This window comes from Gymnogyps californianus, chromosome 2 (assembly GCF_018139145.2).
Source record: "Gymnogyps californianus isolate 813 chromosome 2, ASM1813914v2, whole genome shotgun sequence".
Lineage (NCBI taxonomy): Eukaryota > Metazoa > Chordata > Aves > Accipitriformes > Cathartidae > Gymnogyps > Gymnogyps californianus.
This window is the reverse complement of record NC_059472.1, coordinates 81,044,002-81,617,182: the sequence shown is the minus strand read 5'-3', so window position 1 is coordinate 81,617,182 and position 573,181 is coordinate 81,044,002. Positions and strand designations below refer to the sequence as shown.

Sequence of the window (573,181 nt, the reverse complement as noted above, 5' to 3'; positions counted from 1 at the left end):
CTCTATTCATGTAGTTTTGGTTTCTCCAGTATGTTTGTATCCAAGTCCACAAGATGCAGTTTTTCAGGAACTGTAGAGATAAAGCAAGAAAATATTTTTGTGTAATATTTCTTTTGGTACGTGACTAAAATTCCAATGACAGTATTTTTGAAGAATTTTGAGCATTACCGATGTAGGTTTCAAGGTAATAATTGCACCAAAAAGTGAAAGTTTGAAAACAAATAAAACACTGAAACTTTTGCTTTAGATAGAAGATGAACGAATATAAAAAACTGAATTATTGGTCATACAGAGCTAAACTAATGGTATTGTAAAAGATAAATTTTCAGTTGTGTGGATAGTACTTCATAGTCCTTTACTTTGCAAGATACCGAATGACTGCAGGAGTGGTGGGATTTGGGCAAGAATTCAAGCAGTGACATAAGGACGCGTGCATCGCAGTTCTTTCTGCTTCCTGCGGGTCGTGTATTTCTTTACACTGCTCTACTGGACTGACAAAACACGCTGACGTTTCTGCAGTGAGCGAGTCCAAACCAGCCCCTCGTGCCGGCCCGGGTGCTCACTGCGTGGGCAGGCAGGGTGCTCGGCAGGAAGGCGCGTGTCCAAGGAGCACCCTGTCCCCCGCAGCCTCTGGTTCTGCTTCTGGGTGCTGTTGTCAGGAGCTTCGGCCACCACCTGAAACCTCGCTGCTCCAACTCCCAGTCGGTAGCAAATTCAGCTGGGCTGGTGAAGCAGCCAGTCTGATGGGTTACAGGATGGGAGCAGGCAGCCATCCTCCTCAGCTGAAGCCCCAGGCAGAGTGTTACTGGTTCCAGCGTCTCTGTCAGGCAGATGCTGGTGCACGCCCTGTCCTGCACCTCTTCCTTCCCAAAGAGACTTTCCTGAGTTCTAGTAAAATGGCTTAGCTGTCTCTCTTGTGTTATTGCTTATGAAATGGCTATCTATCTCTGTGATAAATACTTTACAATAGAAACCTGTTAAGTTTCTGTGTCAGAGAGCTGGAGTGCAGTCATCTCAATGAATTCACGTGGAGACTTGGCCTTTCCAGGCTTTCATGAGAATCACTGAATTATACAATCAAAGATACAATAAAAAGAGGAACAAAGTTGATCTGCATCCTACATCTTAAATATCAGAACAGCTCACACAGCAGGAAATAAGAGCAGAACACCGATAAACTGTGGATTAATGTTCCTCGGCTTTTAATATGTACGTAAAATTGCGTTAACTTGTCTTGAGTTTTCCTTTTGCAGAATTAACAGAAAACATTGGGTTTTTTTCCCCCTCACTGCCCTAAGCAGGCCTCTCACGCTTCCAAGCAGTGGACTTGATGGAAAGAGCTCTGCATTTCCCAGCCAGTGCTTGAGGCCACTTGGGCGCACCAGCGGGTTCCCAGGCGTGGGGCAGCCCCGCTCCCCGTCCCCCTGGCACAGCCGTTCCAGGCAGGAGCACTCAGTTGCCTGCTTGTTAGATAGAGCCACCCTGAGTGAGAGGATTGGGTGAGTAACAGAGAAGTCTTTTGTTTTCTACTCATTTTGCTGCTAAATATTTCCTTTGAGTGGGAGAGATTTATATCTGGCTCTTGCTCGGTGTTTTGCCGAATATGCAGCCAGAGAGGGAGCAGCCCAAGACGGAGGGCGAGCTGATGAATGCAGCCGATTCAGGGCAGGCCACAACGCACGAACAGAAACCTTTTGAAGGCGAGAGAGCCTTCTTTTGTGGGATGGCGCCTCGCACTTAAAAAGAAGGGAGAAAGGATGCTTTCAGGCCCAGGCGCCTGGAGTCGCCGGGCATAGTTTTGTGTTGGGCTGCAAGGTGGCAACAGGAACAGGGCGTCCTGCGGCTCCAGCATCCCGGCCCTGCCATCGGCATCCTTGGCGAAACGCAGGACAGTGCAGGGGATGGCGAGGCAGCAGTATCGGCTCTGTCTGTCACTGAGATTTTGTGGTTGTGGCATGATCAGCACGGATTTGAGTGCCGCTGGGTGTTACCTGAGCATAGTTGCAGTAGCCATTAGTGTATTGGAAAGCCATGCATATGTATACAGGTGTGTATATGAGAATGTTGCGCAGGCATTTTTATTATGGCCTTTATGTAGTTTATTGGAACAAGGATTCAAGCCTAAACATGATCTTAATGTGGGACTAATACTAAGCCGTTGAAAAAAAAATGCAATTTAAAGCTACATAAAAGAGTAAATAAAACACCCTTTCAGCAGACCTTATATCATTAAGCTAAAGCATGATTTAGATCAGTAGGCTGGAACGGAGAGAGAGAGGACATGTTGAAAAGCTTATGGGTATTGTATATCCATCCGAAAGATAACAGCATGGCGTGATGTGTGAATCAGAGGGCAGAAAGCACCAGAGCTGTGGCTGCTGCCATTTCCTTTTCAGCTGCCCTGGAGAGGGACTGAAGAGTGAGGAGCAATGCGTCCATAAGACACCACTTCTAAGTATTTTGGTTTCTCAGTGGAGGAGCCATCAGAGAGAGGAGTATGAAACGTCTTAGAAGATTATTCAGGCAGAAATAAACGGGCATGCAGGTTTTATAACATGCAGAGAGGAGGCACTACACAGCTTGCTGTTTCTGAGTAACTGGCAGGGCTGCATTGGGGAAATGTCACACAACCATTCCTTAAACATGAGACAAAATTACCACAATTTTGGTATCAAATTGGCATTTCCCAAATACCAACTTAACCATAAAATGTTAGGATTCCCTTCCTTTGTTCATGTTTGCTTTTTTACTAGAATTCAAGTGCAGAATACTGTATTTTTTGAAGGGAGCAAACTCCCACAGAGCAGGAGGTGCGGTGCAGAGCAGGCTGTGGGGGCTCATGGCAGAGCCCCGGCAGGAAGAGGAGCTCCAAATTTATTCTGTGCCCTGCAACACGCTGTGTTCAATTGCAGCCTGACAGCATCATGAAACGAGGCAGAATTGCCAGCTTAGCAGCAAACTCGGTCCAAGCGTGGTCCTGACCTGCAGCAGCACTGCAGAGCAGCGGGAGGGCGTGGGGTGCAGGGGGAGCCCTGGCTCTCCGCTCGGGTTTGGACAGCTTGTGTAGATTTGCTTTGGAGAGCCAAGTTCAATTGTCGGTGCGTAGATGCAATCCTCAGCAAAACCATTGCCAGACTTCTCAGTAATTGGCACCTTCTGAACAAAAAGGCCAAAGACAAAATACGGGGGCAGAGAAATCGAGCTTTAAGCTCGCCTTGGAGCGCGTACTCACACAGAAGGGCATTTTGGCTGCAGCTTGTGCAAGTTAATTGTACGGTTAGAGAGTGAGCTTCAGTCTCAGCATTTCATAATCAAGATGTCCACTCTATCTCAGTAAAACAGAAGAATTCTGATACATTTTTAGGTGCTCTTTTGTCTTTGTAACCCTGAGGGGAAAGTTTTCCTTGGTATTGCCAAGCCTTGTCACTGCTCAAATCAGTTTATTAGTTTTACCTCATCATTATTTTCTGTCATTCCTAGTTCAGTGTCTTCAGACATTTCCTTATTTTCTTCTGAAGGCTCCTGCTAGGCTTATTTTGTCTGTTGGCATTTTGAGAAGGAAAATGTAATCGTCATGCTGACTGAATGTCAAGTAATGCCGTGATTAAAAAGTAGCTTACAACAAAACTCTTCTTTGATGGACTGTTTTTTACTTTTCATTTACTAAGCTGAAAAGGAGAGTCAAGAAGTAGAAGGAATTGGGGGGTGTCTTTACTTAAAATCAATAATTAAAAGAATTAACAAGTTCATTACTTAACTCCAGCCACTTTGTGACTTTGTAATGATCCATAAGACCATGACCCAAACTTTTCCAGCAAAGTTAGCACTGCATCCCCAGAGCAGTGCAGAATAGTTTGAAGCGCTGGGAAAAACAAGACAATGTATTTCACAACTAATGTATAACTTAATGAGTTGGAGAGCCTGATTAACAGGGGCAATCCATTAAGTTTGAAATTCGGCTGGACATGAGCAGCCTGATCCAATGCCTAAGGTGGCCCTGCTTTGAGCGGGGTGGGGCTAGATGAGGTGACTGCCTGCAGTCCCCTTCTGACCTAAATTGTTCTCTGATTCAATCAGGAACCTAGAGAGGTCCCTTCATCTTAAGGGACTTAAGACTGCTTGCCTTTTTTAGGCTTTCAGTTCAGGGTTGAAAGACAGTGCCTACTAGGGCTCTACAGCGTAGATATCTGAGCAAAAATCTGAGCTGCACAGATTCTTTTGCTGATGACAAAACTTTCATATTGCAGAGCCAGCTGTAAAGTACCCTCCCACCCTCTGGGAGCCCACAAGGAGGGCAAAGCAAAAATAAGCTATTGTATCTGCAGATGAAATATTTGAGTACTGTACTGCACTTTTTCAATTAACTCTCTAAGCAAAAACGCCTGAAACCAGCAAGCAATTGCATCTATTACCTGCTTCCTCCCATCTCTCTTCATGTGCATCATTCAGCATTGAAAAAAAAAAGCGACCCTTTCCGATAACTCCCCTTGGTAATCAAGGTAATGCAAAGTAAATACTTACATTTATGTAATAAAACAGCTTGGCCTATCTACAAATGAGAGCATAAAAATCCCCTCTTAGGAAAGGATGTATTTTAAAATTGGAACAACAGCTTTATCCATAATTCAGCAAAAACACAACAGAAAAGGAAAGAAAAAATTGCAGAACTGAAAAAAAATAATTTTAATTGCATTAACTTTTAATGACAATACTGCCAGGGTGGAAAGTAAAGTGTACGTACACATGCAGAAAACAGCAGAGCCTGGAACTCACATGCATTGCTCAACTTTGTAGTTTGCTTTCCAAAGCAGCACTAATGTAACTCTGCTTTTGTGTTCTGTTATGATAAACAAAAAGTCCTTCCTAAGCTATAATGAAACAATTGGAAGGCTACAGGCAATAAGTTTACCGGTTACTTAGATCAACTGATTTTATCCACAGAGTTAGCAAGCACCACAAAACTGCAAAAGCAAAACCTCCAAAAAAGTTGAAGGTACATATGCATTTTTGTAGATGACATGCCCTTACTTATAACCATCAACAAGCTTTTTAAAATAAATCTAATCACTCTTTAAGTGCACTTCACTTACTTTAAGTTTAATAAAAATCTACCTGCAATATCTTGTATAGTTTTAAAAAGCAAACGCACAAGATGCGAAATTCAACCTGTGTTTTTAAACTGGGCAGAAACACCCACCACCGTCATAACGGCAATCAAGCTTAGATCATGTCAGGTTTTGATCTTTCAGAACATTGCTCTCACTGCTCCGTTATTTTAGATCAGCTTTTGGTGTTGCTGCCTCTGCCTTTGTTTCTTGAAGCCAGGAGCCTATGGAGGGTTTGTGGTAAGAGACACAGGCATGGCTGGAGGACCCCAGAGCTCATCTGCTGAGAGGGAGGATGGCTTGAGGCAGAAAGCACAGAGCTCCTTCAGAAAGATGCGGTTTGATGGCTTGTCACTCCACCGCCGGGCGTAAGCTGGCGGCAGTGATCCTCCCCAGAGCTGGCTGTTCAGAGGAGGAGAAAAAACCAGACATTGCCCCTTGCTGGTGGACTTGAAGTTGGGATTGCAGGCAGTGTTGGAGTCCCCTACGCTGCTTGTGTTATTTGTTCTGCAACACTGGCAGAGCATGTTACTACCACAGGCCGTGGAAATCCAAACTGGAGACCAAGGACTCGACTCTGCACGGTGGAATGGCTGAAATGTGTTTAATGGTGCTTGGGCAGCACAGCCTAGCAGCATTCCCAAGCTTTGAGAAAGCCTTGCTTCGTCTATATTGGACAGAAGACTTCTGGGAGTGCCCAAGGAGGAGCACATGAGAGCAAGCAAGTGTGGAGGAGTGTGTGTGTGTGTATGATGTGGGGAGAGAGAGAGAGATGGCTGCAACGGAATGAGTTCAAGTGTCTTTTGCAAGCACCCTGCACTGCATTACCCTGCAAGGACCATACTGGTGGGCAGAGAGAACTGTAACCCCTTCATTTATCATCTTTAGTGAAAGGTTCACTGGCCTTTGAAGGTTATCGGGCAGTGTTACTAGATACTACTTACTAGGTAAAGCCGAACTTTATAGTGCTAGGAGCACAGCAAACTTTGCCATGCCTTTTGCAATGGAGAAAGAAGCAAGCTTCACACATCCTGCTCTCTCCTTCTTTGCATACTTGAGCAGGGCCAGCCACAAGGTCACTCTAGAAAGAAGCTACAAAGCTTAAGCAAAACCTAAAGGGCAGAGCAGATGAGGACTATTTTGTCTTCACAGCAGGAAATCATCATGGAGGAGAACCAAATTGAGAGGTAACCCCCAGAAAGTCTCTCAAAGGAGATGCAGTTTCTGAACAGAGGTTCCAGATAGCTTTGACCGCATTGTGTGAGGTCAGACTGCACCATTTGTAGAGTAATACTACAAGGATAGCAGGTTCTCCAATCTCAGCGAGGTGCTATAAGCATAAAATTCACTAATGCTGGTGAAAGATGCTTGGATACTACAGGGAACAGCGCCACAGAAATGCCTAAGAATACTGAATTCATATTTGCATGTTCTAATTGTGCCTTTGGGTTCTCTAAAATTGACTTGTTTTTAGTTTCATGGAAATACTTTTAAAATTGGGAGCGGGGAGTAGTGTCTGGAAGCAGCATCCTAAAAAAGGGCAGCCCAAAGTCTGAAGACTCTTGCTCAGGAAAGAGGGGAAAGCATGTTTGGGGGCCTCCTCTTTTCCCAACCTGGCCCTCTGACCATGGAGTATTCTGCAGGACAACGTCTTGTTCTGTTCTCAGCAGGCTTGCAACACGGAAAGAGGCAAGAGCAGTAACTGGCCACGCTTCAGGGCATGCTGCAGTTGCATTGGGATTAAGGTCAATTCTCTAAACACCTTTCCATAGAGAAAAACTCGATTTTTTCAGTTAATTTCTGTAATTTGAAGGTAAATCTGAGAACTAGGCAAATGCATATTTTACCTGAGAGGTATCACTTGTTTCTCATTTCTTTCAGAATATCTTTCAGTGTCAGATTCAGATTCTTGCTTTCAGGATAAAGCTGTCTTTATGCAAAGCAGTGTGCCTAATAGCCATCCTCGACTACTTAAGTCAATTTTGCAAGGACTGTAGGTGTCAAGCCAGAGCACCATTTGGGACTACGGTACAGGGATCCTAGATTTTAAATGAAATATTACCTCATGCATCATTTTCTGTCATATTTGTAGAATTCCAGTTGATTTCTCTCAAAATAAATGTTGCTTTCTGTAATTCGTACACATGCTAAAGCTACTGGTTTGGGTTTTTTTAGTGACCATTTTGCTTTGCTTTAAACATGGGGGTTTTCTTTAAACTCTAAAGAAACCAATGAAGGTTAAAACTTTGTACATTTTTAAAATGACTGCTAAGGTCAAAAGTATAAAAGTATGTGTTGCATTAAAATTGAATGCTGTTTATGTATTTAACAGAGATGTATGTTTTTGCATTGTTAAAAAGAATGATCTATGCTTTCTTTGGGAGGGGATCTGTGCTCCAATATTGTCCAATAGCTTTCATATTCTAATTACTTTAAGTAAAGTTCTAACAGTTTGCATATGATTCATGATTCTGATTGCTTCTGTTTTATTAATTCCGATAATCTGACATGGTCTAAAGTGTTCTTCTCATTTGGAACAAGCGAAATATACCTCCTGGTGAGAAATTAATCCAACACGCAAATTGTTTTTGAATTATGAGCATGATGCTGCCAACTGCAAGGTCTTAACTTTCAGACAAGTTCTTTATTTCTACAAACCTCCAAGTGTTGTTGATATGGAAATACCATGGTCAGAATACTTTTTCCACACCAAATCTAAAACTTCTATCATTCCTGTTAAATAGACAGTACTTAAAAGGAGAGGTTTATTCTCATCAGGCCAGGGCAAACTCAAATGTCATGAGAAGATGCTTCATCCATCCATCTGGTAAGCCACCAAAGCTGTTCTTCCGAAGCTGTGAAAACATTCCTTAACCAAAAATGTTTAGTGTTTGATTTTGAACGTGTCCCTTGGGTACTCCTGAATGACCGAATCTGAGCCTCCCAGAGCCAGCGAGAAGGCTGACTGTGGGACCACAACCTTAAATGTCTCTCCTGATGTGACACTTGAGCAGCCACTGTTTTTAAAAAGGTCTTGGAGAGGTACGATGGTAGGGCTTTGCTCATACCTGTGACTGACCCCCCTGGGACTCTGCTGCCTCAGCTCTCCTCATGCTGGCCCACAGCAGAGATCCAGAAGATGCTCTCAGAGAGAAGTCCGGCTTCTCCAGCCCACAAAATAACTGCCTCACATACTGTCCTCCCTGTGACAGGGCTGGGAATGGCAGCTGTTTCTCCTGGCCCTTGGTGAGGGGCTGTCCAGGGGGCCTTTGGAGATCCCTGAACTGGCTGTGGCTCTTGCCATGTCCCCTTCCCGCTCTCCAGCCACGGCTAGAGAAAGGATCAGCTCATGTCTGGTCACGTTCCTGCCCAAGACCAGCAATGTTGAGTGGGGCCAAGAATATAATTAGGATGTCTACATCAGCAAACAGTAACTCCCTTAGCCACTCATCGGTGCACACTCATTAGCTGCTGGCACCCACTGCTGCCTTCCTACGGCTGCTTGCAAAGAGCGTGGCCTGACCTTGTCCAGCTCTCCCTGCTGAGAGCGCTGGCATAGCAGGGGGCCATGCTAAAAAAAAAAAAAAAAAAAGAAAAAAAGGTGGGGGGGGCGCCTCGGATAGGGCTCAGAAAAAGATACTGCCTTTGTGCCTGCTGGTCCTCCGCACCCACTCATGAAGGCAGGGGCAAGTGAGCCAACATCCCCACGGCTTGGAAGGCCAGAGCCTGTTTGAAAACAGATATGAGGATTACTGCCACACTGCTTCATTTTGAGCAGATTGAGCAAGGCCAAAAAGCGTAAACAGAGTCACATGCGGTGAGTTTGACTTTCTCAGGCTAAGCTTTGTCTTTCAGGGACCACATAGGCTTTATTTCTCTCTCCCAAAGCAAGAAAGGGCCACATTGCAAGCAGGTAAAAAGACAGACATGCAGTATGATGGCAAATAGCATTATTAATTCACCTTCTTTGCTTGTAGTCTTGAAAGTCTCCTCTCCCTCCCTCCCTCCCTCCCTCCCATCAGCAGACCCTCCTCTGACTCTTCCTCCATCAGTAATGGGGACAATTAGCTCTTCCCTCAATGAGATATACTGACATATAATCCAGTTTATTTCCCCAAAGAGCACACATAGACCTCGAACAAGAGAGTGCTCAACCACAGACAGAAACCCTCCTGCTTGCAGACAGTACTGCACACAGCATTTGCTGGTGTGTCTAATAATCAATGATAAAGAGGGGGAGGAAGGGGTGGGAGAACGCAACTCTGCTGGAGGTCTATAGCATGTGTCCTGCTGGGGGAAGATCTACTCTGCGCCAAGGAACAGAAAAGGGCTTGTTACCACAGACAGGCGAAAAAATCCTGAAACTAACAGAGGTACGGCACAAGTACCACCATCATCTTTTGGCTGGGCTTGTCTGTAACAGCACTTCTGAGCGAGGTGTCAGACGACTACAGCAAACACTCTCCCAGTCCCTGCGACACAGCAGAGACCCGCAGGGAGGAAAACCAAAGCCTAGGAGTGGCTGCTGAGGAAGATACTACCCAGAAGAAAGTCAAGCAGTAATTAACTCCCTACACAGGCTGTTCTGTAGCTGTGCAAAGCGAGCCTCCTTCCTCTAGGTGACTTGAAAGGTGCAACATCTTCCTGTGTCTCATGAGCAGAGGAGCATTTTCCCAGCAGCTGGAGCCAGTGCTCCCAAGCCTACAGCCAAAATGGATTGCTCCATGCCAAGCCCACCTACCACAAGCGGGTAGTTAATTCACACATCATTCAGTGCAGCATTTCTTTGAAGAACCAGGTGTTTCGGTGGCAAGCCCCACCGATGACAACGTAGCCCCCATGGTACAACAGGGATGTAGTAACACCTGGACCTTTCATCTGGGTGTCTTACAAACCAGGTGGTTGTGGAAGCCATCACAGATTTGCTTTAAACATCCCTAAGCATTGCTCCAACTTAACTTATTTTTTTTAAATAATGTTTCCAATCACCTACTACCTTTAAAAAGGCACTAATTTATTTTGTTTAATTAAAAGAGGTTTTTTGTTTGTAGCATGGTTTGATGAGGCAAAACCTAGCACATCTGAGTGAAGAGAGCTCTGCAGAGGGCTCATCAGTAAGCGAACACCATGGAACCACTTGATAGTCTAAAAGTAACATTAATATTAGATACTGAAATCTAGTACATAAGCACTGTGTGCCAGCCCCCTGTGGTAATACCTGCAGGAGGTGCAGGAGGCCAGTGATGCTCCAGCTGGGTGTTTTCTGGGGACAATCTTAGGGGGCCTGAATGGAAGATGAGAGTCTGAGGCACGCAGCAGGAGACAGCACGGCCTGCCACTGTGCAACTGCTATTTAATGCAAGGGAAATAAACAACTCCCTGAAGTTTGGTTTTTTTCTTGTTGTTTTTAGTTGTAAAAATCCCCTTCCCTCTTTCTTTTCAACTCTATTAGCCAAGCAGCTCAACGATAACCCCAGACAAGAAATTTTATTATTGATTCTTCTGCCTCCCTCAACAACATAAATTCAGAAGACACACTCAAGTGAGAGAACAGAAACTACTGCTAAAACTCCTGCTTGACGGCTTGCTGAAAGGAACACAATCCTCCAAAATGCAAGTGCACTCACGATGCAGTTCGTTACACCCTGGCACAGAAGCTGAACTTTGGCAGCAGGAGATGAACCTGCCTAGAAGCGGCAAGCAGCAGGCTCTCACCCAAGCTCTTACTTTCAGCTCTGCAGAACCACTCTTTAAGCAAAACACCCAGATCTTCTGCTGTAAAACAAAGGCCAAAATGTTACACAATACTTAAAAAAAAAAGAAAATCCACTCAAAGAAGCAAAGGGGGCTCTAGAAAGAGTTTGAGTGAAATGGCTGCACTTTGCAAGTTCATGGCCCATCCTGTACATCCTCCTTGCTGAATAGAATTTATTGTTTCTCTTAACCTTTCATGTAAAAAAGAAAAAAAAAAAATCAATCTTATGATGCAGAAAACATTCAGAAACATGAAGACTGTAGCAGTCCAGCAAGTGCTCCACCTCTAAAGATATAGCCTGTTACACTTACATCCATTAGTCTACGGATGCAGTGTTTTACACTGAATCTGTTTCTTTCAGCTAGAAATAATTTTTGTCATCTCAGCAATTCAGGAACAACAGTATAGGCAGTAATAGAAGATTATTATCATATTTATTCTGTTTTTCTAAGCACTTTAAATCTTTATAAAACATCTATGGCTAGAGCTGGTTTTTTGCCCTCTATAATAAGGACAGTAAAAATAGAATATGCTTTGTGCACCTGCAAATGTGGTTGGAAACTAACAAACAAACAGGTTTATACATTTTAAAAGTTATTTGATTTGCTTTTGGACAATCTGAGAATCCAACCTCACCATTTCTCAACATACATTATTCTTGACACTCTGTAGCCTCATGTGTGTGTAAAGAGAGTAAGCTACCCTAGAAACACTGCTCAGGATTCACACAGCATGTCTCAGCTAAGCTTCTAATTCTTACAGAAATTACTCTGGCTGTACATCACCTGAAGGTTTGGATGAATACATAAATAAAACCAGATACTTCAGAAACCAAAGAGAGGGCTTGCTACAAATTTCAACCTCTTGAGTCTTGTTCAAGATATAAACAGATTACTATTTGATATTCAAAAAGATAAAAAAATTAAAGAAATGAAAAATCTCAAGTCTCTTTTACCACTTCATTTCACAGCATTCCACACATCTTCAAAATGTCTTTCATCTACCTATGCACTATTACTTTTAACTAATATATCCCTTCACACGAGTCTATAAAAGGCAAGCTGATGCTGCTAAACCATGATCTTTTGAGATCGCTAGATCAGAAGGAAAAGCATTTTGGTCATACAATATTTCCCAAGTATGATTGGTATTTAAGTCTCGTAAAGGCGTGCTGCGTTTGCTGGAGTACCAAGGTGAAGTGACAAGGCAGCAGACACCCCCCCACCCCCCCCTCTCCCCGCGGTGACTTGGGAAGGAAGGTCCCCAAGTCAGTGCCACCAGCTGGGAAGTGGGTGAGCCCGGGTTGTCCCTCCGTGCTCTCCCCCGGCCTGCAGTGACACCTGCCGGCACACACCCGCCCCGGGGCCCGGGGCCGGGGCCCCGCTCCGGGCGAGGATGGGCTCCTGGGCTCCTCTGCAAAGCCACTTAAACGCCAAGAGTACGTACCGGGGGGTCAGCTGTAGGCTATAAAGTGAACATTTCCAGTGAATGTTCTGTGAAACACAACAAGACTGTTTGAGAAGGACGATACTAGTTTCATCATTGTTGTAGCAGCTTTTCTTTTCTTTTTTTTTTTTAATTAAAAGATGGGTGGGCGCACAAGAGATCTAACAAGGACAGTGTCTAAATTCTGTCCCATCCCAGCAAGCCACAAACACTTGCTTTGTAGAATCGGCTAATTCTGCAAGAGAGAGGAGAAAAAAAAAAAAAAAGTACCTACCACATTCAGCCTACATAACAACATAATTTCTATAAAATGAGGGGTTTGGGGTTTTTTCAATCAAAAAAAAAAAAAGTTTTTTCATCAGACTGAAAGCTTGACACTGAAGAGCATGTGCAGAGGCTACCCACTACAGTCCCTGCAGCAGCTGTCTGCTGCAATAGCCCAAAGGAACTATATCACATCAAAGGCTTGGTGGGCAGGTGTCTAAAAAAAACAACCCCAAATCCCACAATTCCAAAAAGGGGCAAATTGGGCAAACAATCCTCTGGAGGAGACAGCTGGCGATCACATTCAATGTGCCACTCCTTCCTCAGCATGCCACCGTATTCACCCGGCAGCCATGGTAAAACAATTTTTAGTCAGTACTGGCTAGTTCTTCAATGGCTCAGTACATCTCGGGGTGGTTTTTTGCCATCCCATTGACTTAAATAGAAGTCATGAATAGAAGTAAGGGCAACTCATCAGCACCCATGCAGAAATGAGTGCTCTGGGGAAAAGGGACTGGAGAGCTGCCTTCCTTCAGAGGCCTCTACCGTGCTAAACCTTCCCTACTTCACTTTCGGCTCTGTGGAATTAATAACATTTCTTAGAGGTTGAGGTTCGCCTCCTCAAGAAATTTATAAATGGAAATATTCTTTGAATCTGTCTGGCTTGAAGCACGTTAGTTGACGTCATAGCACAATTACTCATCCAGCAGCAAGCTTCCAGAACGTGCCGCCTGCCGTCTTGCACCGTTAGCAAAAAAGGGAGCATTCATAAAGTGCATTTGGCCATCTTCAAACACTCTTGGTCCTAGCCTGCCAGCTAGTGTACTGGGAGAACAAATGACAATTATGTCCAGAAGACAACAAGACGCAGGGGCTGCGCAACCGACACTATTAAATATTAGGGACATGAGATCACGAATCAAGCCCTGCACTCAATACACAATGCAAGAGCTGCCTCTCCCCACTGCCTTTAACACCTAAAATGGGATATATGACCATGTCCGCCATTCTGGTGAGATACAAGTTCCCACCTTGCTCTTCACCCTCCTTCACTAGTTTTTGATGACAGGGCTGTCGCTGTCACACAAAAATAAACTCGGCCAAGATTTGGTCAAGCTTTGACTCAATTATGTGAATAAAGTTACAGCCCTGAACGAAACACACCTGCATCTCCCCAGCCAGCCAGGTTCTGGGGTGAGCTGTCACCAGGACACCATCAGGCTGGTTCCAGCACAAGCTTCTCAGAGCCGTACCCTGCCTAAGCTTTGCTAGCTCGCCTGCTGCAGCTCCAGCTCAGCACACTTCTCTACCCACAGCCAACTACTCCCACATGGTACAATGCAATTTTGTTCCCCTCCTTCCAGCCCAGCAAGATCACCTGAACCTCTCTTTTCCTTCACACAAAGAACTTCTGCTGTATACTTCCACCAACAGAAAGGAAGCTGGAGGATAAGTATCCATTAACGTTGTAACATCCTTCTTACTAGGAGAGGGAAGAAAGGCAAAATAAAAGCTTTGTGTAGACCACAACTGTTTTTAGTGAAAAATGCATACTTAAATGCTTTTTAAAAAGCCATCAGCCCAAGTCAAAGCACTATGATAGAAAGCAGGATGTTTCTATTTAATACCTGAAAGTATGCTAAAATGGCTCTGGAGAACACAATGAACATGTGCCTCCTTCTCCAAAAAGCATACAGGGGGCAGAAGTTGGACGTAACAACGAAGTTAAAGTAGGGATTAAAAAAAGATGGGCCTAAAGTGGACACAGTATTTTTTGCACAAAAAGCACACTAACTACAACAGTCAGACTGAACTTTCTTCATCTCTACTAACTCCTAGAAGCTCACATATTACAGTATTAAAAATCTGGACTGTACCTAACAAAGTATGACGGGTGCCAAGTAAAGCACCTGCTCCCTTTAGTACACTGATCTTTAAGTACAGCAGCTATCATAAATTTATTCACATGTAAGACTCATGGACATAGGGGCGGGGGGCAGAATTGATTTGACCTCTACTCTTCCTCCTTTTCCATCCCTTGCTTCCACTTCATTTAATTTATTGACTCTTTCAGTTTATTCAGTGGAATATGGGGGAGTGGGGACCCAACAGAAAAGCAGTATTTATCCGTTGTGTAAGTCTAGATTAAAAACTGTCAGCTGTCAATTTTATATTTAAGTTAAACAAATATACTGCACACCACAGTACTGACTCATTGCTTATCTCCAAAATACGGACGGAAAACAAAGCGACATCAGTTTTTCTACTGTTTGTCACTCACCTTCTGCAGGAACAATACGTGACTTAAGGTGTACACATACCTTGCGCTCAGTCCTGCCCTTCTCAGTTCAACATAGAAGCCAATGACTTGAATTGTTTACATACCCAATGGCTGCAGACTCAGCCCCCCAAAAGCCTCCGCTTTAGAGGCTTTTGTCACGCATTCAGAGCCACTGCCCTACACCTATGACAGGCATGTCTTTTTCAAAGAGGTGTTAACATCTCAAAAGAGGTGTTAAGTTTTAATCTCAACAATATATCACAATTAGAAGACATCAGATTTAAATAATTTCAGCTATTTAAATCATAGTTCCGTGACTTGCAAAAGTTAATTTATTTTTCTTTCCCCTTCAGGATTACTTGGGTAACAGTAATTCAGGCAATTATTTTTTTTGCTGTCCATTTGCTTGCAAGCAGCAAGCCAATAATTACTTGTTTTACATAGGTTACTATGCTTTGCAGCTTTCAAGAAATAACTAACTTGAACAAGGACTTCAAAATTAAAAACTCAAAAATATAAAGCTAGAGAGAAAACAGGCCATAAAACAAGAAACAAGATACTGCCAGATAAATTGGTTTATTTTTATTCCCTTGTAGCTCCCAGAAATTTTCAGTAACAGATCAAACTAGTTGTTTCAAAAGGCAAAGACAACATGATAAATACAACACTTGAGTACGACAGACCTCATTAAGATGTGTGTAAAACACATTTTAGAACATAGTGAATACACATTCTCATTGTGTAATGACCTTTCACAGTAAAAGAAAAGTTAACAAATTAATTTTAAGTAGAACAAAACCGGAGAATTTGAAGTTTTGCATGTCATTTCCTCCAGAATCTTTGAATGAAAAGTAGTTTTTATAATCTTATCCCTTTTATACAAGAAGGCCTTCTAAGAGAAGCCAAGTGATCTGTGTATGACCAGCATTTCATTTAAATGAACTTTCACTCTCTTGTTCTGAGAATCATCTGTAGGGCATACTTCCACTTTAAGCTAAAAGGCAAAGGTTTTATTACTTAATTATTTTTTTAGGTATGTCAGCACTCCCAGCATCTGATATATTCTGTATTCCTTCAATTTAAAGCATAATTAATAATTCTAAGCAGAAACGGAACCTCCCGTGTACTCCTCCCAAGAGTGGAGAAGTTACACCAGAAGTTTACTTCCATCTACTGCACTCCCTAGACAAATTAAAATCCTGATGCTCTCCGCAGCAGCTGCCAGTGAGGACTAACATTACAGGAACAGTAATATGAACAGACACGGAAGTTAGTGGGCACGTGGTTATCTCACACCAGCTATCATAACTGAAGAGGGAATTCTGTGTAGCTGTTAAATTTGTGACCTACTAACAAACAACTTTTATACTCCCTTATTATCAAGTCTCTTTGCCATGATCTTCTCAAGGGGTTGAAAGGGAAAGAGCTCTTTATTTTCAGTGTAACAGACGACTGGCTTCTAAATAAGAGATATTCATGTCGGGGAAAAAACCCAAAGCATTAGAAAACTTTAAATAACATCTCTCTAGCATAAACCATGGCAGGCATTAAATTCCAACTGCAAAAGAATTATATTGCTTCCTGAGACCCAAGATTTTTACAAATTGCCTCTAAGCAGCACTACAAGTATCAGTCAGGACACTGCCAGCTTACTTTTGCAGAAATTTCAATTCATCATTATCTCATTGTTTCGGGGAGCGGAAGTTCAGCTCATGTCTTACCACAGAGCCTCACCTATCTTCTTAAAAGAAGTAAATCTATAGTTTTTGCATTCCTATTCAGAGCAAGCCCTTCAAAAAAAGACTTGCAGAAATTTGGGGTTTTTTTTATGAGCAACAAAAGCCATACTTGCAGAATTTTTACTCTTTAAGCTTGTACCTATTTGATATTTTAGTTCACATGTAAACTTCTAAAATATGGATTTCAAGTTGTTGTAGGTTTAATAATGCAGATTTCATCATCATCCTGTTTCAAAATAGCACTGGAAACCTCGCTAAGCAGCATAGGTTTGTCTGCCAAAAATCACTTGTTTACAGCACAGTCTCTTGGCACATTCTGACTGGAATATTATAATGTCTGTCATCTTCAGTTATGAGAGTCACCACAGGCCAGTCCTCCTCCGGGTCATTGGGATAAAGTGTGATGAATTCATCAGTACTATATTTATACAATCGATACACTTGGATGGTATACTGCAGAGCATAAGCAAGGAGAAACATTTCCACCTACATTGGAAAAAAGCAGAAATACGATGTGTAAAATTAAACATACTTTTACAAGATATTTCTCATAAAACTACTAAACTAATACCTATCAGATGTAATTTTTGAAAGAAAAAAATGTGAAGAAAAGTAAATGAGAATGCATATACATGAGCATCACTAGTTCAGCATCTCAATCATTCAAGCCATTCTTAACTTACTGCACAAATGCCTTTAAGATACCATGCCTTTAACATGGAGCTCTTCAGACCCAGTGGCATAGTAGGATATTAGTCCTAAAGAAAAGCTACTTTCTACAGAGAATCTCACTTCCCTACTGCCATGAACAGGTAGGAAAGACATTCTCTTGTATCAGTATTCATCCCATTAAGTCACTAAACCAGACAAGAATGGGTTTCAGACACCGATCCTTTCTCTCTTAGAGGGTACTCTGAACTCTCTAGCCAAATGAAAAGCAGATGGAAAGCCCTTACAAAGCCTGTTGATATCAGAAGGAATTCAGAGAAAGAAGCTGGAAAGTCTTCTATCTTGTCTACTACAGTGGCAAGTATATCCTGTTCTAAATAACAGTTTACAAAGAATATCGCCAAAATAAATAAATCTAGTCAGCACAAAAACATGCAACATTACTTATTGACTAAACTAGGCAGCAAAAAAGTCACCAAGTAATCAGCTAACTTAACAGTACCAGCAACCTGTCTCATCTGTACTAGAGTCAGATTTTTAAGCTAATAAACATAAACAAAACATAAATACTTCCATGTTTCTAGTGTCTATAATCAAGTAGTGAACTTAACGGCAGTACCATGCTTGTAACATATTAAATGGGATTTTTTAAATGGATGTTCTACAATCTTTCAGACTATTCAGCTCATTAACCACTACATTTTGTTTTGGGGCTTTTTTGTGATATGCATATCATTTCTGCAACATATAAGGCAGTAACTGTCATTAGTTTATCAGAACTCAACCAGTATATGTACTACATATGATCTTCTCTTCATAATTTGAGTATTAGCTTTTTTAAAAATATCATGATAAAAGCTAACAATTAAGAGACTAATACAAATGTTTCTATTAATACAATACCATACTTCCAAAGAATGATGCTGCCTAAGTGTCAGCTGCCACACAAAACTCCATGTTTAAAAGGAAGGCCTTTACAGACTCTTACTACAGGCATGCAGTCCTACTATATTTTTCCCAATGAAAGACCAGACAAAAGCTGGATGATTTCTTAAACCACCTGAAACAAAAACCTCCAAAACAGGAAAATAATACTGTAAAAACAATCTCTCCTTACTTGTTCAAGGCCTCCACTGTGACCAATATGATTCAAGTGATTATGCATTAACTGACAAGGGTTGCTAGATGTATCCCGTGCAAACAGTAACCATGAGAAGACAGGAACTCTCCTTCCATTTTTATCATCATTGTATAATTCAATGGCGGTGTTAAGCATCAAAAATTTCAGTGCTTCATAGAGGCTATACTCCTCCTCTTCATTTTTAAACAATTTATCACAAGCTTCTTGTTTCTCAGAAGGACCCTTAATTTCACTTATATTCTTCCACTATAAAAAAAAAAATAACACACACAACATGTATCAATAGCTATCACCGTGCAAGACCTGCAAAAAGCCACTTGTGAATTGCCAGATGCACAGCATAGACACTCAGAATTTAATTTATGAAGGGCTTTGTGCCCTTTTAAAAACACTCAAGAATATTTCCACAGCTGTAGTCCTATCAAGGTCAAGTTGAGTTAGTCTGATTTTGCTTAAATTAGTCCTTAAAGCAAAAGAAGGGGATGATGAAAATTGTTGCAAGGCAGCAAAACAAATATTGTCATGGGACAATAAGCAATAAGATAATAACCTGTTTGTTTTCTGTATCATAAATCCTACATCCTTCATATTCTTTACATTTCAGTTACTCAGAATGCATTTCATTCCTGCCCTCAGAAACTGCTTGAATGTGGCCTTTAGAATATTCTTAAAAGCCTTCAAAAAAAGAGAATATGCATACACAGTAAGACAGGAACAACTGAAGGGTTTTTAAATAGGCTCCAGAGTTTCAAGGGGATGAAAGATGGGGCTAGGTAATATACTATGAACACCGAAAGGGCACAACCATTTTCCTGTTACCTTAACCTAGAATAAAACATATAAACATGGAACAAAAACTACTCCTTTGAAATTACTTCAGCATTATTCTGTATTTTTTTTTTCTTTCCATGACCTGCTCAAGGTAGCAACAGCATTTATCCATAGTATACATCATTCCTTCAAACAAAAGCAGGAAATAACAGAGGCAAAATGTTACTCTTACATTAATTACTTCATTGAAACCTGTCTAACTAATAGTTTTCTGCAGAGCTTACAAATTAATTCCACCATCAAGCTAATGCAAGCAGTGGAAGACCAGAAAACTCCCACAGATCTGAACAGACATTCTTTTCTTGATTTTTTTTTTGCAGTATACATACAGAAAAGTGACTTTTTCCACTAGTGAAAGCATCCTTATGCTAAATTCACCACATCCAAAAATCTTTGCCATTTTTCTTATTTGCAAGTGACCAAGAATAAACAAATACTTTTCCAACCTTCTTCCTTAGAAGTATTAAATATTCTTTAATTTCATCACTTATTTCTCCCATCTTCCTGCCCAGTTTCTGTTTTAGCTGCCACTGCTTGATCCAGTCATATTTGCTCAGCAAGTTTTCAGGAAGCTGGAAGTTGAGAGAAGAGAAGGCAGCTTAAGTCAAAAATCTTGAAAGGAAAAGCCACCAACTTGCACATTATTATTTTACTGTATTTTTATTTTTATTTTTTTTTAAAGATTTTGCACCTTAAAACGATCCCTCGTATGCTCTAAACAGATGTTGTACTAAGATGACCATAACTGCACACAACTGGCTCTTTATAATACTTGCTGGATAAGTCAGAATATTGGTCTATCACTATTTCCAGATCTAAGCAATACATAAGCACTGGAAAAAATTAATCACTTTAAGTTACTCACGGCTTTTCTTTTTTTAAAATCAAAAAAACCCTCCAGCACCAGATGACAATGACTGTGTTTGAAAGTGTCCCTGAACCAACAGAAGAGAAGGTTAAAGATGTGATGACATCCACCAGATAATCCAGAAGTCTCCGTGGAGTGCAAACTACTTAGTCCACAACACACAAATTGTGTTTTCTAAAACACTATGGGACTCGTTTTCTGATAAAGAAGAAAACGACCCGGGGATTAGTTGATGCATCAGATCATACTTTAGCCTCAGAACTACCTCTTTTACTGCTCACATGCTACACCTGCTTAGTTAAGAGCTTTTATACTTCTCTTGAAGGACATCCTGGCAGTTGCAGGCCCAGTTTTTTACCCTCATTTATTAACCCATTTTACCGCTAGAACTGGAAGAGCAGCTTGTGTCTCACAATGAATTAACTCTTTGGCTAGAGCAGCACATATGCCATCAGCCATTACCAGTCAGTTTTCATTTTATCAGGACTCCAAACTAGTAACATGTTCTCTTTAATGGCAACCAAGTATTTGTCAGATATACACAGGCCTTCTCCCACCCCAGCCCGGCATCCTATGCTAATTGGACATATAGAATTAAATAATTAAAGATTATATGCCAGTAACTTCTACAACTAGAAATGTGCATATAAACACCATTTTAAATTTAAAAACAAAACAAAAAAAACCTTTGTTAAAGTTGTACTGCTAGCTGTCACCACACGCATTTCTCTTACATGCCCTCTGCTTTGATGCATTAACAGTTTATCATTTCAATCAGTTCGTTTTATAGTTGTGCACCTTTTTCAAAAAAATCTTAATTACCATATGACACATTTTCCTCTATAAATCAGTAGGAAAAAATAGATTAACATCATTAAAAACTGCAAAGTACACCATTTTAAAAAGTTTGTGCCTTCTTTAAAGGAGCACTGGGAAACTATCTTCTATAGTTTGATAATGTGGAGACAGTTGTCAGCTGGGAGAATTTTTTTTTTTATAAAAAGGAAATCTTTTTACAATGTACTACTCCAGTAAGAAACATTTCACGTACCATAGTAAAATCCTCACTCTGCAGCCAGCTTGGTAACTGGGTAGCTTGGCTTAGTGCCTGGAAAAGAGTTGCTCTGAGAGCACAATAGTTGTCACCTCGTACTCTCCTTATAGATGCAAACTTCTGAGCAACTGCTTCATATCCCTAGAAAAACACAAAATCCAAATAACATGAAAGCATTAATAAAACATTTTAAGGTCATGCACTGCTATCATAAAAGATGTTGGAATATTAGTATCCAAATGCTAATGCGATTTAAAAAAAAAAAGAGTTTGATCCACTACCCATTTTGGAAGTTCAAATGCTTTTGTCACAAATTATGCTTTGAAAAAAACTTCTTTAGTTCTGCTGAATAACAAACAAGAAACGAAAGAAATCTAAGTAGATAATTGGTTGTGGCATTTATTTGATGACAGTGCAGAAATATCATTGAAATGTGGGTAGCTAACCTACTTAAGCTTCAAAAAAAATCCAAACATACAAACATACACACACAAGACTAAATCTAAAAATGTGTCATGCTTACAAGAAGTTTCAGCAATAGTTTATTCCATTTACCCAATATGTGTCACATGTAGTTTGTTTTTGCCTCAGGGAAAATTTGTGTTTACATTGAAATATCTTGACACATGCCTCTGCACATTCATCCCCTCCCTGCTGTTCCCATACGTACACTTTTAGCAGAAGCAGCAACGTTGAAATGTAACTTCTGAAGCTCAGTATGTCTTTTCAGCTAACCTAGCAAGAGCCAATGCCCTGTGCATCTGTATTTCTCTTACTAATCTCTTGAAGGTCACACATGGATCTTTTGATTTATGGAAAGTATTTTTTAGATTTACTCATACATACCACTAAATTTTCAAATTGTGTTGAAAAACCAAAACAACAAAAAAAAAACCCCAACCAACCTTATGCTTTATTTTCTACCATTCTAGCTCAAGATTAATGTAAGAAAACTAGTCCAAAACCTACAAAAAATAAAAATTCAGGAAAATTTAAGAAAAACTGAGCCTATTCATTAAAGCTCCCCATCTTAAAAGTCATGCAATTCACCAACTTCAGTTATTTGCCTTCTGCCAAAAAGTTTGGTTATCTGCTCTGCCATTTCAACAGCCCATAAAATTACCATTTTATGGTAATAAACAAAATTTAAAACTTCAACTGAAAACAGTAATTAATACTGTTTTCAGTATATATATATAATAATAAATATATATAAAATAAATATATATAAATAATAATATATATAATAAATACTGAAGAACAGTATTAATCAAAACCCTACACTATCAACAAGTAGCCTTACTAAAAAACACATTTTGAACGAGTACGAACAAAACCATCTTCCAGTTGTCAGCCACTTCTAAGACCAGACACAGGAAAACATTGCTATTGCATTTCCTGTTTTAAAGATTGTTCCCATAGGAAATCACCTACTAAACATACAAATGAAAACAAAAAGCCCAACAAAATTCAACAAAAAGAGAACTGATACCTTTCTCATCCTTTTTGCAACTGGTGTATCTCCTCTCCATTCTTTTCTGCAATACTCCATGATGTCCATTTCAGGTGCAACACTTAGTTTATAATCTGTCAAAATAGAATATGTAACATTATACATAGTCTACATGTGAAACAGAACAACATAGAAAAAGCACTGAGTTTCTAAATACATTATCACTTTAAAATAACATTTGTGCCAAAGGAGACCGGCAGCACAACCTATAGCTACTAAGTAACTATTTGTATCGGAGGGGAAAAAAACCAGCTTGCCCTGAAAATGACAAGCGACCAAAAATAATGATGTAGTCCAACAAAATAGAGAACACTCTGCTCCTCTCTTCTGGAAAATATTAATTGGCAAAAGTAGAAATTAGTAAAGTACTTTTCATTTTCTTAGCAATCATAAAAATATTTGACACAAGTTTCTCTTCTTCGTTCAGCAGCCGGACTATAAGGGAGAAAGATAACAGATCTTTGTGACTAAGCCAGAAACAATGCTAGAAAGAAGAAATACAATCTTCTCTTGGAATCCCAACAGCCTTCATTCCAAAATAGATAGCACTAAGGTTATCAAGGTATCCCAGCAACAGACGCTGCTATAATGACGAAATCACTAATTTTTAAGCACACCACTCATAAGTCATATGACTGCTTTCCAAAGGATTCACATTCTCTTGTAAAGTAACTATAGAAACATGGGAGGAAAAAAATATACTAAGAGCAACTAGTTTTACATAAAATTGATCTTTTCATGAATTAAACTGTACAATGTACTCAGTCATAAGTAACTTCTATTGCACACAGAGACATCTGTGCACAAAAGTCCTTGGAAATGAGGGTATCAAATCATCACAAATTAAGTGCTACAATGAATTGTAATACTGTATTTAAAACACCAGAGTTCGAACGTACCTGAAGAGCTTGTCTCACAAAGTAATATTTTCTCTCTCTCTATTTCTTCTGCGTCACGATACATGTCCTCCTCACTGCAATAAAAATCAACACATGTTGATTCATGTAACAGCATGAATCTTATAGTCATTTACCCTTTCCCCTGTTTACAACTACAGGCAAGTAGTTAAGTCTTTCTCCAAGCATTTTTTCCACTCCATTTGCTTTCCATCTTACACATTTTCATAAAACCAACAGGAGTTCTCAAAACCAAAAAAGTTTAAAAAACCTCTCAGCTCTCCCCCTCTCTTATCTATGACACCTACATTGGTAACGAATCACCGCCTGAATTTCTCTTCTGCTGGTTGTATGGAGACTACAGACTACTAAAGTCCCTTTGTATTTGTAAATTTTACAGGATAAATTTGCAAAAGATACAAGCCAAAATGCCTTATTTGCTGAGTATATGAATACTGCAACCTAAGCATGCAACTAAGAACACATTACTCACCACAGCTTTGTATCTACACTCCACGGGGGCTGAGCAACCTGCCTAGTAACGAGCAGAATACGTGACAGAATATCATGAGGAAAAATAGCCAGCTATCTGCCGCTGGTTTGAATGTTACGAACTCAAGGAAAATAAAATTCTAAGCATGATCCAAACTGCAGCCTACAGGCTAACTGAAATCCAGACAAACATTTCTTCCTTGAATAATATGGGCTTTTTGGTCAAGGTACACAGACTTACGAGTCAAATGTCTCCATCTGAGCCTATATGCAGACATTCTGAACTCAAGTTATGACCATGAGGGAGGAAATGATGGCCTAAGAGGATATTGTTTCTATGCATAGCCTAGCATTATCAAGAACAGATCTCGAAGCAAGGGTGTGAACATTGCTGTTGAGAATGAAGGTCCATACAGCGTTCAAAAAACAGACAGTAAATTGCACATTCCTTTAAACGTGATCCTGAGTGGCATTTGTCATATAATTACATCTGGCAAATAAAATTTAAAATCACAGTTTCACAGCTAAAATACTTCAAAAAAAACCATACGCCACCAAACATATTAGTAAATCATTTAGGCTTACCACTAAAAGAAGGTTACATTGAAAGTTTGTATTTTGAAGAAAGTACATGTGCAGAAAAAGAAGTGCAAGGTTATTATTCATTGCCCACTACTATTAGTAGCTTCTAATCTACTACTCAAAAAAACCCAAACCACAGTGCGCTTGCAAAAGACCAGGAAGAAATTAAGGCAGTGACCCTGCCCCATCTTACACTACTAAGAGAGGACAAGCAATTAGGAAGACTGCAAGAAAGGGTTTAATGTAGCCAACCGGTAGTCAGATGACTCTTATTAAAGTTGAAAGAATACACTGGTAAATTATGGCTCTGTATTTTTTTATTTATATCCAAACCAGCCTACGTAAAAAAGGTAACATTTCTAATCCATCTGCATATATTTCCCTTGAGAACAAAAAAAATGTTTAGTATAAAGACAAATACAGGTTAATACCAGGAAACTGTAATCTACTCTGCGGTCGTATGAAATTACAGTTTAGTTTTTACTCAAGTTTCAAACCTTTAACTTTCAAACTGCGTTTCCTGGGTGCTCAAGTAGCTGCTTGAAATCTGATTCGTACTATACTAAATACTTATTAATTAAAAGAGAAACAATAGATGCAGTAGATATTAAACACAATACTCCATAAAAAAAGAGTACTACCTGCTCAGAAGAAAAATCACAGAAATACTTATCCCAAGTCCTTATCCTTGTTACAGCGTGGCACTGGACAAACCCTAATTTCCACACACCTTACTTCTCAGTAGAGATTAAGGTCCATTAAGGTTTGTGAAGAGTTTCAAGAATACTTAATAACCTTGAAAATACTATGAAAAAAAATAAACAACTCTGTATCTGACAGCAGTGATCTCCAGCCTAGCTTATCTATAAGCTAAGTATTTAAAATATAAAGCAACAGCCTCTCCCTCTGAGCATGAACAAACCTGCTTCTACAAGGGATCCCATGGGAGGTGGCGGGGCAGGGGGAAGCGTTACTTTGGGATACATCCTCAAATACATTTAGGTTATAATGCACAAAGAGAAAAAGTGCTCAACTTAGTAAACTAGTGAGGTTGCTCAAAAAAGAAGTTCCGTGTAGAGTATGCAGTGTCATGTTCCTTCTGCAGATACTACCCCATCTTCTTTCTGGGATTTGACAAAATAGAACCCATAGATTCAGAACCTGACAGATTAATGTCCAGCGTAAACAAAGTACTGCAATTTAATTGAGTTGTTTTGATATCAAGGTAGCTAAGAGGTGCAATCCATCTGCACAAGCACTCTCATTTCACAGCTGAGAGTGCATCTTAACATTGTTCTAGCATAGCAACTGTTAAGTAAATCTGTGGAAACAAGAATGTGGAAACTAAAGCCTCTCCCCATTAATCTTCACATTAATATTGACAATAGAGTGAATATAAAATAACAGATGGAAAAGAATAATTAAATGAAAACATGCGTGTACAGAAGAAAAAAAAACAGTGCATAGTGTTGTGTCTAAACACTTAAATTGTTGAACTAGTAAATCAGATTCTGCTGAACCAAAGATACTAAGCAAAAAAAGAGACCAAGATGTCAGATTTTACTTAGAGTATCCTGGGCTTAAAAACAAACAACAAAAAAACCCCAACCCACACCACCAAAAAAACCCCTAAACCTCAACAAATTAAGATGACAGCAAGCAAAACTGACCTGGAGAGAAGGGAAAGGACTATGGGCAAAAATATAAATAGTTTTATACTAATAGATTTGCAGGACTAGAACTCCCGGTATTGAAGATACCGTACGAAAGCAAAAACAATGCTTAAAGTCTTCTGTTTATTATCATGAAGTGATGAATATTTAATTTTTTTATGTCAGATTAAACTCATTGCTATTAATAGTTCATGTAAAGGCATATTAGATCAAATAGAATTAGTATGCCAAGTAGTAATTTAAAAAAATCAGAAGGATAGAAATCCTTATGTACCACACTTTTGCCAACATATGAAATACACATCATACGTATTTATATGAATCTGTGTAATAATGTTACATTTTAAATAATAATATTAAAAATTCATTAACATACTAGATCGTGTTAGCTTAAATTACTCTGTAATTTAAGCATGAAATAAAATTTTTAAAGCATTCTTGAAAACATGTACTTATTTCTAGTGACTTTTTCACTAAGTCAGCACTTATTGTAGATTTTGGATGTTGTCTAAAATTGTCCACTGGCTACCTATAGAAAGAGGATTAATTAGAAGTCACTTTCTTCTCTTACTTTATTAATGTATTCTTCAACAACATAAAGCCACTCTTAATGTGCATTAATTTTGTTTTCAGAAGTTTGCAATATCTTTTTTTAAAACCTTCATATTTATTTCTTCCTCCAGATACGAAATAGTCTTGTAAAGACTTCTACTGTCAAATCTGAATCACACAACTAAATTTTCACTTCAGCCTATAGCAAGAGGTTTACAAAAAACAAACAAAAAGCTCAGTGTTAGGATTAAAAAAAGCTTTCTGTGATTATCAGCACTGCGCTTAACAAAGTGTTCACAATGTTAAAAACAAGCTACCAGAGCATCTGCCTTCAATTCTTAGTTTCCCATGCTCTGCATCTTACCCTTAAGAGCTTAATGTCGCATCCGTTATTCCCTTAGGTGGAGAAAGAAGGCCACTAATAAACTATAAAAATAAGCAATTTATCTAAAGTGTGAAGGTGCCCTTCAAAGTTTAAAATTTGACATTTAGACCTATTTCACTGAGACGCTAACATATACGAAATTTTGCCAAGAAATTCACTTTCATGAACTGAAAGTATCCCTCCCTTTCTATAGAAAAGGTGTTAATATATATATAAAAAAAAAATCCTCACCTGTCCTCAGATGACTCAATTGCTGAACAATTACTAGACACAGGTAGATACAGTTCACAGTTTCTAGATGCATCCTGATCTGTCACAAGTGATTTAGTCATATCTGTCTTCTCAGGTATCCCAGTACTTCTGTATACATAGTCTTTTCTTATTTCTGATGTAGATTGCTCTTTCTGGTCAGTAGCTGCGTCTGCTGAACCAAGTTCATTAGAAGGAACACCAACTTCCTTTTCATGCTTCATCAACTGTGCGGCAACGCTCTCTTTTTTCTGTGTCTGTTCTGCACCCGCAGAAAGGCTGGTTGGTTCTGCCATCCACCCTTGAAAATTATCCTGGCTTTGAAGAATGGAGAAATACATGAAGAGTACCTCTCACGGAAGAACAAAAGCATATGTTTTAAGAAAATTACAATACTTCAATAGTTGTGTTGTATTCTGAGGATTCAGAGAGTACTTAAATTATTCAAAAGCAGGAACAAAATCCAGAAGAGTTTGGTAAGATAACACAGCACCCAAGCTATTTTCAAACTCATCTCCTTGGCAAGCCAATTTCATTTCTTACCGAGGCTAATCTGTGCCAGTTCCTCAAACACAACCCACACTTGAATTAGTGCCCTGACTGAACACTTGCTCTTCTCAAGGGGCGTTATCACCTAAAAACCTGTTAACAGAAATCCCAACGAAACAAGTTTCTGTCCTGCGAGAGAAGCATTTTTACAAAATCATCTGGTGCTGTGTGAAACTTTCCATTGCATGAGAACTACTGCTTAATGGAAAACCCACAATCTTTGTTTCTTCCAATATGATTTCTAAGTTACTATGAGACAAGACCTTCTACAATCCAGTCTAGTAAGTTGCCCAAAGGCTTAGGATGTGCTTCAGGGCTATTTATCTTACATTGATGCATAAGCCCACCCCCAAAATTACGGGCTGCTTTGCAGTTGCCGGATTCACGCTCCAGACAATTCTGATTTCTATCTTCGGGTTAAAGCCTCCCACCTGCCACCCACCTTTCTCTCCCAGATGCCACTGTCCTTTCGCACTCGAACCCTGCTGTGTACCAAGCCATCCGGTAGAACGGAGCTCAGGACGAGAGCTGCACGCCTCGTCCCGATTGCTCCCGGCCCCGCTCCCCAGGGAAGGACACGACCCTGGGGACCCAGGGAAGGACACGACCCACGCTCCGTGCAGCACACGATCAACCGTACCCACACTGCCACACCGCGCAGGGCAGCCGAGGCCTCACCTTTCCGGCATCCTCCGTCCTGCGGGACCACGGGCCCGACACCGCTCGGCGCCGCCCGCCGCAGCAGCCGCGCCCCGCCGAGCGCAGGAGGCCGCCCCCGCTCCGGCCGCCCGCTCGCCGGGGCCGTGGGGGGCACGCAGCGTGCCGCCTCCCGCCCGCCCCTCGCCGCTCATGCCGGCGGGGCCGGGAGGCTCCCTGCGGAAGAGGCCGCCGTCCACCGCGCGCGCGCGCCGCCAAGCGCCCGCCCACAGGCCCGCGCGGGGGCCGGCTACAACGGCTGCCGGCACGCGCCCGGCACGCCCATCGCCGCGGCAGCGGCCCCGGCCCCGGCCCCGGCCCCGGCCCCGGCCCCGCGCGAGCGAGCGCCCGCCCGGCCCTTACGCGGCTCCGCAAGCGCTTCCGCGTCGCCGGCCGCCGCGGCCGCCGGCATCCTCCGCCCCCGCGTCATCACGCCGGAAATAGCGTTTGTACGTGCCCGCGCTTGCTTCCTTCCTTCCTTCCTTCCGCGGAAGGAAGCACGGCGGGCGCTCGCCTCTAGCGCATGCGCCTTAGCGGCGGAGGGGAAAAAAAATATCGCTCCCGTACAGTGTGGGCCTGCTGGCGCGGCGGGGTGGGCGATACCAATGCCGGGGGGGGGGGGGAGAGGCACGTGACCTTGCCCCTGAGCCCGCAGTGGGTTCCCCCCGCGCCTGGGCCTGGCCACCCTCGCACGAGCGGTAACGGGTGCCCGCGAGCGCCGGCGGTTGGCCGGGCTTGGGGCTGCGGGTCCAGGGTCGCGCTTCGGACCGCCGGGCTGGCCCTGCTGCCAGCCGTTGGGGCGGGATCGTCCCCGCCACGGCTGAGGAAAGCGGCGCCAGGAGCGGGGAAAGCGGCGCCTGCAACACGGGAGCCGGTCCAGGCCCCTGCCCTGTGAGCGCCGCAGCCGTGGTGCGGCTTCGTGAGGGGGTACCCACAGTTAACGTCACCTGAGAAGGAGGGACCCTCCTCTGAAATCATCCTCCCCGGGCAGCGAAGGCTTTTGTTTGGTTTGTGTTTTGATTTTTGGGTTTGTGTTTTGGTTTTCTTTTTTGTTTGTTTGTTTGGTTTTTTGTTTGTAAACAGCGAGCTTCCAGTAAAGTGCAAAATCAGTACTTGAATTCACGTGAAATAAAAAGAGTTAAATGAAAATCCCCAAGCTCGGAGACAACAATAAGTTCTCTTAAATATAGGAGAGGCGGGGAGTTGCTTTTTAGTTGTCAGATGCTCCATATAAAAATACTTGTGAGGAAGCCCAGTGCTGTAGAGATGCATGTATATGTGACAACCATTGTATGGAGCTTGTCAGAGGCTGGAAGTCTCTCTTCCAGGAGCAAAATGTACATCACCAGATTCTGATGCACCTTTATTAAACTCCAGACAGGATAGAAACCTACATAGAGAGTAAATGATAAACCTTTCAAAATTACGTGCTACTCAAGCATACCCAAAACTATTAAAAATGGAATACTGAGAACAGTAAGAAGTAGGAAAGCTGTATTGTGGTAGAAAAAAGTCCACTGAAGTCTGAGTGTTTTGGAGGGTGTTCACCTTGAAATTGGGCCTGAAAATGGAAGAGGAAAGTATTTGTCGTCTCTCTGGAATTTTCCTCATAAGAATACACTTTCTTTGAGTAATACGAATGATGCTAGGACTGGGGGAAAATAACTACAAACATGCTGACAGTAAAGGAATTTGAATTAACATGATTTTTTTAAAAAATCCATGTATTTAGAGTAGCAAACAGTATAGGGAGAACATTTTAAAGGTGGAGGTTAGGTAGTAAAACCTATAAAAGATTAAAATGGCAATGATAAGTAATTTGCAACATCATGAAACAAGTCACATAAAACTGATGGACATATTTGTAAACAAGTTTTTGCTGTTTATTTATTCCTGAGACACAAGAAGTATCATCATGAATGTTTGAAAAAAAGAAAAAAAACATTACCTTAATTTTTTTTTAATCACTACTCTTCTTGTGGATTAGATCTGTGTTGGATTGCTCTTGACAATGACATCTCCTTTGAAAAATCTGTTTGAACAACTGTTTGACCGACACGTTTGTCTCAAAATGCATTCTTGTTTCACATTGGTCATTTCAGAATTACTCCTGTTCAAACAGCTAGTCCACTTGAAATATACCCAACTGTTTCCCATGTTCCTATAATTAAAATAATTTAGATTGAGTAGCATTTAAGAGTCATTAGAGGTGCCTGCTTTTTAAGATTAGGTTCTTTTTTGTTTGTTACTTACCCACATTTGCCATTCTCTCAGCAACTTTATGGGAGAGACATGTTGGCTGACCATTTCACAACCCTTCAGAGAACTACAGAGCAGAATAATTCCATAGAGCTTTAAACATAGGTGAAGATGCAACCTAGACCTAATTCTTCATGATGATGTTCATCATCTTGATGATGAACAAAATGACACTGCAAAATACATGACCTGTACCTGAGTTATGAAATGAAATTTGCAAATTCTATGCTTGCTCTATTTGGAACTGTTTCCTTGTAACAGAAAGTTCCTAAACGGCAAATTATATTTCATTTCTCAAGAATTATTAGATGAAAACCATGCTATGATGTCATATTTCATGCTGCATTACAGTAATGCTTGCCATGTGAACTTGGAAAAAATGGGTGCAACCTTTTTCATTTGGTATTTATCTGCTTACAGATGGGGCTTATGTCAATCACATGACAAATTTTTTTCTCTTCATCACAAAAAGACCAAAACTAAATACCCAAAGTAGTGATTTTCCTGATAAAACTTTGTGTTTGCATTAACTGAAAAAAAGTATTCCAAATGTCATCAGCTGATTAAATAAATTCAACAGAGAAGTCCACTCTCTCTGCCCAATGCTCCCCCCACAAGAACAACTGGAAAAAGTTCATAATATTCAAATTAGATATATTCCGTAGTTGAATTGATAAAGGTGATTCAAGGGAATATTCGTCAGTTCAGCCTTTATGTAAACTACTTCTAAAAATGAGGTTTCTCTCTGCCTCTTGTAAAGAATATATTGCAAGCATATGTGAAATTCATTTTCTTCGCAAGGAGTATTTTTGGGTTTAGTGTTGATATATAGTAGATATACCAGATATATAGTATCTGGAAATAATTGAAAGTTCCATGACACATTTCACAAGATCAAGTGTGGCAAAAGAGTTGTGTATTAGTCATTGCCTTCCAGATTGCTGAAATTCAAAGAATAGTTTTAGCTTGCAAATGAAAAACAGCGTCTTGGGGACTGAATGCAGTAGCTGTCAAACAGCACGCAACAACACTAAATAATTTAATGTTAAAGGAAAAAGAAACAGGTATCATGAAAGTGCAGTAAGAATTTATATGAATATTTCTAGAATACTATAGAGTAAACAAAGCAAAACACTTTTTTTTTTTTAACAAGTACTACCGAGTTCAAAAGACAAAAGGACTTGACCATAAAGTCCTGAAGTTTGCTTTCTAAAGACTGTGGAAGTGATGAACTGTTTTTTTCTGAGATGATCCATTTTTAAACAAAGGGATCGCACAAAACAAACAGAATCCTTGGTGATTTGTATATTCAGTTCCATATTCTAATAGGTATGTGTAATTAAAAAAATCAGTCTCATTTGCTCGAAGTATGTAACATTTCTGAGCAACAGATTTACATAAACTATTAAGTGCATTAGATTAAACAACAATGCAGTGTTTACTTTTTTTTTGCACACAGCTGCTTCCAGTATTTTGCATTGAAGTTTGAGAATGTTAGTCATAATTACTTCAATTTAGAGCTTGGGCCATACATGATCACTCATATCCATTGACAATGCTATATTTTCCAACAGAGGACAGTTGTCCTTTGCAAAGTCTTCAGGGCAGAGGTAGCGTCTTGCTTTTCAGTATTGGCAAATAATAAATATCTGTGCACAAATTACAAAAATACTGAAATTACAGATGCTAAGAAGAATGTCCACAGGATTCTGTTGAATTTCTGAAGTTAGTTTGAAAGAACAATGTTGACATATTTGAACAAAAGTCACTGTATATTAAGATCATGCAAGATAAACGTATCTATACAGAAAAAAATGGAGCAGCTGTTTACTTTTGTTGAAGATACCAAAATAGTCATGTTACTCTTTAAGATTTTGGGTTTTTTTGAGAATGGGGCTTAAGCAGAATTAGACATGTAAACCCAAGATCTTTCTATTACTTCCAAAACACCTAAGACTTGTATTTTCAAACTTCCATCTGCAAAGTAGGCAGACAACTAAGTATCACTAAAATCTACAGTAAAAACTCAAAGCCATGCCTGTTGTCCTGTATGTGATCTATAAATAGCTCAGACTATTTCACTAGGAAATGTAGTTCTCCATAATTTCCAATGAGAAGGCTGTATAGCTCCTATACCTATGGGAGAGGTGAGATTCGGCCTCCTAGCTGAAAACAAAATTGAGATTTCAATTCTCAACCCCAAGGTACCAAGGTCAACCCCAAAATCATGTAAATGTGAATGAAGAAGATCAGTGAGCACTACTTTCAGTGTAATACAATTCTGTGTTATAAGAATAACTGATAGTTTTGCAAGAATGTGTCTCTGGGATGCTGATTCAACCTGGAATGAGTTTAGCAGGGTTTACTTATTACTGTAAGCTCTCCATATCCTTTTCTAAGTGTGAGGTTCAACTATTCATCTTTGTCATTACAAATAAGAGCATATATTGCAATATAGATAAAAAAATCACACAACAGCAAAAAATGAATTAGTAGATACCAAAACTGAAGAAAATATTGCAGCTTAATATACTTTTGCCCAAAGTGCTTATAATTCTTTAACTATTTTTTCCCCAGGCTCAGACTGTGAAAGGATTACAAAGCACACAGCGAAGCAGCAGCAGCACATGGTATTTTGGGATTCTGACTTCCTCAACTCAGGAGAGTTAAGGATCTTTGCAAAGCAAAACCTTTCTACCTGGAAGACTCTGAAGGAGTTACGTGCATACAGAGTGATAAAATGCATCAGTGTTCGGAAACTGGACCGTGATTCCTGACTGACATACACATTATTCTCTTCTAAAAGACTTTGCTCTATTTTATTATTATTACTGTTTATGAGGAGGAGGGGGAGTGTTCAGGGTTGCTTGGACTGTTCAGTATTTTTTAATGTAAGTAAGTTTACAAGTAAGAACTTTTTCTTACGTACCGTTTCATTTGGATTAATTTTTCACTCATCTTTAGCTGAAGCAACTTTAGCATCCTTTAAAAAGTTCATGAAAATACACAACAAAGACATTCAGTGTAATACAAGAGATCATATTTTGTAGGTCTGAAATATGTCTGCACTTGGTACTTTCTGGTAAAGGATGCTAACAAAAGGATTTTGGTACAAAAAGAACCCATCGAACACCATGAAAAAAGATTGTTTTTACCTTATTTAATGCATCTTGGTGCTTGCCAGCAGTTGTTATCTTCTTTGCTAAACTAATTACAGTGCACTACTTGAAAATTGCTCCAAAATTTTCAAGAGTACGATTAGAAACCTTTGGGTGATCAGTTCTGCTTGTGACTATAGGGGAATACCATTCAGAAGAAAATAGATGGGGAAAACCCACCAGTAAAAGTCAAATGGGCAACACAATATCCGTTATATACTTCTGTAATTACGTATTACTTGTGTGGGTTTTTTTCCTCTAGCATCCCTGAATTTGTTAGAGTCTTTGGAGATGTATTCTTAGAAAGATATATATCCTACCTTGTATGTAAAGACAGGTATATATACATGCTGCTTTCCACTTTTATGGTTTTCAGTTTTATATTTTACTAAGTGAGCTCTGAATTGGCATGCTGCTGTCTGTCAAGCAAAAAGGCAGGTCCAGCATGCTATGTTCCTTTTTTAAATGACTGAGAAAAATATTGTAGGTTGTGGCTTTGGTGCAGTGGGTGGTTTTTTTCAGTCCTCTGAACAGAAAATGGAGCATGTGTGAATCCTATCAATATAACCTATACATCATTGATAAAAATTATGGCTGTTTGCAAATTAAAAAACTGTTGCTATTTTTCATGGTGCACCAGTCTAAACAATTAAAATAACAAGTCTTCACAAAAAGAAAAAACAAAGGCACCTTTAAAAACCTGCTTCATGGCTTTTCCTGAACAAGCTTAGTTTGCACATTTGAAAATGCATGAAGATTAAAATGAATATATTGTCTATGCATTTGATAAAAATATTTATTAAAAGAAGTTACAGTATGATGTAGCTAATTTTTTTCATTATTCAACAAAGAGCAGCTCATGTCCTCTAATTGGAAAATATATATAGAAATTTTTTTTTTAGAGTGCTTTCAGTAAATCAACATTCTCATCAATTAGTATGTCAGAGTAAGCCAGGAATACTTCCTACTGACTGTTGCCCAGACCAAGAACACTCTTAGTGGCTCAATTAATTAACTAAACCTCCCCGAACAATTTGTATGTTCCATGCCTTTTTTCCTTTTCAGTTTCCACATTTTAAAAAAAGGAGAGGAAATAGAGGTCTGCAGAAACCAAATAATGATACTAAATGCAAAACTCCAGCAGTTTTATGAGACAGAAATTTCAGAAACATACACATGCGGGTTGCCCCATCTTCTCCACCTGTAGTATCAAATATGTATTTCCTTTATTGATTGCTTGAATATTCAGCTTTCTTTCGGCTTACAGAGCAAGATTAGAATTAGAGTTACTGCTCCAGGTCTTACATTAAATCTGCAAAAGATGTATGCATTTTTATTGTACTGTAAAGAAGAAAAGAGCTGGGTCTTGTTTTCATAAGATAGCAGGAAAAAAAGTAGCATTTTGCTTGTGTAAAACAGCATGGTCGCTGCTGCTGCTGCGAAAACTGACTCTCTGTTAGTGTGAATGAATTCATTGCTATCAGTAGACTTCTGAAGTTACCTGAACCCAGTTGTGAAACAGCCCATGAGCTGGATTACATGATGAAGGGAAGTACCTGGCCTGTGAGCTAGACAACAACTTCTGGCCTGCAACATCAGGCTGTTTTTTTCAGGGAAAAATTTCTACTAGTAGGGTTTGTTGACAGAGGTCTCAGTTGAGAAGCATGCAGTTGGTGGCAGGGCCACCAGCTTCTCCTTGGAAATGCTGTGACCTCCTCTTTAGTGAGGAAGATCATGAATCTGCCTGACCACCTGAGAGTAATGAGGTAGATGAAAGACCAACAGTGAGAAGCAAAACCACCATATGGAGTTGCCAGGAGAAGTGACCAAGATGAAGTCAAGTGAGGAGTTGTAACGTTCTGCCTAGGGAGTCTGACATGTCTGTATCTGCCACATTTGCTAGGTTGCGTGATAAAAGCTCATCTGCGAACCCACCAAGGAGCATGGAAAGACCACCCTCATCAGCTGTACAGATGGCAAGCCTGCAAGCCTGGCTTCAAATCTAATGAGAAGTGTCTTTTGTAGTCAGATGTACTTTGTGATGTAGTGTACCATTAAGGTTAAGACATCAAGAGAAGCCTTCAGTTGGGTTACTGAAATAACAAAACATCCCAAAGAACTCTCAGAGTATGCAAGCTCCACCATAAAATTTGTATTTTAGTATCAAAAATCAAGAATCTAAGTGGCTTTTATTACAGCAGTCAAATTCATGAGTCCTCTTTACTGTTTTCTAGGAGAAAAAAAAAGTGGCATTTTACTCAAATGAGTCAACAGATCAGCCCCAAGATCTTTTTCAGTTCATTAATCAAATGAACTGGATCCATTCATTTGGAACAAATCCCTCTCAGCTGACATTCCTAAGCCTACCTAATGAACAAGCCTTTGGAGTTGCTTAGATGTGGCTGCCCTTGCAAATACCTGCTTGAAACAAGGAATATATTTATGCCTGCTCTGCAACTACTCTCCAGCTGACCAGCTCCTCAGAGTCCCACTTGTTGATGCTAGCTCCTGTCTTCTGCGTTTGGTTCTTGTTCCCTGACAAGACGCAGCTCTCCATTTCTGGCTTGACCTTGCATCGGCCTTCATCAACGAGGTAGACCAGGGCTACTGAAGCCCTTGTCCATTACCCCTCTGCCAGCTGTGGTACTAGAATTGGCTTCGTGGATGGTATAAGCCTATTTCTTCTCAGAGTGCAGCTGGCAACATACACTGGTTTCCACTGAGAAGTAGACTGTAAATCTCAGCCATGGCATAAACTCTTTATTGTGGTACTGTTCTTAGACCTTCTCAATACATAGAGAAGATTTTCAGTTAAAAAAATAATCTCTCTATAGGAGGGCTGAACTGATCCATAAGATATGGAGAACTAAAGTAGAGATCCCTAAAACAGAGATCCTTTGGGGGTTTGTAACAGTAGGATTAAGTCTCTGGGCAGCAGCTCACTTCCTTACCAAAAAAAAAAAAAAAAAAAAAAAAAAAAGATGTGAGGAATAGCAAAGAAAGAGGTATACCAGAAACACGAAAAAGCCCATTTTACAGTAAGCAGTAACGACATCCACAGCCAAATTAAACAAACAAAACAGAACAACCTCTGTGACAGCAGCAGGAAAAAAAACCCCTAACCAGTCAGAACAGGAACCTCTTATTGCTGGATTCGTTCCAAACCGTCTCCACAAGCAGTGTAGCAAAGAGAAAGAAAGTGAAATAAGACCAGTTTAATGTTTGGCATTACTGAAAGAGACAAGAGACCTAGCAAGAATATTCTTAAAGAAAAGTGGTTGCATATTTTACCTCACATGCATTTCATATATCTCTTTATAGCTAATAGTTCCTCCAAAATTCTGACAGATGAAATTTGTTTACTCTTTATTTAATTATTTTTTGAGGTTATGGATTTCTTCACTGGAGATCTCATATGGAAAGCTATATGCATTTAGATTATAAATTACTTGCCACCATTGTACAGTAGTGTTTACCTATATTTAATGTTTCCCAAAAACCTTCCTTCATTAGGACACGTAACTAGCTGCTGTTTCAAATACAAGAAAACTCAAAAATATCTCCAGTTAATTTCTTACTGGATGCTAGAATAGTTTGCTTTAAAAAAACTGTTTAACGAACCTTAATGCTACAGCCAAACTGTAGCAAACAAACAGCTAGCTGATGACTTTGGTTTATTTGTGTCTGTCTCCCACCTGGACTAATACCATCTACTTTTGCATTTCCTAGTCAAGTCAGCTGAACACAATTTGGCATCCCATTCAAACAAACAAAAAATTTTACATATTTCTCACATTACTGAGTATAAAAAAGAGGCATTTTTTACCTTGTTTCTTCTATGCTTTTGCTTCTGCGTAGGCTTTCAGCTGCTTCCATTGTTTTGACCCAGAGTCAATCTAATACAAAACTGAGTGGCGTATATTGTTCACTCACTGCTTTGCCTTGCTGGTAAATCCTAAGTCTTGTCTAACATCTTCCCTGTCTTCACTTTCCTCTCCCTGTCATATTTTGCTATCGCACTTCTCTTGGGAAGTGTTGGGCTAACTCCCTCTGGCAGGATGGTTTACTCCACTATTGCTGAGAATTCTTGAGAGTAAAATAAACAGGGAAGACAGTGAAGTCAGCTTATTACAGCCACCCAAAGCAAATGTCAGACAGACGCATTCGAATGAGAAGGAGTAAGCAGAGCAAAGCTGTTGCTGAATAATGTGGCTTTGGCAAGGGTCCCTGCAGCATAAGACCCTGCTAAAAGGTAAACTTTCTGACAGCAGCTCAATGCCACTTAGTTTTCCGCGTTTCAAAGAGCTTACAGAGGACCAACATGCTATTTTAAAGCTCTGGAGCTCTGAACATTTCAAGTCCCATAAAGAAAGCAGGGAGGACTACCTTTGGGGAGACTTGAGATAATTTGGAAATGAGTTGCCCTGGATTAAATTCATACGTGTGAATTCACCTGGCAGGAGTTATGTCTCAGTCTCAATCCAGCAGAAATCAACAGCAAAGTTACGAGTAATTTTAACAATACCAGGCTACTACCAAGGAGCACAGGCAAGGACCACAATCTACATTTCAATGATTTAGGGAGTGTTTGCAGGGCTAATGCTGAATGAAATTCTAAAGTACCATTGTTATCACCTTCTGTCATTGGTCATCTCCTCCTGCATTATTTTTGTGATTTAGTGGATAAACTGTTCTTTGATGTGGCAATCTGATAATATCAGGATATGCAGGTGTCTCTGCCCTTATTTTAAAAAGACATGGCCATTGTCTGAATTTACTTTTGACCTTCAGTCTCTTGTTCATGATCCCTCTCACTGGGGCTAGAAGACTAAGGCCTGCTGTTCTTCAGTGACTGACTAAAAATAGTTTGACAGTTGAGGAAAAAGCTATTCTGATTCAAAACGATCTTTGACATATGAACTGAGAAGATTGTCATCTTGGAACATAGGTTTGGGCAGGATCTGCACACTAGCTTACGTATAGGCACAACAGTAACGTGATCTAAGCACCAAATAACATACTGGTTTTTATTAGATAACACACTAATTAGTATGGAGTAATATTAGCAAATTGCATTATAAATGGATTTTGGAGGCAATATGGTAGAATCCAAATATATTAAGAAATTGAGCTGCTCTTTTAGAAGACAGTTTTCTTTTGGGTGTTTAAAATTCATCTATGGTGATTATCTTATAGTCAGAAAAACTGAACAAAGAGTCTGTAATTTCAAAAGTTCAAGTCACGCTCTTTATTTTTAGAAGTGCTTTTCCTCACCCTTCTCATTGCATGCATGGACCTGAATGAGCACAGTGCCTTAGTCCATCCATTCCTGAGAGTCTCATGGTGTCCTGGCAGGCCCTGAAGTAAAGGGGAAGACGGTCTGGTGGTGAAGAGCACAGAGACGTCATCTCGGAGAACTTCTGGTTACTGATAAATACTACTTCTTCAAAAGATCATTTACATTCACAGAGGTGGGTGGTTCCCAGCCATACATTAGGCTTCCCGCCCTACAGGAGTATACCAGCATCGAAGGAGAATGCTGCTGGGAGGATGACTCGCCCGACAGCAATGGCAGAGAGTTTTGCAAAGGGGCAGCAGTGCTCCAGGTGGCTGCTTGGCTTTAGATTGAGCCATTAAGCCCTTTTGAAACACATGTTTAAAAGAGCTGGTGAGTATCTGTTGTGATACTCAAATCGGGTTTGAATGCCATGTGCCATCCAACCTTTGGTTAATATAGTAGAGAGGACACAAGCACAAAAAATTCAGGACATCACTAAAGCCATGAAACTGAACAAAATGCAAATTAATGGACTCTTACTGACTGAAAAAAAAGGGAAATCACTGACACACAATTTTTAAGCATTTCTTTACCTGCTTTCTGTATTTTTGTGTGTTGTATGAATTTAAATTGCATGTCTGTTTCACTTATTTTTTCACAGAGGAACTGCATTCCTTCCTACCACAACTAAACTTTCATAAAGTGCAAAGGGAAGAAGAAACTAAGCTAAGGGCTCACCAGTGTTTTCTGTTTGAGAGAGAATGAATATACCTCCTGCAATGTGACCAGCGAGTCAGGTGATACACATCTGTCTAAGGAGAAAATAGACTAATGCTCATGGTATTCTGCTTCTTTTGTACAGGGATGTGGTGAAGTTGTTCAAGTGGATTTCTACTGTCCACTCCCATCAGTATAATGATATTTCAGCTAGCTCCATGTTGAAAAATCAAGCCTATGGAAGGGGTATATTAAATCTGAGAAATTTCAGTAAAGTTGGCAACAAAAGAAAAATAAAAAGAGGCAAGGGTGGAAGATGACTTCTAAACAGACTAGATGTTGTGATAAAAATTTGCTCAGGACCAATACAGGAAGAAAGGAAGAGGTAGCCCCGTTTCTAGGTGCTTGAGAATTTTATAATATACTGAGATTTTCCTTCTATAGTTTTACCTTAAAATAAATGATTCAGAAGACTAGAAATAAAATTTTGAACCTACATATAGGTAGACAAAGTGTGAATGTTACCAGCATAAACAAGGAGTAATAAAATGCAATGGTGCTCTAAAATGCAACCTGACATTGTGAAAAACAGCTTTCTGCTACTACATTTATACAACTAGGTACTAATATGAATATTCAGGAAATAACTGGTATATATGGAAACATAGAAAATAACAGATAAAACAGGAATAAGAAATTTAAGCTGTTAGGTGAAATTCCTCAATACTGTTTTATCTATTGATTTTCATATAGTTTACTATGGCAGTGAATATCAGTGTTTAAATTCATGTCAAGTTTTGTCTCCATCCCCTGCATTCTTTCATGAAGGAGCTGCATGCTTTAAAGGCTGTTATGAAATTATTTCTACTCTCTAGATATGATCAAAAATTCTCTTTTATGTATCTCCTAATGCTAACCCTTTCCTTGCAAAGAAAGACTAGTATCTGATTTGAAACCTATAATGTGGAACAAGTTTACAGAAAGTCTTCATTTTAATGTTTCTGTGATGATTACACAGAAAATAGTAGGGAAAAAAATAAACTAGGCATGTGGTGATTGCTGTATGTTGTATGGGTTTCTTGATCAGCTTTTTGCAGAAAGTTATCACTGTCCTGGGAAACACTTTCTCTCTATTAATTTTTAATGTCTTTGGAAGTCGGCGTAACCAGCTTTTCTTATATCTTGTGCCTCACATCGTATCTGCTTGGAAGGCATTAGCAGACAAGTCATCCATGGAAAAGGATATGTCTTAGAGAGCTTCCAGCAGAGAAAACCTGTGTAAGCACCCCCTCGCAGATATTTATCTCACATTGTTCCTACGTTATTGGTGCAGAACATTAATCCTTGTAGCTGATCTCCCCTTCAGAATCCTCCAGGACTTCCAGACAGGTTTTTAGCTTGAATTTCTCTGTATTTTCTCCAGGAGGCAGTCTGGCCGTTCCAAATTGAAATAAAGATTATCTCCCTTTTCTTTTAATGTAAGTATCTTTTTTTCCAACTAAGAGTCATTTCTTGCACTTAACTGGCAAGTACACAACTCCCTGCCTCTGCTCAGGGTAAACCTCTTCCTTTTCCTTTTTTTATGGTTTCTTTCTATTTTTGCAGAGGAAAAGTCAGAGGAATCTTCAGATAAGCAAAATTAAAGCCCTTTGAGCCCTTGGTGTCTGAATTGCCACAGGGCAGAAGAAAATGGGGGGTGTATTCCAAGTGAGTATAAAATTGCTCTGTAATCCTTTGCTCAACACAAGAATTCTGCTGTAAACATAAGCATGTCCTTCCACTAGAGGCCAAACTGGTCCTGTAACTGAAATGCAGTGTACTACATAAATAGAAAGAAGTTCTCAAAGTGGTATTAAAAGCTAAGAATTCTCACATACTATTCAGTTAGCATTGAGGGGAAAAAAATGAAAAAAACACTAATAGAAGACAAAAGTCTTAAGATTTTCCAAATTTATTGTGTAATTTGAACCAGACAGTTCAAGAATTTGAACTGCACCGTGACCAGTTAATATGCATTCATCATAATCTTTAAAAAACTGACTGTAATTTTATCTACTCCTCTCATTACCAACAACTACCTCTGAAGAGAACAGAAGTGGATGGAAAAAAACCCCCACAAGTGGTACAAATTCCCATCACATCTACTGTTTCTTGTCTACATGTTTGTCTGCATGTTTGGAGCTGGTACCACTAAAATTGAAGTTTGCCTTACCACTCCAGCTAGGTTCACAGCATTTTCACTGACAGGCTGAGAAGCTCTAGAAGTGAAGGATTCATGTTGTACACTCTCCTGGAAAGGAAAATGGAGTGTTCTTGCCTTTGCGTATGTAATGTAGAGCGAACACAGAAAATTGGTGGCCTCAAACAATATCGGGGAAGCTGCTTGCGTTATACTGTTTGTGGGGATGGACTTAGCCCGTTAGAATCTTCTGCAGTGAGGGCTGATCTGACATTTCTGGGTCAGAAGAGGGTGACTGAGATATCCCTCATTCAGGTTTCCGTTGAAGCCTGTTGTCAGGGCAGAGCTAGTGGCAGTGACCATGACAGTACTGAAAACACTATGCCCTTACCCAATGTTGATCCACTTGGTGGCTGGATCTGAGGCTTGGTGGCCTGCTTGAATTTGGAGCTTTTATGATGGAAAAAGTCCTTAAGCCTTCTCTCTCTGTGGAGGGGGAGTCTATCTAAGAAGTGAGTCTTCCAGAAACTCAGCACAATAGAAGACAAGGCATATGATTTATGTTTTCCTTTTCTGCAGCTGAACTTCCTATTCTGAGGAAGGTGGTAAATTAATCTGAGCGTTGTCTTTAAAGGGGGAATTTTCCTCCAATTCTGTCATCAAAATGTCAAGTGAGCAGAAATGATCAAGAGTAAAGGAGATGATATGCTGAGAAATACCTTCAGGTCCTTTACATGAAGTATATTGCGGTTTCTGCATCCTGTTCTGCTCCAGTGGATATGTGGAGTATGTGAACAAAGATTGTATTTGCAGTCACAATTCACAGTGAGCAATGGAACTCACTTGTTCCTAATTTGACATTTTCTGCAGGCCTTATTATTCTCCACATAAAACCAAAACCTTCCATACTTCTATCTCAAACATTAGTGCTTTTTGTGGATTTTTGCAATGACAGGATTCTGGGCTCATCATTCTCACATAGAAGATAATGAATGTTTGAGCATATATATCTACCTAGCAAATAGCTGCTGTGCCCTCTCCCATCTCTCGCTTCAGGTTTGGATGTTGCTATGAGTTGAACATTTTATGGGGAGAAGAGATGCACCTACCACGCACAACTAATAAGGAAACATTCCCTACAAGACAGGTTTAATTTCAAAGCTGTTGGGTTGTTGGGAAAAGCTACATCAAACGAAAGAAATTAAACAGAAGGAAAAGATTTCACACAAGCAGAGGACAAGCCTCAAAGCAGCTGTGAGTCATTGCTTACAGAAGGTGTAAAGGAAAGTCCACTCCAGTCCAGCCGGCTGGCTGAGAGGAACCAAAGGCAGGACAGGCACACTGCGCGCCTGCATTACTGTTCCACAGGTACTCCTCCATGAGGTCTTCACTTCGGGTGTATGTACATCAACATGTGAATATATGTGTGGACAATCTCCAAAGGCAAAATACTCATTATTACATGCAACCTATATTCATAGTACATTCTGAAACAAATGTCCAAAGCCTGTACATGTAGAATAACTTTATGTTAACTCATGAAAGGAAGAAGTTTCAGGATGTTTCTGCCATTTGTTTTCTGATATCATCTGCAAATATTTGGAGCTGCCAGACTTGGATGCTCTTATCATCTGGTCATCCATTCTTAAGTCTTAACAACCTGCCTCTTGGTGAACACCAGCTCACAACAAGGAGTTCAGTCTGGTCGCACAGATATCCTCACCTCTTGTCTACAGTTTTCATTACTGACAAATTGCTCTGGAGCAAGACTTGCAAGGTCCTGTAGAAAGACTTGGAAAACTTTCTTATCTGTACACTTGTTGAGAAGCTTTTCCAATTAAAAGATTTTTAGTCCTTCCTTAAATCTCACGGGTCAATGTAAGGACTCTGCTTGTAATTTGCGATTGATTCACCAGACTGAGCCTGAACAGTGTAGCGGTCCAGTAGCCTGTCAATATTCAAAATGGAGGGAGTGCAAAGACATAAAAGATGCTGGTAGTTCTGTAGCATTGGAGCAAATCCCTTCCATCCCTCTTCAGGGCACAACATATATACCTAGGATGAGTAGTACAGTAACAGTGGGCTTCTGTTTCTCTTTGCCTTTCAGAAAACTAGTCATCTGTGGTGATACTCCGTTCTGGCAATAGATAACTAATCTTTTGTTGGTGGTGGTTTTACATCCTTCTTCTGTTTCTTTCCCTGTGTTCTTCATTTGTCTCTCTGACTTCTAGGGTATTTGTTTTTTGACCACCAGTGCCAGATCATTTTTCTGTCTTAGGCATATTTGTATCTTTATTGGAATCAGCCAATCATAAAACCCCAAACACAAGCCTACAGTGTGATTCCCTTGCTCAGATCATAGCTAAACAACATTTATGGTCCTGATTTGCCCCGTCACACCAAGGACATGCAAATCCTGCTTCTGTGTAGCTGACCTTAATTGTACCGGGTCCAAAGTTCTGCAGTTATTTATATGAAATGTCCTATGGTAACACACATCATCTGGAGACATAAAACATACAAGCACATAAGCTAGCTGTGTAGGTACTGCTGCCATGCTTAAAACCAGCCATACTCCCAGCCCTAGGACACAGTAAATTCCCTCAATTCCCAATGATTTGCAACTGAACATGTGCAGAGGGAAGTGGCCATAGGCTTTGGGGCGGTCCCAGACCTAAAATACTGTCACTGTTCGGTGCTCCCCTACCCATCTTACCAGCCTGTCTGACAACACTGGCTGGCTGGCAAGTCTGTCTTCTGCATCTCAGACCAACTTTGCAGTTAGGGATAGGTTCTGCCTTGGAGTGTGGAAGATGCTCATTTAAATTTCAGCTCAAAACCCAGGACTCTGGGGAATAAACAAGTAGATCTTGTTACTGGTGTTGGACATAGAAACAGAGGAATCCCACACAGAAATGGAGTTTTTCTACTATTTTCTCTTTATACAGTGCTCACGCAAGACTGATTCAAATGCTAAGCCCTATGCTAGTATTTGGAATACAAGGAGGAGTTCATAATCACATCACAGAAGAGATTAAAAGATTGAAGATGAACCTTAAAATGAGTGGTATCTGTTCAGTTTAACCAGGAAAAAGTTAAGGGTGATTTGATCACATTCGGTTAGGAAAATCAATACTTGCTATTTGGCCTTTCAGTCTAACAGAAAAAGGTGTATCAGAATTCAATGACTGGTAGATGTAGTCAGACAGCTGAAAAAAGGCATATGCTTTTAAAACTAAAGGTAATTCAGCAGTGGATTAGCTCACTGAATGATTTTAAGATTAAATGTAATACTTTTCCTGAAAGACCTGCTCTCCTTTGAACTAGAATGAAATTATGCAAGTCCTAATAGCGCCAGCCCAATGTCCATACTTAATCTTTAAACCTCATGACTCAAAGGCCAGTGAATTTAAACACAGTAAGAATGAAATGCCAGGAGAAGAACAGGTTGAACAGCTGGTAAACTCTGAGCTAGGTGCTTGTCTAGCAAAAGAGGCATTTCCAGACAGAAACGTCATTTTTCACTTGCATTGTATAATACTGACATAATCCTGTAGCATCCTACCTTTTCTTAGCTCAGGTCTGTAGGAGGAGCTTGAGCAGCTTTGTCTGTCTTTATGCATGCTTTCCTCAGGCAACAGGCCTGAAATGAATGTCACAGATTCCCATCTGGTCCCAGGTTCTGGGATTGCCGTTCCCATTCGATCCCAGCCAGAAGAGCTCACCCAGGCAAGCCAGGTGGTGTGTTCACCAGGGGTATGTCAAGAGACTAGGCACTGCTAAATCTGGACTTGTACCACCTAGGAGATGATGGCATATATATGGAATGTGTGCTGTAACTGAGATATGGGACCAAACTCTTTTTCTCCTTCCCCATTCAAGAACTCCGGTTTTCTAATAAAAAGTCTCCGAATTACTTTGCATCAATGTTCTAAACTGTGAAAAAATGGTGAAATATTAATCTACTAGTTTAACCCCCTAATCTAAACAATCTTACTGCTATGAAAGCATCAGTTGCTTAGTTTTGTCTGAGTATCAAGCAAGTTGGATAGCTGAGATCCCAATGTCCAGCAAATAACTCACCTTCTGTTCAGACCCAGTACAACTTCCGTGCATGAAGAGAGACTGGATGCCAGTTAAACTGTGTTTTACACCGTAGGTTTAAATCCAAAATATCTATGATGACCTGATGTACATTAAGCAGCCCAGGATGAGAGATGAGACAGTGTTGAGTCCTAGCTCTATATAGCTTGTGTTAGTAAAAAAAAAAAAGAAATATACAAAAATAGGACTCCCAGGTCATATGCCAAGATTGAAATGCAGCATCAGGAATTTTCTGTCTCATAGACAGAGATTAAAGAAATACTTAGGATTCTTCCTCCTTCTGTTCATGCTCTTGGTATAAGTTGAGCCCAGAGGGTAGTCACTGTACTCCCCTTTCCACTCAGCCTCCCCAAAACTGAAAATAAAAGAGGTCAACTCTACAGCCTTAACTGAATTTAGAAAAACAGGAGGAGAAGTAGCTTCACTTGAAGGCTGCAGATTCTAATGCTTGGCAAGAAACTGGGAATTTCTAATTGCTGGCAGCATCTCAGAGGAATCATTTGCTTTGTTACTACATTACATGCATTTGGGGCACTAAAATTATCTACAACTATCATTCTTTTTTTCAACAGCTTCAAAAATATAGTTGTCATGAACTTCTCTGTTAACATCCATGTATTTTTCTATGAATATTTCACATTTGGGGGTCATAAAGGTACAGTTAGCATACTAATACTCATTTATGTAATCAAGCCACAGTATTCCTACCTAGCTCTGATGGCAGCAGCTCAGTTTCTCAAAGGAGGGAAGAGTGAAAGCGAATTAGACATACAGTCCAGGTTGACAAATTATTCATTATGTTTAAGAGCATTCCACAGACCAAGCTGCTGCACTGCCTTATTTAGGCAGAAATATAGAGATGGGATAACCTGAACTGAGACATTCAAATGTGTCTGAACATGAATTTAAGTCAGTAACTAAGCACAGAGAGGAAGAGCAACAGACACTTCCAGCCAAACAGAAATGATTAGAACAGAACTCACCAGCTACATTTTCATAGCTCAGATTGCTTCTTCCCTTTTCCCACTGCAGACATCAGGTGTTGCAGAGTGAGGCTCTGCAACATGAGTACGTATGGATTACCACTGAGTTTTGACGAAGTTGACCAGAATAATCTTCAGTTTATGAAGACAGATACTAGCCTGGCAGCTAGTTGGACTTTCCAGCACACCAAAGTGCTCGTCACCTGTTGGAAAAGGTGCCGCTCAGAACACAGCCTTGCAGCTGCCAAATGGAGCCAGCCCCTACATGCTGACGTTTTGGAAGGGACCTGGGAGGTGACAATGAAGGTAGAGGGTAAAGAACCTAGGGAGTGATTTTAAAGACATCAGGATGCCAATAAATAGCCTGTAAATTTGTATAAGTGCTTTTGTACAAGGAATTTGATCACACTGTTTCCTGAGCTTATAGCTCACTATGAGAAATGATGTCAGGCAGCAGAGGGCATTGGGACTACAAGTTAAGAGGACAGAAAAGGATGATCATCGGTCAGGTGAGAAAAAAGTAGTGATCTTTCATCCCCTAGCACTCCTCAGTGAAGAAAGCCATACAGAAGGCTGGGCATGCAGGGTCAAATGTCAAGTATTTTCATATTTACTGAACAATATTAGGCAGCCACATTACCACTATATGATGGTATTTGTGCTGCTTACCTTATGCCTTGCTTTGCATGACCCAAGCCTAGTTCCACCCTATACTCCCCAGCCTTGCTGTGCATCTTTATTCTCCTAGGCACTGTGTTTCCAAAGAGAGATGAAAAAGAAGAGACTTTGTTTTTCCTTTGCATCCCCTCACAGCCAGTAGCATCCCTCCCTCTTCCCAGCAAATTTCCAGAGCAGAGCTGCTACATGTATGGAGCTAGTAGAAATTTCAGGATTATGATATGAAGAGATTTTAGTGATAACTTCTCCCACAGAATTTCAGCTATCCTCCTTTAAGCAAAGGAAAAAAAACAAATTTTGTCTACTATGTGAGGTCTCTTGATCTACTTGATATTACATAGGTGGGAGAGAAAGGAACTGAGAATACTCTTCATCAAAACCAGTATTTTATGCACTTAATTGTACTAGAATTTTATTCGTGTTTATGTCTTTTTTTGAAAAGGGCAATAAAATATCCACCAATAAATAGGCTGGTGGCTTTCCACACAGGTTGTGTTCTCTTCTCTATTTATTAAAATCATGTTCCTTACTTTCTTCACCTCTCCTTCCTGCATTTCCAAAGTACTAGGCTACCAGCAGCTGTAACTCAAACAGCTCTAGTTTGATTCCCGAATGTATCATATTTATTCTGTGCAGTATTCTGTATCCCTAGATGAATTACACTTGGTGGAGCAAACATTACAACCAGCTTTCCTGACTAATGCTGCTGTGAAGTCCTTTAATTAAGCCATTCTTACAGTCTGAAAAAATCTCTTTGATCCCTTTTTCAAATACCTCTGTAATAAAATTTCTACAGTTTGAAATGTAACACCTTTTTTTTTCCTGCCTTTGAGTAACTCAAAGAGCACTTCTATGTAGAATCACTTCTGGAGCTGCCCAGAACAGACCCAAAACCTTGTTCAGTTTGCATGGGTTCTTTTAAAAAAAACAGCCAGCATGAACTGCTCACATGTTTTGTCCAACACCCATGGATGCCTCGTGCTACTAAACCAGGTAGAGCATCCCATAGCGGTCACTGCACAGTTTTGCTTGTGTCCAGGTGACTTTGGTGCAAGCTCTATGTCTCAATTCCACATATCTGTATCTGCAGCTTTTCGGAGTCATGCTCACACAAAGTGCAATGGCACCTCTAAGATGTGAAGAAATTCACCTTGTTGGGTATGCTCAGGGTCTAAAGTTTGACTCCCACTTTTCTCCTTACTTAGACAATATATTGTGGTCTAGTTGTCCATCACTGAGGACTCATAAGGTCCCATGCTCAAAGCTAACCTGAGAAGGCTAATGAGGGCGTTCAGCAACATTTCCCTGAATATACCTTTGGTGACCCTGAAGACAGATATGTGGTCCAATTTGATCAGCCATACTCCCTGATTAGATGGCCTTTTCACAGCCTGTTAAACAAGAGCATGTGGTTTCACTCATGTCTCATTCAAAACTTTAACAGAAGGTGGCTGACGTGTTTCTTGGCTGTATCATCCCTGCTGCTGCAGCAACAAAAGCACTGTAAATGCCAGCCAAATGTGGGGACACAACCCCCAAACAAGAGGAAGCCTTAAGTGAAGTCATCAATACAGGAAAGGCAAGAAACACCTCTACACTTCTGGAGAACACTCACAGCAGTGAAGTCCTCTACTTCAAAAGGGTGGCTGAGAGAAGCTTAAATTACAGTAGGCATGATCTATTCATGTGTCATGTTTTAGGCAGCTGGACAAGAAGAGATGCAAGTACACCTTCCGTGGATATTACACTGGAAAATTTTCCCATCTCCAGTCATAGACTAGCAGTTCACACACAGTTAGAAAGTACCCATGGACTTGCTAAGTTTTCTTCCATGAACTTCCTCACTTCTCCTAGCCATGTCTCTTCTATACCTTCTTCCTCACACTGCTACCAACCTGGCTTTTCTTCACCATTAGGTCATCACTTGAGGTCCCATGTATCTCCTGTGTTAGGCAGAGAATCACTCCATCTCTTTTCTAACGCTCATTATCTCCTGTTAGAGTCTGCAAGAACTCAAGAAATCACTATTCCTCTGTGCTACCATAGTCCTAAAGATGTTATTAAGGAAAGCAAGACAAACCTCGCTAATACCATTTTTCACATGCAGGATTGATTTTAAACCCTTACCTTCTGAGCCCCTTGCTCCAGACCCTTTTGCTCTATTCTAATTCATGTCCTACAGAAATATAGGTGCATGTGATAGGACGTTAAAGAAGCAAAGAAGGAAGACAACAAAAACATAGACTTACTTTTTCCTTTTTTTTTCCTTCCAGTAGCATGGATAGAAGCTATATTAAGCTGAATAGACTTTTATAAAATTGGTAATTAACACGTAACTTACCAAGAGTTTTAGAACTTACTTATCCCAAGCCACATTGGAGCAGGAACACCCTTGAAGGGGGAGACTGCAGCCTGTTAAGGACTCACACTGAAGCACAGGAAAGGAGTGAGAAACAAGGAGGGGCAGAGAGAAATCACTACATCATGACGGCAACCCCCCTGTGCTGCTTGTTGCCTCACTGAAGGGAGTGAGTGTGACCTGTGGTGATAAGGGCAAGGAGAGGAGTCTGGAGTGAAGCTGAGCCTGGGAAAGGAGAAGGGGTGTTTTTTCCCTACGTGTTTTAACATTTGTCTTTTTTTGTTTCCCAATACCCAAATCAGTAATTAAATATTTATGCTAATTGTCAACAAACTAAGTTAAATTCCCCAAGTTGAGGCTGTTTTGCCCATGACAGTGCGTGGTAAGTGATTTCCCTGTTTTTATCTTGGCCTAAAAGCTTTCTTGCTCCTGTTCTTCCTGTTTTCTCCTCCATCCCGCTGGAGTGGGGGGGAGTGAGCGAGCAGCTGTGTGGGTGCTTGGCTGTTGGCCAGGGCCAACCCACCACTATCATCTGGGCAAGTATGACAATCAAAGAATTGCCAGAACGGAGCTTATTGAACTACATTTTCTGATGCTTGGAAGCCATCTACTGGATAGGTAAAAAGAACACAAAATCCTTCATAGCTAAACGCTGAATTTGTCATCTGAAACTCAAAGGCTGATCATTTTCAACATTTGTAAGATGCTGTGTATCACAATCCTGAAAATTACGACCATGGGGAAGACATTCAGCTGAACGTGAGAACTTGGCTTAAAGGACACAGGGAGTTATTAGCTGCTATATGTGCTATAGACTCAGCAGTTGCTGCACACAAACTTGCACAAGTGCATTCAAATTAGTTGCCTCCACATTTCAATAAAGAGTTGATCTATTGCCAAATGCTTCACTAAAGAGGAAGATGTTTTGGTTAAATGCCCTCCCAAGGCATTAACCTTTGAATTATGCAAAACTGGGATATGCTGGAAGATTAAAGCATCCAGGACCCATCCTACCTCTTCCATGTTTTCCATTTTTCCCTCCCACCAGCATTGACCAGCATGCACAACTCCGTGCCACAGGTCCCAGCCATCCTCCTCACCCACTAGCCCTGGCTGACACAAAGCTGACACAAAGCTCTGTGGTTCATGAAGAGAGACACAAATCAGCCAAGCCCCAGGGAGGTAAGTTTTCTGCATTTATCTCCTGTCCCCACTGGGTGCATCACCTCCTGTCTCTGGGGTGTGTGGGTTTCCTTGGAAATTTTCTGACAAATCTCTAAAAAAGCCTCTACAAGGCTGCCTGCTCCATCCCTGGCCAAGATCAGGGTTGGACTAATGCTGTGAACGGGAACAAATGCCACTTAGTGAGGCAGCAGCACCCCTCCAGCCCAGCTGCCATGCCAGGCTCCTCTCCCAAATAATTTCAAGGGATCCTCAAAGACCCGAATCCTGCCCTCCCGCAAAACCAGGCCCAAAATGAAAGTCTCTCTCCTGCCAGGGAGGCCTTCAAGCACCCCGAAACCCTCACAAGCCAAGAAGGAAGGACAAGGGCTTCTGTGGCACCAAAATCCCAACTTTACCTTTTCTTCAGAATCAGAAGCTTTTCAGAAAAATGAAGACTCCAAAAAACATTAGTGCTGGCACTAACATAACAGGGTCATGGGTGGGACTGCTGTAATATTGCTGAAGTACAGAGGGACAGGGAAATCCAACTACTGGCAAAAAACCCTGTGTAGATCTTTACTGTGCTTTGAAGAGAATGGACATATCTTTGTTTTTCTGGACAACTGAACTAATTTGAAATCATACATATTCCTTAAATCTGTACTTTAGGCAAATTATAAGCTGCATTTGGAAACTATTTCCTAGACATTAAACTCAATACCCTGAGACTAAGCAGGTAGACTTACCGGCAACAAACAACGACACTGCGCAATTTTTATTTGTTTCCACTTAGTAGCCACAATCTAGACAAGAAGCAATTTCAGTATTAGAGCTGAAGAACTGAGATATTGGCAATATTTTTCTTTGGAGTTAAAATGAAATATGGATCATGGTTCATACATCTTTTGAGATGCAATTTTTAAAAAAGATGACATTCAAAAACAACATATTTTTTCTCCATTATAATAAAAGATATAAATTTCTTCAGCTGCTTTGTTACGTTCTTAACACACATTTTCAAGTTTGGGGAAAAAGCCAAACCCACTGCTGAGGTTTCAGTATGTTCTCTTGTTCTTGCTAAACTAGCAGGAATAAACACATCCTGACTTGAAACTTTAGCTGCCTACACCACCACATGTAAAAAAAAAATTGGTAATGACTGTGTGCTTCTGAATTTGTACAGCAAGCTTGTCTGTGCTACTGACTGGAAAAGATGCTGCAGCACCAGTCACTTCCATAGTACCAGTTAGTTCCAGATGCACTTTGTTCAGGATGATTTTCTTTTTTATGTATTTTTCTTTATATATACACATATATATGTATATATATGTATTTCTTTATATGTAAAAAATATTTTTTTGCTTTATACATATGTAAAATATATTATCAAAGAACCTGATTAAAACTCAGTGCAGCCCCAAACCTGTCTCAGTGTTTCTTAAGTTCCTGCATAGAGCGCTCTCTGCATTTATCTCTAAGACTTGGCGATTATCCTCACCTGAAGTTCCTCTTCACATCCCATTTCTGTTCCTGTTGTGATTCGGCTAGCACCTCTGACATCTGATAAGCCAGCAGATCTGTTTCAACATGTCCCTTCTGGATTCTTGGGGCAAAATGAATCTCACCTAACTTCAAACATCTAGAGCAGAGAGATTTATGCTGATCACTGCCAACTCCCACTACAGTCAGTGAGGGGAACCAGACCCTTGCAGAGACCCACTCCTCTAACTGCATGCCATTGCCTTCCACGACAAGGCAGAGAGTCCAAGGTGACCTAGTTCAGATGCAAACATCCAAATTTGCAAGATAAAGGTCTAGCACAGACAGTGGAATTTATTAACCCCCTGCTATTAATATGCTCAAGATTACAAAAATGTACATTTTGACAATTTAACACTTTCAGCTGTAATGCTTTTGTATTCCTATTCATAAATAATATACAAACCATTAAAAAGCCCACTATAAAAATACACCCTTTTTTTGGAATGTCTGCTTGTACCAAAACAAGAATAAAATATAGACAAGTTTATTGATAGCTGTAAATGTTACTGTGGATGCAAAATAGATAGCAATACGCTGCTCTCAGGCATTATAACATTTCCCCATGCAGAGCAGAACCAGATCTAAAGTAGGCAAATTATTTCATTCAGTGAAAAGAAGTTTCTTTTAATAAATAAAGTATTTGATATGCAGGTTTTGATGAGATGAAATTATTACAGGTATCAAGCCTTCTTAATTAAAAGCTACAAATTATTGAACAAAACTGAACTCAAAAAACTTTCAGGAAACAAAACTGCTACAATACAGAACTCGGGTGTTTGTGTTTATAAATATATATACATATACATACAAATAAAAAGACTGTAAGGGATACAATTGCTTTCCTTTACACAAAGGAACCGAGCGCTCTCCGTGCACTCCAAGAGTTACCATTTAGCTACCTCATGCAACTGCTTTAGCTCCTGCAGGCCCTGGACACATTTTTGGTAGTGGCTTGTATTTTCTCCTGCAGGAATTAAAAAACCAAACCTGCCTGTCCCCATATCTGTAGGATAAGGAAAGGAGAGGCTTTGTTTCTTAATAAATCCCACTTTCTTCAATACAACCGTATGCCTATGGGATTGTAAGCTTTTCACAAATATTTTGCTAGATCTGCTATATCATTTTAATATTTCTTCAAATTAAGGTCCCTTATTTTTGAAATAATCAAAACACAATCGATTCTTTTAGAAAATAGAGCTGGGCAAAATGTTCCACGTAATAAGGTAAATCTCATTTAGTTGTCCCGGACAGACTTCTTCAAACATTGAGGTCTAAACAAAAGATAGCAATCTTATGCAAGGAGATTAATATATACTCAGAGGATAAAACACGTATACGCACTGCTGAATTCACATAATGCATAGAAAATTAATATTTTCTGAAAATGCAGTGTTTGTGAATGTGTTCTGTGCACAGCTTTCTCAGATGAATTGCAAAGGAAATCTTGGCAGGTAATGTTGAAATCAGCCCTTAAAGGATTTACAAGTTGACAAAAACCATAGGCAGCTACCAGGTCTAACTCTATTGCATGTTACTTATTAATTAATACTGCCCTTTTTAGCTTTGAGAAAGCTTAGGTACTTTCCTTAGTTATAAAGTAGATCTTCCGTTCATCTGGCACAGTATTCTTGTGTGCATTGGGTTTTTTTCCCCGTGTAACACTTCTTCACCTTCAGATACCAGCGCTGAGTGCAGACAGCTTAATTTCACGTGGCTGAAGCAAGTACAGCCTGCAGCTGCTTGCTCTGCCCATCGCTGGAGGGAGGCGTTCCAGCAACAGCGGAAGCCAAATGGGATTTCCAGCAGCTACGCGGAGGCCCCAGTTTACATCCTCCCATCCTAGGTAGCCCCACGTCAATGCAAGTTAAATAGCCTGGAGCATAAAGTGCGGGACCCTGGGAGTTGCTTCCTCTGTGATTCATCCTCCCTAGCTAGAGACAGACAAGGGAAAGGCAGAAATTGCTGTAGGAACTTGAGTTTAACCCATCCAGAGATGTCAGAGTAAACCCTTAGGCTAGCAATGGAAAACCCAGCCTTTTTTGTCATGCAGTCCAATCTTTTTTGTCTGACAACCCTCAAATATGACATTTTTTCCCCCAGACAGTATAGCAATACATTTTATGGTTTTTATGGCTGACTGATGGTGAATTGAGCTGCAATGGGAAAGCAAAATGTTTACACAATAAACCCATAAATCATTTTGTAATCATTAACGAGCATTCTCAAAATCTTACTGCTGCAGATTAGAAACCTAATTCACTGGAACTGGTCACTCACTATATTATACAAAGGAAAAAAAAGTCACTGGTCCTTCATGTTCTGAAAAGGGGGATGTGGTAGTAGCGGTCATCCTCGGTCAGGAGAGAAATCTCATTCCATTCCCTTCGGTATTCATCTGGATAGTTTACTTGAAATTCCTCAGTATTAAACCTATGCAGTCTGTAAACTCTTATCTTTACTTCAAGCAAGTATCCAAGAAGAAACAGTTCAACCTAAAGATGAAAGAAGTCTGTAAGACATTTATTTCTAGACTTAGAAAACTAAACCGAAGATAATCAGAGTTAAGGCAAGTCATCTAGTTCAAAACACTAGACAATGAATAAAAGGGGCCCTTTTGTAAGTGGAGTAAGAAAATTAAAAGTTTGAGAGTATTCTCAATGTTCCAACAGTCCTTCCACTGCTCTTTTGCATGTAGAGGATATTCTGGTTAATGCCTGACACTTTGGAAACATTCCACTTCCACCTGACACAATACATAACCTGCTCCCAAAACCAGCTCACACAGCTTAGTGGGGAGAAAGAAGGGACTAGCTATTATTAAAAGACTGATACACCTTGAAAAATGGGAAGCCTGCCACCTTGTGATCACTTGCTACATGAGGGAAATATAATAGTATAAGGAAAAAATTTCCTTGTATTTCATGTATATGAAACTTGAGAACCAGCATCTTCACTGACACTTCTTGCAAAAGATTGCTTAATCTGGAAAAATGCTTTGAAAAAAGCTCGCATCCTTGGGCTTAGCCAGACAGAGCAGAACTTGCCCAGTTATAATGAAACTGCTCCTGAAGGTGACTGCAACATGTAACAGTTGACTTGATAACTGCAATTGATCATAAAAAGTAATCTCACCCATTGGAAAGTGAAACTATTTGCAGAGTGGCAGTGTGGAGCTTAGATGTCAGTACTTAACTCCTCACTAAATATAAAATTGAAAAAAAAATCTTAACATATAAAGGTGAACAGCTAATAGAGTTCTCTACCTACTCTTAACACACATTAGATCTAATGGGAACCAAACAGAGGGGAAAAAATAGAGTGATGACAGAGGGTTTGGCATGGTGGAACAGATAGGAAAAGCAAAAAACCAGGTCAAATCTGCATAATCTAAAATTATTTTACGTATCAAAGGTATCATTGTTCTAAACTATGTCTCATTGATAGCTTGCAGCATTTCTTTCTGGCCCAGCAAGAAAACTGTCCACCCCATTTTACTCTACTAGTTTTTTTCCTGGAAGATAAATGACTATCCTCAGTCCACTTCCCCACATCCCAAAGAAAAAACATGGGCCAGCTATCACAGATAATGTATGATATATTCACCTAATCATGTCAGAGATGGAATAAGTTTTGTGATTTATTTTTCATTTATATCATTACCTGGTCTAGGCAAATAGAGTCACCTATGGAGTTCAGATGATTCATCATGAAACTCAAAGGGTCAGACGAAGAATCACGAGCAAGGAGAAGGCTAAAAAGGTTGTGTATGGGTTCTTCCCCGTTCTTTATGTGCTCATAGGCTTCAACAACTTCATAGAGCATGATGAATTTTATGGCCTCATATAGTTTGTGCTCCTTGCTCTCATCAGAAAAAAGTGTATTACACATGTTTCCTCTTTCTTCGTGATCTTTAGTAGCACTTATTTCAGTCCACTGGAAAGCACACAGAAGAATATTAACCAAATTATTAATTCTATTTAATACAAAAGATTCCAAAACAGGAACAATTGCCAGTCTGTACTATACCATTATTGTGGCCAAATGGTGGTGCAAATAAGCAGGTGGCTCTTTCGGATCTGCAGTGAAATTTGAAGCCTGACACATTTCCGTTTCCATTTATCCACCTGAACCTATTTACTACAGACAGCTCCAAGCATCTGGATGCTAATTATAGTCTATGAGAAAGCAAATGTAATTCCCCTATACAGAAGCCACCCACCACCACTGTAGAAAATCCAGGTATCGCTGTCAGTAAAGAGTCTGAAAGGAGTGTAACCACCAAAAGGACCTCAGAAAGTTACAGCAAATCTGTGTGGGTGCATCAGACATACACACTAAGCCATAAGCAAAGGTTAGACTAAGTGATGATTCCTGACTTGTTTTTAACTTACAGCTTCCAAAATTCAGTGATCTTCCTCTATGGTACCCTTTACATTAAAGTTGTGCTAGCTTGAATTCTTTAGATGCTGAGCCCAATTCAGAAGCAGGCCAATTAAAAGGAACCTATACAAACTGGACAAGCCAGAATGGTATTATGAACTGTACACATTTGTATGTCTTTAGTGTGTTCTGCTTCATGAGGTCAAGGTAAGTTGGCTGCACAAGAATGGACAAGACAAACACATGCATGGCACATGGACGGGGTAGGAATTTGTCATTCTGCTCATGTTTGATAACGAGAGCTCCTGAGCTCTCTGTTGCTCTAGAGGGGTCAAAAGCCAGTGCTCACACCCAGAAAATGGGCCATCCAGGAGACAATGTTGGACGGGGTACCAAATCAGAAAGCTTAAAGCATCCAGTCCTCAATATAGTGGCTAAAAAGAGTCATCTGGAACTGAGAGGTTTTTTGGGACCACAATAAGACATGATGCTCAATGACTGGGATTCAAATGAATTTCAGTTAATTCTGTGCTTGTATAATTTATATGTTGAAGTGGCCATAAACTGTGAATTGCAACTAAAAAAAAAAATGAATCTAACTTACCCACGAATACTAAATCGAGAAACACATCCCCCCATCTCCTCATGCATTCCTGAAGACTTTCCTAACAGGTTAAAAATGAGACCAAGTGGGTGAACCACTAATGTCTCTTTGCTAGAGGACCTCTACTACCTAAGTGAAAAGCCTGTCCTAAGCGTAAAGCACCTATTAACCAACACGGCCCAGGCACAACAGCATCTGCAGGCAGCAGCTCACAAGATGATGATGGAGCTGGGAAAGGCAGCAGAGAACCCTGTTAGTGAAAATAGGCAAATATCCATCTCACTGCCCAAACAGCATCTTTATAAAAATAAAATGAAGTTGGGAGCTAGACCTCATGCCCAATAACAGCATAATGTATCATACAGCTGCTCTGCAACAATTTGTTAATTGTATGGATTTGTTCGCCATGCTGACTTGAAATTTTTTTCTATACAAACATCCAGTTTAAATGCTTCATGCTAAGGGACTAACATCAACTTAAAAGAACTACAAGTTAAAAATAAAAGCCGAACAACCAAACACTGGCAAATGCAAAGAGCGACCAGAACAAAATGATAACTGCACACAAGAATCACTAGGCATGTCTTAGGAAGACAGGCAGTTGTCACCGTGGCACAGCAAGGGTGCAGGTAAGGGACAAGGACCATATCTCTACTTTAATTCCCTCTTATTACTAATGCTTTGTTTCTAGAGCTAAATAAGTCTATTTGTGGTTTGTTGTTTTTCTTTAAGTAACAATTACTGTCACTGATAGTAGCATTTAAAACTACAGAGTTGTGGCTCATATACACAGGGCCACATAAAAGGAACTAGCTGAAATGTGTACCAGTAAAATACACTGTTGTGGCTGTGGTAAGACAATCCAGAACCATGGTGTATTGTAGAATTAAAAATTACAGTTTAAGGTCTGATATACTGGATAATGGATGCCTTCAGAGAAGCGTTTCAACCTAACTGGCCAAAATCCTGGAGTCCAGCAAATATCAGTATCCACTTGATGGCTGTGACCCAGGAGAGCGTACAAAGCAACTGCCCGGCAGGAGGAATATGGGAAGGAGAGGGTGGTGGTGTGCTAGGGACAGCTTGTGGCAAAGCAAATAGGAACAGTCCAGAGCTCACGCAACTGCAGACATGCATAAACCGCAGAGGGGCTCAAGGAATGTGCAAGGTCTTGTCAGGCCAATATTTTATCTCTGTTTCAGAAGTCTTTGGGGCTACTAAAACTCCCCAAGTTTTAAATATGTAAATAAGAGTTATACTCCCGGTTGGGAATGCAGGCAATCTGGCTATGCTGAGCAGAGGGGGCAGTGAGCCTGACAGGTCTTTGTAATCAAGTGCTTCAGCTTACAGAGAGAAATTATAGTAAAACTGGATAAATAAAAACATTTCATGGAGACGGGAGCAAAGGAAAGACAGTAGTTTGAGAAGAAAATGCACTGTTTGTTTGTTCCCACCCATTTGGGGAGGGAATCCAGGAGGATCTCATACAACATGTTGTTATTTTTAGTCGAAATGATGAGATACTGCAGGAGCCACTTGATGGCAAGGGCAACTAGCCACACAGTAACAGCTGTGGGGACGACGGCCTCCCTAACTTGCAGGGGGACCCCGAGTACTGAGCCTAGTGGATCCTTGAAAGCTGGATTCCCCTGCAGGAGAGGTGATGGCCTTCCCAGCAGCTCAGCTCTCTGAACCTGGGAGGGAGGCTGACTGCCACAGAAATATGTAACCAGGAGCAGTTCCCTAACTCTGTCTCAACCCATTTCTCTGTGCTTTTATTCCTCCCAACCATTTCCTAAATACTCACATTTGTCTTTAATGTCTCCATACATTTGCGCAATTTACCAAAGGCATTGGGACCTGTGTATCTTTCTGGCCCAAAACTGTATTGCTGAATCCAGTTGCAACCTTGAGAATATAAAAGCTTTTCAGGGAGCTGGGGGAGGGAAAAAAAAAAAAAGCTAATCATAACCATAACAAGAAGTAGAATATAAAGTTATATAAACTTGTCTACACACATTTTAATTTATGATATGGTTCTATCCTGTGCTGGTTTTGGCTGGGATAGAGTTAATTTTCTTCATGGTAGCTAGCATGGGGCTATGCTTTGGATTTGGGCTGAAAACAGTGTTGATAACACAGGGATGTTTTAGTTACTGCTGAGCAGTGCTTACACAGAGTCAAGGCCTCTTCTGCTTCTCACACCACCCCACCATCGAGGAGGCTGGGGGTGCACAAGAAGTTGGGAGGGGACACAGCTGGGACAGCTGACCCCAACTGACCAAAGGGATATTCCATACTATATGACATCATGCTCAGCCTATAAAGCTGGGGGAAGAAGAAGAAGGAGGGGGGGACGTTCGGAGTGATGGCATTTGTCTTCCCAAGTAACTGCTATGCGTGATGGAGCCCTGCTTTCCTGGAGATGGCTGAACACCTGCCTGCCGATGGGAAGCAGTGAATGAATTCCTTGTTTGGCTTTGCTTGCATGCGCAGCTTTTGCTTTCCGTATTAAACTGTCTTTATCTCAACCCACGAGTTTTCTCACTTTTACTCTTCTGATTCTCTCCCCCATCCCAGCGGGGGGGGAGTGAGTGAGCGGCTGTGTGGTGCTTAGTTGCCGGTTGGGGTTAAACCATGACATATTCTCTGGTTGTACAGTTCAAACAACAAAAAAAATGGGCCTCAGAACAACTCAAATGTTAAGAAGGAGGCTCCATTTGACTGCCAAGTCCTTAAGAAACTTTTAAAACAGGGCCAGCCAAAAAAGAAGAAAATATGCTCTCACCAAAATATATAACCCACACTTTGGAAAAGCTGGATACCTCTGAATTCAGTGAGGTATTTAGGATTACAGACACCTTCCAGTTTGCACATGCATCCCCACAGGCAACAGCGATAGCTCCCCTCCTCCTTGCCGCTGTCTCCTGCCGGAGCTCCTGGAGCCCAGGGCAGGATTCCTGCTGCTCCAGCAACACGCTCAGCAGCTCCCAAGTGAGGAGGATTCAAATATCCTTTTGTGTTAAGGGAGTGGCATCTAGCAGGGTGGCAGTAACATTTATCCATCCACTTTTTTTTTTTTTTTTTTTTTTTAACATTTAGACTCATGTTCACATTGGTAAGTTTATATCAGGGACACTTTTTCAATTAAGTGTAATTCAAAGAGTTTGAAGAACTTCTCTTCAAATTCTGATAATGATTCTCCTCTACTTTCATAGCAGACACGTCAGCTTTCACACTGAGCAAAGCTTCCTTCTGCAGTGCAATGTTACCTGAATCATGTTCATTTGGGAAATTAATTTTACCTTCAATATATCTCTCTCCTTCATCCATGACGGAAAAGGAATGCCTTGGCTGAATATCTGAAAAAGTACTGCTCTTAGTACACAATAGTTGTCCCTCCTGACTTGTCGCAGGTATTTGATACGACAGCTCCAAAACAATTCTTCATATGCCTAGAAAAAGACCAAAAAATAATTTAGCAATAAAAATTTTATATCTTGGACAAAACCCATGTTGATTGGAGTCCAATTCCAAACTACTTGTAAGAGGGAGCTAGGGGCACGAGAGAGTGTATTTTTAAGTTTTATATAAACAAAAATGTTCCAACACCATGATTTTTGTAAACACCTTAAGCTGGCACTGCCCCTTAAGAGTGATTCTGCACTCTCTAAACCCAGTGACTTGCTCCAGTCTCTGCCCTGTTGCTAGCATAAACATTCACATGGTGAACCAAATCAGAGCAGGTCAGCGAAGACTTCTTTGCTGTAATAGCTTTAACCTCGACCACTTCACAGCTTGTGCTGACACATGGGATGGAGCAGCAAAAGGGCAGGAACAGGCGCCAGGAGAAAACTCCTTTTGGCAAAAATATCTCCTTACACTGACCTGAATCCATCGTGCAACGGTGACCTGAGGCTGAGCAGATCTGGCAGCTCTGTGCTGAAGCGGATGGCCCTTCTTCCAGCTACACACTCCCTGTATTTCTTCTGCATTACCTCTGGCTCTCATCTGAGCCCTTGTTGAGACAATTCAGAGCAACAAACTTGCAGAGAATTAGAAAGAGGACTCTGCAGTTCCACAGGCTGCTGCATCACTCTTACCGTTTGCTTCCTGAAGGGGGCAGGAAGATGGTCTCAATTCCTGGTCCTCTTTCATCTTGGTTGCTTCCTCACCCCATCCCAACACCACTTCTCAGCTGCACAGTCTCCCCTACTCTTACTTTGCCTTGGCTGTGATAGTAAGCCTCCTGAATTCATCCTGCTGGGGGAGCTCCCTGCTGCTTCAGCAAGCTCAGGTGGCTCAGAGAAGGCTCCTTCGGGATGACCTGCTCTAGCAGATCACCATCTTGGTGAACCACATCCAACAAAAGACGTAAAAGCCAGCACAGAAGAGGGAGAGGGACTGCTCAGCTAGAATGAGGTGAGAAAAAGGGAGAGACAAGACAAGCAAGGGACTGCCCCTTTTGGGGACAGCAAGAAGGTTAGGCTGGTTCAGGATCTCATGAGATGTTATCCTAAAATGTGCTCCTTACTGTGGTAACTTCTACCCGATATAACCAGCCTCCCACTGGCTGCTCTACATAAAGGAGTCTCCTTTTCAGCTCTGATCACCTAGAAGGCTCACAGATTTTCTTAAAGGCTTGTTGCCCAGTATGTGTTTGCAAATTTATTAAAAGTTTTGCTATCTTTTGTTACTTGTTCCTCCAAATTACTTTGGCCTTGTTGTGTGTTGTTCTGGGCACTTTTGGCATTGCTGTGTTCCTGCATTTAACGTGGCAAAGTTGGATCCTTTCTCTGTTCATCATTTGGACACAACTCCAACTTTTTGAAAAATATCTTCTTTTTTCTCTTAACTCCCTTATGCTGCTGTTTAGCCTTACCAGCTTCCTTTTACCCTTTCTTAAGTCTTTCTTGGTATGCATTTGCTCTGTGATTCCAATACCATGACCTAAAGCTATATATATGTCAAATACACTGACTGTAAATATTCAAGTCTCTTAGCTGTCTTTTAGCTTCTTTTTAACATACTTCCTTGTTTTTATGTAGTTTCCCTTTCTGAAGGTGGATGCAATTGTAATAATTTTTTTTGCTTTGTTGTTCTTGCAAGGATGTTGAATACAAGTACATGCCGTCTCCTGTTCCAGAGAACGACAACAGAAATTAGAAAGCAACATTTTGAGGTAGATCCTGTGCACTACTCAGGACCAAGGCAAGGGTTGCTTCCTTTCCTAAAGGCTCCCTGAAAAGCTGATCCATGAAACAGTCATTGGCACCACCTTGAAGTTCAACCCCACAGCTGTTGCCAGTGCAGATGGCTAGTTGGTGTCTCTCATGACTACTGCATCTCCTGCCCCTTCTGCCTTTTCGATCTCTCTCAGCATATCATGGACAGTGTTCCCACCATCATCAGATAATCAGAAATATGGACCTGGTGCTACATTTGTCCTGTGCTGGTCTGAAATACCACACCATGAGGACGCTAGGATATAAAGTCACAGTCAGTTAGCCAATTGACTGGATTTGAGTCTAAGCTTGCTTTAACAGATGCTACTACTCTACCATTGGTATAGCTACTTTAGCTAGAAGTTTTATGGGAAAAGTAAAGATCCAGCCCATGGTCTTTGAGCCTACCTTGGTGACTAAGGCTTAACACAGTTGAAAGAGAGAGCCATAAAACACATGTTGCTCCTGGAGGCCCGTCCCCATCACAAGTTAGGATACCGTAGTGCTGCTCCAACTTCAAGCACTGGTCAGGGCCCTTTGGAGGGCACTGCCGCTCCCACCATGCCCCCTGCCACGCTGCCTCCATTGATGGCCACCAAGACATAGCTGCCAACAGCCCATTCATGTGCAATAACATACGTCTTTTGTGGGAAGTGCAGCTGCCGTTTCTGCCTATGAGGTGTAAGCACGTACACACAACGTACACAACTGAAAAACATGTCGGTGAGCTGACAGAAAACAGTGTATCTAGCAGTAGCGAACTATGAATTTAGGAGGTCTTTGGCTCAGGAGTTCAGCTATCCATGACCCAAAGCCCAGTTTGGTGCAGCACAACTCTGTCACCTTGACTTACAGTTATGAAGAAAACTTACTAAGGTGCGAGAAACTATTTCAGGTAAAATGATGTAAGGTAAGAGAAATAAAAATCCAGGGAGAAGTATAGTTATTAAGATGGTCACAGCTAGCATCTCTAAGATACAAGAGGGAAAAAAAGAAAAGCAAAAAACCCCAAACCCACAAAAAAACCTTACATGGGAAGGAATAAAAACCACAGAAGAAAAACAAAAAAAGAAGAGAATTGGAAAAGAGCAGCACTGAGGATTAGTTGATGGCCACAATCAGCAGAGGCTGCCACCTCCAGACGCAGCCCAGGGCTGTCTCCAGCTACCCCTCAGCAGCTGACTGGGGCGCTGAGGACGACGAGGACATTAACTGTGAGATTAGCAGCTTCTTAGTCCTAGCTACCTGTGGTATGAGGCAGCAGGAATTGCCGGGTGTAGTTAACCGGCGTGAGTCCTGCTTCCAGCGCCTCGCGCCGGGGAAGATGCCGGCGCAGAAGTGCCTCGGCCGGGGAGCGCCGCGGCAGCGCCGGGCGGCCGGGGGCACAGCGCCGGAGCAGGCGGACGCTGCGCGACGGCAGGGGCTGGCCACCATCCAGCACGCCGGCTCCTCGCCCGCTGAGCACCACCTCACCCCGCACAGGTCAGGTGTGAGCTCCTGCCCCCAGCGGCAGCTGATGCAGCCGGACAGGGGACCTCGGCGGCTGCTGGGGAGGCTGCCAAGCACTGGCTGCTCTCACGTGGACCTTCAGAGCTTGGAAGAGAAATGGGTGTGGTGTTTCATTCCTCCCTGGAATGAGAGTTTTTAACCTTAAATCAAAGGCCGGCCAAGAGACAGCACCTGAGACCAAGTTATTTGGGCTGTAGCACTGCGGATGATTTTTCCTGTTAAAGCCGCTGCGTGGATCGCTGGTGCTACGGGGGGGGAATTCAGAGAAGATGCAAGACTAAAACCTGATCTACATTTTGACCTGCTCTACTCTAGTCTTTATTTAGACCCATGTTCATGCTGTCCCTTTTGTTTTCCATTTACCCAGCCAGTGTAGCAGGCTCTGGTAGCTGCAGCAGCTGCTTGTACTGGGAGTGCTATTCCTTTCCCAGGTACTTCTTCTCCCCAGTCCTCATGCAGAGATTAAAATTTAACTCTTACCTCCCTCATGTGTTTGGCCTGCTTTGTTTCTCCTTTCCATTCTCTCACGCTGTAACCAAGTAGATCAACTTCTGTCAGCACACTGAGATTCCCTAAATCGAGATTAATTCACAGATTAGTTACCTTCTGCTGTTCTGCACCTAAAGGGTAGCGGTGGTGGTGGGGATTAAGAATACAGAATGACAACAAAAAGATTACTTATGAGTTTTCTTTGAAGGTAGTTGCTCCACCTGAAATCCAAATGATAAAACAGGTGTCAAAGAGGAGTTGTCAAAGGTCAATATTTACTGAAATAAGCAACAGTGTGGAAGATTAAAGTCTGCATAATAAAGACCTACCGTTTCAGTAGCTGTGCTAAAAAGCGGTATAGCCTTCTGCAATAGCAAAAAACAGCAACGAGGAAAGACATGCTTAGCATTAGCTGCACTTTCACTTTTTGCCACTTGAGACACAAGGATTGCTTGGTGGCTGTTGTCCAGGACCGTACCTCATGCCTTCCTAAAACAGGGATAAAAAGAGAGAGAAAAAAATCTTGTCACTGTTTTGCAATACTTGTTTCTATTTGTTTTCTTACAAAAAGAAAAATGATCAAAGTATGATACGACTCCAAATGAAACACAAAAAATGAAATGTGAAAGGCGAATATATTTTTATATACTTAATATATATACTTTATATACTTAGTTTTTCAAGTTTCTAGGGTTTTGGGTGCATGTGGTTTACATTTCCAAGCTTTCCCACACACAGTGAACGCTAGATATATAGTTACAATGGAGTCACAGGAAGACTGATATCAAAGCAACTGTTCAGTAACAAAAGAAAATTTTTTTTTTTGCTTCAGGATGTGCTGATCCAGAGACGTGTACCGTCATTACTTTGTCACTAAGTCAAGGTTTCAAAGACCACAGGTTACTGGGAGTTGTAGTCTACAAACGGGCCATATAAGGCAATATTAGCTGACTAAGCATCATACGACTGCCCGGGGAATTAAAGGAATGCTCCTGCCTCAATTTGGGTAAGTTTACAGTCAATTTAAAACTTTGGAGAAGGCTCCTCCCCGGGGATTTGGTAGAAAGCTCAGGAGATCATCACAAAGGGGGTGCGCTCTCACTGTTCTTCACAGACATAAACCAGGACACGTTTCTGCCGCTCTCTTGGCATTACAGGCAGGGTTAGGGGAAGTTTTGGTTGTCTTTTGTTGATAAGAAAACCTAGAATTGAGAGAGGGCCTGGAGACTGAATAGTTGACAAAGGCAGTATATCTGCTCCCTAAGTGAGAAATTTATCCTCTGGCCGAAATGCAAGTATAGGAAATTCCCAGAGTTTATGATCAACAGCTGCTCTATTATTAACTTATTTATTGATTTAGTACAAAACTTTAAGAGAACTCAACTTTTTATACAGGCATCCCCAGAGAAGGCTGAAAAGATCCTTCTCCAGAGAGTCCACAAAGGGAATTACTCAGTCAGCATAGTTCTATGTCAGTTGAACTTCTGCCCCTCCTGGCTTTAACAGGAAATTTAAGAGGGGCTTAAGTTTTCCAAGGAAGTTAAGCCCATGCACTGTGGACAACTATCCAGCCGAAGTTACATATGAATCCCAACCTTGGCAACGAGATAAACAGCTACGCATACATATTTACAAGCACTGTTGCATATATACAGAGCACTGCTGATATTTGGCCTTTTCCAATATTCTGTTGTTTGAAGAAGTTTTATTACAGGATGTCACATGCAAGTTGTCCGGAGGCAAGACCCAGACCTCGTCTCTCCCATGAACAAAAGGCAGGTTAAGAGCTGTAAATGAAAAGGTGTTAATAAACTTTAAAGAGGTAATCGGAGAAGCTTTTGGGGTGCTAGTTCCCATTTACGCAAAACCCGTATGCTGTGAACATACAAGACAACAGACAGGTCTTCTGTCAGCTTCCACTCGTAGGCTGCCCTAACGTGTGCGTACCCGGCACGACCAGGGGTTACGCCGGCACATGCTGAGTAGGAAAAAGCAAGACACACATTCACACACAACCAAAAAGACCAAAAACCTGAAGCTGCAGGAAACGTTTATTACTGATCCCAAGTAACAGACAGCAAAACATCAGCTGTAAGGTTTGAAAATGGCATGGCTCATGGAAACACTGGGACGCTCCCACTTACAGCACACGAACACACTTACTGCTGATGGACACCAACAGGCACATTCTCAATAAGCACCCAAATTGCTACCTAGAGAACAACTACGGAGAATTAGTAACAGACGACAGTCCTGGCAGAATCAAGCCACCACAATTTCTTCTCTCTACCCTTTAGGATAAAGGCATCAGCATTGAAAAAAACTCAGTAGACTGTAAATAACTGAACCTTCTGCTAACTAGAATGGAACCTGAAGGCTTACAAATGTTGTTCAGCCCATGGATCAGTGGGTGTTTTGGATTTACATTGTCACGCTGTTGTACGAAAACCATGATTCAAATGAAATGCGTTAACAGCAATTTAAACATACAGTATCAAAAGGAAGATGCAGCAGACTTTTATTTCATTACTTAAAATGACTGTATGGTCCCTCTTTTGATTTTGAACAAATTGGGACTATAAAAAGTGAGAGCTGGTCCATCTGCTAAAATGACATACTTTGCTTTATGGAGTATCAGAAATACACGTGAATACAAAATTTCTTCCTTTACCTCTTTTACAGGCAAAAAGATGAGAGGTCTGCATCAGCTTTTAAGCTGAATCAAGCAATCTTTTGAAGAAGCTTTTGATGGTATTAATCCTGAAAAAAACCTACTGGAGTCCAACAAACCCCCTTTCAAGGCCTATGGTTAACAGGTGCATGAGCAGCTGTTCTTCAAGGAGTGCTAGGAAGCACTGGCTTACTGATTTCAATCAAAAACACAAATTGATGTCAGAGAACATGAGCCAACCAAATATTGTTCATCCATTTCTATTTAATATGGGGGATTTATAAGTAGGTATTTCCCTAATAAAAAGCCTAATGGGACAGGGGAAAACCTGCAAATAAGTGATTTTAGGTATTTTTGCTACACTTGTATTACAGCATACCCTGTACTTCATAAACTTTTCCTCCTGTCATGGGAAAGCTGCTGTTCAAACAGCATTTTGATTCAGTTACTACTTTCAGTGCTTATGTCACACTTAGAAATGTAATTACATTTTTTTATTCAAGTAAATGACATTTAGAAGTGGCAGTTGGATCGCAAAGTGCTGCTGGTAAAAATACATCACGAACAAGATGAATTGAAGAAGAGGGCAGTTTAAAATAGATCTTTCCACCCCCTCCCTGCCCCCTCCAAAGTTCTTCAGAAACCGAAGAGCAATCAAATTAATAACACAGTGGTGGGGGGAGTAAAATAAACCCACAGATTTTTAAACCCAATCCATTCCCTGGGATATGGACACAATTCACCCCGCTCCTCAGGAGCCAGTGACAACCTGTCAGTGCTGCGACCAGCTGCTGGGCTCACATCTTTTTGAAGACTGACCGCGAGCATCACCACGAGGACGGGGAGGCCTGACTTCTCCCACGCAGGGGAACAGAGCCCTGGGACTTCTAACATAGCTCCTAGCAGAAATCTGGATGAACAGAGGTTGAACAGCGCTGAAGTAGGAGCTGATAGCAGTGTTTATCTTACAATGCAAGTAGTACACCGTGTTTTCTTTTCATGCCACATCAACTTCCTGCTAGCGCCAAACCTTAAGCTTTTACCCCCTCACAAAGTCAGCAGGAGAGACACGCAGAAGAAAAAAAAAAAACAAACCAAAACAACAAAAAAAGGCCAGAAAAAAGATGAATAAGAGACATCTGCAACATCTGCTGCTTTCACAAGTAACTCAAGAAGAGTCTCTAAAGGATTAGCTCCACATTTGACTCCCTCACAACTTTTTTGGAGGCTGCCACCTTAAAAATGCACAACTGATGAAATGCAAAATGTACGAGATCAGCTTGGGAACTAGCAGGCAGCACTGTATGCAATGCTGAAGCACAATCCAATGTTCCAGTGTGTCTGATGGCACATTCACCCTTTTACCTTCTTCCTCCCACCCTGTAACAAGGCCATCAGGAACGTAACAGAGCGTCTTCCAAAATTAAAAGCTGATTGTGTGACTTCTTTTCAGGACATTCTTCTTCACCATCTTTTTGGTACTGAAAGCAGGACATAGTATTTGTTACCATAAAGTGGCCAAGTTTCATACTCCCATCACACAACACTATGCTCCTACTTCCTGAAAAGCAGGTATCTGGTCCCTCAAAGAGAGAGACAGAATTTGGGAACCCTCTGTTCCAGCCCTTCTGCTGCCCACCCGTACCCCTCCTTCTCCCTCGTCTCTTGGATCCAGAGCTAGGAAGAGAGACCCCTCAACCGAGAGATGCAAGGCTTGGGCATGGAGGTCCAAGTGCGCCTGCATTCAGTGTGTGCCTGCAGAGCTCTCTTCACAGTTGCATGTCGCTTTTTTCCAGACTATGTAGTATCAGTACCGAGATATGTTATAAAATAAGCTAAGTCCCTCTTTTAAGGGAAAGCAAGCAAACTTACTTTTGTAGAGCAGGCATCAGCGTGATGCACAGATGCACACATGTGCACGTACACTTCAACTGACTGAACCAAGAGGGAGACACAGACAAAAAGCTGTTAGTTATACAAATTCAATACCTACAATAGATTACACTCCGTAACAGCTTAGAAGAGAGAAACGCGCCTTTTTAAGTAGTGCCAAGTGATTACAAAGTCTTTGATTTCCCAGTTTATTATCAGCGCCACACCAAAAAAAATGAAAAACTACTGAAACCAGAACAGATCAAACACATACCAAGGTATGTGGGAAGCACTGCTTAATTCAGTAACTATTTCATTACGAAACGTTTCCTTTACAGAGCAAAGCAATGTCAACTTGTTAAGCAAACTTTCTTCACCTGTTCTAACATAACAACTAGAAATGAAGATCTCTACTTGGTATAAGAAGAAAAAGAGAATCATTTACAGGCAAAGATGGTAATCATCAGTGACTTACCAAAAGTTCAACCATGCCTGCTGATCAGATCTCAACTTCTACTCCAAAAAATAACAAAACAAAGTCCCAGCCCCAAACAGTAACTAGAATCACGCAATTACCTAGAAAATTGAATAGTTTCGGTAGCACTGAGGCTCATCACTTGCAAAAAGGCTTTATTTACACAGCTGTCCTGCGTAGGAGTCCCAAGTGCGCTCTCAGCCCTTGTTCTCTTGCTGCAAAGATCTTTCAGGAAAAATAGAGCAGAAAGGCTGGCAGCCTTCTTTGGACTCCCTGATCATCAACAGGACCCGAATGGCTGCTGCTAGCATATCCATCCAGTTGTGGCACTTACTTATTCCTACTCTGTAGCAATAAGCATAATGCATACTCACCTACTGTGTGATTATCTAAAATATACCCTATTAGAGTTACCTTTACAAACCCAGTTTCATCTATATAATCAAGATATTAACGCATGCCCTAGCCTGCACATACCATTTCCCTCTCTCCAAATGTCTACAAGAACAAAAGGAAAGTTCAGCTCTTGATCTCCTGTATAATTCACCTTCCTTTTTAAGGCACAGGGTGCTTCATCCAGGACCTTCAGATGAATAAAGCTCAGCTACACTTCCATTTATGTAAGAAAAAAATGAGAGAAGCCTTCAGAGAATTTACAGTCCAGAGCAATACGTGAAAAGCATTTCATGCCATAAAAACCAAGTATCTCTTTAAAGCTCTTATTCCTAAGTATGAGTAAAAAATAATGAAAAAATATTTGAATTGCTATTTAATGCCTGTACACTTCAAACAGAACTTACATAAATGCACTAAATCTATTATTTGAAAGAAGCCCACTCTAAGGATTCTTACTACGCCTGCTGCTGAGTTGCATGTTGAGTCATCCCTAATGCCACACATGTTTATTTCTGGTTTATCTATTTGCAAACACAACTCTTAAAATGCCTTTTATAATTTTTTTTTTTTGGTGTGCTGAATCCAGACTGACAGCAAATATTTTCCTCCTGAACATCTTCTTACACTTAAGTTTAGCTGATAGGCTAAGTGGTATAAATACCTTGGGTTTTTCTGTTGATTTGTCTAGATAACTGAAGCTCTGGTTATGGGGAAAAAAGTTGAAGTCTTACTTAGCAATAAGAATTATTTTCTGCCTCCTTTTTTTAAATGTTGTTTGCTAGACAGCACAAGACTTGTACCTACAGCCCAACCCTCCAAGGATGCGCAGTCATTAGGCACTAACGAGGCTGGGTGGTACCACAGGCAGCATCCCTCCAGGTCTCTCCAGGCAGAGGTCCAGCAGGCTGCTGCGGCGGCTGCCCGCTCCCCGGCCCTGCCTGGATGCACGCCTGACCCCCCCAAGAGCGCAGGCACCAGGGTCACTGCCACCCCAGAAGAGCAGGACCTTCTCAACCGTGCCGCCCGTCGCCCCAAAGGAAGGGGCTGGTGGGCTCTGCGACTCCAGCACGACCCGCAGCAGTGGCCACCACGTCGGCACCGGAGGAGGGATGCAAGTGGCAAAGCAGAGGAGCCCCGCAACTGCGCTCGAGGAGGGGTGAAAGACACCTGGATCGAGGAAGAGGGAATGTCAACAGAAACCCGCACGGGAAACACCTCAATGCAAACAGCATAGAGGAAAACAAGCTGCTTAGCGGACTCCACCGGCAGTGCTCCTGGGACAAAACACCCCTTGGATGGCCCCGGGTGACTCCCCAGCCCCTCGGTGGTCACCAGCTGGCTCATTCCTAAACAGCAGTTTGACACCTTGAGGCGTCGTCTGCTGAAGTGCTGTAGCCCAGAGGAGACAGCAGCAAGAAATGCCAGTCAACTTGGTAGGCAGGCAGTGCAGGACAGTCCAAGGAATGTTAAGTTTCTCCCTGTCGATAAACAGTAATCCCAAGTGACAGCTGGAAAACAGCAGCATCAAGTAACCCATGACAAACAAAAAATCAATTCATCTGAGCTTGTTTACTGTCTAAGCTGTAGCAGTCACAGCTGTTAATTCTTACGGGTGGTGAGTACATCTGCCGTCAGGTAAAGACCCTGCTCTGAAAGCCAGCCCCCTTTGACCAGGTTGCATCCATGTAGCTCATCATTCTCATCTCCGTACAGGGTCTGACTGCTGTACCTCACAACTCAGATTTTATGTCTGTCTTCAGAGCACAGCCCTCTCCAAAAGTGTACCAGACTCTGCGTGCAGGCCATGCAGAGTTGTGTATTTTTCATACAGATTAATAATCACATATAATTTGTAATTAATAATCACAAATAATTCACATCTCCTGGTGGTGCGTCAGATCACAAAGCCTGTGCTTTCCCACTAGGTATGTGCAGAGGTTATTCCAGCTGTGTTATTTGTTTGCTTGGGAGTTTTACTCGTCTCTCTCCCTCTTTCCAAGACAGATTAGAAGCAGAAGGGAAAGGCAACAGAAAGCAAAATATCAAAGCCATCACTCTGAATGCAAATGACAGAAATTGGTCCTGCATCTCCTTCCCCCTGCCTCTCAACATCCAGCCTGATGAAAGTCAAAACTTCAGCTTTATTCCGCAGAGCTAGTGCTATTAGTATGTCAGCAGCTGGGGTGTTTAAACCTCTTCATCTTTTAAAGGGCAACAGTTTCAAACTGGCATTTTTTAATTAGCTCCTCACATAGGAATCCTCTGCCTTTTTTTGAGAGTGCATTACCAGGCACTTCTTGCCTAAAATCTCAAGCAAAAAAGGCATCTTGAAAGGTAAAACTGACTGCATCAAGATAACTTAAATTTCAGTTACTATCTCTCTGTAATACCAAAGTCATAGCTAGTACAAACATTTCACAAAAATGTGATTCAAGAACCCAGAATATTCTGTGTGGAAGCTCTCTGCTTGTAAAAACACATTACTATTATTGCTAATGCACGTCTGGTATGGTTACAGACATTTGGATGCCAAGAGAAGCTTCAAGCGAAGCGCTCCAGACATCGGTCACAGGGACCAAGAGACCATGGTTCCCTGAAACCTCTGCATTTGCACAAACCGCCTAAAACCGGGCCAGTTACGTGGCAAGATCTACATAAAATACAAATTATGCAGCCCTGTAAAATATGGTGAAGTGTGACTCTGCATATCAAGCTCTTCTTCAGGGGCTGGCACTTGGCAGAGGCACGACTTCCTTTCACTTGTAAACTAAGAAAATGAAATACAGAGTACTGGACAGTTTCTAACCTTGGAACCTATCTACATATCTACAATGATATGAAATCCCCTATTCTTAAGACCTCAGCCTTTGGCAAGCATGTCACAGCTGAAATTCGTGCGCAGGAAGTGACACGAAATGAAACCAGAACTGAAGGACAGCGAACACGTCCGCAGGTCGCTCCCGGACAAACGCGGCAGGCACACGCACGGCGCCGAGCTGTGCTCAGAGCAAAACCAGGGGACACTGGTAGGACGTCTCTTTGTCACACAGACAGACCTGAAACAAGTATTTAAGTTTGCAGAAAGGCTGATTTTGCACAAACTCGGCAATTAAAAACTTGCCAGCATTTCCCAGGTGGCAGCTGACCTGCGGGCAGTGCCAAGCACCTTGCCATGATGCTTGTTCGCTGCACAGATGCTAGGGCAGAGTTGATGACAGTCAAAGCCCCACGCACACCGCATCATATCAAGCCACTAGTTTGATGCTAAGGTACACACTTCCCACTTTCATAGCACCATTCACCCAACATGACCACCCCGCCCTGGAAACATAAATGCTAAACCCTCAAAAAATCTGGAAAATGTCGGCAACATGTTATAGACAAGGAATCTGAGACAGGGTCTTGCCAAGACCACATGCAGAGCTAGCGACAGGACTAGAGACTGAGCATATACAGCCACATCACCCCGTACTTTTAGCCCTCCACCTTAACGCGACGTGGCTCAAATAAGTCAACACAACTCTTCTGCTCAGTCCACAGCCTTCTCCTCAGAGAAATGTTTGTTGAAAGAAATGTCTGGGCAGCAGAAGTTGCCTTGCTAGCCACATCCCTCTGCATGGGTAAGTGGCATCTGTCCCTGCTGGTGACATGGGGCCAGGAGCTAGAGACACACCTCCTCTCTCTGTCAGGAGCTTCCAGCACCTCCATACAGGCTACAGAGAAATCCCAGGCACTGGGGTCTGGATCCTGAGGATGACAAAAGTGTACAGGATCACTCCTCAGCAGTGGAAAAATGGGAAGAAGCTACAAAGACAGGATAAGGCTGGAAAGAAACTAAAAGCTGCTGACTTAAAAACTTCTCAGAAAATTCATGAAGTAACCTGCAGCAGTTTTGGAGTATTTTACAACATGTTTGCCTTCACTGGAGCCTTCTCAAGAAGTGGAGAGTAACACCCTTATCTCCTTTTTTTCCTCACTTATGCTAGGGCAAAACTTTGACATGATTTTGTATGATCAGGCAACAGACAGCCCAACCATGAGTTACACTGTTCACGGGAAAAAAAACAAACTTTCCATTAAAGCAGACTTTGTAATATACAAACTAAACTCTCTCTAGCACCTCAGAACTGGTACAAGATCCCTAGCTACAAACTCCATTCTTAAAACTGTCATTGACCACTTCTTCATTGCTGTGGCTGAAGTACAAGAGTCCTGACAGTTTTCCATCGTGAAACACTGGCATTTTAGTTAATAAATAGCTATTTCTCTGTCTTTCTGGAAGGCATGACATTGTCATGTCTGATCCCCGGCGCTGCAACTGTCCACAGAGGAACCGGCGTTTGCCACGCCAGGAATCGCAGCAACAGAGCACATGGGCAAAGTTCCCCGTTACTGCTGCGTGCCGGCGCCACGCCAGCCGTATCAACCCAGGAGTGCAGAAAGGATGCCGCGTCTCCACCGTGCTTTCCCAAATTCCCTCAAAGCAGAAAACAGATCCTGAAGCAATTCAGGGTCCGATGTCAGACAGCAACGCATATTAGCATTTGACTTTAAAGAGAACTGTAACTCCTTTAGAAGTCAGAATGCCTGAATAATAACTTCATTAGAATAAGACTAATGTGGCCCAATGGTAATTTTTAAAAAAATAATTTCACAGCCTAAAACAAGAGAAAATGAAGAAGCTCCTTAAGGTAAACTTTATGCAATTCTAATCACACCCACAAATGCAGTTATGCAAGTGTAATGAAAGCAGCATAATTACACAACCTTTTGACTCCTGAGCACTGGTTATTCCCTTGTGTTTTCAAAACAACTAAATTACAGCCATACTCATCTCCCCTAGTATAGTTTGGCACCGTGACTCCCACGGTTCAGCTGCGCGGGGTCAGGAGGTACAGCACACAGGTATTTCTGAAATCTCAAACTCATTTGCCCGGGTAATCATGCAAGGTCAATCATTTTCAGACACTAAGCTCAAGCAAAACTGCAGACATTACTGAAAAACCCTTTAATGTTTGTTATATACTTGGTAGATAGCATGTGAGGATTTAACCTGGAAGCTGTATGTAAGAAACTAGGTGGACAGAAAGTCCTGATGCTGAATGGGAAATCCACACCATCTAGTCAGGCAACCTGGTCCAAGAAGTTAAACAAAATGAAAAAACTTATATCCCAATGGCAAATAAACCTCAGAACTACAAAAATTAAATAATTTTTTCAGAATTCCAAATCCAAATGCAGATACCTGTCCATAAAAGCACTTACATTTAATATGCTGACCAGCATTTTAATGCTGCTTTTGTGCTTGAAAATCAATTCTAACACCCTTCACCTGGTAGTGTTTTGTATAGATACGCAAAACTCCAGTTTTTCCTCTTATTGTATGGTGTCCCCTTCAATTTCTAATCAAACTATTTGTCTAGCAGCAAAGAAATAAAATTCTTAAAGGCGCAAACTTCAGTGACTACAAAGAAGTTTTCTGAGCCTTAAAGCCAAAATGGGTCATTTCTTCCTGTTTCACATACTTTACCTCTTTGTTTCATCACTTGCAGAAACTGGAGTGGGCCAAAGGACGGAAGTGGGAATAACTGTACTTGCACACATTAGCAATAGAGCAGTTAGCACCACGCTAGCTTAAAACTCACTCACTAAATACCACAGAAATCTGGTTCTTTCTCCACTGCAGAAAATGAAAGTACAAGCTGAATACAATTTGTACAGCTCCTCCAAAAAGCAAACCAGCTGGCTAGTACGAAAGGCAGTGCAAAATGAGAGCTGGACCAGTAACCATCAAAGCAGAAACGTATCCTAAAATCTACAGCAGAAAAGCAAACTGGTAGGGCATGGGATCTTCAATCTAAAAGACCACTTGACAGTAGCTTAAGAGATGCATAATACTGAAAGCTACGAGCAACTGGCAAGCAGATCAGAATGGGTGCATGTTCATCTTCCCAAGTCTTCCCGAATCATGTCCTCATTTCTGATCCCCTTATCCCCTTTTTCCTAAACCTTCACCTTTCTGATGGGAATAGAAGCCAGTCTGCAACACTTAATTTCAGATTCCACACAGTAAAAAAAAAAAACAAACCAAACCAAAACAAAAAAACCCCAACCAAACCAAAAATCAAACGACAACAACAAACCCAAATAGCAAACCCCCAAATGCACACCTGTTGTGAAAACGGCACGGGTTGCTGGTATAAAACCACGACGATCTCCACGTACGTTAGAGCTAACAGCGCAGAGCGCTCAGAACACACCAGCTCCCAAAGGAAACCCAAACCCCCCTCCAACACACAGAACTCCCCCCAAAAGACCTGTCAGCCACCCTCTCCCCCCCCCCCCCCCCCGAGTCGCCCCGGTGCTGCCCAGCCCCGCGGCCCCACCGCGGCAGCTACGCTCCCGCCGGAGCCGCGCCAGCGCCGCGCTTTGCATCGCAAGGCGGAGGGGGGGGGGGGGGGCTGTCACACCCGAGGCGGTCCCGCCGCAGAAACCTTTAGGGGCAGCTTTCCGGGTATTGCCGCTTCGGGAAAACGGCCCCAAAAGAGTCAAGTGGAAAATAAAGTTAAAAAATAAAGAAGCAACACATAAACCCAAACCCTCGCCGCGAGCCACCCTACCAGCCCTCCGCAGCTCCCGCCGCGCCTCACCCGCTCCGCCCCGCCGCTCTCCGCCTGCACCTCCCCGGGGATCAAAGCCCGGCTACACACGCAACGTCGACACCGCCCGGGGCGGCCCCCGGGGCGGGGATCCCGCGGGGCCGCACCGCCGGCCCGGCCCGGGGCCCCGCGGCGCTGGTGCCGCCGGCGGCCCCCAGCGGTGATCGGCGCCGCTCCGCTCCGCTCTCGGCCCCGGCACCGGGGGTGGGGGCGTTGCTTTCGTTTTGCTGGGTGGTGAGAAGGCCTGAGGCTTCCTAGCCGCCTCCAGAAACCGGGGGGTAACGCAGGCAGCGTGGTGGTCGCGGACCCCGTTTCGGGGAGGAAGGCAGGCCCTTGTCACCCATCTCTCGGCCTGTCTTCAGCTTAAGAAACGAGCGGAGTTCTCTGTTTCCCCGGCAGCTCCTCCATCAGTTAGATACAACTTGTGCTTTGGTTATTTTACATTTTATAGCAGCAGTTCCCTCAATGGAGACCAACGTCATCAGCATCTGTTTGAAATCTAGCCATGAAATGTAAACACAACGTAGTGACTGCAAAGTTGTTGGGGTTTTTTTTTCCTATCATTGAATGTTGATTTCCTCCCTAATTCACTCATTAACAAGATGAAGTGCATTTATCCAGAAAGAAATTCACCCTTGCCAGGTACCTTCCCTTATAGCAGTCTTAGGTGTAATTTGTCCCAGCTGTATGTAGAGAATTTGCATAGACCGGTGTAATTTCTTTTCTGGTTACACATTAAAGAACAATTTTCTTCCATCTCCCTAGGGACTTTGCAGGAAAAACAGAAGGGAATTGTAATGGTCTGAACAAGTGACGCAGACTTAAATCTTTTACAGAGTTACAAGCAGTTTGCTCCAGTACACAGCTAGGACAAACTTACAGCGTTGGGGTTTTTTTACCCCCCTAAAATATCAGAAGATATTAAAATGGTTGGAGATAGAAAATCAACACTTTTCATGAAACAGTGAAGAGATTTGTACTGTCTGGCATGAATATCAGATTGTTTCTCCATCCATCTAAGTTAATCTGGGCAAGGAACAAAACAGACAGAACCTGTTAAATATCAGTGTGCCAAGCGCTCACTTATGTGCACTCACAGAAAGCCACGAACACACTTATCCAAGTAAAAGAAAATCTAGGCTTAAAACCCAGCTAAAAATAGCAAAAGTAAATAGTTGACTTAAGGGGCCTAAGCTGTGAGTTGTGTAGCACTGTGTGCTGCTCCATCGAAAAATCCATTTTGGAAAAAAAAAATTTTCTAAGTGCCATCTCTATGCCTCTGCAGCATCAGCTAGCTGGTGCTTTGCGTTTGGACATGCAGTTTGTGGTTTAACGTAGCTGTGTCTCAGGAGGCGCAGCTGAGAGATGCTGTTAGGATGGCTCACACGGCATCCACCTGCGAAGGCTCCAAGGTACCTGGGGTTTGTTTCTGAGCCACGTCTTGCCTGCAGCTATCACATGCTTCAGCTTCCCTCTCGCCTTGGCCAGGCCAGTGTCGGTGCCGCTTGATGGTTTAGCATTCCAGCCAAATCCAAATTTGCCTCTTTCTGCCCTCTCTAACCTGTGTTAAGATCTTAGGATTTAATAAGTGATTTCTTTGTGCAGACAGGCCTGAAAGTTAATGTTTATCTCGTTGCTGACTCATTAGAGAAGAGAGATGAAACATGCATATCAACCCCCGTATCAGTGAGTCCTTCCCACTTCCCGGCTCTCTGCTCTCTTCTCGTGGCATTTATTCAGCACTTCAGTGCAATCTAGAGAATAGCCTATGCCCCTCTACGCGTGCTCTGGCTGGGAATAAGCCCTGGGGCAATCAATCAAACAGAGATCACTTACTTGAAACCTCTTGAGGTATTTTTTTAACTAACACTGTCCATATGCCTTTTCTTCCTCCTTAAGCTCTTTCTGGACCTCTTCCCCGAGCCATTTACGGCGAGCTCTCTCCTACCTTTTCCCATTTGTGGGCTTTGGCAGGAGAATGTTGTCTCTCCTCCTCGCAAGTCACTGAGACGGGACAGCCTCTACCCGCCTCCCTCCTCTGCAAGCCCCTCCTCGACCTGGGATGCAGACAGCTCTGGTGAGACGGAGCCAGGTAACACCCAGGCCTCCTGCACTCTGTGCTGGACTGGTCTGGGTATGCTGTTCCTGTTAGCTGAATATGAGTTAGGATAATCCTAAGGAGAGCCAACAAGGTCTAGGTCTGAGCCGGGATCAGCTGCAAAAAGGGGAATAGCAGCTAACTGGAAGGCAGTTTCTGTTACGGACTCTGCAGAAGAGGAAACATGCTGCTACAAGGGTTCAGAAACCTTCAGAAAGTGTGAACTTCCCCAAAATATCTTGGAAAACGATGTAGGGAGCTAGAGAAGGCCTTACTTAGAGCATGCATTCAACATGTTTCTGCAGAAGTAACGCCTCCCGGCTTCGCCTCCGAGTAGGCAGCAGCTCCATGGGGACAAGGGGAGAGCTCCAGGGAGCTCAGACTGGAAGCAGCCTAAGTTTGATTCTCTTCCTCCAGACTTTCTGGTCATGGCATTTTGCATATGTTTGTGATGCTCAGACAAGGCTATGTGCTGATGGCAAACTTCTACTGCTTAGGGATATTTATGGTATTTCCTTCCTTTAGGGGAGCATTATGAACTTGCCCATAACATGAACCTCCAGGCTTTTCTGCAGGTCATGGCATCTCCAGTCTGCAGGAGTGACTGTGACTACCTCCTTCCGCTTGTACCCACACGAGACTACATAGCAATTACAGCAAAAGCTTATACTGAAAGCCGTGCTAAGCAAGTGTGAAGATATTTTAACCATCTCTGTTTAAACCCACAAATCAGCATCAGAAGCAACTGCCGTGTTCTTGCTCCCATCTGCAGGTGAGCAGCAGGATTATAACCACAGCCCAAAGAACGTAAACAATTCAAAAGGAGTGCGAAAAGGGTCTGCTGAGACAAAGACAACAGCATCCAACCCAGTAAAAGTAGGAAACCTAGGTGCAGAACTGGTGAGAGCTTCACCCTTCAGTTTTTCAAGTCCACTATTAACAGTCAAGAACCATTTCCCTGTTTATCATCATTTATTACTACTACCAAGGTCAGGTATAGTCCAGCGCACAGGTGATGTAGTGCCCATGCAGCTGTGATCTGCAGCACAGGAGCTTTCTATCGCTGATCACCAGCTTGGTGAAATGCCAAAATTTAGAGCACGGCTCTACGAACTTACCAGCACTCCTCTTTGAGTGGTTAATTGTGCTTCGTTTTTCTTGCCCAGTGAACTGGTCTCTCTTCTTACTTGCCTTTCTGTCATGTCGCCTCTGCATCTCCTCTCCAGAGTATCCCCCCAGCTGGATTTCTCTCCCCTGACTTCTTTTGCTGGGGGTAGAAGATGAGTCTCTACAGACTCAGCTCGTCTTCACAGATCAACAAGCTGTGAAAGGATCTGGCTTCCTGTTTCATTTCCGTTGAAGTTTTCAAAGTCACACAGGCTGTGTATGCTTCTCCATATCCAAGCCACAAGAAAAAAAAAAATTGAGCATAACTCAGCTATTTATAAAGGTCACATTGCTACCTCCCTCCGCATCTTCCAAGTTGTTTGAGGGCTGGAGATTGCAGTGTGATTTTCAAACTGTGATGTACCACCCATACGTGGTCTCTATCTTAATGGTAGTCCTCAGAGAGTCACAGCCTCTTCTTTTCAACTCCAATGTCATGTTTGATTGCTAAGCATTTAACATTACTTATCATGCAATCAGTGTGCTTTCTGTAGAAACACTCTGACCATGAAGAGGAAACAGGTGGTCCACACAAGCATCCCTTCTCATTAAGATACGAACCATGCTATGTAAAAGTGAAGTTTACACACATATGATTAAATCACTTCATAGATACAGGATATTTAATAAGAGTAAGCAAAGGGTCCTTCGAGAGATTCTTTCCTTTCCCCTCCTCACTCATCATTTTAAGGTAAATGAGACCAGTGGTTGCTCTACAGTCTAAGGCTACTAACTGCTTCTTAATTACACTGTCAGAAGATACATCCCAATACCATAGCTTACAAGTTCACTAAATCGAGTCTCCCGCTCTGAAAATACCCAAAGTTCTTGTTTCAGAGGCGGAAGCAACCATTTGCCCTGCCAGATTCCTCTTCTGTTGACTGTTGCTCCACGTTACACATGGATTTAAAAAAAAATTGCTGGAACTCATACGGTTACTGACTCACATTTTCCCTTTCACTGGAATGTCGATTTTCCTTTCTACGTCTTTTATTACAGTATTTTTGTTAAATTAGTTTTAAAATGCTATTTCTCCATTATCACCCTTGGATAGGAGCATTTGCTAAAAAAAATAAAGGAAATTTGGAAAGGTGGGGTTGGGGGGATAACCGTTACTTATATTACATTATTCTTTCTGTTTGTTGGCACCTCAGGAGCTGAAGGTGAAATCTGCTCCAGTCCAAGCCTTGGGCCCCATGACTGCAAGCCTGCAAACACTTATTTCACCATTTACTGTGGAGGAAGGAGGAGAGGAACAATAGAGCATTTTCTGTCTTTAAGTGTTCACTTGCTGTCTTTGAAACATAGTTCTCATGCTATTCATGCTCCATGCCAGTGAGCATCCAAAGGCAGCAAGTGAACACTTAAAGATGGTATATGTATATATACACATGCATACATTTGTATGTATATATGCATGTATTTTTTTTGTCTGTGTTCAGTTTCCATTAGCAGAACAAGATGGTTCTGAGAGGGGAAAAACTGTGGGCTGGCTACAAGTCCAGTGCATCTCCAAGGGGAGATTTGGAAAGAAAATTAGTAGGAGAGAAGAAAGAAACACTGCACCTGCCCTCTCTTGCTTTACTTGCTCAGCACTGTTTTTCTTTTTTAATAAAGAAAAAAAGCAAGCTGTGTAGTTTAAATTATACAGTGAAAATTAACTGTCTTCACTGCATTGAATTCCCTTTCATCATCTTAAATTCCTCTATCGTACTTCTTAATCCATTTTTGTCTGGTAGGTTGGTTTGCTCTGGCCAGAAACAGTTCTGGCTGTTTAGCACTGCCTACTCATCCTCTTTTCTTGCAGTTTCCACATTCTTTAACCCATATACCATATTTCCCAACCATGCATAGCTGGTTCACCTGGATAACTCTTTAATAACTCTTTAGGTTTTATCCAAGCAGGAAAAGCATGGACTACCTCACTTTCCTGCTGTGCTGGGGCATGAATATTTGCCTGAGCTCTGCATTTCTTCCATAGGCCTGTGAGCATCTTTAGGGCATGGCGAAAATGCTGGGACACCTGAACACTCTGCGTGGCAGGGATCTAGGAACTTGGAGGAGTTTTGGAAAGTGATGTCATCTTTGCTCCAACAGGATCAGGCGACAGGCAAAAAAGGGCTCCAAAAGGGACAAGAGAACAGACAAGGACCTTCTGCACCCCTTCCTTGCAGGAAAGCCTCAGCTGAGCTTCGGAACTGCACTAAGTTACCAAAAATACAGGATAAATTCCCCCCCACACACACCCCATGCCTTTTTTTTATTAGAAACAACTAAGAGGTTTATGCAAGGTCATGGGCAGAAGAGAAAGACAAACCTAAAATGGAAGATGACGAGTCTGGTGTGCTATAGGCAGTGACCACCTGGGCTGATACAGTCCACAAACTAAGAATAGCTGTGTTTTACTAAGTAGCTAGTGTTTGCGTGCCAGCCTATTTGCACTCTTTATCACATTCACAAGCTGACGAGGAAATTTCCTTTGTCCACCCCCATGCTTCTGTGGTGGGTGTTATCAGACGGCCTCTCCTACCCGTGACATTCCCTTGTGGTTCTGTGAGATGTAGAAAATGAGGTCTGCATTTGACTTCACCACGGCTCAACACGCTTGTTTCCCTGCTCACCAATGATAGGAGAGCTCTTGGTCTCTAACGGCAGTTGGGAAACCCAAACGTGACGTGGCACAACATCATCCAGCTATCTGAAAGCTTTAGGCACAAACGCTTTAGAGATGCAATGACCGCCTGAGTTGGTCCCAGAGTTGCAGGCAGTTTCATCACTATTACTGAGCTCTAGAGCCAACTTCTCCCTTTCTTTCTGCTTTCTCCCTTTCTACTGGAAGTAGACTAAGGTTACAGAAACAAATATCCCCAACCTCCGATTGCATGTAGTCACTTTTGTTCTGCTGTAACAAGTTGTCCTACCCTCTCGTCGTCTACCTGGAAGAAAAATCACCCTTTTAGGAACAATTATCCTTATCATTGGCAAATTTCTGCTGTAGCTGGATAGTTTGGGGGCAGGAGAGGTGCTGTCCTATGCAGGTGTACAACGGGTTACTTAGTGGGTCAACAGGTGATCCTTTTTCTTCTGAAAACTAGTAAGGGGACTAGCATCAATATAATATACTTTCTGGACAGATTAGGATTTTGGAAGCATCATGCAAGTTGTTCGTGCAGAGTTGCCTCCTAGTGCCTGGGCTTGGGCGCAGGAGATCAACACCTTTGGGAAAAGAAATCCCTGTTACAAAATCTGTGACAGGCCTTGCTCTTGGACAATTCTTTGTAAATCAGAGACTTCATACTTGGAATAAGAGCTCATATTACGACTTCTTTTTCTTTAGAAATCAACATGCCAAGGCTCAGAATTCAGCTGTTTCTCCTTCAGGCTGTAAGACATTACTGCCAGAAGAAACAAGACAGCCTATTTGTAGGCACTTGCCTGGTTTTTGTCTAGTGTCAGTGCCTGGCTTTGCAACAGTGACTAAATATTTATGTTTTGCTGTCAAAAGTGCGTAGCAGCAAATCAAAGTAAGCATTTTAAGACCTGGGTGCTGTGAGCGACTCACTGAGACTACAGATCTGAAGATCAGAGCACCCCCTTCCCTGGGCTTCTCTTCTGAAGTAGGAGGAGCGAGCCACTTTCTGCCACCTCCGCTGAGAACCGCAGCAGTCATCAGTGATGGCTTGTTTTGTACTGAAACAGCAAAACAGGATCACTAAGGGGAAGAAAGGAGCTCATTCTTTTCGGAGGAAGGAGTCACCCCAACCCAAAACATCAAATGCCATCAGTGAAAAGAACAAACTTTCTTCAGAGGGAGACTTAGCAAAAAGCAGGAAAATGAAACAGATGTAAAAACCAGGGCTACTAAGGGAAAGCAGTAGCCTGTACACAGAGGAGCAACAGTGCTGATGGAAAAGTCACGGAGGGACAAGCGCTTGAGCATGTACATGCCCCCTTTCATAATGCAGCTTATTGATCTAAATGACTTTTAGATTAATAGAAACAGTAGCAGAAGACGTTCCTTTCTGAAAGACGCTTTGTGCAGCTGATAGTTTGCTTATTCTGAATTGCAAAGATAAACATCCTGGTTCTATTTGCCATTTTCTTCCCCCCTTCTCCTAACACAATCACCATCCATGCTGACAGCTAAAATTAATATATGTGCTTCTTCATTTAGCAGGTGAAAACAACCTACTGCGAAGCTAATATACACTATACTTGTCTATATATTTCACAACACAGAAGGAAGGATGACATTAATTTCTTTTAATTAGGATATGGCACAGGAATTCAGAGGATGAAAGTCTATTTTTGCAGTTGCCAAACTCTTACGCATCTTCAGCAAATCCTTTTACCACCTGTTAAAAAAGGGGAAAGGAAATAAGAAGCTTTCTCCATCTGTAAAGTGAAGCTTGATGATTAAAATTGAGAGATGCTGAAAATACCATGGTGATGGAGACTCTTCAGCTGAACATACAGCCCCCGCTGTGACGACAAGCAGCACTCTCATCTCCCTTTGCAGTCAGTGACAATAAAGACAGAATTCTTCTACTTGCAAGGGATGTCAGCACCTTCCTCACAAAGGATTCAATTATTTCTTTTTCTGTAATTTTCTTATGGATCTTACCCCTTTCAACATTCTACTATTTAGACTGCAAGTATTAGGATTTCTACTTTTCTGGCAAGTAAATTACATACACTTTCTTTAAAAAATAGCCTGTGTTGAGAATGTAAAAATGAAATTTCCTGGCTGTTCCCATATGGCTTCTTCTCAAATATATACATACACACACATTTCCCTGGACCCACCTTCCACCACAGAAATTTTGTCTCAGTGAAATTTGGCTTTGGATGTCTATAGGATTTCCGGAGACCCCACGGCCCTGCAAGAATTGTTGTTCCCTCAGCGTGTCAGGCATGCAGAGATCCCAGATGGCACCCGTGGGAATGCACAAAGCAGCCTGTGCAGCATAGCTCAGAAGGTCTGATCCATCCCTGGCAGGTTGGACTCCAAGCACGCTCGCTACCAGTTACATGAGTCAGGAGCTGGTGCTTCATTTCAGCTTCTTGCATCCATTTTACACAAGGAAGGTGTGGATTTTGAGTGGCACTAGAAGAACAAAGCAGAAGTCTTCCTCCTAAGTTCGGGAGAAGGAGGACTGTGTCTTGGATTCTGCGTTTATTTCCTCAAAATTACTTCTAGATTTAATCATATCCTCTGAACAATCTTCATTTACATTACATCAGAATAATGCTACTTTCTGTGGCACTTTGGGATGACAGTTTGAAGATACTCGAAGCTGCCACCAAATTTTTATGGGGAGTTTTACATTTAAAAGGATCATTAACTATACAATCACATAATTGGATCCTTATGTCACAGGTTTCGTCTGAAAAGCTCAAATGGCTTCAACATATGTTAATAAACTTGTTTTAGCACTGAGAGCATAAATGCATGACAAATTGGGAGGAGAAATGAAAGGGAGACCATCTAAACTTCCATTTTTGTGAGGGAAGGAATCTGACATGCTAGAGGCACAGCAGGAAACCAATGAGGAACAGAATGTACAACCATTGCTGCTGTTAAATATAGATCCTCAGCTCTGAGGCATTGAAGAGCCTTGCTCTTGGGGTCTCTTCTGCTAACAAGTGTATAATGTCCCAAAACCACCTCACCTTCAGGACATTTCAAAAAGTTGAGTCAGATGAGGGTATTCTGCCTCTTTCTCCATCTACTGTAAGTTATTCCAGAGGTGCTGGAGCACTTTTCTACAGGTCGTACAAGCATGATGTTGCTGGATTTTCTTTTTTTTAAGTTTTTTATTAGGTCTAACATAACTGTCAAATGCACAACTCTATTCTGCCATCAGTTGTATATTACAAGGGGAAAAACCCAAGCAGATGATTCTTTATGCTTTGCTACATTTGTGTTTTTCCAAGTGAACATAGGAAGAGTCCTTCCTCCAATGACCTTCAAGTATTATTCTAACACAAAATGTACTAGTATGAGTCAAACAGTATGACTATAACAGCATCATGGTAAGGTAAATATCATATAGTTCTACTTCCTTCCACTGGCAATATTTCCAGGAGACAGACTTCATAAAGAGCTACACCCAATAGTAAAATAATTTGTGCTCAATAAACAAATACAGGGAGCTGTTATAAAGTCCAACATGGAGCTCAGCCAGAAACAAGCCACTACTTTTAAGTGGCAATATGTCAGCTGCAAATAAGCAACTCAACAGAAGCTAAGACATTTGTATAGTCAAACTAGTAGGAGGCCTAAAATGCCAAAGTTAAGGCTGCAGATGGTAGTAGGTTTTGCAAACTGAACACCCTGGGTCTCCATACATGGACCTATAGTTTTTGAAAGCTCCCCCTCCCCCCAAATGTAACGTTAGATTTGTCTTGTTTATGGAATTAATGGAAACATTTAAAAAAAGCAGCCTAACTGTGGCTGAGGGAATGGCAAATACATGCTAGCCTGCTGCCATACCTCGTATTTTCCCCATCAGAACCAAGGACAGGATTTCACAGTGCAACCTAAGCAGAGACCTCTGCTACCGTCCTCCCTCCATCGCCTAACTGCTGTGATAGACTTGCTGAGCCAAACACCACTGTCATGAACAGCTCAAGCAGTTTTGGCTTTTTATATAGGAGCTCCACGGTTTGGAGTCCGCCATCTTGCTAGAAACAGGAAGCTGAGATATGCCCATCGCAATGACAGATTTAGGATGTAACGCTCGCTCGGTCGCCTCAAAAGGAGGCCAGGACGTGCAGTGTGCTTTAGAACACTGTAAGCCGACAACATTAGTACATAGAAATTTTTATACATAACTCGTTTAAGTGCTGGATCTCCATGTGTGTAGAGTCTTCCCAACAAGACTGCTCTCAACACCTGAGCACTTCGTTCCTAGGACAGGGTACTTCGGACACGAAGCTGTGTCCTTGTGGCGAGTACATCCCTGCGTCCTTGTGGTCCGTACATCCCTCCTGGCCGTCTAATGTCCATCACCATAACTGAGGATAGGCAGTCAGCAGAAGAGCACGAATTCCCACAAAGCTCTCATGATTTGCTGTTTGTGCCTCTTCTTTTTTCCCCGCCACAAGCGTTTCTACACCCGCCTCTGCCAAGAGCAGCTAGGAAAGACCTTTTTGACTGTTCCATAATTAGCAAAGAGCCCTTTTGCCTTCCCTTTCACAGAGTGGTGTAGGAAAGCCGTAAGTATGCACAGAAGGGAAGAACCTGGAGAAATACGAGTAGACATCTTGGGACACCAGCTCCAGCACAGCTCCCAGAGTGGTACAAAAAGAGCTCTGGGGATTGTGTCCTCCAGCAGAAAGATTAGAACAGTGATCCCTGCTAAAGGTAACGCCTTTCAGTGTAACACTTCTCTACAACGAAATAACATCATTTTCACTTCCAGTGGCTGGAGAAACTCCAAAATGTTAAAAAAAAAAAAAAAAAAAGGCCTTCATGACAAGAAATATCTGCAATAAGGCAGGGTGGCAGATGCCCCATGACAGCACCACAGCATAAAGAGAAATACAACAGCTGTTGATACTTAAGACAACCCACTCTTATACTGCTTTGTTATAGACCACCTCCAACATTTACACAGAGGTGTATTCTTCATCTAATACCCCTTTATCCAATTGGAAAGCTTTTCCCTTGCACCTCTAAAATACAAGAGGGGGAAGCTCAAGTAACATGGTAGAAGTTGATACTTCTCTGCCTGACTTGGGCAAAAAGTCAATGCTTGACATCAAGCAAACTTAACCATGGAAAATAAAACCCTGCATTACAGAGGACAGTAATACCAAGGCTCTGAAAAAAAAAAACCTTTACAACTTCGGCTGCAGCTTTCACGCTATTAGATTCCACAGCATGCACATGTAGTTTCAATACTTCTTTTTAAAAAAAAAAAAGCCACTTCAAATATAAATGGATTATCACAGTGGTTGCTTGCTAATACAGGGTCTGATGTGTGATGGAAATTATAAAGTAGAAAAGCAAGATTGCTAGAAAAAATACTCAGGTTATCTGGGAATAGATTTGTAAAGCAGATAAAGAGTTTCTATGGAGCACTTAAGTACAGAAACAGTTCACATCTGAACTAATGGAAAAGAGCATTACCATTTCCTCCTTATTTTTTAAAAACCAACAGATGGTGTTTAGTCCTTGTAAAATGTTACCCCTCTCAACTCTTGCAGTTGACTAACAGAGAAAAATACGTTTCTTGGTTATTTGTCAAACCAAACATTACTGACTCAAGAGGAAGATTCAACTTTAATCAAATACTTGCACTACTTACCTAACCACGCACAACTGGAAAAGTCACAGCATGCAAACAGAAACAGATGTTCGCTTTCACAAACAAATGCCATCTCTACCCATCCATAAATCCTTCGGAGGATGAAAAGGAATCATAGTCCTATCGGCCATGTACTGACTATCCCAGAACATTCTTACTCAAAGATACTTATAATATCTTTATTAAATACCAAATAAAGATATTTTCCTCCCTCTGAACTTTATCTCTGCAGTTTCTTCAGGATATTAGCTTCCAAGACAAGCGGCAGATACTTCTAGGGGAATGCTTTTAACTTGTTCAGTGAATTATTTTGAAGGGATGCCATCTATTCTCAGTATACTCTTATCTTGCCTCCACTAGACCCATTAGCTTATCAGAAATTACTGGAAATACTTTTTAGAGTAAAAATCTTGATTACTATTTTGCATATTTGAACATGTTTCCAAGCCAATCCTCCTCTTTCCTATCTCCAGGGGTTACCATCCTCTTCAGCATTTCTCCCATCCTGCTCCAAAGATGTTGAAAGTTGGCTGCAATGTACTTCTCATGGCTGAACTGCTGGATGGCAGTGCACTTTCTAAAGCCAGTCATGACCTAGTAACAGACTACTTACAGCCAGTACAAAGAGGTAGTAAATAGCATTGTATCAGTGTGGAGGAAAAAAGACATTAAGTAAATTGGATATCTGTTGTAAAGTTCCATACCAAAAAGCAGAACATGCACAGGCAGCCATGCCATGGTTTCTGTAGGTGCACCATTCTTCCCTTGGTCTGACTCTGAGGCGGTGGCAGGGATCAGATGCACAGTTAAAGTCCAGTGTTGTCCATGCCTACTCCTAAGGAGGCTAACTTATCATTGGCATCCTAGTAAGACATGTGCAGTCACCTCCTTTCTGTGTTTGCCTGCTGTCTTTCACTTGTTTCTCTCTGTAGTCTTATTTCTCCCCAATCTGCATGTGTCTTGGCCTCCCTGAGTACTTTTTGAATTGCTGACTGTCTTGATTGGACGTAGCACCCTTGGCTTCTCTGAGACATTAGACAGAACAAGCTCGTGCTGTTATCTTGTCATGCTGTTATCACGTCATGAGTAGCATGAGTAACTCAGATTTGGGAAAAGCTTTAATTTCTTTCCCATGAACTACCACATAATTCAACTCTGAGGCAAAGCCCTAGGAAACCAGGCTTCCTTTCTTTGTGCATATGATCACCTATGTCTCTCTTCATCACTGCTATATTTCTACTTACAGAGAAAGCAAAGGAATAGCAAATATCATTTTATGCATGACATTAATTTGCAACTCCTGAATTCAGAAAAAAGAACCACCAAGAATTGTATGTGCAGTCAACATACCTTGAAGAAATCTATACACTTTTCCACATATATACATCTTTTTGCAGTGTTTGCAGCATGCATGCACTCCACTGCAGCTGCCACCCTTTCTTAGAGCACAATGTTATCCACGTGTGCGAATGTAATTTAGCAGTACAGACATTATATCCTTCATTTCCTCACATCTGATGATCCGTCACAATTAAGGTAGTTGGAGAAAGAGCAACATATGGAGAACATGTTTTAAAGCGTGCAAGTGAATGACCAGTTTTCTTTTCTCCTGTGAGTGCTTGCATACATGCCCCACACTGTGTGATAAATTCAGGCAACTCCATACACATTCACAGAGTAACTGAATGTGTATCTCAGACTTTTACTGAGCAGCAACAGAAGCATCATACATCGAAACTGAGGAATGGCGTAGTGCCTTTGTGCAAATGCAACTCCCCAACAATGACTTTGCAAATTAAAAGGACAAGGACATTCTTCACTGCTATTGCCTGAGTTGCAGTGAAGAATGCTCTCAGCAAAGGTAGTAGATCTACCTTGACAGTCTTGCTGCATGTCATGAAACTGCCAGCTAACCAGTGAGACTACTTCCCCAGGGTCACACCATTAGATCATTTAGTTTTGGCAACAACCATGTATGAAGATTGCCCTGAAAGGTTTGATTTTCTGCAGAACAAAGGACACAGCTGAAATTTTGTGTGAGTTATGAAGAAACCCCTTGACCACAGAAATGTGCTAGATGGAAAAGAAAACAATTACATTAATTTCTTGACTCCTGGCAGAAACAATACACAGCTACTGGCTCAGCATAAACCAGTGCTTAAAACCCCCCCGATAAATTACCTGGAAGAAAACAACATTAGAAGGAACAGTTATTAGACCTGAATCTCTCTCATGCTCCTGGAAGAAAAAAAGTTTGTCAAAAGGTGAAGCTGTTACAAGCTCAGATGATTGCCTCATCCACATCATGACCACCAGTGTAATAGGAATTCAGCTAGGATTTTCATACCTAAACATTCCCTAGAGAGTGGGATGAAAGAAAACAGAGAGCCTCTTACAGCAAGCAGATGACTTCCCCAGTAGAGATGCTGACCCCTATTGCAACCTTATACTTTATCATGTATCAAATATTTATACTATATCCATACTTCATCAAATAGAGAATATCATATTTCCATTTTAAAAAGTAAAAGATTATTAAGCAGGTGGAAGTCTTGAAAAGGAAATGGATAGCTAAACATTTAGTGAAAAATCAGGTCCACTTAGAAAAACTAGTACTTAATCCAAAAAGACAAATAAAGACAAATAAAGACTAGACTCGCTCTAGACTTGAGAACCGTTCAACACCCAAGCTGTGGGATGGAGTACAACAGCATACTTTACGTTCTTTGCAAGCAAATCTGAAAAGCAAGGTAAGATCCCCAGTTACCATGCACAACCAGTAACCAGGGTAAAAGCAGCAATCATCACCAGATTTACACCCTGCCTTACTTTGTGAAAGATCGTTGGAAGAAACAAGTTTAGGCCTCCATCAAACTCCAAGAGCAGTGAGTAATTTTGACGCTCAGGCACTTTTTGGTGGTGATCAAGTTCCCCTCAGGACACCCCATCCTACAAGCCTCCCCTTAATACTTCATGATATATCATGACATTCTTTTTCCATCAGTGTGAACCAGCCAGGACTGTGCACTAGCATCTAAAGCTCCCAACAACAGCAACAAAACCAGAACAAACCAACGAATGTATTAACTCCTGTAACTGGGACTAGCACAGATTCCCAGCTTTGAGTTTTCCTGGCAAGGAAAGAGTCCAGAACCCTCCAAGTCCCAGGAGAGCGCTCCATCACCAAAGGAAGTACTCTCTCACCATCAGTCTTGAGAGATGGCAAATTAAACGACATCATTCTGCAAATACTCAGTGGATCTTGGCATCACTGAAGGGAAAGTCTGAGAGCTTGAAGAACCATCCATCTCAAGGGATCACATGGTCTTCAGCAACACACACGCAAGATGTGTAAAAACAGGCAAGATAAGTGATGTAAATCGCTATTCAACTAGAAGCGATAAGGCAGATTCCCAATGGTACAACAGGGCAAACTTCCAGCTGCTGCCAGCTCTTCCTCAGTATTTGGGAGTAACCCTTGGGATAGCAAGCCCTGGCAGAGACTGAGTTCAGGGTGTGCTAAGTGAATTCCTGGTGCTGACTACTGCCAGATGAGTCTTCAGGAAGCTTAATATGAAATTTCTGCAAGTAATCTTCGGAGATACTCCTGATGCATGATTTCAGTGTGGAAACAAGCCTCCTGCTTGAGACCCAAGTAAATCCTTTTGTTGAAGTGAGGGTGCTAGCCTCACTAAAATCAGTGTTTGAAATTTAATTTGAAAGTAGAAGAGTTTCAGCTTAATCAAGTCCAAGGCAGGTTACAATTTCCTCCCTCAGGACGAGAGGAAATGAGTTTGATGGCTCCAGGAGCTGGCAAGAGAACTCATGCAAAAGGAGTTCTTGAAAAAGTCAGGGCAGCTAGGCTGACCGAGTAGTAAAATGAAGGCCAGCAGTAGTCAGCTTCTATTTGTTTAATATAAGAGATCGCCATGCTCAGTTCCATCAGAACAATCTCTCCCTAAGGCAATCGTAATACCTCAGCTTCGTCTGGGAAATAAAGTGGCTGACATAATTCAACGCGAGAAAATTAATGTTCATGGGGGATGTGCTGAAAGGGGGATCCAAGTTTTACATGTATGATCATGGGCTCTAAACTGACCATTGCCGCTCAACTTGGGAACACAATCTCAGGATTTAATATTCTAAGCAGCATCAGCTCAAAAGAAGTCAAAGCAAGGTGAACACTCGGAATTTTTAGAAAAGGAATAGAGAACAAAGTGCCATTTTGCAGCTGTGTAACTCATGATGCACCTGTATCATGAATATTGTGTGAGCTTCGCCCCCTCCCATCACAGAAAATATACAGCTTGGAACTAGGGAAGGTTCAGAGAAGGGCAATTAAGATGATAAATAGCTTCCCCATGAGGAATAAATAGACCAGTACTCTTTGGCTTGGTAAACAGATGACCAAATGAAAAGTAAGGTAGAAGACTGTAGAAGTAAAGGTAGGACACAAAAGTTGGGGAGATGAACTGCTCATTGTCTTTTCCAAAACAAAGCTTCAGAGACATCAAAGGAAGATGTCAGTGGGTTCTTCACAGTATGGAGTTCAGCTGCATAACCCGTTGCTACACAAAGTTATCGATATCAATAGTTTACTGCCATTCTAAAACAATAATTAGGTATTAAGTAATCCTCAATGGACTTTTCTTCATGAGATGCAAAGCCATCATTTTGTCAGGAAGACCATTTAGTATGACAGAGGAGAATACACTGGGGTAGTAATGGACAGAATGTCTTTGGGGGTCTGGAAATTCAGTTTGCAGAGATTAAAGTGTTTCATCCTTTCTGTAGTTCAATATATTAATCCTCTTTGGATGGAAGACACTTTCCTTCAGAAACCCAGAAATTTGAAGCAATGAGAACCAATACATTACCAACAGGCATAATGACAGAATCTGAAGCTTCATCCACTGCAACTGACGCAGTCTCAAGAACCTCATCTACACATTTCCTCAAACAACAAGGATGAAAATCCCTCCAGCAGTCAAGAGGAGAATGTATGTGTTAAGAAGAGAACTCATTTAAAAAGCAGCTTTCAGATTACTGCTCTTGACAATTAGACAATGAAAACACCACAAGTATCATCTTTCCTGAAGATAGCTCAGGAGTTGCTGTATTAAACCTCAGATGTATCTCTAGCACATTTCATCATTTTAACCTACAACCAGTGGGACCAGTGGGCAAAACTGGAAACTTGGTGCTGTTCTCTAATACTGGGGTTCATAATGGTTTCTTTTACTGGAAGGCATAGATTGGCTGATGGGAGTTTATTATTAGCAGGCTTGGTGCTGGCTCTCCTGACAGCACTAGTGGAATAGGAGATCAGACTGCTCTCCTCAGTAACTCCAACTGCCCCTCCACCCCATTCCCCTGAAGCTTTTTGGGTAGGGCTAAGGGAAGTGAATTAGAGGAGACAAGAAGTGTTCCTGTTTTGAGGACAAAGACATCACGAGAGCAGCATATTCTCCTGTTGCTACACATCAGGCTCTTAGTCCCTGTGGCAGGCCAGCGAAATGGGAGATCTCATTCTTGTATTGATGCTCGGTGTTACGGCACGGCACAGAGGACCACTGAGTGCATTTACTTGGGAAATGCTGAGGTGACTGCCAGGCACGTGAAGCCTGAGGTGCTGGGTATGTGTCTTTGCGTGCCAGGGAGGAGAGAGAACAGTGGGCACCAGCTCCTTTGCAGTGATGAGAGATCATCGTGCCCTTCCCTTATAGTGCACACAGAAAAAGCCTTTTGTCTTGACTGCTTGGGCAGATGTGAATGTGCAAAAAGTACTGGAAGTACAACCTCTACAGATGCAAAACCTATCTGTTACTCTCTAATATAACCTCCATCAAGATTTAATTTCAGAAAAAAATTCAGAAGTTGTTTGCCTGACGGATAAAGCAGTGGTTCTGACAAAAACACTGCAATACCTGGAGCTGGTTTAAACAAATATAGAAACTCAGTCTCACCTGGTTCTACCTACCTCCACATGCAGCTGAATCCCTATAGCAGAGATATTAGGGACACACCCACACTGAGTCTATACACACACGGAGAGAGTGTATAAAGCTTAGCTTGTCTTCTAGACTGGAGCAGACACGGTAACACTCCCTGCACTAATCTCTAGCCCACAAATACACTGCTGTTTGCAGCAAAGATTGGCTGTCCAAATACTGCACCAAATAACAGCTACTCAGATTTCACTACTCACAGCTGCTGGTTAAGTATATTCCTCTCTTTATTTCTCTCAAGATTTTGGGAACCATGGGGCTTAACCTCAAGTCGGCCATTGATTTTCCCCTTGGTTACATTCATTTCTCACTCACCAGCCCCTCTTTTTGATGGAGTCCTACACTGACTCCCTCAGCAGTGGGGTTTTAATGTTTCCTGACAATATCATGCAGTATGTTACATGCAAAGAACATGCAATTATATTTTCAGGCATCTTCTACTACCAATCAGGTTTGCACAGGTACTGCAATCTTTTCAGGAAGCCAGATGCTTTTGCTGTGTCATTCTAGGGATCTCTGTTGCGCCCTGGCCTGAACATACTTTTGGATTTGGAGAAAGAAAAAAACAATTTTCTTCTATTCATCAACACATTAATAGCCCCATCTGAGAATGAAGATGACTTATAATTAAGTGACCTCTATACTCACACAAGAGAAAACCAGGCTCTCCCATCCTACTCCTCATAAGCACAGGCAGGTACGTGTTAGGCCTCTGCCCATTAGGAAGACAATGTAGGTTGCTTCCCTAACCATGGAAATATTATCTAGCCAGGCTTTCTGCTTAGCAGTTGCAAAATGGTTTTCAAGTTAAGCTGTGTTCATCAAACGTGCAAGGGAGAACTCCTGCGCTCCTAAACTCCACTTGAAAAGTACTGACACATGCATTGACCTTAAAGTCTGGCAACCTCTTCTCTTCTTCCTAAACTGTCAGTGAGAAGTGATTGGGCTTTGTTACCAAAAAGAAACATTTAGACACATTCTTCTCTTGAACCTCCCTGGCTATTTTTCCCCCTTTCAGCTACGATATTGACTGCCATTCCCTATGCTCTACCACGTTCCCACATCAGAAACCTCGTACCAGCTGCTCTCACCCATGCTTTTGGTTTCCACTCTCTGTCAGCCTGCGGTGCTGGTTTGTTGTGTGCAGGACAGTCAACAAGAACTGTGCCCAACTGAGTCTACGCAGCATTTGCAGCCCTGACCACACAATTTAGCAAAACAAAAGGACCATACACATACATTACCTCTTCAAATGCTTTGAAGAGATATCCAAGTTGAAAAGCCCATCATTCAAGCTTTCTTCAGCTGGAAGCTCTTGCACCGAACAGCAGGTTTTAGTGCAAAACTCCACTCTGTCAAAAGACGTTAGCTTTCCCAAGTAACGGGGCTCACAGAGAGGGCCAGAAACAGTGCACTCTTGTTTACGTATAAGTGGAAGAACATCTCTCTACTACTTAAAACACCTACAAGTGCATTATTTCTCTGTATAGCATTTGGGTAACTTCTCCCCAGTTTAGTCTTATCTTCAGTCAAGAAAAAGTATTTTAGAGAACTCAAGGATACAAATTCTTCCATGGAACATGTTGCCATCTATTTCCCTGTCATGGAAAAAGCTTCCTGTGGCTCATGCTTGGCAGTACATCCTTCCTGAATATTCTCGGTCTCTCTCAATGTAAAATGTCTCTCCCAATTGTCTCTCTCAGTAGTAAATTGTGAGGAATAAAGGGACCATTTCATCACTTGACAGGTAATAGCGGAAAAAAGAGTGGAAAAAAAATCATGTATACAATGTAGTGACAAGCATAAACACTCTGTATTGTTCCCTGACCTTTCACTTCATTTTGAATTGCAAATAGATTAATGATAGCAGAAAAGGGAGAGAGATAAATGTACACAATGAAAAACTTTTCTGCTTCATCCCTTACAGGTTGTGAACAGAGTTTAGCTGCAAACCCCAAGTCTTTATGGTGGAAAGTAACTTTTCTTCATAATGAATCTGGAATGCCTAGAAGATGTGGGAAATCTGTTCCCCAGTTTAATATTAAACTGAAATATGATCCTTCAGTCTTTAACTGGGAACATCTGGTAGAAAACTCTGCTCGTCAAAATTTACTAGTTAATAAAGACTATAATGAATTCCCACAGTTAGAGCGTTACGCATGTTTTATATAAAAGCAATCATGACACTACAAAGCACTCAACACTTAGAGCAAAGGCAAATATTATTTTGTAAGGCATGAAAGAAAGATACATCATTGCAATTTAAAATGAATTTTATGGCAATAAAATAACGTACTTTTTTTCTTTTTAAATACAGAGCCCAATTAAAATATAACCAAACCTAAACTTTCAAACTCCTTAAAGCAAGAGATCAGACAAATATGTCAAATATGTTTAATTTTTTTCAAAATAACTGATGGCAAAATAAAATATTTACATCACGTCATACTGTGTAAACATGTAACGTCACTGTACAAAGAAATATACATGCAAAATAAAGCAAAAATTTAACTAAAACAATAAAGGAAAATAATACACAAACATAATGATATGAGGTTGGTACGAATACACATCCAGTTTCGAAGTTAGTTGTTTTCTTTTAAAAAGTTTCTGTACAACTTTACAAAAAAAACCCCAAAACAAAAAAGGAATAAATAGAATACAGTGGAAGCTGCAAAGCTCAAAACTAACCCAAGCTAGGTTATGGCTTAAGACCCATATATCTAACTATTGTGGGATGTCGGCTTGGTTGCTTTAAACATGGCATTTCACACAAACATAGATGACAACACACCCATATGAACTCAGTGATGCACAGAAAACCATCTCTGTCTTTTTAAATAGCTCATGTTAATATTACTTCAACCTTAAAAACAGTTACTAAGACAATTACATTATGTGTCAGATTCTCCTCATCTGACCACTACTTTCTGAATGTATTCTTCACCAAAGAGCACAAAATTCATTTGTTCATTTCACAGAAAAAAGTAAACACAGATTTGAAAATTCTAAAAAGTAGTAAGTGTTGAGACTGATTTTGGGAAAGTCAGACTTTGGCATTTTGAATATAATAATAAATTTATAAAAGTGTCACCCTACTTTAACTAGTTTGAGATTTGGGATACGAATCTTTTTTTTTTTTTTTTTTTTTTTTTGAACAATCCTTAAAACTGACTAGTCTTGACTAAATTCTATGCTAACCCTCATCTTAAACTAATAATGACAGTGTGGTACAACACACCCGCCCCTGCCCACCCAGAAACCCCAAACACACAAACAAAACCATAAAGCTCGCCGTACTAAGTATGTGCTTTTTCTATATATTTATTACAGTTACAACAGAGGTCCTCATAAATAGTTGCATAAAATGTTAAAGCCACAACATTGCACATGATATGAAAGAAAACAAAATCCCAAATGAGTGCATTTACAGTATTTCATCCTGCTGTATACTGCTTGACAATCAGGTCGGCAAGCTGGGCACCAACCCGAAGTCCTTTTCTAAGGGGACAGTGAGTACTGACCCAAACTGAAGACCCGCACAGTGGTATACCACCATTTAGGAAGGAGGGGGGAAAAAAGGATAAGGGGAGGGGGAAAAAAAATTACAGACCGAAGGCAGGTAACAGTCTATATACAAGTAAGGCCTACATTTTATCAGAGCAAAACGATTCATTCTATTTGTATGCAAAAACTTTGAGGTTGGATGCACTTAAAAGCAGAGTCTGATCTCAGTGCACTGCTACGTGAGATACATACAGGCGAGGCAACTGGAAAGCTCTAGGACCAAGTGAAAACCAGATGTTATAAATGGAGGCCGTATCAATGGGCAGCCATTTTGGTGAGTCTTCTCCAGGCATGATTTCATTTTTGTTTAACACCAGTGCTTTGAACATAGGCATTTCTTCCTTGAATAAATCTTGAAAACGGTAGTTAAGTTCACTTGCAAAATTCAACTCTTGTTTATTAAAAAAACTATTTTTATTTTTTTGCAGAAACCTGAATAAAATACTGTTACTGTATCACTCGTGACTGCTTTTTGCAGAGTACAGTGCTATCGTCCTCCACCCCAGTGAAGTCTGCATCGCCAGTCCCCCGCGCCACCCCACGCGGGTCCCCCTGGAATGCGTTTGCACACGAACATTCGCTAGCAGCTGGTTGGCTCGGGGTTTGCTTTCCTCAAAATTCAAGTCAACAGCCGATTGGCAGGAGGAGTCTATCTCCAGTCTGATTGATTGGCAGGAGGAGTCTATCTCCAGTCTGATTGATTGGCAGGAGTCCATCTCCAGTCTGATTGGCAGGTGAAAGAGAATGAGAGAGAACTTCAAGCAAGGTCAAACTCTTGGCAAGAGCCTGCTCTGTAAGAAGTTTTTAATGCTACGGATGGGTCGAACATCATTCTGGTGTTTTCGCCGCTCAATGAACGAAGTCAGTCTGGATATGTCAATGCTGTCAGCACTTTTGCTGTTCCCCAGCTGCAGCCATTGCTCCTGGAGGGCCAGTGCAGCCGAGGGACGCTTAGCTGGGTCATCCTTAAGCAGGAAGCATACAAAATCTTTGGCCTTCTGGCTAACTCCCTTGAAGTAGTCATCTGGGAAACTAAAGTCTAAGCGGCAAATATTCAGGCAAGTTTCCTCTACACTTTCATCCAGGAAAGGAGAGACGCCACTAAGAAGGACATATGTGAGCACTCCAATGCTCCAAACATCTGAAGTGAGGGAAACAGGATTTCCAAGAATAATTTCAGGAGCTGCAAACTCTGGGTTTCCAAGTAACTGGTGGATATAATACGTGGTATTGAGCTGGACTGCGTCTCCAAAGTCAGCCAGTTTTATTGTTGGCTTAGTGGAACTCTGGTCCACCAAAATATTTTCAGGCTAGAAAACATAAAAGCAAAAGTTAAAATGTCTTTTTTCAAGTCAGTCTAATACACATTTAATGCTCCAATATTACTATTTCCCAGCCAGTGCTGTCAGCTCAAGAACGTAACGAACAGCCGCAAGCTACAAGGATTACTGCTGAGGGCCAGCTCTGCAAAGCTCCTAGGCACTCCTACCAAGGCTTCCCCCAGACCAACCAGCAGGCAGTTTCTTGCCAACTACAGTACGCAATGAATGTGTTTTAGCTGCTGGCACTATAATTTTTGCAGGAAATATAGTTCTGCCAGATAATACTGCAGACGTTCACAACAGCAGCTCTGCAAAGTTTCACAGGAACCTGTGTTTGGGAACTTAAGCTTAAAAGAACAGCAATTACAAGTAGAGGGTGAATAAAGCAACTGCTCTATTTGCTTTATGACAGAGAGACAACAAAACTCTTGCACTTAAAGATTGGAAAACCTGGTCAGAATTTTCATGATGCTTTCAACAGAGTTCAGCTTTACTTGGTGATTCCTTAATGTAACGGAGCTGTACAGATGGAAGTCAAGCACTGTTATGAGACTATGGCAGCAGCAGATCCTGTTGGATGCACATGGCTTCAAGAGAACTGCCCCACCATTGGTGAGCTGAAAGTGGAATTATTTTTATGGTTTTATTTCTGAAGCTACTGCTGCTGTAGCTGTGATCTTAGCAAAATAAGAGTGACTTACCTACAACTAGTTTTTAATTAGTTCATCTGTATGTACCCTGAGACTGGAAAAAGTAGTGGTGAACTCCATATAGCACTAGAAAAAAATTAAATTTGGAGTCTCCATGATATGCAGACCAGCTGGTTGTTCTTGGAAAACAGAAGTATGTGGAGGGAAGATGAAGGCTCTTTTTGCTTTTTCTCACCATGACCCCTTTTGGCTAAAGAGACCCTGCCTACAAAGATGACTTGTCAATGCTGAAGTTCCTTATTATTCAAATACAGGTGGTGGTGGGGGAAAAGTGTAAAGAATAAGGTTTTAATTAATATTCACATTAAGACCTTCTTATGTAGCTTTTCCTACTAGAGTGCATCCAAAATCCTTGTGGCTCAAGTAAAATTCAAAGGGTAGAACAGACGCCCACAGAGGTACCATTCACATAGATATCACAGCCCTCAAAGTGCAAAGATGAGAAACAGATTTGCAGGAACGGAGGAAAAGCAGTCTCTTTCACAACAAACTCTACGCTCCTTGAGAAAGAAATGGATTTCTGCTGCAAGTTTCTCAGAAAGTAAATAAATAAACGAATAAAGAAACAAAAATCAAACAAAACTGTTCCTGCCAGCAATTATTTCCAGCACAAAGGACCACACAGGGCCAGCAAGTTTTAAGGAGAAAGCACAGGGAATTCAAAGTTTCTGCTTTGCTGGCTATGAGTGATCTAAAGCATTTGGGGATGGAGCCCCGGCCCATACCCTTCATACAGTCTCAAAGCAATTCACAGTTCTATGTTCCCAGCTGCAAGTTTCCTAGAAGGGGGAGGTTTTTATGCGTGGAATGGCGCAAGCTGCCAGGAATCCCATTCACTCCTCACCTTTAGGTCCAAATGTGCTATTCTGCAGTTGTGAAGATACTGCACAGCTTCCAGAATCTCTCCCAGGTAGAGTCTGATCTTCCCTTCTGTGAGGTTTCCCCATCGCACGACATAGTCTAGAAGGCGACCCTGGTCAGCCCTATTGGAATTACAAGGGTTATATTTTGGATTAATCCATATATCAGAACTGAAAGAAAAACTTAACAGGCCATAGACTACAGAAATAACTGTAGCCTACAGCACCTAGAAGACAGAGGACTAGGGTATGAAGAGGAGATTTGATATCAAGCTACCAGATCACAACATTCCTAATTCACTTGTGCAACCACTTGATATAATTACTGGACCTTCAGACTAAGATAATCATCCACATATCTGTTTAATATCTCACCTTGTTTCCTTCTGAGTATTAAACTCAACATTCTAATAATAGCATTAGACAACTGCAATATTTTACTCAGGTGTTTTCAAACTTCTATGAAATTTTCAAGTTCCTTATTCATAAACCACTATAAACGCCCCAGAAAGTGAGCTGTAGAGATTGCATTTTACAGGTAATGTTAGAGTCTACACACATTTCTAACACTAGTATGTAGTTGGTGGAGGTCTCAAAGGTATCGAGAAGGCCAATGAGCTGGGGATGCTGGAGATTCTGCATGACTCCAAGTTCATGGGTAACCTGGTCTCGCTTCATCAACTTCTTATTCACAAACTTAGTGGCTACTGCTCGCTTGGTTCCCTTCTGGTCACACTTCTTAACGACAGAAAATCTGCCCCTGGAATACAATATTGAAAGGAAAGAATTAACTGAGGGATGCACTAAGGACATACTTTTACCTTGAAAGATATCCTGAGAGAGATCTAATTTTAGATCTCTAATAAGCTACCCTCACAGAGGGTTTCTGGACATAAGAGTTTTCAGTGCATTCATCTTCTACAAAATGTGTCTGTATAAATAATTATCTCCTGACGGAGATCTGTTTTATTGCATTTGCAGAGAACTCAAGTCAGAGTAGTATCCAGCTTTCAATGGTCATCATTAAGTTGGACAAATGTATATTCTACCTGACTTATTTTGCCCATTTTCAGACTTTTTCTGTCTGTAATTTTCATACCCTTAATAAAAAGGTTTAGCAGAGCTTCACTACAGAAGCAGTGCTAGTCACTGTAAGGCACGCTTAAAAAAATAATAATCCCTTAATCTGTGATATCACTTCAGCCTAAATACGTTCTGTTTATGCAGTGCCATCTAGTGCTGGTAAAATTTTTGCTTCCTCATTTCTATTTAATTCAATGTAATTCTGGCCTTTTAGGCTCATATGATAAGTATTTTTCAAAGAGAATTTCATTTTTTGAAAGCTAAGTTAATATTTTGACATAGACGGCTTTGGAGATCAGCATACAGAACGCACCTGCCAAGCTCAGCCACTTCACTGTAGAGGGAATCAAAGTTGTCCTTCCAGATTACCATGATCCCATCACTTCCAGGACCTACAGAAAAAGAGGACAGTATGGCCAAAATTTAATATACTCAGATCCTCTTCAGAACTAAGTTGTTGTCATTATAAGCAATGTATTATTTCAGATGTTTGCAGGAGGAGAAATATTTGGACTTCATATTCAGTTTGGGAATAGATTTCAGGAAGAATTTGACTCAGTCAGACTGGCCCCTATCATCTTTCTTTTGAAGCTGAGTGTGTCCGTATTGAAAAGCAACTCATGGCCTCATATTGTCCATCCTCTTGCAGCCCAGAAAGAAAATTATTTCTGTAATCAACTACTTCATTGATGGTTTATAAAGACTACTACAGCAACAGAAGGCAGAGAGTATTCTTTACTGTTTGCACAAGTTGATGCACAAGAATTGACTACAATCAAATGGCAAGTCCTTCAAGTCCGAAGGACTGAAAAAGACTTCATAGTTTGATGTTGAAACCTTACTTTGTGCTACAGCCTTAGAGCTTTCATTTTGCTCTTATGGACTGGGCAAATGAAGGGTAGGATGGCCCTAGAAAAACTGGGGCCAGAACGCCTTTGTAAAAGTATTGGTAGAGCTGAGTAGAAGGGCTAGCAAAATACAGCTGCCTGTCTTTTGGAGTCTAGTTGCAGAGTAACCAAGACATTCCAAATTCTGGTTTAGTTTTGATTGAAAAGTGAACACTTGCTTTTGGACAAGGTCAGTAAGACCAAGGACTGTGGCTGAAAGATGGTAGTTTAGTCTACAAGACTTCTGTGACTCTGATTCTGGCCATATCACAGTTTTGGGCTTCTGTACTGGCGTAGGAAGGACACTCATTACACTACTTCTTTGAAGCACACAGTTTCACACTGGTTCTTGTCCATCAAGAGCTTTTTACTCCCCTGACTAGAAAGTTTCCTTGGCTGAGATACTATCAGTGGAATCACCCCACCCTGTTAATCCCCATATGACACAGGGTGGCAGCATGACAAACTGGATTACACACCAAAGCAGCCTGGCCAATGCAGCAGAACAAATTCTATAGTGGAACTAATTCAGATGCAGTGGGAACTGTCTGTACAGGAATGAGTAACCTTGGCAAGTTGAAGGAAACAGCAAAAAGAATAGCTATCTTACATTATGTCTCATTACCAACAATACACCTGCCACTGGAAAAAAAAAAGTGAACAGACAGTGTAGCAGCTGCCTGAAAAAAAAGCTCTATTTTTCAGGAAACATTAGTGTAAAGACCAAAATTTTATTTTCTGCCTCTTTTCTATATTGCAACACACCCATCCTAGGGCTTAACTACTGGCTGTCTTGGGTCAGTGAGCAGGAAGCACCGTCAATAATCATCACCTGAGTATGTTGGCAGTAAGGCACTTACTATGGCTGCCAACAAGCAGAGCTCGAAGTGGCAGCACTGATTACAAACCGCCAAAAATTTCAGATGAGGTTTTTGGAAGGGACACATCTTTCACAGTCTGGTTTCAACATTTCAGGAAAATGGCAAAGTTTTTTGAAAAAAAGGGAAGAAAGAAAATATTTTGGAGAGGTTCGGGACAACTGTACAAGTCCCCATATCAGCTGGGACAGACTTACAAAGACAGAATGCAGCACTTCATATCTTATTTTCTTTTATATGAGTCAATTTGAGACAGAGTCATTCCACCTAAAATCTATTAATTTATTCTCACCAATGGATAAATATATGGGCCTCTCAATAGATTAAAGAACCCAGATAGCATCAATTGTTATAAACTGCAGGTAAGAAAGCCTGCTATCCTGCTGTCTCCCTGTGTTTTCCCTATTTCTAAAAATGGAGGATCCTGAACACTTAAGAGAAGAATAACCGAATGTACGAACACACACTGAAACTTATCACTATGCCATGAAACACATCAAGTAAAAAAATATTTTTTTTTCCTTTGCTGTCTGCCTCCAAAACACAGGCATTTTTCATCTTTGCAGGTTTCCTTTTCATTCTCTCACAAACATTCAGGTTGCCTCACTTCAGGTACTGAAATAATGTAATTTAAGTGTAGATCCATGATGTAAAGACAAGAAATAATTATATGTTCTCCTAAATACTGTGGCTTTACAATTCAAGCAAAAGGAGCGTATTAAAATACAGAGCAATGCTACTCTTTTCGTATCTGTACACTTTAGAAATTATACATGTTAGCATAGTAACATTTATTGAGACTAAACTAAGAATGCAGATGATAAAATATGATTTTATCATAGTATGTTTGAACTAGTATTGACAGACAAGGTAAATGCACGTTGACAGTACTGTGTAGGCATTTTGTCTGTATGAACCTCTAATTAGTTACATCCTAGAAGTGCATCTATTCCTGCTGAAACAAGTAATATATCACAGGTGAAAAGGTTTATTGTAATACTCCTTTAAGAGAGGGATGCCCAAGAGCTGGGGCTTTCTTCTTCCTGTACTATGGGTACCAGAAACTTTGAATGTAATTAGATAAAAAAAAGCAAAGAGACAGGCCTACCTAAAACTCGTAGACTGGCGGAAGATGAAACTGAACCCATATCGTTTGCAGCTATACATGTATAGATACCATCGTCTTCTGCAGTGACGCCAATGATTTTCAGTGAAGCCTCTCCTAAGTCACTGGGAAACACAATGGCATCTGTTAACTTTACATTCATTTTACAGATCTTAAGCTATGGAAATCAAAGTTAGATTGATACTGTTAATATTTCTTATTCTCTAGCCCCTGTCTCTCTCTGGACAAGCATTACTAGCCCTGTCCCTGCCATTTCAGAAGCGTCTACCAGAATTTGAGCGCTTTGTGTCCATCAAATATGTTGGAATGTCCTACAGACTATTAGAAAAAAGTCCTCACTGACACTCTGTCTCAGCATGTCCCAGGTTCCATTGTGTTTGAAAAATCAAATGCTTCCCCTTTTTCTTCCTGCTTCCTCTACTTCCTTCAAATTACGAGAAGCCGTATTGAGAAAACCATCCATCATTGTTCTTTCTGAAAGGTTAGTTTCCATCCCTGACTCCCAGCATATAGAAGCTGATCTAACATTTGTACCTTCAGAACATTCATCCCTTGTAAGAGAGGGCTCGCCCTTCAATACAAAAGGTGCACCTCACCACAACTTTGGAGACCTCAGAATCTGAGAGAATGAGGATGGGAGGAAACTAAAAAGGACTTAAGTTTTCCGTCTGCTCCAGGGCAGAGACAGCAATAAGCTATGTAAGACCACAGGAGAAAGATTCTGCAGACTCTTCCTTAATCTTTCTCACTGCTCAAGCACCCTTTTTGTTTGATGGTTTGTCTTTAAATGTCTACTTAAATCTTCCTCTGTGCAATTAATTTCTAGTACTTTTTTGACCATCTGCCACGGACATGAACAGCAGATAATTTTATTTGCAGAAGTGTCTTACAAATGTGAATACTTGGCAAGTTCTCCCTACACTTTTCACCTCTAGGCTCAAAACAACATTGTGTTATTCTTTCACAATAAGGCATATTTTCAAGATTTTCTATCATTCTTACTGCTTTCCTTTGGATTCATCCCAGTTACTGCAAGTCATTTGACTGACTGAACCAAAAACTATTTGCCACGGTCTTCACCACACAACTTAATTTCAGGGAAAAAAATGAATGTAAATTTTAGGAACATAGGAAGATGACCCCTATCCCCAGCTCAAAGAACATTTCATGATTATTATTTCTAAAAAGTCTGTCAGCCACAGCCAACATGATTTACTGGATATAACGCTGTAACGATAATGAATCACAGTGAATTAAACCTAGTGAATCTAACTCTTAGTCATGTCACAACAGTCCTGGATGCAGTAGCAAAGCTGCCAACACCTCTGTCTCCCCATAAAAAAAATTATACCCAGTGAAAAGGAAAAAGCAGCAGCAGCAGGAGGTAAAAAAGAACAGTATAACATACCATCAAGTTTGCAGGTAAGCTGGGCTATATCACACAACCTCTAAGAAGGTGACATAGTCTTTATCTATTAATGAGAAAGTTTTCACAAAACCCCCCTTCATTCTGAACTGAGAGCATAATTCACAAACAAGATGTTTCTTCACACTGAAGTTGCTCATTAAACAACATTTTCTGTATATAAAAGAATGATTTTTCAGAAAAAGACCTTTTCTAACATGCAGTTTCACATTCCAAAATACAGCAATTTCTCTTATTAATCAGGTGTTTGAGTTACCAGTTAGTCTGTTAAGTTCTATCATAGCAAAGCTAAAATCAAACAAAAATGTTAATTGCCGTGCTTCAACAATGAAGACAGTGACATTGCCATGTCAGTAGGAACCAGAGGCTTTTCTCTGCAAAATACTGTAGTGTGATCTGAAAGCAGTCATCTTCCTCAAAAATGATGGTATGCTACTAATGGAAATAAGGGATTGACAGGATGGCATGTCACAGCACTGACATGTCACAACATACTGTTCTGGTTCAAGCACTAGGTCAGCATGACAGAACCACAATGGCTTCTGCAATAGCTAATCAGAAATACTAGCTCAATTTTCTTTGTTTTTAAAAATCAACTGAATATGACATTTGGGTACCCCACCCATACATAGAAGTTACACAACATTTCCAGAAGATCTCAGCTGTGAAATATTTCTGTCTGAGGGCAACCCTATCTTAACGCCTCAAAGCCAAAAGCTATCCTGTACCAAGGGTGCAAATAGAAAATATAACAGTTTCAGCAGTTCCTGTTGAACATTACACAAATTACTGTACCTGTACGAAATGCTGTGATGACCGTCATTGCTCAGTGTGTTATGATCAGGACCTTTCCAAGTAACTGAAGCCTTGGGGCGACCACAGACTTTACACCTAAGCACGATGGTCTCTCCTGTCTCGCATGTTACCTCACTCAATGGTATTATAAACTCTGGGGGAACTGGAAAAAGAAAATTAATGGCATTAGGTCAACTGAAGTTAATAAATTTGCTTTTCTATTCCTTGCAATCTCTCTTTTCTATTAGACAAAGTAGTATGGTACTTTAAATTTGCAAGGTGTATCTATCCCTCTACCCTTGGAGCACATCCATGGTTAGGCCACTTGCTGGGGCTCTACAGAGCTAGTGAATTTTTCTCTGCATGAACTTGGACACAACACTACTGCTGTGCCACGGATAACCCTGAAGCCTACCATGGTGAACCACACACTCTGTTTATGAGAAGCTGAGGAAACCCTACAGTTAAAAGTATTTAAGGACGTGCTCAGCTAGGCTATCTTTATATCCAGCTAAGTTTGCAAAAGGGAACACAAAACACCTCACTCATCCACTGAGGCACTGTGTTTCCCTTTTTCACAGGTGAAACTCAAAAAGTTTGGTTCTGTATATTAAGATAAAAACTCAGTTTGGCTCTGATCCCAGAGGACCACTATCTTTGTCCTCATCAGCCTGTGCACTGGAGAGGCCCTGAATGTTCCCTAGGGTGCAAGGTTAAAAATGAAGCAGCTCCAACTCCTGGCCTTGTTATTTTGCAAATTCAGCAAGGCCCAACTTTCATACAGTCTCCATACAGAACATGTCATATGGTCCTTGTGTTTTATGTTGTTTTGGACTTGTGAACAAAAATGTGTTCCTTGCACCTTAAAAAAATAAATTACATATTTCATTAACTGTCTCCCTTATACAAAAAGAGCCTATGTATATTTTGATAGAAAACACTCGGTTCCTGACATAATTCATATCAAGCAAATTTAAACAAAGTAAATAATGTTTAATCAAATTATATTTACTGCAACTTTTAAAAATTAATGCAACTTACCATCATAAATGTAATTGGGGTTGAGAAGCTGGAAAGGAGAAGGTAAAGAATTAATGTCCTGATAACCTTATAATAACTTAAAGCATGGTAGGAAACAAAGCACAGTGATGGGTCGAAGTTAGCTGTACACACAAAGATCCAAAAACCATCTGAACACCAGAATTTCTGCACCACTCTACTCTTTCTGCAGTATCTTTATGCTATATCATGCTTGCAGGCTCAAAGATTATTACTTTATGTTTTCAGATTTGGTAAACACTGTCCACTAAAACCACTGTTGCCTCTAATTCCTTCATGTGAAATTCTGACAGAAGCTACTTTTAGAGAAATCCCAACACAACTTCTTTTGGAAACTACTACATCTTTGTAACGCTTACCTTTACAGAAACCTTGTTGGCAAGTCCTTCTCGGGATTTGCGGTAACCATTTTCTAGCTTGCCTTCCCGTTTGCCGTCTTTATCTTTTTTCTCAGATTTCTTCCTTAAACGGAGTGCTGTGTGCCAAGACGTTGACTTCCTGAATACAGAACATTAAACTTTGATCAGTTTTTTTCAACTCCAGGTTATGTGTTATACTATCTAGTTTCAAATGGCATTGGAAAAGTATGTCAAAATGTTATTTCATTGTATTAAAGTATACTGAAATGAAATACATTAAGTATTCCATGAGACACTACCCTTAGTTAAAACTGTAAGCAAACTAGTAAGATTGGTCTGTAGTTCAGTATTTCTTCAAATCTTTCCTCAAATGGTAAACTTCCTATATGAAAATACAAACTGTCAATCAAACTGAGCAATGATCAGTATAAAATCCGCATCAAATGCAGCCTATAGAAGCTTTACATAAAGCTTTAGTGCTAAGAACTTTGATATAATTTCTCCCATTGCAGATTTGAGAGAGATCTTCCTAGCACAACCAGTCATTTTCAATAGGTTTGTGGCTCAAAGTAGAGATCTAGGAACTCTGAAATCTTGTTTCACTTGGAGCAAACATTCCCTGACTGTTTTCCTAAACAAAGGTGTCTAGCCTGATAACTCATTCTATTAAATATACCAGTAACTATTGCTGCTCTTACATCAGGTATTCTTTCATCATCTTTTCCCAGAAGACTGCACTACTACAGCTTTTTAATAAAAAATATGCGCTTCTGGGCTCTTTCTTACTAGCTTGTATTTTGAAGTTTGCTAAGGGACCTGTCAAGTACTCATTCTGCTTGATGTTCATCTATTTCTCAAAGATCACATCAACTTTTGGTTTAAAAGGTTCAAAGCCTTGTCTAAATTGGAAGTTTTTCTTCCTCCTCCCCTTCTACACACACCCAGGCACTCACTTGATGGTTCCATCAGGGTTGTCAATGATGACTGCACTGGTATGCCCCAAGACATAGCCGGGAATCCAGCCCTCGGCTGCGGGGCACTGATCAGTGGCGGCTCTGAACACCAAAAACATGTTCTGTTGGTTGCTGGCTAGAATCTGCACGACCTCTCCTTGGTAGACATTTATCTCATCCTCCTTCACTGCCGTGTAATCGTGTGTCACCAGCATGGTGGAGATATTGCTACTGCTGCTACTTTCACTCTGCAAGTGTCAAGTGGAAGCAGAAAGAGGGGGGAAAAAAAAAGAATCAAGTTTAAAGTTCATGAAGAAGACAGGCTGTTCTTGGCCTGTTACATTACCTGCATAATCCACACAACTTAAGCTGTAGTCAAAGAAGAGAGCTACGATTTCTCTTTTAAAGCTGCCTGTGTCTATTTATCTTGTGGAACTTAGTTTGATCTTTGAATACCTTCAAGTACAGCTGCTGCAGAAATTTATTCCCGTTACTTTTCCTCAAGATTACTTCCTTTAACTAAGAGTCAGTTTATACATAGATCTCAACTGGTCTTCCTTTCAAGCTCAGACACTGAACCTCGCATCTTTATCAGGCAACAAAACTACAGTACAGCACGTAGGACAGTTTTTCCAAGGTCTTATAGGTGCAGTTTCAAAATCATAATCATTACCTCATAAACACTGGAAATTCCAACAACGAAAAATACACATAGTCTTTCCTAGCACTATTTGTCAGACCTTAGACACCAGCCTTCTGCACACAAAACATGACAAGGTACAAAAGAACAAAATAGGCTTTTGACAGTGTGTCTCAACACCACAAGGCTTGTCCCTGGTTGAATCTGTATGATCAGGTTTATTCCTTTAAGTGCACAGGATGAGGTAAATTACTGAAATAAGAAATTATTCATTTCTTGGGCAAAATAGGCCCACTGAACTATCAGAATAAAGCTGGAAATCTCACTTCTAACTGATTAGTGACTATGATAGCTGAGTGTTATTAGCTGTTTATCATACACTTTCAACTAGTGTTCATGACTGTTGTTCTTTTCCCCACCGAGCATTTGCAGATAGCTAATTATGGCTGATCAGGTGTACATTAAAAGTGATACTACTTTTCAGAACAAAAAGCCTTCTCCTGGCCATGAATCCACTGGAAATTATTATTTTTTAAAAGCAAGACTAATTTTGTCCATTTGCATGCATTTCTCATATGAGGTTTAATAAATGGAAGTGTGAAATCCATTATCAGACTATGCAACCTATTCTCTGAAATCGATTACTTCCTTCTTGAAACAAGTTAAAAACAAAGTGGATGGTCTATTAATGATGTGGCATGAGGCATGCATGTGTGTGTGCCTGTCTTTTGTCTCTGTTCTTACTTCAGACTGTTTCAGGTCACTACCAGCGAGGGCTCGCTATTGCTTAGTAGTAGTTGAGTTGAAGAAGGAAATCAGTACCCAGCTGTAGCTGGAGACTACTATCGCTTATATACTATAACCATGTTAGTACCACATATGTGCTAGCAGTGAGTGGAAAGCTTGGTACACAGGATTAAAACAGTGCCACCTTTTTTCTCAAAACTGTCAAATATTTCTCCCCTTAGTGTTGAGGAGATGCAGCAGGGGTCAGTGGACAGCATGGTACACTGGGAGCCCTGAAAACCATGTTCTCTTCCAATCTGCTAATGGCCTTGATCAAGTCACTCCACCTCTTGGTGCCTGTGCTTCCCCCTGAGCACTTTGGTTGAGAAACCAAGGCATTTGGAAAGGAACAGTCTCAGATTGCTCATTCATAGCATGTTCAGCACATTGATGCTTGGGTTTCCAGTGAGTCTGTACATTTTATTCTAGCTGGACTATTTTATTCAACTGAGTGATTCAAGTTCATTCTTTTTTTCTTTTGCCCTATTAGGATGATGAGCAAATGCTACCACAGAGAGAAAGATCTCATCCTGGATTGTACCTCTACTAAAGAATATTTATGTTAATTCCAGATGCTGTATTTCCAGTGGGAGAACTCATTTTGCCTGGCTTAGAGGACTGTCTACATGGTCTTTTGTATTAGCAAGCCCTTTCCATGATTCAGGCAAACCAGGAATAGTAGAACCAAAAAAGCAGTCTCATTTTCAGTCGTTGTTGAAATTAAGATTACAACTTGCTAGATTCTTTTAGCTAGATGAAAAACAACTCTATTCAGAGAAAGCTGCTTTTGTTAACTCCTTCTGTTAGACTTACAGGGGGAGATGAAGGGAAGGCTGAAGTTGCAAAACCAACCTAAGCCCCAAACCTTGTCCCACACAGTATTCCTGAACGTACTGTTTCTTAGCATGCAGCAGAATTTGTGTAACTCCAGGACCGACCTTCCTGTAACATAACATTTCTTTTTAACAGTTAAGTCTTGAAGGATCTTATTAAACTCTGAATATTTCTTATTTTCAAAAAGGACAGATAAATCTGTTAAATAAACAAGTGTCTGGTAACTACTAAGTGACAAATGTTCTTGTGAATGTGTTTATATCAGAATTTATTCTCACCACAGAACGACAGCCTTTTCTTTTGCCTTGCAAGGAAGTAATTATGCTTGCACAGTTCATGTTTTTCTACTGCAAGTTCTGCTGGTCATCACTGACCTCAATTATGGGATTAGAGGAGGATTTACAATCAAAATATAAAAAATTCCTCCCATATTCCTGAAATACTAGCAAAACCAATTTGTTTTTCTTCTTCTAAGAACTAACTCATTTCCATAAGTAACAAACCTTAACCATATGTGCATGTAAATACACACACACAAATGGTTAATTCAAAATAAACCTTCACAACCCATTTTCTCTAGCCTGTTGAATGTGGTGTGAAATCCTGCTAAAGTACGGTCTAGAAATGAGGTTATAAATGAAGAATTATGACCCGTCTCAATTACCAAACTAAAAGAAACAGTTGTGAAGCAGAAGGCATGCATTCAGATATTACATTTTACAGTAAGATAAAAACAAGCAATGGTGTCTTTGCTGAGATAGATAGTATCAAAATTCAAATGTTTTGAAAACTCAGTGCCATCCCGTCTCTCCCTCTCTCTTTTTTTAATGGAATGACATCAATTAATACTATGCAAGTCTTCTCTGCATATAAAAAGTACCACCATCTTGATTCACATACCGTGCAGTAATTGCAAATTCTCAGATTATCCCAGATACTATATTATCATCACATTTTGCTAGACAGAAGATAAACACAAGACAGAGCTAAACCAAATGAAAAGTTGAAGGAAATCGGGATAAAAATACGATACATGCAAAGCATAATTTTTCTTCTGAAGCTATTATAAAAGTAAGTGTAAGAACTAAGAAGTGAAGAAAGCTCTGTGTGTTAAACAGTTCTATAAAGAAATGCATGCATTTAAGAAAGATCTGGCAAGTTAGGTGATTTGCAAAATTGGTATTGCATACTATTTGTGAGAGAGTGGACAAACAAACATTCGTGAACACAACACTTAGTGAGAGAAAAATCAAATGCGAGTTTAAAAAGAAAGGCACCATAGCCTGCCTACCACATCCATGGCAAGTGCCTTGAAATTTTTGCTTTATATTTGCACATGCCGCTGTGATTGCTGTGTTGCTTTTCCTGGTGGACGTTATTACAGAGAATGTGGATTCTGTTGATACCCCAGCTTTCCGCACAAACACACCAAGTGCACACTAAAAGGTTGAATCTCCAGATGCCCTAAACCAGTTCTTCTTACAAAGCAGAAAAGACAAGTGGAGCCGCTATTTGTTTTGGTTGTAGTAGAAGGAGGATTATTTTAGCTAGGTTTTGTTGGCCTATTTTGAGTGGATTGCAGGAAGCTTCCTTGATCAGACACAGGGTTTAAAAAGAGAATGTTGTACATCAACTAAGGCTGAAAGGAGAGGGGGGAAAAATAAATTAATAAAAAATAAAAATCAAGCAGCCCAGGGAACGTACTGTAGATGTCTCCACGAAGTTAAAACTCAACAGGACAATGGTGGCGGATTTATGCGTGAAAGGGAAAAAAGCCCCAAGGCAATCTGCCAAAATCTCGAAGTCAGACTTAAGTGCTGGCCGCAATGCATACCCCAAGGTGCTCTGGCTGCCACGCTTCAGCATGTTAATTATGTGCCTTCACATTAGAGATGAAAAAAGCAAGGAGAGCAAGTTAGTAAGTATCAGCCTAGTGATCTATGTTTTCAGCAGAGGCAGAAATTGCATCTAATGTTAGCGGTTGCTTTTGTGTCTGTATACATATCCATGTTTGTATGTATACATACACAGAGAGGTAGACAATTTTGGTTTTTTTAATGTGCAGAAGATATTCGAACAGTTGATTATTTCAGAGCAGTACAGCACTGGAGAGCCAGAAGTTAGTACGGAGAGTGATGGTAACGCACAGAAAGGGAGCATGGGAAGGTTTTAGAAGAGCTCGCAGGACAGAGGTGCTCCGCTCTTACCCCATTACTCTGGGTGGAGTGAACTGACTGCTCGCTGGTCGAGGAGCATGTGCTCATGCGGTCTGTGTCCTTGCTGTGTGAAGAGTGGCGGTGGACCTGCCGCTGGAGGGAGTCATTGTCCCCAGGGAAAGTGAAGGAGCCAGGGCGGCTGGCAGGGGATGCTGGGATGGAGCTCCAAAAGGAGCCCTTCTGCAGGGGGCTGCTGGGTGGAAAGGTTTCTTTGCCAAAAGGAGAAGGGAAAGTCGTGGAGAGAGGAGAGTTCATTGGTGAGATGGCTCCTGGCCTTGGCTTCCCAAGCGTCAGTGATCCTATGCTGTTTCTTGATCGACTGTCCTCTGAGCTTCCACGTGAGTCTTTCTGGGCTCCATCAGCTGAGCCAGAAATGTTTCCCGCTGTCTTCCTGGGACTTTCAATAACTTTCATCTTGGGAATCTGCTCAGCTTCTCTCTGAGGACCGTCCGGTTCTGCATTGGGAGGGTGCCTGTCTGGCTGGCTCAGGCCAGTTTCTAAGGAGGTGTTGTAGTGTGGCAGGGAAAGATTGTGAATGGACATACCTGACATCTTGTCTGCCTCTGCTTGGGCCGAGGCTGCAGAGGAGACCAGGACTGGGGAATGGTGTCTGACAGGCTGGGGGATCCGGGATGGCCGGCTACGGCTGGAGCTGGGGATGCCACTACAGCTGCTGGGGCCGCTGCTGTTACCGCTGCTGCTCCCGCTGCCGCCTCCACCACTGCTGTGGTTCCTCTGGTACTCGATTGGGGACGTCAAGGCTGCAATGGGGGCGGGAGGGGAGGCGATCAGGGAAAGGAGGGCAGGAAAGGGAATAGGAACAGTTTAAAACAGACATGTTTACTGGCAAAAGGGGAGCGCTGTTCAAATAAGATAAATTCCCTTAGCAATGCTGGTCATGCCGTAGACCTCAAGTCACTTTTCTATATCACACCTTCATGACCTGCTATATGTACCTCTATTAAAGATGAAAAATCTGAAACCAGGGAGGAATGTTTTACTCTAGGATCACATCGTCAGTCAGCAGCCAAGCTGGGAAAAAACAGCTCATTGTTCCATCCATTACAACTCTTAAAAAAACCCCCCCTAGATTGGGGCAACAACTGATGGATACAAAAATACAGCAAGAACCTTCTAGTGTCACAGCAGACAGTACTGTCTTCTACTTTTCTCCTGCAGAATGTGAATGTTGTTGCCACAGTAAGATGTGACAACAACGGCCACCCAAATAACACAAGCAAAACATATTCTGAATAGATACTTAAAATTCCACTTGGGTTTAGCCTTTAAAGGCTTGCATTTGCTTAAAAGGGGTACACAAACTCTCCACCTCAACGGATGGTACCAATCTTGATTCACTCCTACAAACCATTTGGAAAATTTCACCAAGAGAACACCATGTAAATTCAGGCTACCACTCTTACAATAAATGCTAGCATCTGTTCTGAAGCAGAAATGCGGCACATATCCCCCAACTGTTCTGTATTAGCTCAGGAAAAAGGAAATTTGCAAAACATTTCAAAGCCAAGAAACAACAGATGAGAGAGAAGTCGTTCAATTCTAAACTTTCAGTGAGAGGAAATAATTTACCATTTAAAAAGTTGCGCTGGTTTTCCAAAATTTGGTTAATTTCGTGGATCCATAACTGGCGGACTCCTGGACTGGCAGAATGCAAAATAAAGGTCTCCGTGACATCACCCGTTCTTGATGTTAGTGCAAATTTACATGGATCGCTGTCCACATTTTCCTCCAGGGAAAGGCAACTCACCTTCATGAAAAAAAGAGAGAATTTACTTCATGTATTTTCTGAGAAACATACCTCTAAAATCTCTTGCTTAGGAGCTCAGAGTCAGATCTTCAAATGATGACCATTCTTTCCTTCAGTAAAATAACACCATGAAATGAAGGGTTACAGTAAACTAAGGATTAGTGTACAGCTTACTGACACACTGTGCCTGAACAATCTCCAGCTGGTCAGTATGGCCCAATGTTCTCCATTGTCCCTTACTCTCCCTTCGTGTTATTGAAAATGCTGAGCTTGCTATGGAGCTCTACTGCTGGCCCACACTGAAGGCTTCTGCTGCAGATACAGCAATGCCTTGGAACAGGCTGTCCAGCCAGCACTAAGCAGGATGCTCAGCCGGCAGAGCACCGAGGTGAATTAAGGGAAGCAGGGTCCACCCAAAATGCTTCATGAGGAGGGCTGGTGGGCCCTAGTATCATCAGTTTTTGTTTCAGGGAAAGCTTGAAGTGGGGGTAAACGCTTTTTGTTTGAGGATGAGCTGACATGTCTAAGAAGGTGGCACTACTTACAAATGTTACCTACACATTTGGACTGATTTCAGCTGAAACTCAAAAGAAAGGATACGTAAAAAGCTATTGTCTTTATTTGCAATGACTTTGCAATGTGGTGTACACACAGCACAGAACTGAAGACTAAACTCTTTGTGAATGCTTGTCCAGCTTTGTACAAGAACACCTGTTTTGGTATGCTTCACGTGGGAAGCATCAGAGTACTGGGATCCAAAGATTTCCATTTATCATCAGAGTGAGCACGAGTTCAGTAGGAAGTAATTTCAGGAAATGACTGACACCTCACTGTGCTTTATGATTGCACATCTAGATGTCACTAGTGACTCCACACTGAATCAGAAACTGTTACCTTAGCAGAGTTTGTGCAGGGGACGCAAAGACTCACACACAACAGTTACCTTGATACTGTTTTTAAACAAGAATCCGGGCATGGAGAAACCTTTCTTTTTATCTAGCAGCTCACTGAAAATGACAATCTGCTCAAACAGGAAGACCCGTCTCTCCTTGCAGCGTGGCAGAAGTCCCGTGTCCTGGTCTGTAACCAAGAATGTGTCCTGGAGCAGGAGCTTACCCTGGGCTACAATTTTACCCTAAACACAGAGGCAAGCGGAAACACATTTAGTGCAGTTCTTCATTTCTTTCCCCAATCAACCTTTTTGAGCAGATGCTCTTGCCAAAATAGCTTTGTATATTTCCCAATTTCTGAGTGTCACTGACCATTATATATTCATTGATCCTCCCATACACAAGTCATTCTTGTGCCCTTTCTCAAAAAACCAAACATCATCAAGAACCGCCCCCCCCAAAATCCACTCCACCCCTTTCAATTCATAGTGCAGTTTGAGGCTTGTAACATTAAGGCTTTCATCTCTCTATTCTCAGTAAGTCCCACAGTAACTCATATATTCTTCCAATGTCTTCCAGGGTGCCGAAAAGGGGAAGAATTCAAGTTCATACCTGCATCACAGAGCAGAAAAGGCTTTGCAAGTAGAACACGTGAATATGGTCTGGCTGATGCATACTGCTTCAACAGCCAATTTCCATCTCTTCTAGACTTAGGAAAACAAGGAGAAGGGCTACAGTTGCCTCAGATACTTTACTGACCTTAGCAACTCCTCCTTTGTCTACACTACTGAAGTCAGGTCTGCTGACCTGCTGATAACTGATTACTTTACTATTTTGGAAGTAATTAGTCAATAAGGCAACTGTAATAACACCAGCGCTTCCTAGATTTTGCAGAAGGACTTACCTAGCATGACTGACACAACAGGTAAAGTTTCCCAGGAAAAAGTCCTTGGCAGGGCTAAGACTTGATTTTTCACTTACTGCTTTTTGCACCAGCTAACCAGATAGTGAGGGAGCACCCTACCTCATTTTTCCCCACAACATTAATGGTTAATTTCTAGAGAACCTCACAAAAACTCTAAGCAAAACCCCAGCCAACTTACATCAAATCCTTGCAGGCGGCCAACATTCATCATGTCATTACACCGTTTTGGTACTATACACATGACCTCTACAGCTCTCTGTTCAAGACAAATAAAAAGTCAAAGCTTTATTTTCCAAATGAGTTAGCAGCATAAAATTTTGTTTCATTTGCTATGGTTCCTTTAGAACAAAAATGCGAGAAGTAAACACATATAATCACATTCTGAAGAAGATCAGAGAAGGAAAGGGACTCTGTCAAAACAAGAGAAGTTCAGAGTAAAGAGCATTCAAATCACTAAGAGAAAATGTCTCAAGTACCTCTAGTTCTGTTGTGTCAAGATTAGCTTTTTTAGAATATTTGAGGAAGTCCTGAAAAAGGAAAAAAACAATAATATGAGTTCTTTTCTCATTAATCAGCAAAGAGAAATCTTAGAAAATCTGAATTTGCTATCCTCTGTCAGAGAATGACAGACTGCAGAAGACACAGAAAAATTTTCTTTTTAAAGCTTCTGGCTGCAGTGCTTTCCCTCTCATTTTTTAAGATTTATTCACTATTTTGATTTAGCTCATACAAGAACATGTATTAAGGCAATGAACTCTGTGATACACAGGGTTGCTGTTCAGTAAACATTTATGCGACATTAAAATGATTGCAGATGTAGATGGAAAAGTTGAGATGAGTCCCAACAACTCATATCACATTTACATCTGAAAACAGTTGGGAGATCCCTCTCCCCTTCATATGACATTCGATACAAATTCTAAACATTTCCACGTCACTGACTTGAGTTCATTTGGTTTTTAACTGTTAAAAGAAAAAGCAAAATTCTGCCCAAGCTATTTACTGCAATTTTTATAACTATCTGAATATGCTCAGAAAATAATCATATGACATTGCTTACAAATCTAGGTTCTGTTTGGGAGGAGGGTGGAAAAGCATCAACAATATTTAAAAAAAGAAAACATACCCATTAACACATACATTAAATCATTCATCTCAACATCACTTTACCTTTAGTAACAGCTGGTATTTCATAATTCTCTGCACAGGTTTTATTAGCAAGTCCGTGAGCTGAAGTCTGTGGCCCAGGCGTTGCTTTAGATCCTGAGGGTTGTAAAACAAACATTTTTTGGTTCGTTCAGTTAGAAATAACTTTGTTTTGTCTTGTTGAGTTAGAAACACAGTAGGATATATCATTATTAACGGCTATCAGAGCAGAAATTGGCAAAAGTCAGAGCAGAATCTAATCTTCAGTTAGCAAAAGCTGGAGTCCTTCCCCTGATCTGTATTGGCTTTGTTTCCAAAGTATTCCCCTCTCCAAGCATCTTCTGTATTTTTTTTTTTGAAAAAATTGTACAGTGAAATGTAATTTTTCAATCACAGGTTGTATATAGTCTATTTTTGACAGTGATCTTTGCTCATCCCAAATTGCCACTTCATATAATATGCACTGTGAACTGCCTGGGCTAGTAAGGATGAGAGACTACCGATTAATTAATATCTTACACCTAAACATTAGTTTTCTTCCCCTAGAGATTAATACATCTCTAGGAGCCTGTATCAGACTTGAGAAATCAGAACAGAAATGGCAAGAAATTATAATTTAAAACAGTAACAACGATATCTGCTGCCTTTTTTTGTTTGTTTTGGTCAATAGATCTGATAATGCTTGTGATTTGTATACACCCTTCACCTTGCATATACCCTCTCTCAGGAACTTACCTCAAAAAACGTATCAATGTATTCTGAGACAATGTGCTCAGACTTTGGTTTGTTCTGGCAGTAAACTATGTACATGTGCAACCTTCTCTCCTAGAGGAACAAAGATACAGAATGATACATCATCGTCATGAAAAAACCATGCCAGATTGAAACGGAGTATTATTTTAAGAAGTACAGCTGCTCAAAAGTATGAACTTAAAGAGGTCCTTTTGAGGAAAAGAAGCAGCTATATATGCAGAAATTACAGATCTGAAAACACATTTATTTGGGAATATCATGATGAGTTTAGAAAGGCAACACAAGTAAAAAATTGCCGCAGTTATAAAGACTCCTGAACAACCGGTGTTTAGAGATGACAGCTCAGCAGGTCTCACAATAAAATTAAGTATGAAAATGGTTATCTTTTTCTTTTAGCAAGAGCAATGGATGGAGCCTTTCAAATATAATATTTTTTTATTTAATTTTAATAATCTGATTATTATTCTAATATATTAGAATAATGACCTCCTCCTGCTTAGCTGTACAGAGTAGTTAGGAGAAACCTCTCAAGTCTTCTATTTAGTACTAGCTGTCCTATTGGAGTTTGAGTGGGGATGTAGGTGATGTAGCCTGGAAATGGTGGCGCTAGTTTTTTTTAACTCCGATTCTGTATTTTGTGCATGTGCTTTTAACACCAAGGCAACAAAGAAAAAGAAAGAGTGCATAACTTTAGCCTTTAAGATTCATTCTTGATTACTGACCTTGCTGGTTAAGAAACACAGACATACCATCTGTGTCTATTACCTACTCCAAAATCTTTCTTATCATTTTGCTAGGATCGGTTTGCCGTTAGAGGCTTTGCTGCTCAGAGACTTACGGAGTACTGACCAGTGAAGACAAATGGAAAGCAAAAAAGGAAGAACTAAGATGGAGATTGAAAAGGACACAGAACATAGATTAAGAGCAGGAACTGAATCGTCATGTTCTAGCTGATAGTCAGGGTTTTGCTAGAGCATGTTGTAATAGCATCACAGCTTGCCTTTCCATCTGGAGTGGTAAGGGTGCCTTTCAAAGACAACTCAGTTACAAATATACCAGGACAAAGTAAGACAGCAATCAGAAACAGGGAGAGTTACTTCCTCCAGGTTTCCCATTTTACCAGTGCCAAAATTCTCCCCTCTCCCTGTGCCTTTTTTTTTTTTTTTTTTTTTTTTTTTTTAAAAAATAATCCCTCAGAAATGAAACAGCTCGTTCCTCCTCATTAGTCCAGGAATAGGCCTGGCTGTTCTGTTCTCTTTTGCTACCCTGGTACTGACTTCAAACACAGACTGCAGGGAAAATCTGAAACCCATTAAATCTGCTTTAATCCAGTCTGTCTTCAGTCTTTGCACACTTGTGCAAACAATCATATTTAGCAGGCAAGTTTCCCTTCTGCTGTCTTATGTGATTTGGAGTACCTTGAGACCTCATCTCAAACTGATATTAAATTGTATTTCTACACAAAGAGACACCAAAATGACTGATTAGTGGCATGTCTGATGTGTCCTGAATTTTGATATCTAGTTTCTAGATAACTAGTTCATCCAATTTCCTTCCGAAGTGTTATAATATCCACATGTATCACATGGTCATTCCTCAATAAAAAAATGAAAAGTGGAAAAACAGGGACTTGTATAAAGCTATAAAGGGTACTGTGTTGGACTAAAATTAAACATCTTGAATTTCTGGCACTCTCAATTCCTTCCCCAAGTGAAGAAGGAGGAATCTCAACCACTACTGTGATTCTCAGAAGGGGAAAGGATACAGAACTAGAATGCACTGAAACCGGAAAGAACAATGAGCCTCTTTCCTATTTTTGTTTCCTATGTTCCATGGTACTGCATGGATACCAGGGATTAGAAGGCAGGTGTCATATGGAAATGACAATTCCCTTGCACAGAACTGGAACTGAATTGAGAAATGAGGCCCTCATTCATATTTCCTCTCCACAGGAACATATTTGGGACAAAAACTAGAGCATTTACTTAGTCTATTTATAAGCTCTTATAAGCTATCTCTCCACCTCTCACAGTGAAGAATATTTTACAGCACTTTCTTAACCTTGTTGTACCATAGATAAATCCTTAATAATCAAACATGCTGGTCAGTGGCAGCAACAGGGGTTTGCCAATGAAGACGTTTGCACTTACATGTTTAACAAACAGGGATCCCAGCTTTTCTGGATCTTCAAGGCACTTCTCCAACTCTCCTAAAAAGAAGCTGAACATACACAGAATAAATACTTTTTTCTGATAGCACACACTATAGCAATAGGTATTGCAAGGCAAAGTGGTCTTACTGCAAGGTCCACTTTGTGTCCCCTATCAGCAGCTTTGGATATTAATGTATGTCCAAAATGACCATGTTAACAGTGTGATATTTTAATACAGATTTCCAAAAGGACACACTGAATCCATGCCAAGATGAAAAAATACTAGTGTTCATTAATAAGATTCTTTAATTTCATATATTGATTGAAACTTTTCTTCTTCTTAGTCTGAATGCCTGAGGTGCTCATATTGCCATGCTAACCCCTAACAAATTCTTTAGACTGTATTCTTAGAGAAAACATTTTTGAAAACAAACCCTCAAACAACGTACAAACTTCTGTACATAATACTATCCATACTATAGATTCTCAGTTGAAGCACTTGCGATATAGGCATCCTTGTTTAAAGCAAATCTTCATACCAACATTTGTAAGCTAAATCCACAGTATCTACAACTCAAAGCACAAGATCAACTGTATTTACCTTGTATCTAAATATTTGAGGAAAAAAAAAATTTCTTAAAGTCAGTCTAGTATTTTTTAGGTAGAATTGTTCAGTGGATGGTTTTCAAGTTAATACATACTCTCTGTGCCAGTCATAAATCTGGTGAATGTTTCCAAACACAATCTTGTCTTTGCCTTTCATGTCATCAGGTACGCCATCTTCCTTCATAAGTGCCATATAACCCTGCAAGAGTCCAAGGAAATTCACTGTGAACAGTTGAGTTGTCTTTTAATCCCCCTTTTCCCATAAGCTGTCCAAATTGACCATGACAACAGCTTGCTTGGGACACAAAAACAAACCAAAAAACTGCTCCATAACATAGCATAACATAGAGCATAAACACAAAATATCACAGATTGGCTTGAGGTTGTCTACACAACACTGCCCAGTGCTAGAAAGATGAATTCACTCTAGCTAATTTAGCCTGCGTGAACAGGCTCAAAGCATAAAGGAAACTTCTACAGCCCTTCTCCTTATTGTCTGAAGCAGCTGCAATGCTTTGCCAGGTAGGGCTGTTACTAAGTACATGTCAGTGCCACTGAAATGGCTCCTGTGCTCATTTGCTCAGTGCTTCTTATTTCAGTCATCCACACTAACCCTACAGCAAAGTGTGCTGCGGAAGAAAGCAGCTGTGCTGCATATGGGACTGCACGGCATGGACTACTGCTTGTGGTATAAGCAAACTGAACACCAAAAAAATTGAACGTCAATTTTATTAGCAAGCATTCTGGCTGAAATAAAGTTCCTTTTACATTTTCCCATAGTCCTGTCTTCTCTTTTTTAGCGTATATATAGTCGTCTCACTGTGCAATTCTATCACATAGTTAGAGCTGGGAGTGTGTTTACATTTTGTAAGATTCATGCAACTCTATTCCTTCTATTTTTTCCTAATACTTCTATTCCTAATTAGCCAGGTCTGGTTTTAGTTTGCAGAGTTTATGTTTTGATGTCTAGCATTTTCACCAGGAATTATTTTGTTAGTTACAAAAATACATCTGTTCATACCCTTCTAATGCACCCTTTAAATACTGTAAAAAGACTATCACAATGCTGATCTTTCTTTCCCTCCCTCCCTTTAAAACAGAGTTTAAGAATTGAACATTGTTAGGCTGAAATTCACTGTCATGCTCATTCTCTCTACTCTTCCAAATGCATTTTGCTGGTGGCTGAAGACTGAAGAGAGATGTGTGACGTTATCTCATTTTACAAAAGGGGAAACCAGGAAGTCTAAGAGAAGCCTAGCAGTAGGAGAGGAAGCAAGTCTTTCAAACGCAGGATAGTTGCTCTGTATGCTGAGCTGCAATGCTTTTTTAAATTTAGTTGTGCTAAATAAAACGATCTAGTCTAAGATACTATTAGGCCAGAGGTAGTGATCTTAAAAAATGACAAAGAACTAGACTCAGAAGAACAATAAGGTGCACACAATAACAGAAAGAAAGAAGGGAGTAAGATTTGATGCAATATTTCTAACATGTTAAAAGCCTACAGGAGGGAAAACTTAGAATGCAAACATTCACATTTTCAGTTTCTTCCTGCGTTTTGTTTTGAAAAAAATTGTGAGGTTCAAGCTACACAGCTGGTCAGTGCCACATTTAAAAAAAAAAAAAAAAAAGGAAAAATCAAGAGAATGAAAAACATCATACCTCAACTACATAGCCCAGATCTCGTACATAATCTCGCTCTGTCTCCACTAATTCCTGTAAGACATAGCTACAATGGAAAGAAAATGGTGAACACATATTTCATTAAAAAATGAAACAGATTCTTAAAGAGGATTAATGGCATACACAAATTTTACACACTTGCAGTCACATACGTTTGATAAGCAGAGCTGAAACGGAAGAGTTAATGCACATTCTTTCTAAGCAAGATGCTGCTTTGACTTTGGAACTGGAGCAGGCTTGCTTCTGTTTATCTAAAGTCAGATGTTTTCTTACATATGTCATTAAAATTAAACATTTAACTATTGTTTAAAATAAAATGCTATTATGTCTCTGGTCTGGAGACTCTTAAGTATATGAACTGTTATTTCTACCCACAGATTTAAATAATTTTGAAACCAGGCATGTTTTTGTTCTACCATGGTAACAGTTTACTACTACATAAAGAAATTAAGAGTGCGGTGGAACAGAACAAGGGGAATGACCAGTCCTAACAGCCCTCTGAACATTTAAAGATCAGCATCTTCCTCAATAACTGAGACTGACATGTGACAGAAGTCAAACACAGGTATGACTAAAATTAAAAATCACACAAAATTGAAACTGCAACTACTGTTCGAGAAAAGAATTTTTCTTTGCATAATGTAACTACATGCTTGACACCTAACACAAGTCCTCCCCCCCTTTCAGACTAACAGCTTCTACTGCCAGTTCAAAATGGACATTTTTTAAACATTTCATTTCTCTCTTCAAAAAATTGTAAAAAATGGAGTGAAAGTGTGGTCTTACTGTCGTCTTTTTAAGGAGCTGGATTTCCTTTCTTCCATCTCATCTATGGGTGATGAGGAGGAGAGAAGGGAGTTATCTGAAGGGTTGAATGATGGACTGCTGCTGTCACCTTGATCTACCAACAAGGAACTTGGACGGTCCTCCAGGGCCTGAGAAGGTGTTCAAGACAGACAGCAACAATGATTTATTTCCTGTTTGTTCACAAGACACATTTACATGCAGCTGTATACGGGAACCTATGGGAGATCAGTTATTGTAATGTATCTTGGCAAAGGAGGTCTCAAGCTTCCAGAAAACCAGCCAACAACTTCGCTTTCCAGGACAGATAACCTAACTTTATAGAAGCACATTTGAGATAGGTCAGTCTTTCCTTCACAGGAAAAGAAAGGTGTTCAGTTGGTTCGAGTGGAAAGGGCTACAAGTTAGACCATCCTGCTCAGGATGTAAATACTTCTATGGTGGAGGCTACAGAGATGTGTGCTTATTGCCAGGGATCAAATTATATTTGTCATACTTTAGTTCTGGCATATGCAAGTTACTTTCAATAATAAATAGGACATCTTTAAAGGACATTCTTTGGATGTTACATTTTTTAACACAACAGAAGTGGCATTCTTTGTCATACATTTTGTTTATCATATTAACTCGCCAAAATACCGATTCATTGAAGAAAATAATGACTTCTACACTGTCAATATTGCTTTTGAGCTTCATGACAGTTCAGATCCTAGGAAAGAGTCCCGGTCTCTTCTGTCAGATACACTGTCTCCCTTCCATGGACCTCACAGGCTTCTGTTTGTATTAAAGATGAAGAAGCCATGGGAGAAATAATATGAACAAGCTTCTGTGAAGTATTTATTGGACTTCTTTAATTCAAGCCCATAATCTTGGATCAAGCTACAGTTATATATCACATTTTCCTTGCATGTGATACAGCCTTTAATGCAAGACACATTTACTTCACCAGGGTGGGGTTCAGCTGTAATCTTTTTTCTTTCGCTACAAAAAGTAAAAAAACAATAATGATATGACTGGCCCAAAAACCAGGGGAAGCTGACCCTTGGCTAAAATTGTGAAATGAGAACATCTCCACCAGGGACTGTATGCATGGATCATTAAGTTATATCCACTGCTAGGCTGCCTGAAAGACACATGGACTATCAAACTTTCCATTTACAAAAGACTAAGTTGAATTTTCCCATAGATTACTTGTATTCACCCTTCTGGTGCAAGAGAAGTAAAAAGCAAAGTTAATACTCTAAGACAGTGCAGTAATTATTTCATGCAGTAATGTAAGTGAAATGTAAGTCTTTCTGAATGAGGGAATATAAAATAGAAATTAAAATTTCTCATTCTGAAATTCAAAGCTGCTTAAATTTAGAACGAATCTGGGAAATATCAACCTCTGGTAACATGGAGCTGCCATGCTGCAATTCTCTGTAGTTTTCACAGTGGCACTTCTACTAAGCCCAACAGGGTCTATGTTGCAAAAGCCAGACTTAAAAGTTTTGAGGGAATCACAGAATTGCTGAGGGACCTCTTGAGACCACACAGTCCAATCTCCCTGCTCAAACAGGGTCAGCTAGAGCAGTTTTTTCAGGACTGGGTCAAGCTGGGTTTTGAATATGAAGGAGGTCCTTCCTGGAATTATCCATGCACCCTATTCTTTGTCAATAAGCACCTACAGAAACTTTAAAACACAGAAACTGAAAAAAGCTGACACAAATTCTTTCTACTTAATTTGTTAGCAAACACTAAAAAAACAAGAAAGGAGGCACTAACATGCAAAATGATTCTTTTACTCTTTTACTTATTTCTTCATTATCACATTGCCTAAAGAGCAGCTAGATAGCATAAATGTTTCTGTGTGAGGGTTATCTGCTTTACTGTTGAACCTTGCAAGATTTGCTATAAATTTAGTTTCAAGGATTCTTCTCATAAAGGTCTATCAGGCTAAGACCCTGGGTCTTTGCATTCATTTTACTAACAGGACATTTTCTTTTTACTAATAGGACATACATTTTCTGCTGTCTCCTCTCCCTCTCATTTATTGCTTTTTGCTTCTCTACATAGCCATTTACCTATTCAGTAAGTGCTCTTACAAAAGAGGGTGTACAAAACGATCCGCACACCAACCCAGAAAGTGACTTTTGAAACAGGCATCAAGTTTTACAAGTCAAACGCATGTAGCTTTTCTTTGAATAGCAAGTCGGGACTTGAAGACACAACTTATTTAAACACATGCATCTGCCAGTCAGCCTCACCATTTTACTTTTGACGAGCTCTTCAATTGCACTGACTAGTTCTGCAGCACTGGGTGTCTCGGAGCTGGTCGGCCGCACCAATAATCGAGAAGATGTCTGTGCAATGACACAAAGGAAGGAGAATCCCAGAGTCAGCCTGGTACTTGCTCAAGGATCAAGAGACTTCCTTCACTTCTCTGTCAGACAAAGGTACCTGACAATAACTGTCAGTGTAATATAACACTAAGATCATCCCTTTCAACTTGGGCAACTGGAATTGGAAATTTTAAGTAACCCCCGCAGAAGTTAAATGCTGGGATAAAAATTCCTGTTCCTACATGCAATAGAAGTCAAGGAAATATCCTTCATCTTGCTGATTATGATAATGCCTGACAAAGAGCTATAAAAATCGCCTGAGCCAACCCAATGGACAACGAACAGTTTCTTAACATATTTTATTGCTGATTAAACAAAGCAACAACTGCAGAACAGTAACAGGAACCAAGATGACTTGAAATAAAGGAGGAAGCATCATTAAGCTAAGAAAAAATACACCAGTAACTCAGGGGCATTTACTTTTCTAAAGGAGCTGGGGTATATTGCCCAGATTCAAAGGGGAAATTGAGCTCACCATTCCTTGTGCCATCCATTTTCCCCAATGGTATGTGTAGAGCACAGGAGATCTCTGGCCTCATAAGCTATAAAATGCCAGTTTATAGATACAACTGAAGGTAAAAGGTGCTCACAGTAAAGGATTCTGGGAGAAGGCCATTAAATTCAGCCTCAGTAATTTGCAAACGGAGTTGTTTGCATATTACATTTATCATTAAATAACTGGAAAGTGGAAACAGGCTGTAATATGAACCTTACTTCATATTACGAACAGCACAGTGAACATCATGTAGCACAGGGTAAGCTGTCCTGCAAATGTTTCCAACAAACTGGACAAAGAAATGGTGTGTATAATGACTTAAAACAAGAGGTTCTGCTCAAATCAAGCATGGGTGTAACAAGGCTGCCCATAAGTCAATACAAAAAAAGAACATATAGATTTTACGTAGTTTGCCTTGTATTCGCCTTATTAGGAAAGGAAAACAGGGGTTGGGTAAGCAAAGGAAACACAGACAACTTTAAATGGAAAGATACGGGAACTGAGCCAAAGCAGAGACAGAACACAAGTCAACATAATGCTGCATCAGAGTTTACAAAAAGAGAAAACAAAAAGCAAAAATAATTAGTTTCATATTAACATAACTGATCTTGAAACTTTAATACTGCTTATCAAAAAATTAAATGCAAACAACTTGCAAACGGCCATCAAATGCAAATCCATGAAGTGTGCAATGATTCTACTGAATGGAAGAATGCATACTGTGCGGATGAGCTCTTAGGGGAGAAAATGGTTGTGTTATTTAGTGATATCAGACAAATCAGCATGGCCTAGCATATGATGTTTGCATGCACACCAAAACCTAAGAAATCCCACAGCAAGCGTGTCTTTTAGGCACTTGTATGCTCCTGACGTCTGACTGTTGACCAGGTTTTCGAAAGCTCTGCTTGTATGCGGGTTTTCACTTTGGATGTGGAACTCAGCTTAGCCTTACAAAACACTGGCAGCGTTGGAATCAGACTCTGGTCAAGGTCCCTTCTCTCTGTTATTGCTCTATGGGAGTATATGGAGTGTGACTGTTGGTAAAACTTCAGAACTGGTTGGTTTCCAGTTCATGTCGTCGTATCACATATTATCTGAAAAAGGAGCTGCTGCATAGATGAAGTCTGCCTGCTGACCTTACTGATGATGTGCTCTGGGAGCAGAATACACCCCTTGCGCCCAGAAAACAAGGAAAGGTGGAGGGAGCAACTGAGCACGCGCAGGTGTGAGATGCTGCTAGAGCCTACAGCGAGCTGGGTAGGGAAGGAGAAACCCAGCGAGCAGGGAGTTTCCAGCACAGAGTGTAGACCAGGAGCCCTGGAGAGGAAGAAATGCTTGCAGTGAGGCAGAGATGAAAGCCAAGCCTCTGAGGTCACAGAAAGGAGGAGACATTCCTTGGGATCCAGAGGAGCTGAGCAACCCAAGAAACCACTGAGCGTGGCAGGAATGTGAAGGAGGACTCCACCCAGAAGGCAGACAACTGGGAATTTGTTTGCAAACCTTTTCTTAATCAGTAACTCCATCAATAGAGCCAACTGACTTCTGCTGGGTAAAACTTTGCTCTGGCTTCTCACTTCTGTGTTCCAATAAAGCATTTGCTTTAGGTACTAGAAACTAGTGGTATGTCTTAGTGTGTGGAGTTCAAGGAGGCACACACAACCTCCCAGGCTGCCACACAAGGGGACTTTTTTGCCTCCCACCATGCAGCAGGACAGATATTGCACAAAAACAACGCACCACAGAAGAATCACTATCTACATGCTTTGAAAAATTATGACATAATATTAACTTTACCAAATTTTAACTTCTCAGAAGTCTTCCCTAGAATGCAGCTGAAGCTATTTTGAAAACTGTCCCAACATGTTTTTACTGCAGTGGGTGCATGTAACCTCTTAAGAAGTGAAAGTAAAATTTACTGGGGATTGAAAGCTACTCAAAGCCTCTTACTCTACTGTGGTAAGGGTCTGACTTTGCACCAGAAATAAGAAGGTGAGTGGACACTAACTTACAAGCATGTCCCTTCACGTAACTGTTCTTGCTGTGTAAAGAGAACTATATATGCAAAATCCATTTTTCTCTGGAGAACTTTTTACACGACTTGCGTATCAATTTTTTTATATCACTGAAGGGACATGCAAATATGGCAGCTTATCAGCAGGAACTTGAACGGATTTTCACCAACATTATTTTTATTCTATTTCTAAGCCTCAAACTGAGATTACTATTTTCTAGCAATAAAATATTCTCTCAGGTCTAAACGCTGGCCAGTTTTTGCTTGTTTTGTTTCAGGAATATTTCCCAATATATTAACTCCCCAACTCATATATTACACTTTTTCAATTCAGAAAACATGTAGGAATTAAATACACATAGAGCATGGCAGCCAGCCATTTTGATCCTACAAATGATAGCTTCAGGGATGAGTGAGATCCCCACTGAAAGGCAGTGGTTTTAAAAGGAAGAAAAAACCAGAAATAAATAAGATCAGCCAAAGTTATCAATAACATCTGCATCACTGAGAACAGTGAGTAACCAGCCACAAAATTCACTAACAATATTCAGTGCTATAGATTACCAATGTTAAAAATTCTATGCAGCAAAATGGGAAGAAAACAGTAACGTGCATATTTGCTGCACAAGCCCAGACTGTTTCCATTCTAAAAACCTCTATTTCCAGGCTTGATACTTGTCCCCTAAACGTTTGATCCAGGTTGAAAATTGAAATAAACCCTCTCAATGTATGAACATCATAACATTTAAGAAAAACAGATTATATGCAAGTAAGATCTCCTTCATGCAGTTACTACCTACATCCAGAATTTCATTACTGATGTAAAATTTTTACCCTCAATTTTAATGTGCCTTTGTTTGTAAAAACCAGCTGGATTACTACCCTTATTTGGATATTAACTTCTTAGTACACCTTTTTCTTAGGCACTCAAAAAAAAACCAAACAAGGAAAAAAAAAAGAAGAAAAAAAATAAAACCACCTTAGAGTTGATGTGAACAGCTCCTGCTAAGGCATGTACGTAGAAATTTTTTCCCCCCTGAACTGAGGCTATGCAAAATAGTAGAGCTTGGTGAACAGCCTATGATCTAAAAAGGTTACGTACAACTATTAATTCCTCCAGATAAACTTTATTTGCACATAGTATTTTAACCTCAGTACGCAAAGGTATGGTTATAAAACAATTACATTCTAATCACTAAATATGGCATCAGTCAAACAGATGTAAATAGGCCTGCAAACACACAAAGCTGCCCATTTCCACATTTAAAGTGCTAGTAGAAAAATTTCTGCGCTTGTGCTTTTAAAATAGAGAAGCATTTAACTCACACTTTTTCCTCAGGAAACCCTTTTAATGTTGTCTAAAGTGGCATAGTCATTACTTCTGTCTACCATAAAGCTGTATTACGTACATTACAGAGACTTTTGGAAACAGAAGAAAGATTTGTGCAAACAGAGGTTATCTTAACATGTGAAGCCTTCCCCACTTCCTCCTCCTACCTTGTCATCCTGCGAGTCGGGCTGGAGAAGACTGTGTTGCTGAATTGCCATTGGAGGAGGAAGCGGTACAGCATCTGCTCCCTCTTCGCCTTCTTCCTCTCCGCAGCTCTGCATGCCTGAAGAGGATGACTTGGAGAGAGTGCCACTGCTCAGCCCCTCGTTCCGACCTCTCTGTAAATAAAATCAAGACATTCAAGCTCTGTTACCTCCTCAACAGCATGAAGCTTGTTACCACAAGCTTGTCTTAAACAAGTCTGTTCTGTAGATTCACCTCTCTCCCAACAAGTCAAGATGATCCTACAAACACAGTGCAACCCCGCAACAGAGGGGCAAAAAAGAAGATGCCAAAGATAGTTTTCAGTGTTTGGTAAAAGCAGATGGATTGAGATACTGAGAACAAGACATTCAGCTTGAAAATTACTACAGGAAAGTGTTACCAAAGCCATGCTTGCTTTCGAAGTTCAGTTTTGTAAAGAGCCACATTCCTCTAACTTGGAAACTCAAGAACTTTGTATCTGAAGTACCAACCCTCATAGCAAGAGTTCTAAAGGACATTAAAAAAAACTCTATTACAACATGAAGTATTTTGTCAATTATCCTTTCTGCCCCCTCCCCCTTAAAGCAGTGAGAGCAGACTGCTTGTATAATTTTCACAGTTGTGTTGAAAGACAGTCCTTCCAATTATACAAGGAACTATGATTTCAATTAGCCAAAGTTTGATGTAACTGATCTCACAGGATAATTTAACTATCTTTAAAGGAAGACAGCATAGATGGTTATTGTTTTTTCCTGACTTTAAGGCACTGGCCTTAGGTTTTGCCTCACTCACAGAACTGCAGAATAACAGACTTCCAACAATGCTACCACTGCCTCACAGAGGGTCTCTTTCTACGGCCTGACATTCAAGGACAAAGGCCAATATTCCTTCCCGAACCACATCTCCCAATTCACCATGCTGCCAAGTCTCTAGTTTTTTCTTTCCCTACATTTACTGTATAACTTCACTGATGTTCCAAGCTTGCAGCAAAGTATGTCGGGAGCAAGGAAAAAAATGTACTAAATAATGAATTGGGCATCTGAGACCACTTTTCTGTATGATAACTGCCAAACCTGCTAGTTAGATTCAAGCCTGGTAAAAGGGAATAACTGTATAGCATGCAAGTGGCTGTGCCCTTGGAAGCAGTAAGATGCCATTCATTTCAGCCTGAACCATAGGTTTGTAACAGAAGAGAATTTGGCTCTGTCTGCACCTAACTGGAGGCAGGCTTTGCTCATACATAAGTTCCAGGCTTAGAAGGATGGGCAAATGTTTGTGGGAGGAAGGGAAGCCTTCAGCAGATGTCCTTGGTGGCAAAATCCGGAATAGTTCACAGTTTCCTTCCCTCCAATGAAAACTACCATGTTTATTATTTGACCGATGACAACTACCTTTTGATTTGAAGGGCCACTAATTCTTCTGTGCTCTAACTCTTGCTCAAGGTGTAAATACAGCTTTAAGCAGTTAAGCAGCTCTCCCTATATTTTCCCTGATCCATCAACAAGAAAAGGAAAAGAAATACAAAATTACCTGATTATTCCAAGAACACGAAGCACCTTTACTCACAAAGCTGCTTTCCTGAGTGCGACGAGAGCAAAGCCAAAACCCAACTTCTTACTCTCCCATTTCTCTTTTTCAACTAGCAATCCTTCTCCACAGAGCTTTACTAACACTCTAAACGCAAAAGGGCACAAACTGGGCCTGGCACAGTACTTATGCAGAGTACAGCAGTCATCAAGAATGAGCACGTGGCAACATGCCACTTTGCTCAACTGCTGGACAGTCAACTGAGGAGACTTCACCTGACAACATTTAGGTGTTTGAAAAACATAAAAACAAGTCTTGGGAAGCTGCCCTGAACACTTACCTCTTCAACAGTTTCATCTTGTGGGGTCGCTGCACTATCATCAGAGTCCTTCTGAGAGCCCGCATCAGCACTTTTACGAACCTCTCTACTCTTCTTATGCTTGTGGGCCAGTTTTTTGACATGACCGTCTGCTTTTCCACTGCTAAGACGCCTCACGGGACTGGTAAGCCATTTTCTCAAAGTGTTGCCGGGGCGCTTGGGGCCCGGGGAGCTCTGTGCACCGATCATGTGGGGCTGAAGTGATGTTACCGAAGCAGGAGGACTGGCATCATTGCTGGAGACCGAAAGGGAGTCTGGAAAAAGAATGAAGGGAGCATTTTAAAGCTGAAACACTGGTAAGTGAGAAACAAGGCAAATGACATGTAATAATGGATATCAGATTGAATTTATGGACAAATCGACTAGATTATTTTGAAGTAACCTGGCCTTTAACAACACCATAAGTATCAGTGTTCATGCTGCACGTGGCCACCCACACATAAGCACCATCTATATGCTTACAACAGTCAAGCTTCATTAAGTCGCTCCTGCCTCAATTATAATTCATACTTACCACTGCTGATACTTATTTGATAGTGGATTATACTTTCCATATGTCATCTAACTTTATGGAAGGATATGCTTGTTTTATCTGTTAATGTATACTGCTTTGAACATGGACATGAAGAGTAAAAATAATTGCCTCAATGACATAAGTAAATTATTTTTCAAACACCAAATTTTACTACAAATGCTCCAGTTACTTTCATTATTTTTTAATTTCCCCTACGCTTGGGAAAGGGGGAATGAGAATCCAGAAAACAGCTAAATATCTGTCTTTTGCTTAAAACTTCTCAGAGTTTTGGCTGTTTTTTTTAAAAAGGCACAGAACATCAATGTTTAAAAGCCCATTTGCTGAAATCTCAGGATCAGCAGTATTTCTCAGCATGACAATGCCTGAAGTTCTGTAGTGAAACAAAGGATACACTTTTCTAAAGCCATAGTTATATGTGCATGAGCTCAATACTACTTTCCCACTGAAGCTCCTGTCACTTGAACTGGACCATATGCTTATGATAAACACCCACTGGTTAGCTATTGTGAGACTACATTTCTTTTTTCCCCATGCAGCACAATATTTTTCCCCCCAACAATTCTCTTTTCCTAAAAACATACTTTTTTTTGGACACATTCTCGTAACACCACTCCTATGAATATTATCTACCACTAGGGTATTAACAAGACTCTCCTAGGTTGTCAAATATGGGTTTTTTTTTTTTTTCCTTGTGTGTGCACTTTTGTAGATAGATAGTTTATACAAGGATGACATAAATAATGTTTTGTTGAATGTTTCTACTGCTGGGAATTAAATGCAGTGCTTGTGTTCCTTCTTGAAGCTTGACACAGATGTTCAGGTCACCTCTTCTGGCAGCTTTTCTGTAAGAGGCGTATTGCCAGTCTGACCAGAGGTAGTTTGAATTTTGTAGAATAATATGGTCACACTGATGTAGCAATACACTTCATTGTAAACACCCAAATGCCTTGAATCTACACAAAAGTATGTGAGCCTGCTCTGTTTCCACAGAGTATTAAGTGCAAATTATGACTTTGAACTGAGATGGGGAAAGAGACATAAAATATGAATATAATAAGTTAGGACTTTTTATTTTTCCTTCACTGTTCAAGCTGTTCCAAAAAGGGCATCCTTTTCTTGGAATCCAAAATTGTGATCTATCAGGCTGTTTGTTGAGATTTTTCTCTATTCTAATAAAACCCAAATGGCATGTGACCATTAAGATACATCAACTCTGATGCCAAGATCTCCTGTAGCTTATACTGTATGAACATATACATAGTAATTGCTATTAACCACCACTTTCATCACGTTTCCATAAAGCAGAAGATAAACTTTAGAAAGCATGCTCTCAGTCCAACAAGCTAGTTGCTAACACTTTAAAGCAAGTCACCCAGAATCAGAATTCGTCTACCAAATTATCTTCTAGCCACAGCTGCAGCTGTGCTGCACACGGGTAAGGAGACTTCCTATGATGCCATTAACCTGGTTTCAAGGCTTTAAGTAATGGGTACTACCAAAAAGCAGATGCAGAGTTACACTAGTCAGCTTTGTCTCTAAATCCTGGGATAGCAGTGCTACAGAATTACCACATTATTTTCTTGTTGAAGCAGGAAACATAAGGAAGAAATTAATTATCTGTAACAATGGTTTTCAACTTGCAATCTGAGCATCCCTCAAGGCCCCTGGATTACTGCTTAAGGGTCCTCAGTACATATGTAAGAAAAGCAAGCCTACTAGCCATCAGCATCCATATCACGACAGATTTTTTTACTTTATTTAAAAAAAAAAAAAAAAAAAGTGGTCTGCTTATTAGAAAAATTCCAAACAAAACTCACAACCATCTGCAAGGTCTCCACAGGAATCCAAACAATCTCCTATTAAACCTCTGTAAGGAGTTAGTTTGACTGCTCTTTCACCAAACTCAACTTTACCTTTATTGTATCATGCATCTTTTAATTTTTATCAGATGCCTTGTTTCAGAGATCATAGCAAACATCAGCTGATGGGTATTTCAATAAATGACCTTCTGCCACTCTGCTAGTGGAACACAGAAGAGAAAACAGTGCTGGTGTTCTTGTAAATAAGTTTCTTAAAGCACAAACTAAATGCTTTGTTTTCAAGACTCCCAAACTTGAAGATGTTATAATCACTCAGCCAAGTTTTTCTTTCATTTGTATATATTTTTCTTCCCAATAATGGTTCATACAAGTTCCTTCCATACAAATAAAACAGAGCACATTCACTTGTTTATTAAAAAAAAAGCAATTAAGCCTTCGCAGAAGTTCACGATGTACTGTTTTGTATTTTTGTATCTATTGCACTTCTTTCCAATTACTCTAAGAAAAAGGCAGTGTGGTAGTGCAGTAACTGATTGCGTAAGATTTACTTTTACATAAACATGCCTATCCCTAAGCATGTAACATGCCTGCAGTTAATAAACCTATTTTTCTTTTTATAAAACCTGTGCTCCACCTCCTCAAATTCTCACTCATCCTTTTGACAATCAACACTTATCAACTACTGAATTTCTTGTAAAACCACACAGTACAATGCAGAGCCCCTGAAACTGTGGGAGATGAGTATTTTTGTCTGACTGCACTTTTGCTGTACCACTCCTACTCTTAACCCAAGTCGGCCAAGAGTTTGTGGGCAGGAGGAGGGAAGAGAGCAGGAAGAAATACGTACACTCTGCTCAAGTGGAGAGGATCTAAGAGACAAAACAATGTTAGCCAGACATGTTTCGCAGCACATACTTTAGCCATATCCTCCCACACAGCATTAGTTTTCATTTGGCGTGCAGCATGTAACTGCTTCTCATCTTCTCTTCTGCATGATTTAATATGCAGTACTTACTGAAGTATTATTAGGGCTTCAGGGAATTATAAAAGTGGACAAAGTGTAAGTAGTACACCAAAATGATAGCACTGTTCCACTTTGCTCTTTAAAGCATGAAAGCACTGGGGGAGAAGGAACAGCTGAAAATGAATAAAAATATTGCACTGCCATAAAAGCATCAGCTTAAATATAAAATTTTATTTAAAAAACCGTTTTTTAAAAAAAAAAAGAAAAAAAAAAAAGGAGGTGTAACATCACCAGCGTTAACCTGAACGGAATAGCAACCCACTAGCCTCTTCAGAGATCAGACCTGATTTTTCGCCCCTCCTTAAATTTGCAGAAAACATCCATACAGCCTCATAGGTCAGTGTTAATACTCACTACAAATATTCCATGCCAATATTTTCCCAGTGAGACCCTTTACCATCCATTTTCCCATCCCATCCCAGCTGACAGGAGTCCAGATTCTCCAATTCTTACTCCCATCTGCTTCCTCAGGAGACCAGTTACAATACTAGAGCACAGTCATGAAAAAACCTAGGTGCTCAAGTTCATATATTTATGTAGAGGCATTGCCAGATCCAAGCATTAGGGAATATCAATATCCAATACAGACATTTTCAAGAGCACAGAAAGACCTTTCACCTTCACTATGAGAACAGCCACACGGGTGTGTCTTATTTCCCCCTGCCCCATCACTATATACTACTTCTAACTATATAATTAGGGATACAGACTTGGTTTGATTGATTAGCATGCTTGGGATTGTTTACACTAAATTGGCTTTGTTTCCTTTATGACTACATAGCAAATTTTTTTTCTAGGGTTGCTCAAGAATATTTTATCACTAAAACACGCTAAGAGGAAAAAGGAGTATTCAAAATTAAACCAAGAACAACATGGACTTTTAAAACCAAAACAGATGGAATAAATTTGGGGTATGCTAACCCCAACTGTGTTTCAAGTACAGTAAACCTTCTAGTGAGTGTCAGATTCCCTTTTAGAAAAAGATAAATGCAACAGATGGCCATCTTGGAGAGAAAAAAAAACAACACACATACAATGATCACACAGAGCAACACCAATCCAACAAGAAACCATTGAATTTAATAAAATCACTATTTGCTCAAGTAGAGATAGTTTTGTAATTCAATAAAGTATTTTTAAAAACCTAATGGATGGGCTTTGTTTTATAATTCATAGCCACAATAAGAAAAGAAGGCATTTAACTGCCATTTCTCTCAAAGTAAAAACCACATATGTTACTCTGGTGGTGAGGTCAGAGAGTTCACTGAGAGTCCATAAATACAGGTTTGAAACTAAAGAAAAAGGGCAGGCAGCATGGGTTCTGACCCCCTCAAACTGGAAGATAAAGTTACCTCCAACGAACAGGCAAATTTTTGAAACTGGAAGGGAAATGGGAATTCTCATTCTAGTCCCAGCTTTCTTAACACTAGAAACATGCACATCTGTGATTAATAAACTGTTTTTTTCCCTAAAAAATAAATCAGCCATGTTAAGCTAGTTGATGACTTGAAAGACTCTGCTTCATATTAACTATTTCCATATTGCCGTTTTTAGAGTTTTAGTATTTACAAGGAGTGCAAGGGGCTACAAAAACCTGACTCCTTTACCTAGGGAATCAAACCAAGTCTGTTTGATGCCTGCTCTGCACCTCTAAACCCAAAATACTCCAAAACCAAAAATAAGACAACTTCACCATCTCTGGACTATGAAACAGCGATGGGGCAAGGACTGAAAAATGGAGCAAAGCAAACCTAGTAACCCCGACTGGCGTGTCACACCGCCACTGCAGACCTGCCATCTGCCATGGACTTTAAGGACGAAAAAGCCCAGAAAATCCGTCAGACAGAGCAATTAATGAGCTGATCAGTAAGATTTGATGCAGGTACATTACGAATATTTTGGGATGAGAGCTGCTTCTTGGTTCAAAACACAGAGAACACGATCTACACTGATGCACTTGCAAGTTTAATATTCAAATTGGAAACAGCTAGAGTTCAGTGATTTCCCAAGCCTGCATCTACCTGCAAACAAACACACCCCAATCTGAGCCGAGTCAACGTAACATTAGAGGACGCAAAAATAGTTTACAAGCATCTAATGACAAAAGCCCATAAAACCCCGCCCGTGTACACAGTCATCATTTGTTACTAGGTGAGATGGGGAAAGCCCGGAAAAAGAGCGCAAGGTCTATTTTATTCGTGGACACACACATGCACGGTTTCTGCCTGGGAACTGCTTTTGAAGTAGGAGGCTATCAATCTGCCATGTACAAGACCGTTCAGATACTTTTGTACGTGTCAGGAATTTTATTTCTCTCCTGCTGGGTATCCTCTTTAGACTACCCTCACTGCGTACTTTTTGTAAACCAATACTGGAATATACATCAAAAGGCATTAGATGTGTTTTAACTTTAACAAGCCACCATAAAAGCAGTTACCATTTAAAGACAATGCAGCTTGAGCCTTATCAGGCTTGCAATTGAGGAATTTCCACCATGCCCTTTGCGAAGCATGAGTTTCACTTATGATATACAGATACTCCAATAATTTTCATGAAACTAGTTTCTTAAAAAAAAAATTCACAAAATGCAGAAAGCTAGTACTCAATACATAAAAGAAAATTCTTCAATCACATTTGTGTTTGGAGTGGAACAAACACACTCTTCATCTTTGGTCAGCAAACCTTTCCTGCCTTTTATTTCAAATTACACACTATGCTGAAATACAATTTGTAATATTTTCAGTGTGTGAATAGACAAGGAGTTCAACTCCTTAGTATATCATCCCTGATTAATCAGTTATCTGTATTAATTTTGACTGATACAGACCCTAGTCCAGAGCACTTGGATTTAAATGTATTCAATAATTAAGTCTTCCACGTCATCAAAAGCTGATTGTGTTAATATCAGATAGACCGGAATTCTAAGCTTGAGGCTAGATACTCTTCAGCTTCTCTTAATGAGATACTAAGCTGCCCCACAAGCATGTCTGCAATTAAAAAAAAAAAACCAACCTTCCCCCAAGACAGACACTGTTGTCTTAATAACTTCCAAAGGTCTTTCTGAAATTGAGAAAAGTCATCCAATAGACATATTTGCAACAGCACTAGAGAAAGGAATGAAGAAAATCTCTGATTAAGGGCAAAAAGAATATACTGTTCATTTGAGTTAGAAAATTAGTGGCATATGCCTGAACGGTTTAATATACTTATGTTATTACTATTTTATCTTTTTTTTTTTTTTTTTTTAGCATCCTCTCCTGCCTTCCTACCTCGTAAATGTAAAATCACGGTTTTACATTTAAACTTTTAAATAATTTCACATGCATTATAGCTTGCACACAGAGCGAGCTGTAAACACATCAACCGCTATCTAGGAGCTAAACACCAACAAAATTTAGATGGAAAAAAAATCCTCCTCTTATAACTGCTGGACAGTTTTGCATCCACACTTCTTTCCCCCCACCACCCCTTTTTAAAAAAAAAAAGAAAAAAAAGCAGGAAGAAGGCCTGGTATTGTGCCAGATAAAACTTTCCCAGGTTAACAGAAGTAGTTCTGTTTGTGCTCCCTGGAATTCAGACCACAGGGATACAAACCCCCAAACCTAAATCTTGTACGATAGTAAAATCTTACTACAAGCACAAGGCAGCACTACAGAAGGGGAGAGTGGACTTTGTAGGGCATTTCATTCTTTGCAATAAGCTGTTATTCTCTCCTGTTTCTGGAGAGAAATATATTTTGTATCACAAGTAGGAAGTATTAAAAGTTACTCACACTGCTGAAGTTGAGTTTCACAGTTTGTGAAAACCACAAGCTTTTAATAGAAGAAATCTCAGCTTCCCTGTACACAGCTCATATTTTAACAAGCAATATCTTGATCTCAGCTCCACTCTTTTGACCACCTGTTTGCTCAGATTTAAAGACAGCTACATCCACGTGCCTGGCAGGACATGCCAAGGACAGATTTCTGTCATTTAGCACTGTTTCTCAGTCAAGTTCTCACTCTATGTCAGTGCACTGAGCCACCCTCTCTTACCTCTCTACAAGTGCCCTGATCATTTTAATATGATTATCCCCCCCGAAATGGGGGGGAGGGGTGTATTTCTACTAACCACTAACTGCACAGGGGCTTGCATGCTTTTATGTAAGAGCTAATGAACAGAAGCCCATGTTCTAATTTTGAGGTAAAGTTTTCTCCTTTTCGTGCACAATCTCCAGTGAGGTTCTTTGGGCCAACTGAGGCCATCAGTTAGTTACTTATCTCTTGCACTTCACCTGTGCCCCCTGATATATGACATCATTTTACATCACCATGAAGGAGCACATAACATTATTTGCTCTGCAGACCTACAATAGGCAAGACTTTCACTGACAGATTTAAGTTACATACTAACAGTTAACTCCCTCAGAGAGGCTGACACATACCATGTAATTAAGAATATTAAGGTGACATCCTTCTGTCATTAAATAGTTGTGAAAATTCTTCAGTGCAAACAGAGAAAGAAAAATAAGAGAAATACTACTTTTCTATATTAGAAAGCAAGTTTTCCCACAGCACCAATGTAATTTCCCTGTTTCCCTTTAAATACAGTAGCTTTTAAGATCAATTTCTCACTGAGATGTTTCACAAAGTCTCAACGACATCACCCATTTTCAAAGTGTGGGCGTTTTGGAGCTTTACTACAGAGTCACGTATATTTTAAAAAGTCTTTATACGCTATTTTTGCCAGATGCCTAACATCAGCAATATCCAACTACTTTAGGACGACCGAAGTAGAAGATCAGATGAAGCCATGGCCCATCCACTCCTTCCTCCAGAAGAACGGATGCAACAGGAGCAGTGAATGCCAGGAATGACCATGTTCCAGGCCCAGGGCCATCGCCTCCACGCCAGGTTGAGTTGTAGAAGAGCTGCACACAGCCCTTGCCTCTAGCCTGCTCCCCACTACTGCTGCTGCTCGTTAGTTTAAGGTCTCAGCACAAGAAGCTGGTTGAGGGCACAACACAGCTCCTGAAGCAGTGGGAGCTGGCAGCATTAGCTTCCTTCCAACAGCTCCAAGTTACAGCACTCCCCGCCTTCGACAAAACCAAGCAGCTAGCTGGTGGGGAGAAGCAAAGTCTGAGCCAAAGAAGGAAAAGAGTGAAGGCAGAAGCTTTGGGCCTGGGCCTTGTAGGCAGTGCTGGTGTTTAAGACACCAGACAGAGAGTTTTGCTGACTGTTGACAAGCTATTTGTCTCATGCATGCTGCATGCAACCTACTTTTGAAGAGCCATGCTGCGTGATGTTTAGCAGCAAAGATGTGGCTCTGCTCTTGGTGGAGAGCTGTATGTCACATACTACAAATGGGAACCACTATTGACAAGATTTGTGATAAGCAGTTTCAGATTTTAATTGGGGCAACTGCACAATTAATTTCTGCTCATCTGTTACCGAGCTGTAGGGTTTTATCATCTGCTACTTTAATTTTTGCTGCAAAATAATTTTTCCCTTGGAAATGGATAAAAATAAATTCCAGTCCTAGAAATACAGCTCTGAGGCAGCACAGCAGCTTATCTGATACGCTGTGTGCATCAGTCCAGAAGAGGAAGATTAGGAACAGATATGAAACAAAAATGTCCATATCAACAAGGATAACAGAACGGCCAAGCAAAGGGAAAAAAGATGCATTCAGCAAGTCTTCAGCTCTACTGAAAGCAGAGAAAGCCGTGGGGGAAGGGAGGGAGAGAAGCAAGTCTGCAGAAATTGCATTAGGAAGAATCACGATCTCAGACATTATTTAAAGCAACACATGCCATGCTTCCTTGTGCAAAAGTTCAGCAATGCAGAGCATCCCAATGGAAGGAATTTATCCTATGCAGATTTTAAAACACCCTCCACTACTCCAACAAAAAGGCTGCATATTAATTAAGATATTGCAAGCAAGTTCAAGCAAGTCTGATCTCAAAAGGAAATAGGGGGCACACAGTTCTACTGGTGCACTTTTGAAACTGAGAATATACACATGGATAGGGAGGAAAATAGCTTCCATCACCTTACATAAGTGACAAAAACGAGCTTCACAACTATGAAGACAAAAAACAATCATACATAAAATCAGCATAAAATGCTGAGCCAACATTATTATTTTTTTCTTTTGTCCAGAAGTTTAAAAAACTTTGAGCAAGTATAACCTCTGCTATGTATTTACAAATGAGTGGCCTCTAGGAGAGGACGAAAGTAGATGTATTTTATTCTCTCTCTTTTCTAAATGCCTTAAAAAATTCCAACACATGAGGAAAACCTCCAAAAATTCTCTAGTAAAACTGAGAGAATATATGATAAGTCAATAAACATACTTTGGAACACAAAGGGTAGATACTAATAATAATTGCTAAGCGTATCTTGAAGTGTATTAGTAAAGTTCATAGAGAGACAGTACACAGTGCTAATACTGAGTTACAGGAACAAATGATAGAAAAGAAATAACAACTTTATCAAATTTTATTTGTTTAAAACCCCCAAGTTATTAGACTACTTGTACTAAAAAAAATACTTGTTTCCTCTTCACCTACTGCAGTTACATGTTAACCTAAATACACATACTAATCCAACAGCAATTTTAACAGTCGTCTTTTCTTTTCCCCCATCCTCTTGATTCAAAGCAGAAGAGCTCATTAGAACAACTAGCGATTGTTTGGAGCCACAGCTTTAGCAACAGCTGTACAAACACGTCAATCTCAAGTTAGGAACTCTGCCATAAGCTTAGTAATAATATACTCATATTGTTTAGCTTTGGGGCTATTACAATAACTTTGGTCATTTTCTCTTTCCAAATGTTATACTGTTGTAGCCCTCAAAAAATAAATTGAGAAAGTAATTAAAGAAACTGGGAGGGAAGATGGAATGGCTAAAACAGTGACAAAAATAGGTCCTCCAAAATTCCTATATATAAAAAAGATGTTTCCTCCTTATCCAATTAATTGATATTAATGATAGTAATAGAAACTAATTGTACTAACATTGCTTTGCATCATAAAACGTTGACCTTTTCAGTGCACACACTACCTGGAGTATTAATGAGCAGAGTCAGGCCCTTGCAGCCATGCCACTGCTTTCAGCCTCCACACCACATGACTAGATGACTGTAGGTGATGACAGACAACTTCCTCTGAGTTCAATCCCACCTCAATAACTACATTATCAAGAGCAGACTTAGATGACAGTGATTAGAAACTGAACTGGTTTTAAACTTTTTGTCTTCAGATGGAAAGGTAACCTGAGCAATGCAACGAGAGCACATATGATTTTAATAAAGGCCAGTCACACTGGAAATGTAAGGTTTTTTTTTAAACAGACTCACAGTCAAGGTGGACTAGCAGGTATCTATTGAAAGTCATAATGCCAAACTGCTGCACAGATGCCTTTTCAGGATGAAGTACTTTAAGGGATTAGGAAAGGGGAAGATAGTCCTCCACAAATTCATCAAACTTGACTAAAGATTCAGTTAAAAGGGGAAAGATAACTCCTTGGTATACATGTATTTTAAAACAAGCAAACTATAAATTAATGGAAGATGTGACATTTTATCTCAATGTGCAATTAAAATACACTGAATACTAAAAACGGAATCCATCATTGCCATGTTTGTTAACTTGATTACAGTCTCTTCAGGAATAACATATACGCTGCTGAATTTTCTTTGGCATGATCAAGCCCACATCACACATACACAAAAAAAGCTACATTTTGCCATGCAACTTTTCTGTTGTTTTTGTTTCCTTTAATTATTCCCAATAAAGGCTCAGGAAGAAGGTGATATCATGAACTGCCTTGTCCACCCAGTCATCTAAATCTCGATTCTTCGAATCATTCCCCAGCTCCCATCCATCTAATATTACCTAAGTGGCCACAGGAAAATGATGTGATAGGATCATGGGAGAGCTGTCCAAAACTGGTTTGGAAGTGGGAATCAAAAGGAAACAAAAAGGGAAAGAAAAAGAACAAACAAACTTATTTTGGAAAGCAATAAAATAGAATTCTTATTATTTGCTTTAATTAGACATGAAGAGGGGGGAGAGGGGGAAATCTGTATCAATAACAACTTCTACACAACAATAATTACTGCTACAGTAAATCACCTTTTTTAATTTATAGACTCAACTGTAATCCTAAATTTACAGGCAAAATAAGTTATCTGGAGGAAACATGATAAGGAATTTAATTAGCTTCTATTCCTTTTTCTACTGAAAAAAACATTTCTTCTTTTCATCCAGTCCCCAGCATTTCATACAATGCATCTAGACAGTTGATCTCTATGAAGCTCTCTTCTTAGGGCAAATTACCCCATGTAGTTGATATGTTGGGTGGTGGGGTTTTTTTTAACCACTCATTCAAGAAGATTGACTGGAGGTGTCCAATCCCATGTTCAAATGCAAGGAAACAAACAAAGTGGTTTAACAGACATACTTTACTATTCTCTGTGAGGAAAACCAACTTTTACGGGGAAGGATTGTTAACATTACTGACATTGTCTTTTCGAAGCAGGATGGAATATACTTATACCACCTAAATTCTGTTCTTCTCATTAGCTCCACTAAAGGAGAGAAAGTCAGCGCAAGCCTAGATGAGCAAATTCAATGGATTGTTACAGCTGCTTGTAGCCACGTTCAAAGACAGATTATGAACACATTGTCCATTACTAGTCTCGCAATGAGCACCTAGAGGAAACTTTCATTATGTAAGGTGATAGCTCATTCTTATGCTGCTGCCTCACTGAAGTAATTCGTTTAAAATAGAGCTATGACATAGCAAGAGGGAAATTAAGTTGAAACATGAGTTGAAGCAGCTCTACTTTGCTCAGTTTAAGCCCATCCATTCAATACAGGCTTTTGACCATAATACAAAACTGTATGCATCAGATGTTTAGTTACAGGTATTCTCTGAGAGATGTGACAAGGAGGTAAAGAGGCAGCCACACTTTTCCTGGTATGAGATCAAACTCCACCCTTCTTTTCAAAGTTTTATCAATATTCCTCCTGGTGTCTGTCTCTCTCTGGGAAGCCTTCTTGGTATTGACTACTCATTTTCCCATTATCTTTTTGAAGCCAAATCTAGAAGTTCTTCACTACTTAACATTTTGAATATGCTTCACTAGCAATGCACAGGAATACAGTCATCTTAGCAAAATCCAAAATGTTTATATATAAATGCTTTTTTCTCATTACAGAAATGGAGTTACAAGTCCTTACGACATGAAGTTTGCATTATAAACCTAACTACATTTCCTTCAGAAGAGCATACATTTTCCTTTCACATCTTTCAAAAAATCTTTAAAACTAGGAGCTGAGTAGCTGGTTTGAGAAGGAGCTGGGGCTAACAGACCCATTTTACATTACTCTGTTTTCATGCAGTACTTATACAAGGTCAGACCGGAAAGTACTGCAGTGGAGGGAGCAGACTTCCAAGGATCAGAGGCAGAAGGCTGCCTGGAGCTAACTCCATGCACACATCTGATCTGCACTGCTGCTCAGTCTTGGCTTATTTCACAAAGCAGGTAACCCACCTGAGAGCTACATGAATGAAAATACGGCATTTTCAAGTGACTGAAAAGATATATCCAAATTATAGGAGAGGAAAACTAGGAGTAGTTCAGATGAAAATATGGGTAACTGTGGATCTTATCAGCTCACTCAGAGCAAAAAACCTGAGCCTCAAATCTTCAGGTTCATGAGTGGGGATGGCAGTTATGAAAGGACATCAGTATCTCTCTTGCATAAGCTCCTACCCCTGAAAACTTTTATTTCGGGGGGGGGGGGGGGGGAGAGTAAGGGGTATGGCATTTTCTGCCGGATCAAGTCCCTGGTCTGGCTGCCTGCGTAATTGCTAGTGTTGACGCAAGAGAAGCAGCTGGATGACATGTGCAAGTGCAGGGTAAATAAGCTGGCAGTACCTGACACGTAGTTCAGTTTTTACTAACCACGAAACAGCACCTTCAGCTAACTCTCTTGCAAGTCCTGCAGCCTAAGGATTCAAAAAAGTCATGTTGCAAGAACAGTGAGGAAGGACATAGAGGTCAGGAAAGTAGTACCTTTGCATATGTAACTATGCAGCTGGTACATGAGCTCAGTTTCAGGAGGATTTTCGTTGCATGCTCTTCGTCTAGATGGAAAAGCACACACAGCACATACTTAACAGCTTCCATCTGTATTCTAAAAGAATAGACTTTCAAAGCGTAGAGGTGGATCTACGCCAAGAATTACACCAACCCATTAGTAATACTGGACTCTCCACTGCATCCTCTGAGTCTGGTCCTCAGAGACCTCTTATCCTCTCTTGGACGCCATTTGCTAACAATTACTCTATAGTAAAAGCATCCTGTTTTATGGATGAATTATTTCTGAGGCTTGATATACCATAAAATGTTATGAAAGAGGAAAAAGAAAGCCAGTTTGATTCATATACATTCGTTTAAGCAATGTATTGCACATAGAATAAATGTATTTCTTCAAAGCCAAATGAGAACTCTCTCTACTCCTACAAGCACCTTTTCTCCTCCAAAACCCAGCCCCCAGATGGTTAATAACTTCAGGATAAATTTTGGTTTTGTAGATTTATTCCCTGGATTTTATCCATGAGATTTGCCTTTCAAATTTCCCAAGTGAAATATAGACTTACATGATCCACTTAGGGACTGAAACACATACATCCTATTGTTTCTTCTAGCTCATAAGGTAACTGAAAAAAGATGTTGTTATTTCCAATATTCAGTTCCAGCCTGAAGCTACTCAACACTCTCTCCAGCCAGATAACCATAAACAACTTTGATATTTATCCACACTTGTCTCAAATGCAGAACATTTTTAAGTTTCAGGAATGGGTGGAATTACCATGAGAATTCGTTTCCTCCTACCATCACCACCGCTTTCTCCAACTGATGTCAGATAAAGGCAAAAATACAATACTTATTTATTAGTTTCAGTAGTTTCTTGCCAATTCATTACTCAAAGCCCTATTTTCTTTCTCCCTAAATCTGAATGCATTTTTCTTCCTTCAGTCTTCGTGAAGAAGTGGGGAAAAAATCAGATCATTTAATTAAACAGGAGTACATAATTATTAATTGCACATGTACTCTAACATTGTAATGAAGAATAAACCAAACTTTTTAAATCCTTACAAATTATTTAAGCAAAGTTGAAGCCTCAGTTAAAGTCTTCTATGAATAAAATCATGCACTAGAGTACATTCTGAATATTCAGCCTAAATCCCAAATTGCCAGTTTTAAGTTTGCCGTGGCCAGAAATACTACAGACACAATTTTTACTCCTCCCAGTTCAAGAGATGGCACAGCTACAGTTATACTGGGGCAAGCAAGTAAGCTTTGTTCCCCTCATTATGAAAGGCTATTGAGCCTCCTTACAATATGGTCTGTACACACGGACATCTGTTTTTAAGACACAGAAAGAGAACAATGAAGAATGTTTGTGAAACCATGTATGCTTGCCAAACAAGACTTCATACATGTCTATGATCTTAATTTATGGTAATAACGGAAAGCATCTCGCTGATGGGGATTGACTACACCCAGCACTTTATAAAACATGTTTTCTAAAAATTCTTTGGAAGTAAAAGCCAGATAGATCTGAGCCTGCCTAACCACTGCAGCAACAAGAGTTCAAAAATGAAGCAAATGAGCTCCAGTGAAGACAGGAGAATGCAAAGCAACAGAAATGGGAAAAGACTCTTGCTGTGCCATTAACAGACCTCCAGGTGACAAGGTAGTCACAGCTCTGGGTGAGCACTTGCTGTAAAATATTTTGCTGCAAAGCATTCTGCCTATCAATTATTATTTGTAATTGACTCCTTTCACTTTCACCTCCACCTCCCTCCAAGATACTCTGTACTTGTTTACTTCTAAAAACTGGAATAATTGTTGTTTTAGGAAGTGATTGTGCAGCACTGGGGGCTACAGAGCAGCTTTCTGAGAACACCGCTCTATTGCTGGGATCAGACACGATAGCCTGCTAACATTAACTCCCTCTGGCTGGTCCTCCAATGCCCCATTATCTTTCAAGGAACTACTGAGAGTTACTACCATCCCACTGACATGCGACCCTATCTTCAGATGTCCCCTATAAGATTACTTTCCATTACACCCTCGATTTCATGTTTGCAACCCTTCTCCCATCCTCCCTCTCCTCTCAGTCCATCCGTTAACAGCAGTTTGGATACTATCAGATAACACAGATTATAACTTGCCTTTTGCTGCGTATTTTAAGTATATGCACACAGCATACAGCAACAGGTATCTAAGACTTGAACCTAGATGCAAACAACTTGCATCTGAAAAGGAAACATCCCGACAGCTGCATCAGCTCCAGACACTGAAGGTTAGCACTATTTTGTCCTGCAGACATTTCAGACTGTTACGTATGAGAATTGAACTTGTTCTGCAGCAACAGTCCAAATGCCAAGGGCAAGTATTGTTTTCTGTTAAATTACAAAGGAGGAAGGGGAGAAGACCCAACAACAACTGAGTTTAACATGAACATCTCTACCCTTACCTCTGTGCTCCTCCAGTCGAGACTGAAACAGCACGGCTTTCCTCCATACTACATTTCAGAATCAATGATGTCTCTAAATAAATTTCACACAGGCCAATTTATTTCCCAACCACCCTTTCTTTTCAAGCTCTAGTCCCAAAAACATTACTTCTCAACAATAATTTAACAGAAGTGATAGATATTAAACAATCTATGATTTTTTGGTTTAGCAGCAACATTCTAAGAAAATCTCTGCTAAGCTCTTAAAAGAAATTACTACCATTAATAACATTTCACAGAGCAAGAGTTACCATTTCTCATTTCCACAGTTCAACTAAAAAAAAAAAAAAATAAAGTAGCACATGCATTTTACATGCTTTTTTTGAAAGACCTTACTGTACAGCATCCCAGTAGTTTACAGAGCAGATTCATTCCATAACTGCTCCCTTTCCCATACAGGTCCTTTCTGTCATCCTCTGCATTTTTTTTACTGGGGTCAGAGGGAGGGGAGAGTAGAGGCAGAGAGAGAAGGAGAAAAGAAAGCATCCTACTAAACTCCTACGATTTGAAAACATCCCCCAAGCAAGCAATCAACCCTTCTCCCCCAGCCCATTATATCTCTATTGCACATATTTGTACCTAAATCCAGGATCCAGTATTTACAGCCACTCGGCTGCCCATTGCCGCAGCAGGTAGGATTTACTGAGTGAAGCGATCCCAGAGTGTCAATCTGTTTAATCCTGTTTGGCATGGTGAGGAGTCAGCTGTTCCGATACCCACAGCTTAGAAATAACCTACTCGCCCGCACCCCAGGGATGTGTTACAGCTTCTCCTGAAGATGTTCACCCAGATAACATTACAAGCAATGCCATCAGATTGAGGAAGTCACTGTTATCTTCTCAGTCTGGTTTAGCTCCCTGCCGTGCCGTCAGAGCAGCTCCTCTCTTCTAGGGATGCTCTCCTCTGACTCACTGAGCACAGTTCCAGTCTTTAAATTCACATGTGGGAATAGCCAGATGCAGCAGATTACACTCTACCGTAACTACCCTAATTGAGGCTCAAGATGATCTTAAAAAATACAGCAAACGAGCTATTTTTCCTCTCAGTCTTCAGAAAAGGTGCAGCCTAGTACCTCTACAAAGCTTTATAGTAACTGGCATGCACAAAACCAACATTTAACACCTCTTTTTATTTTACAGTGCATAGTTAGTTTTTAATGCTTTAGCTAAAGCCATAAATACAAAAAAGACGGACATTTTCCGGTCAGCTAAACCATGCAGCACTTGCCCTGGAACTTCCATTTTCCTTGACAAAATCTGTACCAAGCAACAGATTCTGCCCTTACCTTCATCTTCTCTTGAGCCTTGTTTGTGAAAAATAAAAAAATCCAAACACTAGAAAATCCACACCTTTTGATAAATTAATTTAAAATCTTGCCCTGTTTTAAATTGCATTTCAGATCTTTTCACCTCTAAGCTCATATTCTGCAAGACAAATTTCTAGTTCATCAAGCTGTCTTCCTGTTCAGTAAACTGAAACTGTGTGTATTTTATTTTTTTATCTATGCATTCTTCACCTAGCATGCCACACAAGCATTTGGCCATAAATATTCATTTATGGGGTTTTTTTAGCTAAACACTTTACAAACCTAGCCAAGATGTTTGGTTTCTTCCCCTGAACACCTCATCATCTAATTTTAAAGGACATACAAAAAGCTACATTCACTAGATAGATAAACAGCTATGAAGCCAAAGCAACGATTAAATTTCTGGAAAAACAGAAATGAAATGCTTTCATCATATTGTCATGAAAAGAGCCCTAAAATGAGCTTGGACAAACAGTACTGTAAAATACACAAGCATGTAGTGGGAAAGAAGAAAATAAAGCAGTGAGGGCATTGCCAATGATAATAGCACAAACAAATGCATGTAATGCAAGGATAAGTAGGAATTTTATGTGGAGGTGATAGCATATAGGGTCCCAGAGTCAAAGAAGGCTTATCATTAGCACTTAACACAAGTTGGGTACACACACGTTATCCTGTTTGCACTACTAAAGAGCTGTGGTCACCCTCCACCTGACACTGAAGTTTTGTTTTCTTCACGTTTCTAAGGAAAGCCACCCTAAATTCTGAATTAGTTTCTCCTTCATAGCCTCCTGCACTGCAACCATTAATTCTGATTCCTGAACGTTTTTCTTCTGACCCAAGATGACTTTCAAATGACACTGAATTCCTAAGGCGGGGGGGGGCGAAGCAGCAGAAGAAAAACCCCTTTCTTCAGGATAAGCGATCTTTATAGTTTGCCACCTACGGTGAGACTTCCACTAAGGCTAGTTTATTCTTCATGAAATTGTAGAACATCTGAAAATGATTCTAGTTCTAGTTGAGTAAGAAAAAAAATAAATGAAACAATCCCCTTCCTCTACTCCCCAACAGTTCCCACGCACATCGAGCATACTAAAGAATATCCAGCCATTCTTATTGTAGTTAAACTCTCACATCTTTAACCAACATTTAGAAAAAGTTAGTGAAGTTATCAATATAGCTTTGAAATAGTGATTGCATATGTAAGAAAGCTTCTGACTAAAACACAGCAAAATTTATACATAAAACTGTTTTGAGGTTGGTTTTGTTTTGCTTTTTAACTGCATGTAGACTGACCTTATAACACCAATAATATATGCGGGAAGATATTTTAAATGCTCTGGGAACCACATCATTTGCAGCTTGCTATTGCAAAAAGTTCTTCCGTTCTTACTCAAATCAAACACCACTATTTTTAGGTTTTGCTTTGGCCCTTTCTCTTCTCAGAAGACAAATCTGACAAGTAAATCAAGGTGGTAGGGGAGAGAGAATGACCACGTGAACCACTACATAAAGCATATTTCACAGGTTACATGGTTAAGAAGAAAGGACCATGAATACGCAGTTGTCTGATGTATACAACTGTTGTAAAAAGCAATTGCTCCACTGCAATACTGGAGTGGAGACAGCAGACTCCACATGAATGTGCTGCAGAGTGACTGTGGGTATTAGGTAAGAATTTGATTGAAAAACATCTCAATGCATATCCTGAAACAATAGCTACAACTGTCTTATGGTCCCAGACAGAAAGCTCAGACCCATAACTTCTCCTACCGAAGTATAAGCAAAAGGGAGATGACTTCTACGTCACAAAAACAACATTTCTTAATTTGACATGCAGGGACCATTATTTAGTACCACTATCGTCTTAGATTAAACACCTGAAGATGTATCACAATTCTCAATTTCCATCTGAGACAGTGACCTGTATCAATATATGCAATTTTAAGCCCAAACAAGCAGCCTATTAGTGCCTTTCTATGGTTTACTTCAGGCTCTACCACAAAGCTCTCTTTGTCCTTTAGCTCCATCAGGTTTTCTGTATTCCAGAGCCTCATCCTGCATTAGCTCTCCTTGTCTGCTAGACAGCTCTTTCTGCAGCTCCTCACATCAGCCATTTTTTGTAGGAACTCATCCTTGGTAATAATGAACCAGTCAGGTAATCTTAATTCTGCAGGCAAGAATATGTCTACATGGAGAACACCTTTAGGCAAAACCACGGCTGGGCACAGAGCACAAGCTCAGCGCAGAAGAGGCTGGACTGCACGACATATTGCACTGCAGTACTGAGGTGCCCCCTCCCCATCCGCTGCTTTAAATATTCATAGATCCCAGCCCAATGGGACAACAAACTTTGATCAAATTAGCAAATAAAAAAGCTCATATACTGACCCCTGCCATTTGACAGCATTTAAAATAGTTGTTTTATTTTTTCTAAAGTAAAAATTAACTGTTTCTTTTTTCACCTTACCTGCATAAAGCAGAAATTAGTTTTCTTGGCTATATCTTTTATATCATTTCCTTTGAAAAAATAGACATTTATCAGCTTCATTTCTGAAAGCAAAGTACTGATGAAAGGCCCTTTAGACTCCTAGCAATTTAAGACATTTCTCAGTTACTTAAACCTGTGACAAAACAAGTGTCCGGGTGAAAATTTTGTCAATGGCTATTTCATGATTTTAAAATTCCAGGCAGAAGAGCCCTCTCACTTTTAGGACAGCATTTTGTAAGAAAGACTAGATCCCAGTGAGTAAACAAAGAAACTAAAAAAAAACCCCAAAAAACCAATTAGAAGAGCACTGTATATCCTCAGTAGATAAGGTAGCACATACTTTGTATGACAAACGTAAATGAAGCATCACACGTCCATATCTATTACTACAGTGAAGGAATGGGATCAACTTTCTGCAATTAGTCTCACGGCTCACTGATGGACAACGTCAGACTGCCAAAACCATTTTAAGGTATTAACATTTTGCCAGCTCACCCCAGCACAGAAGTAACAGCTCATCGGTCTCTGCCACTGACGGTCAACAAATTAGCTTGCTACAGCTTCAGCTTCTCACAGGCACCAGCGCCTAACTGCAGCATCTGCAACCACCGTTTGCCACTGTATTAACCTCCCTATGGAAGTGCTACCTCATCTGAGGGTACTATTACTGGTCTTGCATGTAAGAATGGAAACATTCATCCCTTCTTTCGTTTAAGAGGACAACTGGAGTTAAACTGACTGCATTTCTCATCCTCCAAGACATTTGCATGGTAATAGAAATAACATATTAAAACAAGGATAAACAGCATTCCAACCTAATCTTTGTAAGGCCCTATTACATTTTACACCATCTTGGGGAAAACAAGCAGAACAAGAAAGGGAAGCTAATAAAATGCAGAAATTTCATTTTTAAACAACTATTTTGAGTTGCCTCAGAGCCTGGGAAAAAAGCCAAAGAGCCAACCTTTTTTCCTTAATATCTACCTTTTGTGAAAAAAAGAAAAAAAAAGTTTCAAAGATTATAGCATTAAAAAACCCAGCTTCAAAATTCAATGCTGTTCTCAAGCAAAACTAAATCTGTCTTCTCCAGAATCTTCCTCCTCATATTCCAGACATTCCCTTTACAAAAGCAATACATATATTTTAAAATCAGTACTACAAAGTTATTTAAAAAATTCTTGTTCATCTTAAGAGTGGAGAAGCTTATACAAGACAGTTGAAATTAATAGAAGAGTGAATTCTTTACTCAGTTCTGCCAGCGTCTAAGTATCACGATTGTAAAACCATTTTTGAAGCGATGTATGAGACAAATACTTTCATCATTTAGAAGTGCACAGTTCTTATAATTTTGAGTCATGTTTCTGCATGTGGGAGAGAAAAGATTCAGACTTTTCCAAAACTGTGCAGGACCAAAAGACCACCCAGACGTAGGAGCCAAAGTTAGACATAAATCCATAACTATTAAAATTCTTGAACTAAATTAACATTGCACAATCCAATAGGAATTTTATTTACAATATACATTTCCCATTAAAAAAAAAAAATAATCAGGCAGACTTTGCATACAAGTCCCATCTTTGGCAAGTTAGACACTCTGCCTCACACCAGAATACTCTAACACAAGAAATTGTAGAACAGCAAAAATGCATCAGTAAATAAATGTGAGGTTGAATCTTCAAAGGTGAGCTCCCACACTACGATGAAAATTCTGAAAGAAGCCTAACTTTGCCTCTTCCTCAGTGTACAATGCATCCACAGTTTAACTGCTTGGAGCACAGCTGTGCCACTAGGATCTGGTTTCTTCAGCTCCACACACAAAGATCATCCTGTTCCCAAAAAATAGCCTCGCTGCTCCTCAGTCTCACAGATAACACTGCCGGTCTGCAAGGAGCGGAATCATTACAACAGTGGCTCTTTGGACTCATATTCAGCGCTTTATTTCCTGTTCTTTACTATCAGTGCTGCCAGCTGCCAGAGACACTTTAAATTGAATCAGTCAGAAATTGTATTTTGCAATGAATTGTGTGAACATCCTTAATTTGAGATTTCCAAGAACACCTTTCAAAATACTGGGGTGTTTCAATCAAAAAAAACCCCAACCAACAACCACCTCTAACAAAACATGCAGGCTATCTAATTAGCTGGCAAACCTGGGAAAAGTATTTTCTGATTGAGGGTAAAGAGATATTTTCAGCTGCGTGATTAATAACCTTCCCTTCTACTTCTTGGGTAAAGCATTTTTCAAGAGCAACTGATATCAAGACACTGAAGTACTCAGGCTTTAATTAAAAATATTGGGAAATGAACCATTTATCCAACTGTTCAGTCACCAAGGCCAGGATCTAAACAAGTCCTTCCTGTCTCCAGCTTTGCAGAACATGCCCTAGCTGTTGCTCATGCCTGCAGTAAGAAACAATATAAAAAAGCACATAACATCATAAACTCTCTCCCATCTTAATCATTTGGCTGTTACTTTCTTGAGTTTTAAATTCTGTTCTGTGCTGTAGCCAAGGAATTGGAGTCTGTATACCATTCCCAAGAATGAAGAGACCTTTCAAAGAAATGATGAGATGTTCAGTGTCCCTGGTCTTCTGTTTATCTGGAAAAGCTTTGGGAAAATTCTGACTCCTCAACACAGTCACCACTGCAGCATGCCAAATCAGCTTGAAGGATCCCAGCCACTGTCAGCAAAACCACAACAAACCAGCTTCAGATAATTCAAACAAAATCTTTTGGATGACTGTAAGGAATGTTGTTCCACATACATTCACTACTTAGCAAGGGGTGAGAGGGGAGAAGAAATATGTCATGCCTCGTCTCTACATTGGAGAAGACACAAAAAGTGTTCCAAGCAAGAAATACTCGCTGTCCTAATGAGACATATTGAAGAAACACTCATTTTTGACATTAATTTTATTATCCAAGTTACCCTTCATCATCCTTTTTTTTCTTCATTTGAATTTTCTGATGTAGTTTCCTCAACCATATTTAAAACACCCTTTCTCTTCCCTTCCCACTCCAAAGAAAAAAGGAATCAGTCTGTTGGCATGAAAAAAAATCTGGTCAAAACAAGGTTTAATTTTCCAAACCAGTTGTAACTGCACATACAGGAGTTGGGATTCTTTTTAACGTAAATCTCTTAGCTAATTTTCTTAACTGGAAATGCATGCAGTCAAAGACAAAAGGAAAGGGTAAGAATATATTAATCAGAAGTGTTCAGAATATTGAATTATGTTCTTGACTCAAAATTCATTTCTTTTAAGTCACTTAAAAGGAAAATGAACAGTTCTAGTAACCAAACTAGGTCATTTAAAAAAAAAAAAAAGAAATGCTTTTAAAATTGGACACGTACTCCTTGTAAGAAATACTGATGCTAAAGTTCCATACATATGCAACTGGAGGAGTTGCTTCTGCAAGCTGTGTGGGCTACCTGCTGGTTGGTATTACTGACCGAAACACTTTTCTTACTCCCCTTCTGCTAAGTTCAAATTGTACAAACGCATTTTGGTTAGTTACAAAGGGTTACATCAAGACCTCTCCTCCTTTTGCCTCTGCTCAGTCCTGCCTACCAGAAGTCATATCCACATAATAGACCAGGTTAAGTCGCACAGCACTGCTAGGTATGGCAGATGGAGCCCAGCCATGGCCCAACACCCTGCTGCTTCAGAACGCAGGAAAGACACATGGGCACTGAAAGCACCTGTCTGGATTTCAAACATCAGCATTTCACACAAAAAGCTTACATACTTTCACAGCTTCCTTTATTATATTAAAAGATACTTTAGCAAAATGAGGCAACCTCTGCAATTCCTCTACACTACATCTAACAGGAGAGCAAAATCAGAAATGGGCGTTTTCTCTCTCTCTCTGAGCCTGGATTTCACATGCTGCATTTTTATAAACTCAGATTTGTTACTAAATAGATTTAAGTGTATTTGGAGGCTAGCTTTGCCATAGGGAGAAGAGAAAGAAGGGAGCAAAAAATCCACAGGACAGGGGTTTATTATTCTACATTGCCTATCAGATGTTAAAACACAGAAATACTAGAAAACGTGTACTGCCAAACAATTCTGCAAATGTGAGTGTTCTGCATTGTAATTAACATTTTTTATATCTATTCTGATTTTTAGATGTAGAAAATTCAGTCCTGAAAAAGATATTTCTGTTTGGGTTACACAGTACATGTTTTACATCCATTTAAAAGAAAGTTAGCTCTGAACCAAAAACCGAACACGGTCGCAATACTTTCTACAAATCACATCATTACCACTTACTAGAATTGTGAAAATGCAGTTATGAAATAGCCACTCCAATTCTATGCTTTAGATATTTCAGAAAGCAACTACACTCAGTTAAGACAACGATACTCCTTTAGGACAGCAATTAAAATTTAGGTGCAAGAAATTTTTTTTAATTGCCACAAAATTTTTGCACATTCTCTTTTCCCAGTTAGGTCCGCCTGAACGAGGCATGCCATCATGGTAGAAGTTTTAGACTGGTAATAATGTTAACTTCCTGAAGCACACAAAAGGACCTAAACAGACTCTATATCCTAATATGCATGCCTCTTGCTGACAAAAATATGAGGTTAGTATTCTTAAGAACTTTTCCAAAGGTAATACTGTCTTTCAAAAGCTCACAACCTGACAAAACAGTGCTATCTCCTTCCGCAATTTAGAATGGCATTTTGCTTTATAAAAATTATAAAATGCTTCTACATGAAAGATGACTGCCAAAATAGATAAAATCCTTCTTTTCAAATAAAAATCATTACAGAAATGTAAATGCTTGTCATCACCACAACTTCAATAACAGAGTAAGGCTTTATTATTCCACAAACAGCAAAAGACAATCATAAAATACTACTATTAATTTACTGCAGTTCTGAGGATTGTAATCTCAGCATAGTCTTATGAAGATGATGTGAGTGAGCACTGGGTCCCATAGCCTGGGCTTTCACTTAAGCAAGCAACCAGGACACAAAGAGAACACAGCACGTACCTCCAGGGTACGATCTGCTGTAAGCACCTTTTCTTTAGATGTTACTCTGGGCCTGTAACCAGAGCTCTGAGTCAGTGGTTTCCAAACTGATTCTGGTACGACTGCATTTAGTCCTGCCACATCTTCAGGATGAAAGGATAAACACACCTAAGCCTGTTCTACTAAATCAACCAGCATTTAGAGTGCATGTATTTTGTTACCCCTGAGACACTGAGAAAAGTTAGCACAAAACACACTAGGACAGACCAACAAGCAAGTCAGGCCATGATAAATAAACTCCTTAAAACAGATTAGCTACTGACATAAAAATTTTAAGATACGTGGTTAACGATTTGGTGGTTTTCACCAATCAAGCTTTCTGTTTAATACTGCCTAAAGCATACTTCAATCCAGTCAACCAGTCTTCAGTCTTTTTGGTTTTTTGTGTGTGTTTTTTGGTTTTTTTTTTGTTTGTTTTTTGTTTTTTTTTTTTAAAAACCACCTTTCACTGAATAAACTTTTTTGCTAGTGAGCCCTGCTTTCTTTCTCATTCTCTTTCAGGATCTTTTTCATCACTACAAATTCCCTACATTTAACATTTCTAAGAATCCTCTCCTATTATTTATAAGGGGAAGAGCAACAGCTTGAACTTGGACCTTGATGACCCCATTTACTTCCATGTCCCTTAAGCTTTTCTGTAGAAAGCAACAGATGACCATTCAGCTTTACTAGTCCCTCTTTCCAGGTGGCTTCCCTGGCAGCTTTCCTTCCTTCAGCATATTTGCAGGTTCTTACATGCCACTAGATTTCCCTAGACTCTGTGTTTAAGGAATCTCTGTATCACTGATACTTTAAAGCTTATATTAACAAATGAACATACGTCTAACAAGGCTATGATCACACCCAGCACGGTGCAACAAGAATAACTAGTGCTTTTCATGAGCAGAAATACTTTTTTACGATTCCGTTCCATTTCTTACATGGAATGAATATATTTTGGGGCAAAATCTTAAGCATTTCTGATATCCCCACAGACACTAAGGGGAGTCCAAGACTCCAGGAAACACTTAGAACATAACAAGTCCATGCTGGCAATTCTAACTTTTAGCATAGGATCACAGGGTGACTCAAGCTGAAAGGGGCCTCTAAAATCCATATAGTCCAACCTTTTGCTCAAAAGGATGGGTCAGTTACGAGATCAGACCAGATTACTTGGGGCTTTGTCCAGTCTGCTCTTGAAAACCTGACATACTTTTAACTGCTCCTTGTAACAAGGGCTATTTCTGCTGCACTGTAAATGGTTAACATACAGTAGGTTGGACACAGCTGGTTTACGACCACAGGGAAAATGGCTACAGGATTCTGGTCATCAAGGACAACTTGATAACGAGCTTACCTAAGATAGCCTTTACTATTATGCCTGCATGTCAGTTATATAAATGTCTTCTGTTCCTATAGGGGTTAACCATTATACATCCATCCTAGAAAATGCATACTGCAAATTCCTGAAAAGCGTTATGAATACTTTTCCTGGGATCATGAAATGTTTTTATGGTGCTATTCACTTATCACAACACCCTCTTTTACACAGTTTGCTCTAAGAATTCCATCACTGATTTGCGTAACTTCCATGTTAGAGAATGATGAATTTAAGTTCAATAGTTGTCCCAGGTAGAGAAAAATACCTTGCTATTTGTACTCAACTCAAAGCTAGGAGAAAACACAAGTATGTCCCAAACTGGAACTATACCAATATCAGTGAATATACACTCAAAACAGTAGCAAAACATTGCATAATGAAGCGGTGATTTGAAACCAATGCCAACAACTTAAGAGACGTCAAGGGCATCTGTTAAAAAGCTTCTGATAGAGTTCCATTAAAAGTGATGCAACATTTCTGGTTTAGCACGCATAACAGAGACTAATATTTTACTATTTGATTGCAGGAAAAGTGAAATGAGGTCAATAGGACATGTACTTTCAGCAGCCTCCTCAGAAAAACAGAACTGGAGGAACTCAGTGGAACACTAAATCCTGCTACAGGCAGGATTTACCTACACCTGCAGGCAGTGATGACGACAGATGACGTGACGTAATGTGATGATGTCCTGAAAGGTGCACAAGAACATCGGCCTTAGCCTGCTCCTCAACAATTTTCTCCTCTCCACTAAACACAAAACACATAAATACTCCTCCCAATACCAAGTTTAAGAATATGAGCCACAGCAGCAGAAGTGCCAGAAAACTAGAAAGTTGGAAAAAGAACAGAAGACCTTATGGACACTGTCAGTATTATACAGTTCTGTGACTGAAGGAAAACGCATCAGGTAAAATTACCCAGATGGTCCTTGGAAATGAACAGCCACCCCAGCTGCAGAAAAATAGACACCAATAGCTCCTTGTCGTCTGTCACGAACAAGGCAGTTACCACACAGGTATGACAACTCCATGTTTCTAGGAGCACTCTCCTGTCCAAATAGGTGTCCCTAGCCCCACTCTCCCTGTCCCTCACCACCCTGCCAAGCTACTTACTCACTGAAATGGAAGAGAAATTCTTTGGGTTGCTCTCAGGTGCTCTTCGGAGCACCAGCTCTGAAGATTTACTTAATCCAAAGCAAAATATGGGCAACAAAGACACCCTCAAGAAGCAATTCTCAACACTGAAGCAACTTTTTCAAGTTTGTTGCACCTGAAGAGCGACAGTTAAGGAAAATAAATACCACTCCAGGATGTTTTTCTTCAATTGCAACATACGAACAACATTTGCAGGGTATGATTTTAGTTTGTACTCTGTTCTGCCTCAATACCTTGGTTATTAAAAGAAACTGCTGTCAGAGAAAGGCTAATTGCAAGCAAAATAACAACTCTCTTGGGAAATATAAAGCCATCAGAATTGCTGGTTTATATCCACCTTCTACCTCCCAAAGATCAGCTGTGCAAATACATCTGTTCTGAAGCAGATACTTTTTACACACCGATTTCCTTTCCAGCTACAATATATAAGAGAAATATATTTGGCAGCTGTCTGGGACCAAAAGTACATTCAAGCCAGTACTATAAAATAGCCTCTTTTTCTCAGCTGTAATACTGAGCTCCCAAGCAGGGCAAAAAGCTTTCATTACCTATGTACAAAAATTCCAGAGACAAATTAACCACATACTTATGCCCACAAATAGAGTCAGCATGCGAAATACAGATATCTCTGACAGGTCTTCCTGGGCTGGGTTATGATGAAAGAATAGTGCAGGAGCTAAAGGCAGGTTTATGCAGAAATCAATCCTATGATGTTTCAGAGCACATATAAACTTGATTTAGAGAGACCTCTTCTAGAAATTCAAATTGTGAGATTGATTGAATCTCCTTATCTAGTTTAGGACCGCACAATGCCAAGGAAGCAATTCATACAGACTTTACTGTTTATTCAAGGCTGAATTGGAATTTTGCTATTAACTCTGACCATCTGATATAGTTTGGCTATAAAGCTCAATGCAAAGACTATGATCTCATGGACCACAATCAATTGCTGACATTTTATTTAAGTTTACTTATGCTCAAACCATGTTTTTAACTGCAAACTCAACTAAAACCACAATGTGGGAAAGTCAGGATAGAGAATTCTTGTTTTACTTTATACTGCAGCTATTTTATTTACCTGGACTAAAGCATGAGAACATGTTTGAAAAACCACACACACACACAAAACCTAAATTCAAACTATCTTTGCCGCTATTAGACTAGTAATGCTTTTTGGCAAAATATTTGTGATTACATGGAAACTTATGATTTATTAGACTTTCAAAACAACTGATAATTGTGAAGTTGAACTTTAGCTATTAAAATGCCTGCACCTCTGTTCAAGCTCAAGTCTGCCTGATAAAGAAGTTGAACTGACACTGCAGCACGGTTTTTACAATTTTTTGCTAGTTTAGAGGAGCAGTGTGAAATCCAACTGACTGCTCGGCTTTGCCTCCCATGAGCTCCTCATAAGGCTCTCTATCAGCTGGTTATCTGGATGGGCAGCCTGTTATTTGGAAATTTTATGAGGAGGTAATTGATTCATCAAGAAACAGAATTTTTAGATTAACATTTAGTGTCTTGTACAACATATTCCTCGCTACCACTTTCTGCATGTGATTGCGTCCGGCTGTGTAGCAGAAGCAGATCCCTTTCTGTACGGTGCCCTGGAAACTACAGTCCCCACCTCTTGCCACGTGGCCCCAAGGCAAAGCAAGTACCCTACCTACTCATTGTTAGGAGTTGCTTTCCCTGCTGGCCTGGGCTGTAACTCATTTCCTGCAGCTGCAAATGCTGTCTGACAGTCTCACAGGCAGCGCTTTGGCTCTGAGCCACGGGTGGGGATCCTTTTTCCTTACACATGGCCCGTGCTTCGCTTGCTTGCAGTCTCAAAACAGCAAATCTTCCCTTTCTACCACCTCCCTCTGCTTGTAAGCAAACAATTGCTGCCCAAGTCATCCTTCTTTTCTTCCACTACAAACAGGGAGTCATTCTTCAATTATTCAAACTGGATTCCCATTTTACTTTATCAAGTTCTGCTGCTGCTGCTGCTATGCAGAGCTTCCTCTTCCTACGTAACAGTATTTGGACGTGACGTAACTTTCAAAGCTCTCGCTCATACGCGAGATGTTTTACCTTTACTCTCTCCCCTTCCTCTTTCATCTAAAATTAATATTGTGAGTAGAAGGTCTCCAGTTATGCGAGAGCAAGCTTACTTAATGTAACAAATTCAAGACTCTGTTTTATCCCATTCTGTGGCCCCAACTATAAAATAACTCTCTTTTCTGGAAAAGTATCTCTAGTTCATCCGTGCAATTTTTCCTTTTTCTTAATTCCTGAACAGGAAGTCCCCATACCAATTCAAGAAGAGCTCTGACACCTGCAACACCTGCCCTACACCACTCCTTCCCATCTTGCAGGTGTAGAAAAGGGCTTACTACACAGGTCTTCAAAGAAATTTGTCAACCTTTCTCTTGGAAAGCATCAGCCGTTTGATCCTCCTTACTATGGTAGATTCTTTGAGATATATTAGGGGGGGGGCGGGGGAAGAGGAAGACTGCTGAAATAACATTTTTCTTTTTATGGTACCAGTCAGGACAGTATCCCAAGGGTAAAATCAAAAGCCAGTATTCAGTATGGCAGTGGTGCGTGGTATGTCACCATGTTACTAAGACATCACCTACCTTTCAGATCTGAACAAACCTATACAGATACCTGGATTATTAGAACATGTAAAACAGGTAGCCATTGTACCTCCAGGTAAACAGAAGATCTCTGTGGCCAAGTGTTGAACCAAACAGATAGTAACATGAATTGGCAGTTAGACATGGTCCCAAAAAAACCCCATAACTTATAAAGACGACATGTAAATGTAAGCCTCATGAGCGAAGGCTTGTTGTAGCCTTTGTACTCTCTGAACAGTAGCATCTACAGAAGGGATATGATGGACAAATTCTTCAGACTTCAGAAGTACTCATAAAGTTGGAAAAGACAGTGAACTTGTGATCTAAACAGGCAAGATATTCACAAACAATTTTAAATACCTGCCAATTTTTCTGAGCTTACAAGTTCAATTTCATTATACTGAATCCTGTCCCCTGCCCTTTATCCAAAGCTCTGTGGCTGTGTAAATGCCCTGCAAACAAAGGAAAGAGAACTGCACATATAACAAGGATGTACCACAGAATGAAAAGAAACCCTTTTTAAAAAAGAGAGAAGCACCAAATAAAACAACAGGAACATTCTTTCTCCCCCACGCCCAATAACATGTGGGGAATTATTGCAAAAAAAATCGTTGCCTTATGTATTACTTGTGAAAAACATGTTCTTCCAAAGCTAGTAATTTATTTTTTGTAGAGTGCACCAACTGTTATTCAACCTTTTCACTACCCACTTGTCTTTTTTCCCCATTATAAAAGGGATTTAGATTTTTTTAAATGTACTCATCTATAAACTGCACGTCAAATTGATTAAATGACCCAAATAGCTTACAAAAATAGATTTGATATCCAGCAGACCGAGCAAGAGGTCTGGAACCTGCAATCAACCCTCCCCCTAAATGACTACCCACCTAGTGAATGTCTTTTTTCCGTGTAATTCTTCCCCCATACTCTTAACAAAATGTTTATCATAACTACTATAAAAATTTAGAGATTGAAGATACTGTAAATGCATTTATTTTTTTTTTTAACCCATTGATACTGATTAGATATTTAAAGCAATACACATTCTTAGAGGACAGGTAACACCTACACTTGTAGGCAAGTCATGAGGGTCATTTTTGGGGCCGTCTTCTAACACGAGAATAAAACAACGTTACCTTTCATGGGTGAGAGATAATATGGGAACAAAGAACGACCAAGATCAAATGTCAGAACTAGGCTTCATTGAACATACTTTCTGCTTTAATAATCTTTCCTGTTACTCTACTTTGGATAATCATTTCAGATTGCTTAAGACATTAAATATCACCCAACATTTCTGTACTCAGTGATGAATGTGGTTTTACACAGCTTAAGAACCAGCTGTAAATTAGAAGAGGTTTGCCATTTCAAAACTTTGAAGCTCACTTCACCTCTGATATGCCGTGGCTTTCCAACTTGTTTAGTTGGCAAACAGTATTGATAAACACTGTTGAAAAGATCAAAAATGTAGCGTCCATAGATACTGAAAGGAGTGCAAAACTCTTCGCTTCAACAAGCCAGTTGTATAGGCTAAGCACTCAACATCCAAGCAGCCACCCCCACCGCTTCTGATGGTGATCACCTCCCTTTTTCCTTGGAATTACATAAAGCCTCTCTCTCCCTGAGCCTCTCACAACAGCTTGCGATGCCAGACATGCACGAATTCCAGACTCGTGTCTACTGCACATGGCTTAGCCCATGAATTGTACAGAATTACTCAGACCTGATGCTCACACTGCAAGCCTGACATATGACGTGTATTTTCAGACCTAAAAACTCCAGAGGGCAATATCCTAATTTGTTGAACCATTCAAAAGCTCTGAAAGTTTTACTGAATTATGGTCAAAAAAAGAAAAAAATCTGTATGAAAAAGACTGAATTTGCAGAATCAAGCACTAGAAATCTAGGAAATACAACATTTAAAAGTTGTCCACCCAAGTACATGGACTGCCTTAAATTATGTAAGTCATTCACTTGTTCTTTGTTATGCGGGTTGTGTTTTTTGTTTTGTTTTTTAGGAATTCATACCTCAATCAATGCCCACAGTGAACAATTCTGAGAAGATCATTAATTGTTTTTCCATTCTTCTGATTAGCATATTCCCCAACGCCTTATTTAAAGATCTTTAATCAAATGCAGCACTTCAGAATGAATAATTGCTTTGTGGGATTGTCTGAGGTACTTTTCACTATGGGGGGAAAAATAAAATCAAAGCACTCCACTAATTTTGCTTAATTTTTGTAATCCCTCTGTGAAATGAACACTATCAAGCTCTTTCAAGCAACAGAAAGTTGAGGTAGAGACCAAAGTCAAACGTATCCAGTGGTTTCAAGTACCCAGTCTAAAGCTGTTTGGTTTTTTGCCTTTTTTTCCCCTCCGCAGATTACTTAACATTATATAATAGTTTGCATGTTCAAGACAGTTCACACTGACTTCAGCCACAGTCACATGCACTGGAAAGTTTACAAATCATCCAGCTCCTAAAGCCTGACAACCAGTAATGTGGGAATAAACAATTAGCAGCTGCTTCTTATCAGCTGGGGTTTAGATGGCATGCCATAACACCCCACAGGAAGCCTGTGACAGAGGCAGGGACAGAAGTCACTTCTGAGGCTGCATTCAACCCTGCAAATCACGCTCATTCTAGCAATGGCCTTCTCCTCTTCTTCAGTCTCCATGATTAATACAATTAATTAATGCTCTTTATTTCAAAGCAACATGTCGAACGGAAACTAAAGTAACTTTACAGTGCTCTGCCCCATTTATCCCCCAAAAAACACTGAAGGAAAAAAAGCAATACAGGTTATGTCCACTGGTTTGATTAATAAAAGTAACCTCTCAAAGACAAAACCAGCATGCGCCCTCCCTCGGGAGTCTGACAGGCTCAATGTTCTTCATATAACATATACTGTCCAGTACAATCTGCCTCTCCTAATAAAATTCTCTGCATTCAAAGGTGAAGTGCCCTAGCTCCCAAGGAAATTGGATTTATCAATTCTGTGAGTATTGTTAAAAAAACAAAACAAAACAAAACAAAAAAACCCCTGTTGACATTTCCATGATTTCACCCCTTAGACAAAGGAAGAAATGTTTCAGTGATATCTAGCTACATTTTCCAATTTTATCATTAGAACAACTGCAAACTTTCTCTATCCAAATTGTTATAGGACACAAGAGGATGAAAAAGTATTCCAACTATACAGCTCAATACTTCAGACTCCCCCCCACCCCAATCACCCTGCATTCAGGAAGTCCCTGCTGTGCATGCTGCTAATGTAAGAAACACAAACTCTCCCCTCTTTTAGGCAAGCATATTTATACAGCGTCTGAAAAAACTGGGAAAAATTGTAATGTGATAGCTGGAATGGACTGAATAATTGAAAAATTTGTGGTTATATTTATGAAAAACTCTCCAAAACCAGAATTTTGTGTTTTGGAAAACAAGTTTTCCCCAACACCGCTTTCCTGCTAATCTTGTTACTTGCAATAACAAACTTTTTGAAATGCATCTTTTCCCCCAGCATGGGATGAAACACCTTCTAATGAACTGTTTTTCTGGTGGGTTTTTTTTAATTCACATTGCTTTCTGTTCACAGGTTGCAAACTCAATTATTTTCAAATGAAGCAAGCAAGCATTTTCTCTAATAACAAACTACCCTGTGAGCCTGGGGAGTTTAAGGAGCCAAAGGACTACAGCACACCAAAACCTTAAAAACTTTCAAAAAATTATCAGATTTTTCTTGCACCCTTCAGGGGCACATTCTTTCATGCATCTGAAAAAGTAAAATTTCAGAGATGCTCTGGGAGAAAGGGATGAGTGTGCCACTGCTACTCTGGAAAACTCAGTTAAGTAAAATACAGAAGTCCAAATAGCCAATTCCTGTGCCAGGGCATATGGAAGCGTGTATTTACCTTTTCCATCGCTGAGCCTGATGTTGTCATGACTTCTTACTGCAGGGTTTCTCAGGAACCATTGATAATGCATGCTGGAGATTTTCTTCCCTCCCCCCTTTCAGCACACGACAGGTATAGATTTTCCTATCACTGCAGCTTGATCGAACATGATATATAACTCTGTTCACCAAGACATAATTTGCTTAAATCTCTTCCCTGTCTTCAGCTACATTTTCACTTAACACTGAGAATTGACGACTGCTTATTTTGGAATAGACAGCATGGCTGCAGGTTGCTAAAAGCATTGTGTTTTATCTAATTAAAAACTAGAAACCAAAACAGCACAAGAACACCGAAGTTCCCATTTGCACAGTACTCCCCTTTACCCAAAACTCGCACTGCTGACGACTAGACTTCGCTTCCATCATTTCTTACCTTTATGGTTAAAAATCCCCTCCATCTCCATACTACTGCGAGAGTGAGCGATGCAGAGGGATCCGCAGGGGACCAGGCCTTCTGCAGCTGGGGACCGATCTGTGGTTCGAACCAGACACCAGTCGGGCTTGTCATGGGGCCTTTCCAGGACCTCCACTGTCTGCCCACGGCGGATTGTCAGCTCATTACTGTTGCAGGCGGTGAAGTCGTGGATTACCACTGTCAGCTCGCACCCACCAGACAACTGTGAGGAGAAAAACAAGGAGGAGAAGCCAGATGAATGCTTGTTATCAAACCATCCGTCACGCACCGTTACCACCTATTTAGGATTCCTGGCAGGATTCGTATTTTGGATGAGATAGCAAGCTTCTGGGGCTTTCCACATCAAGAAGAGATCATTTCAAAATCAGGCAGTTCTGGCGTTTTAGAACAGATTTCTAACTCTGCTTGTCTCTGCCTATGTTCAAAGCACACTGGTTGTGACAATGCTGGGCGGAGGATTTAAGCAGTTTTTCTTGCTAGACTGCTCCTTACTCTGAAAGCTGATGTAGCAGTCTCTTCAAAATATATTTTATGGGTTATAATTGGCAGCAAAAAGCCAGATATTACTAAATACAGTCACTCATGAACTTTGTCATCTTGCAAATTCAAGGCAGAAAGAGGGACCTTTTTCGAATAAGCTTACCACCTTATTTCCACCCCACTCACAGTTTACATACACAGGTCACAAAATCATCCAGGACACACCATACATAATTATAAAAATCAGCATAAAGTTCTTCACATAAGATTCCCAAATACTTAAATATTTGATAGAAAATCCACATGGGGTTGCAACTTTCACATTTTTGCTGATTCCCCAAATAAAACCACACAAACTTGAATTAAAAGCACGCAAACCTAAGGTTTTCCTCCCCCTCTTCGAAACACTTCATTAGAATTACTTTGCCTAAGCTTAAGTTTCCTCTCTTTGTTTCATTTGCTTTGATGTGAAATGAAAATCATTATCAGAACTTTGCAAAGTTCCCAAGATTGCTCAGCACCAGAGCACCCATCCAGCTTAAGCAAACAGCCTGGGAATTCCTTCTCCTTCCATGCGGCAATGGCGTTCCAGGCTACTTCAGCTTTTCGTGTGTGAGTATTTATTTCTATAGCTCAGGCTGTTTCAGTGCAACATTCATATCAGATCTCAGCTGGTATGCAACTTCTGTGAATTCAGTAATTTTGGACCAAGCTAGTAAACTCCTTCAACTCAGTGAGGTAATCCTGCAATGCTCTATGCTGACAAAAGGAGGACAAATACCCTGCGAGAGTTCCAACTGCAGCAAATATAGAAGCATGTGCTACACTAACATACTGCACAGTTCCTGCCATGTCATTTTTGACTATTACATTTAGGCTCTTATATGGCTACCAGCTACATCCCATGAGCTTCAGGAAAAGGAGGTAAGAGACTGCATTGTTACTTAGTTTTCATTACAAGCCTGCAACTGAAGCACCAGATAGAAACTTTTCTAGGATAACGGTACTTGTTATCAAGCAAGAATTTTAGAGCAAACGACAAAACCAGCAAAACGCCAGTAAGACTCAAAGGCTAATTCCAACCTTCTCTTCCTCAAGTCTGCAACGAACGACAGGACATAACTCCTAGCAGATGGTCTGCCGTAACTCCAGAGCTTTCCCATGGTATCTGCCTGCTAATCTCACCAACTACCCTTGCTTGTGTGTGCATACAAAGAAGAAAAAGTTTTCTTGAGGGAATGCAGGGGCCAAGAAGGGCAGAAAACCCTCATACATACAGTGTTTAAGGAAGATAAATCAGGTTGCAGCCATTTAGATCCAGGCTAAAAATTAATCACATTGCTTCTACTACATCTCTCCAGACAGACCCAATACCCAAATTACAGGGGTGGGTGGGTGGGGGGTGGGTGTGTGTGTACATCTTCAAAACATGCTACCTCCTCCCTCATTAAAAAGTTTCCTGTTCCCTTACACTCTTTCTCCATATTATATTAGTTTTTAGTCCATGCAAAACTATGCCAAAGGGGAAAAAGTAAAGAGCTTTCCCTTGTTTTCTGGTATTGATTTATGTTACAGCCTTCTTCAGACAAACTCAGAAACAATTGAAACCATCTGTATGCCTGACGGGGACTAACAAAAAAGCTGATGAAGTATGACTTCACAAGGTGTCCAATGCAGACTGAATTTTTTTCAGGAGAGTCCATATCCCAATCAGTGCAAGCACCAAGACAGTAACAAGTTGACACTTTCCAGAAACTGCATCTAGTCTTTGTATTTTCTCCTAAATACCTACAGGAACATAGCTTTGGTGCTCTGCTTGCTTTCCTTCCCCTTCACTTCGTACAAATAGAGATTAAAATATACTTTGTGACCGGTGCAATGGCCACATGTTTTTGGCTTTACTATAGATGTTCTTTCTTCTCCTTTCCCTAATAAATAAACAAAACAACAAAAAAGGTAAGATCTCAGACTTTATGTTCACTAAGTATTTTATATAGTATTAAGCTAAAGGAAAAAGTAAACAAAGGCTGTCAGTGGCTATGTCAGAAAATACTAAAGTACGAAAAAATCCTAGTCTTTCAGATTGTGTGGGAATCGGATAGCCTAGCTGGTCAGTATTCCACTGAAATTCAATATTCAGTCACACTTCCCGCACACAATTGTTAGTTCCACACCATCCTCAAACATGCACTAATGCTGTTAGATGCAACTTAGTGCAGGACTTCACTACTGCCTAACACACCGAAAACAATGATGTTCTCTACCCAACACCCATCTACGTCATTATGGAGAACTGACCAAAAAAGCATTTACCAATTTTCCCCTCCTTTGGGATAACAACCCTTCTTTCTCCCCGCAACAGTAATAGTTAGGAAACACTGCTTTCCTCTTTGTTTCATCGCTCGTTTCTGAAAGCAGTTTCATCTTTCGCACTAATTAAATGCAGTTGGACAGCAAGGAGTGTCTGTGATTAAGTGCATTGCTCAACAGCTGTTGTTGGACAGCTTTGGCAAGGCTCTCTAGGCTAGCTGGAGGGAAGCGCAAGAGGCACAGCAGAACCGGGAGACTGACTTGCACTGAAGGGAAAAGAGTTACAAACCATCTAAATCCAAATTTAGGCTGAACAAGGGCTTTATATACTTTATCCATCCTCCTCAAGAAACCCTTTATGTAAACTGAATTAATCGTGCATGATAAAAATAAATGAGGCTATGTCTGAGACATGGAAACTGGAGAGACAAGAGACGAGATGAGAAACAAAAGCCAGACAGAAATAGAACTGCAGATTAAAAAAGGCGCAAGGTTTAATTAAACAGCTTATCATGGGACACAGTGTCTTGCTGTTGCTGAAATTAATGTTAACCATCTATGTTCATCTCTCTGGGGCCTTTTAATCACTGTCGTTTGTAGAGAGAAAAAAAATAAAACCATAACACACACTCACTGGCTGAATACATTCTTAGCATAGGTGTGCTGAAGTCAGAGACACCACACCAAGAGTTCATCTGCCACTAGTATCTGGGAAGACCACCACTGACAAGAGTTTTGCCATGTACAACAGCCTTTATATCAGGCCATATAACCTCCTCTCAGGACTGCAAATTAGATTTACTGTCCCATGGTAATTTTACATTAAGAAGAAGGGAAAGGAAAGAGAGCAGCTAATAAGATTTTTCAATTATTTCAAGCATGAAAATCTTTAATCCCCTTTTAAAATGGAAACAAGTGCACTGTGGGAGAAAAGAAATGGGAGACACACAAAAGTTCCGTCTCAAATAAAGAGTATTTTGCGTTGACCACGTAGCTGCCCAGACTTGGTTTCCGACTCTGAAAACAGGCGTATACTCAAAGCCCTGTCTGGTTTTTTACTAGCATTTTTTCTACTGATGGGAGCCTTTTCTCTTCTGCAGTCTCAGCTGGCAGAACTATATACTTGGTTGTCTCCTGCTGCTTCAGTCCTTTTTCTGTTTTCCAAAGTACTACACACAAGCTTAAAGCAGCATGAGAATGAAATACAACTTCACATAGACAGCAGTACAAAGTGTTACCAGCTGGGCACAAAAGACAATTTCTTAAAAATAAAATATTGCTCCACTGACCACCCACAGCAGCTAGCATGATTCCTGCTATTTAGGGTAACATCCTATGACAGCTCCTCTTCTAAAAGCCTGTCATCTTCTCAGCTACCAAAATAGTAGTTTGGATTATTTCACGTTTCTACCAGCTCACTTAATAGAAGCATGAAAAGAATTATCAGACCTACATTGTTTCCTTCAGCCTCCCCATTTCATTTCCTATGCATTGGATCAAGTTCAAAAGATGACGTTAAAATCAGATCGAGCTCTGAGGCTAGGAACTGTTGAAAGGTGGAATGAATGGGCCAAGTGTCATCTCTTTTATTTGTTAGCCACCTAAAATGCTGGCTACACAGCTACAGAAGGTGAATGGAAGGAATGCTGCGAAAGGTGAAGGGCAAAATATTTACTGAGAAGGGTACAATAAGAGCACTCATTCAGAAAACTGAGATGCTTTGATGGAGTAGAAATCTCCCTCTCAAAAAACTTTATATTTCACTCTGGACTCCATTATACCTTCCAATATTTCAGGATGGGTCAGTGCTATGGATGTATTTAGCATGTCTTGCAATATGAAGATACATCCCATGATATTAAAAACTGGCTGGAAAGGGATCTGAAGTTACCTAGTCCACTTCCTTCTCTTCCTCTAGAGCATGATCAACTACATCTATGTGAATCATGATTAACATTTGCCCAAACTGTTCTCAAAGATCTCCTGTTATGGAGATTCCCCAGCCTTCACAATTACTCTGCTCTAGGGCTTCACATATTCATAGCCATAAAAAAATATATTATTGCAATCTTTTATTAAAGGTAAGTCCTTTGATCTCATCCCATCCACTGAAAATATGGGTAAAAGACTATTCTGTAACCGTGAAGTAGCTTTTTACATACTTGAGGACCTGAAGTTCTTCCTCCTGCCTTTTTTCTTTAGGCTCATTAGTCCCAACTCTTTATCTTGCCTTGTAAGTTATGTTCGGTAGACATCTAATCCGTCTTTTTTTTTCTCTTCTTTCCCCTGGAACTCTTCCAATGGACCACTAATTTGCTAAAATTCTGTACTCAAAACTGGATGCAGTACCTAACCTTACGAATGCTGAGTAAAGAATGAGGACTCTGTGTCCTGCAGCTCAGCATCCTATTTCTACAAGCCAATATAGGGCTGCTTCCCTCCCTCCCCCCGCAACTGCATCACACTTAAAATAATAAGCAGCTTTTGAGCCTCTATAGCTTCTAGATCATCTTCTCAAAAACTGTTCAATACTCTCACTGTTTTCATTAGTAGTTAACTATTTCCATCTATTCACATTAGCTCAAACGTGTTCCTATTAAATTGCATGGTATTTTGCCAATTAATTTCTCCCATTTGCCAAGATGATTCTGAATTCTAATTCCGCCTTCCAATATAGTTTTCAGATGACATGAAGCTGGGAAGGATGTCAGCTTTATAAACATACGGTCTATTGCATCCTCCCAGTCATTACTGAAAAGCAACACGCAACACTGGAGCCAACAATCAGAAGTTACAATTCTAGCCCAAAAAGCCAGGGTGGAGAAGAAAAAAGCTGATCATGAAGTTATTCTCTCTTGTTAAGGCATTTCCAGTTATGTCAGAAAACAGGATGCAAGGAAAGAAGCTCATCTGGACAATACTCAACCACTTACTACCAAGGCTAAGGATTTTTAGCTCTTTCAAAGTATATCTCTGAGGGGGTCAGAAAGAGTACTGAGTTTTGGATAAAGGATTTCATTCTTAATATTATCCCTGTTTAACAGCTTAGCACTTCTAACCAAAACATTTATTTTAAAAGAATCAACTGTCTGAACGTATAATTGGTGAAAACAAAAGAACAGTTTTACTTGGTTGTTGATTAGTATGACATGTTTGGTATTTGTTGTCTTTTCTTAATCACAATAGTGGATACATGTGAACAGAAAAATGTTCAGCAACACCATAATAAGTAATACAGTGCTAACCATTTTTACCACTTAATCAACACTATTTTAAATCACTTGGTATTTTTAATGTTTCTCAATTTGGAATCCCAGCTCAGTTTGGGACATGCTCCATATTCAATCGAGGAGTTATACTGCTCCATCTGGCTAACCACATCAACAGCACCTAAAATCCATAAAACTGTTTTACTCCTTCTCTGGAAGACATTCATACATACTTCAAGCTTCTAGGCTGAGAAAACAGAGTCAATTTTAAACCCCAAATGGACTGCAGCTAATGAATTTTCAACATATAAAGTGAGAGATTACTTCAGATTCAGCAAGAGTGTTAAGATATCCTACAGATTTCACTGGCCTTCTGCCTGTTCCTTAATAATTTTTATTTTCTATTTTTAAACAGATGAAAAATTTTCCTTTCTTAATGTAATTAACAAACCAAAACATATAATAGAAACATTAAACAAAGCCACTCTGCTAATTCACACACTTTTTAAAAGTGCACAAACAGTACATTCCTTCCTTGGACATACAATACATAGCACAAGTAACTTCCAGTGAGTCTCCCAGTCCTCAGTTTATTTTTCTTGTCAAAGAAAAGTCTAACAAAAATTTTATACACTAACATGAGAACTCAAAAATACTTTAAAAACAACACTACGCTCACTAACCAAATTTAAAACTTAATTTGTCAGGAAAATATTTAAAAGCGTGCCACTCCTCCTTTTAACTTATAACTCCTGTTGAACAGGTTGGTGGCAAGACTCCTCCTCATGTCAGATTGGAAGACAATCCTGAGGGCATTTCACTTGGCCAACTTTCTTCACAATTCTCACATGATGCATGAAATACTACTGTGAAGAGCAACAGGAGACAATCCATGCTATTCCCCAGTAAACAGTACATCACAAACAACTGAAGAGGGGCAATGGTTGTGCATGGCATGGATGGATTGCATCACCTCCATTTGAACTGAAGCACAATCCAGCCAGGCTGCGTGCACACAGCTTGACATCTCAGCCAACAATCAGGGAAATCAGAGAAAGCATGTCTTGCTTTTGAGACATGAGCTTTTGCTCTTAAGAATGCACAAAAAATGAACTAAACTGTTTGCTAGTATACACAACGCAATTTTTGTAAATCACTAAATAGCTGAGTAAGAATGCAAAGAATAAAATAGCAAAACAAGAGTCATCAAAAGACTTATTTTTGCTCTAACCAACCATTTTTCTCACAGATATCCTTAGAAGAAACCACCGCCAAAACTACAGACCAACTTCAGTACAAATGCACAAGGTCAAAACATAGGCTATTTTTGACAAATACAAGAGCAACCCTAACCACCTTATACTTCCCTTCTTCTGTCATCTTCTTCTTTACATGGAAAAATCAAACCATAGAGTTTAACTGACATGCAAAAATACAGAAAACTAACTCTCTTTTAGATGACGATGGGAATGGTCAAAATATTACTCTGAGAGCCTATTCATTTCGCTGCCCTGTAAAATACTGGTTATTTACCTGAGTAGTTTGAATGGCTCATCAGAACAATTTTACCCAATGAGGTAATAGGCCAGAACGCCCTAACCACATTTTCAAGCAATTTACTACACAGCTTCTATGTTTTTATTAATTCTTCTGTTTGACAAACTTCTATTATCATCTCTGCCTCCCTCTAAGGTCCTAACACCTCTCACTTACCAGAAATCTTCTTTCAATTCCAAACTAACACACAAGTTTCGTAAGAATTTTTACTCTTGATGCCTATCTTTCTTCCACCCATGACAAACTCTGGTTGCGTTATCCTTATGGGATAACGCAGCCAGAATCTATAGGCAGAGATGGAGGAAAGGAAGCACTAGCACTAGTATCATATGATAGTGTTGTGGGTTACTCCTCTTTAATATGGTGATTTCCATCAGCTCTCATGCAGAAAGTGAACACTCTAACTCTCTAACCCACGAACACTGCGTACTATTTTTCCTTCACAAAAGTAACTGCATGGCAACCACCAACCTCAAGCTAACACAAAAAGCAGATGGTATGCTTTCAGAAAGGCAGAGACCGACATCAAGAAAAATTCTGGGCATGAGTATCGAATTTTATGGAAAATAAAACTCTTTTTAAACTAGGTCAAATCTTTGAACAAACTGCAGAGGGGACCAAAATAATTTCAGTTTGGAACAAGCATAATTCCTTCATGACCTCTTAGATTTAAACAATCACCCCTGCTCCCCCATGGTATCAAGATATTTTCTCTATTGCATACAGCTATTTTTAAGAGACTGAATATTTCCACCCCTCCTCTCTGAAGGTACTAAGGACTAATCTTGGGCACTATCTCACAGTAAGGGATGAATCATTTGCTCTCAGAACAGAGCAACACCTGGGAAACTTACCTTATCGCTGTCTAGCGTGTTCTGTGAGGTTCGTGAGGCAATTGAAATAGTATCAGGTTGGCTGCTGCCATCTCCCTGACTGTCCAGGTCCTCGCCGTCTCTGCAAGTAATTCAGTTTTCATTACAATATTAGCACTGTGTTTGTAACGTGTTAGCTCCCTACTTGCAACTCTAAAGAAGGGGCACTTAGTGTGGCAATGGACACCAGCCAGACAAACTAACTGATGCAAAAATCAAATATCCAGCACTTTGTTCTACGCTTTAAGAGAACAGATTCATTTGCTCAAGGTCTCCATCATGTAGAATTAAGGCAACAACCAACCAGTCAGAACTGTGGCAAGAAACTTGCACAGCCACTTAGCCAAAGCTAGCAAGCAGAACACTCAGTCACACATTTTAAGCTCCATGAAAGGAAACCAAGGACCTGAATAACACATGCAGAATTGTAAAAATCTAAAATGTACAGCTATCCTGTACTGCAGTTCCAAATCCCTTCTGTTAACGGCTGAATGTACACAAGTCAGGGAGTGTTCAGAGCAGAAATCTCAACAAATTCAGTATTGCAGGAAACTGGAAATTAATTACAAGATAAAGCTGGCCAAAATGACTCTTGCTTTTGTCCAATTCACCAAAAGTCATTAGAAATTCAACACTACAGAGGAAAGAGTGCTGTTGTGTACCCAGAGATCTCTGATTATTTTAAATACTACTTACCTTCTTCCTTTCTGTTTTGTTGTTGGTGCGGTTTTGGGGATATGGATCGGCTCCTTCAATGCTCCTTTCAGATGAATGGTCCTTTCTTGTATCACTTCCCGGATGTGTTTGATCCAGTCCTGTTTATTCTCTATACTGGATGCCTTTGATATGCAAAAGAAACAAAACGCCCACAATGGACTATTATAGCTGAGAAGATCCACACATACAGTCAGTTAATAAACACAAAGAGGAACCAACACTACTTTACACTTCTCAACATTATTAATATTGTTCTTTTGAAAAACATTTTATTTTAGATTCAGATTCCTCTTTCAGAACTTGAAGGCTAAAGCCCTGTAGGCATCTCATGCGAGACAGGGTGGATTGACTTACTTAAAGAATTCTAGTAATAACACCTTGAACATTGGTATTTTAAACTCATGCTGCATTTTAGGTCAACTCTAACTTTATATAATAATCTACTAACACTGAAAGCAAAAGTAACTTATACTGCAACACATATACTTCCACAGCACATTTCATGTATTACTCTTCCCACTTTTGAAACACACCCGGAAGTAGAAAGCTAATTTAGGGATTGTATTTTAATAACTGCTTGCAACATATCATCTATATTTTTGAGATATCCTGGAAAAGACTTGATATCCAGCTGCCCAATCTGTAATCTGATTGTTTAATCCAATTTAACCCTGCACGTGAAATGCTATTAAACATTACTGCAGATGTAAAAAAATTATTATATATAACTTCCTACTTCTCCTAATTGCTGTCTGCTGAAATAACTGGCTTTGAATATATTATAAATATTTAATATACTATAAATACTTAATAACCAGGGATTCTAAATGGACGGAGAAAGTTGCAGGAACAGATGAACAATTAGGAAAAAGATCTTTGTTTTCTTTTACAAACAAAAGCATTTAGGAAAAGAAGTCAAACAAAGTTTTGTTAATTCTTTTATTTAGGTTTTCATGGAATTTACTTATAATACGAATGAGCTAAGGAAGTGCTAGTTTCCAACCTTCAAAAACAAACAAATTAAAAAAAAAAATCAACAAAATTGTTGAAAAGCTTCATATACCATACAAGTTATCTAAATATCCTATGCTCTAAGTAAAGAAGAGAGCAGGAACACCTTAAAGTGATCTTATGTAGAGAGCCCTTAAACAAAACCCCTTATACTGCTTTACCCTGGGAGGATCATTTCAGGCTGCAAAGCAGTCTGTGAAATTATGGGAATATTAAAACTGAACAAATTGTATTATTCAGTGATGTTACACTTCATTTCCTTGCACTCATTGACTGCTGTCAGAAAACTAATGTGAGCTCTTCTTAGCCTGTAATTCACTAGGAAAACATACAAATTTGAGTGGCCATTTTTAAGTGGCATTATTGAGTAATCACCAAAAATATATGTGAAAACATAAACAAGTTTAATAGCAGGTATATTAACCTGTAAATGGGAAGATGAACTTTTTTACAGCTCAACACAGCTAAGAGATACAAAAGAAAAGTTTCAAAGCTGACACAGTCCTCAAAATATGTCAAATTACCCGTTAGCTGCTTGTGGTATTACAAAAAAGTTCTCCAGTTGAAACAGTAGGTCCCAGGTTACATACCAGAGTTACAGGAAAAATGGATTTAGCCATTCTCCTAGCTAGGCAAAGAACACTACCAACACCTGTAACCTCCCCAGACACAAGATTTATAGGCATTGCATGCACTCTCATCCAAAGGCAAGTATCTTCAGAAAAACTTGTAGCCCACAGAAAGACATAAAATCTTTTGAAGTGTTTCAATTTCTGCATAAAAATACGGGCGATGAAAAACAGCATCACCAACAAGCAGCAATGACTTGAGTGTGAAATGTAACACTGATGCCATGATTCATCTGTGGCATATCAGTTGCTCTGTCAGCAAGTGGCTGGTCTTCAAGCTATAGAAGTCCATGGGATCAAATCTCTTCCTACTCTGATTTGTGAAAGCAAGTTTGTTTAATCCTTCAGTAGACCACACAGACTCCCCTCTGCTGTCAAGCCACGTGAGTTAGATATATACCACATCCTTTACACGCAAAGGAAAATTATCTGTCAGCAGCTGTCCCTCTCAAAGCAGAAAAAGTCATCACTTGTTGCTTTCCCAACAAGTACGAACAACAACAAGACTTAGTATAGACTGTACAAGCACATCCGCTAGATTTACCTTGAGAACAATTTTGTTGTCTGAAGTTGGTGTCCTTCCAACCCACAGAGCAAACTTGCAGGGATCTCCTTCTACATGTTCTGTGACACCCAGTTCAGAAGTCTGGAATTAAGAAAAATTTGTTAGGACGACATGGCATTTTTTTCTCAGAAGCCACAAAGGGATGCTAATATTCTAAATAATTGAGCTCTGCTATTTAAAGAGATTTTTAGAAGCTTAAGGCTAACTCATATGCTAGAGAGAGTCCTTTATTCTGGTGGTAGTGGTGGGGTTTCTTCAAAAAAGGAAGAACTGCAAGCTGAACAGTTTTTCCTGTAAAGTAACAATAAACAATAGCATTTATAATCTGAATACCAAATTGCTTATTTTACATTTTTGACTTGACAATAAAAGGCTTATAACTCTAAAAAAAGGTGCTTGGTAAAAAATAAGTGTTGGCTTCTCTCCTTGTTGATTTCCATCAGGGAACATTCACTACTTATTGATTTTTATGTTTTCTCTCAGATAAGAATTCTCTTGATATCTTCTAAAACTCTTTTCTGCCAAAGGAGCCTTTCCTAGTGTGTTTCCTTCCCTCTGAAACAGATGAAATAATTCAGAAATGCAGTTTCCCTGGAGAATTCTGTGGTACAACTACACTAACAATCAGTCTTTGGGAATGTTCTAATGTCAGACCTTAATAGCTAATTATCATCCAAAATGTTTTCACTTTCCAACTGCAACAACATCTCAATCATGTGAGTTGGCTTCCAGTTGAACAATTCATACAGGCTCTGCTCCAAAAAAAATTACAAACTAAGAAATATAGTTCAAACTACATGAACCCTCACTCCAAAAGACAGCTGCTAAGCATCCTTACATTATTAGAAGGTGTATTTTTCCCCTCATACGTATCATCATTAGCACATACACAGTTCATTGCAAGAGATGTTGGATCCACAGTACCTGAGTAAAGGTAATTTTTTTCTTGTCTCACTTGGATGCCAACTTGTTTTATTGTTTGGGGTTTTTTCCCTAAAAAAACCCCAACCCAACACATTCGCCCTTTCAGCTTTGTCATCTCTTTTTGGTAAAATGGACTCTTCTTCACTGAAATACTTAAAAGCCCGTGATGTGTTTTAAACTTGACTCACCAGCAACTCCTATGTGTGTTAAAAAGCTTGTAAAATACTTAATCCAACATTACATTAGGTAATTCAGAGAAAATATACCCTACTGCACTGCCCAATATAAAGTCTGAATGGGCAAGATAGTACAATTTTTAATGTTATTTTTTAAAACCTAGTAAATTTAGAAGCCTTGGTACACTTGTGAATATTATTAATTTTACAAGGGACAGCTGAGGGACAATGCAGTAGAGGTCTGTACAGTAAGGAGTTGCAAAGCGGCCATACGTTGTTCACTGTCCCTTTCAATACTGGTAGGCATCAAGTGAAACTAGTGGGAGGGAGTCAGGTTCAAAACCCAATACAGGGAGGTTGGCCCGTGCCCAATATGTAGTTGAGCAATACAACTCTTTGCAAAGGACACTGTAAATGCTAAAAGTCTGCATGAGGTCCAAGGACAAGCTCACAGCAGAGAAATCCGTTGCGGGTTATTGAATGCATAGAAACCACGTTCAGGTGAGGAAGCCCCTGAACTGCCCGTTACGGGTGACTGGGAGAGTATTCTGGCAAAGTAACACCTGCTTGCCTTGTTCCCATAGGCCTCCTTAGGCATTTGCTTTTGGACACTTTGTCTCTTGCCAAAGGAGCTCAATAACACATTCTTCCACTAATACAAGTCATGCCATTGAGTATCCTGCGCTGGGGAAACCATGATGGTCATCATGCCCAAAGTAAAGACGACCACCTCACTTCTGTAAAACCACCTTCCAGAGGTAGGAGACAGGATAATGTGCAAAAAAGATCTTCAGCTCAAATCAACACGCATGCTTTCAACATCTGTATGAATGCCTTTTCTAAAGATCAAACTATAAGAATTGCTATAATAGTAAGCTGCACTACAGGATATTTTGCCAAATAGAATATGAAGACAAAAAGAATGCTTGTATTTTAAAAGTGAGGTACAATGAGAGTCTTCAAGACTATTACTGAATTCCTGCCAGAAGAACTGACATGACAAGCTTACAGGACCGATTTTTCAGCTCTGTCTCCCCTCCCACGTAATGTCTTGGCAGCTGACGTTACCCTCCAGTACACCAGAAGTTTTTTTTATTTCAAGTTCTTGAGAGCACCAAAGAAAGTTGTGATCAACAGAACAGCTGCAGCTGTGTTACCTGCTAGCTACCTTATATCAGGAAGGAGAGCAAGTTTGGAAATGAAGTGCCAGAATATGCAAAGTAAGATATGGAAAAAAGAGGGTTTTTGAACCAACCTGCTTTACCAGTTTGGACACAGAGGTGGGAAGGGGGAAAGAACGAAGGAAAAGGAGCTGAAGCAGGGACAAAAGATTCAGTATTTATACCATCTAGACTTAGTGATACATCCCGATAGGATCAATAGAAGAATGTCTTTTAGAGCATGATTCTGAGAAGTAAAGTCATTTCAAGTACTTGTTCTAAACTGTCTGACAGAAAAGCTAATCTTGCCTCTGACAAATGCAGAGCAAGCCATGGGAGACCGTCTTCTCACTTGGCTACCTAAATTTACGGAGTGTGAATACGGCTCTCACCCAAGTCATCAATGAGACAGGAAGGTAAGGATACGAATTCCAGGGTCACATTTTGCAAAGCATACATGCTACAGATGAGGAAAGCAAAAGAGGATTTTTTTTTTAATTTTTTTTAAATGGGAAGAAAAACATTTCCATCTTTACATCCTTTCAGTAGACCATAAGAGCTATCATTTTACTTACAAAACATTTTTGTATGACTACTAGTCTCAGTAGACATTCTGGAGTGAACTTTTCCGCAACAAGGAGTTCTTGCCTTTCCAGATCAGTATGTGCAGAATATCCACCAAAATGAATCCTCAACATGAACATTACTAGGACAGCAATAGTAAACAAGCAACATGAAAGCAGCTTGTCAACTCCTTCCATCCTTCTGCTTTATACAAATAAGCCTTAAAGAACCAGCAATCACACACACAATTAAGACAAAATCAGTCCAGCCCAATCCTGATTTTCCTTTGTCCTGACACACCAAGATTGACATGTAGCCTTCAGCCTACTCTTTCTCCTCAAAAGCATGACAAAGCAACAAATTTGTAAGATTCAGTCTACACATTCCAAGGCTGTTCTTTCAGTGCACTATAATAGTTGTTCAAGTTCTTCAGGCACACTTAAATCATCTGAGCTTAGTCACAGTCTAATCTAGACAGTTTTCTAAATATGATCACTTATTCTCCCATACTTACGAACAGTTTACTCTTGTAAATGTACTTGCTCCTTCCACTGGAGTCCTTTACTTCTTTACTGAAAACCAAGGACATCTCAAAAAGGAAAAGGTGCCTCTCTCTTCCCTTTCGAATTAGAGTTTTTGGGTCCCACACTTGGAAGGACTCTTGAAGGATGAGCTCTCCCTGAGATTCTATATTTTCATCAAAGCCTAAAAACCCAGGGAGAGGAAAGGTTCAGCATGAAAAGTTGATAATACAATGAAATTAAAAAGCACAGCTTCTGTTTATTAAGTGATAGGATTTCCCCCCCTCCCCCAAATACAGCTTGCAAAAGATGGGATTCCAAGGAAGCAATACTAAAAACAAGACTTGATTTCAACATTGCAATATACTAAATGTAACTGTAGCTCAAGTCTACGTCTAAATTCAGAGATCCAACTGTTAAGAAGTTTATCAACTCTTCTGGCAGTATTTCACCAACAAATGACAGATCTATCTATGTCAGCTTCTGGTAACCTCTTCCGTGATGAAAATGATTTCTCTTAGAAGCTTTCTGCCACTGTAGAAAGTGAGCAACTTGAAAGGACACAGAGAGCACATCAGGTTGTTCTGACATCAGCAAGCTCCCAAACGCCACCTTTTCTGGTGGTACATCTTCCCTACCATGTATGCAATAAGCACACAAACATGTTGCAATAGGGGATGAAAAAAGATGGCAGCTTGGAGCTGTTGCCATGTGATCAGCCTGCCATTAAGTCACTCCACCATTGATCCACAATAAAGAAATAGCAGCTGGATTACTTATCTTGAGACATAATGTAAAGATGAGATTGGGAATATCGACAATTTTACTTCCATTGTAGTGGCACAGTGTTCTCCCAGTTTAATACACAGCTTTAGAGTTGCAGGATAACAGAAATTAATCTACCATATGCTTCTGAGTGGTATTAAACTACATTTTAAATAGATACTGCTTGCCAAGAGCACCATCCTTCTCAAGAAAACGAGTTCTCACTGTTCTAAACAGGGCAACAGTATGGAGAGCATCAGAGGCAAGTTGCATCAGGATGTTCATTCAAAATCCTCCAGAGACATAAAGAGGAAATGTGCTCACTCACTATATTTGTCTAACATGGGATAACTCAACAATACACGCATGATTTGTTATAAAACTAACTTATGTAAAAGATTAGGATACTCTCCAGAGCTGCAATCCCAGTGTTAAAAGATTATTACCAAAGCTGGTCAGCATTTATACTACCACCATCTCCTGAACAAAGCATTTGGAACCAATCCTGCAAACCGACCAACATCGCTATTGTTTAAAATCAGGGAAGAGAGGTGATTTTGAGCATTCACACGATCAAGGATCACATGTCAAACCAAGATGAGTTTTATAGTAACATGCACGATACTGGAAATTCCATTACAAGCTCCATTTTACTACTAGAAGGCAGAGAGGAAGAAAAGAAATATTGACTAAAAGCACCTGTAAGTCTTTATTCAGCAACTGCAAGGTAAGGCAGCTCTGCTTTTATCTCAAAAAATTTAAATGCCAAAGAAAAACTCTTTTATTACTAAATATATGATGGCACCATCATACATGATAACATGCCAATTACAAAACAGATTTTGGCAGAAAGTTGTTCTAAGCACATAGAAGCAATTACATCCAACCTCCACTGTCTGCCATGAACATGATTATGCTGTTCTGGCTAAGACTCAGGCTAAATTGGCTTATGCTGACATTTTACTGCCAGAAGATACATTTCATTTCAACCAGAAGTCTGTTATGGAATAGGCAGCAAACAGATGTGAAAACAACAAACTTCTTGGAGACAATTATTTGATACATAAATCAGCAAAATCACCTCTAATACACTTATGCGCCTCATATAAAGAAGCTGAGGATACTGGTTGGAAAAGGTAGCTGAAGCTATCATATCTGACCATTCAGCTACTACATTTTAGGTGAGCAGTGGAAAACTTTGTTAGCCTACAAATTTTTCAAATCTGCAGTGGCGGAGCTATAGATCAGGATGAAAGAACATTTAAAAAATGAACAAAACTGTACCAGTTGTCTGTCACAATTCATTTTCCTAAATAAGTTTGCATTTTATATACCTCCAAATAAAAGGTATATAAAATACAAACCCAGAGATAAGGAAATGTTCACATTCTTCAGATCTTCTCATCATATAGTAATATAGAAAGTTATTACACAAAGTTAATCTACAGCATATGACTGAACTGGAAAGCCAGTTTGAATCCTACCTTCCAGCATGCTGAGGTGCATGGCATCATTGGCTCGCTTTGGCACACTAAGCATTACCTCCAGGCCATCCTTAATCTCACCTTTACCTTCTTCACAGCACGTGAGCAGCTCCTGCAAAAGACGAGCAGACGTGAGTAGTCTCTATCATGTATTTCTACACTAATACGATAGACAACCAAATGGTACTTCTAACAAGCAAAGAATCATTTTTGGCATGTAAAATCTTTTTGAACTTCTTACTCTGCCAATGACATGACAGCATACTTTGTATTTATCATGACCTGTTCTTCAAGGAGCAGCCCAAGCTTTCAGTTAACCACCTCTAATTTAAACAAGATCATCTGCCTAATAAGAAATCTTTAAAAGTTACATTAAGGACAACATTTTTTCTGATAAGCACAGACACAGCTATCAGATGCAGCGCTACATCAAGGCCCAGAACAACGCAGCTGCCAAGTCATGAAGATGGTGGAAAGCAGGACAGCACAGAACCACCCCCCTGCCTCCCATGTCAGTCTTTGCTCCACTGCACCAAAGACCTGCTCTGTACTACTGCTGATAAGAGGATTTACATTGTTTCATTTTAAGTATTCCATGAATTACTCTATTCTGTGTTCACACAGTTAAAAGCATCCTACGGACAAACCTTTTGAATACAAACAAGCATTAACTAATGGACAGAAGTTAGAGAACGGAATATGCTGAAACGCTGTAGGGGAATTTAGGGCGATGCACTTTCCTGCCCATTCAACATCCCACAGATATTAACATAACGATGCCTGAGCTGATATTCAAATTTCCTCACATCCTTTGAGCATTTGAACAGTATCAAGATAAAATGTAGCTTACGTAACCAAAAGGGCATATTATGTTCCTTCTATTATTCAAAAGGCCCACTTAATTCATTCCCTCAGGTTAAATTCCCTTTTCCTTTTTAAAGAGAAAGCCTGGTGATTCCTACTATTATCATCATTACACTATTTCTATTTAACTGCCAGTACCACCATCATAGCAAAACACTTCATCATCACACTTAAACTTTGCATGACAACTCCACAGAAAACTCACAGTAACTAAATATCCTCCAGGAGGCACAGAAGACAAGCAGCTTCAATACCATTTGGAAAAATAAGCAGAACTTCTAGAACTGTAAAATCTTTCAGCTGTCATTCAAGTTTTGGGCTCTCCATCCTTCCATGTTTTATGTCTCTCTTCGGGGGGGGGGGGGGGGGGGGGGAGAAAAGAAAACCCAGCAACCATCAAATAAATCCATTTTACTATGCAGCAAAGCCATGTGGCTCTGCAAACACTGGTGAAACCGATCTATCCCATCACTTTAATAATGTAGCAGCTAAGGCATATTTAGATTTAAAAAAAAAAAAAAAAAATTGTTGGAATCAATACCCCAAAATTTCTGAAACAGCACAGCCTAGAGTATTTCTGTAAGTTATAACGTGATTAAGTTGCACCTTTTTACAAGGGGAGAACAGACAATACGTTTCAGTTAAAAATGACAGACTTGTTTCCATCCAACTTGAACCGAAATAGCCTGCAGTGTTTTTCAGAAATTTTAAAAACAATCATCCATGGCAGTTCTCAAGTAAAAATGTGAGACACAGATCAGTTACAGCGCTTTTGTAGGCAGCTATTACAAAACAAGCAATTCCACCTAACAGAGACCCAGCACAGTTCAAGAATACTGCTGCTCAGTCAACAAGACATCTGTCCACTGAGTGAAAGCTCTAACTACAGGTTTCCAAAAGTTTTGTTTATTTTAGCAGCTACTATTTACTTGACGTTTCCAGGCGACATTACAAGTAACAACTGTTTGTGCAACAGCTCTACAGGTACTCAGTGTGTGTGTGTGTATACATATATACACACACATATATTTATATATTTTATAGATATTTTATATTATAGTATATATATAAATATATAAAAATTTATATATTTTACAGTACTTAATACCATAAACACAGCTAATGGCTTGCCAAAATTTGTTGCAGAAACCATTACAAAAATGCGCCTGTCTATATGGCCATGAATTACTTTTTTACTCTGGAAATGAAAATTATATTTTCTAAGTAAACATGAGTAGAGAGGTATCTTTTTTGATTTACAGGAATCTGGACAAAAAGTTGCTTATTTATGCCTTCTTTCATTTTCAGTGGTCTCCTAAAAAATATCGCAGCAATATTTGAGGCTGCCCAGGATGCTGTAGTCTCAGAGTGCAGAGTAAAACAGCCCTCCTGATTTCAGCAAGAGCTTTACCTTCTTAAGAACAGCAGAATCAGATGAAGAACTTTGAATTAATACTGACCTTTAAAAGAAGCTGGTATTTTGTTATCCTTTGGACAGGTTTGATAAGGTAAGAGGAGATAGAGTTGGCCAGTCCATGTCGTTGTTGTATTTCCTACATGAAAAAAGAAAACGTTTGAGGACTGTGAGCACCAACACTCAGATATAGACTGCTTTGAGGGCTATGCAATAATATACATTAACGATAAATTCTATTTGAGCAAGGAGAAATTAAAAAAAGACAGGATGACAGGATACTCCAGCTACAGCAAACAGTTATGTGGTGCATATGCCTGCTCACTTTGTACAAACAAAAGATTATTACCTCCAAGGGTACCTGTGAACCTTTACAACAAACCTAAATACAAATAGCAACAATTAGGGATATCGAACATGTGGCAATGCCTTTTTTTAAAAATTAAAATCTGTATTTCTTTTGTTACTTGCAAGAGAGAAAAGAAAACAAATTTCAGTGTCCTGGGGAACAGCCAAGACTATCACAGGAATGCTGAGGTGGAGGTTTCTTAGCATCACCTGCTAGTTTAACCGATAACAGTCACAGAAAGCATCTTCCCCCACAAGGGGGAGCACGAAGTAACATTTTCTAACTCGAGAAAGAGGTTACCAAACACTTAAAAAGAGAACAGCCACTTCCAAACAAAAAAAGAATGACCTCCACAAAGCTAAAGGAGGAAAACAGATTTAGATGATAATTAGATGGGATAATTACAGATTTCAAGTACTGATCATGGTTAAACTTCACAGCCAGTATTTGCCATTTATCACAGTATCAGATAGATATATTTTAACCACACAATTTCAAACAGCAAGTTAGGCACGGCAGCTATGTGCTTTCTAACCATGATTACAATATCAGAAATTCCCAAGATGGGATACACATGACATTTTCACATGGTCCAGTGGTGGCATCAATGGAAGCTCCTGAAGTTACCTGTGCACAGAATTAGGTCTTCACACTTCTAATCCACTTTAGGTGGATTAGGGGATGGAGAGCTCTGGATACACTGGTAAAACAGAGGGATCAAAGGATGCTCCTTTGGAGGTGGTGGGAAGAACTTATTTCTAATACAGTTTTATCAAAGCCCTTTGTTACTTTTTAAAATAGTATTTACTAAATTTTCCTTTGTTTTTTTTTTTCTTTTGTCATATCTGCCTGATTTCCTATAACTTACCTGCTGCTCTTCAAATATTGAAAACTTAACAGGCTTCACAGAAAGGCTTTACCTTACAATGTTTAGAATCCCCATCTCCTCAGTGACAGACTTTTGAAATTAACCCCCAAGAACTTCAGGAGTTTTTTGTTTGTTTGTTTTTTATTATGTCCTTCCCTCTACTTCTACAAACAATTCTAAAAAAATCTGTGGTGTCACTACACAGCTAGTGGCTCAGCACAGTGGCGAAGGAAATAAAAAAAAGGGTAGAGAGCACCCTAAGCGAACCATCTGTAAATACACATTCAACCAAAACTCATTCAGTGTGGCCAAAATTCCTCCCTAAAACCTCTAACAGCTGCTACATTTTGGTCCTTTCTTAAGCGGAATATTACACGTAGACCAAGTAACCTTGGGACTAAATAAGCAAGATGGTTGGTTTAACAGCTCTGAACAATGGCAGTCAACTGAATTATCACTACATACAATGACAATTTAAAGGTGCTCCAAAAATTTAACAAAGATTTCTATCTTTATTAAATACAATGCAAACTAAGCACATCAAAATGCTAAGATTTGCAGAATGTGCTTGTGAGAGCTGAAGATTCATGTCTCGGTTGTTCCTGCCAGAATGTGCTTCCAGTTCTGAACTGCTCTGATGTATGACAGTGACTTTTTACATTTGATTTGACAGCTTTATGAGACCAACTGAGCAATATAAGTTAACCATGTGAGATACAGGATTGATTTTCTTAAGCTGACACTAAATTGCAGCATTAGTACCAGGAAACTTGCATTTTCTTAAGAAATTAGGCACTCAGCATAACTGCAAGTACATGATTCAAACTGCCAAGGCATACTTTTAAGATGGACACAAAGTACTTACATCAAAGTATGCTCCTGCATGTTCTAATATCAGCTGGGTAGAATCTGGCTTATTTTTACAGTAAGTAACATACATTTGGAATTTGTCTGCCTGCAGAACAAAATGCAAATTTACACAGGTTATCAGAGCGCACCATTTCTGTCTCGAAGTTTTTACAGTTATCGGAGAGCATATCTTCTCTCTCAAGAAATTGAACTATACAGAATTATTTTCCCATTCAAACTGGCAGCGTAAGAAAATACATCAGGCAAGTAAGACTGAAAACAATAGCAATGTATGCAAAACTAGATTATTCATAGCTAAGATGAAGATACCAAACCTGAACACAGGTTTAGGCAACTTGCATAAACTTCAAGAGCAGCTAAGCATTGGCATCTGACAGCAGGGCCTTAATTTTTTTTTCCCAGTTAAAAATACACACATATTTACTCAAATTTGAAGGAAGAGGTACTTTTACAAATTTTACAAGTTAAAAAGGGACGTGAGAGCAAGAATCCATCCCTTCATGCCTCCTATCTCCCTTGTTACTTCTAAACGTAAGTCTGACTTCATTACCCAAGTAACGAAGCAGTGTCCAACATCTTCTGGTAACTGTTCATATTTTTCCAGCTCCTTGAGGAATATGCTATGGGTAGAAAAGAAACAAATAGTACAAGGCACATGAAACATTTTCATTAGAGCAACTGATATTGATCTATTGTCTGTGAATAAAGGTGGTTAGAAAACTTGCTGTAATTCATACCAACAGCATGAGTTAAAGAAATAAAGATAACAGGAATGGATAAAAATGTGTAATAACAGAACTAATATAAAATGTAATTCAATACAAATTCTGATGTGAAGATCAGAAACTGATCCAGCAGACATGCAGTTAACACATAAGAGTACACAAAAATTTAGTAACTGCTGTTGTTCTCCATCAAGAAGGTTTCCTACTGTTTCAGTTTCAAGAAAAGTTGAGCCTTCCTCTCAAGAGAAAAAGGAGGCGACTTGCTTTTTGGATGCTCAAGTTAACACAAAGCATACAAACGATTGTAAAATCAGGTTCTGGAATACACTAGGTATAGTTTATTACTTAAAAGAATCATAACCAAATACAACCACCAATGAATTAACAAAGAGGGAAGATTCAGAGCAAGAGTTCTGTACACAGATCTGCCTAGGAACCATTCCACTCAGAAGAAAGGTAGCGGACAAGCCTCTTTCACGCTCCTTACTCAAGTAAATGTAACAATGGTGGGGCATCTCCACAGAAGCTTCAAAGAGCCAAGAAAGAGTGGGGAGCCCTACTCTTTCCCACTAGCAGTCACACTTGGAAATTAGGAATGAGGGTTCTAAAGGAATGACAGAGTCTTAAATTGATGTTTGTGCTATATCTGTATTCTATTGAGTTCAGTGGTTTCCATCTCTTTAGAACAACTGGAAAACCTACAGCAAAATTTTAATGTATCCAAATAATTTCTTAAAAACTGAAAGATGTCCGAGACTGAAAAAGACAGTTTCTAATGGTGTACTTAACCTGGCCGCAAAAAGCAACAACTGAAACAATTTAGCAATGCGAGAAGAAATCCTTTCAATTTTTTATGGAAAGGCCTCCATTATTCATACGCACAATATTTTCATTAGGAAATCCCTCAGGTCATCATTTGGATTTAGCAGTAATATGGAAATGGAAGATAAGTCACTCACTTATTGTGGAACTCATAGATTTCCTGCATGTTTCCAAAGATAATGTGTTCTTTGTTTACGATACCAGCTGGGATCTCCTCGACTCCGCTTGTCATTTCCCATAGATATGTCTGTGCAGAACGAAAAAGATGCATGAAAAATCATGATAAACTCTGAACAGAAGCACCCAGGTATCTGTAAGCATGCATTCCTGGAGAGAAATTGGGGAAAGATCACGCAGCAGCATCATCTCCAATTGTGACAGTACCTGTTGTGTCAGATATACCTTGTGATTTTGACAGCAAAATCCAAGTTCTAAAACGGACAATTTAACATAGTCCCTGAGACTTCATAATTTAAAATGCATAGTGTTCTTGACAACCTCTAATGCTTCAGGATATTCCTTATCAAGGTCATGTCTGCAGTCTAGAAGTTCATGCTTTGTGCAACAGCTAACACTGAACGTTACTTGCTTCAGCATAACAATTACTAGGCACTTTTCCATGGAATCTCTCTGAATTTCTATTCAAAAAGTCAGCTAGTAGCAGAACATGTGATACAGATAATAAAAGAATTAACACAAGCTCTTCTCTATTGCTAGCAAAGCAAATAAAGTAAACCCTCCTTTTTCCCTCCCCTCTCTAAAACAAAAAACCCCACACGTTTATGAATTGGGAAAGGAGCAAATGCTGAAACTCAGTACTGACAAAAGCAAAACATACAGGATGAATTCCGAAGTGGCTGTTATCAGATGTAATTCTAAGTTTCTTCTTAATAGCAGAAAAGATACTTAATTTGGTCCTATGGCTGCAAACCAATCATGCTCAGCTGTTAAAACCAGATAGAAACAGAAAGCAATGGATTGAATCCTGTCTTCAAAGATTAGTGAAAAAAAGAAAACTTACATCCATGCATTCCCGGAGGTCTCTTACGTAAGCCTTTTCTGTCTGAATTAGCTCAGCCATAATGAACCTTAGGTGACAACAGAAAGAATAATCAAATCTCAGTCTGTTAGATCATTATGAATGTGTAATAACCAGAATACATCTTTCTCCTAATCAGCTTTTGCTTTTTCTACTGCTGTAAGAAAAATCTGAGAACTGAAATGTGAAGAGAGACAACGGATGAAGGAAACATAAAAGGTAACATCTGTCCATTACTAACCAGCACAAAAAGAAATGGGGAAGGAGATGGAATTTTTTCTCAAATGCTTTTCATTTGCTACAGTCATTTAACTGTTGTCCTCCCTCCTCCCCGTACACATTTATTTCACATTATTTCTAAAAAGAAAAAAAGCATGTTAAAAGAAGTCTAACATAGTTTTGAAAGTTTAAGATTCTGACATGCTAGAATTATCTGTGAGAACAAGCATGTGAATAAAAGACAATAGGAGCTATTGAGTAATATCACTCTCTTTTTACCATTTATCCAATTTCTAAGCTGCCAGACAAGCCATGACAGTTGTTTCCTTATCAGGATTGATTTATGCATTCTCATTGATTAAAAATAAATAAATTTATTACTCTTTCCTGCGGGCAGACTTTCGTTTTTCTTCATTAAGCTCATGAGCAGCATCGCGCAGTTTCACCTCTGACCCAGGGACACTGGCTGGGATTATATCCAGCTGCAAGCTTTTGCTCTTTATTAAAGAAAGGAAGAATTAATTAAGAAAGGAGACAGGAGAAAACAATAGCTAAATCAAATGCAAGCAAAGCTTGTTTGTCGGTCATCACACTCAAATTTCTCTTACCGATTTATTGGAATCGGAGGAAATACCCAGAGCTTTCTCTAAAGAGGTCCTGTATTTCTCCATGCGCAGGGAAAAGTCTCTGTACCTCTTATCCACTGCTGTGACACATTTTTTAATCTCTGTTGCATGAGCATGCCCTTTTTCACAAAAGCCATCAGCCAGCTGTATCAACAACTTCACCCTCTCTTTGGTTTGCTACAAAAACAGGAAAATATTGAACAGTTACCAGCTCTACCTGTCATGAAGGGGGTCATTTTGCTTAACCTGCTACTAAGTGCAGCTGGAGAAGCCATCAAAGGAGCTAGCTTCTTCCTCTCTCTTCCCAGAACTCCTTTAAACAGATACCTTTTTCTTAATAAAAATAGCACAAGATGAATATATGTCTCCTTGGGTTTTATTATTACATGACTAGAAGCAGGTTGTTTATTTTTCTTTCAAAAATGTGCTCCATATCTAACCCAGAGATTAAATTCTGCTAGGCAAGCTTTTCAGAGCATGGGTATTCTCCTCGCATCAATACAAAGGAGTTTTGATGCCAAAGAGGATATTTTGTTCATTACCACTGAAGCACTGGTATTGGACCTGGCCCACAGTCTCAAGAATCTACCTCCTTTAGACATCACTGAAATGTTGAGATGGAGATAAGTCTTGTTATATGCTTTACACTTTAACAGATTAAGACTACATTCTTCAGATCTTTTTCATATTATGTTTTGTTGTCACACAGTTGTTTGAGAGAAACTAAGAGAACAAGTAGCCACCACCAAACCTGTAACTAAGTGCTTTTCCCAATTAACAAGCTGCCTAAGGCTATGCACTTTCTTCCACGTAAATCATAAATCATCCACAATGGATGAATTTATACCTCCACCTCTCTCTCTCTCTGATACCATGTCAGAGTAAAGTATATTGTCAGGGCCCCTGGTAACAGGGAGTTAAGCAAAATAGTCAATAAAAACTTGACTCTTATGTCAGTTGGAAAATCAACAGTGTTTGTCCCTTTTTGTTTGGTTTTTTTTTTTTTTTATTCTTTTTGTTTCCTAATGGTCCCTTATCCAAGCATTTCTTTTCACTATGGAATTAGCAAGGGCTAATACATCCTCCCAACAGGTAGTGAAATGCCAAGGGAGTGGCACTAACAACATCCTTTCAAAAGGGGCACCCACGTCATCTGCTGACTGACAGAGGAAACAAGGGGGGCAGTGGTGCTCTGCATGCTGGAAAGGATCCAGCAGAACAAAGGCTGGAGCAAAACTCAGAAGGAAGAAAATCCAGGTTTGAAAAGCAAAAGTGATCTCTGTTCTTTCTGGATTCTCTTTTCTCCCTTCCCACATGTCCCAGAACCAACTCCATCTTCAAGTCTCTTCTCTCCTGAGATGGTCCTTCAGACAAATGAACACTGGCTTACTTTCTTGGGCTTTATTATATCTCTATGAAAATTGGAGAGCCGAGAGGTGGAACCAGGTGACAGTTTGAACAGGTGGCAGAACGAAACACGGAGACAGACAAGGCTACATAAGCTCAGGTACTTCAGTAACGCACTGGTTGCCTGTCTTTCACATGTGAAAACTGGTAAGCCTCACAAGTGACATCTGCATCTCTGTATAGGCCTCCAGAGATGTAGAATAACATAATGCTGCCATGGCTCAAAAAGTTACAGCAGAACCACAGAATACTTTAATAAAATGAGTAACCTAACAAGTAAAGCTTTAATTTTTCTACTATCTTCCAATTAAATCACAGCTGAATAATAATATGCCGTGTTGTATTTTATATCCTAAATGACCACCCAGTAATCCACAGACATGAGGACATAAAAGTAGAAATCGAAGGCCCTTGCAAGGTTTGCAGGTTTTTTAAAAACATTTTTAAGCTATCTCACTACGATTCTGTCATGAGAAATAGGGCTCATGATCAACAGCACATAGGGCTGATGGAGCTCCAGTAACAGTGATTATCTTCTGATTAGCTTTTGGTTTATTCTGTTCCCAGCACAAATACAAAGAGAAAGCCACTGCAGGTAAACAAATCTTGACGGACACAACCTTGGGGGTTTTTTTGGGGGGGAGGGGGAAATTTGGGTTGTCTTGGTTTTTTTAAATCTTACATAATTTTATTTATTTATTTTACCTTTGCTGTGATCTGAAATTCTTCATGTTCTTTTAACAACTCTTGAGTGTGCTGGATACTGGAGCCAGTGGAAGTATGTGTGGATAAATAAAACTCTCCATTGTCATGAATCCATTCCAGAGCCTAAATAAAACAATAATGAAGGAAAAGTAAGAGAGAAGGCAACATACTTTTGCCGACAGAAACCATCTGTAATCAGTATTTCACAAATACAGATTGGCCACAGGTAAATTGTACTCTGTGTCACTCATGGCAATCATCTAACACCTCTACAATATCAAACAGTTTGTAACTCTGAAATAATTCACTTAGTCTATGAAGCAATGCTTAAAGAATTAAATAACTGACACATGGATCTGAATAATTCAGCAAAGTCCACTACTACAGGACTATAGTAGTCCACTATTAAAAGGTTCTGACTATGTCTACAGTTTTGTTAGTATACTCCCCAAGTGACCCAAAATCACTTTTTTGGTGCAACACAGGACAGCTGTACTCAGAAATATGCATTTTCCAACTTCTAAAAATGTACATAAGACTGCCAAATGTGTAGGCTAAACTTTCCAAGTACATAAGATTTAACTATCATTTCACTCTTTAGTTGACATGTAATCCAGCCTCACAACGTATGGTCTGTAGTTGCATGTACTCCTAGAAATTAAACCTGCAGGAGAGGAGGAATGGTGAGATGTATCAGTTAAACCAATTAATGTATGTATAGGTAGTAAAAGACAAGAACTAAGAACTGCAAACTAAAATTGTTTCCCTTCCACATCCTGGCACCTTACTCTCTCACTATTACAAACCATGCTGATCCATGTTATTATCTATGTTCTACCCACATTAATATTTGCTGCCCTTTCAAGCATAACTCAGTGGTTGTGAGGAATCCTACTCTCTGGCTACCAGGAAGAAAAAAAAAAGAATCCTCTCAAACTGCCGCATAACAGTAAAAATAAAAAACGTAACTGAAGACTGACATTACCAAGTTGTTTTGCAGCTCTAAATACAGGCTACTACAGCAGTATGCTGTATGTAGCACATGAACTTTGAAACTTCTACATTCTGACAAAGCCAATATCAGACGTTCAAAGAGTTTAACACAGCTTGCTTAGAACTGTCTTGTTACTAAATGCATGTGTATCTTCTGTGTCTTCAGTAAATACATACAGCACTAGACAAAAATTTAATACCCCAAGAGAAAAAGTTGTAGATTGCTAGTGGGTCCTCATTCTTCCTTTTCTCTCTCATACTTTCAGTTTACCCTTTTATCTATCCATATTATCAAGAACAGGAAAAGTTTTATCTTGGTGGACACTAGGTACTTATTTTTCAAGAGCATAACCTTACACTGAATCAGAAAAGGCATCGTCTGTATTATAATTCCACCAACAATTTAAGCTCATCAAGGCTGTGTCAGAACAACTTTGATTCTCTTCCTTCCACTTAGGATGCTTTTACCTCTTGGTACAAAACCTAAAGTGAATAAAAGCCTTCAAAATTCAACACTGAATGTGAATGCTAGGATGCCATTTACCTAGTCACATACTAGTGCAGATGCAAGCCTGATGAGATGGGCCTGTACTTTTCAAGCGTCACTGATGGAAACAAACCAACAACTCTTGGGCTACTGTCAAGAAAAGGACATTTCAACCAACCACCTGTATGATGCCCCTTGCCATTCTAATGTCAATCTTTGCAAATGAAGACTGATACGGACAAGCAGCATGGCTATCACTGATATTACAAACAACATCTATTTTGATACTTCTTGCTTTTAGCTTTTTAACTTCCACCTTTTTTCGGTGGGTTTATTACACAATGCTGAAATGAATGCTAAACAAAACAAACTTCCCCTCCCTAAATGTTGCCCTTTCATAACTTTTTGGCAGCTCTCTAGAGCCACAATATGACAGACAGTTCATATTGATGTTAATTCCGATATTTTAGATCAGCTCTCATTTCATATGAGGATCAGGATTGTATGTTGGAGACACGTATCACCGTACAAGACCTGGAAAAATCAATTTAGTGATCAGGTGAGCCCTTAACTCTGAAACTATTTGAGAGTCTATCATTGTCCTCGCAAACTATTACAGTATCTTCTCCCGCTGCAGGGCATCAAGTTCTGAAAGCACAAAGAATGGGTTCTTCCAACTTCCAAACAAAAATCTACATGAAGACAGCAACATTTACATTTTTTGGCTGATCAGTGTGGAGTCCATATACGGTTTGGTTTGCTTTGTGATGACTGAACTGGTGATCGCTGAAAAATGGGATTTACACTGAAAATGCTGACAGATCTTTATCTCCAGTGTTTGACTGTTAGTCAGTAATCTCTATACAAAAGCAAGTAGGTCATGTGCTTGGCAGAAGTTGGAGTTAAGGTTATTCAAAAGCGGGGGGGGGGGGGGCAGGGAAGGGGTGCTGTTGTTGTTTTAAAGAGGTATTAATCTTTAACTTCACTCCAAGATTTATCTTGCATTACTTTCTTTGTGAAAGCATGAAAGACAGACTTTAGAAATCTTTCAAGAGATCAACACAGACCACTAGTATTTAAACTTCTGTCTACACTGGCTGTCAGAAAGAAATAAAAAATTAGTTTTTTGAGTCCTTTAAAGTAGATCTAACTATATTTCACACTATGGGCGTTGTGTCCTTTTCTGCAGAACAGGAACAGATAGCCTCCCTTCTTTGTCCTATATCCAGTTAAAAAAAAAAAAAAAAAGTAAAAAAAGTAAAAAACCATTGCAGATCATTCCAGTTACTAATTCTGCCTTGGAGCCCCCTACTTATTTTTATGGCTTGTGTTTTGATTAGTGAAGGGGATTTTTTTTGTGTGTGGTAGTTACTTAATAGTTCTTTCCCGAGTGATAAATTCAACAAAATACAAAGAGGTGGATCTACCATGCAAGAAACCACGAAACCAAGTACACGCAGAACTGCAAAACCAAAGTAATTCAGTTATTATTGTTTAATGAGTTATCCAACTTGTCAGTTTTTGAGAACTGCCAATCAACTTAATTAGATGTTTTCCCCCCCCAACATCTGAGAAAAGCATTGCTGCCTGTTATTTCCCTGGTCAAATTAGGTGTGTGTGTAAAAGTTAACAAGCGTAACAATTTGTCAAACACAAGCTTGCAGAAATGAGATTCGCGAGTACCAGATCAAGCTGGCAGCGCAAAACACTACCTTTAAGTTACAGCAGTAAAGACACCCTGCCTCAACGGATTTAGCTGCTCTGTATTAAAGGAAAAGCAAATAATTTCACTTACTTTCTATTTTAATCATTGATCTTTCAACTGTTTGAAATACTGAAGTCAATGGCAAATTTTTTACTGTGGGACAAGTCAGTGTATGTCAAACATCGATCACACTGAAGAGGATTTTTATATAAAACCCTCACCTGTTTCGCACTTCTTTCAAACACCACATATTGTTGGCATTGATCAAGACGTCTTTTACGCATGGTCCAATAATGCAGCACACGGTTCTCCCTCTGGAAGAGTTCATTCAAGATATCTGAAGAAATGAAAATAGTTTCAGCAGAGGTTATGTCAACCAATTTTGAAATATCACATTAAAATCAGTGGAATAAAGTACTTTATATTGTAGAATTTACAATACACTTACTCTTTCTGTTCCTCTTTGTTTTGCTCTTTTTCCTGATATTCATGAAACAGAGTGTTCCTTTTTCATTATTATTTACAGAAATGTTGGGTAAAGAAACTAGAGATGCAATTAAAACTTACTACTGACACCTTTTCTCTCAAATATTTTTCATACCGGGACTGCCACTGCTTGTAACAGAACTGAAAATGTAGTCTGATAAAGATGGTTTTTGACAGGGTTTACTCAGAAAGAATGAGCATGCACAAATAATCACAACATGCTTAACACCTCATATTAATCATAATAAAAAAAATACCTTTTCTGAACAGATCACTCTCCTATGAAACACTTTAATAATTTAATACATATGGGCAAATACATAACCTTAGGTCACTACAAGAACAAATGCATCATAAGCAGATATTAAATGTACAGAAACCCAAGTAATAAAAAATACACAATTACTAAGTTTGTAATTTCCCTTCAAAAAAATAATCAAAACTAACAGCAGTATAATTGAGTAAGCTGACTTGTTCAAATATGAGTGTTCATGCAACCTTGAGAGAATTTCCAGGTAATCAAATAATTAACTCCACAATTTGTTATTCCATTTCTGAGTATCAGAAACTGTCTGCTATTGAGAAGTCACATCCAAATTCCACCGTTAACCTGTAATTCCACATGGCTGGCTTATAAATTCTTCCTGGATAGCAAAGACCTTCTGCTTACAATATGCAGAAGATTTTATCTGAACTCTACTTCTTTAATGTTTATTGTTTTTTTTCTTCAAACAAAGAAACCCTAGCAGTTTCTTGTGAAGCTCACTTTACTCACTGCTGCTTCCAGAGCAGCAGCCCTACCAGACTTTGTAGCTACTGCAAACCCAGATGGCAAGCTGAAATACACGGAAATGGGGACACCCAATGTCTCTGCCAGGGGATTCTGTCGGAAGTGCACAGTACCCAAGGGGAGGTCTACCAGAAGCAGAAGAGACCACAAAAAAGGCTCATGCTTCACAATAATGCTTTACTTGCTTTTCTACTTATACCCACAGCTGGCTATTTTCCACAATTATGAATGGAGGCTATCAGGTGCTAGGCCTCTTAGGCCTTTGCATTCCCCCGTCCCACTGTGCGGGTCCACCATGCCTTACATCCCAAAAGCTAACAACTCCAAGAAACAGTTTGACAGAGAAGCTCAAACAAAGGGAGCCTGAGGGGAAAAGCATCTCTCTCTATCTGTGGTCTGGGACCAATTACAACCACTTGTCACAGCCTCCCTGAGCATTATGAAACCTGTCTGCATCGCTGCCAACATCCTCCTGCTTGGAAGCACCATATTCCCACTTGCCACAGAGTGTTGAGGTCACCCAGGACTTGCTTTTGGTTGGAATCTGATCACTGCGGCCAAGGTTTTCTTCCTGCTGGGCAGGCTACCCTCAAATATGCCTCAACTGATATGTCCCTTAGCCAAGCCATGAGCTGATCTGCTATGAGCCTCACTTGCTTTCTCAGTTTTATTTCTGCCTTACGCCACCTCCAAAACGCTTGCTCAGAACATATGCCAGATTTCAGGGGGCGCGATGCGGGGGGGTGGGAACACACACAATTATCATTATACAATGCCATACACCCAACTGGACACACCGTATAAAAAGAGACATCTTGATAGTGACGCAAGCGAAGTAGTTCTGACAAAGAGCAAGCAAGGTGAATTTAGCTAATTGGAACAGCATTTGTTCTGTCAGGACATGATACAGATGGCAAACCAGTGAGAGATATTTGGCTGGGCACCGTTAGTGTTACTGCCATTAATTTCTTGGACTGATAAGGAAGAGAAAAAATATTCTATAAAATACTCAAAGGAAGTTACAGAACATCAATATTTAATACTAGGTTTGGATGAGCAGCTCTATCTCAAGCCTTCTGAACTATAGTCCCTGTTGTTATTTTCTTTGATTCCAACATTTGTTAGGATTGTTTCCTAAACTTTCAGCTTATTCTCCAGCCTCAGAGAGCTTTCAGCTGTCTCTATGCATCCTGCACTCGCTATCAACCTATCTAAAAATAAAAGTACCACTAGACAAGTTCCTGCACTATGTTCAGTTGCAGCCCGTACAGCAGAGACAGAGGTAACAAAGAAGCACACGAAATTAGCAGCAGAAGCAAAGATGAAGATGCTCTGTTTCTGAGCTCACAGCAATTGTCACCAACTGAATCCACCTGCCACAGCACACTTTCATGCCACATCTCCTTCCTAAAATTCAGCTTTGGCACAGTGTCTGATACAGTATTTGGATACTCTTAACTGCAGGTCAAGGAAATTATTTACACTGGTATGAAGGGACAGAAGGACACCTCTCAGAGTTCAGTACCATTGTGATTCCCATTTCCCATGAAGCATGTGCTTAGCTAAACTTTGCCTAGATTAAGACGTGGCTTTTCTAGATATCATAATCTGCAGCTGGCAATAAGGATCAAGTATGCCACTGAATGAGGTTTTTGAAAACGTCCAGCAGTTCTGCAGAAACTCAAGGGTTACCCAAGTTTTTAAAGTGTTCATTTATATACTATATACCGATCGCAGTCTGACACACTGTTTCAAGCATACACCTGAGTGTGTAACAATCCAGCAGAACACATGTAACCTCTATTTCACCAGAATGAAATAAACACTCTATTTTTTTTTATCTATTTAGAAAAGAGATGAAAAGATTTTTTTTCCTTACATGCATATTTGAACAGGAAGATCAGAGTGAACTTTTAAATCATTTGGTCAGCTACCACCATACCATTGTAGACCTAAAAGGAAGGAGTCCTCACTAGTTTTATCTTGACTCATGTTTAATTCTCAGAAGCATATATTACATGGCTTATGGGGGAAAAAGTGTTAGAGCACATAGCTTACTTTTCTCCTGCTTGGGGATTTTTGTTGCTTTTTTTGTTGCTTTTTAAACACGTATCATTCATCCAGGATTTTAAATGTGCACAGAACACACACACGGTTCTGACATGTAATTATTCTTAAGGACATTAGCACATTGGTAGAGACTTTTCTACTCTTTCCTCATCCGAACACATTTATACCTTTCTCAGAATGACTGTTTCTACACAGATTTCAAAACTGAATTTTTAGAAAGTTTGTCTAAAAGCCCTAACATTTTTTTCTTATACTCAGTAAGTGTGGTAGCTACAACTTCCTGCTTGCTTCTGCTTTATTTTCTTTACTAGCAATAGAAGAGCTAAGTGACAAATGTCAGCAACACTTCTTTAGTTATTGATACTGCCAGCATTTGTGTTGAGATTTTGTCTTGTACAGTTCTATAAACGTTGATGCCCTGGGGACAGAGGAAACAATCCTTTGTCTTAGCTCAACATGCTCAAAGTTTCAACTGCCACAATCCAATTATTTCCTTAGAGTGAAAAGTATGGCCAGTACTCTATTATCTTTCCAACACAAAAAATTCAACACAGGAGATCTTCAATTTGAGTACTGTCAGATACATGGGTAAGTTTAACACAGACTGTTTTCCCCTTATAGTAAAGTGAAGCAGTGAGCATGTCCTTTTCTAATAGAGTCATCAAGTAATTTAGAGTGGAAGTGACCTCTGGAGGCCATCTGTTCCAATCTCCTCCTCAAAGCAGGACTAACTTCAAAAGTTTTTCAGGGGCTCGTTCAACAGAGTTTTAAAAATTCCCAAGGGCAGAGATTCTACTACCTCTCTGGGCTACCTGCTCTACTCAGTGCTTTCTCACTCTTGCTGTAACACTTTCTCCTTATATCCATTCAGAATTTTCCTTGCTGCAACTTTTTCCTCTGGTCCTATTGCCGCGTTCCTCTGAGTTTGGCGCCATCCTCTGCATAACTCCCCTTTGGGCAGCTGCAAACAGCAATTAATTAGACAATTAGACTTCTCTGGTTTTGAGTCTGTAGCATGGCCTGAGTGTTCAGTCACAGCTTCAAAACGCATTGAGCACAATACGACTAGCAAATAAATTAGTAAAATGCAATATTTCTTTCTGAATCTCTCTGATCTCTGTTCTGCCTACCTCACCCATCAGTTATGCATACCCTATTAATTTCTGTACTTTTGTCCCTGAAAGCCCTACAGATTTCTCTCTCTACTCCATTCCCCACAGCACATGTTACACCTTAAAGCTGCACTACACTGAATTAATCCTAGCAAAAGTGAAGCCCTGTGTAATAGCTCTTTCCTGCCTCACCTCAGCTACTACCCATCTACACATCTAATTTAAACATGATGTCAGTTGTCCTATACTTCATGAAGTTCCTTAATACTGATTCAACTATATGAAGGGCCCTAGGGCATCATTCAAGGGATTATCTTGTATCACGCTGGCACTCCCGAGGAACTTGCAGAATGCACCACACTAACACACTGAGTAAGCTTACAGTGATCAGCTCCCATTTGGCTTCAGACCAGACATTATCATGTGTAAGTTTACTATCTCATTTTCTCAACAAAAGCAGCACATTTGAGTCTCAAATTGAAAGAAGATTAAGTGTAAGCAGGAGATAAATAAATTCAAAACAACTTCATTTGGGTATAAGAGAATTTGATGACTGGCAGCTCCTTCAAAGTGTGTGAGCAATTTTAATTATTTCCTGTTAAGCCTGACAGAACCTTTCCACTTGGGCAGGCTTCACTCCCTCATCATCACACACACCACAGCACATGATGATCACATTCTTTGGAGAAAAAAAGAACAAGAAACCCCTTACTTTTAACTTGTTGTTCAGGTGCTTTGATGTGTGTCACCATCCCTGGCATGTTTACGCTGTTCCTGTGCAGGTACTTCAGGAAGACATCAGCATTCCTCCGAGCCAGCGTGCAAGCCTAGAGAGTCACCAGTATTACTTTATTTGAAGATGCACAAATATACATCCAGAAAGAGATGAAGGACCTTCCTCACCTCCCTTTTGTGCATTTCCCATCCTCTCCAATTTTAGAAAGTGTTGCTTGTTAAACCCTTCTACAAGTAAGCCAACCCAACCATTAAAATCGTTTTACCAACAAATAGCAGTTAATCCTTACTTACGCGTCAGGAGAAAAAAAAAAAAACAAACAAAAAAACCCAAACAAAATACTATTCCTTTTTATCTGAAGATCCTGAAAAGCAATTACCTGCTCTAGAGCTTTCAGCATCACTCAGAGCTCACAGAGAAGTTTGTTTTGTGTATGTGCCACGTGCCACCTGAAGTTATTTATTGCGTAAACAGAGTGGACACGCTTATGTACTCACCTGGATATTCCAAAACATCCACCAGTACTTTAAACAAAAAGTAAATGCTCTGCTGAAGTGAAACCAAAAGTGCTAAAATATTAAGACATGCCCTTAAAATATTAAGACAAGGCCTTGAGAGCTTTCAGTCCTTGCCGCTGTATTGCCAACACTCAGCTCAGCTGCCTTCTTTGTCTTAATGTACACCAAGTGCCTTCTTTGTCTTAATGTACACCAAGTGCCTTCTTTGTCTTAATGTACACCAAGTGCCTTCTTTGTCTTAATGTACACCAAGTACTACATATGGGCTCTCTGCCTTATTTTTAATAAGCAGAACATGAAATGCTACTTTAAAAGGTTAGATAAAGGTAGCATGGTTCAGTCTGGTAACAAAGACACTAAGTAATTTCTTGTATTGTTTTAAAACAAAAATTGGTAACTCACATGCCAGCTGCAGAAAGATCTATTTGACAGTGTACTTAGAGCTATGCTAATATGTTATTGATGCCAGTGCCAGCAATAGATGCCAGAGCCTGGAAAGGGATCACAGGTCAGCAGGAGAGCACCTGAAAAGCAGCACAGAGGAATTCCAGCCACTCCAGCCAGTAAGTCAGCTTCATTGGGAGCCCATCTTAAATGCCTCTATGCAAACACATGTAGCATGGGGAAAAACAAGAACAGTTAGAGACATGCACACGCCTGCAGGGCTGTGATCTTATTGGCATCACAGAGACATGATGGCATGGCTCCTATGACTGGAGTGTTGGAATGGAAGGATATAGGCTCTTTAGGAAGGACAGGCAGGGGAGACAAGGAGGGGGCTGTTGCCCTCTATGTCAGTGACCAGCTGGAGTGCATGGAGCTCTGCCTGGGGATGGATGAGGAGCCGACTGAGAGCTTATGGGTCAGGATTAAAGGGAAGGCAGGGACAGGTGACATTATAGTCGGGGTCTGCTACAGGCCACCCGACCAGGAAGACTGAGCAGATGAGGCCCTCTATAGACAGATAGGAGCAGCCTCACGTTCACAAGCCCTGGTCCTCATGGGGGACTTCAGCCACCCCGACAGCTGTTGGAAGGACAACACAGCAGGGCATAAGCAATCCAGGAGGTTCCTGGAATGCGTTGATGATAACTTCCTTCCTCAAGTGATAGAGAAGCCAATGAGGAGAGGTGCTGTGCTGGACCTTGTTCTCACCAACAAGGAGGGGCTGGTGCAGAATGTGAAGCTCCAGGGCAGCCTTGGCTGCAGGGACCATGAAATGGTGGAGTTCAAGATCCTTAGGGCAGCAAGGAGGGCACACAGCAAGCTCGCTACCCTGGACTTCAGGAGAGCAGACTTTGGCCTCTTCAGGGATCTCCTTGGTAGAGTACCATGGGATAAAGCCCTGGAGGGAAGAGGGGCCCAAGAAAGCTGGTTAATATTCAAGGATCACCTCCTCCGAGCTCAGGAGCTATACATCCCAACAAAGAGGAAGTCAAGCAAAAACACCAGGAGGCCTGCATGGATCAATAAGGAGCTCCTGGACAAACTCAAACTCAAAAAGGAAGCCTACGGAGGGTGGAAGCAAGGACAGGTAACCTGGGAGGAAACAGAGAAATTGTCTGAGCAGTCAGGGATCAGGTTAGGAAAGCCAAAGCCCTGATAGAATTAAATCTGGCCAGGGACGTCAAGGGCAAAAAAAAAAAGCTTCTGTAGGTACATCGGTGATAAAAGGAAGACTAGGGACAATGTGGGCCCTCTCCAGAAGGAAATGGGAGACCTGGTTACCTGGGACATGGAGAAGGCTGAGGTACTCAACAACTTTTTTGCCTCTGTCTTCACCAGCAAGTGCTCCAGCCACACCACCCAAGTCGCAGACGGCAAAGGCAGGGACTGGGAGAAGGAAGAACCGCCCACTGTAGGAGAAGATCAGGTTCGAGACCATCTAAGGAACCTGAAGGTGCACAAGTCCATGGGACCTGATGAGATGCATCCGCGGTCCTGAGGGAACCGGCGGATGAAGTGGCTAAGCCCCTATCCATCATATTTGAGAAGTCGTGGCAGTCCGGTGAAGTTCCCACTGACTGGAAAAGGGGAAACATCACCCCATTTTTTAAAAGGGAAAAGAGGAAGACCTGGGAAACTACAGGCCAGTCAGTCTCACCTCTGTGCCAGGGAAGATGACGGAGCAGATCCTCCTGGAAACTACACTAAGGCACATGGAAAATAAGTAGGTGATTGGTGACAGCCAACATGGCTTCACTAAGGGCAAATCGTGCCTGACAAATTTGGTGGCCTTCTACGATGGAGTTACAGTGTTGGTGGATAAGGGAAGAGCAACGGACATCATCTACCCGGACTTGTGCAAAGCATTTGACACTGTCCCGCACGACATCCTTGCCTCTAAATTGGAGAGACATGGATTTGATGGATGGACCACTCAGTGGACAAGGAATGGCTGGATGGTCACTCAAAGAGTTGTGGTCAACGGCTCAATGTCCAAGTGGAGAAGAGTGACGAATGGTGTTCCTCAGGGGTCCGTATTGGGATCAGTGCTGTTTAATATCTTTGTCGGCGACATGGACAGTGGGATTGAGTGCACCCTCAGCAAGTTTGCCGACAACACCAAGCTGTGTGGTGCGGTCGACACACTGGAAAGAAGGGATACCATCCAGACGGACCTTGACAGGCTTGAGATGTGGGCCCGTGTGAACCTCATGAAGTTCAACAAGGCCAAGTGCAAGGTCCTGCATCTGGGTCAGGGCAATCCCAAGCACAAATACAGGCTGGGCGATGAGTGGATTGAGAGCAGCCCTGTGGAGAAGCACTTGGGGGTGTTGGTTGACGAGAAGCTCAACATGACCCAGCAATGTGCACTTGCAGCCCAGAAAGCCAACCATATCTTGGGCTGCATCAAAAGAAGTGTGACCAGCAGGTCAAGAGAGGTGATTCTACCCCTCTACTCCGCTCTCATGAGACCCCATCTGGAGTACTGCGTTCAGCTCTGCAGCCCCCAACATAAGAAGACAGGGACCTGCTGGAGCGAGTCCAGAGGAGGGCCACAAAGATGATCAGAGGGCTGGAGCACCTCTCCTATGAGGACAGGCTGAGAGAGTTGAGGTTGTTCAGCCTGGACAAGAGAAGGCTCTGGGGAGACCTTATAGCAGCCTTCCAGTACCTAAAGGAGACCTACAGGAAAGCTGGAGAGGGACTTGTTACAAGGGCCTGTAGTGACAGGACAAGGGGTAATGGCCTTAAACTGAAAGAGGGTAGATTTAGATTAGATGTAAGGAAGAAGTTCTTGACTGTGAGGGTGGTGAGGCACTGGAACAGGTTGCCCAGAGAAGCTGTGGATGTCCCCTCCCTGGAAGTGTTCAAGGCCAGGCTGGATGAGGCTTTGAGCAACCTGGTCTAGCGGAAAGTGTCCCTGCCCATGGCAGGGGGCTAGAACTAGATGGTCTTTAAGGTCCCTTACAACCCAAACCATTCTATGATTCCATGTTTTTGAATGTTCTCATCTGTGCACTGAGAACAAAAAGGCTTTTAATAAAAGTAAGTTTTATACTCTTAGTAGTCTTTAAAGGTGATGCTGGAAAAAGCCTTTGGTTACAGGGTTAGTTACACTGCTTTGCAAGCATCCGTTACACGTTTATTCAGTATGATCAACAACCTTCTTTATTGGGACTTTAGTTGGAACGAAAACCTTTCATTTATCTGCAGACTATTACACAAACCCAACTACTCCCAGATGCTTGTCGAGCAATTTCCTCCTTCTGTACTCTACTGTAGTCCAAGTACATCTGAGAGCTGCTCTGATGCACAGGCAGCAATGGCACTATGTGACTGTCACTTCTCTTCCAAAGCAGCAGCCTTTAAGCATTCTTTAGAATGACAGTTGCTCAAAGCAGTGATTCCCAATTCCTCTTCAGTCACAGTGGGAGACCTGACATCTACTGAAGTTCAACAGGAAACATATTTATAAAACTGGCTACAACCTTATGCACTTGGCAGTATTCTCCTAATTACTGTCAGAAGCAGTTAATGTGCCACTTCCCACATCTTTGCAGTTTGGGACATACCTGTAGCTTTTGAATGGGCACTGTTGCTTTCCACATACATTTCAGCACTGTAAGAGTGAGCGTTTGACTGCATGCTTTCCAAGACACAGAAGACCATAAAAAAAATGGCAAACCTTACCTTTAGGAACGCCTCCTTCTGTTCCAGGTGTTTGCTTATCATGGGAGTAACATGATCTGTTTCAGAGTTGGGACCCAGTTTGTCTGCTCCCCCACACCAGTCTTCTTCTCGCTTATATTCTTGCTCCAGGCTTTCCAGCACGCTGCACACCTATCAGGAAAAAGGAGTCCAACTTGAATGTAATTCAGTAAGACAAAAATTGAAAATTCAAGCCAAAAAAAGAGAAAACCAATCTACCCCTTACATATACCTTAGCTTCTGCCATGTTTTGACTGGGACTTAAGGCAATAAACTTGGGCTGTAGATTTGCAAGCACTGGCCTGTTTATGTGGAATTGCTCAGAAGGCTATCTCTAAAGTTGTTCATCTTTCTCCACCTCTGTGACTGCATAGTTCAGGATGGGCTTAAGATATGATTGCAGAGGAAGCAACCTCGCCAACCTTCCCCCTAACTGTTCTGCGGACAAGTAGGATGAAGCTGATTTTTCTCTGGCTCCCACACAAAAACCAGAATTAGCCACCTGAGGTACACAGAAGTTTTAATGGAAGTAACTTGTTTATGGTTTAAGCAAAACTTCTTGAAACAAGCAGAAATCCAAGTAAGCACTTGTACACTGTGTTTCATCTTGAAAATGTTTTACTTGACTTTTCTCAATTAAAAATAAGAATCTGAGGAATATGGAAGGGGAGAGTTATAGAAGAGGCAGATGAAGATTTCAGTCTTCACCAATAATCACTGCACTTTGGTAATGTACCTTCTTTGAATTTTGCTAATTGAAGCAAGTGTAGCCAGACCAATTACACTGTAGTCTCTTAGCAGTTAGTACAATTTGTCTACTATTAATTTGTCATAGAATGGTTTGGGTTGGAAGAGACCTTTAAAGATCATCTATAGTCCAAACCCCCTGCCATGGCCAGGAACATCTTTCGCTAGATCAGGTTCCTCAAAGCCTCGTCCAACCTGACTTTGATTACTTCCACCGATGGGGCATCCACAACTTCTCCAGGCGACCTGTTCCAGTGTCTCACCACTCTCACTGTGAAAAATTTCTTCCTTACATCCGATCTAAATCTACCCTCTTTCAGTTTAAAACCATTGCCCCTTGTCCTGACACTACAGACTGTGGTAAAAAGTCTTCGTCTTATAAGACCCCTTTATATAGTGAAAGGCTGCAACACATGGTTTCTCTTTCTAACGCAGCTGGTAAGAGGATTTGCATTTTTTGTATAACTGCAGTTGTTATCAAATTAGTAAATATAACCAAACCTAGTCAACCATTTTTTTAGGTAATGCTGTTTTATGCCACACTGAAGAATTAACCAAGGCAGATATAGATCCTGTAGCATTTCTGTACCTGTTCAGAAGTTTTATAGAAGGCAACAGAGGCATTCACAAGCTTGAGACGGTCCTCCATCTTCAGCATCAGTTGTTGCCAATGGGAAGCAACCTTCTCTGCACACTCCCGGATCATATCCATATCATAGTGATTAGCCTGCAGCATTGCTCTGCCTTCTGCTGAACCTGCAGGGCACTTTGATGCGTTTTCTGGCAAGAGGTGAAAATTCAGGAGTTCAGTGGAGCACTTCAGTTCATTTTCTTGAAGACTTCAAAGGCTCACATTTCCACTGTGTCAATGACACTTCTATACACAGGCACAAACACCCATCAACTAAAAATAACTGTCTAATATTAGTCACTGCATGACTTCACTACGCAAATACAAAGGAAATAAATCCTGTACAGATTTATCATCAATTCAACAATGACTAGTAGTAGTTTGTAAGCAATAGCCACTGTCTAGCATTAAGCCACACGTGGCATATCTATGTCGCAGTACACTTTGTTATAACTATGAATTTCACGTTGATTTTCTTTCCCTTCATGGTGAGGAAAAAGAAGATGGAAAGGATGTATCTCATTTTGGCTTCATTGCTATTACTGTCCTCACAGCTTTACTGCAGTCTTTGGCACATCAGTAGTGAGCAAATGAAGGTGCAGGCATGCAGGCCAATACAAAAGACAACTCTCCATTCATTGTAAGCAAAATTTTAACTGTAGTTCTCTGTGTAAACATAGACTTGCTTAAAATCTGGAACACCTAACAATAATAAGTATTATTATATCTGAGTACAGAATGACCCAGAAAACACAGAATTTAAGCTTCCTAGTCATTTATGCTTAAATTGACAAACACTTGGATGTCTCATGATTTTTACACTTAAGAGTTACCAAAGATTTCAAAATGAGGATACATACAGTGCAAAAAAAAAAAAAAACCCAAAAAACACAGAGAGGAAGCATAAAACTCCACCGAATAGCAAACAAATGTGAAAGAGTAACTGCAAGACATAGTACTTCTGAAAATAGTTTTCCCAAACAATCATAACATTGGTTAATCTTTCAACAAAAGTAAGGTTCTTAAAAAACGTATGCTATATGTAATCAATATCACTGTAAGTCCCTCAATAGTGCATATAAACTAATAATACTGCATTTCAGTCAATCTTAAGATCTCTGCCTATTTACTGCAGAGATATGACCAATCCGGTAAGTTTAGTTTGAAGTCATGGCAGGAGGATGCACACACCACCACACACAAATTTCAGTGAAATCTACTGTCAAACAAAAATGGAAACATTAAAGGACCATATCAGAATACACAAAACTGATGTTCGCTGTTCCATTTATTCTTAACTTCAAAAATTAGCATTATATGTTGTATTCTAACGAAGGGAAACACCATTTTCAGTAAAATTGCTGTGGACAGCTATCACTTTACAAAGTTGCAAAAAGGTACTAAGAAGATGTGTTCACCTGGAACTGCAGCTCCAAAACGAACAAGAACAAAAACCCCACCTTCCCAGTAAGTGTTTTTATCTCTTTGCCATAAGATGATTTCAACAGCTTTTCCTAAACTCCAAATATTGTAGCGTGAACGCAACAGTGCTATTTACAGAGACTCATGAACTGTAATACAGGACTTCTTGGCTATGGTCACTGAAATGGTGCTTTTACCTCTATTGCATGTTGAAACTGCTCATGCTCCCTCTGTAGCTGTTCTGCCTCCTGCAAAGAGCTAGCAGTGATAAGCCCAGCATTTAACATTGACTCTCCATTTCGGATCCAGCCCAAAACCTGTAAAAAAAGATAAGACCATGAAATATGCAATTCCACTGCCAACCAGCAAGAAAAGCATCATTGCTAGGAACAAAAACATTTAGGGTCACATGTAGTACTGGAATTGATGACTAAATAATTTATTAATTATATATTTACAGTGAATTATACATTCAATAAACACAGCGAATGACATTCACTATAATTTCACTTAGCTGACAACTCATGTCTTTCAGTCAACTACTACATGCTTGCAGTTTCAGTTTATACTCTGAACAAGGCTGTCTTTCTGAATACCTTTTCTGTCACCTGGAAAACAGGAACAAGTTACAAGCAATATTTGCCTAAGAGCCAGTGTCAGTAATGTAAACTGAGGACATGCAGCTTAGTAAAAAGTAAGTAAATAATTTTGAATATTAATGTTGAGAAAAATGCAACCATTGAGTGTCTTCTAATTGCTTAAAGATTTTTGGTTTTCAGAATGTGCCGCCTTTGACACATCCACTGAAACCAGAAGAATCCCTGGCTGGGGAGAAGCCTCAGGAGGCCACCTAGTGCATTCCTTACCAACAGCAGGAACTTGCAACCTTAAGGCCCCTCCCAAAAGGTGTCTGCCTTGTTTGTTACTCAAGACTCCAATGCCACACTACCACCAGACATTTTTATCACTATTAAGTCTTCTTTCTAATGTCTAACACTCAAATCTCTCTCGCTTTAATTTTGGCTCATTTCATTTCTCCTGCCCACAACGGGGTGGGGGGGGAATGACATTTTCTCCCTCTTAGCATCAGCTTTGTTTTTCCCTCTCCTCTCTCCGTCAAGAACATTACCTGATTCCCTCCTCTAGATTCCTCTTTTCTTGCTGACTACAGTCTTTTCAATCTCTCCCATGTGAAGGTAGCCACCTTGTTTTTCTCACTGCTCTTTTATGAGTTCTCTCCAGTGGACAACCATGACTTTGGTCAAAATTTCAAATACTGAGTAAAGCTGGACATAATTCAGGTTATTCACTGTCATGTGTACAACTTTTCTATGGAACTGCTGCCCAGCCAGTAATTATGCCTGTGCTGTATTTGTTCAGCTGATTATTCCTGCCAGTACATCATGCTCTGTATTTGTCACTACGAAAATTCACATCCTTCTTGGAGTGCAATTCTCCCACACATCAAGACAATTCTGAACTGTAATCCAGAGTCTTCTGATGAACTCAAATCCCTTTTCCAGCTTCTTTTGCCTTTATCTTCAAATTTAAAAGCATAATCTCTACTCTAACATATAGATTTTCTGACTGAAACCATGAACTACTATCCAAATACAGACATCTACAGAAATTTTTTTTAAATTTTGAAATCTGTTTTCCAAACTAGTGAGTCTCTTAATAACTTTTGTTACTGAGTATGGTTTTCCAGCAAGTTATCATTCACGGTAATGTAGTCTCATATGACATTCTCATAGTAAGGTAGGGCCAGATAGACAGAACTAAACTATTTTAAAAGCTTTAATAGAAGGAAGATCTATGTCATCTGCTTTTTCACCTCTACCCAGGAGACCTCTTACCTTGTCAGAAAGAAAAAGGATTTATCAGCGGGAAACTATGCTTAATTAATCTATGTTAGCCTTTTCTCCTCTCCTTGTCACTGTTCAGGTTTAATAATCTACTTGTTTCAATATTTTTCCTGGGAATTATGTTAAACTAGCTGACCTATAATCCTCCCTTAGCTAATCCTTTCCCACTTTTGAGAAGTAGATGTTGAGTTCCAGGCCTCCAGAATCTCATCCAATCTCCAGAAGTTTGGAGAAGATAGGCACTAATGTCTATGACATTATTTCAGGCAGTTCTCTAGGTATTCTAGGGTGAATTCCTTTGGGCCCAGCTGATTTGAAAATAACCAGTTTAAGCATACCTTCTCTAACCTTTTCCTACTAACTGATTTTAGACATTTAACCACTGGTAATAAATATATTAACTACCAAATCACAGTTAGCTCTTAACACTTCAGTACCACATCAGTTAGCTCTTAACACTAAATACTCTCATCTAGCGATCCACGTATGACACTACCATTAATGCTACTGCGCCAGGTTATTCCTAAGTGAATCAGGATGACATGACCGTAGTCATAGACTGAAAACATGGGCAGAAACCAGGAAAAGGACCTATTAAAACCCAAATCCTTAAAAACAAAAGGCACATGTGGTCTACATCCAAAGTACACTCTAAGATGTCTTCAACAGCTTGAAGCAACTGAGGTCTAGCCATCTTGACACAACATCCATTCCCTCAAATCTGCACCACTGTCTTACCGTCTGTCTTATGCTTATCCAGACTACAATATTGTTGTATTAGTAACGCAGTTTTTTCCACTTCTGTCTGCACAACGAATAGCTAACAAGTTGGGTTTTTTCCCCCTGATAGCATGTATTTGAAATCTTCTACATATATCCTGCAAGTCTGTAGAAAAGAGTAAGTCTGCAGTGTAGATGCAGGGCATGACAGCACCTCCCAGATGCGTAACTGGGTGCACAGTCTGCTCCTCTGGGGAGAAAGTGCTGGGTCAGGTGGAGCCTTGTGGGGAGGGGGAAGATGGCTCTGGCCTTGGAACAACCTCTTCTGCTGCAAGGAGACACTTCCAGATCACTGCGTGGGGGCACGTGAAAGGGACCATGAAAGGAGCTGGGAGTTTCTAAGTTCTCTGGGGGTTGTTAATACTCAAGGGAGCAAGCCCAGGTAAGCCTCAGGAGCAAGAAAAAGGGCAACTTCCAAGGGAACCAGATGGGTCCAACAGACTGTAGACAGACACTATGCTTGGAGGAAAGAATTTGTCTGTAAGAACACGGAGGGCAGAAAAATTTTTTAAGTCCCTTTTTTACTCGTACTTTGTCTTACGAAATCAGTTCTAAGCTCCCTCTCTACCTTAAGAAATAATTCTTCCAGGTATAGTGTAATGAAACACACCTTCTTAGGGTTAAAATACATTTAGCCTTCTCCAGAGAATTTATAATGAAGGAGAATGCTTAAGCAGCACCAGTTCAAAGCTCCTCTTGGCTTAGCATCCCATCACACACGGGAGAGACAGCTAGCACAGAACTTGCCATTTCAAATACACTGATTTGACCTCCTGCTTGTTGCAGGTCAGGGTGCAAGTGCAGAAGCTGGTGGAACTCACAGGAGGAAAGTTGCCAGCAGCACTTTCCCCTTTCCTCTGCTCTGACTTAAGGGGAAAATATAAGCACTAGTAAATAGCGAGCCTGTTCTTCTTCCAGGGCTGCTGCCTTCCAGTGTTTGTTGGCATGTTCCCATCACCTCACTGTCTGGGTGGACCACACACCCCATCTTTCCCCTCGCAGCCTTCAGCAGGCTAGAAAAGCATCAGTAGAGCATCAGCAAAACTGTGGAAATGAAACAGAGTTTGGGACACTTGAGAAGGTCAAATATGTAGTTCTATAGATAAATGCTTGATTTAAGATTAGTTTCTTGGACTGATTTTTGACTCTAACTAAACATGATCACGAGACACACCTGCGTCAGCCTGCTATCCTAGCTACGTTTTCATATCCATATGGCACTATATGGAGTGCCAGGATACTCTTCCTGAGAAGTATTTTGGGAGAATCAGAGCTCAAGCACTGGACTGTGTTTGCACCAAGCTAAAAGATCTGCATGTGAGAACACAAAGCAGCTCCAGGTAGTCTTGATGGTACAAGCTTGTACTTGTTACAAGTATCTGTACACTGTTGTACAGATATGAACACATAGGTATATATGCAAGAACACACACCATGATCAGAGCAGCAGACAATATTGCACTGAAAAGGCTTAATGAGCATAGTAAAACCAATTGGATTGGTTTTGGAGCTTGGTAGAGATTTTGACCCAGGCAGATGCTGCATGTTAAGCAGAGCAAAGCATTCATTCTACAAAGTGAGTACGTGGGAGTGATTGCAGCAATAAGTAATCCAGCAGCTATATTTTAGGTGACAAAAAAAAAGTTTGCCTGGCAAACATGCAAGTGGAGTTCTGGATGAGACAGATATTCTCTTAACTATTTCTCTGCCTCTACCTACTCATATGTCCCTGCCCTGTATAAAATGGTCACATTTTCCTTTCCATGTTGCTTTTCCCACATACAGCTGTCCCTTCTTATTTCAGTGAGCATCCTCTTCCCTCTATCTTCTGAGGTTTTCCTACACTGTAATCTTCTACCCGGTTCTGCCCTTTCTGCACCTATTACACATCAAGTTGACAAGCAAATTCTTTGCAGGGTTTCTTTAAACCTCTGTTTGTCTTCTGGCCCTTCTGCTTCCTTCTACTCCTGAGGCTTGACCTACAGAACTTCAATGCCACAAAGCAGAACCGGTACGGTAGTTAAGGGAGAAGCAACACTGGATGTTTTTATCTGCTTTCTGTGCTTATTTGATAAGAATTCACTAAGCTCCAAGTTTCACTACCTAGTACTGAAGAGACTCCTTGCAAGTACTTGACTAAAAAACTAAACCAGGAGACAGTTTGCTGGTCTTCATTACAGTAATCTGAGAGATGAACCCTATGGAAAAATTCCTGCAGTGTTCCAGTCTAACCTTTTCACGTGACTACAAGCTATATATTTTTATTTTTTTTATATATATATATATCTGAAAATACAATAGCAGTAATGTCAGTTTGGCAGGAAAAATTCAAATGGAAATCTTGTTAAAATCCTTGCTATGGAGACAGTATCCCATCTACATAATAAGTATGCTTACACCCAGTTCATCAACAATAAATCTGGCAGAAAATCACAGTAATTGAACTGGAAAAACATGTGTTCACTGCTTCAGGCAACAAAATACAAACAAAACAGACTGAAGAGGAGGTTTACCATGTCATTTTACTCTCAGGTAAAACACCTGCTGTGATCTGCTGAGCTATGAAGTTCTTCCCAGTGCAGAGGAAACAGAAGAAGATCATGCTTCCTGATATTTAATAAAAACTAAAATAAATCAGATGTGGTTTTCTGAAAAGGCAACTGAAATCACAAACCTAAGAGTAACTAGCCTCAAAGCATTCCAAAGGGGATCAAAAGAAATCCTATGAGACAATATAACATTCAGTTTTAGTTCCATTCAATTTTTAGGCCTTCAGGCTGGAGAAGTATTGCAGGTTAATCTGTACAATGAAAATCTGGAAAAGGAGTTTGTAGTACATGAACATTCTGTCAGCTACATGTTCACGTAAGTTTGTTTGAAAATTCACGCCTATTACAGCATTTAATTCAACATAAAACCCCACTTGATAGAGATGTGTTCTAGGAATATAAAATAGAATCTGTTTTTTCTCCTAAATCCCAGTCTATTAAGAAAAGGCAGCTGGCTAGAACAGTATACTACCTATGTCTCTATTATAAGATGAACTCATTTTTTCCAGTGCTTTCTTAAAAATCTAAACTTGAGCTTCAGTTTCAGTCAGGGGTAGCAGTGGTTCGAAAAAGTTTCAAAGATCTTACAGAATGACCCACAAACCACATACTAAACGCAACATGGATATTCCTCTACAATCCATGATGTTCATCATCTGCTTCTATCTGCCAAAGTACAGAACATTTGTTCTGCAAACACAGGTTTTAAACAGGTGTGTCTTTCTTGTCACATTTAACTTGCATACAAAGCTAGTGGAGCAAGGTACTCACTTTATTGTGAGAGTATGCAGTATAAATAACTATTTAATAGTGTGTCTTTGAAATATTACCCAAGTGCTATATTCTGTTCTGTAACTGAATATTATTTCAGTATCATGGGAATTAACAATTTCTTTTCCTTACTAACCCATCCCATCCTAACCCACTGATGTACTGCAAAGGGATGAGACGGCCTCAGCTGGCATTCATACACTTTCTTTTCATTTTTTTCCTTTGCAAATATGCACTTTTTTCCTTCATCCTCAAGATAGCATGCAACTGAGTACAGAAACTATCCTGATCTGCAATAACTTTATCTCAACCATTACTCATGTGAAAGGAGTAATTTGTAATTTGCTTTTATGAAGATGAACAAGTGCTAAGACGGATACAGGATAGTTCAGTAGAGTATGCAGAAGCTTGAACCAGAAGGTCACGTATTTGATTAACGCCTAGATTGCACTGACAGCAGACACTACCAGCTCCTTGCATTCCTTTAATTCAAGACCACACAGAAACTTTGGGTCTACTACTACAGCGTAACCAACTGCTGCCTGGAAACACTTTGGGAACCTTCTATTCACCTTTCCTGTGCTAACTGGACCCCTTTTATATTACTTTGCAATTCGGGAATTCTCATTCACAGTCTCATGAGGGAGATGAATTTTTGTAAGAGCTCATGATAAACAGAAAAAGGACAAGTTGCATTGGGAGCTATTATGGGACATACTAATACAACAGACTGTAGTAGACTTCCGTGATGCTGCCAAGTGTGAGCAAGATCAAAAAGTCTTACCTTTCTAGTGTTTTGTTTGTTTTTCAAACTTTCACCTACTTCATTGGCTTTGCCCACAGCATCTCAAATTCACCAAAGGTTTAGGTGTTTATCAGATAAGGACCTCAAAACTTGCCACTTTATTTCGAGGAGAAGCAAAACTTCATTCTTCTTCAGGAAGTAAACCACGCTGATATTATGTTATCACTATTTGTAGATGTCTCAGACAATATACCAAAAAGTATTAGGCCAGCATACAGGGACTATCACTGAACATTTTTATTAATCACCATACAGATGATAAAAGTATGGGTTTAACATTAGTTCAAATTGCTCTACGCTTCAAACACGTGACTTGTATCCATGTAGAAACACGGACTGCTGGTGCAAATTAAAAAAACGCACTTAATGTTAACAGAGGATGAAGTTTCTCAGGTGCTCAATTCGAAGTCCCTCCCCCCTCCAAACGCAAGACTTCATACAGCAGAGAGTAATTTCCCACGCCTGTTTATGGGAACAGGCCTCCCCCAAGAGGCGTGGGATAGCGCCGGGGGGCCGAGGCCCCCGCGGGGGGCAGAGCCCACGCGTACCTGCTTGACTTCGGCCTGCAGGTGGCGCAGCTGCACGCACTGCTCCAAGTGCTTGCGGTGCTGCTCGGCGGCCAAGTCCAGCTCCTGCTGCTTCTCGTGGAGGAACTCCAGCAGATCCTGGACACGAGTGGCCATGTCTACGTCTCTGTCACAAAGCAGCTCAACACCTGTAAGCAGCCAGTCGTTTGTAAGTGACTCACAAGTCTTCCGAAGACACACTCTTCCCGGTACTTCTCAAAGTTCAACTTAATCCTCGGAGCATTCGCTTAAGTGAGCACAGGTTTTTGCACTCTTTAAAAATGCAGTATTACCTTTTTTTTTTTTTTTTTTTAAAAAGAAGTGCGAGATTTACCCTAGGTGACTGTATACAGTTAAAAACGTCAAGTGAAGGGGCATAAGAAACAAAAAAGGAAGACTTATTACTTGAAAGCTGAAAATTTTGGCTTGACTGTATTGCTCCAATTAACTATAAAATTAACTCCCTACTATTTACTCTAATTTTATTGACTTCCTGCGTGGAATCCCTTTCTTTAAAACCTAAACATCTTCAGGTGTTGCCAACTCTTAGATAAAAATTACGTGCCATAAAAACAGTATATTCTTATGAACGCTATCAAATGATTTAAGGGGAAAAAAAAAAAAAAAAAATGTTCACATGTCTCCAGTTTACAGTTAACCACCATCTCTGTTATTTTCACACATCCCACAGAGAGACAACTGGATAATTCTTACAAAGCCACTGCCTGGAATAGCACGAAGGAGCCATCTTACCAGATGCCTGCACTTCATTGACATACTGCAGCAGATCCTGCCCTTGGTGGATGACATCAAAGGTCAAGTTATTCATGGTGAGGGCTTTGTCTGCATGATGCTGGAGCCTCTGTTCTGCTATTGTAAGATCTTCAGTGTCAAAGTCATTCATCTGCTGAGAGAGCTCATCATTCCAAGACTCGAGGTCCGAAATTATCTGGGGGGAAAAAGGAGGAAGACAATGTTCAATTACCCATTACACAACGTATGTTTATTTCCAATGTTGCGCTTACAATGGAGGTCAGGAACTTGATTTGCTCATTGTTGATTGACTTCACTGATCAGGTTCAACATGGTTCAGACATAGGCTGTTTTAGCACGGATTTTAAATTTCGGCAAACAGTTCAGAAGAATCTCTTTGAGAACCACTACAGCTTTCCTTCAACCAGTGCTTGCAATACTATCGGTCCTCTTGCCTTGTTTAAGGTACTCCTTCATCAACACATCACTTGTGAAACAGATGAAATCAAAATGTTTTTATCTGCAGTTTTAAAGGAAAAACTGCACCAGACTGCACCAAGTAACAATTCACACATCAAGAGCCAGCTTAGCTTTCAATTATGCCAGTCTCAAGCCCTTTTACAAAAAAGCCAGCTCTACCCTTCTGTGAGCAGGAAGCATCAGGCTCTGTGAGCACCTTTGACTTCTGCCAGACAGACAACCGAGAAGCACTACTTGTCACAAAAGGCAGGGTACTTAGTGAATGGAGCAAAACCAAAAAATATTACTTTATTACAGTATTATTGTAACGTCAGAGCTAAATTTGGTTGCTGAAATCAGTCAGCTACACTTCAGTTTACACTTTAATTCTGGATTTTACTCTCAGTCATAAGATGTCCGAAGAAGGGTGGCTAAGGAAGTATTTTTTTTAACATGTGTATCACAACAATAAGTCCTCCTTGTCTGTCCACACAAGGGCGTTTTCCAAATCATATTGCAAAACCTGGCTGAAATGTAAAATATTCCTTTTAATTAGGATAGAAAACTGCTTTTAAGTCTAACAGATAATGCTTACAATCCTCATTGACCAAAGCAGGTTGAGTTCTTATGGCATAGGTTTGATGCACCAGTTACTTCAAACAAGTCTGTCTGACACACCTATCCCTCAAGCCTGTCATCAAATTTTTTTCAGAATTTTCAGCAGAGTTTTGCCACAAACTACACAGTTCATTGGGAAAGCAAAATTATAGATATCAAGAACAAAGTATGGTTTAGCTCCAGAGTTCTACGATTTCAGGAGTAGGACAAACTGATGGGAATAGTGCTAGATGACAGGAAACACCTATTTACGCAGCAAGACATAGCAAAAAGAGGATCTGACTAAATGGGCATTAGCAACAAAGTAGCTGACTGCATAAATATTTAACCAAAGTAATTTGTTGTCAGCAAAAGGAATATGCAACTACGCTTTCCAAGTTGTTAATCAGAGCTGTGAAGTTACTGAGACAGTTAAACTACAAGAGAAATTCCAGGAAAACAAGCCTTCTAGAAAAAACAGAATTGAGGAGAAAGTAAAGTTAAATCATCTGTATAAAGCTTCTGTAGCCAGCTACAGTCTTTCTTGAAGGCTTGTTTCCATTCTGCTCACATGGCACCATAAAAAATGGACACATCAAGCAATTATTATTAAAATTGTGGCATCAGTGAGTTACTTCCTGTTTTACAGGTGTTCTGCAAAAATTTTACTTGATTCACTAAGTATTCAAGTTTTGCACCATGCCATGATGGGAGATACTAAACAATTAGGGTAGCTATTTGCAATCCCTAATCCTGATCAGCTAGCCCTACCAAAGTGAAAACAGGCAGAAACTCATGTTTCAGAGGTAACACTGAAAATAGAAAAGCTGATGGACAAGGGATGCAGGAAGATATACAGGACAAGCCTCTTAGCCACTGCTTAAAGCTTCTTTCATCTCTCTTCTGCATGCTCTAAACATCACACACACAATCTATTTATGCATTATGAGTGGTTTCCCCTCTAAACACACATGCAGGCTTCCCCTCCCACAAAATCCTTCACAACTTCCCTTTATTTCCCTTTTCCTTGGTCCATGCCCAACATGTCTCACCACCTCTCTCTGCTCTTCATCTCCTTTTAACTGACCTGAAATATTTCAGAAACTTCAAGTCTTCCTGACAGTCCAGCCTGAGAAACCGCCTACTTCCAGCTATGCCCCTTTTCTGCTCTCACACACCTCAGACCTGCTCTTCCCAGCTCATCTTGTGTTCATTCACTACTAAAAGCAGTGTAGGTCATCTAACATTTGTTTCTTCAAACCATCCAATGCACTATGGAAGTTCTCACAAATCAGACTTACCATCTTATTTTCATCCAGTTCAGTTAACAACATTCCTAAATTATCCTCAAGAAGTAACTGTAGTTAGACTTGGCCAAACTGAGAAATCCGAGCATTGAAGAAGGATGTGAAACTCCATCAAAACATCATCTTTCACTATCTTTCTAAACACCATTAAAAAGTGGATTAAGATTTAACATGGCACATTTATGCCACTGTTTTAAAAGGAAAGCCAGTCCATCTCCCTTCAGAACAGATGTCAAAACCTTACCTCTCTTACTAGCAAATTCAGTGGAAATAAAGCAATAAACACAATGAGCTCACAATAGGACACTGCTGTGGCTAAGCATCAGTATTTTTATAATAATGGAATGGTTTAAGTAGATTGCAGTCACTATGTCCTCTTAGACTATCCTGAGATTCACTGTACCTGATATGAACGACAGGTAGTTTTAAGAGGTCAACACTGTGTGTCACCTCAGCCAAGAGTTTTCAGTGATACTGCCTCCAAAGAACAACAATGAACAACAGTAAGAATTATAACTTCTTCTCATGTTATTTCACGCAAACCCAAGGTAAAGATCATGGCCTACATGTTGTTTAAAGCAGTCTGAAATACTCTGTAAAAGAGCAAGACATTCCCTGTCCCCTTCAAAAGACCAGGAAGCCCATGATTCAAATAAATAATGCCAGCATGGTCCCACACTCATTCAAAAGATAAGAAGTCAGTGAACATCACAGCCAAGGTTCCTAACAAGGGCAGTAATCCTTACCATTTTTCAGCAGTAATTAGGTGGCGCAAGGTGATCTATTTCAGCCATTGCACCCACTGTGCAAATCTGAAATGCATTGGGGGCAGAGTTAAAACAAAAATAATGCACATTAAGCCCTCTCTGCCCACACTCTTCAGTGCTTGCCCTGAAGTTCTGCTTTACAAGAAACACTTCTAGAGCAAGCAGGCTCCTATTTTTTTTGTAAAGTTTTGTCAACACAATAAGCATTAAACAAACAGAACAAAGATGAATGACTAATAGACATCTAAAGTAACTGAATCACAAATTAATACCACTCTCAGGAAATGGACAATGCAGCATAAACACAGGGTAACTACTTACCATAGCATGTGTTCAAGAAGTTCTTAGTGCAGAGTCTGAGCTGCCTGACATTCCTATGTTTTAACAAATGTAAAGGTAACACTGACAGGAAACAGGCAGGGTATAACACAGAAGGGATGCCGACTCTTTCACACTGAGTGGGAAAGAAATAAAGAACCACAGGTCTCTTCTCAGAAGGGTCTAACTAGCATTCCTTGTACCAACTGAGTGCTAACCAGGACCTGAAAAATATTATGTGCTGGGGAGAAAGAAAAAGGGAAAATGGGAAAGGGAGAAGAGTTAGGTCTCTGTGATCCAGCACTTTGCATCCTTGCCTTTTCAGCTGTATGACTTAACAGGCATCTTGTAAGTATGGTCCAAAAATAGAGTTGAGATAAAGCTGCGAGTTGAAAAGTGTGTGGTATGCTTTGTGTGGAGCCCTGACATAGGCCTCGAGGCATTTAAGTTACAGACAAGCAAAAATGCACAGATACAGATGAGACACACACATTTTAGGCTGCATACACTGCCACCCGTGTTACCTTCCCACTGGCTAGGTCCATATGCATCTTCCTTATGCTACTAATCACCCTAGCAAGTGGCACTTCACATACATTATTTTGCTCCTTCTTGCCTTTATTTAATACAGGTGTTCACAAGAGTCCTTCAAATAGCTCATGACCAATGACACTTAAAAGCCTACCGAGGGTAGAGAAGGTCAAGTTTATATGCCAAGAGCAAGGGGCAAAACAGAGATAGTGCTGCAGTTACAGCAATTTCAGAAGAGCAGGAGAATCTGAAAAGTTGTAGGATAAAAGACAGCAACTAAAAGAAACAGAGTATTTTATCAGCGAATAATAAGGGAAGAGTAAGGACAAGAAGAGGAGGACTAACCCTGCCAGCAAATCTCACCACCATCCCCAGAAGCACAGCTGCATGGTATGATCCTGCAGTGCTAGGGGAACCCTTTGTCCCATTTTAGCCTGTGTTATTTTGCAAGCAGTAAGACAAGCTAGAAACACTACTCGCCTTCCAGAAAAACTGTCCTCACAGGATGCTCCCCTGAATGAATTGCCCCTACAGCCAAGTCTTAATTGACTGGACCAGTCACACAAAATCCTCGACAAAGGAAGAGGTCAAAACAAGGTCTGTAAGTTCCTAGCTGGCATCTGGCTCCTCCTCACTATCATGTTACTTCAGCTGAGCTTCGGCTTTCAAACAACTGACCTGGAACTAGACCCTGCATTTTCTTCCTGGAAGTTTCCGAACAGATGTCTGCCTTCAGGGAGAGGGAAAAGAGAAGCGTGCTTTGCTGAGGAAGCAGAGCGAGGACATGGTACAGAGACAGCAAAGCAATCAACATTTTGCTGAAGACGCTCTGCAGCCAGGGTCATTTTGTTCCCTGGAGGGCTCCTTGGCAATCTTAAATAAACACGATTTTTGTTTCCAAGCCATATAAACAAAATACACCAACTCTTTCAATACGGTAATTGGTACTTTGCTTTATGTTGTATGTGCCAAAATGTAAAGCATGCCAAGTGTCAGCTTTAGAAAAAGCAAGACCTGTCAAGTTAGGGTTTGCAGCTTTCCAATGCAAAATCCTATCAGCATCACCAAACAACATACACAGAAGTACTACTATCTATACAGATGCTGTCCTGCATTGAAGGACTAGAACACATCTGCAAAGCAGGAGCTCCTGCAACCAGCCTTCTGCTATTGTAGAATCCTGGTTTATGTAACCTACAGCAGAGCGCCATCACCTTAATCATGAACTTCACTCAAACCTTTAACCTAATTCTTCCATTAATTTTCTTGGTATGCCTTGCCCCCCACAGCTGCCATTTCCTCAATAAAAGTGTTCTCAGAACATCATACAGACATCGAGTACTGCAGATCACTTCTGCAGAGACTGTAAAATTGCTGACAATCCTGTAGAAGGGGACACCTTTTATGTTCCTCCACATATACCAGTTATCCAACTAATTATTACAATCACAAATCTGCCAAAACCTTTTCCTTGCATATGCAAGACAGCTACTCTCACATAATCAAAGTAGCAAACTCCCTGCAGACTAGTGCGAATTGCAAAATAGAGAACCTTCTTAGTCTTCCTTTACACCAGACTTGTTATTACTGTAGAGCACACACTCTCACTTCCTCTGTGGGCACAAACCAAGGAACTGTGTCTGCCTATTCCTGCATTGCACCTAACAATGTGCTTAGCTAAACCAGACTTCAGCAATGATACCTAATCCTGTTTAAAAAACAGAACAAAACAAAACAAAAAACCCCAAAAAAACCCTGAGAAGCTATCACTTCTGCCGACTGCATCTTTGCCCTTACACCATTCATACCTAACCAACAGTTGCAGCTTTTACTACATACAAGCGAAGGGGTAAAATTATCACTGTAACTCCTGGTTTCCAGAGTCTCAAGATAAGCCATTATATACTCAAACAGGATCATTTACCAATGGATAACCTTGAACCTTCTGAGGCATTAACTCAGTTTCACTCACTGTGTACAGCGCTAATGGTTTTACAAAAGTCATGTGAACTTAGCTGAAGCTTTATAATGCAATTCTATTAACCTAAGCTCCATGTGGAGTTTCATGTCTGTTTGTATACATGTCCTTGCACACAAACAGAAACTTTCTAACTGATAAGCTGTAACCCTCGTCCAAAATTTGGACAGTCTCAAAACTTCTTAAAGTTTTGCAGTTGTAGTGCCACACTGCTGCTTTTGCATTATTTTCAGAGGTCGAAAAGAATCTTATTAAAAAAAAAAAAAAAGACAAAACAGAATTCCAAACACCACTTGTAGTTGCCAACTGAAAAAAGACTGCTGATTTGGAAGAGAAAGAGGGGTGTTACTACAAAGCAACAGTTTAGAGGGTTTGTACTAAACCATCTTGCAAGTCTTACTTATATTAACTGTAAGCATACTAGTTATATCAAGGTAGCTTGATATTCAAACCAAACTTACCAGATGAAGCAACTGGTACATTATGATTTTACAAGACACTTGCTTAAAGATGCACTGGGAGCCAATCAGAGCTTGGGTTAATATCAAAAAGCTCAGCTCTGCACTCTCCTGACACTTTCACGTACAAGACAAAAGCCTTAGGTTCAGGTAAGAACTAAGTCTATCAGTCATTTGAGCCACATGCCAACGCAACTACACAACAATCTCAGCATAAATGTTCCTACACGAGAGGAGAAGTTAGTGCAGTGCAACTCCAAGAGCAGACACTCACATCTATTGCATCTCTTTCAAATATGCGGAGCTGCAGAAACAGCTCAAGCTTGATCTTGCGTTCTTGAAACAGCTCCTCCATCTGAGATTGCGCCTCATCCAGCTGCTGCAGGACTGTCTCTATGTGGTTGATCGAGCTGTTATGGGGGGTCTTGTTACTAGAAATGGCAGAATCCCTATTCAAAGCAGAGAGAGGGGGAAGAGAAAAGAAAAAAGACTATTATTGGAAAAAAACCCATACAATTTGGATGCTATACATGACAACAAAATGTAAGACTGTTTTGGATAAGGTCAGTGCAAGGCATATTACATGAAAGCTAAGTCTGTACATCTTTGTTAATAGAAGTCCAAATTATGTTTTAGTACTTGAAAAAGCATTAGGAAATTAGATTACTTTCATTTTTTGACTAATTCAACATTTAAGGACATTCTGTTTACAGGAAGAATAAAATTTAAAACCGGAGACAAACTCTTTTACTGTGAAAAGGAAGTGGCATATGATAACTATTTACTTTACTGAACCTTCCTGGCAATGAAAAAAACCAAAATTAGATAATAAAAAAAATAAATTACTTAATCTTTTACTTTAGTATAAAACCTGCAAATTCAGATATGACAATATCAGCTCCTGCAGCAAAGGGGACATGTACCAGTGCAGCTGGGGCCCAGATTTATTTAGATTGTTACTGAATGAAATGGACTGCAAACTGATGGTCTTTACTACAATCAAGTTACTTATCAGTCTACAAAACAATTTCAAGTGTCTCTTTATAAAAAGGTTGCTGCTCAGCAGCTGTGGAGCCCTGCATGTCAGACTACAAAGACATACGATTACTCCTATCAAAAAGGTAGCTTACATAAACAAAATCTCCTTCTTGTGGAGGTAGTGTTTATAAGCTGAGCTTCCTGTAAACAGAGGGTTAGAGACCATCAGTACAGCATAAAACATTATTGTAGTCCTAATATTGACAAGTTTTATTTATAGGTCATATCTTGTAGTCATCATCTCTACCCTCAAAACAGAAAGAGCCTCATGGAATATCAGACGTACACCAGAAGCGATTTAAATAAAAATTTGTTTTACCTTAGTTGCTGTATAAGATCTTCGCCTTCTTTTATGACATTGACTGTAACCTGCAGAGTGGTCTGTTGTTGCTGACCAAAACGTTTAATCAAGTCTTGGACAGCCTCCACAGACTCAGCATAGACATCATCAAGCAGTTCTTTCTGTAGCTCTTCAAGCCATGTCCACAGCTAAAGAAGAGGGGGGGAAAAAAAAAAAAGAAACATAAGCCCCAGGATCAGGCAGTCACTATTCCAAATCAATCTCCCTGGACAAGAGAAAACAGACTGAGGTGGGGGGTAGAAACAGGATTTGTTTCTCTTCACAGAAAAATCCCATCCTCAATTTAATGAAAACGAGCCTTTGTTTCAAATAAGGTTTTTGCTTCTTGGAAATACCAGGAAAGCTTTATCCGTGTTGCTAAGTCACCCTTTCTTTCCCATTTTCCTTCTACAGTACTGAGCGTATCCGACTGAGCAGCACAGAGTTCATAGCGAGAATCCCATCTGCAGCTCTGCGCGAGAGTCCCTGGGAGGGAAATGCTATGGTAACACTCCCTGAGAGAAGGGAGGAAGGAAGGAAGGAAGGAAGGGAGATGTATTGTAGCCACCATCAAATTTACACTGCCATGCTGACACATGCACACAGACAACATAACACTTTTCAGTGGCCTACAAAAAAGGAAAAAGAAAAGGGCATTTCAGAAAACAAAATACAGAGACAAATCAGATGTGAGAAATGATTTTTCTATCATGATCTCTACAGCTATGGTGTTCATCCTCTTGATTTCAATTTCACAGTATTACAACAAAAATAATCATAAGTAATTCCACCAGTTAATTCAACGTTTTTCCCTGCTACTTAACATGTGCACATATCCCTCTTCAGAACTGCCCATGCACGGCATTGGCACCCATTGCACAAAAATCCCTAGGTGTATACTAGCTAGGTATCACTACTGGTCACTTGAACCCTACTGTGTTCTTTTCCACAATTTTATGAGGCAAGCTGTTGCATCCTAAGCTCTGTGTGAAAATTATTCATCAGCAAACCATTAGCCATCTATTGTGCAACTGATAAAAACACTGCTTCAGGAGAGGGAGCATGGCTGTCTCCTGCAACACTGCTGTGAGCAGCAGTAACAACACAGTGAAACAGCTGCTCTTACCGGAAGCATTCAAACCGGGTCCCTCCTCTCTATTTCACCATCACATCCCAAATGCTGTGATTCCAAGAACAAGGATTAGAGTTTGTTTTTTTGTCCTGAAAGAATAACTCTGATCTGATTGAAAGTATTAAGGTCTTCTGACTACATTTTAATCTCTGCCTTTATACATTTTAGAGATACAAATAGGCTTTATTGACTTTGAAACTAATTAAAAGGTTAACATAGTTAAAATACAGACAGTAAGCAATCAAAACTGGCTTAATTTCAAAAGATAGAAAAACAAATGTTTTCTTTATTTCTTTGCTTAACATTTTCTACAGAAATACCCATTTCATGCTGCTGTTTGTATAATGTTCTGATCATAAAGGTTTCCTAACTACCAATGGAGCTATATTAAAACAGAAAATTCAGTGAAGGATTCTAGATCTTGATTAATTGGTTCCTTTGAAGCTTTGTTTTAAAGCCAAATGCTGGGTTTTGTGTCTTAGAGCCTTACATGCCTCCTGAGGTAGGTTTTGAGTTAACCAAGCTATAGGCTAAATTTTCACAATTGGGAAGAATTAATGACATTTAACCAGACTCTTTTCTACAAATCTGCTACCCCCCCCCCAAAGGAACTGCCTATTCATACACACTTTATTCTACTAATATGCTTCAAAGACAATGCCTGTCACAGATTTGAATGCAACTCCATAGCTGTAAACACCACAAGCTCAAGCCACAGCAGTCTTTCTTATTAAAAGGAGCACAAATCAATAGAACTTACCAAGTGGGTCAAATGCACTCGTCAACATTCATTCCAGCATAACCTGATGCAGCATTCAAATTTTTTTTTTTTTTTTTTCCAAATGCATACTTAGGACTGCAAATTTCACTTCGAGTCAAATGAAACTTAAGAGCAAGAAGCCTGACAATACAACCTGAAAACTTTACTCAGGTTTCAATGTCCAGAGGACATGTTTTATTCCTCTCTTAGCTTACGAAGTTTATGTTTGAACCATAATAATAGGGCACCATGTTAGAAACCTTCCAAGTGAGCTGGTGTGTACACAAAACCACTGCCGCTTGCAACTGTGCAAATATATTTGAGAGTAACACACTGTTGTTGCCTGCAGCTCTAATGTGTTCGATGCTGGCTGGAAGACCTCTACACTCCATGCTTACTGCACTGCCTATAAAAGGCCCAATTTTCAGAGATGTTTATCACAGACAAACTGGGATTAAAACCATTTTGAGTCTCTTGGACTATAATAGGTTTGCCTCTTGACTCCCTCACAAGCACCTGTACCACAGCTCAAGACAGGTCTAAGAACAACTTCAATTTTTTCCAATACATCTTCTGCAGCTGGGTTGTGTCAGACCTGTACAAGGGACACCTCGCCTCTGCATTTCTTATTCTTCACATACGCTTCAGTCACTTCTATAACTGGGTGAAGACCTGGCAGGAGCAACGAAACTTCTAAGCATTGGGCTGGTGATGTACTGTGCATGCAAATATTTCCCTTAAAGCTCACCCTGCATGCTGGAGACCAAGCCAACACAGAACAAGTAGACCTTTCCCTCTGCGTAGCCAGTTCAAAGCAACACCACCTGCCTAGAGCAGAAAGACATGGGCACTAGCACAACAAAGTGTATGCCGACTGGCTTAGTGCCTGGTCAGCACGGCATGACTGTAAGCATGGTATCTTGCTCCCAAGGCACCAAAGGGCTCAAAAATACATTGTGTTTGCCTAGTTCATTAGCTGAATTGCCCACTGCTTGGGAAGGAAAAACATTTTACGAATGTGCAGAAAGAGAAGGAGAGTAATTAGTATGCATTACTTGCCTAGCTGTGATTCATACGCCGTTGAAAGTGGAACAATTTAAGCCATTTCTGAAGTGACTAAACAGCTCTGTGACACTTCCATAGCAAAAGTTACTCTAATACATTACCAAATAAGCTTTTTACACTTTTCCACCAAGTAAGTTTCTGACAAACAGCTTCCCCTCAAAATAATCATGATGTTTATATACAAAAGTTAGAATAAAGCCACCACAGATGAAGAAAACTGTCAGGTTATTAAAGCTGGATAGAAATCCATGCAATTTACTGAGAGGAGCTTAATTCATACTGGGTGGCAATAGCCAGCTGGCTTATATACAGCTTTAAAACCAGAACGAGCACTGGATATACTGGAAATTACGTAAATTACCTTGTTTTCAGATACAAAACTAAGGATGAAGACAGTACAACTTTGCACAGCAAAGCCAAAAGAAAGCAAACAGTTTAAAGCGGGGGGGTGAACAGAGACTGGAGCTTACCCATACACGTTCAGCAGTGCAGAACTACAGATTTTACAGTGCAATGATTTTCTGAGGTAATGCATTATTCCATAAAAAAGAGCTTGGCAACAAAAATCCAGTGGGGAAAAAAAACCCACAAACTCACTCATCATTAAAAAACTATTAACCTTCTCTCAGTGTGAACTTTTGAGCAACTTCCAGGCATGTTTTTTTCTATTCTCTGCAAAAGAAGCAGCACGAAGATATCTAAACAAACCACCGACTCCTGTGACCTCAGTAAGAACTTTATCCAGCAGCAAGAGAGCTCTAACGTACAGCGAGAAAACTGTACAAATAACTCAATCCAGTCACAGAAGGAGGCTCTTCTGCTCTTTTCATCTGCTCTTCACATCTTATCAGAATTAAAATTGGAGAAGGAAATCAAATTCTGAATCCCTGACAGGCAAATGTTTCACCCAGCAGATTTTTTTTCTTGATCTAAATATAGCACAGACTAAGAAACATCTGCTTGAATGAGCCTGCATCCTGTGCTACCTCTTTCCTAAGTTCTTGGGAGCATGCCATTAGTCACTGAGATGGTATTATTTTAATTGTCTGCAACATCCTGGAAGTTTCAGTGTTTCCATCATGGGCCTCTATCCATTTAAGTCCCATCCCTGCAATCTCCTGAAAGACTGCAGCTAAATAAGACCTTACTGTATTTTGCTGAATATAATCAGAGAACAATTATTTTTGAGTAAATACCTTCCCAAGTGCACAGAGTTATTTTATTAGGGTAAAATTTCCATCATGCTCTTTCACAATTATTTTATTTTTCAGTTTTATAATAATGGCTTTTGGATATGCAGTCAGCCTTTTCAGCAGGCTAAGACAAAGAAAGGTACACAGTTTCTGCATGTAAAAACTGCTAATTCCTCTTTCTGCCCCTGCCCCCAGCACAGTGTTGCAGTATGTGTATTACCACAGGCACAGTTGTTGAAGGAGCTATTATTTGTACAGGGCCAAATGTTGCAATATTATTCCCTAACAAGTACATCTGGGTATAGAAAGGGGCTGTTGTGTGTGTGTCTGCCTGTAAGCTTTGGCTTTCAGGACACGCAGTGGACAAAAACTGCATCTTTTTAAAAACAAAAACCGTAAGATGTTAAACCCCCCGGAGTTTGTCTTCCAGGGTCTTTCAGTGACATTTAAGATATTAAATGCATGCATATTTTTTGAAAATTATATATAATTATCTTAAAAAGCTTCAAATATCCATACCTCTTCTACAGTTATAATGGAATCAATTTCCTCTTCAGAATAAGTTCATCCTTGAAGCAAAACCAAGTTTTTCACATCTTGCTAAAATTACATCAACTACTACTACTGTTAGCATTTGTCCCATTTCTTAACTGAACAAGAAAAAAATATCTATATCATAGCTTTATACAGTTTAAAGGCCTATTTCTGCCTCACTTCTCTCAAGCACTTAGTGCTATTTCAATAATACTTGGACTTAAATTTGATTCCTTTTTTTCAAGCAAAGTAGCTACCGTATTGAAAAACTCAAGAGAAAAACACCTGTGCTGGGTAAGTGGATTCCAGTCCTACCAAACCAGTAAACCACAACATACTTTAGTGTGCTGCCACTGAATGTTTCTCTCTTATTTCAGATTTAAAAACTGTCCTCCTCAACTCTCAGATTCAAGATGACAGGCACATCAAAGTACTGACCAGAGACTGCACTTCATATATTTGTCCAGACCCATCACATTAAGCATTGCTGTGCTATAATGATACGATAAAAATATCAGAGATACACAAAAGCCCAAGGGACAGAGACATCACAGTTAGATGAGGGCATCCAAAAGCTGCTCTGCTACCTGGAAAAGGCACATAGAGGAGAAAGCAGCCTTATTATGACATCCAAATTTAACCTGTAGACCACCAGCACAGAATACTCAAATACTCAGGAGTGACAGATAACCAGAAGAGCAGGTCTGTCACCTCGGGGTCCACCCTGGGATGAAACAAATAAAAGGCTGCACGGATGGACACACTTCCATACCGGATAATGCAAAGGATGGCATATTTCTGGCAGTGAGTTGTGAGACAAAGTGAGATCAACAAGCTTTTTTGAATCAAATACATGCCTCAGCTAGATGTGAACGAATCTGCAGCAGTATGGCCAGAGCAAGGCCTCCTCAGCCTTCCCATGCACTGGCATCCTCAAAATGATGCCACCTTCCTTCAACAGCTTGCACAGACTACTGTTTCATTACTTTTGTTCAGGAACAGTGAGGTTTTGTATTTGAAATCTTAGTCAATTCCACTTCCCTTTTCTTTGTTTCAACCTCAGTCTATTTTGGTGCAAAGTTTAGTTTGAGTAAGATGAAAAAAAAAAGAGAAGAGACATCTTCTAGTAACACCATTAAGCATATTGTGTACACATAAAAAGCACTCTGAGCTATTTTATAATCAACTTGTCAGAATACACACAAAAGGTTATACGCAAAAAGCCAATGGGCTCTTAAGAGATCATTCTCTTCCACGTACAGTCAGCCCAATCTCTATTCTCACACTTGACTCCAGTTAGGAAAATATCTGTTGCTCTACTTTGGCGCTACTACAAACACCTGGCTTGGCCAGGATTTCAGTCTTCCCACTCATAGATGCTGAGGGAGCCATTTTGGAGAGAGTGTGTGTGCACGTGTGTCTGTCTGTATGTGTACAGAAGAATTTGAATTCACACCAAAATCCTGTTCATCTCTACTTGGTGACAGATTTCACAGCAAAGACTATTGTGACTCTTGCTCCTGTGTTTTGCACACAACCTTTTATGATAACCTTTTATTTAGGAAACATATCTTTTATCTGTGCATTTTTTTTCTCACCTTGTCCCTCCCCATATTATTAAATGTCAAAAGGCACAAAAGCCATAAGGGTTTCACTGTCTTGCAGTGGTCAACAGTTGCAGATGTTCAGTTGCATTTTATCCATCCCCAAGGCTGGGAACCTGCCAGGACACAGTATTTTCAATGCAAAGACTCTGATAGGGATATTTATGGTCCCAAACACTTTTAAAGCTTGCCAGTGCAAGGCTTAACTTCAGTACATCACTTACTGAAAAATCTGGCTTACAGATTGAAATTTCTCACTGTTTGCATGGGAGCTAAAAATCAATATTCACAACCTTACAAACTTAAAACTAGTAATAACATAACAGCATGGAATCACAATTTATATATAGCAAGCAACTAATTTTCTTGGATCACCATTAAGCAAAATGAGTAATGGCGATACCATTACATAACATCATATTTCTGGCTTCCCTGAATACATCCTTTTTTTCCACAATGAAAAATGTGGTCTATTGAAGTTCATCTATGAGGAGTCTGGGAACTTACATGTTGTTTTCTGATGTTTGTAAGCCACAGGGAGCTCTACCAGCTTGTAACTACCTCACTGCAGAACTTCTGGAAATGTTAAAGACAGCCAGCATTTCCAATGTGCATTGTAATGGGCTGCTGCACACATACCACACTGCTGCTTTGTGCACAGGTATAGCAGAAGTCTGTTACTTCCAGGACCTGTCAAGCCAATCTATTGCTTTTGTGGCAAGCACACTGCTTCTGAAAGCAGAAACTGTGCTGATTTACTAAGTGTGAACAGAGTAACAGTACTGTGCAGACATTGCAGGGCTGATGCTTGCCAGGGAACCTGGGAAAAGTTGTAGGCAAATTCTGTGTCAGGTATAAAGGTTATGTAAAGCCACAGAGGAGAAGTAGTATTGGAATGCTCTCATCCAGATGAGGAGCATTCATTCAACATGAAGTATTCCTGGGGAAAAGAATAAAACACAACAAAACATCCTACTTCCAAAAATCAAGGGATTGGATGGATATCGGAGCCAGATTTCAAAGCCTCAGAACAGCCATCAACTCAGATTACCAGCTTTTCTCAGCTCTGTGGCTCCCACCAAACTATCACATACAAACAGCGTTTTTATTCTTCATGCCTATTTTTTAGACCAGGAAAACACAAAGAAGATACAAGAAACAAAATTCACCCTGAGTACTTGAAGGGTGAAACGCGTCGGTGGTGTTTTGTTTTGATTTGTTTGGGGTTTTTTGGTTTTTTTAACAACTGAAGCATCTTTTTCCGGTTCAACAACTAGCATATTATCCTACTACTTGAACTCCTCTCTTCACTAGCTAAGGATGCACATGAGTTTCTTCACTCCACCATACAGCAGAAAGGTTACGTGCTTACAGGTATGCACTAATTTATTCAGCGACTTCCCACATCCTGCAGGAGAAACGCAATTCTGCCAACAAAGCATGGATGACTTTCAGGTTTAGGGCATTTTTATCTTCCATCTGCTTTGTGATGCCTTCTCAGCACTCCACACGCATGTTTGATAACAAACAACATGCTCTTGAAAACACACCAGAATACAGAAAGCACAAGACAGCTTTGAGCTTGCTGGTCTTTTTGCACCGTAACCAAAGGACTAGTCTATTAAATATGAACCACCTGCCTCCCTCTCTTATCTGTATTTTTAAGTAGAATGCAAATAAATAAAAAGATAGTCTTGCTTACATAAATAAGTACTCTTTTTAATTTTCCTTGTGTTATTAGGTATAAAGGTCAGCCACGTAACAAAAACAACAAAAAAATCAACATGTGTACATCAGCCACAGCACCTTTTCCCCAAAGTCCAGGCTGCAAAGAGGCTGCTGTAGGAACAGCTGTGTGCACTTACAGGGTCACAATAATATCCATTTTCACAAAGAAATAAATCAAGATACAGAATATCTTTTTTTTCAATAAAACATTATTATCTAGGGGAGCAGTGGCAACATTCCAGCACATCTGGATCAGCCTCCCAGAATTACTCAACAGTGACTCACAGATCAGTCTGCCTTTCGCTTTTTTTTTTTATTTTTTAAAGCTCTTTCCTTGCAAATCCTTTTACAGTCTCCGTGTTTCATCACTACCACCAACTGTATCCATTTAAATACCATTCCAGCTGCTCTTCTTGATGCTAAGAAAAACAGGTAATGAAGAAATCTACAGAAACAATGAACATGTTTCAGCAGCTGACTGCTCCTGTGCTTCACCACAGGTAACAAAACAGCACTATGTGCTTGAGACAAGTGAAACAAAAAAGTTGCCCCCTAAGAATAGCTTACAATACAGCATATATGTTTTGTTTAAAGAAGCAGAGTCCTGGGAGAATATCGGCAAGGAAGCATCTAACAGAAAACTGATGGGGGAGCTATGTACTCATGTCTAGAGCTAAAAAGTAATTCAATCCTGACCTCCCTCAAAGACCAACTGCCTTGTGTGTTTGTTTCAAGTGCAAAGCAGATGTTTCACATACAAAAAACTCCCACTCTTATCCTCTACAAGGTTTTGCTGAAGAAGCTACTTTGAATACTATACTTCCCCACTGAACAGACCATTTCTCTATGTAGGGTGAAGGGAAGGAAGACATAGTCTGACATGCTGTGATCCAGAAGCCTTTCACATTTTCACATAGTTTGAGCAGTGAGATTTAACATGAGCTCTAAACAGAAAACAAGTAATCTGCAGTTGTCAAAATTTGCCACTATCTTTAACCAAAACCTCTTACTGAAGTCCTTATTCTTGCTCCAGCCTATTCTGCCCTCTCCCATGAGCTTATAAATTCATATGATCTGTGTTCTGAATCGGAGCAGAATACTGATCTGGCTGAAAATAAGTGTGTTTGGCTGAATTTTCTTTTTCCTGGTGTATCAGTTCAACCTTTGAAGAGACTAAAAACTGCAAACGTGAGGCAAACCATTGTCATTATCAGATAAGCTCTTTAGGTTGTGAAGAACCGTCAATATACAAGATCAAAATGCAATGCATAAAACAGAGAAAGAAAACAAAGTCTCTCTGGGCAGCAGGGTTGCCTTAAGTAGCCTTGTGCTTCTGCCATGTGTTTCAGTCTCCTGAACCGCGTCAGTCTAACCACGTGTCTGACAACTCAGTTAACTGCACTGGAGAGCTGGTTGGATTAAAAAACAAAAACAAAAAAACCTCCAAAAAACCCCCCCACAACAAAACCCAAACCCAAAAGTGCACAGTATCTCCCCCCCGCAATGCTGTCTTTCAGCTGTATCAGTTCCCTGATCTGACTCTTCCCCCTTCCCTGTGACTGAACAAGCATGTGTACTTGCACAACAAAGGAGGTAGAAGCTGCTAGTGAACGTAAAAAAAAAATAAATCCATAAATAAAACAACCACCCTACCCCAGCCCCCAATCCGCAGTGAATTACAAACCAAAACTCATCATACAATAGGGGTTTCATAACTTCCCATGGCAAGGTTCTAACAATGAAAGTAACATTGGACAATATCGGTTTTAAGGCTTAAAGTTATGACCATGACTTCGCAGCAGTTTTACCTCTTTAACATGAGTGTGAAAGGACACAGACATGTCCAGCAGGATCTTGCGTTGCTCCACACGCCTAACAAAATCCTGTATCCGGTCTTCAAGCTGATGGGCAGCTTGATAAATTTCCTCCGGGTCACACTCCCCAGTTTGAGCGAGCTGTTCAGCTGCTTCTAGGAGCTTATCTGCATTGGTATATGTGTTCTGTAGAGACATAAGTTAGTTTCACAGGATTAAATGAAAGAAAATGCAGTCAGTATATTTTAAAGCCACTCCACTAATGAAAACGAAAGCACAAAAAGGCCCTTGGAATGTTTTTTTTTTTTTCTTCTTTTTTCAAAGGTAGTAGAATATAATCTTACTAGAGATTTTCTTATATTTCTAGATACTTTTTCATTTAACTGTGAAGAAATTCATTCCTTAGCTCCTTATTTATTCAAATGTCTCCTCGATCCAGAACTTGGGAGCCTATTTATTCTTCCTTGGAATTAGTATTTTATATTCACAACTAGAATAAAGATCAGCCTAAATGTCTAATTACTTGCAAACTGGCCTATTTCAATACTGGAAAAATCACTACAGTCATGGCCAGAAGACTTTTCAAATGTGTATTATTAGAGGTGAGAAAGCCCTAGCTGCTGGTAGGGATGCTTAACATCAAAGCCACAAATCCAGCAGGAAGGTGGAAAGTGACCAGGCACGGAAGGAGAAAATTTCTCTCCATCCTTACAGAAGTGAGGTATCCAAAATTCAAGTGTCAAGTGGATGATCATTTGTGAAACAGCAGCAACAGAGGAAGATTTAGAAGTCAGCTATGGCTGAGTGTCAGAGTGGAATATTGTCCCAATACACCACAGGATTAACAAATGCAGATCAGCAGTCCGATAAGAGACTTGGGTCAAAGCAGAAAACATAATGGGAGAAGTCTTGTACCTGATGTGCTGAGAGACCTATGCTCCAGAGAAGAGAGAGATGTTTAACAACTCGTAAAGCTTAGAACTTGCAGCCTGCATCTATATCTTTCTCATTAATTCAAAACAGGACTGATTCCAAATATTTGCTATAATTTGGGTGCTCTTTTTGAGCCTAACCTTGGGTTTTCATGCCTTAGAATGGTTCTCAAAACAGACTCATCAAGAAAGCATAGAAGGATGTTAACCTCTGGACAAAACAGACTGAAGCCAAGTCTACACTAAAGAAGCTTTGCTTATGTCACCACATCAGATCTCCTGATAAGTTTGCACCACAGACTATAAAAAAAAAAAATTCTTGACAATATAAACTACCTTTCTCTCTTCCCTTCTGCCCTTCCATCTTCTCCCAACCTCAATTACATCAGGTAAAAATACTGCTTGCCAAGACAAATTAAGCCTATGTAAATGTGCATTTCTTTGCCATAAATATAGGATTACACCTCTAATTAACATTATAATATCCACAAAAGTTAAATCCAAGCCCGGCCCTAAAACTCAACTAAGGGGCAGGAAATAAGAGCTCTCCTCCAGGGTCTCAAGCAAATTACCAGGCAAGCCCAGGAGAGATTACATGACTCAGTGCAGCTTTCATACATTTGGGGGGGTTCCCCCTTCATTTATTATGATCTATTTATGTAAGGAATTAAAACCGTGCTGCTCCTTGATTTTGACTATGTGCATCTTAGCCCCTCCTTAACCTTTTTAATTGCACGGAAAGATAGAGAACTCCTCCGCAGTTTCCCTGGGAAAGCCTGCAGAGACTAACATAAGCCTACCCTTTTCAGTGGGGAGCGCACTACTCAACGCTCCAGATCACTGGCTCAGGCCATGTTGGCCCAGAACACACTCTGATGCGTGCTTTGGTGTTTTGACTTCCACAGTCACAGCTCACACGTGTTCAAGGGGCAAGGCTGAAGAGCCTTAAGGCACTCCTCAAACAACTACTTCATCAACCTAGAGAGACACACCCAGCTGCAGATGGCTGAAACAGAAGCTTCCCATTTTAATGAAAACTTTATCTCACATGTGAAGCACTGTTTATGAATTCCAGGAGTATCTTCCGCGTAACACAGGCCCAGGCACATCAAACTTCTCTTTCTGTAAAATGGATGGCGAACTGCCTGCACTTAGAATGATCACAACCTAGATGCTGCTTCAAAAGGGGTTGCAATTCTCAAACCTTAACAGCAGACACACGCCTTATTGCTAAAATTTCTCTTCCAAGTAGAGCTGAAATATAATGTAAATATTTATCTTGGCAGATAATAACTGCCCTTTGGAATAGAAATCACAGCAAATAGGCGTGCTGTACTAACTACTGCCTTTCCCAACTCTCTGCTTACTTCCAAACAATGCTTGGAGGAAAAAAAAGTAGTAATGCGAAGATTTTGAAAATGTTGGTCCCAAGGGGCAGTCACCAGTCAGAAAACAGAAGGTTAGGCAGAAAGAGCAGGAGTTCTCCCTTGAAGCTGCTTACGCCAGTTTCCTAAATTGACAAAGGAGCCTTCATGGTGACAAATTCAACATAGAGTTTTGAAACGGATTAACACTTCCTCAGAATATCTCCACTAGCACACCCTCCCCAAATCCCAGGGGAAAAAGAATCAGCCTGGTAAGAGCTTTAAGAAGTCCTCTAGCCCATCCCTCTGTGCCCTAAGGCATGATCAACTATACTCGAGTCATTAATAGGCATTCTTCTCCAAAATGCTGAAAGACTTTCCATAATGGAGAGTTTACTACCTTCCCCAACAACTCATCCCATCGCTTTTCTAGTCTTCCTGTTGAGAAACCTTCTCTACATATTCTTCAGAAAAAACAAACACCATATTTTTAGAAAGCATATGAAGTGACACATTATCGAAAAGTCAACGGTTAAATTTAAGAGACTAGTGCAGAAATGAGTACTACTGACAATAAATACAGCAACAGAAGTGAGTAGAGGTATGGACTGAATTTCATACAAACTGGAGTTTATTGCACTATAGAGGGGGAAGAGAGAGATGCACATGGATGGAGGGAGATTAACAGAGGTATACAAATCATTAAAGGTAGGGAAAATGAAGATAGATTACTCATTAAATACAGTGGATGCTATCATGTTTAAGCATCAGACAACACACTTAAAATGAAAAAGCAGAAGTACTTTTCATCTAAGGAGCGATTAAATTGCATAACTCATTGCCACAGGATCTGGTATACATTCCAAGAGCATAAATGGGTTCAAAAAGTAGCTAGCCTGATTATGGGAAGAAAAGTCCATCAGTGACTACTGAACACTGGTTCTGATGCATCCTTCAGTTCCAGACATCAAATAGGCCCAGACAACTGGGAGGGTAAAGGCAACTTTTTAAGCATACAGTCCCTTTATGCATCTGGTGATGGCCACAAGATACTGCAAGACACAGACCTTTAGTTTGATGTATTACAGTTATTCATGGGTAAAGTTAAGAACCAGGTCAAATACATAACCTTTTTTTATAACCTTAAAGGAGGTGGGAACAGGTGGTGGCAGGGAAATGACACGTGTATTCAAACGTGGTTTGGAAGAATCTTTCTTGTGCGTCTCTTGCACCAAGACGACTTGAGTTCTTTACTCAGATGCAGTCTGCACATGGAGAAAAGAACTTACCTGTGGAAAAAGATCCCACTAATTAATTCTTGCCATACACCTTTCATGTTTTTTGAGCATAGACTACTATCAAAAAGCAGGCATCGATCATAGTTGGAGCAGGAGAAGCAGACTTAGAATTTCATACAAAAATGCATGGGGAAGTACAACCATACTATTGATCTGCATCCAGTGCTTCTAAGCTGAAAATCCGTGCCCATAAGTGAATCAGTTATGTCAAAATTTGGAGTCTTGACACTTTGATTAAATGGTCTCATGGATACAAAGATGACCATGGGGAGAGGGGGGGGGAAAAAAAAAAAAGAAAAAAAGGGGTAAGTAGAAAGTGAACTGGACAGGCTTCACATGAAAAGAGCAACACAATTTTACAATAGTGGGTGCAAGTCAAAGTGCGTATGTGTAGCACAAATGTCAGTACATCAAAATTTAGGGAGGATTATTAGCCAGCTGAGTTTTGACTATCTGGTGTTTCTGTAGTGGTAACAAAAAGTGCCAAATAAAGAGAAACAAGCCTTCATTTAACACAAATTTTAAAGTGAATAATTTGCGAGCCCACAGCCCGTTGACTCTGGAACATCTTTTCTATTTGACACACAGCTTATTTTAACATCTCTTTGAATGCTGCTGAGGAATTGGCACCTCATTCACTTTAAAAAAGAATGAGGGAGGAAGCAGAAGGGAAGAAAAAAGGAACAATAATTTTCACTCCCCTCCAAATCAGGAGTTAGCCTTTGATTAGAACATTTCAACATTACTGTTGGCTCCCTGCATTTGATAAAACACTGCCATGCCACTGACAGTTCACTTGACACTGCTTCCTCTCAACTTCTGACTAGAGCTGACTGAAAACCCCTGATTACTAGGGTCCTATTTAAAAAAAAAAAAAAAAAAAAGTGCAACAAAACAAAACACAACAAAAAACCACCAAAACACAGCAAAGATCTGGACCAAACAGAAATGTAGGTAGAGAATAAATCAGCTGAAAGTTACTCATGCTTTAACAAGGACTGCAGATGGCTGTCTTATACTTGAACATAATCTTCCTTATAACACCAACAACAGGAATGCCTTGTGGGGCCTGCTCACATTCAGTTTTAGAGCAAGTAAGAGGAACAACTCAGAGGGTGTGCCTCTCTTGGCAGTCACTACACATTCAAGAGTTAGAGATGAAAAAAAATACTTATTAGATCATTTTGTCCATCCTTCTGTCAGTGGAAGATAGTCCCCTGTAGTATATTTAAGTTCTTTGACCAGTCTAAGTTTTCAGTATCTCCAAAACTAGAAATTCCACCCATCCCCTAAAGAGATCATTTTAAACCCTAGTAACATTCAGTTTTAGGAAGTTTTTGCCAAGTATTTGCTTTACAACTTTCTACTTTAAAGTATAATGCAAATTAACAAGATGTTTTTTTAGCAGTTTACATCCCACTAACAGTTCTACACACTTCATCCCCTTTGGTTACTCAAACATTTTTTTCTTCTTTGCTCAAATAACACAGTATTAAGTATGAGATCATTCAGGTTTTGTCAAGTGTCTTACAGAAAAAGATTCTTGCTTGTCTGACCCAGAAAAGTAAGTATTTCCACATGGAAAATATTACAGATTTTACTAAAAATGAAGTATTAGGCATGCATATGGAAAATCCAGCATGTGTATGTACAAAACTAACAATGCTTATGATTTTGGAAAATTTTATAGGAAATCAATATTGAGGAGGCTTTCTGATGTTATTTCAAGTCCTCAGCCACTGGAGTGCTCTAAGACCACATTTACAATAAAATTTTATTAAGAGCTTAATCATCCATTAAACAAGCAATCTGTAAACACACTTCTGATGCATCCGCCATAGTAGGTGACACTGCTGAGCTCCCGCATGTTACTTCAGAATTTTCTAATACTACACCTTCTGTTTTGACTGAAGGACCACTGTATCAGCCCTACCTTAATGAGATTTTTCTTGATGAATCTTAGAAAAGTTTACTCTTACGAATCATTAAGATTGAACAGACAGTGCATGTTACTAATGGGGGGGATTCTAGCCTTCAGCTTCTCATGGGTTTTATTCATCTCATGCCCCCTTTCCGAGGCTGGCACCCACACCAACTTCCTCTTGTTATGCTCCTTGTTATTCCTTAGTATCTCTATGTCTTTCAGCTTGACTTTTTTTTTTTTTCACAGAAACATGTATTTTGAAGTTCTATCATCAGTTCCACTTAAGGCTAAAATTAGAGTCTTCCTATGGAAAAAGCGCTGGTATCAGCGATTCAGAACAGGAGGGCCTATACAAACTCAATTGTATTTAGAGAAAAAAAACCCAAAGCCAGGTTGGCCAGTTTGCTGGCTCACCTGGTTTCGTAGGAGTCGACTCCTTCCCCCCCATCAGACTGTTGTGGGGATCTGGGAGCTCCCCAAGCTTAAAGTCAGGAAGCAGGGCTTTCAATTCATCTCCATCCTCTCTTACAGGCTGCACAAAAGTTTAAATCCTAGAATCCCATGGAATTAAGTTACTTTAAAGGGAGAGCTTTCATTCTTCTGCAACTCAGCATTTGAGGGCCACGAAGATGATCAGAGGGCTGGAGCACCTCTCCTATGAGGACAGGCTGAGAGAGTTAGGATTGTTCAGCCTGGAGAAGAGAAGGCCCCAGGGAGACCTTATAGCAGCCTTCCAGTACCTAAAGGGGGCCTACAAGAAAGCTGGAGAGAGACTTTTTACAAGGGCCTGTAGTGACAGGACAAGGGGTAATGGCCTTAAACTGAAAGAGGGTAGACTTAGATTAGATGTAAGGAAGAAATTCTTCACTATGAGGGTGGTGAGGCACTGGAACAGGTTGCCCAGAGAGGTTGTGGATGCCCCATCCCTGGAAGTGTTTAAGGCCAGGTTGGATGAGGCTTTGAGCAACCTGGTCTAGCGGAAGGTGTCCCTGCCCATGGCAGGGGGGTTGGAACTAGATGATCTTTAAGGTCCCTTCCAACCCAAACCATTCTATGATTCTATGATTTGAAAGCATGCTTCTGAAAATAATAATAATAAATAATAATAGCAGCAGCAGCAGCTCTGTTGGGCTTCAAGGCTCCCACTCTCTGTAGGACTGTGGAAGTTTGTCTTTTTCTTATTGAAGCTGGAGAGCAAAGTAGAAATGAAATAAAAGCTTACAACAGAAACAAAATAGTCCATTCCTGGAACTGAATTTTTTGTAGTGGAGCTCCCTCTGCCCAGCCCTTCATTGCCAGAGCAGGAATTTCATATATTTCCATGACAAGTGCACAGTCTTTCATGTGATTGTTTTTACCTGCGCAACCTCTTCAAAGTCTTCATGCCGTTTCTGCAAAGCTCTAGCCCGATGCAGGGATTTTCCCACTCCAGTATGTTTGCTAAGAAAAGCTTCTCCATGGTTTTCAATCCAATCCAACACCTGTGGTACAGAAGAGACACACACAAAAACTCTGAGTGGATGTACTGAATGTTGCAACAAAGACAACTATTCAAGGAACTAAGAAGCTGTAAAGGGACTGCTTATAAGGAACTGTACTGTTGGATTAAAACACAGTATTGCCATTGAAGGACATTAATTACATCTCATTAACTTTTCTCAAGGCAGTAACTAGCTCAAACTAGCTAAATCGTATGATTTAAGACTATATGTTTATTTTGAAGCCTACCAAGGACAACCTCATTTCTACACATTCATCAATTTGACAGTAATCTGATCCAAGTGGCTAGACCCCTTGTGAGGGTCTCTCTGTAATCTGTTTATGCCTTCAGCTGACATTTTTCTGTAATGTAACACTAATGGAGTCTGCACATTTCCCAACAATGCTGGTGAATATCACAGTGAAGTTTTATTTTAGATGAGAAGTCGCTTCTCCTACTACATATTATTAAGTCAAGAAGAAAGATTCAGTAGTAGAATTTTTAACTAACACAGTAAAATTGAGTTGAAATCATTATGAGATGAATGACAATGTCTGCATTCAGAGCATATGAAGGATTTTGCCCCAATTCTGAAGAAGCATCTCCTCAAAACATCAGATAGACATAATTGTGTATTGTAAATCTTATAGCTTAGAAAGTGAGGAACGAAAGACATTATAAGGACATTAAAGCTTCTACCACAATGACTGGGCTGACAGCTTTATAAATAGCAAAAACTGTACATGCACTTAGTTCCTGCCAGTTAACACAAAGGATTACTGCACACATACCAAGTTTCTGATGAGTGAACAAACAAAACCATCTGGTCTCTCTCCAAACTAATACATCTTAGCCATATCTTAATTCATTCATCAGCTAGCATGCATACGGTATTTAATTCTTTGGAAGATACTCAGAGGTTCAAGAATGCTGTCCAGAATTAAAAACAACTGCATATAAGCCATTTTCTTAAGCCAGCTAACCATTTTTAAACAGTATTTATGTAGTGGTGTGGAATACTTTACCTAACATTTATCTCCAGCATTCTTTTTTCTTTAAAACCTGAGTATTTTGTTTTGTTTTGAATATACTTGCCAGAAACCTGTACCTTATCGCTCCTTATCTACTAGTGTCCTTTACTCTGATTCCTGAAGTTGGGTGAGGTTTTTTTCCCCCTTTTCCTGTACTGAAAGCATTTGATGCTTAGTGTAACTAAAGAGAAAGACTTGTAATCCCACACACTATTCCCATACAAAACATCCATGCCTTCTTTAGTAGAAAAATGAAACCATCTGGTATGATTTTCTCATTTAACTTGACCGTTAGAATCTTTTTCGGTTTGCAAACTCTCTCCTACTGGACATCTTCAAAACAACAGATAATCCCATAACGCCACATAATACAGCTGTCCCAAATCACCAACACTACACTAAATCTTTGTACTTCAACTTATGCAATGTTTGTTTTTCCTAGTAAGTATTGCCAAAAGAATATTATTGTGGTTTAGGTCAATACAAGTTTTCGTTTGCTTCTTTCAAGGGAAAGTATTGATCAGAGAAAGTAGAGTGAGGAGCCAAACATGGCCTCAGTTATCTCTAAAGTTTATACTACCAATGCTTTTGACTAGTTTCAGGAGGCTACTCTGCTTTTCTCATTATAAAAAAAGAGCTAAAAAGAGACATGTTTGGATGAGAGAATTAGACTGGACTCTGGAGACTACTAACAGCTATAAGCTAACAAAAGAAATAAACAGCAAAATCTGTCCCAGAAAGCATAGGATGAAAAGCAGAAAGCAGCCCAGGGAGAATGATTTTTGCTCCAAATAATGCTCAGTAACTTCTCAAGAGAAGAAATTGTCACAGAAATCCAGTACACAGATCATGACGTGAACCAGTCAACTAGAGAAACATTGCTGCCTCTAAGTGAAATCAGTATGAATACAAGTCTTACTAGTGCTCAGCCTTCTTATGTTGATTCTTAACAAAACTGAGGAAGCACTCTTTATTTGGGAATTTCACAGCATGTAAAGGCAGAGTCAAAGTTAAGGTATGCTCTTGTCTGTCAGTGAGAGCTTTTGCATACAACTTCAACCAAAGGACAATACCATTAGCTGGCACTGATATTAGCCATTTAGCAATCTTAATTGATGCACTTTCTTCCTGGGAGAGGTAAGAGTTACAGAAACCATCACACCAACCCACTAAGGACTCTTCTACTAATACTGAAAGCACATGGAATTCACTCTGGTAGTTCAGTAATACATAGGAGTTTAAGATGCTCAATACTTTTCAGTGAAAGGGTGAATAGAATTATCCTCCACTGCAGCAAGTTGCTTTAATGATGCAATTAAGCTCTAACTGCAGTCTCAGCAGAACCATCCTTATGCCCAATATAGGATCTAGAAAAATGCTTATTTTTCTAGCACCAATACTGAATATATGATAGAAGAAACTACTACGGAAAGACAGCTTCATTTTGACAAATTCATTGCTCATGGCTGTAAAATGTTTTGTATATGCTGCTCGCAGAAATAAACAATCTGATCTGTTGCAGATTCAACGTGCTCATTTTCACCAGTCTTTCCCACATTATTATCTAGTCCTTACCCCCTAACCCTTTACTTACTTTGCACAGGCTCAGTTTTCTGATCTCGAACACTTATTTGGTGCTGACATAACATTCAGAAGGGGAAGATGGAAATCTCTGCATTTCTGATCTTTGGATAGTTAAAATGTGGAAATACTCTCTCCCAAAAAGAACCATTTTACACTGGAACCGCCTCCAAAAGCCACAAGGGAATCACCCAGTGAAATCAGTATGATGTTGATGCTCAGCAAGTAGCAAGCATTCTTGGCCCACCCTTCGTTAGTCAAGGCTGAAACAAGTGACTGTTAGAACAAAAACTCGGACAGAGTCTTTGAGGCAGGCAGATCAAGGAAGGAGAAGCAGCAAATTTATCCAGAACAGACAGAGAAGACACCCAAGGTCAGTAAGACCTAATAAATGTATATTTGGAAAAAAAAAACTACTACAAGTATGTTTTACTAATCTCTGGCTTGCAAGCCATCAGGAGTGTTTTTCAGGCCCCAAAACTTTCACTGTACGAGTGTCAGCAGTATCACTCTACCAGAAACATTATCTTTATGTTCAATTTTGACCTTTCATGGCCTAGCAGCAGCACAAAACCCACGCTGCTATTGCAAGTCTGCTTTATTGCTTCATATCAGAATCGTGAGAGCCAGCTCCTTTCCTTAGGTGAAAGGCTGGTGTATATTATCCATTTGGTAAGCTCGTTAATTCTTAAGCATAAAATTACACTTTTATTAACATGTTTTACATTAGAAGGGCTATTTTCAACAATTGAGTGCAGCAGCCAATGACCTGACTTTTTTTTTTTAAATTAAAATAAACACCATCTTTTTTGGTGTTAATATACAAACTAACCAGGAACTAGATCTCCTGGCATGTTTCTGCTATCTAAGGTCAAACTCAGCATTCCGTTCAGTTTAAGACTGTCATAGGTTTTCACATTTCAAATTTCAGATTTGCTGTAATTCACATTCTATCTACTATATGTAATATTTCATGTGCTACTTTCCTTACTACTTGCTCCAAGAAATTAGCAGATGATTCTTGGTGTACACAGCTAGCACCACAGCGTTTTTGTTGATTTGGAAAGCTCCACTAGAAACAGTTACCCAGTACTGAACATGCAAGACAGAAGAAAAAAACCAACCAGTTTTCTAAGGTGGAAGTAACAAAATGAAGTACCAGCTCAACACAGCCAATTCCCTCCTCCAACTCAGCTCTGTCACTCACTTAACACTTCCATGAACTGATTTATTTCATTAATCCAGCAGAAAACTACGCCAGCAGAGGGAAGAGGAGGAAATCACAGAATCATGCTGAAGGACAGTTATAGATTCACTTACAATGCACTTGGTTGCTTGCTACTACGTGCAATTTAACTATAAACAGTGGAAGAAAGCCGCACTTAGTTTATTTTGACATGAAAAAAACCACTTTTAACTTTACTGACAGTAATTAAAAAAGGTTTTCATGCTAGTTTCTAAATCATGCTAGATAATCTTAACTGAATTTTTTAAGGTTTGAACAAAGACTAAGAAGCCTGAGAGAATGTGCAAATGAAAACTGAAGTATTTTAGAAAGTTGCTTTGGAGCTCTACGTAAAGCATTCCAGAATTGTCTTGGATATAAATTTAACCAATACCTCAAAACCGAGTAATTTCATGCACTGAATGGTGCAAATGATTATTCAATTGAAGAGCTAACATTTCTCAGATAAATTAGATGATCTGATAAGGTTGTTTTGTTTTTGTTTTGCAAGAAAAAAGAATCCTTATTATTCAAGATCACTTTTTTCCTCTGATGGATTTTAAAAGCTGAGGGAGCTACAATCTGCCAAAGCAAGGCTATTCCAGGGAAATACCATTATGCGCTTGCCGTTATCTTCAAGGCATCTGCTCCTGGCTATTAGATTCATTTCTCTGGTATGGATGTTGAATTATCATTGTCTTACAGCGTGATCTGCACTGAAATGTAAGTATGTAAAGTTGTATTACGAAAGGGAACATTAACCACAATTCACATTGTGATTCATAAGGCACTGCCCAAAATACACCAATATCTGAAAGTTAAGTTAAAGTAACATAACAAAGAGCTATAGTTCCACATGCAACATTTCAGAATCCTCCAATGTGAATGTTAATGGCCATTACAGGGATAACCCAAAGGACAATCCAGTCTCTGGCAGTGCTAGCTACTGGATATTAAGGGAAGGGCTTAGGAACATGGCAAGCAGGGGCTGCATCTCTGTACATAAGATCTAGTTTGAAATCTAAAGTGGTTGATAAAGATGTGCATTAGCACCAAAGGCCACAGCTTCAAACTGTCAAGAGGATATCTTGGTATCTTAATGAAAAATCTGCCTTGCAAAGCATATAGATAAACCAGAGGCATAAACAGGAAGAAATAAATTTCTCCAACCAGTAGGTAAGGCATGTACTGAATAATGAGCCTAGATGGATTAACCCTCTTGAGCCAGTTGGCTCATACTGAAAACTTCTGGTATATTCACAATCCACATGCATGATTTGGATAACACATTCTTGATACTGGAAGTTATAAAAATAGGTAAAGCTGCCTACTTTGTTGTTTTCAAACCTGCGACTATTTGATGCTAAATGCACCACTTCCAAGGGCTGACAGGTCTCATACAGACAAGAAAAATCCAGCTTCTTGCTGAAGAACCTGGTGGTGACTCTACAATGACTTGAGTCTAATGAAGGGTTATTTGCCAACTTCAAAGAACAAAGCGGTCTCAGAGCTGACTCCTCCACTCCAAAAGCGACGACTTAAAATGGAGCAGAAAATGAGAATTTCCTACAAACATTTTATGACTCCCAAGATAATAAAGGCAAAGAGTAGGAACAGCACAGTAAGACTCTCTGTAGCATTTAATGAACACCTTCCCCCCAGGAAATAAACTGCCTGCAGCCTGGCCTACAGGCCTGAAACTTGAATTATGTATCTGGCAAATAACCTCAGGAGATCACTTGGCCTAGGTTGCCTAAGTAGGTCCTACCTGAATTGAATTCAAACTAGAGGAGAAAGTTCCAGGATCCAATCTGCGCTTGTTGGCACTAGGCTACCACTGAGACGACCTACATTTTTCCCTATGAGAAGCAAACCACTGTGTTAATTTCAGTTTCTGAAGATTCCTTATGAAGCCTTTTAAGTTTAAGAGGTGATTCATCTGTGGACTGTGCCTCATCAGTTTTGACAAGTGCCCTTCACTGACTACTCATGCAAGTACCAGCACTGAACCCTCCTGACTAGCTACTATTGATGTAGTAATCTTGATGAAGAGCCTCTCGGATTTATACAATGGCATAATAGTGTTTTCAGTTTGGTTCTCTATGCCCTTCCTGACCATTCATAACATTGACTCTTTCTTTTACTTTTTTTGCCAGCTAACATTTTTCATGCCTTTCTACATCTTTTTTCACATCTGAGCGTTGAGAAGCGTTGTGGAAGGTGGAAAAAACTGAGCTACGTGAGCATGCGGACCACACCCAAACAAGACGTAAACGACACATGGCAATAATGGGGTGAGACTGAGAGACTATAATAGCACAGGAATGTATATAAGTTATAGAGGCTGTTAATATGTTTTCAAGGGCTTTAAGTACTTGTTTAGCTGCTTAAAAGTAGTCATTCATGACAAAGCAGAACTCATAGCTTGCTTACTGCTTTTGTTTAACATTGACATATTCCCTGATTGGAGGAATAAGAAGATTCAGAAAGCCCCAGAGCCAGTTTGAGCCAGGAAAAGGACACATAGTAACAACTAGCCTAAAAAAACAGGAAAGAGAAAGAACCAGCCTAGAGATGAGAAAAAGGACCCAATGAGAGAGAAGACCACCCCAGACCTGAATGTTACTATTGGACCAGACTATGGTGTGAGGGGTGGGAATTTAGATTGTAAGGGTATGATTGCCCAGGGATTGTAGTGTTCAGGGTCCCTCTCCAGAGGCACCCAGCTTGAGCTGTCTAAATTTGTGCACCATAGATAGAATAAATTACGCTTTTTATTTTGAAGGCCTTGATGAGAGATTCTGCTTCGGGGAACCTATGGTCCAGCCTGAAGGAAGAAGCAGTGCCTGAGGGTGACTGTGTGTGTGTGAGGAGTCGAAAGGGGCACCCGTCGGCTCACTGGAGTCGTCCGCTGCGAAGGGACTCCGATCCTAGGAGTTAAAGTCTCGGGTGGTGTATGAATGCTCGGGCAGCAGCTTCTCCCTTAGCAAGAAGGTGGATAACTGCCTGCTTTTCAATATATGCCTGTTTTTACATCAAAATTAAGTAATAAAGTTTCAATAATTTTACACTCAATTTACTGCTTAAGTATTTTTTAAGTTGTTTTCTTTAACTTACACAAAGAGATAGGCACTGTGTATAGGAGAAAGTTGAGCTAACAAGATTTCTCACTCTCCCCACCATCTGCCTGAATTAAGTATCTTTTTCAACTACTGTAAATGATGGAAACCAGGTTATTTCACTCCCAACTGCTCACATCCATCATCTTCTTGAAACAGGTAAGTACAAGAAATTTGGCTTAAAGTGCAACTAATTTCAAAGAAACAAGATTAGTTTAACCAGAATGTATGACTGGCTATCTAAAAACCCCATTTGGAAGTTTCTGATTTGTGAAGACCTTTACACTGAAATGAAAGAACATGATCAGCAAATACTGGCCATCTTTACTTTTTTATGAAGATGAGCTATTAAAGGATAAATTACTAACGTCTCTGTCAATTGCAGCCTACATCAAACATCTTCTGTTTGTTAAAAATCTATCAACAAAGAAATTCTGCACAGCTTTACTTTTTTAAGCTAAAACCATGTCAGAGATACTAATGCCCGTACTTAACTACTAACTTTTATGGATGTCATCATAATAATAAAAATATGGCAGATAACCATTAATTCAAGAACAGCGTCATTGTCAGAAAGTAATCTTATCTGTAATTTTTATACCTCTTTAGTATACTACTCTCAGGTTTTAAAGAAACCTGATTAAGTCAATTAAGTATCACTGGGGATTCGAAACTAAAACTTTGTTACAGAATAACACTGTTAATTTTTGCACATTACTCCTACAAGTCTTTCTGGACTTTCAATCCTGGACTTTGAGTCCAGAATTTTACCTAGAATGCGAATGTCAGCTTCCAGCACAAGCTCAGAATAGCCATCTATAATAATTTTTTTCATCCTATCTGACTTAAAGTAAATAATTAATTAAAAAAAAGAAAAAACTGAAGTAGAGCTAACTTAGAAATATAATTTCTACCCGTAACAGCCAATATCCTCTGATAACACACAGAACTTGGAATCAGTCAGTCAATCCCATCCAACTATTCAATTGTTGAATGAAAGAACATGGGGTTTAGCAATCAAAACCCACCTGTCAATGCAACCAGCTTCAAATCACAGGCCAACAGAGTGCAAAGGCATTTAGACAACATGAAATAAAACCTACCTGTTGAACATCCTGTTGAAAAACACATAGCTGAAGCCGCTGGTGCAAGCGGACCTTTCGATGCTGCCAAATATTTTCCAGTTGGCGCTGGTGGTGCAGTACTTCATGGATGACATCCAGAACATGATGAACTGCTTTTGAGTAGTTGGCAGAAGCGGTGAGGGAATCAGAACTCCCAGGAGTCAAAGGTCTCTGAAGTTTGTCAAGCAGTGACTTTCCATCTTGGCTCACCTGACCACCAGAAAGGACGAAGAATTACTTGTCTTGCCAAAAGCTTGTTAGACTATTATTTCATTCCCCACCCCCTCTTCCCATTTTAGATGTCTTTAAGAACTCAGGGAGCAGTGATGAAGACTTTTTATTCCAGGCATGATTACATGCAGCTGTTACAGGACAAAAAAAAAGTATATATAAGTGTATATTCTCCCTCTATGTAAGATAATTTTAAGTAGCAGCACTCTTCTAAATAACAGACTTTCAATTTCTCGATTACCTTAGAGTGTTTTTCCTTTAAAGTGATTTTTTTTTTTTTTTTTTCAAACGGGTCAAGTCTAACTTAGAATAAATATTCTTCAGCTCTTTCTCTAGTCAACAAAGCACCTAAAACTAAGCATTTGCCCAGAATTATCCTTCCAGGAGCATCTCTCTCTTCATTTGCTGTAAAGGTGAACAGGGAGGTTACTTTCTATAGGTTAATATTAATTTGATGAATACATGTAGATGAACAGATATAAACTTAGGACATGATTTGATCTGACACAATTTACAACTTCTAAATTATTACTGTTACTGGTAAGCCAAAGGCAAACTGTTGTTATGGCAAACTTAAACCTCATTAAATCATTTAAAACCTTTCTATACAGCACAGAGAGATACTCTTTTCCAAAATGTGTTTAACTACTGATGCTGACACGAAACATTAGTCATTTCTAATTGTTGTCTTCTCTGATTCAAATCACAGCAAAAATATTCAGATTTACCTTGCATGCTAATTATAAAGCAATAATCCTATCTTATCTGGTCACTATTAACATTTAGCACTTGCGAAGGCTGTTGGAAGCACTTTTCATTGATGTTTAACTATTCTGTCACTTTTAGGATGAAGCTCAGAACTGTTACAATTCAGTATCATTCAGCTATCTGTAAAGAACTTTTCTAATAGCTCATCTAACAGGCAGGAAAAATTCATCCGAAACCACAAGACTGGAGTGTAAACAACAGTCTGAATCCATCAAATCAACACCATGTCAGAAACAAAAAATTTGTCAAGGCCTTCCCCCTGTGGCTATTTTCAACAAATTTCACTAAATCTAGGCACATTTTAAATTTGCTATTCAGTAGTCAAACAGATCAGAGTGAAAATTCTTTTCTAATAATTAGTTTACAAGTGAGTTTATTTCTCAGTTCCAATTTAAGCTTTTTCATTTTAGTAATAAGTAACAACACAGAGAATGAAGCTCACTTGGAAAAGTAGCTCCTATAAAGTCAAGTCAGGCAGAATAAGAGTAGAGTCCATCACAGTTACTACAATGTTGATTTTTTTCTTTTCTGTATCCAAAGCAATTATCTAGTACAAGTCTTTCAAGTATTTCAAGATAATGGACTTCAATTATCTATCCAGAGTCCATGAAATTTAGGGGAAAAAAATAATTAATTGTGACAGCCCCTTGATCTGATTAGTCGCCCTGGTTTCAGCTGGGACAGAGTTAACTCTCTTCTTAGTAGCTGGTACAGTGCTGTGTTTTGGATTTAGTGTGAGAATGATGTTGATAACACTCTGATGTTTTAGTTGTTGCTAAGTAGCGCTTATCTTAAGCCAAGGACTTTTCAGTTTCCCATGCTCTGCCAGCAAGCAGGTGTGCAAGAAGCTGGGAGGGAGCAGAGCCGGGGCAGCTGACCTGAACTAGCCAAAGGGGTATTCCATACCATGGAATGTCATGCCCAGTATATAAACAGGGGGGAGTTGGCTGGGAGGGGTGGATCGCGGCTCTGGCATTGGTCAGTGGGTGGTGAGCAATTGCATTGTGCATCACTGGGTTTTTTTCCCTTTTTTTTAATCTTCTTTTTATTTTTGTTATATTCCTTTTCATTACTATTATTATTATTTCATTATTACTATTGTTAGTATTATATTTTACTTTAGTTATTAAACTGTTCTTATCTCAACCCATGAGTTCTACCTTCTTTCCCGATTCTCCTCCCCATCCCACTGGGAGTGGGGAGCAGGGGGAGGGATGGAGCAGCTGCGTGGTGCTTGGCTGCTGACTGGGGTTAAACCACTACATTAGTTTATTAGCTTTACAAACAAATGATCATGCACTGTTAACTCTTTGGAGTTAACACAGTAAAGTTTTCTTCCCTCTCAGTGCATGCCTACCTTTAGATTTCAGTGAGATATATAACTTCATTTATATATATCTAACTTCATTTATGGCACAGCTATTGGATTTTCAAGCACACCAGTCATCTAAGCTTGTAAGCTAGTAAGTTACTTTTCTAGTAATATACAGTAATTATCCTCAGTAAAATCAGACTGTCTAGTCTTAAAAGCATTTACTCTCTTAAAATTACTATCTTCTACTTTGCAACCAAGTCGTGTTGTCAAGACATTGTAATCTAAAATGAATGACAAAGTGTTGTAATTTCCACAGTGTTCCTCTCTCTCCCCCCACTGTTCATTCATCACAAGATGAAAGGAGCTCCATGCTGTAACAGAAATGAAGTCATACATCTAATAATGATAAGCAATAGTTCTGTAATATCTTTACACAGAAAGACAACTCCATCAATCTTCAGAAAGGAATGCATGTTTAAATAAGGCAAAACAAAACCTTCTGTCCAGAGGAGGAACACAACTTGTACATACACATACAACTAGTATTTCTGCACCAATTCTGGTTGCTAAAGACAAAGCTATTGCTTTACCAGATGGGGAAAAGTAATGACCTGAAATCAGAAGAAAGGCATCTAATGTTGGGATTTGTTTTGAGCAGTACCAATGAAGATTTTGTCAAAATCTCTAGCTATCCTAAAGTCAAAAGCTACAGCTTTGAAATCCTAAATAAATTTTCAAGGTATTTGCCAGAGCAATCCTATAATCTACCCATCTAATTTATTTTCGTTATGCATCACAGGAAGCAAACAGTATTTAACATGGTAATCCACAGTACTTATTTACACTTAACAGCAGGCTCTAATCCAGTCACATCCCCGATGAAAAAAAACACAAACCAATCCAAACCAAACAAAACCAAATTTAACTTCAGTGCTTTAAAAATCATTATTCTATTCATAATTATAATCATTATTAGGCTAGAGTCCTAGCCTTCTTATTCCTTGCTGCACTCTCATGGAGCATGCACCCCAGATTGCCTCTCTTCACATAAATCTACTACAAAGGTGCTATGTCTCTGTCCCTTGTTTTACAAAGGGATACTCCCAATGAAGAGAGGTTATAATGAAGAAAAGAAACCTTCCTACAAAACATGCTCTCAAGAATGAGTTAAAACAGGTATGTGTAGTAAGATCACAACTTTTATCACCAAAGGTGTGCTTCAGTATGTCATTAGATCAGTTGACATAGCAAGGTGGCATATATCAGGAATGGAGATATCAGTGTGTATTTTACACAAAAGAGTAACAACTCGTGAACTCTGGACATCTGACTCATGGTAATAAAGTTTATGCAAGCCCTAAGATGGCAGGTACTCAAAAAAACCAGTTTTGATATACTAACAATAGGACTGATCATCAGCACTAATCTTACCCTCCTTTACTGCTAAATGAAATGTGATCAGACTTATGATTCAGTTGCCCATAATAGAGCTGGTTCATCAGAAACTAGTTTTATCTTTAATGTAATGTATAAATCACAACCATTAATTCAATCCCACATGACCTCCTTTTAAAAGAAGGTGCAAGCTGTGGCCTAAGCTATCCTGCGTCCACTGATGATTTTTTACCATGACTTAATCAAATGCGTAATTTTATGCAACTTTCATGAGAACAGAAACTGCTGTATTTAATCCAGAATAACGTCAGTCCAATTCAACAGCAAAAATAGTTTTACCCTGTGATGAGAACAACCCTGGAAAAAAAAAAGCAAAAAAAGCTCATCAGGAAATACAGAAAATACCTGTTAGCTAATAGTGAAGTCAATAGCCATTTGATTTCTCATTTCAGCTAACTAAAGCACATGAAGAAGACAACATTTGAAGAAAAACAACAGATACTTTAGTCATCGCTTTCTAGGCCACCTTCAGAATAAGCATTTTATCTTAAGTTGTAAATACAACTATTAGAAATACTGAGCAACATTATTACTTCATTGTGTGCAGAATCCAAGATTAGAGCAGCAGCATAGGATATGCTAATCTTACGAATGCTGACTACATAGGCACGCTGGCTCATTTAAGTGTCTTTGAGGTTGGCAGAACTAAGTATATTACCTTCCGGCTTGTCAAGTGACGTCCTTTGATGGTTAAGCCTTTTTTGTGAGGCAATTTCAGAGGTGGATTTTCAAAACACACTTAAAGCAATCCATGCCAACAAAATACTTTCCCAAAGAATACCCAGCTAGCTTCCCTTCAAGTAAGTGTTTAAACAATAGTATCGTACTGCTATTAAAAGGTAGTAACATGCAAATGTAAATTAAAACATACTTAGTACACTGCATGGGTTGTTTGTACCACACATGGTTCCATCTTGCCTTTTGAATTTCTTTCAGAAGATTAAGGGGAAGATTTAACACTTAACTTTTGAACAACAGTAGCAAAGTCCAGTATACTAAACTAAAAAAGAAGCCTGGCACTTGAGTTTCCAACTAATGCGCTATGCAACAAGCGATGCCAGTTCATGATCCAAACTTAACATTACACCATTTTATCAAATCAGCAACCTAAGGAAACAAACAAGACACTTACCTCAGAGTAAGCCAAGGTAATATGCTCATATATCCCTTGATGATGATGGATAGCATCTTCTAAATCTTGCAGTTCTGAGGGAAGCTCCACCTCACCACAGGCTTTACACCATGAGTCCACATTGCTCATGTACTGCAACAGAGAAAAAACATTCTGCTTGATTTGGGTTCTACCAATAAGTACACACATGTTGGTAATATACAAAAGGACTGGCATCTGTTTGACAGCCGCTGAAAAGACTTTTTTTAAGGGAAAAATGTTTAATGTATTTCTCTCTGAACTGACCAAAATGAAGGTTATATCAGAACAGAAACAAATATTCAAGTCTGACTATACTTGTACTTTTAGTTATATGGAACTCTTTGAACCGTTCAGACAGGCAAGCTTAGCTGTATGTTGGCAGCCTTCAGAACCAATTAAACTGTTGGCAATACTGATGCTTCAAGTTTACTCTTGCTCCTTTTCTTGACTTTGCAGCTAAGAAAAAGTTTACTTCACTCTGCACCTACCATTTCAGATGCATGAAAACCAATTAAGGTCTTCTCTACACAAAGAGGTAAAACATGCTACAACTTTCAAGTCCAGACCCTCAGCTCATACCCATCAACTCCCTGTGCAGATACTCATGGTATCATGAGGTATCACCTCACCTTTTCTAAATCTGAGAAAACCAAGTTACTTTGCATGTGTGTGCACAGGCGCACACGCACACATACAAAGAATTAATGAACCGTTCACTGACACACTCCATAGTTGTCTTTTGCTGGAAAGAAATCATCAAGGAGGCAAAGCAGTGTTAGAGCACAGCAAATTCACACCTCAGTCCCCAAAGCACTAACTTCTACACGCAGAGAAGTACTAAATCCATTTGGCAAGCTACTACAGCAGCAAGCATGTAAGGGATTTACAACTTAAGCGGGGGTCTCTTAGGACTAACACTGAACTTTGAGCACACAGCTATGTCAGCATAGCTGCTGAAGTCAAGCCTTTCAGGAGAAATTGAGGATACTGCAATAGAATCTCTTCTGCAGACAATTTAAGTTATGTCTGAAGCTTAAGCTGTCTTGACAGACAAGCAACTGCCATCATAGCTGTATGCACAGCAGAAGTTGTCAACTTACTTTTGACAGCTAGGGGGCATGAATTTTATACCCTTGTTATGCTAGAAAAGGAAAGAGGAAGAAAGAATCTGTTTTTCTAGGAGTTTTCATAGCTGTTAAACTTAGTACAGCCAAGCACATGTGGTATCTGTAAACTAAATTTGTCCTCTATTCATGTCAAGTTTCTCAAAAGTTTTAAGAGACCAAGCCATTTCTCTCATCGTATGTATCTTAATTCCTGGAGCACATGTAGTCTTTTGAGGAAAAAGTAATCCACAGACCGTTTCTGGTACTCCACTATTGTTTGAAAGCTGGGAGGAAGGGTGATAGAGTAGTTAAGTTTAAGATACTTATTTAATTCTCATTTCATCACGGGACAATTTTAAAAATCTCTAACATTAAGCACTGAACATTAAAAGAAGCTCCATGTGTGACCACAGAGCTACATCTCTTGCACCAGCCAGCAGGCACTGAGAGCTGGGTGCAGTCTTCACTGTGTCTGACAGTAGGCAGCAACACTTACCTGTCACTTGCAAGGGAATACATGCATTCAAGAAGGGTGCATTATTTCTTTGGCTGCTTATTTTTTAATCATCTTTTTATGTAGGTGCAGCATCACCAGTCTCTAAAGGGGTCATTCTCTCATTCCAAACCCTCTTTCCTTGAACTCACTCTCCACTGTTAATGAAACAGCTAATATATCACAGCCAGGTATCTTACAAAGCAACTAGGACAATCCATAAGAGTTAATCATAAAATGAAAATTGCAGAAGGAGCAATTAAAAAGTAAATTAATCCCAGCAGATGCTGCACTATTTTCTCTCATTCTTCTCTTTCCTCCTGTTTACACTTACATTTAGTGCTGAAGAAGGTAACACCAACCCTTACCACAGTTGCCCAGCACACGCACACAAAATTTACTCCCCTGACTTCTGATGAACATAATTTTCTTGTGAAAAAGGACAGCATTTGAATCAGGGTATACCCATCTGTTCATGTTTCACCATCTCTCTCCTACATGTGTGGATAACAGTGCTTAATGTAAACCTGAATAACCCAAGCAATTAGAAAAGCATCAATACTGATAAGGTACCACACTGTGTCTATCAAATGCTTCAAGCTGGTTGATGACTTTTATACCAGAAAACAATTCCTTCGTCTCCTTTTTATGTGGCTTTTCTGTAAAACCTGCTAAAAATATTATTATTATAGTGGCATCAGTTTATATACTTTACCTTAGTCTGTCTAAGGACAGTTAAACCAATGTCACCACTAACAAAATGAAAAGCAATGTGTATTTGCATCTTAATACATTCACATTTCTAATTTCTGGACATTTATGAAGTTGAATATCTGTGTAGCAGAAATCAGGAAAAAAACTTCTTAAAATAAAGTGTGCTGCCTCTCTCTATTTCTGCAGTTATCAACTCCCAAGTGGTTCCTTCATTTATTCCAAATTAAAGTTATATCAGACACGAGACCTTTTCTTGGATCCAATTTAGCAAGGCAAATGGAAAGAAAAGTATCTACAGCAGCCACACAGCACACCAGAGCGTCAGTCAGCCATAACTATCCAAGAACCTCTGCTCTCCAAATTCACCAGAGATGTACAGAGCAGACAATCTATAATATCAATGGGTGACTCAACAGCCCACACATAGCAACTCCTTCAGAACTGAATTCCCTTGAGGGGAAAACATGCTTTCACCATCAAGACTATTAACTTGGGGATATTTATTCCTATTTTCCCTTACATATACCTCTTCTCTGGCAGTTACACACTGTTAATGACTTAATTAAAATAATTGGTATAGGCCCAAAGCTAAAATTTTTCTTTAATATAGGAGGAATCTCTTATGGGATACTAAGTAAACATCTCCCAACACAATTTCACATTCAGAAGACAGTTAATTGACTTCTCAGCTTTCAGGCCAGTTCAACTTAGTTTTCTATAAGCAATTACTATGAGTTAAATCTTGACACTCAAGGACTGATTGGGGTGGAGTGGTGAAGACAATAGAACAAGTGATGATTTCTGGATGTAGGAAAGGCATTGTATTGATACTGACTATACTGAATTTTTTCCTTTCTTTCAACTTAAAAGCTTCATATAGTTAAGCATTTATGTCCACTTCATTTTGATTCATATAGCTACTTTGGCTAAGTTTTATCCTGCATTGATATGGGCAAGGCATTTTGTGGAGAACATAAGCGCAGTAGGCTGGCCTGAGGAGAACAAGTTTTTGTTTTGAGTATCAGCTGAAATCAGCAGAAATGAATGCTCTGGCTTTCTTGCTGACCTTTTCAATCACTCTCTTGTACTTCTGTCTAAATCAAAAGCAACCAGTACCACTCACCATTCCAGCACGGAAACTTTTGTTGTCACCCTCCCCGTTCACTAACCTGTTCAGCTTTCTGATGGAAGATGGAGGACATATCCAGTAACGTGCTACGTTCATCCAAGGCTGCAGCAAACGCCTTCCATTCTTGCTCCAACTGACTAGCAATCTGTTTTATTTGCTGTGAAGCATAATGGCCAGACTCGACCAGGCGATTTGCTACTGACATGATGCGGTTTATGTTTACATACACATTCTATGGAGAAGAAGGAAGGAAAAATTAGTGGAAGTTAGCAGACTACTTAGATACAGAGGTATACTTCTATAAAATTCTTCTTTATTACAGTACTGCTTAATAGACTGGTTTTGCCAAGCTTGTGCATGCCTAACTTTGGCATCTAGGTGTATAATGTAACAGCCTATCTGTATTATTGACAAGGGAGAAGGACAACTTGAAATAACCAGAGAGTCTCAAGCTAACGTTAACAGTCAGCTTAAGCAAAGTCATATTATATGAAGATCCATTATTACAATGAAGAGGAAAAGCTAACTATATTTTGCAACAGCCTCAATAAGAATGTTTACAGACGTTCAAGTCAACAAGACATTCAGACACACACAATATAGGAAAATCAAAGTATAATTAGTAAGCACTTGATCTATCCATGGTATACATGTGTGCAAAATCATTCTACAAATCTTTACATCAACTCTTGAAAGTATTTCTACTTTTTAAGTAACAAAATACAGAACTCTGAGTTCTAAGAAGTTCAACAGTTCTAGATTTTATTTTCCTGCCACTATATTGCCTCAGAGATAGCACTGAAAACTAGACAAATAAGGTCAAAGATCAGAAAGATTCCTTAGCATACTGGCATTACTCACTGATGGCTCTTAGTCACTCTAATTTTCAATCAAGAGTTTCCGATTCCTGCAAAGCCAGAAACAAGAACAACTTCACCACCAAAAGGTTTCTGGGTAGCTCTTCCAGAGCTACATGTATATAAGGCTGAGTTGACACTTCTTTCAATTGGGCTGACTCTCATACAGCTAGAATGAAGTTAGAATCACAGGATTGTTGAGGTTGGAAATCATCTAGTCTAACCCCCCTGCTCAAAGCAGGTTCAATCAGAGCAGGTTGCTCAGGGTCACGTCCAGTGGGGTTTCGAGAATCTCTAAGGATGGAGAGACCACAGTCTCTCTGGGCAACCTGTTCCAGTGTTTCTTATGTTTAAATGGAACTTCTTGTATTTCAACTTGTGCCCATTACCTCTTGGTTCTGTTACTGGATACCATAGAGAAAAGTGTGGTTCTGTCTTCTTTACTCCCTCCCATCAGATATCTGTATTTTTATGTACTTAAGAACTCTCCTAAACATTCCTTTATCCAGGGTAACCAGTCCCAGCTCTCTCAGCCTCTCCTTGTACAACATAAGCATGCCATACAGGTACTTCAGAGAAGAACTTGGTCATGATGACTTCCCAGAAAGGGAATGAGAGCTTTCCACGTAACGCTGTCCTGTAGGCACATCCTAATTTGTGTGTGTACACTTGGCGCAACGCCAGTTCAGCCCTGTTTTGTTGATTGCAGTGTCCCTTTTGTTCACACCACCCTTTGCTTGCCAACCCAGTCCACCACTTCGCACTTGATTGTTGGTCCTCTTCTCCCTCTCCCATCATTCTTACACCCTAAAGCTCTTCTTATCAGGTTGTCCGGCCTGCTGGCAAAGATACTTTTGCCCCACTTAGTTGAACAGCAATCCTTGATCCTCAGAGCGAGGGTCCCATGGTTGTAGAAACCAAAACCCTGTTGCAAACATGAGCTGTATGAACAGTTGACCTGGAGGATCCATCTACCCTCTCACCAGCACGATTGAGAAGGAAACCACCTGGGCTCCCATGCCCTTGACCATTGCCTTGGGAGCCATGTAGTCATGCTTGAGACTTTCCAGGTCACCCCTGGCAGTATCGCTGGTGCTCACATGGAAGAGCAGCAGGGGGCAAAAGTCTGAGGGCTGGACAAGCTTTGGCAGTCTTTCCACAACGTCCCAAATCCGAGCCCCCAGCAAGCAGCAAACTTCCATAGAGAATGAGTCAGGTTGGCAGATGGAGGTCTCTGTTCCCTGCAGAAGGGAGTCTCCCATTTCTATCACTCGCCTCTTCCTTTTGGTGCTCCTGTGTGGCTCAGACTCAAATGGCACAGATGTTTTATTCGACAGCTCCCAGCTCCTCATCAGCCGTGAGGTCAGTGAACCTATTCTGTAGCTGCAAATCTTCAGGTGAAGCAGAAACCTTCCTCCTAGTGCCAGAAGCCATTATCTTCCAACCTTCATCATCATGGGAGTCTCCACTTCCCAAACAGACAGGCACAGACTCTGCCTGACCCTCCTCCCTTCAGTACAGTTGGTAGTTTGGGCTCTTGAAGCTGCAGAGCGTTGGAAGAGATCTGGTCAATCTCTTTCTCATTATCTCTGATGCTGTGCAAGACTGCTGACCTCCTCCTGCAGCTCCTTTACTTGGTGACACAGATCCTTAATAACTGTACACCTCCTGTGGGCACGGAAACCATCTCCTGCTGCCCCAGCCTTGGCAAGAGGCCACAGGCATTCCCTGCAGCCCCAGACCTGCAGAGCTGCGTCCTCCTTCTGGAGCTCCCTCTGAGTTGAGGCCTCTGATGTTACAGGGTTAGTTGGTCCAGCAGTAGCTGGGGACTGTGCCCTGGGGCACATCACCACCATTGCTGAGCACATGGGTGCTGTTCTGAGCAGAGTTGCTGGCCTTTTCTGCATGAACTGCAGCACAAACTGCTGCATCCATTGGCTACTTCTGTTAGCTGCACTCGTTCTTGCCTATATCCTAAAAATTTACATTTGGGGCCAAACTGCCAAACACTATCACACAGAACGGCTGGGAAGAAAACAACAAACATCATTAAAATCTCAACATTCTGCAGTGAAATATTTTTCCTTCTTGTCTACACAGTGCTTTCTGGAATACCAGCATGCAGGAAATGCCATGGAGCACTTAGCTACCTGTCAGCAGCAGCATCGCAACCTTCCCCAATCAAGGGTTGAGGAACTGAGTCCAGTGAGCCAGGGGGCACAGAACTGACTACAACAAGCCTCAGTAAAGGCCACAGATCAACAAGTGACAGAAGAACAAAACCTGAAATTGCTGGAAAACTGTATGGCTATATTACTGTTGAGAGATGTGATGGGCAGCCTGTGCCAAAATCTGACTATACCCCTGCCAGTAAGAGAGGTCAGGGGAGAATGCTGGCATGTGGACACCCAACGCCACGTAGACGCTGAGCATCTGAGGTGGAACCATTACTTGTTGGCATTGAGCCACTGCCCAGAGCCTGACACTGACTGGCTGGAGCAAGTGTTGCAGTTCCTCCAGGCATCACTGTGCTAACTCATCTGAGTGGTAATTGGCATAGGTCTCTATTAATTGTAACTATATGCACGTATGCAAGGAGGAGCATACCTGACACAGCCTACACCTCAGCTAGTCCACTTAAAAAATTGAGCACAGCAGCATCATGTTGGCTGTTTTTCCTTCCTGCGCAATACTACCTTTTCATTTTTTTAGGTTATCCCACACATCTATGCTCTCCTCTTAAGCACAGCCGAACTACTAGAAGAGAACAAAACTGCTATTTTCAACAAATTATAAAAGACTGGAGAGCATTTAGTCCTATTAAAGTGTATGTAGCATAAATACAAGACTGCTAAATTAATCCAGAAAGCCATTACGTGGTCTTTACAGTGGTGTGAAAAAAACAAGTGTCAAAAGAGAAAAGAATAAAGGCTATATTAGACTGCCATTTGAACTGTTTGTGTATCATAATAAAGGAATTTTGGAAATTCTGGAACGTCAGTTAGATATGAAGGATAGAGCACCATAAATGTGAAGTTAAACAAATCAAAACTGAGCGGTGGTTAAAATGCATTCATTTTCCCATGGCAATCTGGCTTTGCAAGTGTGGAAGAATATCCCCTGTAGCAGTATGAATATGAATTAATATGCTGACAGTTGAACACTTTCCAAACTATGTATACCACATTCCTGTCCTCAGAAAATATCGTTTAATAATTTCAACTCCCCCCCTCCCCATCATATCCCTCACTACCTGATATATCTACTAAAGGTTTACATTTCAGTATTTTAGAATGCAATGACCCAAGAGAGACAGATTTAGTTAAGGAGGAAGAGAATCTCAAATAGCAACTCACTACAATTGGACTGTCTTTAACTGACCCTTGAAGGTTAACAAATTTTGTTCAATTTTCTAAAAGGACAGGCATGTCCACTGTCATTATTATATGACAAATGCATATTTTGTGCACTGCTTGAGAAGCACTGTTCCAAGTAAGCTGGTGCTCATTCACCAGGGACTGACGTCTTACTCATTGCATGGATTTACATCCTGGTTTTAGTTAGAGAAGCAACAGCTATGAGGTAATAATTGTTAAAGACTTATTCAGCCATCTCATTTACATCATGTGAATCTGCATGAAACATCTGCAGCTTCTAAATGTGTATCAACTGTCTAAAAAGTGAAAGGCTAAAGTGAATGCATTTCATTCATTGCGTTACACATGACTACTGTAACAAAACTAAAAAGGGCACAATTCAAGTTACTGCGTTACAGTACATACAGTAAGTACAAGAATGTACTTAGTACGATTATTTTCCCTCACAATGCCCTTTAGCCAGAAGCTGAAAAGACACCTTACAATATCTGGAAAGCTCCTCATTGCAGAATTATTCCCTAAAGGGAGTGTACATATAAAAAAGTATTGCTCAGCAAGGCAACACAGATTAGTAGCCTAACACAACCTGTAGTGCACTGTGTCATTCTTTGGTGTGTGCCTGAAAGGCAAGCACACAGGGGAAAATATAGGTGACAGCCTGCCAGCTTAACTGAACTTCGATCACACTCAATACAAAATAAAGCTGGCAGATGCCCTGAAGGTTCTATTTTATTTCCTGATTTTCCCAGACCCATTTAGAAAATGTTTGTTTAGCTCTAACATTTCAAACAGTAGTTTTCTGACACAGAGACTATTAAGCATTCAGCGTTAAAAACAACCACCTCAGTGACATGGTCCATAAGCATCATAACTGGCACCTCTACATAGACTGTAGTGAGTTTGAACTATTCATCTGTGATGGAAATATTTTAGCAATGGAATTTCCAAATCATCTGCCACTTCACACACAAATGGCCACCAAAACAAAGTGCAGCATTAATGTCTGAAATAATACCTGCTTTAATGACTTAAATGTTTTCTAACATCTCTTCTATTCTTGCTCTTGCAGCAACAGTAAAACTCTCAGTTTGGGAATCCAAACTTCAAAAATGAGAGCTGCAGAACAACTAAAAGTACCACCTGATCTCTTCCCTTGAAAAAAACCTCAGCAACATCCAGACAACAATTAAGGAAAGTGTTTAACCTGTTCTTCAACTACAAGTATCCTCAAAATATTCTCAGGTAATAAATTTAACCATTGCTATCAGCACTGGAATGAGCCAAATATAATTTCACTCTAACTTTCTTCAAATTTATCATCTCTCTTTCCTACATTTTTCATGGTGGACCTGGGAAATCTTACTGCAAGACTATATAGTCCAACACCAACACCACATTCTTTCCTCTCTTACTTTTCACTTACCTTCACTTTCTCATAGTAAATGCCCATGCCTTCAACCTCTCCTTAGAGCCATGTCATTTTCATCTGGATGTTCCCCATTACAACATTAAGTATGGGGCTCTAAACTGGACCTAGTTCTCTAGTAGGACCAACTGAATCAAAGCAATTTCTTTACAAATCTTAAGTTCAGCACCCTCAGTAAGTATCAAGAGTGAAATAAGATTTGCTTCTTTGCAGTAACACCACTGTCTATTCCTTTAGTTCATGATCCATTGACATGAACATACTTGTTGCTGTATTAACACCTCACCAGCTGGCTGCTTTTTAAAATCTGTTTATTTGCTTCTTCCTTCTTAAGGGCTGCACATCTAGCCTATTCTATTTCATCTTGTTGACTTTGGAGTGCTCCTCAGAAGCTGGAAATAGCCTGAACTCATTTTGCCTTTTCAGTCTCTTCTCAGGTTGGTGGCATCCAGACATTGCGTTTAAGCATTAACTGCTCTGGCACCAGAAAGATTCCCTTATGGATGTGCACTCAAAAAACATCCTCTCAGTCTGACCAGGATCCACAGCTGTGCACTCCCTGAACTTCAAGAACATTACAAATCCATGGTTTGCTTGAACTATGGTGTCGTGGTTTAACCCCAGTCAGCAACTAAGCACCACGCAGCCACTTCCCCCTTCCCCCTCCCAGTGGGGTGAGGAGGAGGAAAGAGGAAAAAAAGTAAAAACTTGTGGGTTGAGATAAGAACAGTTTAATAACTAAAGTAAAATATAATACTAACAAAGTAATAATGAAATATAATAATAGTAATGAAAAGGAATATAACAAAAAAAAGGAAGGGGGGGAAGGAAAAAGGGAAAAAAACCCCAAAAAACAGTGATGCACAATGCAATTGCTCACCACCCACTGACCGATGCCCAGTTAGTTCCCGAGCCGCGATCCGTGCCTCCCGGCCAACTCCCCCCAGTTTATATACTGGAAATTTGGGGATCGAACCCGCGACCTTTTTGTGTTATTAGCACCATGCTCTAACCAACTGAGCTAACCACTGGGCATGACGTTCCATGGTATGGAATACCCCTTTGGCTAGTTCAGGTCAGCTGCCCCAGCTCTGCTCCCTCCCAGCTTCTTGCACACCTGCTTGCTGGCAGAGCATGGGAAACTGAAAAGTCCTTGGCTTAAGATAAGCGCTACTTAGCAACAACTAAAACATCAGTGTGTTATCAACATCATTCTCACACTAAATCCAAAACACAGCATTGTACCAGCTACTAAAAAGAAAGTTAACTCTGTCCAAGCCGAAACCAGGACATATGGTTATTCAGAACTACCAAAAACTTGACTGAATACATTTTACCTACTCTACTACCCCATGCCCATTTAGAGTCTTTATCTTGTCTATTAGGGATGTTAGATTGGTTGGACAGTTGATGGATTTTACCATTTAACTTTATTTATTTTTACTGAAAGCCCTGCCTGAGAGATCTATTAGTTTAAAAACAAACAAACAAAAAACAAACAAAAACAAAAAAAATCCACCAAAACCCACAAAGCAGACGTCCCCACAAGACAGAAGAGCTAGCTTACTACTGTTCACCATTCTGCACAGTCTTTTGTGAAAAATCTGCATTTCAAAGCAACCTGAGAAAGAATGCACAGTTTACAACCTGTGGTCTTGCTCTCATTTGCTGAAGTCTCAGAGGACCAAGGGCAGTCTAGAATTCACATGGTGCTTAAGTCTATCTCAAGCGACAACTCTGAGTGGTTACAAAAATATATATTTAAAATAGAGTGAATATATCAGTAGTACTAAGGAAGAGGAAAAAGCCACACTAGCTGTCAGCTAAGCTGATTTTACCTCACCTGACCTTCTTAATGTTTTCATTTGTACCAGTCCTGTGGCTCAATTTGAGCAAGCCAAGCCAAGTAAGTCATCTTTGTAACTTTTAACTCCGTAAACCCAGTGATATTCAAGCGTTGTGTTCATACTTTTATTTTAACCTCCCAAAACTCTCACCAGTGCTCATCTCTGGCACTCTCTTTTTGGATTACATTAATTATTTGATTACTACCTTGATAAACTGGTTTAATATATGAAAACAGCCTGTTCTGAGAACATTAATCAACTTAGCAATATGCTTACAATTGACACAGGACTTTTTGGATTATGGTTAAACATAGCTTCTACTGATGGTCGTATCAGCCCCAAGACAAGAAGTAGTCATAGCACGCCCTTTAATAGTAGTCAGTGTCAGCCTTCTCCAAAGAAAGTTTCCTTTTGCCTACATCACTTTCCAATCATTTTGACCCTCACCAGTGCAGTGAGGGGCACAGTTAAGCTGTAATGAAAGCAAGGCCATTTGGTCTAGCAAGAAGAGTAGAAGATATTCAAGTGGATAACATCCTCCTCCTCCTCACCCATATTTCACATAACTGTTTTTGTTTCCCTTGCGTCCCAGCAAGCGTATGGAAAATGGCAGGAAAAAGAGCTGACGGACACAGAATCAGTCTCTCCCACTCTTGCATGCAAGACTGACTAATCGTATAATCATGGGTACTTTGTTTTTGCAGTTCAAAAACTCGACAGATAATTTTTGTATTTGCAACTCCTATGATGCCTTATTTGCAAGTTTCTCCCTTAAAAGGTACTAAAAACTTGTTTTGAGAAGTGAAGCATTGGTTTAGTCACCCAAAGAGGAACTTCAAGCTGAAACTGAGTATTGCTTAACTCAAATAAATCTCAGGACTTGACAACAGCAATTTACTGTTGCTGAAAGCAGGCCTTTTAAGTTGTACTGAAAATCCATCCTCATCTTTAGAGACGAGAATCATTGTGAGTTTGTTTTTCCCCCACAGTTAGGGAATGTGGGATTTACTTGCCCTATAAAGACACAGCCTTGACATTTATCAGTGCACAGCCTCTTGAATTCAGTAATAGCAGGTCACATACCTACAGCTGCACATGTGAACTATCTTTCAGACAGCAGCCTTTTTAGCCACATCAACCTGTGTATTAAGCAATGGTAACCAAACGCATGTCCATCTTCAATGCACATCACTACATCTATCCAGCTTTTCTCTGGGACAGTTTCATTGCAATGAGAACCAGTCTGTGTATTAAGCTTAAGACTTTCATGAACTTATTCCTGTTACCTTGAACTGCAACCACATGAGCCTATTACACACTGAATACACAAGATTCCTAAACATATCGCTTGCTAATGAAACTCCTGAACGTACAGTTAAATCTGCTCCTCCAATGTGTTCTTTACCTTTTTGTTTTACAACATTTGGTTTAAACTTCCAACTACTTTGTGCTGAAAATCAGATTCTAAAAATGGCAGAAAGTCATTACAAGGAAAAAAAAATATTCAGCAAATCCTCTTTGTCCTTGATGTAACCAACTCCTGTCCATGACAGCAAATAAGTAGCTTTCACAATGGTTTACATTCAGGTGGCTCATTTCAGACTGGAAGACCAGATTAAAATTTTGGCATCTCACCCAAAGGCCAGTGCTCTTTCTCACCCGAGTCTGGCATAAGCAGCAGCAGAAGTTGCCCTCCTGCACCTCTCGGAAAGCCAAGTTGCTACTTGGGAAGGAAGGGGAGATGGGAGACGCAGCTACTGACAGAGGGTAGCACCTGCTGTGAAGGGAGCATGTGCCCTGCAGCAACCACAATGCGTTGGGAAAAGCAGCTGCAACATCAATTATCAGGGTTAAGCTGTGAGCACGCGCAAGAGGTTGCATTTAGCTGCTTGGGCAGCATTTATCCTTTGAATAGCCCTTCCCCACCTAAAGTGAGCCTAAGGGAACTGCCTGGAAAGCAAGATCTATTAGGATCCAATTAGGGCCACAATGAAAAGCCTTCAAAATCTCCTGCATATAATAAACCTTATACATAGTTGCCACTCTTCCTTCCTCTACCCCATCCAATTGAATAAATTTGCACGGTTGTAGATGGGTTAAAAATTAAATTCCGTCTCTAGTGTTAGCGCACTCACATAAGAGATCTTAAATCAACTCTGATTACTGAAGAGTTACACTGACAGCAACAGTGAACAAATAGTAGCTTGTTAAACACAGAGTGTATGTGAAGAGTGGTCAGGGAGAAGCTGAACATGCTTGCAGGAGTTAAGATTGCCTGACATTTTTCCAGTTAAAAGCTAATGAAAAATAAAGCCTGCCAAAATTCAATCAGTTCATGTCATTTTTTTGGTACATTCAGTTTAATCTTTCCCCCCAATCTACATGTAAGGCTTTTGCCATTTAACCAAATAAAACCCAGAAAATCTGAACGCTGCTTAAATCAAAACCAGGGACTGATCGTTTTGAATTTGTATTTTCCTCATCTGTGCCAAAGAACCAGCTGGGGGGGGGGGGGGGGGGGTGGCTATACTACAGAAACACATCGAAAAACTGCAGCTTGTTCTTCCCCTTTTGGATATTTGGACTGTTTAATTTGCCCCAAATTTAAGCTGCTCCTTGCATGCTTCAAGAAATCATTGTACAGGCTGAGAAAAAGTCCTCTGTAATTAATGCATTTGACTACTACAGGCAAAACAGAGGTTAACAGCAAAAGACTAACAGCATAAACAGAGCAGGAGGGATTATGCTACATGCTCAAGTGCTTCCTACTGTTGATAGCATCTGAACAGTATGGAAGTGGCGGGGGGGGGAAAGTCATCCAATTTGAAGAAAAGAGGACAACAGTGACTAATAGCAGGACAGGCTGACAGAAGAATAATTTAGAAGCCCAAGAATTGCCTGGAAGGCCATCCGAAATGACTAAATTCCAAAAGTCATCTCATTCAATGACATCTACTGTCCTTCTGAGTTTCTTTCTGCTCTACTTCATATGCAGAGCAATAAGCAACAACAAGGTACTCCATAAAGAAGCAATTCCCCATGCCCATGGAGTGAACCTATACCTTCCAAACCTAATAGTCAAAGTTATATCCATATATGTTGTTACATAACTTAATTACAAATGTTCCCCAGCATTTGCTTTACTCTTTTCAAAAAGTTCATATTGATTTTTATTTTTTTAAACTTTTGCAAACATAGCTGAGTTGCAAAAGAAGAAAATGTACCTTCTCTACTGTCGTCTTCTATTGCCTTAACTCTAGCTATACCATACACAAGAGCTGCCTTACTAGTCCTTCTGTTATTTCAGCAGGACGCATAACCTAGGTAAGTTTACTTTGCCACCCTCTCTTTCCACAATTAGTAGTCCTGTCCTACAAAAACACCCTCTTGCAAGAGCTGATTGTTTCAACCATACTTTAATTCAATTCTCATCCTTGGACTGCCAAGGATGTTAATTTCTAACAAGACTGGTATTGTTCTTCCTTCATTGAGCTGACAGCCAGGGACTGGATTTAGGCCCAGACTCTCAAAGTTATTTAAACACCTCCAATCCTCCTAGTGAAAAGGACCTAAAATGTACTTAGGAATTTAGTCCCCATGTTCAAACAGGAATTCATGAAACTGAAAATACGCAGCTTTCACTCACTGCCAGTTAAAATCCAAATTGTTAACTGCAGCCTACTGATAGCTCATCCGAAGATGGTATTTGACAAAAAATTTGTTTGTTTTAGCTCCATTCTACTGTGCCAGAAATTAGAAGTGTGTCTTCTTAAAAATATGGAAAAATATTACACCAGGCTTAGCTGTTGATCACTACTTCTCAGAACTTTTTGTCTGAGTTGCAATCTATTCAGAAGATCCTGAGAGCTATTTCTTTCCATATGGAGTGCTAAATGCTCTATTACACATAATTCTCTGAAGTTTCCTACAAGAATCAAAGCAGTACTCAGACACACAGCCGAGGTTCTAGAAGTCTGGACGCTTATATTTGAAAAGTGCTGAGGTTGTGTTGAATACTGCCATTTGTCAAAATAATTCTGTTGCTTGATCACAGTACCTCTGTACTTGGCTACCCTTTATTTTCCTCCTTTGTGTTTCATAATTTCACTGTTCAAATACAAATTTGCACTACTTGTAACAGAGAGAATGATTTATGTGTATGATTTACGAATTCTACCTTAACATAGAGCAAACAGACAACATGTCAGTGCTGTGAAGTGAGGCCTGTTCTTACCATACAGTTCATCGCAAAGTGATTGTGCTGTGTCTGAAGCTCCATTGCATGGGGATGACTGGTTCCGATCTCTGTGTAGCTGTTCAGAAACAGACCTTTGTTGTGTGTGATCCAGTCAAACATCTACAAGAAAGTATTAAGGAAAAAAAATTTTAAAAAATCACTGATTTGTTATGGCAGAAATCACAGACAAGTAATGTGAGAAATCTGTGAACACAGAAGACAGAAAGAGTCTAAGGCCATGAAAATTAACACTGATGCTCTTTCCTTTGTAAGTTACTGTACATTTTAACCAAATCATTGCTGAAATCTGATTTTTTGGACCAAACAGCTGAGGCTGTTAAATCTTTCCTACAGGTGTTTATCTCGACAAGCTACAGTAAAGTCATAATCATAAAGTCATAAACTTCATTACTACAAAGAAGTCATAGTAAACAAACAGGCTTGGAGCACAGCCCTGAGTTACCAAGCTTATACGTTCTCTAGTGTCAGCATTTCATGATGTCAGCAGCTTAGTAATTTAGAATGAAAATGGCAACTCATGGAAATTAAATATAAATTCATTCTTGCTGATCAAGTACTTCAGCAGCAATTTTAATATTTTTACTTCATAACTTTACAGCAGATTTGAAAACAACTTTTCTATTGCTAAACAAACTAAAAAAACTATACTTGAGCACAGAGTTACTCACTACCTTCTTCCAGACAAGTTTAAGGAAAATCTTTAAACATGTTTGTTTGTTTTTAAAAGTATTTTAATATTCAAACAAATTTTAGGAAAGACCTTATCTGACAATGACCATCAATGGAAGTACATAGGTATATTAACAGTGGCACTGGAAGACAAAGTTTTCAAAGACCAAGCAACACAGCAAAAGGCTGTTTAACATCCCCTCACCCCCCCAACGGTCTTGAAATCTTTGCTATATCTCAGCTCAAAAGACCCACCTACTCCCTGGATAAGCTGAAAAAGATTGTTCAGAAAAAAACGGTAGCAAGGAGCAGTAAGTACTCATTTAAAGGTCTTTTAAAATATGCTGGCTAACAGAGCAGTATTATCAAATCCATTATTATCCAGTAATGAAAATCAAATAAAAACAAATAAAAAAAAAAAAAGTTTAAGAGCTTAGACAATGAACAGTATCACATCCTGAAATTTTCACTTTCTTATCTAGACTACAGTGAAGACGTTTTAGAACGTTATTCAAAATAGACACTGGTCCTGCTCGTGACCACCTTTCTCCAGGTAGTCTGATTTTGCTGCCTTCAGATACCTACAGGGCAATTCCAATCAGATTCCCTCCCACCTCACCCCTTTTTGTCTTCTCCTGAACCAGCCCAGGTTTCTTGTGCAAAGAGTTGTGCAAGTCCTCCAAAATGAACATGTTTATTTCTCCCCATCCAATATCCCTTATTTTTCCAATGAAGATCCCGCCCTTTCCCGCACCTAAATAAACCACACAGACATACACTGATAAAGAAGCCCTGAGCTATGAAATCTAATCTGACACAAGCAGTGAAATAAGGGCTGCAAGTAGATTAAGGCAAGGGCCTTAATCCAAAAGCAAGCTAGGATACTACACAAACCTTCTTTTTAATCTTTTTCTACTGGTTGATGAGAGAATGAAGTCCCAGGTACACTAGCTGCTGTCAACCCCATTTTGAGGTGCCTAACATTCGCCTCTATTTTGAAAGAAAGATGCATTAATTTAATATAGACTTATTCTTGCAATCGAGAACCTAGAAAACACAGATAGGAGCTTATGCAACCACATGGCAGGACAGAGATCAATCCCACAGGCTCAAGTGTGTCACAAGGAGTTTCTTAAAGCCCAAGTTATGTAGGCAACTTTTAGATGAGTAAATGAAGAACATATCTTTCAATACCACATGAGCACCATCAAAATACATTTTGTTCATGCTGTAATAAAGAATAATTAATGCTGTAATTAAGTGGCTGAAAGGTTGCTAAAAAGCATTTTGGGCCTGAAAGAGCAATACCAGACCAACAGCTTGTTATTTTCTAAATAATTTTATAACTCTAAATTCACTTGACCAGATTTTTTTCAACTCTTTACATGCCCCTACTATTTTCACCTATACCCGTTCAGTAAACACTTACTTTAAATGGTACTTTTAAAAAATGATTTCTTTTTTAAGCATAGCAGAAAACATTAAGAGCAGTGTAAAGGAAGTCCCTGAGCTGAAACGATGAGGGTAAGGGAAATTACGGGGGAAGAAAACAGAGGAAGGAGGAAGAAGTATTATTATATGTTTGCTCTGCTTTTACTCTTCCCCATGCATCTGCTTATGACCACTGCTGGAGAGCAGGATACTGGCTTAACACAGACCTTTGGTCTCATCCAGTTCAGCTATTCTTACATAAAATATTTTAAGAAATCTGACAAAGACCATACTTACCACTTGACTGCATAGTCTAGTTACTACTTCTCCCAGAGAAAAACTCCCCACCCTTCCTTAAAACTATTTGCTCCATGGTAACAAGTTAATAATAAGTGATTGCAAAACCATTCTATATGAAAATAGATCTTATTTGAGCTCATCTAAAAGTGCACTGCCTGCCAGATTTCCTCTTCAAATTCCATGACAATCAAGGGCTTTCTCACTTGAAGGGACTGGTTAGCCCAAAACATTCTGAGATCACTCAGTCCCCTGTTAATGACATATGCACTGTCAAAAGAGATACATAAGTTTTTAGCCTGGGACTTTAAATCCTGCACCAATGAAGCAGTTCTCCATGTCAGCCTCTTCAGACTTTGTCGACTGCCTGTCACTCAAATCCTAAGGGTCGCTCAAAAGGAGACCGATGTAGTCTTTAGTCATCTGTATTTATAAAGTATATAGCATTCATCTTCACCTGATGCATGCAAAAGCATCTGTCTGGAACAAAAACTTACTCAAGAAAAAGCTTTAAAGTCACTACCACTTAAAATTTTCTTTGGTGAGAGCTACCTGTGTTCTTTACAGCTTAGACTTACTACCCCATCCCCTTTACTCCAGAAGACTAAGAGTCGCTCTCAATCAAGAAATCCTTTATTTCTTACTAAAAGGCTAGTGATTAAAGACAAAAATTACTATTTGCAGTTTTCCTTGGTACTTCCTTCAACTCTGTCAAGTCTGCCCATTTATACTCCCCTCCCTCAATCCCTTACCTTTTCAGCATCCTGCTCAAACAGCCTGAGCTGAAAACATTGGTCCAATTTCAACTTCCGCACATGCCACATCTGATGCAGATGCTGCCGTGTTGAGTGCAGCCTGTCCAGCATGGTGGATACTTTGGGTAAAAGGTTCTGCAAGTCTGCATTCCCTGACCCAGAGTTCTTTTTGGGAAAGCTATCACTGCTCTGTATCCGCTGAAGCAGCTTTTGTCCTTCCACATCAAGGTCCTCGATAGGGGCCTTAATGACTTTCTTTTTTAATTGTGAATGCTCCTCTATCATATTGCGAGCACCTTCCAGGTCCTGAGGCATCTCCTTTTTTGACAACATATCTTGCAGTTCCTCCAGTCTGGACAGCATATGGGTTGCATTGCTAATGTAGTCCTCAAAGGCAACTCTGATTTCTATCCACTCCTCATGGTTGTACTCCAAACAGCCATCAAATTCTGGGGTTAGCTGAGAAGGATCAACTACTTTGGTAAGGCCTTCCAGAGACACCATATTTGTCTAAAAAAATAAAAATTAAAATTAAAAAAATGCTGTTACTGAAATGAATTTGAAATTTTCTTTCAGGTTTTTGTTTTTTTCTTTGTAAGAGTTGATCATTTTGCTCATGAAGTCCACGTGACTTTTCTCATACACTTCTTTTCAAGTATCAATTCTGATCAGCCTCCTGTCTTGCAGGTATTTCCCCAAACGAGAGAAATATTTTATTTCTTTCTTACCTCACTAAACTTAGGGAGAAAACAGCAACCACTCTTTTGACTACTGTTTTGGTTATGTTTTTACTTTGTGTATTGTAAAGCAGCAGGAGGATAACAGCAAGGTTCAGCTGGCTGCTTTCCTCTGGATGCTGGTGATATCACAATTACCACAATGCAGATCAAGACAACAAACAGATGAAGCCTAACTTTTTACCATTAGGGGTAAAACCCTAATTCCATCTTTCTCACGCTCAGAAAAAGAATATAAATGACAACATGCAAACTACCTAGCCTAAGTACATGAAGAAAACCACATTCCCTCTAGCACCACTGGCCTAACGTACCCCTCCTCTCATCTAGAACATAATTTATCTGAGAGTTTTCAAGATGCTGATCAGTAGTGAGCACACTTAAAACCATGAAATAAATGTAAATTTGTATACCATAGTGCAAATTACCTCAAATTCAAACTTAGAGCTGCCAAAGTTAGTCCTCTGTTTCTGCCAGAAATTGTCTGGCTTGATTATCAGTGCAACATGAATACAACATGGAAAGGATTCCTGTAAAATCTTCAGCAGAGGCTTTATGGAGTCCCATTTTGACCCACGCATATCTACAATGACAGTGAATCCTCGTTTACATACTTCCTCACTGCAGAAGAAAGAAGAAAAGGTTATCAAGCAAGGGTTACAACTTCAAACACAGCACTCTACTGCACCACACTGCCTAATGAACGTGGTCTCCTCAGCTAACCGTAACACCCTAGGGTCTCACTGTTGACTAGCTGACACACACAGCAGATGTCATGAACCTCTCAGGAAGCTTCTCTCACCCCCATGACAAACTCCTTGTGGATGATAGCTTTACACCTGTTGCTGATTTGATAATCTGCCTTTATCTCCTCTTTCATTTTCATTGTTTATTTTCACGATGATTCATCTTCCAGTCTTGTTTCTCCTTCACGTTACACACACATTAAACACACCATTTACCGAAGCAGCAATATGTAATTCGTTTACAATTGACTCTTAGAACACACACACACACTTTACTGATGACAGTATTCATGCCTTTCTAATGACTGAGGGGATCCTCTAAAAGACAGAATATAGCATACTGTTCTTACCTACCACTTGTGCAACTTTTTTAAACTGTCTCAGGTTTAGTTCCATATTATCTGAGAGTTAAAGAGTCTGTAGAGGGAAAAAAACCCTTTATTGGCAATTCCTTCTGTAACAGGATCGATTTGTGGATAGTTAATGGATAAGAAAGCATTTTATGGCCGTGAAGAAAACCACATCAACCTGTTTCTACAAAATTTGAGCTCAATTTTGCTGTCCAAAAGTCAACAGACCTTACACCCAAATTCTCTGGCAACTCTTCTGAGAATGGCAGATTTAATTTCTTTTCATTAATACCTTTTGTACACTTAGTGCTTGCCACTGATCAAAAGCGGCAGTCACCACCAACACCAGAAATTTTGATGTTGTTCCAGTAGAATTTGCTATGTGACCTTGTTAACATGGAAAAAGTATTTCAAAACGAATGCATCATGGCCAATGGACTATCTAAAGAGACCCTTTGTCCATTGTTGGAGTATATGAGTCCCTGTCAGGGGTGTGACTAATGTAAATGCAATTCTGGAGTTCATGTGGTGAGGTTTTCAGAGTGTCCAAGAATTAGCGAAGCTTCAATGGCATACTTTACACAGTTTCATTGGCCACATTGTAGAAAGATGAGTTATGACTGATACAGGAGAGCAGAACAGCTTCTGAAAGAAGTGATAATACAGGTTCCTTAGAAGAGTTTTTTTTAAGTCTAAAAAGTTTAAAGTTTAAAAAAAAAAAAAAAGCCAAACAAACCAAAACAAAAAACAAACCACCATTTAAAAAAGGATTTTATCAAGATAAATGCTGGCTGTCCCACCTGCCCATAGAAATGCCAAAAATGGCAACAGTAGCAGGAAAATACATTAAAATTGACTAGCTTGGAATACATGTAGGCTACAACATACAATTTTCTGACCATGGTGAAAATGTTTTCTAACAGCCTCACAGGATTAAAGGACAAAAACAACTACTGTTTTAAAGATACACCCATTATTGAAAGGCTGCATGCTGTTATACGAGTGCTGCTCAGCCCATCCCTATCCTACCACACAAATTGAGCACTGCGTGAGGACGAGTGCTTGCCACTACTTCACGAGGCATACATCTACTGGGGTGTACAAAGCAGACCCTCATCATGTGATACAATGCAGATGTGTCTTCCCGTCATGTGGCCCCATCATCTGACAAAAGATGAAACCCTTTTGGCCAAGGATCACAAAAATTGTTCTAGGAGGCTTTAGTCAGCCAAGGTCATCTGTTAGGTAAACCTGAACTACATTAATACCTGGTCCAGTCAGCACTGATGACTTAGGTTTAGCAATATTTTAAAATCAGATAAATTGTTAAATTAGTAAAATTGTGAGACTAAATGTCCTTAACTGTTTAGATCTCTTGCCAAAAAACTGATACCTCTGAATCTTCAGCTACATAGAGTAACACTACTGCAAAAACTAATAGACAGACCAAACGTTTGGGGCTATTTGTACCAACTGGGACTTCTTAATTAGCAAGAGTTGCATGACTAAAACATGAGTTGCATGACTAAAAACATGACTTGCTTTTAATAAAGCTCCCTTTATTCTCAAAGCTTTGCCATGCTTACAGAGATATAAAACTCGCACTAACTTTCTTTTCATTTTAAATCTATTGATGCTAAACTAACATATATCTTTTGCCAGAGAACCACTGTATTTTGCCAGATTATCTCTAGAAAACTCTCTTGGGCATATTTTGATGCATATTTATCTATTAACTTCTCTAGTAACTTGAAGCTCTAGAGGGCTAGAATACATCTCAAACATTCAAATGTGAAGTCAAACTATTTCAGAAGTAAAAATCTCAAGCTTTCTTCCTGTCCTCCTTCCTCTACCTCCCCAAAATGCCCCAGTTAACTTTAAAAAGAAAAAAAAAAAAGGGTACTAAACACTCCTACACTTCAAAGTGAAATAAAGACTAGAATAACTGAATTGCCAACAATTGCTCTTAAGGAAGGCCATACACACTGTCAACTGGATGTCTTGAAGTTATTTTTATGAAAGCACTTTTGTTAATCCGAAACTGACATCTGATTACATCAGGTGCAAAGAAGACTGCCTATAAATTAACACATTACAGAAATATGGAAGATATTGCATTCAGAGATGTTGTCCAAGGGATTTTTTTCAACTGTAATGACAACTGTTCCTTGAGGTCATATGCAAACATATTCAAGCACAGTCAGTGTTGCTGCAGTCTGTACCAAATGCTGGCAGATTCTGAGATGGACCTAAAGTCAGGGTCTTACAGGCATTTTTGTCCCCAATTCAGTTACTACTAGGAATAAAGTTATAAGTGAACAAACTTTTTTACATATATATAATACATAACCTTTTTTTTAAATATATATATAACTTCATATATATATATGAGTGTGTATATATACACACACACTAGCACTGGATTTGACTTCTGCCGATTTATTTAAATAGCCCATTGTAATTCATAGCTTAAATTGTTGATAATACAATGATATCAGTACTTTCACAGATCTCTCCACAGGTTTATCTGAGACCTGTACAAGCAATTTTACATATCGCTCTCCTGGTTATTCCTATGGTATATCAGGACACTATAACTTACCTAACACAAATAAACAATTAGGAGTGTTGTGCTGACCTTACTCCACACAAGGCACATTATGAATAGTGACCAGCATGTTTCTAATTATTGACGTACTGAAAGCCTTTGAGTTGTATTCACAATCTTCAACACAGTGACAGCAATATGGCATGGCAGTGCCATTTCCAAGACACAAACTACTTCCAGCTAAAGCACACTAGCCGTTCTACCAACAGCCTTCCTTCTACAAGGCAGAGTAATTATTTAGGTCTCTTCCAAAAAGCAGTTTGAAAACAGTAACTGGCCGAACTTGGTATGAATTTGCTCATTTTCTTAACCCATTCAGTCTTTTAGCTTGTGGGTGTACTGCAACATAATCCCTTTATTTTGTTTTATAGCTTCAGAGCTTATCAAGTAACTATCACTTACCTAGGAATACATGCTAGGTATGAAATTAGTCTTCTAAGGTCTTCTTGCCGTATTCTATCATGATTACTACGAGCTGGAAACGTTAGAATGGGACCTCCACGCTTATCTCTGCCACCTGAAAAATTAAACATGTTAAAACACCCCACAGCATAACACCATTCTTGTTTGCAAAACTAATCTTCGGAATACTTTTGGAAAACCTAAGTCCTACACTGTTTCATGAATATCCACTTAAAAAAAAAAAAAAAGAAGTGATTTCAAGTTAAATGCCAACACTGTCATTTAGAGACCAGCTTAAAATTGAATTTTGGGAGTATCAATCAGCATATTGTCACAATTCCTACAATGAGGAAGTATCTGTCAAAAAAACTGAAACAAAGAATAACCATAACATTACTTTTACACATTACAATCACATTCAAGTTTGACTGCCAGTGTGACATCTCCAGCAATGGTGCTTTGTTATGTATTTAACTTTTGAACCAGCAATTGTACAGATTAAATTTAAATATAGAGTTATGCTACTTTGTAGGCAAGTATTTAGAGGATACTCAGCATTAACTTCATTACTAGTACAGAGTTTAAGTGTATAGTATTTCATACCCAATGCATATACTAGATGAGTAGATGGATACTATTTAAGCATTTAATTTATATTTTTACCCTGTTCTGATGTGCAGATTCTGAATTGTCAGTTTATAGTTTTAAATTTCATTAGCAATGCAGAAAATTCTGAATCCACTTAATATGTAAGGCAAAAAATCTGACTTGAAGTGGTTCCACTTAAATGTATTCATCTCATTTGTTAAATTGCACAGACTTACTGTAGTTGAACATTAAATGCAATTTTATATCTAACCCCTTGCTAGTGACAACAAAATGTTACTATTAGTAAATGCTAATTCAAGTCAGTAGGCTGTCTTTATCAACACTTGTATCATAGCACAGATACATTCTTACAAGCTAAATTTCACATATATGTTCTCAACCACAGATGTGTGGACTGTTTTCTCCTGTCCCATGGAAACGCAGAAAAACACTATCCTCTGTCCTGAATGATTTCTCACTGTAAATCAGCTCCTCATTTTAAATCTATGTTACCAAACAAAGTTTTAAAAAAAATTCCTTAGAAAGGAAGGCCAAAAACAAATGAATAAAACCAGTCACTCAAAAATTAATCACTATCCTCCCCAACACAGTCTGCGTGTGCTTGCTAGAGACACTCAGCCTAGTCGTCAAGGTCTCCAGCGATTGTCTGCACTGGACATGTTCCCATGAGGCACCAAACGAAACTCGGAAGAGGCAAAAGCAGCTTTGAATTTCTGTCAAGCTACAATGCCAGAAACCTAAAGGGAAATTCATATTCTTATCTTCTATGACCCTCTTAAGTGGGACATGAGATTTAAAACAACTGAGTTGTCTTATTCTAACGGAGAGAGGCAAGTCCGGTTTTCACCGTCCTGACCCACTTACCAAGCAGAGAGCTTTGAGGATTTTTACACAGCAAGTGACAGGATAAAAACAAGACAGAAGCCACAAGAGAGAGGAAGGATAAATGACAAGACTGAGAGTCCAACAGCCCAGGCCTCCGCTCAGCTCCAGAGTGATCGCTGGGCTCCAAAGCTACCAAATTTAGATGAAAGTCTGCTGAAGCCCTTAATGCTCTCCTCAGTGCATCACAGGCCATCAGCTACTGATCTTAAAAATTTACGTTTCAACTGGTAAATGCTACTGATTCAAACCCCCCAGAAAAAGTGCTCGATTGCTCCGGGTGGAAATTCTTCTTTAAAAAGCAGCAGCTAGCAGGGAAGAGTATACACTGAATTGTCTTTAACACTCTCTAAGCGTTTTAAACAGATGCCTTGTTACACGCAGTCACCTCAGATCAGTCCTCCAGGCCTTTCCCACACAGCAACTCCTGTATCATGCGATTTTCCAACATGGCAGCGGAAAGAAACCCATATTCTTTATGTCATTTTGGATGCCACTTCAGTTGGCTCCCAGCTCCACACATACCACAGAGAAACCCCATTTTTCAAGTATGGTGCTTAAATTTCTGATGAATCATATCCTGAAATTTTTGTACGTTGGAGACAAAAATCTGTTGCACAAATTTCAGGTCTAGCTGAGTAATGAAGAAATTAATATAGCCTTGATTTTTGGTGAAAAGAATTTCACTATCTGGTCTTAAACCAGATACCAAAACTGTAAACATTAAGCAAAAAAGTCCCTAAGACTTATTTTTTTCATCAGCTATACTGAAAGCTTTCTTAGGCCTTTTCCAATACATAACTCTCATTTCCTTTGTTCCTGATGCTCCCCTGTCATGCGCAAACAGGAATGTTAAAAGCAACAATGTATGAGGCATCAGGTGGGAATTTCCTGTCTCACAACAGTCTTTATGCAACTCAACCCCCTATTTGACTTGGTTTAACAAAAACATATTAAGCTACTACTTTCATCGGTGAGACTTCCATTTTTACCCCTTTCCTTTTATATAAAATCCCCACAGTACTGAGATACTCTGTTTACGCCAAGATGTGTCATATGAGTAGCTGATCAACTCACATGAGTCACCCAACATGAATCACTTCTGTCTAGTGCACATCACTAACAGCAGCCTTGTCAATGGTCTCCAAACGGCACCAAAATTGAACGAGCTGAGTAGTGCAGTTTTTTCAGGAAATGCCTTTTTACCTAGTTTAAAGTATTTAGGTAAAGCTAAACAGTGGGCTTTTATGGCATGTTTGAAAAGCAGGACAAGTTATCAAGTGCAATTTCCTCATATGAAACCAAGATAATTGCATCTTGTAAGAAAATGCTCTCCTCATGTACATATGTGTAGAGATGTAAGAGTATCTGTACTTCAACAGACTTCACTTCAAACTTAACAAAAAAAATTGCATCCAAGACTCCATTCGTACTTCATGGTTACATCTCTAGGAGGCTTTTCTACTTCAGGTGGCGACACACCGAATACTCAAGCAGATTATTTCCCAGTTAGGTGAAAATCAGATCAAGGCAGCTTTTTCTCTTCCCCCAACTCCCCTTTTTTTGTTGTTGTTGTTTGAGAACCACTCTGTTGGCAATTTTAGAAAAACAACACAGGATTCACAGGGAAGCTGCACCCAAGCATTTGCGTTCTACACATCAAGATATTTTGTTACCTTGACCAATACAAGATAAAGTAGTCCAGTCTGTCAGACTGGTTTCATGAAGGACAAGTATTTCCAACACAGAATTTATTCCAGAACCAAAATGTACAGATACCAGAATTCAGGCTAGCTTGGTGAGCTTTGGGACTTTGCAGTTATTAACCTACATACAGCAAGATGTATTTCACAATACTTCACGGAAGCATTTTTTCTTCTGTACTTCCTTGCCTCCTGCCCTAGCAAAAAAATACCTGCTTCAAGATCTGTTTCAAAATTGAATTCTCCGAGACCACATCTCTCCTTCTCACTCCAACTGTTCTCCAATCATTAACTTTACCTTCTTTAACACCTTGAGCATCACAGCTACACTAACATATTTTAAGATATGCAAGGAACACACAGATTTTAACAAGTCCAGATGACTTATCCGCACCATAGTCCCCATTTGTACATTGTTTGTTGTACAAAACTTAGTTCTAAACTCACCTTTTTTAATTTTTTTTTTTTTTTTTAAAAACTATCCTGGCTGGTGCTACAGGTAACAGACGCAAGGAGAAAGAATTCTCTTCCATCTACATACATCTTCAGATACGCTAAATTATGAAAAATCCACTCTTTTTTTCACTTACAAAACCACATCATTAACAGCTCAATAAAAGGGGCTAAACTGGATTGTGATGATGGAGGAGAAAGCAAAAGTGAATCACATCAGATCAACTGTGATTTGTGGCAGAGGAAAAGCAACTACTGAAATAGTTTTTTCAAAGTGATTAAGTACTCAGACTGTGCAAAGAAAAAGAAATTATACTGAGTAGATCTGTTAAATATATCCACCTGAAAACAAATGAAAGGAATAAATGAAAAGCAAAGACTGAAACAAAGCAATACAGAATTACAGCCTAACTCAGGCTAACACAGATCAAAGAGATACCTGTTGGAGGAGAAAAGGGAAACTCTCATAAATACAGTTTAATCACAACATAGTACACTTGGAGTAAAAGTGCTACCTCAGTGCGAGGTATCTGTTACCAAGAGCTTTAACTTGATTAAAACACTGAGATTTCTGATTGTATCAAAACATCATCTCAAGAATGGCTTAGGAGATATCTATGGTGGAAACAGTCGTTGCCCCTTGTCTTCTCCATGTAGCTCCTTGTGAAGAGAGCACCTCCGTCCTCTTTGTAGCTGCCCTTCAAGTACTGGAACACTGTGATAAGGTACCCCCTGAGCCTTCTCTTCTCCAGGGAGAAAAGACCTAACTTCTTCAGTCTTTCCTCATAGGGCAGGTTCTCCAGCCCTTTGATGATCTTTGTGGCCCTCCTGTGAACCCTCTCCAGTCTGCTTGTGTTTTTCTTCAATTGTGGGGACCAGGACTGGACACAGTACTCCAGGTGCAGCCTGAAAAGCACTGAGTAGATTGGGATGATCACATCTCTAGCTCTGCTAGTAATGCCCCTGTGGATGCAGCCCAGGATCCGATTTGCCTTCACTGCTGCAGCAGCACTGTGCTGACTTATGTTCAGCTTTCTGTCCACCAGGACCCTCATGTCCCTTTCAGCAAGGCTGCTCCTCAGCCACATAGACCTAGCCTGTACTGGGCTCTTTGGTTATTATGACCCAGGTGGAGGACTCTGCGCTTGCCTCTGTTAAACTTCATACTGTTCTTACCAGCCCATTCTTCCAGCCTGTCCAGGTCTCTCCACATAAGATGGCTCACCCTTATATGTCCATCTCACAGTAAGCTGGTCTCAAGAAGTGCTTAAGAAAGTCAGCAATGTGGAAAGATCAGTATCTTTAGTATTCTAAGAATACAAAGATGAATATACTGCTACACAGCCCATACTTACTCATTTAACTTGGAGAAGGAAAGTCTCAGCAGAGAAAGGCAAAGACTAGGAAAGTGAACTGAGGATCTCAAACACTCCATGAATTTTTTTCAGACTGTGTTATTTGTATAACTTTCCTGCTTTATAAAAAAGAACCTTTTTTTTTTCCCACTGTTGATTGTCATACTTTATTTCTACTTGAGAAGGTACTTGACAATCAACAATGAACAAGTTGCAACAACTCTACCAGAACTCCAATATAAATGAGAGAGAACAACATACAAAAATTATAGTGATGTTTGTGGATGCCTTAGGCTTAATAGGACTATTAGAGTTTTTAGGAGAGATAACTCAAGAGTTATCTTTAGATACAGTTTTAGCAGAGATATCCCCAATAAATTTGTCCTACAGACCTTAACTGCTTATTGTACTTACAAATATTAAAACCAAGTAATCGAGCAAAAGTTGTACTTTTGAAGAAAAAAAAAAAAATGAGGTACATTGAAAGCCTCTGTAAGTCAGTAATCCAACAGTCTTCCTTACCTTTGTGTTCCCAGGTATAAAGCTTGACAGGTCTAGCTCCACAATGGTTAAGCCCTAGTGGCGGTGGTAGTTTTGTTAGGGGGTTTGTTTATTTGTTTTCTTGTGGGTTGTTGTTTGTTCTGTTTTGTTTTTTAAATCACTTGCACTACTAATATATCTCCTTTCATTTGAGCTCCACTTGCAATGGAAATGTGAAAGTACGGATTTTGGCAGATCAGTTCTGGCCAGTCTTGCTGCCCACAGCTGTTTGCTCCATTCTTCTGTCAGAAGTCGCTACCTTAACACAGGCAAGTTGGCAACCACTTCTGCCTGCCTGCACCTCATCTGCTCTGGTTCATAATCCATCATCTCCCCTTAAATTTATCTTCAGCTTTCATTTGGCCCACTTCACTTTCACTGAATTAATGCCTTTTGAGAATGCCATATGCTTACAAATTAATATTAGGGAACATCTATCATCTTTCAGATCCCTTCTAAGGGGTCTAAACTAAGTTCTGGACAACCTGGAAATTCAGAGGTTTTGGAATGGAAACTGACTACATTTTCATTAAGTGCCATAAAGCAAGGTCCAAAAAAGATTAATGAGGGATTGAAATATTGTGCTTAACTCCCTTTCCTCCTCTTCTTTCCCTCTGAAGGGAGGGAAGTTTTAAGCAAGCTTTCATCAGCACTACAATTCATAAGCAGAAGAATAGGGAGTTCCCACACTACCAGGGAAATTGACTCTGGGCAGTCTGTTATATCATTCATTACAGTTGCCAGGACCTTTTAAAAAAAAAAAATATCTTTTTTGCTTTACACCTCTACTTGACTCAGCAGAGTGGACAGGATGAAGTACTGTGAACTACACACTGTATTTGCAAGCATCAGCATCCACGCACAGTAAATCTCTAAAGAGTGCAATTTCAGGGATCATTTTGTATGTTTTAATATTTACAGATAAGAGCTTTATTTTTGGAGTTCTTGACAAATTATTTATCCAAAAAAAACCTCTTTCAAATATGAGACTGTCCTCTAAATCATTTGACACTAAGATTATGGCAAAGAGAATAATGTTGTTTAATCCCAACAGATTTGGAAGTACTTACTTCAGAAAGTCACACCAAAATGCAGTTCACAAGAATAAGCAACCTCAGCCATCATTCCATCAAGTAAAGTTACTTACTAAGCTATAGAATATGTTGTGATATTCATTTATCTAAACCCCACTTTTAAATCCTCTGCTATTCCTCGTTAAGTAACCGACCATCTTCAAGGTGTATGTTGGAGATAGCTAAAATCAGATGCTAACTCATTTCACCATGAAGATATTAAGTGTGCTTCAAAAGATATGCACTGAAATTTCACCTCTGCAACAGAGATATTTCTCCAGTGCTTCAGATGGGCCAGTAACAAAGCCATCTCTGTAACACTCTCCAGCAGAAGAACCAGAAATAAGAGAAGAAATACGACTACGGTACAGCTTCTAGGTTGTTCTAAATAATGTGGTTGCATCTGCGGGGGGAACAGGACACGACCAGGACGACAACAAGCAGTATGTTCCATGTTCAACAAAACACCTATCTTCTTTATTACAGATCCTTTCACAATGCTCATGTTATGTTTGGGATACCCAACCGGAAGAGGTGATACCCTAGCTTTCCGTGACTTTTGTAATGATATATGAAGTATTTAAAATACCATTTTACACGTGACTAACACCACAGTTATGCATTCCACAACAGAAGAAAATAACTGTACCTGAAAGGTATGCAACTTTTTCCTTTAAAATTGGCAATACTTCCATAGCCTTCATTTCATCATTTTTGCGAAACCCTGAAAAAAGTAGAAGACAAGATAATTAGTCAGAAATTCAGACAAGCTCAACTTCTACATTTAATGAATGCACTGTAAAACATTTGCCTTTGGAATACAATCTGAATGTTATGATTACAGGAATTAAAATAACTTTATAGTAAAAAGTTACAAAAAACCCCCTAAACTTTTAAAATATATTAGTGAACAAGTCATCACTTTGACTAGCTTAACACTAATAGCATGGTCTGTTAGCAAGCCTCGGTAGAAAACAGGATACTGGAATTAGCCTTTTTCATCAGTAAATAAAAACTATCAGTTGGATCCTGTTGCTTTTAGGCATTCCAAATCCCACTTTCACTTTTGGTTCCAGCAGAGAGGAGTAGTATCAAGCTAATAAGAGTAGCCACCTTTAGAACAATTACCAGTCAAAAACCCCCCCCCCCCCCAAAAAAAAACCACCCCAAATTCCCAAACCCCAAAAAACACCACAGAAAAAGACCCACCAAAAAACCCCAATGCTATTTACATGCAACTTTCCTTACGTCACTTCTGTAAGCAGAATTGGGAGATAAAGCTCTCAACTGTGTCTTTTCTGCTGCCTGAGAGAAGCAGCATTTTGTAAGAGAGCACATTTTGTTCTGTTAACTCTATACACGTATGGAGTTTGAAATGGTCCCCAAGGTGAGTGATTACAGTCAATGTTGCAAAGCAGCACATCACCAGCTTGTCCCTCCTCTCTACTTCCATTACATTTCTGTGGCCTTCTAATTCTAATTCTCATTTCTAAATCTAAATTTACTTCTAAATCTAATTCTCATTTCTAAACTTCTCCCTTCTTTAATAAGGGAGATTTAGGGAGCATTTTATTTATGACTTTATATTCCATATTGACCTGCACAATACAGAATTGGGTCCCTTTTGGGCCAATCTTGTTCATCTTACAAAAATTGGGTGGTTTTGTTACCACACTTCAACTAACTGTCTGTATGATCCTTCCCAGTCTCTTTGGATTCATGTGCTTTTTTAAAAATCTCATTTCTGAAGAAAGTACCTCTTCTGGGGTAAGTGGGAAGCACTTACTTCTGTATCACTGTTGAAGCCCAGAAGTGCTGTTAAGTAAGACAGTCCAAAAAGCCTGCTACAACACAGTAGTTGTGTTCCTTAAAAGCAACAGTTTGAGCTATTTAGAAGGTAAAATAAGCTTCTTATTTATAGTTTCAGGGAAATCTTACAAGAGCAAGCTCTGGTGTACGTGGCAGTCTTTTCTAAAATATATTGTTCTTCCTCTGTGCAAAAGGGCCACAATCCCTCTAGAGATGGCAGCAGAAGCTGTCACTGATGCCCAGCAGGGAAGTCATCATTTCTCTTCCTCCTCAAAAATATCCAAATGTTTCATGTCCTTTGGTCTCAGGCTCTGAGCTTTAATGAAAGAACTGTGCACTTCAGAGCTAAAACCTGAAGGTATCATACTGGTGTCATCAAATAACATAAGATTTGTAAATAAGGACATCATATATGTAAATCACATCACAGGTTTTCTATTCCAGCCAGCAATACTGAGATTTTTGTGACACTACAGTATCTAGTTATGGGCACTACCCTTCAAAACAGACCCAGGACACACCAAACAGAACACCCAAGGGACAAAGATGGCCAGGTGTTTACATGTCATGAGCTACGAGGAATGACTAAACTGAATGACACCGTTTAGTCTGAAGAACTGAGGGGAGACATGGTAGCAGTCCTCAAAACGAAGTCTAGTGGTGGCAAAAGTCAGCTGGCTAGAATTACAGCAAGAAGTTTACCTTAGATGGTAGGAAGTTTTGTAAAGGAAAGAACTGTGAAGCAGCACACGAGATTGCCTGTGGAAGACTGTGGACTATCCATGACCGGGGATTTTTAAAAAATGCATTTAGACAAATGTCTGTCAGCAATGGGTCCCTCCAGTTCACTAATTGAAGTGTTCAACCAGGACACTGTCTCAGCACCAACAGATTACAAACAAAAGAAAACTAAACAAATCCTCTTCCAGCCATTGGCTAGTTGCCTGTTTTTCCATGAACACCATAAACGAAAAACAAACCCCAAATTCGATACACGTTCTCAGAATGGCTAGATCAGGAAAACTGGTTCCTTGGGTAACCGTGCTGCATGGAGGGTCTCTACCTGATGGACAATATTTTGCAATTACACAGCAACTCCAGATCGACAAAGCAGCGGAGGGACACAGCTATTTATTATTTCACTTTTGCGCTTAGACTCTCAGGAGTCTAAGCTCCAAAGGAACATCTTGCATTATCCCTTCCTCCAGAGTACTCGCTATGGGTTATCAACCTTTTACTGAAACTGCCTACAGTTTTGTTCCTACGAAGTTTTCATTTAGTATGGACTAAAGCTTTAAACAAGACTTTAAGAAAAACCTTGGGCTTAAATAACTCATCTAAAAAGACAGCAAATACCTTTTTCCACCTTGAAATATTTGGACTTCAGTTGACTGCTAAGGCATACAGGCACGCTTCCAGAGTTAAATTTTTTTTTAACGTACTTTGAGCTACCCACCATAAGCTTAATGCCAATTTAGCATGCTCAGCTTTCACATCAACCATGGCAATTCCTTTTCTTTATAGTAAATTTAGAGGTAGAACACTCTTTCTCCTCACCTAAAAAGCATGCAGAAACTAGTGCTGTACTTTGCTGTCTATCTTAGCTCAAAATTACCCAAGATACTGATGTTACCATAACTTGCTTGCTCAGATTTCTAAGCCCTTAAACTACTTCACCTCAGATGATGCACAGTAGTTGCACGTTTTGCTTTGCCTGTGGCATGTAAGAAGCGAGAAACATTTAGCTAACATTTCTTTGACTATTAAGGGGCTGCTCATGGTAAACACCCTAGCAAATACGTTAGTGCTTGGCTCATGTTCCGGATCTGCATATCCTTAAGGCTGACTGCTCTAAACAGCCTATTTTTGTTCCAGTTCTGCAGTGTTAAAGCTTAACTGAAAAGACTGTGGGATTAAAATTGACGAAAGAATGTTGGGGAGCAAAGAGGGTGAATACGGCAAGAAAGCAGCAAATTTTTATCTCCAACAGAGCAATAATAAAACAAAAAAACAGCAACATAGGCAGGTCTTGAGGGCTTGGGGTGGGTCTTCCCCCCCCCCCCCTTTTTAAAGCCTCTGCACCATAAAACATTTGCAATTATGAGGATTTCATTAAAAAAAAAAAAACCCAAAACCAAAAACAAACTAAAAGGCATTTACCGCACTCAAATGAAATGCCATAAATATCTGCACCAATCTCTCCCTACACAGCTCAGCAACCTCCGCGCCAGCCGGCTGCATCACATGTTCCTGGAGGTGATGTCATCCTTCCCTGGCCGGCTGCAGCTTCTGCCACCGCGGTGCCGCTGCAGTGCCCGCAGCCCCGTCACCCACCGCGCAGCCCACCACGGCAGCGATGGAGCGAGCAGAGATGTCAGCAGCAGACCCACTCCCAGCGTGGCAAGCTCAATGGAAGAGCACGACCCAAGCCTGCATGACACAGCTTAGCAAGCACGAAATACAAACAGGCTTTCATTCCCACAGCACACGCTTCTCTTTTGAAAGCATGATGTACATGCATATATGGCACATACTTATGGTATCCTTTCGCTATCCAGTTGACCTAAGGCATTTTTATTTTAAAAATGTGTTTTTAATAATATATCCTACACTAGTATCTTTTAAAGATAATTTTAGTCTTAAACAGGAAAACCACCCTTGATATTTTCAATAACTATTAAAGGAATACTCATTTTGCAGTTTTATATTTTTAATAGGTAGTATATATGCCCTTGTGTTGTGTCATACATCATACAGACACTTTTCCCTAACTAACAGTCAAGAGGGAAGAAGCTCAAATCATGCTAATCAATATTCAACTTTAGTAGATTCAGTAACACACGACCAAGTAGTCCATTTCAATTTAAGAGATTTTTTTCCCCCCGTGAACCTTTCAAAATTACACAGTCCCCTGAGTTACAGCAATACAGTCTTCTAATAAAACAGAGTCTGTTATCACAGAGCAGTTATTGAAGCATTGTATCACACAACTAAAGATCTTTAAAACATGCAAACAAGAAAGAAGCCAAAGAAAGTCACCTCAACTTTTTATACAGATGCGTACACTGGAAAATTAACAAGTCTTTCCCACAAACACACCACCTCCTCCTCTTTGCCCCCACAACTTCAGAGCCAGAAGACACCATCAGCCACCCAAATTTAACAAACTAAATTGTCTGTACTAATCCTTTTTCTCACGCTGTATGAAGCTGAGATATTTTGCTACAATATATTAATTTATCCAAGTTGAAAGACTCATGAAAAGACAGTGTTCCTGATTAGGGGTATGACCCCTAGGAGGTTTCTGAGAGCCCTTTACCCAAATGGCGAGGATAGCCCCCTCTCACTTGGGCTGCAAGCGTTCCCAAATCCCACGGCGAAGACCTGGCTGCAGAGCTGCATGTCCGCCTGCCCTGGAGACCGGAGAGTAACCCAGTGTAAGGGAGCCCCTTTTGCCTGGAAATTACAGCATTCCTGCAACTCTGCTGCTCCCCTGGGTATCCAACTTGCAGAAACTTCCCACAGGCACCGAAATACGGTGAGCAAGTCACCTTTAGAGCAGTAACAGAAACTGGGTACCCTGTGTGGTAGTTCACGCATCCAAGACAAATGCCCTACTAGTCTAAGGCTGAGGCATCCTTCAGACACAGGAAACAAGGTAACTCTGTTAATCATCTTGCACTGCAATGATCAGTAACTAGTCAGCCACGCAATTAAAGGGAGCAGATAAAATTGCCTTAAACACATCTTTTAAGCTAACAATTTGATTAAAGAACTGCGATACAAAACAATGCTGGAAACAGCTTCCCCAAAGATGCATCGCTGCTCCAGGAACATAGAAGTCTTTGTTACTTTGAAGGTATCTTCAGTGATGTGTATCGTTCAGTTATGGCAACAAACATAAATTACAGAAACAGAAATTAAGACAGCAAAAAGACTCGGAAATTAAGGCTAATAGCAGCATCTCTTTGCTAAGAGGTTGATGAAGCACTCATCCATTGCTATCACACACAACTGACTTGAAACTTTTCTGAAACATGGCTAGAAAAAACACAAAAAAAAGGGAATGCTCTCACCCTGAAAACTCGCACCCTTAAGAATGCAACTGCTTTTCACCTTGCAACATAAAACCAAGACCTTTTCACAGGCGCAAACAAAAAAAGCCAGACTCAACCCAGAATACATCAACGCTTTAGGCTCTCTTCAGACTTCAGAAGAATGACTCCATGTGTCATCTGACTCCATCGACAGTAAGCAAATGCCGTATCTGCCAGGCTGCTCCCTCCACCACCAGCCTTCTAATCCCCACCTCTTCTTTGACAGAAGTCCCATCCAGAACCAGAGAAATCTCTTTCAGTGAATTATCTTCCAACAGAGTACTCTCTTCATTTCAAAGGACCTGCTCTGATAGCCTTCTGCTCAAAAATCCACATGCTATGCTAAGTTCTATAGGAAGGAAAAAAAACCACATAGAATCTGTGATAGCAGCACCCAGAACTGCTACGTTAATGCCACAGTTCAGGTAATCAGGGAGTTAGGTAATAATTGGACTCATTTAGGTTAGTCATAGGTGGAAAGAAATATTTGGTAGAAGATGAGAGATAAAACAACTTCTATGCGTGGGCAAGAGACCGTTTCCTAGCCAAGCAACAACTTCCTGCATCTAGGTAAGGCAGCAGGAACTGTAAACTGTTCTGCACAGCTCCTTGCATCCACTGGTCCCTTTGTGTTGATTAAGCTTCACCTTGGAACAGAAAAATCTCAAAACTGTAGCTAGTCAACATTTAAGCAAAAAGAATCCAAGATGTTGCTGTCTTTAGCATTTCCTCTATTTCACAGCATGAATGATATCAGCTACACAACTGAAATCTGAGCTATTCCTCCCTTTAATTGTAAGGCCATTCTAGCTACACTTCAAGAGAAATTGACTTCTAGTTAATTCAGTAAAAAGGCAAAAAAAAAACCAAAACAAAAGAAGGAATAAAGAAGCTCAAATGTAATAAAATTAGTGCATTATTAGACTGATTAACGTTTCATTATTTGCCCTTTTTCCTCCCCCATATCACAAGATGATGACATTGATTTTAAATCCTGGAAATCCATAGGTTTATTCAACTTTACTTATCAGTTAACAATTGTATATGATAAACCTCACCTGCAAGTTAATTTATACACTACCTCCCATGTTTTTCAAGTGTCCAGAAAGAGAAAGAGAACACAAAGCAGGTTCCTATTCTCCCATTTTGCCATGGAGAGGTTTTTAAAATAGGACAGTGGGCAAATTTCTAAAGACGGTATTATTCCATAAAAAATAATTTTAAACAAGATATGAGGAGATTCACAAGCAGCCATTGTGAAGCCTTTTATATCCTTACTCTGAAGTTACTACATAGAAACCAGTACAGATTAAGTCAGTAAAACCATTTGATTCTTTCCTTGAATCAGATTTGCAAAAAATGATTGCTGCACTCCACAAGTTCTTGGGTTTACAAATGAAATCAGACTACTGAGGTAAAGGCGAGAAAGAAAACTGAACTTTCATGAAGCAAAAAATGGCAAAAACCAGCACTAATTGAGAATAAAACCCAAAGGGTTGGCAAAGGAAGTAAAAGGTAAAGTTAGTGCATGTATGGGATTACTGATAGCTTTTCTTGATTTTAATTCAAGTATTTTAAGTGCCAATTTCAATTTTATGGTAGGCTTAACTATAAATTCATACTTCTGTACGCAAGTAAAGGATTCATAGAGCAATCAGAGCTGTCAATTCACCAACTGCACTGTTATCGCTTCCCGTTATAGACATTGCCTATATTCATTGCTGCTCAGCAATCTCACACCATCTTTCACATTGCAACAAAGCAAGAGAATTCAGGGAATTTATGGCAAAGACTGCAATTCTTTTCTCTTCTCTGAAGCTTTGTGAGCTTGCAGATGACCAGTTTCAAAAGGTATAATGGCTATTCATCTCAGGAACACTAACATTTAAGTATGCCTGTCATGGCATCTTTAAGACCATACATCTTTCTTTTTAGGAGTAAATGAGGAACTATCAGCAGTTTTTTTTAAATGACATAGAGATCACTGGGTAGCATTAGTAACCTTGGCATTCATCATTTATTCATTCACTTTTCCTCTGTCCAGATTCTAAAGCCTCCAGGTGACTCCAACAAGGACACAGCTTAGAGGCCTATAACCAGAGGGGCATGATTTCAATGTTGTTCCAGCAGCCACAGTCATGAGCTGAAGCAAAGTATTCACTGTAGCTAATAGCTATTAATTTAACATTAAGAACCCAGTTCTGAATTTAAAGCAGTTCCAGGAGTATGAAGTGAGTACGCTTTTGACTCCCTTCGGCTCTCATAAGGCTCGAGACCCACTCATCAGAAAACATCACACTTTCAAACCCTCACTTTAATCACAATAGCTCACAGAAATGTCCCTCCTCTTCCTGTTTTGTTTTGCATCCTATGCATTCTCCATACGTGCTGCAGGGAATTGCACCACACCAGTACCGAGCTGGTATGCAGTGCTACCACATGGCAACCAGGACCTCACAGAAGTGGACAGCTTAGAAATTGCCTTGAAGTAAGAAAATGAGATTCATTAGAAGGTTACTAGCTCTTTAAGCCACTTTCAGTTTTCGGCATTTTTGCTAAGTGTAAGAGGTTCTCTCTCACCATTTTTAACAGCTCTGTGGTTTGTCCTGACACCAGGATGCACCTCTCCTGACCATAAATTATGAGGGGAGCACAATGTCATACAGAGGGATGTGGAACAAGAAAAAGCTACTAGTGTAGCTGACAGCAAATACTCAGGCAAGATCAAATTCACTGAGTGACCATTCTTTTCTTGGAAGCTTACATACTCATCTATTCCTCATTTAAGAAAGAGCAATTACCGGGAAACTAGCTAACTCAGGTGTGTGCCGCAAAACTTGTTGAAGAGCTGTCTTAAGAATATAAGTTGAAGAAAACTCCAAATACTAAATCACTGTTAAAAATGTGCAATTTCCTTTTAATTGGGTAACAGGAACCTTAGAGTTATCTGTATTTTGTAGTGAGGTCCTTTCCAACCTGAATTACCCTTTGATCCTATGAAATGTGCGAGCCAGAAGTAAACATGTCTATTTTTCAATTGAAACTTAACATGAGACAATCAAAACCTGACCAGTTTCCCCCCTTTGAAGTGAGGGGAACTGTGTTCTTAAGTTTATCTATTCATTCGAGATGTTCAGTCTGTTCCTGCTGTCCTACTGACATTGTTGGGAGTTGGTTTGTTTTGGTGGGAACTGCTCATCCATCTATAAGCGCTGCAATACTCCAATTCACTGCCCTGCTGAGGTGGCAAACCTTTTTGTAGTGGTGTTCAAATACAGCAGTAGCACACTGCTCTCACTGCAGTCAGATACTCTCCCTGTTGACTGTTGCTACAGACACTCATGGCTTAAGGGGTCTACACTGCCAGGGCTATCAGGAGGGTATACAGTCTCCTATAAAAGATTGGTTTAACATGCATTTGTTTTAACAACAAGGTCTGTAATCAATTTTACTTATTTTTCTGTTCAAAACACAGATCAAGTGAAAGGCAGTAGCTTCTAAATTCTGCGCAGCAACAGCTGGAACATAACATTTTAGATCATGTCCTTTGGCTCTTGTTCCAAACCACCATCTGGAGAAATCTCTTTCCACACTGAAATTGATGAAGACTACAGCAAGGGCAGTAAAAATAAGCAAGTTAAAACAGATTGAAAAGTTGTCCTGCATTGTTTTATCCTGAGCAACAATAGGAAGAACTATTTCCATCAGCCCTAGAATCAATCAAAAATACCAAAAAACAGACTGCATATTCTTCAGAAGAAATGCCTTTTTATAGCACGAAGTACTGCTTTTGGGCTTCCTATCATTCATAGACTCCAAGATTAGGCATTTACTGGTTTTATTTTTTTATTTTTTTTTCTTTTCTCCACCCCTTTTTTTTTTTTAAAATATGCATACATTTTCACAACACTTTCGTCACCTTATGGAGATTCATATGCAAAAATTAGACCAGGTTACGTTCATACTTGGAGACATCAGTACTTAAAACAACTGTTTTTTTGTTGAATACTCCTTCCTCCCCCTCCTCCCTTTTTTTGCACGACATTTTATATTCCTTCTGTAGCAAAACTAGCAGTTTGCAACAAGATGTATGTCAAATAACTTGATTTGTGCACAGCGCTCATTCCTTCAAATTCCCGTTTTATTAGTTTGCAGCTGTGAGGAGCTTGAGCTCTAAGAGCACTGAGACACAGGAAGTGTAGGATGAATCCAAGCTTCTCTGCTACATTACAGTGCACATACAAAAGATCAACGTGAGTAGGAAGGGGGAGACACTTTTCTTCATCTCGCACCATAAAAATCGTCAAGTTCATATTGATTCAAACAACAGAGAAAAAGAATCATCCGCAGCTTTTTTTATACAGCCCTTAGCTTCAGATGTGTGACTGTAAGAAGCATTTAGAGGGGGGCAAATAAAGTTTTACATCAGAGCTTCTCCCTGCTCTCCTTTTTTATCTTTTTACTGAGCTGATTTTATTTAAAACACTGATTAACATATGTTACTGGTTAGAATGAACCAGTTCTTAAAAAAAAAAAAAAAAAAAAGAACAGTGATCAGGAGTCCACAGGGGAATTAAAGCTTGGGTATTTCACTTTTAATATGCGAACGGTTGCTAACAGCAACCTGTCTCCCTCCCTCCCTGCCTTTAAAAGGGAGAGCAAGATTAGCATGAAATGCCAAAAGAGATGTCCAATACCCGTCTCATTTGCTCAAGGATTACGTTAGAAATTATAGCTTGAATTACTCTGAGCAGGTGCATACGTATTCTTAACACACATGCCGTGTTAATTAAAAATACAGGTTTAAGACAATAGAAGGCAAAGAAAGCGAACAAGCAATCGCTCTACCGAGACAAAAATGAGCCACGCACGGGCTTGGCAGTAGGGAAGCAGTGCAGCACAGCTTGATCTGCATGCAAGCCGGTGACAGCATGGCTCCCATATGACCGCCACACTCGCAGCAGCACACATTACATCATCAGCTTTGTGCAGGGCTGAGCCATCGCTCAGCCCGGGAGGAGCGCTGCCACACACTGCATCCCCGGATCCACCCCCCAAACCTTACGGAGGCAGAAATATGAGCGATCTGAAGTCAGGCAAACCTTCCTCTCCCGCTCTGCCAAAAATCCTCCCCATTTGATCCCTCTGGCAAATTTCACTAGAAACAAAAAGACCCTTACCACATTTTGCTTTGCGAACGGATTTCACTCGAGAATGAACAGAAAGGATTTTGCAGATTGTCATGACTAAGAAAGGGGGGTTTCGTTCTTCATTTATCAAATTTGTTCTAGCAGATTATTTCCTTCAGATGACAAAGGCAAGCAGCCTGAATCTCATTAGAGCTACATTTAACACAGCTACTGAAGTACACACAGTTAACCTAAATCAAGGCTGGGTGTTCTCCACAAACTCCACTTACTCAGCTCCTTCTATGTTACTGTAATGAAAACAAGATTAACATCTTGCCTTTACTTTCATCCATTTCTGTAAATGGATACACATTACTATAAATGCAGCATGTGCACTTTCATGACTCTGGTCAGAACCATACTCCCAAACTCAGCACTCAAAACCAGGGAAGAATTTCTCACCAGCTCACCTATCCTCAAGTCATGAGTAAATTAGCTTCAAACTCATCTTTATTAAGGATACGTAGCATATGCAATATTGAGACAGACAAGACAAAGCAAGCAGCTCCTAATGCTATTTAGGACAGAAGCCTGTAGACATAATGTTCCAAAAGCATTCAGATATCCAACTGTTTGTTTCTGTAGCTTTAATATTCACGTGCATATTCAAACAATTGATATCTATTAAAATAGTGTCAAATTTCTTTTGGAACAGCAGTTACTTGAAAGTAGGGGCACTGGATTATACTCACAAGTGTGCTAATCAAGTTCTCCTTCAATTTTGAAAGAATCACATACAAAACCTTGCTCACTTTACAGCCCAAACTAGACAAAAGCTATTTAAACTTGACTGCAACTTACTACTTCCTACTACTTGCCAGCAGAACAAATCCAGTCTAACAAATACTTGTGAGCTCCCACTATTTCATGCTCAAAGTTTTAACATCAAATTTATGGACCCTGATTGCACTCATTAAAGTAAGAAAGTGCAGACAGTTACTTTTCTGTTAGCACAGGCAGCAAGTATTCACCCAGCAGCTTTATTCTTCAGCCTTCTAGAACATGGACAATATAAAGATGTTATATGGCCAAACTATCCAGCCATCTGCCTCTGTAACACTACCTGCAAAATACCACCACTAGAAAATGTTTTCCGTATTATTTTATTTCAATAGAGGGCATTCGTCACGTGGGCATGTTCTAGCACCTCTGATCCATGCCTTTAAAGAACATGCTCAGACTTATCAAGTGTTATGTAGTATGGTATAGATACCATGTGATGCCATCTGCAAATCAGGATAACGACAATGATTCAAGCACTGTAAGTTATAATATTTTAATTAAGTTCACAAAACCGACCTAATTTAAGCTCAGTTAAAATGGGTTTGTTGGTCTTCTACAACACTGACTCACTCTACACAAAATTCTAAATGCATGTGATTTCCCGGAAAAGCTCTTTGAGACAACAATGGGAGCTAACATTTTAATTGCATTAAAAAGCAGTAATGTACTTTGGCATGTATGTGAATGCATTACTTCAGAAGCCTACGATGTATTTTAACAGCACTAGGTAAGATTTTAAAAATGCCTCTGCCTTCATGTCTTCGGTTCCTGACATGATTAAAGATACACAAAGTTGTCTCTGAAGATTTTAAACTTTAAAACTAATTAGCAGTCCATAGGTGTATTTTGAAATGACCTACCAAGCTTAATTAGAAATACTAACTTCTGCAGAGTAGAACAGTAACAAATGTGAAATTAGATTTCCCTTTAGCTGTTTTCATCTTTATTATTTTCTCCCCCAACTCTTACACCATCTCATCAGGTTAAAACACAAGTTTATGGCAGTAGTACAGCACAGCAACAATTGATACACTATTTAGTTTGGCAAATATTTTTATTTTTACACATTATTAAATGAGAAGCATTCTCTACTAAAGTGCTTTTGGTATAGAGCCACTTTTGTTGTAGACAAGTCATGCGGCAGCATTCTTATATGCTTTTGAGCTCCAATACCCTGACATCCCATTCAAATTGCCAAACGCTCATACCTGCTATTATTTAAAAGAAAAACAAAAAAACCCTGAGAAATGAAGTCATGTCAGAGGTTTACTGAGTCTTTTTAGCCTGGCAGCTATTGAAAGCTTGAACATGAAGTAGTATCATGTCCTTTTCCAGCACAAGTCATTTGGGTATTTGAAAGTGTATAGATAATGGATGTATTCTGGACTCAGCACAGGGGAAAGCATGTTCAGTCCAACATTGTGTTACAGAGCATCCGGTTAGAAGACTGCAAGACCTGGACTGCAACTTCTCCATAAAAGACTTCCGCAAAAGTTTTGATAGCTGATACATCACAACAGCCTCCCTTCATGCTTCCCGAACTAAGAACGAGCGTATATGACTAACATCGCCTAGTACATTTGATATACAAGAACATTCTAAGTCCTTTATGCACGCAGTTTTCCTGTTATACTTTATCCCCACTACCACTGCATCAACCCTGCTCGTGCTAATGATAGGTCAGTTCATTGGCACTACTTGACTACAAGAGTAATAAAAGTAGATGGAGCATTTTATCTACTATCCATTTACTCTTAACAACATGTATCAGGAGGACTAGTCCTCTTCAGAAGTTACTTAACAGAACCTGAAGTATATGTACATCAGCTTGACATGTCTCGAGACCCTTTCCTCCAGCAGATGCTTTGACTCAGTATACTTCTGTTCTCACGAGGATCAGAAGCAAGACTTAGACCATTACCATACATAAATCAATTGTATACAAATTTATCCCAGTTAGCTCAAATCAGTACGTTTCCAATGCCAACTTAGTTCTGAATTCGGTAACTGAGCACCAAACACAAAATCCATGGCTTGTAACTCTTCAAAGAAGGAGCTGCAAGCAAGCTAGCAGGATATATTTCTGTCAGAACGCTAATACTGTTAGCAGCAACAAAACTGCCCTGATTTCCAAGCAGACTTAAAATTGTACTACCATCTCAACATCTGGGGAAAACAAACGTGAAGTACTTGAGACTCATAAAAAGTAAAATTTTGAACTAACACAACTTACTCTGTCACTTATGCTTGAAATAACGATACACATGATGATGCTAAGGATCCAAGTTACAGCACCATAACACAGCATCTCTACTTGCTTTCTTGATAGTGTTGTTATTAAGTAAACATTTTATAAAGAAAATTAATTTAAGAATCAAAATCAAAAAAGCTAAAGTTTATTTGGATGTATGAGAAAACACCTTGAATGAGTCCAAAATGCTTCTCAGACAGGGCCAATATCAGAAGCTTAAGTTGCCTACCAAAGCACCCTGTTGCTGGCAGATGTGAGATAATCCCATCCTTACACAAGGCCTGCTTTTGACCTCTTTGGGTAATTGATTGCCACTAAAATCACTTTTGAAATGACTATTCTTATGTCCAGATTTTTTGAACTATCATTCTTCGAGCTCTTGGCTCAATGACTTTCTATGGATATAAGCTCCCTGACCTTACCAGATTTTTTTTTTTTTTTTTGATCTTTCCAGTTTAGAGCATACTATTCCACATTAAAGATACTGGTATTGAAAAATTTGATTCCTCACAAAGACTTCCAACTAAATGTGACAGTCAAGTTTATTGTGATTTCCTTTTTTTTTGTTGAACTAAGGTTTGAAATAGCTGATGATTCTGAGAAATAGCCCTTTACCTCCACTGAATATTTGCTTTGAATATTTTATCCAAAAAACCTGAATCGCTCTTAGATTACAATTATAGCAAGAAAGAATTGCTACGGAGCCTCTAGATAGGAAGTAAAACTTTCCAGTTGGCTTCCATTTTACCAGCTTAGCCCACTGTTGTTACTTATTAGTCTATCAGTACCTACCAACTGATCACAACTGAATTAAAGGCTTAATTATACCAGGCACTGTAACTCCTTCTATCGAACATATTAATGCAACAGGATACAGTTAGGGTAGGCAGGAAGCAAATACTGGCAGCTGGTGGACTAACCATAAAGTTCTAGAGGAAAGTTACTTGTATTTACTTACAGTTTTCCAAAAACGAGATACTTCACTATTAAGCATTAAGCCTTAATCAAAGTGCTAACTCAGAAGTCCACGATGAAACTAAGACATTTTAATTTTCTGGTACAAACATCTGTGCAAACAGTTATTGATAGCTCATGAAATGATTGCGGGGGGGTATACATGTGTGCACACATGCACTGGCACACAGCCAAAGCCGAGGAATGGGTTCTGTCAAGTTCCATGCAACTGCACTATCAAGGGCATAATTCACTGCCTTTTAGTGGCAGTGCCAGCTTAAGTCAAAGTTTTATGATAATTACCAAAAGCAGGCTGGGGATTCTTAGTTTGATTAACCACCACCATGTCAGTAGTCTGAACAGAGGCTCCCATGCATTAAATCCCGTTGATCAAGTATAGCTGTCCACTGACAAACTGGTTAAAAAAAAAAAAAAAAAAAAAAAAAAAAGTTGAACAAATAGGTATCTTCCCACTGAAATGGACGTGTCATCTGGGAGAAAAACATTTTAGGGAAGTTTCATTTTTAGGGAGGAGAGAGAATGATATACAGGAAAATTTCAATATAAATAGAATTTTCCACGACCTCAAAAAAGAAAGGCTATTAAAACTACCATGCTCTATCAGGAAGATTCTCTTCACAAACACAACCCAACACACAAGACAAGCAAGTACACAGACTCCCAAATACAAATTTAAAGCAGGGCAGAAGCTGAGCTACATACAAGGCGAAAGAAAACAACCCTTTGTTCAAGCCAAGTGCATACAGACTTACACGTGTAAGTCAAATATCTGTAACTGATTTTGCATGTTTTGGCTATTGTTAAAAAAAATGTAAGTTGAAATACCCATCTTTGCCTTCCTTAAGAGAATGCTGTTTGACAGTTATCAATCAACATCAAGGCACTCCATCCACATGGGTACGTGCATCTCTAACATGAAGACACAGGGACATCAACAAGCACCCTTCTTACTAACACACTGCTCCATCAAAAGCAAAAGGGTATGAACTTTAAAACATTGAACAAGCTGGCTGGAGAGCTATTTTGCAAAAACAATACAAGATACTTTTATAGTGACAGCCATGAAAATCTCTCAGATACACAATGAATTTGTAAGACACACAACTGAATTTAGAAAAAACAACTTTCTAAGGCTGACAAAGTAATCCAAGATTGAAGAAGTTATCTTAAATCAGATCTATGTTTAAATGAAAGAAATGCAATTTAGTGTTTAAACAAGCACCTAAACAAATTGTTTAAAGGAACCGTCAATATTTTACCTCTGAATGAAACTCTGAAAGTTCTCTTCCAAAACCCAAGTTAAATTAACGAACTTGTAAAGTACATAGAAACCAGTTCAATGATTTCAGTTGTGGAATAGTCTTGAAAGGAGAGCCTGTATTTAGTCCAAAAAAAGCATTTAACTTACTGAACTTCTAACAAAGTGACTTCCTATAATTAATTTAAATCAATATATCATACAGTAAAAGAAATGTATAATGCAGACTTAAAAAAAAAAAAAAAAAAAAGTCCTGTATGCTTAAACTTACAAACAAAAAAACAAGAGAAAATATGATCTTCTTATTCAACACATGCCTGGTATCTCTGCACACTTATATAGTAGAACAGAAGCATATTAGTGAAGACTATGAGCTGGCTCTAGTACCAGACCATGGAGCTGATCCAGTTCTGAAATTCCAGCCCATCAAACAAACAGAAGATGAGCTATGTTAGATAGACCAACTGCACCCATATATTTCTGTTCAGGGGTACCACACATCAGAAGCTCAGCTGTGAGTTTGAATTTTAACATACTGTGGCAAGCCCAAGCAAAGCTAATTGTATGTCATATGCCAACTAAAGTCTTCAGCTGGGAAAGATCATCAGTGGTCCTTCTTGTTTCCAGAAAGAGATAAAGATTTTTTTAAGGGAAGTATCATGGAAACCCTGCATTAAAATAAAACTAACTTAAAGCACACAGGAGCACTTGTTGGAAAGCCACTGGAGATTATGGATCAAATTACAGAAGCCAGAATTACTGCATTACACTAGTCAGCTACAATGCCATCCTCTGAATTTTCACTCTCCAGCATAGCAGCTTTAGAGTAAGAAAACAACTGTGTTGCTACTGGTTCAAAGATCGTCTTTGAATGAATAGTTGTCAGGTGAGCAATGCTATTTTGACACAGGCAGCCATTAGCTTATCTGTGTACATCCTTATCTCCAGAATCTTCTTCATTTACTTGGAAGTGCTATTTGCCCTGAACACACCACAGGCATTCCTTCTTCATAATGAGCTCAGTATCTGCATTTATGCTCCCTTCAGCAGATGACTAATATTACAAGCACACTATTTTGATTGACACTTAATACCATAGCTGCCATTATCACTTACATCATGCTAAAACATGAAGTGTTACCCACATCTATTTGGAGAGTAAAAGAATACAGAATTGCTTTGACACATTGTCAAGAAGCACTGTCAAGCTTCACCCACCATAGCTATGTTTTCTGTTTCTCCATCTTACAAGGTCATTAACTAACATACAAGTAGAGAGGATTCTACCATATTGTAGCTACACATTCAATTTAAATTTGAATATTATACAGTAACATGCCATGACAAGACAAAGTTCAAGAAATATTCAAGTGACTTACCATTCAGAAGTATCAGTACACCAGTTTTTTGTTTTGTATCCCATTTATAAGAACACATTGTTCATACCCCAGAGGCTCAGTATGTCTGTGGCCAACAGAATGGATAAACTAAATGATGCTTGGGGACAACAGCAAATTAAATCCTTACCCCTTTATCAGGAAAAACGAATCCTGATTTCAAAAAACTCAGATTTGAGTTCAAGACCCCAGTGAATTTGATATAGTTTCCACAACTGCTAGGTTTCTATCTTCTCCAAGCAGCTCTATTTCCAAGTCAAAACATTTTTCAACTAGTCTTGTTTGAGCAGTCAGATGAAAAAAGGTACAATACATGTTCAAAATCCAAGTCATCTTTGTCAATGCATATCTTCTGCCTGTACAGTTTGCTTGACTGCCAGTTTGCTTAACAGTTGCTCTGCCTGAATTTACTACCAAATAGGCTTTGACAATGATTGCTATTTAATCCTATGTAATACCCAGATGCAACTGTTCCCAGATCAGAAGACAATTTAAAAACACAGTCTCCTCCCCAGCTACATACAAGTCTGGAGTCATGCACCAGAAATCTTGCAGCTGCAAAACTCAACAATAGAAAGGACCACTATTGCAAATAAAAGATAAATATATAAAAGATTAATAGCTATGTCAAGCAAATGATTATAAATAAGGCTTCTAATTCCTTATTTAAAATTTCAGTTTAATAACCTGAACTTTCTAATGTTTGTACTTTAGGCAATGACATTCCAATAAAACTGAGTAACAGAGTTCACCACTTGAGTGTCTGGACTTAAGCCATCCTTCATATAGTACACCACAAACGGCAAAACCTGAAATATGCAATGCAATGTAATTTAAACTCAACAGTCAACCTTCTCTCTGCCCACTCATCTTACACAAGCCTACTGTTTCAACTGTAGAAGCTGAACACTAGATGGACATTCACTAGCAATTCGCAGTTATTATTGCCACCTTTAGAGCTCTCAACTTCAAGGATCTGCAATTTTTTTTTGTATTTGGATCACCTGTAAACTTAATCCTATGCTTTGTTTTTATGAATTCTACTATCTAACCATCATGGTACAATAATAAACATTTGTTACATAAAATTTTCAGTGTACATGGGAATTTGCTAGCAAGGAGATCCCACATAAGTATGTAACAAAATCTAGAATTATTTCCTTAATCATTTCATCTCTGCTTATATTTATATGAAACAGAATCCTTCAATTATCCCTGAACATCCACATCCCAGTTTCTGAAATGCTTATTCTCCTGAAGAAGACATTGCCATGATCTAAATGAAAGTTGACATACACACTGCATTAGAAAATTAAAACTGAAGTGATATATTTAAAGTTTACCCTGATCTCTTAAAACACTAGAAAATCCTTTCCAAAACAAAACTAAAAAAACCCCCATCAACACCCCAATATTCTGTCTAGTTACTGCTCTACAGATATAAACAAATAACCTGAACAATTAACTGTCTGATAAATTTATCATTTCAGCATAACACATACCTCAGATTTAGATAATGCTCTACATCAACAATTTAATTAAGAACAAACTAAGCATTAGTAGGGTAAGTAACAACTCCTGCCCACAGCACCAGATGATAAAACCTAAGATAAATTACAGTGGAGAAGAACAAAATGCTCTGCTTGATTTCACCTTAAAGTTATCTAATGCTCCATTATTTCATCATCTCTAATCAAAAAGCCAACATACCTGAATAATAATATGACCTATGGATTTAAGCTTCTTAATGCCAGCTGTCAGTATGAGAGATTACTGCACTCAGTTAAAAGAAACTGGCTCATTTGAGTTGGGTTGACAAAGATATTAAAAACAATGTAACAATTTCAGTTTAATTTCCATTTTCCAAGACTGACTGACAGTGTGTCACAGTGACACAGGGCACACACGTGCTAGCACAAGAAATCCAGGCCGTAACTGGAGCACTTCTAGGCAAACTGACTCAACGTCTCTACTCCCCAACAGCTCTGGTGAAGTGCCACATCTTATCAGACTACAGCTTAAGCCTTATTCACAGGCTGTTGTCTTAATGCTTCAGGAAAAGCTGAATTCAAATTTGGCCTCTGCATTACCTAAGTTACCCAGCTTACATCAAGGAAAAAGGAATATGCTTATTTGCTTTAAATTAGATATTGCCACTTTGGTGCTTAAAGAACTCAAAGACATTTAAGATGATGACCCCGAATTAAGACAGTCTTTTCTCTCTCATTGTAACCTGGAATATTACTCACTGCTGTTCTGTATGGCAGAAGCATTTGGGCAGACAAAGATTCCAGCTTCCCTGTCAGCACACTGGTCTTCCACAGGCTTGTTTAACAACTTGTACAGCAAAACTAGGAGCAAGATAGATAATTTCCAGATTTCTGCATACGTCTGCCAACACTTCATGAACCTTGCCTTTTGTTTCCAGGACTTCCAAACAAAGCAGCATGATTTTGTTAAAGCAGCTAACAGCAGATTAGCTCATAAAAAAAGTGATATGACTAAGAAAAGCTTTTTTTAAGCAAATCAAGAAAGACAGGCTCCTCTTCTACTATTTTGCCTGTGCTCACCACATAACAGAATGCCTCCCTGATGTGCATCAGAAAGCATGTCACTGACAAGTTAGCTATACGAACAGGAAAACATTTGATCTGTGTCACAGCAAGCTCGCCAATCCACAGCACTGATACCTTTCCCGATAGACCTAGGACACGGGCTGTCCTTGTTGAGGGCCACCATGATTCCATGTCAGTCTGCTACAGAAAAAGAAAATTACTAACCCCCCCTGTTCTTCTTCAGGAAATGAGAGTACAAAGGAAACCAACAAGGAATCTCTTTTAGCCATTTCCAGGCAACATGCCTCTAACATGACTCAGGCACTTGAAAGACTGTTTTACCATGAAACACTGCTCCATACATCAGCAATTACTTCAGTAAGACTATGCCAACTATGTAAGCAATTCAACTTATAACAGGATGCCAGGGTTTACTGCTGAATATGAATGCAGCTCACTGTGACAGGCCAGTAAGTATCTATGTAGTACTACACACTGGCCTCGCCAACATAGTGTGAGCAAACCTATCAAAGAAACAATTATCCCCCAAAGAATTGAGGAAAAAAAAAGACAGTCTATACACACTACCTAACTCCAAGCTAAACACGGGCTACATAGGGAACTCTTTCATTCGCAACTGCAGGCACATTTGGGCCAGGCCTGCAACTGTTGACTTCTCCCCAGCAACTGCCTGGCACAGCCCCGGTGCTCCCACCATGGGAACAGGGAGGAAGGAGTCCAGCTGCGCCTGCCTGTAACCCTGAGAGACCACCACCAGCAGGTCACTCGCTCCTCAGCACACCCGGGCACCCCACAAAGGCACAAAACCACATGATGTTTTAACAGCCTGCATACCTACAGAAAGCAAAAGCACACGTGGTAGAGTAAAAAAAGTTATAAACTGACCACTGTCCTCATTTTCTATATCCTTTCATACAATCTCATCCCCACGCTCATTTTCTATCTTTTCTTGAAGTATCACTGCAGGATTAAATTCACGGAGTTAGAAGTTACAGCTTCATTTTTCTTAATTACATTTCTAAATCATTCTTTTTAGTTTACACAAGTACTTGAGAGAGATTTGGATTTGGGGGTAAGGAGTAAACTTTTCACTAGTCATAGAAGCAAGTCATTCTTCAAGCCTTTTTTAATATTAAATCTTACTTAAATTTAATTCTCAGTATATTCTTGCTCAAAAACAATATATTAGTTCAGTGTTGGCACATCTGAAAATCAATTATAACTCATAGTACTACACATCTCACATTTCATCTTAGGAAAATTCCTCACACTTCACATCCAGGCAGTTTGCAGAATTAACTTTACAGAGGCCTACATGCATAAAGCCACCTGAATTTGAGCAGAGTTGTGATGCTGCCCGAGTTTGGGATTTTTAGTACCCCTTTGTCACAACCGTTAACTGCAGCTTTAGTATTCTGCCCTTAGAGCTAACGTTTATATGTCAGACTTTTGTAGCTTAAACTTGCACAGGAAGGCGTACAGGATAACAAGGACCTCTAAGCAGTTAAACTGGGCAGTCTTAAGACATATGCTTTTAACATAACAAGATACTTAGATTTATGTCTTCACCTACAGTTCTTCACTGCTATACAGGAATTCTCTGACGTAATAGATGGTCCATGATTTCCTCTCCACCTCCAGCAGAAATTATGCTGCATTTCTTTCTTAAGATTGCTTCCTTTCGCCAGGAACGGTCCTGCAGCTACATCTATGATGCCAATGTAGAAGTGAGTTCCCTATTCTGCCTCAGTTTTCCGAGTGATAAATTTTCTTCACTCACCCAATTGCAGAAACAAAATCTCAACATCAACCAGTACTTTATGCTGTCCTTACTGCTATCTTTAGACCTATATTTAACCAACTATACTTTAAGGTCTTAAGATGCTAGTGGATAATCAGATTCTCTCTACACCCTTTAAGTGAATGGAAGCCTGTAACTTGAAACAAGTAATCCAGAAATTCTCAGGTAAGTACTAGAAGGGCACCCGAAACATTTTAGGACCCTGAAAGACCAAGCAGCTCCTGTTGGCTCTGTGTAACTTGGATGCTGGCTCCAAATATAGAATGGCTCAGGTTGGAAGGAACCTTGGGAGGCCTGCAGTACAAGCTCCTGCTCAAAGCAGGATCAGCTCTGAGGTCAGACCAGGTTGCTCAGGGTTTAATCCACTTGGGTCTTGGAAACCTCCAAGGGCCATATTCCACAGCCTCTCTGGGCAACCTTTTCCAGTGCGCAACTACCCTTACAGTGAAAACCTGCTGTGTTTCAGTTCATGACTGTTGTCTCTTGTTCCGCCCACCATGCGCATAAAGAGCCTGACCACTTCTCAGTTCCCTGTTTCTAGATATCAGAAAGTTACTATTAGGTCCCCTGAAGCCTTCTTGTCTCCAGGTTGAACAAGCCCAGTTACCTCAGCCCCTCCTCACATGGCAATGGCTCCAGCCCAACAATGTTGGTGGCTCACCAGCGGAACTCAACACAACATTCCAGATATTGAGTACAGGGTGAAAATTCATCACCTCAATCTACTAGCTATGCTCCTGTTAACATAGCCCAGGATGCTGTTACTCTTCCTCACTGCCAGAGTACACTGCTGGCTCACGTTTAGCCTACTGTCCACCAGGACAACCACGGCCTTCTATGTAGAGCCACTATCAACTACTCAGTCCCCAGACTGTATCACTGCAGGGAGTTAATCCATTCCACGTGCAGGACTTCACATTTGTCCTTGTTGGATTTCATGAGGTCAGCGCATAACTCTACCCTGTCTAGGCCCCTCTGAATGGCAGCCTGCCCTCAAGTACATGGACTACACTCCCCAGTCTGGTGACACCCACAAACTTAATGAGGGTACACTGTCTCCTCCTCCAGGTCACTGATCAAGATGTGAGACAGAACAGGGCTCAGAATAGAGGAACTCCACTTGTAACAGGTACAGGATGAATCATTAACCCCTACCCTCTGAGCTTGAAGACTCATGCAGTTTTTTCACTCAACAAGCAGTCCACCTATCTAGATCACAGTGTCCCAACTTGAATACAAGGTTGTTGCTGTAGGGAGACCACGCCAAAAGCCTTGCTGAAATCAAAGTAGATCATATCCACTGCTCTCTGCTGCATTCACAGACCAAGTCATTTCACCACAGAGGGTGACTGGGTTGGTCAGACAACACTTACCTTTGGTAAACCCATGATGGCTATTTCCAGTCAACAACAGCATCTTCACATGCCCACAACGTGACTTCCAAGTGGACTGGGTTCATGACTTTTCCATGGACCAAAGTGAAGTGGACCAGCCTGTAGCTCCCTGGATAACACTTCTTGCCCTTCTTGAAGACAGGTGGAGCATTTGCCGTTCTCTAGTCATTGAGAAACTCCTCCAATCTCCCTGACCTTCCAAAGATCATAGAATGTGGCTATTCTAATGTCAAGCAGATCTCTCAGCACCCTCGGATGCATCCCACCTGGTCCCATGGACTTTGCATAGGTCAAGACTTCAAGAGCTCCCTGACTTGAGCCTCTTCCACTACTGGTTGTTCCTCTCCTCCCCAAATGCTGTCTGTAGGTAAAAAGACCTGGTAGATCTTCTTGATGGAAAAGAAGGCATTGAGTACCTCAGCCTCATCTGCGTGAATGGTAACTAAATCACCCACCCCACTCAACAGCAGGCACACTTTTTCCTTCTTTATTCTTCTGCTGTTAATGTAGCAGCAGCAGCTCTTCTTGTTGCCCTCGATGTCCATCTCTTATTTCAACTCTGGCTGAACTTTTGCTTTCCTTTGCATTACTACTTGACATTTTTCCTGCAGATAAACTGATATCATGAACTTTCTTGGACTTCACCTAATTCACTGTCTCAAGAGCTTTCCTCTTGAACTGATTCCTTCTAAAGTCTGATTCATCATTGGACCTAGTAAGGAAGGTACAACATGACCATCTCATTGTGCACTGAGACATTCCTTGTTACCATTTAGTTTTCACAACCTGTTCCAAAAATCCCAGTCTACAGATCAACTTTGTACAGTTACCGCTGAGCGCCTAGAAATAAATTTCCTAAATGTATTTCTCGTTCTTATATTCCTATTTGCTCACTGAAAAACACCCAGAATGCAGCTTATCCTTAAAACAGGGAGCAATTACAGGAAATGGTGGGATAAGTAATACCACTATTTTCAGTATGATGGAATAACTCAATTCTAATTCTGCTGGAGTAACCTCTCTGACTGGATTATTTGCAATCAAACTTTGAGCTCCTTTATGTGAACAAAATTAAATTAACCAATTAACAAAGTCACTGTTAGGACTGCATATTAGCATCCAAAGTTCTGAGTGATTTTGCTCTTCAAGTGAATCATCTCAGAAAACCCCATCTATTTATCACACTATTAACCTTCCTGTTACAAATCCAGATGATTGCAGCAAGCAGGCTGTTGAATAGGAAAAGATGCCAACAATATCACAGGCCTACAATTTGATCTCTGAAGAAAAAGTGACAGAGGAAGCACTAGCATTGTAAATATACAAAGAAGACCTAAAGATTCTTTTATTGACCATTAAATCATAGCAATGTTTTAACAATTAAATCTTGAGCTAACCACAGAGTCATCGAGTTCAAAAACATGGGTGGTCAACCTCTCATATATAAGGTTGTAATAAAACATCATAAATTACCATAAGATTATTCACTCCTGTCGAAGCAAACCCAACAATTTAGCCATTTGCATCTACCTCCCTTTAGTAATCTTCTGCCAAAGGTTAACAGAGAGAACAGCAGCTCTCTGTAATTTCAAACATTCTGACCAAGAAAACCGGCAAATCCTGGGGGGGTGTGGGTGAAATGTTATTTGTGCCCTTTTTGCATATTTAAGTTTAACAAGCCAAAAATCCAACAGATACAGTCATAGCCTGTTTGGGGAATTGTAGCGAATTTTTAGACAAATAAGGCATTCTACTTGGGAGGTTTGAGAAATACAATAAACATAATGGATGGTTACATCAAAAATGCTATGCTTGCAAACTACAGCACACAAGAAATCATCTTTCTAGGAACACATCTATCTTCCCTGACTGGAAGAAAAGTGAAACAGCTTCTAAGAAGGATTTTGACAAATAGGTGAAACTACTTTCTTCTTTAAATAAAGACAACTGAAATCAGGTGCTAAACTGAGCATTTGCTTTGGTTTTGACCACAGTTACATCTACTACTCCTACAAGTTAAACAGCAGTAGTAGCCCAAGCTGGATCAACTCTGATACTGTCATTCCTAATTACATTGCCATTAATCAGCGCAGGTATCACAGAAAGCATAATTCCACTGATGCTTCTGCTTAACACAGCACTTTAAGCTAATATGATTATGATAGGTTTAGTTGCACTTCATTCCAGTAGCTTCATATTCCTCTTGCCAAGTTGCACAAGACTTCAGTCTTCCGAATACTGCAATTCAGTATCGGGAAAATCCTTCCCCATTGTAGGTGAGCAAATACCTGAACTAATTTATATCTGGCAAGTTTGATTATCACAGAGAACACATGGTAACAGGCTTCAGGTTGGAAACCCCTTCAACAAACCACCCATGAAAAATGACTTATTTTATCTGAATTTTTGGAAGTCAGTGAAGCAATATTGTCACAGCTCTGAACATACACACCTTTCCTTTCATTACTCAACTTTTTCCACCCTTTCAAGAGATCGTCTTAGTGTAAAATTTCTCAGTTTAGTTTTTCAAAGGAAGCTTTTTCCATCATGCAGCAACCCCTACAATGCAGCAACTGTAGACTCTGGCCTAAAGCAAAGGAAGGGAGCTCACCTCACTTATTCCAATGGCTCTGTTGCAGGGGCTTTTACACTGTAAACTGCCAGTTTAACAGATAGCCACATCAAACTGCTAGTATCTGCATTCTAGTTATATGGTTAGACAAACTGATGTATTTCAAGTCCACAGAAGTGTAAACATGACAAACCAACAGATCACCATACCTTCATCTATAATGCTCATCTGATGGGGGACTAAACACCCAGTTTAGTTGCATTCCTTGAGAACTGACAGCAAACTACCAAGTCAGCCCTGCACAACAATCCTGCCTGCAATACATAGTATTTTTTTAAAATGAAGATGTTTTTTCAGGTTAGGCACCTCCACCTTCTGGATACTTGGAACCCTCTATTTCAGCAGAAATTTCTCCACCATCTAGCTTTCCTTCTCATCCACTTGCAACTAACCTCATTTCATTTCCTCTCCATTAAAGCCACAATGATCCACATAAAGGAGTTCAGCCCACCAAATCAATCACAAACATTTATTCAATTTATTTCAAAAAAAAAAAAAAAATCTATTTCACTTGCCACTGAAATGTATCTCTCTTCTGCAGAAGTTATATAACTGGAAATATGAATTCTGTCCAACTAAAATATTTCCAAACTTCCATATCAGACCTGACTTAAAAATGTGTTGATGATAACTCATTTTCTAAAAGTTGTTTGTCAACTGTAAGAATTCTATAAATGCTGACCTTGTTTCTTGCATTTAGTCTAGCATCCTGAAGCTTAAGCTTCAGTTAATCACATTTATATATGATATGATTCTGTACATATATAGAAATTATTTAACCTTCACAAAAGACTTTAATGGGGCTGAGATAGGCATTTCATTTCTATCCCATTGAGATGAAATATATTTAACTTCGGAAATTAACATCAGCCACCAGGCCATGCTTTACAGTAATGCTGCAGAATCAAGAAAAGCAAAGCCAGAACGGCAGTGCTTTTTGTAACGCCGCAGTTGAATTTGTCGATGATCTCCCTGCCTTAAAAGCTTCTTCTGTTTAACATTTTAACTATTTTTATTGGAAATTTCAGATCAAATTGCAAGAGATTGTTTCCGGACATGTTTCAGAAAAATCAGCAAATTTTTTTTTGTTTGTTTGTATTAAACAGATACGGCGATAAACTGACAGGAATGTCTTAAAAGTGTCTACTTGTGGCAAGGGCATAAGGTGTAGTCTAAAAAACAATTTACAAGTCCTCCTCTTCCCCTACCCCCACCCAAAAAAACCTCTTGGCAAAATTTATACTTTGTAACAGAGATGAAGTTAAACATAAATTTTTGTGCCAAACTGCTACTCAGAGAAAATGAATTTAGATCTAGAGGTAAAAATTACATTAAGAAAGTTCTTCAAATGTCTTGAAGCATGTAACATGCAGAACATTTAAAATGAACTTGGACAGACTAATTTTTGAAGTGAAATCCCAGCCACAGCATACATGTTACCTAACATTCAGCTCTGCATATCAGATCAGCATGTCTTACTAATGCTTAACAATTCTGTGTACACTTAGAAAGCTCTATGTAATTCTTTCCCAGCTTTTGAAGGAAAGCTTCTCAAGCATGCAAACATTCTCTGCAAACATACCTGCAAATTTTCTATGATATTTAAGCACATCTTTGGTTAAACTAAAAAACTTCTAAGCTAAAATGCCTTTGGTATCCTCTACCTTACCAAATATTAGCCCATGTTCAAGAAGATGTCATGTTCAAATATTATCAAATATTAGCCCATGTTCAAGAGGATGTCATGTTCACAGTGTAAAGATCTGCTGATTTTGTTTTGGCTTTTTTTTTTTTTTTTAAGCAGAGGAATTCAACTAGAATCCACAATATTTTCCTATGTCTTTATGGTAGTCAAATACTGAACTTTTATGTACTCTTGCCATCATTTCCTAACCTTTACAAAGGATCCCTATTTTTATAAGTACAGACTCTTCTCTGAACTATCAACTTAAAGGACTTTTTAAGTCATCCAGAAAGGGGTTGACTTGACAACTATGCAGATTCATTCCACACTCACAAATTAAGTACACAGTACAACCTGTAACATAACTTAAATACAATTCTGGTGGTATCAAGTACATCAAGAGCCAAGAGGTTAGTTTAGCCTGTATGTCCCCCTCAGCTACTGGCCTACATTATGCCTTAGGTAGTTGTGCCAGTTGCATGAATTTGTGAAATGTACTGTAAGCAAACCTACAGAGAGCACATCTTTTTAGACAGGCTAACAGCCATAAGCTGAAAGATGCTTTCATTTCTTCTGACATGTTAGAGCATGTCACTCATGCCCCTGCATCAATGGAAAAGGTTATCCAGCCAAAAAAAGATTTCACATTTCTCCAAAATAATTGTCAATAGTTGGACTTACTGATTTTTTTTCTTAATGCCCACTTACCAATTAATAAATTGGTTTTGGCTTAGCCCATACCCAGACTTTGTAGAATCCAAGACTGCTTAAGGCAAATTGAGGTTTGAAAAAAATATTCTAACTCCTGGAACAGAGAGATTAACTCTACATCTCAGCTTTCACCAGTCAACTGAGAGGGTCAGACCTGATCAAAAGCAATCCACAAAGGTATTTAAACATGACAAATTCTTATACAAAGATATATCTGAGTTAAAACAAACTCCATTTCAAAGAGTTCACATGAGAAAAAGGATGCAAAGAGAAATCAAAACCTACCTTTGAGCTTCACCCAAATATATTCTGCCCCCTCTGCCCCCCCAACAGTTTCTATTTGAATTATTAGCAAGTTTTTTTCGTTGGCTTACCATTGTGTTATAGCTGAAAAACCTCTGAGATTTCACTGAGGGAAAAAAAAAAAAAAGTTATACAATACTAGAACTGCAAGAATTTTCATTTATTAAGGTTGGTGAAGACTTGTAAAACAAGTACAATAGTTAACCTGCATTTTTATCCACCTATAGCCAGTGTGCACCTTTCTAGGCATTGCTACACTTCACCAAGACAGTAGTTAGACAATCTATATAAACTCCCAACTGAACTAAATAGCCAACAATTCCTTTTAAGCCAATGGATCTCATGTAAAATTCTCTGACATATGCAAAGATGAACAAGCTCCTGGTACAAGCTACACAGGACACATTAAAGCCTGGTTGTAAGTTTAAACTCATTAAGGCTGAATTTACTGGTTATGAACAGGTGGAAAGCACATTTATAAACTTACAATTTTGCACCTCTTGCCTGTGTCTATCATTCACAAAGACCTTGTTACACTTTCTTACACTCAACTGATAAACAGCATTATTTATAAACTGCATTCTAAGCTATTCTATTTAAGTCCCAATAATAACTCTGATGATTAGTAATACCATATATATAGCGTACAGAGGAAGAGGGATCACACTTTCTCTGTTTGCCATTAAACAGAGACCTTAGAGTCCAGAGACATAGCAGCAAGTTAGTCCAGAGAACTCCAGTATAAAAATAAAATTTTAAATAAATAAATAAAATTATTTACCTAGATTTCTGCCAGGGCAAAGTTGGCTTTTGCATACCTTATTACTTGTCACTTCTTTGTTCAAAAGTCTGTCTATAAGACAGGCCACAAACCATATGGAAGGGACCCTGACCCTTCCTTGTTTTTCCAGAACTGGCCATTTATTTATTTGACAGTGTTAATACTGGCTGCTCCAGAGACTTCCAACATCTCAGTCACCTTCAGTCATGAGCTTGACTCAACACCAGCTTTGTCACACATGTGCCTATCAGTCAGAAGGACCAGCAGTAAGCTTAAGTTTAACAATGCAAATGGAAACCCACCAGGCACACAGTGAAGCCCAACCAGAGACTTGAGTCCTTGCTTCCTACTGTGGTTTTAAATGTCTTTCACACTGCAACACATTCTGAACTGTTAGCATCTTCTATGGCTTTAGCTTACACCTTAACATTATACACCAAGCATAGAAGTTCTCCAGGTAGCAGTAGCCACTGTTGTTTAGGTCATCCTATTTCAGTTTTAAAAGATTTCTTTTTAGACTTAAAAGATCCTAAGAACTGTTTTTATTGTTCCTTTCATGATATGGCCAATCAAGGGCTTGCACAATTAAGCTACCTAGATTGATTCAGTTTTAATCTACTCAAGCTAGGCCAAAATACTGCAAATAAAACAAGGCCTACCCCACCAAACTATATATTGGCACTTAAGTGATCAAAGAAGCACCGCAACAATTAAGTTGAGATCTGGCTTTCCTTGGAAGCCTTCCTTATTATTGTCAGCCTGCCCATCTGAAAAGACAAATTTCTGCTACTGCCAGACAATTTAAAGCATTCACAACATTTGTTCCTGTGGCTTTCATCAAGTTCTCACCGCACTCCTAGATCATTTAACATGTTGAAGAAAGTTGAGTCACTCTTAACAGAATCAGAGCTCCCTTCACAATAACAGGCTCCAACCTAATGCTGACATAAGCTTCCAAATACAACAAAGACTCTGGAGAATTTTATTTAGGAGGCTGATACACAGATGCAAACTGATAAAGAACAGGCAAAATTGCCAAACCAGCATCTTGGTGCAGAAGCTTAACACCACAGTCCACACGTTGGTTCAGCTTTTGTATTTGCCTCCCCACCTACGAGTCTGTGTACAAGGAGGAAATCTTGACACACGGACTACTATCTTTTCAGTTTTCCATACCACTGCATAGGAGTTCAAGAAGTTCAATGCCAAAATGTCAACAATTCCATGAAGACTATTCTCATTTCAAGGAACTTACAGAGGCCATGAACTGCAGGTATAATAAACAGGCAGGGAAAATAAGAAGAAACACCTCTTTGCCCCCCATCACCTCCCCCCGCCCCACAATTTTCACTGTCTTGACCAATACATATCTAACCATCAGCAGACATCATCTTCTGTCTAACCAGCCTGATTATTATAAATAGCTATTATCTATTTTTCTTTTATCTACAGCCTAAGAAAGCTTACTCATTTAGAGTGATTTTTAAGCTGGTTTTAGCACAAAATGAAATGAGGAAGACATGAAAATATCTGATCTGAGGGAATAAGACTGTCACAGCTCTCCTTTTTATTAATAACAACTAGGGTACAGTTCTGGGTCACTAAGTACAGCACGAACATCTTCTCCCTTTCCCACTCTGAATTGTAAATGAGGCTTCACAGTCAAAAGAACTGTCCATGAACCATTCACTGGATAGGACACGAAGCCGAAACTGTGTACTTTTTCCACATAGTACTCAAGAACACAGAGACGTGGGAGCTACAAACGGCTTCAGCTCAGAGCTCAGGTAAATGCAAAAGGCCAGTACTCAGACAGTATGCACATCTAAAACTACACGTAGTGGTAACAGCATTAGTTACGCTTCCTGCTTTAATACGGAACACAAAAAATAACACTGTCCTTCATTTCCATTTCAGGCTGGCAGAAATATAAAATTTGAGCTAAATTTCAGAATTTAGCTTAATTGACATTGTTTTTCTTTTTGTTTCATGTACTGATGTGAGTAGCTTTCCAGCACCACTAAGGAGTCCAATCTTTTTGTGTGCATTTTGTGTTGCAGTTAGATCTTGTCACTCACCTTCCCTGGCAGCTTTTTGCTCCTCCTGGAACAGCTTTCATACTAGTTTTCATCTCTAATTCTTCAGTCTGCTTAGACTGTATTTACAGATGGGATTTCTCAAGTATGTTTTCCATACTTTTTCAATAACAACTTACTTTCAAAATTAATTTTTAAAAAACCCTGAAACCTCTTCAAAAAAAAACAAACAACCTAGAAAAATCTGCTCATCTTCTTTAACAATGCTAAATACATTGGTAGATAGAGCTTCATTCTCAGACAACACCCTACTTATTGGAGATACATCTTACAGGGAAAAAATTTGCTATTAACTGTCCCTGTAGACATATTTTCTAACTGATAATATTACTCAGATCTTCCTTTTTGCAGAATGTTGGCAGTATTTCAAAAATGAGTCAGTCTCTTAAAATACATATTGCATCACTGTAGGGATACCGTTCAAGAGTCCACTTAAAATTTACATGGAACATTCTTTCTAAAACCTATTTCCAGAAATTTAATGTCCTTTGAGAGCAAAGCAAGTAAAAGTGTTTCAGCTACTGGCTCTCAAGGAGTTCCTACGCATCAGCTAAAGCGATGCAACAATTCAGCCACCAACAGGCAATTAAACAAGCCATTCATGTTTTGAAGATCACAAGCAACTTTTTGGAAACAGTTCTTTTTTTGCAAGATGCCTCTTCACTGGGTACCTGACTAGCCATATTCCTGCCAATTGCATGTTACATATTACTTCCACTCGACCTCGTGACACTAAGCTGTCAGTTGCCCTAACGTTACTTTCCATATCTCAGTGTTGTCCTCTCATGCTACTTTCTCCATAATCAGCCCACTGACAAACCAACTTGTTCTGACTTTAGCTTCATCCCTTGATGCATCTCCACTCATTAGTCACTGCAAAAAGCAAGAATACACCAATAGAAAAAGCGTAAAAACTCTAATGCCCTACCAGTGTTAAAGAAACAAAATGGCAACACAGCATTTGGACACTAATGGTACTGAAACAAATTAATGCCAGCTGTCACTGCTAAAGTTATTGGTAACATCAGTTATCAAGAAATCTTATCTGAACGCATCACTTGATAGAGTAATGGATAGCTTGTTTAGCTGAACTCAGTCAGAAGGTCTTCACCCTAATAGGCATGGCTTACAAGGACTTTTAAAGCAAGAAGAAATTAGATACCTTCTATTGGCTCCACTCAGCAGTGCTCCAATCCCAAACAGTCTCTACTCCCATCAATGCTCAGACAAGTTAAGCTGTCCACGCAATTAAACAATTCAGCTTTCAGCTAGATAAGCAAAAGCGAAGCACCCAAATGAAGCCAATGTTGCCTTCTATCTACAGAGGAACTAAGAGCATTTGTGGACATTTTGCAGCAGATGATGAAGATTGAATTAGAAATATCCTCTGTATGCCACAGTTTCATTTAAGGGCTGCAGCAATGCTTACAGAGGGTATCTCAACCATTATCAAGGCACAATAAAGTCACTGACACAGTATGTCATTCTCAGATGTCCAGCCTCCTCCAGCTAAAATGGGGTTCAGGTGAACTACATGGATATTTTAGGTGCCTATGCAAGCTAAAACCCTAGACTACTCACGCAGCCCCCTAGAGCTGGGAGTCAAGCTTTCAGACAAGCCCCATCATGAGACTTTTCTTCTCCTTAAACAGAGCGAAGATGCAGACTGTGGCTGGTGGATACCTAAGCTGATCTAAAGGGCCCGTGTCCCCAGCTGCTCATTGCTGCCCCTACACTGCTCCCACTGTTGTGCCAACAGAAGTATTTGTGCAGCTGCGTGATGAAAAGCAGCAGGGAACTGATCCAGCCAAAGAGTAATCTGCTGAAAAGACTGGCGGGGGTGGGGGGGAGAGGAAGGTCTTATACTGACTCAGTTTTGTTCAAATCCAGTGTGCATAGGAACCAGCATGAGTGGCCAGGAAGCTCAATCTGGCACTGTTTCCAAATTGCAAACTGAATTATAGCCTAAGGTGAAGATCCTTTTTATCCTCTTTCTCAGCAGGCTCTTTCTGCTGAGTGCCAAATCAGCTTTAAGACTTCTTGCCACCCTAAATTATGAGAGCTGGTTTAGTTGAGGCCCCACTCTTGTCTCCTACGCTAACCAAATCCTACCAACAGCTTTCCTGCCAGTGTCACAAAAGGAGGCTTTTGGAATGCTTTTCCCTGCAGGTGACTTCAGCTAGGATACTTAACAACAACCCAAAAACAATGCTTAAAACGCACTTGCAGCTCTCCCTGGCAAATGACTGCAAGTATTCAACTTACAATATTTAAAGCTTAATTCTGTAACTATAAATTATTGGTACAAAGATGCAATAATTACTAGTCAGTAGAAATCTTAACAATTTGTATTTAGCCCATTTATTCCTCAAGTAGCAAAAAAAATTGTAAAGATTCTTTTTATCCCTCTAAGCATGAAAAAACAGGGCTATGAAAGATAACAGTAGATGACCAGAGGCTAGGGGAAACTGATCACAGAAGCAGTATCGACATGCAGCCCACTAGAGCTGAGCAGCATACAACTTTAGGGCAGCACAATTAAAACCAAGAACTATTGGGAAGATTTGAGTGCAATTTTTCAACACCTTGTAAGAAACTTAACAGATTTTAAATAAGATTCTTTCAAGACCTATCGGAAGAGCAGAAAAAGCATAAAATCTTCGGCCACACGCTTTCTTTATTTCTTTACAGAATTACATCAAGCCTGCACATCACAAGGCCAGGTCCTATGCAGTTCCCCTGGATTGCCTCACAGCTCTCAAACCAGCATACCATTAGCAGATCCTTACGGTCCTTTTACCTACACATGTATCCCCTATGCTGCAATGAGGCCACCAAATGCTGAATAGCTTGTCAAGCTGAGAGGAAAGCCACAGCAGCAGTTGTCCCCCTCAAGCGTGGAAAGAGAGCCAGGAGTAAGAGATGGAAGGAGAAGAATGCAGCGCTGGAGGGTGGTTAACCTCTGCAACCAGTGCAGCCACCTCCAGTTGCTGCGCTCCTGTTCATCACCAGAAAAACAATGAGCAACATCCAAGGCAAAGGCTGTAGGTGTGACTCCATCTGGGCGAGGGAAGAATACGCTATGGAAACAACAGAGCTGTGGGGCAGGGAAGAGGAAGTACGGGAGGAGAGAGGTAGAAGAGGTGAAGCATGAAGGAGGTACATTGAAACCAAAGGTGCTGGGGTGCAAGCAGATGGCAAAGTTTGAGTTAAGTCTTTACAGCACTCTTGCTGCTTGGCAATACATTGAGTGATGGCAGAAAGAGTTAAAATGTCAAGTGGTGGTTGGTTTGGGTGGTTTTGCTTTTGGTTTGTTTCTACCACATTTTTAGCTAGTCTTAGGCTCACAAACTAGTTATTTTCACTATTTGACATGCACTATTGTATTTCTTCATTTTTCCTGTACTTCCAAGTTACCATGCAAACTAATATTTGACCTCAGACTTGTATTCTCCTACTTTGCCTGAAAACTTTATTTCAGAAAGGCTGGGTAGAAACATTTCAGAATATCTTCGTATTTACATCAAATCTAAAATCCCTCACACACAAACTTTACATTAAGTCTGTGAGAAAACCTCCCTATTGGAGGAACGGAGAAATTTTAGTGCAACAGAAGAAAAGACTCCTAAGAGCAATAATTTGATTTACATACCAGGCTTATTCTACTAACAAAACATACTACTTCCTTCTTCAGGAATAAATACTCCTGATGTAGAAAAAGCTGTCAGCTTTTTAGGATTAACTGATTCTAAAAATACTCCTTGTATAACATATTCAGATTTCCCCTCCATTACAATAAGTTATAGCTCCAGTCTTAATTTTATTCATAAATTTGCATTTCAGTTGTGCATTCTAGGAACATAATGTAATGCCAGAAATTCGAGTGACAAATTTTTTTTTTTTTTTTAAACAGAAATATAAAACTTATCTTGTACTTATTTCTGCTGTTGTTTCATCATACCACAGGGAACAAGATGACCCTACACTGAAATTCAACAAGTCTCATTTTGTCCTTGCAAGTGTATCTATTTAAACAAAATCTTTCTTTTTAAGAACTTCAGTATCCTGGCCTGTACAATGCAACAAAAGGCTAATTTGTCCCAGTTAAAATCACTATCCTAACTCAATTATAAGACCAAGAACAGAAAGTTTAAAACAAATCCAAACAGCAGGGGATAAGGGGGAATCCCCCTTACATCAAATATCTTCAGCCAAAAACCTGAAAGTTTCCCTATTAGAATAGCAATACGAACAATAAGGCATTGAAATGAAGAGCTGTAGCAATTCATTCAAGTAAGCGTGCCTTGAAGAAGAGACTTTTCTAAGGGTCCTCAGCAAATAAGCCAAGCAAATCACTCAGTAGTATGCTCCAAATAGCTAAAAGTGTGATAAAAAGTTACCTTATTCTAGCAATGAAGAACTGATTCATGGCTAACTTCTTCCTACGGTTCTCTGTAATTCAAGTCATTTAATAGGAGAAGGCTTCTCAAAGTCCTAAAGTAAAAAAAGTTTTCTCTTGATCACACTAACAAATCTTTAGTCCCTTAGGAAGGCTGCTAGTCAATCTAAAGCATCTCCAAGTAGCCAAACCATCTACAGCAGGAAGACTATACATCTGCTTTCTACATGCCTTTAAAACCAAGAAATGAGACCCTTTACCCTCCCTTCAAGGATCCATTACCCTTTTACAAGAATTAATGCTAAAAACTTAAACCATTTCACCCATTTGCTAGCAGTTCTTCTGCCCTGTTACAATTTCAACTGCAAGATTAGAAAAGCTGATTTACTAATTGTCACTGAGCCACTGAAAATGATTCCCCACACGCTAGCACTGCACTAGAGTTTCTAAACCGCTAACAGTTCAGGCATATTTTTACTCCAAATACTGCCCTTCTAGCCATTAAAGTGCTCAGTTGGTTTCCAGGTTTAACTATACCATGGATTAGGAGACAGGAGATGCTATCTACAGCCAGAACACTAACAGCTGTTCCTGGACTGTACTTATTGCTGACATAAGGATCTCAGATGGAGAACTCTATTGTAGCTAAGAAATGCGTAGCTTCCCCCTCCCCCCAATGCCCAAGTTACATTTCCATTGTCTAATAAAATTCAGTAGACCTGTTGCTGCTCAGTACTGCATTCTCTTTGGATTTAGGAAAGCATTTAATGCAGTTCTAACATGCTGTTTGCCAGTAACTCAGACCTGATGTATCCCTATGTTCCTTCATCTAGCATGCAACCCAAGGTTCGATGTGACAACACTTCCATGACAAGCCATATGCCTCAACTCTACTCAGCCAGTAAAATTTAGTATTTTTTCCAAGTTACTTCTGATTTGCACTGAATCTTCACATTCCAAATCATAGTAATTTTAAGATACAAGACTCAGGATTTAAATTTCTTTCCACAAACTAAACCATTGAGTACCTTCTGGCTTTTGCCTCCCAAAGTACATGCAATTTCTACCGACAGAATGCTTCCCAGCTTGTCACTTGGTCAGAGCTCTCTTTAGTACCCTCCAGGAGACCTTCACAGGCTTTGATAACAACAAAACAATCTTGAAGACAAAGGAAGACAGCTTCCTTATTTACTCTCACACTAACAGAATTTGTGACAAACAGCAGTTTCAAAATAATAGTAATTCATATCACCGTATATGAGTTACTGGGGATTGCAGGTGAATCGTGTCATAGATAAGACAACCAGCTCTGAACCAGCATGATCGAGCTCTGGTCCAGAATGGATTAAATATATGCATCATCAAGCAGATGGTGCTCAGTTATTTCAAGGGTCAGCTTAGATCCAGAAATACCAGCCTTTTTGAGTTATGAAATGCCTATCTGATGATGGCTTACAGATCACAGCAGATTCCATTCAAAGCCAAAGTTTGCTGTGAACTCTGTGCTCTTAGACTAAGCACCTTGAGTGAAGACACCACCCGCATGGAAACAAACCATGCTAACTAGTACAGACTCAATCTCAACCCTGTTGGATCTCAACTAGTTTCAAAGAGCCACAATATCCCCTAAGCCTGTGGTTGCTGAGAAATTTTATAAACAAGAGCAAAAAAAATTCTGCTAGATGCAAAATAGCCTCTGTGTTGTGTTGTATATCATACTACTCCCACCCAAATCCTATTTTTATAGGGGTTACTTAATCCCCTGCCAAACCCTTCCAGAGGGTCGCTGTGGCATATACTTTTGTCTCATGACCAGACTACTACTATGGGAAGATGCAGGTGAAAAAAAATCAAGGATAACTGTGTACTGAATATCATTAATCAAAACTGGCTACCTAATGCCATTTGATTCTACAAGCATTCCAACTATCTAAGGCAATAAAGCAACTGAAGGTACTTTGAGTTGACCATATATTTCATTACACAACCCACATATTCCTCCTCTCTTCCTGTGAAGCCACTAGCTACAATTACACTACTTGGCATCTTCAGCTCCAGTGTCTTCTATCAGACAGAACTTGGGTGCACCATCACTACTCCCGGTAGCCTGTCTGTACAGTAGTGCAATTAGCACATGCTTAACAACAACCCACAAGATAATAACCCTCCCAGTCACATAAAATCCCCTTGGAAAACACTCATAAGTGCCTCAATAATACTATTGACTGCTCCTGAGTGCAGCTTACCACAAACACCAGCAACTTGTACTATCTGACCAAGCAGCTTTGAATCATGAGCAAGTTTACTAGAAAGAGCTCTAGCAGCTACCAGACAACAATCGTCAAGCTTCTGTTGACACAATCAAAAGCAACAGAATTGAGGGGTGGGCAGAAGACTGTCTCATGACAAGGGATGGGAAATCCATACTCTTTAAACCAAAACGCTAGCTATTTGGCTACAAATAAAAGTAATAAAGCTCCTCACCAACAATCTCCTAACTTTTTCCTGGATCTAAAAAACTACCTACTTCCTTTCCACTGTTCATCTTAACACCTAGATACTGACAGTCAAATTAAATTCCTCCAATGACAACTTGTATCATTTGTATCCTCAACTCACAAGCCTGATGTCTGTGCAGCTTCTGTTGTATCAGTGGAAGCCCTCAGTAACAATTCCAAAAGCCACTATCAACTCCAGCTTGAATGAGTTAATATTTTATTCAAGAGACTAAACACTCTTTGCTATCAATATGCAAAATGGCTCCAAAAAACATCCTTAGCAAGACTCACTTCCCCTGTATGAAGCAAACTCATGCAGTCTTTTGTATCAAGTGTTATGCATTTCCATATAAGGTGAGGAAAAAAGCACATGGCTTAATTTAAAGTTGTACCCACCAAGCTAAATTATGGCCTTTGCTTTTCGGTTGAGACAAATTGTTTAAGAAATTGTTCTAACATCCTGTTGTCAGGTCTACACTTTCATTCCTTCGTGTGCCAAACAGACAATTATCTATGCTTAAATTCCCCTCCCTTATTTTATATTTAACCAAGAAGACAAGGAAGAGCTCATTAAACAATAAGAACTCATCATTAATTCAAGTAAGTTAAAATTTTAATCAAATTATCAGAAACACTTAAAAGCCTGCAAGGCTTACACTCCTGAGAACCCGGAGCCGTTTCTCCACTGTTGCACACTTGGCCAAAACACCTCCTTTCTCCACAGCACTGGCCATGCCTGCGTAGGAAGAGTATCTCTGAACAGTAATGTTAACATGAAGCACTTCCACAAGTGTCTGAGCAACCAGCAGGTCACCTGTGTACATTGCTCTGCTTTAGCACAATCTCAAAATTAGATTTTCAATTCTGCGGAAACAGTATAGGTGATTTGAACTGACACAACCTCATCAGTATTTTCACGTTCAATCTGCCACAAAACTGCATGTTTAAGCTACAAATTGAAAATCCAGGCAAATTAGGTGCTAGGGAGACTGGACATAAAACATGTACACCTTATACCTATGAGTTGCAAGAAATGCATTCACGTGTTTGTCTAAATCTCTCTTTCAAAATTCAACCCTCTTCCTCTCCCATTTTTCCCCTCCCCATGTTCTTGCTAGCTCAACAACATCTGACCTACAGCCTTCTGACCACTGAGCAGCTTCTATGTTTCCTAGAAATTACTGGACTCTGAAGTGAAAAACACCACCACCAAGCATCAATCCCATGCTCGTAATAGCACGAGACGAAGAACAGCACCATGGGAATGCCTGGCAATAGAGCTGTGCTCCCCACAGGTGGTATTTGATGGAAAAGAAGAGGTTGGATGGCTTGGAAACAGTGTATCATTGGGGACGTACTGCTTCTAAATTTTATCTGAGCCACAGAGTTACCAAGGAGAAGTAAGAGCTATCAAAATACCCCTATAAGCGCTAGTAACTATTTTCTTTGAAGCATCTCATCACCTGCTTTCTGTAGCACACAAAAGGCCAGATGACTGTCTCAGCTCAACTTGAGCAGTCTGGCAACTCTGACATACCCAGCACTTTCATTTCATAGCTAATACTATGATCAGAGGCCATGACTGAGCAATTCAGAGAAATTATTAATGAACTGCAATAACACCATTTTATTTTTTTCAGTATATACTTATTCTTCTCTGGCTATGAACTACCAAAGACTGCTACAAATTTCTAATTATTTCCTTCCCCTTCCAACACCTGCCCAAAAAGCTGCCAATGTTTGGCAAGGCATTACACAATCCAGCATCAAGAAGCTCAAATGGTTCAGTTTGAGAAAGGTTAAGGCTTTTTTTTTTTTTAAAAAAAGTACTCATCAAAATGCCCTCATTTTACCTATAAAATCTCATGTACTAATTCCTAATGGCAACAAAAATCCTTCTGATGTGTTTCCTATTGTTTGCTCACAGACTGTCCAAAAGCTCTCACACACAACTTTGACTCTTCTTCCTCGATGCCATCTGGAGCTGCTTAAACTGATATTTAACACACTAAAATTCTTACGCAGTAATCACCAGCCTTGTTTTCAGTTACATGTTACTTCAACATACTGGCTGCACTGACCCTAATTCACATGTCTGCACATCCATATCAACTAAAAAAAAAAAAAAAAAACAAAACAAAAAACCCCAAAAAACCCAACCCAAAACAAAACCCAAAAAAACACCCAACCAAAAGACCAAAAAAAAGGCACAAACAAAAAAAAAAAACCCAAACCACACCACAAAACAAAAATCCCACAGGTGTTCTACAGTCCTACTCCTTAAATAGTGTTTTCCTGTGGTGGGACAGAAAAATATATACTACAGAATGATGCAAAAGTCCAAAATTGGTCATAAAAATAAAGCTCTAGTTATTTTGGTTGTGAAATCAAGGTTGCTCACGGTTTTTTGTTTTGGTTTTTTTTTTCCTCTACCTTACACTTTCAACCAGCAAGGATTTAACAAAATATTCATTGCAAGGATAGCTCTATATGTACTCTGTCAGTTCCCTTTTATTTCTATCAATACCAATTTGCATGTTCTTACATGTAGCTACAGTCATAGCAATATTATCTAATTATTTTTATTCCACTGTGTTTTCACAGAGACTTAATTCTTCAATTCAGTTAAGCAGTAATTCTGCTCTGAACCATCTCCCAGACCCACCCAAACCTGTTTCCTAGCTTTTCCAGAGCATCTCTGGTTACTTCTTACCTCTTTGCACACACTTAGTTTACTCTGTTACCTTTTACAAATCTGATTTGTGTAAACCACTTTTGATTATGATCTGGTCTCTTATTATTCCTGTGTTTAGTAATGTCCACATTTTGCCAGCATGTATTCTAACAACTAGTTAAAACTGTATAAAGGCTATTTCCCAAGCAACTTCAGCTAGTTGAGATTACCCCTGAAATAATCTATTTTAAAAGCAAAAAACATTGCATGTTTATCACGGATTCTATCCAGATTCCATTATTAGTACAGCTTCATAGTTATACCAAAATCTCTTTTCAACATTTTTCTCTGCATTAGAAGCAGGTTTTTGCACAGTTATAAAGAAAAAATATATTTCTTCCCAAAATCCATTGTAAATTTTAAGAAATCTGTGTTAATCAACATCTGAGCAAGCAATGCATATTGCCAGATCCATCTTAAATGAGTCCACCAAGCTTCTATTGCCCATGACTGAAAGACATACTTGTGGCAGGACCTAAAAAAAAATATTGTTCAGACCTATTATATGTGAGGTCTCCCTCCGAACACTACCCATTCCAACCACTTTCACTTCAATATCAACAGGAAAACAAACAAGCATTTGCCTTAGTGGTTTAAGTAGTCCAAGTTGGGCAAACATCGACTCAGCACATTACAGTACAGTTTTCAAGGGCAGTATTCAGTAAATCTCCAAGTTCCTTTTCTACAAGGTTACAACCAATGTCCCTGTTCAGTTTTAGCACTGCTACTTTCCACCTGCTCACAGGAATCAACTTAGAAGGATGACCCAACATTTAACATGGATGGTGGTTCCTTTGGGTAATCGACACTGGCAGATACTAAACCTTCTCTCTGAATAGTGTTTCTTCGATGTTTTGTCAAATTTTCTCCTGTTGGCTACAAAACTCGTTTACAAGGCAACATCCCTCCTGAGGGTCAACTTCTTCCATTCTATTCTTTCACATCATTTCACACCCAAAGCAAATCCTGTCCCACAAGTGTCCTCGTTTCGGCTGGGACAGAGTTAACTCTCTTCTTCAGCAGGCACAGTGCTGTGTTTTGGATTTAGTGTGAGAATGATGTTGATAACACTCTGATGTTTTAGTTGTTGCTAAGTAGCGCTTATCTTAAGCCAAGGACTTCTCAGTTTCCCATGCTCTGCCAGCAAGCAGGTGTGCAAGAAGCTGGGAGGGAGCAGAGCGGGGCAGCTGACCTGAACTAGCCAAAGGGATATTCCATGGAACGTCATGCCCAGTATATAAACAGGGGGGAGTTGGCCGGAGGCGCAGATTGCAGCTCTGGCATCAGTCAGCAGGTAGTGAGCAATTGCATTGTGCATCACTGGTTTCTTTTCTTATTTTTTTTTTTATTCTTTTTCATTACAATTATAATTATTATTAGTTAGTAGTATATTTTTATTTTTACTTTAGTTATTAAACTGTTCTTATCTCAGCCCACGAGTTTTACTTCTTTTTCCTTTCCTCCTCCCCACCCACTGGGAGGGGGAGGGGGAAGCGGCTGCGTGGTGCTTAGTTGCTGGCTGGGGTTAAACCACAACACACAAGTCAAGACTATTCTCAGCAAATCCCTTCTGCACATGGTTGGTTAGTACTCTGAAGAAAATAAAGTTATAAACACAAGTTCATTATTATGTTTGCAAGCACCTCCAACTTCTCAAACTCATAATTCATCAGCTGTCACATTTCTCACATTAAAGAAAACAAAACACACCCCAACATATACATATGTGCTTCTTTTAATTTCTGCTGCTTAACACCATACATAAATATTTTTATTTTATCTTAGATGACCCAGATATTCCTAAACACCTTCATATATCTACTTTGTTTTCAGGTTTGTTCCTTCTTTTAAATAAAGTTGTGGCTCAAACACAAAATGTGACACTTGCACTTCATTCACTTGTCAAAGCTAAACAAATTAACTGTTTTCTATATGCTTTTGATCATTTAAGTATTTAAGTGAGTCAAGATTCAAAGCTCACCACTTCTTCACAATCTGTTTTCTGGACAATACAACTCCCTTCTACTAAATAGCCTCCTCCACCACTTCATGGATATCTTGCCTCTCACTCAGTCCCCCCCAATTTATTCTGTCCTTTAACATTAGGCTTTGAAATGAGTCTATCTGAAATGAAATTTCTGAGCATCCCTGCCCCCCGAAAAAAACCCCAAAACCCAAAACCAAATGAATTGTGCAGTTATTACAGTTCACCTTAAAGAAATGCCTCTTCCATTTCAAGACTATTTTCAAAACACTGTTAATCATTTAGTGGCTATAAGTTCACTATTCTATCGCAGCTACTAATACTATATTCAGGGAGCAACTCCACAAGCTAAAGAGGAGAAAAAAAGGGGGGAAATTTAATCAACTTCAAGTAACTAAGCCTAAGCTAAGCAAAAATGTCTTCTTAAAGCTTACCACTAGACTATCTGGAAAATAAAACCATTTGCCACACAACTATTAAAGTCACTTCCAGAATCTTACATTATATTCGCCTCCCCTAGAAGTAAAATAAAAATATGGATTAGCTTTTACAAAAATTCTCCACACCTGTTATTTGTTCAGAGCCGTTAGATTCAAGCACTCACAAAGATGTTTTAAAACGTTACTCAGCAGTATGTCAGTACTGTGAACATTAAGTCTGCCAATGGAAAATAAAGGTAAGGCATTCAAAATTGCACATTTTTCAGTCTTGCAAATAAGCCCTCATTCTGTGCTTTAAGGGAATTACCTATTTTCAGTATTTTGAATGTTAATTAAAACTTATAAACTTCTAACTATGGCATTTTCTGGAGAACATCACAAATTGGTATTCCTGGTGCAGTATTTAATGTTCAATTTGTTTCAAAATTATTTACTGTTTCAAGACAAAAGCATACTGCAGTATCTTCTAAGTGTATACTGGGTTTTGCCCCAACTTTCAAGTGCCCCAAAAGAACAGCAAACTCCGTAACAATAATGAACAGTAATTCTTACCTGTTTTTGTTTAATCCCAAAGGTGCTTGGGGAACAGATCAACTCTGAAACAATTCAGACGCAATCCCTTTTTAAACATTTGCCCCTTACACTTTAACATCGTCAGGAAATGGCTTACTTGTACCTCTCTCTGTTCTTGTCCGTATTCATTTTTTCCCTTTCAACTTGAAAACATTGCTACTTCACTCAGCTGTAGTACTCCCTTAGCCAAAGCTCGTTCTAAGCTCGTACCACTCTTACCTGCATTTATCCTGGGGTTTTTTTTTTGCTTTATTGCCTTAAACTCAGATGTATTCCAAACACCACAATGAAATAGCTGGTACTGAAAACAAACTCATAAACTCCTTGGCAGTCAAATCACACAGCGGTTACGCACCAGTTGCTGGTTTTTTGTGCTTTCACTATTACATATGAAATCACTGAGGATTAATCTAGCCTGCAACCCAAAACATCTAGGTGGGTGTTTTTACATAATTTTCATTTTTTCATGCAGTCTGTCTTAATATTGAATCTGTGGAAAAGTAATTGAAACACATACTTACTTATATTCAATTTACTGAAGTTCTTAGTTATGGGCAGTTTGCTTTTATTTATGTTAAGTATACATAAGCTTCTTAGTAGAATACATATTTTAGCCAAGCCAAGTCAACATCAACATACAGATTCTTGAACAAGAGGAAATAATTAGAAAGTAAATTTCTTTTTTGGACTTGAATACAATTTCTCTTGTGTGCTTCAATCACTTCTGTGTTTTGAATCTTCAGGTTTAGGACAATAATTTTATTATCATATATAAAGACAAAATTATCTTACTAGTAACAGAAATGATTTGTAATGTTTAAAACATTGAAGTTATCAAATGCTTTTACAACTTCATTACAAAACACATTTACTTTTTTAGTTTGAGTTTTTAGTAAGAGCTGTACTTGTTCCAACTACAGAAGCTCTAAGAAACTAGCATTTTTGCTACAAATCCAAGCCCTAGAGCAAACTGGGAGAGGAGATTAAGTCACTCCCATTAAATGAGAACTTACCCACTCAGCAGTGTTATTTGCGTGCTGGCTATAGCAGTGCTATTGCCAGACAGACTGCACTAAGCCGCTGTGCAATTAATACAATCAACTATTACATCCACTGCTAGCATCCTAAGCAGTGGATCAAGGACAAGTACTAAGGATGTCCTAGTTTTTCCACATCTGGGAACATGAAAAAAAAGCAAGTTCATAATTTCAGGACACACAACACAGCTGCTTTTTTTTTTTTTTTTTTTAAAGTGTGATAAAGCTACCATGAACTTGTGTCAGAAGATGTAAACTAATACAAGCATGATAAAAAAAAAAATAGTGGCTGGCTTTATAGAATCTCATTAAAGCAAAATTAAAATCTATAGACCAAATTTAAGGGGTCTTGCACTGCAACATAGAACACTTAGTAACAGATTACAAAAATAACACTACTTCTTGATTCAGAGAATCTTTAGGCCATTACTTGTTAGTAAAAATAAAGAGAAGTCCGTATCCAATCTTAACTTGTGCAAGCTTTTGGCACACCCATGCGATTTCCAGGTGAAAAGCCTGTTACATAACTGAGCAGGACACATTCAACTCCATGGTTCTGTGTCTTCATGCCAGTGGCTTTTGCTCCCCTCCCCTTTGGGGATCTACCATTTAAATAGGCATTTGTTCCTTTTAGATCTCAATTTTAAGGCTCACTACATTTAAAAATTGAGCATTTAGTTCACTTCACTAAACCGTCCAACCTCTGGACTTGTTCTGAGAGCTCTGCTATGCTCCCACTCTCCCAGGCCTGGGCAATTCAAAAGGGATGCTCTTTCCTCCCGGCCATGGAGAAATACTTGCCATGATGCATGGCACGCCCACGTTTAAGACACTTCCCTTTAATAGACAGTGCTTTAAAGACAGTACAGATGTTATTCTAATTAAATAGCATTCAAATTGGTCTACATATATTGCACTTGATCAATAACAACCTTTTAGTTACTCGACTTGATTTCAACAATTAGAACTAGCCAATATATCATTACAGGATTGCCTATTGCCTCTGGAGAGTACCCAACCATGTCAACAAATGACTAACTTAATTTGGTATTTAAAATTAATATTTAATTTAAACAAAGCTGCTTACATTTTCATGAAGTATAGTTGGGGCAACTAAGAAGTTCAACTAACAACTAAAGCCTGACTGAGATGATGTCAGTGTGTTGTGAAGATAAAGACTTAATCAGTAGTTCTGTTACTGAAATAACATCCAAAATAACAGTTCATGTTGAACTACACAAATACCAAGTTTTTATTCAACCTTATGCTCTTGAGTTGTTTCTAACACCCTTCCTCTGAGAAGGAACATCCTCGTCTCTGTTTTATTGTAATAATAATAATAAAAAAATTATCAGCACCCCCCCCAGCAATATTGGAAATTGGAGGGGGACACCCCTCCCTCCCCCCAAAAAAACCCAAAACCAGGTAACTTATGTACAACCATGACTCATATGAGCAATTGCTTTACTGCTTAAAAAGCACTTTCACTCTGGAAGATCTGGGAACAACTCTCTCACTTTAAAAGCATTTAATCAGAATGCTTAGTACCATTTATTCTAACTGGACATTTCCCTACGTGCACTATTTTGAGCTATTTGGCATATCTAATTAGCTAAACTCCTTCTTATAAAAACGTCAGCAAAGGGATGTGAAATAAAATAATGCTGAGTTTTCCCTTGCTAATTCCAACCCAGTTACAAATATTATTACAAGCTTGAAGCAAATATTTAAGAAAAAACTCCACAACCAACGAATAAATAAAACAGATCCCTTTATAACTGTGCTAACTAATGACACCTAATCTACTTTAAATTCAGGATATAAGTGCTTAACTAAGGTGAGAGTCTTCTAACTGTTTGGGTACATACACATTTCAGCAGGGGCATAAACAAGTTTTTCTATGATGCTATTACATGGAAGTCCAACTGGTATCAGCACCAAGTACTTCCTAAGAAAGGCAGCCTCAAGAGGATTAAGCCACAAGCCTAGTAGGAGCTAATCTAGACTATGCCTTAACAATTCTCATCTACATGACCAGTAGCTTTCCCAATTTCCACAGAACCAAAGAGATGGCATTTCCCTTTGTGTAATTATGTGCATTCACACTCAATCTTAATCCAAAAATATTCCTCTGCAACCAGAACAGTAGCTTTGGTATTAAGCTTATTTTATGAGGACCACAGTATGATTAAGGATAATAATGGATTTTTTTTTTTAAAGTTCTTTGTGAACAAGTATTTAAAAGTAGAAACAGTTAGTTATTTGCATCTTCCTCAAAGCGCAAGTCATGTTGTCCTACATCCAGGATAAAAGTAAGTATGTAGTAATTTTATGCATGCATTCCAAATTAATTTACAACATTATAATTCTCGAATTCCATATATCCTCTCCACTTAACTTCCTGTGAAAAGGACCACTCCACCCTCCCCCCAAAGAAAAGAATTTTTAAATGCAAATTACTACTACTTTACAAGTGTATTTTCCTCATTTGCTTTGTATTGTACACAGCATTTAGCATTAAAGACACAGCATTTTCCAAAGCTAGGGACATACTTCACTTAAAAAAAAAAAAAAAAAAAAGACAGCAAACTTCACTTTGGATTTTAAGTATCTGCAGCTAATCAAGCATTGTCATTTTATCACCAAATACAGGTGGTGTAGATAAAAAAAATTGGATTTGGATGAGAACTTGTAAGAGATTTCTTGGCTTCTCCTCTACTTAAGAAAAATAGTCTACAGATTATTAAAACTCAATTCATTGGTATTTTAATTCATCATTAGGCTTCACAATTAATTTCACAGGACTAAGCTGAATATAGGTTACACTGCCTAGAGGATACAGTAATTTGAGTAGTCTAGAAGAGTATAGGTGCCTTTGCTTCTCTATTATAACTTCTTGTATTTTATGGGCACTTAGACTAAAATTTATTGTAAATTATATTTATTGTTATCATTACAAATTACGTGATTATAAACTATTATAGTAATTACAAAATTATGAAATAATGATAATCTATATTTATCATTATTTATTGTTGTAAATACCAAGTTCCTCAAATAATAACCAGTTAATTCAACTGTTGCAGAGAAAGTATTATCTGGTTAAGTTGAATAATACACACAGTGTAAGCCCTAATATTATTATAGGGTTGTCTTATTATATTAACCCTTGGAAAGAAATCTATTTTCACATCCGTGCCATATAAAGCATTATAAGCAAGTGGAATTTGTGTGCAACATCAGCTCTTTGTTATTCCAACAAATCAGATCATAAGCTCTCTTACAACTGGCTCTAGCTACCAGACAACGGCCGGCATGGCCTTACGACAATTCCTTTCCAAGCCTCTTGTGGCTAGTGTTGCTTTCCTCTGCACCATCCCATATGCATGAAACACACTGCTAGCCATTCCTGGCCACTGGTTTCATGTGCTTCACCAAAAGAGAAAGTGTTTCCCTAATGCAAGTTTGGCATTCAAACTCCAAGGAGTTATCTCAATGGAAGAAAAATAAAATAAAATGGAAAAGTCTTGCAAATTGAAAGCGCATCCTTCATCAGACCAACTACTTCTACTTTCTTCCACGTGTAATAATTCCTCAAAGATGACCACATATTTACATATATTTACATATATAAGTGCCAGTGCTCACAAAAAGCTCCATTCAGTCTCAGCAATCAAATTACCTCCTGCAACACCATGAGTACACACAGTAAGATTTTACAGTACGTCTTTCTGGAAACTGAGGCCAATTTCAGAATTGAGTACTAGTATCGGAGCTTAAATATCAAGGCCACTTCCATGAACCATTTGAATGTCATTATTAATGGCACTGTCATATGCATATACCACCAGGCACAAGGGTTTCACCTCATCCTATGTCCAAATACAAAGAGGAAATTATGATAGCATTAGTCCAAACTAAGTTAGACAACAGCTGTCTTTGTATGTAATAAGATTTTATCTTTTTTTTCTTTACAATGGCCTAATAAGCTTATTTTAGAATGAAATAACACCTTACAGCCCTTTGTTTCTATATTCACTAACAGCATCATCGTCTTGTTCATAAACTCCACCAATAGATGCAACAGCTTGCATTCCCTTAAACGACACATTAAACAAGGCATTCTATGTTACAGCTATTATGCAAAAGGGATGAGAAGCCACACTATCCCTTTGCAAATAAAAACTCACACTCGAGTCCCAAAAGTTTCCCAAGGTCAGTTACTTCAAACTGGAGTTAACAACTATGAGAGGCAGGATTTGAAGAGACTAGAAATAAACCGCCTTACTTTTAAAGATTAAAAAACTAATTTCAAGATTGTCCTAGACTTGAGGCTTGCTGCCCACTATAATGCAAGCCAAGGTCATGAACACTTTCACTTTCATGACAACTGGCTTATAAATACTAAACTTTTTTTACATGGGGATGTTGTTTAACTCAGCATCTAATGCCTAAGCTATACTGGCTCCGATGTGGTAGTGGTCTCAGCTTAATTTACAAGTTAACTAAGTATTTTGGTCACTATATCTTCAAGGATATGCTCAATGTAGATAAAAACAAAAGCATGCACACAGGGAGAAAAGTATAAAAAAGGTAGATTAAATGCTCAGAATTAGTGGCAAAGGAAGAGAGAATGACACTGAAAACATTATACAACTGTGTAAAGTTGGTATGTGCTCACATTTTCAACACAATCTAGTTCCACCTTCTCAAATAAGGTAGAAAAACTAGAGAACATTGAACAAAGAGCAACAGGGATAAATAAAATGAATCCTTCTGCACAAAAAATGGCTAACCAGAGTGGGACTCTTCAGCATGGAAAAGCTGAGGAACATAAGAAAGGTTTATAAAATCATGAGTGGCTTGGACAGGGCAAATTAATTGTTTGCAAACTCTTCCAACAGAAGAGATGGAGCTGTCAAACAAAACTAGAAGGTACCAGGTTCGAAACAACACAAGGAGATGATCCCTCACACTGTGTAGTTAAAGCTATAAAATTGTCTACCACTGGAGTTCCAAGATACAAAAGCATACACAAGCCCAAAGGGACACTGAGCAAGTTAGTAGAAAAGCAAAACTCTGCAGGTCACTGAAAATACAGAAATATCATTTGGCTTTGTAAGATCCAGTTGCATGCTGGGGCAACAAAATGGAGAAGGTCCACAGAGGTTTATCATATCCTTGTGGGGCACTTCCTGGGCATCTGGTTTGGTCACCAGCAGAGGTAGGAAAATGGGACAGATGCACATTTGGTTTCACCCATAGGGACAATAGTTCTTCATGTTCCTGTACCTTAAGACATTTTAAAAAAAATTACAGACAGGAATTTCAGCTGCTAATAACAGGTTTCATTGTTAACAGCACCTGTTGGGATACCAGCCAAACACCATAACATGAAATAAGTAGTATTCTGTGATAACTCATGTCCACAATTTATCATCTAAAATGAAAGGTGACCAAAAGATTGCTTTAGTCATTTTACTATTACCTGGGAAACATGTTTGTGCTACAGTATTCAAGTTAGAGGAACAACTGCTCCTCTCAATTGAGTGTCCATAATTAGTATGAAAGCAATGTGTGGTCTTTTATCCATATGAACTTAGCAGTCAAATAAGCAACTGGGGATAAGGGATACTTCTGAAAGGGACAACACTGAATTCTTGGCAATCTGTAACAGAACTTACTCCAGGGGAGAGGCAGAATTCAGCCTGACTGAGCTGACATTCCCACCGGAGCTCTGTATATTCCACTAAAACCTCTTCCAAGATCTCTTGCTTGGTATCGACGTACATGTCTGCAGAATTCAGTAGCTGTCACCAAGGGACTTCTGCCCTCATAGCACTGACTGCAAAATGGAGTGGTAGTGTGGGAAAAAGGCTGTATTAGGAGAGAAGAAAATTAACCCACAAATACTCCCTCTCCTCTTTTCTTTCTAGACACAACTCCAAATACAGCAATTCTGATTCTGTAGGGAGTGTTTTCAATCATGCCTGACAATTTTGATTTTACAAATGGTCCATTAACAGAGTCACGCAAACAGCTACAACTCCTTACAAGTATCCATCAGAGGAGAGAAAAATGCACTGAAGTTTAGGACACCGGGAGCCACACAAGGAAGCCAGAATATACTGCAGGCTGAGGTACCCTTTTCAGGCCACAGATTTCTTTGTTACCTAAGCACACTTGGGAAACACTGTTTCACTTTCTCTGAACAAAGAGGTGCAGTAACAGACCAGGTGAGATTCTGTTCTCTTCTGAAGGAGATCCAGGCATGTTTATCCATACAAGCCACTTTCCCTGAGAGGTCATAGACTGACTTCAGTCGCGACCTTTTCCTTCCCCTGAGGAGGGAAGAGGCAAAGACGTGCCTGAAGTTCCCCGTCACCTCAAATTGTAACTGTGCTGTTAGACAATGCACACAAAGTCCAGGTTGAGTTCTACAAACAGGTTTATGAAACCAACAGCTCAAGCTGTAAATGCAACCAAGGAAAGCAAAGTTAAATTGAATTCTTTCCTAAAACAAGATTTCCTCCCTCCCTTCATACATGTTCCTTCACACCTCTGATTCTGGGATCAAAAAAATATGCTATTTTTATTCCACAAAATCATTGCTAATACTGTCATCTTAAACATAATAAACACTCTTTTCACAAATGCTATTTAGTGATACTCACTTATCCAAAATTCAAACTAAGTCTATTAATACAAATATTTATCAAATACCCACTAAGTCATACCATTACTTTATCCTCCCTCTCAAGAAATGAAGCTGTACAACCAGACCTGCTTAGAGTTGACAGGTTAGGGTTACAGTCCAGTAGGAAACAGATGGTTGCTGGTTGTTGATGCATCAATGTACAGGCACCAAAAGAATCGCTAGAGGACCAAGGTTTGCATCATCCTCCAGCAAAACTATGTCAATATTAAGGCACTAAACACAAGGTAGCAAGACACATATTACACACAAATTTGAAAGATGAAATGTATTGCCAAGAATGTATATAATTCTGACTGGCAGGCAATCTTACTGACGGTGCCAAAGACTTTGACAATTTTTCAAATTCAGATTTGAATTCAGCTATATCAGAACTAAATATGAAACTTACACCTGGAGCTTTGAGGGACTGGAGGACTTGTTTAGAGTCATCACTTCAAGCCTTCAAGATTAAATTAACTTTTTAAAAAAGTTTTTCTAATTTCGTGTGATAGTGTCAACTTACAACTCATGATAGATTAAAAAATAAGGTGTCTCACTCATCTGCCAGAGCTTACCATCTCTCCAGACAAGTCTGCAAAAGCAAATGAACTCACTCACAGTAGGTCTTCGGAAATCCAAATTTTCACCTTAGTCTCCTGTCACGCCCTCCTGGGCAATGCAAACACGCTCAGCAGCCAAAAGAACCGAGGTTTTGGAAGTTTTTTTTAAGTTGGCAGCAGCCCGTAAAGAGCCAGGATCTCAACAAATCCTTACTGCCAGCAGTGACCTTCACTAAGCCCTTCTGCACATCTTCATTAAGTACAAGCTCCACACCAGGATTTTTAATCAGAATTGATCAATGTTGCCTACAGCTTCCAACGTTATTTCTCTTCTGGAGTTATCCTGACATGGTCCTGCTCCAGAAGCCACCCACAGAGAAGACAAATGGGAGTGCTGGCACCTCCACCGAAGCACAACTTTTCAAACTCATAACCCAGTAACATTTGGATCGAACTACAATGATGCTGCAATCAAGCAGTTGAGACTTCAGAAAATATTCTTCTCAGATAACTCTACTACAGGGATGAAAATTCTGGCAGGTGGGGCAAGGAAGTCAAATCTAGCTATCACAGCAAGGCTACTTGAGCTCCAAGTCTTACACTGATGCTAGGCCAATTAGTAGCATTCAACTCCCATATTTATCTAAGTATTAGGAGCTAACAATTTATGCCCAACAGAAGGTGCACAGTGAAAGGACAACATTATCCCCTGGACATAGTTATACTTCGCCATCCTATTGCAAAAATACTTCAACTAATGATGAGTTCTACAATAACATTTCAAATTTTTCAAAAGGTATGACCAGTGCTCAATTATTGAAGACAATTTAGTTACTGAACTCATTTCTGAATAAATAACTTCGGAGCAGCTTTTGGGTGAGAAGAATTTCTCCAACATATCTCCTTCTGAGAGTCAGTTCACATGCCTGCTCCTGGTTGTCTTCTTCCTACAGCATTTCATTTCTTTCTTGGCTTTGAGCAGCTCTACAGAGAAACAACTTGCCAACAAACACAGGAGTGGGGAGTATATGGTTATCTTCCCATTCACGCCTCAACCATGTGTTCTCTAGGAGTGAACGTGTGGAAGAAGAGAACACCTACCATCCAGTCACATGAGGTAGAGAGGAACCCTGAATGTCTGTCCCTCTCTAGAGCATTAGCGACCAACTTGTGCTTTTTCGACATGCAGAGCTCTTCAAAAGTTGAAGCACGGGTCCCAGTCAAAACTGGGACCTGCATTAGGGTGGTGCTGACAGGTAATCTAAGTGCCTTGCCACAGAAGAAAGCACAACTGCAACAGCTGCTGTGCCACATGCAGCACAAAGCCCCTCATCTCATACCTGTCACTTGAGCAGCCATCTCTTCCCTTCTTTCAGCTCTCCAAGTCCTTGCAGTCCCAGGAGTATTTTGATACCGAGAAAGGTTAACTGCCCTTGCTCTGAAGTATGATCCACTTCTTCAGAGTGATCACTGAGTTCACACAGTAAATTAACTCTCTGTCACTACAAGGTCTTTGTTACTTCATTAGAGCATCTGCTGAGTTTCAGGACTTACCTGCTGGCCCTCTTCGGCTGAGTCGACATTAGCTTGTCACACAGCACAACAGAAGAGGGTCGATACAGCAAAACCTTTGTGCAGAAGCCTCAGTGGCCAAACTACATGTTTTGCAGGAAGTTTTACTTTCAACTGGCTGTTGTCTGGTTCTGTGCATTTAATACCTATATGCAACTAGAGCATGTCTTCCAATTCAATTTCATCTGAAAGGAGTCCTATTTGTGCACCTGAGATGCCCCACAATGGAGAGCAAAGAACTGTAAAATGGGCCAATCAAGAGATGCGCTTCAAAAGCACACTTTTATCTGAACTAAATTGCTAATGGAAACAGCCATTAAAAGGCTCTAGATACCCAAACAGATTATACGTAGTTCCAGGCCTACAGAATGCAGGGTAGAGTCATCTTTTTTCCCCTACTTTCTGTCCACTAAAGAAACTTTCTCGCCATTAGATCATATCACTGAGATCCAAACAATCCGCACATACTTTAAGGTTTGGGCAGGTACAGGTATTGCATCTGTGGTTCATCTGATCTATGGAACAATGTAGTTTGAAACTTTAATTGTGTTATCATCCAGCTAATGTAAATTACGGTACCAAAAAGTAGTTTTTCAGTGGCATAAATTATGGTACCAAAAGTAGTTTTTCAGTGGATGATGAAGGCAAGTGCTGGAACGAAGCAAGTCACCCAGTGACAGTGAGCCTCACTGATTTGGAACAGTGTGAACAGCTCATGTCTATCTTGCAGCCCTCCAGTGGAGTACGATGCCACTGACCTGAATAGCAAACAAAGTAAAACAGACAGTTTTGAAAGCTTGCCTTTCCGCTACAGAAATGCAAATCTAAAAAACCAAACAAATCTCATACATTAAAATAGATTGCTTTGTCTTCTCCTTACTATACTGCATAGACAGTTTGTGCATGTACTACTGCAGTTATTTTTGGCAAAGGTCGCATCAAGATGGCAATCTGATTCAGCTAGGACTTCTTCAAATTGCAGGCACCTGGAAGTTGTTTGTATCTTCCAAGACTGGCATCTAGAATGTTCTTAACTTTAGAAACAGGCTACACAAATCTGAATTTTCATGCTGCAGAAATAGAAAGGAAGCCACAATCTCTCTTATGAGAAAGCCACAATTGAAATAGTTCCCAAGGGAAAACTGTAATCATGAAGGTATTTTTCCCTCATTTTAATTTTCAATTTCAGCCAGCAACAGCAGAACAAAATGGACATGTTAGACAAGGCCATTAAAAAGCCAGTCTCTTCTTTATGAAAACTTACCAGGTCAAGTTACATGCAGTGTTTTTCCTCATACTGAGACAAGTGTTTATTTCCCTTTTAATAGCCTTCATTCAGTTTACTTATTCTTTTTGTCATGCACAGAGCTCCGGGCATTTCAGCAGCATGGTAAACCAGTGAATACCTTTAACCAAAATAATCATCCAGTTTTTCTAACTGCATATAAGCTATTGCAATTTTGATGCAAGCCTTGCTGCTGCTGACGAAAGGTCAGAAATGGAATAAGCAAGAGTGGTTTCAGAGAGGCGTAGTTGCAGGATGACTTTGTAAAGGAAGGCCCCAAAGTTATCTGTCCCTGTTAATTACCATTTGGGGACAGATATCGATTATCTGTGCAAGCACAGAAAAGGACAGTGAAGCTTTTGAAAAGCAGCAGTGAGGCAAATAAGCAATTATTGATTCGTGTGTTTGCCAAACATTTTCACCCACTCATAACAAGGAGAGTTTAAGAGGATTTTCACTACGTAGTTAGTAATAACAGAGACAGCCTCTCCAGCTCATCAAAGGGAAGTCAGAACATAAGCCAGATGCAGAATTCCAACAAACACTGATTCACAGCTCCAGTCACACTCAAAGTCATGTATGAAATGAGCAATTCAGCTATCCAATAAGCCAAGAAGGGGAAAGAGAGGGCAATTATGTCTCTGTTCAACAGAGCGCCATTTAAAGTATTCCTTCTGATTCAGCACCAACCCTTGTGATCAGTATTCTTGGCCTACCATCAATGAATTTAATTATACAATTATTGAAAAAATGCAGCGCTCTCCCTTCCCTGCTTGCCCACAATCAGTCCAATACAAGTCACAGAAATTAGTCAGAAAGAACATGTAGAGTAGCTACCTCCAATTTTACTTTTGAAGTTCAAGTCACAGAAATGCCTGGATATTAGTTCAAGCATCACTGAAAATTAGGTGTTTCCTTTAATTGAGCAAATGGAGCCTAATCTTCTACATTAACTGATACAATGTGAGGGGCCATGAAAGCTGCCACCGAGTTCCTTAACAGCCATCAGTTACTTACTTGAGATTCATCTGGGCTATTTAACTGACAGCTGTATGTTTGGATCCACATCATCTAGCACAGTTTTGCCTGATTGCTGGATCTTCCTCCCCTGTTGAGCTCCCAAAGGCAAGTTGAGCTTCAGCTCCTCCCTAGTTCTGCCTTCTTTTAACTCCACATGCATCTAGTATGCTTTAACAGCTCTGCTAACAAACAGACTTGCTATCCCAGAGCCAATGCCTGCTTAACTCTTTTTTTTTTCCTACTTTAAACAGCTGCACCAACCAATTAATACAGATACTATAGCAATAAGCACAAAGTTCCTACCATTCAAGCTGATACAAGCATATTTTAAAGACAATGTTCTTAAACAGGAAGGAATTCAATACAAAGGAAAGAACAAGGCCTTAGCCATGTTAAAACAATATTGTTCTACCACAGACTGACGCATTAGTCACTGGTTTTGGAACGAGATGCCCTCTTCCCTTTGTGCCAGCTTTGGGCTTTTTCCTCCTACGTTTGGGAGCTGGTGGAGGGGAGAGAGCACAAGAAGGCAGCAAGTAAGGAAGTCATGACTCCCCTTTTTCAACTTGTGCCATCTTCAACAGACAAAATACTTATTTGCTTTTGTTGTTACAAAGTGAAAATGAGAAGCACAATACTTTCTTTAACGCAATAAGGATGTGCCTCATTTTCAAAGCTGACCATTTCAGAAGGCTTTTGAAAGAGACAATGTTCTTTCCAATGCCCGTGTGGCACTATCAGTCCCAAGTGGCAATTAATTTTGGATCCTGACTGATGCCCTCATGTTCCAAGTATATCAGCTACGCATTAAGCAAAGGACTTCCTTCATTAAAGGACAGGAATTTAATTGAGGCTATATTCAGATATGTCTCTGAAAGCTTAAGGGAAAGTCAACACACATACGACCTCTTTCTCCTCAGGAATTCAAGTTGTGTAGCCTACATTCAACTCCCTCTCTTCAACACATAGGAGCCAGTCAGACCACAGGTTCCCTGTACTAAGCACAGCAAAGTCTGGCACACAGCCGCTGCTTCAGGAAAAACTTTCACACCAGCTCCAAGAAGTAGGGGAATAGGCAAGCAACCACAGATGTCCAAAGAGCGAGAAAAAGAAAAAGTGCATTATTATCAGACAGCAAGCCTCAGCAAAACTTGACTAATCATTTCTAGCCTTAGAAACAACTAGAACTTAAAAGTCAGACCACAACACGTTCACAGGGAGAACCACTGGCAGCACAAGGGGTGCAACAGTATTTATTTTCATGTTTTATATCTAAGCTAGGCTCTTAAGGACTTCTGTGATCCTGTTTAGAACTGTGCATTATATTTGCTATAAATTACTACCCTCATACTTTTGTTCCTTCTTATCAGTATGGCTCTTCTGTTACAGCATTTTTAAGTCTAGTTTTTTCAACTGTACATAAACATAAGCCTCTTTCTACCTGTCCTTCCATTCCACTAACCATTTTTTCCACTCCTACCTTTATAGGATGCCATCACAAAGACTCCCTTTGGCAAGGCCAATTTTAAAGGAAAACAGAAAATTACCACATTAATACATAGCTATCTTTATAAAACTTATGCTTTTAATTAAGAACCATTTTCAAGCTATCAGCCAATTAGTAATTTCATACATTTGGCTAAATGACAATTTCCTCCACCAGCTTGAAATGTCACAGTACTGATTTTTATTTTATCTTTAAGACACGGACCAAAATACTTTCAATGGTCTCAGAACTCTGACCAAATAAGCCACAAAAGCAGGACACCCAATAGTAACACCATGCTTAAATTAAAGGCAGTGAGCAAAACGTATGGGTTGTGGTTTGCTTGTTTCTTACGGCAATATATTCCTAATTTTAGACACTTGAATGCTGTTAACACTAGATAAACTGCACAGATAGCAACTACTGAAGTAGATGTTATTTGAAAAAATAGCTCAACCACACTCACTTTCTGTGCTAAACTGAAGCCAGTTATAAGCATTTTAACTATCACAGGGAATGACAATTCTAATTGCATACTGCAGAATTAGATCCAAGATTGCTGTCAAAGCAACATATCAGAATACGTTAACTTTGAAATTACTGTTAGCCCAGGGAATAAACTCAAGTTAGCTCTTTTTTCTTAACTCCACTTCAGTTTTTCAGCTATATAAACTGCCCTTTTTGGAAACCTATCTTTACATTAATAATGTCAGCTTTTCCTTCAACATACTTTACTAGAAGGCAACAATCAAAATGAGGGTGATTTAGCTGCCTCTTTATGGGCTCAAGACAAGGCAATTTATGCTTCACATCTCTCACTATTTCACCAAGAACAACTTTTGACCGCAAAGAAGAAAAAGTCCCTGGGAAGAAGTCAGCCTGAAATTAGTCACGGTTCCTTTTTATTTGAGAGCATACATTTGCTGATGCAGGAGGTTTTGATCAGCCTCCTTAAGCAGAGGAGGCTGTCAGCAAAATAACCACCAACATTTCCAAATAGCTTTATTTTCCTACAGCTATGACATTTCTCTAATTAAAAGATGTGATTAGTAATCTCATCTGAACACAACAAGGTGATTACCTAGAGATAAGGTTCAACAAATCTCTTGAGATCAGTACAGCCTCTTACACATATCCTCTGCAGTACTCCTGCCAGATCAGAGGCTAGAGTGAGGTGACTAACCACAAACCTGTTTATGTGCTGGGGTCCTTGTGGAGCTAACACTGTGTCAGTGACCCCCTAGGAACAACCAAGCTGCTCTTTCCACAGAAACCCAAATAATACGTTTCTGCTGTGAGTGGCAGGAATTTGAGGAAAAGTGGCATGGAAAAAGGTAAAACCAGGTTAACAGTAACTTTTTCTTGAGTTATGTCATCAAGATTGTACTTTGCAGTACAAAATTAAGGAATTCTATGCAAGTTCCTTTCCTGTTTCTTGCTCTTCTCTTCAGGGAATAAAGAAACATTAGACCTATCTAGGGCAGGGCCTATTAACAGCTTGTCTCTCTGATTTGAGCACATTATCCCTGTAAAGCAAACATCTGAGCAGCATGATACATAAAAAGGTAACCCACCTCCCTGTTCCTTTCAAGGGTCAGTTCTCTTCGTGACCTCACTGCACTTGCAATCCCAAGTCTTCTGCATATCCCAAGTCTTCTGCATCAGATACTCATTATCTCCCTCCCATTCTTCTGCCTAGGCTCGTCCTTCTCATGCTGTGCTTTAAAACAAGAAAATCTTCCTTTTGGCCTTGAAATCAGTAGTTGCTTCAGGGAAACAGTACATTTTCTGTCAAATGGCCTGTGAAAATTCAGGCTGCCTTGCATCTATTAATCTGCCTGTGTACATCAGTAGAACTGTTAGTTCTGTTTCAGTATTACTATAAGACCTTAACCACAAAAGAGACAGCAACTTTTGCAGCAGGTAGGTAGTGTGGCAATTTCCAGTATTTCTATAAGCAAACTGACCCTCACCCTGAATTCTGTAAGTTATCTTCTCCTTCCTCGATTTTCTCTTCCATCCTTCATCATCTTAGATACGTTCCTGCCTGCCCTAGGCCAAGTATTGCCGCCTTCTCGAAGACTACATCTCACATCAGTGCCAAACTTGAACATATTTGGGCAGAACCATGATAAGGACAGCAGAGCTTATTCTCCAGAGCTCTACTTCAACTATCACATGCTCAACAATTCACATGGAAGTCCTGCCTCACTGGTTAGAAATTGCTCAACTGGTCCCCAGCTCGAGCAACTGTTTTGCTCACTTCTCCCTCCCTTTCCCTGCGATAACAACACCACAACAGAAACACAAATTTTTACTTGGATCTTGGCCTTATTCTCCAATTTTCTTCAAAAGGAATGGATGCTTGGATGAGAAATGTGCCACTTAAATAGAATTAATTCATTCTTGGTTTTAATGTGGATGGTAATACTGCCCTTATGCTGTGTGCTGTTCAAAAGCTAGGAGAACCAATCTCCAACAAGACGACCTGGAAACCAATGAATACTGAAGTTTTAAATATAACTCTAACGTTTCCAGATGTTTGTCACCTTTGACATATGACTCCACTATGGAGATACGGGGTTATTTTGTCTCTGATAATTAGCTATCTTCCCAGTCACCTTTCAATAAGGAATCCATTTCATTGCATTAAGAGATTTAGCTTACTATGGAAACAGTTATTTCATATATTCAGCCAATTTCTATTCCACAAAACAGGCAGAATGTAGCTTTTACACAGCAACATAATTCTTTCCTATCCTGAGGAGAGGCACCCCTTCATCTCCATTTGGGTCCTTCCTCAGAGGTTACACGATAGCTCAGTTCAGAAAGCTTCTTATTAAAGCAGCAATTTTACCAGTTGTGTGCTTAATACAGTCCACATAGCTGGCAAAATAAACAGTGGAGTAACTTAGGTCACTTATCAATATGTATTTCCAAAGTCCTTCAGTGTCATCTACTCTTCCATGGGGGTTTTGCACGTGAAACCTAGTCTGTTATGCTGTGGAAAGCTTCCCTCACGTGAACACACTTTGTCTTTTAGATCTTAATTATATATAAGCTTATGAAAGGATAATTTGGTTCCTTTTTCCTCCTTGATATTTGACAATTTTTACCTCCTGCTTCATTTAGTTTTTACTAGCATGGCAGAACTAACACGATCCTCAAGTGACACAAATCAAACCCTAAGAAATTTAACAGTAGGGTTGTTTGTCCAAAAAAAGTCTCCAAGTACTTAATTTGTGTTTGAAGAGGTGCTTTCCTCAACATGTCTATGTAATAAAGCAGCTTACACATCTGCCTTGCTTAATATTATATAGTGAATTAATGCATTTCTACTCCCAAAATAACTCTGATGTAACACAGTAATCCAGTGCAGTCTGGTAAAACTAATGTCATCTCCTGTCATCCACCAAGGCATTTAATGAAAACTTTACATAAACGCTAAACAATGACTTAATTGAGCTAGGATCAGGCTTGATTGAAGCTGCCACAAAAAGCACTCAAAAACTAGGTAATGCAGCATTAAAGTTGCCTGTGCAACCCTTATTTGTCAGTGTAGCACACACGCTGTAACACTCAAACTGTGCAGTGCTTTTCCATAGGACTCCCTACTTATCTCTGTACACGTAATGGACCTCCTGTGGAGATGAACACTGATGCCCAGCGATTGAGCTTATTGTCTGTTGAACCTCTGTCTTATTTATTGAGGAAAAGGAACAAAAGAAGGGATCACACAAGTAAGGACAACAATTAAGGCAGTAAAAAGCCACACCGGAAAAAGATGGCTATCCCTCCTCCAACACTCATCTCTCCTGTGGTTAGGCAAGTCTCATTAAACTAGGAGAACCCAAAGCAGCCAGTTTTGTACCCCACCTCTGAAGCTTTGTAGCTAGAACAGGAGCCAGAACACAAAGTACTAGCAAAGGAGGCCAAGTGGGAGTGAGATTCCTACCCCAAGTACTGAAAACACTCCACAAAGAAACAAAGCCTAGAATACTATGTTGGCTGCTCAAGACCATAAAAAACCTTCTTCTTATTCTCTGCTATACCAACACATACAAAAGCTGCAGCATATGCACAGAAGGGAACCAGCTCAGGCAGCCCAGACAACTTAAAGGCTGCCCATTGAGTGCTCTGCCTTAGTATCAAGGTATATCCATCCTTACCTTCCCACACTCAAATGCAGGGCTCTGCCACTTCCTTTTCACTGCCTAGAGGCCATCTACAGCATTATGGAGAGCAGCACCTTCTTGCTCTTTGAACCCACTCTTGTTGCCTCAGCGGACATGAACTGCAAGTCACGTCCTGCTCAGATTCTACGTCATGAACTTGCCTACAAGCAGAAACATCACAGATTAAGTAGCTGCCCAGCTAAGCAATTGGTCTTTCAAAAGGTTTTTACAGCTTTAACTTTCTAACAGTGGTTAACACAGTGGGGACAGCAACATGGACAAATCCACTTCAAAAGCATATTCTAGAAAAATGAAACTTTAAAAATAGTAGTTCTCACGCTTTGCTATATAACAATATATTCCATAAATATAAAGTTTAAATTGGCATATTGGTATATACCCATGACTGTAGGTAGTCAGGTCATTTTGCTACAAACTGTTCATTGCTTTAACAGATACATTGCTGCTTGGAACAAATACTATTTTAGTAATCAAAGACACCAAATTGGTTCAAAACAACCTTGCAAAAACATTCTCAGGCTCCTCTGGAAAACCAAACAAAAAGAAAAAGCAAACAAGAGCACAACTATTTATACATCTGCCAAGCAAACATTTTACAGCAGACAATATAGTAAGAAAAGGGAGGGTATTAAATATAAAAACTAACCCTGCCATCTTGGGGGGTGGAGGGGAAGACAGTTACTGCTTGAAGTTAATCTAATCAATGCTACCATTTTTACCCATAATTTCCTATTACGTTTACTATATTTGTAAATACATCTATTTTAATAGTAACATTTGTTTTTCTGACAAAGTCAAAGCATTAACTATATGTATTTCACCTCTCCAATGCAAAGCTTAGAATTAGGTATAGCATCATGAAAGAACTTCTCTTCACTGGCAGCTGGCAAACACTAAACCACAGAGATTCATTTGCACTGGCCCTCCTTCATCAGACTGGAAAAGGCCAGTTTTTAGTTAGCAGCATTGTGTGGGTTGCCCCCAGTTCCCCCAAAAACGTACAGTGTTGCTCCAGGGAGAAAGAAAGAAAATTTGCTTATCTTGATTTTCATGGCACTACTGTCATCATCTAAGGACAGTAATCTAGAACACTTTTGCATATGAAGAGTTTTTCCAATATTGTCTTCCATTACACAGATTTTAAACACCCTGACAAGCTTATTTTTTCTTTACCACAAAGGAAAGCTGATAGCTTCCAAACTGGGGTTTGTGGCAGGGCAGAAAGCAAACCTTTCTGGACAACCAAACATCAATTCTTAAATGTTCAGGTTATCACCACTTTTTACATATGGGTCAGACAGAGCCAAATTTACTGCTTCTTGAAGAAACTAGGGGAAAAAAAATTACTCCTTTTAACCTCACAGATACTGGTTCTAATAGCTACCGGCTTAAAACTGCTGTTCAGCAGAGTCAGGAGATACCATTTCCACAGAGAAGCTCTTCAAAACAAACAGACAGAAAAAACAACCCACAATCCACTTTTCCAGGGAGTTAAACTGTGCTATAACAATAATTATCAAGAGATAGTCAGACTTCTCAGTGCTATTTAAGGCACTGGAAAGCCACCTCACAAGGCCTGACGCAAGTCTTCACCTGAAGTTGTCCACTATAAAGTTTAATGCAAAAAAAACCAGAAAGGGTTACACTACTCAGTTATGCAAGTCACAAAAGTTCAAATTTAGATTTATATTTAGTTCTTCAATTCCTACCCAGAGTTCAACTCAGTAAACTGATCTATTTTTAGCTTTTGACTCTTTTGGACATTTCCTTCCTTCATCTGTGTAAATGCGTCACAGCTTCTCAAATGTTTCCCTTTGGCAAGGGAAGGATGCATCTGACTCCAAGCTTAAACAACAAAAGTTAACACCCACACACACACCGAGTAGTTATTGTTGGCTGAGTTTTACCCTTGTTCTGAGTTAAGGATAGGCAAATTTTACTCCAGTCCTCGCATTGTACTACAAAAGATACTGCTCTTTCTGCACTGACAGGTAACAGCATGTCATGGCTATCCACTGCAAGGATCACCACTAGCCAAATCATATTTTATCACTTTCTTATAAGCAGGCTTGACTTGGCTCTGCTGCCTTGATAATTCAATAGACAAACAGTAGAATTTTCCCATAATGGGAACAGAAATGAAGTTCACGTTTGTAACTTTCTGCTCAGCCACCGAGGCAAGAAATTCAGTCAAGTGAGTGTCCTTGTTTTCCTTCCACTACATTTGGAGAAGCTGGTCTCTTAATTTTTATTTACTTATTTAATATAAAGCATTAACAAGCCAATCAACAAGTTACTAGATAAGCCACTATGGCTGACCTCATCTTTCCATCTGAAAAGGTGCCACTGTCCTAATAAATTTTAGTTTGGCTAGCCTTTGTTGTCCTTACAGAGGCCTGGCTCATATAATCCCCTGTCAGTTAAGCAATGCAGAGCACTGATTTCCAATTTTGAACTTTGCAAGCCATAGTAAGTTCAAGTCTAACAACTATCCTTAACTGCAGAAAACAACTACTTGAGGCACACAAAGTATGACTTTAAGGGGTGCAAAGCAAGAGCATTAGCTACTGCTGTAACTGTCCCATTTCCATTCTTTTAGGACCAACCTGATGTGCAATATGCAACCAAAATGGACTTGCTAACTAACATCAATAAACCAAATAAATAAATGAAGACAGGGACAAAAACTTAGAGATTAAAGCTTTATTTTTTAAAAAACAAAAATCATGGCTGTTCAGTTTCTTCAGCAGAGAAATCATATCCTATTCTACTTCCCTATAGTAACAGACAGAAGGAGGCCTCTAAAGATGGGGTTTCACATCTTCTTAAGTCTGATCTTCACCACACTATGTACTATCAGCTTTTGCGTAGAATAGGACAATCCAGTCAACTTATATTTCAATTCACCTTGATTTGCTGACAGCTTTCTACCTTTCTTCTGTGCCTTCAGCTGCAGATACCTATTCTTCTAATTCCAGAAGAATTACAAAAGGCCAAGACATTTCAACCTTAGCCTAAATTTTTTTAGAAGAGGGTGGAGCATTTTTATGATCTCAGAAAATGATATCATCTTTGCACTCAATGCTGCATAACCCAACATGTCCAAAAGTCAGTGGCATGATAAACATTTGGAAAGTGAAGGACTTACTACCTTAATGCTGGTAGAAAATTATATCCAATAGTGTACAGCCAAGTCTACACAATGGGTACAGCAAAGTCCATTTGGTAACATAAGAGGTTAGCCAAGTAATATTTAGTATTTAAACACTCCATTTATTCTAACTCACTTCTTGGGATGTTCTTGATGTATTCTCCTGCTGTTCTTGATGTGTCCTCCTTTTATTATCTGGGCCAAGTTTTAAGAAATGTCACCTCATTTCATCCCAACATTTAACATCTGCTTGGGCTCTGAAAACAAGCAGTCCTCAAGACTTCAACATTCGAGACTTTTCTTTTTTCAAGAAATCTCAGCAATAACATTTCTTACTGTTTGATAGCCTCAAAGTTATTTACCAGCTATGTGACCATCACAAAGCTTAGTGAAAAGCCTTTGACCAAATGCCTTGACAAAGTATCTCATAAGGCTGCAGGTTTCACTGATGCACAAAAATGCAGGAATTCAGTATAAAATCTAAAGGGTTTGGATTTTAATTCACTGTTTTATGCAAGAAGTACAGACTATATAAAAAAAAGTAGGTATTTAACATGTCCTTGTGAGCCCTACTGGCTGCAGTATATTTCCCTGTTCATTTTTAGCACTTACGAAATCTCACTTCGCTATGACCCCAGACCCTCAGCCTCTAATTGCTAAACAGTTATGTACGAAGCTAACCACAAAAATCACTACTGGTTGTTTACACAGTCTGCAGACACCTCATGAATAACTATTACTGCTCATACAGGCACTAAGACTACAAGGAAACATGAGTAATTAAGCTCCGGGTAGTTTCACAGATGACTAGAACACATCGGGATTACTCACAATAGCCACATTCAGCGCCTGCCGCCCAGAATACTTTCTCCAACTTTTTGTTAAAAAGATTCATCATGCAAACTCAAGTTTTCTAAGCTACACAGAATATTTAGTTTGACAGTGTATACATGCACACATATATCCCCATGCACACTGGTAAAACAAACCTTCCCGAATCTCAGCCTCATGTTCCGACTCTGTTACACAAGCTGATAACATTAACCTGACTCTTACACAGATTTGTAGGAATTATCTGAGCACTCTGTTGAAATACTATACTATAAAACATACCAAAGCAAACTACTGGCATATTTTGAGTGCTGGAAGCCTACATTTTTCTTCCTATCATTTACATCTTGCTTCCTTATCATCTTAGGCCCTGAGAGATGAAAAACTTAAGGAATTTTCTCATCTCCCTGTAAAGGTTCCTTTTTCCTCTTAAGAAAAAACCCACCATAATTACAAAACAGTAATACTGATTTCAGTTCTTCAGTAAGGTCCAGGTTACAAAACATCACATTCAAAATACCAGCAAGATGCACAGTTCAGCACTGCTCAGCAGGAAAACCTGTTACATATTTGCAGTGTTTTTTATTAACCAGTGCTACTGCCACTTATGTATGGCAGTAACTGTGATACAGAAGATGAAACAAATTTGACTAAATGATTTGAGAAGACTCCACTCAACAACCTTGGAAAACAACCCTATTTTTTAAACAAATGCACAAAGACAATTAGGCTATCTCCTCCTCTGTGCAACCACAAGAGGCTGGGATCAAAAGCTCCAGTTTCAGATGAGTTAGAGCAGCTATTTGGCAGAGAAGCCACTGGGAAGGGCTTTGTATCTTTAAAGCAGAGTCTTGTCACTCAGACTGTTTGGTGAAACTTTGTGGACACTACTCATTTATGACCCTCCTCTTTGTATATCAATATAACAACCTACTCCAGAGGCTGAAAATCGGATGCTTTAGTGTACTGTAGTGTCTACTGCTAAAAGCACTTGAGTTATTCCTTGTCATTTCAATTCCTCCTCCTCATTACTGGGTAAGTGATCTGTTTTCTCAAAACAGCAGTATCCTTCCTGAAGGAATATGACTCAGCTTTGCAGATCATCAGTATTACTTCACCAGTAGTCTACTTTTTGAGTTCGCTGCACCAAGAAAAATGTTAACTTAAACAAAGATCCTTCTCCAAATCAAGCAGATTTCTTTATGAGAACAACCAAGTAGATGCAACCATTTTAGTCATTAGATTTAAAATAGCGTGCTACGACCTTCAATTTTTTTTTTATTTTACCCAGTAGCTTTTTTTTTTTTTTTTTTTTTTTAGGATCAGACTTGGTTCTCACCAACATCAAGCAGAAAAATCATCACCCACTTTCAGAAGAATATCCCTCAACCACCAGTGCATTTCCAAAGTTTCAATGTGTCTTTCCTATTTTAACACTTTTGCTGACCAAACAGCTATTTCAGTGATCTCACCTCCTTCTTCAAGCTGCAGACCAAAATCACAGTGCAGTTTCACCCTATTAATAAATTGACCTAACAGTCTGCATCTAAACAGGCGCATTTGTTGACACTAGAATTTTTTTTTTAATTTTTAATTGAAAAAGAGTAGAGCAACATTAATATTTTCTCTTTATATTGGGGTAGCAGAAGTATTTCCAGTCTTGGTTCAGATTTTATTTACCTAGATGGTCATTTTACATGGAAAAGCTTTTGGAAGCCGCATGATATTCCAGGTTGAAATTTCATACCTGTTTCTGCTACGTTGCTGTGAGACATGTTTAATTGGAGAGAAACCACTTCTTTAAGAAACATTTACTACCCACCTTGTCTACACAGTGACCAAGCTCCACAATTAATGAAAGCCTCAGCTGCACAAAGTCTCTTCTGACTTCGGTCAGCTCCTTTCTGAGCACATCAGCACTTCGTGCCAGCTCAAACGTACGCCCCTCAAGAATGGACCTGGCTTTTCTCTAACTCCCATTTACCTTCCACTCCAAATGTGCATTTAGTTTATCGACTGTCAGCTATCACAGATGTTACAAGTAATTCTCTGTCCCCTCTTAGAAATATTCATGACTTCTGCCTCTGACTCTTTCAAACACACCCTAACCTCTAACTTTCTCTATCCTTTGCTATCCCCAGAGAAGTTTGGCTGTTCCACACTAAGCCAAGTTGCACAACAGCTGCTGCATTTCACACTGAAGTACTCTGTCCTCATCTTCATTGTCACAGGAAACGTCAATCCAACAACACTATTCCCAGAGTAACTTCTCCGTTGTAACTTCATTGTTTCTGTAGTTACTTTTGTTCTGCATACTGCACATCAGCAACTATCAAGTTGTGACATTTCTCTATGGTGTTTTTCAAAACATCATTCCCTCTCTCCCCTCCCCCCTCAACCATCCTATTAAAATGGATGCTGCTGGAACTGGATTCAAAACTTCACAAGAGGATCCACCACTTCTTCAGCCCAGGTCAACCAGTACTAATGACAGCAATACTGCTGCAACCTTCTCACTGACTAACGCAAGCCAAAGGACAAAGTAACATTCCTGAAAAGCCACCACAACACCTTAAATTTTTTGTTATTTTTTTTTTTAATACAAATGCTGTTGTCACTCTAAGCTGCGTGAAAGAATGGCCAACTTGTTTCATACCTTACGTTCTCTGCATGCTCACCACTTCTTAAAACCCCCAAACACACCTCAGCTCCTGACAGCCACAGGGCCAAGAATCAATACTTGCGGAGGACAGCATGGAAATATCATGTGGGGTACCACCAGTGCTGCCTGCCAACACTTCACTTTTGGCTTCGCTATTAGATCATTTTTTGTTAGACATTTGTCACTACTCTGTAGCTACTCCAACTGCCACGCCAAGTAAGCCACACAACCACAGCTCTGACTACCTTCTCTGTAAGTTAGCTACTACACATCAGCAGCAGATGGATGAACCTTCTTAGAAAGGCACTATCTTAACTTTATACATAGTGTGTTCTCCTTCATGGATTTAAGCTGAAAATTGGGCTTGTTTTTCATGTTTGATGCCTAATATGAAAGCTATTTTGCCCATGTTCTAAAAGCTAGCGTGTTTTTTATTAGCAGTATTCATGAAAAAAAATTGCTGCCTTTTAATAGTATGCTTGCTTTTTCTTTTCCATGTGATCTTTCCCCTCCCTCTCTCTTTTCTTCCTGCTTTTCTAGGAGACTTTCTCTACTACAGTAGCATTTTTAATGTTGTCTACTACAGGCAGTCAACTTTCCCAGCCACTATCACACAGGACACTAATGTAAAGCAAGCAAGGCAACAGTATATAAAATAATATGGTCAGGAAGAAGTAAAACATAGGTACTCCCTGTAAACTTGAAATAGCAAATTTCTGATTAAAGTTTTGGTTTTTATCTTTACAGTATTATTCGTTAAGTGATGTTCATGAAAACTAAGCAAACCACACAATCATTATTTATGAGAAAAAAAAAAATCAATCATCTTTTCATGATACTCATTAATACTTCCTATATGGTCTCAGCTACTCAAGCAATTATCAGCCTAGGCTGCTACAGGCAGACTTGGTTGAACCCAGACTGATCCAAGTCTCAAGTCACTAGTACTTGCAGAAGTCTTCAACTACATGTCCATAATCACAATAGATTTCAGCATCCCGTTTTCCTAAAGAACTCACATGGACATTTTGGTACCTACACATATATCTCAAAACAAAGTTTTAAATTCTCTTATCATTAAGCTTACGTTAAGAAGCATGTACACAAGCAGGAAAGAGTAAGTGTACGATGCTAGAACCAGGTGCTATTCAAAGCTATTCTGGCTACCAGCCTGTCCGCTGACTTCACCTCGGGAGAGGTGGCACACTGAACTCCCTACTCGGGACGCTCTTCTCCTCCAGACCCACATTCATCTTATGGACATATTCCTCCTCCTGAGAAAGGACTGCTGCCACCTGCATAGATTTGTTTTTAGATGGAAAATCCTCCACCTTTTTGTTTTCCCAGATCAAGTGACGAAGTACAATTAACAGTTATATTCAGATTTGACCTGGCAAAGCTTGGGTAGTTATTCACCCTAGTGACAAGACTTCCAGGGCCTCTTGTTTTTCCTTTGTTTTTCAAACATCTCTGTTTCTCCAAAAGGTCCCTGCCTCTTGCTCAGTATGTAAATTGTGTTCCTTCTGGAAATGTGGCAAGTGTTCTCATAAACAGGTGGTGATAACACGAATCTCTTCAATGGCTTTGAAAACTGTATCATTTGTCCATACATGAATGAAGCTATGCACAGTTTGCAGAACCCACTCATACTAAATGTATCTAAAGGAAATAATTACATCCCCTTTCATCGCAAAACTGTGAAGAGTTATCAGTCGATAACTTGGGGTTTTTTTTCCACTAAGACTTATCACAGTCATTTATGAAGGCACTTGCTATACTGTCTAGCCAGGAGTTGACTGACGTGCTTACAAGCCTTTTTCTCTGCATCCTTTGGTATTCACAGATTTCTCCGTCATCCCAGAAAGGTAAGTTTAATTACAAAATGTATGATTAATATCTCTTTTACTTAGATGAAAAAAGTTCTGTTCTTTATGCTCAAAACCAAAATTCATTAACTTCAACCAGCAAAAATTCTTTGGTTTGGAGGACACTGTTATAATAGCATGATTTAAACCTAACAGACAGCCCTCATTCTTGCATCCTAAAGATGTCAGTTGACAGTCCCCTTCCCAAAGTATTGAGGACTCAAAGCTGCAAAGATGAAGATTTAAGCAACAACAACAACAAAAGAACAACAACCAAACAAAACCTCTGTATGGTTACTGCCCTATAAGCCATGACTTGATGGCAGTCCCTCAAATTCAGCTTTGCTCATGTTAGCCATTTTCAGCCCTTCCGAATACATAGGATTTTAAGTTGAAACTTGGAATACATTTTGAAAAGTTTTATCTTAATACCTTTTCATACAGAATAGATCTTGTCTACTTAACACATGTATTAAAACCCCTCTACCCAGCCACTTACACTCTGTGCCACTGAGTTTTCATACAGCAATAGTCTGTTTTTCCATAATTCTAAGAGATTTTTTTAGTCCTTTCAAGTCACGCCAGTGCACTTTTTAATAAGAAAAAAAGCAATGCTTGTCTATACATCTCCAGCTCAAAACATATCCCTTCTGTCAGTTTACACAGTCATCTCTAATCTCCAATTTACATATAGGACAGAAAGGCACTTCCTACTACCACTGTGTTTTCTCCATCAAAATTTAATCACTTTGCTTGGCACTCAACTCTGCTTCTTAGCAGTTTTACTCTTAATCCTGCCACAAAGAAGGTGACAGATCTAACAAGGTGTTCCTGTCTTTTCAACTTCAAATAATGAGATTTAGATACCAAATAGATAATGGAAAGTAAGCTACCTCAATTTCTTCCAATTCCAATAACGGGATTCCTCATTCAAATTCAAGACACAATCTTTATGTTTTCATACTACTACCTCACTTCCAGTTCAGCTGCTTTCTTCACATTTCAATTGCAACTTATTTCCACAACAACTCAGAGTGAGTTTACATTTACATAACCAAAGTGAAAACTGGAAACGTACACGTTTCAAGTGATGTGAACCTAGCTGCTGTTCAATATCCTAACAAAACATCTTCCAAATAATGAAACTCCATTCTTTAGGCTACTTTAATTCTACTTCAGGCTTAGTCTTACAAAAGGACAGGAGGAAAGCCAATAACCCCACTGGCAGCTCAACTGACCAATTCAACTAACCTAAGATTAGAACTGATTGTTTAGGCAGGGTTTTTGTTGGGTTTTTTTTTTTTCCTCCTGGAAAACACTGTAACATTTTTACTCTTTTTCTCTGTGAAGTAACAGCTACAGCTTTGCTGACATTCTCTGCAAGTGACAGGAAAAAGGAAGCATTTGTCATTGTAAATACTGTAAAGAGAAAAATATTTTGTCTGCTCCCACGTACACCAAATGAAGTTTTTTGCTTGTTCATTGATCGCTGTGTCCATTGTGTTTCACTGAAAAAAACTGTGCCTCCTCTTCAAACAAAGGGAAGCACCGGAGATCTCTTAATAGACCCTTTCCTTATAAAAGAGTGGACCATGTACAGAGGCAGAGTTTGAAGAGCTCTTCCCACTACCAAACACCAACAAGAGACACCAGAACATTTTCCAGCGTATGTCACAGCCCAGGCTGAACCAGATAACCTCCACATGTAAATATGGAAATGAGAATGCCAGTTGTTAAATACGCTCTAGGAGTTTTTCGATAAGCATTTGACATGTCCTTCTACTGCTTTAAGATTTTCGGTTGCTGCAAGACTAAGCTCAGTGCAACTTCCTTGTTATCAGAAGTTATCAGTATCAGAAGTCATCACTGCACCACTTACAAGCTTATCAACTCTGTGTCATCCCTCTACCCACACATAAATGTGGAAGTTGACTATTAATACAGCTGGCAGGGTCTTCCAAAACTGCAAGATTACTACACATGTACCCATTTGTAACTACACTACGCAGATTGGAAGTCTACTGTTGTAATCTGTCATTTTGCTTTCAACAGGATTTTTTCCTGAGAACAACAAAGCTCCGTCCTTCTTCCACGACGAACCCCACCAAGGCCAGCATCCTGACTAGACAAGGAGTTTTGCACTCGTTGTCATGTGAAACAGGCTGCTGAGGGAGCGTCAGGCCCTTCAGAGGGGACGCAGCCCCCTGTTCGGACCGTCTGTCCAAGCAAACACAGCTCTGAACCCTGCTTCAGGGATGCCTGCTGCAAATCACACCTCCTCCTTCACCCTCGTTAAATCAAACACATTCAACAGCAAGCACTGACCGCAAGCAGCACTGATTATGCCGGTTCCCACTTCCCTCATGGACTTTCCTTAAAAACCCAACTAACACAGCTTTTATTATTATTATTATTACTACTGCCATCATTATTATTTTTTACACACGAAATCGGCAATCCCTCTCATCTTTCCAGCGGTGAGTCTGCATTTTCCTTGCTCGCCGCTCCTTTTTAGGCATCCAAACGGAGCAAGTGCCCAGCCCTGCCCTGCCGCCCCGCCCGGGAGCGATGGCCGGGGGTGCCCGGGGGCCGCGGAGCCGCCGGCGGAGCGGAGGGAGGGAGGGAGGGAGGGAGGGGAGGAGCCGCCGCCGCTCGTGGGAGGGCAGCCGGCACCGGAGGGAGGCTCAGCCGCCGCCGCCGCCCAGGCTGCCGGCAGGGCTCCGTCCCCGCCGCCGGCGGTTCGTGCGGCCCGGGCAGCCCTGCCCTCCTCCCCCCTCCGTCCCCGCCGCCATTCCCCGGGGAACAACGTCTCGGTGGCGGGGGCAGCCGCCCTCCCCGCCCGGTTGCGTGCCGAGAGTAAACATCGAGAGAGAAGGCGGCCTCCATTTTTTTTTATCCCGGCAGCCTGTCAACAGGCTCCCCCCCTTCCCCTCCCCAGCCTCCGCACCGAGCCTGGCTTCCCAGCCCGGCAGCGCCCGAGAGCCGCTGCCGCCCCGCCTCACCCGAGGCACGGACACCCCTCAACGTGGGCTTCGCTTTTTGTCTTTTTCTTTCCCTTCCCGCTATAAACACCCGCCTTCAGTGCTGCCCTCTCCCACCACTGCCCTCGGCCGCCACCCAGCAGCACGGCACCGGCGGAGCGCGACCGGAGGCGCGTTGCCTTTTATAGCGGTGTCATCCCTGCCTGCCTCCCCGGGGGGCCCCGGCCAGCGCTGCCCGCTCCCCGCAGCCCTGCGGCGCGCCGCTCCCCTGCCCCCGCTCACCTCCCCGCCCCTCCGACACCGAGGGCTGCCCGGACCCGCGGCGGCACCTCCGCCCGCGTCCCGCCGGGACATTTTCGGGGGGACCGGGTCCGCCCGGCGCCAGGTGGTGCCGCTCGGCCCCGGTAACACGCCCGTTATCGGGCCGGCATCGGAGGGAGAATCTCACCTGTCACCGGTGACACCGCCTCGGGGCAGCACCCGGCCCCCGCACCCGGCCGGGCCGGGCCGGGCCGCCCGCCGCACCCGCTTTCACGCCTCGTTTCTGCCGGCAAGGGTGGCGTCCCGCCCGCAGCAGCGCCCGCGAGTTGCTGGGCCCGAGACGAAGCCCCGCTGCCCCCCGGCACGGGACGCGGGGGCTCGGCTTTCTTCCCCGCTGCCGCCCGGCCAGGCCGCCCCTGCGCGGGCCGGGCCGGGCCCCGCACCGCCGCCTCCCCGAGGAACCGCGGCGGCGCCCCGTACGGACGGGCACAGCCGAGGCGGCCCCGCCGGCGAGGGGAGGGCGAGCCTTCCCCGAGGCCACCTGACAAAGCCGGCTGCCCTCGCCCCCTCTCCCAGCTCCGGGACGAAGACGTCGCTTCCACCTTTCGCCGCCACCTCCAGTCGCGGCCTCGCCGCTGCCCTTTCCTTCCTCCCCGCCCCCCCCCCGGGGACGGGGCCGCACTCACCGGATCGGAAGAACGCCGCGATGTCCGCCGAGTCCTTGGCCGCCTCCTCGGCCCCTTCCCCCGCGCCGCTGCCGGCCGTGGTGGCGGCGGCGGCGGAGGTGGCGGTAGCGGCGCTGCTCATGGCTGCTGCGTGTGGCGGCGGCGGCGGCGGCTCCTCCGGGCGAGACCCACCGCCAACCCCACCGCCCCCTCCGCGGGTCCCGGCTTCACCTCCGGGCGGGAGCGGCCGTTAGGGCGGCAGCCGGAGCGGGCGAGCGATGCGGGGCGGCGGCGGCGGGCGGCCACAGCGAGCGCAGGGACATGAAGGTATGTGCGGAATGGCAGCTCCGGGAGCGCCCACCCCCCGCAGCCACCTAGGAGGCGGCGTGTGCATGCAGGGAGTCAGGGCGGGCGGGCGGGCGGCAGCCGGAGCGCAGACAATCGCGGGAGGAGGAGGAGGAGGGCGACGACGACGGCATGGGAAGGGCCAGCAGTCCACGCAGCCAGCAGCCGGTGGGCGGAGAAAGAAGGGACGTTTCCAGCCTTTTTTTTTTTTCCTTTCTTTCTTTTTTTTTTTTCTTTTTTGAGGGAGCGAGGAGCAAGTCGGAGGAGCAGCAGCCGCGCTAGCCGCCGCGGTGCCGGTGGCCGCAGCAGCCGCCGTCCTCCATCTTGACTGGGAGGAGGAGGAGGAGGAGGGTGGGAAGGGGGAGTCGGGAAAGGAAGCGAGTCCCCGCCCGAGGAACAAGGGCGGCGGAGCGGGGGGCGGGGGAGCTCGGGTGTCTCCGGATGCGTCCGGCACCGGTCGGGACGGGGCGGGGCGGCGCAGGACGTCAGCGCTCCCGCCGAGCCCGCTCCCCATTGGCTGGGGCGCGGCTGCCGGGGGAGCCCGCCGGGCGGCGCGGGGGTGCCTCGCCGCCGTCCCTCGACGGCTGCCGGAGGCGCGGCCGCGGCCTGGGGGTTATTGGTTTATTTTTCTGTTTAACCGCATCCGACGGGCTTTCGCCCTCGCACGCAGCTACTGCGGGGCTGCCCGGCTGCCAGCTCGCCGGTGTGCGGAGGTCGAGCTGGGGGTCCTAAAAAATCCAGTCAGTCCGTCCGTCCGTCCGTCCGTCCGTCCCGGGGGCGGGGGTGCGCGGGGGCCGCGCCCAGCGCGGCGGGAGGTGGCAAGTGGCGCGTGCTCCCGTGCTCCTGCCTGCTGCTCCCCAGGAGGCTCGGTGCGAGATCACACCGACTCTGCCGTCTCTCCGAGGGGTCGCGCTCGGTAAGAGCTCCTCTAGCCGTGGTTTCAAAGGAGAGGCACTTGCCGCTCGAAGGAAAAAAAAAAGAGGGTACGCAAATTTTGCAGAAAGGTGCCTTTAAAAGGCATAGCAACAATCCGTTACATTGCTGCCTGTATTGTTGCTGGTTTTTCTTCAGTGATCAGAGGGACACTTCAAAATATTTTGTGTCATGGACCGGTCCAATTAACGTAAAATAAGCGAACAGCTCATGATGGGAAGTGCAATTGGGTGCTTGGTTAAGGTGCATCCCAGCACAGTCGTGCTCCTCATGTTAAGCTGCCGGAATGAGATTGTGTGCACATCACGCTGAAGAGAGAGTGGCAAAGTCGGCAATTTAGCAGTTGCACAAATTGATAAAGCTGAGTAACACATCTCAAATGCTTGTGGTAAATGGTCAGAGACATTGCTTATTAACACACTTGAAACGCAGAAGTACAGCTTCAGGAACTAAACTCCCGAACCTTTGGTAGGTGTTAAAAGCAAAGGTAACTTCAAGAGAAATGTGGTTCTGTTTGTTAGTTTATCACAGTCAGATGATATGGAAGTCATCCACAAGGTTCCCAAGGTTTGTATTTATCTGAAGTTCTATAGCTTGATGAAAAAGCTTTTGTGCAACTACCCCTGCCCTAATTTCTCTTACAGAGAAGAGATTAGTTTGACTGAAAAGATTTTTTTTTTTAATGTTTTTCTTTCAGGCAGCAGGCACGGGAAAGAGTTCCAAATTAGCACCCCACTGGCAGAAGTGGCTGCAACGTGAATTCCTTTCTAGCTGGCCTAGCTCCATCCACCTAGCAAAAAACATGACTGGGACAAATGCTGCTGTTCTCTAGCAAGCAGTGAGCTGACCTGGGAGTAGGAACAGGATATTGTACATCACCACAAAAAAACCTGCATAAGAATATGGGAAAATGGGATAAGTGAATGGAAAGAGTTAATATAATGAGTAAAGAAAAATAGGTCTCCTGGAATCTCCATAATTTAAGCTTTCAGTGGCTGGAGAGCAAGAAGTGCTCAAGATTATTTGTTTTCTGAATTTGAACTGAGACTTTGATATGCTGTGCAACACTGGAAAAAGCTTTGGAAGACCGTTCATCAGCTATTGAAAATAAGATACTGACCGTCTGTTTCCACTGAGTTGCTCATGCAGCATACTGTACAATTTGTCAGTGGGTGCTAAAAGCCAAGGTTCATTTGAGCAATTTTGAAGGCTGTATGACTGAATTTTGTCCCTTCCCCTGTCCCCTCCATCTGCTGAATTGCAGGAGATGCTGGTTTTGTTTTTCTCAACACATGGATGCCCTGAGCCATGTCCCCCACTACAACAGCCTCTCATCACTGTGAAAGTGATTGAAATCGACTAGTTGCGATTAGAGTTCTTCACCTGTGGCAAAGATGGCCCTGACAGAGAAACCTTCAACAGCCGAATATGCTCATATCCTTTGCAGCGTTCAAAAGGATTATAGCAATACAGTTGTGTTCAGCTATGTTCAGGATGCAATATTTACTGAAGGGTAAGTTAAAAGAAAGAGACAAAGATAGGAAAATGACAGTATGACAAAGTTACTTAACACATTGTAATAAAATAAGATTTCATTCACAGGTATCCACCTTAGATATCAAATAGGAGATTTAATATTTTGACATTAGGAAATTAATTTTCTCAATCTGGTTCTTCTTCTTCATTTTAGGCTTGAAACTCAAAAAAAAAACCAACCCCCAACAAACAAACAAGGTATGAATTGTCTATGTGGAGAAAGTTGCACACTGAAAAGTTGCATGAGTTTCCCTACTTTGGAAGCCTGCCATTAGGGAATAGCCATATTCTCCATCCTCAACTCCTACTTTGCTTGTCTTGGTTTTTGTCAACCTGCAAGTGTTTTTGCACCAATTGCAATGGTAAATGCAGGAAAAGAAAAAATACTATTATTCATGTAAAAGATATTTTAAGGGTGCTGTGACCTGCTAAATATCAATACTGTTAAGGCGAGATTCAAATTAGAGTTTATTTAAATTGTACACCGGGAATTTTAAAAACTAAAGGTGCTTAATTAATCATGATTAATTTCTGTACCTACTTTATATATAAAAGCATTTAATTTTATGTAAGCAAATTGTTCAAAAAGATTTACACCCCAGTAAAATAAATGCCCTAAGAGAAGTGTTGTTTCATTTGAATGTCCTTTATTTTTCCTTGTATTGTGTCTTAATCCGGTTGAACGGTCACTCTAAAATCAGTGTATCAATACACAAAGATCTTCATTCCTGTCAATGAGGTCTCTTGTGAGGAAAGAAGCTTGCCCAGTGCCTAGCCTTCGGTAGCCAGGCTGAGAAGTGTCACATGTCACCTCATGTTTCATCCCTAAAGGAATATGCAAACTGGATACTGCCTGAGTTCTTTTCCTGCGGCATATGCTGTCCACTTAATGAAGAAAACAAAAAACAAGTTTGCCCCATTTCTGTAAGACATTAAAGAAAGCAGGGCAACAGCTTGATTTGAAATCACTGATATTTACAAGCTTTCAGGAGAAGTAAACTAGAAACTCATTAGTTTGGACAAGCTACCAGACAGGAGATGATACTGACCTGGGCAGGCAGTCTGGGTTGTCTCCTTGCTCAGAACCAAAAAAGCCTTCAATTATTAAAAAAAAAACCACACAAAAACCACCCAACAACCAAGTTTTTACAATGGAGTTCTCTTCTCATAGTTGTTCACAAGCTTCGCTATTCATTTCACAAACCAAAACACAGAACATAAAAGATAGTGTGAGGACAAGACTTCCACATGGAAAAGCCTTGAAGGGAAAATGCATGTGGACTTCTTTTCAGCCTAGCCAACCTGTAAGAACTGCTTCTTACAAACGTCATTTTTCTGCAGCAGGCTTTCGGGGGATTCCAAATTAATCTATAAAACAAGTCAGAAGCACTTGTGGTAAGTAGTAGAGAAGGCCGTACCAGTTGCTACTGTGCTTTTAAGATGAGAAGGCTTCTTTTAAGTTCGTAGCAGTTAAGGAAAGCAATCAAAGTTATTAATGTGTACCACCTCCAGTTGCTGTCTGGTTTCTGATCTAAATGGTGCTTGTGTTATAGCAACATTTGTCAATTTCAAATTATTCTCCAAGCACAAGATGCATCTCTCTTATCTGTAGACTGGCACTGAGGCATTTTCCAACCGTTATTGTTATTATCTCCCTCTTTTCTGCAGAAGCATCCATGTCTTTTTGAAGAATTTTCTTGAACAGTACTAAGCCTACGTGCTCCACTTCCTTATACTACAAAATCAAGTTCTCATTTCATTGTATGAGTTCTGGCAGCTTTTGGAACTTCTGCCTTTGCCTCTTCATTGGTTTTTCTACTTTTCTGAAAAACAGTAAGATTTTCTAGTATCTGATAGCAGATGAACTACCTATCACCTATGTAAAATATTGCCAGTCTCTATGAAAATATTTTCTCCATACTTCCACTGGTAAGAACTTCCACATTCTTACATTTCCTTATAAACTTAGAGAAGCACTGCCAGCACCCACCAGGACATACCATTTCACAGATACTCTCAGCAGCTGCAAGGAGACATTTAGTACACTTAAGTCAAAAACTGTCAAGGGCCAGTGTTTGATGGTCACTACAACTAAAGTTTTCCTGCTTATGTGGTCATGAACGTCAAATCTTAAGCAAAGAATCAAGCAGGTTTTTAATAACCCACAGACCAACTTGTGTGTTTTTGCATATCACTTACCAAAAATGTTAACCATCCTGATTTTATTTATAACCAAACCACATTTTTTTAAATTCTCACCATTTCAATGATGTGATATCTCTATAAAAATCCAGCTCCCAGTTCTGCTACGTGGCATGTACTGACTTGTCAATGTCAAGGACACTTCTGGTATGTGTAGAAATTACACCAGCCGTCTGATGTTTTATAGACTATTGGTGGTCTATACGCCATCTGTTGACTAACCTCAGCCTAATGAAGTGTTGGTTTTTCTTTTTACACTTAGGCACTCATAATTCTACATTATTGTGCTATTATTGGTGGCTGAACCACTCGGCTGCATCTGAGACAAGTCATCCTATTGCCTTTGCTATCCAGGTTTTCAGAAACACTTGTTCTCTCCATAAGGAAGTATGCATACACATAAATGGACACACGCATGCACACACTAATTTCAGATTTTCTATCACTAGCATTAGCATGGAAGCCATAATGAACTTTTAAAGAGTATTTTCCTATTTGTCCAAGATTTCCTAGGCAGAAATGTGTGCGGTGCTTCAGAGACTTTCTGAAAGAATTGAACTTACTGTGCCTGGTTGAAAACAACGTGCACATTCATTATAAGATCATGGCCTAGATGGATCATATCCAGAAATCCTAACAGTAGGACAATGCATGCTAAAGCCTCTATGGGTGATTTACTCCTCTTTTTTAATCAGTTATTCTCAAGGTGGCATGACCTCTTATTCTGCTTGTAAAAAAACTTGCCTTTAGACATTCTGCAGTGTGCTCCTCACTCCACAACAGATCAAATTACGTATTCTTGATCATTTAACATTGTCATCCCTGAATTTTCAAAGACTAGGTTTTGATTAGGGTATGGTTCCAGGTAAATAAAGAAGAGGGACATGATTTTTTTTTTTCCCCTGGGTAAGGAGACTGGCAACACTAGATGAGTTCATCTTAATTGATGAGGAGTTAAATATGTCTCCTCAGTCTTTCTTTAGCTTTAAGAGCATTTTAGAAAACAAGCTGAAGAGACAAATTCAGCGTTTTCCTTTTCTTGTTGAATTCCACCTTCTACTGTCTCACGTGTTAATCCTTACAAGGAAAACCATCTGATTTCAAGTCTTCATAAGTTTAAGTTAAGAAATTGGGCTCCAGCAATCTAGATCAACTGAAACGATGAAGAGTTAGCATGGCTGGCTTCAAAGCAAAAGCAGTAACACAGTTGTTGCTTACCCTTCAGAAAGCATAAATAGCTTAACGCTGTACGCATTTCCTTCTTAGGCTTCCAGAATCTTGCTTTCCTAGTTTTGGCTCTTTAAACTAAGCAACTGAATGGTGCAACCTACTCAGTGGCCTGTGTCATACCGTTCCCATTGTTCTGAATGTACCATACTGCCAAACACCTCTATATACAAACTGTGTTAAGCCCTAAAGGAAAGCTTCTACATCAAGCCTGACATCCTCCATAGATCTGCCCATTTCTTGCTCCTGTTCAGGGGACGTTAGAGAATAAAATGTTGCCAACAGCAAGGTGGGCGCCTATCAAGATTGCGTTACCAATGCTATCAACAATCTGTGTGTGGATGATTACTACTGGACAGTATTCCAACATCATGACATTTTATGCATTGAAGCATCAGTGATATCTTATTTGATCATGACATACCGACAGCTTGAGTCAGAACAGCCTCTGCCCTTCATGCCTAAAAAGCACTAGCATGTCCACAAGAAAAAATGCACTGTACATACAGAAAAAATGTACCGTATGTGTCTTTAAACACAGACCACTGCTTCGTATCATCATGATGGAAACTCAGAAAAATAGGTCACCAATTAAGCTAAGCTATTACGCTAATGATTGCCAATAGATCAGCAGACAGCCTTACATTATGTCACTTATTTATACCAAGCGTTTTGACACACCCCGTACTACAGTTATGAGAAAACTGTTCACTTACTTAGTATCAAAGCGGTGTTAAGTCCAGTTGACAATTATCCTTCTGCTGTAACAGTAATAGTCTGTTAATTGTACTGGCTTGCCTACAATCAGTTGTCAAAATAGTGTGCAAGAATTGGCATGGAGCAGCACACAAGAGCCATGTGTAAAATAGAATTGTAATTTATGAGCCTAGACAAAGTGAAAAGTCAATCAAAAGTGAAGCTTAAAACAAATGGCATCCTGCTTCAAGAGTTATCTCCCAGAAGAGGGCATTTAAATCAGTTCAGCTGCTTGTGTACTTGTATGCATGTAACTTCATCAGCATGCTGGTTTAGAGTTGCCCAGATTGGAAAGCATCTTGGATGCCTATGTCTGTATCACTTCTGTCAATCAGTATCTTGTAACAGAGTTTGAAGAAATTTGAGTAATTGCTTATGCAACAAACAAACCAAAAATGCGTAATTCCTTTTCTCTGCACAGAACTGAATTGTAATTTGAGTCATTTAAAAATTGACAATTTTTTAAAATATTTACAATACTTTTGCCTCTGGTGCTAGGGAGTTAGTTTTGATGGCAACCTATGTAACTCATAAGTTTGTTGTTTTTAAGTGACTTAAGTCTTCATAGGTTGATAGTTCCCCAAGAATGCGTTCAGTCCCTGCTGACTTCACTGCTTTGAAAGAGGAGTATAGGTTTTTCAGCCAGGTGATATTTACAATTGGACCTTGAGGTTTTCCAGGTTCATTTGAGAGCTGAGCAAAGAGACTCTCCCAAGACATACAGGATTTTCAGTCAGGCTCCAAGTAAAGGCTGTTCTGCTGCAGTGGATCTAGACTGCATGAGTGCCCGAACAGATCCCCCAGATTTGTTTCATTTGAACGGATTTGCTCAGAAAAAGGCTTTCCAGCTTTCCAAGGAGACTTACTGATACCCATGGCATGGTTCCCCATCACCACCTGCTGCTGCAAGAAGTGATCTCTGGTATCAAAGCCACATTTTGCAACCTAATTTATTCATTTCTAGGTATATACATTTATAATGATTTCTCCTTTCCCTTGGTTTTATCAAGGCTTTGTCTCCAAATTGGTCTTTTTAGCGTATCCTTCACTTTCTGCAGATATTTCACTCCTGCCTGTGGTCTCTATATATAATATGGGATTTATTCAGATTGATAAGTGAATGGTTTTGCTTAGGGAGGTCAACTTCTAGGTGAGGATTTGTCATTCCTTAGTACCAGTTGGCCGACATTGTCATCCTAGTTGATTATGCTATTAGCTAGACAGTAGCAACAGATGGTATTCCTGACATTGCTTAGTCTTAATGAATTTCGTGAGGGTGCACAGCCATGAATTGCCAGCCTTGCCTTCTTCCAGGAGCTGCTGCAATGGGAAAGAACTGCCCAATGATGTGGGACAAAGTTTCCTAGTGTTTCCTTTGCTCATAATCAGAAAGTCAAATTCCTTGCCACGCATGGGAAGCCACTTGGCTTTCAGCAGCAAAAAAGCAGCAGCTGCAGCAATGCTCTGTGGATAGAGGACAGTAAATAAACTTTTTTTTTTCCTATCCTCTCCAATTTTTCAATTAGAAGACAAGTCCTCTTTTATTTTCCTTCATCCTACTTGGTATATCCCCTTTCCCCCATTGTACCACAGTAAGCTAATTGAGCAAAATGCAACTGTTGCCAGCATTTTGCTCCTCATGTGCTTGCTTTCTTCTCTTTTCTATTTACCAGCTAATTTCATGGGTAGTCCCAGTTTCCTATTTTTAACAGAATAGGCTACTTGGAGTGGAACCCGTGGGAACAACAGTGGTAAGTTTTTGATGTTGACCCTGAAAGGTATCCAGCACATACTGCTATTGGCATGTTAACCCCAGTTAGAGCCAGTTGCTTCCTAAGACGTTCAGCAACTGGGAGACCATTCAGGACTCGCAGAGTCACTTGGTGTTCCACATTCCCTCCAGGGTCTCAGCTGCTGTTTCTAAAGACAGAAACACAGAAGGACTTCAGCTTCCAAGTCTTTCTAGTCCTTAGCCCCTTTGCCAATACTTGTACGCAAGACTGAAGACATCATCTGTGCACGCTTTCATTCTGGAATAAAGGGCTGTTCGGTTTGTATACGAAGCAAGTTTACAGGTCACGTGCTCAGCATGGCTTACGCTGTATCCCTGCCTCTCAGTTCTCACAGACGAGGAGCAGATAATGTGGGACAGGAGCTATATTCAGTTGGCAGCACTCCCAAGAAACACCTACAATCTTCTGGGCCTTAGCATAACAGTAGCACACAAGCTATTTTTGCATTTTACTAAAATGATTCTGCCCCTTCGTGCAGATTAACAACCAAAAGTACTCCTCTTACAGGCAGAAAGCTACATCCAGTCATTCCAGTTGTCATTGTTATTAGTGCATAGCCTTGAACTTTCACCGATTGTCTCGTTCATATCGATAACAGGTGGGAAATGACTTTTTGATGGTAAATCTCTAGCAATAGAACAGCCAGATCAGGAGCAAGTAGGGTGCCATAGATACCCATTTCAGTTCATTTACTAAGCAAATGTTTAATGTTTTTACTTAAGCCCTAAAATTTAAATTATCAATACTTCTTAGTGAAAGATTTCATATTAGGTCTCAGGAAACAATTACTTGAAATTTTGCTATTCAAATTACGTGCCTAAATTTCTTTCCGATTTACTACTTTCACCTAACAGAAGTCTTTCCTGCATGACACCTACCGACTGTATTGGCCCAGGTTTCCCCTAGACTTAGACACTTGTCCAATAGGTTTGGAAATTTGCACAACTTTTAAGAAGCTTTTGATTTGTTATGTCTGCCATAGCTTTACAAAGGTGCCTTCCATAGGAACTACAGCAGCTCATGTGACGACTCCTCCTTGCGGCATGCAGTGAAGATTAGGACCAAATTGTGTCCTCTAGCCAAATATGGAATTTTAGCATCTTCATCACACTATGGAGATTGCATGACAAACAACCATTTCATTATAAAAGCAACTTTTCCTTGCTTGGGTATGTCAGCTAACATGTTGCTTCAAGCTCGCTCTGCTCATTTAGAACATTCTTCATAGACTTTGATTGCCAGGTTGAGCCATGAATCAATACCACTGCTATCACAACCTGCCCCTACATTTTGTCAGAAAAAAGCCATTCTTTTTGAGCTTGCTGCAATACTTACTACATTTTGTCACTTTACTTGCATTCCATTTGTGTCTGTTGTGTGGAATTTGATTACTTTGAGTTATTGTCTATTTCTGCTGTTGATTACAGTGACTAACTTCTAAGCTTCTGTAATAATTAAACACCAGGTCTAACAACAATGTGATATAAAAATTATTGTTATGCTACAGGAAAGGAGCAAATCCAGTCAGCCATCTTGAGGGTGGTACTAGTTTTATTAAAGTTTTAGTTAATCTAGAAGTAATAATTTCTGATTTAACTGATTGCCTTTTTTAGTACGGTAAATATCAAAATATATTACACAGGTCTGACAAATCTATCATACCATAAAAATATTTTCTTTCTTACAAATGAAGATAGCGTTAGGCTGTAAGAAGCTAGGATTGCAGGACCTTCAGGAGAAGATCTACTGTGATCCTATTTTCACCAGCAAGTGTCACTCTGTGACTAACTAGAGCCCAGACCAACTTTTATGATAAAATCGCAGTACAGAGTACTTTAGTTACCTTATTCATTAATTCCTTTTTTTGTAATACACTGGCTTAACTTTTGTCGTATTTCATAGCATGCAAGGGAGTGAGCATGTGGGTTTATCCTTTTGAGGTGAAAAAGATTGTATTTCCAATCATTTCACTCCATACTAACATCTACCACAAGGATTATAATTGCTCACAAGCTCTCAAATTCTGTGCTTCATGGTGGGTTTCATTCTTCACTGTTATATCTTGTGCTGTATTTGATAAATGTAACTACTATTTAACACAACCATTCTGTTTTAAATCTGTTATATATAACATTTAAAGATGGAAATACTTATACTGACTTTTGAAAACATCTGCTGGGCTTTTTTGGGGGCTTTCCCTAAACATGGTATCAAGCCCAACAATGAAGGATTCAAAATAATTTCCTCTATCTGTTAATGAAGATTTGTATACAAGGAGTTTTTCAGAAATATATTCCTTATTTTTTTTACTAAAGTAAGAGTAATCAAGCCTTTGCTCCTTTTATGCCACTTTTTCTGTACTAGCTTTAAGCCATCAGTTCTCTCCAACTGTGATTGCTTTGGCAGGATTAAAATCTAGTTTCCTCCTTTTTCATACATAATGAAATGAATTCACTCCTTCACCATTCATTCATGAGGCACATTTGTTCCTTGTAATATATTTAGAAACATTATTGTTTCTCATTGATTCATCAGCGGTATTTTTATTTCTAAATGATGTTCAGAAAATAGTTATATCCTAAATATTTTCATGTATCTAAGAGTATTAATATTTTCACCTATCATCATAAGCTTTTTAGATTATTTTAAACTAGGTAATAAACTATTCTGTGAAACAACTGAATGTTGCAAACAACCCAAAGGATGAAATTTTGCTTTTATTAATATTGAGGTTTTGTGAACAAGGCCGGTCAGAACACCGTGAATAGACAAAACAAAACTACTCCCAAAAGCGTTACCAGTGGAGGAAAGTGGTGGCAGCTGAAGCTGAGGACCAGCAGTGGAGATGCAGAACTTCTTCAGGAGGCTGTCAGCAGGCTTTTCGTAACACACTTACTGAACGAATTGAGTAAGTGGATGGGAAAGGAGGTGGGGAGAAAGGGTAGTTTGCTCTGCTGGGATAAACATGCAACTAACTGATATATTAGTTTTTTTCTCTAAAATGAACAGTTATAAATGACAGAATTGTCTGTTTTTTCAGTGACTGGTGACTTTCATATGAAACTGTGAGCAGTATGATTACAATGGAAGGTTTCTTCTCTATTCACTAAACACAAGCCATGTGCCATGAAGAGTGAAAATGCTGATCTGAAATGTAGTCCCCTGTCTTGTTTCAGAGAGCAATAGATACCAAATGCTACAGAGAAATAAAATAATAGTTTTACCAATATTGGAAGTTTCTTTCTGGCCTCAAACTGCTATCATAAATCCTAAACCACAAGTATCACTATCCTTTAACATACATAGGCATTGTGACTATGGTACCTGTAGATGATAAAAGTTAATTGGAAAACTAAGTAGGAAAAGGTGCTATCTTTGATCAGATGAGCTGGTACAACTGGAAAAGCCAGACAAGCTTTTAGACACACACGTTCTTCAAACCAGCTGAAGTAGTCTTGTATGTCTTAACATTTTTTTGCTAACAAAATTAGTTGGCTTTAAAAGACTTTCTACTCACTAGTACTTGAGTTTCTCTTACATCCTTAGAAAATCATGGCTACAAAAATCTTATTTTAAAATGTTATGATGTTAAATGGTAATGTAATGTAACATTAAAATGTAATGTTAAATTGTTTCTTTTGATTGGTTTTGAACATACTGCTTTTTAATTAAATAGGTTATTTCTTTTCCCTTTTGCATTAGAGAAAACAGTGGAGGTACGAGTCCTTCTTACTCTCTCCATGCCATTTACCAAATTAAACTTTGACCACATTTGCAGTTGTCATTCTCTGTATATTAAATGGTCTTAATTTTTTTAATGCATTCCTATGTGTACAATATTATGCTTCTAAACAACTTTGTTAATTTTTTTTCTGGACTCTGTTGCTCCTTTAACTGTCGTATCAGATGGTGTACTAAAAGCTGAATGTATTTCATAGTTCATCTCAACTAAGGGTTTCCCACGTATTTATGCAATAGTGTTATAAGTTCTAGTGTTAGTATTATATAAATTGGTGACATAATCTTACTTAAGTCTAAACTGTGAGTTGTGGTCAATCCATCTAAAAAGTTCATGTAACATAAATACGTTTGTTACACCTTTATAATATATAGGATATATAATAGACTTGCACAAAAATGGTGATTTATTACATTAAGCCTGGTGGAGGAATAAGTTTTACATTTTCAGAAGTTCTTTTTTTTTCTTTTTTAGTTCTGATATGATAATACCAACAAAGTAAGAAAGCTTAGAAATAAATAAAATAAAAAAATAGAACTAATTTGATTAGAAGTATGGACATAAATCTGTACTTCCATAAAAATATAAAGTTTGAGAAAAGGTTGAACAAATAAGCATAAGCAGTGAAAAAGATTTAGTTCTCCCTGCCTCAGGAGGGTGTTCTAATTTGGGTGACCTTTTAAGGTACCTTCCAGACGTGTAATTTTACAGAATGAAATGCATCATTAAAATGTTTAGACCTCCCTGCACATGCATTAATCTGAGTACTTTATGAATATTTACATTTTACTAGTCTCTCTCTTCCAAATCGCTAATAAATTAAGTAGATAACGGTGGTCTTAGTATAGCGCATTTCCTCATTCAAATCAAATACGAGCACAACAGAAGTTGAACAGTGACTCCTCTTATTCTTTCTCTTCTCTTCTCTTCCTCTGTTTACCTTTTTCTAGTTGCCCTTTACTCTGTGACTTGCTTCTTTTCTCCTTCGGAGGAATTTATCTAATAATTTTTTCATGTGGAAAATAATACTGCATGTGCTAACATGTCAATTTATACAGTAATTTTTATATCAGCATGATTCCTTTTGTAAAAACATAGTATTTTCTCCACTTTATACTATGATGCTTTGGAACATAGAGTTTTAACTACAGTGAAAAGGCTTCTTTTAATCCAGAAAAATCATAGCCATGCAAAGATTGATGCCATTTTAATGGCTGCGTATTGATTTAACAATACCACTATAAAATGTACAGTGATATAACTGTTCCTATAGAAACAGTCAAATATTCCAGCATAGACAGAACCTTTCTCTGTTACACGATTATTTGGATCAGCTAGCTTTAGAAAGCTAGTCATACCTGAGAACCAGTGTATGACTGTATGTATTTTCATTAATTTTAAATAAATAGATATTTCAGTAGACCATTGTGGGTGCATTCCTCTGTTACGAGAAAGAAAATAAAAACAAAAAACCCCACCTCTAGATTCTCTATGAGAATCAATGAGACTCTTACAAGAGGTTAAAATGAAGCTTTGAAACATCAAGCTTTGGCTACAGGTAAATCCAGATAGCATACATTTAGGTGTTTTCAAAGTCCATTGCTAATTTTAATGCTCTTCTAGATCTGTTTCACAGTGAGCTGTGCTGTTAATTTTTCTGTCTTAACTGTTGAGTAATTGGGGAGGAACTGTTTTCCATCAATTGTACATGTGCCACCAGACCCTCTGCCTAAATCTTATGAAGGAAGAAACCTTCTAAGCTGGATGCACACTTCCCAGCCAAAAATCCATCTGCGTGGGTTGTGTATCTATGTTCTCCAGCCCATGGCTCTTCAGCCTGTGTAAAGTGAAGGATCATCTTTTGGTTTTGTTTTAAAATCCATGGACAAGCGTATGAAGATATTATACTGGTCTTCACTTACAACCAAATTAAATTAGTTTAAACTTCGTATGTCATTTTAGTACTTTACTTTTTGTCCCATTTTCTTGTCTGCTTGCCCAGGAATCCATGCATAGCCTGTTCAGATTTTTTTTGTTATTTTACTTTTTTTTTCCAGATGCCTTGTAATCTTCTTGCTACAATTTGAGAGCCACTGATCTGCAAGGACTCTTGTCATCAGTAGAGAAGAGAGGCCGAGGAAGGCTCTGTGAGTTGTCCACTCTTGAGGCACTGAGGAGACAATGGGTTGGGAGCCGTCATGGTGGCTTCACAGACACCTTTGTCTTTCTCTAGTGAGCTGCCATATTTGAAAGCAGGCCAAAAGAAGATGTCTAAAGAGGTCCAAAAATAATCTGTCCTGAAGTACTAATATATATGTAAAGATTTCCTCCCTTTGCTGCCTGTTCTTGAGGTCACAAAAGCACCATATAAAGAGGTGATCTTGCTCACTGATTACTATTAATATTTGAACAGGTGTTTCATTGCTGAGTTAGCAGCTGTCAGAATCTACTCCTTGGTGAGTTTTTAATTAATGATATCTGAATCATAGTAGAGCTAGATGACATCTGATAAGGTATAGATCAAATGGACACGTAAAAGTTCCAGGCAGAGGCAATTTCTACCAGTTGATAAAAGATCCCAGAGATGGATCTTGCACTTTTAGCTACTTTTTATTGACACCATTGAGACTTTGCCCCATAACACATAAATCAATACTTTCTGTCATGGCCAGAACAGAGGCACTGTTAGCTTAAGAATACAGAATAAAGGCTTCCTTACATTAGTTTCATGGGGGTGCAATACCACTAAGCAATTGATGGCAACAGGGAAGAGCTCAGCCACTCTCATTGTGAAATGGAAACACTCTGGCGAACAAGTCCACACTCCTCTTGTAGCAAAGAAGTGCTTTCTCACAACAGCTAGCTAGCCAACTGACATTACGTGGTAAGGACCCTGCCAGAACAATTACCTGTCTTCTTTTTGCAGTCCCTGTGACGCACAGCAATGCACATCCAGAAATAAAATGTGGAGAGGCAAAACTTGAAAGCTAGTGTCAAACCCTACAAGAAGCTTAATTGTGCAGACTTGACCAACTATTAGTTTCCTCCCTAGGTTCCCATTTTTCTGCAGTTGATCTACTTCAGGCGCTTTACGAGGCATAGGATACTTTACCTCCTCGTTATACTGTCCTGCCTATCAGGCAAGGCAGGGTCATGATGTGGGCTAATCCCTTGTTTTCTGCAAGTTCAGGGCTTGCAGGAGGGCTCTGCTATGTGATAGCGCTCCCGGACAGCTGGAGTTCATGACAGAGGACTTGGCTGGGCAGATGCTGCCATGCTTAGACATGCACTTAAAAGAAACTATAAGCATTATCTGTTCTTACCTGGCAAGTGAAAAGGAGAAAGAAGGGTGAACTGCCTGCGTCCATTCTCCTTTACAGTTCCAGAAGCGGATAGTCTTGCCATTTTAAAAATTAGACCCCAGCCTTAAGAAGCCTTTGGTGTCCTCTGCTCTCAATAACTTCTGGCATGTGAGCCAAAATATGTAACAGGCTGAGTGGTGCTGCGTCACTTTTTGTTAAGAATTAATAGTACGATGCTCCAATGTTTCTTAAGTTTAATGATGGGACCACAAGTGATGATCTGAATTGCAGATGGTAATGGTTCCTTCCTCTCTGATTTGGCTTTGATAGTTCCTTTGATGTAGAAGAACTGTGAGCTTAATTTGCATAACATTACTCCCACTCTTATCAGTCTGTTGATGAGCTATCTTTCTTAAATTTTTTACCATTTTGGGATTATTTACATACTTCCTGATTTTCTAATGAGATCCTGCTTTACTACACAGGGAGCCTACTGATGAACATCTGGTACCTTATGAGTTTTGATACTCTTAGCGTGGTATTTAAAATTTTTCTCCTGTTACAAATTATTCCACTCCATCAGAAATTACTACCATTCTTAATTGACATGCAGTGTCTTGTCAGGGAAATGTCAACAGGAGATGATAAAATGAGTAGCAGGATAAAAATTATGAACAAGTTCAATTGGTGGTTTTGCCTTTTATTAATATGAACATATGGGATATTTTCAAAATAAAACATGAAAATAAATATGTTTGTGTTTTTACAAATTCTCTTCTAAGTTATAATGTTCACTTTTATTCTAACTCCAGCTTCCTTCCTCTCTTTCTTTTCTATAGCAGAATGTCTTCTAAAAAAAATTTCTCTTACTGCTGAGCAGGAGAGTGAAGATCTGTTTTCATAGATCCCTTGACTATAAAGAAGAACCAATTTTTGGCCAGAAAATAGATTAAGGTTTTTGAAACTCTGTTAAACATGCAATGCACACATTCACTGTTCTTATTTTCATGAATTGATACAGTTATAGTATTTAATGTTTTTATTGAGAATACCATGTGACATCACTCACTTTCCAGTTTCTGATGCTTTTTTTCTCTTATCCTCTAGTATTTTGTTGAACTTTGGTTTTAAAGAGAGAAAAAGTCCAAATTTGCAAATGTAAGAAAGATTTCCTTCAGAATTTGGGTTTTTTTAGAATCAGTTCAGGAGATGGAGTCTAATTTATTGCTCAAAAGAAACAAACAATCCTAGGAGCTGTTCTAATCTGGTTTGCAGAGATCCCCCAAGCATATCCCTGGGACTGGAGAGCGGGAAGGTGCTAGTGCACCCACAACCAAGGTCTAATACTGGTTACATTTTGAGGCTTCCACTGCAATTCAACTAGCAATGAGAGCATTACTTATGCAATACGCAGCCTATTAAAAATACTTACCCATGAGAAAGAGCTTATTTGGCTACAGATACACACAGGCATTAAAACAAAGATTCTGGACACCAACATCAAGGAGCTGCAAGCTTTCTTTTTTTTTTTTTTGCGGGGGGGAGGGCAAAGACAGTGTTATAGATGACTCTCTAGCTTGCAAAGAACTATCTTTCTACCTGGCAACTTTTGTAACTTTTTATTTCACAGCTTGCCAACTTGCCTATCCTTTAAATCAGAGTATCTTGATGCCTGTGAAAATTTGAGAGTGCCCATTACTAATGAGGTTCTTCTTGCTGGAAATAATGTACTGGACTCACTGTGAAATTTAAAAAAATCTGCTTTTTTTTTTCCATTTTAAAGAGCAGTCCCTTAAAGTAGAGTTTACTGAATAATGCAAGGTGTTCCAGGAATTAGGTATACAGGGTTAAATGTAACATCAAAGAATTACACCACTAACTTGTTCTTAACATGTCTGCTTTGTAATCTGTAGAACATGTCCATGTACAAGAGAAAGGCAATTTATCTGAATCTCTAAATGGTACACTCATGTAGCCTATGTGATTTATTTTGATTGGAAATATCTCCTCATTTGCCTTTCCCAATGTAACCAGTAATTTACAATCTGAGTGATAATATGTGGTTAAACATTAATGCTTCAAATAATTTTTACATATCTACAAGGTCTATAATAGATAGCAGGTTCTGTAATTACAAGTAAGGCACTATATATAATAATGTAATATATTTTAAAATTCAATGCCTTTTAGATTGTGCTTTTCCTTCTTTTAAAAGAACGTTAGGAATTTTGAAGGGTACATGGAGAGGATCACTTTTTATTTGATGAATCGAGTTTATAATAAAATGGCTCCAAAGACCAAATAAAAAAAATCTGAGATGGCAGAAGGCAGGATATTAATGTATTGATATAATCTGGATAATAATACAGTATGTTCCTGAACTTAGAGGTTTTCAGAAACTTTGAGAACTAAAACGACTATGTTTTTCAGGTATCAAAAAGTTATGAAGTACATTTTATAGTTTAAAAGGTGTTCTTAAAAATAGATGATATATGCACACATATACTTGTGACTGCATTGCCCCGATGAAGCTGCAGAGTGAATCCATAAGGATCAGCTCTCTTCCTGAGAAAATTTCCTCTACAAGGAATAAGTGGGCCTGCAGGACTCCTGTGGCAGCTCCATACCTTACAATGCAGAAGGCAATGATGCAAAAAACCAAAGACTGACTGCAATGTATAAACACCTCGGCTGTCCTCAGATGCCAGAACAGCCCTTGAGGCAGCAGGTAGCTTGTGTTGGTGGCTACATCGATACACCAAATAAGAAGGCATGAAGTTCCTCTATGTCACCTTTGCCCTCTTCTTACACCCTCAGGCCCAGCACAAGTCCAAATTCGTTGGTGCCACGTGTTCGCATTGTGGCTGAGTTCTTTAATACTAAGCACGTTCCAAAAACATCCCTCTCTTCACTGTTCTCAAGGGTTAATTCAATAAACAAAACACAATAAAAGCTACTGAAAAGTCTGGAGCAGGAAGGAAGCTGGCTTACTGCTCCTTCGTTTCCCATGCTGCCAGTGTAATAAATTGCCATTTTCAAGAAGGTGGCTACAGCTGGCTTAGAATTTAACTTTCTTTTTTTTTTTTTTTAATTTCTAAGTGTAATTAAGAATTAATACATCAGTCCTAAAAGCATGAGCCCTTGTCATGGAAGGAGGAGGGGGCAGAAGAGTTTCATTGCTGATGCACTCATGGTGGGAAGATGCTCCTTTGAAAGTGTCATCCATCTTGGGTGATCACTGTGGGGTGGAGTAAAACACCCATCCTAAGCAACCTGGTTACAAAATTTCCTTTAATGTCTGTAAGGACAGGAATCTGGCTTTTTAATTTACAAGAAAACCTGATGGATATTTTTAAAACTGCTACACCTTATACCAACTTTCTTCATGCTTCCCAGCTCCCTTGCTCTACCTGGCGCTTAAGCCTGTGTACAGGAAGGACTTTTATCACTTTCCTCATGTACCTTATTCGCCTTCGTACAGCTACACTTTCCCTCTTTTTTTTTCTGTATGCAATTTTTACTTTATACTGTTCAGTTGGTTTGCTGAACAGCTAAGTGTTTTAAAAAATGTGTATGTTATATTGAAATATGTTTTTCCATAGCCTAATTGCACTGGTCACTCCATATACTGTGCTAAATCTCTGATCACTGTCTAAATTTTAATTAAAAAATAGTTCAAGACAATAGTTGAAGTACCACTTACTTAATTATTTTTAGATGGCAGACTTCATTTTTACGTAAATTTTTCTGGGTATGGGTATGAATGAAATGCATGACAATGAAGAAAACAACCCTGATTGTGCTTCAACCTTTCAGAGCACTGAATAAATACAGCTTGTATGGCATATCTCTTCAGCTCTGTACTAACACACAGGCCTGACCTGAGGATGAAAATTCTATAAGGGGATAATTTTTGAAAGCAGTATTTTAAATTCTGCTCATGCAAATACCTAATTGTTCACAGGGCATTTTAAATTATGTTTTAAAAGACACAAGCTAAATCCATGTTCTTTGTACTGAAAGGACTTGTTCCTTTATTCAGCATATTTTTATACCATATAGAAAAGCAGTGTCTGCACAGTATTTGAAAGTTAGGCCTTTGTTTTACGGCGTATTATGTGCCTCTGGGACAGGAAGAAAGCCTGCGCAACAGGTTTCGGCACCCTTACCAACGTGTTCAGACAAATTAACTTGTCATGACGAGTTTTGCTTGGTCTTCCTGAGGGGAGGCAGAGGGGTGTGGAGTGCCATAACGCTGCCTCACTTTTTCTCAGTGGATGTCTTTGATTCATAGCTATTTGAATGGATTTTTCTTTACACACGTGACGCTCCCCCTCCAATCTCTGCGCTTGCATAGACCTCATGTAATGTAAGCCTACGTCCTTCTCCTTGGAGTAGGTACAGCCAAAACAGACAGCTGTTTAGATCTCCCTGGCAAAGGATCCCATTGGTCTCACCCACACTGGATGCACATACGTGGTCTCCTGGCTGTCAGAACCATCTGTTAGGATGGCATGGTGCCCATCCTCAGCCTTGTGAGATAGATTTGCCGCAGCACAGATACAAAGCAACCATGGGGTTTAGGGCAGGCATGCTATACAGTGTGGCAAATAGTGTGTATTATATGGGAAATAACACCTTTGGGCTATTAGCAGCACAACATGTTTATTTAGCGTATATGTGTTATGTAGATACATGTCATGGGATATGTGGATACAAAAGACACGAGTCAAAATATTTGCACCTGGAAGCATGAAATTAGACTCCCAAGTGTGTATGTCTGCGTAGAGGGATATATATACACACACACACATATATGTGTGCGCATCCTGTTTTTCAAAAAGCAGAATACACTGCAGTCCCCTGTATAGCAACTGACATACACTCAGTCCTTCTGAAAATCAAACGACTTGAAAATACGCACTCGAGAGACATCCAGCATGGTGTTCTTTAGCAAGAAGTTCTCCTTTAGCCTCCTGGTTTTGTAAATGTTGGTTATTTCTGATACCGGTCTGGATAAGACAATGACATCTGGAAGTGAGACTTTGAAGAAACAGGTTTAGTGTCCGAAGTGCAGTCAGGCAATGCACTGACGTGTATGGAGAGCACCGCATTTACTTGCTGCAGAATTGTCTCTACAGCATTGCTTCACAAGCGCACAGGCAGATTCGCGTTATTTTTTTTCAGATAACGAACTGTGAGGCTCCAGCAAACTTTCTCTTCAGAGTTTTGTGTACAGCTGCTCTCTGTGCACTCTCGGTGTGAGGTCTTCTGACTTCTCGCTCTGTGTGAGGGTGGGTTAGCATTCGCTGGAAACGTGGGCTCCGTGATGGCAGTGTGCTGGCAGCGGAGCAGCAGGAGGCCTTGCTTACATCCACAGGGCCAAACAAAGGTCCCTTTGTGGGAGTGCAGCAGCTTCAGAATACACAGTTTGTCATCAGCAAATAACTGAAGATCTGCCACAACACCTACAACCCCAAAACATAGTGTGCCTCTGTCATGTAGTTAGGGTTTTTTTATTTGTTATTACACTAAATTCCCTTTGTAACAATCTGACTAAGTAAGAGGTTCTATACACCGCCACATATAATGGACATAAAAAGTTCCCCAAGCACTATTAAATGTTGAAAGGATGTAAAAGAGCAGCAGGGTAAATGAAAACCCATCCCGTATATCTGTGTATTTATGGTTAGACCTCATAGAATTGTGTGAATTCCTTATTGTTTTAAAGAGTCCTTTTTGAAACACATAGAGGTCCATTTATAGCCTCAGAGTTCATTAGGGACTGCTTCTGAATAGAGGAGAACTATGGTCAGTCACTGGTACTATTTTCAAAATTTTCTCTTTTCCAACATTCATTTAAAAGAAGAGATTTATTCATGTATTCAGTTAAATTCACCAGGGATAGCTGCACAGGAGAAGGGACTGAAAGCTCCAATTCACTTTAATTTGTCTATTTGCTTACACTCTGTATTGGAATGCAGTAGCAAACAGCCAGAAATTTTTTTATTCATGAACATACTCTTTGAACTAAGTACATTTGAAAATACACATTTAGTTCTGTAACCATGAATATAGGTTCTGGTTCCAGTAAAAGACAGGCAATGAACTCTATCATAAAAGCACTGCAGAATTAAGTTCTTTGTGGGCCTCGGTGTGGCGGAAAGTGGAAACATAAAATTCTGTGATTGACACCACAGAGGCATTGACGCCTCTTTGACATAGCCACTGGGTCTCTGCTCAGACCTTGCTGTCTGACTGAACTGTTGTGACGGGCCTGACATTAAGCAAACACTAAATTTCAGTGAATTCAGTCAGGGCTGGTGCTTAAATGTTTTGCTGATTCATGCCATGAGAGGGCTAGCAATCCAAAGAAACAAACACAGAAAAATAAGAAAACAGGGAAGAACAGACATTCGGCATAAAACTTCAGTAGTTACTACACCTGACAACACCAGCTCTGCCTATAGCCAAAGGAATGACAGAAATACTTCCTATGGCATTGATGTGGCAGGGCAAAATTTTGTCCATAAATTCAATACATAGCCAAAACCCAGGTAAACTCCAGAGTCCAGTTCATACCTCTGGGTTACCACCTATACTCTCCACTCAAAGATCCCCAAGTGGTCTAGAGGACACGTGGGTTTTCGCAAGGCTCAAGCTGCCACAGCTGCCATATGAAACTTCTCGACTCCAGCCTGGACCTAAGCAATGGCTTTGCTGCGTGGCAGTCCACTTGCTACAGCTCTGGGGCGAAATTGCTCATCCTCAGCTGAGTCGATGCCTGCACATCCTCATCCTGCCCCCACTAACCATGCAGGGCCCTCCAGAGCACTCCGTTACCCGTCAAGGGTTAGGAACTAGCCAAGCCCCTACTTGATGGGTGATCAAGTGGGTCCTTCTGGCCCCAGAAACAACAGATTGCAAACTGGCCCAGCTCTACATTTATTTGCATAAGTCCATGGATGAACCATCAGAATTACATAGTTCTCCCCCTTTTTTTTTCCAAATATATGATCTACAAAGCAATGACATCTTAACAAAGGAAGTTAGGTGTGTGGCTTTTTTAGAAAGCATGTGTTGTTTGATAGATCTCAAGTACTATATATGTATGCATGCATGTATGTATGTATGTATGTATGTATGTATCTATCTCATAGTTCTAGTTTTGTTTTATTCCATTTTTGCAAGGAGAGAATTTGAGTGATATTTGCTATATGACATATAAGTATGTGGTCATAATATTTGATATATAATTCTCTGAATGATATATAAGATATGATATTAAAACCAGTAATTATGACCTGAAGTACAATTACAAATTGAGATGCCTGTTTAAATAAATGAGTACTGCTGTACTTAAATTTTTATTTTATTTCCATGTTTTCCTTCAGCCTAGGAAGCCTTTCTGAAATAAAAATGTGTATCCAATGTATAGCCCCTTGTCCAGTTTTCCCTTTTTTCTTCAAATTATATTACATGATATGTATTATGTGGTATGTGTCTGTCTAATTTAACAGCTTAAAGAAATAAGCAAGCCTTCTTAGTTGTGCTTAACCCTGTTAACGATATTCCACAGTCTGTGGAATTACTGTCCCACAGGAATTTTTCTCTGGATGTTAAAATAAAGGCCTTCTTGTACATAAATGAAATATTTGTTGTTGTATAAGGACACAATCATTTCCTACATATGCAAATTAAATAACCACTTTAGCCTTGCTTAATGTACAGAGAAGGTGGGACAAAAAGTGCCTTTGTACCTGCGTGTCCCCACTGATGTGCAGTATCTCAGTACAAAGTTACTACTATTAAAAAAATCTGCTGCATTTCTCTGCAGCCCAGAAGACAGCAGAGCCAGAGAAGTGAGCTACGTCATTCTGAAAACCACTCATGCTTTCCTTTATCAGAAACATCTCCTGTATTTTTGAGCCCTTGAATAAATTACAAGGCTTTAATTACTTTACTCAAACTTTTTTTTTTAGTAAAACCATTTTTTCAAGTTTTCCCATGCCGACTGAGTGGATGTTCATCACAATCAGATATGTCTGCTCCCTTACTGCTGGACTGAAAGTGACATTTTGTTTAAGCCTGTGTAGTGAGAGCATTTGTTCCAGGAGGGTTTTTTCCCTTGGTAACGGTGCCAGTTCCCACCCCGTACCCGCTGACTTCTCTTCCCCGTTCAGTCCCCTGGGCTGTGCCAGCCGGCTGTGGAGCCACGCGCTGCACTGGATGGATGAACGAATGAATGAACTTCTTGATGCTTCACATTGCCGTGTCCGCACTGGTGTGGTCCTCAGGAGTAGGTAAAGAGAACAGTAGAGGCATAGACTGTGGACACCAGTTACAGAAGACAACGGCCATCTCAATATAGCTATCTTTTTCACTTGTTACTTACACTTTTCCCAACATTTTTGATCAGTCGTAACAAAGCATAGCTACTAGCATAAATATTTGTGTATCATATCACTTCATGATGAGAAGTTCAGGACTTTATTTATTTACTGCCTTATCTCCCAAATATTGGGGTAATTTTGTGTTTATGCAAAATGAGGTTCCAAGCATAAAATGAGTACAAACTTCTAATTCAATATTCTTCTGGAAACTTGTATGAGACAAAACAAAAAATATAACTGATAACTTATACATTCAGTACTTAAGTACTCCTAGCATTTAAATGCTCTTATGTGCACTGAAATCAGCTTTTATTTTGGCCTTGGTGTCAATTCAGAGGTCGCTGTCTCCGGGAAAGCTCAGAAGCATAAACTGAAAATATAGTGTTTTCTGAGTGCACATTCCCAAGTCCAGGAAGCGTTATGAAGGGACAAGAATTAGCCAGTTCAGTCACTTACAGATTGACATACCTGCTGTGTGCTTTGCCACAGGCAAGACTGAGTTAATTACATCCATGGAAAGGTATACCTTTCCTGATATATGAGGGCAGAATACATACGTCTAAATTATGATTAATACAGGTGTGAAAGAGACATTTCTTGCCAGCAGAGTTTGACCAAGCAAATGGTATGCATTCCTTCAGAATTAGCTTAGTCACCTTCACTGCAACTTGTTGACACACTTTGAATTTTAACAGAATAAATGGTTAAGAAAAATTGCTATACAGTGTAACAGGCATGAAGGATGCTGGAAGACAGCAGAAAAAAGAAAAGGTGGCACAGAAAACCACCATTTTCTCATTTTTATCCTAGCTTGATAACTGGGTAAGAAATAAGCCCAACAAAATATCTGTTCCCTTTGGACACTGAGACAACCCTTGTGGTGGTAAAAAGGGTGATTTAAATTATGCCATTGACACAAATGAATCAAAGAAGTCACGATTAAGTGTAAAGACTGTAATCTATGACTACTAGAAATCTGCAGTGCTGTTAAAAAAAGGTAATAGCAGGTACTGGCAGATAGGGTCAGAAAGAGCAGAGCAAGATGATTACAGCCAGGAAGGGAGGTGAGGTTGTCCAGGAGTCCTATGTAAAAGCAGCACGCCAAGGAAAATTGTAAACTGAGGTGCCTTCCTCATTTTATCATCTGTAGAGAATCAGCTTCAAGAAAAGAGCTAAAATATGTAAGTTTCTTTGACACAGCAAGGAATATTTCAACTTTGAAAAAAACCCAGCAATGTTATGAAGCTGATATATGAGATATTTTATGTGGGTGGCATTCTTACTGTTTGTTGTTATTATTTTAAAAGTATCATGTGAGTAGCTGTGACTGCCTTCACGGCATGGCAGATGAGGACGTGACCCAGCTCTGAAGATGGCAAAGTTCCTTTCTTCAAAAACGTGGAGTTTCCTGGGATATCCCACTCGAGCTCAGGAAAGTCAGACAGCCTCCAACTGTCTGCCGCAGCCTGAACTCCTTGCCGATCCTCTTGCTTCAGTCTTGTCTACTCATTTTGAATAGAGCTAAAAACTACATATTTTGGGGAGGGAGGGATCATCTAGAGACACTTGTGGACAACTACTTTTTAAATTTTTTTGGTGTGGTTTTTGCCCTTCAGTAAATTCACTGAGCTAAGTACACTATGTACATCTAACATACAATCCTTCTATAAAATGAGCAGTTACTGATGGATTTCAGCAGCTTCCAGAGTTGGCACCGTGAAATGTGAATTTTGCAAGAAAAGATAAAAGGGAAAAAAGATGTGAACATGTACCATCCTGCCAGTTAGTGTAAAGAAACATGGTCTGGTTCAGTTAACAGCAAACAGTATTTAAGCAGTCAGCAATTTCCTTCCTGTATCGTTCCTCTCAGGTGTTTCTGTTCTGCTTATCAAGATAGTAAAATGCCAGTTACTGTATTTCTCTCTTTTTCACAAAAATCAGTCTCTCAACATGAATCGTTGGCCTATAGAGGAATCATTTTAAGCATATGGCTTTAAAAAGTCCACTGGAAAAAAAGTAACTTTTAGAATCTAGATCATTATGTTTTCTAAATTCTATTTTGCCACTTAACATCATTTGCAGTGAGTCACAACGTAATATTCATTGGTAGCTTGACTTGTCTTCTATGTGAGTGTGAACCAAAGTTTCTACTCCAATATTCTTGTTTGGCAAATGTTTCCAAAACAGCTGTAAATGCTGATATGAATGGTCAGGCATTTTTTCTCACTGTTTCACAACACTATTTTTATGTCTGAACTAGAAATACATGTATGATCACTTGTTCTGTTTTCTCTGTATTTGTCTTCAGTGATCAGTCATGAGAAACTACAGATTGTCTGATAGAAAATGTAACTATTAGGATTTCAGACAATTCTCTTTTTCCTTACTTAATACCCTTAGTCTCTTTCTAAAGGAATCAGTCTACTGTCAGGACAGGTATCTGGAATCACAGCGAGCACTGAATCAATTTTTGCGGCACCTTTTGTGCTTTAAAACAAGTATTGAAAATAGTCTGGGCTTTTCTCTCATTGTGAAGGAATTTCTTTCTGTTTGTAATTTCCTGCCATGAAAGATTTCAAGCAGATAATGGTTTTCAAAGAATGCAATTGCTTGCGCAATTTGAGACGATAGCTTACTAGTTTTTGTTTCCTGTCCCAGCCAAAGAACAATAAGGAAAACTTAACAGAAGCCTAGCAAATTTTGGACTACTTTGTCCTTCTGTTGCTGCGAAACAGAAATAACCAAGTATGACAGAATATAATCTATATGAACTCAGTCAAAATAGCTTTATTATTTACTGACCTGCTCTCTTAATCTTGCACGTTACAGATTCTCAGAATACATCAGATCACTGGGTGGGGCTTTATGTAGTGATGGGATTTCTAGAACAGTGCTTCTGGTCAGATGACACACAGAGTCATATGACAGATGTCAGGCTTCAAAATAATTCTGTTTTACAGTATATTTCTGTCAGTCACAAACACTGGAATCAGATTTTTAATTGTTTGGTCAATATATGTATTGTCAGCTTTACAAATGTACTATGTATTGTTATTTTCATATAAAAGTATTTTTAAAACCTAAGTGTTTTTGTATTCAAAGCCTGTGTTCCCCTCAGTTTGAGATATTGCTGCCCAGTGAATAGTTTTGCATGTGCACTGAGAAAGCAGGTCTACTCCTGGAAAATCAGAGTTATGAAAAGTAATTGCCCATGGATTTCAGTTCTGCATTAGTGTTTCATGTGAGTCGCTCATCAATTCTGCAGCCTTCAACACTTCATTAACATTCAAGAACATTTATACAACAAATTATGGCCTCTAAACACTTAATATAAAATGTTAATATAATCAAACATCTATACTTTATCCCCAGGTTCTATTCTGTGAACATGAAACATACTGTTATATTTAGTGGAGTGTTTTATTGTGATGATAGTAATTTCCTAAAGGTATACTGGCATTATTAATATGCATTTGTATTCCAGACAAATAAAGAAGATCTTAGTTGGTTAATAATAAGGAATGAATATTATACTTACCAAGACTCAATTTTTATTTTCAAAGTGGTCTTAGTCTAGGGAATAACAAATTATTCAAGTAGAAAAATAGAAGTGATGTTAATAGCAACAACTATAAGGCAAATTGAAGGAACAAATTAACAAATAAAATAGCAGAAAAAAATCACCAATTATTATTCATGTAAACTTTGTTTTGTTATGGTTAGGTACTTTGTATCAGCAATCTTGAGTACTAGAGACTGGTGAAATGTGCACATTAACAGTAGGGTTTCATACTTCTCCAGCTAACTGAAGAAAAAAAAAAATCCTAGAAATACAAACGATAAAGAGGTTTATACACAATTTTACCTTTTGAGGCAGAGTTTTTATGTTCTTGATATAGAAAAAGGTCCTATGAGTGTGGGCACTACATATCAGCAAATGTTTGATTTCCAAAGTGTTTACAGTTCAGTGGTGTGGAGCATCTAAGATGTTATCTTCTCGATGGGAATGATGAAAGATATGAGGAAGGAAATCTTTCCTTCTTTTTTTTCCTGATTTTGAATCTTTTATTCCTTCCCCAAATGACTTCCTCCTGTTTTCCACAAAAAATTTTCTATGAAATTTCCTTTCCCACTAGACATGTGGCAGAGGATCCGCCGTCAGTAGCCCGTCAGCTTTCCTTTCTGCCGGACCTCGCAGCCTCCTCTCCCCAAGCGCTTCCACTGCCGTCTCCACATGCTGGCTGAAGGGAGAAGCTGTAAGGGAAAGTAGGGGAATTTTTCACTCCCCACGCAGCTCTGGAGGAGCCAGAAGGATGTGTGGGACTGCACAGCCAGCCAGCAGGAGTTTCTGTTTGAGCCCTGAAATCTTGTACACAAGGGGAGAAGACAGCAGGAAGCTTGAGTCATTTGTCGAGGGACAAAGCCACCACAGCAGGGGAAACAGCTGCCTTTGGCCGGCTTTCCAGAGGATACGGGAGAAACAGGGGAGGAGCCAAGCCGGAGCTTGTCCGAGTCCTCAACAGATTTCTTGAGGAGTCTGAAAGTTCAGGATTATGAGACCCTCCCAGTGGACCTGGCCTAATTGTAGCCTGGGTTTATACTGATTACCACCACTGGCGGGTGCCATGATCTGGAACAGAGGCCGGTGTGACGTGCACACGTGCATACTGGGAACTAACAGCTGCCTGCATTCATATTAGGATTTAGTCCCTAGAGAATCATCCCATCCTTCTATTTGGAAAGACAGTGATATGTTATACTCATTATAGGTGAAAAACTCACTGGTAAGCACAATACGTTACATGAATCGCTGAATATAAACTGAGTTTGCAAACAGTGCTTTAGAAGAATTTCTACATTAAAGCTCATTGTTTTCTAAACCCACAGCTTTCCACAGCATTTATCTTTGAGATCATCCACATTTCCTAAAGAAAGTTGTGGGGTTAGACTCTTACCCTTTGTGTTGGCTCCTGTTACACTAAGGGAATTCAATAGCCCACATCTAAATGGCCTCCACTGAGTAAAGCTTTCAGAGGTCTCTCCTCTGCTCACTGCCCTGCCTATGGCGTCTGCGTGACATGGTCAAGGCAGCTCTGCGGCAGGGGCTCTCTGATGGCTGCTCCAGCCTCCTGCAAGACAAGGGAGGGTGCGGATTTTGGATCAGGAGACGCAGACAAACATATCTCAGCACAGAGGGATTTTGTACCGTCATGGTCAGAAAAGAGAAGGGATCGTAGTGCAAACTGGTTTGTGTTGCACACACAAAACATTGCAGACATTGGTGCAGATTAGACTCTATTAATTTTACAAGGTGTTAATCCAAAATGTGTTAATCCAAACTGTAATTCCCAGTCTGCTGAGACAAGAATTGAATTTAAATTCCACAGCCAGACAAGGTGAAGATGGGAACTGTAGGCAAAGTTCATGAACAGTACAAACTACACACCAGTTTTCAAATTAGTGTTGCATAATGGCACTGAAGTGTGCCTGTTCCCTTGATCTTAAACAACCTCTCTGGGACAGGAATCTTCAACAACGGCTTCTCAGTGACCAACACCCTGCCGTTCAAGGCTGAAAGCTGATTCATCTCGAGTCTTTTGTAGGCCTCTAACGTTTTTGGTGACCAAGAGAGTCATGTTGGCCCCTTTCCCAAAAGGCGTTGGAGAGCTGTCTGGGGGAGGCGAGCTGCATAGCTTCCACGGCCGTCAGAGGCAGGGCAGCATTCCTCTGCTCCCAACCCTCACCCATCTGTCCCCCATCAGCTGGGGGATACTAAAATAAATCGGGAGTGGGCCGATGCAGAAGCAGTGTTACAGAAGGTATGTTCTCCACAGGAAATGTGTAAACAAATATTTGGAAGATCTAAAAATACGAACAAAGAGGCCTCTGTGGCACAACAATGAACCTTAAAAAGTCTACAGCACATGTTCTACACACAGTTGTTAAATAGCAAAGTTAAACTGCTAAATAAAAGTAGTTTTAAACAGCCAAAGCTATAGACTCTTTAACCTCAAGGCAGCACCCTTAATATTAAGATTTTAGTTTAACATCTTGCTCAGTTTTGGTGTAGCCTCATCTGTGTAAAACAGTGATATTAGATACATTAAAAACAAATATTATTCCAAAGCATCCAATGAGAACTTGCTCAGACTCCCGCATAATGTTCTCTTTTGGCCTGGCCTTCGTTACCAAAAAAAAATCAGGCTTACATCTGTAATATTGTTCAAAAAAGTTTTGGAAGCACTGCTGGAGATGACTGTATCTGCCCTGAGTTGTGTCTAGTGCTAAACACTTGAGAACTTTGTACCTCAGCACCAGTAGTCCCACTCCCTCACTGTACTTGGTCAGTAAAAAGTCTGTAAGAAGCACAATGTCGGGGCAGTGCTACAACATTTTTACTTGTCCGGTCTTTAATACCACCATTTCTCCCAATTAAAGCACACAAGTAACTCATATCCTGTTGCTCTTGCTCTGCCTGAGACCTTCTGATGTTTATGACTCTTTTCCCTTGTGCTGAATCTCTGCCCAGTTATGTGTCATGAGCAGACTCCACTCCCTTACAGCCATATTCCCTCGCCCTGGCCAGAGATGTGCATGCGAGGAATGAAGTCACTCCCAGTCATTACTGGTCTCTGTGGCACACGGCTCTTCATATTGCTCTAGCCCACTCTTATTTTACACTATTGCTCTCTGCCTTTGCTATCCAAGCTAGTCCTTTATCTGTGCAAGTAACTGACCCTTACAATATTTAATTAACTACTTCATAAAGAGGTCTTTGACAAGCTTTTTAAAGAGGTTGTAAGGCAAAAGTGCTCTAAAAGACCAGATAAATTAGGAGCACAGTTACTCAGCTATGTTTTTTGAAAGCAGTCTGATTTGTCAAAGATCAACTCCTTTCTGTGACTTTATGTGAATTATCTCCAGTTAAATTCTAACTTTCTGGGGGTTTCTTGAGTTTCACTCTAGCCAGTACTTTGTCCTCTTCTCTTTGTTCTGGTATAAACTTTCTCAGCAATGAAGGACTGAGATTTTAGTGATGGGATTTGTTTGCTTGGTCACAGCCACGTAGACATTTAAATATTTTTTCCTCTGCTAAAATTGGATACTTTTCATTTTTTAAAAGGTTTTCTTTAGCAGCTGGAAAGCAATCACATGCAGACTCTTATATTCTATAACATTAGCCATTCCAGCTACCAGACAGTTTTCCTAATTAAAAGGATCTCCACCCCTCATGAGCAATACTGTTTGATTTCAGGGCTTCCTCTCGTCTTTCTCAGCATGGACACTTTTGGATCAGTCCTCCAGGCACTTCTCTGCTGCTCCCATTGCCTTACCGCATCTCCTTCCTCCAGCTGTTGGTTCCTCCTTTGCAGAGAAGCAGTGAGGAGAGACAGGAGAGCGTATTCCCACGGCACTGCTGCTTCTCTAAATTGTTATCAATGCTCCACACTCTTACCGTGACTAATTTACTCAGTGTAGCCCACACCCCCACCAAAGGGCATGGGAAAATCAGTCATTTGGTCTCCTGCCTTCAGAAAACTGGAATAAATTTTTCGTCTGTTGCTTTTTAAAAAGAGATCAGACTTATAACTCCAATGACAGGTTAGTTTCCCTTTCTCTTCTTTAAAGTATGTTTCATAAATTATTTATCTCCCTGTACGCCCAAACTTTCTTCATCGAAAAATTCCTGTTTCTGAGGTTGACCATAACACCTTCTATTTCCAGTTGCCACTTCTTGCCCTTTTGATCTATATCACAATTGTAATTTCTCTTTATGATTATTGCTTAGACCTCCTGTCTTGATGTAAGTGTCATTTTCCTCAAGATTTATTTTTCCTCCTCTGAGAGAAATAAATGTACGCTAATTTTTGTTACCTGACAGTCATGCCCAAGAGAATATATTTTTATAATCTATATTTATATCTATACATATGTATTGTTTAATGATATTCATCCCTCTGTAAATTACTGGTTTATCTCCAGGTGGAACATAGAATAGTTTCGGGTGCTTACATCACCCAGGCAAAAAGTCACAAAAAAGTTAATGACAATTCAGTTTGTGGTTCTTCCTGGCCACTCATGTGGGATGCTAAAAGACACAAAATGTTCTTTCATTTCTTCACCTTGGTTATAATTGTTATTGTGGTGGGTAATCAGTCTCTGCAGGCCTGCCATTTCCCCTCCCTGATTGTTGGGGGAGCAAGCGAGACCGGGGAACTCCTGGAGCTGGTACGCAGATGTACAGGTCTGGGCCAGGGCACATCTTCCTTATTTTTGCTTGACAGATTGCCTTTCCGGAACTATAATAACATACTACCTCATGTCAGCCTCATGAATTTGCCAAACAAGTTACAATAAAATAAAAAGTAATTCCTCCCATAATCAAGTGTGACCATGGCTGCCTCAGATGAAGATTTTATCACGGCTATATTGTGTTTGACAAAGTTTATTAACATCATAGACGTGAATAATTACTATGTTCCTCTCCTATGGAGAATCATTGGTCTTGATTGCTTTGTGACACAACACAGTGTAAGTCTTCCTTACCTTGACTACTGTGGGCTAGCAACAGCTATAGAGATACTCTGATCTGAGTGACACACAGAGAGGTGGAGAAGTGGGTAGTGTCGCTATCATCATTAACAAATCACTGGAATTTTTTTCATGACCACAACAGATAGTACAGCTTGATTTGCTGTTTGGTTAATAAATTGACATTCGATGTAAGTATCATAATCTGGCTGCTTGAATTTATAATATGCTTTCTTATTGTCTCAATAAGGGTACTACTATATGAGTGCAGCATGTCATAGTTTTGTGGTCTGTTATAATTAGTGAATCTAAGATTGCTGAAGTTCCTACAAATTTAAGATTACTTAAAGGAACATTGCTGAACCTTACATTCTCAAAATCGAATCAGCTTTACAGAGAAATTACAATTTAAAAATGACTTGTCAATTACTGAATGAATAAATAGAGCCTTCCAAGGAAAGGCCTTTGCTCTGGCAAAGCACTCCTGATTCATCTGCTGGGCAACCTAATAACAAGAAATTCAATGTAATTCTTGTATTGTACAGTAAAAAAAAAGTAGATTTTCTGACTTGTGGCCATGGTGATAGTTAGAAAGTAGACTCAAATGTAGAATTTCTGCCAGCTAGGATTAGATGTATTCGAGTGTTTGGGATTATCTCTCCCTCTAGTGGCTGGTTTGCGAAAAAATATAAAAACTGGCATCCAGATTTACTGTCATTTTATGATTTCATAGAATCATAAAATCATTTAGGTCAGATAGAAGCGACCAAAGTGGGCTGTTTATTTTTACTGTGCTGGATTCAAGTAAAAGGATGTTAATGTAAACCAGAAAAAGATTTTAAATTCTTGATTTTCTTAAAAGCTTGACAGTGATTTGGCTATGTCACAGGCTAACTCACAAAATTATGAACTTTTGTTTTTGGATGTGTACAACCATGTATTTCTTTTGTCCCACAGTGATCTTATACTTTTTTATTTGATATTGCTCAAGACTTATCTTCAGTGGTGTACAAAGCCATCGTGTTACGGGTTTTATCCGTGCTGGGTGAACAATTATTACTGCTGGTGGTATTGCTAGGGGAAATTGAATGGATTGCAATGCTACCAAGTGAGGCAGTATCCATTAATGTTTTATTTTTGTCTTATCATGTCTGAAGACTTATCCCCTGTCTAAGATCAGTCCTTAAAAACATTTGGATCCTAAAACATTATCACTGAGAAGCAAGACCCTGCAATTATAATAAAGAATTACATGAAAACATCCACTCAATGCTCAGTAGCAGTGAGCAAAGCAAATGACACACTAGAAATTGTCAGGAAGGGAATAGAGAGCAAAAGGAAAAACATAATTACACCACTGTATAAATTAGTTGCCCACACCTTGAATATCCTGTGCAGTTTTTGTCCTTCCATCTCAAAAAAGATAAGAACTAGAAAAGGGAAGAGACAGGCAGCAGGGTGATCAAAGAGCTAGAATGGCTTCCATAAGGACAATGATCGAGTTGGCTGGAGAAAAGGTGTTTCTGCAGAGCAAGATATGATAGAAGTCTACAAAATTATGAGTGGCATGGAGAAAACGGATAGGGATTGAATGTTCACCATGTTTTCCAAATACAAGTATATCGGTGCCATCAGATGAAGCTAGTCGCAGCCAGGTTCAAAACAAATAGTTGAAAGTTATTCTTCATGCAACAGGCAGAAAACCTGTGGATCCCTTTGCTGAACAATGCTGTGGATTCAACAACTTTTCATGGGGTTAGAGGGAGGCTGGAGAAGGATTCAGAAGAGACTTCCACTGTGATTTCCTAAGCAGACAAAGCCTAGCCTTGGCCTGTCCCTGTCCCCAGGGAGGTGCCCGATGCCAGGGCTGGGGCTGCCCCGGTGCCCCCCGGCTGCCCTGCTCCTGGCTGGGGCAGTGGGATGGGGCCTGGCTGCCAGGCCCTGCCATCACCCACTCGGGGAGCCCCTGGCACCCTCGCCCCACGGAGCCACCAGCCCTGGTGGCACCATGACAGCAGGCTCTAAGAATTGCCTAAGCTGAGGATGGTCACAGCCTGGGATAGTATTATGCAAAAATATCATGTAAGCTTGCCCTCTTCTTCTCTCTCCCAAGGTGTCTTGTGACCACTTTTGGAAACAGAATATCGAGCTCTGGAGTTATTCCCAAAAAGCACTCTCCTGAATTTATTTAGACACACAAGTAAGAGCCTGACATGTGAATATTCCTTTCGTTCCACTCAGAATTAGTAAAGCAACAGCTGTAATGCTGTTTTTTCAATAAATTAAGTTGGGAACAGAAAACATTTCTGTGCTTAAACTTTCATACAGCCAACACCTGTAAAAATGCACACTAATCTTCAGTTATAGAAACTTGTATTAGTACCTATTTCAGTGACATGGATTTCTATTTTTGTAAGTACCAAAGTTTTTTTAACAATCTGAAATTCAAAATAAATTTTTGTACAGATCACTTGGGACACCATTTTTGTCATACACTTTGTCATTACTGGAGCTGAGGGAGATTATGGCAGCATTAGGTGAATGCCCAGCCGGTCCACCTAAAGGAGCTGACTAACCTGAGAGTTGGCATGAGTGAAGTGGCTGCTGAAAGGAGCTGAAAGGAGCTGATCAAGTGACAGGCAGGCTTGGGTAAGTGACTGAGGTGAATAGTGTCAAGTAAATAACTGATGCGACTTGAAGTCAAAAGTGACACAAGCAAATTGAGGGACTGAGGTGACTGTAGTGAGTCAGGTGTGATGGAGGCCGAGGCTCTCTGAGATATTCTTGGACATATGCACCTATGTAGCTCCCTATATACCAAATGTAAGTACTTATTACATTGATGAAAAAGGGTTACCTAATGGCATGACTATCAGTTCTGAAAGTCTGAAATTTTTGTGCCTTTGTAATGTTTCAGCATGAATTTAAGAAGGGGAAGTTGTGCTTAACCAGCCTGACAGCCTTCTACAAGGACATGACTGGTTTCGTGGATGAGGGGAGAGAAGTGGATGTTGTTTATCTTGACTTTACTTTAGACTTTAGTTAAGGGACTGTCTCCCTAAGTTCCTCACAGACAAATCGATAAAGTATGGACTAGATAAATGGGAAGTGAGATGGACCGGAAACTGGGAGAACTGCCAGGCTTAGAGGGTTGTGGAAGCACGAAGTCAGGGTGGAGGCCTGTCACAAGTGGTGTACCCCAGGGGTCAACACTGGTCAAATACTGTTTAACATCTTCATTAATGATCTGGATGATGGGACAGAGTACACCCTTGGTGAATGGGCAGATGATACAAAACTGGGAGGAGTAGTATATCAGATGGTGGTGCCACCGTTCAGAGGGTTATTGACAGGCTGGAGATACAGCCCAACAGGAATCTCCTGAAATTCAACAAAAGGATTTACCAAGTCCTGCACCTGGACTGTGCATGGGGAATAACCCAGCAGAGAAGACCAACTGCATCCCAGGCTGCATTAGGAAGAGTGTTGCCAGCAAGTCAAGGGAGGTGATCCTTCCCCTCTACTCGCCCCTGTGAGGCCATGTGTGGGGTGCTGCGTCCACTTCAGGGCTCCCCAGTACGGGAGGGACACGGACATAGTGGAGCAAGCGCACCAAGGGCCACAAAGATGATGAAGGAACTGGACCATCTGTCCTATGAGGAGAGGCTAGAGAGCTGGGACTGTTCAGCCTGGAGAAGAGAAGGCTCAGAAGGATCCTATATCAATCCCTGAAGGGAGAGTGTAAAGAAGAGGGAGCCAGGCTCTTTTCAGTGGTGCCCAGGACAAGAGGCAATGGGCACAAAACTGAAACACAGGGAATTCCACTAAAGCATAGGACAAAAATTTTTACCTTGAGGGCGGTCAAGCAGTGGAACGGGTTGCTCAGAGATGTTGTGGAGTCTCCATCTATGGAGATATTAAAAACTAACTCAACTGGACGTGGTCCTGGGCAACCTTTTCTGGCTGACTCTGCTTTGAGCAGGAGTTGGACTAGATGATCTCTGGAGATCCCTTTCAGCTTCATCTGTTCTGTGATTCTGTGTTACAGTGGCACTTTCAGTATCCTTAATGATATTAACATCTCAGTGAGGTGCCTTTGCTAAGATAAGTTTGTCCTGAAAGTTACAAAATAATAATATGGAGAATATTAGTGCTAAGAATGAGCACAAAATATAGAGATGTTTATAATAAGCAAACTGTGGAGGGATAAAATCAGAAGGAGTCATACAGAATGAGCAAATGATAGAGTGAACAAATAGTGGGAAGCCTAGGGAAGACCACAATGCTTAGTGCCTTTTTCTTTGGTCTTAATAAAATACTAGTTATGACAAGACTGTAAAAAATAATAACAAGAATAGGAAAGCATCAGATTAAAGAAATACTGTGAAATATTTATATCATTTAGAACTATTCAAGACAACAGGAAATGAAATACACCTTTGAATGCTGAGAACAATCTCCGAAACAAGATCAGTTTTTTGGAACACTACTTAATGATGGGCAGAGTTTCAGGGTCTTAAAGAATATCAGACACAGCACCTTTCCTTAAAAATGAGGGAAGAAGAATCCTCAAGATTACTAGAACAAATTATTATGCTATAATTTTCCAATAGTTCAGGGGACAAGAATGGGAAAGGAAATGTACCACATGGATTTTAAAAAAATAATTCAGGTCAAATCCATCCAATTACCTTCTTTGATAGTTTAGCTGCGTGACAGGCATGTATTCACCTAGTGGGAACTAATACCTCTAGCACGCCCCTAATTTTTAGCAAAGTTTCTGACGCAACTCTCATAATTATTTTTTTTTCCATTTATAATTTTTTTAAGAAACAAGACAGATATGATCTAGTTTAAATTACTATGATGGAGGTCAGCAACGATTTGAAAGACTGTGCTCAAGACAAGCTGTAAATTATTTTCAGAGAAGCTCTGTGAAGATACTATATGAGGTCTTAAAGGAGCCTGACTTTCCAGGACATTGTTCATAAGAGAACTGAGAATTTGTATTCACATATAGTACCAGGCTGGGAGAGCTTATCCAGATGTGGATCAGAGGATGCGAATGAAACTCAAACTAGTTTTCATTAAAGAAGCAGAGCATGAAAGAAAAGCTCGGAAATTCAGTAAAGTACTGAAGAAAGGAAAAGTCAAATGAACAAGTATAAAAGGGAATAAATATCAATATGCAAAAGTGTATCAGAAAATGATATGTGAGATGCTGTGGGTGTCAAAGTGAATACTGAAACAATTCAAAGTAAAAAGAATAAATGTTGTCTGGCAGTGTTTTAAAAGTTTATGTTCAAACCATCAGTAGAAAGCTTCCCTTTCTGCTCTGTGGCTTCTAAGGCCACTGTAAGAGTTTTATGTCCAGCTTTGCCTGTCACATTTTGGCAACAGTACCAACAAACTGGAAAATCATAAAGAACAGAACTTATGAATTCCAAGGAAATGATGAAGTAAATAACTTTTAGCTGAAACGATTAGCTTCGTTGTAGGAGATTAAAAAAATTGAGGGAGAAAACATTTCCCACTGGGGGGAAGTGAGCAAGTGGCTGTGTGGGGCTTAGTTGTTTACCAGGGTTAATCCACAACAAACACATTACAAACTATGATTATAAAGGTGATTTTTTTCTGCCTAGTCACTGAAGGGTAGATGAGAAAAAGCGTACTTTGAAGTAATAATTGATATTAGTAAAAAAACAATGAAATGGGTAAATGAGAACAGGACCATGGCCCCTGGGAGATTTGTGTAGTCTCCGTCTTCCAGAGATTTTTAAGAGTAGGTGGAAAAATCCTGTCAGGAAATGTTTAGGAATTGTTGGGCCAAGACATGGAGTTTCTGCAGGTCTTTTGCAGCCCTGTGTATGCATGTTTCCATAAAAGACTAGCAGGAGGCTCCCTGGTACAGAGTTCAAATTACATCAAAAGAAGCGGAAGAGAAACACATTCCAAGGTGAAATACCTATCTCAACCCTGGGCACATGGGTTTCTTACACGTTTCTGTAAAGAATTTCAGGTTTTCTGCTCCTGAATTATCTGTGCTTTATTCCTAGTATTTAGCTTTCACGTTCCCATGGATGTGTTGATGAAGATTCTGGGTGAACAAAAGCTGCTGATGCTTCAGTGTCAGGTCATACATATTTAGTCTGTCCTTCATGTATATTTAATCTTAGATAGCTTTCCGTACTTTTGTGTATCCATTGTAACCATTTTCTATAGCGTGATTACCAGCCTGACTTGTATCTTGAAGTTCAGGAGAAAAAGATTTCCTTGGGGACAGATTTGTTTATGAACACATTTGGAATTTGATTTATACACAAATAATCAGTATGTCTAACAGAGTTGTCAACAAGAGCTTTATTTTCACTGCCGTGTTCTGGGAGCAAGGAGTGCTGGAAACCTGGCAACAAAGCAATTTTCTGGTCATTTAAGAGGGCAGCCCTCACTGTGTTATGCAATTTGGAGAAAGATGTATTATGTGCACCTGTAGCATCCAGGTATATTAAATTTCATTGCCTTTTTGTCATGCAGTTAAAAGAGCAGCGTTTGAAGCTTTTAACTCTCCTGCCTCCCCCAGTGATGCCAGGTGTGAGGGCTGCGTAAATGCAAGCTTTTGGGAGTTGCTGAAAGCAAGATGTTAAAGGTCAGATTATTTTGTTATGTCTTGAATACTAAGGCTGCACCTGATACAAGTTTTCAGCTTTTAGCGCAGTAACAAGGTGAGACTTTTCAGGTGTATCTCCCTAAAAAAATAATAATAATAATAAAAAAAATAGGGTAGCTGCTGGGGGATTCGGAAGAAAAGCGTGAGAAGTTGGTTGCCCTACGAACTGGGACTTCAGTCGCCAGTCCTGAATGCCCGCAGTAACTTTCGCAGCATCCGTACGCCGCCCTGCCCTGCCTCGCCTCCCCGCCGAGCTGCCGCGGCATCCCTGGTGCAGGCGGAGCGGCGAGCGGCGGCGGGGCGCTGGGCCCTTGTGCCGGGGGCAGCCAGGGGCTTCGTCAGCCGGCTCGGGGGTGGCCGCCGGCAGCGGGGGGGGCTGGATGCCCCCGCGGGTCCGTACGGCCCCGGGGGACTGCGCGTCGCTGCGGGTTTGGCGTCCGTTTCGCCCCGTACGGACGGAAGGAGCCGGTGATGCCGATTCCTCTCTAGCGACAGCTGCAGCAGTTTCCCAGACCGGAGCGGCAGCGCGTTTTCGTTGGAAGCCGGGACCGAGCACGGGCTGGAAAGGGAAGTTACCAGAACAACCGCCCAACGGCCGGGGGCGGGAGCCCCTCGCCACGGCAACGGCACCGCCACCGGGCGATGGAGGCAGCGGCGGGGCAGCGGCGGGGCCCGGCCGCCTCCGCTCCCGCCTGCCCCGCGGCCCGGCCCGGCGCCAGGGCGCAGCCCCCCGCCGGCTCGGGCCGCCGCCGCGACGGGTCGGGACGGCCCCTGGCCCCGCCGGAGAGCGGCAAGGAGATGCAGGTGCGGCGGGGGCGGGTGGCGGCGGGGCCGGCCCGGCCCGGCTGGCTGCGGCAAGCAGGCGCACAAAAAAATCAAGCGAGAAAGGGAGCGCGGCCGTGGCCCAGCACCCCGGGGCAGGGCGCACCGCCGCCCGCTCCCCTCACCGCCCTCCCGAAGCCCTCCCGGCGGCCCGGCCCGGCCCTGCCCTTCCCCCGGCCCGGCCGAGAGCCTGGGAGAGGCGGCTCCCATGTCTGGCGGTGACCCGGGGCGGGGGGGGGCGGAATCCGTGTTTAGGGGAGGTCGTGCGGGTGGGATGAACTTCCCGGCGTTTGGAGCCTACGTGGAAAATGAAGGTTTAGAGCGGCTCTTCTTTGGTAACTCTTTTCCCGTGAGGCTTTTGCGGGACATGGCGTCCCCCAAGGGCTGCGTTCAGAGGTCGTTTGCGGGTACGTGTACTCATTTTGTACGGCACAGCGGTTACTGGTTATCTCTTTGTTTTTCTGAGATGCCTGTATACGTTGATAAAAGAAGATAACTAAGGGTGATTTCCCCTGTTGCCTCCTCTGAGAAGGTGTTTTTATCTGTGATGAAATTCACAAAACTTTGTTGTTTATAAACAAAATACGTGTTCTTGTATTTTTAAGAGGGCAGCTATTTCTAATGTTAATTACTTGTCTTGTGAGAAGACTTCAGGTACGAAAACACTTAAGGTTCTTCTTTCAGTAACAGTGGCAGAGGATGCTCTTGAGACCTGCTGTGAAAGAAGAAACAGAATAAAACGTGCACTGACAAATCCTGTTTCCTGCCTTGCACTGGAAGTCTGTTGCTTTCGGCTCTACTCTGATAATTACTTTATTACTAGTTTTGTTGAGTCAAAACACACAATTAATTATACGACACTTTTTCAAGTGTTAACATTTAATTAAACTATTTTTTTTTGTAATTTTCCCTTTGTTTTGGCTGAGTCCTCAATGTATCTAAAAGCAAGAAAGTTTACAGTATAGTCTTCCACTATTAATGGAAGCTAACTTGATTGCCTTTTCCTGGAAGGGGTGTGTAGTTAATAGATCCCAGGGATGGTTGGATTCCATTAGATTTCCGTAATGTTAAAGCAGTACAAATGCACCTCACTCTTAACTTTTGCAGCATTTCCAGTACACATTCCAAAACCATTCAAGCTGATATTTCCGTACAACTACAAATGTAACAAGTTATTGTGCCTATCTCTTGTAAGAGCAACTTGTTTGCGAGGAGGCCTGTCCTACCAAAACTTAAAACTTTGAAGTCAAGAGAATCAGCCTGATGCTGTGGTAATATCACCTAGAATACCCTAAACTTTCATAAAAAGACATTATTGGGTTTACAAGAGATTAATTAAGGAAATATAATTAATTAATTAGTTGATATGTGGAGCTAAGGATAAAAATGAAGCCACTATCTCTTTGTTAACATTCATTTAAATTTTGATCATAGCATTATTCAGCTGAGAATTCAACTGCTGCTTTTTCCTTTTGCTTTCATGGAAATGTGTCGATGAGGTTAAATAGAACTTTTTTTTTAAAGTGTATATTTTGATTATATTTATCATTTAACACCTTCACGGGCTGGAAACTTTTGCTCTTGTGCAACTTGGGAATTAAGTCCATATTAGTAAGTATGTGTGTCTTGTTTTGTCTCCCTTCTAGAATAGAGCTTGATGATGTAACTTCTCAATGATGAAAAATATCCTCCTGTATTTTAGCAGCCTATATTTTGCAGGGAATGAGGTGGAGGAAGATAGAGATGAAGGAGGATTCCTTCCACCTTGAGCAATTCACAGTTTAACCACGAGGACAAGAACTAACTGTGTTACTCTTGTGCAGGGTGACCTGCCTTAATGGGAGTTTTTGTTAAACAGTTGAACGTAATAATTGTTAACCTTTTCACTTCTACCTTAAATTTGGGGATGTTCAGGCACAGTAGTCCATGTGGAAAGAAAGATTCCTTTTCCACTGCCTCCCCAGTGGATGTACAGTGGATTTGTAAAATAATAATGGGAGATATGTAACGAATGCCTCTCCAGTATTGGCACTTTCCCAGGAAAACAAAATTAGGACACTAAGAATTGCTCAATACCAGGTGTAGAGTAGTGCAAACAAGGAAAAGCATTTGATGTATCAGTGAAAACAAGGGAAAATGTTTAAGACTGTGACAACTGTTTGGCAATAACTTTATTGAAAGAAATAAAATGCCCTCCTCTCCAATAAAAGATAACATTTCAGCCTAATTCTATATGCCATAATTTTGGTATTGTCCTGATAGGAAATGGTCCTTAAACTTTATTAGTATTTCAGTTCCGAAACAAACAAAACATAGAAGGGGCCATGGGTTCAGCTTCTGCCAGAGGCAGATTGCTCTAAGTCACTGAATTCATGTACACATGCTGCAGCAGTTATAACCCAGCAAGTCATTGCTAAGAAAAATCTTGCATTCAGCAATGTACATCAAAATGAGTAGGGGCAGAAACCTGCATAATTTGTCTTTCTGAGGAAGCATGCAAAGTTGCGAGGAGAGATAGTTTAAGGTGTGGGAACTGGAAAGGAAAAGTGGATGAAAAGATGAAACCGCTTCTTTAATGTGCAATGAAGGGAGAGAAATTTTGTGACTTTTGTGCTTGTGTTTTGTTAAAGCAATGATTGGATGTCTTTGATCAGATTAAAAAGTATCCACGTGCTAACTGGTGGCAGACAAACCATTGGATACAGTTACTGAATATCAAAGCATGCAGCAAATTGAATGAGAGAACTGTTACTGTAGTATAAGATGGCTGAAGGAATCTTAACAATGTCTAATGATAGCTAACCTGCTGGAAGACAGGAAAAGCTGCTTTTTGTTTTCATCAGCAGTAGGATACTACAAGAAGTTAAAAGAATATGCAGCAATGGAAAGAGGAACCAATGCAGTAGCATCAGAACTATGTGTATATTTCTTTAGTTTTCTAACAGGCATTTCTCATCAAAAGAAAATGAAAAGCCAAGTATGCTGTCTTGTTTGCAATATGGTGACAGCTGAGCAATATATCGATATGGATTGCATTTGCTAAATATATTTGGACAAAGCGTGACATCAAATGTTTAGATGGCAAAGAAAGATTTTCCTTAGTCACAATCAGGCTGTGACTGGTTAAAAGAATGTCACAGGTCCCTACTGATTGCAGTTTTCAGTGGCCAAATAATGTATTTCAAAATGCTTAATAGACACAGGACACAATTCCAAAGAACTGTGACTGGTAAGGAAGGAGTATGTCATCATTACAATTAATATTCAGAAGATTTACAGGTAGGGAAGACCTCTGTCGCTTAATCTAGATCAGACAATGTGTCATACTCCAAACACATCAAGAATGATTCATGACAAATAACAATCACATACCACAGAAGCAGAAAGAGGTTTAATAAGGCCAGTGGCTACAGGGCATCTTGCATCTTGTCCGACCTCATCCACTCGAAATATGCAGGGGAGAGATGGCAAGCCGAGGAAGCAGCAGTTCCACGGCTCCGGTTGCTCAGCAACAATTCCAGCTTTCTACTGTGTGTCTGTATGCAGGCGGTAGCAGTGGTGCTGTTTCCAGAAAGGTCTCATTTATCGCCAAGGAGTAAATTCCTCTCTGACACAGCTGGAGGGTATGCCACGTAGGCATGGGCTGCCCACGTACAGCCCTGAAAGCCCAGGATAACTTATAGCTTTGCGTTATTGCCACTTTTGTGGAGTTGAATGGTTTTGGCATTTGTTTATGTAATATTGAAATTTGAAATCTATACTTAACTGTAATGCCGAACTTATGTAAAGGGAAATGCTTGGTTATTGGCAAATACAGTTCTGTTTCTGTTCCTACGTTTCTGAGTAGATGTTTAAAATACCTGAAGGGTGTCGGGGCAAGGACCTAGGGTTGAACAGCGGGGCAGGAGACAGCGCTGGATGCCTTATGGCTCCGTGCAGTGGGACCGCTGATGCCGAAAGGCTGCAGCTGGTCCAGTTTAACTGCACAACAAAAACGGGCACGATAACACCAGCAGTTCTGGGAAATAACAGCATGGCTCACATGCTGTTGTGTTTCTGGGATACCCAGTGGATTGTAGGGTATTGCAAGTAGTGGATTAAAAGTGAACAAAAAGGCTAAATGCAGAGAATGGCACTTGGCATTGCTTATGTCTTCTAGGGTAAAGAAGGGCAGGCTGAGTTACAGAAGACTTCTTGGGGGCTCTTTCAGGACAAAAAAACCCCTCTTCATTTCCTCAATATTTTGAGTATAGATTTGCCCTCAAGTATTTATTCCATTTGTACTCAAATCAGTTGTCAGTTGGAGCTGCCTTTCCTGCTTGGCTGAAGAAACAGAAGGGAGGTGCCCTCTGTGAAGATGTCTGAGGTGTTCAGGACTCCTAGACAAGCTGAAGACATTGCCAAAGCATCATGATGAGAAATAATATATTAGTACGTAGTATAAAGAATATTAGAAACTTCAGGTTCCTGAAGCAATAAATCCTTCATGATACTGAATGTTGAGTTGTGTCTTCTAATCTGTATATCGCAACAGATTTTCTCTCGCGGTTCCCATACTGTTGTTCTTGTGCCTTGCACCCATGAACCCGATAGTGTTGTTACGGCAGGTTGAAGAATGGTCTAAATTGCAATTTTTTAGACTAACTTAAATGATTTTACTTTTATTAGCAGAACACAGGAGAGGCTGGTGTTTTATGACTGAAATATGTGACTTGAGCCTCTGTATGTTGGATAATAGTTTACAAAAGAAAATATACGAAGTTTTTCCATAGCACATACGAACACAGTGAACTTAAAGAACTATTTTACTACAGAAAAAAAGTGTTTTATTTAGCAGTTAATAGTGGGTGGAGTATGCATGCTACAACTGCTAAGGAATTATGAGAGCATAACTTGGATGTACGATCAGGTGCCAGAAGTTGGAGGCAGTAGGCTGTAGTTTGTTTCATCACCATTTGATTCCTAAAAATTTATATACCAAAACCATTTTAAACTTCCAGCGTGGAGGAAATAACATAAATTCTGCCTTTTATGAAGTTTATTTGGCACATTTTAAGACAGGAAAATGGAAAATGTGGAAATCAGGATTTCTCATGTATATTTCTAAAGATCATTAGTTTGAAAAAGAAATAAAACTTGCCTTCTGCTTGCTCTGAATTGTTTTCTGTTTTCAAAATTTTTGACCCCTTCAAGAAAAATGCTTATTATGTGTGGTGGATTGTTTATTAATATAATTAAGTCAAGAAGCACAGAACTCCTCTGTATTAAATCCTTTCTTTTACTCTTATTTTAGTTTTCTATGAAATTTTGAGTGTGTTGTACAAAGGATGTATAAGTGAGAAGTTTGTATCGACAGGATTTATTAGCAGGATTTGTATCTGATGGCATACATTGACTCTAGTGGTGAAAGATTTTTTTTTGGGGGGGGGGGGATAAATAACAACAGAAGGGTGCGGGGGGAGAGGGGAAGCGAGGGAGTGTGCTCTTCCCAGTGTGGCCAGGTAGAGCAGTGATGGGTCCCAGCTGAGCACCCTCTTGGGCTGGCCTGTCTGTGCCTCCAGTGCAGCATGTGGCAATGACAAAGATGAGGATGCTGGTGATGACTCTCTGCCCTGTCTTTTCCTTGGGACCTGTACGAACTCCCTATTGATTGTTACTGTTGATTGGAATATGCTAATCAAATGCAAATGTTGCACGTTGGTTGTTAAATCTCTGTGCATGTATGTTATCCAGTAATGCTTATCAAGCATCTCCATGACTATTTTCTACTTTGTTATGCATTATGTTTGGTTTTCTCTAATGTAAACTAAAATCTTCAAAGACAAAAAGCAAAGAAAGAAGGAAGTGAGGAAGGGTGATCCTTTTGCCAGAGGGAATGGCTTCCCATGAGAAGCACCATAACAGCACTGTTGAGGTTTGCAGGTGCCGGCCATGGGAAATAACAGTGCAAGAGCAGCAGCATCGGGACAGCAAAGGAAAAACAACGTGCCGCAGAGGCTCTGGAAAATATGTCCCTGGCAGCTTGGGTGCAAGGTTACAGAGCTGCAAGCAGCAGGCCTTTAGCATTAGTTAGGTGAAAGCAGCTGGAGGTACCATACAGCAAGATGTTTTTAGATTTGTTGGAATTTAAAAGCTGAAGTTTAAATCTACTGAAATACATCAAGGGATTGTTACAGCCTCAAGAAAAAGGTGAGCTTCACTTTACATGTGGCGGGGTTATTGTATCTCCCTCCCAGATGATACCGACTAGCTTCTGGACAATTATTTAACTGTGGTGGAGAGGGAATTCCTGCTAAAAGCTGAGAAGCTGGGGTTTCATGAGTGTTGGTTTAGCTGCATGCAGACAGTGCAGTAACTTCAGGGAAAAGCTTTTGGAATCTTATTTTGTTTTCTCAGGAGCACTGTTGCAAGAGTATTCAATTAAGAGAGTCCTTTTAAAGTTTGAGGAAAATGTGAATAATGGGGGTTGGATGTTAACTTCCCCCTGCCCCGGCCCTGAATTGCTGTATAGCAGTCATAGGATCATGCTCCGAAAAAGGCACTGGAAGTGCTAAGTAAAAGAGGAATCTTGATACAATAGTATGTTAGGAAACAGCCTCCAAAGGTGCAGTAAAAGTAGTAATTTAAATCTTGGGTTAATCAATAAATAAATAAACCTCCAAAGGCTTAGAGCAAGAAGTGCCTTATTAGAAGATGACTGGTTTTAGAAAGAACAAAAGACAAAAATTTTACCAAGCAGAGAGGGGAAAAAAATGAATTACACTACAGAAAAGAAATAGGAATCTATGGCCTGTGATTTCTGCCTTTTTATTTCTGCAGAGAAAGAGAAAAGGTATGAAAGCAGACACTGCTATGTTGGCTGGTTGGTTATGTTTTTCATGCCATAGCTGCTACTACTCACACTTGCCAAGAAGGTGTTTTCTGTTATTGGTCAAAGAACTGGGTAGCTTAAATATACTTAGTTGTTGCAGCTCTGTTTCATTGAATTTTTATCAAGCTTAAATTATAAGGAAATGAATAGGTAAAAGTTGCATTAAATGGCATCTTGTTTGGTAAATAACTCCAAATGTATAGACTGAAAAATGAGTAAGACTTTCTTAAAGTCTACTTGGAAGCAAATGTTAATTAAGAACGTCATAACCTTAATAAATTAAAAAAACCACTTCCCCCCATCACTCTCTACATTTTGAAAGGTATGTGTTGGAGTTAATTTCCATTAATAGTACATGTATTAGTAAATTATGGGGAGGGAGAGGAAACAAGGAAGACATTTTACTTGCAATGTTTTCAAACTAAAGACTTCTTATATGAGCTAGTAATACAGCTGAACAAATAGCTCTTTCTGAGTTACTGTGGAAGAAGTGCCATGGAACTTCTATTTTTAGCTAATGCGTATAGCTCTTCTCAAAGATGGACTGGTAGGCCCATCTCAAACTAAGATTAGTAGGGACGATCCAAAGGACCGCTGGAGTTTTAAATAAATTCCAAGTGACTGAAAGGAGAACACCAAGCTCAGCATAGCTACTGGACTGTTTTAATGAATGTGTTGCTTATAATGGAGTGATAGAGTACAATGGAAATACCTTTTTTCTTGAAATCTGTAACGGTATAGTTATGTTGTGCACAGGTTATTTGCATCCTGATTGCTATATGGTCCAACTTTAAGGTCTACGGTTGGACTCGATGATCTTATAAATTACCCAGTAGGAGTACAGCATGTCTTAGCTGCATAGCTAGCATCTGTATCTGCAGCATAAGATGTGATTTTCTCGTGATCCATAGGTCAGATGAGTTACTCTTGTGAGCTCAGTGCAGCTGTGAGCGGAGTTTTAAAAAGCTTTAGAGCAATTTAGTTCAGCTGTGTCTGAACAACTGTAATAGCTGTTGATTGCGGTACAAAAGTGCTGCTAAACGTGTAGTGAAAAAGCCTGAATTCAGCGCAAGTAATCAAAAACTTCAAAATGTTAATATTACTTATTAAAAGGGACATAAAAATTCTGTCACTCAACTATTTTACTTGCTTCTGTGTGGATCCAGCTACGCTTCTGGTGCTGGCAACTAAGCTTAAGATGGATTTGGGCCATGGAGCAACTTGCAGGGCCCGAATCAAGTGGTCTTGTCTGATTGCCATTGATAGCCAGACAAAAATGTGAGTTTTTAATTGATAAAGCTTTTTGTTGGTTATTCCATGGAAAACAAATTCTCCAAATGGACACTTTGTTATTAATACTAAGCTACCCAGAAACATCCCAGGTTAGTACAATCAAGTTTTTATTTATTGATTTACTTATTATCTTATGTGGTTTGCATATTAGCAAAAAATCAGGTGTGAATCTTTAAGGCTTACACTGCTGAATCCCCTTCCAGGTGAAGTACATAAAAAGCAGTAGAACAGAAAATATGAACGACTACATCACTGTCTTCAGTTAAAAGGGTAACAAAGCAGCTTGTAGAAAGCAGTTAATACCTGTAGAAGTATTTACTACCTCAAAGAGACAAATGACACAAATAGTCAGTTTGCCCAGCTTGCCATGCTAGTCTGGCAAATTTATGTCAATTATGTCTTGATAGGCTGCATCAGTAGAGGAAGCTATCATCCTCCCAAATTTAAAGGCAACAATCTGGAAGTTAAGTCTATTTATTATGGGTATATTGCTAATCTGTACAAATATATTTTTTGATCTTTATAGTGATAACTTAGGCAAAAAAGTTGCATTTTTCACAAATTTGTATTTCCTCGTCTAATTTGCCTAAAATGGAAATGTTGTAATTTTAGAAACTTGTCTCTTGGAATCTTCTATATTTGTTAGACTTGGTGTCTTCTTAGGCTTAATGAAAGAGAGATGTTTTAACTAGTGATCCAACAGTAAGTCTTGGACACCCTTCTCAGGTGATGACTCTCATTCCATAATTCAGCAAGCTCAAGAGCTACAAAAGGTGGCTAATGTTGTTTAGACTGTAAGATGTTTGAAAAGTTGTGGAACAGGGACATGATCCAAAAAAAGCTATGACAGTTCTTCAGCTCTTGCCTGTAAAGATGGCACACTATTTCTCTGGACAGCTCTTACAGCCCTTGAAAACAGAAAAGCAAACCCAACCTTTCTGTAAGGCACGATTGTTCAGGTTGGCATGGCTTGTTTACAGCCTATTGGAGAGTCCGTGACTTCCAAACATGAAGCAGACAGAATGGAAACAATGCTTGGCTTCACATTGCATGCGACACAGATAATTAGCAATTCTTTACAATAAAAATCATAGTTATTTATGCTCTTTTCTTGAAGCTAAATGCTTCATTTACTGTAATGAAATTCTGCAGATGGCAGAAAGGAAATGTTTCATGGTTTTCTAGAAAATATACAGCAACATCATCTACTAGCATTGAGTTGTTGACGCCACGTGGCATAAGACAAAGCAATCTTTGGAAATACAATATTACAACTGCTGTTGTGCTGATTAAGAAGTTGAAGATTTAGTTCTACGATGGATAAGGATGTACAACCTTTATGATGATGTACTAACTTGTCTGCAGGATAATGTGCATGTCATAGAGTAAGGTGGTCAATTCTTGTAGAGGAATGGTGATGAACAGCACATCTAAAGGAGGTTCCTGCAGAAAGATAGTATGCTTAGACTGTATTAGGAATAGAGACATATATTTCAGCTGCTGTATAATGTAGCAATCGCTCTGATACAATAATTCTTAACGTAAATTTTGCCATCATGGACCAACTTGTATAGTACTTACTGCTGTATAGATTACAGATAGGTTCATGCAGTGTTCATTTTTTCTCTTATTGCTGAAATCCTATCACAGTAGTTGAAATAAAGCTAATTTTCATCCCTTCCTTGAGCAGGAGTCCTCAAGGATTGTAAAGCAGTTGCATACCTCTAAAGGTGGATGTAAAGATTAAGGTAACTGTACTGAGACCACTTGATGAACACAAGAATTCAGTGTTTGGGTTTCAGCACTGTCATTCCTGCTTAGACAAATTGGATAGTCATAACACCACATATTAATCCTACATCCATGCTTGTGAACATGGAACAAGGAGGATGTTTACAACCAATAAAAAATAATATTTTCTTAAATTCCTCCTGACTGGGAAATATTTGCCTTGACTTTTGGAGGCTTTGCTGTCTTAATAGCGAAATTATATTTTCAATATAAAAATGAATGAATGTCTGTAATACAGAACATGTAGTCTGATGAGAGATGATATAATCACACTTAATGCTAGTGCATTTGTAGTGAGCTAAATGGACAGATTGCTCCTTGCTCCATCAAGAGAGAGAACCAAGCTGCAGGAAAGTATCTGTGAAAGGTCTATATCTAATGCAAATGGCCAAAGTCTTGGGACTGGAGTATCAAGTAAAAACACTCAAGATGCTATAAAATGTACATGTGAATATGCAGCCTTTTTACAGCTATCTAATTACCTGAGATGAACTTATTAAAAGTAATCTTCTGATGGTTTTGAAATAAAATGTATGAATATGGCTTTTCTTCATCTAGATGGAAAAAGCCTTGCAGAACAATTAAGACAAGAGAGACATCCCCCACCTTCCCAATATTATCTATTCCAGGACTTGTGTCCTCTGTTGTGATTGCTGGCAAGCTTCTTAGAACCTTTTCAAAGAGATAGTGATTTATCTCAGTTATTTCTGCCCTGTTGCAGAATTCTGATTTAGCAGCTTCTAGTTGCTGCGTAAATAGCAAAGGGTAAGGCAGAACCAGGTACTTTGTTTCAAGAATGATAGTTTTTTTGTTTTTTTTTTTTTTTTAATCTGGAGATGGTTACTAGTAAGATATCAGTGTGACCCACTGAGGCAGTAAAATAACATAACTTGGAATCCTGAATGGATTGAACAGATTAGTTAGTTGCGGTTCTGGAAAGGTAGGTCAGAGCACAAGCTTAATTTGTTATAAAACCGCATATTTGATGGCTGACACACTTTCAGTGTTGCTGGTGTTCTGGTAGTGCTAGCTACCCAGCTGTGTAGGCCTGACTGCTTGTACTAAAAACAGACATAATGTTAGGACTTTTGTAAAACAGGCACGTGAATCTCTTTCTTAGGGGTCAAAAGGAATGTCAACTGTATTTTTACTGTGAAGTATACATAGTGATCTGGAGGCATGGTTAACTTGCTCAGCGTGAATTCAGGGCAGTGGGAAACCCCTTGAAGTTTGTGGTAGAATATCTGCCATGCAGCTTTTTAGTAGGCAGGTGGCTTGGATTTCTTGCATGGAACTGCAACAGTTGGGATTTTTTTCCTTGGACAGGGGACTTAACTACAGTTTGATGAAACTCCAAAACAATGCATAGGCAACTGGAAAGGAAGTTAAGCTGTATTCTAATTTAGGTCTCACAGGGATGTGACAGTTTTCAAGTCAATTTATGTTTTGCCTAATATTTCTCTACTAATATGTAGAGATATATGGCCATAGGAGGCTCGATTGTTTCATTGTAAAGCAAGCGGTAATAATACTAAACCAAAGCAAGATTTTATACGTAACTGGAGCTAAAGAACAGCTTAAACTTCATGACCACTCTAAGTAAGCTTTGGGTTAATATGCAATCTGACTTGGGAGGTTTTTCCTTTTGACAGTATGGAAAGAAAAAAGACATTTAGCCTGCCTTGCTGACTGCTGAGACAATGGTTCTAAGCGGGACTGTGCATTTGCCTAAGAAAAACGACACACCAGTGAAATCTCTTAAGAACTGGTCCTTGAACTTTTGAGGTATAAATTAGCACCAATTAATGAAAAAATATGGAGCTGGATGAGTGTGAATCTTTTGAGTTGAGTTCACTTTTAAAATGCGTGACTTATTAAATCAGAACTGCTTTAGTATTCATAAAAATGCTGGATTCAAAAATATGTGCCAAGTTAATAAGAACACCCTACCTTAGCTTCCTGGTGGGGCCTGCAGGGAAGAAAAACAACTTTATTTCTAAGGTTAAATGAGCAAAAAGTTAATTAGTCCATGAACTGTTACTACAGCGATGCTTTGTCTGCCATGCAACAGCTTGAAAAGAGAATGTTTTAATTGTTTAATGCTAGACAACAACTACTGAATGCCATCATTTGCACTTTCATTGCAGATGGTATCACAGTGTTGTCTCTGTATAGGAACCTGTGAGCTACTTTGCTGTAGGAATGGCTGGCGTGTACGTGTGTGTATACATATATATGTATCAAATGTTGTCTGTTAGAGATTTTTCTAACTAACCAAGGATTTGCTGAATCCCCTTTTTTTACATAGACTGCCAAGAACTTTTGCAGTGATAGAGAAAAATAGGGGCAAACTAGTAGGTGCTATAAGAAAGAAAAAGTAGGTGCCACTGCATTTATATTTGAAAAGTAATCTATGGTAGTTTGAAAAGTCCTCAAGACTGAATTGTTAATTGGTAAACATTGCTTCCGAGGGAAGTAATCCTCAAGAACTCTTCTAAAAAGAGAAGTCCAAGTCTTGGATCCTTTTCCATATGAAATCTTGGATTTGGCTGCCTGTTTTATGCTGGAGGCCTGTATTTCTGCTGCAGAAATGTGGGAATGAGAGAATGAGGCAGAGCTGTTTTTCCTCTGAGTGAGTGGTATGAGGAAAAAAAGGGATGGAAGCACATTCTCATGAAATGCTAACCAACTAGCAAACCTTTATGTGATAAACTGATCCAACTATGCAAATATGAAGGATATGTTCAAAATTTGGGGTGGATTCCAGACCTCTGTTGAATGTATGCTTAACTGCTACTCACAAAGAAGAGAAATCCAGACAAGCTAGGGAAGCTGTAGAGCTTCAGGATGAAGTTTTGCACTGAGACTGATCCTGTTTCATGCTTTATTGAAACCAGAGAGGATGGTCTGCATCTTGCGCTTTCCTTGTCCCAGGCCTAGTAGTTGTGTGATGATGGAGTAAACGTGTTCAGTGAGCCAGATAAGAAGATGAAGAAAAATCTTGCCTTTTTTGCTAGTTGTTATAAAAAAAGTAGGCAGTTGTCTGCCTTAATTCTTAGTGGACAATTTGGGGCCTGGTTTTCAGTTCATGTGATGTCATATATCTGTAATGGAGCCCTTATCCAGGATGATCACTAATTTCTGTATGTTAGCCAGTTGTTTACAAAGGTAGAAATAGACTTCATGGTAGTAATGATCAGCTCAGAGACCATCACTTTATAAGTGAAATCAGGATTAGGGTTGTTCTTTTTCCATTTGCCTACACTGAATTTTCATCTGCCACTCCAACACATAGTTGCTCAGTCTTGGAAAGTTCTGTAATTCTTTGTGGTCATCCTTATTACCTTGAATAACTTAGTTTTGTCTGCAGACTTTGTCACTCTCACAACTTTTCCCTTTTCCACCTGACTGTGTGCAGATGGACATATCTGCTATAGACATAATCTTCTATTGCATTCTTGCAATATTATGGTGTTTGGGTTTTTTTGAAGACATTCTGAGAAGTTTCCTGCTTCTGTGGTGCACTGTGAAAGGGACCTCATTATCAGCACTTTGTATTTCTTATTAGCTGTTATTCAGACTGCTTCACCTTGCCTTGTTACATCTTTGTCTAAGCTGTCAGGGTTTAATTCATCTCAATTTTTCCCATATCGTTGTTGTTCCAGCTTTTTGGAGGATGCCTTCTTGCTTTTACTTTACGGTTTAGTGATTCTGGCTGGGTTATGCTTTTTCTCAAGTCTTTGTTGGTAGAAGCTGTGCAGTTGCTCTGCATTTCCAGTATGGTGTTCTTAAATAGTTTGCATGTTGTCTGGAAAGATTTTATTCTTTTGACTGCTTCTTTTTACCTTCTTATTTTTAGTGGTTCCTCATTTTGAAGTAGCATTTGACTGCATGGCATTTGTTTTTTTTAACTTTTGTTAGTGCTGTGAGGTTGTTGAATTTTGTATTTTATTCTCTCTAACACTAACATTTTGAACCTGATATTGTGCCCTTTTAGGGACGGAGGTAGGAGTCACTTGCCCTCTTGTATGTGGGTTTTTTTAAATTATAAGCTTTCTATGACTCTTAATGGTGTCTAAAAAATGTAGTATCGGCATCACAATCTGAGACAGTATTTCCCTACTGTACATGGAGACAGCTGAAGTTTCTTGCTGATACTGTTCCCTGCCATGGGGGCCCTTCTCATCACTGTCAGCATGTCACAGTCAATACTTCCATCCTACATCCACAGGCAGTCAGTAATATCATACGCTATGTCTATCTCGTTTATGACTGAAACTTCATTCCATTGGGCTCTGGTTGGCTTGCTAAGCTGTTTGAACACTGAACTCTTTTACAGTGGCGTAGGCTTTTCCATGTTTCCTGTATAGTAAATACCTTGATGTATGGCACAAGGTACCAATGATACCTTCCTTATGCTGAGTTTCTGGTTCTATCGTTATAGCCATGTCTTTGTTCAAAGATAGCATCCCAGTTCCCCCAACTTTGTTTCTAGGACTTCTTCTGCTTAGGTAGAAGCAGGTGTGCACTTGTTTTGGTTTTCTATTTCCTTCCACCCTGTTCAAAGGGACAATATCTGTTCCAGCCTTTTGCTATGGTTTGCAGTGTGGCAGGTGGCAGCCTCTGCTCTATCACATTAGGGCTCCCTGTACTTCATAGAAGTGGATATGTATTTTGAGACCACATGATCTTTAGGGCCTGATAGCTTTTCCTCAGGCTAGGTTTAAAAACACCCCTCTAATCTTTTTTAAGAGTAAAAGCCACAAAGTTTACCTAACTTGTTTCTTCCAAAACCATTCCCTTCATTTCAGGAGTGTCCCCAGTTTCCAGTGCATCTGGACCTTGTCTTCCTCCTGGTCTTCAATTGCATGTTGAGAATTTATCACACTCTTTAGTTTGCATTGCCGGGGATATTGGGAACATCTGACCAGTGTTGGGGATGCTTGAAGAACCTGAGGTAGCGTATTTTTGCCTTTGATCCTTACTCTGGCTGAAGCTGATGGGCACAACGTCCACATAATTGGTAATGGAAAAGGGCAGAGAAGGTGTGAGATTCTGTAGTTCCTTAAAATGGAAAATTTATTACTTGCATGGTTACTTGAACCAAAATTGTCTGTCCTCACAATAATGTCTCTTCATTTGGTAAGATGCACACATCCTGTCTGTCTTGGTAAACAGAAGGCTAATTGTGTATCTGTCTACTTAATATATTCAGTGTTTTATCTTTCGATTTTATTTTTTTAGCAGTGGATCAAATAGGCAAGCAGAGCCTGGAGAACAAATGTCTTGCCTAAAGCAGAACAGGGAACTACACTAGGACTTCCTACATGGCAGGTTAATTGTTCAAGCAGTGCTATCTTTCACCACAAAAGGCTTGTTGGGCAGCAAGATGACATTATTATAGGTTAAAATCTTAGTTGTGTCTATTACCTCATCAAACAAGTAAGATGAAGAGAAGTTGTATTTTTCAGCTATGATAGCCTTTTTTTGTTTGTTTGTTTGTTTGCTTGTTTGAGCTGAGGTAAGACATTAGGTGGCTGACAAATTGTACACTCATTAGATGTTTAAGACAAAAAGCATTTTTTGGAATGACAAGCAACGCAAATGCCTGCTAGTGTAGGAAATCACTAAATATGTTGAAGTTTTAGTTTTTCTCAGCAAAGCAGTTAAAAATCCTTGCCTTAATTAAAGGTATTAAAGCCTCAGTGTTATTTGACTTTGAAAGCAGCTCAAGGTAAGAAAGTCCACCCTTAGCTTTGGTCGTTATCATTGCAGTTGTATGAAGACAAGGCAGCAGAGTAGGATATGCTTTTCTTTAAGTTCCTCCATTTCTATTCAGTGTAGATTTTCATCTGTGATTTTTGAGTGATCATCTCCGTAAAGGACAATTTCAGTTGCCAAATTTAATATAGACTGTATTTTGTGGTCTTGTGAAAGACAGCATAAAAGTAATGTATGCTTTCAGCTTTTAACCACTAGATGGTAGCTAACTACTATCTGTAATTCCTTGTAGTAAAAGAAACCTCGTTGCCGAAGCTGTGCAGTATAACACTATCAAAAAAATCTTTTGACATTGTGAAGTGAACTTTCATAATTCCTAAACTAATATGACAACTTAATATTTTAATCTAAAAAGATTTTCTCTAATGCAGTTGATTGTGCGCTTCATGTTTTTACTGACCTGCATAGTGGTGATTTACCCCAAATCTGACTTAATGTTTTGTAGGGTGCTGAACATAGTCAAGGCTATCTAGAGACATGACAGACTAAAATTATTCTGAGAATGCTGAGTTATAACACAAGATTGCATATCCTCCTTAATGTATATATTACATTATTAAAAATGATGCAACTTCACCATGGTTCTTAGACTGCTGAAGCATCTGGGGAGGAAATGTATTCTTCAAATCACAGATCTGTTTGTGGATCACCAATAAAATACATGGTAAGAGAGCAGGTGGTTTTTTTTTTTTAAAGTTGATTAAAAACTGCAAGAAAACCTTTTTTTTTTGCAAATGATAAAAATGTTTTTGTAAGTGTTAACGCTGGTACTGTGGTAAAACAAGGAGTCCTTGTTAAGTTATTGATTACATGACCCTGCCTCAGTCAGAGCTGTTCTGTTCAAAAAATCTTTAAAATGAACCTGCATTACTGCGCCCATTTACATAGCCGTGATACACTATTCAAACTCTTGTGGATGCAAAGCAAATTCCTAAAGCAGTATTTTTATAGCAGTTTCAGCAGTTATCAGCTATACCAAACTTAAGGCTGAGCATTATTTTTTTTTGTGGCTTGTAAGGCAAAGAAGCAGTACAGCATGATAAGAGTCTTGCATAAGGTTGCTGAGCAAAAGGTTGCTTCTTAGCCTTCTGGGTTGTTGGCTGTATTAATGGTGTGCTAAATTGGCTCTGCTGGAAGTCTGGCTTTTGACCCGAGGACAATAGTGACCCGACAATACCAGTTAAGTGCTGTCTCCACCACTTCATTATTTTCAGTTTTCCTTTTTAACGCATAATGAGGTGGAAGATCACAGGAAGTTGCTTTCCATAAACATCAAAAATCTTTCCATGATTTCTAACCAAGATCAGCATATTATCTAGTACTGTAAGTGCAGTCTACTTAAAAGGTTCTGAGTGAGTGAGAGCTGACTGAGGATATATTACAGCTGCAAAGAGGTTTTCTGTGTAGGTTAATGATTTGTGATTATTTGATATTAACATATATATAGGTCCACTCCATGGGTTAGATTATTCCCTGTCATGATTGCCAGTCATTTTAATTTTGCCAGCCTTTTAATGAATGTAAAAATGCCACATTGCAAGTTACTTAAATGACTGAGTTTTCTGGAGTTTGTTGAAGACTATTTCTTTTTGTGGATGATAAATGAGCTGACAGAGATGCTCTGCTGGGCTTGCCACTCACAAACAAGACAGAACTAGTTGAAGGTGTGGAGGTCAAGGGAAGCCTTGACTGCGGTGATCATGAGGTTGTGGAGCTTAAAACCCTGAAAGAAGTGAGCAGCACAACCGGTAGGGTCACAACCTTAGACCTCAGGACAGTAGATGTTTGACTTCTTCAGGGATCTGCCTGGCAGGGTCCCACAAAGAACTCCCCTAGAGGGAAACGGGACTGAGGCAAACTGGTTGATCTGCAAGAACAACATCCTTGGAATGCAAGGACGGGTCATTCAATGTGCAGAAGGAAGAGCAGGCCTTGCAGAAGGCCAGCATGGATGAACACGGAGACCCTGCCTGAGCTCAAAAATGCAAGCTTCCATAGAAGGTAGAAACAGGGATGGGCCCCAGGAGGAATATAGAGACAGTGTCCGAGTGTGCAGAGATAGAGTTAAGAAAGCTATAGCTCAGCTGGAGCTCAAACTTGTGAGGAGGGTGAAGGGAAACGAGAATGGTTTTTCTAAGTACATTGGCAGCAAAAGAAAATGTAGGCCCACTGCTCAGTGGGACAGGGGACTAAGCAACAAAGAACATGGGAAAGGCTGAAGTATTCAGTGCCTTTTTTACCTCAGTTTGCACGAGTTGGGTTTGCCCTCTGACTTTCTAGGTCTTCAAGCCTTCTTGCAGAACGTATGGAAATGAAGCCAAAGATAGTAGGTATGGTAGCCAAAGGTAGTGTTAGGGAGCACTTAAGCCAATTGGATGTATGGAAGTCCATGGGAGCAGATAAGATGCACCTGAGGGTGCTGAGGGAAGAAACCCATGTCATTTTGAGGCCTCTCTCATCTTTGAAAGGCCATGATGATCTGGGGAGGCTTCTGATGACTGGCAGAAGACAAATGTCGCACTCATCTTCAAAAAGGAGAAAAAAGAAGATCCAGGGAATGACAGACCAGCCAGCTGCACCTCACTCTCTGGTGAGGTTGTGGGGCAAACTGGACTGGAAGCCATTTTATGGCATGTGAAGGACCAAGAAGATGGTTGCGAACAGCCAGCATAGATTTACCAGTGTCAAATCCTGCATGATGAACCTGATTGCCTTCTATGACGAGATGGCTGGCTATGTAGACAAGGGGAAAGCAGTGGTGGTGTTCTTTATCTTGACTTTAGCAAGGCGTTTGACAAGGTGTCCCATAATATCCTTAGAGTCAAACTGGTAATATATGGACTGAATAATTGTCTGATATTTTGAGCGGAAAATTGACTGGACAAGCAGGGTTCAAATGGTACCAAGTCCAGCTGGTGGCCAGTTGCTAGTGGTGTCCCTCAGGGATTGACACTGAGGCTAATACTGTTTAGTGTCTTTACAAATTACCTGAACAATGGGACAGAGTGCACTCTCTGCAAGGCTATTGATGATAAATTGGGGGGAGAGGCTGATATATGGAGGGCAGGGCTGCTATTCAAACAAACCTGGACAGGCTTGAGAATGGACTGACAGGAACCTCAAGAAATTCAGCAAATGCGAAGTCCTACAGTTAGGAAGGAATAACCTTGTATGACAGTACAGGCCAGCGGCCAACTTGCTAGATAGGTTTACAGAGAAGGACTGAAGGGTTCTGTTCCACACCAAGTTGAACACGAGCCAGTAATGCACATCACAGCAAAGAATGCTGACCACAGGGCTGAAATAGCCAGCAAGTTGACACAGCAAGTTCAGCAGTGGGTCACCAAGATGGTCAGGAGGCCAGAGTGCGTGACGTATGAGAAGATACTTAGAGAACTGGGTTTGTTCAGCCCTAGGAAGAAAAGGCTAAGGGGAGATCTTATTGCAGCCTACAGTTGTCTAATGGGAGGGTAGAGAGAGAACAGAGCTGAACTCTTCATGAAGGTGTATGGTAATAAGAGCCAACATACACAAGCTGGAACATAGGAGATTCCAGTTAGATGGGAACAATCTTTATGTTGAGTGGTCAAACACTGTTATAGTGCCCAAGAGGTGGTGGAATCTCCATCCTTTGAGATATTCAGAACTCAACTGCACACATCTCTGAGCAACCCCCTCTATTTGGACTTGCTTTGAGCAGAAGACTGGACTAGATGACTTCCAGAGATCTCTCTAAACCTACACGATTTTGTGGTTCTGTAAGTTAGTTGCTATGACCTTGCATCATTTTATGAAAAAGCTCCATGATTCTTAGGTGGTTCTTTGAGAGATTTATTTAAGCTTATTTTTTGCCTTGTTTTTTAAAAAAGAGCTTTTATTGATGCATGGCAAAGTTAAGCCTGTTGGGCTGAGTTTTTACGTTAGAAATCACATACATCCTGCAAAGAAGTAAATAATTCCTCAGTGTTCTGAATATATCCAGGAATTAACTCAATGTGTAATATTTAATAGCATGTTTAATTTTAAGAGAAGGCTGTAAAGGCTTCAGAGAAAGCTACAGATGTTTACTTTTACACTAAATGCAATTTTTTTTCAGTCTTTCTCTTTCAAACATGTGTACACAATCAGATTTGACTATAGTAGGTGGGGAAAATTGTATGTAAAAATCAGATGATGTGGGGAAAATGGATTTTACTCATGTGATTTTTATCAACACTGAGGTTGTCAAGTGATTTTCGATGTGATTTACATTGATATGAGTGGAAGCAGAAATATTTAGGGGCATTCTAAGCCTGAAATAGCTGTAAAAATTTCTTGTTTTTCTTGTTCCTAATATTGGATCATTAGTTTGCTTTTCTTGGCATTTTCAAGAGGACATCAGATTAGATGCTGTCACTGAAGTGGAAAAAATTAAGGCTATTTTAAGAAGAAAAAACTTAACATTCCTTGCTGAAGAAAAATTGCTGTATTAAGCAACCACTGTACAACTGAAAAATAACTGAGACTGAATGTGCTTGTATAAAAAATATGAATAGAAAACTTGGTAATTTAGTAGTCTGTTAGGTAAAAGCTATTTGAAAGCTGCTTGACTGTTGTTGCTATATATTTAAATAATCATCTGTGACAAGGAAACAAAGATGTCTGTTGACTTGAGGATTACTTAAGAAGGCTAAACACAAATCAGATAAGCAGTTATAAAATTGACTTTTGCAAATGGTTATGTTGCCCTTGAGCATGATGAATTGTATCGAGAGGTGTTTGTATATAAACAATATCACCTTAACAACACTGTGGTTGGTAGCAGTAATTTTCAACTCCTAACCTACAGGCAGTAAATTCTGGTGGTTAGAGACCTCTAGTTTCTAAAGTAGCCCAATTTAGTTTTCAAGTAATTTAAATGCACATTAGAACTGAATTTTAAATACAGAGATAAGGTAAATAGTTGCTGGCTTTTTAGGTCCTTACTGTATTTTCTAGAGTTTTTTTGGTGTTCCTACAGATAAGAAATGAAACAAATATGAACAAAAGATTGGGGGGAGAGTGCAAAATGATGAATCAAGAAGCTTGCTCCATGGTTTAAGGCTTATTGCTGAAAAACGTACTTGATGCTTGTATCGAATAGTACAATGTTTAGAGCTGGAAGAAAGCAACTTTGGAAACAGAGCATTGGCAGAGTTATAAAGGTAAGGAAAACTGAACTTTGGAGTAGGTTGAGACTAGTAACTGTATACTTTGAATAAAGGTGTGAATTGAGGGGTGGAGGGTGTAGAAAAATGTGTGTTTTAAAATGGTGTAAGTGGATGATGTTGGTTTCACAAAACATTCTAATTATATAAAAATGGATATACTTTGCCTTTTAAAGCAAAACATAGTATTTGGGATAGGTATTTGTCATGAGAGGTAGGTTTTTTGTGTACCTGGTCTTATAAGTTAATTGATAGGGTATCAATCAAGGCTTAGTTGCACGATTTGTTTTGAAAGGCAGATTTGCACTGGGAGATATTTATGCATTTGACTTCTGCTACTTGTATCTTGTCCAGATTGTTGCAGTGGTCTGGTAATGGTATAATTTTACAAATGTTATACCAGTACAATAGAGCTTGATGCTAGATCTGGCAATAAAACAGGGACAGGTTCTGCCACCAAGGAAAATTGAGTTTAACTTTACTCTTCCCATACCTGTAAAATGGGAATAGAATTTTGAAGACACTGTGTAGCATTGAGAAACAATAAGAAAATATAGAAGTCATTAGGACCCTTAGACTAATTTCAAAAGCTGGTTATTTGAACAAACTGTTCCTGAGCTAATGCAATGTTATAACAAATGTGGGAAAACTCTGACTGATCTTTGAGATTTAAGAGTCAGCTAAGGGGACTGCCCTAATTCTGTAGGGTATGTGTTTTTTGGAGAGGAGTGAATAAAAAGGTGTGTGTCTGTTCAAAACTCAGGGTGCTTGGAAAGTGTAAAATGGTTTGCAGTTTACTTCTACAGGGAAATCCATGAGCAATGCTTATGCAATATAAAACATCTTAGCAAGTTAAAGGAGAGACAGAGGAATGCCATGTTGGTTAAATAGATTTTGGATAAGACAGTAAATTAACAATAGAACACTCTTACTTTTTGACTCTTTTACTATTCAACTTCCCAGTGAAGTTCAAGTGTACTGCTCATCCATAAGACTTTGATCTGAGCGTGTCTAAATTCAGTAATGCACAGTATTCTGACAACCAAATGCATCATTTGCTGGATAAACTGTGTTCAGGAACAAGTTTTAACTTGTGCAGTTATGACTTGCATACTAAATAACATTTGTGCTAACTCTGTTTAGAGTGTCTGCAGACACATCAGCAACTGCACTCTGTAATGGAGAAGTTGGCAGGAGTCAATATTTCGTTTCTGAGGCTGTTGTTTCAAAGGAAGGACCCCTGGCAACTCTGACTTCTGATGTTTTAGTACCTTCTGCTTAAATAGATATACTTACATACTGTTGTGGTAGTTAGAAAACACTTTTTTTTTTTTATTTTAACTTAATCCCCATTTGTTGCTTCAGATTGATGGTGTGATGGTTATGGGTTTAAGTGTATGTTAAAATGGATTTAGGAATCTCCCCTTTATTCTGCTTCAGGAGATGTCTACTGAAATTAGTTTCCTGTGCTAAATTTTTGCTATTTAGGTATTAAGAATTTTAAGCTTTTATGTAACGTAAAACAAGTTACTTGTTATAACTAGAATAATCATCAAAGAAGGACTTTTCAGTTAATTAGTTGTCCTGGTTTCAGCTAGGACAGAGTTAATTTTCTTCCTAGTAGCTGGTATAGTGCTGTGTTCTGGATTTAGTAGGAAAATAATGTTGATAACACACTGATGTTTTCAGTTGTTGCTAGGTCGTGTTTATACTAAGTCAAGGATTTTTTTCAGCTTCTCATGCCCAGCCAGCAAGAAGGCTGGAGGGGGCACAAGAAGCTGGGAGGGGACGCAGCCAGGACAGCTGACCCAAACTGGCCAGAGGAATATTCCATACCATATGACATCATGCCCAGTATATCAACTGGGGGGAGTTGGCTGGGAGGGGGGATCGCTGCTCAGGCATCAGTTGGCGAGTGGTGAGCAATTGCATTGTGCATCACTTGTTTAGTATATTCTAATTTTTTTAGTATTATTATTGTCATTTTACTATTATCATTATTTTTCCTTCCCTTCTGTCCGATTAAACTGTCTTTATCTCAACCCATGAGGGTTTTTTTTTTCCTGATTCTCTCCCCCATCCCACTGGGTAGGGGGGAGTGAGTGAGCAGCTGCGTGGTGCTTAGTTGCCGGCTGGGGTTAAACCACGACATCAGTTTAGCTTTGGACTTGCATCTGTTGTGGGACTGTGTCATATGGCCTTTCTTACCTTCGTAACTAACTAAGAGGGGGAAAAGAAACCCAAAACCAGAAGTGGCTGTGCCGCTATTCTTTAAATGAAGAACCGAGGTAAAGTTGTACCATATAAAAGTTTGGACAATCCTTCCAGATACCTAATATCTCTCGTAAATACTGTTCCATCTGGATCCTCCTACATCATGGGACATTATGAGGAGGCTTTGTTGTACGACCTTAATCAGAATTGCTGCTGATAATTTTCAGGGTTTGCATGTAAGTGTTACTGCACGTACCAGCAATTCCTCTTACCTACATAAATGATAGCTTATGTGTTTTAGCAATCTTTCCGTCTTCAAATCTTACTCTTTCAGTGTCCTATTAAATTATGTTTATTTGAATTACATAAACCTGCCTGTTTTTTGGTATTTTTTTTGTACAGATGCTGTTTAGGGATATGTACGTCTCTAGTGAATCCTGCAGGATGTAAAATATACAAAAACTCCTAGGCCATGACCACATTGCTGGTTTGAAACAAAATGTGGGTGTAGTTAAAGTTAGCATCTTGAAGTCCAAAGACTGAATTTTGGAACAGGTTAGTGAATTCCTTCACTGAAGTTCTGGTTGATGCAAAAGGATTGAGGGCCTGAAATACACCCCTATGCAAAAATTGGGAAGGAAACAAATCTGGAATAGAAATCTACTTGTTCCTCCATAAGCCTTTTGCTCATTTATGTCTGGCCCTTAAAGATGGGGGGGAAGGGAAGAATGAGAGGTAGAAAGCTCAACATCTTCTTGCAATTCATTCTCTGAGATTCCTAATCCTAAGTAAAGAATATCTTAAAAATTTATTCTTTAAGTAGTATGCAAATGGAAGTTGATATTTTGACCAGTTTCCAGTCTAGCTTCTGAGTGTTTTTAAATATTTAAATTAATGACTTGCTATTGAATGCACTGAAGTTAGGTTTCTTCTACTTTTTGGGGGACAACCTAATCCTGCAAGTGAGGCAGAAGTGTATTCTGATGACTGCAACAACTGAGAAGTGAGAGTTTGTGACTGGGGAACGCTTCATTTGGGGAGGAGAAGTAGTTCTTAGAAATGGCAGATCATCAAAATATGGAACCATGACAGGCAGGGTGTGTTCTTGAATTGCATTGTAGTGACTATCAGGAAAAACATGCAAGCAACTTGCATTAATTAGAGAGATATCCACCAGAACGATGCAAATACCTTCTAGAAGTGACACATGATATATGCAAGTGAATGTCTTAATCCTCATAAAACTATAGCTTTGCTATCTAGTTAATTCGCTGTTTTCTCTAGGTACAGTTCATTAAAAGAATTTGAGTTAACTAGACTTTTAAAGTTTTGTGACATATTAACAAATGCTCTTGTTACTGGACTTAGACATCAAATACTGCTTAATGCTATGTGAACAGCTATACACAATAGCTAGTGTATTTGTTACAGGGCTTGAGAGACTGTGATTAAAGGATTGGAAAGCATTAAAAGAACTGAAACAAACATCAGGGCATGATTGCCCAGTTTGAGGAGAAGGTGCTCATGATTTCAGCCTCCATAAACAGCAACTTGTAGAAGAAATGGTGGCTAGGATCATATCAAGGGCCATTGGTATAGGTGGAGTTGGGAACTGATAACCAATGTAAGATGAATACCTTGTGTAGCAATATGTCTGGAGTTCTATGCTGGAAACACAGCAGAGTACAAAAGTAGTCTCTCTGTAGTTTAAGTAAAACAAAAAGAGCTTTTTGCTGGATTAAATAGAAGCTAACTAATTGGCAGAGTATTGGTTGTATTTTTCTATGTTAAAGATGCATTATCAGTTGTGCTCAGATTACTGAAACAACAGTTTTTAGGATTCGTGTGGTGTGAAGTTGATCATCTAGAGTGAAGCTGATTCAGCCCCAAATGGTTCCTTTTTGTATGTCTAACTAGGGGGAAAATTTCTACCCTGATTTGAGAACACGTAGGAAAGGCCAATCCTGTGATGACATTTCAGTTTTGGGAAAGTGGAGACCATGTTAGGGAATGACAGAGGTAAAATAGCATAAAGTACATGTACAAATTAATCTGCTACTGCATTCTTCAGGCATATCTGTGTAAAGAACAGGATTTGTATGTTTGTCTTCTACATGGGAAAACATTTCCAGTGCATTCAGCATTTATGAAGGCATGCTAGTAATTACGAGTTTACCAAATATTTGAAAATTCCTTCAGAAAGTAGGAAAGATATTTATGTAAGGGTATAAAGTATATTATGCAAGTCCTGTTGGCTCTGCAGAAGCTTGTGGATAAATCACTTGTGCATACTTTATGGAGTTACTACATTTTTCATAATCACTGGGGAAATAAAGATTGAATTTACTACCAATGAAACATAATTCTGAATTTCTTTTGAAAATGAAATGATATTAAATCTTGTAATCCACAAGCACAATAATACCAGTAACTATTCCAGAAGGCTATTTTGTCTATAATGTAATGATGTGTATTACATATGGGAATTCAATTTAATTAGAAGAGTAGGCATACTGCTTGAAGAACGGTATAATAGCTATAGTTAAGCATATTTGTAAACACTTGTGTACCTTGAGGTTTGTGGCTTGTTTTACTTCCAATTATATTAAAGAGAGAATGTATGAAACCCTAGCTTCCTCCAGCAGCATCTATCTTTATTAGAGAATGCTTACAATATCTTCCACGAATAAAAAAGATGGGTCAGAATCCTGTCTTGGCTTGATGGTCATATGTGACTAGACTGAAAAGCTGGGACTAAGGACTTAGGGTGTTGAAGATAACTTGTGGAATGATGGAGCTGTACATATAAAATACCTTTTCCCCCCCCGCCCCCAGAGCCTTTTAACAAATAAGTAATACTGTACAAAAGACTGTTGATAGAAATTTTGTGCTAAATCTGAAAATGGAAGACAGGAAATCAACTGTAAAATCATAATAGGTGTTGCTTCTAAAAATTTCATTTGAGTGCCTTAAAAACATAAACCACAAGTATGGAAGAATGTAATAGCCTTTACTTTTAAAAATAAATTTTAGAATTTTCTTTATTTTTGTCTTCAATACAGATTGTGAATTATTCATTGTCCACTTTGTGTTTTATAACAGCAAAAGCTTAAGGAAGAGAGGGAGGCTAAACGTGCTCGGCTGGATGGCAGGCATGATTACTTACTGGATACTGTTGCCTCTTGCGTGAATCTGGACAAAGCAGAAGTAGAAGATGCTATTCTTGATGGTAACCAGGTAATCTGATGAATTTGATAGTGAAGCTCATAGGGTGCTTTAGAACTGATATTACCATTAAATACTCAGTGAGATAGTTGTCAGACTTCGTGTCTGAGATTACTCAAGTTGTCTCATCAAAAAAATATTTCTCAGCATTTTGTAATTAAGTTGAACAAAAGTGTACTTAGTTTCAGGACCTATTATAACAATATTGATTTTGAAGTTGATTAGAATTTCTGCTTTCCAATGGTTATAGATAGTACAGTAAAACCTGTGACTGTATTTCATATTGGATCCACAGCATGAAGTCTCTCAATCCTTGAATATATAGATTCGAGTGCTGTCGACAGCAGGCTGCATGTTATTGTTGTTTCCATTAGGCTGTCACCAGCATTTGTGAGACTACATTGTGATCTAGTTTAGGAGATTAAATCAGGTGGAAACTACTTGACAAAATATAATGGCTAAGTGATCTGACTACATGAGGGTTAATGCAGGGGGTAAGCAGTTAGAAATAAATATATTGAGGAAACGGTGCATCAAAGTTGATGGTAAGTATTATATGCAATAGAGATATATTTTGTGATTTGAAAAGATATCATTATTTTTTTAAAACCTAGGTAGACAGCAAGTAGATCTTGTTTTACTCCCTGACACTAAAGTAAACATGGTTGTGTTTTTTTTTTATTTCTCTTGTATTCTCTTTCCATCTGTGTACCTTCAATTTATGCATTCCCACTTCAGTGCTAATATTGTTGAGAAACTGAAGAAAGTCCAGTGGAAGACTACCAAGACAGTGAGGGACACAGGGCATGTAAAGTATGAGAAGAGAGAGAATAAGAGATTGAGGGGCAGTCAAATAGTAGCCTGCAGTTGCTTGAAGAGTAGTTACAAAGATGACAGAGCTGAACTCTTCTCAGCGGTTGCAGATGATATGACAAAGGCAATAGCCACAACTTGCAAATTGGACATTAAGAGACCCTTCTTCACCAGGAGGGTAATGCAGCATGGGAATAGGTTACTCAAGTGAGTTGTGGAATTTCTGTCCCTGAAGTTTTTGAGACACAGCCTAGGCAAAGCTCTAGATGACCTAAGCTGCTGTTGATGACACAGGAGGCTGGCCTTGAGATCTCCCAGAGGTCCCTTCCAACATTTCTGTGATTCCATGTGATATAGGAAAATAAGCCGTGCACAACACTATCATACAAATTAAAAAGCAGAACTTGTTTCAGCCTTTGTGCATTCTATCTCTAAATGGATTTCCTGGCAAACTATATTGCCTGAGAATAATTGTCAGAGGAAGAAAATATTGGCAGCTGTTATACTTGGAAAGAGAAAAGTGTAATAGTTGTTTTGACCTCAGCTTGGAGGGCTCAGCCAAGATTTTCTGGAATAGCAGTTTATGTGATCTTGGTGTAACTGAGGCCCATTATTAATGGAAGAGGGATAAATGAGGCTTTCTTCCTGCTGCTGGTGATATCTCAGCCTTTTTCCTGTACTAGGTAGCACAAATGGTACCAGCAGACGTTTCTGAAGAACTGCCAGAAGTATAAGCCTTTTTTTGCTGGAAGATTGCTGTGTAGTTAGGGACTATATGAAACAATCACTCATAGATGTAGAAAAATAATGGATTAGGCCAGACTTTCAAGTGCTGAAACACTGATCAGCATACTAGCATAGAGCAGTTAACTTTCTTCCTAGGCCTGTATGGCCTATACATGAGATTCCTGGACCGCACAACCAATACATGGTTCAAGGATGCTTGATGGCAGGCTTAAAGTGATGGAGAACTGTGAAATTGTCCTGATGCTTAAAATGTAAATAAATAAAAGCTTCTTCTGTTGCTATGATATGGAATAATTGCAGCTGTGTATTTTCTGCTCTCAGCTAGTTAGCTGAATGGCAGTAAGAATAACATGGGTGAGGGACTTCTATGAGGTGCTGCTGCACTTCAGTAAATGAAGAAATGCCCTGTGCCCTCAGTTTGAGAGATGATACACAGCATGTACAGTAAGTGGTTTCAGTAACCTGAAACGTGGCCTGGCTATATTCAATTGTGTTCAGCATGGAAAAATTTAAGTGATTCAATTAAGTAGGTGTGTGCTGCTAAAGGACAAGGCAACTCAATCATTTTTTGGGGGGTAGTAACTGGGCCTGGTATACCTTTATTATTGAACAATGATAATGTGATGAGTATTTGTCAGCCCTTTATGTTAAAAATCTGAGCAAGTTAAACTTTTCATAGTGGGTATGCTATGCATAATAATCTCAACGTGATCTCAAACAGATAGACCGCATTGACAAATTCCTGGCCCCTGGAGGTCTCCGTCATCTGATGTTCTACTATCAAGATGTGGAGGCAACGGATACAGGTAAAGCAACTCAGGTTCTCCTGCAACATGGTATAGTTGTGCTGAGCAAGTGTGCAAGAAAAAAGCAAATAGCAAAGTTCTTATGAACTGGGGCTTAAGGCAAGTCAAGTTTGGTCATACTGGGACATCAGTCCTTGCTCATGAAATGAGAATTGATGAAATTACTGAAGCTTATTAGTGCACTCCTGCATATTGCTAGCATGCAGCAGCAAGGTGCTTCCTTGCGAGCCCAGCAACTCGTGCCTGGGGGGCTGAGAAATGGTTTTTGGTAGTTAAAAGATGACTTTCACACAAGATGAGCAGTGACAGGTGCTCTGCCCCCTCCCCTCCAATCATGCTACCAGTGTATCCTAGAAGCCTTCCACATTTCTCGGCGCATGACCATCCATCCAGGCGGTCCTGTTACATGACAAATGGCCCCAGGACGCCTGCATTATGGGTGGCAGGGCCGTTATCCCAGAATTTCCTTCTGCTCATATCCCATTCCCTTCCCCAGTGCCCCAATGTTACCACACTTCTGGGGGAAGCCTCCTTCTCACTGACCCTGGAGGCAGCTCAGAATCCCTGTGACAAAAGCATCCTCCCTTCGCCCATGGCTTCTGTCCCAGAGCCTCCAGTGCTGCTGCTGTTGGGACTAGCCAGGTCCTATGTGACCTCTGAGACCCTGTGACTCATTGGTGGGAGTTCACCCCACTTGTTTACCCTGGATGTACAAGAAGGGCCTCGTAAATATATTTATGTATATCTGTATAAATATATGTGTTTATACATATGTAAACATACACCTATATGAGTGTACAAATATGTATTTATACTTTGTGTATTTTCAGTATATATGCATGTATATACCTAAAAGGCATAAAAGGCTGTTTAATGTGACATAAGCAACTTTAAAAATTAAAATTTAAATGTACATAGAAAGAAAATGGAATGAAAATACAAACTCGGCCACTAATTTAGAAATCTGCTGAGCAAGTTTTAACATGCCTGAGTTGAAGTGGTGGAAGTATGTTGGCGAGAGTGTGAGGCAAGGGGCAAAGCCTGGGAATCTAATCAGAGTCCCCCTGATCCACCCCCAAACTGATCAGATGACCCTACAGTATGATTGTGGTGGCCTTTGGTCTTTGGGATGTGATGCTAGGTGCAGGCAACGTGGAAAGCTGGAGAGAAAAAAACCCAACAAACTCCAAAGAAGTTCACAGCAACATGTGCGTTGGGTGAATAAGCAAAAGTCCCTAAAAGACCATGCGCACTGGAGGAAAAAAAAAAGTAAAAAAAAAATGAATTGGTGGTGAAGGAGGAGAAGACAGGTGAGTGTGGGATGAAGTGAGTGGGTTGGAGGCTGCCTTTGCCCACAGCTGTAAGTGTACAGTTACTTGTAATACCATCACAGTGTGCAGCTTGTGCTGTACATTTTTCCTTCTTAGGTGGGGCAGAGTTTGTAAAAGAATTTTCTGTGCTGATCGTTCTGGGGCTGTGGTTCACAGCCTAGCAAAGCAAAAGTTGCAGTTATAGTGATGGCTACTAATCAGTAAAGTAAGTGAATTTTTGTGGTATTACATGCATCTTGTTGTCAAGGGCACTTACTAGACACCACCTCAAATACAAGCTGGTTTTCTGACCTTGATGTGGATCAGCGAACACTTCTGTTAGTGCAGAAGATGACCCCATGAAGGGTGCCTACAAGATATTTTGTGTCCCTGCAGAGCAGGAGACTGTGTATCTCTGAGTTCAGGAAGATGTACTCCAGAGCCCTAAGGGGTCATTTCAAAGTTTGGTTTTATGCCCACCCTCACATGCAGATTTTTTGTGGTGTTTTGAATGGTACTTTTAATATGCAGCTTAACAACTTCTAGCACCCTTTTCAGTAACAGCACATCTTTTCTAAAGAGACTGCAGAGTGTACTACTTACTCCAGCTCCATACATTGTGGGAATGCCCTGAAAACTGGGATGACTGTGCTGGTCTAGCCTCTGTAATTACTGAAGTACAAGGACAGTGCAAGTTTATGTTAATTGGCAATAAATCAAATTAATAAAATTCTCAGAGTCAGACTTTTGCTGCTGACAGAGCCCTTGACGTACTTCTGAGGTAAACAAAAAGGAGACTTGTGGAGGACCTGTGGTGAAAAAGGGGAGGGGGACAGGTGATGTGAACAAAGGCGTGGGGAGGGGACTTATGGGTGGCCACCTGATCCAAAATAGGGATCTCTGGGGCAGATGGTCATGTGCCTGAAGGAAAAAAGGGCAAGAGACCTGTCACTTTTGGAATATTTTGGATGTTGTCCTTTAACTACTGGTATCAACAATTCACTTTTTGATCTTTTTATTGTTGCAGTGTCTCACTGAGATACGTATGCGTGCGATTTTACTCTGAGGTAACACTAGAAAACTAGTAACAGAGAAGTAACATGGCCAAAACCACAATTTAAGAGAATTATTTTTTCCCCCCCAAGACACTGCTGCTTCTTTGTGACTCTTCACAAGTGTTACCAACAGCCTAAACATGGGAGCAGCATATTCATGTTGGGGGAAGAAGAAAGGACAGAGAAGTCCCTTGTAGCTCCCTTATTGTTTTTTTTTTGTGTTTTTCCCCCAAAGAATCTGCTGTGGCATCTCTCTCCTTGTTTCCAGAAGCACTCTATTTCTTTTTTTTTTCTATGTTAGACTTATGTCTACGTGTTTTTAAGGAAAGACAGTTGATAATAGCTCCTCTGAAGTAAACTACATTTGCTGATTTTATTTTTTTTTAAGCAATAGACCATTATCTGCAACTGCATGATAGAGTGCCATGTAAGAGGATCTTGAGCCTGAACCTTCACTTAGAAGGAAGAGAAAACAAATGAATGAATACAAATGAAAGGCTTTTGATGTGAGAATGGCAAAACTAGATGAAATAGTTCTTACTGTGCCATGAGGACTCTGGATGCTGCATACTGTCTGTGGATAGTCGCATGGGACGGCTCTAGGGGACTGGGACTCAGAGATACAAGTGTGACTGAACTGTTTGTTTAGAAAACTTTTCTTTGAATAAATAATCAGTGGTTTTTAAATGTTTCTTTTATTTGAATCTGTAGAGCACTTTGGCCTTCCAGGAACAGGAATGAATTCTCATTTGACAAAGAAGAAGAAACCTAAAGTATTTGTGACAGAGGGAAAAGAAGTTGCTTTAACTGGTGTATGCATTTTCTTCATTAGATCTAGTCATTTTAAACCCATCACAACTGAGAATATCTATCAGGTAAGAGTCAGTGACTGCTGATTACTGTACATAATCTTGTTTAAAATTAATTTTCATCTTGGTATTTGCTCTCAGCACGTAATTTGACAGCCTTTGACATGGAGGAATGAGCAAAAGGACACAGTTTGGCTAAATGAAACATGACAAAAAAGGAGGGGAATGGAAAAACCGACATTATCTAGCAGCAGCAACTTGAAGTGTATCATTGCTATGAAGAAATGATGCTAAGGAAGAAAATTTATGACAATCCAGAATGACAAAGAGTGATTAGTCAATACCTAAATAATAAGCTGTTAAATTTCAATAAGTGCTAGCAAATCCATTAAAAAACCAAACAAAAATGTTGGTTTTTTTTGAGAGTGTGTATGAAAATTATATATAAACAGGTTTTACTGGTGAAAGACTCCTTAAATGTGACAGTCTGAAGTGAATAAAGCTGGATCAAGTGCTCCAGTAGCGAGGAGCACAGAGTAGAATGTAGGGAATCCTACAGTTGTAGACAAACTAATTAGAGTGCTAAAATAAGAATGATGGGCTAAATGGGAATTTAGTGTTGTGGAAAACTTTCTGTACACTTCAAAATGGGAACTTTCAAGTACAGCTCCTAAGCCAGCAAGTTTTAACTTCCCCCATCTCTTCTAGGAAAATCTTTAAAACTGTATTTTGCCCAGATAGGCAAGAAATAGAAGAGCAAAGTGTGGGTGAGCTGGCTGTCATCACCAGATTATTATTTGATTTCTACAGATATATGCTTTAAAGTTTTATGCTTAACCTCTTACTTTTTTTTTGATGATTTTGAAAGATCTGGCTTAGATTGTAGTCAATTATGTACTATTTAACATTTGAAGATTTTTTGCTTATTAATAATGCTTGCAAGCTGGTAATTGCAACTGAAAGATGTGTAAAGCAGACTTCTTCACAAGTAGTGATATAGCCCTTGCTCATAGTAGATAATACCTTAAAACTAGGTAAGACAAGTTGAAAAGTAAAAATGATATGTCTGAAGACACATCTTGTGTGTGACACTTAAATACAAGTTGTTTGGTGTTAAATAGTGTTGCTGACAAAAATTCTTGTGGTACCTTCTAGTGAAGAAAAGAATGGCTGGCAGATTAATGTAATTTACCTTAGAAGTCTTCAGAGTCTTTTTCAGCATGTCTAAAAAGCAGATGTTCTGTGAATTGTTCTCTCTCAAACTGGATAGAGGTATTCTTCCTGGACCAAAATCTTTGGGCAACTGCAAGTCAGAATTAACTGTAGTTCATAATTCTTTTGGTATCTAAGCCTTTTAAGTGCATTGATCTCTGCCTATATATGTATGTATATATGAATATATTAAAAAATGTAATTCTGGTAGCTTTAGAAGTGGCAGGCTGGAATAATTTTACTCACCCATATAAATTGAGCTTTATAAATAGACGTGTCTTATACTCTCATTATATTTGGAAGTATTTTCAGATCTTTGTTTCCTCAGTTTTGTATGACAAGCTGTGACCCTGTGCACATCTTGCAGCCCCTGCTAGCAAGAATTGTGCTATTATTGCTTGAAGAGCGCTTGTACACACTGGTAATTTTTGAGATGCTCAAGGCAATAGGACTGGAATAAATATAATGATGGTAAAATTTTGTTTTCTATTTTAACTTGTATTGTGTTTCTTTTACAGGAAGTAAATTTTAACATGATGAATGTAGGTCGAGATGGCTTACTAAAAAGTGTTGAGCAGTTGATATCAGAAATCTTCATTCCAGCCTTACAGACTATGGACCGTGGCTGGGTTGAACTTGGTGAATCTCAACAAGCTTCCAATATTAAGCAGGATTTCCTTTGTTCCCTTGAAGCGTTTGTTAGTGTGCTATCAGGAACTCAGCAAAGTCTGTTGGAAAAGGTAGTATGTTCATGTGGCAAATAGAAATTGGGCTAACTGTAGAATGTCTCTTGCTCTGGAGCTTTTGAGTTAACTGCTGTTGTAGAATGCTCATAAAAATTGCTTTTGTTAAACGGGAGGAAAAATAACACTTTTTTTTGTTGTTATCAGTAACTTGTTATACGTTGATCTGTGGCTTTAACAATTCTGCAGGTACTTTTGTTCCTGTTTGTTCTGGCACTAGTTCTTTAGCTTCTTGACTCTCCAATGGCTGTGGCCACTCTTAAACCAAGAATGATTAATGTATGACAAACAGTTGCTTTAACTGTTAATTTCTACTTAGCCTTTGTGAAGGAAAGAGCATGAGAGCACAGCTGCCAGGCTGGTGAATTCTCCAGATTCTGGAGTCCAGTTCTAGCTCAAACGAGTTTAATTTAAACTAAATTTAAAGTGGGAATATGAAGTGAGATACCCCAAGTGGAGCAAACAGTTACTTCTTAAAGTTCCTGGATTATTTGTGATGAAGATTTTGGCATTTCAGCGTTTTTAACTTGTGTTTTAGGTCAATCTGAAGAAATGTGAAACATATGATCTGAAAACTCTTAGAGGACCTTCAGATTACCTGATGGTTGCTAACAGCATAGGTGGTCTTGAAAGAATAGAAGTCTGCATGAAAGGATGGACCAAACAAATTGAACAGGTGATACACTGCACAAATGTGAAATATGACAACATCTGCATATTGGCAGATGATGAGTTTAATCCTGTTGGCATATAGCTACCTTTCTATAAAGTTAGATGTGATCAATCCCTGTATTTTAAAGTACTGTTGGCATGTTTTGTGTGCTTTTACTTCTCAATGAGAATATTATCGAGAACTTTTTCCATCTACTAGTAAACAGAGCATCCACATGCCTTTGGAAGCTTAATCCCCTGTTTTTTGATAATCACCTATTCTTAAAGTAGAAAACAGTTAGTGATTCCCAGTGGGTTTAATGAAAGGAAAAGGAACAGAATAATTCGGTAAACACTATTCTCAGTGGTCAAAATCGTGCTTTGAAACGTGCTTTGTAGGTTATTTGCAGAAAATGTAATTGTCTGTAACAGTGCTCTTGAATATCTCAAGATATACTCCCTCTTTAACTCAGAACTAAAAAGGCCAAGCAAAATGAAGGTCTCTTATGTGAGGTGGTGGCTGAGTTAGGTAATTTATCACAGGAGATTAATACTAGGAGTTAAAATATTAGCATCACTCACTAATATTACTGTATGATAAAAGGTTCTTGCAGAAAATGACCAGTTGAGAAAGGAAGCTGATGACCTTGGACCACGAGTAGAGCTTGATTACTGGAAAAAGAGATTGTCAAAATTCAACTACCTTACGGACCAGTTGAAGAGTCCAGATGTGAAGGCAGTGCTTGGAGTACTCACTGCTGCTAAATCCAAGCTGCTGAAGGTTTCTGTTTTGAATTATGACAGATGTAAAGACTAGAAATGCTCTGTATACCCTAGTTCATTTTGGTGATGTATGTAACATTGCTGGTGGCGAAAATACTGAAGCATCTTTGGCTTTTGTTTTCTTTGTCCTTCCCTATTCCTCACCTTAAGTAGATAAAGTTTAAATCTAGTTTAATTTATTGGAAAAGACTGGGAATCCTCTTTGTCTAAAGGCTGATAATGTACTGCATCCACATGGCTCAACAGAAATAAATACTTATCTTTGAAAAGTTGATTATTTAAATCAGAAAATTGAATTAATGAACTGGGTATTTAATGAAAAGAAAATAAAAACCCCATTTTTTTTAAACCTCTTTCTCATGTTGTTACAGTGTCTGTCAAAACTGCTTGTGGGGTCATAACTTGTCACATCGACATAACGAAGTTAAAGACCCATCACAAACAGAAAAATAAGTGAATAAAACAAAGTCTTTTAAAAGTGTTTTTAAAAAGTCTTTTAAAAAAGGCAAATAAAACAAAAAGACTCATCAAAATGAGAGATATGTGAAACATACACGGTTATATATTCATCAGTCCATCAAGCAAAAATAGTTAACGGATTATGTCTATATATGTTACAGCAGCTTGACTTGACACTACTACTGACATAACTTGTTGAGCTGAGTGGTCTAAACTAACTGTATGTTCACAGTCAAGTTATTGAAGCAAAACAAGGACCTGCTCCTCATCTTGGGTAAACAAGTGTAACTCTGAAGTAACAGATCTGTGCTTTCAAATGTGTTTAGAGGCTAATGATAAAATTGAGTGATCTCAAAACAGTTTTTCTGAAATGTGTGATTTTTTTTTTTTTCAACTTTCTATTCTTAGAACTGGCGAGCATTGGATATTCGCATCACAGATGCAGCAAATGAAGCTAAAGATAACGTGAAGTATCTATATTCTCTGGAAAAATGTTGTGACCCATTATACAATAGTGATCCTGTAAGCAGAACTTTTAAATTCTTAACATAAATCTCTTGAGACAACTGAAATGAAGGTATTCTGTAGGATCAGTTTGGAAATGACATAGATAGCATTTTAGGTATATATCTCCAGTTTGAGACTTTGTTCAGTTATGCTAGAAGTGGCCTAGTTGGAATTTCTGGCTACAAAATAAAGTACTTGTTGTTTTCTTGCTGTGGTATCTATGAAGCTTTTGGTCTGATGATGAAACTGGATTCTGTGCTATGGGAGGAAATTAAATCTTTGTGATTTTTAAAAAAAAAAAAAAGGGGTGTGTGTGTGAAAGTGAACCTAGTGCTATGCTAAAGACAAAGGCTGGGCTTTTGTCTTTGTGTTGGCAGCCAGGTCATGCTTAGCCTAACATTTATAATGCAATTTTCAGCTCCTTGGGTTAGGAAAACATAACTATAGCTATGTAAACATTAAGGTGTAAATATAAATCACCTTCTCATACCATAGTAACAGGATGATGCAAGCATAACAAGTAGTTAACAAAACCAGCCAACCTAAAGTACGGAATAGGAGGAAGGATTCTCACTGTCCCATTATCTGCTAAAGAAGGTGGCAAATGGTTACTTTTATTAAAACTGGTTTTGCAACTGACTGTATGTGTCTTGCTAGTCAGAGAAATATGATGAGTAGCCATGAAGAGTCAAAGCTTTGACCATCCTAGCTACCTCTCTCCATACTTTTCCCAAAGTGAAAATGCTTCCAAACAGCGCTCTGGGCAACCATGGTATGGCTCTGTTTGTTTCCCTTTACTGGACTGTATTAGAACAGTGTGTTCTTTCAGTGTTTCCCAATCTGATATTTGAGTCTCTCTGATGGACGGTTAGTATGATACCCATACAAAACAGAGTTAAAGTGAATATGCTTGCTATTGGCATTGTGCAGGGTCTGTTGAACTTGATCTGCTTTGTGGTCCCCATACTGGCTTTTACCAAGGAGGAAGTGGTGCCAGCTTGAGAGATGTTTAGTTTTGAGAGGGTGTAGTGCTTGGGGTGGAAGCCGTCAAGGCATGCAGTGTGAACCTTTCCCTTACTGATATTTACCTGTAAAATGTTGAGAACCAGTTTGTCAATAGAGTAAAACTTTGGAAATTCAGATGTGAGGAGGAGCTGTCTGAAAAATCTTTGTCTGGCCCATTCATGGGCTGAAGACAGGACTGCTGGGCTTTTGAAATGATGCTTCTCTTTAGTTAGCAAAAAGCATTTCTCTTGTACACAAGACTTACTGAAAACTGTATAGGGTATGGAGAATTAAAATGGTTGTGGTGGGTTAACCTTGGCTGTGGGCCAAGCACACTCTCACTCCCCCTCCTCAACAGGATGGGAGGAGAATATAGGATAAAAAAGCTCATGGATTTTTCAAAGACAGGGAGATCACTTACTTATATTCATCATGGGCAAAACAGACTCGACTTGGGGAAAAGTAACTTAATTTATTGACAGTGAAAATAGATTTGAGTAGTGAGAAACAAAGACAAAAATAAAACCACACGTCCTCACCACCCGCCGTCTTCTCAGGCTCAGCTTCACCCCTTCACGCCCGACTTCTTTTCTTCCTCCCCCTGAGTGGTGCAGGGGGATGGGGGGCTGCGGTCAGCCTGTAACAGCTCCTCTCTGCTGCTCGTCCTAAAACTTTTCCCTACTATGGCGTGGGTCCTTCCCGTGGGCTGCAGGGAAACACCTGCCCCACCGGGGTGTCTCCAGGGGCCGCAGGGCCATCTCTGCTGGGGCGCCTGGAGCACCTCCTCCCCTCCTCCTGCTCTCCCCTCGGGGCTCGCAGGGCTGTTTCTCACCCCATTTCCCTCAGACAGCCCTGGCTGCCGGGCAGCGTTTTGCCCTTTCTTACCCAGGCTTTCCCCGAGGCGCCCGCCCGTGGCTGAGGGGCTCAGCTGTGCCCTGCGGTGGGGCTGCTGGAGCCGGCTGGAACCGGCTGTGTCCGGCACTGGGCAGCCCTGGCCGCTCCTCACAGGGGCCGCCCCTGCTGCCAGCACCCGGGCACCTGCACCCCAAAGAATGGGCTATAAGATCACCTCCTACCAGGCACTTCATCTATTATATATAATTTTTTATGATCTAAATGCCAGTACTGTAGGAAAGTTTTTCTTCATAGTTCTTTTATTCAAATGAGGCTTAATGCAATTTTTGGGCTCTCTTTATATGCAAGCTTACATCATATTTAGTAAAAGAGTGTACAAACATACTTTTTGTGAAAATAAGTGGTACTTTGGAAGAGGCCTTTGTCTCTATCAAATTTCACTTGCTGACCAGAATTCTTCCAGCCAAGACTCTAGTGAAAATTTTTCCCCAAAATTGAATTGCAGAGCTTGGAGGGTGAAGTAGGACAGGCAGCTCTGCAGGAAAGGCCCAGGGAAAGAAAGGCAGAAACGTTAGGAAGACCATGTTTGTAACACTCTTGCATTCTCTAATTAGGTGTCGAGCTAATGTATGGTAAAAGAAGTACTGAGCAGAGTTCAGACTGTGTGTTTCTTTCCAGGTGTCCATGGTGGATGCTATTCCAGGACTCATAAATGCAATTAAAATGATTCAGAGTATCTCTCAGTATTACAACACGTCTGAAAAGATATCCTCGCTGTTTGTGAAGGTTGGTGCTACAGCATAAAAGGATTTTCACAGAATTTTTTTGTGTGTTGTTGCTTGAGTGAGAGACAGAAAACACAAAGGGACCAAGCAATTGAAGAGGCAGCATTTTGGTCAATTTAATGCTGCTTTTTGAATGTATAGAGCATTGGAAATAGTGATAAAACTGCTTCAAAGTTAGAACTTATTTTACTGTCTGTAATTTGGAGTTGTAAGAATTTTTTCAGACTTCTTGAAGATCAGGGCTAATCTCAACCCTGACATGAATAGATCCAGGAACTTTTTGTTATGATGAGTTTTGCCTGTGGTGAACTGTTTTTTGTAGAACCAATTATGTTAAGTTTATATAACCCTTAAACTTCCTTATGTTTGCATAGAGGGAAATGGAGTTGGAATAACAACCTATTCTTTAACGATCATAGTCTCATGGGCCCTTGATTTTACCTTTGTTTTCAGAAGTGCCAAAGTCTTATGACTTTGTAGTCCTCAATGTCATTTCAAGGTTGGTACAAGGGGTTTAGGTTTAGGATGAACATAGTTAATCAACAACATTCCGGTGGTGTAATGGTCTGGAGGCTGGATATTGCAAGGAGGACAGTCTGTCTATGTGGCTGGTATTTGGTATTGCTATTTTGCAGGCTTTAGGCCAGTGGAGTCAGAGGTATGGGATGAGACTGAAAGAAGGGCAAGATCTGCTTTGTCTTGAAATGTTTTTTTCACAAGGTTAAAACTGCTTTTAGGTGACCAATCAGATGATCACAGCATGTAAATCTTACATTACAAACAACAATACGGCCACCATCTGGAATCAGCCTCAGGAGAGAGTTATGGAAAAGCTACAAGCAGCCATTAGACTTAAACAGGTAGGTGGGAAGAGCATGTGGAAAACAGAATATAAGGTGAGATTTAGGAGGGCATGATTAGGAAAACTCTATTTTATATGAAGAAGCAATGTTAAAATGAAGGAAAATGAAGCAACCGAAAAATACCCTTTGGAACTGGAGCGTTTATATTAGAGCTAACAGGGAATTTAGCCCAGTGTCTGTTAATCTTCCAGAAACAGGATTTTGATGCTTAGCCTAACTTAACTATGCTTCTTATATGAGAATTACTTGGATTTTCATGCCTGAATTTCTCTAGAAAGTTTCTTCTCATGTGATGAGGAGGGATGTGTGATAGAAATGAAAACAGAGGGAGTTACTGAGCTGAATGTATTCCAAAGATATGTGGAGAAGCTATACCTTTAGAAAGGGCAATTTAGTGAACTGAGAAGAATTCAGCTGTTCAGGTTGCGTAGACTTGTTAGGAAGACAGACTTTTTTTTTTTGCATACATCTCCATGACCATTTTGGTATTCCCCTCCCCCCCTGCCCCCTTTAGAACATTGGATCATAGGATAATTCAGCTTGGAAGGGTCCTCAGCAGGTATCTAGTTCAACTTGCTGCTCAAAGCCAAAGCAGGGGCAGCTATGAGATCAAACTTGGTTGCCTAGTCCTTTGTCCAGCCCTGTATTAAGTTCTCCAAGGATGTAGAGACTGCACAGCCTGTCAGGGCAATCTCTTGCGCTGCTTGACTGTCCTTAGGGTGAAAGATTTTCTCCATAAATCCGGTCAGAACACATTCTGTTTCAATTTATGCCCATTGCCTGTTGGTCTCTGTCCATGTGTTACTGTGAGGAGCCTAGCTCTGTCTTTTTGATAACCTCCCTGTAGATATTGGAAGGTTCATATTAGGTTTTCCCCATTATTACTTTTTGATTCCTTAATAATATGTGCTTGGAAGACTAGAACTTTATCCTGACACCTTCTGAAGCAACAAATCTTGCATAGTTCTAGCACAAATTAGTGTAAATTTCTACGACGTCTTACCATCAGCAAAAAGTAGTAAATTTGTATATTTCTGTAAAGATATAGCAAATTATTCAGTTGCTGCATTAAAATATGTTGAAGGATTATGTTTTTATTTGAGTCTTATTAGTTCCAAAAGCTTTCAGAAAATCAATAGATTAAAACTTAAAATTCGAATCACTAACAACTTGGGAAACTCTGGGCCCTTTGTATTAATATCTCCAAATGGGGTTATTCATACATATATGTGACAAAAAATGATGAACATTGTGTTTTAAAGAGAACTAATCTTGAAAGAAACCATTTCAAGCAAATCTGTTGACTATGTAATCTGACATTGGGAAGAATTTAATTTAACATGTTTGGAGTAAGGTTTGTTCCCAGTTAAGAAAGCAGAATGAAAACTGGAAGCTGCTATGGAGCAGCATTCTAACTTCAGAAGGGTTTTTGTTCTGGAAAGTGATTTTGGAAAATTTGAAAAATTATTACTCAATAAAACTGCTCAGCACACAATCATTATTTTCAGTCTCTGAAAACTGAAATCTGGGTTGTCATCTTGGATATTCAGTAAATACATTCAGTAAACACATCAAGCCCTGCTATAAAATGGAGGGGAAAATTTCACGCTAGCTAAGGACGGAATGTACAAATATGTATATGTGCAATTCATTCATTTGATGAAATGTGTGATCCTGTTGGGTATTGGTATTGTTGGGTTAGTTTTCAGAGACAAATTCTGTTACTGTCTTTATAGTGTTCATGATTGTTTATTGATGAAACTTTTACTTGCTATCAAGTTAAGATAGTATCTGTCTGCATAAATTTTGTTCTAGCTGATGACAGTGCCTTTTATTATATGCTTGACATTCTTCTTTTAAATTCTTCTTTGTTTTTAGGAGTATCAAAATTGCTTTCACAAGATAAAAGAGAAATTGGAACAAAATCCAACTGAAAGACAGTTTGATTTTAGTGAGATGTATATCTTTGGAAAATTTGAAACCTTTCATCGACGTCTTCTAAAGATAATAGATGTTTTCAATACTATGAAAACCTACTCAGTTCTACAGGAGTCTAAGATAGAGGGATTGGAAGGAATGATCACAAAATATGAGGTACACAGTAAATTTTGGATATCCTGTCAGTCTGACTTGAACTTTAAACAATAAATAACTATGAAAATTTGGAAAGTGTTTATCAAGAGAAAAATTAACTCTGTAAGTTGTGCTAAAATTACTGGGTAATAGTGATGTAAGTTTGTGACTGCTGGGGAAGCGAGCAGACAAGATGAAAAGGGGCAGGTGGACATGTGAAAGAGGTATGTTAAAATCAAAGTTGATTGAAAAAAGCAGCAAAATGGGGGGACTTTGTAACAGGAGTAATTGGAGCCATGGTTTTGTGTTATGATCAGGAGAAAAAGTGATAAGTGCAACATTTCTGTCTTTACAAATGTTTTGCTAGCTATGAAAGTGTTCTGTGACCAAAACTGCAGACTGTCTTCATCTCTTGCCCATTATTCTAGGCATACCTGATCAGTGCATGCCACTGAGGCTGGCTTCATTGACATGGTGGTTGATGCTGCAGTCAGATTTTCCTTGCAGCTTGGTGTGAAACAAGCCCCAGTTCCATTTCTGTGCTGCATAAATACAAACAAATATAACTTTGATTTCTTGAAATAAGTAATTAAAAAAAAAAAACAAACCACCTCAAAAAACTTGGACTCCCAGATTGACTTTGTTTCATTAAGGAAATAGCGAGCTCAATTCCAGTAAAACAGATCATTAAGTTTACTTAAAATCTGTACTCTATATCTAGAGTACAATCATCAGCTTTGTGTTTTATGAGGGAAGAGAGTTAATTCACAGTTTGCTATCTTCAGGGTGAGGGAGGAAGAGAAATGACTTAGGTGGTTTGCTCTGGGAAGCTCTTCAAGTTTAGGCTTTTTCTTTTGTAACAGCAAAATCCCTTTGCTTGTTAGTGTTACTATTCAGGTTTCTTTCCTGGTCCTTTTATTTAGTAGGACTGAGACTTGAACAATAAGGAGCTCTTCTAAGATTATAAATATGCTAATCATGCTCTTTTCCTTCCTTCTTTCTGAGATTAACTTTCTTTTCTAGCAAGTAGAGTCTTCCCTGCTTTTACTGAGCCTGAGTTAACTTACCTTATTGTATATCTTTCTTAGTGCAGTATCATAATTATGGCACTTGTAAATATTAAAATAAATCAGAAGTATTCAATGTGTGGAGTTTGTAGACTGCTTTTAGAGGTCACATGTGATACAGTGGCAGTACAGGCAAATGTGACATTCTAATTTGCTTTACCCTGTCCTTTTCCTTTTTGTTATGGCCATGAGTAAATCACTTCTCTGTAGTTAAATAACCGTAGGGTAAAATGTGAACATTCCATGGTCCATCCTGGTTTGATTCACTCACTGTTGCAGTCCGGGGTTTTGATTCTTTGACTGCATCCTTCACAGTAGCCAGTTTTCTCCTTTGTTCTCTTCTATAGTCTTCTGAGGAGAAACCTGGGCACAACTAGAAGGATAGCTTGGTCCAAGGCTATTCCACATGGGCAGGATAGGTGTGGGCTGCTCTAAATTTTTCTCCCTTCACTGAGAGCTGCTCCCTAAAGCTGTGGCAGCAGGCTTCTCAGCAACTCAGGTTGCTGAGAATTTTCAGGTCATGCCATGAAGATACTATTTTGGTAGGCTGGAACACAGACATCTCATTTATTTGGGGCATTTGTATTTGAAAAGCCACGTGTGACCATTAGCCCAGGTTGTGATGCAGTCTGCAAACTCTATACAGATATACCACATTATCCTTTGCAGCACTCAAGTCCTAAAGAAAGAGCTTTGTGTGAGACCTAGTTATTGTGAAGTCAATTTCATTTGGGGGGGTGGGGGTAAGAGGAGACTATACGTGCTTAGGTAGAAAATGCTACATGGAGGGTTCTGGATAGTATGCATAAAGGACAGAAAGTGATTGTACTTTTTAAACAGTGACAAAATTGAGGTACTGAAGTATTTGACATGGACCATAGCTATAGATATGTGACTGATTATATGACTTGAAAAATTTTTACAATAGGAAGTTGTTATATTGCAGTTCTTTATTATATTATTGCTAAGTGCTATATTATAGCACTTAGTTGCTGTCTAGGATTTGCTCATTTTTAGAGGAAAAAATGGAATTTTTATTTACGGCAAAGCAATAAAACTGAAGTTCAGTTGACTTAAAATGGTGGAAGTCTGCTGTGCTGAAAATATGTTGAGCTTCATAGCTGTACTGTGGTAAACTACTAGGATGTTGAACAGTGGTTTATCATTAGAAATCCTTTAACTGTGTGTACAGCTCAAGGGAGATGCTGATTAAGATGTACTTTCATTTGAGTGGACAGCAGCTATGTAAGAGAAGCCAGGAATAATAAGTCCTGGGCTGGTGATGTGCTGCATCTTACTGTGACTTTTGAATAGTCTGGTTTTCTATGGAATCAGTTAATTTAAAGACATGGAAGTATCTAATGTGAAAATATTTTTCTATGTTGAACTTTGTTAACTTTTAAGTAGTGAACCTCTGCATGAGAGAATATTTAATGGGTAACAAATGTCTGTGATGAAAAACAAGAGTCTGAATTTTCTGTTGATTCTAATTGACTTAAAACAGAAGTAAATAATATAAATCAAATTCATATGGCCATTGCACCAACTTGTTTCCTGCAAATACGTCATTTAAGTGGTTTGCTTATATGGCTCAGCAAATACTGGTAACTAATGGCAAAGGTAAAATGTGAATGTGCACAGCCTGTCGTGCTAAATATTTTGTTGTGGTAAGTCTTTTTGATAAGACAATTTTTTGGTGATAATTTTCTTTTTCTGTGAAACTGTTTAGAGCATTGTTGACATCATGAAGAAAAGGCATTACAATTTCTTGGATCAACGGAAGACTGATTTTGACCAAGACTATGAAGAGTTTTGCAAAGAGATAAATGATCTTCATGTAAGTTTTATGATTCAAATAAGAATTTAATTTACTGATGAATCCTCATGAAAACAAAAATAATTCTGAGTTACCACCAAACAAATTATGCAAATCTCCAAGTTTGCATTCTGAAATTGAAAATTTATTCTAATGTATCTCCACTTTAAAGCTTGCATTTATTATTTAACTTTCAGACCAGTTTCATGGAATAGGCCAGAAAGGGCTTTGAGGGCCTCCAACAAAAGGATTTTTCATTACTGTACTTTATTTGGAAGTTATGCTAGAAAGAATAACACAAAAATGGATGATTTCATTGGGTGAATGGGAGCATAGCACAAATAAGTCAAATAATTAACTTTCCCATAGTTCTGAAATCACGAGTTGGTAGAAGGAAAGGGTATCTGTAGAAGAAAAAAATTAAAATAAATGCTTGGCTCGCTGTGGCTGCCGAAGAGGTAAGGAACCATTCTTTGAGGGCTCTCAGGACGGTGGAACATTTGAGGGTACAAAAGCTTTTGTTGGTTGCACAGCTACAGAGGGAACTTGGAAAGATAATGCCTTGAAAGTTGGTTGTATTTTGTTTAATTCTTGAGGAAAGGAAGAAAGGAAGGGAAAATTGATACTTATTGAGGTTAGTTTCACGTAAACGAATTATGTTCTAATAGAATGCATGATAAATCCTGTCAAATAATACCTGGCATATTTGAGGTGTGTGCCTTATGTAGTCCTCTGCTGTAGAATTATTTGCTCTCCTTCAGGATCAATTAAGGATTTTCATGGACATCACCTTTGAAAATATTCTGAACACTGAAAGAGCACTGAGTATGTTGAAGAAATTTGAAAGGTACTATGTCCTATCTAAATTGCTAGAATTCTGCCAGGCAATGGAAATAACACTTTGAGGATGGTGGGAAGTGGGGGGAGCAGAGCAGGAGGCATCTCCTTAAAAACAAACAAAAAACAACTCAACCTCCTCTCACTCAACTGTTCAGCTCTGTTAAGGGATGTCTTCTCAGCAGTGTGGATGAATAAAACCCATATTTTTTGTATTGGAAAATGCAAAATATAAGTGGACTTTGAACTTCAGCTTTCAAAATTAGCATAAGTACAGGAATACTTTATGGCTGTTAGCATATTTGCCTTAGCTTTGTCCTTGCACAATGACATTAATTTGTTACCACAGTGCAGTTAGGAGAAAATAAAATGCTTGTATTAGGAAACAGTGAAACTTGTCTTGATAAATTCACATTGTTGCAAAGCAGCCTCAGTCTTTATTGCATCAGTTTTCTTACAATATTCTGTTTAATGGAGTAGGCTGCTAGTGGCGGATTGGTTACAGTTTGCTGCACATAATTTTAGCTCAGTGTTTGAAAACAGTGACAAAACAGAAAATGTGTAGGCTTACTTGGAAACTTTATCATCTGGTCTAAATCTTGGTTGCTCGGAATCAGGTTGTGACAGCATTTGTTCAAGCTTTAGTGAAAACTCTGCTGCTAAGGTAGCTATTTTCTAAAGAATGCAAGGGAATCTGGAACGACTGTATTTTCTAACAATGCATCAGAAGACTTTCAGAAGAATTGAGGGAATTTTTCTAATGATTATTATTTTTCTAAGCAGATTACAAATCCCGAATCTTGGCATTGATGAAAAGTATCAAAAAATACTTCAAAACTATGGTCATGACATAGAAACAGTCTGTAAGATCTACACTAAGCAGAAGCAGGACCCTCCGCTGGCTCGTAATCTGCCTCCAATAGCTGGTAAGATCTTGTGGGCACGCCACCTATTTCATAGGATCCAGCAGCCCATGGAGTCTTTCCAGCAGCACCCAGCTGTTCTGCGAACACGAGATGGCAAGCGCATAATCCGCAACTACAACAAAGTAGCAAAAGTTCTTATGGAGTTTGAGGTGATCTACCACAGGGGATGGCTTCAGCAGGTAAACCAGCTGACTTTGATCAGGATATTACTTTAAAAAACACGTGGTGGATTTTTGTTGTTGGTAGACTGATAACATCCAGCTTTACAGACCAGATTGGATTCCTGCTGTTTCAGGCCTCAGTGAAACACTGGGTTACAGCAGTGTGAAGGAATCTCTGGTTAATAGCAGTAGTCAGGTATGCTAAGCTGTAGACTTAGGATGCCTCTTAAGTGAGGATGGAATAAGAAAAGGTACTTTATAAGAAATTGTTTCTGTTAATAAACAGTGCCCGTACTGCCTGTAGCTGAATTTAGGAGCAATTGAAAGACCTTCATCATAACTAAGAAGTTATAATGAAAAATATTTATTATGGAAATGTATAATGAAGATTCAGTGGTAGCCTTAGCTGCCCCTCTGTCTCTGCCATATTCCTACTGACTCTGGTGCAAGAAGACCATGTGTGGGGAGAGGAGTTTTGTCAGCTGGTTAGCTTAAGGTAAAAGCAGACACAGACGTTTCCTCTGGTCTGGACAATATGGATTTGTTTTTTGAGTGATAACCCATGGGTACACTCCAAGTGAACGTACGCGTTCATCCAGTCTCAACAGGTAGAGCATCCTGTAGAATTGATAGCATACTCAGCACACAAGTGTGTTTTGAGCCTGTTGTGGGTTAACCCTGGTAGGCAGCTAAGCACCACACAACCGCTTGCTCACTTACCCCCGCCCACCCCCAGTGAGACAGGGAAGAGGAAAGGAAAAGTAAAAGCAAGAAAACCTGTGGGTCGAGATAAGAAGTTGTTTAGTAAGTGAAGGAGAAGTGGAGGAAGAGAGAAAGAAAATAAGCGTTGCAAAGGCAATCACTCACCACCTCCTATGGGCAGATCAATGTCCAGCCAGTTCCAGAGCAAAAGATGGCTAACACCCTCAACCCCTGCCTCTCCCTTTTTATTGCTGAGCATGGCATTAAATGGCATGGAATATCCCTTTGGTTATTTTGGCACATCCCATCCCAACCTCTTGGGCACCCCCCCGCCATCTATTCACTGCAGGGTGCAGAGTGAGAAACAGAGAAGGCCTTGATGCTCTGCAAGCACTGTTCAGCACTAGCTAAAACATTCATGTGTTATCAGCATTGTTTTGATTACAGATCTGAAACACAGCACCATACAAGCTGCTGTGAAGAAAATTAACTCCATGCCAGCCAGACCCAGTACAGAGCCACTTCATTTCCTATCAACCATTTGGTCAGGGAGAACACTTTGTAGTCTGAATGAAAGCATGGTTTACCTCAAGTTCTAAAGCTCATTTGTCTGATTTTGCCCTCTTGGGTTTTGTACATAGAACCTCTGACTGCCTTCATATTATCAGATGGCTTCTGCAGGGACTACTTCGTAGCCTTGAAATCTCTGCAAGTTTCTACTATCCTATAGGCATATTTTCCACCTCCAGTTTCTTTGTTGCCTTGTCAAAGAGCATGTTGTAGAAAAATTGGCCTCAGCCTCTCAAATCTCAAAAAGAATGATCAGAATCTCCAGATGACGGTTTTGAAGGTGGTGGCACAATTAGTAACGCATCTGCCTCTTGTTCTTGGAGCTCAGCCGCAGGTTTTGTACAATGTGAAAATCTCTGGTGCTGATAAACATCAGTGTTCTCAAAGCTAGTCTTACACCAGACCTGAGACCAGAGGTTCCTGCTGTCTCTTGTCCAATCTGAATATACTAAGATTTCCTGTCTCTTCCTTCCCCCTTCACACTTGCATTTGCCATGAAGGTTTAAAGGATCATCAGATTTGATTGTCTGATACTGTAAGTGGGAGTGTTTGTGTCAGTTTGGTGTCCTAAAACAGGAGAAGTGACTACAATATTAGAGGTTGTATAATATGCTGTATTCAGACTGCCTTGGCTCTGGTGCTGGATATACGTTACTGATGATTAATCTGGTGTTGACTACCAGTTGGGAATCAAGGAACCTGAAGAGTATTACCTCAACTGCTCTTTCATTATAGACTATGTTTCAGGTACATCAGATCTAAGTTTGGCACTATTGACCTCTGTATAATTGGTCCTCCTCCTGGGCAGTAATGAAAATTGCCATTGTTGTACTTAGAGATGTCTATAACTTCAAGTGCTTATTCTGCTAGCTTGAGAAGCCCATCTTTGATTTCATGTGCTCTTCACAGAGAGCTTGTATGGTATGTGTATCTCTCATGTTTTATGGAAGAGGAATTGTGATACTTCAGGAAGCCTTTGGCATTTGTTTACTGTTTCTATCTTGGACTCAGTTTCTCTTTTGATGCCAGTACTGTGCTGGATACCTGCATCACTCCAAGTATACTGATAACAGCTTTCACTGAATTGTACCTGCTGCTGATATCATGTCCTTGCCTGGGCACTTTTAAGATATATTCCCTGTCTCAGCTATAAAGACTAAGGAGGATGTATGCTTCTTGTGGGGCTACATCTCCCTCCTTTGGATAGATGATCCAGTGATCAGATTTTCTGACACGTACCATGCCTTGACGGAGCAGTCAAGTACATTCTCCTTTCATCTTTTACAAAATGACTGTAATAACTAAGGCATCTCCTCTGAACTGGTGCCTGCCTTTGTGAGGTCCTAGTGATCTGTGATCTGAGTCTGATCTGTGCTAAAAGTAAGCGTCTGGTTTCTCCTATAGCAGAGTCAAATGGCTCTTGGCAGCCATATAAACTTGCTGAGCCTGCTCGAACCTTATACTCATTAGATGGGAACAAAGGGAGGTGGTTTTGAACACAATTTCAAGGTTTTGAAACAAGCACACAAGCCTTGAAAATACGCGAAAAGTGTATCCACTTTAACATCAATGCACTTGTCTATCAGATACGGCAAAAAAATGTGACTACTGTTCAGTAGTCTTCTCTCTTTTTGACGCAACAAGAGTGCAGACAGACGTGGACATGAGCATCGTAGAACACAAGGTGGAGCTCCTGCTCTACCCCTGAACAAAAGAAAAAGGAGAGGGGGACAAGTGTCCTGTGGGGAATACAAATGCAACAGAAATAGCGCTGTAGCTCCTACTACTTTTTATTCTTCTATACAGTGGAAATAGTTAAGCTTGGTGGCACTTTCTGATATTTCCAAACATTTTTTTCCCCCTTTTGCCTGTTTTTTACTGGATGGTTACCACCTTATTTATCCACTTTTTTTAATAACATAAGATTAAAAGCCATTATTTTTTGTGCTATAGCCAATGATGTTCAACTTGGACATAATAAAATACTGGAAAGTGTGAAAATTACTATAATTCTATGGCAGTGTAAGATTTGTACCTTTAATGTACCCCTTATTTCTATTACCAATTTCTGTTACCTTAATAATGAAAGTTACATAAAAAAAACATAAATGGGAGAGGAAGAGATTGATAGTGGGAATAATGAGTCTGAAGTCCAAAGAAGAGTGCAGTAAAATTTGCTGGTGAACTTTGCAGAAAAAAATTCAGCTCCTATTTAAGGCAGCTGTGCTGAGTGACTTTGATGCTAGTGGATAGAGCATGACAACTTCACTGACAAAACTTGATTAGATGATTTCTTGAAAAATGCTGTGTCAAATGTCATGATAAGACATGATACAGCTGAAGCAAGCAGTATAGTCAACTATATTTTAGACACTGAAAGGGGGTGCAAATTTTCAGTGTGTGTTCCATAAAAAAAGAAAAAAGTACACTGAAAGAGATCAATGGGTTATGAAACTATTGCTTAAAAACAAACTTCATTTCAATGTAATGTGATACATGAAATTTCAGAAGTGAATAAAGAACAATAAAATTATGTCAGCAAAAGGACAACTGGAAAATAGGAATAACAGCAAAGTTTTTCAGGTAGGAAAGATTTCCCTACCTAAGGTGTGACTTCTTCCTGGTATCAGCCAATTTTTCCATGTGTGGTGGTCTTATGAATGCTTTCCCTTCTAATCACATGGAGAACAAATGGTATTCTAATATTCAAATAAGGGAGTTAAACCAATAGTGTGATTAGGCTTCCCTTTTAAGAATTAAAAAAAAACAAAACACTATCATAAACATTAATTTTAGTCTTTTTAAGAATTTGCCCAGAGGTTGGATATAATTGGGAGTTCCATTAAGATTGGAGTGTGGTGTATCTGTTAGGTAGTGCAAAACAAGCAAAAGGAGAAATGAGGAAAAGTTTATTCAAAAGATATCTGAAGAAGTTATCCAAGAATAATTTAGTTCATCAAGGAGGTTGTGTGCAGCCTTGCAGAATGTGCAATAAGTTTTAAGGAAATGAGAGGTCAGATTTAAGAGGATTCAAGTAAGAAGGTCTGTGGCTCTGCTGTTGATGTTGGACTGTGGAATGCAGTTTATGATATCCAAGAACCAATAGAAAAATGTCTGTTGGATAAAGAACAGTTAATTTGATTGTTAAACATTTGGGTACATACACATTGTGTTAATAAAGTTTTGTTGTTGATTCATACCATATCAATCTTTATTGTCAGCAATACCTGATTTTAGTATTTGCCAAAGTGATATTTATGTACAAAACAAAGTATTTAGTTGTACTGGATTGTCTGATCAGGAATGATGACTTTGTTTCCTGCAGATTGAATTAACTAAAAGAGGACTTCAGGCATCTCTCTTGGTAAAAGCTCCAGAAACAGGAGAATTATTTGTGAATTTTGACCCTCAAATATTAACTTTAATCAGAGAAACAGATTGCATGGCTCACATGTGCCTTGAAATCCCACCATCTGCAAGTATTATTCAACAGAAGAGAGACTGGTATAAGAAGACTGTCAACAATTTGCACGTGGGTTTTAGTTATTTTACATATGTGTAGTGTACATTAAGATGTTCAGGTTCTATATATATGGAAGATAAAAAATGAAGATCAGCTATTATGCATTAAGAAAACATTGGCAAATCTATTTTTTTATCTTTATGACAGTCTTGAGGCACTTCTTAAAAGAATTTCTTGGCTTTGTATTTTCTGTGAAGTCACTTCAAAGATGCATGGGTTTAGGGAAGCTCTGCAGAGCTTGTGAAAGAGATGAGGATGGGGAGGAAAGGAGGCTTACAAGATGCCTTGCTCTGTTTCCTGCTTTCTAAATGATAAGCAGTTTATCTCTCATCCAATAATGGAGTCAACATTGGATACACATTGTTTTGAGATGATAGCTGGGAGGGAGGAACAGGTGGTATGCCTTTAAAAAGTGTAAAGCATCCAGCAAGTAGCAGTTCCTGCACCAGTGTTTTACACAGATGTCTGTGGAATAATTTAAAAAAGAGAAGCTAAAACTTCCGTTACTTTCATCTTTTAAATACTTTGGATCGTTTTTTCTGCCTATGAACAGACAAGTTTCTCGATGACTCAAGATGAGGATTCAAAGATAGGTGTCCAGGATACTATAGCTTCAAAGGGCTACTTGATTCTGAAATAAGAAAAAAATGTCACATTAAGTCATAAAGTTATTGCAAGGATTGTTTTTTGCAAAACATGTGAAACTAGATCAGTGGGTTAAAGATCCGTTAGAAACCAAATAACGTATTAAAGTTCTGGTAAGGCTGGTCTAATAAAACTGCTGAAAAGTTGACTTAGATGCATTTTTTTCCTTGGGCTTTTTGTCTCCTGGAACGTCCATTTAGAAACTGAAATATGCAAACCTTTTTCTATATTGTGGTTTAACCCCGGCAGGCAGCTAAGCATCACAGAGACGCTTGCTTACTCCCCTCAGTGGGATGGGGGAGAGAATCCGAAGGTTAAAAGAGAAAACACGTGGCTTGAGATAAAGACAATTTAATAGGGAAAGAAAAAACTGCATGCGCAAGCAAAGCAAAAAAGGGAATTAATTTACTACTTCCCATCGGCAGGCTGGTGTTTAGCCATCTCCAGGAAAGCAAGGCCGTATCGCAGTTACTTGGGAAGACAAACGCCATAGCTCTGCATATCCCCTTTCTTCCTTCTTCCCCCAGCTTTTATTTTTAAGCATGATGCTATAGGTATGGGATATCCCTTTGGTCAGTTGGGGTCAGCTGCCCCAGCTGTGTTCCCTCCCAGCTTCTTGTGTGTCCCCAGCCTACTCACTGGCAGGGCAGTGTGAGAAGCAGAAAAGCCCTCAATGCTGTATGAGCACTATTCAGCAATAGCCAAAACATCGGTGTGTTATCAACACTGTTTTGGTCACAAATCTAAAACATGGCACCATATGAGCCACTATGAAAAAAATTAATTCCATTCCAACCAAAACCAGTACAATCTACAAAGATGAATTTCCATGTGAAGTAGTACTTGCATTATTATAAAGAGCAACAAATAGTGAACTTCTGCCAAAAATAATGAAAACATTTCCTAAACAATTAGTTATTGTTTCTTAAGAATTTCAGTGATGTATATCCAGAGGAATTTTCTTAATTTAAGATCATAGAATCATAGAATGGTTTGGGTTGGAAGCAACCTTAAAGATCATCTAGTTCCAACCCCCCTGCCATGGGCAGGGACACCTTCCACTAGACGAGGTTGCTCAAAGCCCCATCCAGCCTGGCCTTGAACACTTCCAAGGAGGGGGCATCCACAACCTCTCTGGGCAACCTGTTCCAGTGCCTCACCACCCTCACAGTCAAGAAGTTCTTCCTTACATCTAATCTAAATCTACGCTCTTTCAGTTTAAAGCCATTACCCCTTGTCCTATCACTACAGGCCCTTGTAACAAGTCCCTCTCCAGCTTTCCTGTAGGTCCCCTTTAGGTACTGGAAAGCTGCTATAAGGTCTCCCCAGAGCTTTCTCTTCTCCAGGCTGAACAACCCCAACTCTCTCAGCCTGTCCTCACAGGATTAAGTTATGATAAATATGTGTATGTGAAGAGGTTCAAATTAGCGTATATTAACTAGGGCTTTCATTCTCTGTTTATTTCAGATGATGCTGGCAGAATATAAAAGAATTAAACTGAAAATACAACACCCTATTGAACAACTGATGGCTCCTCAGTTAGCAAATGTAGATGATGCTATCCAGCCAGGTCTAATGTTACTGACGTGGACGTCCTTGAATATTGAGAAATATATTAATATGGTTTTTTACAAGCTGGGTAAGTCACTTGCCTTCTTCCATTAACTTCTGCTTGTTTGTTTCTATACAAATGCAAGCTATATTGATAAGTTTACTATCCTTTATATGATTTGCACTTAATTGACGACTTACATGAAAGAAATCAAAATTTTCACCTGTCCTGTACTTCATGAAACCTCTGCTTTATAACAACATCTTCTTTTTGTCTCGCATATTTGTCAAATTTTTACGAATATCATGGGATGGCAGTTAGGATTAAACGAAGCATAAAGTAGTGTGCAAAAGGTCCTGTGTATTCTGAATTCAAAGAATCATAGCTACTTTTTTTTAAAAGAGCTCCTAGGTTTCAGACTTTTCCTAATCTTGCCTTTTGTTTCTATAATATACAAAACAAGTTCTCAGGGAATAATATCTCAACTGAGTTGGCACAGTCACTGCTCAATAGCTTTTCATATTAACCTTTTTTTTTAACATCAGTCTCTTTAAAACTAATGCACACACATCTTGGGCAACAGCTTTAGAAAACAGATGAGCTTGTAGTCTTTTCAAAAGGTTATCACAGATTGCACTGATATGTGTATTGTTTCTGAAGATACCAAGTTCCTTTTGCTTTAGCTTAATTACTACATCAAACAGATTTTGTTTTTTGAAATTATGTAAGTAGTTATAGTGGGAATTTTCTTCAGTTGAAATGGCAAATTAAACTGCATTTTGGATGCTAACCTGACATTACACTCAATTTAATTTTGAATAATACAAGTAGTTTGAGTTTGGAACAGACATCTTGCTGCTATTTCAATTTCAGCATTGAAAGCAAATTGCTATTAAACTGTGAAAATTCTAGTGATTGTTTTCTTTTAATTATTAGTTGTCTTCTAACTCTTATTGAAGCATAGACATTGTATTTGTCAAAAGTTTCTGTTGCCTAGTAGGTTCTCCGAGTGGTAACTAGTTCAAGCTATAGGAGAAGTAGTAGTATTCCTGGACCTCAATTGAATTTTAATGTCTTCATGTTTGAAATGAGCTTGAGAAAGCTCATCTTATATATATTTATAATATTTTGCCTATTATCTTTTAGGATATGGATAGCATATGCTAGATGAGCATATGTTAGGCAAAAAATTAATTATGATTTCAGTGGTGAACTTTGCCATAAAAGTTTAGATGTGTGAAGTAAGCTGGTTAAGGTGTAGAATTCATATAGAATTGAATATGATAATTTGTTGAAGTAAAAATTTAAGCAGGACTCTGCAAAGACTATTTTTTCAAACTTTTAAGCTTGTCTTGAATCTTCTGTTTGCTTCAAAAGCTGGGCTGGAGTTATTGCTTGATCGAGTGAATGACTTGATTGAATTTCGTATTGACGCTGTCCTTCAAGAAATGAATAGAGTGCCACTCTGTAAGTTGCCAGAAGATGAACCACTGAGCTGTGAGGAATTTCTCCAAAAGACTAAGGTTATTAGATAAAAGTTTCATGAAGAAGAGTTCAATGACTTTGAATTAAGATATTTTCCCTTTTTTTATGAGATAAAAACAGTGCAGAATTAATAAAGCATTTTGTGAGAAACTGAAGTAAGGAAATCCCCACTTGCTTGGCTGGAACCTTGAAAAGGAATAAAAATACTAAATGCAAAGAGGTCTGAGCTGAGATGTTCTTTTCTGAGCTTATTAATGTCAAGCCAACTACTGTATGATATTTCTTTTATGCTTTGATATCACTCAACTTAAATGTTTTTACTCTGTGATAGTATCTTTTTGTCATTGTTGCTTGTTAGTGCCTTTAAATAAGGGAATTGCTCATCTGATGCCTGTGAATAGCTCCATAACAAGTGCACTTTGTTGCCTGGTAGAGTAAATACTGTGGAAATGATTGTGTACTGAATATCGTTGTTAATCTCAAGCTCTCCTGAGTTGGTAAGGGGATGTGCAAAATATACTCAGAAGTACGTAGGTGAAGGTATTCTGGGAAGAGCCCCTTCCTTCACCCCATCAAAATACTTTTATGTTGAGGAGGATTAACTATAAGCATGTAAGTTAGTCAGAAAGCTGATTTAATATATTTCTGAATTTTATTAAATCTCATTCTTTCATTCCTTCTCCCCCCAGTTAATAATTTTCTTGTTTATTCTAATCATAAATATAGCTTTTGATAGGTTTTTATCTCCTATCCTAGCTATAAATGGGAAATATGATTGGCTAGTACTCCTTATGGCACAGCCAAGTAATGTAAAATGGCAATGATTAAAAGAAAGCTTAAATCTTCCATGTCTACATTGGAAAGTCAAGAAAATTAAGAAGCACTTGCTTTTGGGAGCCCTTTAATGGAACTAGACTTTATAAATGTTGATTAGTGATATTAACTATGGATGAGTCATGTGATTTAGGAAACAAGCCACAGCAATTTTGAAAGATGTTTATGATGTCTTGTTTGGCACAACAAAGAATCCCACACTAAATAGTTTGGAACAAACCAATTTAAAAATAATGTTGTGTATTGATCTTGTTTTTCACAAATCTGAGGCCTTGACGTTTGTGTTAATAAAGGCTGCTATGACCGTGAAATAGACATGAGAACCGGGAAGATAAGAACATATGTTTGTTTTGGCTTGATAACAGGAGCTCTGTATAAAAGGTTCTCGGACTTTACATTTAAAAAGCTCACTGGTGGAAGACGCTGTTAATGAGCTGATTAACATGTTACTTGACACTGAGGTACAGGTCAGAAAAGATGATGAGAAGTCAGTTGTACCCACTGGTGAAATAAGGGGAAAAAGTACAGGTAAGAAGATTGTTTTGTAGCTCTGTGCTTATGTTTTTTTTTGCATGCTGATAGTATGCGTTGGGGATATTGTAGCTTAGCTGACTGAAGTATCAATCAGTATCTAATATCTAAAGACTTTTGTTTGAATTTGCCTGGATAATGGATGATCTAACAATCGTCTATCGTCTGCAAAATAGGTCAATATTATCAGTCTAACTTGCATGTTGAAATGTTAATGCCATAGAAGCAGCTACTTACAGGCCTTGGTTAATTGCTGGACTTCCTATAGAAAGAATATAAGAAATAATATCTAAATTTTGATGATAATCGTGCCAGTTTGTACTGAGTAGAGAAGGTGAATAGGAGTAAAAGGACTGTTACATTAAGGTACAGATTACAAATTAGTATAATCTGCACTTTCTAAACTTTAGCTCTATTTCAGACATCTGTGGAGGTGTTGCTTTATTGTGTTTTCAAGTCCCTTAATTTAACTAACTAGATTTATGACGTTTTAGCAACAGAAGAAGAAAGAAGATCAAAAACCTTGACTTCCTCCCACAATTCCAGTGAAATATGGGCTGGACTGTCTCCTCCAGCAAAGAGGAAGAGAACGCATTTAGAAATGTTAGAGGAAGAGGCCAATGAGCTGCTTTCCTACTTCAATCATCGTAATATTGACGCCCTTTTGAAAGTCACTCGAAACACTCTGGAGACCATACGCAAGCGCATCCATGCATCTTCCATGATCAACTTCTTAGGTGGCCATATTGCAGTACTTTGCTTTCTTAGCCTATAAAAAGAAATATGTAAATGTAATATTCCAGAACTGTATAAAAAAGAGCCACATATGTAAAGAGGGGAAAACAAAGGGAGTTTGAATAAGCTGTCTTGTTAAGTCACAATTGATAACATGGTATATTTCCAAAGGAATTTTTTTTCCTATGACAGTAGGAGTGTGTCATTGCGATGCTGTTTCTCTTAGGACTGACTGTACTGTTCTGAAGCTAAATATTATATTTGGAGCTGGACTTGATAAGTGGTTACCTGTTTGACCTTGGCTTTTTACATAAAATTGTATGAAAAAAACAATAGAGAAAGAGCTGTGTTCTCTTTCTCTTACTAGTTGCCCTCAGATCTTTCTATACATTATGATGGAACACTCTTTTGAAGTGTTTTCTTGTTACATACTTTTAAGAAACAAAAATAAAGGCATTTGTATTTGGTCTCTATAGCATATAAGGCATACAATATTATGAGATTCTAAGGAGTTTTTGTGCCCAATTTAATATGCTGACTGGGAGTACAAGCCAGATAACAAAATTTTCTGCTAAACAAAGTTTAGCTGCACAGAACAAGTTGAAGAGGAGCTTCGTGGAGAGAAATAGCATGGCACTTAGTTTTCGCTTGTGCTGCTATAGACTTTACCAATGCATCTTGTAAATTGCTCGGGAATCTTTTTTCCCTTAAGAAATTACACTCAATAGTCAACACTGGGATATATTTATTGGTTTATATCATTACAATGTCTAGTTTGACATCTTGAAAAATATGTGAACAACCTTTTTTTTTTTTTTTGTCTTTCATTTAGAAAATCACAATGCTTCTAAGCAGAAAAAAAGTGCTAATCCTATAATTAGGACTAGTATTAACCTATCTATCCCTAATATCATCATGACACCCTCTTTGGATGAGGTACAGCAGACGCTTAATAAAGCTGTAGATAGTATTGTGAAAGTAATGCAAGGAGTTGGACAGTGGAGTAAGGAGAGAGTATCCAAGGTTTGTATCTTTAACAGACTTACTTAAAACTAATGTTTCAAAACTACTGCAAATAGAAAATTAAATTTTATTTCTTCCCCAGAAGAAAATGTTAGAGAGAAAAGTGACTGTGTTGCGGTGTGAGAGCAGAGACAGCAATTCGGATGATGGAATGAATGAGACTGGAAAGAAAAACATCCATGGTAATGATAAACTCTGACATCGCTCAATTTGAATGTTAGGTAAATGTGATTTATACAGAATGTGTTAAAGGATATTAAATACAAAATGCATCAAAAACAGAAGAACGAAGACTTCATAGATTTTAAACTACCTTGGAGAAGAGATAGGGTATAATAACAATGTGAGAGCTTCTCTTTGTGATTAGAAACCAGGTTTGCCTGAAGATACTTGTCTTTGTGTGGCTTTGAGTAGGAGGACTTTTTTGTGCCTCAGAGTTGTACTGCTTTGCCTTCTACCTGCAGCCTGTGAAAAGCTGTTAGGGTGCCAGCTTGGGCAGCATAGTAGAAATTGTGAATGAGTTTGGAAAACAACTATAGTCACTATCGCTGCACAAAAGATCTTTCATAATTTGCCAGTGTGGTTTGTAACTTGGCATGTTCAAATGGCATCTTAAAACTTGTGCTGAAATTCCTTTAAGAAGGGTAAGTTGAACTTAAACAAAACCTGGTATTGAATAGAAATGTATATATAAATATATAGAAATTTATATAGAAATGTCTATATAAATTGCAGTATTGGTGGAGAGAGGATTGTGTAGAGGACTGAACAGACTAAAATTTCTAAAAGGATTTTAACTTAATCTGTTTTGTGATCAGACATGGAATTAAGTTATTGAAGGCATTAATTCAAGGAAATTTAAGATGGTGTCTTTGGTTGCTGTTTTTTTCTTGCCTGAAATGGTTTAGAATCAAGCCAAGTTAATTGTTCTACTTTGTACTTCAGGTACTTCAAAAATATATTGAGTCTTTTTAGGTTAGCTCTCTCTTATATACTGAAAAAGTAGGAAAGTAATACTTGAACTGGTTAAGAAATGAAATTGTTCTGTCACAACTAAGAATTTCTGTTGCCTGAGATGAAATAAGAAATGATTCTAAGTTCAATCTTGTGGGTATTTGCTAACTAATGGACCTTTCTTTTATAATTCTTTCCTTTTGAGGACTGGCTATGATCACCTTGGATTTAATGTTAATTTGTATTGTAAATTGTCAATTGTGGTCTACCCCACATTATTTCAGAAAATAAAAATATTTATGGATTTGCTCAATGCTGACATATCGATAAATCACTTAGGTGAAGTGTACAGGATAAACCTTGGGGAGGGGTGAGAGAAAAGGAAAGATTATATTTGAAAGATTGGAGTGGAACTTGTTCCAGATTTGACAGAGTACTTAGATGAAGCCAGTTTCCTAAAATGGAGAGGTTTATGAATTTGTGGCAATTATATTGGCCACCTAGACTTCTAGTTGCCCTTTTGATTAATAAGAACACTTAACTTTAAAATGCATGCTTATTGAAAAATAGGTCATTAGTTTTTGTCTATAGGAATTTGCTTGGCCTAAACAATATGTCTGTCCTAAAACTGCTTTTGCATTTGAATCTGCCTTTATAGATAGTGCGTCAGATGCAGCATCACTCAGTTTGTCTGATCCAGTGCAAAGCCAGAACTACTTCAAGAGTGTTTCAGAGAACAAAGAAATTATTAAATTAGTATCTTTACTCAGCACTGCTATTAATTCTACAAAAAGGGTAAGACAATCGAGATGTTAATTTAACATCACTATCCAAGGGATATTAATGTATTACTTTTAATATCCTTGGGCAATAAGGGTAGGCATCTAAAGCAGTGATTAAACATATGAATGAAAAACTGTAGGATGGTGGATGGAAAACATGTGGCTGCAAATTGGCAAATATGCTTTGAAAATGTAACATGGGTTAAGTGTACTCGGTTCAAAAATTTATGAGGTTTTGAATATTACCTAAAGTAAAACTTAGATCTGATTAAAAACATATCTCCAATTGGTAAAACATCATAAAAAACTCTAGGTATAGTTGAGTTGTGTGTATTTACTATAGAACTGGTAATAATTGTACAAGTGTGTTAAACACAGTTTTATTCACATAGAAATTCTAATGAAGCCAGCATGACTTCTGGCCCATTATGAAGAGTTTCTGAAGGCTTTTGGAAGAAAACTGGCTGTCAGCTTGGCATTTGTAAAGTGCTGCATAGCATTTGCTGCTGGAGGTTAGGAGATAGCTGAAGGGATATGCATAATTTCTTTGTCCTTTTCTTATTCTGTGCACTCTAGTAAACTGTAGATATTGAACTGATATTTCTTTGGGGAACTCTGCATCAGTTCCTCCTGGGGCCAGTCCAACCTTACAGTGGAGCCTTGCCCAGTGGAAATTTTTGCCTCAAAGTCTTGTAACTTCAGTGGTACTAAAGCATAACTAGCACAATGACATACAGGCTTGTGCTGAAGACTAAGGTGCAGTTGATAATGGTGGATAGTTATCTTGGTATTTTGACACTCAATATTTTGTAATTGGAAACTTTTATCATTTAGCCAGGTTTAAATGCCTGCAAGCACTATGTTTATCATAAGTCATGATGTGGATTATCTCTCATAGCAGTCACCTCTCATTTATTTGTTTAATTAGCTGAAGTGATGATGATTTAACGTTGTCTGACATTTTCCCGAACTCCTGAGAACCAGAAAAATAATTCTGTTGAACACTCCTTAAATGATATTCAAATCAAAGATACCAGAATTGAGTGTAGAATTTAATGTTAACATCACCAACATCATGCATGTAAAAAAATTTGTCTCATAACTTCATTATTCAAGAATGAATTGAGTTACTGCTGTTCTCGTTATGTTGGGCCCTGGAGCTGAGGTTTCAGTTGCTAGTCCATTAAGTGGTAGGGAAGGACAAGTGTACTGTATCCTAGTCTTAAAGGAGTATTTTACTTCCCACTGATTCCTAGAATTTTATTGACTGAAGAATCACTTCGTTGGAAAATAATGTAACTGATTTGACAAATTGAATGTGATTAGCATACAGTTCCTGGCAAGGCTTGTGATTGCTAATGGAACTTGCTTTAGCATAAATTTACTGGCAGCCTTCTGTTTAGTGAGGTGATACAACTGGCTCCGCTATGGAGTTCTTAATGTATTCTAACGAGCAGATGCTAAGAAATTATATGTATACATATAATGCTGAGAATCCTTCTTTGAACTTCTAATGTTTTTCAGGAAGTTCTTACAGCTTTGGAGAGTTTTAGTTGTTACCACCATATATGGCAGAGGGACAAGGAGGAAACCATTGATAAATTAATGATGGGAAACCCATTACTCTCTGAATTTGAATCTGAAATTCTGCATTTCCGAGACTTGGAGCTGAAAATCAATTCTGAGCCCGAATACATCTGCGTGGGAGCTATTGCACTGTACACTGGTAGAGTTCAGCTTTCCACTTCTCTCTAGAGACATATACTTTCTGACTCCTGTAGGAAGGAGAGATGGTGTTTAGTTTTGGATGGGTGAACTAGGTTAAAGATGGAAAGAGAGAGAATGGCTGCTGTTTTGGCTGTAAATGCATGCAAACAAAACACTGATGCAAGGGTATCTGTGAGGCTCAGCTGGAGTTTCTTCCCCCACCGGGATACTTCTACTCAATTATGGGGTGGATGGTAGATGTTTGCCTATCCTTCTGTCACTGACCCCCATAGGTACATATTTTATGGGAGTAAGATGATACATTGATGTTGCTTTTCTCCTTGCCTGGCTGCGTCTAATGAGACAGCTGAAAAGCCTTCTATTTAACACAGTTGGTTAAGTGAAACATGCGTGTTGTTGCTGATTCCCTTTTTGCCATGAAAGCCAGGCCTCAAATCTTTACTGTTTCTTAACTCAGGTTCCACATCACCTAACTAAATTTTGCATAAGCATTTTACACCAGTATAACAGAAAGGACAATTGGGAACTATAATGGACTGTAAGAAATGCATGCAACTGATTTTGCAGTGGATGCCAAATCTGAGGAAGCAGAATGTTTTCTTCATTAGGAAAGAGTGTCAACCAAATGTCTTTGATTATATTGTAAGGCAAAGAACTAGAGAAACAAGCTGGCTGTTGAAACTCAATGGAGGTGAGGTAGTTCTGATATTTAATAAATAAAAAAGACCCTCAGGTGTGAGAGCTAAGCATGGGAAGAGGCACTGTGTAAAAAGGAAGACACACAAGTGAAATCTGCGCAGGGAATAAATAGGTGGCAGGGTTGAAATTATATCCAGCTAAAATTTTTTGTAATGCTTGTGTTGGTATTGATTTTTGACTCTTCTGTTGAGAACTGTGAGGAAGAAATTTGAATTTAATGGTTTCTTCAGCTTCCATAATCAGACTCTTACTTCTCCCCTCCCCCATTATTTTTTTTAAAGATTAATTTTTGAAAAGATTTTAGACTTAGATGAGAATATTAACTAATCTGTTAGTTATGTGTAGGACAGAAATGTGTATAATGATACACGAACAAGATGACAAATGTGGAGTCCAGCCTCATCTTTCCAGTAGGAAAGATGATATATTCCGAGAAGATTAGGAGGAAAGCAATCCTGAATTGCAAGCAATCCTATAAACCACTCAAAGGTGTCAATGTGATTTCATCTTCTCTGTACATGGATGGTTAGACTGAAAAACCAGAACTGGGAGTGAAGAGAACACATATTGAAAAAAGATTAAAAGTACATCTTAAAAAATATGTGCAATATCTAAATATATATTCATTGTTCAATGTTTTTAGCTGATCTGAAGCTAGCACTGAGAGCAGAAACCAAAGCCTGGATGACTTTGCTGGGGTGTCATTGTAATAAGAAGTACCGAACAGAGATGGAAGCAATTTTCACTTTTATAGAGGAAACTGGCAAGAAGTTAAATCGCCACATCAAGGATCTGGATGATATAAGAATAGCCATGTCAGCTTTAAAAGAGATCAGAGAACTACAGATCTCCATAGACTCTCAAGTTGGGCCCATTGAGGTAGTTAACATGAATGTTGCATGTATGGGTACTGTTTCAACAGAGCAATTATTTTCTGGGTTAAAGCTTAACAATGCACTTGGAAAAGTATGATTTAATGTGTGTTAAATGTTGGGTGGCAGACCTGTTGTATTCCTGTAAACCTTTTTTGCGTGGGACTGATTTGGACAAATGTAAACTTGTTGAGGCGAGAGGTGGTTTAGTGAATAGTGCAGAAATTGAGTGATTTAGCTAAGAGGAAGATGAGAATACAGGTATTTAATGCAAGAAGGCTTTTTGTACTTTGTGGAAGAAGTCAGTGTATGAAAAGCATTGATTTTCCCTTTTTTTTTTTTTTTTACCTTAGCCTACAGGAGAAAGCTAATGTTAGGCAGATTATATAAGAATGCGTGAGACTGATTGCTTTATCAGCTATATCATGGGTTGAAATAAACATAAACAATTGACTTCATTAAAGAAGTTCACTTACTATAATACATTTATTGAACATCTGATAGTGTAGGGGCTTCTGGTCAAATGGCAGAATTAAAAACAGATAGTAACTGTTTCTCTGCATTCCTGACCAGAGTATGGATTTAAGAATACTATACTTTGGCAAAATGCACCTTTGACTAGATGTTCAGTAAAATTTTTTTTCTCCTAAGACATGTTCATGATTCCTGATTGCCCATAATTTTATTGTCAGGGTTGTGTCCTTATTGTTTTAAAGTAAGTTAACACAGAATTCTTATCTACCAAATATTGACAAGTCTAATATTCTGTTTTGGAGATGCAAAAACTGTGTTTCCTGTCAGACAAATGTCTTGCACCTGTGTTTTCTGATTCTGTTTTCTCTGAGCTGAGGTAAATTATGGAATGCACTATGTGCTTGTATGTGCAAGTAATGGAAATGAGCGTGGAGCCCTTCCATATTTCTCAGAATACAGCTAGGAAGGAATGTATCTCTCAGCCTTAGAAGCTATGAGGGTCTCCCTAGCTGTGTGAAGGAGCAAAAATAGGACAAGTAGTTTCTGGTGAAAAGCAAAGCATATCTGCAGCTGGAACCTTCTGTGAAATTGTCATAGGTAATGGGATCTCTTAGGAGATGACATTTTGGAAGTTCCTGCTAAGACCTATCCTGGTTTCCCATGTGATGTGGAGCAAAGGCAAAAGCCGTGGTAGCCAAGGATTCCTAAGCTTCCAATTCTGCAAGCAGGAGCCTCGAGTCCCTAGGCACAGAGTCATGCTTCACATTTTTGAAATGGAGGTTGACGTATTTTCCACATAGTTGGGTGGCAGATGAATAGTTATGTTTCCATTTTTGCAATTTGTCTGTAATTTGATCAAACCGGAAGACGTAAATGGAAATAATTCCACTTTATACAAAAATTTTCAGATGAAACTGTTATGCTACAAGATTCATTGCTACCCTACCCTATGCTAGTTTACAGTAAGTAAATTTCAGTTGTGTTTTTGTGAAACTTGACTAAGGGTTTCAGTATGTGCAGTGTTTATACATTGGTGGTACAAGTGGAGATCAATGTTCTGAGAAAACAAAGGACCATTAAGTAGATTTTTAAGTAGATTCCTCATTCTGAATGGTGAACAGTTATAACATTTGAAATACTTGCAACATATTAGTTGTGGTAACTTTTGATGTGGTTTCCTAATTGTTTTTTGTTGAAAACATGAAGTAGGGCTTGCTTAAAGGTCTTTATGGAATAGAAGTTCGTTTTGCTTTGCTTACTTGAAGGCTTCTGCTTAGATGCTTTCTCATGGCTCACCTCCCACAGTATTCAGCTTGGGTCATAGCAGATAACTGAAGACATGGATCGTAAAAATATTGTCATTAAAATGAAACTAAAATCTGTAGATTTATGGAGTACTTTAACTGGAAACAGTTTTTTAGAGAGGCAGATTGCACTAGGGCAAATAATCTATCAGAAAGCAGAATGCTATGTGAAAGGTAAGGAGTTAAGGAGAACTAGCTAGTTTTCATTTTGATGTTTCTTCCAGTTTGGTATTGATTTGCCAGATTGTGATAATTGCTATGCAAAAAGAACAGATTTTCTTTTTCTAACAAAACATTCTCTGTTCTTGAAAATTTAAAATGTTAGCATACATGTATGTGTAAAATTAATTTCAGTTACCATTTTGTGTATCTTGATCCAACCTTCTGACAGGAATCCTATGCTATGTTAAACAAATATGATCTACTTGTGGCCAAAGAAGAGACAGAGAAGGTGGACACTTTGCACTACACTTGGGAAAAACTGCTAGTCCGTGCAAATGAAGTGCAGAATGAGCTTATTGCTTTGCAGCCAAACTTCAGAGGAGAGCTTATTAGCAGTGTGAAGACTTTTACTGAAGACTGTGCACAGTTCTATTCAGATTATGATCAGGCAAGTGTTTGTGGTGTATTGTGTTAGAGGAGTTTTTGAGGAGCAGTGGGAGCACGGAAAGATTGTGGAGTTGACTAATTAATGGGATATGCCTCTACTGCCTGAAGAATATGTTTATTCTTGTTAGTGTGGTATTTCAGTTTCAGTGCAGGGTGGGCTTTGGTTATTTTTTGTATGTGACTCAAATATGTAATGCTGGTAATGCTGGTAAAGATTAAGACTTGAGACATTTAGGATTTATGATAAACAGCTAGTTAGCATGAGAAAATGTGAAGTTTGGGATTAATGAGAAATTATGGTAGAATGTAAGAAGCATTTTCTGATGTTGGATATTAGTGCAAACGACTTAAGCTCTTACATTCTTTCTTAGCAGAATATAAATGAGTCAAGCTGAACCAGTCTTGTGTCATCTTTTAAGTAATGCTGATTTTTACTTGAAAAAGGAGCTACCATTGCCTAGCTTTTACACTATTATGAAAACTTCTGTATTAAAAAGACAATTAATTGCCCTCTTTGTTCTGTTCTTTTTTTTTTTTTTTTTTTTTAAATAAAGTGCTTGTTCTAGTAGGTAACTGTGATCTCTTGGTTCAGTTGTTACCTGACATAGGGATGGGATCCTACAGCCACAAAAATGTTTGAGTTTAGCATTTAGAAAATAAGTTGTGGCTACTTTCATCCTCTAAATTCACTATTTTTTTTTTTTTTTAGAATGGGCCAATGGTGGTTGGTTTAGAGCCTCAGGAAGCCAGTGACAGGCTTACTATGTTTCAGGTACTGTTAATTCTAAGACATTGCTTAAGAATTATTGCAAGTAAACTAACACCAAAGGCTTTGAGAATGAATCAAAGTAGTTGAACTAATTTTCATTGATACATACGGTTACTGATTGGGCAAAGTCTGTTTTAACTTAATGAAAGCTAAGGTAGTATTTTTTCTATGCATTTGCAAGGAATGCTGGTTAAAATTAGATTTTTTTAGCAGCTAAGAGAAAGGCTGCATAGATAATGAATAATAATTACTAGATTCAAGTATCCTGATGAGAGCCTACTCTCAAGTTTAGTGTATTTGGCTATAGGCCGTTCTTGCGTTCATTATTGTGTCTTTTCCTCATGAATACAATTCTGCCCAATCTTCTTCCCCTCTCCTTCTTTTTTTTTTTTTTAAACAGTGTTAAAGGTTTCCATTTAAACTGACTGTTTTTCCTGTTGAAATATTTCTTTGTACTATGATTAATTTCTGTTCCTGTAATGATGACTTCAAATGGTTTTCCTTTTCCCATATGTCCTGGTTTCAGCTGGGATAGAGTTAATTTTCTTCTTAGTAGCTGGTACAGTGCTGTGTTTTGGATTTAGTGTGAGAATAATGTTGATAACACACTGATGTTTTAGTCGTTGCTAGGTAGCGCTTATCTTAAGCCAAGGACTTTTCAGTTTCCCATGCTCTGCCAGCAAGCAGATGTACAAGAAGCTGGGAGGGAGCATAGCCTGGACAGCTGACCCGAACTAACCAAAGGGGTATTCCATACCATGGAATGTCATGCTCAGTATATAAACTGGGGGGAGTTGGCCAGGAGGGGGGAATCGCTGCTTGGGCATCAGTCAGTGGGTGGTGAGCAATTGCATTGTGCATCACTTGTCTTTTCTTGGGTTTTATTTCTCTCTCTCATTTTTTTTGTAGCATTCATTTTCATTACTATTATTATTATATTTTTGTTATTATTGTTAGTATTATATTTTATTTTACTTTAGTTATTAAACTGCTCTTATCTCAACCCACGAGTTTTACCTTTTTTTTTTTTTTTTTTTTTCTGATCCTCCTCGCTATCCCACTGGGAGGGGTGAGGGGTGAGTGGCTGCGTGGTGCTTAGTTGCTGGCTGAGTTTAAACCACGACACCGTAGTGCTATTCATTTGGCTTCCTACTATGTTCCCTCAGTTATATTGCAATTGACAATTAAATTTTGTTTTTCTTTGGTGCTTAAACAGTAGTAATTCTTACTTCAACCCTTCAATAAAAGAATTGCACAGCATACTTGGAGAGGTAGAATTTGCTGCATCCAGCTTTCTTTGCTTTGCATGTCATGCTCCACCTCTTTCAAGCGCAAGCTTAGCATTTATTGTTCTATCACTGTGCCACATGGAGTAAATGGCCTCCCTGTCAACTTCTAAAGATGTGCCTCGAAGCTAACTAAAAGTTACTTTTCTCATGAAAATTGTTGACAAAACTGTTGACAGTATAAGTTGTTAGTATCTCCTGTATATCTTTCTAGTATTTACTAGATTTTAATCACTAATGCAGCTCTAAGCATAATGCCAGATCTTGAATATTTAGTTACTTAATTTTATTTAATTTAATGTTTTTCTTTTTCTTAGAATCGATTTGATAATCTTTTTCGGAAATATATTACTTATACTGATGGGGAAGATCTTTTTGGTTTGCCTGTTACTCGGTATCCTCAGCTGCTTGAAATAAAGAAGCAACTGAATCTGTTACAGAAACTCTATAACCTATATAACAATGTCATTGATACAGTCAGTGGCTACTATGATATTCTTTGGTCAGAATTTGACACTGGAAAAATTAACAGTGAACTTCTGGAGTTTCAGAACAGGTGAGAAACTGCTGCTGTGGTAAAGGTGCCCAAAATACTTTTGTTACTTCTTAAATATGATTATAATTGGTTAGCACCAATGATCATATCTAAGCATGTATTTGTTTATTGAAACATGAAAAATGTGAATTGTAATTGAAAAAATATATGCATTACCAACTTCATAAAATAAAGGAGCCAGTTTAGACTCTAAATGTTGAGGATTATTGTTCCTTAGAGAGCTTCTTGGTTAACTTTTTTTTTATGAGATTGGAATATATGTTAAAATTGCTATTTATTGTGTTCATGAAGGGAAATTTCCCTTGTTTGTTGCAATATTATTATTCGTGAGAGACAGATTCACCCTAGATGTCTAAGGCAAGTTAGTGAATTGCTGAATAGTGTTCCTACAAAATGGGATATACTGCATGCAGAGAATCTGAACTTTTCATCAAACCAGGAATCAAATAATTTAAAGAATTAAACCTGCATGTTCTGAGGTACAGGTTTTTTTCTAGAGCACAGAGCAGTGCATATCATGAGCCTCACCAAAAGATGAAATCAACATGTAAAGTGGTTCAATTGTTTTTGAAGATTGCTTGGACAAAGTGTATTAGAATTATACAGCTACAGTCCTTAAGGGGAGCCTGTAGGTGCCTGTCCAGCTATCAGTCAATGAAATAGACTGGAAACAGATTTTCTCACATGCAGAATCACATACAGAATCTTCAAAATACAGGTAACCTGAGTCTGGAAGGTGTGTGGTCTGCTGTTAAAACCATATACTGTGGTTAAATGGGTAACAGAAAGAATATTTGAAACTGTTTAAAAAAGCTTGCGTTATTTCTACGTAGATGCCGTAAGCTTCCTCGTGGTGTAAAGGAATGGCAGGCCTTTTTTGACCTAAAGAAAACTATTGAGGACTTCAGTGAATGTTGCCCATTGCTTGAGCGTATGTCAAGTAAAGCAATGATGCCTCGGCACTGGAAGCGGATTACGGATCTCACTGAACACAACTTTGATGTGGAAAGTGAAACATTCAAACTGAGGAATATAATGGAAGCTCCACTCTTAAGATATAAAGAGGAAATAGAGGTATTGTGAAGGAAGAGAAATGGATGCTCGAATAGTATAGGAGTAACAGTAGTAAGAAGGAAAATAGAATATTTCTAAACAACGAACAGAGAAATGGACTATCACTTCAGCTTTCTGTATAAAATAATGACACCAATATATTGTGGTTAACTCCTTTTTTAAATCATGCCCAGGAGTTAATTTGTGAGGGTGCCTTGCTTTGCAACATTAAAGATATGAAAAGTAATCACTGTATTATTCTTTTATTCCCCATAAAGCTGGCCATATCGTGATGTGGTATACAGATTATTAGCTACGGTGCTTATATGTCTGTAAGTCTTTCCACCTGATAAATAGTTGCTCATCAGCCTTACTAGGGTTAAAGGAAATACAAGTTAGATTTGTATACCAGAGATTTGAACCATTCATAGCTTGTTTTGACATCCTATTTATTTAAAAGGATATCTGCATAAGTGCTGTGAAGGAGAGAGACATTGAGCAGAAGTTAAAACAAGTGATAGCTGAATGGGACAACAAAACATTTATCTTCGCAAACTTTAAAACCCGTGGGGAACTTCTTTTAAGAGGTGACAGCACATCAGAAACGATTGCTACCATGGAGGACAGCTTGATGATTCTTGGCTCTCTCATGAGTAACAGGTAACAGGAAAAAGGGTGGGGATGGGGGATAAAAATATCAGCAAGAGGCTTTGTTTTATTGAACAAATCTATCTTTCACAGAGTAGAAGGAAAATAAATATCTAGATAAAAACTAAGAGCTTGCTTGTCCTTGAACTGTTCATGGGCTACTTCTTGTTGTCTGTATCCCTCCGATAAGTTCTTTTGAAAGCATGTGGATACAGTTCAGACTTCCTTGAATAATCAACTGGACAGTTTTCATCGATGCAGGAAAGTGGTGATGAGCATAAAGGGGAACACTGCCTGGTTGTGGGAGGCATACTACAGGCATTACAGGCTGTTGTGGTTTAGGCCCAGCTGGCAACAAAGCACCACGCGGCCGCTTGCTCACTCCTCCCTCCCGGAGGGATGGGGAGGAGAAAATACAACAAAAGGCTCGCGGGTCGAGACAAGGACAGGGAGGGATCACTCACCACTTATGGTCACAGGCAAAACAGACTCGATTTTGGGGAAAAAGAAATCGATTCAATTTGTTACCACTCAAATAAGAGTAGGATATGAGAAATAGAACCTTATCTTAAAAACACATCTTCCCCCCACCCTTCCCTTCTTCCCAGGCTCAGCTTTGCTCCCGATTCCTCTACCTCCTCCCCTGCCAGCGGCGCAGGGGGATGGGAATGGGGGTTGCGGTCAGTTCATGCCACATTGTTTCTGCCGCTCCTTCCTCCTCAGGGGGAGGGCTCCTCACACTCTTCCCCTGCTCCAGCGTGGGATCCCTCTCATGGGGGTCAGCCCTCCATGAGCTTCTCCAATGCAAGCCCTTTCCACGGGCTGCAGTCCTCCATGAACTGCTCCAGTGTGGGCTTTCCCACTGAGTCACGGCCTTCTCCAGGCCCAGCCACCTGCTCCACTGTGGGGTCCTCCACGGATTGCAGGGGAATCTCTGCTCTGCCGTTAACCTCCATGGGCTGCAGGAGGACAGCCTGCTGTCTCACCACGGGCTCAGGGGAATCTCTGCTCCGGCACCTGGAGCACCTCCTCCTTCTTCACTGACCTCGGTGTGTGCGTGGTTGTTTCTCTCACATTCCACTCCTCTCTTTGCTGCAGGTTTTTCAGCAGTCCTTTTTCCCCTTCTTAAATATGTTATCCCAGAGGCGCTACCACTGTCGCCGATTGGCTCAGCCTTGGCCAGCGGCGGGTCTGACTTGGAGCCGGGGAAGCTTCTAGCAGCTTCTCACAGGAGCCACCCTTGTAGCCCCTCCCCTGCTACCAAACCCGTGCCACACAAACCCAACATACAGGCACTGCTACTCTGGCCCCTGTGATAGGTCACTGCCTCATGCCGAAGGTGCTGAAAATCCCAGTTAAAATGAAATTCAGTTTGTCTGGTTTCACATGCCAAAGCCTGCAGATAAAATGAGGAACACAGAACCTGATCATCAGGCAGATGTTCAAAAGCAAGAGTTCAGTTGATAAGGACCTCTGGGAGTCTTGCAGCTTTCAAGATGTTACATTTTAAAACCACTTTACCTTAGAGTGAAATTGAAATCTTGCTCCTATTCAGCTTCTGTTGGATTAGAGCTGTGCTACACACCATGTGTACAAAGCAGCAAGTTGGAGCTGGTTTGGTTTATAGCTGCTAACTAGCTGAATTGAGTCAAGTATAGGTTTTTATACTTTCAATTGACAAAGATACAACCAGCAAAATTATTCCTCATCCTTATGAATAATGTGCTGGCTTTCAAGAGACTTGTTTCCTTCTTGAAGTAAAGCAAGTGTCGTCTTTTTATTTTAGATACAACACACCCTTCAAGACACAGATACAGAAATGGGTGCACTATCTTTCCAACACAACAGATATCATTGAGAACTGGATGACTGTGCAGAACTTGTGGATTTATTTAGAAGCTGTTTTTGTTGGCGGTGACATAGCAAAGCAGCTTCCAAAGGTTTTCAGACATGCCTTTTTTTCAGTTCGGTTTTCTACATTTTAAGAATAATACTTAACTGTGATGTCATAATTGATGCAGTAACATAAACCTCATTTTTTTGGTACTTAACAAAACTAGTCTTGGTAAGAAATTAGGTAAACAATGCCAACAGAACTATTGTGTTAGAAAGAATAATAAAATTGTGTGAGCTAGTTGATCTTTTTATTTCTAGATTGTAAAATTATTAACCAATATGTGTTTAAGTGTTGTGCCTAGTAGTAGCCTAGCCTAGTTAGACTAGCTTAGTAGTACCTACCACTAGCCTAGCAGTACCCAGGAATTCTTATCTTAAACTTTCCTACATAGCTTTTAAAATTAAAAATTAACTTCAGTTTTTAGGAAAAAATCTTCAAATTTGAAGCATGCAATTCAAGCATAATGAGTTTTCTGTCTTTTTCTCTAAGAATGACTGAAAGAGAAAGTAGATAGCAGGCTTGATAGTCAAGTATAAAATAAGCTGTATTGTGTAAGCAGAAAGATTTGTGTTTTTCTAAGCTGAAAAATCTTTAGAACTTGGACACGGGATTACTAGTGAGAAGATTACTGGTGAGATTACTGGGTGCCAATTCTGCAAGCAAGTGCCTTTTCCCTCTTCTCTCTTCCTTCCTCCATCTCTTCCCTTCCACATTCATCATTATGTTTCAACAGGAAGCAAAGCGTTTCTCTAACATTGATAAATCCTGGGTGAGGATCATGACCCGAGCTCATGAAACACCTAATGTTGTTCAGTGCTGTATTGGAGATGAAATCATGGGACAGTTACTACCACATTTACTAGAACAGCTTGAAATCTGTCAGAAATCACTCACAGGGTAAGATTACTACAAGACCACAGTCTTGGGCAGATGGTTGTGAGTTGTGTAACTGGGGAAGAAGCAATTGCTTGAGTACTGTCCCATGCACTTTGCAAAGATCATGTTCTTATTCTACTATGAATTCAGCTGAATTGAGCAAACAAGTTAGCAGGATGATACAACACCTCCAAAGAAATTGCTAGCAACTCACTGATAAGTATGTGATTTGTGACTAAGCTGTCACTCACTGTCTATCTCTGTTGAAACCAAAGCTTGTTTCAGCCTAGTTTGAATCCAGAAGGCAGTCTAGATCTATATGTCCTATTCAGACCCTTCATGAATCTGGGAGAAATTCAACATGAGACCTAAATAGCAAGTAACAGACTTAATGTAAAAACATTTTATTTTGGTTTAGTTTCTTTTCCTTTTACTGGTGCTTACATTATAGCAAATAATAAAGGCTTTCCATGAAATGATTTCTGATGTTAAAAGAGTAGCTTTAGAGCAGGTGCTTAACATGAAGGTATGATGCATAAGAATTGTTGTCATTGCCACTACTAAAAATTGCAATGATACCTTGTGAGAAATGCCACCTTTAAAGAGGAAACGATGTATAAATTAACCTAATTCACTTACCATCTCTTCCCCCCCCCCCCCCAATTTTTTAAAAAATGCAGGTACCTGGAGAAAAAGCGCCTCCTATTTCCACGATTCTTCTTTGTGTCAGATCCTGCTCTCTTAGAAATTCTTGGCCAGGCATCAGACTCTCACAATATACAGGCACATCTGCTGAATGTCTTTGACAACATTAAAACTGTCAGGTTCCATGAAAGGGTATGTATTGCCCACACCTCAATGTTACGTTCTTTCAAATTAACAATGCACGATACTTGTTAAATAAGAAAGCTACCTGGGTGTATAGGGCGTTCAACTGTTTTACCACTCATCGACTATTTGATGCTGCATAGGCTTTCTTCATTTAAGATTTAGTTTCATGTCCTCATTTACGTAATAGGAAAACTATGTAGAATAGAAAAACAAACAAAAATTTGCACCAGTGCTTAGGTTTCAGAAAAAAATGCCCAGGTACTGAACTATCTTCTGTGGCTTAATATAGGCTAGCATCCTCTCAGATAAGCTTCTGATTCTTTATGAGCATATTCGTATCTTTAGATTGCCTGTATTTGTACTTTTTCATTCATTTTTTGATTGTAAGAAAAAGTGTATCTAGTCTCTCACCTGTTTGAGTTATCCTTAATATCCCTTCAAACATACTGTTTGAAGAACAATTTGCTTATACTCTTTGCAAGAACAGATAGCAACAAACAATTTTTTTTCCTGTGTATGTATACATTTTCTTAGAAATTCACTACCTCCCCATGCATTTGAAATTCGTTTGATTGACCATGTTCCTTAACTTTTGCGTTTCCGTTATTTTTAATTGTAAGGCTATAAATTCTGTTAGGATATTACCCCACCAGTAATGGGGGAAGGTATCCTTTATTGTGACTGGAAAGTGGATGTTGTCATTGAAACTTAAGTGAAATTCAGGAATTGTCAGTGTATTGGTGTTTGTCTCCTTGTTCAGATGGCAGTATTTTGTTTAAAGCCTTTCTGCACACCAAAAGTAATGATTTAATTGTTTTTACATCTCACTTAACAGGTTGGTATAATTTATTAGTTACCTAAATAAGTTTAATGGAGTGATGGCAGGAAAATCAGACAGTTACGGTAAAGATAACAATAAATCTATAAACACAAAATGTTCTTGCTTTGCTTTTATTAGATATATGATCGTATATTGTCAATTAGTTCACGAGAGGGTGAGACGGTAGAGCTGACTAGACCTGTAATGGCTGAAGGTAACGTGGAAGTTTGGCTCAATTCTCTGTTGAAGGAATCCCAGCTGTCACTGCATCATGTTATTCGCCAGGCAGCTGCGCACATCCAAGAAACTAGTTTCCAGCTGATTGAATTTCTTTCTACTTACCCAGCCCAGGTAATATCATTGTTAAATCAATGAAGAATTGTTCACAGATATGTAGCACATTGATATTTTTTTTCTTGTCTTTGCAATCAAAATTGCAGCCAGTGTTATAAATACAAAACTGACATTTAAATTTATCTTAATCACCTCAGTCTTTTAAGTTACACTTTACATATCTGAAACCAAAAGAAGAAAACTTACCCTGAAGCTCTTGTTCAAAAATAATGTAGAATGCAATAAATTAATGCAATGGAGTTAACACTAGTTCTTTACAAGCTTAATACGTGACTACTGAAGGAAAAGTAGTAAAATTGTATGTTTGTTCATATATTCAGGAAAACACTATATATTGCTAAAGATTTGGAGCTGAGGGTAATGCTGAGGGAAAATTATTTTCTTAGTAGAAGCTTCTTCACTTGTGATCAGGAATGTTGTTGGAGAAGGAATAAAGAGTTTGTGGATTACTGAAAAAATATTTTACATTGAAGCATTAATTATTCACTGATTAGTCATTAATTATATATAAAGTATATTAATTATATATAATATTTATATATATGCTGTAAATTATATTGAACAGTTGTATCAACAGTGCACCATAGGCAGCATCTACAAGACTGAAGTGTGGACTTAACTATCTGTTTATGAATGGAGTTGGGACACATAAAACAAATGTATGGGTTGAATGACCTCTATATGGATGCATGAAAAAATAATTTTATACAAATAGTAACAGAACCATTTCTTTAGTTTATCTGTGTCTGTGAATGTACATTTTAGGTGAAAGAGAAATGATTATGAAGTATATACTTTTATGTTTCCTAAGGTTGGGTTGTTAGGGATCCAAATGATTTGGACAAGAGACTCAGAAGAAGCTTTGAGTAATGCCAGGTATGATAAAAAAATTATGAGAAAGACGAACCAGTTTTTCCTGGATCTTCTAAACATGCTGATAGATATGACAACAAAAGACCTTAGCCCAGTCGAGCGAGTTAAATACGAGACATTAATCACTATTCATGTGCATCAGAGGGATATTTTTGATAGTCTGGTAAGTATTGAAAAATTTACAATGAGTTATGAGATGGTTTCCACGTAAAGCAATGTGAAAGGACAAGAAGAAAATATTGCTGTACCTATGAACTCCTGCTTCTTAAGCTAAACATTTAATTGCAGGACTGTAATGATTATGTGCCCTGGACTATTATGAAAATGCTGATGTTGCTTCAATCTATGTCTTAGTTTCCCTTTAAGTAGTTCAGTGTTTTTTTTTCCCGCACAAGCAATAGCAGAATTTTATAATGCTTTGTGTTGGCCCACTTAAGTTAGACGCCTCTGTTGCATGATCAGTTAGGGACTTCTTTTTCCTCATACATTGTGTTGCAAGTAATTGTCCTTTCTCTGGACTACATTGTGAGTTTCGAGGAGTAAACAGAATGAATATAGAGTTATAGTATTAGAAAAAGTTTGAAGTTGGTTGAAGCTGTTATCCCCTCTGTTCTAGTTTCAATAGCATACCTAATTATTACTTAGGGATTTATTTATTCACTTCACACCTTCTCATGCTGCCACAGGGTACTAAAATTAGGAAAATGAAAGCATTTACTGCTTAAACAGTCAAACTTAAAAGCTAGCATACCCTTTTACCTATAGGAAGTTCTGGACCTGACTGAAGTTAAGCTGTCTGAGAAAAGAATTACTGAGTTTTAACCCATTGCTTATAGGCAGGCACCTATCTTTTTGTTGTAGAACCGGTTGTTTCCAGTTATCACCTTATGTAAAGTATAATTTTTAGATACAACCTGCAGGGCATCTTTTTTAATCCTGTTTTAATATCCAGTTGGTCAACTTTGAATTACTCCCAGCTCTGTTGAATTTCTTAACTAATATCTGCACCATGACACTGTCTTGAAATACCTTTTTCCAATTTGCATGTGGTTTCATACAATTCTCATGACTTTTTTTAAAGTCAAGTATCACATTACGTGTTTCCTACTCATAAGTAAAAATAAAATGGTAGAGATGAGTAAAAGAAATCGCATTTTTAATGTTAACTGAACTTCATGACTTTTGTTTGAGGCTTACGGACTGTTAATTTGTATTTAGAATTTTGACACACTCATCTAAAGCCTGAAGTTCCTTTGCCTTAGTATGGGTTTCAGGGACAGCAATAACACATTAGCAATTTTTGTGGTAAAAATCAAGATAGGGTCTCCACTATTCTTGTGTTACTAGCTGTTCTTCATGCCTTTCATTGTGATTGCAGTGCTGCCTTTGCAGTACTACTTAGATGAGATAATATAAATGCAAAAGTAAATGTTAACCATGAATACCACAGCCTTTTTTTCCCTCTTTTCTTAGTGTGGCATGCATATCAAGAGCACTGCAGATTTCGAGTGGCTGAAACAGTGTAGATTTTATTTTAATGAAGACTCTGATAAAATGATGATTAAGATCACTGATGTGGGTTTCACATACCAGAATGAATTCTTGGGCTGTACTGACAGGCTTGTCATAACACCTCTTACAGACAGGTGAAAAAGACTGATTTTATTCCTTTATTCTTTGATGCCAAACCTAGGCTTTTACAAGAGCAATTTATTCATTCCTATTGGATGCAAAATAGATCTCTGCAGAGTTTATCCCTCACAGTCTTATCAAAGTCAATAATTTTACATGGAATACGTGAATATTTTTGTTTCTGTGCCTTACAATATTAATACCTTCCAGCTTAATTTCTGCCACATACTTGCGTGATCCCCACATATATGATGTATGGGACTCTGATTCTCATGTGTGTGAGGCTAGTATACTTGAGGATCAGGTACATCCAGCAGGTACAATATACAGAGAGAGATACAGGACAAAAATAAGTGTTTACAGGCAAACTAATGAAAATATCTAAGGAAGAATAGACAGGAAAAACGATTTTATTCAGCTGTGATAGATTGGAGATCTTTGATCTAGAAGGATGTTGAAAGAATTGCAGTTCTATTAACAAAGGGGTCTACCTACCTAACTGGAATAACACAAAGAATGCTATATAAGGTATCATTGGCAAAATAAGGGCATTGGGTGGGTTTTTTTTTTTTGTTTGTTTTTTTTTAACTGTTCCAAACAGCAAATTCTAGAGCTTCACTTCAGAGATAATTGTTAGCTGGTGTTTTACTGCATTACACATAGAAGTTTCATTTATGAAATTGGGATGCACTGTATGATCAAATTTTAAAGGTGGATGAGAAAGGAAAGGTTAGCTGTCTTTCATTATTTTACTCCACAGTATAATGTAGTTCAGAACTACTTCAGTTAAAGTAATTCAGGAACTAAGTTAACCAAACTAGATTAGGCAGCATCTCTGTATCTGCTTTCTTCCCTTCTCATGATCTTTCAGGTTGTTGATTATTGAGGATTATCTGTTCTTCCGCTTAATGTATGAAGAGACAAACCTTAATATTACCTGCATCAGAGGCTGAGTGAAGGGTTTTCCTTCTTAATGCTTTAAATTGTAATTAGAGACCTGTCATTTCAGCAGTTTCCTTGTCTCCTTAAATCAGACCTTCCTCATGTAACACAGTTGAGTAAGATCCTCTGGCACTATACAGAAAACTGTGCACTGCAGCCCATTAAGTGATGATAACTTGTTGCCTTTTAGATGTTACATCACTTTGGCTCAAGCTTTAGGCATGAACATGGGTGGAGCACCTGTGGGACCTGCAGGAACTGGAAAAACTGAAACCATCAAAGACATGGGACGGTGCCTTGGAAAATATGTAGTGGTCTTCAACTGTTCAGACCAGATGGATTTCCGAGGACTTGGGAGGATCTTCAAAGGTAAGATGTGGACCAAAGGTAAGATGTTGGCCAAAAGGGTCAACTGTATCCTGGGGTGCATTAAGCGAAGTATAACTAATCAGTCAAAAGAAGTGATTGTCCCACTATACTCAGCATTTGGAGTGGCCTCGCCGCAAGTTCTTACATGTGCGGTTTTGGGGTCAACAATGCAATAAGCATATAAAAATATTAGAATGTGTCCAAAGGAGAGCAACAAAGATGGTGAAAGAACTAGAGGGCATGACTTATGAGGAACGGCTGAGTACACTAGGTTTGTTCAGCTTAGAGAAAAGGAGGCTGAGGGCTGCCCACACTGCTGTCTACAACTTCCTAATGAGGGGGAGCAGAGAGGAAGGTGTTAGTCTCTTCTCTGGTGTCTGGTGATAGGACATGAGGGAATGGCTTAAAGCTGCATCAGGTGAAGTTCAGATTGGATATTAGGAAAATGTTCTTCACTGAGAGCATGGTCAAGCACTGGAACAAGCTCCCCAAGGAAGTAGTCAGGGCCCCAAGCCTGTCAGTGTTCAAGTAGTGTTTGGACAACACTCTTAGATATCTGGTTTAACTTTTAGGTAGCCCTGTGTGGAGTCAGGAGATGGACTTGATGATCCTCATGAATCCTTTACAACTCAGCATAGTCTGTGATTATATGGTTCTATGGACTATGTGAAAGTTACAAATGCTAAAAGAACATCTTTATAAAACAAGGTCGACACATAATCAGCAGGTGGTTTTCAGCCTTTTAGTAAATGCAAGTAATTAATATCTTGTTATGAATGTAAAATGCATTTGTAACACTGTCTCCAAGAAATAGAAATGTCTGAAACCATAAGGCAGTTTATGAAAGAATACAAAAAGACACTTAAAGTAATCAAGGAGGACTGCCAGTACAAAAAGAAAAAGCTGTGAAATTTATTGCTGAACTGGTGAAATGTGTTGGGTTCTGATTTCAGTGTTTTGTCTCCTTCGAATGTCAAAGTTCTTATCAGTTGAAGGAAGTGCATCAATAGCACTACATATGTTAAAAACAATTGGCACAGCTCACTGAAGTTAGATGCAGACATTTTTTTTTTTTAGGCACCTGAAATTGATACCTGTCAGTCATGGCAGATGTTGAATTAGAGATCAAGTGGAGGTTCTTGACTCTTGTATTGTTGCAAGTGACTGCGTTGATGATTTTTTTGTTTTGTTTTCCCCAAAATATCTGAGGAAAAATGCAGTTCTGACACAGACTGACCCCTAACTTCTTTCCAGGTGAAAGCAACTTTATTGTTCATTTTAATTTGTGCAATAAGCTATTGACAATCCATCATATTTTCATAGACTTACTGCAGCAATTTTTTTTGGAGGGTAGGGAGGAACAGAAAAACATTCAAGATACTGAGAAAAGGAGCAGAAATTGAAGGATGTAGTATCCTAGACAAGCTTGAGGACTTTTGGAACTTGTGAATTCTTGCTTGAAAAAGACTTAAACTCTTCTCCTTGTCCCTTTTCCAACCCTCAAAAATAAACATTTTTTTTTTTTTCCGTGAGGTAGATTAACCTGATTTTTGGCTTATGAATTGCACCAAAAAAGGGTTAACAACATAATGGTCAGATGCTTAGTTGCTTTTCTCTTTGAAGGTCTTGCTCAGTCTGGCTCCTGGGGTTGCTTTGATGAATTCAATCGTATTGATTTACCAGTACTATCAGTAGCTGCACAGCAAATTGCAATTGTGTTGACATGTAAGAAGGAACGTAAAAAAAGCTTTATTTTTACTGATGGAGATAATGTGGAAATGAACCCAGAATTTGGCATCTTTCTTACTATGGTAGGTATTCAGTAGGTTTCTAATATGCCAGTGATGATTGTACAATAATCGCTTCTAACCTGGTATGTTAAATGTACTTGCTAACTCTTATGTCATTCAGCTCTTAGAACTCACTGACAGTTTGAGAACGTTGAGCATTACTACAGAGACAGTTTACAGGGTCTTGTTTCAATGACATCAAGCACATGCAATTAAAAAATGCAGCCAGCATTGTAAATACAAGTTGTTATCTCAATGTCAGATTAATTCTGTATGCTACATTCTGGTTCCCAAAGTACGCTCTTTGCTACAAGTATAGAAAAATGGCCACAGAGGTATAAGTAGAAGTAGCCAGTTAAAACAGGACCTATAAGACAAATACAGATTTGAAGTGTTTAGGTGGTACGTTTTTCATACATCATGGATGTAAGAAAGGCTGAAATGCTGTAGAGATATGGTGGTAAATCTGCATGGCAATTCATTTTTACATGTGATTTAAAGCCCAAAAGCTATTTTTGTCTAACCATATTACACGTTCCTTTGCTGATTCTTCTGTTTGTGCAAGGTGCAGTCAACTTCAAAACCTATTATTCTCTCCAGAATCCAGGATACGCTGGACGGCAAGAACTTCCTGAAAACTTGAAGATCAACTTCCGTTCGGTGGCTATGATGGTTCCTGATCGTCAAATCATAATTCGTGTCAAATTGGCTAGTTGCGGTTTCATTGCTAATGTTGTATTGGCAAGGAAATTCTTTACACTGTACAAGCTGTGTGAAGAACAACTGTCAAAGCAGGTGATTATTTTCATATGAGGAAAAATTATCTTAGGGAAAAACTATATATTATGTCACAAATTATTAGTATCTATGTGAGGAAAATGGAAAAGTTCATGTTCACTAAGCAAGCTAAATGATACTTGCAATTTAGTAGTGCAACCCTCTGCTGTCCTGGAGGATTAACTCCTGCTACCGGTTATCTGTACCTGAATGGGACTGTCATTCAGAGCACTGCTTATTATTAAGATTTAGCTTTAATGAACGGTGATGATTGAGGCAAATAAAGGGCTTATATATTAGCTGGTCTTTTAGAGTGGATTGAGAGGCATTTGGTTTGTGCTGCCTGTGCTTGTTTAGAAGTTTCTCAAATAAAGTCAATTTCCAAGGTCCACAGAGAATTCAAAATAATACTGCTAGTTTATTTCTTAGTAGTCCTTGGGAACCTTATCTTGGTTCAAAGACTTGTGGTTACATTTCTTTTTTCTGTCACACCTTACAATTTAGTTACATGGTAGCAGAGGTGGGGAATGAAGTTGCCCATAGTCATACAGCCAAAGACTAGTTGTTGGATGGTAGGAGGCATTTGTGCCACATGTACTACTTCTTATACAAATCCATATCTTAAATGATAAATAAGAATTGTTTCATCCCTGTAAACTCAGGGAAAATTTTCCCAAACTTTGCATATCTTCTAGGTGCATTATGATTTTGGCTTGCGGAACATATTGTCAGTGCTACGTACATTAGGAGCAGCAAAAAGAGCAAATCCCACAGATACGGAATCTACCATTGTCATGCGTGTGCTCAGAGACATGAACCTGTCTAAACTAGTAAGTTCCGAGGGCCTGGTAAATTAATTAAACTGCACTTTGGAGCTATGTGGGTTTTTGGAAATACACTTTAAATCTGTTAAGGTGATCACTAGAAGGTTGGACGTGGTCTTTATACTGAAGCTAGCTTGGAAATGTTTCATTCTCTGGATGGTCTTGGGTACTGATTTTGGCTGGGATAGAGTTAATTTTCTTTGTAGTACCTTGTATGGGGTTGGGGAGGGAGTGAGTGAGGGGCTGTGTGGTGCTTGGCTGCCTACCTGGGTTAAACCACAACACCTTGAATTGTTCAGATTTTTTTTTTTACATATTTCCCCTGCTACCTATAGAAATAAGTGACCAAATAGAAGTCTATGTAGTAACCTCTTTAGAACCTTTGACCTAAAGTATTTAGTCACTCTTTTGAAATAATCTGTTATTTGTAGTAATGAGTACCATCTCATCTGTCTTAAATAGCTAACAAAGCCTCTTCTGTTTCTGTGATACTTCATCTCCTTTATTATCTTTTTTTACATCTTAGACAAGTAATTTACTATTTGTGTAGAAGCAATTGCTATAATCTACTTTAATAAATTCAGTCTGTATGTTAGTGGTTTATTTTTAGTAACTTTTGATTATTGGAAGCATCGCATGATCTCCTTCTGCTGTGTCCTGCTAGAGTGTTTAGCACCTAGAGGGTTACCATAGATGGTTTCTTATGTTTTCAAATATTTCTTTAGCTCTGCAAGAGTTAGGGATTGTTTTTTAAGATGCTAGAATAAATAAAATAGGTTTTAATCTGTGGGTTTTTTCCCACTGATTTTCACTAGATTGATGAAGATGAACCCTTATTCCTGAGTCTAATTGAAGATCTGTTTCCAGATATCCAGCTTGATAAAGTAGGCTATCCTGAACTGGAAGCTGCTATTGACAAACAGGTAATATTTCTCTCGCTGTGTGCTGCTACGGCATAACTGTCATGATGTGACAGCTAAGAAAATTATTGGTGTTGAATCTACCCAGCTGGTAAAAATATGTTTTACTATTTAGAGGGAAGAGTAAGCTTTTCCATAAATCTTTACCATTGGCATATTATTATTAACCTTATTCTTAAGGATATCACTGAATTGTGATTGTGGTGTCCTGTGGTTTTCTTGTGAGTCATTTGTGGTGACCAGTTTGAAAAACGCATGTATGCACGCTTGCCTTATGTGACCCAGGATTTAATATTTGTATAAAGTCTAACAATCAGAACATAAGCTTGAGAAAAGATTTACCTAAAATGACATTTCCTCTATTTCATCTCCCATTAGATCTTTTGGAACATTTCAATACGGCCAACTTAAGAACATCAGCGGGATATAGAAGGCTAATGAATTATGTACACTTAAATGATCACCTCTATTAAATTTTCCTCCAGAATTTCAGTAATTCCTCACATAATTTCCTAATAGTTAAACAGAGAAATAAAAAACTCAAAAACCCATCAAAAAACCCCCAAAAATGAAAAAATTGAAAATCAGAAGTGCATTTCTGAAGAATTTGAGTATATGACTTTTAATTTACTTATATTTAATATGATTAGATATAAGTAAAGAGGTCTGCTTCTGGCTTTCCTAACAAGGAAGAGTTGAATCATCAGCTAATGTTTATAAAACTGTTTTGCTTTCCGTAGTTTACACAGTTAGCTTTAAAAAAGGACTCACAAATTAAACTTTTATTAGGAGAAACTATAAAGAACTTGAATCTCCTGCTTTAAATTGTCATTTCCTAATAAATTAAAAACAGGTCTTAATAACATGGTCTTCATAGCTCTACTGTTGGTGATCTGTGAAGCCAGACATAGAAAGTGTCAACCCTTTTAACAACAAACCATTATCACTTGCTTGTAAGTAGGGTGTAATGTCAGCCCATACTGAAGCAGTGTTGGAAACCTGAAGAGCTTTAGGCACTGTGATTATCTTATATAAAACCAAATTTATCAAAAGTTCAGATCTGGTGATCTCATGGTGCCTTTTTAGTGCTATGACAGTGTTTGGAAATTTTGTTAGCTTATTTTGGCATATTTTTCTCATATTGCTAAAACTTAAAATCTGGAGAAACCAGAAATGGTAGGCCGTCTTGTTTGTCTCGGAAGTGAATCAAGATTTTATCGAATAGAGCTCTTCGCTGTGTTTTCAGAGCTATAATGACTCAGTACAATGAAAACAGCTAGGTTAGGACAGAATCAAGTTCAAGAGGACTATTTTTATTAGGGAAGGGAGGCAGGAGTTGTTGGGAAAATATCATAATGAAGAAATAGTCATTACTTGAATTAAAGTGTTTTTCTGTATTTATATGTTGTGGCGGGTTGACCCCAGCTGGCAGCTAAGCCAACACCCAGTCACTTGCTCACTTTCCCTCAGCAGGTTGAGGGAGAGATTCAGAGGGGGAAAAGAGAGGAAAAGCTCATGGGTGTAGATCAAGACAGTTTAATAAATGAAGAAAAAAAAGAAAAAGAAACAAGTGATGAAAAAGCAATCGCTCACCACCAGCAGACTGATGCTCAGCCAGTCTCTGAGCAATGGCTACTTTGGAGAAACTTCCCCCCAGTTTTATTGCTGAGCATAATGTTATCGCTTGCAGGGGGGTTGGACTAGATGGCCTTTAAAGGTCCCTTCCAACCCAAACTATTCTATGATTCTATGGTATGGAGTATCCCTTTGGTCAGTTGGAGTCAGCTGTCCCAGCTGTGTTCCCTCCCAGCCTCTTGCCCACCCCCAGCCTACTCGCTGATGGAACATTGTGAGAAACAGAGAAGGCCTTGATGCTGTGCAAGCACAGTTCAGCAATAGCCAAAACACTAGTGTGTTATCAACACTGTTTTGATCACAAATCTAAAACATGGCACCATATGGGCTGTTATGAAGAAAATTAACTCCATCCCAACCAGAACCAGTACATCTGTACAACTGTTAACAGAGGATCTTTTGAGAACATGTCAAGTCTTCTTGTTAACATACTTCTTTTTCAATACGGGAAATATCTAGTCTACAAGATTATTACAGAATCCATGAGTGTTAGAAATTGTTAAGAAAAGATAAGTCTCCACTGATGGCATTGGATTAGAATGAAGGAATAGCTAACATGACCATCTTGTTTTATGTGAAGAAAGAAATCAGTTCAGATACGTTCTGTCGGTGCATCATTAGATTTTGATATATTGCTGTATATATGTGAACTCTGGAAACAAGTCAGAAGGCTCTATTCTATATTAGAAAGAAAGGCAGCTTGACTGGTTTGGTGTCAACTGTGAGAGCTGTTAAGATATAAATGATAACAGAATTTTATCGTGTATCCTTGAAAATGGTGCATCTGATGTCTTCGTTGTGCTTTGCAAACTCCATTGCTTCAACAGTAGTGTTCTTCATGGCAATGAGGAGTTGGTGGTAGCATATACTTCATGGTTGCTGTTGATGAATCCATCTTGTGCTGCCTTCTGTTCTTGGCTTCCTTGCAGAGCGAGATAATTAAGTTGAACTGACATGAGCTTCAATAGGCACGTAATATAGCAAGTGGTAGTGCCAGTTCCATGGTTCTAACTGACTACATGACAGTAATTGTACAAGCTGAGTTTTATCAGTAAAACGTTAGTCCTCTTTTTACTGATAATATTTTCTGAGATTTTTTTATGGAACATAATTTAAAACCAGAAATTATACTTGAATTAAAATATAATTGTTAATTTGAGAGCTTCACTTTTATAACATGATCTTGAGTTTTTAGAAACTTTTTTGACTGTCAAAAACATATAGTGTGCTATGAATCCTTAAGAAATAGTTCTAGCTTTTCTCTACTGGCTAAAAACTTTCTTGTTCACTTCCAGCTGAGTCACTTTCACAAGCAACAGCAATACCATTATAGTGACATAACTTCTTTAAGCTTGGAACTAGTAAAAAGTAGTAAACAAGCATATGATATTTGATTCTAAAAGATCATGTCTTTTCTCAGAAGGATGATATTAAGAAGTTACTCAAAGGTCTGTCTGTACACTGAGAAATATTTAACAAAATGTTTTACAGAAAAAATTTTGGCTATTGTAAGCATTTAGAAACACAAGTCATCATCATCATAAAAAGGCAACTGTTCTGAGAGGCAAGTGAAAACGCTGTGTGGCTATGAAAGACATTGCTAGCAAGACTGTTTCTGAAATTCTTGGCTTTTCCAAGAATGACGTTTCTTGGAAACGCCATCTTTTAAAATGATGGTTTAACCCTAAGAAGAGCTAAAAAAAAAAGATGGTTTTATCTTCTTTTATTTTTCTGAATACATATTTGAATACCAAATACCCCTTCTTTTTCCAAACAGTTTTTTATATACACAAAACCTTTACAAAGAGTGTTGTCTTCTGCTGAAGATAATTTTTTTTTTTAAACCATCAAAATATCTTGTCCACTAAAATAGTAGTAATTTGGTTTTCTGTCACTATCTATAGGTGGAGGAAGCTGGACTTGTTTGTCATCCTCCTTGGAAACTGAAAGTTATCCAACTTTTTGAAACACAGAGAGTAAGGCATGGATTGATGACACTAGGACCTAGTGGTGCAGGAAAAACTGTTTGCATCCACACTTTAATGAAAGCCATGACAGGTATGTGAGTATTTATATTGTAAACTGTTATTGAACTGTTATATTTTAAACTTTAAACCACGTTGTTTCTTCATAGAAAGCCTCAATTACTTCACTGTGAGAACGTATTACTGGAAGAATCAGTTTATGTGTTGTAATACTAATTATTGTGGTAGTATCTTTTAAAAGCTTAAAAATGTCTGACATTCAAAGTCATATAACACATATCCTATTTTCCATATTACGATACTTATATCAGAAGTTCTTATTCTAGAAACATTGAGAAAGAGAAGTACTGTCTGGGTAGACAGCTCGGACAAGTGATTAAAGCTTCTCCCAGGTTTGGCTGAGGTAATGCTGAAACCTTCCCCTAATCATAAGTATTTAGTCCTTTTTGAACACAATTCACAAGCCAGGGTCTTTATCTGCAATATAAAAGAACTAGTTCTATCATTTGTTGCTGCTAGGAGGTAGTTCCTGGTTTAGGCAGTGACAAAGTCTTCAAGGGTATTCATTTTGTGTCCTGGCTGGACGCTTGAGGAGTGTGTGGTTTTTGTCCTCTGTATTTCTAAGCAAAAATGTTAGTGGAAGAACTTCTGTTTGATCTTGTTAAACTAAAAGCTCGTAGCTGGGGGAGAAAAAACATCTCTTTTGAGGTAAGCTTATGTTACCCCATTTCACAGGCTTCAGTAGACTGCTTATACAATTTTCCAGAAATGGATAGTTTCTGTAAAAAATGGTTCAGCCAGTCTCTCATTCATGCAGTACCTTAGTGTGCTTAAGAAACACTCTAAGCTCTACATTGCAGCATAAATGACTTGTTCCATTTAGGAAAAAAAGTAGAAAGAACAGATAGTTGCATTATACTATTTTCTTGTATTTCTGTAGCACTGAGATGTGAACTACTACCAAGATAAAGCTGCTGCAATAGTTTTTTCAAGCTGATCTTCTGGCATAACCTCATGAAATGTAAAACTACATGATTTGCCAGGCTTCTATCTTACATGTTAGTGAACCCTGATTATAATTAAGATTTTAAGATAATGCATTTTTTTTAGCTCTTTCTTTCAACATCTTATTATTGGCTCCTGATTAAGTTTTAATATTGGATTTTCTAAAGATATCTGGCATAATGAGGAAAATGTAAAGGTTATATGATCATGGTATGGCTAGATAGAATTTAGTTGCCTCAGAGACTTCACAGGGATATGCCAATTTCATATACTTTGTCTATTCCAAGACATATGCAAGCGCACAATGGGGAAAACCAAAAAACAATCATGTGGAGCATCTGTCTGGTGTTCAGTCACTGGGTTTTAAAAAAGTGCATCCAAACCAAAGGCTTTAAAGCTCTATTGTTTGATAATAAGCCTTCATAATATTAAACTAAACCTTGAATAAACTTAAGCTTGTGCTATTCTATTCCCGATGAATCTATGAAATGTGAATTGTACTTTCAAAAGTTTCAGAACTTTGTTCTACTTTAAATTTTGATGTCTCCAATTAACAAATATTGATCTATAGCAAGAGGTAAGTTTTCCAAGTAAATACACAACTTCTTATAATGGTGAATGCATATTAAACTGTACATTTGGGTGTAATGATTTTGAACTTGTCAAAGTTCTCTGACTGCTGAAAAGAAATACCAAAACTAACTGATGATCTGCCTTCATAGATTGTGGACAGCCACATCGTGAAATGAGAATGAATCCTAAAGCTATAACTGCTCCCCAAATGTTTGGTCGTCTCGATGTGGCAACAAATGATTGGACAGATGGAATATTTTCCACACTCTGGAGAAAAACTTTAAGAGCCAAGAAAGGTATAATGAAAAACAATTCCCTCCAAAACAAAATAAGCTGCAGGACATCTCTCTGAAGCACATTAGCAGACTTTTTTTTTTTTTTTTTTTTACTTACATGAAAGCATTGGAATATTGCTGCAAGAACTTCTGTCTATTGTATAGTCTCTGTTCTAAACGCTTTGTGTTCAAACTGTGTAGTGTACCAAATACTGTTTCACTGAATTTGCTGATCCCTGTCTTTCAAATGATAGGCCCTTGTATGGAAGAAAAGTGGAAGGTAAGAGTCAGTTCCCCCAACACTAGTACACTATAAAAAATTTCCATGCGCTCAGGTTTTCTACCTGGTCTCCAGCTGCCATACTAGAAGGGTGTCAATCTCCTTTGTGTCATACCTGCTAGCCCTGCATATGCCATAGTCCATCTCAAATGGCACTAGATAATTCTATTTAGGCAACCAATTTCTGCCTAAAATAATGCTGGCATATATTCTTAGACTGCTATATTAACTAAAAGAGAGGCCTTGATGGTTTGATCCTAGATGGATTCTTCCTTGTTTTTTCTGAACGTTAGTATGTGACCTTACCATTAGGCCTTAAAGACTAAAGGAAAAAAAAAAAAAAAAAAGAGAAAATCCTAATATGTGTTGCACTGTCAATTTTCATACAAAAATTCTTAACCTTTAAGGATACAGATATTTTTAAAATAGAAAATACTTTTGGATTTAATTTTGTTGATTTGTTTCAAATCTAGAAATGTAGCACCCTTGAGAATGTAGCATAGCATTAACTGTTGATTTTTCTATTTTTCCCTTCAATGTGAAATATAAATTAGCATACTCACATGGCTTCCTCAGATTCATTGTTTGCAACACTTCTGTAATGTCTCTTTATGAAGCAAACTCCAGACCATCTCATACCTGAGATGCCTGGACTGTAGCTACGAAAAGCCTCTAAATATAAAACTATTTGCCTCAGAGGTGAGAAAGTTTCTCATCCGGAACCTTCTTGGTTCATACCTAGCAATGCACCAAGCCACCTAGGCTAAGATAGTAAGGACTCACTCTGAAGGTAGATGAGAGTGGGACCATCTCTGACTAAAGGGCTGCCTAGCAATGTACAGCAGGGCTGGTGTTGTGGTTTAACCCCAGCTGGCAACTAAGCACCACACAGCCGCTTGCTCACTCCCCTCGTGTCGGGATGGGGGAGAGAATCGGAATAGCAAAAGTTAGAAAACTTGTGGGTTGAGATAAAGACAGTTTAATAGGGAAAGCAAAAGCTGTGCACACAAGCAAAGCCAAACAAGGAATTCATTCGCTACTTCCCATCAGCAGGCAGGTGTTCAGCCATCTCCAGGAAAGCAGGGCTCCATCACATGTAACGGTTACTTGGGAAGACAAACACCGTCACTCCGAACGTCCCTCCCTTCCTCCTTCTTCCCCCATCTTTATATGCTGAGCATGATGTCATATGGTATGGACTATCCCTTTGGCTTGTCTGGGTCAGCTGTCCCAGCTGTGTCCCCTCCCAACTTGTTGTGCACCCCCAGCCTCCTCGCTGGTGGGGTGGTGTGAGAAGCAGAAAAGGCCTTGACTCTGTGTAAGCACTGCTCAGCAGTAACGAAAACATCCCTGCATTATCAACGCTGTTTTCAGCCCAAATCCAAAATGTAGCCCCATACTAGCTACTATGAAGACAGTTAACTCTATCCCAGCCAAAACCAGCATATTCTCCACCCCTTATTCCATACCATTTACGTCATGCTCAGGTGCCACACTATCCAATACATCCTCATTAACCACCACCCCTCTTCCCACCCTTTGATATGATATGCAGATATCATTCCCTTAGTCTATGGACCACTCTTGTAAAATGTCTGTAAAATGTCCATAAGATGTCCATTGAGTTCATTTAGTCCATGACTTTGGGCTCCATCTCTTATGGTGGTCACTCAGGACAGGAGAGGTGCTGTGTTCAGTGGAGTTACTGGGCACCAAAGCCAGCTCAGGTCAGGTCACGGCTGCACTTGCACTGCTTCTTGTAAGACTTGTCCTCTGTTGGTTCAGATGGCTCCTGCTATGGTAATTCCTACAACATGCAACTCAAATAATGGGTTACAACAATTTAAAGGTATTTCCATTACAATCTCCACCCCTGGTCCCTTTGGACCAGACCAATGAACTCCTCCCCTTGCCCCTGCTCCAGCTTGGACTTATCCACAGACTGCAGTCCCTTAGGATTGTACCTGCTCCAAGTGGAGCCTTATCTCTGAGCCACAGTCTCTTCAGGGTATACCTGCTGCGGCATAGACTTGCCCGCAGCCACAGTCGCTTTGAGGTGCACCTGTTGCAGCATGGCCTTCTGTATGGGCCTCAACACCTTCAGAGTTATGCCTGCTCCAGCGTGGCCTTACCCACGGCCACAGTACCTTCACAAGTAAACCTGCTCCAACATGGCTTTACCCATGGCTGCAGTCCCTCCAGGGGTGTATCTGCTCTGTCGTGGGCTTATCCATGGCCACACACTTTGAGGTGCTCCAGCATGACCTCATGCACAGCCACTGATGCTTCGAGGTGTACCTTGTCCAGCGTGGACTTATCCTTGGGCCACAGTCCCCTCAGAGGTACCTCCTGCTGTGGCACAGACATAACCACGGCCACAGACGCTTTGAGATGTACCTGCTCTGGCATGGGCTTATCCATGGCCACAGACGCTTCGGGGTGTCCTGCTCCCACGTGGACTCATCCACAGGTCACAGTCCCTTCAACTTGAGTTCACACTGGAGTTCCAACCTGTCCAGTACAGCAGCACAGAAAGAGCAGTGATGCTACTCCCTAAGGGGCGGGGAGCCAGAAGCTAAGGGGGGATCCCTTTCAAGCCAGGGCCTGTTTCTCAGTAACCAAATGAGGTGGGCAGGACAGACCCAGACCCTCGTAGGAAACAGAGGCAGGCTTTATGATACATTTCTTTTACTAAATGGAAAGAGCTGGAAAAACTTCAAAAGGACCTGGATTAAGTTTACAATCAGGAGAATGAACAACAAGAATCTTCCCCTAATGGACCCCTTTTACTTATGAAAGTGAGCGTGCTATTTGAGAGAGTGATTTTTCAAGTGTTCCTTTCATTTAATCTCACTACATTTACACAAACTCTTTGGAAACGAATGGTGGTTTTAAATAGTTCTATAGTTTCTATCTTCTTTATGTTGTTTTATGTAAGTTGAAATAAACCTAATTTATTACTACGATGAAGACTGGATCCATAAAACTGTTTCAGACTGTTACAAACTCATGACTTGTGCTGATGACAGTTTATATACTGAGCAATGGATAATTATTATCAATAGGTGACGAAATGAAGTACTCAATTGAAATTGAGTGGTAGAAATGGTAATTGTATTAAAAGCTGAGATTCTAGCTGTGTGCGTGAATTCAGAATTAGTTCAGAATTTGTTTGCAAAGAGAAGAAACTGGTCCTTGAGAGAAATTAGAACTTCCTCCATGGGCATTTTTATCTGTTATTTTGGATTATAGGTGACCACATCTGGATAGTTCTTGATGGTCCAGTTGATGCTATTTGGATTGAGAACCTTAATTCTGTCCTGGATGATAACAGAACTCTAACGCTAGCAAATGGAGATCGGATACCTATGGCACCAAATTGCAAAATAGTCTTTGAACCTCATAATATTGATAACGCTTCTCCAGCAACAGTTTCAAGGAATGGGATGGTATTCATGAGCTCATCAGTTCTCAACTGGAGCCCTATCCTTGAGGTACAATAGCTAAGTGATTGTTTATGTGTTGAGAGTTTTACTGGTTACTTACTCAACACTTCACTGTTGTTACTTTAGGACCTAATTTTGTGACTTTTGCTATGAAATATCTTTTACACTGTATAAACTTATAGGTCAGTACTTAATATAGCAATGTTTCTGGTAGTTTATACAAGAGTGAATAATGTAATTTTTTCAGGAACATAGTCAACATATTACACTTGTCAAAACATAGATATTTCACTTTGGGACAAATTTGTAATTCAAGGTATTTTATACAATTGAAGAACAACTCGGTTGTCAAAATACCAGCTACCTGGCAGCCCCTCCTAGTACAGCTTCGGACCAAGGAAGAAGAAAGAGTAAACAGGCTGATTCAGGAATCTAGAAATCCTCAAGAAAATATAAGTTCTCTTGATATTTCTTAAAACTAATTGCAGTTGGGATTTAGAACCAGAAATAAAGTCAACGCAGCATCAAAGTATGTAATTTTTAAATTGATGTTCTTACCTGGTTAAGTTGTCTGTTAACATTTCTAGAAGCAAAATGTCTGGAGAACCAAGCAGTGGTTACTCTCTCTCTGGCATGGAATGAATCACTTAGAAAAACAGAACATGTTATAGGTGTGTTTTGGAGGGAAGAACAGCATATAACATATTCAAATTTCAAAATTATTTATAACGTGAGTTTTTTCTTGTATATGTCATCTTTCATCTTCCAAAAACCAGAAAAAATAAATCCTTATCTTGACTGAACACTGGTAATAATATAGTGAATGATACATTTAGAGACTTGAGCATACTATGTTTTTTTCATGTAGCAAATATCTTGGTAAAGATGAAATATAAGAGTTCCCAAGCATCTACCTAATGTTCTGTAGTAATATCTTTTAACAAAACTTCCAGCATTTAATTCCAGTTTTCTTCCCTTTTAAGAAAACAACAGAGAAAATAGCAGTAAAAAAAAGTTTTTCTGTTTTTTTTTTTTTTTTTTTTTTTTACATTTATTCTTAAGCCCTATATTGCCTTAGAAATTTATCAGTGAGGTAGGCTCCTCAGGATTAACACTTTTTAAAAATTTAAATTAAAAGAAATATTAATTTATTTTCTCTTTATGTTTTTCTTTTTTAGTCCGTCTTATTGAGAATATTTTGTTGACATTATTTTGCTTTGATGAAACACGGACTGTCTCATGAATATCAAAAATTAAAACTTTCTTCCTTGTGGCTAAGACACTGATGCCTGTGATCATAGAATTACTTTATTACCTTCTCCTGAAAACCAAGTTAATATACCTTTCTTCTGTATAATCCCAAATTATCATTCCTTTATATGGGCTTTAAACTTTAATTTTAAGCTAGGAATAATTTAGTCTTCCTGTTTATGAAATTAGAACATCATCCAGGCCCTTGTAACGTATTTACCCCCCTGTTTGCAGACTCAAAAGTACAAAACTTCATAGGTTACTATGAGCTGACAGACTGAATTTGACTGTCTTCCTTTCTAGAAAGTATCACATTAAAAAGTTTTTAAAAATAATTTTAAAAATGAATGCTTCACAGTCTCATTCACTCATTTCATTTTCCAAATCTAATAGAATACCCGTGGAAAATACAACTAATGCTCATGTAGCCAGTGTTGCTTAACTAGCCAGATGAATATACAGTTAGCTTCATATTAACTTTCGGATGTTAGTAGTTGAGGAAGCCTTTTGTAATGATTACTCTGTATTATTCTCAGATTTCTTATTGTTTTAACCCATAAAGCTTCTTGTGCTTCTAAGTCTTATATAGCTTGCTTGTTTATAACCAGATTGCTTGTCCATAAATCCCTGATTTGTCTGGCAATGGAGAAAAAGTTGACATGCCACGGGGCATGGTCTATGGTGCTGCCTAGCACAACTGTCCTTAGCATATTAGAGGTTTCAGCACAGATGGAAATCAAGAGAGAGACGGTACGCTGCTGTCCAAGCCCTGAGTGGCAGGCAGTGCCTGGTGCCTCTTCCTGGGGCTGGAGACAGTGGAGTCCCCCCGGGGGAAGTGTGCCCTGGGCATGGAGTTACCAGGTGAAGGAGCTGTGGGAAGGGGTGAGAAGACTTGTGTGCCTTCAGGGAAGATAAAGAGATCAGCAGGATCTTTGCAGAGACACTGCAGACTCAAGATCCCTAGCCCTGTAATGGAAAGGAGAGTGACTGACAGACTGCATTCAAAGCTTTGGTGAACAGAAACTATCACGACAAGGAAGGCTGTAAACTTGTGATTTCTGGCAACAGAAGTGAGGTTTCTTTTCCACCTTCAGATCTGAAATGGCAGGTCATGTATAATGCCCTGAGAATAGGTGAGGAGCAACAAGATCTGCTAGGGGAGGCATCAGAACCCAGCTTAGCCTTAACCAATTAAGGGGAAAAGCAGTGTGATTGTCAGAGACTCCCTCCTGTGATGGAGGCACCCATGTGCTGTGACTTCTTGCCTGTGGAGGTTTGCTGCTTGTGAAGGACTAAGGGTTGCTGCAGGGGGTTGTTACCATATTTCTCTAGTAATGCCTAGAGCCTTTCCCTTTTAGAATGATATTAAATCATATGGAGCTGACTGTTCAATCACACCAACTTAGCAACACTCGAGAATCATCACTAATTCATTTGATAAATTTCTTTTGCCAAGTCCAAAATGTTTGCATTCTTATTAGGGGAAAAAAAGTGTTTAATAAGTTTCCTAGAAATTTGGCTGTTATTGAAGTTTTACCAATGCAAATACATGCGGTCAACACAAGTGCCTTATGTACATTCCTACAAGGCTTTACTTTTTTTTTTTTAAAACTAATATGGATACTTGGGAAAGCGTAAGTGTAAATTATGCATCTAAGACAGTGGCTCCCATGAGATTCCACTTGTGATGTTCCTTTCTGTACTTATAGCATTACATAGGGCCTACTGATTTTAGGTTCTCACAGCTCTGCCTCCTTGTGTTGGTTAATTTGCAGACAACTTCTTGAATGTTTCAGTTTAAATTGAGCTATAGATTCAGCTGCAAAGACAACAAAAACAAAGAAAAGCATTTTATTTTGCCTTATCAGTCATGATTTACCTCCTCACTTTAAAGTGATATGCAGACTAAATTTAGTTGTGTTGAAATAAGTGTTGCATGAAAGTAGTTTCACTTAATCCATGACCTTATGCTTTTAATTTATTTTGGTAGTAGCAACAGTCAAAAGGAAAACAAGAACATGTTTTTGGTTTTTTTTTTTGCTTTTGGATAACACAAAACAAATTATATTAATTTCAGCCATGAAACAACCCTTCCAACCTCCCTTCCTCTCCCCCAAAATTGGCTATAAAATTGCAACCTGTAGTTATTTATCATCTGAGCCAATAGCATTTATTTGTTTTTCGTTTGGTTTGGTTTTACATCATAAATAAAATATCTCGATGGCTCTTTCAGTACATCTCCCTTTAAATCTATTTTGTAGTGCAATATACTACGTATTCCAGCAGATTGGGGTAGATGTTAATCTCACATTGTTCACTAGAGGATTTCCCTACTTTTGTAATAGAATTAAATGGAGGTTTCTTTCTTTAGTTCCTAATTCTCAGATGCTGAATGAAACATAGTATTTGTTGATATTTGAGAAGACCTTTGAAAAATAATTAAAACCAAATACAAATAGCTCAGGAAGTTGTTGTATATATTTAGATTTCCCCTTCTTACAATTTATTAACAACCAAATATGGCAGCCTATTGGGAAGTAATATCATGACAGAAGCAGTTTTCAAATTTAGTGAAATATATCTCAAACTTTTCATGTTGCTGTTCTTGTCTAACATGCTTCTTAAGCAGCTTTTGCAAAATAATCAAAGGTATTTGACCCATTACTCATCAACCTCCTCTGAAGCAAAGACGTCTTACCAACTTTTGTACTTACCCCTAATATTTTCTGAACAGCTGGTGAAGTTCCGGATATCTATTTTAAGTAATTCTGGCATTTAATCTTTAGCCCTTTGTCTTCCACCTACCTGTTTCTAGAAAGCTTTTTCATATATCTACGTATTTGTAATCAGTCCCAGAGTTTATTTACTTTGGGCAGTAAAAGATAGAGTTTCAAAAGATTATGAAGGTAGAAGTGTAGAAAAGAATCACAGAAGCACAAAATAGTTGAGGTTGGAAGGGACCTCTGGAGATCATGTAGTTGAACATACCTCATTCAAAGCAGAGTCAACTAGAACAGGTTGCTCAGGACTGTGTCCTGTTGAGTTTTGAGATGGAGACTCAAGAAGCTCACTGAGAAGCCTGTTCCAGTGTTTGACCACCCTCACAACAACAGAAAAAAAGTTTTTTCTTATGTTTAAATGGAATTTATTTGATTTCAATTTGTGCCAAATTTTAGTTTGAATTTTGGGGAAGAATCTGCAAGTTTTTTTGCTGATGAGTGTATTTTATGTAAGAAATAAATTCATGGATGTAAATGAGAAGTGTTCTGCCACAGATGAGAGAAAGCTTCTGGGTAACTCAAAGAAGCAGGTTACTACTTTGAGCTAAAGGCATCAAGAACAAATCCTGTTCTATGGTCTTGAGAAATAGGTAGTTTTAATTAGATTTTGTTTATCCAGCACTACAGATACTGAGATGCACAATAAAAACACTACACATACCAGCAGACATCCCACCCCGAAATCCTAACTTTTTTTCTGCAACTGCCAAATGTTTCTGGGGTACCCTGTATCACTGCTAGAAACTACTGTTGTGCAGAAATCATCAAACTTGTGTTCAGTACATATGATCTTCTTTCTTTGCAGAGTTGTTGTATAACTTAAACAGCCATTGTGATTAAAAAATATTTGAAAAGAATGATTTTTGTGCTGTTGAAAACTTTAAAGTGCTTTTTTTCTTCAGTATCCATGTTTAACATCCAGTAGGAATTATGCATACTTGGGTAAAGTTTGACCTTCTGGTAGCCAAACACTGCCTAAGAGGCAGGGAATCTGAGCCCCCCAAAAGAAATCAACTTTCCATGCTCGCCAGACCTTTTGAATTACTAGAGTTGAATTTACTGAGACTTGCATTGGGAACTAAATTAATTTTCTCAACATGCTTTGTAACAGGGATTTTTGAAAAGACGTTCCTTCCAAGAAGCTGAAATTCTACGTCAGCTGTATTCTTCATCGTTCCCAGACTTATACCGCTTCAGCATTCAGTCTCTGCAATACAAGACTGAGATGTTGGAAGCCTTTGTGATTATGCAGAGCATTAATATGCTGCAGGGCCTTATCCCACCTAAGGTAAAGATGTGTGGATTTTTTTATATTTACTTAATCTAATGGAGATAATTTTAAGTCATGAGGTTATGTAGAGAGGAGATTCTTTGATGACTGGGAATATAAATGAAGATGCAGGTTAGTAAGGAATACCTTCTTTTTCTTTAGAAAATAATAGCTAGGATGTGCCTCTTTCACATTTGGATTTGATGTTAAGCACTGACATGTAGCGTGCGTCAGACAGCAGTTTTCCTTCAGGTTTTTTTGAGCGGATTGTTATCAGATTATAAACTAGAACTTAAACAGATCAAATGCTGTAATGGGTGATTAAAAGTGATATTTACAGGGTGCTTTTCTACATTTTGTGATCTACTTGATATTGATTCAGTCTGTTCATTGACGAAGACGTCAGTAAATTTAAACATGACTGAAGGTTTTTAACCTGATGTTACTAATGATTATCAAGTAGAATTTTCAGGCTACTGAAAATAAAAACCTAACTCAATCCTTCAGGAGCAAGGAGGGGAATTGACTCCAAAATACTTGGAAAGGCTGTACATCTTCTCTCTTATGTGGAGTGTAGGAGCATTACTAGAACTGGAAGACAGATGCAAAATGGAGCATTGGCTTCGAAACCATGCAACAATAAAACTTGATCTTCCCTGTATCCCGGAAGGCAGTGAAGATACCATGTTTGATTATTATGTGGCATCTGACGGTTAGTAATCCAGCGGAGTGGTATGGGGTAAAACTTAAAATCTTAAAATTGTGCTTCTTTTAGAGAATTAATTCAGAATTTTTTTGTAGCTTGTCTTCTTTTGTGTTTCTTAGCAAGTTTTGTTTTACAGCTACACTTTACTGGTGATGTTGTATAAAACTTTTTCCCTGTTTCCTGTGAGAAATCAGAATGTAGATATATTGCTACAGAAAGCTGCACGGACTTTGTGCCGATGAATTGTCAAGAGAACAAAAATAGACAAGCCTTGTCCTTGTCATAATTTATGTAGGAAAGAGGAGTAAGCCTCTTAGATCCAACTTGGGAGATTCTGTGATTATACGATTCTATAATTTTGGTCTGAATTTACAGAGTGGGATTACTGTATGTAGGACAGAGGCACTGACAGATGAGTCAACTCTATGGAAAATAAAAGAAGCGACGATGCCTTATACTTCTAAAACATTAACTTCATTTCTTTCTTATTAGGTAAATGGATACACTGGAATACATGTGTTGAAGAGTATGTATATCCCAGTAGCAGCATTCCAGAGTATGGCTCCATTCTTGTGCCTAATGTTGACAATGTGAGAATGGATTTCCTTATTGAAACCATCGCGAAGCAGGGCAAGGTACTTTTTCTGTATTTCACATCAAAATAGTGCTAACAGTACACATGATAAAGTTTTTGAATTATGTCCTGGTTTCGGCTGGGATAGAGTTAATTTTCTTCCTAGTAGCTAATATAGGGTTATGTTTTGGATTTAGTATGAGAATAATGTTGATAACACGCTGATGTTTTTAGTTGTTGCTAAGTAGTGTTTATACTAAGTCAAGGATTTTTCAGCTTCTCATGCCCAGCCAGCAAGAAGGCTGGAGGGGCACAAGAAGCTGGGAGGGGACACAGCCAGGACAGCTGACCCAAACTGGCCAAAGGGCTATTCCATACCATAGGACATCATGCCCAGTATATAAACTGGGGGGAGTTGGCTGGGAGGGCCGGATCGCTGCTTGGGAACTGACTGGGCATCAGTCAGCGAGCGGTGAGCAATTGCATTGTGCATCACTTGTTTTGTATAGTCTAATTTTTTTAGTATTATTATTGTCATAGTATTATTATTATTATTATTATTATTATTATTTTCTTCCTTTCTGTCCTATTAAACTGTCTTTATGTCAGCTCACAAGCTTTACTTTTTTTCGATTTCCCCCCCATCCCACCAGGTGGGGGGAGTGAGCAAGCAGCTATGTGGTGCTTAGTTGCCAGCTGGGGTTAAACCACGACAAATTAGAAGTGAAATATTATATTATTGAAAGGGAAGAACTTCATTTTTTAAATATAAAATGGTGATTCCAGGAGCTACATTCATGTAAATATGCTTGAACTCTTAAATACTCACTGCTTCTAGACTTTTTTGTCTTCCCCTCACCCATCCTTTCTGTAGTGGAAATAACCATGATTACAGCTGAGATCAGGTCAGAACAGAAGCAATTTTTTCATGTAGCTGTTGGAGAAGGGGCAGCATACAGGGCAGCAGAGTACCAGACTCTGCTGATATGAACTCTGCCCACATGGGGCAGTTACAGAGTTTATATAACTTTAGGTTATGCAACCCATTCTTCCCCAAAACTGTGTCAGATAAGCAGGATATGGTACATAACAACAGCAATTGAAATCTTTCAGATACTGAGGCTCTAGATGGTACATCCTTTTTCACATAATCAACTCCATTCCTTTGTTAGTTAAATTGTGCTGACATGACCATTAACTGCACATATTTTTAACTTGTGAGGTCTGCAAAAGTCTATGAGACATTAACTATTTTACTTCCACGTGTCCCTTGTTGAGAATTCACTTTACATAGCTTTTCTAGTTTCATTTCAGTTTAAAAGCTAAATGGGATTGCTGAGGCTTTGCCAAGACACCCAGCTCTTGCGCTTCATCTTATTTCAATGTTGCCTTTGTCTAGGCTGTCCTACTAATTGGTGAGCAAGGAACTGCAAAGACTGTTATCATCAAAGGTTTTATGACAAAATATAACCCTGAAAGCCACATGGCTAAGAGTTTGAATTTTTCATCTGCAACTACCCCATTACTTTTCCAGGTATAGTAGTCATTCATTTTCTAATACAACGTGACTGAATTCAGAGATTGTTCTGAGAATTTGCCAGGAGGATGCTTCTGAAAGTGGTTTACTTAATTGAAAATGAGTGCAGAAGCAAAAAAGCACCTGCTCAAAAGGACTAAGTGTTCTAACACATGATTTAAGACTTGTGTAAAAACCATGTTCCCTTCAACTTCTTCAGTAGTTATTGAGCTGTTCTTAGACTATTACAATACCATGCGTATTATTTGCTTCATCACATTTAATGTTTTTCTGTCAAATGTATCAGTTCTCACTAATTGGGTAAAGCTGTCAGTGACTTCCCTCAGACTTCACTAAAAGCCGTGAGTAAAGTAAGTGCTACCCACAACAATCTGTCATAAAAAGTGTGCTGTCTGCAATTTAAATTTCAGTAAATTAAATTATTCATTAAAAAGGTAACACATGCAGTGCAGCTGCTCTAAATAGAAATATGAATAGTTAAATCCTGAACTGTACTGCCTGTCCAAATTTCTACTGAGCTACTTTGAATTATTTTAAGTTTCTTTAACCTGCTGGCAATATATATGGGAAATATTTTTAATGCGGTTTGGTATGCCAAGCCGAAGCACTGTCTGTGCTGTAATCAGAAGTGCTGTCTATAAGCTTGATACATCATCTATCATCTGGCTCTACAGCATAGCAGAAACTATTAATAAGTTTAATATACAAGTATGTAATTTTGGTCTTATTTTCCTTAGTATATTTCCTTCTATTGATTGGGCTGTAGAGACAAAACGTAGTGTCGGTACTTTGTCAATAAAGTACAATAAACTGTCAAGTTTATTGATGATAGTCTGTTGATGATCAAGACATCTGAAATAGATGTGCAAGTCTAACAGTCAAGTCTCTGATAATGATCTAGACCAAAGCATTGTCTGTTATGACACATGTACTTTTAAAGTACTCTGACTTTCTAAAATTTTGGTCTAACTGATGCCACTTGTGTAAGAAGGTTTTCCAGGCTCCTCCTGTACAGGAGCCGAGGCACAATGTAAGAATACAGATATGTAGATTTGCACTAAAGAATAGCTATGCATGGTTAAGTGAGCTTTCACTTGGTATAGAATAAATAAAAACTGGACCTTAAAAAGAACGGAACAATGGAAAGATGATGGTAAGAAAAGTAGTGGTAAGTCTACTATTAAGCAAAGTTATTTCATCAAGTCTATTTATGTATGTGAGTTTAATTATCACTGTATGCTTTTATGAAGTACATTGATGTCTGCTGGAAAGGTCTTCAGGAATCACATCTTTCAGATCTGACAGATTGTTAGTTAAATCTTTATTGCTAGTAACCATCAATTTTGCTGATAAATGAATAAAATGAAAGAAAAGTTTGAAATGGTTTCAAAACTATGAAACTGTTAGGCATGGTTGTCTACACTAGACATTTGTTATATCTGATACTAACCTAATGCTGTATAGCATGAGATTTCAGACGTTCTAGTTGAACTCATGCAATTACCTCCAGCAGATGTGTTGTCTAAACCTTCCTTAGTAAAATTGTGTGTAACAAAACCATCAATATGTTTAAATGATTGAATCATGTATGAAAGGAAGGGCTTTTTGTAACGATGTTAATAATTGCTTTTTAACAGCGTACAATAGAAAGTTATGTGGACAAGCGCATGGGCACAACTTATGGTCCGCCTGCAGGCAAAAAGATGACAGTCTTCATTGATGATGTGAATATGCCCATAATAAATGAATGGGGAGATCAGGTTAGTTTGTAAGAGAGGAAAAAAGAAGGCAAAAGATATTTTCTTTCTTTCCTTTACACTGTAAAACTAGCTTCTCTTCTCAGTCAGGCAGTAGGGGGTAAATTTGATATGTAGTGCTTAATTTTTCAACAGTCTTTTTAAAGAACCCGTCTAGTTTTATATTGTCATGAATTGACTGAAAATAAATATACTGACTACAAGAAGCAGTTCCAAGTACTCCTTAAAATATGCCTGTATAATTTTAACAATGTTTTTTACCAACACTCATTTTTTAATAAAAAATATTTTAAAAAATTTAATTAGAAAAGAAACCTTTGGCACACAAATTGTGATAGCAAACTGACTGTGTGGACAATAATTAAAATACTGTGAATGCTGAGATGTAAGAAGTGACTTCTCTGCTTTAGAAAAAAATGGAAATAATCATCATGTACATTGGCAAGATTGTTCTGAAGTATATTGCTTTGGAAACCAATGTTAGCATTTCTGGAGAAGTATAGTCGTATAACGTACTGTCTGTGGGATGTTTTCAGCTGGCCAAACAGAAAAGCAGGGGGTCCATTTATGGCTAAGGAAAGGAATCTTGCATTCTTTTGTATGGAAGTACTTCTATGTTTGCAGCTTGAAAAACCATGTTTGTGATTGTTGCACACGGAAATTTCATCAAAATATTGGGTAGCAAATGCAACGCGTGAAGTTACATCAGTTTGGGCTTGATGAGAACAAACTGGGAATTTTGTGTTAAAAGGGAAAGTATTTCCAATACAACAGTATTGGAAATCATGCAGCATTCAAGTGAGAATGAATTGAAGTATGAAGGATTAATTCTAAGCTAATTCCCCTCTACTCCCAGGATTTTTGTCCATAGATATTACCAATGAAAAGGACAATCTAAATATGCTTATTCCTAGCAGTGCAGTATTCCCCTGAAGGAAATAAGGAGGGGTTTGGGGGAGAAAATAATGGTATGCTCTTTATTAGGTCTTTCAAGTACTTAAGTATGTTTTGTATTTCATTCAGTTGTGTGTATAATATTCTGTTATATAATACCTGGTTATTTTACAGGTCACTAATGAGATAGTTAGGCAGCTGATGGAACAGAATGGACTGTATAACCTGGAAAAGCCTGGTGAATTTACCAACATTGTGGACATTCAGTTTTTGGCTGCCATGATTCACCCTGGGGGAGGTCGCAATGACATTCCACAGAGGCTCAAGAGACAATTTTCTGTGTTCAACTGTACTCTGCCTTCTAATTCTTCCATTGACAAAATTTTTGGTAAAGGGAAATTAGCTTTGTATCCATCCCATTTTTGAAAATGGTAGTTGATTTTTCTCTATCCCTCTACTTATAAACATTATGATTAAAATAGAGGCTTAATCCCACTCTGATTTGCTTACCAGCACATTTTCCTTCAGTAATCACTCCTCATCTGCAACTTCATCAATCTGTAAGTTTTTTAGGTCCAATCACATCTCTGAATCTGTTGGTATGCTAAGTGTTAGGAAGAGTGGCGTGAAGGTTATTCCTAGTTTTAGTGACAATGCTGGAGAGTTGCTAAGGTGCTACTGGTGCTAAGAATGAGTGACTAATGACTAGACTTTGACAAACGACAGGATCATATTGGTCTCAGAGAAGAGATTAGCTATTTGAAGTCTGTGGAAGCTATTTTGGTAAACAAAAGAACATTTTTAATGGACAGTTAATTAAAAACTAAATACCCAGTGAGCTGGTGGCAGAATGGTGTTAAGACCAGGTGAATCAAGATTTGAATAAAGACTGGAAAGCCATTTCAACAAATTAGAAAGGGTTTTGGGGATTAAAAAAAGAAAAAGAAACTTAAGAAGATCATAGCTCTTGGTGTTGTGCTAGTATGTCTTAGAAAAACCTTTCATTTGGCAATTTTTTTTTTTCATAGGTGTAATTGGAGAAGGGCACTATTGTAGTGAGCGGGGATTTTCAGAAGATGTAAAGAAAACAGTAGCCAAATTGGTTCCACTGACACGCAGGCTGTGGCAGATTACCAAGCTAAAAATGTTGCCCACACCAGCCAAGTTCCATTATGTCTTCAATCTTCGAGACCTCTCAAGGATTTGGCAAGGAATGCTGAACACTATATCAGAAGTTATCAATGAACCAAAGGTAAGTGCAGCACATCAGTGGCTTTGTTATAATTAGTGTAGCAAAGAGGATGAAGAGTCTAACTTCTTGGCATTTGAGTTTGCTTTAGAAAAATATCATTTCTGATTAAAAAAGTTTTTCAGTGTTTTTTTGAGGCAAAGATGTTTTAATCCAGCTTTTACAGTGCCAACTGAAATGACAACTTTGTTTCATAACTATAACAAAACCCACTTCTTTTAACAGAAGAGAGTTTGCTTCTTTCTACTTGTTCTATTACTGACAAATGCCAGTTTTATTGAAAGAAGCGAGCAAAGAAAATTATGAGAAGCAATGAACTTATTTTAAGCCAATGAAAATGTGTATATATTGATTAAAAAAATAAATAGTTCCCCTCTCTCCACTAGTGTCTTGAGGCTTTCAGTCACTGCCTACTATCTGTCTAACAATTTCTGGTTTACGGCTTAAAAGGAAGAAGTAGTAATGAGTCATAGTGATTTTTTTTTTTTCCATAATCTACCTTTCTTCCAAAAAAGCTTAATACTTTATGCGTCATTTCTCTTTTAATTATTTTAAGGAAAAGTCGTTTAGTGTTTTGAGCACTGAAACATGAAGTACTGGAAAAGCAATGTTTATGGTAATCATGGAAAATTTGTTATACATTTGGGTTATATAATCACTTCATGTTTAACGTACTTCCCTGCTTGTTGGATAAGCTCCTGAATTCTACTACATCTAAAATTCAAATTTTAGAATTGATTTTAATTTCTGAAGATAAAAATATACAACACCAAGATTATTATATGTATATATATTCTCAATTAATGTCTTTTGAAGTATAACAAACAATTGCTCAAAATCTGATTATATAAATTTACATATTAGTTCTGAGACTTGACATAGTATGTGTCATTTGTACAAAGTGCTGGAGGCTCAAACAAGAGGTCTTCAAGAAGTACTTGGAATTTTTTCTACTACTGTGTAGTAATAGTGTAGGATTAAAACCAGTGCTGCCAGGATTAAGAACCTGGCAGGTTTTCCTTCTCCATCCTATGACCAAACCAAAGGACTTTAGAGGTATATTGAATTTGGAGAAGGAATAATATAAGCGCTTATACATTTTTTTTTTTTCTTTCCCTCTACTTTGGATATAGTGTTGGGAGTGACATCTGTGTTTGCCATGAAATTATTCATGCCATAATGCTATTATTTCCACCCACCTTCTACTTAATGACCGATTAAAAAAGGGGTTTATCAGTGCATAAACATGTGTTAACAGGTATGGATATAGGTTTAGGGCTAGGGAAATAAAATCTTAATTCAGTAAATATGCTCTGTTTTGGAATGCTAGATTAAGGCTTCTTGCACAGTTAACTGAATGTAAGCTTAAAATGCTATTGGGCAGAATAAGAAGCTCAAGGTATCTCTCCTGAATAAACCCCAAAATACTACTGTTTCTTTTCTAGTGTTAATATGATTTTAAAATAATAAATAAAAGCATGCCTTTTAAATTGGCATAGATTCATTGCAAGCCTAATCTGACTGAAATGCTTTTTTCTTTTTATATAGGTACTGATAAAACTGTGGAAGCATGAATGTAAGTGTGTTATTGCTGATCGTTTCACATCCTCAGAAGATGTAAACTGGTTTGGTGCCACTGTGGCAAAACTCATTGAGGAGGAATTTGAAGAAACAAAAGCTTTGCTGGATCCTGAAACGGATGCATTCTTTGTTGACTTCTTAAGGGATGCACCTGAAAGAACTGGTAAAGATGGACTCTGATAACCGTGGAGATGGCAAGAATAGGGAAGGGGATATGATAAAACAGATGCTAATAGAAATATGTCTTAAAAATGCATAGTAAGTTTATGTATCAAGGGTGGCTGCTCTGTCCAGTGACTTTGAAGGTAGTCTATGTTACTAACTGTGGCACATCTTTATATTAGTGGGATTTTTAAGTCTGTATTTATGTCCAGGTTATCTGTATAGGAGAGCCTTGCTTCCATTTCCATTGGTGTGGTAGATAGACAAAACTGCCAAATAGTGAGCATGAGTCTATATTGTTCTAAAATGATGAAAGAAGTGCGATATGAATGACTTGAAGCAGTGGGGCTGCAGTACTAGACAAAGGATAGCACTCTAGCTACCATCCCCTAGAAAGCTGGTGAAAGAATACTGGCTCTGGGCTAATCGAGTACTTCTTAGGAAATACCTGGTACATGATTTTGTAACAAATGAGTATTATTTCAAAATCTCCTGAATGCTAGTAAAACCTCTTGAATTATCCATATGGCTTATAACAATGTCTTTGTGCCTTTTAAATAAAAACACTGTGTCACTGACCTTGCTAAATGACCTGGGAATACTTGTTACTTGATGCAAAAGAACAGAAAACAATTGTTTGGGTTTTGGGGAAGGTCATTATTTAAGCCATTGGATGATTCAATTATCTGTGTTCATATCACTGTAACAGTGGATAGTGGAGGCAATAAAAGGTTGGCATGAGTGGTCAAATGCCATTTAAATCTCTTCTTGGATAACTGAAGTAGTCAGAAGGCAGTGACAAAGGGAGAGTAAAGGATAGGAAATGTTTGACTGGAAGGAATCAAATAGAAGTAAAAAGCAAACTGGTGTGAGAAAGTAGTCAAACGCGTCCTTAAATAACTTGCTAAACTGCAGCAATGTAGAAGGGACTGAAATATAAGTCAGAATACACATTGAGAGACTGAAGAGTGACTTTTAATGTGAAAATGTGAATCCACACTAGAAACCGTTATGTTGAGCTGAAAAATAAATGCAAAAAGAAGCATGTATTTCTCAAAATAACTTGCTTCCTGGTGACAATTTAAATGTACCTGCCCTGTAATGTGCCTTTTAGCATGAAACTTCATCTAAAGACAAAGTAGGAGGCCCTCATTTAGAAAGGGTAGGTTTTGTCCTCAATATGTTTGTTGGAGCCTTGAGAACCCCTTCTGGTTTGGCTTTAAGTGAAAAGAATAACAAGTGTAAATTTGTTTTAATTGTCCCTTTAATGGAATTTAGTCTTGCCCATTATGTTGGAAGTGTAAGAACATGAACTGGATTTCTGAGCTCTTAAATATACTAAAAAATACATCTGACATCAATTTCAAATAACCCTATGCTCAGGTTAGTGATACGTTTACATATATTCCCTGTATCTCTGGGTTGTACAGTCACAGCGTATTTGTCCCTGAGATAAAAACATGAAGACTTGAGATGAAGTAGCTCAAACATCAACTTTTAGATCTTAGCTTCACAGAAATTGTTAGTGGTGCTAGTGTTCTCAGGACCCTCAAACTGTTCAAAGGTGGTTTTTGTCAGTTAGTTTTGACATTGCTATTTAATACTTGTGATTCTGAATCCTGAGACTAGAGAAGAGTTTAAAATAATACATTACACTAGCTGTCTCGATAAATAATGTAAATGTCTGCCCTTTCTTAGGTTTAGTACTTGACTATGCTGTCTTTTGACATTAATAATAAAACTGCAAGAACAGGATTAAGCTAATATATTTCTCTTAAATTGTTTGAAACTGTAAAAAAAATCACTACAGTTTAACTCCTTGCTGTATTCCTTATTAGTTCCTTATCAGTAGCTGAGTTGTTTAAATGTCTCATTCAACTTACAAGAAACTTATTTCCACCTGGAATACTCCTTTTGTTTAACCAGTGTTTTTGCAAGTTAAAATAAGAAGTCGGTTAATTTAATTAGGTCTTAATCTAAAGGAGTGTTCATATATGCAGAAACAATACAGAGCTAAAGAATTCTGAAATTAAGATGACTTCAGGCATACACAGAATGCAATATAAAGGAAAGCTGAATGAGAACTAATAATTGCTTTATTTTCAGAGGTTTGGTTCTGTGATAAAGGGCAATTTCCTTAAACTGGTTTTTATATATATATATATATGTTTGGGTTTTGGTCTTTTTTTTTTCTTTCTTTCTTTTTTTTAATTTTTCCTCCCCCCTCTTGGAAGCTGCATGATTATTGGACCACTGCTAATTTGTAAAAGCAAAATATGCAAGAAGGAAATGGAGAAAAAATTAAAATGAGAAAAATATTGCAGATACTATTCTAAATATAGTACAGTTTGATTGCTTTTTTCCCACCTTTACTTCCCTTTCTACTGACTTCCAGTGCTTTACTAAGTATTAGGGAAATACTTATTTTACTGGAATGACTTATTTCATTGATTTTAATTCCACCAGCTAGAGATAATGTTGTGAATAACGTATTTATTTGGTAAGTAAGAGGAGGCTTAGCAAAACTGATTTTTAGTAATGACTGACCTATGGTAACTGGAAAAATATATCCTGCAGCATATAGATCATGAAATCTTGAAACTAATGGAGCTAGCTGTATGTAAATAAAAGCAAAATTGTACTGTGTCTACTATTATTTTTTGAGGAAAACCAAACCAACCGAAAAACCCCATGGTGTCTGCTTGCTGGCACTCTTCCAATGAAGTTTGTCAATTATTTGCTGATGAAGTATGGACTGGATGAGCAGTGAGATGGGTTGAAAATTGGCTGAATGGCTGAGCCCAGAGGGTGGTGATCAATGGCACAAAGTCTAGTTGGAGGCCAGTAACTAGTGGTGTACCCCAGGGGTCAATACTGGGTCCAGTTGTCTTCAACATCTTCATTAGTGATCTGGACAATGGGGCAGTGTACTCCCAGCAAATTCCCAGATGACACAAAACTGGGAGGAGTGGTTGATGTGCCAGAGGGTTGTGCTGCCATCCAGAGAGACCTTGACAAGAACCTCATAAGGTTCAACAAAGGGAAGTGCAAACTCCTGCACCTGGGGAGGAAAAATCCCATGCACCAGTATATACTGGTGGCCACCCATCTGGAAAGCAGCTTTGCAGAAAAAGACCTGGGTGTGCTGGTGGACAGCAAGTTGAACATAAGCCAGCAATATGCCCTTGCAGGAGAAAAAGGCTAGTGGCGTCCTGGGCTGCATTAGAAGGAATGTTGCCAGCAGGCTGAGGGAGGTGATCCTTCCCCTTTATTCAGCACTGGTGAGGCCACACCTGGAGTGCTGTGTCCAGGTCTGGGCTCCTCAGTGCAAGAAAGACATGGACATACTGGAGAGAGTCCAACAAAGGGCCACAAAGATGACTAAAGGACTCTTCTATGAGGAAAAGCTGAGAGAGCTGGGACTGTTCAGCCTGGAGAAGAGAAGGCTCAGGGAGATCTCCTCAATATGTATAAATACTTGAACGGAGGATGCAAAGAAGATGGAGCCAGGCTCTTTTCAGTGGTGCCCGGTGACAGGCCTAGAGGCAATGGGCACAAACTGAAACACAGGAGGTTCCCTCTGAATGTGAGGAAACACTTTTTTACTGTGAGGGTGACTGAGCACTGCCACAGGTTGCCCAGAGCAGTTGTGGAGTCTCTCTCCTTGGAGATATTCATAAGCCATCTGGACATGGTCCAGGGCAACCACCTCTAGGTGGCCCTGCTTGAGCAGTGGGGTTGGACCAGATGACCTCCAGAGGTCCCTGCCAACCTCAACCTTTCTGTGATTTTTATTTGCTGTGAGTAACAATTCTTACTAATGAAGGCATGTCACCTTTAAGCATGATTAATGCTTATGAATGGAAAAATGAGACAGCAGCACTATTTCCTCCTTTCCTTTGGGTGGGGAAGAGTTGACAATTGCTTGTGGCTTTCAGATCACTTGATGAAACAAATGTATGCCTTTTCACAGTGAATATACTTTTTTTTGTTGTGGTAGTTATTCATTTTAGTAGTAATTTTTTTTCACTAGTGCAATGATTTAATCAACTTAGAGTGTTTTTCTTTTAAAAAAAAAATTATTTGCAATTTTTAACTGCAATATTTATTTACCTTCATTCTCTGGTGCTACTTTTGCTTCTAGCATTTAAGTTAATTTTGATTTTTCATCATTCAAGTTTCAGATATAGAGAAAGAAGGCTCCTTAGTTTCTGCTGGTTTTGTCTTTGAGTACTAAGCAGCTGAACTTACTGTTCCTTGTAGGCAGGCTATAGGCAGCGCTCTCATATGTACATCTAATATGTAATATTATGTATAATAAACCTGATTCAGGGTGGTTAAAGAGACTTCTAATTACCTTCACTTACTCGTCCCCACATGAAGCCTTCGTCAATCATTTAAACTGCTAAGGTTTTGTTACTTGCTTTTTCTTCTAGGTGAAAAATCAGAGGAAATTAATTTAGATATTCCCAAAATCTATGAGCCAATTTACTCCTTTCACCAGCTACGGAATCGTTTAAATATGTTTTTACAAACATACAATGAGAACATCCGTGGTACTGGAATGGACATGGTTTTCTTTGAGGATGCTATGATTCATTTAGTCAAGGTACAGTCTTACTGGATTGCCATTTGTTGTTGTTGTTGTTGTTCACTTGCCCTCAGAACCTATGAGTGGAGATATGCACGAATCAAGATAAATCACTTCTAAAACTGAAGCAAGTAATTTATTGCTAGCAAATATTTTGTCTGTCACTCTATGACTAGGTATTAAAACTCAATTTTTCTGAAAGTGCACCGGATGGAACTATTCTCGTATATCTGTCTTATATGTCTGGTGGGATCACGGTCCTAACTATTCTAACTCTATTTCAACCTTTCCTCTTGTTAATTCTTCTGAGAGCCCTTCCTCTCTTTGGAATGAGTCAAATGAAATTCAGGTTAGGACGTAATTAGTTGTTTATGAAGGAGTAGGCACGGCAGAGTAGGAATAAATGTAGTCCAAACTTCCTTTGTAGATCCACAGTATGCTCATTTCTTTTAAAATTCCTTTGAATATGGATTGGAGCTGACCATAATTTTTAGCACAGCACAGCTTGGTGGGATTGTCCACACAGAATAGGCTTCATACAAAGGAGAAGGTTTTTTTTTTTTAATTTTTATTTTTTTAGCTAAAACCCCTATTGTTTCTCAGTTGCACAGTGAGGTTATCTGTATTTCTTATCATAGATTATTAAGAACTGAATATTGGATTGTACCTTCCTAACAAATAATGTCATAAATATCAAACCAATTTAAATTTAATTATAGTTGACACACATTGCATCTGCAGTTTTCAAAATTTTGGGGTGGATTCTTGTCATTTCACAAAATCAGTCCCTTTCTTCTAAGGTCTTCCCTGCAAAATGGATGATGTTCTCCTATGGTTTTCTTTAGGAAAATTGTTAAATCATCATCACACTCACTAACAAGTTTCTGGTTTATTCTTAGTAAAAAAACTATATAAATTCAGCTTCTAGCCAAAAAAATCTTTTTTTTTTTTTTCTTTGACTGAAGAGCCACCTGTCATCAGGAATCTCTTCTTTGGGTAGCTAGATGGTAAATACCTGAAATGTTATCTTAACTTTCACTTGGATAAAATTAATATATAGTGCTTCTCTGATCCCATATTCTTGAAAGCAGCATTTACAGCTGTGCCGGTCTGAGCTTTATGCATTAGCTACACTTGAGACAGCTTCTAAGAGAAAGCTAGGTAAGCACAGTTAAGGTAATGCCTAATCTGAGCTGACATAGTATGACTTGAATGAGTTAAAGCTGAGGAATATCTTAAACAGAGAACAAAGCTTCCAATTTACAGCTTGTGTACCTCTGCCTTGAAAAGATCTAGTAGTCATAATTGAAGTGATCAGCAGTATTCTAAGGGTAGCGTGCAAATCTATTTTTCTTTCTCTGGTTAAATATTAAGTATGCTTAGAGTAAACCTTCATACTTGATTTTATCTTTGCTTATAAAACATTAACCTATGAAAAATAACAAGTACATTGCACTCAATATGTAAAATATATGGGTTTAAAACTGCAGGAAATTGAAAAGACTGTTTTTAATAACTTGAAAAAAAGTATGTTAGAGGAAAGGCAAATAAATAGGTATCCCAGGCTGCTTATTGGCATGATGGAATTCTAGGGGCATCAGAGGGGGATGTTCAAGATAATAACAAGGAAGAGACAATACTCTGTGTCATTGCTTGTGCAGAGGAGACCAGCTGCTAACCAGCTGGTTGGTATTACCTTGCCTTTGAGAGGCAAGTGGCCCTATACTGTTCTGGAAATTAATGTAGGCTCTTCTGTGTATTATGAGTATCTGTCCATGTGCAACTGATGGGGTGTGGAGCAAGTTTGTCTCCTGTGCTTAAAGGCATATTTTCTCAGCATCAGGTAATATCTTCTACCTGTTTCCAGATTTCTTGGCATTATTTTTTGGCTGTGGACAGTGGGTTGGGTGCTGCGTGCAATTCACAGTTAGTGCTGAAAATTTTTTTTGCTCTGAATTACAAGGGGTCTGTTTGTTTACATTGCACTGTCCTGAATTGAAGGGAAACGTGGAGTAGTAGGTAGCTACTCCTTTTGCTTTAAAAGATAAATAATGAAATGGGAAAGAAAGGGGGATCTACCTGGGAGATGTTCCACTGTGACCAAATATTCATACTGATATTGTGCATTTTTATAATGAAGTAAACTAGAAGCTTAAGAAGTTTGATTATAAAGGCAGCATTATTACCTGCTGCAGAGAATACTGGAGACTGTCCTGAATTTAACATGCCTGGGACAACTTGTCTTTCTGGTCACAATGAAGGGGCCTGAGAGATGAGTCTTACTAAAGTTGTCCAGAGGGTATAGTATTAGGGAAATTAGTATTTCCTTCCCAATTTTAATAATCTGTCATGCTATGATAGCACATCACTAACAAATCACAGTTGAGATTTACTTGTGCTTTGTGGAAGTGTGAGATGCAGTTCTACTGATAGTTGAAAGTTCACAGTGATGGAATCAAGTGGTTGCTATAGTATTGGAAGGTTTACAGAAAATATTGCAAAGTGCAAATGTCCATGGAATATATGAATAGTAATATAGAACCCCTTAATTAAACCTTAAAATTTTAATTTGTTCTGCATTTCTAATATGATTTTATTACTGCAGTAGCATAGGATTTTTGGGTGTGTAACTTTTACACATTGTAGCAATAAATGACTGTGATCTTACACAGATTTCTCGGGTGATTCGCACTCCTCGTGGAAATGCTCTTTTAGTTGGAGTTGGTGGCTCAGGAAAGCAGAGCTTGACAAGACTAGCATCTTTCATAGCTGGCTACGATACGTTCCAGATAATGTTAACAAGGTGAGCATTAATTAAAATTTAAGTAAATAAGTACTTTGTGTGTGAACTCTTCCTATAAATAAAACAGGCTCCCAGTCTCTGCAGTGGGAGAAAGAACAAGCTTAACATAGGCTGAGCACTGTTGTCTAGAGTGGAAAGACATGAAAATCGTTTGAGACTTACTAAATTTGCTTGATTTTCTACAATAAGTCTGAGCTTTTACCATCTTTGGAGTAGTAAGCTGTTTCGTGTGTTTCACAGAATGAGGAGGAATATTGGCAGTGTCAAGTTATCTTTACTCTGTGTCTTTACACAGTGCACTAAACTGTACTGAAAGTATTTGTAGGTGGTATCTATCCATAATACCTTTATGAGTTTATCTTGTAATATTTGAAATAACACCTGTGTGAGGAGGTGGAATCCTCATCCCTGCCCATTCATTTGGTAGATCTTATGTATATGTCAGTATTTTGACAGTCTTTTCCAAGTATATCTTGCCTTATTTCATATTGTTCAACCCAGTGTGGTTTCTTTTGGCATAACTCACAAAAGATATAAAAAAAAAATTATAAATCCTTCTCTGAATATTTCAGAATTAGTGCCTCCCAAAATGTCTGTAGGACAAGTCAATGATGAGGAAATACTTTCAGCATTCAAATAAGATGTCATTGTAGAGAAGCTAAATTATTTTAATTCTTTTGCAGCTGTGTTGGCTGCAGAAGAAATTGTAGATTCACATGTGGGAATGCCTCTTGGTGAGGATCTCATCAGAGGATCTATCTGAAATAGGAATGTCTTCAGGAGAGACTACAGTACAGTTGACAAAACAAGCAGTAACAAATTGCTGGATATCATTCACAAAGAATTATGAAGCCACTAGAGGGTGAAATATTGAATTAAGAAAGTAATGTGCGGCTTCCCACTTAAAGTTGCCTTGGCACCTGAGGATCATAAGAAGGCCTATATAAAGCCCATGAAAAACAAAGTCCAGAAAAGATCTGGGGAACCCTTACACCTGAAGGCTTGTAAACCCGATGTGTGCACCAGATGAATTAAAGAAACTATCATGAAGAATAGACTGAGTGAAGATTTGAATAAACATGATTTTAGGAAAGATTCATCAAAGATTCTGATAAAACATAATCCTGCTTTACAAACCCCTTGGTGTTGTCCAAGTGGGTCAACAATTAAGTGTAGAAGTGTAATCTGATTGATAAAATTAAACTCCGTGCTTTTCTAACCTTAAGTGTTTATCTAAAACACATCTAATAATTTGTGCCAAAATCCCTCTGGGAAAAATTTTGAATCCTTCTTGGATAGAATTGTTTGCCCTTTGTTAATCCAAAATTTCCTGGTCTGTGAGTTCTTAAAGATAATAGTTGTTGGATTTTAAATGGTTTCACTTAGTTCTCCAAGGTAGATCATAGTCATATTACTAACCCAATGTGTATAATAAAGTATTTTTTTCAGGTCAGTATTTTTGTCTAATTTTGAGTAATTAACTGAATAACTCTTCCAATCATTATTTCCCCCTGCAGCTGAAACAAAAGGGCATAGAATATTTGTGTCTTCTCTGTGTCCATTTCTGATTGTAGTGGTGTCTTTGCTTTTGAAGTGTCTTATTTATAAACACATATATGGAACCTTATCTTGGTGATTATGGTATCTTTGCTGAAATGCAAAAAATTATCTTCATAATCATCAAGAAAAAAATCGTAAACCCAATGTATTTATTTCCTGAGCTCCTCCCTAGTAATGAGGAACTATTGTACAATTTCTGATTTTTCAGGTCATACATGAGATCATTATGGTTACATAAGAATAATGTAATAAAGTTGCATGCAACCACTTCTCTGTTTTAATTCCCAGTGGGCATCCTAGAAACCTCAGCTTTTATTGCACTCCTTTATCCAGCCAGAGAGATCATTCCAGTGTAACATTGTGTGTTGATTTTGTGTGGCAAGGTTTTGGTAGTGGGGGGGGCTACAGGCTTCTGTGAGAAGCTGCTAGAATCTTCCTCCATGTCCGATAGAGCCAGTGCCAGCTGGCTCCAAGATGGACCTGCTGCTGGCCAAGGCTGAGCCCGTTGGCGACAGTGGTAGCACTTCTGTGATGACATATTTAAGGAGAAAAAAACTGCTGCACAACAGCAGCCGGAAGAGAGGAGTGAGAATACGTGAAAGAAACAACTCTGCAGACACCAAGGTCAACGCACCACACCTTGTAAAATAATTGTTATGTTTTTTAATCTCTTAGTTTTCTGCTGCTCTCTTTCCTTTTTGTAAAATTATGAGTGCCACCATTGGTGATGACTTTCACAAGAAGGGCCAACTAGTTTGAGTTTTTTAATTAGTCAATAAAATCTAAAGTATCTTATTGCACCCAGCACATGACAAAATCCTGTGAGACAACACCTGTCTGTCTTTTCACTTTTTCTAGCGAAAGAGAAATAAATAGCATGGTAAGACTTCGGAGGGGTGCGGGGTTGTGTTGGGTTTTTTAAATTTTTTTTTTTATTGATGTGGGAGGTGAAAAAGAGAGCAGGAAAAATAAGAATGGATTAGGTATTTAATGTAAGACTATGAAATGAGCTATGTCTTTCCTCCCAATCTAAATGAAAATTCGTGGACTTTGGCACCTTTTTGCCTTAAATTCCAAGAGATTGTTTCTTATTTAAATTTGCTTGTTCTTTTTCTTTTAACCAGAAGCTGTTTTTAAAAGGCATGAATATTAGTACAACTGTCCTTTTTTGTAGATCGTACAACACTCTAAACTTGATGGAAGATCTGAAACTCTTGTACAGAACAGCAGGACTGCAAGGCAAAGGCATCTGTTTTCTTTTTACAGACAATGAGATCAAAGATGAGTCTTTCTTGGAATATCTGAACAATGTTTTATCATCAGGAGAGGTAAGATGCCTTCTCATGATAGTTTTTCTGCTTTTTAAATTTTATAATTCTGAAGTAAAATAACCAAATTTATGTGAATATTCTTTTTATATGTCAAGGGACACACTTTCACAAACTAAAACTCAGGTGCTTTTTATCAGTACGGTATTATAAAAAATGGAAACAATCCATTATACTAGGTTAGAGTGAGACAAAGCTACTGTAAAATTAAGAACGAGCATCATCATTGCATACACAGAAATTGTCTAAGTCAGACCCTTTTAAATGTGTTGACAAGCTGTCAGGGACATGAGAACAGCTTAAAAAAAGAAAGAGACTTGGGGAACATCACTGAAGTTAAACAAAATTATCTGTTAAATTAAATATCTCATTAGTGTTCAATTAGCTTTTGTATGGTAAATTTATGTCCAGAATGGATGGGATGGCTTTTATCGTTTGTATTTATTTATTTTTATTTCAGGGGTGTGTTTCAGAGTAACTTCTACTAGTTATTAGAATAGTAAGAGAAGAAAGCAAAGCTATTGTACATGGATTCTTTGTTTTTCACATGGGAGAGTGGGTTTTACTTTTACAGCAAGTTAGATTTCAGTGTGTTTAATGGTTTCACTTCAGTAAAAGTTCTTGTTTAAGGGAGTGGGGTGGGTCCTAATAACTTCACTGTCTGAAATGTATGTCCCTTCCTGAAATGCTATGTATTAAATGAACCTTATGCTATATACTCTATTTTGGATCATCTCATAAAGCATGAAAAAATCTTCCGTTTTCTCAAAGGTGTCAAACTTATTTGCACGTGATGAAGTAGATGAGATCATTAGTGACCTCATACCCACGTTCAAAAAGGAACATCCACGTAGACCTCCAACCAGTGAGGTTCTGTATGACTACTTCATGACCAGAGTCTGTCAGAACCTTCATGTGGTTCTTTGCTTTTCACCAGTAGGTGAAAAATTCCGAAATAGGGCCCTGAAGTTCCCTGCTCTCATTTCTGGATGCACTATAGATTGGTTCAGCCGATGGCCTAAGGATGCTCTAGTGGCAGGTAGGTGTAGGTTTTGTCTTTGCAGATATTTAATTCTCCGTTCGGTGGTCAAGAAGTTGTTTTAACTGCTTTGAATTTTGCCAGCACACTGGCAGAAGAAACTTACTTGGTTCTTAAATTTTATATAGATATTTTCTTCTTTAAAGCTTGCTGTATTACGCTTGAAATATTTCTAACAGAGGAAAGGCTTTGAACACAGTTTGAAGAAAAATTCCCCTTGAATATGGCTTAAAGGCATCAGTAAAGAAGGCAAAATACTACTAAAGAAAGAGATTATTAGTGACTGTGCCTGTGATCAGACATACAGAAGGCGGCTGTGATTACCCAGTCGCTGGTAGCTAGCAGTTAGACAGGTTCAGAGAGAAAAAGCTGTTGCACACTTTGGAGGTGAAAGAATACCAGATCCTTGGCTATACTTTTTACAGAGAAGTGTGGAATAATGTTAGGAATCTGATGATGGAGAGTAAAGAAGACTAGGGTTTCAGAAGCTGGGTGAAAGCTGACATAGTAGATGCTGACATGTTTTATATTGCCTTATTTATAAGCTAAGAGTTTTTCCTGAATATTTACTTACATTTATGTTTTTCTTTCTTTCCTAAGTATCTGAACATTTCCTCTCCTCATTTGATATGGACTGCACTGCTGATATAAAGAAGGAAATTGTGCAGTGTATGGGCTCATTCCAGGATGGAGTGGCAGAGAAGTGTTCTGATTACTTTCAAAGATACAGACGTTCTACACATGTGACTCCCAAGTCCTACCTGTCCTTTATTCAGGGATATAAAACCACATACAAAGAAAAGCATGCTGAAGTGCAGACATTAGCAAACAGGTAAACTGCTCAGTTTACTACTGTCTTCCTGTAGTTTTCTTCCCCAGATAAGTATATTCTGATATGCTTCGTTTCAATGCATGGCTTGTCTCTTTGCACAACAAAAGGGATATATATTTTTTTTTAATTTCCTAAAATTGTGTAAAGGTGTAACTTGATCAAATATTATATTTGCTCTTGGCATATAAGTTAAAGACTATATATTTTTGGAGGGGGAAAAAGTGTAGTGATGTATGAAAAAGCAAGGTGGTGGGGAAAAAAGGTGAATATAAATTGTTCCCAAGTATTTTTAATGAGTAAAAGAAAACATCTACATGTACTTTCATAATATATTCACAATATCATTTAATTTACCAGAGAGCAACTTTTGTTTTCTTGCTAAACAGTTTTATGCTCCTGATATGAACATGTAAGAAATACCCTTGGCATTTTTGGTTTTGTGATCATAGAGCCTAATTTAGGCTGCTGAGCTTTTCACTTGTAGATTAAAGTGGTTTTGATATATTCATTCTCCTTTTCAGATACTTTATTAAACTAATGAAGTCTATTTGCAGATTTATCTTCATGTCAGAAATACTCAAATAGAATGTAAAATTAGCATTTAGTGTATCAATTGGTATCACCCTTAAGAAAAACTGTCTTCTCAATTTTGAAAGATTGGCACGAAGAGTTGGAACCCTTTAAGAAAGACTCAAAGTAGTTTATTTCACTTTGAAACATTCTTTGGCTTCAAAGCTAAATTGAGTTAGAAATCTGTAGTTACGTTATGGGTGAAGACTTGTAAAACAGAGAGGTCTGGTTCTGTTTTCTGCCTTCTGATGCCTCAAATGTACCAGATTAGTTCATGCATGTCAGTTTGTTTCACTTAACCTTAGTTGCATAGTCTGAATTGCTTTGGCAGGTGTTACTCTTTATCTGTTCTCCTGTATTTATTTAGCTGTCCAAGTACTGCTTAGCCTTTGCAATAGCAGCCTCTGTAGAGGCCACTTAAACTTGTCTGAAAAGTCCCAAGTGAGGACTGACTTTATGATAGACTAAAAGCACCGTTGAAGGGGCATTTTAATGCTGAATGAGAAAAGTGTTATCTCAATGCCATTTTTCTGTTACTCTCTTTTGTTTGGTCTTGATTTCAATACTTTGATTTTATTAGCCTTTTCAATATCCTCCTCAAACAAGAAATAGTGATTTGAGATATTTCTCAGAATTCTGCTGACCAGAAAATGCTTTCTGCTGTATAGAACTCAGTCCTTTGAGTATCAGGTTGGAGCTCAACAAGGATGGTGACATACATGGAACCAACATATAGGACTTTTATGCAATGATAAAGGCATACTGTTTGAGTTAGAAGTGGGTAAAATTTCAAGCCACAGACTCTCTTAATGTAATTCTTTATTGTTCATTTTCTTGATTCTGAAGACATCAGACACTGGTGTGAAAGTTCCTGTACAAGTTTTATTTTTGGTGTAAAACATCTTTTGCTAGTTTTTGTTCTGATTGATGTGATTCATTCTATTGATGGAATAATTTGGAAAGCAGAGTGTAAATTGCATAGGGAATTACATGCTTCTTATTTTGCTTTTTAACTCCAGAATGAATACTGGACTGGAAAAATTGAAAGAGGCCTCTGAGTCAGTGGCTGCTCTGAGCAGAGAGCTGGAGGTAAAAGAAAAGGAACTTCAAATTGCCAATGAAAAAGCTGACATGGTATGTACAGCCTTCAAAGTGTATTGCTGTTTGATTTTTTTCCTCTTTTTATTTCTTCTATTTTGAAAATATTAATCAAGTAAAAGGAAGTTAAGTGTTGGGAAAAAAGGGATCTTGGAAACTTATAACAGTGACGAAAGTCATCTTGTTTGAGTTTTCTGGTTCTGGAATTCAACAGATAAAATTTTACAACAAAAATTAATACATTCTTCCAACTAGGTATTTTCTTTAATATTTGGCATGTGGGTTTTCTCACATTCTAGGTATTGAAAGAAGTTACTGTAAAAGCACAGGCTGCTGAGAAGGTGAAGGGTGAAGTTCAGAAAGTGAAAGACAAAGCTCAAGCTATCGTAGACAGTATCTCAGTTGACAAAGCCATTGCTGAAGAGAAGTTGGAAGCCGCTAAGCCTGCTTTGGAAGAGGCAGAAGCAGCCTTACAGGTTAGTACTTGGACCACGTATAACATTATTTTACTGCTAAGAAGATGGGCTTCTTTGAAAACAAATATAAGATTGCAGGTGCATCGCATAACTCATCAGTTGACAGAAAATGTATGCAAATAAATGTTGAGGCTTTTTAGGTTCAGTTTTGTTTTTCTTTTTCCACCTGAGTACCAAACCCAAAATAGGCAGTTTTTCAGAAAAGAGCAGGTTTTAACTTTCATTTGAAACTATAGTTAATATATGATGTGCTGCAGCTTGATATTAGACCAGTAACTGAATGTTGATACTGTTGTAAAACAGCTTGTGTGCAATGAATGAAGTGTCTCCCATGTAAAAACAGTTATAATTCCATCCAAATCTAAAACTCCTGTTTTATTTTAAGTTTTTAGCAATGAATTGCATTTTGAATAAGTTTGCTGATCCACTCTTTTCTGCCTTCAAAAAAAATTTCTTTTTTCTTATGAGTTGTAGCATTACCCAGATTTCTAGTGTTCACCATGGGACTTCGTCTTTCAACATACTCTTTTTGTAAAGCTTTTTAAATGGAGTGATAACACTCTGCCCATATCTTTACATGATGCATCATTAGTGATGAAAAAAGTTTAATTTTTGTTGATCTTGCATGGTATTTTTTTTTTTAATGTCTGTTCAGCTGACTGTATAAAAGAATGTCCCTCAAGGCATTTCTGTTGTGAGCAGCAGTAGTGGGATCTGAAGTAAACCTAATACTAGAGGCTAGCAGAGAGCTGGCATCTCAAGGAATAGAAAAGAATGAAGGAAAAACCTGAATGACAGATAGACCTCAAAGGTTGTTATGTGGTTTTACTGGAAGGTTTTCCTTTCCACTTGAGAGGCTGCCAACAGTTGTGATGGTTAAAGACTATTGTGACATTCCTTCAAATCAAAGTCTTCAAAATCTATTATAAATAAGTTTTCATGAATCTTCTGAATGTATGACTTCACTTTGAGAGAGGTGCTTAACAATCTCTGACTGCCATAATTCTTGAAGGGCAGAGTGGAAATGTCTAAATGAAGGCTGATGACATGACAGCTGATAAGAGTGGAATAAGAGAGCAGGTCTGGATCATAAGATCCTGATACTTAGCTACAGGACAAAGGTAAAAAAACCCCATAAAACCGAGAGGTGGTCAAGCATTCTGATAAGTGCATAAACAAACAATGCTAACTGGGCAGTGTCTGAGGTATGAAAAGAGCACTACTGTTCTGTGTCCTGTCCTGCATCTTATTACAGCTTACTTCCTGGTTTTGGCTAAAGTTACCAAACCAAAATAATACTGCTCTTCTTGAAATTTTGGATTCTAATAAACGACAATCTGATTTTAAGGAAAAGCTACACTAGCATTATTGTGAGACTTCATAATAGGGAAAGGTAGTTGAGCTTCATCTTGAAATTCTTGCATTTGCTATAATAAATTGCTTTGCCTGTGCCTAAAGTGGAAAGGAAAACTATCACAAAAGCAAGCCTATCAGCATGCATATCTGTATTCTCAGCATGCATTCATTCATTCAGAAACTCCTTTAAGCAAAAAAATTCTCTGTACGTGTCTGTATAGGGCTGCACCTTTCAAAAAATGAATCTCAGTCATTACAGATTTGCAAATTTCCAGCTAGGGATTCCTATAATGGAATTCTACTTGCAGTGTAGACAAATGTCTATTAAAATGTTTGATAAATATAAAGGTCACTTCCCAGATTAAAAAAAAAAAATCTGTGGTTGGTTATTTCACTCAATTTTTTACATATTTTAGGACTGCTAAATGGTACCTTAAGAGACAGGTAGGTACAGAACAGTTTATAAGCATTTTTAAACATATAGTGAGATTAATTTTTTAAAGTTTGAGTAAGAATTGTCAAAGTTCAATAAAACTTAGTTGCACTTTGCCCTGCAATAAAAATGGCACATTAAATGCACAACTAGAAGTACATATATAAATGAATTGAAATTAAATGCAACTCTTTTGCCACAATTTGGATGACAGCAAAAAAGGTTGGGCTGAATTTCCTAAAGGTCACTAAGAAACACTGGTTAAAGTTTCTACACAGATATCTGGAAAAACTCTGCTGAATTATCAGGTGCACACTGAACCCAACGAGCAGCAAAATATTGAAGGGAAACAAAAGGCAGGCAGAAGGAAGGTGATCAGGATAATCTGCAATAATTTACAATCCCTTTCTTGAAGTATAAACACAAGTAAATAAAATCTTCCTTTATGAATTCCCAGTGAGGCATGTGCTAGGCTAGAAGCAAGGTGTCATAACATCCGCAATAACCTGTTGCTTACTGTTTGTCACTGTCATGTACTCAGGCTGATTAAACTGCCTGTGAATAAAAAAGCTCCAAGTTATGTCTGTTACAGGAGTGGGCCTGACCATCAGCAGTTACCATTGTTCAGTGGTTTTTTGCTCTGTATGTGGTGCAGTATGCACTGCTGCTCAAATCAGTGCTTCTCTAAGGAGACATCTTCAGTAGACTTTTCTGATAGTCCTTTCTGATTCGTGAGGTACACTGGAGTTGTGAATTATAGTATTAGATTTGCACCCTAGGCTTACTTGGCCTTACTTAATAGGGCCTAGGTTTTCATACATTATAATGATTTATTTGTTTTTCTCACAGGCCTGCTTCTACAACAGGAACATTCCCAGTAAGATGAATCAGAAGGTGCAAATCTATACGTGTGTCAGGCCTTCTCACTGGTTTCCTTAATTCACCTTCATTTGCCAAATATCAACAGAATGTATTTTCCTTTCTAGACTCAGTTTCTGGTCAATAGGTTTGCATTTAAAAAAAATAGGTAAAATTTCAAGATGTTTCTGTTTTGCTCTTTGTTTTGTCAAAAATGTGCACGGTAGTTTTAAGCTTTTAGGTGCTGCTGTGGAGGTGGCTGAGCTGAGGTTTCCTAGTAGTTGCTCAGAGGTTTTAGTGAAAATCTGGTTGGAGGGTCCTTCTAGCTTTATGCTTTTTAGAGGTAAAATTATTTTCAATCAAAAATAATATGAATAAGTTTTTTTCTTCTCCAATGGATTAATACTGTTGGTGAACTTGTGCTCTATGTCTTATTAAATAAACAATAACAGTAATTGCTTTACCCTTTGTTTTAAATTCATAGACAATAAAACCTGCAGATATTGCCACTGTCCGCACACTGGGTCGACCTCCTCACCTCATTATGCGTATCATGGACTGCGTGTTACTGCTTTTCCAGCGAAAAGTGAACAATGTGAAAATTGATCAGGAAAAATGCTGTACCATCCCATCATGGCAAGAATCTTTGAAACTGATGACAGCAGGGAACTTCTTACAGAACCTACAGGTGCTTGTGCAACCTTCTTTTTGATATTTTTTTAATTTAAGAAAACAGGGGACAGTGTTTTCTCTAGTGTTCATAGGAGAACAAATGTGCAAGGGGACTCAGACACACAATAAATTCGAGATGTTAAGGGCTTAAAAATAAGTATGTCATAATGAAATAAACTTGAATCCTTCTGGCAAAGTCAGGTCATAAATCAATTATAGTTTCTCCTAAGTAAGGCAATGAAATTACTTTCAGTGACAAATGATTCAAAGCTTTAAGCATTTGGTTTGAATAGCCATTACTTATCTGTTTCATTAAAGCTGATAGAAAACATCTTTTTTCTGGTACTTAACTTTTCATTAATTTTCAGCATTGCAACTTGTGCAGTGGCTTACAAAAGAATAGTTGATTATTAGGATGTGCAAAATCAGAATTTTTTTAAATTTGGGATTTTCAGCTCTGTAGCATGTGTCTAGGGAAATGGGAAGAGTAACTGGTGAATAAATCCCTGTTCATAATTTAAACTAATAATATTATGATTAATCTACTCAGAATAAATTGTACCTTTTCCTGCCCCACTGGATGTTATTATCTCTGAATTTCTGCATTTTGAGGAGTTTACTTAATCTGTTTCTGGTACAGTGGGAAATCACGGATGGCAGGCTTGACCAACTTTGTATGGTTGGTAGTGCCATGGATGCCATTTATGTAGTATTCATACTGCATCTACCTGTAGGGATTTTTAATTTACTGAAGGGCTTCAACATTTCGTTGCTTCTGCATAAATAAATCTATTTGTGCTTCAGGGAACAGCTATTTTTCAAGTTCATCAGTGATGGACTTTCATTATACCTTGTAAATAAATCTTCAAAGACCACCAAACTTATATAGAATATTTGACCATCAAAATAAATTTGAGGGAGAAAATTGAGAGCTTTTGGGGATGAAAATGGAAGAGATGTTTTTTGGAGAAAAGAGGGTCAAAATAAATTCTTAAAATTGAAACACGTTCCACTAATGAGGTAAGGTAATTCAAGGAGAAGATAGCTGGCTTGCCCTTTGAAAGGACTGTCTTGTAGAATGTATGTTTGTGAACCAGAGCTAAGCTTTTCCTTTTCTTTTTGAAGATTGTTAAGTTACTTATTCAGTCTTAAGGAAAACAGAATTTCAAGCAGGATATCAGTGATATTTTGTATCAACAATTAGCTGTGTAACGGTAATGGATAGTGTAAGATAGCGAGGATCATAAATGAAGGCAAACTTTTTTCCATTTTATAAGAATATAGAACAGAGTGGAATGACTGGCAAGCTCTCAAAGATGCATGAGACAGAGAACTCATATTAGCTGTTTGTAAGTAACATTTGTGATCTTGGTAGTGCTCTGTGTGTGCTGAAATACTTGTATGTATAGTTTACATATATTACATACATTATGTATATTGCACTTTTTTTTTTTTTAGCAATTTCCAAAGGACACAATTAATGAAGAAGTGGTAGAACTTTTGAGCCCTTATTTTGAAATGGTGGACTACAACATTGACACAGCTAAAAGAGTATGTGGGAATGTTGCTGGCCTTTGCTCATGGACCAAAGCTATGGCTATATTTTTTTCCATCAACAAAGAAGTATTACCTTTAAAGGTAAGTCTGTTAATCAATGGGAGGCGCACAAACACCCTTTGCTCCTTCTCCTCCCCACCTGTGTGCACTTTAGGATTTCATCTGCTGGAAACATCAGCTGCCTTATTCCAACTGGTGCATGCCTCTGTAGGAATTTATTATCTTGAAAATAGTAACTATACAGTAAAATACATTTCAAATGTACTACCACTTGTAAGTTGTCAAAATTATGAAAGAGATTGTGCAGTTTTATGCCCCTGGGCGCCTTCTGAATGGGGTTGAAGCAGCTGTCATCTAGTTTCATTCACTATTGCAATTGCTTTACCTTAATCAAGAATTAAGTAGGAAAAAAATCAAGATCTGGTTCTTTTAATGTTCCGGATCTCGGTTCATAAGAAGACTGTACAGAGACTCTGTTCATCAGTGTTACTTAGAGAAAAACAGGCCTAAATAGTTGTTAAAAGGTAAGAATGAAAGTCAGGAAGAACATGGTCAAACATGATTTTAACACAGAATAGCTTGTATTTACAATAGGAATGACAGAGAGGGAAGCAAGATTTGTAGTTAGAGGTAGTATCTTTCATTAGACAAAGCATAGTGGTTGGAGAAATCAAATAGGCTTTTAGTGGCACCGGTCTTTTTTGCAGGTCAGATCAGACTAACTTTTGTGTCAGATGGAGAATGACTGGTATTCCCAGAAGTTTTTCTAATTATTTTTTCTAACTGATGTTACACCAACTGCTTAACTGCAGCTACCTGCAATAAGAAGTTAGTTTGTTGTAAAATTCAAATAAAAGGTTTTAATGAATGATGAAATCTCTACTGAGCAGTTTGATTTTGAAATGTAGTACAGTAAAACTCTTTGAGTTACATTATAGTAAATGCTTTGAGATGTTGTATGTATGAATACACTTTTATATTTGTATGCTTCATAGGCTAATTTAGCAATCCAGGAGAATCGCCTAACCACTGCTATGCTGGATCTGCAGAAAGCTCAAGAAGAACTGGGTGCCAAGCAAGAAGAATTAGATATTGTGCAGGCAGAGTATGAAAAAGCCATGAGAGAAAAACAGGTGAACAGTTCTTTACAGAAAAGAAGTTGCCATCCTTACTTTAAGGAAAACTTAATGCATTCTCTCAGTTTCACTGTTATTCCTTGCAAAGGATGTTGATAGAGGATAAAAGATAGATATTATTTGGATACTGCCTCTTTGGGTCTCACCTCTCTCCTTCGCCACTGATCCTCTCCCCCCCTTCCTCCTACCTCCTCAAAAACTATTTTATTTGGATTATTTGTTTAGTGCCTACTACTGTAACATCAAGTTTAATTAATGTATATTATCTGTGTATAATGTATTTGAAATTCTGGGCAGAATTCCCCAGAGTTAATAGGTACCAGGCATTTTGCATATCATTTAACATGTATGCCAACATGAAAGTTGAGAGCAGAAATATTAAAAAGTTGAATCACATTTATGACAGATGTTGATAGTTTGTCCTGATATATTTTTTCCATCCCACTTTCCCTCCTTCTCTGCATGGTGATACAAGTGTATGAGAATATATTTTTAAGCTGTTGTTTAACTACTGGTTTAATTAGATGTAGAGATTTTTCTGGCCTATCAGATACACAAATGTAAACAATATTTCTTGGTGTATGGTTTTCTCTAGACTTTGCTTGAAGATGCTGAGCGTTGCCGTCATAAAATGCAAACTGCGTCAAGTCTCATAAGTGGTTTAGCAGGTGAAAAAGAGAGGTGGACAGAGCAGAGTAAAGAATTTGCCGTGCAAACCAAGAGGCTAGTGGGTAAGCTTTTGTCCACACCTTTGAACTTGGAAGTTAGTCACTTGAGTTGTGATGGGTAGTGAAACTGAAAACATTTGACTTTTCAAACTTTTCCTTTGTAGCTTATCTTCCCTGTTGCTAAAATGAGGGTAATTGTTCTTAATTCTCTTGCTAAAGCACTGCTAGGTAAAAAATACAATATGAGACTAAAGTTCATATTTAAAAAGAGAAATGATACAGTAACTGTGTATGCTGTGCATGGGCTTTTACTTGACATGTATAACATGCAGTGCATACTTGGGACACTGATGTTTTAACTTGACTGATGTTTGTAGGCAGCAGTCCAAAGAGAGCGATATGTTAGCAAGTGCCAATAAAATGTCTATAACTGAGAGTACATATGGAGGAGAGGAAGACTGATATTCAGGCACTGACATTTATGTGTAGAAATCAATATTTTTAAATACAGTTACTAATGTTCATAAAACTTTTGTTTGTTAGAAGTTCGTTTTTATTTTATAAATATGCATTTGGAAACTAAAGTACTTTGTAATAAAGAATTAATTTATTAGTTAGATCAAGTAAATGAAATTTATCTTGTCCTTTACTGTGGTCTGAAGTTTATTCTCTGACTTTTGCCTTGAAATGCTGTAAAAAGCAGATATTGTTATATAGATTGTAGTATAGTAGATAGGTTGTATTTTATTTGCTGGTATAATACATATATGTGTATTATAAACTTTCCAAAAATACAGGATACCTTCCCCACACACTCATCATGGTTTTTTTATAGATAACTTGAAAAACTCTAAAAAATATTAGTACTCAGTATAAAAGTAAAGTATCTTCTTCAGTTTGAATCCTGTATTCTGACTTCTGTGGTACAACCCGCCCCCCCCCCCCCCCCCAAAACTATGGTGTCATGAAACTTAGGGGGGCAATTTTGAAGCTGACCAGAAGATTAAAACTTGTCACACTTAATACCTCCCTAATGATGTCTGCTACAATTTTTTATTAGAAGGAGTAATAATTGTAATTGATTTGTTCTTAATTAGTACACCTAAATCAAGGTTCTTTTCTCCCCCCAAAATATTGCTTAAGCCTGTTCTCATGATTGTGCAAGGAAATGATGGAATTGGAAGTTTATGAGTAAGTTTATTCTGCCATGTCCTGCTCGTGCAGGATCTGGTGTTTGGAATAGTGTTATGTGTGTGTGGGGGGGCGTTGACCTTGGCTGGCTGCCAGATGCCCATCTCTTGTTTCCTACAGTTGCATTGTAAGGATAAAGTAAATGTGGCGTCTATGTAGCATTGTCTTGCTATGTAATGAGCCCTGGCAAAGAGGCTAATTTGTTGTCTTTATGGGTCAAAGTGTGTTCTTCAGTTACCAGCCAAACCATATAACAACTAGACAAGGAAGCAGCTCATTCATGAATAGAATTGGCAAAGTTGTAATGTTTTGTTCTCTTTTTTCCTTTTTTTCTTTAAGGTGATGTACTTTTGGCTACAGCTTTTCTGTCCTATTCTGGTCCTTTTAACCAAGAGTTCCGCAGTCTGCTATTAACTGACTGGCAAAAGGAAATGAAAAGCCGGAAAATCCCCTTTGGTAACAACTTGAACCTCATAGAAATGTTGACTGATGCTCCAACTATCAGCGAATGGAACCTGCAAGGATTACCAAATGATGACTTATCCATACAGAATGGAATCATTGTCACTAAAGCATCTCGTTATCCTTTATTAATCGATCCACAGGCGCAGGGTAAAATTTGGATTAAAAATAAGGAAGGTAGAAATGAACTTCAGGTAATAGGAACGCTGGTGCTTTCATAATCCCTAGAAACTCTTAGCTCACAAAACATTAAAATTCAGTGATTCAAATCATACTTAGCAAATGTCTTTTATATAAAATGCATAGTCTGGATATAAAGGACATCTCAGATACATTTTGGTAGATTTGAGATTTGGATAGATAGGAAAATGGTACATTTGAAGCTTATTAGTACTCGATTTGTTTAATGAATTTAATGAAGCACAAACTGTTGGAAAATAGGCTGGATGGGTAATGTCTGATAAGGGCTGAAGCATGTTTGCAGAATACTATGAGCATTAGAAAAAAAACCCAAATAAGTGATTAATACAGGTTCATATAAATGTTTAAAAATGAAGATACACAGCATGATATTTTTATCAACTTTTAATGAGAAATTATTGATAATTTGTGTTGTCTTAACATGGATGTCAGGTGCTAAATATTCTGCAAATATACAGGGAAGACAGTATTGCAACAACGTATAGTCTGAGGCAAGATACACCAATTCAATGCAAATGGGAAAATATCAGAAAGAAAGTCCTTGCTTGCTACAATTACGATTACACCAATAAACCAGCTTTTTTAAAAGATATCCCTGAAAAAGATAGAGGAGTTTGAAGAAGGATAATAGAGTGCCTCTGAGAGTATTACTAGCAAACTACTTTCATTCATGTTGATTGTTATCTCAGTGCGGAACCCTTTGATGGTTGCCTAGCTAGTTATGTTTAAAAATGATTATTAGACTTTAACTATGGAGTTATAAACAAACTAAGCTGAATGTGCTTTGTGTACATGCTGAAAATTAATCACAATTGTACTGAGGACTACTTTTTAAAGCAAAGACTATTTAATGGCTTGTTCAATATAACCCCCTAATTTTCAAGGGGGAAAGAAAAAAAAAAAAAGAGCCCTAATCTTGCATTTGACCTTGCTGCAGTTTGACTTGGGGATGTTATCCAAGATAAAATTGAAGGTGATAAAAGGTTCCTGTGAATTTCTGGTCTAGTTCCACTCATAGGATATAAAAACTTTAAGTGCTCAGTGCTGCTTTGCTTCTACTTTTGTAGTTGAAAAATAGAAGTTTGCATTCAGTGAGATCTGAGAATATGGTACACTGATGCTACCTTTCCTTGTGGTCACAATCTTTGCCTTAATCCTAGTCTAACCACAGGATCATTGTTTTTGTCAGTAATTTAAATAAAATGAAATAATTTATAAATATAAAACAAACAAAAAGCTTGGTAACTGGGCATAACATAATATATGGGTCCATGATTGTATTTTTAGATCACTTCTTTGAATCACAAGTATTTTAGAAATCACTTAGAAGACAGCCTTTCTTTGGGAAGACCTCTTTTGATAGAAGATGTTGGAGAAGAGCTTGACCCAGCACTTGATAATGTTTTGGAAAGAAACTTCATTAAAACAGGTTCAGCCAACAAGGTAAAAATAAAACAAGTGAGCAAACAAGTGGAAACAGCGCCCCCACCGCCCCCTGCCCTCAACAAAATAACTCTTAATAAGTATATGACTATAAAAGATTAAACTAATATTTAAATTTGATTAATGCTAATACCAAAAAAAAGTAGAGTTTAAGTTTAAGGTCACAAATAGTTGATATATTTAACCTGTAGAGTTCCTTATCCCTTTGCTTATAACAATTTTTAAAAATTGAAATAATCTGTGAATGAGTCATTTAGTGTTCCATAGATATTCTCAACAAATTCTTTGGATCAGATGTATAATTTGGAGCTGGATTTTTACACCTTTGAATAGAAACATGTAACCTTTGTTTCTGCATGAAGCATCTGAAAGTGTGTGTACTGGTTCTTGATATCTCAAGACTTCTTTTTAATACTTTTCTTAAGGTGAAGGTTGGTGATAAGGAAGTAGATGTTATGAATGGCTTCAGACTTTACATTACTACAAAACTACCAAATCCAGGTTACTCTCCTGAAATTAGTGCTCGAACCTCCATCATTGACTTTACCGTGACCATGAAAGGTCTTGAAAATCAACTCTTAGGCAGAGTCATTCTCACAGAGAAACAGGTAAAAGAATTAATTGTATCTTTTTCCTGGCTATACATCTTACATTTACCTGTAGGAAGTTTTACTTTAATTTTAATTTATTACTCTCTCTTCCCATATTGCAGGGTAACTTTCTGGCTCTCTCTATTGTGATTATTCTTAATATAACCTATTTATGATGGTTTAAAAGCTAGCACAGAAGAAATTGACTCATTCAAGTGGAAGTTTCTATTTGTCTTTATTGTCCCAACTGTACCATACTCACCTTATTTTTTTCTGCCTCAAGGAGTTATAATCTCATGAGAATGGCCTGTGAAAAGGAAAAGGGCCTGGAATAAAAACTGATGTTCTTCTGTCTACACACTGTGGAGCTCATGGCAACATAACTTGGTGCAAAGGATTCAGACTTAATTACTTCCTTGCTCCAAGGGGAAACGGGCTAGCTACCTATTTTGACATTGCAGATGTATTAGTTGAGGAAGTTCAAGTTCAGCGTGACAATCCCAATAAACATGCCACCAGCAGTTCTGAAGGGAGGCTGGTTGGTATCTTTTGAACTATTGGACGCCTAATCCCTGTAACTATAAGGTCAGGCAATGTTGAAGTCAAATGAGACACTATGCATCTGTGACTGTATTTACTAAGATTTTGGCAATAGTTCCAGTTTACCTTCACTAGAGAGGAATGTGTTTGTTCCCTTATTGTGGCATCTGCTGAGGTCCTCCCGTCCTCCTCCCCCACCTTCCCCCAATGTAAGATGTTCCTCCTTAATGGCCTCAGTTATCATGTTAATGTCAAGTAGTTACATTTCATTCCTGATCAGTCCATGGATCTCATGAGAGAAATCATACTCATTCTATGAAGGCTTAGATTTTGTCAGACAGCTTCATTGCACCATCAGCTTCACTTCAGCCAGTGACAGCTTGTCAGCCCACTCTGTAATGGAATTATCACTGTCTGTCTGAAACACACTGTGATGCGTATATTCACAAAGCCTTATGCCAAACTTCACTTCTGGGCCCTGCAATACAGTACATTCCTCAAGATGACAGTCATTTTATCAGCAAATTCCTCCAGTCATCGCAGTTGCTGTATGCCTGCTTGGAGGACACAGAAAAGATAGGAGCTTAATTTTTCTCAGAGGTGCAAAGCAATAGGCTGAGAAGTAATGGACTTAAGTTGGAATATGGGAAATTCTGATTAGATATTAGGGAAAAAAATAATTACATTGAGAGTAGTCAAAACCAGGAACAGATTACCCAGGGATGTTGTGGAATCTCCATTTTTGGAGGGGTTAATGACTGAGTTGGACATGGCCCTGAGCAACTGACCTATTTAGACCTGCTTTGAGCAGGGGGTTGGAATAGTTCCTTTCTGGAGGTCCCCTCCAAACTGAAATTATTCTACTATTCTATGGTATCTTTGCCACTAACTGGGAATGTCTAATGGGTGGACATACTGTGCTCTCTAGACCAGCTTCTCAGAGTGATATACTCATTACTGCTTTTTTTTTGACCATCTGGGGATAGTTCTTCCAGATAAATGACAAGTGGACCACTTAACAGGCAGGGGGACTTTCATAGAATATACTTTTCAGTTTGCTTGGCCTCTGTTTTTGCACCCTGCGGTTCAAAGGTTCCTGAAGAGTCAATTCGGACATATCCCACAGTCCAAAACCTTTTTTTCCTATGATATCTAATTACGTACCTTTGAGAATTTGGGAATTTCCCTCTTAAGTGTCTGGATTCTTGCTACCTTCTTGTAGCCTTTGGTATGGATGTGGTGGAATTATTTAACTGTGAGACAGTTTGCCAAATGATTTGAGCAGTATAACTGCTTGGTGATATCCAGTGTTAGAAAGTACGTGTGGAACTTCTGCCCCAAAAAGAGAAGAGATTATTTATCTGAAGTTAGTGTTCTTCAAGGTTTATATGTACATTTACATCCTTCTTGCCATTCCACTGTCTCTAATATGGTTCTGCACTTAGAATGAATGAGATTTATACATGAAGCAAGGAAAAGGAGGGTTTACAGCACATCACTTAAAGATTCTGCAAAGTCTGACTTTCTGTTCCTGTGTTGTCTGGTATGCCCATTGGTAGAATCTGTGTGGCATATGCCTCAAAGAATTGATTGATTACTGATAAGAATACTGATACTGATTTCTTCTTTTCCACCGGAATGTTAAACTGATTTGCAAAATGTGAGCTAAACGTAAGAAGGTCAAAGGGTAGCTGGTATATCTGTATAAATTGAATTCTACTCTATTTCTTGGAATAATTGGATTTGAGGGACTTGATATACATCTGAATGTAGTATAACTTATACTGTTTTAATGATATGATTGTTTTGATACATTGGCTGTTATGTAATTTGACAAAAGACTTGCTTATTTAGTGTTGTAGGAATAGATATGTCAGATTAGTAGTGGAGTTACAATATACAAGAACTACTTATGGCTTTTTGAATTTTTACATTCATATTTCAAGATTTGTGGTGGAAAAAGGCTCAAGTTTTGTAAGGAACAGTTGGTGCAAATTCTTGCACTAGTGAATCACTTTGTGACAGGATGATATAAGCTATGTAGCAGCTTTTATATTTTATGAATATTAACAAGATCTAGCATTCTTTGGTACAGCCTGTAAAATGACGTCAGCTTGTGAAAGCAATTCCATAAAGCTGGATTTGAAATAGCCTCTTTGGTGCAAGTTCCTTGAATTTATGTATAAGGTAACTTGGCTTAGGTTTTTTGCATCCTTGATGTTACAACTGGAAATTTTTGAAGACATGCAGAAAACTTTCAACTGTGTACTCTTCCTGATCTGCAAAAAGTATTTTAAAAGCTTAACAGATGGATTTTTCACTAAGGTTTTCATCTAAGGTTACTTCACTTGCTTTAGTTTGGTCATTCTGTTTCCAACTTGTTTTTCAGGCTCTTCTTGTGAGGAAAACTTAGCTTTCTGTTTTTTAAATGCATTGCACTCTGAAATATATTTAACCTTTTAAATTGAACTCAGCAAAACATGAAATTTAATTTGGCTCAGAATGATTTCTCAGCATGATAATTATTATATTTAATTGGATGCTAACATTCTTTTAATGCTATACTTCTAAAAATTGTTTCTGCTTCATCAAACTTGCATAATGCTTGTCTTCTTCATAATTGCTACCTGCTTTTCTTTAGTTCCATTAGGCATCAGCTGATTGAAATAGTTAACTGTCTTGTCTTTTTTCATCAGTTTTTGTCAGAATCTTTTGAATCTATATGCACATCTTCTAAGTTATGTGACATTTACATTATTCTATGACAACGGTCCCAATAAATCTTTTCTACCTGATGATGATGATGTTTCAATATACCTTTTATACAGTGACAAGAAAAGAACCTAAATCTGATAATGAGATGAAGATGATTTTTTTTTTTTTTTAAATTTCCTTTTTAAGATAAAAGGACTTTCTTTACAAGAACTAAATGCTTGAAATACTTAGGAATGTTAGCAGAATGTAGGCGTGAGAAGACCACAAGTTTAGAATGTGGGAAAACAAAAAAGCAATTTCAAAAGTTGTAACAGTGTTGCAAATCTGTATAACTGAAGGCTACTCAAATGGGGGAGTAAAACCTTTCCTTAAGCCTTGCTAAGGTCTCAGGTTCATAATGCCTCTAGTGCTATATGAGAGATCATGTATGTATTAGTGTTGTCCCTGTTTCTTTGGAATAGTAGCAGCCTGTCTGCAGTGCTGAAGTGGACTTGGCAAAGGTGGAGTGAACATAGAGCTTCCAACTTTGGAGAGACATTGTTAAAACTATCCACCAGACCTTCGTAAACAGTGGAGTACTTCTGTAGACATAGCTAATATTTCTACCAACTGGCTCACTTATTGTTAATTCGTAAGATTCATATTATCCTTATCTTATGAAAGACTCTTAACCCATCCTCTCCTTTTTTCTTTTTTTTTTACTTCACTGTGTTGAAACATTTTGTATTGTTTCAATAGAGTATTTTTATCTCTGAGGGATTCATTTGTAACAAGCTTTTAAAGTTTAATTTTAAGAGTAGTCTAAGAATGAACTGAAAGGTCTTTTGTCTCTGAAGAGCATATTTTTCTAGATATTTTAAACAGTTTGGTTTTTTTTTTTTTTGAAATGTAAAGCTGTTAATCAGCAGGTATCCATCTTTTATATATGACCACTGGAAAACAAAATAGGTATATAAACCACCCAGCTTGTATTACTAAAAGTAATCAACTAAATACTTCTAGTGAAGCAACTCAGTTTGAGTTCTACATGCTTTCTTTTCTTAATCAATGAAGCATTTTAGTGAGAGACTGAAGTTATCCCTGTTTGATGGACAAGTATTTTTAGATGCACTTCTTGAAATATTTGATGCTTGATGCGTTGACTAAGGATGCCCATTATTACTGAGACTGTATTTTCAGTATGGTGATTGGAAAACAGGGCATAAATGAGGATGGCATTAGGTGGAGTGAAATAAACTCCTATGCCTGGAAAAGTGTTTGCACTTGGCTTTGAAACAGAAAGAGAAGAAAAACAATTACTATTCTGAACTTCTAGTTCTGTTAGGGCATGATATGAGCATGCTCCATGGTATTTGTTGAAACAATTTGTTAATGCATACTTAGGTAGCAGGTTCAGAAACCTGGCAATAGACCTGCTGTCAGAAATATCACGGGAATTCTTTCCCCAGATTAGTGCAGTTACTCTTCACCTACACTGTTTTAGTAGGGTCAGTACTTTTAAAACTAAATACCTTATTTTATTTTGTTTTTATTTTTGATTACTCTTCTGTTTTCCAAATATTACCATGTATTCCAACAGGAATTAGAGAAAGAAAGAACAGATCTTATTGAAGATGTGACTATGAACAAAAGGAGGATTAAAGACCTAGAAGATAACCTTTTGTTCCGCCTTACAAGCACTAAGAGTTCTCTGGCAGATGATGAGAGTCTAATAATTGTATTGAGTAACACTAAGAAGACTGCTGAGGAGGTAACACAGAAACTGCAAACTTCTGCTGAAACTGAAGTACAGATCAACTCAGCCCGTGAAGAATATAGACCTGGTGAGTGAAGGTAGTGATGAAAGACAAATGACTGGAGCGTACGGTTAAAACAGTCAGAGAAATGGTAGGATGAGATCAGGAAGACCGTAATGGGTGGGAAGGATCTGTGTTTTCCTGTAAAATGTATCTAGGAAATGTCATGTTAAGCTATGGTGGAGAAAATAGTCAATGTTATGCTTCACATGGAATTTATAAAATAGAATGATCTATTCTGTCCCTAGACTTCCCATTGCTCTATATACAAGTGTACCTGTCCATCTAGTCTACTGTGTAAGAAACTTGGAAGGGCTTGGTTGTTCTCTCTTAGCTGTTAAAATGTTGACACTTTTTATGGACTGTCAATGAGACCAGTCATTATGATATTTAGGTAACTGTATGTTTGAGTTCAACATGTTGGCATTCTTTTAGGGGGCCAATATAATCGTAAATGCTTTTTGTATGTGTTTGGATAAATGCTTTGTTTATCCTGTCATAGATCCTTAAGTTATTATAATCAGCACATTTCATCAGTCTTTTGGCTTTTAACTGACAGCTGAAAACATGAAAAAAGTGGGAAAAAAAATACTTTCTGGAATTAAGTGTTATACCTGCATTTTAGGAAATGTGTAAAATGGTACAGCTAGTGTACCGGAAATCATTGCAGATTTTGTAAAACCTTTGTATTTAAAACTAAATGACTGCTGAAAGTAAGTTAAATCAATGTAGTTCATTTGGCTTTTATATGACTCCTGTAAAAGTCTGTAAGGAGAAATTTGGATACTCAAACTACTTGAAACCATCTTACTTTTTATATGTTCTACTGATGATCTGGATATTGCAGTATACCATCCAGATGCTCTCCAAATATGCTCATATTTGCAAACTGGGCTTTGCATAGTATGCATTAATTACAGAAAAGATTTTTTTTTTCATTTTTTCTGATGTAGAGATGAGGATTAAATTAACTTTTTAATTATTTTTCTGGCCAGTAAAGAATGGAGCAACACAAGGATCTTCAGTTAGCATTAGTGTTAAACCCATTGTACTTGTAGAGAGTTAAAGTTTTCTGCTCTGCAGTTCTACTTTGAACACGGTCTTATTTCCTGTCCTTCAGTTGCAACTCGAGGTAGCATCTTATACTTCCTTATTACTGAGATGAGCATGGTCAATGTGATGTATCAGACTTCACTTCGGCAGTTTTTGGGGCTTTTTGACCGCTCCCTAGCCAGGTAATTTAGCTAACAATAAGTATAACCTGTATTTACCCAGTCCTGGAAGTGGTTGTAGTACACTAAAGATTTGTTGTAAACTAATGTCAGAAAGAAGAGTGTTCCTCGTTACAATCTTGACAGGAATTGTCAGTTTAAATACCTGTAAGCCTTTGTCTGTTAGTTACCAAGGCAAAGAACCTTCAAATGTACTTACAGTCCTTAAAAATTAGGAATTAGGTAATAAAAACCATTATACTGTGTTGATTTTCAGCTATGCAGAAAGGCTTGATTAGAAAGGAAATTTTTTTTGTTGCTCCTTCAATCTGAAAGTTGTTGCTAGCTTGCTGTCTGATATTTTGTGTTTGTGATCTATTATTTTTTCATGTTTTGAAAGTTCTGAACTATGGCTTTTTGTCTTTTTACATAGTATTCCCTTTAATAAAACCTATGCAAATAGACATTCAATTGCAGACCTTTCTTCCAACAGGTCTACCAAGAGCCCTATAACTAGCAAGAGGATTACTAATATTATTGAACATATGACATATGAAGTGTTCAAATATGCTGCCCGAGGACTCTATGAGGAGCACAAATTTCTTTTCACGTTATTACTTACATTGAAGATTGATATACAAAGAAACAAAGTGAAGCATGAAGAATTTCTGACACTTATTAAAGGTTAGAACTACAGAACAATTTTAAGTAGAGCACATATTATTGTAGAAAATTTGTGAGCTGTAGTTATATCTCCTAGCCAACCTGCTGCTTCCTTTTGCACATGAGAAGCCAGTCAATTGAAAGAATACATGCTTATCATTCTGTTCTGGTGACAGACAACATTGTATGGTAGTTCTAATTTATAGCAGCACACTGAATATTGATAAATATAGCTTTGAGAATCGTGAGAATTTAAAAGGAAAATTGTTAAGCATCCTTTCAGTTGATGTTTATGTCTGCTACTCAAATACCACCAGGTATGTGTTTGACTTAGAAAAATTATTATACTAAACATCTTTTAGTTTATTTGGTAACTGCAGGAGGATGAGCAAGCAAACAGGAACAGAAAGTGATGCTAACAGTTTAAAAGAATATCAGACTCTTAGCTGAATGTGACAAGTTCATGGCTTTAGTCTTAACTGCGTGCAAGCACTGTGTATCTTCACTTGAAAGCTTGGAGTCATTTTGTATTACGTTTCCGAGATATTTAATTTTCCAGGCAACATTTATTTATGGATTATAACTGTTAATTTTTCCATGTTGAATCTTCAGAATATCTTTTCCCAACAAGCATTTATTTCAAGGCACATTGCACAAAGAAATAGTAAATCCTCAAAAGAGAAACTGGTTAACAAAGATGAAGTTTAAAGTACATCATAAAAAAACCTTAATATAAACTAACCAAACTACAAACTCTGCTTCACCAAAGATGGCATGACTTTATAAGGTAGAAAAACCTTGTAACTTCATGATTAAAAATCTGGATTCTTGTAGCTTGTGTTTTCTTTTTATTTTGTGTTTGCTTTCTTTTAGCTTCAGTTGAATTCCAAGGAAGGCAAATGTACATATTGGCAAAGTTATTACATTATCTACAACAACAAAAAATCAAAGAAAAAACCATTGAAATTAAGCTTCTTCAGTTTTTTCTCCATGAACTCAAGCTTATTCTTCTACAGTAAAAAATAAATTTAGCTTGTAATGGGAAGCTGTTATGGATTTTAAAAAATTGTATTTTAAAGTAAGATGAAAAATAAGATTTAAAAATAAATTTTGCATATTACCTAACTCAGAAATTTCTTTTTGACCGTCCTTAGTTATTAAGCAGTCTTTGTCCAGACTGGGAAGATTTAGTCATGTGAAATAGTCTTGCAGTATCTAGTTAACATTTTCCAAATAGGTCCTTCTTTTTTTTTTTTTTGTCTTTTGGGTGTCTCCAACATTTCTAATTATAACTAATCCCTAATTTCTTGCAGGTGGTGCTTCCTTAGACCTTAAAGCTTGTCCTCCTAAGCCAGCTAAATGGATTCTGGATATGACTTGGCTGAACTTGGTGGAGCTCAGTAAGCTTAAACAATTTTCAGATATTCTTGATCAAGTAAGTAAGAGCTTTTTAAAATGAATCTCTTGTTTGACAGTGATCATCTGGTAGTGGTGGGATGTGTGTGGGATGCCACAAGACATGTGGTGGGAAACTGGTTTATTTTACAGAACAGAATGAAACTGACAGCAGATAGCCATAGTTGTGGCCCTGACTGCTTAGCAACCTGTATTGATAAAAAGACTTAAAAAACCTCAGGAAAATAAGAAGAAAGTAGATCATTTCACACCCTATATAATTATAATACTTTCAGATTGGGATACAACTTGCTGTTATCCAATTCACATAATACAACCTAAATCTTCTGGTTGTTAGACTTCCTTGCATCCCTGTTGTGCTTTGTTACAGTATGTTTTTATGATGCTTGTTCCAATATTTCTCTGATTACATAGAGTAAGAGTTAGGGACAGGGCATTCAGTAAATTCAACACTTGTATGAATAGTCTTAATGGACACTAAGTGTATGGTAGCTAATGGAGCAAGTAAATAGCATTTGGTATATGTGAAGAGTACCTTCTGTAAAGTCATGTGGGGAGCTGATATGTACCTAGTGTTCTCAAGGCTATGTCTGAGCCTAGCTATCTGTGTTCTGACCTTGCTATGCCATTATATCATTAATGGAAAATACTGAGTAGTAGCTCATTTTTTCAGAATATGAATACTTAAGGTCATTGTTGCATTCTACAATTTTGTCCTTAAAATCTGAAAGCTTATTCTCTCTTTTTTTAGTACCTTTACTAAATCTGTGTACTAACATTGCTAGACAAATGCCTGTGTGTGGATTACGTGTGGATCTCTGACCCTCACTAAAAGTTTGTGACCTAGTGGCAGTTGAAATGTGACTTGTCTGTTTAGTGAGATTTACTCCTTTGATGGCATAACTGCAGATTTCCAGAGCAGAAAAACAGTGGAAAATCTGGTTTGATAGTGAGAATCCTGAAGAAGAACTGGTTCCTAGTGGCTATGGTCAATCCCTGGACTGCTTCAGACATCTTCTTCTTATCAGATCTTGGTGTCCTGACAGGACCATAGCTCAGGTACATTTATATAGCCAACATAGTCTATTTAGGTGTTATTAGAATAACAGTTACAGGATTGCAGTTCAGTACTTTTTTATTTAATGCTAAAATCCTTTTTGTAATGGACCTTTACATTGCATTTTCTGAAATTCTTTTCAGACAATTTATGCATTTGTTACCAGGGCAGTGTTAGCAAAATTATTCCAATATATTGAAAGAATAGTAGCCAATGATTTTACTATGGAGATAGGATTTCATCTGGAAACTTATGTGTTTATCCAGTTCTGCATTATCAGTTTGAAAGGTATTTTTGACTGTCCTTGCTGATATTACTCACTGGAATTGTGGAAGTGTCCTCATGTTAGGCTGAAGTAAAATCTTTTCATGAACTCAATTGGCTGAGACAAAACAAAACATGAGAACAACTTAACTGAGGAACCATTTCTTGCATGGAAGAATTACACTCACCTTAGAAAAATCTATATTAAGGTCTGTTCAAAATTTTTAATTTAAAGCCATCTGTTTAGAAACGAGAGAAATATAAAATTAAAGTTTATTAAAAGGCTAGACCTATTTTTAAGAAAAATCAACTTCTAGGAGCCTATTTTTAATCTTTATGTTCTTCTCCATCATGCAAAAGAATAAAAATTATGCAATTGCTGACAATTTCAGAGCAGTGATTGGCAATTTACTGAAGTCAGAATGCATCAATAAAAGTGTGGTATTAATTTTATGGATGCAAACCTTTAGACATTGTGGCTGGATTCAGAGAAAGTCTCAGCAATTATTGGTGTAACTGCGGTCAGTAGAAGGTTAAATGGTACTGTATAATGAATCTCTCAGATGTGTGCTATGTGTCTGAAACGGATCATGCAAAATTAGTTCCTCAGTTCTGTTAATGGGGGCAAGATACACTTTCATCTTATGACAGTTTTATGAAAACTGATAGCTTATCAAATGCTAAATGCTGAATATCTTTTGTGTGAGAAGTAACGCAGAGGTATTAAGGGGAAGACTGGTCTAAGACAAAAGCAATGTAGTGGGAAAGAATACAAGGAAGATCATCTCAGACTGTTTGAAAGAACCTTTTCTGTTTCTTAGTAAAAAGGAACAATAATCTAACAATTTGTGAAATAAATAAATATATAAGGAATAACAGAGATGGTCTTCACCTGTTCCTCTGGATCTGCTACTTAGTGACAGTTATTTTCATCATTACTACTATTAATTCTTTGTTTGTTTAAGCATGAAGGTGGGAAAGACCCAACACCTTTGAAGCATATCTTCCATTCTTTCCTCCTTTTTTCTCTAGTATTTAGAAAGGAAAGCTAGATTTTAAGTTTAGGAGTTATGCTATCTAATGGAGATACCATCTTTAAATCATTAAAACCCTTCTACAGGTTTAGTAAGATTATTTTTATTATACTGTAATTATAGGTATTATATGTAACAATACATGCAGATGTATAATAAAATAATTATTTTTTAAGTTTTAACTGGTCTTATAAAGCTGTAATAAGACACCTTCAAAGACAGTATGATATGTTAACTTGTAAAAAAATAAATTTGTTGCATATTTGTATTTCTGATATAAATTTATAGCAGCCTTTGCTCTTCAGTTTATTTATTGGTTGTATTTACACGGGGAAGAAAACAGTATTAAATGATTATATCACAGGTTAAATTTACCCTTTTTAATACAGGCAAGAAAATACATCATTGACACTATGGGGGAAAAATATGCAGAGGGAGTCATCTTGGACTTGGAGAAGACATGGGAAGAGTCAGATCCACGTACTCCTCTCATATGCTTTCTTTCCATGGGCTCTGATCCTACGGACTCAATTATTGCTTTGGGAAAAAGACTGAAGACAGAGACACGTTATGTTTCCATGGGCCAGGGGCAAGAAATCCATGCTCGTAAACTTCTACAGCAGACAATGGCTCATGTAAGAGACAAAAATCTGAATGTTTTTTCTATCTGTATTAAACACTTAGAAATTAAAATCCTGTCATGAAATAAAGTTGTTTGGTGGGTAGTTAATGCTGATGCAAGAACCTATAAACAAGTGTCCTAAGCAATAGAACTGTCTTTTCACAGTCATTTAATTGGCCATAACATGAATACTGGTCTCTGCTTGTACATGAAATGTACATGAAATCAAATTATTAAGGCCTTGGTTTTGATTTGGTGAGCCAGTGGTGCAAAATTGACTGTGGAGGATTTCTTCCTTTAACAGCTCTGACAAGCACTTAAACATACTATATTTTGCTATAGCTTAGATGCGTTGGCTTTGTTCCTAACCTACAGCATAACCAGTGATTTTAGTGATTTCAGTTTGTAAACAATGTTGATAACTTTATATTCTGTTGTTTTAAACTAGGGAGGTTGGGCACTTCTGCAAAACTGCCACCTTGGGCTTGACTTTTTGGATGAGTTGATGGACACTGTAATAGAGACAGAGACTGTCCATGAAAGCTTTCGACTGTGGATGACAACTGACATTCACAAAGAGTTCCCCATCACCCTTCTTCAAATGTCTATTAAGTTTACCAATGAACCACCACAAGGGCTCAGAGCTGGACTAAGGAGAACATATAGTGGTGAGTGCTAGAGTGGTAATGATTTAAAATTAAATTTTGCTCATTTTTGGACTCTCTAGTGTTATCATGTGGTCACACTGTAGCCACTGACAGTAGGTGTGAGCTAGTATGAGGAACTGATCACAACGATGCCAGGACACATCTTGATCCTTGGTTTGAGCTAGAAGTTGTGAAAATTGAAAGGAAGAGAAGATCTGCTGAAGTTCTGTTGCCAGAACTAATTGGACAGCAAAACAGGAAATGCTTTTTCTTTTCTCAAATGTTGGCTTCTAATATCTGAGTTGAAAGTGTTTAAATTGTTAATGTTCTTGTGTCTTTTGGCAGAAAAGTGACATGTTAGTTTTTGTTGGCTATTAAGTACTCTTTACATTGTTACTTTCTGCACAGACTCTTTGACATTTATTTTATGCAATGTGAATTCAGCTATTAGTAAATTGTGAGGTTTTTTTTCTGAAGTTTACTCTTTTAATTTGAGCAACTTAATAACATGCTATAAACTGTCTTCAGCGTAGAGCACTCTGTAGGACAATAATTTACTCTTGGGAGAGACAGAGAACCAACTGAGTATCTCTAGGAGTGATGTTTTAGTACTGATTTGGAGTAGTTTTGAAAAATACGATTACTATGTTTCTTATAAAGCCCACTTACTATTAATAGGTGTCAGCCAGGATTTACTAGATGTCAGTGACATGTTACAATGGAAACCAATGTTGTATGCTGTAGCCTTTCTACACTCCACTGTTCAAGAAAGACGCAAGTTTGGATCTCTGGGTTGGAATATACCCTATGAGTTTAATCAAGCTGATTTCAATGCTACTGTGCAGTTCATTCAAAACCACTTGGATGGCATGGATGCCAAGAAGGTAATTAACGTTTTTGTGGGGAAGGTGGATTAGGGTGATGGATCTTTCTAGTAGTGGAATGTACATACATGGTTCCCAATAACTGAAACACAAATATGATTTTAAATTATTCTTGTGTTTCTTTCCACAAACGTTCAACATTCCAAGTATACATGTGTCATGGTTTAACCCCAGCCGGCAACTAAGCACCACACAGCTACTTGCTCACTCCCCCCATGTTGGGATGAGGGAGAGAATCAGAAGAGTAAAAGTGAGAAAACTCATGGGTTGAGATAAAGACAGTTTAATAGGGAAAGCAAAAGCCACGCACACAAGCAAAGCCAAACAAGGAATTCATTCACTGCTTCCCATCAGCAGGCAGGTGCTCAGCCATCTCCAGGAAAGCAGGGCTCCATCATGCGTAATGGTTACTTGGGAAGACAAACGCCATCACTCCGAACGTCCCCCCCCTTCCTTCTTCTTCCCCCAGCTTTATATGCTGAGCATGATGTCATATAGTATGGACTATCCCTTTGGTCAGCTGGGGTCAGCTGTCCCAGCTGTGTCCCCTCCCAACTTCTTGTGCACCCCCAGCCTCCTCGCTGGTGGAGTGGTGTGAGAAGCAGAAGAGGCCTTGACTCTGTGTAAGCACAGCTCAGCAATAACTAAAACATCCCTGCATTATCAACACTGTTTCCAGCCGAAATCCAAAACATAGCCCCATGCTAGCTACGATGAAGAAAATTAACTCTATCCCAGCCAAAATCAGCACAACATGTCTGTAGAGCAGCAGGCTTAAATTAGACTTTTAATCCTGTGCATGTTAAATTTCTATATTAACCTGTACGTTAAAAAAATCCCTCTCAGCTGTCTCCCCCGAAAACTTCAGAAATATAAACCTTAGAAGTACAGACCTTCTTTTCAATGTTAATTAAGTCGGATAGTTAAAAATGGACCACTGTATTTAAAATATTCTTTTGTTTAGATCTATTTTGAGTAAAAATAAGAAGATTTGGCTCCTCCAACCTATCTTGGCAGCATAAAGAAATTGAAAGTGGCTTTAAATGACTATGTAAGAATTCCTCTTACATTCCTCACTTTCATATGGTCAGTTGTCATATAGAGGTCTGTGGCAGATCACTTTGCGATTGGCATTTTAAGTGAAGTTGAAAGCATGATTGGAATGTAACTGTATCCCTCTTGCCCAGATGCCGGAATAGTCTCTTGAATTAGTTGTCAATTAATTCTATTTTGAGAAATCCTTGAAGGTGTTCCGGGAATGCAAGGTTATAGGAAAAAAAGAGTAGTAAGAAAATAACTTTCTTCCAAAAGGGATGGAGATGCAGGACTTGGTGTATCAGCTGGTCTTACTAAGGGAGGTGTAAATAGGTGAGAAGAGGGTTAGCTAAAGTCAGTGCTTTCTGCTTGGTTTTAGGGGATCTCCTGGAGTACTGTTCGTTACATGATAGGTGAGATCCAATATGGTGGCCGTGTGACAGATGACTATGACAAAAGACTCATGAACACCTTTGTAAAGGTTTGGTTCAGTGAAAATACATTCAGTCAAGAATTCAGCTTCTACAAAGGATACAGCATACCCAAATGTACTACAGTGGATCAATACCTTCAGTACATACAGGTTGGTAAATGAAAGCTTTTCAACACAAAAAAAAAACCCAATTCACTTGTTTCTCACAAGTTCCTGAGTCCCTATATTTTGTCTTTTCTTCTGAGTACCTGTATATTTTGTCTTTTATTCACAGATTGTTTATTGCTTTCTAACAGTCTGCCTATCTATTAGTGACAACTAGTTGTCATCAATGTTATCATCGTCATGACAGGAATCTTTTCTTTTTCATGTGATTTGCTTGAGGGACATACCTGAAGGCATACAGTTATTAAAGAGGGCAAAGAATGGAGTCCAGACATTGGGTACAACCTCACAGAAATAAAAAGTGTAGATATATGAAAGTACAAGCTGAGTATTAAAATAGCATATAGAGGTTAAAACTGAATTTGTTGTCAACCTTGGTGTGATTTGGGCTGTGACGTGACAAATAGATCACAGCTAGGTATTTGCCCTAAGACTGTTTGAAGAGATCTAGCCTCTTACTTTAAAATGTAAGAGTGTGTGTTTGTTATTTGGTTTTGTTGTGGTTTTTTTTTTTTTTAATAATTAGCTTAAATCGATCTCCAGCTGTGCTCTTTTTATATTTTACTATGTAGAGTCTTCCTGCTTACGACACACCAGAGGTGTTTGGTTTGCACCCCAATGCGGATATCACTTACCAAAGTAATCTTTCCAAAGATGTATTGGACATCATCCTCAGTATTCAGCCTAAAGATAGCTCTGGTGGAGGAGGTGAAACTCGAGAGGCAATTGTAGCCAGACTGGCTGAAGATATGCTGGAAAAGCTTCCTGCTGATTATGTACCATTTGAAGTGAGTTAATGAAATTCTGTCAAAAACATTTGCTCCATCTTGCTTTTGTGTGGATAAAAAAAAAAAAAGTAACGATACCAATTTTTCTAAAAGCATGGCTGAATTCATTCATACAGGCAATACTTCAAAAACACATTTTAAAGGAATCTGACCAGACTCTTAACATTTATAATGAAGTCACTAAATGTGCACTGAAGTGCTTTTGTAATAGCTTTTTCAAAATATTAAACCACTTAATGCTTAAGTTGTCATTTGCACTATGGGGGAGGTAGGAACATCAGCTTTTAACTAAGGTTGTTGACACTGTAGAGAACTGAGGTCGTGTTGCAAGTGTATTCAGGCATTCAATTTTTAGGGTGCTTTCTTCTTCAGTGAAGTGAATGCTGAAAAGCTTGTCAAGTGATATGTTTCATTGATTGAAGCCTAGTGTTAGTGTCTCAGGATCCATATTAACACATAATAGCCTATATAATTATATTTTTAATGGACACCTGCTGCCTTGCAGCCATTTCTTTTCTGAAATAGCAACTTTCCTTCTGTTTATGCGGAAGATGAAATGACTCTCAAGGTGAGAGGGTTTTCTTACAGTTAGAAAACATTTACTGATGACTAGATACATGGACACTCCAATTGACTGTATTCTGTGTCCCCATCCTGGAGACTACAATTTAACTGAGTGTTTGGACAATTTGTATTGTTTCTGGGTCTTTCCATAGTTCTTAGTTGTCCTTTAGAGCCCCAGAATTTTAGGATGCTGATATTATAGTTCTTCCCAGGTGAGGCTGGTTATGAGCTTCAAATAAATGTGAGGAAAATGCTTGTAAAATAGTTAAGGTTCCTGTATTTCCTATATCAGGCGATGCTGAACTTTTGTGTTTCATTATATTTGAGAAAGCTTAAAAACAAGTAAGATTAGTTATGCCAGTAATAAAACATTTACAACGCTTTTGTTATGAAATGGATGTGAATCACCCCAATGTGTCATCAGAATGTAGTTCACACCCATGTTTGTACTTCAACAGATTCCCAAAGTAGCCACCTGCTCATCTAGGCAGTAAGATGTTTTATTAATTAGATAATTTGCCTGCCGTCTCCTTCTTGAGGCAAGTGAAATCTCTTATCCTTAGTCTTCTGCCATTTTACTTACTCTTTAATGGAAGCTAGCATGAGGACCTGATAGAAGGCTAGGTGGCTTATGAATGCCAAATTTCTCCTGTCAGGATGCTGAGCTATGAGAAGGAGCAAGGAGACTTGTACAATCTAACGCCCTCTTTTCTGTTTTTACACAGTAATAAGTTTCCCTTATGTGGGATATGCTCATGAGTATAGACTCTCTTCAGGTACCCATGTCTTACATCTGTTGTTTTATGTTTTCTGTAGCCCATTTTGTGTTACATAATCTTCCTTCCCTCAAGTGGCATAATTATGATAATATATTTTATCTGAACAGACAAGTTAACGTATCTGAATTTGGAATACTGATTATCTAGCAGTCTTCCAAAAGTTTGCACTTGATGATGTTTCTGACCCAGTGTCTTTCTAGAAGCCTGAGCTTTATGACTTTCCAAAAGGCTGAACCAGGTGTCTGAGATCTGCAAAGAATTGCAATTTGTTGGGTTTCTCAGAAGGGTACTGCTTTAGTGATGGGCTAAATCTCCTGGTAGTTGTTAGTCCAACTCTCTTCAAGTTCTGCTTGACATCTCCAGGAATAGATATGTGGCTTAATAAAGATATATTATTATATAGTGTCATTGTATAGGTACAGTTAGCCCTGTTAAGTTTACAAGAGCTGTTTTTGGGCAGATCGACTCTGATCAGAAATGACAAATTGAAATTTAGTTTGTATTAATAAAAGTGAATGTGGAGCTCTAAACTTTTTCATATGGTGAAAACTATTTGAATTCCTTTTTGTGTAGCAAAATACTGATAAACTTTGACAGGTTATGCATATTACTAAGAACAGGGCTGTTACCCTGTATAGGATTCAATACCTGTTATATATAATTTTTTCACCTATCTCCCAATAGGACCATACTGACTACAAAATTTCTAGTTATGCCCATAAAGTTGTTAATTTGTTAACTTTACACTTTTGATTAAAAATATATCAGCAAGTTTTATTAGATTACAAGACTGCCTGGCATTGTGATAGTTCCCAGGCATTGCTGATAAGTAGCGCTGCTATGCTGAGGCAAAGTGGCTGCGGCAATTACTCTTGATTGGTTTGTGCAAAGTGAACCTTGGGAACTGTCTGTTGGAATTAAAGCAGAAGTCCTTGAAATGGGGTATGGCCTACATGCTGTTTAAATGACATTAGCTCATAGAATGATATACAGACTAAATCATGAGTTAGACTGAAAACATAGCCAGTCTCAGCATCGTAGATTTCTCTTGGAACAAATCCTTTATTTCTGTCTTGCAGAGGATTCAAGGAAGATGCCAAACTGACCATTTAACTTCCTAAATAAAAGTATTATGTCTTAAAAATTGTATTGGGGCCTGACCTTGACATAAAGCCACCTTTGTTTTTTAATTCTGTTGAAGGATCTTTGGTTTTCTAACTACAGGTAAAAGAGAAACTAAAGAACATGGGACCTTTTCAGCCTATGAACATATTTTTGCGACAGGAGATTGAACAAATGCAGAGAGTTATTTCCTTAGTCAGAAGCACTCTGACTGATCTAAAACTTGCCATTGATGGGACAATCGTTATGAGTGAAAATCTGAGGGATGCTTTAGACTGCATGTATGACGGAAGGATTCCTGCTAGCTGGAAAAAAGTAGGTGTACATCACTTGTTTTGTAAGGAAAAAAAAAAAAATTCTGTAGAGCTAGATTAAACTGCTAGACATACAGTAAATACTTTTTTCAAACACAAGTGTTAACCAGGACTGTGCAACTGCTGGAGTAGATTTTGGGCTAAAATAAACATAGTGAAAACAGGCCCTCTTTCGTTTATAAAAATAGAAATGAATGTGGGAGATGCAGGTATTTCCCTTTTTAACAGCCTGTTGCATATTGGCAGGATAAAAAGATAGAGAGAAGAGAATAATTTAAAATGTGGTGATGGATTTCAAAAAATTGTGGACTACACTGTTGCTATTCTTTGAGATTAAGACTTGTAGTTGTAGAATCACAGAATAGTAGAGGCTGGAAGAGACCTCTGGAGATAGTCTAGTTTAACCCCGCTTCTGAAAGCAGGGTCAATTAGAGTAGGTTTCCCAGGACTCTCCAGAATCAAGAGTCCACAACCTCTCTCGGCAACCTGTTCCAGTGTTTGATCAGCCTCACCATAAAAAATAAACAACCAATCACCAACCAACCAGACAAAAAACCCTTACATTTAAATGGAATTTCCCACATTTGTCTTGTGCCCATTCCCTCTTCTCCGATCACTGACAAGGATCTGGCTCCATCTTCTTCCATTCTCCACACATGAGGTATAAATATTGATAATATCGCCTCTGAGCCTTCTCTTCTCCAGGCTAAACAATCCCAGCTCTCTCAGCCTCTCCCCATAGAAATTTTCAGGGACAACTAAAACTGTTAATGGCAACTGATGGAAAGAAAAATGGGGAGTTTTTTTGGTGTTTGCTTGCTTTGTTTTTAGTGACAAAGTGTTTTCATGGTACAAAACCTAGACCAAAGCAGATGCTTCACAGCACAGGTAGATACAGCAATTCAAAAAGAAAAATCATCATAAATCTTCACATAGTCCAAGCTCAATTTTCCTTAGCTTTTTTCAGAAAAAGCAGAATAGTTTTGACAGAAATCCTGTTATCTCGATGCATTGACCTTGGCTTTAGAAAGACAGGTATACAATATTTCTTCCTAGTTTACACAGCTATCTAATTTTGCAAAAAAGTCATAAAATGGACAGTTACCACAGGGAGCATTAAGTATGTCTAAATGGAATGGTAGGCATGAATTTGAACAGAGCAAGAATTTCCTTCAGGTTTCAGTGGGATGTAACACTTATCTATCAGGTTAAAAGTTAAGATACGAAAATGAGCTTTAAATGTACTTTGCTAATATTATTTTGTTTACTACTTTGTAAGGAATTACCTTTTCTTGCTATAAATATGATGTTTTAAAACTGTTGAATAAAATTTTAAAATGAACATGCTGTTTATTTTTAGGCATCATGGGCTTCCAGTACACTTGGTTTCTGGTTTACTGAGCTTCTAGAAAGAAACCACCAGTTTTACAAATGGATTTTTGAAAGTCGACCAAACTGCTTCTGGATGACGGGGTTTTTTAATCCTCAAGGATTTTTAACTGCAATGAGGCAGGTAAATTATGTTTAAAGTCTCACTCTGCTTATTCTTTGATATACTTTTTAAAAAAATATATATTGTGTGATGAAGGCTGAGTTATACACGTGGCTCCATCATGTCAGCAGAGAATATACGTGACTGCATAACTGTCTAACGTTTCCTGAGTGAAGTGTTCTTCCTCTGCACCTACTTTTTCAGTATATCAACCACTAATGTGTTAAAATATTTTTTCCTACTTTGACTGAGCCCGATGTATGTAGGGGCTTATAACATTATTAAGGTTGACTGGAGAAGTAATGTGTCATGTTACCATTGAGATATCCCTGAGAAGAGTTGTTAAGCCCATGAATTTATTTTCCTTTTTTCCCTCCCGTTTGGTCTGTGTTCAATATTTACCTGGCTGGAGACTTGCCAGAACAGCTATTCAGAATTAGTCTTAAATTACACTTCTGCAGTGCGGTAGCTGATTCAGTCTCTCTTCATAAAGTGGGAAAGAGTTTCCTTTATTAACGTGTACTAAGTATGAAGTTTGATGTCTTTGTTAATGTATGTATCTCTGTCGACTTGGTGATTGTGTTGGTTGCTCAGCACACTAGTTGCATTTGACAAGTGAGCTTTTTACTTTAAAAGGAGGCAATAAATACCTATGTTGGTCAGCATAAAGGGACACATTGGAGACAATAATCATCTGGAACGTGTAAAATTAGGAAAGAATACTCAGGTGGGAATCCAGTGGGGCCTCAGAAAAAAGGTAACTTTTGGAGGAGAGAATGAAGATTTACAGAGAAGGAAAATCTCACCTCTTGCTCTGAGGTCTGGGTAGTGTAATCTTTGACTGTCAAAATGAAGTTCTAATTGGTGACCTACTTCTACTAAGATTGCAGGCATATAGGCTTGGAATTATATAACAAGATATTTCTTTTAAGTAAACAGTCCTAAAATGGGATTTTCTTTCGGACCCAAGCTTGTGGAAAGGGCTTAGTAGCAGGATCTGAAACAGTTGGAATCTACAGAACTTTTCTGGCTCCCTAAAAAGAGGATGTGGGTACATAACAACCTAATGTCCCAAGTAAAAACCGAAGTGACTTTCTGGGCTTTGCTATGTGGTGGAATAAATAGAAATGAGAAAGATGAAGAGCCAGAATGATCATTGAACTAAAACTCTTCTGCTCTTTTAAAGTAGCCAATTAACTGCAGTATGGAACAAACATTAATTCCAATTACCTCAAACAAAGATCTTGGAGAACATTTGCAAGACCAGGATAAAACTTAGGTGTGGCATAACTTAATGGCATGGGATGGTAAGGGACTGGGCAAGATAAAGGAGTGTTGTCCAGTGCACTAACTAACTGACTAAATTTGAAGTATATGTTGAATCTTAAGCATGTCTATCTTCAATTTTTTTCTGTTTTTTTTGCAGTATCTGTATGTAGCTTTAGAGCTGAGTGAGCTCTTACTCATTATTGAGAATACAGTTAATGAAGAGTATAGGTACAGGAAAAGGAAGGCAACCCAGAAAATATGCAGCAAATTATGCGTTTTGCTTTTGTCATTGGAACTGTTTTACTTAGCACGTGCAGTTAATGTTTTCTCATCTCATGAAAGCTGTGAAATTTTCATATTCGCAAGAGTCAGTTACCATTGGCATTCAGTGGTCGTGTTACTTGGTGTATGGTCTTAAGATATTGTATATAATAGAAAGACTGAAAATCAAATATAGTGGATAAAGTACTGAAAGTTTTCTTGTAGTACCATGCCATCACTAGCTTAGAGAGATGTCAAACTGCTGTAAACATGGATATCATAAAAAGTTAATTTTTTTTGTATTGAAGAGGATAAGTTGTGACCATACAAATATGTTTCTAATAAATGCTTGGAAAAAATGGCTCTGTGCACATGTAAAAATGTAACCTTCATACTTGCATCTATTTTGGGCAGGAAATAACAAGGGCTAACAAAGGATGGGCTCTTGACAGTGTAGTGCTGTGCAATGAGGTCACTAAGTGGATGAAGGATGATATCACAGGCCCTCCTTTGGAGGGTGTCTATGTGTATGGGCTGTATTTGGAAGGAGCTGGTTGGGACAGAAGAAACATGAGACTGACTGAATCTAAGCCCAAGGTGCTCTTCGAGATGATGCCAGTTATAAGGATATATGCAGAGAATAACAGTAAGTAACTGTATTGTAAATGATGTTATTTTGATATAATTCAATGTAACTTTATTCAACTGCATGGAAGTCTTTTGGGCTTTAGGGATTTCATGAAGCTGTTGCTATTCATTGTATACATACTGAATCTTTTTCAACGGGGGAGAATTCCCAGTCTTCCATATAAAATGAGCTTTCAGCCTTCCTTGATAATTGATAATAGGCACTTTTTTCCCTACTATTTAGATAGGTCTCTACCTTCTGGTCTTAACGGTGTTAATTTTTTAAACCCATTACAGATGAGCTGTTTTCTGCCTCCTCTGACAAACATGCTTGCATTCAGTCTTCCATTGACAATATGTGTCCTAGATTGAGAAGATCAACATTTATATACATAAACTCTGTAAGCTCCATAGCCTCTGTAACCTAAACCTAAATAACCTCTTTCCCACATCCCAAAAACCAATGTAGTTTATATATGTAAAACTTATATAAGTATGTATACACAACATATATATCTTAAAAAAACCATGTATATCTTATATAAGGTATTTATAGATCACATGTGATATATGTAACATGTATATTTATAAAAATGCATTATTTTTTTCTCTGGACAAGGCTATTTTTGAGCTAACAGAAGCAAGGAAGAGGTGGAGTGAGGTGGTGGAAGATGTTTTGTCTTTGAGGCAGAAGACGACTGTAAGACTGGAAAGGAAACTTATGGGGCTGAAGGACAGTGCTGTTTTGTGGAAATGTATAATTTAGGTTAATGTGGGGTTTTTTTGCATATGAAATAGGAAATGCTGTTGAATAGGGATGTAAAATAGGATAGGGCTGTCCACTGTTGAATGTAAAACTGGAAACTTCTGTTGAAAAGCATTCCACCTCCAAAAGCAAAGCCCGTTTACATTCTATTTTGCTAGGGTTTTGTATAGCTGATCTTTTATAAGAGGCATTATCACTGTGAAAGCAACCAAGATGCTAAATAATGAACGCTGAAGTATTAAGCACGACTAGACTACTGTTCTAATTCTGTAGTGAAGAAGTTGACAATTTATACTCTGAAATAGTAAATGCATTTCAAAATAGGTTGTTCAAAATAGGGCATTTTTTATTTTGACACTTTAATAATAAATTGATAAGAAGTAATGTTCGGTGGGCATTGATTGAACTAACAATAACGCTAATCACACTAAAGTGTCCATTTACATTTCTTGCTACAACCAGTTCCTAGGTGCTGATGTTAAATCTTAAACCTACAGGAATTTCAAGCCATATGTGGCCTTCAGCTGGCAATAACACAGTAGCGAACAGTGTGAGAATCAGGCAAGAATTTGCTTTGGTGGTGATGGAGAGCTATGTGCTATTGAACTTCGATTCAATTTTACATTTGCCTTATGCCTAGTCCCTTAGGGCCCTGGTTTTTCAACCTAGTTTCATTGTTTTTTATGTCTCTTCTGTCTTTTCAGCTTCAAAAGATCCACGTCTGTATTCATGTCCAGTCTACAAAAAGACCATTCGAACAGATATGAATTACATTGCTGCTGTGGATCTTAAAACGCTTCAGCCTCCAGAGCACTGGGTACTGCGTGGGGTAGCACTTCTGTGTGATGTCAAGTAATGTTAAAAAAAAAAAAGATTTCTAAGAGTTCTTTTCTGTTTTTAAATGTAAACATCAATATGTATTTAGCTATACAATGGATCACTTCTAAAAATATATTTTCTAAGGCATAGACTCCATTATGCTATTTTTAGAAAATTGTTCTCAATAAACCTCTACAATAGGCTTATAAATGCTAAATCTTAGAGTGATATTAAGTTTGATAAATAGATTGAAGTACTACCTTTGATGTCTTGACAAATCATGACAAATACTTAGTGTTCCTATCTTATTATTGTGTGCTTAATATTACCTTGAATAAAGATTGACTTGAATGTTGTTACTTTTCAGTGGTAAATATGCTTGTATCATGGCTTACCTTCAAGTAGCTAAATGCAAAGCTTTTTTTTTGTGTGTGTGTATCTATGGAAAGCTAAGCCCAGTTGCTTATTCATATTAGTTAATATCCCTCAAGATGATGTTCCAAGATTTATCTCCTAGCTGATAGTTTCTAGTTTGCTTGCTGCCTAAATAAGGAAGATGAGACTGGAAAAATGTCACACCTGTTTCACTGCTTGGAGAACAATTTCATTGTGTTACATAGCAAAACAAGCATTTGACAGCTGCCAGAATTCCTTACTATCTGGTGTCTCAGCTAGATAGGAAACTTTTCACGTTGGAATCCGTCTTAAGAGAGAAATGTTAGCAGCTCCATTTAGTTGAACGCTATTGGCTTCACACATCAAGCACACTTATTTAATCATCAAAAAGCCAGTGTATTTTGTTGCTGAGTCCGATAGGTCATGTATCTTAGTGGTCCATTAGTCATTCACAATAACAGGTGCTGCAGAAGAGGAAGCAGAAAGAACCGATATTTCTGGTGCATCTGTCATACATAAATGCTGCAATGGAGAAGCTGTTTTCAATTTTATGTCAAATCAATATATGGAATTTGAAGGGTGCATTAATTAGTTTATTAAATAAACATGCTAAATATCTCTTGCCTAAAGCTAATATTTAAAGAAATAAAATTTTTTTTTAGAAGACTGAATAATTGTCTTTGTATTTTAGTGGAGACTTCAGCATTCATTTGTACAGTCAGACCAGTTATGAAACTTAGGTGGAACATTGATTCTGTTTGAAGCTCTACTTGTAGAGGTCTTTCCATTGTCTTTTTGTCTTGGAATTATTCTTTTTTTTTTTCTTTTTCCTTTTAAATAGCTCACAGTGAAACAAATGAAATGTATGAAAATCTCCTTTAGGAAATATTTTTAATTTAGACATGGCAATAAATAAATGTAAGATGGGAGGGTGGAATTGCTCTTTACTGGACCTTGGAGCACCATGCTCAGACTTCCAGGAGATCTACCAGATGCTCATTGGAGTTCTAAGTTGCTGTGGACTTGTGTCTTTCACCAAGACCTTCCTCTCTGAAGGAGATGCACATACTTCATCCTTGTGCAAGTCATTCACACTGAGAATTTTCAAGCCACATACACTTCAAATGCCACCTTTCAAATGGTGGATTTGTTGTACCATTATTGCTGTAGACACAGTGGAGATCTCAAACCCCAAGGTAGTTCTCAGTGAGTGAACTGTGCACATTTTTTTCAGAGTGTGATTTTCTATGAGGGTGGTGGGGAAAAGGGCAGTTCCCCAAATAAATACACACTGGTGATCCTAGTTATGCCAAAGACTGTTAGATCAGTGAAGCAACAGATGTTGGCAGTCACTGTTATTTCTGTTCTGTTAGCTCCATTTCTTAAGAGGTTTGGCATTAGCTCTTTAGGTGTCTGCAAAACCAGCAGCAGGAATGGAATGATAAGGCCTGAGAAAGTTCAATGAAAAGCTCTTTTAAAATGCAGTATCATGTCAGGAGCCAGAGTGCATAACCCTGCTCTCCCAGGGGGTTCGCTGCCTGGGCTGGGGGACAACTTGGTGCAGCTGGAATTGGGCTTGCCTCAGTACTACGGACTTGCCTGGCAATCAATGATCTGTGGCAGACTCAGGTTACCCTCATCAGATCAGGCCCTGCCTTGCTGACTCAACTTTCTGGCGTGACCTCAGATCTGCCTTGTTATTACAGCCTCATCTGGCAGTCACTGATATGTTAGCTGGCCCTGGTTGCTGTCACGGACCTGCTCCGCTTTTTTGTTCAGGTGCTGTGGGACTGTGCCCTTGTCAGAGAGAGCCTTGCCCTGCCCACCCTGCTGTGACTCTTGGCTCCCAGCTCCGCTTTCCTTTCCAAGCAGCCTGCCCTTGCGGCTCCCTGACATATGGCTTCAAACAGGTGAAAAAATGAACTGTTTCTTGTTCATCTTCATGGCAGAAGTGGGTAATAAAATGTTTCTGTGGAAAGGAATATCAATAAAATAACCAGCCCTGACATATTATAGAACTGGATGTACTTTCTCCGCGTTTGGCTCTGCTATTGGTACTGAATGGATTACTCAAGAAAAAAACATTCGCAGGCATCAATTGTACTGTTATTAAGCATGAAGCACTATAAATTTCAGGGTCTGGAAAAATGCAGGATTACAGAAGGTAATCCCTTCTTTTCTTTCCGATATTTGGCATGATAAATACCTGTATTTTGGAGAAGATTTTAAAACAAATGTTATACAAATTTCTCTTAGAAATTAATGGTAAAATAACATTCTGAATAAGGTGGAGATATTACGGCTTCATCAGAATCCTTTGAAATTCCTCATAAATTTTATAAGTATTTTAAAATAAGCAACCCAATCTTTCAAATATACATTATGCTGTGTAGGCTATACTACATAGAATGGTCTTGTCTTCCAAGCTTCTCTTTAGAAATACTTTTTTCCCTGATCTCTGTGCCTACATTCATATTTTTTAGCTCATAGGTCACTCACATTGAACTTTTTGTTCTCACTGTTGTGATTTGTTCCACTTTCAGAGATTATAAGGAAGAAGAAAAAGCCAAGTTTTTATCACAGTAGGCAGTACAATTCCAAATTAACAGTAAGTACAGTTGTCATCATTGAAAAGGATTTTTTTAAATCAAAGTACATTGTTATGGTATATGTACAAACTAGATTATAGAGAAAGTATTTCTCATTCTGAATTATCCTTCATTAAATTCTTTTGATAATGAAATCAATATTGAAAAAAGTTCAATTTTTCTCCATTCTGTGGTTTGTTTTTTTTTTCATTCTTTTCTTGGACAGTTATCCTGTTCTAATTACTTGGAGCTGGACATACAAAGTGGCTTCCTAATGAATCTTGAAATAGAGCTTGACTAGTGCTCATATACAACATTTTAATTTTTAACCATCACGTTTACATTGCATAAGCATTATAGGTGTATACAAATATCTGAAGGCTTTTAGAACATATACAAGGCTTAAAAAACCAATGTTGCAGAGGTGGATTCATATGAGACAATTTGCTTATCAGTTGTGTAAAATTAAAGGTCTATTAAACAGATGAAGAAAAATGACATAGTTCTTGACATGTCTGTGGATCCCAAGATGTACCATTTACTGGAGATTCTGGCATCCTTTAATCTGCAATATGCAGTTTTCCCTTAAACTTTTCCAAGTACTATACTACATTTTTCTATACCTTTTTTTCTTATAATAAAGTTAAAACATCCAGTGTAAGTGATAATGTATTATGTGTGTCTGTATATTAATATAGAAAAAGGAAAATGAAAATCTGGGCTTTTAAAACTAAACGGCGAATACGTGTTGCCAATCTCAGTTTGCCTGTGAAGTCTGCACATAGAAATAGAAAATTCTTGGTATTTACTTACATATTCAATCTTTTAAACAAATATCCAAAACAAAGAAGAGGTATTGAACCAACGCTAGAAAAGTTAGCAGAAGAAAGAGTGCGAGGAACAACACCGTTAAAATATTTTTCAGTTAGGGCTATTATTTGTATTATTTGAAATGGATACTGCCCCTTAACTTTTTAGTAAAGCTATTATTTGTGTTGCAATCACTCTGAGAACTGAAGTAGTTATTTTAGTTTTTGCTGTCAGAGGGTATGAGACATCCTGCTTTGGCAAGAAAAGCAACAGATGTTTGACTGCTGATGTAAAAACTTTTTTTTTTTTTTCCCAAAGGTGCTATCTTAGAACAAGAAAATTTACACACAAAAAAAGGAGAGTTAGGAAACTGTAACCTTCTGTGAAAAGAGCTTAACATGGTTTAACAGAAGGCAGTGTAACTTAAGACACTGTTTTTACATGAATTGCCTGCAAATAACTGAAAGTTTTCAGTTTCTCTGTTAAACCACCACAAGAACGGCAGCCGATATATATAGCTCCTCCCCCAAAGCCTCTCCCCCACCAAGTTGCATAACTTGAGTATAAAAGGTGTATTTTTTGAGAAAAATGTAACCTGGAGTATCTTTTCCTGTTAACTGACCTTACTATATCATACATGACATTATGCTTTCCTCTATTTAAGTTGAATGAGTTCCTCTCTGCCTCGCTTGCTCTGAGTGAACTGTGATTCCAGTAAAGTAATAGCAGATTAGTTTGGGAAGGGCACTGTAAGTGGTTCATCTTATCTTTCAGTTTCTTTTCTAATCTGATCAATAGGTACTTGGAAAGTAAGTGTTGACTGATGATGAAGCCCATTAGGACTGTATAAGATTGACAAGAGTGTGTGTGTGCAAAGAATGTCTAGAAATGCTTTGTGAAGTAAGATGTGTTCAATACATCTCCCTTTTCTGAGTCGTCATTCACAAAACCCAATTCCTTTATATTAACTTTCAATACTTAAAGGGGGCTTGTAAGAAAGATGGGACAAACTTTGTAGTAGGGCCTGTTGCGATAGGACAAGGGGTAATGGTTTTAAACTAAAAGAGGGTAGATTTAGACTAGGTATAAGGAAGAAATGTTTTACAATGAGGGTGGTGAAACGCTGGGACAGGTTGCCCAGAGAGGTGGTAGATGCCCCATCCCTGGAAACGTTCAAGGTCAGGCTGGATGGGACTCTGAACAACCTGATCTAGTTGAAGATGTCCCTGCTCATTGCAGGGCAGTTGGACAAGATGACCTTTAAAGGTCCCTTCCAACCCAAACCATTCTATGATTCTATAACTTGCATAAATCAATATTGTTTCAACTAAAATGTTTTGCATAAAATGTGCAGATGAGAAAAAATAATAATCATAGCAACCAAAGCTCAAGTGACTTTGTGCCTTCAAAGAAAAATGTTTACTTCATTTCGCCCATAAAATAAGTTACTTTGCATTTCTTCTTGACACTACGTTGTGGAATAATAAAGCTCAAAAATGTATATCATAAAATAGTTACATGTTGAGTTTTCATTTTAAGCATTTAGAAGATCTTTTATCATTCTGGAAAAAAGTGAGCCAACAAAGAAGCAACTTTTGCAACGAAAAAAAAAATCACTGAACACTTGAAGTATGTTTTCCTTTTCAAATTTTGGTCTCCAAATTCTGCATAGTAATCCTTACTTCCCAAGGGCAAATAAAGCTGTTCTTTATTCTTCCGAAGCAAGACATCTCAGGTAAGTTATGTTTGAAGTTCAGTATGTTTGTTATTTGGATAAAGTGAGAAGCCAATTAAGAAATACATGACCTATGCATAACAGGAGAAATTTCGCAATAGGAGGAGGTATGACAGAACATAATGGAAATGAAATCCTTATGAAGAAAAATGCTGGTTGGTGATCTTTGGATTGCAAAAATTTGATCAATTGGTGTTAGTGTTACACTGTTGTGTCAGCACAATAAAAATTATGCTTGATCCCTACATACTGAATGAGAAATTTAATACTGAGTTGAGCTTTGTTTTTAGGTAGGTTTAAGTGAGTGTCCTCCTTTTTTATCCTTTAAAAAAATTTAAAAAGGTAATAATAATGCCACAGGAGCTAGTTTTTTTCACTGGATGAGCAGTGGTTTCTGGTCTCTATTATACTAAAATCCCAGATGGAAAACCAGGCCCTGGAAACATCCCACCGATGTGTTTGGTGAATGAAGTCTTGTACAGCCAGAGATCTTCTCAAAACACTACTTCATGAATAGGACACTCTTTTGCACTATATGTTGAATCAGTTCTTGTGTTTGAGAAGAAGAAAAAGTCTGGGGAAGAAGGGAAAGATGAGGGCCATGTGAGAAAGCTGAGGTGGATCAGAATCACCTCAGTATTTTATTGTACATTCTATTTATTGAATTAGTTTTATTTTAGGGAAAACGCTCTCTAGGTCTATTACTTGTAACTAGGGATCTTAGTTGTGGTATCACAGAATGGTTCAGGTTGGCAGGGACCTCTGGAGGTCATCTGGTCCAACCCCTGGCTCAAGCAGGGTCATCTAGAGCAGGCTGCTTAGGACTGTGTCCAGGTAGCTTTTGAATATGTCCAAGGAGGGAGACTCCACAGCCTCTCTGGGCAACCTGTGCCAGCGCTCAGTCACCCTCACAGTAAAAAAGTGTTTCCTGATGTTCAGAGGGAACCTCCTGTGTTTCGGTTTGTGCCCACTGCCTCTGGTCCTGTCACTGGGCTCCACTGAAAAGAGGCCAGCTCCATCTTCTTTGCACCCTCCCTTCGGGTATTTGTACACATTAATAAGATCCCCCCTCAGCCTTCCCTTCTCCAGGCTGAACAGTGCTAGCTCTCTCAGACTTACCTTATGGGAGAGATGCTTCTGTCCCTTCATCATCTTTGTGGCCCTTTGCTGGACTCTCTCCAGTATGTCTGTAGATTTATTTATGGTAGATTTCTTTTACAAGAGTTGGTATACATTTTGTTCCTAACTATGCATGTGTTACAGGAGCACTTATTTTAAATATAACAGGCTAGCTGGCTTGCTGTTCCAGTTTTTGTACTGCTGTGCTTTTACCAGAAGCATTTGTTCAAATGAATCAAAAATGTATTCTGTATGAAGAGGAGGTGTGCCTGCCTTTTTAGTCTGGTTAAGGCATTGCTGGCTGGCTGCGTTGTAATGAAAATTGGTAAATTTTCTAATGTATTTTTTTGATATAAAATTAAAATACATTACTTTGTCTCTAATGCCACCTGTGTATTGAACTACAAAACAGTTACTGAGACTGGCAATATATTATGCAGGTGCTGGATGTTAGACATGTGTAGTGTACTTCTGCTTTTCTCACACTAGCTAGGAAAGTTTCAGGCAGATATTATCTTTTCAATTATTGTATCAAATTTTTGAGAATTCTGTTACCATTCCAAATTGTCTTGATGTCTTGATTGTGTGGTAGATTTACAGTGCCCATAGCTATAGTTGAAAGCAGCAGCATTTGACAGTTTATGTTGAGGAACTGAGGGCATCTGGAATTTGGATGCAGTTCTCAGTGAATTTAGTCACACCGGTTTTGTTTCTTTTTCTAGTATCGGTGCATTGGGAATATGGAAATCAGGTATGTTCCAAGGATTAAATTGTTGGTATTTGCAAAAGGTTCTGACAGTGAAAAGCATAGAAACAGTACAAATGTCTTTACTTTTAGACAGTTCAGGGCTTTGGTGCATGTTACTGTACCTTGCACCTTGTGGGTTTTACAAGCCAAGCTATGGCAATGGGACAGTTGATAAAAACCATCTTCGTGCTTTTTCTCAAGAAGAAATTGTTCCTTGCATTAAGTGGAGATAAAAGAGATCTGAGGAGGGATCAAGACAATCGAAATGAAAACAAAACAGTTTCTGCTATTCATCTAAACAAGGTTAAGGCTAAAGGGTGAAAGCTTTTGAAATAAAAGCAGCTCTGCTCCTGACCTTGTTTGATAAAATAATCTTGCCTGGTCATTTTCTCTTCTCACTTTCTTTTTTTTTCAGTGGGAATAGGTTATTTCCTTGATTATACTGTTTAAAACCCATAATTATTGTTGTAAAGGGTAAATGTAGAAGTAATAATTTTGGATATATCAATTACAATTAATACACATCTTAATGAATGACATATTAAATGGTCCACTTTTTTTCATTAACTAATAACAATAATCTTTTGCAGCTCAGGCTGAACCACATGAGTTATGAAAAATACTAAATGTGTATAGAGTAAAAGCATACTTTTAATAAAAAGAAAAAAATTTTGCACAAAATAAAAGTTTTAATTTGCCTTTTGATGACAGAGATCTTATCTGAAATTTAGCAACAGAAAAATCACTTAGGAACTTTAAGGTAATTGTTTATTGAGTTGTGTAATAGAGTTTGAGTCTGAAATTTTTCATGGCTAGAGGTGAAATATACATATAGTCTCTGACCTATAAGTCAAAAAGTTCAATTAATCACACTTAAATGTAGTTAAGCAATAAAGTGTATATAACACTTATAGACAATTAATTGCAACTTTCAAAAAGCTGCTTAAACACTGAGGCTTTGATTAAGGTCTGGGTTTAAATGCTCAAATATACTATTCCTAATATAGTTGCAAGGCAAAACTATATAAAAAGCTGATGTTTCGTCTGAACAGTTTTATCTTTCCCTGATAACTGGTAATCTTACATGCACAAAATACAAATTATAGTCATATAGTTATAAGTGTTTTGGACATAATCTGCTTTTTAGTCTCAGAGGTTCAGCAGCCAGAATGTGAGAGTTAACACAATAATCCCAGAGCATTTTTAAGTGCACTCTCTTCTCTAGCTTGAAATATTTATTTTGATTATTGTGCCTTGGAGAAAGAAATAAAGCGACCGAACTTCCTATTTAAATGCAGGATTAAGTTCTGACTGGCTGAAGTGCCTAAGCCAAGATAACAGGCTGACGAGGAAGGAAAGTAGCAGTGACTGTTTTGGTACCACAGCGGACAGCTTGGGTGGTGTCTGAGAAGAGAAGCACATCTACTGTCATCAGCATTGTAAGAAAAGTGCACCCTGTAGGCACGAGCTAATTTCTTTCACTAAGACAATTGTGTATTCTCTACTGTTCTGTAGTCATATTCAGCCTATGCAATCCTTAGCATCTCTGTTATGTTTATGATACAAAGAACTACATAGTGTTTGTTTCAGTGGCTTCTTTTATATCAGTGAAGTTTTGTTTAATTACCCTAAATTTGTCATACTGAAATTTTAGAGCAGCACAACTCTCTCTGCATAGGTGTTTTTAAGCATCCAGACATTTGTGCATTTCATAAGATTTTAGTTAGCTAAACTATGTATTTCAGAAAGACAGATAGTAAGTTCTTTTAGGGAAACCTAAAAATTCCTGACCAGCAGCTCTCAAGAGACTAACTTACATGACAGTTGGTAGCAGTATGTGTTCTCCCATTCTTTATGCAAGACTAATGATTGTGACCTCTTGGAGCCATTTTTCAGGGAAGTAAAATGTGATCTTATTCATCATTGTTATCACAGGTAGTCAGCACTTAGGTTCAGTTGTTCAATCTCTGTTTAAAATAGGAGGTTGATTAAAAAAAAAAAAATTGCTTTTTTGTCCATTGTAAGTTGCGGAATTCCTTGACATCAGAAAATGCCATATCATCTAACTGATGCCTGTTTCCTAGGCAATATTAAGCCACTTCAGTGAAGCTGAGAATCTCATGTGAAATTGCCATTCTCCCAAACTAAGCCAAGGATAAAGTGACGCGTTGGTACTATTGTAATGATAGGATTAGATTGGAATTAATTTTGAGACAATAATAAGGAGTTGCTTGTATTTTATATTTTAAATTAAAAACAAACAACAAAGGAGCCATTAACTGGAAGTTACAGGCACTGAGATATCCCAGTTAAATATGAGAGGCACAAAAAGGAAAAGACTGAAGTCACAACCAGTAGCAAGTTTCTTTGAGTCAGTCATCCTTGTAAAACGTATTTAGGCTGGGAGAGAAAGACTTTGACCATTACTTCTTTTCATTGTGCTTCTTTTCCCTTTCTCCTCTTTACCATCTTTCCACATTTTTATATCTCATCAGTATTACAGTGTTCTCTGAGTTGGCATACGATTCAGCACTCAGCTGAATCACAGACATGGCCATATAAAATATTTTACTGCAAATGGAATGAAAAGAACAGCCTCTGTGTTACCGCCTCTCTTTTTCTAGGAGCTGTTTGAGCTGAGGCTCGCTAGGTGTCAGCAAAGTAGTCCAGAAAAAAGCTTTTTTCTGAGAATTAAAAAAGGAAGTGACAGTTAAAACTTCAAGCAAGTAGCAGAAATTTTAAAGCATATTAGGTGGTTGTTTTAGTTTAAGTTATCCTAACCTAGAAAACCTGTGTTACTGTGCTTTCCATGCCATTAGCTCTGTTTTATTTCATAGTCAAACTGCTTTCCGCACATAGAAAGTATCATCTGTGTGTCTAGGGAACAGTGACTATGATGTGCTGCATTTCAGGCAGTAAATGAGAAAGACTATGAGTTAGAAGAGTGATCGCTCTGTGAACTTTTCAAAATATCCTGTCTGCTCAGACATGAGGTGTGCAGTCTGTCATAATAACTTTCTCTTCCATTTCCTGTGCGTTATCATGTTCCATGGCTTCTTCTAAAGACGCACAGAATTTCTGTCTTTTTTTTTTTTTTTTTTGATTCCACTAATTGGTAAAACTTTCTATATTTTCTCTGGTTTTCACTTTCAGCTAGCTTTTGCCATAGAAGATAGCATCTGCCTCTGCACTCAAGGCAATTGTGCTTGCTAGCCATTCAGATGTCATCTTCCACTGGCATGCTTCATTCTGGCTAACGCTGGGCTCGACAGTGGGTTTTTATTTTATTCCTTGACAAACGTTATCTGATAGATCAGCCTCCCTCAGAACTTTGCCTTTATCTCCTAATGCCTTTTTAACATTTTGGCCTACGCTTAGGGGTGTTTGCAAAGGCTTGCCTTGCCACTCAAACAGTTCAGAACCAAACAGTTCAGAAAAGCCTTTCTATAATCATCACAAAATTAGCTTTACCTGGAACTACCGTAGCACTAGCCATAGCTTGCACCTGAAGAACAAGCAGCTTCTACTATATGATATGCAATAAAACGTAACTGATACAATCCACATGTAGGGTGCATAGTTGCATGTGTTTCAGTATATACGCATTTATATGTATATGAAAAGTATTTTTTTTAAGATTTTGAAATACTTGGTATATGACGCTCTCTCAAATAGCTTTTTTTCTTTATTTTTTAAGCCAGATGCTTTGGTATCCATGTAGAAGCGATTGCTAAGTGGCTTAGGGAATTGTCTGTGGAAAGTGGAGCTTATTTCTATATTTATTTATGGAACTGATTCAGCCTCTGTCTAAGCAGGAAAGCATATATACTGGCTTATTGAGGAGGCTGAAGAGTTCATCCCCGGTGTCTGATGAAATTTGTTGAGTTAGAGATGTGTGATGCTATAAGGCAAGAAGTAATGACCTCTGAGACTCAAGAAAGAGTCCCAATAAAAATTATTTGGCCAAATCTAAGGCTGTGCAGTATTAAATATGGTCTGTGAAACTGCTGTTTAATGTTAAGCTACTGCAAATGTTCATGAGGATGCATCCTCTAAAGAAGTAAAGCACTGAATTTAATTATTATTACCTTCAGATAATTCCTGGTATTTAAGGCTTTAAATTTACTTTTGAAGAGACAGTTTTGAAGATAGTGCTCCACAAGACTACCGCAATGTTTAACTTCTGCTGCATTAGAGGGAACTGACCTATTTAAAAGCTATGGATCATATAAGCTTTGCTGTTGGTGGACTAATGTACATAGGACAGAGAATAAATATTGTCTTTTGCGTTTCCCATATCTGGAACATTTATCCAGAAACTGAAGAAACCCAAGATGCAATAATTGCTTTGATGGTAGTTGAGTAAAGAAACATATGGGTTTTCTGTTCTTATAAGTTTATCAGGATTTTAACTTTTTCTTTTTTAACATGGGAAAAGGAGCATATAATTTATTTTGACAGAAATAATAGCTATGCTAAAAATAAGCAACATAGTATGAAAAATTAGTGATGTAATTGTTGAGAATGTAAAAATGCTGTGAGCTTCAATGTCAGTAATAGAGAGGGAATCTTCTAGGTCTTAAGCTGTGACTGAATAAGTGCATAAGTGTAGCTCATAAAAACTGTAGGAATTCTTATAAATTTGTGGTGTGTATTAGGCGTGCACATTTAGGTGTGCACAGCAATACGGGAATAAAAAAAAAAAATCCATATCATTCTCCAAAAATAGCTTTTAAATATCCTGAAAGCCACCATAAGTGACTGCATTCTTGCTTGCTTGTTCAGAAACATGTGCAATCAAGAGGTATGTTTTCATGTTATGTTAGCTTTTGATAAAATCAGTTCTCTTCTCAGGTTTGGCATTAGTGTATGGACACTTCCTGCTTTAAACTTAACAAATAAGATCAAGCAGCTATACATAGCATATTGCATTCTGAGGCGTGGATCCTGCATTCTGTGTAAATCAAGCGTACCATTTTCAGGCCCCTTCAAATTAATCTCCAAGAGTTTTAAAGGAGGTGTGTTGGTGATAAAAATCATTAACAGTCTTGTTTGCAGATGTCTCAAATGCTGTATAGCACAGTGTTTCTTGCGGCCTAAGGTAGGGTTTTGCTGCATGAATTAGATTTCAAATCATGTTGGCACTGTTCTTTATACAACAAAGGGATTTTTTTAAAATCTGGTGTTGATGCAAGTGCCCTGAATAATAGCAGTGACAGTGCAGTTGCTTTATCTTTCCATAGTTAACTTTGAAACACCATAAGAAATAATTTCTAATATTGTAAGAAATGTTCTAGGGGTTATTGTAGAAGTCTGTAATCGATTTTGCTGGCAAATGGAAAACAGGAACAACAGATTGCAAGTGTAGCATGATTGCTACATGATGTCCCTTCAGCTTTTGATGCATAGAAACACTATGGTGTCAGAGGTAATATCATTAATTATAGAGAAGGTGCAGGAGTACCCAAGCAAGAGAAGAGCTGTCACTGAAACCAGGCATACCAAGCTAGCGAAGTTTCTGAGGGACAGAGCTAATAAGGGACTCACGAGTTCGGTTTGTTGCTGTATGCATTCAGTGAAGCAGTCTTTAGTTTCAGGAATATGATGAACAGAGGGAAATCCCATACAAAATGTGTTTTATTTTTTTGAGGTGAGCAGCCTTCCATCATCTCTCAAGGGTTTTGTGCTGCCAAAGGCACCGCAGCTTGGTCTCATGTGTGTAAGTTTGTAGCAGGTAGGCTTTGGCAAAAGAAGGAAAAAGCTCGCTGCAGATAAACTGGTAGCAATAATGAGTCGTAAAGCTTTGACCCGCTTTTAATAATCTTGATTTCTTTAATTTGTTCAACATCACTTTCGTATGCAAAATATGTCTTAAATGCTGCATGTTCTGACTTCCTGAACTCTTCAAATTTATTTTGCTGCTTTAGCTAAACAGTCATAATGGAAAATGACAATAGTAAAATAAAATCTTGGGGTTTGTGTTCCATGTGTACCTCTGCTCATAAAAGCATTTATTGAGGTGAACTAAGAGCATGGTTCAGGCCTCTGCTGCTATTTCTTTGAATTGTGTGTAAAAGAGTTTTGTAAAGCTAGATAATTAGGGCAGAACAGTGTTAACATTGCAGGTTGCTTCCTTGGCATAATAAAAGTTTGTTAACTTAATTTTTATAGACAATCCCCCCAGCCCACCCCACCCCCCAAAAAAAAGAAAAAAAGAAAAAAAAAGAAGGCAGAAAATCATGCATACCTTTGAATGCAACAGAGCTTTCTGGACAAAAAAAATGAATTAAAAAAAAAAAAATCAGAACCTGCTTGCATTGAAGATACTAGCCTGAAAGTTTTCCTTGAAGTTATTGGTTTTTAAAACCTCTGGGTACATTGTTGTTTTGCATACAGTATGTTTAGTATGAAATCTTATTTTTAAAGCAAAGTGTCAAAGTTCCGTGTTTCTCTCATTCCCCTTTCTTTATTGACAATACGATACAGGAGTGTGAAAGAAAATACAGTAACAGCTTAAAAAAAGAAACATAGAGGATTCTGAATGATTTTATGGCTGCTATGTAAAAAAAAGAAAAAAAGGCCAAACCCTTGATATAACCATTTCTTGAATGAGTGCTTGAAAGGCACATGTTGAAGTGTTTTTCAAAAATGAAAGTTCTTATCATAATATGTTTGAAAATGGATAATATTTCCAGTGAGGCTGTGTGCAAGCATGGATCTTGTGTTTTCTGGGGATACATAAAAACAAGCCCAACCTCTGTCTTTGTATAGTCTCTAATCAAGGGATATGTATTTGAATTAATTAAAAAAATATATTATATGGCTTTCAAACCAGTGTAGTACAGCTGATTTTCAGGTTGTCTTTGAGGACCATATTATGCTACTGTACTGGCTGACAGGAAGTTTTGAAGACACTGGCAATTTAACTATAGAAAATCTGCAAGATAGAATTACTCTTTAGCTATTTCTAATGAAAATTAAAAGTGGCATTAAGAAAAGTAAAGCCCAAGTCAGTGCAGTACTTCTGAAAACAGTTATATTTGGAATGGACACTAGCTAGGCACAAAAAGCTGTAGGTTTAAGCCATAGTGTCTTGAATGTTATATGCTAAAACCCACAATTAACAGCAGGGAAGTTGTATTTTCTTAAAAGAAGATATACAAGTTCCTTAAGAAGCACTGCATATGATGCCAACACATCGTAAGGAAATACAGAAATTGAGTGCAGTTGACCACAGAAGACATGGGGAATGTTTGAGTAGAAACTGGTTATTTGAGTGAATGCAGGCGACACAGCAAGTCTTAAGCTTGATAGAAATTCTCTGAACTACCTTGGCTGAGAAAGCAATGTAGCAACATATTTCTTTCCAGCTGGTGCCACTTATAAGGGGGGCATAAGCCATAGTTGACAGCAAAATTTATTTGATACTTCATGCAGGATACTATTTTTGCAGTTGCTGGTATCTTGGTCAAATTTTTACAGTTGAGGATGAAACTGTCATTTACATGTGCAGTGCAGAGAGTTGTCAGGGCTGTCATTAGCATTTACGGATGATTGAGTCTTCAGCTTTCCTCTGACTTTTCCAATATGCTGACTGGAGACACTGTATCCACAATGATTTCTTGTGACTCCTTGAGGGTGAGAAAAATCTCCTTGTTTCCTCACAGAATGCCCTGGCCATGTGCAGGAGGACAAAGGTACCAGCTGAGAGGGGAGCAGCTGAGAATGTCGAGAAAGAGAATAGAAGACTGGGGAATAAAGCCAAGACTGGCATATGGAAGAGGTAGAGGACAATATAAAGAGGATCCAGGGTACAGTTAAAAGCAGGTGGGAGTAGGGGAAGAAGGAAGGGATATGAGCTGATTGGGGAATGTAGAGGTTTAAGATATGAGAACAGGGAAGAAGATAACTAACAGAGATGAAGCAGGTGGAGAAATGAGGTAACAAAATCAGCGTAGGAGCCTAGAAACAAGAACAGACTTTTGCAACAGCTATAGGCTTCTATTGCAAAGCATGGCTTTGCACCAATGATTTCTGAATCTTGATACTAATTTATTGGGAGAAGAGTGGAAGTGAGACTTAGCAGTTATCAGTGTACTCCCCCATATGTTGGCATTACTACAAAATTCCCTAAAGTTAATTTCTGGGTAGTTAGTCACCCTGAAGTGTTTGCTGCTGTTTTATAGTCTCAATTGGGAGCCGGTAATGAGCTCTGTGCCTCTTTGTTTCTTTCAGACAACCTATCCCTGGCCAGTTTCCCAATTTATTATCATCTGGCTTTACAATTTTAAGCTTTTAAAAAAAAAATATATTTTAAACATTTTTATACAAATAATGTATTTATTGTTTCAGTCAAAACTGTTTTTTTTCTAGAACCTTTTTTGCTGAAATGATAGAACCCAAAGCAGTGAAATGACCAAGTGTGAGCATTTAAAATGTTTCTGTGGCTTTTCCTTTTGTTCCACAGCTGTTGTTTCTATGGAGTAGTCACTGTTGCTATGTATTTTTTCTCTTTGTGGTTGCCAGAACGTGACTAGCTAGGTCAACATGCTCATGGTGTTAGTGGGGAATAACATAATTGCTGCTTGATTAGAGGAGGTATTTTAGAAACAGCTTTCTGAGTTAGAAAAATCCCTATAATGTTTAAATTTCTCTAGCAATGGCATAATCATGAGTAATTAACTAAACAAGGCACGGTTAATTGTGATGAGGTAATAACCTTTATATTGGGAAAAAAGGCAGGGGGGAAGTAAATCTGAACAATATTCGATATTGTGGTGTCCTGAGCTTTGCTACTACTCAGTGTGCACTTATGCACATCAATCTAAAATCTCTAGAGCAACGAAGCAGTGATCCTTTAATTATTTTAATCAATACTGTACAGTCAGACAGGTTAAGTAGTTACCTGCCATAGCTGAATTAACTTGACTAAAAGAACCCCCTCTCAGTCTGTGTTCTCACGGGTGTGCTCAGATGGATGCACTTTCACCTAAAGGCCTGACAGCAAGCTTTTGGGAAGTGTTTTGGGTCATGAAACTTTTAACAGTTAATGGGTTGTTTTTCACAGATGCGAGAGGAAGAGAAATGAAGAATGTGTCACCAGTAAAAACTGGCATGTTACATCCTCTTCTCCCACTTTCTGTGTGGTATTCAGCCACTGACTTTTGGCCACATGTGTTGCCTTTTATCATTCTGAGAAATGCTGAATGTAACTTATAAACTAGCAACAAAGAATTACTGTGCTTCTTATTTTTTGTACAAGTTTTCTTCACAGGCTACTGAATTTCTAAGTCAGTCAGATCCCACAGCCTTGCAGCTTAGAACATGCTTGAGCATAAAACTGAATTTTGTCATCTTGAATACCATGCTGACAGAGAAAGTACCTTAAGAAAATTCTTAACGGAGCCCAGACAGAATGTAGTATAGAGATGAAGCAGCTCAGAGGTGAGAGGAGCTGATTTGCACCGTCAAGTGCTGCTGTGGCTGAATTCTGACCCCTGTGCAGGGACAGTTTCAGCCCAGTGAAAGTTCAGGGATGCTAAGAATTTCCTGTCAGCAGAAAGAATTCTCACTTGCAGCGTTCATTTTAGTGAAGGCTTCTGCAAATACAGATTTGCCTCTGAATTACTAGAGACCACCATTTCTGAAGAGAGGACGTAAAATAAAAATGTAGCACCTCAGAGAGGGAAGTAGAGCTTGAAGGGTAAGCCTGTCAGGGAAGACAGTGCTCGTAGCCCAGACTGTTTTAGTTATACAGCAGGATGAAAACTCTGTTGTTTGCACAAAGTCAAAGTTTTACAATAGAAATGACAGTGTAAAATCAACTAGGAATAACAGGGTTATGGATTATCTGCAAAGGAGTTGAACCAAATGCTCACTGCCAGCCTTGCCAGTATGCCATCCTGCGCCAAACGTATAATGAACTCCTGGCAATACAGTGATCACATTGTACTGAGATCAGGAGCATCTGAGGATCGTTATTAAACTGTGAATACTCCATATCCACTGTTTATTGTTTCCTGTTTGCTTTGGGCTTAGAAGTTCATTAAAATGCTACAATGTGACCTTTAGATTTTTGAGAGGTATAATTTGCTACATAACTTCAATATTTTGATAGTTTTTCTCAAATGAGGTCTAAGCTTGGAAGAAACTGTAATATGGACAAGCCTGTTATCATGATACATGTGAACAAATATGTTGCCAGAAGCAGGTTTAAAAATGTGGTATAGTTTTGTGGACCCAGTAAATACACATAGCTCCTAGCTCCTGTAAACCAGAAGATGACAGATAGTTGTTTAGGAAGTTAGAAAATCTATGAAGATACAGTGTAACTGAAATCCTGATTGAAGAGAGACCCTCACCATGCATTAAAATCAGAATAATTGGACACACTGTGAAAAGAAGTGTATATACACTATGAAGGCACCTCAGCATTAATCAGAAAAACTGAAACCACTGTCAAGACACAATCATACTTTGATAAAAGTGTGCTTCAGAAAATACTTGAAAAGAATAGAAATGCACAAGCCGTGAAAGGAATCCTGAACTGACAATACAGAATCTAAAGTAAGGTCAGCAAAAAATCTTTCACTGTTACCTAAAATTATTGTCTTTTGGAAATAGCAGTGGCCTGGTGAGAGTGATAATGGCAGGTTTATGTGCCTTTATTCAGAGTGATGATAATTAAAATGGAGACTCATATACCATTCTTGATGACAAAAAGATTTTTTGTTTTACGCAGCAATGTCTCCACTTGTGGTTGAGATTGATAATTTGGGACAACAGCCTTCATATGTC

General features: G+C 39.2%; 4 protein-coding genes across 5 annotated transcripts; 1 reads left to right on the top strand and 3 right to left on the bottom strand.

Annotated features, from left to right (window-relative positions):
- Window positions 1–15,408: 15,408 nt before the first annotated feature.
- Window positions 15,409–28,789, bottom strand: OTULIN (OTU deubiquitinase with linear linkage specificity). The gene is made up of 8 exons (XM_050890695.1): window positions 28,723–28,789; window positions 27,478–27,813; window positions 23,566–23,639; window positions 22,646–22,740; window positions 21,151–21,294; window positions 19,669–19,803; window positions 18,377–18,646; window positions 15,409–17,076 (listed from the first exon to the last, which is right to left on the bottom strand). The coding sequence occupies exons 1-8, from the start codon at window positions 28,731–28,733 to the stop codon at window positions 16,882–16,884; spliced, it is 1,260 nt and encodes a 419-aa protein (XP_050746652.1). The 5' UTR covers window positions 28,734–28,789; the 3' UTR covers window positions 15,409–16,881.
- A 24,652-nt stretch (window positions 28,790–53,441) lies between these two features.
- On the bottom strand, window positions 53,442–80,754 carry OTULINL (OTU deubiquitinase with linear linkage specificity like). Of its 2 annotated transcripts, none has more exons than XM_050890697.1 (8): window positions 80,658–80,754; window positions 65,698–65,857; window positions 65,558–65,589; window positions 65,360–65,451; window positions 61,451–61,600; window positions 59,953–60,081; window positions 56,822–57,094; window positions 53,442–55,653 (listed from the first exon to the last, which is right to left on the bottom strand). In XM_050890697.1, exons 1-8 carry the CDS (start codon window positions 80,752–80,754, stop codon window positions 55,474–55,476), a joined length of 1,113 nt encoding a protein of 370 aa, XP_050746654.1. In that variant the 3' UTR covers window positions 53,442–55,473. The 2 variants fall into 2 exon arrangements, with proteins under 2 accessions (XP_050746654.1, XP_050746655.1); XM_050890698.1 differs by lacking the exon at window positions 80,658–80,754 and adding an exon at window positions 77,433–77,482.
- A 17,583-nt stretch (window positions 80,755–98,337) lies between these two features.
- Window positions 98,338–361,428, bottom strand: TRIO (trio Rho guanine nucleotide exchange factor). The gene is given in 58 exon segments (XM_050890693.1): window positions 98,338–99,906; window positions 101,473–101,611; window positions 102,048–102,248; window positions 102,885–102,963; window positions 105,445–105,566; window positions 107,684–107,846; window positions 108,725–108,752; window positions 109,102–109,240; window positions 110,055–110,302; window positions 114,522–115,291; window positions 116,121–116,298; window positions 117,242–117,433; window positions 118,292–118,369; window positions 118,590–118,640; window positions 119,284–119,376; window positions 119,995–120,084; window positions 122,163–122,232; window positions 122,866–122,969; window positions 124,430–124,496; window positions 125,237–125,385; window positions 127,501–127,596; window positions 131,640–131,810; window positions 133,544–133,836; window positions 167,843–168,086; window positions 176,295–176,394; window positions 177,009–177,151; window positions 179,214–179,315; window positions 182,573–182,763; window positions 184,829–184,940; window positions 187,153–187,245; window positions 189,189–189,278; window positions 189,744–189,813; window positions 190,878–190,987; window positions 191,762–191,828; window positions 192,380–192,495; window positions 192,607–192,801; window positions 194,737–194,859; window positions 198,143–198,258; window positions 203,092–203,206; window positions 207,771–207,920; window positions 209,125–209,273; window positions 209,276–209,315; window positions 210,786–210,905; window positions 217,907–218,073; window positions 218,678–218,873; window positions 225,367–225,541; window positions 226,450–226,619; window positions 236,295–236,486; window positions 243,177–243,299; window positions 251,358–251,588; window positions 256,280–256,411; window positions 259,783–259,974; window positions 271,484–271,606; window positions 274,657–275,169; window positions 275,825–276,017; window positions 279,503–279,617; window positions 286,767–286,841; window positions 360,773–361,428. Coding segments are annotated over 58 exon segments (9,228 nt in total). The 5' UTR covers window positions 360,894–361,428; the 3' UTR covers window positions 98,338–99,363.
- A 60,432-nt stretch (window positions 361,429–421,860) lies between these two features.
- Window positions 421,861–555,025, top strand: DNAH5 (dynein axonemal heavy chain 5). The gene is made up of 79 exons (XM_050915913.1): window positions 421,861–421,917; window positions 427,237–427,371; window positions 429,641–429,725; window positions 432,802–432,965; window positions 434,630–434,851; window positions 435,393–435,530; window positions 436,110–436,286; window positions 437,156–437,269; window positions 439,793–439,900; window positions 440,637–440,759; window positions 442,641–442,856; window positions 445,632–445,739; window positions 446,480–446,565; window positions 447,339–447,660; window positions 452,240–452,446; window positions 454,550–454,721; window positions 456,012–456,157; window positions 457,319–457,475; window positions 457,988–458,221; window positions 459,052–459,242; window positions 459,325–459,424; window positions 460,867–460,991; window positions 462,503–462,704; window positions 464,049–464,284; window positions 466,447–466,665; window positions 467,374–467,436; window positions 469,037–469,275; window positions 470,109–470,349; window positions 470,789–470,988; window positions 472,763–472,916; window positions 473,607–473,770; window positions 474,430–474,586; window positions 475,539–475,751; window positions 476,566–476,790; window positions 478,101–478,273; window positions 479,392–479,570; window positions 481,194–481,381; window positions 481,961–482,155; window positions 482,833–482,967; window positions 483,777–483,884; window positions 487,421–487,574; window positions 489,229–489,375; window positions 492,887–493,128; window positions 498,223–498,399; window positions 498,889–499,093; window positions 499,580–499,722; window positions 501,061–501,195; window positions 502,836–502,958; window positions 504,024–504,237; window positions 504,878–505,101; window positions 506,647–506,842; window positions 511,278–511,450; window positions 514,105–514,235; window positions 516,970–517,123; window positions 517,895–518,162; window positions 518,763–518,994; window positions 520,584–520,698; window positions 520,962–521,138; window positions 524,270–524,473; window positions 525,916–526,095; window positions 527,010–527,147; window positions 527,746–527,881; window positions 529,349–529,665; window positions 530,960–531,115; window positions 531,541–531,723; window positions 536,540–536,783; window positions 537,877–537,991; window positions 538,461–538,651; window positions 539,944–540,065; window positions 540,956–541,105; window positions 542,791–543,036; window positions 543,472–543,691; window positions 544,349–544,554; window positions 545,969–546,172; window positions 546,760–546,975; window positions 549,543–549,755; window positions 551,115–551,267; window positions 553,191–553,422; window positions 554,874–555,025. Exons 1-79 carry the CDS (start codon window positions 421,861–421,863, stop codon window positions 555,023–555,025), a joined length of 13,866 nt encoding a protein of 4,621 aa, XP_050771870.1.
- The last annotated feature ends 18,156 nt before the right edge of the window (window positions 555,026–573,181 follow it).

What these genes read in the sequence shown, in the direction of transcription:
- OTULIN (XM_050890695.1), bottom strand. An exon ending in TTGTGAGACAAGCTCTTCAG is followed by an intron (nt 22,741 to 23,565) that starts GTACGTTCGAAC and finishes CTATTTTGACAG; the next exon opens with ATTATAAACTAAGTGTTGCA. An exon ending in TTGCAAAAAGGATGAGAAAG is followed by an intron (nt 21,295 to 22,645) that starts GTATCAGTTCTC and finishes GTGTTTTTCTAG; the next exon opens with GGATATGAAGCAGTTGCTCA.
- OTULINL (XM_050890697.1), bottom strand. Translation starts at nt 80,754, where the DNA reads ATGCAGAGGCGACATGACAGAAAGGCAAGTAAGAAGAGAGACCAGTTC. An exon ending in CCTTCAAAGAAAACTCATAA is followed by an intron (nt 65,452 to 65,557) that starts GTAATCTTTTTG and finishes ATCTCGATTTAG; the next exon opens with GGAATCTCAGTGTGCTGACA. An exon ending in ACTCTATTTGCCTAGACCAG is followed by an intron (nt 55,654 to 56,821) that starts GTAATGATATAA and finishes TTTCATCTTTAG; the next exon opens with GTTGAACTGTTTCTTCTTGG.
- DNAH5 (XM_050915913.1), top strand. Translation starts at nt 421,861, where the DNA reads ATGTTTAGAGCTGGAAGAAAGCAACTTTGGAAACAGAGCATTGGCAGA. An exon ending in GGATGCACCTGAAAGAACTG is followed by an intron (nt 506,843 to 511,277) that starts GTAAAGATGGAC and finishes TTTTTCTTCTAG; the next exon opens with GTGAAAAATCAGAGGAAATT. An exon ending in ATTTCTGACACTTATTAAAG is followed by an intron (nt 538,652 to 539,943) that starts GTTAGAACTACA and finishes AATTTCTTGCAG; the next exon opens with GTGGTGCTTCCTTAGACCTT.